The sequence below is a fragment of the Phyllostomus hastatus genome, unplaced genomic scaffold (genome assembly GCF_019186645.2).
Source record: "Phyllostomus hastatus isolate PE091 unplaced genomic scaffold, TTU_PhHast_1.1 phas_scaffold_93, whole genome shotgun sequence".
Taxonomy (NCBI): Eukaryota; Metazoa; Chordata; class Mammalia; order Chiroptera; family Phyllostomidae; genus Phyllostomus; species Phyllostomus hastatus.
Window position 1 is genome coordinate 21,059,015 of NW_025334042.1, and position 448,828 is coordinate 21,507,842.

Here is a 448,828-nt window from a genome sequence, read left to right on the forward strand (position 1 = left end):
GTAAAATACAGGTAAGACATAACTTACCATCTTTTTTTAATACATTTTATTGATTATACTATTACAGTTGTCCCATTTTCCCCCTTCACTCCCCTCCACCCTGTACACCCTCTCCCACCCATATCCTCCCCCCTTTAGTTCATGTCCATGTGTCATACTTATCAGTTCTTTAGCTTCTACATTTCCCATACTATTCTTACCCTCCCCCTATCTATTTTCAACCTACATTCTATGCTACTTATTCTCTTTACCTTTTCCCCCTTTCTCCTCCTCCCACTCCCCTGTTGCTAACCCTCCATGTGATCTCCATTTCTGTGGTTCTGTTTCTGTTCTAGTTGTTTGCTTAGTTTCTTTTGGTTTTGCTTTAGGTGTGGTTGTTAATAATTGTGAGTTTGCTGTCCTTTTACTATACATGTTTTTTCTTTATCTTCTTTTCTTAGATAAGTCCCTTTAACATTTCATAAAATAAGGGCTTGGTGATGATGAACTCCTTTAACTTGATCTTATCTGAGAAGCACTTTATCTGCCCTTCCATTCTAAATGAAAGCTTTGCTGGATAGAGTAATCTGGGATATAGGTCCTTGTCTTTCATGACTTGGAATACTTCTTTCCAGCCCCTTCTTGCCTGTAAGGTCTCTTTTGAGAAATCAGCTAACAGTCTTATGGGAACTCCTTTGTAGGTGACTGTCCCCTTATCTCTTGCTGCTTCTAGGATTCTCTCCTTCATTTTTACCTTGGCTAATGTAATTATGATGTGCCTTGGTGTGTTTCTTCTTGGGTCCAACTTCTTTGGGGCTCTCTGAGTTTCCTGGATTTCCTGGAAGTCTATTTCCTTTGCCAGACTGGGGAAGTTCTCCTTTATTATTTGTTCAAATACGTGTTCAATCTGTTGCTTTTCCTCTTCCCCTTCTGGTACCCCTATAATTTGGATGTTGGAACATTTAGAGATGTCCTGGAGGTTCCTAAGCTTCTCCTCGTTTTTTTGAATTCTTATCTCTTCATTCTTTCCTGCTTGGATGTTTTTTTCTTCCTTCTGGTCCACTCTATTGTTTTGAATCCCAGTTTCCTTCCAATCACTATTGGTTCTCCGTGCATCTTCCTTCATTTCTTTTATGGTAACCTGCATTTTTTCATCTAATTTGTGCCCAAAATCAACCAATTCTGTGAGCTTCCTGATCACCAGTGTTTTGAACTGTGCATCTGATAGATTGGCTATCTCTTAGTCACTCAAAAGGATGAGTCCTGGGGGATTGAGCTGTTTTTCAGTTGGAGACATGTCTCTCTCTCTCTCTCTCTCGCTCTCGCTCTCTCTCGCTCTCGCTCTCGCTCTCGCTCTCGCTTTTTTTTTTAGGTCTGATCGCTCCTGTTCCGGTGAGGGGCGGAGCCTTAGGTGTTCACCGAGGCTGGGCACTCCAGTCACTAGATTGTGACGTTGTATGTGGGGGCGGGGGCGGGGGCGGGAGGGAACAATGGCGGTAGTTCCGTTCTCCTGGGGTGTCAGTAACCCCCCTGGGATCCTGGGCTGCGCACTCTGCCCTGGTCCACAATCACCGCCTCACTGGGTCCGCCAGCCGCCGCTTGCATACTCAGGGTCCACTCGCTGCGCTGCAATCTTGTGCTCCCCGGAAGGCTTACGTACTCGGCGGTCTTAGGCACCCAGTTCTCCCTGATCTCCGTGCGCTGCGACCTGCGCCCACACCTCCTCTTTGCCCCTCCTACCGGTCTGGATGAATGGGTCTACTTCAACTTCTTGTCTGTCTGACTTCCATTCAGATAAATTCTCTATCAGTTCTGGGTGTTATTCTGCCTCTAAATTGTTTTTGTTCTCATCTTGGTTGTGTGTGGAGGTACGGTGCGTCCACCTATGCCTCCATCTTGCCAGAAGTCCATAACTTACCATCTTATTTTCAAGTATATTTTATTGATTATGCTATTAACTGTTTTCCCAATTTTTTTCTCTCCTTTATCCCCCTCTGCCCTGCACCCTCCTACCCTCCTGCATTTCCCCCCACCTAAGTTCATGTCCATGGGTTGTACGTGTAAGGTCTTTGGCAAATATTAATATATAGGAAATATTAATATTAAACAGTTTTAATTAGAGTTTAAATAATAGGTACTTCTCCAAATATTTTTTTAAGAACCAGATGATAATAAAAAATATATATATCATACATGTTTTTTAATAAAATCTAACTTTAAATCTTTTTTTTCTTATTTACTTATTTTTTATCCTCACCCAAGCATATGCTTATGGATCTTAGAGAGAGGGGAAGGGAGGGAGAGAAAGAGAGAAACATCGATTGGTTGCCTCTCTTATGAGCCCTGATCAGGGACCAAACCCACAACCTAGGCATGTGCTCTGAATGGGAATTGAACTGGCGATCTTTTGGTTTATGGGGTGATACTCCAACCAACTGAGTCACACTGGCCAGGGCCTCTTTTTTCTCTTTTACAAGTTTATTTGAGCCAAACTGATGACTATTGCTGGGAAGGAAAGTCTCAACAGATTGAGAAAATAATCCTAAAACCTAACTTCTAAAGGAAGGAGTTTTGATTAATTTAATGAAAAAACAACTCCCATTTTTTTCTTTTTTTAAGTATATTTTATTGACTATGCTGTTACAGTTTTCCCAGTTTTTTTCCCTTTGCCCCTCTTTGCCTGGTCCCCGCTTCCCCCTCAGGAGCTCCCCCCACTTAGTTCACATTCATGGGTGGTGCACGGAAGAACAACTTCCATCTTAATTACAAACTCTTTATTATCTGGTATATACATACATAAGGTATATATATTTAAACTGAATATTTCATATGAACTCTAGGAAAGGATTGATTATAAAGTAAAGCAATCAAGATACATCAAGGCTGTGTGTGATTTGGTGCCAAACTTACAGTCCCGCATCTCAAACGTCAGTCTTTCATTCCCCCCAAAATGTGCACATGAGAACTCAAAGTAGGCAATAACTTGCCCAAAGAATAAATTACTTTCATTATGTAGAACATGGAAAGGGACATGATGAAAAATAAAGGTTCTTCAGAATTTTTTTACAGAGTTGCTAGTAAAATAACAGAACATAAGGCGATGAGGACATGTCTAAGTAGAATATTTATATTAAATATGTCTTTACTGATTGCCTTGTTGAAGTGATCTGTCAGCCACGTTTTGAAGAAGAACGGCCCACTATAGACACCAGGAAAATTTTTTCGACCACAGCCATATCCATAACTGGTAATTCCCATGACAAAAAATCGTCTGTGTTCTGGAAGGTAGCACATTAATGGTCCACCACTATCGCCCTATAAAAAAGTCCCAAAATAGTGTCAGTTACTTTTAATAGTATTTATACAATAGTAAAGTTAGGATAAATTAATTACATGAAACATACATTTATATAAACACATATTTTCAATACACTTCTGAGTTATTAAGATGATAGATTTTCAGTTTCATGTTCCATCTCCACCAGGAACTCAGTTACATCCAGCCTGGCCTGGTAGTTACAGGAGCCACACAGTTGGCAGGTAAACACCATCTGCACAGCTGTGAGCCAGGACACTAGAAATGACATTGTTTGGATTCTTTAGTACAATTAAGAGAAATATAATATGGGATGTGTGCAAATATAATAAGCACTTTTTAGTAGAATACTTCTATTGCTTAATGCGGTTTGTGAAAAGTACCACTTTTATATAAAGGGGTCTTTTAGGTTTGTGTGGTTTGCTAGCTAGAGAAGAGGAATAAACTAAATCTTACAAGAAATGACATCTTTCTAAGTGTTGACCTTGACTGGTACAGGATATTAGGAATAAATGGCTGATCCTCTCAACAGCACTGTAAGTAGCAAATCTCCGTGGCAGTTTATACCACACTGTCAGCGTACTCACTGACACACAATTACCAAGGATGTTAGTCACTCAAGACAATGAGGATACTGAGCTAACTGTTACGGTGACTGAAAGTTAAAGACTGTTTCTAAGATGTTTTCAAATTCTCCGTATATGGTAGGCCTTCAATGATTATTTTTTTGACAATGAGAATGTTTTGCTTATGAATGCAGTTAAATTAGATTGGATTCTTTACTATTTTATTCAGCAAGTTTTTTAAGGAAAATAACAGGGAAGATAAACTCTGGATTTCTAGAAATCAGAATGAGTAGGAAAAGATCAGAGCATGAGGTACTGCCTAGGAGTGAAGTGCTGATGGATTTAGAAGTACTGAAGAAAAGAGGAATAAAGAAAGATTCAAAACAAAAAGTAGATAAATGAGACTTCATAAAAAATCCAAACTTTTGTGCTGCAAAGGATAACCAGGGAAGTGAAAAGACACTCCAAAGAATGCAAGAAAACTGTAGCCATAGTTTATAAAGAATGCTGATGACTCAATGATAAAAAGATAACTCAGTTTTTAAATGGGCAAAGAATCTGAACAGACATTTATTCAAAGAAGATATACAAATGGCTAATAAGCACATACAAAGATGCTCAACATTATTAGACATGAGGGCAATGCAAATTAAAACCACAATGAGATTAATGCTTCACACAAGGATGGCTGTAATAAAAAGGACAGACAATAAGTGCACACCCTGGCTGGTGTGGCTCAATGAATTGAGTGCCAGCCTGTGAATCAAAGGGTCGCTGGTTCGATTCCCCATCAGGGCACATGCCTGGGTTGCAGGTCAGGTCCCCAGTAGGGGGCATGTGGGAGGCAACCATGCACCATGCATTGATGTTTCTCTCTCTCTCTTTCTCCTTCCCTTCCCTTCTCTCTAAATAAAATGAATAAAATCTTTTAAAAACAATAAGTGCTGATAGGATGTGGAGAAATTGGAACCCTCATACATAACTGGTGAGAATGTAAAATGGTGCAGACACTTTGGAAATACAGTTTGGTGGTTCTTCAAAATGTTAAACACTGAGTCAACAGTTCCACCCCTAGGTAAAATTTCCAGGAAAAAAGCATACCAACACATAAAAACATATACACAAATGTTTATAGCAACATTATTCATAATAGCCACAAAGTGGTAATAGCTCAAATATCCATGAACTAATGAATGGATAAATAAATGTGGCCTATTCACACAATGGTATATTACTTGGCAATAAAGTGAGTCAAGTACTGATACTTGTCACAGTGTGGGTGGGCCTTGAAAACATCATGCTCAGTGAAGGAAGTCACAAAAGACCACATATGGAATGATGCCATTCATATGGAATTTCCAGGATAGGCAAATCTATAAAGATTAGTGGTTGCCTAAGGCTGGGGGTGGGTGGGAGGAGAATGGGGGGCGATCACACTGGGTAGAGGTTTCTTTTAGGGCAACAAAAGTTCTAAAATTAGATTATGGTGATGGTTGCACCGCTCTGTAAATGTACCAGAAACCCATTGAGTTGTACACTTTAAATGGGTGAATTGTGTACAGGTAAATTATGTCTCAGTAAAGGTGGTAATGAAAAAAAAGAAGAAAGAGTCAATGCAAATCAGGAAAACAAGAGGATCTGGATTGTGGGTATGGTTAAAAATGAGAAAAAATCATTTAGTGCTTTTTTAGGACTTGATAATCATGACTTCACCAGAAAGTGATCAAAGGCCCTGGTCAGGTTCCCTCTTGCTTCAGAAAATATCTGGTCTTACCCTGCAAGTATCGAAGATTCCATCTTCGTCACCTGCACAGAACGAAGTTATAGGGAGTATAGACCCATAACTCAGGTCAGAACTACACACGTTTCGAGAAATATAATGCACTTGTGCTTCCTGCAACGTGCTTGTAGCATTACCTATTAACAAAAAATATGATAAATTATTTGGGAGAGCAGGCACTTTGACAGGGATATATTAAATATTCATGTTTAATAGGTTTTCTTTCCAAAGTGACTGATGCAACAATTATGTAAAATTGTGTCCATATATGTGTGTTGGTATGCATGGAAGATTGTGGAAGAACATTTACCAAAATGTTGGTGACAGTTATCTCTAGGTAATAGGAATTCCAGGTTATTTTTGCTGTCTTTGTACTCTTGAAGGTCTCACAATAGGATCTATCAACAATAACGCTATTGTCAAGGACTAGAGAGGTCAGGTCTTTCTTGTCATTCTTTCTTATGTTGTAAGTTGTGAATAACTTAACTTTATAATGATGCTAAGTCTCGAAGGATGGTACACAGGAAAATAAACTACATTTTCATCTATGTACTCTCCTGGCTTCTCTGCTAATTCCTGAACACAAACCGGTTCTTTGCTGCAGAAAAACCTAGGAAAATATAAAGCAGCACTTCAGGAGCCACTAAAGGCCAGGCCACGGTAAGATTTATCCATAGCAAAGCTGCTGTAACAGTAGCATCTGATCCTAGCAGCCTGTCTCAGAGTTGCAGCTGTCACATGTGGTGGTTGAGTATTTTGTGTGGCCCGCATACTGCTCCAGCTTTTCTGGGAACAGACGTCCCCTCGACTGCAGATGGGCGGATGACCCAACTGTTCCATTCACAGAGTTCCATTCACAGGGTTCCATCCTTCTGGTGACACTGATTGGTTTAGACATGACTCTGTTTTGTATAAGTGTAACCAATTGGAATACTGCTCCAGCATTCTTTTTCAACCGGGGCTGCCACAGAAGCACTTTTTACCCTCGTTCCAGCCTTTGGAGGACAGGCAGCCTGAGAAAATAAAGTCAATACACAGAGAGAATAGGAGTAGGAAGTAGAAATAAAATATGTGCCAGTGGCATTCAAATTTCTGGATTGAGGCTTCCTAGAGCCTAACCATTTTTCTGGCATTTATTTAAAAATACATAATCTACAGAAATGCTGGCTGCATATAAAAGAATATATGTAACATGTAAGTTATAGAATTCAGTAATGAAATGAACACCCGTGAACCTACCACCCAGTTTATGAACCTGAGCAATACGGACACCAGTGCGGTGTTGGTGCCGTGAGAGTCAAAAGACTAGAAATTTTCAGAGTGAGTAGAAGAGGGGGCCAAAATCACACATCTGGATGTTCTGTTCTGTTTCACTGGTCACTTAGAATTTCCTTGCACAAATATAACACTAGTTATTATAGTTTTAGAATAAACTTTGATTTTTGGGTGGCAACTCCTCCAACATGTTTTTCTTCCATAGGCTTGTCTTGGCTGTTCCTGGGTCTGTTTGTTTGTTTTTATTTCAGTTTTGCAGATAGAACTGACATCTTTATGACACTCAGTCTTTCTGTTCAAACATAAAGTATACATTCTGTTTGCTTAGGTATTCTTTTTTTTTTTAAACAGTATTTTACTGATTTATTTTTAGAAAGAAGGGAAGGGAAGGAGAGAGGGAGAAAAACATCAATGTGTGGTTGTCTCTTGCACACCCCCTGCTGGGCACCTGACCCAAAGCCCAGGCACATGCCCTGACTGGGAATCAAACCAGCAACCCTTTAGTTCATAGACCAGTGCTCAATCCACTGAGCCACATCAGCCAGGGCTAATCTTATTTTTACAGTTTAATTCCAGCTACTGACCCATTTTTTATTTGTCTATTTTGGACATTTTTTATGAATGAATTAATATAATATATGGGCTTTGTGTCTGGCTTATTTCACTTAGCGTAATGTTTTGCTTTATTGGTGCTTCATTTCCTTTTATGGCAGAATAACATCCCACTGTATGAATACACCACAATTTGTTTGTTCATGACAGTTGATGGACATTTAGATGTTTTTGTATTTTGCTGCTATGAATAACATTGCTGTGAACAGTTAAGTATGTTTTTTTTGTGAACATGTTTTTATTTTTCTTGGATATATTCCTAAGAGTGAAATTGTTCAGTCATGTGATAACCATGCATTTATTTATTTTATGCTCCAGTCAATGAAAGGGAAACTTTATTGAGCCTCCGGGGTCATGGGGTTCAAAAAGAAGGCTGCCCTGCAGGCCAGAGGCTGTGGAGGGACCTTATTTAACCTTCTTGGAGGTGCGGCTTGTTGTCGTGGCGGCACTTCCTGTGGCAGTCGACAGTGCACGGGTGCATGCCGCTGTAACACCTGCATCAGACGATGCTGTCGTAGCTTCACTTCTGGGCAAGCTGGTGGAGGGGGGCTCGATGATGCCATCTGTAGACAAGACACCAAGTGCAGTGTGGACTCTCTGAATGTTGCAGTCCGAGAGAGTGAGGCCATCCTGCAGCCGTTTGCCCACAAAAATCAGAGGCTACTGGTCAGGCGGGATGCCCTCCTTGTCCTGGATTTTAGCTTTAACATTCTCAGTGGTGTCAGGGTTCTCAACCTCGAGGGCGAGGGTCTCGCCAGTCAGGGTCTTCACAAACATCTGCCTCTCTGCGTCTGCTGGGGGGTCTGGCTTCCTTCTCAGTTACCCTCAGATGTCTCAGACCACACCTCTTGCCTTTGCTCCAACCCATAATATCTGCTCTGCCACCTCCTTGAGAGGAAAGAGCTGTATGTTTAAATTTTTGAGGAATTGCCAAACTGTATTTCAAAGCAGCTGCACCATTTTGTATTCCCAGCAGCAGTGAATGAGGTTTCCAGTTTCTTCACATCCCTGGCAACACTTGTTACTGTCTAATTTTTTTTTTATTGTTGTTCAAGTACAGTTGTCTGCATTCCCCCCCACCCACTGTCTAAATTTTTTATTATAGCCATTGTTGTGGGTGTGACATGTTAACTTAAAAAAAAAGATTTTATTTAGTTCTTTTTAGAGAGCGGAGAAGGGAGGGAGAGAGAGAGGGAGAGAAACATCAATGTGAGAGAGCAACGTCCATCAGTTGCCTCTTGTACACGCCCTGACCTGGTTCCAAACCTGAAACCCACACATGCACCCTGACTGGGAATTGAACTGGCGACCTTTAGATTTGTGGTATGAAGCCCAACCAACTGAGCCACCAGTCAGGACTGTTAACTTTTGAAACTACATTTTCTAACTATTGATTGTATATAGAAATGAAATAAACTGGTACATTGGTTTTATATCTGACCACCTTAATATACTCTGTTATTTCAATACTCTGTATTATACTCCTTTATAGTACTCTGTATTATAGATTCTTTACGTATAGTGCCATCATCTATGCATGGTGGACTTTTTAATTACTTATTTTTTCTTGATTTTAGAGAGAGAAGGAGGAGATGGGAGGGGAGGAGAGAGAGAGAAATTTATTGTTCTACTTACTTATGCATTCATTCTTGTATGTGCTGATTCTTGTATGGGTTGATTCTTGTAGGTGCCCAGGCTGGGCATCAAACTCAGAACCCTGGAGTACTGGAACAACACTCTAAGCAACTGAGCTATCCTGCCAGGGCCTACCTTTCTAAGTCCTATATCTTTTGCATCGTTTTCTAGTGTTGCTGCACTTGCTAGAACCTCTACTGCAACATAGAATAAAAGTGATAATGTTGGTAAAAATCATTCCAGATTTTACAGGATATGTTTTTCTATAATATGATGTTTGCTGTAGTTTAGAGGTATTGGATAACCTTAATCAGGTTAAGGAAGTTCTCTTTTATGTCTAAATTGTTATGTTTTCAATAGTGCTTCTTCTATACATACTGAAATAATCATGTTTTTAAAAATCCTTTAATCGGTTAATATGGTGAATTACATTAAGGGACTTCTAATCTTAAAACACCCTTGAATTCCTTAGAAACCTCATCTTGGGCCCTCACTGGTGTGGCTCAATTGGTCTGCAAAGCGAAAGGTCACCGGTTTGATTCCAGGTCAGGGCACATGCTTGGAGTGAAGGTCAGGTTTCCAGCTGGGGGCGTGCAAGAGGCAGCCAATCCATGTTTCTCTCCCTCTCTCCCTCCCTTACCTTCTCTCTAAAAATAAATAAAATCTTAAAAAAACCCTGACTCATCTTGGTTATGTCAAATTCTATTCTTGATATATTCAGTGTGCTAATAATTTGTTTAGAATGTGTCTGCATTTATAATAATGGCTTTTTTTGTACTGTACTTACCTGACTTGGTCATTATATATCACAATGATTGTTGTGATTATTATTGTATGATTTTATTATCCTCATACCATGTTGGGATGTGTTCCATCTTTTTTGTTTCTGTGGAAATATTTATATAAGATTTATCTGAGCTCGGCTGGCGTAGCTCAGTGGATTGAGCGCGGGCTGCGAACCAAAGTGTCGCAGGTTCGATTCCCAGTCAAGGTACATACTTGGGTTGTCGGCCATGACCCCCAGCAACCGCACATTGATGTTTTTCTCTCTATCTCCCTCCCTTTCCTCTCTAAAAAGAAATAAATTCTTAAAAAAAAAAGATTTATCTGTCTCTGCCCTAGCTGTTGTGGCTCAGTGGATTGAGCACCTGACTGAGAAGCAAAGGGTCACTTGTTCAATTCCCAGTCAGGGCACATGCCTGGGTTGTGGGCCAGGTCCCCAGTAAGGGGCACATGAGAAGCAACTACACATTGATGTTTCTCCCCCTTTCCTTCTCCCTCCCTTCCCCTTTCATAAAAATAAATAAAATCTTAAAAAAAAGATGTATCTGTCTCTGTTAATTATGGTAATTGTTCTGAGTTCTGATGTTGTTAATAATTTAATTAGTGATTTATTTCCTTTAATGTTTAAAAATATTTTTTATTAAAAAATTTTAAATTACAGTTTACATCAGTATTATTTTGTATTAGTTTCAGTTGTGCAGTGTAGTGGTTAGCCAATCGTACACCTTACGTGTACGTGAATACCAGCGTTCACTCTGGTATTTTTGGTATCCAACAGGCACTGTGCACAGTTACTGCGATGTCACTGACTGCATTCCCATGGTGCACTTCACATCCCGTGACTGTGCAGTGACTGCCAGTCCGTGCTTCTCAGTCCCTTCACCTTTTTCACCCAGCCCCTGCCCCACCCCGCTTGTGACCATGTCTGTTCTCTGTATCTGTGAGTTTCTTTCTGTTTATTTGTTTATATTGTTCTTTAAATTCCACATATAACTGAAATTACGTGGTGTTTGTCTTTCTCTGATTGACTTATTTTACTTAGCATAATAACCTCCGTCCATGGGCACTTGGGTGGCTCCCATATCTTGGCTATTGTAAATAACACTGCAATGAATACAGGGGTGCATATATTCTTTCAAATTAGTGTTTTTGGTTCCTTTGGATATATATATAACCAGAAGTGGGATTGCTGGGTCAAAAGGCAGTTCCATTTTTAGTTTTTTAAGGAAATTCCATACAGTTTTCCACAGTGGCTACACCAGTCTGCATTCCCACCAACAGTCCATGAGGGCTCCCTTTTCTCCACAACCTCTCCAGCAGTTGTTGTTTGTTGATTTGTTGATGATGGCCATTCTGACTGGTGTGAGGTGATATCTCATTGTGGTTTTCATTTGCATCTCTGGTGATTAGTGACATTGAGCATCTTTTCATATGTCTATTGATCCTCTTTGGAGAAATATCTATTCAGGTTCTCTGCCCATTTTTAAATCATATTGTTTGCCTTCTTGGGGTTAAGTTGTATAAGTTCCTTATATATTTTGGAAATAAACCCTTTATGGTATGTATATGGTATGTATAATTGGTGAATATTTCCTCCCATTCAATAGGTTGCTTTTTCATTTTTGATGGTTTTCTTTGTTGTGTAAAAACTTTTTAGTTTGATGTAGTCCAATCTGTTTATCTTTCTTTTGTTTCCCTTCCTCAAGACATATAAAAAATTTACTAGAGCAGTGTTGGCCTTTAGTGCCTATGTTTTCTCTTAGGAGTTTTATGGTTTCCAGGCTTACACTTAAGTGTTTAATCTTTTTAAAAAAATATTTATTTATTTTTAGAGAGAGGGGAAGGGAGTGAGAAAGACAGGGAGAGACATCAATGTGTGAGAGAAACACCAATCAGTTGTTTCTTGCACACCCCCAACCGGGGACTGGGCCCACAACCTAGGCATGTGCCCTGACTAGGAATCAAACTGGTGGCCCTTCATCACTTTGCGGGATGATGCTCAACCAATTGAGCCAAACCAGTCAGGACAAGTGTTTAATCCATTTTGAGTTTATTACTGCATATGATATAACAAAGTGGTCCAATTTCACTTTTTGCATCTATCTGTCCAGTTGCCCAACACCATTTACTGAAGAAACTACTGTGTTTACCCCATTGTGCAGTCTTACCTCTTTTATCATATTTTAATTGGCCACATAGTAAGCATGTGTTTATTTCTGGGCTCTCTTCTGTTCCATTGATTTATCTGTTTTTATGCTAGCATGCTAGTACCATGCTGTTTTGATAACTATAGTTTTGTAGTATGGTTTGATATCAGGTAGCATGGTACCTCTAACTTTGTTTTTCCTTCTCTCATTTGCTTTGGTTACTCAGCGACTTTTGTGGTTCCACATTAATTTTAGGATTATTTATTCTAGTTCTGTCAAAAATGCCATTGGTATTTTGATAGGGATTGCACTGAATCTCTAGATTTCTTTGGGGAGTGTGGACATTTTAAATGTTAGTTCTTCCTATTCATGAGCAGAGTATATACTTCCATTTATTTGTATCTTCTCAGTTTCCTTCTTCAATTTTCTGAGCACAGGTCTTTTATCTCCTTGGTTAAATTTATTCCTAGGTATTTTACTTTTTTGATGCAAATGTAAAATGTGATTGTTTTCTTAATTTCTCTGATAGTTCGTTACTAATGTATAAAATGCAACCCATTTCTGATTAAATTTGTATCTTGCTACTTTGCTTAACTCATTTATTAGTTCTAATAGTTTTTTTGTGGGATCTGTAGTGTTTTCTCTATATAGTATCATGTCATCTGCAAATGATGACAATTTTACTTCTACTTTCTGATTTACATGCCTTTTCTTTCTTTTTCTTGGCTGGTCTAGGACTTCCAGTACTATGTTTAATAGAAGTGGTAAAAGTGGATATCCTTTTCTTGTTCCTGATTTTAAGGAAAACACTTTTAGTTGTTTCCCATTGAGTATGTCATCTGTGGTTTTGTCATACATGCTTTATTATGTTGAGGTATGTTCCCTCTGTTCTCACTTTGCTGAGTTTTTAGCATAAACGGATGCTGGATTTTGTCAAATGCTTTTTCTGCATCTTTTGATAGGATCATATGCATTTTATCCTTCATTTTGTTTATGTAGTGTATCATGTTAAGAAATTCGTGGATACTAAATCAATCTTGAATCCCAGGAATAAATGCCCCTTGATCATGATGTATGATGTTTTTAATGTATTGCTGAAATTGAAGTGCTAATATTTTGTTGAGGATCTTTGCACCTATGTTCATCAGTCATACTGACCTATAATTCCCCCTTTTTTTTGTAGTTATCTTGGTCTATTTGGAATCAGGGTAATGCTGGCCTCATACAATAAGCTTGGGAGCCTTCCTTCTACTTCAGTTTCTGGAATAGTTTGAGGACAGGTGTTAATCCTTCTTTGAATGTTTGCTAAAATTTAACCTGTGAAACCAGATGGTCCAGAACTTTTTATGGTTGGACTGTGATCACTGACTTGATTTTGGTGGTAGCTATTGGTCTGTTCAGATTTTCTGTTTCTTTCTGATTCAGTCTTTGAGGGTTATGCTTCTAGGAATTTGTCTATTTCTCCTAAGTTGTCCAAATTGTTAGCATTTAATTGTTCATAGTATTTCCTTATAATTGTTTGTATTTCTGTGGTATCAGCTGTCACTCCGCCTGTTTTATTTCTGAATTTATTCATTTCGTGCCTCTCTCTCTTTTGACAAATCTGGTTAAAGGTTTATCAATTTTGTTCGTCTTTTCAAGGAGTTTGCTCTTGGTTTCATTGACTTTTCTATTGTGTGTGTTTTTAGATTCCTTTATTTCCATTCTGCTCTTTATTATTTCCTTCTACTCATTTTGGACTTTCTTTGTTCTTTTTTATTTATCTTTCTTATCCTTAGCTGAGGACATTTTTTTCATTGTTGAGAGAAAAAAGTGTCGATGTGAGAGAGAAACATCAGTTGGTTGCCCTCTCTTACACACCCTGACTAGGTTGAACCCATAACCTGTGTATGTGCCCTGACTAGGAATCGAACCCATGACCTTTCAGTCTACAGGATGATGCTCCAACTAACTGAGCCACACTGGCCAGGGCTGCTCTTCTTTTTCTAGTTCTTTTAGATGGCCAGAAGTTCATTCTGCTTTCTTTCGATTCCTATCTATTTGCTTTGAACGTACTTCTATCATATTTGAAGTGAACTATGTATATATGAACTATATGCTGGGTCATGACTCAGAATGTAGCTGAAGCTCCAGCTTTATGCAAGTCTCCACACACACTTCAGCAGGCTTTGTTCTTCAGCCCTCTCTAGGCCCATAGAACCAAGAAATGAACATTCAACACTATCAGTTTGGTAAAAATCCTCAAGATGAATGCCCTCTTTGGTTATCTAAGTTTATCTTCACACTCAGTCCTTGGACTATATATTTTACCTTTTAAATAGTTTTTAGTGGGAAGGCTGGTGTGTACAAGGAATCTATTGTGTTGCTGGAGAGTCAGCTTAACCCTCCAAATTATTATTATAAGATGGGCATTATTATTCCCATCTTATAGATCATGAAAATGTATGGCACTGAGAGATGATATAAAATAGAAACAAGTTCTGAGGCAGGTTGACCTGGGCTTGAATTTTGACTTTTTACTGAGTGTGCTGTGTAACTTTGGGCAGTTTATTATATTAACCTCTTTTTTTTTGGAGTTTTGTGCACTTTAACAAATTCAGGCCATTGAATACTTGCTGAGTTGAATCCCTCGCATAGACTATATATATGTGTCCCAGAGGAAACAGGAAGCAATAGCTGACAGGAAACGCTTTTCTGCGGCTTCTTTATAAAATCCTCCATTACCTTTTCCTTTTTATATTAGGACTGAATCTAAAGAGATTATCAGCAAGAGTCTCTTCTTTTTGCACGTGATTTTTCACCTCCATTTCCTGCTTTAACCACTCATCTGTTTCTGTCAAGTGTTATGAGCAATTAGATCTGATCCTCCAATGATCTGCTGAAGTTTTCCTGTTCCAGGAAATGTGACCTTTCTGAATTTTTTGAAATTCTTTAGTCAACCATCACCATTTTCACTGGCTGCATTTCTGGAGGCAAAGTCACTAACCAGCTGTGACCTGAATGCAGCCAGTGATGCCTTCTTTGGAAGCATCTCACCATCACCTTGACCCCTGTCCTTGTCAGATGATGCTTCTTCACTTGAACACAGTAATTCTTTCTTGAGATCACATTTCTTCCTAATCTCATTTTCTTGAGATATTTTGTTACTTTCTGGCATTGTTCCATCAGCAAAAGAGCCATGTGTTTCTATATCCAACCTTGGCCTTTTTCTAATATCGACATCTCTTGTTTTCAAACTTTCACTTTAATGTCTAACTCTGACTCTGTGTTCTTGAATAATTGTTCTGATATTTCATTTTTTTTATAGATAAATCATCATTTCCTTTTTTTCTGATCTTAGTTTTTCAGTAGAAAGAGATTTACTGGCAGAATTTTTCACAGTGGATTTTGAATCTATATTGGTAAATAAGTTATCTGTTTTTCCCCCAAAGGCTCATTCAGAGATAGATGGTGCTCCTTATTTTTCTGTATTGAGGGTGTATCAAATTCTGTTTATTCTAGATGAAAACAAAACATTTCCATTCCTGTTGATTTAGATGGGAGAAATTTCTTCATTTTCTTCAACCTTTTCCCTTTTCTTGGTGGATAGCTGGAAGTAGTTTCTGATGGAGTTTGCGGCTGCTGGGAAGCTTGATCTCTACCTCTACTTATACCCGGGAGCTTAGTTGGTGAAAGCTGATAGTTTGGAATTTTCATCCTAATCAGAATATTTGATATTACAGTATTATATTCAGAGCTTAATTTGGGCATTTCCTTCACAATGGATGTTTCCAGTGAAGGCATTCTTAATATTTGTTCCTTTCTGAGATTTTTATTTCTTTTGGCCTTTCACTCAAACCCACACATGTGCCTGCTTGCTCTGACTGTATTGGCTACAATGCTGTAGTGTTCACTGGGGCACTTGGTGTGAGCTTCTCTGACTGACAACCGTGGAAAGGTTTGGTACTGGATTCATTGTCCTGAATCCTATACTGAGCAGACCCTGATAATCACAGTAACTCTTTATAGTCATGAAAATAACTGCCAATCTGACATCTGCTTTTGAAATAGGTCTGAGACCCTGCCTTTGGAGCACATCCATAATTGAGTGAATCAGTTTTCTCTGAGAGTCAGAAATTAAGGTTTATGCATTTGTTATTCCTACATCAACACAGTTTTCAGGAGCTAATAAGAAACTATCATCTTCTTTTTCTTCTGTTATCAACCTTCCATTTCCTCCTCCAAGAGCAACAGCTGAACTTATTTTTTTATGGGGCTTGGCATTCAGAAATACAGATGTCTTCCTTTTGATCTGTTTTCTTTCCTGTCACCCTGACAGATCAGCATTTTCACTTTCAATAGCTGGTTCATCAATAGGTGGGTAAACACTTCCAATTTGTGGAAGCTGTTTCTTGGACCAAGTGGTTTAAGAAAGTCAGTAAAATATTTCACCTTTACAACTGAATATCCACAGATTAATGTTTTAATGGTAACTTTAACTGATATAATGACAAGGTGAGTACATTCTTCTGTCCAATTGTTTACAGTTAAGTCTTCCAAGTTGCAACAGGGCTTGATTTAAAGAGGTTTTCCCAGAAACATATAACAAGAAGAGCATGCAACCAAAGGAGCATACTCCACTCTGAATTTACTTTTAAACATTCCAAAAGTAACCCTATCCTATCTTCAAAGTTTGGGAAAGATCATTCTTCATTTATGCTCATTAACAAAGTCACCATACTTAGAATTATCTCATATTGTCAATATAGGGATTTTATCTGTTTGACTACAACTGGTTACAGAAAAGTTGGCAGTTAACACATCATGATTTCAACTGATTGATCATTTTCAATGACAATGACAGTTTTTCCTTCCAACAAGGTACTCAACACTCATCAAAAGTCTGTACGGTTCTTGGCTGGGCTGCGTGGGGGAGCTGCTTCCAGATGGGTCCTCATTGTGGGGGCTGACCTGCAACTGCACAACCACAGCTGAGACACGTGAACGGCCACAGTGCCTTGGGACGCAGATGTCTGTGCACCCCATGTTAACCTTGTTAAACCTCAGTTTATTCATCCATGCTATAGTATTTCTCATAGTATTGTTATGGGTATTAAATGAGAAATGCATGCCCTGGCTGGTATGGCTCAGTGGATTGAGTGCCAGCCTGCAAACCAAAGGGTTGCTAGTTTGATTCCCAGTCAGGGACATGCCTGGGTAGTGGACCAGGCCCCTAGTAGGGGGTGCATGAGAGGCAACCACACACTGAGGTTTCTCTCCCTGTCTTTCCCCTTCTCTTCCTTTCTAAGAATAAAAATAATAAATAAAATCTTTAAAAAAAAGAAATGCATTAAAATGCTTGTCCAGGATAAATAGTAGTTGATCCTATCATTTTTCATTGTTAAAGATACAGTGATTGCCAGTGGCCATTCAGCTAGTACATAGCAGGGCTAAGATTCAGAATTAGGTTTGTGATTCTAAAGCCAGTGCTCTTTTCCCTATACCATGTTGCTTTTCTTACTTTCCTTGGAAAGTACAATATTAACAGAGGAAAAAATCCCAATAATCTTCCATACATTTATCTCTGTCCTGTCTAAATAACCCACTAATATTGAAATGGGTGGTTTCTGGAAGGAACAGAAAAAAGCCTCAGCACTTGATCTCATATACTGCTGGCTAGACTTTCATTGCCTCAAGAGCAGTTTGTACCTAGTGCAGTACTTAAATATTCTGGCTTTAGAATAAAAAAGACCTGGATGTGAGTCCCAGCTTCTCAACCTTTAAGATCCATGGTTCTTGATCTATTAAAAGGGAATAATAATATTAATTCCCTAATAGAAATATTGGGAAGATAAGAACAATAAAGCTGTTTATTTATTTATTATTGTTGACACTATTACAGATGTCCCCCACTTTCTCCCCTTTTGTCCCCTCCACCCCACCTTCATCACATTGTTGTCTGTGTCCATGGGCTATGCACATGTGTGCATATGTTCTTTGGCTAATCTCTATTTAGAACAGGGCCTGAAACATGGTTAATGCTCCCAAATGAGAGCTGTTGTTATTACCAAGGCCAGAGACTGTTTTATACATTTTTTTTATTTCTCCCATTAGTTCAGCTAATCAACAATTAGTGCCCCTTTGTGTTAAAGACAATTCATGGCAATCAACCTGTTTGATACTAAACAGGGCATTAAATTGAAAAGGACACTAAGTTGATTCCTTATAGCCAGAAGCTTACTAGTTAAAATAAGCAATTCTGTCACATGGCTGGCTCTGTCACCTGTGAGTCTCAGCAATGACAGAAACACTTAGATCCATCATTCTCTCTGAGAATGTAGAAAGGTTCAAATATTTCGGCATGTATAACCACAGAAAGTCTCTATTTCTGCTTTGGAAGATAAGTTTCTCTCTCCCACAAGGAAGCAAAATATACAGACAAGATCAATGGAATAGACAGAGGGCCCAGAAATAAGCCTATGCCTTTTTAGTCAATTAATACTTGACAAAGGAGGCAAAAACACACAATAAGGTAAAGACAGTCTATTCAATAAGTGATGTTGGGAAAATTTGACAGATATGTACAAAAAATGAAACTAGACCACCTACTATACTATACACAAGAATAAACTAAAAATGGATTAAATACTTAAATGTTATAATTGAAACCATAAAAATCCTAGATAAAACATAGGCAGTAATATCTTGAACATTTCTTATAGAAAACCTTTTCTGATATATTGCCTTGGGCAAAGGAAACAGAAGAAAAAAATGGACTACATCAAACTGAAAAGTTTTGCACAGTAAAGGAAACCATCAACAAAATGAAAAGACAACCCACAGAAATGGGAGAACGTATTTGTCAATACATGTGATAAGAGCTTAATATCTATAATGTATAAGGAACTTACAAAACTCAACACCAAAAAACCAAACAGTCCAATTAAGAAATGGGCAAAAGACCTGAATAGACACTTTTCCAGAGAGGACATACAGATGGCAAATAGACATATGAAAGGGTGCTCATTGTCACTAATCATCAGAGAAGTGCAAAATAAAACCACAATGAGTTATTACTTCACACCTGTCAGAATGGCTAGCATTAATAAATCAACAAACAAAAGGTGTTGACAAGGAGGAGAGAAAAGGGAACGCTTGTGCACTGTTGGTGGGAATGCAGACTGGTACAGCCATTGTGGAGTGTAATACAGAGTTGCCTGAAAAAATTAAAAATGGCACTGCCTTATGACCCAGCAATTCCACTTCTGGGAATATATCCAAAGAACCTGAAAACATTAATTTGAAAGAATATATGCACCCCTATGTTCATTGGAGCATTATTTACAATAGCAAAGATTTGGAAGCAGCCCAAGTGCCCATTAGTAGATGAGTGGGTAAAAAAGCTGTGGGACATTTACACAATGGAATATTACTCAGCTATAAAAAAGAAGGAAATTTTACCCTTTGCAACAGCATGGATGGACCTGGAGAGCATTATGTTAAGTGAAATAAGCCAGTCTGAGAAAGACAAATACCATATGATTTCACTCATATATGGAATCTAATAAAAAATCAACTAACAGCCCTGGCTGGCATAGCTCAGTGGATTGAGCTCGGGCTGTGAATCAAAGTGTCACAGGTTCGATTCCCAGCCAGGGTCCATGCCTGGGTTGCAGGCCATAACCCCCAGCAACCACACATTGATGTTTCTCTCTCTCTCTCTCTCTCTCTCTCTCTCTCTCTCTCTCTCTCTCCACCTCCCTCCCTCCCTTCCCTCTCTAAAAAAATAAATAAATAAAATCTTAAAAAAAAATCAACTAACAAAGTGGAGACAGACTCATGAATACAGAAAACAGACTGACAGCTGTCAGAGGGGAGGGAGTTGGGGCTGTGTGAGAAAAGTGAAGGGATTAAGCAAAGAAAAAAAAGACTCATGGTCACAGACAACTATGTGGTGATTGACAGAGGTGAGGAAGTGGGGAGAGGCAGAAGGTAAAAGAGGATAAATGGTGATGGAAGGAGACCTGACTTAGGTGGTGAACACACAGTACAATATACAGATGATACATTGTAGAACTGTATACCTGAAACCCACACAATTTTATTAACCAATGTCATCTCAATAAGTTCAATTTTTTAAAAAAAAGTAAAAAAAGACTATTTCTTTTCACTGGTTTGTAAAGGCCTATTGTCCAAACTCATAATACAAAGAGATAAAGAAATGTATAAAAGGATTCACCCTCTCAACTAACCAGAAAAAAATTGTATCAATAAAATTCAGACTATAATTACCTTCTTCTTTTGTTCTTCCCCAGCCACCTATAAAACACTTTGTGTTTCCATCCAGGTTTTGGAAGACATCGAAAGGTAGACAGATAGGCTGAATATAGTTATTATACCTCACTTCTTTTTTTAAATGAAAGAGTGCAATATCATTTACATAAGTTTGCACATCGAAGTTTGGATGGACGATGATTGCTTTAACTTTTAAAATCTTGGTGTGTGGATGACGCCCAGCTATATTATTAGTTCCAAGCACAACTCTCCACATTAAAGGATCTCTAAAAGAAAGTAAATGTTTTCATAATAAACATTTTTATTTAGGTAAATATTCTTAATCTCCTACTTTTTGTTTTTCTTGTGTTAATAACAAAAAATTTAATCTTACTTTTATGTGACATAAAGTCACACCAAATGAAAACCTAAATATCAAGATGCAGGGAAAGAGAGAAAGATCTATGGATCTAAGTCCAACAACAGAATCAGAGAGTTTATGTGACTAAGGCAGCATTTCTTACCAGTGGACACAAGCATGGATTACTCAGTAAGTGGTATTGGGACAACTAGCTAACTAACTAGTTTGAGAAGTTAAGTAAATCTTTGAAAAACACTAAAATAAACTCAAAATGGATGAAATATATAAACACAAATATTTTAGATAAAACTTCCTAACTTTTAGAGGTGCATTGTGGTATGTCTGAGATTTGCTTCAAAATAATTGGAGGGGGAGCTGGTGAGGATGAGGATGAAGCATCAGGCATGAGCTGATAACTCGAAACTGGGTGACTGGCATATGGGAGTTCACTAAACTATTCCCTTTACTTGAGTAAAGTTTTGAAATTTTGGAATGAAACATTTGGATATTTAATTAGTGTGAAAATTTAAAAAATGAAATAAGAAAGGAAATATAGGTACATACATAACATCGACATGAGAAAGGATTTATAAAGCATGACACTAAAGATAAAAACAAGAAGCAACTAATGGGAGCCTTGGCCAGGTAGCTCAGTGGGTTACAGCGTTGTCCAGTACGCCAGGTTTGCGGGTTTGATCCCTGTTCAGGGCACAAGTACCAACCAATGAATGCATAAATAAGTGGAACACAAATCTCTCTCCCCCTTTCCCCCTCTCCCCCTCTCCCCCTCCCCTTCTCCCCCCTCCTCCTCCCTTCTTCCCTTTCTTCCATCCTCCCTCCTTCCTTTCTCTTACTCTCTCTAAAATCAGTTAAAAAAAAAAAATATATATATATATATATGTAATGGATTTTGACAGTCTCAAAAAAACCCACCTAAAAACAGGCAAAAAGGGGAAAAAAACCCTAAAATCAAACCAAAAGATACTCTGTAGGTCAAAAATCAACAATTAAAACTCAAACATTTTATAGTTGTTACACGTGCCATTGGATTGCGAAGGACGCACTTTTACTACTTCCATGGTTGTTTACAAATGATGGAATTCCTCTCCATCCTTCAGATGGGCCAAGTGTGTGTGTGTGCATGTGAACATGAGTGTGTGTGTATGATGATCACGCTCAGCACAGGCAGGAGTCAGAGAAACACAGTCACTCGTGTGTGCTGTGGAGAGCACAGACAGACAAGAACTTGGCAGTTAGCTTCAGAAGCCTAGAGAAGTTGCGCTGCATTTGACTCTGCTTTAAGCTACTTTGAAATAAGGATGCTTCTTTTCTTTTCCAAACTTAATTTATATTATTTACTTCAATTTATATTCAGACCATAAGATTAAAAAAAGATTGTATACATTGAAAACTACAAAATATTGCTGAAAGGGATTAAAGACTGCATAAATAAAAGGAGAGACACGTCACATTCATGGTTCAAAAGACTTGCTGTTGTTAGGATGACCGTGCTACCCAAAGCACTCTGTACAGACTCAGCGTAATCCCTAGGAAAAATCCCAGTAACGTTCTTTGCAGAAGTGGAAAAACCTATCTTAAAATTTGTACAGAATATCAAGACACCCTCTAGTAGCCAAAACAATCTTGAAAAAGAAGAATGAAGTTGGAAATTTCCTGATTTCAAAACTCAATGCAAAGCTACAGTAATCTGAACAGGGTGGTGCTGACACAGGTTGGGTATAAACCCCAATGGAAATGAACAGAGAGCCCAGAAATGCACCTTTGCCCCATGTGGTCAACTGATTGTCCACAAGAGCGTTAAGATAGTTCAGTGGAGGAATGGACAGGCTTTCAATAAACTGTGCTGAGGAAATTGGATATCTACATTCAAAACAATGAAGTTGGACCCTTACCTTACACCATATGCAAAAAGGAACTCAAACTAGATAATGACCTAAATATAAGAGTAAAATGATAAAAACTCTTAGAAGAAAACACAGGAGAAAACCTTCATGATGTTGAATTTGACAGTGATTTCTTGGATATGACACTAAAATCACAGAAACAAAAAAAGTTTGATAAATTGGACTTCATCAAAATAAAAAACTTATAAACAAAAAAAACAAACAAAATAAAACAGAAATGGACTTACAGATACAGGAAACAAACTGGTGGTCACCAGAGTGGGGAGGGTTTGGGAGTGCAGGAAGGATAGGTAAAGAGGATTAAGAGGTTCAGACTTTGCCCTGGCCAGTGTGGCTCAGTTGGTTGGAGCACTGTCCCATGCCAAAAGGTCATGGGTTCAATTTCCAGTCAGGGCACATACCTAGGATGTGGGTTCAATCCCTGGTCCCGGTGCGCACAGGAGGCAACCAACTGATGGTTCTCTCTCGCATCAATGTTTCTCTTCCTTCCTCTCTCTCTCTAAAAGCAATGAAAAAATGTCCTCAGATGAGGATAAAAAAACTAAGAGGTACAAACTTCCAGTTATAAAGTAAATAAATCAGGGGGATATAATGTACAAGATAAGGAATATAGTAATGATATTGTAATAACTTTGGTGATAGATGGTAACTAGACTTATCGTGGGGACCATTTCTTAAAGTGTATAAATATCAATCACTATGATGTACAACTAAAACTAACAGAATATTACGTGTCATTTATACATCAATTTTTAAAAACATTTAAAACTTTTGTACATCAGAGGACACCATCAAGAGAGTGGAAAAAGAACCCACAGAATAAGAGAGACTATCTGGAAAACATATACGTGATACGGGATTAATGGACAGAATATATAAAACATTCCTACAATCTAACAACCACAAAAAAACCCAAACAGCCCAATTAAATAATGAGCAAAGGACTTGAAGAGACATTTCTCCAAAGACTATATACAAATGGACAATAGGCACGTGGAAAGATGTTGAACATTACTAGTGATTACAGAAATGCAAACGAAACCACAAGGAGACACAATTTCACACTCGTTAGGGCAGTTACAGCAGTCGGGTGAGTGAGAGTGGTGCAAGTGATGAACTAAGGAAAAGGAGACTGATATTACGATTTACTGCTAATCAGTGGGCAGTATAGGGGGAGAGAAGGAACAAATTTGCAGCTACTACACAGAGAGAGTCGGCTAACGCTTTGGACCATGGGGCTGTTGGTAATGCTGTTTTCTGAGAGAGAGAGGAGGGACAGGATTAAAAAAGAAATTTAAAAATTCATTTTTGGCAACTAATGAACAAACAAGAAAAATGAACAAAAACTCACAGGCACAGACCACCGTGGTGGTTACCAGAGGGAAGGAGGGGGTGGGCAGGAAAGGGTAGGGGTCAAATGCCAACATGTGGTGACGGACAGGTGTTTGACTTTGGGTGGAGGGCACACCATGCAATACACAGAGCACGTATCATAGAATTGTGCACTTGAAACCTATGTAAGTTTATTAATGTTTCCCCAATAAATTTAATTTAAAAATAAAAACTTAAAAATTCTTAAACCTTTGGACTTGTTGAGAATGCGACTCTGATGTATACGTGTAGTGGGCAGCTGGAAGTATGACTCGGCGAGGGAAACCTGGGAACGGCCAGTGCTCGGTGGTGGCAGAAACAGAAGTAGATGAGATCTCTCTAGGAAAGAGTGCAGATCGTAATGCTAGAGGATAGAAGGTGGAACCCTAGTAAATAGTACTGCCGTCTAAAAGATGACAAAGACTTACTAAGGAAGTGGAGAAAAGGGAAGAAAGATTTAGCGGTGTCTTTGGAACTGAGAGGGAAGATGGTTGTGAGAGCAGCCATTACCTTTGTCGAGTGTCCCAGAGACCAGACAGGGTGGGGACTGAGCAGGTCGCTGGGTTTGGCATGGAGGGGGATGTTAAGGCAGACTGTGGTTTAGCCAAAGAACCAGACTGCAGTTGGGATTTACGAGTCAGTGCAGATGGAGCAGCCGGGCACCTCTCTTTCAAGGAGTCTCACAGTGAAGGGAAGGACAGAACAGGTAAGTTTTGTTGTTTGTTTATAAATAACAGTGAGGTGACCCAAACATGTTTGAAGGGTGTAGGAACAAACAAGAGGAAGAAATTGAAAAATACTAAAGAGACAATGAGATACAATGAAACAGTACAGTTTCTGAGACCTGGGTTTAAATCCGTGGGCTGACACTTAACAGCAGTGTGATCTTGGACAAGTCACCAACACTCTCTGATTTCTGGATTCTGTAAGTGTAAAGTGGAGATAATAATAGCTATCTCTGAGGATTAGTGGGAAGGTTTTTAAATACAGAATCATATGTAACACCCTTAGACAGTATCTAACATCAAAGCAGGTCTTTGGTAAGTGGTTGTTCTAAGAGGGAATAAGGGGTCATTGGCGGCACAGGGTTTAGAAATAAGGGAGAAGAGGAGTAGAAGGGGGCGTCATCAGTCCCCTGAGATGGGAGGAAACTCCGGAAAAGTAAGGCTGTGCCTTAGTAATGGCTACTTTCTTAGAACCTGGCCCAGTCCCTAGTATATTCAGTACATGTTTGTTGAGTAAAGGGATAAAAACATTAACAAGATTGAGTCTTTGGAAATGTTAAGTGGAATATGAATGCTATCTTCAAATGCTTGGATGAAGAATTAGGTTTCAGAAGACAGAAGGAAAACCAATAGTTCAACATAAAGAAAAGCTTTCTAGGAATTGCAGCTGCCGGGAACTGAAACTAGAGTCTCCCGCTCAGCAGCTCCCTGTCACAGAGTGTTTCAGGCAGAGACCCGTACGATGCAGTCCTGGTTATGTGGGTGGGTTTTCACTCTGACATACCCGGATTTGATCCCTGATTTTGTTGCTCTCCAGCCCTGGAACCGTGAGCAAGGCACTCAGGAGTGCCGAGTCTCTGGGTCTCCCTACAGCAAAGAGTGGTTGTAAAGATTAGTGGAAATTACATATAAGAAAATGCCTGGCTCAGTACATTGAAGCAATAATTTTTTTATCTTTACCTGAGGACATTTCTTCACTGCTTTTAGAGAGAGGAAGGGAGAGAGAGAAACATCAATGCCAGAGAAAATCATCCATCGGTTGGGTCCCCGGCCCCGGTGCAACTGTACTGGGGATTTTAAGTGCCTGGACCGGACACTGAACCTGCAGCCCAACATGTGCTCTGACCAGGGGTTGAACCCACCTTTTGGCTATAGGATGACACTCCAACCAACTGAGCTGCCCTGACCAGGGGTGAAGTGGTAATTATTTCAGACTAGAGAACCCTCTACTTCAATATTGTAAGAATTCCTTTACAGGACAGAGGAAAGAAGTAGGCATTTAAAATGGCCCTTTGAATGCTACGATTCTCTGACAATATAACAAAGCTGTATCATTTGACCAAGGTCCTACATCTAGTAGGTTTTGGGATCGTAAAGCCATTGCGCCACAGTGTCGGAGGAGGACTAGGATACAGACCTCCCTGCCACGAGGCACCATGTGAGGACTCTGCAAGCAAGAAGAACTTTTCCAAGAATTTTCAAACCGTACCAAGCAGGCCTTTCCCTCCTTGGTTTAAGGTTTGAAAGCTGGAGAAAAGCAGTTCTTAAAGATAGCACGTTAGAAAACAGGTATAAGACACCCACACCTGAAAGAATTGATTCCTAACTATGAAACTTTTTTTCTACACCTCTTTCTGTACCCTTGATTTATACTTTAGTACCTGCCTATTTTTCTAATCTCTGGTCCCCAAAGACCAGTTGATAGAATTGAAATCCATGCTTTAAAAATACACCTATCAAAACCTATGCAATCAGGCCAGTTGCCCTCAACTGAGTTTTGAAGTTGTGAGTTCCTCTTAAAGACTTTTCATTCTTCTCTAAGACAGCTGTTGTGTTAAAAATTAAAGACTAAAGGTAGACTCTATGACAGGTACCATGGTTTCCAAAGGATTTATCTTAGTGCTTCATATTAAACGGTTGGGAGGGTCGTGAAGTTCTAGTCTAACTGCGGTAAGTCCTTTTACCCAAGATTGACGTCATCTGTACATTCAATCAACATTTACTCTGTCTCCTATAAAGTAGGCCAAGTCCTATATTAGTGCCAAGAATACAAAATAAAACATATAGTCCTTGTCTTCAAATAACTCATGATCTAATGGCAAGAACGACAAAGACATGGTTACAATACAGTAATTTTAAAAGCTAAAAGGAAGTTTCATTATTTAAACCCAGGTCCAGCAAACTCCAACCCCAAGGGAAACCTGGCCTGCCCCCCATTTTCACACAGCTAACAAAGAATGTTGTTTTGCACTTGCACTTGGTTGGGGGAAAACCCAAAGTGACAAAATAGTATTTTGTTCAAATTTCAGTGTTCATAAATAAAGTTTTATTGGATCACAGCACACTCATTTAATTATGTATTGTCTGTGACCACTTTGGTTCTACAGTCGCACAGTTGAATGCTTGTGGCAGAGACCACACGGTCTGAGAAGCCTAGAATATTTACATAAGATGTTTTTACAGAAAATGTTTGTTGACCTCTGACTTTAAGGATTCATTTCAAAAAGCTATTAAGTGTAGCAAATATGAGGCATAATGGGCCCTTACAAACATACAGCGTAATGAACATGAACGAAGACGGATGTCTCGCTGCCACTTTAAAATATGCCCTAAGAGAAAGAAGTAGTCGTGTTCGGATACGTACCTAGTGTCCCTAGTGCAGTGGGCAGCCGTGAGGACCCAGCTGTCTCTCACTAAGCTTCCCCCACACACGTGAGTAAGGATTCTCCCAGACTGGATCTGCAGGCTAACTATCCACGGCCAGGCCCCAGCCTGCGCCTCCGAGCCCCCGATAATCCGAGACCCTTTCAACATATCCACAAGTGGTGCCGTTCCACAACCTAAAAACAAAACGATGTGTTATTTAGACTGAACATCTGATCGTGTGTGTTACTTCCTAATGTTAATACATTAATATAGTCTTTTAAATTCCTATGTTAAAAACTGATACCTAAGGCACGCCCCTATTTTGAGGGAGGAAAAAAGAGTTAAGATAAACATGCCTCCATTGATTGTTTGCAAATAGAAACACATCAACATAATTCATTAATTTTAAAACTATTCCCCAGAAGTATAAAAATGAAATGTTTCTCTGGCCGGGTTTTATGTTCTTTCCCGAGTGAAATGGCAATTTAAGAACCTGGAACTGGTGAATCAAGAGCTACAAGTTCCACTGCTTGCCATTTAACTTGCTGGGTTAATTTTTCTCCGCTGTAGTAGGAAAAGGTCACCCGTAGCCTTAACTCAACTCTGAAGTCCAGTGAATTATTAATCTGTAAAATGGGAATGACAGGCCCCAGCGTGTCCTGAGGCGCGTATTTAGACGCCCTACACAAACGTGTGGCATTTTATTGTTGGTACTGCTATTGCCATCGTTATAATTGGACTGCCGAGGTCTAAATTTTTAAAGGCAGTTGGAGCAACGGAAAAGCAGGGACCCAGAATCAAACACCTAGAAGCGGGGAAAGGCAGGGGAGGCTGTGGTCCGAAGACAGGAATGAACAGATACTGCCCTTCGCGGCCGGCCTCTTTTCCTGCGTGGGGTGCGCCCTCTGCGGCCTGAGCCCCCCGCGCCTGGCCTCCGGCCACCCGGGACCCGCGGCCTGCTCCTGCGAGGGGCCGTGCTGGCCCCTTTCCGAGAACCAGGGCTGTTCGGTGTACAAGACTGCGCCCCCCAGGAGCAGCAGCGCCGCGCTCAGGAGCCCCGGCGCCATGGTGAGGCTCCTGCGGGGCAAGATGGCGGCGGCCTTCCCACGCGCCGCCGCCCGCGGCCGCGGGGCTCGCGCCGTGCCAAGGGGAGCGGGCGGGGGAGGCGCGGGGGGCGTCCGGAGGACCCGGCCTCCTAGAGGCGTTCTAGGTGGCGAGCGCTGGCGGGACAGAGGTACGCGGAGTGGCCGGCCCTCGGCCGGGCCCGGGGGCGCCTGAGCTGGTCAGGCCCACATGCTGACAGAGCACAGTAGGGCTGCCGCGCTGCGAGGGGCGGGCTGGGGCCGCGGGCGCTGCTAGCTCACACCTGCAGGGCCTGGGAGGCTTCCAGAAGGGCTTTCAAGCAAAGGCGGGCACCCAATTTCTGGGATACAAATCGATCTCATTATTGATTGTTTTGGAGTAGTTTGCCTTGAGCTTGTTTCAGGGTGAGCTTGTAAAAGCAAATTTAAGGACCTGCAGAGTTGAGGACAAAGCCTGACCGAAGGTAAGGGCACCCTCCTTCAGTCCCTAGCTGGAGGACGCATTATTCCTTGCCCCTATGTGAGAGGCCCCCTCCACATTCCAACCACTGTGGGGAGAGGGTGCAGGTAAGTGGCTCCAGTTAATGGCGCCAGTGAACAACTGTTAATGCCCCGCTATGTGCCGTACAGGGAAATAAGTTTCACGTAATGTGAAGTGTGTTAAGACTTTTCCTGATCCGGAGAACTTTATAATTTGGCTAGCAGAGAAAATCAGGTCTAATTCATTTGGGGGATAAAGAAATAAATAACCCATGACACCCAAGCCTAACGCCAATTCAAACACCAGGGGCTGGTGTGGGCTGTGGCAGTCGGGGAAGGCCCCCTGCAGGAGGTGGGTGTTAGCTGGGCCCAGGTTAAAGGGGGAGCTCGAGAGGAGGAAGGAGATGTAGGGAAAAGACAGGCTAGGCTAAGGTACAACATGAGCAAAGGCATGAAATTGTTAAAATTAATAAAGGAGACCTCAACCAAAATTGGAGTCTGGAGGGCCTGTAGGGGAACTCTCGCACCCCACCACTCGTCATTGGTTGCCCCAAACAAGTAGAGATATGCCCTGCATCTTCAACAGGAGGAGGAGGAGGATTTTCTTCTACCCCAGGAACTGCCCAGCCAGCCAATGAGACCTTGTCACAACCCAGACAATGAAAAGCCACTAGACTTTGAACTTCCAGTTTTCTCCAATAGACTCTGTTACCGTGGTCCCCAAACTTTTTGGCACCAGGAACAGTTATTGTGGAAGACAATTTTTCCACTGATGGGAGGCAGGGCTGGTGGGGACAGGAGGCGGAGCTCTGGCGGTATTGCCATCGAAGCTTTGCCGCTCACCTCCTGCTGTGTACTGGGTTCCTAGCAGACCATGGACCGGTACTGGTACTCGGCCAGGGGTTTGCTGACTTCGATTTAGTACACCTTCTTGCAACTTCCCCCTTCCTTCATACACGAAAGTTCCTCTCCCTTGTTCCCTAGACTTTGGTGTTGTCACAGCTCACCTGTCTTGAATTGCAATTTTCTGCTATTCCTCAATGAATCCATTTTTGCTAGTAAAACAACTTTTATTTTTGATATCAGTAATGTGTATCCATTCATGTTTCTCCAGAGAAATAGAACAAATAGAATTTATAGACTCATATAAGCGGAGATTTATTATGGGAATTGGCTCATGCAATTATGGAGGCTGGGGAATCCCACAGCATGCCACCTACAAAGTGGAGAACTGGGAAAACCAGTGGTATTATTCAGTCCGAGACAAACGTCTGAGAACCAAGTCTCTGATGTCAAGGACAGGAGAGACAGATGTTCCAACTTAAAAAAAAAAAAGAGAGAATTTGCCCTTTCTTGACCATTTTCTTTTGTTTGGACCCTCCACTGATTGGATTGCATGACACCTGCCCATGTCTCATAATTTCTTACTTGGTCTACAAATTCAAAGGCTAATCTCTTCCAGAAATGAACTCACAGATGCATCTAGAAATATTATTTTATCAGCTATCTGGACATCCCTTAGCCAAGTCTGGTTGACACAAAATTAACTGTCAAAGTAATCATAATGCAATGTGTGTCTGTATAATTTTATTATTTTATTTTTATTTCAGTTGACATACAATATTATATTAATTTCAAGTGCACAACACAGTGATTAGACATTTATGTAGCTCATGAAGCCATTGCCCTAGTAAGACCAGTGCCCATCTGACACCACACATAGTTATATCGTTCCCTGTGCCATACTCTGCACCCCTATGATTACTTTTGTAACTGGCAGTTTGGACTTCTTAATCCCTTCACATTTGTTATCAGTCTCCCCAGCTCCCCTTCCACCTGGGGACCATCAATTGTTCTCTGTAACTTCTGTTTTGTTTGTTCACTTATTTTGTTTTTTAGATTCCACATATAAGTGAAATCATGTAAGTGAAATCTTCCTGACTTATTTCACTTAGCATAATACCCACTAGGTCCATCCATGTTGTTACAAATGGTAAGGTTTCATTCTTTTTTGTGGCTGAGTAATATCCCATTGTATATATGTAACATGTCTTTTCTATCTACTCATCTATGGATGGACACTTAGGTTGCTTCCATATCTTGGCTATTATAAATAATGGTGCAATAAATATAGGGGTACATATATTTTTTTGAATTAGCATTTTTGTCTTTCTCAGATAAATACCCAGAAATGGAATTGCTGGGTCATATGGTTGCTCTATTTTTAATTTTTTGAGGACCCTCCAAACTGTTTTCCATACTGGCTGCACCAATTTACAGTCTCACCACCAGTGAGGTAGGGCTCTCTTTTTCCCACGTCCTCACCAACACTTACGGTTTGTTGACTTATTCACGACAGCCGTTCTGGCAGGTGTGAGGTGGTATCTCAATGTGGTTTTCGTGTGCATTCCCCTGATGATTAGTGATGCTGATCATCTTTTCACATGCCCGTTTGCCATCTATATGTCCTTTTTAAAGAAATGTCTACTCAGGTCCACTGCCCTTTTTTAAATCAAAAGTTTTTTGAGTGTTAAGTTGTATGAGTTCCTTATATATTTTGGATGTTAGCCCTTTACTGGATGTCTTATTGGCAAATGTCTTCTCCCATTCAGTAGGTAGCCTTTTCATTTTGTTGATGGTCCTTCACTGTGCAAACTTTTTAGTTCAATGTAGTTCCATTTGTTTACTGTTTTCTTTGTTTCCCTCACCTGAGCAGACATATCCAAAAAGATATCACCAAGAGTGATATCTCAGAGTTTATTTACTGCCTATGTTTTCTTGTAGGAGTTTTATGGGTTCAGGTCTTACATTTAAGTCTTCAACCTCTTTTGAATTTAGTTTTGTATATGGTGTGAGAAAGTGGTCTAGTTTCTTTATTTTTTCTTTTTGCATGTATCTGTCTAGTTTGCCCAACACCATTTATTGAAGAGACTGTCTTTACTCCATTGTTTATTCTTGCTTCATTTGTGAGTTTATTTCTGAACTTTCTGTCCTGTTCATTGACCTACGTTTCTTATTTTATGTAGGAAACATGCTGTTTTGATTACTATAGCCTTGTAGTATAGTTTGATATCAGGTAGCATGATCTCTCTGACTTTGTTCTTTTTAAGTATTGCTTTTGCTATTTAAGGCCTTTTGTGGTTCCATATACATTTTAGGTTTGTTTGTTCTAGTTCTGTGAAAAAGGCCATTGGTATTTTGATAATGATTACACTGAATCTGTTGCTTGCTTTGGGTAATATGGACATTTTAACGATGTCAGTTCTTCCTGTCTATGAGCGCAGTACATAATTACCTTTATTTGTATCTTCTTCAATTGCTTTCTTCAATGTTGTTTTTTAAGTACTGGTCTTTATCTCCTTGGTTAAAGATATTCCTAGGAATTTTATTCTTTATGATGCAATTGTAAATGGGACTGTTTTCTTAATCTCTCTTTGTGAAAGTTCATTATGAGTGTAAAAAATGCAACCAATTTCTGAAAATTAATTTTGTATTCTTCTAATTTACTGAATTCATTTATCAGTTCTAATAGCTTTTCTGTGGAATCTTTAGAGTTCTCTGTATATAGTATATGTTATCTGCAAATAAGACAGACTTACTTCTTTTCCAAGGTGGATGTGTTTAACTTTTTTCTTGTCTCATTGCTTTGGATTGGACTTCTAATACTATGTTTAATAAAAGTAGTGGTTTAATAGTCTCCAGTTTCATCCATCCATGGATAGAACTGGAATTATGCTAAGCAAAATAAGCCAATCAGTGAAAACAGAAAAAATCTTTTATTGTTATTCTGTTACATTTGTCCCAATTTTTCACCCTTTGCCCTCCTCAGCCCAGTCCACCCCCTGCTCCCACGATCATTTCCTACCCTGTTGTTTATGTCCATGGGTCATTCAAACATGTTCCTTGACCAGTCCCTTCCCCCTCTTTTCCCCCTCCCCTCTGGTCACTGTCAGTCTGTTCCCTGTTTCTATGCTGCTGGTTCTATTTTGTTCATTAGGCTCCACTTATAGTTGAGATCATGTGGTATTTTTCTTTCACCGACTGGCTCATTTCACTTAACATATTCTCCAGTTCCATCAATGCTATTATGAAAGGTAGGAGTTCCTTCTTTCTTTCTGCTGCACAGAATTCCATTGTGTAAATGTACCACAGTTTTTTGATCCACTCATTTACTGACAGACACTCATGTTGCCTCCTGCACTTGGCTATTGTAAATTCTACTGCTATGAACATAGGGGTGCATAGGTTCTTTTGGATTGGTGTTTCAGGGTTCTTAGGGTATAATCCCAGCAGTGTAATCACTGAGTTGAAAGGCAGTTCCATTTTTAGTTTTCTGAGGAAATTCCATACTGTTTTCCACAGTGGCTGCACTGGTCTGCATTCCCACCAGCAGTGCACTAGGGTTCTCTTTTCTTCACATCCTTGACAGCACTCGTTTCAAAACAGTTTTTAAACTTGTTGATTTTGATGTCTTTTAGAGCTTCTGCTATTTTTTGTTTCACCTTTCCACATTGGCAGAACATTTCCCTTTGAGGAAAATTTTTATCTGAGGAAACAAAAAGGTCACTTATGGTGAGATCGGTTGAATAGGAAGGGTGGGGCAGGGGTCATGCCGTTTTTGGTCAAAAACTGCTGAACACTCAGCATAGTGTGGGCAGGTATGCTTTTAAATTGCTCCTCATGAGCCTTGGCTGGTGTGGCTCAGTGGATTGAGCACCAGCCTGTGAACCAAAAGATTGCCGGTTTGATTCCCAGTCAGGACACATGCCTGGGATGCAGACTAAGAAGCAGCCCATATTTCTCTCACACATCAATGTTTCTCTCTTTCTCCCTTCCACTCTCTCTAAAAATAAAATTTAAAAGTCTTTAAAAAATGAAAAAAAATTTTAAAATAAAGTTATAAATCACCCATCACGAGTGGGCAAATGCATTGAAAGAGGCTTCCAAAAATAATTCACTGAAGCTGAATGCAGCTTCTCACAGCAATGCCTTCTGGTTCACTGGTACAGGTGGGTTCCTCAAACACTTCCCTAGTGGGGAGTACCTGTACTCCAAGAAGCCTGCCCTCCAGGAGATCATTCCAGTTTTTTGGGGTCCCCCTTGTATATTCATCAGGGATATTGACTTCTCTGTTTTTTGGAGTGTGTTTGTCTGGTTTTGGTATCAGGGTAATATTGGCCTTGTAAACAGAGTTTGGGAGCCTTCTCTCCTCTTAAATTTTTGGAATAGTTTAAGAAAGATAAGTGTTAATTCTTTGAATTTTGGTAAACTTTACCTGTGAAGCCACTGGCCCAGGATTTTTGTTTGTTGGGGGTCTTTTGATTACTGACTTGATTTTGTTAGTAGTTATGGGTCTTTTCAGATTTTTACTTTCTTGCTGATTCAGTCTTGGATGACTGTATGTTTCTAGGAATTTGTCCATTTCTTCCAGGTTATCCAACTTGTTGGCATATAATTGTGGAGTATTTCCTTAGAATTCTTTGTATTTCTGTGGTGTCAGTTGTCACTTTTCCTCCTTCATTTCTGATTTAATTTATTTGGACTCTATTTTTTTGATTAGTCTGGTTAAAGGTTTATCAGTTTTGTTTATCTTTGCAAGGAACTTGCTCTGGGTTTCATTGATCTTTTCTGTTGTTTTTTTTTTAGACTCTATTTCTTTTATTTTCACTTTCATCTTCATTATTTCCTTACTTCCACTCGTGTTGGGCTTTGTTCTTTTTCTATTTCCTTTAGGTGTAAGGTTAGATTGTTTTAAGATTTTTAAAAAATTTTCATGAGGTAGTCTGTATGGCTATAAATTTCCCTCTTAGAATTGCTTCTGCTGTGTCCCATAGGTTTTGGGTTGTTGAGTTTCATTTCCATTTGTCTCAAGGCACCTTTGGATTTCTTCCTTCATCTTGCTGCTAACCCAGTCATTGTTTGGTAGCATGTTATTTAGCCTCCACATGTTTGTGTTTTCCATTGTGTTTGTATTTGGTTTCTAGTTTCATACTGTTTTGATCAGAGAAGGCACTTGATATGATTTAAATCTTCTTAAATGCATTGAGACTTGTTTTGTGACTCAATGTGTGGTCTGCTATGGAACATGCTCCATGAGTGCTTGAGAAACATATGTATTCTGCTGCTTTTGAATGAAATGTCCCTAGAAAGAGTTGAGAGTTGTCCCAGCCCCTGCCCCTGCCCCTCCAGCCCATACCCTGAACTTAGTTGATGTAGTTCCTCCCCATATGTCTCTGATGCTTTCTGAGCTGCTGCCTCTGTGCTGAAGCTTAGAGTGAGTGACCGTGAGTGAGCAAGTCTGTGAGTGGGTCATTTACGAGCAGCCCTTTGTTTCCCTTGGGTGCAATCCCAGCTGGTTTTCACAGCCAGATGCTATGGGGACCCCTCTTCCTAACACTGGTGTCCTGAGCTGGGAACTCAGGTGACCCCTGACTCCTCAGAGGTGACCCCTGCCTGAGAGAATCTTCCCAATTCTTTTTTAAAAATATATTTTATTGATTATGCTATTACAGTTGTCCTATGTCTCCCCTTCACTCTCCTCCCCCTGCACACTCCCTCCCACGCACATTCCCCCCTTTAGTTCATGTCCATGTGTCATAAGTTCTTTAGCTTCTACATTTCCCACACCATTCCTGCCCTCCCCCTGTCTATTTTCTCCCTACTGTCTATGCTACTTATTCTCTGTACCTTTTCCCCCTCTCTCCTCTTCCCACTCCCCTGTTGATAACCCTCCATGTGATCTACATTTCTGTGGTTCTGTTCCTGTTCTATTTGTTTGCTTTTGTTTTAGTGTGGTTGTTAATAACTGTGAGTTTGCTGTGTTTTTACTGTTCATATTTTTTATCATCTTTTTCTTAGGTAAGTCCCTTTAACATTTCATATAATCAGGGCTTGGTGATGATGAACTCCTTTAACTTGACCTTATCGGAGAAGCACTTTATCTGCCCTTCCATGCTAAATGAAAACTTTGCTGGATAGAGCAGTCTTGGATGGAGGTCCTTGCCTTTCATGACTTGGAATACTTCTTTCCAGCCCCTTCTTGCCTGCAAAGTCTCTTTTGAGAAATCAGCTAACAGTCTTATGGGAACTCCTTTATAGGTGACTGTCCCCTTATCTCTTGCTGTTTCTAGGATTCTCTCCTTCATTTTAATCTTGAGTAATGTAATTATGATGTGCCTTAATATGTTCCTTTTTGGGTACAACTTCTTTGGGACTCTCTGAGCTTCCTGGACTTCCTGGAAGTCTATTTCCTTTGCCAGATTGGGGAAGTTCTCCTTTATTACTTGTTCAAATAACTTTTCCACTTGTTGCTCTTCCTCTTCTCCTTCTGGTACCCCTATAATTCGGCTCTTGGAACGTTTCAAGATGTCCTGGAAGTTCCTAAGCCTCTCCTCATTTTTTTGAATTCTTATTTCTTCCTTCTTTTCTGTTTGGTTGTTTCTTTCTTCCTTCTGGTCCACTCCATTGATTTTAGATCCAGTTTTCTTTCCATCACTATTGGTTCCCTGTGCATTTTTCTTCATTTTACTTAGTGTAGCCTTCATTTTTTCATCTAATTTGTGACCAAATTCAAAGCATCCTGATCACCAGTGCTTTGAACTGTGCATCTGATAGGTTGGCTGTCTCTTGGTCGCTTAAAAGTATTGGCTCTGGAGCTTTGATCTGTTCTTCCATTTGAACCATTTTTATTTATTTATTTATTTTTGGTCTGGTCACACATGTTACGTAGTGAGGGGCATAGTCTTAGGTGTTCACCTGGGCAGGGCAACCCAGTTGCTGGGTTCTGACGCTCTATGTGGGGGTGGGGTCAGAGAGGGAACAACGGTGCTTGCTCTGCTCTCTGTTGGATTTCAGTCCCCTCTGCTGCTTTCCACAAGCAAATTGAGCCCTTCTGATGCTGGTTCCTGGGTCGGTGGGCTTGTGCATGTTCTAGGACCCCATGAGTCTCTCCAACAAACTCTCCTGTGAGGTTGGGAGTCTCTTCTAGCACCTCAACCTCCACAAGTGTTTTCAATCAGTGCTTTTAGGCTTTATTTCCTGGTGCTGGGGCCCAGGATTATGCGGTCTGCCTCGCTGCCCATTTTCACCTGGTTTATCTGTTCGCAAATGTGTGACTGTGGACAGCCAGCTGCCTTGCGAGCCTCACTGGGTTTCCTTGTTGCCTCCCTGCACCCTTGCCTGGGGTCTGCCACCAGGATCTGCTAGCCGCCGCCTGTGCCCTGTGTACCCAGGTCTGCCCACCACCGCTTTTTCCTGCTGAGACCCCTCTCCGCCGGCCGCTGACTCCGCCCCTCTTACCAGTCTGGATGAATGGTTGTCGGGACTTTCCGTACAGTTCAATTTTCTCTCTGTTCTGGTTGTTTTTTTTTTTGTTTCTAAATGTTTGTTGTCCTTAATTTTGGTTGTGCGAGGAGGCACAGTGTGTCCACCTACACTTCCATCTTGGCCAGAAGTCCTTCCCAATTCTTAACAGACACACGGAGGGTGTAGGAGCTACTGGTTCTGCATCTCCTCCCTTCCTACCAGTCTCACTGTGGCTTCTTTGTGTCTGTAGCCATGGGAATGCTGTTCAGCCAGTCTCCAGGGGGTGCTCAGTGATGGTGTTCTCTAGCTGAGCTGTAAATGTGATGCGGCCATGGGAGGAAGTGATCATAACCTCTACCTATTTTGCCATTCTGACAAAGATTTTTTCTTCTTATTTTTACTGTCCTGTTATCTTACAGAGACTGAAGAAACCTTGCCTTAAACTTTTTGACCAGGATATGTAAGAGAAAAAACTAAGTTGAAGACTTATTCTTGATTTTGTGTTTGATATGATTCTCGAGTCCAGAGTCAGCATGTATGGCCCTTCTTCCCTTTGGCAGAGCTGTTCACTGTGGCTTGTGGATATGCAGTAGGCCCGGGGCCTGCTTCTTGCTTGGTGTAAGGATGCCGACTGCTCAGCACAGTGAAGAGGAATTTTTCAGTATGCAAAGGATCCGGGCAAGAGCGAGGAAAGAAGCAGGCAGCCCGCAGCCCAACCAAGCAGCAGACAGCCAGGTCTGAGCCAACAGCGGGTGTGCGAGTTTCACTGTGGTGGGCTGGCTCAGGGTTTTTAAGAACGACAATATCTAATGTTTGGTTTTAAATTGCTGTCACAACAGGACATAGCTGATCAGTAGCTATTCTTAGGTAGGAGCTGACCAGCAGCCTTTTCCAGGCAACAGTCGTTATCTCAAGGTCGTCACTAACCCCTGCATTTGGCTTCTGTAACTTTGCTTCGCCACGTAGGCAGGAAGCCTGGGGCTATTTAAACCCCAGGAAAACAAAGCTCATTGCTCAGGATTTGGAGATTCTCCTCAGAGCCCGAGAGTGTAATAAAGGATCGTGCTTCGCTATTTCCCCCGCGTGTGAATTATTTTTCACAACATTTTGGTTCCCTGACCAGGAAACGCTCACTGGAGCAGGCATTTTGCCTCCTGTGAAGGCGATGAGGGGAGTTGGCGGGGGAGCCCTGCCCCAAGGGAAGGAGCATGTGCCCCAGTTGTTTCGGGCTTCCCGGGGCGGAGACTCCCATGCCACATCCCAACCATGCCGTGACCGCTCCAACCGCTCTAAGACCTGGGCAGAGGGGGAGAGACGAATCATGAACTGTCGGAGGCGCCAATCAGAATCGGTAAGTGCCCCGGGGACCGGACCTGAGACCAGAGAGAGAGGCTGATCACCTCTCAACTGGAAAAATTCAGGAGTCTGGGCCAAGGCTCAGACCATCGGACTCCTACTTGGGGGAGGAAAAGTTGTAAACTCTGTGTGACTGTGTGTGTGAATGTATCTGTGACTCCATGAGCCTGCCAGGCTTACGGAGTCTGATTGGACCCTCACCTGCGGCGGGCGTGCGAAAGATCCCCTTTTTCTTTGTTTGTCTGCGCCGATCGGGAGAATTCATCATGGGAGGGGTTCTGCCACAGTACTATATTGCATGTGTATGGGAGATTGGACAGCAAGCCATGTGGGTACGCCACCATTTTGGGTAAAATGGAGGACGAGCCACGTGGGTGCCCCACCATGGAGGGTGGAGCGTGCATGGTTGTCGTCATCTTGGATGATGGGTCACATGAGAGCCCCTCCATCTTGGAACTGGGCAAGGTGCCAGGCTAAGGGCTCTCTTCAGATTATAGGCTGTATGCTGCTGTTGTGTGGGCACTGCATCAGTCTGGTTCTCTGTGTAACTGGTTCTAATAAGAATGGCTCTGGTTCTGAAGGACATGAACTGAGGTTCAAGGGTAAACATCTGACCTGTAGGGTGTTTTCAGGGTCTGAGCTTCAGAGAACTCAGGATGTCCCTGCAAATCTAGGGAATTTTAGTGGAAGGTACCTGCAGTGCCAGGAACTTTCGGCTGCCACATGCTGAGTTTAAGTATAATCCTTCCCAGAGTGGGAAAGGGACCAGGATTAAAAGAGAATGATGGTTAAATCTGAATGAGTAAAATTATATATAAAGAATGTAAAGTTTTAAACCTGGAGTAAAGGAAACCTCAACTATTTGTTTTCTGGTTTTGTAGGAAAAAAGCAAATTTCTAACATTGGTGTTTCTGATCAGAAACCCTCTGGACTTAAAGACCTAGGGAAAGGTCACCTGTAACTGGTTGGGGAGAATGCCTTTGCCACTCGGGACCCAGGAAGGGTCATTTGGGGCTGGTGAGTGCTTCAGCCTGAGGCAAAGGGGGCATGTCTCTGCCAAAAGACTGGGCCTAAAGGAGCATGTCTCTGCGAGGCACCGATGGACACAATGGTGCAAAAGAATGCCCCTACCTGTGTATTGTTCTGGAACTCTGTGTTTTGGATTTTGCTCTGTATCTGCTCTAAAAAGGAAATTAAGGATTCCAGGGAAGGTTAAAACTTCACACTCTGTAAGAAAGTAAATAAAAAATATAATTTGTGTGTGTGTATATATATATGAAGAAGGCCTGTGAGAAACTGCAAAAATAAATGGAAAAGTAAAAGTTTTAGAAAGGAATTATGTGGCGTTAGTTAGTAATAGAAGGTATAAGGCATGGAGATGCAATCTAGGTAGATATCAGAAGTTGTATGAAAGAAAGAATAAAGGGTTTGTGAATGTTGCAGCAAGTCTGTAGAAGTTTTAAAAAGCCTGATGGATATCAGAAGGAAAAAGATTTTCCTTCACACTTTGACTGGTCCATCACATCTGATGGAGGCATGTATGGGTTCTGGTCGTCACCAGAAAGCCTTGAGGAACTGGGATTGACTTGCGAAGCTAGGGTAAGCCCACAGGAAAAGCCTAGTACTTTGGTTGGTTGTGTGGTTCATGGCAGTCTTTCCAGGGAAGGAACAAAGGTTGCTTTCATGAAAGATGGCCAAAAAGGAACCTGTGGGCATAATGAAAACCTCAAGGATCTGAGTGAAACAACTGGTACAGGCAAAGCCAGATGGCGGATGTGTGGCTCTGCTTCTGTACCACGAGGGGTGGACTGAGAAGTCAATCTAAAGGTTCCCTGTGTGAGTTCTAGCAGAGTGGAATTAAAGATCATATGTGATCCAGGCTGATCTTGGTGTGTTTATGCAAATGAACAGTCAAAATGAAAAGCAGAACTCAAAGTAGTCCCTTTAATAACAGTGAGGGTGATCTTAAGGAGAAAAATTATGGTTCAGAGAAAGTCACAATGTTCAGTATTGGACACCAGAATGATGCAGCTAACTGTCTTAAAAGCATCTTTTCGTTTGAAAGTTGAAACTGGTTTTGTAATATCATCAAAGATGTATAATTTACAGGTATGAAGGACCTGTCAAATTGCCATTGCTGAATGTCATTGCAGGAAAGACCTTGCAACTGAATGCCTTCCCAAAAGATAGTCTCACAGGCACAGAGACTGGTTTGGGGACTATGGTGTGAATTAACCTGTGTGTTCTGTTTTCATAGGACGTATGCCTATGACTTCATTACCTGAGTAATTGGTTGCAATATAGGCTTCATTTAAGGAGCCCATTCTTCATCATCGCCCCCTGAAACTCAGTGGTTTGGCTGAACTGAGTGGTTGGGTTAGTGAGCAGTTTGGGCTATCTGTGGGCTTCACTTTAGAACTGATTTTCCCTTTTCTGTCTTGGTGGCTTGGACAGAAAGGGCCCAGGTATCTGGAAGGAGGGAAATCCTAATATATTCCCCTCAGCCCGAGTGAAGTATAATGGGCCACAAGAGTTTTGGATAGGTGTAGCATGCCTTGTACACCTTCCCCCAGATAAGCCATTCTTTACCTAAGCCCCTGCCTTTGTCATTTAGTGGTTATGATTTAATTGTGCCTTCCAACTCTTTCCAAATCTGTCATCTCCAGAATATGACCAGGATGCCAATGGTCCAGTAATGCCAGTCTTTGAACACCAAGCCTGCGACTTCCTGGTAACAGCCAACTGACCAGGATTCTGTAAGGTCCTTCTCCTTACAGGAGGGACTCCTTCCATGCTGCACCCCCTTTCAGAGCACCCCTGACCCCTGGGTAGGTAGAACGACATCCATTTCCAGCCGGAAGCAGTTACAAGAAGATAAGATCTTCGTCCATTGTCCTTTAAAAGATTTTAAAGTGGGTGTATATCTGAAAGGAGGGATTGTTACAGGGTGCAGCCAAGAAGGGGGACCCCAAATGAGCATTTGAAATGGGGTCCAGAACTCAAGGCATCCAGGAGATTTTAGGATGTCTTCACCCCTTTCCCCACAGGTATGAGTTGGGGGAAGGGGCGCACAGAGCAAGAACATGCAGGGCTGTTTTATACAGCAACAGCTTTACAGCTAATCCATGGCATAGTCATTTGACATACCTATAGCCTTCGGCTGGTCACTTAGATATGCTGAGTAGCTGTGGCCATGCTCTGGGCCAGGGGGATAAAGAAGACTCCCTCACCCAAGATGTGACTGGAAGGTAGGTCCCCCGAGTTACAGCGCCTGTGTGGGAGCTCGGAGAAAATTGGCTCCATGACATGGGGCCACACCTTCCCCAGACCCATGATGGCAGCCAGATGGGAGCGGGTACTGGCCCGTCCAGGATCTGCGGGCTGTCTACGAAGCAGCCGTCACCTGCCACCCGGTTGTCCTGAACCTGTACACCTTCCTGAGCCAGCTTCCCCCAACAGCAATGTGGTTTACCTGCCTTAATCTGAAGGATGCCTTCTGCATTCCTGTGGCACCTTCTAGCCAACCCATTTTTGCCTTTGAATAGAAAGATCCGCACACAGTGGTCAAAACTCAGTTGACCTGGACTAAACTGCCCCAGGAGTTTAAGAACTCCCCACCCTTATTTGGGGAAGCCCTAGCAGGAGACCTGAAGCCCCTTGCTAAGGGGGGATGGACCTGACAATTTTGCAGTACATGGATGGCCCATCCCAGGAATGGTGCCGGGAGGGAACGCACATGCTACTGAAGCACCTGGCTGAATTAAGGAAAGAATACCAGAAGCACATCCTGAACACACTCCTACTCTTCATGTTGAGTTGCAGAGGGCACGTGCTGTGTATCTGAAGTGCCCCCACAGCTGTCCATGCAGTCCTCTGTCATGGCCCTTCACGGTGCTCCGTCGGGTTCGCCTGCCCCAGTGGCCTGCAAGCTCCCTCGGGGCTCCGGCAGTGTTGCCAGGCGCAGCGCTCAGCAACCAGGCTCGTCGGAAGTACTCACGGTGTGATCAGGGGCACGGACAGAAAATGGCAGAGTTGTCAACACCCTCCAGAACCTTGTCTGATTTCTGAGAAAAATGCTTGTTCTCCTGAGGAAAAGCCAGCCTGTACCCTGCTGCTGTGGAACTCAGCCCTACTACCAGGCTTTAAAGGGTCCGGGCATTAAGCCCCTAAAATGGGGAGAAAATGAAGAGAAAGCCTTCCAAGATATCAAGGGGTGCCTCAGTGATGTTCCTGCCCTTGGACTGTCAGAGCCGGGGCGGCCTTTTGATCTGTATACCCACAAGAGAGACAAGGTAGCCCTTGGGTCCTGACCCAGCCTGTTGGACCATGGCAACACCCGGTGGCTCACCTGTCTAAGCAGTTGGACCATGTTGCCACTGGCTGGCCACCTTGTCTGAGGGCAGTTGCTGCTGCCGTAACCCTCTTGCAAGAGGCAGACAAGTTAACTATAGGCCAAGAAGTCAGTCTTCACGTACCACACGCAGTGAACAGCCTCCTTGCTGGGCAGGGGCATAAGTGGCTGTCGAACCCTAGACTGACTCAGTACCAGGGCATCCTCCAAGGAAACCTGAGGGTGCATGTTAAGACCATGAAACAAGTCAATCCAGCCACCTACTTACCGGCAGAACTTGGAGAGCTGGACCATGACTATCTTGAAGTAACCGAAGAGGTCCACACCAGCCGGCCAGACCTCCAGGACCAGCCCCTGACCCACCCTGATGTCACCCACTACATGGATGGAAGCAGCTATATGGTTGAGGGCAGGAGAGTTGCCGGGTATGCAGACCAGAAAACTAGACTGCCCTGGACAGACTTACTGCTGCTAGCATTGTCTAGGGTGCTGGGAGTCACTCCTTGGATCCACTACAGCTGGGCCAAAACAGCAGCAGATCCTGAGGACCCAAGGACTAGGCTTGCACCTAGAATACCCACGTTAAGGCACCAGAGGATGCCAGCCAGTAAAGAAGACACCAAGGAATGGACCATTGTTCCGCAGGGTACCTGACTTTAATTGGCACCTTCGCAGGAGTATTGGGAATTAGTCTAGTGACTGTGGCCCCTGCGGAATGGAATCCCATGGAGCAGATTGCCCTAGCAATAGTTTATCTCTGTTTGGTCTGTCTCTGCATTTGGGTTTATTGTATGCTTCACTTGACAAATGCGGCCCCTGTCTCAGCCCCAGCCTGCAAATGTAATACCCCCGGGAATAGGATTATGCTCAGCGGTAGAGTGGTCTCTTACTATCTCCCAGGGTCAGCTTTCAGCTCCTCCACTGACATGCCATCGGGTTGCGTTCAGCCACAGCAATTCCTCTGCACTTGGGGAGGGAAGGTATACTGGACTGGAGTGATATCCAGGACCGACCATAGGATACCAGACCCGGAGGTGTCAGGCATATGGGACCCTGCATTCTCCTGACCTTGGTCCAACACCTGGGGCCACGGTGACTCACTAGGGCAGCTGCCAAAGTGTTAGCCCTCCAGCGGTACCAACCCCAGTATCAGCAGTTGCAACCCTCCCCAGCACCTCAGCCGTATACCATCAGGTATATGGTGATGCTAAAAGGGATAAAACACCTTATAGCATCAAAGCGGGGAATGTGACAGGACATAGCTGAGCAGTAGCTATTCTTAGGTAGGAGCTGACCAGCAGCTGTTTCCAGGCAACAGTCGTTACCTCAAGGTCGTCACTAACCCCTGCATTTGGCTTCTGTAACTTTGCTTCCCCATGCCACGTAGGCAGGAAGCCCGGGGCTATTTAAACCCCGGGAAAACAAAGCTCATTGCTCAGGATTTGGAGAGTCTCCTCAGAGCCCGCGCGTGCGTAATAAAGGATCGTGCTTCGCCATCTCCCCCGAGTGTGAGTTATTTTCCGCAACACTGTTATCTTGATCTGTGCCAAAGATCGCCTCTGTTAGCCCCACACCTTCATTAATGAGCTGCAGTGTGGGCTGTGGTAGTCTGGGCAGTCGCTCACAGGTGGGGGTCATGAAGGGCAGCCGCCTGGGGTGTGGGAGCCCTCTGAAGCCCTCATGGCCGGCAGCGTTAAATCAAAGGAGGCTATTGGTTGGGCTTCCCGGTGGGGAAGGGAATAGAAGCTCAGAGAAATAAGCTTCTCTGAGCTTATTTCTGTGATGGAGAAATAAGTTGCACAATGCACTGGCCCGGGGGCAGACGAGAAACGGATTTCCTACACCCCGGATGTTTTCGAGGGAGGTGCTACTGGAAAGGGAAACACGGGGTGGGGGGGGTGTTTCTGTGTTTGGGGTGCCATCGGATTGGGTATGGCTTAATGAGCAGGGCAAGATGACGACTGTTGCCGCCACAGATAATAGAGATTCAACAGATTTATTTTATGTGTTTTAGTCAAAAACAGGTGCACGCAGCCAAGCCATGAGAGGGCATGAAAAATGCAGAGCACTGGTAACTGCAGAGGTCTTTGCCCAGTTGCCTCTCCAGCCCGGTTGCTCCTTTCTCTGCGGTGCACTCCCTGAGCAGATGGAGGTGCTCTGGTGTAGTGGGCAGCTCCAGGATGGCCTGCACTGGGCCCCGGCTCCTGTATTCACACCCTAGTTCAGTCCCCTCCCCTTTACTGTTGGCTAGGGTTAGTGCCACCTTCTAGCGAACAGAGACAGTGACAGAGGTGATGGCCTGTTACTTCCAATATGAGGTGATGAAGAGACTGACTTCTGCCTCTAACCTTCTCTCTAGCTCTCTTGCTGTGAGGGACCTGGCTGCCATGTTGTGAACCACCCACGACCCTGTGGAGTGGCCTCCGGCAGTGGACAAGGAGGACCTGAAGCCCTCAGTCTAACAGGTCGTACATACCCCACCTTCCCCCGTCCAGCCTTCGGGGGAGACTGCAGTTCTGGCAGCGCCCTAACTGCAGCCTCGTGAGAGGCCTTAAGCCAGACACCCCACTAAGCTACACTCGAGATTTATGACCCGTAGAAACTGTGAAATAATTTTTTTTGTTTGTTTTAAGCCACTAAGTTTTGGAATAATTTGTTTCCCCTACTAGTGAAGGAGTATGGGGCCTAAGATCGGCCTGGGGGCAGGGTAGACGGGGTGTGGACTGGGGGGAGGTTTTATTCTTCCTCGGTGTCCCCCTGTTCTACTTGGGGCATGTATGAATTAGTGCTAGAAATCTTTGCAATAAAAATATTTTATTAGCCCTGACTGGTGTGGCTCAGTGGGTTGGGTTTTGTCTTGCAAACTGAAAGGTCACCGGTTCGATTCCTGGTCAGGGCACATGTGTGGGTTGTGGGCCAGGTCCCCAGTTGGGGTGCGAGAGAGGCAACTGATTGATGTTTCTCTCCCTCTCATTCTCCTTCCCTTCTCTCTCTCCAAAAATAGACAAATGAAATTAAAGGAAAACTTAAAGTATTTTATTATATAGATTTGAATAACAACAATGTAAACATTCATGTACCCACCATTTCATTCACTATTTTTGTTTTATTATTTAATCTGTATGAAAGAATATTTGTATAGTAGTATATTACAGTTTGAAGTCTAGCAATGCAAGGGTACCCATTTTTAAAAAAGTTATTGTTACTTTTGAAATTCCCTGTGTACTCCTTCCTATTCTATCCCTTTCTCTTAGAACTAATTAATACTCTGAATTTTGTATTTATTATTCCATTAATTCTCTTTATAAACCTGTCTGTATAATATGGTAGCCACTAGGCACAGGTGATGATTTAAGTTTAAATTTAAAGAAGATAAAAATTCAGTTCCTCAGTCATGTTCGCCATATTTTAAGTGCTCAATAGCCATGTGTAGCTAGTGGTTACCTTACCAAACAGCAAAGTTATGGAATATTTGCATCATTGCAGAGAGTTCTGCTGGATAGTACTGTTCTTAAATAATATGTTTAGTTTTGCATGTTTTTGAACTTTATGTAAGTTGAGTCGTGCAATGACTTTTGCAGCTACCTCTAATTTAGTATTTGTTTCTTGACATTCATTCATGTAGTTACCTATGATTTGTTAACTATAATTTTTTATCACACACATGGCATATGAATGCCACAACATATTTATCTACATCAGAATTATTAGTGGATGTTTGAATTGCTTTCACATTTTTGCTGTTATGACTAATACTATTATGCACATAAACATGAGTTTCTCTGGACTGTATCCCAGGTTGGGATTTCTGATTCATGGAGAATACACACTACCACCTTTTTTAAATAATTCCAAATTGTGCCCTGGCTGGTGTGGCTCAGTGGATTCAGTGCTGAACTATGAACCAAAGGGTCACCAGTTTGATTACCAGTCAGGGCACATGCCTGGGTTGCAGGCCAGGTCTCCAGTAGGGGGCACACAGTATGCAACCACGCATTGATGTTTCTTTCCCTTTCTTTCTCCCTCCCTTCCCATCTCTAAAAATGAGTAAGATCTTTTTAAAAAAATGCCAAATTGTTTTCCAAAATATTGTACCAATATGCTCCCTAGCCTGAGGCATATAAATGTTCCCATTGTTCATATCATCACCAACACATTTTAATTTTTTACAGATCTTGTGGGTATGAATTGAGAAGTCATGGTTTGAACCTACATTTCTCTGATTTTGCATGAGTTTGAGTATTTTGATATATTTTCATATATTTAGGGGATATTCATTTAGGGGACATCTCATATTAAGTACCTATTGGAGTCTTTTATTTGATTATCTTTGTCTTACTGATTTCATTAACTGGTGCCCACTGATTTTTTACTGACTCCATAGTTTTCACTTTTCTAGAATGTCATATAATTGGAATCACACAGTATATAGCCTTATTTGTTTATTTATAAGTATTTTATTTATTTTTTAGAGACAGAGGAAGGGAAGGAGAAAGAGAGGGAGAGAAACATCATTGTGTGGTTGTCCCTCATGTGCCCCCAACTGGAAACCTGGCCCCCAACCCAGGCATGTACCCTGACTGGGAATCAAACCGGTGGCCCTTTGGTTCATAGTTTGGCACTCAGTTCACTGAGCCACACCAGCCAGGGCTGTAGCCTGTTTTAGACTGGCTTCTTTCACTTAGTAATATGCATTCAACATTCCTCTATATATGTTCTTGTTTTGATGGTTTGGTAGTTCATTTATTTTTAGTGTTCAATAATATCCTGTTGTCTGGATGCACCATAATTTATATTTGTACAGCCACCTACTGGAGGACATCTTGGTTGCTTCCAAGTTTGGGAATTATGAACAAAGCTGTTGTAGACATCCATGTGGAGGTTTTTGTGAACATAGATTTTCAGCTCCTTTGGGCAAATACCAAGAACAGTCGCTGTATCACACGTTAAGGGCATGCTTTTGTTTTGTAAGAAGCCAGCAAACTGTCTTCCTAAGTGGCTGTGCCACCGTGCACTCCTCCCGGCAGCGAGAGCACGCGCCTGCTGCTCCGCGTCCCAGCCTGCTGGTCTTCGGTGTTACCTGTTTGCCGGATTTGGGCCATTCCAATAGGTGTGGAGTGGTATCTCATTTTAATTTGCATTTTTCTGATGATATCTGATGGAGCATCCTCTTCTATGTGTATTTGCCACTCTTTAGTGAGATAGCTGTTAAAATCTTTGGCCCATTTTTAATTGGGTTGTTTGTATTCTTCTTATTAAGAGTTGTGTATTTGGGCAATAGTCCTTTATCAGATATGCCTCTCACAGATATTTCTACTCAGTCTGTGGTTTCATTGTGTCCCCATTTTCCTTTGCAGAACAGGAATTTTTAATTTTAATTACACTCAATTTATGAACTCTTTCATGGACCGCACCTTTGGTGTTGTACCTAAAAAGTGCTGCCAAACCAGAGATCGTGCAGGTCTTCTCCCACGTTATTGTCTAAGAGTTTTTATACTTTTGTGCTTTACCTTTAGGTTTGTGATCCATTTTGGGGTAATTTTTGTGAGGCACATAAGGTCTGTGTTTAAATTCATTTTTTTCATGAGAACATCCAGTTGTTACAGCTCCACTTGTTGAAACGACTCTCCATCGTGTCCCGTTATTCCTTTGTTGGAGACTACTCGACTGCATTTACGTGGGCCCATTTCTGGACTCTGTTCTCTTTCACTGACCTGTTTGTTCACTCGCCAGCACCCCCTGTCCTGATTACCGTAGCCTCATAGTATGGCTGCAGTCTGGTATTCAGTCCTCCGAGTTGGTTCCTCTCCTTCTACACTGTGCTGTCTGTTCTGGGCCTTTTTCTTCCCTATATAACCTTTACAATGAATTGATTGATATCCATAAAGATGGCTTGCTGGGATTTGCTGGGCTCGCACTAAGTCTGGAGCCCATGTTGGGAAGCACTGCCATTGTGACAGTGTCTTCCTGTGCACACCAACATGGAATACCTGTCTTTTTATGCAGTTTTTTAATTTTTTATCAGGGTTTTGCAGTTTTCCTCATATGCATCTTATACTATTGTGTTAGGTATGTACCTAAGTATTTTATTTTGGGGGGTGCAAATGTAAAATGGATTATATTCTACATTTTAAATTATAATTTTTCATTGCTTATATGAAAGCAACTGACTTTTTAGGATATGTATTTTTCCATCATCATTTATTCCCCTTATACCCTCTCCCACGTCCCTCTAACCCCCTCCTCCTGCAGTCACCACATTGGTGCCTGTGTTAATGAGTTCTTTTTTCTTCTTTTTTGCTCAATCCCTCCCCCCAAAGCAGTTGACTTTTGTATATTATCCTTGTATCCTGCAACTCTTCTATAATCACTTATTAGGTCCAGGAGTTTCTTTGTAGAATATTTTGGATTTTCAACATAGACTTTCCTGTCATTGGTGAACAATGACAGTTTTATTTCTTCTCAATCTGTATACATTTTATTTCCTTTTCTTGTCATGTTGCATTAGCTAGGACTTACAGTATGATCAGTATGATGTTGAAAAGCAGTGGTGAGAGGGGACATCTTTCTCTTGTTCTGACTTTAGTGGGAAAGCTTTGAGTTCTCACCTATATGAAGTTAGTTGTAAAGGCTTTAAAAAATATATATATATGTATATGCATATAATATATATACATATATTTATCAAGTTGAGGAAGTTCCCCTCTATTCCTTACTTAGAGTATACTCTCATAAATTTTTGACAAGTGCTTTTTATGTGTCTATTTATATGATTATGTGATTTTTCTTCTTTAGCCTGTTGTGATGGGTTATATTGATTTTCAAATGTTGTGTATTCCTGGGATAAATGCTACTTGTTCATGGTGTATAATCATTTTTATATATTGTTGGATTTTATTTGCTAATATTTTATTGAGGATTTTGCCTCTATGTTTGTGAGAGATCCTGGTCTGTAGTTTTTTCTTTAGGTAATGCATAGAATTAACTAGGAAATATTCCTTCTGTTTACACCTTCTGAAAGAAATGGTAGAGAATTGGTATAATTTCTTCCTTAAGTGTTTGGTAGAATTCACCAGAAGACCCATCTGGACCTACTGACTGGTGTTTTAGAAGGTCATTCATTATTGGTTCATTTTCCTTAATACATACAGGCTATTTAGATTGTTCTTGTGTGAGTTTTGTCAGATTGCATTTTTCAAGGGATTGGTCTATTTCACCTAGATTATTAATTTGCTGGCATGGAGTTCAAAATATTCCTTTATTATTCTTTTAATGTCTGTGGGATCTGTGATGATGTCCCCTCTTTCAGTTCTAATACTAGTTTGTATCCTCTCTCTTTTTTGTCTTAGCCTGGCTAGAGAATTAACAATATTAATACTCTTTTCAAATAACCAGATTTTGGTTTCATTGAGTTTCATGATTGATTTCCTGTTTTTCAATTTCATCGATTTCTGCTTTAATTTTTATTATTTATTTTCTTGTGCTTACTTCACTTCTAATGAATAGAAATTCTTAATATTAACATAACTGAATCTAGCAATGTTTCTCCTTGTTTTGTACTTTTTGTGACTTGCTTAGGATATATTTTTTGTGACTTGTTTAAGAAACTCTTGGCTAAGTTAAAGATCTTATAGTTTTTGTCTTTCATATTCAAGTTTAACATCTACCTGGAATTGATTTTTGTATGTGGTGTGAGGTAGGAGCCCAATTTCTTTTTTTCCTATGTAAGTAACCAACAGTTCTAGCATCATGTATTTAGTTTTTAAATTTTTTGTGTGTGAAAAATGTCAATACATACAAAATAGAATAAAATAATAAATTCCAAGTGCCAATCACACAGTTTTGATAATTATCATTTCATGGCCAATCCTGCTATATTTATATACCTACTTTCTTCTTCCCACTCCCAAAATTATTTGGAAGAAAATTCCAAGAATTACATAATTTTATCTATAAACATTTAAATATTTATTTCAAAATATAAGGTATTCTCAAACATAATTGCAACACTATTGTCATACTTAAAGTACGAATTATAACTCTTTAATGGCAACTCATTGAATGAAGCCACCATTACCTTTATACCAAAAACAGATGAGAACATTACAAGAACAGAAAACTGCAGACCAGTATCCTTTGTAAACAGAGACACAAAAATCTTCCACGAAATGTTAGCAGATCGAGTCCAGATTTATATTTAAAAGGTAACGTGTCATGACCAAGTGGTGGTTATCCTGAGACTGCAAGACTGGCTCAACATTAGAAAATCAATTACGAAAATCCACCATATAAACAAACTAATGAAAAACCACATGAGCATATCCATGGATGCAGAAAAAACCTTTGGTAAAACTCAACATCTATCTTTGATTCAAAAACAAAACCAAAAAAATCCCATGCCCTGACTGGTTTAGCTCCGTGGATTGAGCACTAGCCTGCAAACTGGTCAGGGCACATGCCTGGGTTGTGGGCCAGGTCTCCAGCTGGGGGCGTGAGAGAGGCAACTGATGGATGTATCTCTTGCACATCAATGTTTCTCACCCTCTCTTTCTCCTTCTCTTCCCCACTCTCTAAAAAGAAATAAATAACATCTTTTAAAAAATCTCATGAGCTAAGAATAGAAGGAAACTACTCTAAACTGAGAAAGGTGTTCTACAAGAAACGAAACAAAGCAAAAAACCCCACCCTAATATTACACTTAAAGACTGAGTGGTTTGCCTCTAAGATTGGGAACAAATTAGGAAAGTTCACTCTCAACCAAATCCTATTTAACATTGTGTTAGAAATCCTAGGCAGTATAGTAAAGCAAGATAAGTAAAAGGCATATACAATTTAAAAAATATTTTATTTATTCTTAGAGAGGGGATAGAGGAAGAAAGAGAGGGGGGAAATATCTATGTGAGAAACACCAACCTATGTATCAGTCGATTGCCTCTTGTTTGCACCCCAGCCAGGGACCAAACCCGCCACCTAGGCATGTGCCCTGACCAGGAGTCGAACCAGCTACCTTTCACTTTGTGGGATGACACCCAACCAACTGAGCCACACAGGTCAGTGTGAAAGGCATACGTACTTTGAAGAAAGATAAAACAGTCTCTATTTAGAGATGACATTATCTACAAAAACTACAAAAAACTGCTACAAAGGAAACTACAAAGGAAACCTAGAACTAAGTGAATTTAATAAATTTGCCAGGAACAATTGGAAACTGAAATTTAAACATGTAGGTATAAGAAAAAAGAGTAAAAAGTAATTAGATATAAATATAACAAAATATGTGCATAGTCTCTATGCTGAAAACTGCAAAACACCAAAAAAAAAAAAAGGTCAAAGACCTAAATAAATGGAAAATATATTGTGTTTATCAATTGGAAGCCTCAGTATTTTTAAGATGTCAGTTACCCCCACTGCTCTCTATTCAGGTTTAACATAACCCCCAATCAAAACCCCAGCAGGATCTTTTATTTATTTATTTTTTTGTAGATACAGACAAGCCTATTCTAAAATTTATAGAGGAAGGCAGAAACTAGAATAGCCAAAACAATTTTCGGGAAAAAATGACAAAATTAAACTTGAAGATTTCATATTACCTGATTTTAAGATGTCTTATAAAACCACAGTAAATCAAGGGAGTGTGGATTTGGTGCAAGGTCAGTCACATAGAGAACAATGGAACATAGTCTTTGTGAAACCAGTCCTTTGAAAATTTATCGAGAGAAACACTTCATGTGTTCGACAAGAACTATCTCTGGTTGTGTATTGCACATCGAATTTCATTATGTAAGGTGCACATTTTTCATGTTACATGTCCCTGAAGTCAGTGTGTGCGGCCCGCACCGCATGCCCTGCTGAGCCCGGCAGCCGGCTTGCTCAGTGGTGCTGGTGCACCTTACAAGCAATGGCTGCTCACAGTGATGAAATCCTTAGATTAGGCCAAGTTTTAAATAGTTCAGACCTGTCTTTAATCACTGTTTTCTTGCTTTTTGTATCCATTGTGAAATATTTTAAAAAATCTGCTAAGATTGAGAATTTTTCTTTCTCATTTTATTTCTGCATTTTGCTTAACATCCTGACCCTGTATTATCAGGTGCACTCAAGTTTGCATGTTTTGTCTCCCAGGTGAATTGCATCTTTTATTATTTTATAGTGACTATCTTTGTCCCAAGTATTCTGTTTAATATAGTTTTGTTCAATATATAGCTAAATCAGCACTTTCTTTTGGCTAGTATCTGATATAAATTTTCCATGCTTTTATTTTCAACCTTGCTATATCCTTATATTTATTTTTCCCTTGTAAACAACATATAGCTGGATTTTGTCTCCTAATTCAACACGATCCTCTTGGGTATTGAACTCAGAAGCCCAGTGCATTTACATCTGTTGTGATGACAGACACATGCGGATTTCTGCCATTTTACTTCAGGCAGTTTATCATGCCCGTTCCTTTTCTCACCTTTCTTGTCTTCTGTCAGATTGCGGAGTGTTTTTGTTGGGTGTATAGGATTCTGGATGTTTTACTATGGAAAGTAGAGGGCTCTTTTGTTCTCTTTTACTGGCCATTTCCCCACGTAGTTTGGCCTTGTGAATGACCACGTCTCCTGTGCGCCTGATGTCCTGGCCCGAGCACAGTGCTGTGTGCTTGGTGGTTCTCAGACACGGCATTTGATTATTTATGACGACGATGCATAGTGGGCGAAGAAGTGATGTGGTCTTTTTTCTTTTTCAAAATTCATTGTTAGAAAGTCTAAGTCAGTTTTTGTGTTTTGTAAACTTAGTCTGAATGTTATTTGCAGTGTTTGCTGAATTAAATATTTTTGGCAAGCCCTTTTTCCAGAAATGACATTAAATTCTAAAAGTTGCCAGTCAAAAGAATGCTCTAATGCTCAGTTTTATTCCTAAAATTAAGTATTAAGTTACTATAGCTAAAACTGTGTTTTCTTTGATCTGCTTGACCTTTCATTTCCGGCAGGGGTGTCCCACCCACAGTGACATACGAAATGAATGTGGCCCGACACGAAATCCTAAATTCACTTAAAACATTGTGAGACTTTTTTGTGATTACGTGTCACAGTGTATTTAATGTGTGGCCCAAGATAATTCTTCTCCCACTGTGGCCCAGAGACACCAAAAGGTTGGACACCCCAGAGAGGGTGGTATATTATTATGGGACCATTTATGAATTTCTAAAAAGAAGATACTGTAATCTAATGTGTTACTTATGGACTCATGTAGTAAGAATAAAAATAAAAACAGCCCTGGCTGATGTGGCTCAGTGAATTGAATGCTGGCCTGTGAACCAAACGGTCACTGGTTCAATTCCCAGTCAGGGCACATGCCTGGGTTGTGGGCCAGGTCCCCAGTTGGAGGCACATGAGAGGCAACAACACATTGATCTTTCTTTCCCTCTCTTTATACTTCCTTTACCCTTTATCTATAAATAAGTAAATAAAATCTTAAAAAAAAATAGGGACTTATGGATAAGATGGAGGCATAGTTAAACACATTGTTCCTCCTCACACAACCAAAATAAGGACAACAATTTAGAAACAACAACAAAAAAAAACAACCAGTACTGACAGAAAATTTAACTGTATGGAAGTCGGACAACCAAGAAGTTAAAGAAGAAACATTCATCCAGACCAGTAGGAGGGGCAGAGACAGGTGGCCTGGACGACAAGGCTCCCAGCAGGGTGGCTGGCAGACCTTGGGCACACAAAGCAGCAGCGGGTGGACCCAGCGAGGCGGGGGATTGTGGAGGGGCAGGGTGCACAAGGTGGCCGGCAGACCAGGCAGTCCCGCATTTGTGCGCAGATAAACCAGGAGAAACTGGGGAGCGAGACAGACCGAGCAACCCAGGGTCCCATCTCTGGGAAATAGAGCCTTGAGGCACCGAATGGGGACACCTGTGGGGGTTAAGGTGCTGGGAGAGACTCCCAGCCTCACAGGAGAGTTCATTGGAGAGACCCACAGGGTCCTAGAACGTGCATAAGCCCACCCACCCGGGAATGAGCACCAGAAGGGCCCAGTTTGCTTGGGGGAAGCAGTGGAAGGGACTGAAATCTGACAGAGAGTGAGCGAGAGCCATTGTTCCCTCTCAGACCCCACCCCCACACACGTCACAACCCAGCAACTGGGTTGCCCTGCCCTGGTGAACACCTAAGGCTCTGCCCCTCACTACACAATAGGCTCGACAACACACAAAAAATAGCCCAAACAAAAGAACATCTCAAAGCTCCAGAAGAAATACAACTAAGCGATGAAGAGATAGCCAACCTATCAGATGCACAGTTCAAAGCACTGGTGATCAGGATGCTCACAGAATTGGCTGAATTTGGTCGCAAATTAGATGAAAAAATGAAGGCTACATTAAGTGAAATGAAGAAAAATGTGCAGGGAACCAATAGTGATGGGAAGAAAACTGGGACTCAAATCAATGGAGTCGACTAGAAGGAAGAAGTAAGAATTCAAAAAAATGAGAGGCTTATGAACTTCCAGGACATGTTGAAATGTTCCAAACATCCAAATTATAGGGGTACCAGAAGGGGAAGAGGAAGAGCACCAAGTGGAAGTTATTTGAACAAATAAAGGAGAACTTCCCCAATCTGGCAAAGGAAATAGACTTCCAAGAAGTCCAGAAAGCTCAGAGTGTCCCAAAGAAGTTGGACCTAAGGAGGAACACACCAAAGCACATCATAAGTACATTACCCAAGATGAAAGATAAGGAGAGAATCTTAAAACCAGCAAGACAAAAGGAGAGGGTTACCTACAAAGGAGAGCCCATAAGACTGTCAGCTGATTTTTCGAGACCTTGCAGGCAAGAAGGGGCTGGAAAGAAATATCCCAAGTCATGAAAGGCAAGGACCTACATCCAAGATTGCTCTGGCCAGCAAAGCTTTCATTTAAAATGGAAGGGCAGATAGAGTGCTTCTCAGATAAGGTCAAGTTAAAGAAGTTCATCATCACCAAGCCCTTATTATATGAAATGTTAAAGGGACTTATGTAAGAAAAAGATCAAAATATGAACAGTAAAATGACAAAAACCTCACAACTATCAACAACTGAACCTAAAACAAACAAAGCAAAAAACTAGAACAGGAAGAGAACCACAGAAATGGAGATCACATGGTTAACAACAGGGGAGTGGGAGGAGGAGACAGGAGGAAAAGTTATGGAGAATAAGTAGCATAGATGGTAGGTTGAAAATAGACACGGGGAGGGTAAGAATAGTATGGGAAATGTAGAAGCCAAGAACTTGTAAGTATGACACATGGACATGAACTAAAGGGGGGGAATGTGGGTGGGAGAGGGTGTGCAGGGTGGAGGGGAGTGAAGGGGGGAAATGGGACAACTTTAATAGCATAATCAATAAAATATATTAAAAAGTAAAATAAAATGGACTGGAACCACACTAAATTCATTGTAGTGGTTTTCTTTAGGGAGAGAAATAGGACTAGGAAAAGAAAGGTGGGGAGTTTATCTGTGCATTTTTCTTCATAAAATGATCTGAATTAAAGATAAAATGTTCACACTTACTAATTCTAGATGGTGGGTGTAGAAGGATTTGACAGGTTAACGTGTAGTTTTCTGTGTATTTTTGTTTGTAAACTTCTGAGACTTTAAAATGGAGGTTGCCATCTAGTGGACATATTTAAATAGAACTTTAAAAATCTTTCATAGTGGGTGCAGAGAGCTACAGCAGATCCCTGAATAACTTTTTGTTCAACATCGTCTTGTTATAATGGTGATGAGATGCTGGAAGTCTTTAACTCTTGTTATCAATTAACATACAGTAAAAGTGGTTTCATTCCACGCTGTTTTCCTTAAAGTCACAGAACCTACTGATGTTAAATGAGGACCTACTGTACACCGGAACAAAGCTTTTCACTCTTCAACAACACAGATGAGAAAGGAGGTACAATCTGGTGATTAAGACCACAAAAATTCTGGAGATGGTCTGAACTGTACTTTTACTTACTATGTGATCTTGGCAAAGCACCAAACCTCTGTGTCTCAGTGTATTGGGCCCAGGCTCTCACCCTCATTCATGTAATGAACGTGCAGGGCTCCTGTGAGCCGGGTAAGCACTGCCCCCCCCCCCCCCGCCCCGGGATGCGAAGAGCTCGGAGGAGACAGTCGCCCCCTCAAGTTTAATAAAGGAGTGTGTTCAGGGTGGGAGTGGGGAAGAGACGGTTATTTCAGGTTGAGTGCTTAGGGATCAGCTTTAAATTCCAGATCCCTAGTTATTCATTTTATCTTCAATTACACACGGGATGTCCACCCTGCGACCTGCGGGCCGCATGTGGCCCAGGACAGCTGTGAATGCGGCCCAACACAAAACTGTAAATGTACCTAACACATCGAAATCTTCTTGTGATTACGTGTCACAATGCATTTAATGTGTGGCCCAGAGCCGCCAAAAGGTTGGACACCCTGATTATAGTTTACCCTCAATATTACCTTTTACTGGTTTCAAATGTACAGTGTAGTGGTTAGACAAGCATTTACTTTACAACGTGGTCCCCTGGTATTTCCAGTGCCCACTGGGCACCATACATGGCTGTGACAATTTTATTGACTATATTCTTGTGCTGTACTTTACATCCTATTTTGTAACCACCAATTTGTACTTAATTTTCACCTTTCACCACCTCCCTTCCTCCCCCTGCAACCATCAGTCTAGTCTGTTCTGTATCCCTGAGTCTGCTTCGGTTTTGTTCTTTAGGTTCCACGTGAATGAAATCTTATGGTATTTGTCTTTCTCTGACTTCACTTAGCGTAATACTCCCTCAGCCCATCCATGCTGTTGCAAATGGAAAGATTTCATTCTTTTTTAATGGCTAATATTTTATTGTATGTGTATGTATATATATATACATATATATACACATATACATATATATACACACACACACACCCAAACTGTCTTATCCACTTGTCTATTCATGGGCACTTGGGTGGCTCCCATATCTTGGCTGTTGTAAATAATGTTGCCATGAACATAGAGGTGCATATATTCTTTCAAATGAGTGTTTTGGGTTCCTTTGAATATATACCCAGAAGTGGGATTGGTGGGTCATAAGGTAGTTTCTTGTTTAACTGTTTGAGGACCCTCCATATAGTTTTCCATAGTGGCTATGCCAGTCTGCATTCCCACCAACAGTGCACCAGGGTTCCCTTTGCTCCACACTCTCACCAACACTTGTTTGTCGATTTATTGGTGACAGCCTTTCTGATAGGTGATAACTCACTGTGGTTTTGACTTGCATTTCCCTGATGATTAGTGATGGTCTCTCCTTTTTTGTCCATCAGTATTTGCTTTATATAGTTAGGTGCTCCTATGTCGGGAGCTTACAAGGGTTACAACCTCTTGTTGGAATGCCAGATCCCTAGTTACTAATGCTCACGTAACTTCAGGCAAGTACCAATTTCACCAGAATGACGTATCTAAGTTTCACAAGAGCTGTAACACTGCCTGGTTCATCACTCTTCTCCTAGTAGTGTGTCTGGCATATAAAAGGCATTCAGGAAATACAGGGTGGGGCAAAAGTAGGTTTACAGTTATTCACATGGGTAATACAGTTAATAACTAGTAATATAATGAACTGTTTTGCATACTCCCCAACTATAAACCTACTTTTGCCCCATCTGGTATTTGCCAAATGATTACCATTACTTTAATACAGTTTCTGGTACATAGGTAGTATTCAATAAATAGTTATTAAGGAAATGGTATGACTATGTATATTATGCATAACCCTGCATAACCCTGCATTTATAACAATTTAAATTGATACAGGGTGTGGGAAAAGTAGGTTTACAGTTGTTTGTATGGAATACAAGAGTTAAGAAATACAATAGGACTTCCAGCCAAGATGGAGGCATTGACAAACATGCTTTGCTTCCTCACACAACCAAAAGGACAACAACAAATTAAAAAAAAATAACCAGAAATGCCGAAAAACTAAACTGTATATAAGTCTGACAACCAAGGAGCTAAAGAAGAAATATTCATCCAGACTTCGTAGGAGGGGTGGAGACGGGCAGCGGGGCTGAGCGGTGGTGGACTAGGCGGGTGAGGCAGCACCTGGTGGACCAGGTGGTCCCATATTTGTGTGTATATAAGCCAGGAGGAAAAGCTGGGGAGTGAGACAGACTGCAGCAACCAGGGTTCCAGCGTGGGGAACTAAAGACTCCAAAACTCTGCTGTAAAATTCTGTGGGGGTTGTGGTGTTGAGAAGGACTCCCAGACTCACAGAAGAGTTCACTGGAGAAACCCACAGGGTCCTAGAATGTGCACAAGACGATCCACTTGGGAATCAGCACCAGAAGGGCCCAATTTGCATGTGGATAGCAGGGGAAGTGACTGAAAGCCGGCAGAGAGCTGAGCAAGCGGCAATGCTCCCTCTCTGACTCCTCTCCTACATAAAGCGCCACAACAAAGAAATATGGCCCAAATGAAAAAACAGATGAAAACTCCAGAAAAAGAACTAAACAATGAAAAGGTAGCCAACCTATCAGATGCAGAGTTCAAAACACTGGTAATCAGCATGCTCACAGAAATGACTGAGTATGGATGCAAGACAGAGGAAGAAGTGAAGGCTATGTAAAGTGAAATAAAAATTTATAGGGAACCAACAGTGAAGGGAAGGAAACCAGGACTCAAATTAACGATTTGGACCAGAAGGAAGAAATAAACATTCAACTGGAACAGAATGAAGGAATAAGAATTCAAAAAAAAAAAAAAAAAGAGGTGTAGGAACCTCTGGTGCATCTGTAACGTTCCAACATCTGAATCATAGGGGTGTCAGAAGGAGAAGACAACCAAGAAATTGAAAACTTATTTGAAAAAATGAAGGAAAACTTCCCCTTTCTGGCAAAGGAAATAGACTTGCAAGTCCAGGAGGCTCAGAGTCCCAAAGAAATTGGACCCAAGGAGGAACACATCAAGACACATAATTAAGTTACCCAAGATTAAAGGAGAGAGTTACCTTCAAAGGAGTTCCCATAAGACTATCAGCTGATTTATCAAGAAACTTTGCAGGCAAGAAGGGGCTGGAAAGAAGTATTCCAAGTCATGAAAGGCAAGGACCTACACCCAAGATTGCTCTATCCAGCAAAGCTTTCATTTAGAATGGAAGGGCAGATAAAGTGCTTCTCAGATAAGGTAATAAATTCAAAGGAGTTCCTCATCACCAAGCCCTGATTATATGAAATGTTAAAGGGACTTATCTGAGAAAGAAGATCAAAACTATGAACAGTAAAATGACAACAAACTCATAACTATCAATAACTGAACCTAAAAAAAAAAGCAAACAACTAGAACAGGAACAGAACCACAGAAATGGAGATCACATGGAGGGTTATGAGTGGGGAAGGGAAGGGAAGGGAGGAGAATGGGGAAAAAGGTACAGGGAATAAGAAGCATAAATGGTAGGTACAAAATAGACAGGGGGAGGGTAAGAATAGTATAGGAAATGGAGAAGCCAAAGAAATATATGTATGACCCAGGAACATGGACTAAGTGTGTGTGGGGGGTGCTGGTGGGAGGGATGGTGCAGGGCGGAGGGGAATACAGGGGAGAAAAAAGTGGGACAACTGTAATAACATAAAATATACTTAAAAATACAAGCACAAACTGTTTTGTGACTTACAACTGTAAACCTACTTTTGCCCACCCCTGTGTATGCATAACCTGCCACCTAAAAACTTATACACACTGTTGGAAGTCAGCAAACTACTATAGATACCCTGTCACTTCTGAGTCAAAGGTTTCAAACGTGAAATAGCAGACTTGATCTGTTTGTTGTAAAACATTTCACACTGATGAAAGGGGATGAAGCTATCAGAATCTCTTTTAAAAATAGTTAATTGTGCTAAATCTTCTCCAAATGCCTATGCCTTAAAGATTCCTGCTCAACTTTCCCTAGAGCAGGCCTCTGAATTCTGCAATGTTGCTGTGTTCCTTCCCTTCGTTTCCTAGTAAAAACAAACAGTATTCATTAAAAATGAGAATCTACCTGTATAAGAGTAAATAGTGTTAGATGATTAGTGCAGTTAGATTTTTATGTACTTTCATACTGTTTCACTACATCCTGACTTTCCTTCTATTAGTTATCAAGCCCCTAGTAAAATTTCACTCACTTTATTTCACTTATAGCATCTTCTCTGGGACCATGAACTGCCACTATATCAACTAATTCCAAGCCATAATACATATTTTTATATCTTCCCTATGTCCACATATTTTAGAGAAAAACATAGGTTTAACCAGCAACTTCAATATAATAATTGCTGAAGGAACAAACAAATACAGCAAGACTTCCGAAGCTGTAACACAGGCCCATTTTTCATGCTCTCGTCAAGAAAATTAAAGGCCTATCTTATAGGCTCAAGATTGCTCGTGGGCAATGTATTTCCATCAATAAAATGCATAAAAAATTGGTGATAACTTTATGTAAGATAGTAAATTGAGCTAAGATAGTAATTTCACTGGTCTACTGAACTTTTGAAGTTGAATTCAGGTTTGGATTGTAATCACCTTTAAAATTCCATAAGCCTGGCACTGGACTCAAATGAGAAAAACACCCAGGAACAGAGTGGTGCGCACCGACCGGAACCCTCAGCGGCCTGCCCGTGTCTGTTACAGACAGCAACACCAGGTGATGTGACACAGGGGGCAAGGCCCTGCACCGGAAGTCTGCAGGCGGTGAGTGGACGGCATACAAATAGTTGTGGGTGTCCAGCTGTTCAGGCACTAGGGACCAGTCTATCTCTTTCAGCCAAGCATGACATCTACCCAGTATATTATCTTTCAAAAAAACCCTCTTGATATAACCCTCTTACCTCTTCCTACTCTTCAGGCTAATGGGCCACTAGTTTACCACTGGCTTTACAAGATAGTAAGTGATATAAGTAACCCCACTGGTGAGCAAACTTTTTTTCCTTCTCATAAGCTGCTGCCCACTTAAAAGACCTCATTAATGAAATATTTCATTAGGATCAATAACAAATTTATCAACTGGATTAAGATTTCAACATAACAGGCTCCCTTAACCATGTCCTAAACATTTGTAGAAAAAAAATCTCACTACCTTTAGTATATTGTAATTGGCTTTTTTAATAAGAAATTTTATTTATCTAGTTTTAGAGATAACAGAAGGGGGGAGACAGGGTGGGAGAGAAACATCGATCAGTTGCCTCTTGCACACTCCCAACCGGGGCACCTGGCCCGCAACCCAGGCACGTGCCCTGACTGGGAATTGAACCGCAACCTTTTCTGGTTTGCAGGATGACACTCAACCCACTGAGCCACAGCAGTAAGGGCTGTAATTGGTTCCGTGTAAATCAAAATATATAAGCATGTCCCCTCCTAAAACAGGTTAAGTAGACTAGAATTGTAAACTTATCCTCATCTTAAAACTAGTAATGTGCTATACTTAGTATAATTAACACAAAAGCTATCAGTAAGCTTGTCATTTATATATCAAGCAATCTATTTTACATTCAGCAAATTTAATTTTATCAAATGTTCTTTAATTTCATAGACAACAATATGATACATATTGTATAAGAAGCACACGGTTGTTTTGCAGTACAATTTCAAAGTGTACAGAAACTGGAATACAGATGTTAAGCACTGGTGTACTGACAGCATTTGTGAACTTTGGAAAAACTGCATACAAAACTTAGATTCCAGGTATTAGCCAACTTCAACTTTACTTCCCATAATACAAAAATGATACTTTGAGATGCAAAATATCTTTTTTACTAAACAAACTATATAAACATTTAAAATTATCATTAAAAACTCAACTTTAGAATTTATAAAGATTAGCTATAAAAATATATTGGCAGTCACTTTTATAAAGGTACCATTCACAACATTACAAAATAGTCTCTAACATAAAATTGCTTTAATAACTACTATTTTAGAATCTGATAAACCTTGCATTAAATTGATTATAAAATCCTCTGGGAAAACTTTGGTATGCATCTTCAGAAGGCTTTTAAAAAAATACTCTCATATCACCTCAAGGGCCTGTAAACATTCCATTCTATTAAAGCACAACAGAATAAGTAATGTATATTCAACTGCATAATAGATTCAAAAAACAATTTGTTATATATGTGTAGAAAATCAGCATTCCCAGAATAACCCAAAACCAAACTATTTAAAAGTATCAAACTTTTAAACAGCTCTCTTTTCCATTCTGATAAAAAATGTTACAAAAACACCACAACCCCATTCCTGTACCTTAGATACTTGTGTTATGACAAGAACTCAAAAATTGTTTAACCCAGCCTTGAAAACACTCTCAAGTCCAATAAACTTAAACACCCCTTTAAAAGATTTGACAATAGAACAAGTATACATAATCAAACACATAATTATTCATATTTAGTTATGTATTAGCTTTTCTATTTGTAATTTAGATTTTATTGGCAGAAATAAAATATACACATGCACACAATTGAAAAAATAAATTTTAGGAAACAGTAAGAAATGCAAACCTATAGGATAAATTGATTTATTTTGTAAAATTTACTGAATTTCATCTTACCTGCCATTTCTGGATTATTGACAACTACTGTTATTTAGAAAATTCAAATTGGTGAAAGTTCATTTCCTGCTTCGTGAGTATGCGCGGTTTTTACAGAGCTTCCAGTTGAGCCAGTGTCTTCCTCAGAGCCCTTCCTCTTTATCCTGCTACCAGATCTCTTGCAAAAGACATTTATCTTTGAGTTGCAAAAGCCTAAGTAAAAGCTTCATTTTTGACCTTTTAATTTATAAGACTACTAAAAAGAAAAATCCATCTAATTTTTAGGCAAGTCCACAAAGTACTTTCTTAAGAATCAAACACTTTTATGGGAATAAAGATCCTTCAAAGTTTTTAACTCTTCTATTAGAGTTTTATTTTGATTTTCCAGGACTGCAACTCGATTCTCCAGGCATTTCACATATTCTTTCTTCTTTCTGCGACATTCTCGAGCAGCTTCTCTAAATATGAGCATTAAAAACCAATGTTAGGAAAAATTCACCTTCTGTAAGTGGTAAATGCACCGTAGCAATTTTACCTGCTCAGCTTTTCTTTTTCCATTAAAATATTAAGGTATCATCTATATAAGTGAAATATATAATAGATATTAAATGCAGAATTCAACTAGTTTTGGTAAATGCATAGACCTGCTAACCCACACATCAAGAAAAAGAAATTTTTATTGTCCCAGAAAGTTCTCTCAGGCCTGTTCCTGATGGATCCTCTTCCTTAAAACTACTGCCTGATTTTGTCACCATAAATGAAATTTTTCGTAATCTGTAATGTCAGACAACGGTCATACAACGTGTACTGTTGTGTGTTGGCCTCCTTTCATTCGGTAGATATTTGAGGCTCATTCGTGTTGCTGTGCACAGGTTTGTTCCTTTACATCTGGGGGCACGTCTCCTTCTCGCTGTGTGAGAACCGCCACGACCTGCTGACCCGCCGTCTCGGGCGCTTCCGGTCGTGGCTGCTGTGCTCGCTCTTGCGCTCGTCTCTCTGTGAACACACGTCCCACTCCTCCTGGACAAATACCCAGGAGTGAAATTTATGGGTCCTCTGCTTAATTTTTGACCCACAGGGTCTTTTTAAAATTTTTATTCTTTAATTTTAATTTATTGAATAAAAATAAGTTTTCTCAGTAAAGTTTATTGTAATAAATTCAAAAGGGTGTGATACTCAGTCTTGTACATAATCTCTTAAAATGTTTCTACGAAGTCACGTACAAGTTTTATAAACATAGAGAAGTAAAAACTATTTCGAGTATACTGTGTAGATATTATCTACAACTTTTTTTACACGGTTTCTATGTTGGTACATAACTTTTTGCCATGTGAACATTTTGTTGTCAATTTTCATTGTCCTGGCTACTAGGGAGATGAGTATTTTTCAAAATTTTATGGGTCTTTTGGATCTGCTTTTATGTAAATTGCCTATTTATACCCTTGGTCCCTTCATACATTTTGGCCATTTTACAATGAGAAATTATTAGAAAGATAAACAACTTAGGAACTTCCTGTGCATTATACATATTGTATTAATCCTCTGCCTAGTTTCACACTGTTTTCTAATCATTTGGCTTCTCGTATTTTTATATCTTGTGTCATAAATGCTCTTTATTCTTTTTCTCGGCTTAAATCAAAACATCATGCATTATGTGTCTCTTTAAATCTTATCTCAGAAATTCTCCTTTGTTTTCACAATTCAGTCTTTAATCCATCTGGAATTATTTTTGTTGCTGGTATAAAAACATGGGAATCCAATGTAATTTTCCTTCCAAGTGTAGAGTTGTGTGTCTTTTATTAAAGAAGCCTTCCTTCACAAATATACTTAACCAGCACAGCAAGCTATTTCTGGCCTCTCTATGCTATTTGCTAAAGTTACTGCCTCTTCATTGACCTCGAGTTTTCATTCCAGTGGCTTTAGAGTACGTTTCAATGTCTAACAAGACAAAGTAAACTCTTTCTGTTTTTTACTTTTGAATACTTATTTCTTACAGGTAAACTTTTTGATTACTGTCTCCAATTCTATAAAGATAACATAGATTTTAATTTGAGTACCATTAAATTTATGTGATTTCTGAAGAATATATTTACTGTCTTCATCAAAGAACATTGTATTTTCTATTTGTTCAGATACTATTTACCACTCAGTAAGATCTTTAAAATGTGGATCCTATGCCTTTTCTGATATATTCACTAAGTATTTTAAGACTTGTCACTAATCTGAATGTAATATTACTTAATACCTTATTGAGTTTGCTTATAAATTACTGTAGTTTAATTTTTTTTTAATTTAAAAAGATTTTTACTTATTTTCAGAGGGGAGGGAGGAGAGAGAGGGAGAGAAACACTAGTGTGTGAGAGATACATTAATGGTTGCCTCCTGCATGCCCTCAACCTCGGACTTGGCTCACAACCCAGGCATGTGCCCTTCGGGGGATCGAACCTGTGACCTTTTGGTTCGTAGGCAGGCACTTAATCCACTGAGTCATGCCAGCCAGGGCTGCAATTTAAAATTTTATATGAAGCGGTACACACTAAAGATTGTACATGGTACAGATATGTTATGAAACAGTAAAATGAACACATGTACCCCAATGCCCAGCTGATCACGAGCAAATGCTGCCCACACTGTGGGCCCTCTATGCTACTCTGATTCTACCTATACCCTGCCTCTCGCCCAGAAGCAATGACTAGCTGCAGTCTTTTGGGTATCTTTGCAGTTTCAGTACATATGTGTATGACCCTAAATTATGTATCGTTTATTTTTCTCTACTAGAATTTATTATGCTATTACAGTTGTCCTGAATTTCCCCCTTTGCCCCCTCTACCCAGCACTCCCCCCTCCTTCAGGCAATCCCCACACCATTGTCCATGTCAATGGGTCATGCATATAGGTTCTTTGGCTACTCCATTCCCTATGCTGTACCTTACATCCCCACGCCTCACCTCTTCACCCACCCCCCACACCCCTCCCATCTGGCAACCATCAAAATGCTCTCCATAACCATGTTTTTGTCTCTGTTCTTGTTTGCTTAGTTCATTTTTTAGATTCAATTGTTGATATGTATTTTTTTGCCATTTTATTGTTCATAGTCTTGATCTTTTTCTTGAGTCCCTTTAACATTTCACATAATAATGGTTTGGTGATGATGAACTCTTACCTTTTTTCTTGTCTGGGAGCTTCCATTCTAAGTGTTATCTTTGCTGGGTAGAGCAGTCTTGGCTGTAGCTCCCTGCCTTTCATCACTTTGAATGTTTCTTACCGTTCCCTTCTAGCCTGCAAAGTTTCTTCTGAGAAACCAGCTGACGGTATCATGGGAACTCTCCTGCAGGTACACTAACTTCTTTTCACTTGTTGCTTTTAAGATTCTCTTTTAATTATGCTGTGTCTTAGAGTGGGCCTCTTTGCATTCATCTTGTGTGGGGCTCTCTGTGCTCCCTGGACTTGCACATCTATTTCCTTCACCAAATTAGGGAAGTTTTCTTTCATTATTTTTTCATACAGATTTCCAATTTCTTGCTCTTTCTATTCCCTTCAGGCAGCCATATGGTGTGAATGTTGGAACACCTGAAGTTGTCCCAGAAGCTGCTTACACTATCCTCATTTTTGGGAGGATTCTTTTCTCTTCTTGTTGTTCTGATTGGTTGTTTTTTTGCTTCCTTATGTTCCAAGTCATTGATTTGATTCTCAGCTTCATCCACTCCACTGTTGTTTCCCTGTAAATTGTTCTTTATTTAAATTAGTGTATCCTTCATTTCTGGATCTTTTTTATGCTGCTCTGAGGTCCTCACTAAGTTCCTTGAGCATCTTTCTAAGCAGTGTTTCAAACTCTGCATCTGATAAACCGCTTATCTCCATTTCGCTTAGCTCTTTTTCTGGAGTTTTGATCTGTTCTTTCATGTGGGCCGTGTTTGTCTCCTTGTTTGGCAGCCTCCCTGTGTTTGTTTCTATGTATTAGGTAGAGCTGCTTTGACCCTGTGTCTTGGTAGTGTGACCTGCTGTAGTAGGTGTCCTGTAGGGTCCAGTGGCACAGCCTCCCCTATCACCCAAGCTGGGTACTTGAAGTACGCCCTTGGTGTGGGCTGAGTACACCATCCTCTTGTTGCTGTTGATGGGTCAATGACAGAGATTTACCCAGGCCAGTCAGCTGCAAGGACTGTCTATGACCACTTACCACCAACCTCCATGGAGGATCAGCTGTGCAGGTATAGGGTGGTGGTGCTCTGTGGTGGTTTGTAGCTGCCTCCTGGGTGCACAGGCTCTGGAGTTTTCCACGTGGTGCAGGCCAAGGTCAGCCCCCACCTATGTTGGGATTGGATTCCCAGGCGAAGCCAAGATATGAATCTAGAGCTGGCTGCTGCCAGTGCTGGGCATGGAGCTGAGGCCAACCGTTGCTTGTTTGAGAGGATTTAGGAAGTTGTGAAGCTTGAGCCAAGACCAGCCGTTCATATGGAAAAGCAGCTTTGGGTGGGCCCATAAGTTGGGTGGGTAGAGTCGCTGATGATCTCCAAGGTGGGTATAATAGTGTTAGCCAGTTTGGTGGAGTCTCAGATGTGGCACCAGCTTGCCAGCTCAGTCTGGATGGATGTGGTTTCTTTAATTCCATAGTTGTTAGACTTCCATTCAACTCTATTTCTGACGGTTCTGAGTGATGACTGTTCTGTATTTTAGCTGTAATTTTGACGTAGTTGTGTGAAGAGGCAAGCTGTGCTTGCCATCTTGACTGGAAGTCTAGGTTATTATTTCTCCTAAATCATGTATCATTTAGTTTACTTTTTTCCTAAAATTATAAAATATCACACTTTATGTATGCTATTGCAACTTGCTTTCATCACTCGACTTCATTTTTCTAATATTTATTCATGATATAGTGATCATTCGCTCCATCATTTTAAATGAATACTATTACATTGTATAAATTGAATCATAATATATGTAGCCATTCTGTTATTGATGGTTATTTGGGTTGTTTCCGATTTCTGCTATGAACATTCTTATGCTTACTTTCTACAAAAGTTCCTCTCAGTCATATACACAGAGTAAAACAGCTAAAATCACAGGGCATATCCAGGTCAATTTTACAAGATAAGGGCCAATTAATTTATGAAGTGGCTGCACCAATTTATAGTTCCATAAGCAGTGAGATTCATTCTTTAAATCATTGCCAGCTCCTGGTTGGGATGGGGATAGATGGTACCTAAATGTGTGGTATTAATTTACATTTATATGTAAATTTACATTTATTATACACCCTTACCGGTAAGGGTGAATGACCTTTCATGATTATTAATCATTTGTGCTTTGTGAGAAATGCCTATCTATATATTTTGCCAGCTTTCCCCCCTGTCACTTTGTACTTCTTACTTACAAGATCTGTTTTTTTCGGCTAGATGTGTTCCAAAAACCTTCTATAGGTCTAAAGTTTATATTTTTACTTACTTCATCTTTTAATGAATACAAGTTATTGATTTTAGTGAATTCATTAATCTTCTATGTTAATGTTCATGTATGTTAGTTTTTAAGGGATCTTTCCCTATATCTGAAACCATGAGATGCTATATTTTCACTTAAAAGTTTTAAAATTTCATCTTTTTAAAATGTTTTTAATCCATCTAGAATGATTTTTTTGCATATACTATGAGCAAGAAATCCAGTATTTTTTCCACACATAAAGAACTAATTATCCTAGCATTGTTTATTGAAGAGTCCATCCTTCCCTCATAATCTGCCCTATCATACCAAGATTTCATGTGCTCATAGATCTGTTTCTGAGCTATTTCATTGGTCATCTTGTTTATCTCAATGCTAGTATCATGGCATTTGATTACCACAACTTTAAATAATACTTGATTATCTCTTCACCTTATTTTTGTCTGTAATATTTTGGCTGTACTTGGCTTTTTCACTCTTCCATAAATTTTATTATCTACTGGTCAAGTTCTTCAACCAACCTGTTTGGGTTTTGATTGGAATTGCATTGATTCTATGGATCAATTGGGGGAAAATTAGTCATCTTTATAATACTGACTTTCCATATCTATGGACACAGTGTATTTCTCCATTTAATTAGATCTTCTTTAACGTCTTTCAAAAACATTTTACAGTATTTTCCATAAATGTCCTGGATATCATTTGTTCCATTTATTTTCAGGTATTTGTCGATAACATAAGTGATGCCTTTTAAACACCAAACTCTTATTGCTGATATGAAGAAATATGATTTCTGAAAACTGATTTTGTATGTATAAACCTTAAAAACTCACCATTTCTAATAATTTTCCTGTAAGTCCATGGGGAGTCTTTATTTTTAAAAAAGATTTTATTTGGGAGGGGGGGAGGGAGACAGAGAGGGAGAGAAACATCCACTGGTTGTTTCTCTCATACATGCCCCTCCCAGGGACCGAACCCACAACCCAGGCATGTGCCCTGTCTGGGAATTGAACCTATAACCTTTCCCTTTGTGGGATGACGCCCAACCAACTGGGCCACACCAGTCTGGGTCCTTTCTTTCCTTTAAAAAAAAAAGTTTATTTACTTATTTATTTTTAGAGACGGAAATGGAGGGAGAAAGAGAAGAGGAGGCACATTAATGCGTAGCTGCCTAGCACGTGCCCCCCCCATTGGGGACCTGGCCTGCACCCAGGCATGTACCCTGACTGGGAATTGAACCAGAGACCCTTTGATTCGCAGGCCGGCACTCAATCCACTGAGCCAAACCAGCCAGGGCTCGGTTATTTTTTTGATAGGCAACTATATAAAAAATAGTAATAGTTTTACTTCTCTCTTTTTTAAAGAGCCAGTTGATTTATTCAATATCTCATTAATTGGACAACACTCCATTCTGCTAATCAAAAAAGTATTCCTAGGAGCTGTACAAAAATGGAAGCTTTGGCAGTGGAATGGCACCAGCTGTTAAGACCAGTGGGGTCAGACTGTACCTAGGTTCAGTAACCTTGGCACTTGAGTTCTGGCTAAGAAAGAATTCAGAGTCAAGACTCAAACTGTAAGAGAAAGTTTATTTAGAAAGGGACTGAGGTAGAAGTGAGCTGTAGAAGAAATGGGCTCAGGAAACAAGTTACAGAGGCAAAAAGAAGGACCCTTAGAGCTTAGGGGGCAGAGAGGCAAGGAAACTGCTCCTGGGGGAGGAGGGGTTGCAGACAGGGTGGGTGTGCTCCATAGGGGCCGCCACTTCTTTCATTTAAATCCTTGTAATTTCCCCCGCTTTCCCTGTTTTAGTAAACTGGTATGAATTTCCATTGTATACTAGTTCTTTTTCAAGCTTTCAAAGGAATAGTTTGTAGATAATTCTCCTGGATATTCTAAGCAGATGAATGTATCTTTGCTATTAATAGTTTTATTTTACTTTTCCAATTTTTAGAATAATTTCATGGTCTCTTGATCTTTGATTTTCAAGGACATATGTTTCTTTAAATATACATACTTTTCCTTTCCCCATTAGATAGCTGGAGATATTACAAAACTCATTCTGTTGTCTGCTTTTCCTGCTGCCTCGCTCCTGAATGGCAGTGTAGTATTATCTAAAACTCTAGACTCGAGTTTAAATCCAGCCTCTACCACTAAGCAATGTAAACTTGGGCAAGTAACTTAAGCTCTTTAGGCCTTAGTTACCTCATCTCAAAAAAGGGGGTGGGGGTGCCATAATATTATTATTTATACTACACAAAGATTTTTGTGAAAATCATATAAAGATTTGGCGTGTATCATTGATGGAGGACTAATTCCTTGGGTAGTCTATGATTTTTCAACTCATACGTGTTAGAACTCAGTGTTAGAACAGGAATTTATTAAAGCCTGTGTTGAGACTCTTTTCTTCCAAGCAATTGGGGCACTATGGACCCAAATTTTTTTTTAAATTATAATTCTAAGCTTATGGTTGTAGCACTTACTGGGCTTTGACCTCACGATCCAGTTTCCAAGCTTGCACAGAGGGATCCCAGGCTCTGTCCCTAGATTCCTCTGCATGCTAACGCTATACCAACCGCAAAGACCTAAATTTATCCCCAGGTTACACAGGGGCTGTGCCAGTGTTTATGAACCTCATGGTCTTGTGCTTCTGGTTCATTCCTAACCTCAAAAGATTTCTCTTACTTTCCTGCAGGCTTATCCAATCACTTAAAAATAAGGTTTTTATATTTTATCAAGCTTTAGAAATATTATGTAACTGAGGTCATACTGTCAGAAAGAGAAGTCTCATTCTAGTAACTTTTAACAACTCTTCTGGATTGCCTAGGTATACAATTATATCATAAGCAAGAAATACATTCTTAATTTCTGATATTTACATAACTTCATCTCCTTATCTTACGACATTTGTGGGGACCTCCAAAACAACAGCCTCTGCCTTTTTACCAAGTTCATTTACAGTGATGCTGGCTCTTAGTTTTTAGTAAAGAAACATTTTATATTGAATTAAATGCATCCATCTGGCCCTGGCTGGGTTGCTCAGAACCTGGAGCATCATCCTGTACATCAAAGGGTTGTGGGTTTAATTCCCAGTCAGGGTACATACCTAGGTTGCAGGTTTGGTCTCAGGTTGGGGTGCATGTGGGAGGCAACTGATTGATATTTCTCTCCTTCCCTCCCTCCCTTTCTCTCTCTCTAAAATCAGTATATCTATATCCTCAGGTGAGGATTAAAAGGAAAAATGTACCCATCTGGCCTTTTTATGATAATTTTCATTGCTCTAGAAAAATGATCCTTTTATCCTAATTGTTTACCTTATTGATGAGGAGCTGAAAATGAATCCTATTGTAATTTAAAAATTTTGTATATGTAGTTGTTTGCCCTTTTTTGTTCCTAATATAGTTTATTGGTGTCTTTTTCTCCCCTTGAACGTGTCGTAAGAGGCTACCCACTGGTCTTTCTCAAAGAACCAGTGGTTTATCGTGCCTGATGTACATATAGTGCATACAACAATGTTTAAAATACATTGAAAATGAAAGCAAATGTTTCTGGGGGTTAAATTACTAATCTATTTTCATGATCAAAATTAATTTTTAAGGGCATTTGTGTCAGTAAGTAAATTAGGTATTAGGCAGAATCCCACTGATTCTTTTGTCTCTTGCTGTGTGGCAGCAGGAAACTATTATCTTCATGTAACTTTGTCAGCCCAATAAGAACAAAATACATTGTTTGAAAAGCTTTGCTTAGCAGTGCTATTCAAGGGACATAGTAACAATGGGAGCATTCTAGGTCATATACTAAATAAAGAGAGTGAGCAATAGGACTCACTGATCCACTGAAAATAAGCTAGATGTAATCCAACACTCATGAAATAAAGCTGATATAAACCTCTCTCAATTCTAATATACAATTCCAGTTAACATCTGGTTATGTTCTGAGATTTGCAAAACCGTTACCATTCTGGCACTACAGTTTGCCACCCACCTGTTTTTCATCAACCTTATTTCTCTTTTCAACTGGGGGTCATCTGTCTTAGTTGTCTGAGATGTAAGAGTCACAGGAGATGTCATCACCACAGTTTGTGGCAGTGAAGTAGCTGAAGGTGTGGTACGGATCTGATATGTCTGCATGTCTCCTGATGCAGCTGTGTGGTCAAAAGAATGAGTTAATTCATAAATGTTTTTGAAAGTACTCTGGGATGCTTTCTACAGACACGTACACATACTTACTTTGTACAACCACCTGGTTGCTGGGCACAAGTATTTGCTGTCCATCAGAGGTCTGCGCATACTGCAGGATTGTTGTACCTTGCTGAGTGCTGCCTGAATTTGTCATGGTTAGTGTCTGAAGTCCCTGTACTCCATCTGTGCCTGGACTGGCCAGCTGTAAGGCTCCATTTGGGGCAATGGCAACTTTAACCAAAGAGAGAACATAGCTATTATAAGGCTATACAATACATTAACTGCAAAGGATTCATACAAAAACAACCAACCAACCAACCAACCAACCAAACAAACAAGCACTATTAAAACAGGCTTGAAAGTGGTCCTATTTGACAACTGCTAACTACTGTGGGTGAACTATATGTAAAAGAAATAAAATGACATTTATTTACAAAATTTCATAGTTCAGATGCACTAATTTTAACTTTATATTCTACAGTATAACTGGCCAAAACCCATTTTGGGCTCTTATGGGCCACTGCATGCAAATTGCTAATGTCACAGCGGCTCTGGAGCAATAAGAGGGTGCTGATGGCTAACTTTTACAGGAAAAATAAGTAGAAGGAAACATTCATACAGTTTGTAATTTTTTTCAAAAGAGGCATAAAAAAGATTGTAACAAAAATGTTTTTAATAGGTAAGCATGCCCATAGGAAAAAATTCAAGTAGGATAAAAGGTTACAAATGGAAAAAAATCTTCCCACTCTGTTTCTCAGCCCCACTCTCGTGGTAACTGCTGTTAGACATTAAATGTTACTAAGTGATATTTAAAAAATGTAATCTATTCAGTCACTTTTCACCGATAAATTTAAGTCATCAGAAGGCCACTATACAGATCACATTACTAAGCTCCCCACAAGTACCTCTCACTGAATTATACTCACGTTAATGATTTCCCGATACTCATAATGCACAACCAAAGAGGTAACATTTTAGCATTATGTAGCTCCCATAATAAATCCCCTTCAGAAATCTGATGTCTCAGCTCTATACCCTCATTTCAGATTATAATTAATGTAAACCCCCCTCCCCCATATGCTTTGCCTGCTATGAAGCCAAAAAAGTTGTTTGTGTATTTAAAAAAATAATAATTTTTTCAGGTCTTGGCTAGTTTGATTCTCAGTCAGGGCACATGCCTAGGTTGTGGGCTGAAAGGCAACCCATCAATGTTTCTCTCACACATTGATGTTTCTCTACCTCTTTCTTTCTCCCTTCCACTCTCTCTAAAAATGAATAAATAATATCTTTAGAAAAGTAAAATTTTCAGGAGTTTCTAATTATCACCCCCCACTACCACCCAACAAATATTACCACATACTACTTCAAGTTATATAACTTTAGAAATAGAGACATTTCAACTTATATTAGCAAGTACTTTGTCTTCTTCCTGCAACATGCATGACACACCCCTACACATATATATTTATATAAACACAGATATGAAATAGAAAGTAAATGTCCCATTACCTATCCCTACCTACTTCACTGGCCGCCCCTCACTCCCGCCCTGCGAGGGCCAGTATTTCTGGCGCACGTCCTTCCTAACCTCCTCCTGGGCTCACACAGACTGATCCACAGCTGACCCTTGAAAAAAAACAGGTTTGGACCATGCAGATCCATTTATCTGTGTTTTTTTCCAATAAAGACATACACTGCTGTTAATGATTTTTCTCTTCCTTTTGATTTTCCTAACATTTTCTTTCTCTAGCTTACTATATTGTAAGAATACAGTATATAGTCCAAATAATATATAAAATATATTAATTGACAGTTTGTGTTACTAGTAAGGCTTCTGGTGAACAGTAGGCTGTTATTTATTAGTAATTAAGTTTTTGGGGAGTCAAAAGTTGTATCAAGATTTCTGACTGCAGGAGGGATCAGTACCCCAAGCCCCATGTTGATCAAGGGTCAGCTGTATTAATGTGTATCAAAATATGTGAAATTATACTCACAGAAGTATAGATATATATCTTTTGATGTTAAACATATGTGATAAATCAGGATTGCTTTCATTTTTGCAACCTATTTACTTAATTCTTGTTTAACATGTGTATTTACTCTAAATCTGCACTGTAGCCATTAACCATATGTGGCTATTTAAAGTAACTAAGATCAAACAAAATAAAGCATTCAGTTTCTCAGTCTCACCAGCCACATTTCAAGTGCTCAATAGTCAAAAATGGCTTAGCAGCCACTGTCCTGGACAATGCAGACACAGAACATGTCCATTATTAAGGAATTTCTACTGGATCATGCTGCCCTAAATACTAGTTACCGTATGTACAGGAAAAAAGTATCTTGTAATAGGGTTGGTACTATCTATGGTTTTAGGCATCCACTAGAGGTCTTGGCATGTATTCCCTGCAGACTTGCTAATATACTGCCTTAAAAAATTTGGGGGGATGTAGGAAACAAACTTGTGGTTGCCACTGGGCGGGGGGGGTTGGGGACTGGGTGAAAAAGGAGAAGGTATTAAGAAATACAACTTGGTAGCCCTGGCCAGGTGGCTCAGTTGGTTGGAGTATTGCCCTGTACACTGCAAAGCTGCAGGTTTGATCCTCGGGGTGGGGTGTGTAAGGAGACGATTACATCAGAGAGCTACATAGATGTTGCTCTCTCACATCAATGTTTTGCGCTCTCTCTCTCTCTCCCCCCCTTCCTCTCTCAAATCAATAAATGTATCTCAGGTGAGAATTAAAAACAAAACAAAACAAAACAAAAAAAACAAAACAACAAGTTGGTAGTTACAAAACAGTCACCAGGATGCAAAGTTCTAGCATTGGGAAAATATTCAATAATACTGTAATAATTATGTATAGTGCCAGGTGGGTACTTACTGGGGGCATCACTTTGTAAATTATGTAACTGTTTAACCACTATTCTGAACATATGAAACTAATATAAAGTAATATTGAATATCAACTGTAGTTGAAAACTAATTTTTTTAATTGGCAGGTAAATAGTGATACATTTATACAGTAAAAAAATATATATATTCCACTTTGTTAAAGATGAAAGTGAATCTCCCACCTGCCTCTGATCTCTGCTCCTAAGCTTCTTTCTTTGCAGTCATTATTCCCAGTTTTTTATGTTTCTGCAAGGAGGTATTCTTACTCTTTAAATCATTTATTCATAACAAATTTTGCTGAAAGCATATGTGTCAGGCCCTATATGCTAAGGGTACAGCCGTGAACAAGACAAAGTTTTTTCCTGTAAGGAACTTACTCACATTAGCTTCATAAATAAGTGAATCAATAATTACAACCTATAACTGAACTATGTATTTTTAAAGTGTAACAAAAACATTAAAAAATAAGGAAAACTAAGGGGAGGAGCAGCATATTTAAAAAGGGACGACAACTCAAAGATCCCGAGGGAGAAATAAGTTTCTTGTAGTGAAGGGACGGCAAGAAAGCCTGTGTGGCCAGAATGCCATGCAGTGGCAGGAGATGATGGAATCAGAGTGGCAGGCAAGGCCAGCTCCTGAATGCAATACTTTGTGAGACTTACTCTGAGTGTGACAGAACGTCATCAGAGGATTCTGAGCAAGAGTGCTGTGCTCTGACACTTTAAGTCAGTCACTTGGCCTGCAGTGCAGAAAGCCTGTAGAACAGGAGAACCAGCAGGATGCCTACTGCAGTAACTCAGGTGAGGGTGAACCAAAGTGGTCGTGGAGCCTGGAGAGGTGAGGAGTGGTCAGGTGGAACACAGCTTTTGTGGCAAGAGCCAATTACAGTCAAACCTCAGTTCTCAAACGTCTCCCACTCGAACAATTTGGTTCTTGACCAAGTTGTTCATGGAGGAAATGTCTTGGCTATCAAACAAAAACTTCGGTTCTTGACTTGACAACACTTTCATACCTGTATGATTAGTCACGCGTCTCTCAGGCGTGATTCGGTTTTCGAACAAATTTCTTCTTGAACAGCCTTCTGGAATGAATTAAGTTCGAGAACTGAGGTTCCACTGTAGACTCGAAGAACAGGGGTTAGGAGTAGAGGGGGAGTTTATCTACAAATGGATAGCCCAAGTAAATTTCTTGGGGTGACGAATCATATCTTGATTGTGGTGGTTAGATAATTCCATGCATTTGTCAAAACTCACAGACTTTTACCCCAAACTAAGTGGATCATGTGTGATGTTAGGGACATTATCTAGCTCCATAAATCTCAGTCCCCCCATAAATTGATAACTGCCTACATCACAAAGTTGTAAGGAGTAAGTGAGATGTTGCCAAAAAAGTACTTTGCATTGTCCCTAGCTCAAAATATTATTCTTTAATAATCATCACTATTAAAAAAGAATCATCCCTACTGAAGTATGATGGTCTTCCCACACACCCTTTCTTCACATGGAAAGGCTAGTTTCGTGTCCAGCAGGTGGAGGTCTCCTATACGTACTGTACTGTCCGGTGCTAGTCTGATAGATGGAGGTCGGGACAGACATAGACGTGACGGCAGAGACTCCAGGGTTTTCTCCGTCTCCTTTTCTGCCCCGCGTGTCTTCAGAAGATAGATCTTTCAAAATTTTTCTGTGAAAAACAGAACTCTATTAATGTCGGCATTGTGGATGCCTTTATAAAAAGAAATTGCTAAATAAAACTTTTTAATCTCTGGGTAAAAGTACAGTGATCTACTAGACACCTAAAATGTGTCAAAGAATCCTTTTGTCTCCTTCTGTTATGGTCACTGCAGGCTAGTCAGACTGCAGTTTATGGCTATCTGGAGACACTGAACAAATACTCATACAGATGCCTTTCAATGCACGCAGGCCTTGTGGGTGTGAAATGTCACTGCCCTTACAAGAGATGGCTCCATTAGGAGGGATTTCATTAATCAACAGTTTCTAAACAGTGTCAGAGACCTTCTTTTAAAAAGATCAAATTTAACTTTTCAACCTTCCAACTCCACAGTGGAAGAGAAGCCCATTGTTTTCAGAAAGAAACAAGATTAGAAATACTAGTAAAATGCAGAGTATAAGTGAGAAATAAAATTGCTTATTTTAACAAGAAGAGGTAAATAAGATCCCACAGGTATCCCTTAGACTTGGTAAAATGGGACTCATGACGAGAATGAGGGGATGGGAAGAGATTCCTTCCAGAAAAGGTCTTCCAAAACACATTGAGAGAGGGAGAAACAAGCATTATTTGTTCTGGGGGGGAAAAAAAAATGTTTACTTAAGAATTCCATGTTCACTGTAGAAAACCCAGAAAACTGAAATGTCCTTGTGTGAAAACAGTGACAAAAACAGAATTGCACACAAACCCCCCCGTAGTATTGAAAGGGACCTCTCACGCCATCTCTGCCCATCCTTCCAGCCCGGGGGGTGGGGGTGGAGAACCGCCACTCTGTGTTTTCTATATTTACTAACAGCCTCTACCTCCAGGAAAAAGGCATCCGAAAGGCAAACCATTCAATTACCGAACAGCTAGAGTCCAGACCAGGCCGGAGGCTGGTTCCACTCAGTGAAGCTAGAGAAATGTGAGCTTCATACTAATTCCATATCCATGCCCCACTTTGCAATATTTGACAACTGTTAAAGATCTTGTTTATTCAAGGCCAAATAATTTTAGTTCCTTTAGCTATTTTTAAGTGGAAGTTTTTTTTAACAATCTAATTTCTTAAAAAGGTTTTATTTATTTTTAGAAAGGGGAAGAGAGGGAGAAAGAGGGAGAGAAATATCAATGTGTGATTGCCTCTCACGTGGCCCCCATCAGGGACCTGGCCCGCAACCTAGGCATGTGTCCTGACTGGGAATCAAACTGGCGACCCTTTGGTTTGCAGCCCACACTCAATCCACTGAGCTATGCCAGCCAGGGCTCCTTCAGCTGTTTTTATGTAACATGCTGAAGAGCAGTCTCCTGCTTGGTCTCCTTTCTAGATAGTCTTCCCATCGGGACCTAATAAAATCATAGACCACAGGTGGCAAAAACAAGGCCCTCCACCTTGTTTTATCTGGCCAGTACCTTGTTTCCACCGGGTGGCAGTGCTGAGCTCTCGCTTAACTGTTAATGAGTAGTTACATGTATACAGCCCTAAAATTACATTTGGCCCTTTGAAGGCAACCACGAGGCTGATGTGGCCCCCTGGTAAAAATGAGTTTGACACCCCTGCCACAGGCTGTATTAGCACACATCCCATACAGAAGACAGGGAGACGGCAGTCTCAGCAAACTCTGTGTCAGGCATTTGCAGAATAGTCACAGTTGTTCCTAAACCTGCTTATGTCTTAGAATCATCTGAAGCTTTTACTGACCCCAGATTCCTGTCTAGCAGCCCAATGACTGCGTGAGCAGGCAGGAGAGAGCTCCCGAATCCATTTAACAAGCTGCCTGCCAGTCTAGCATGAGACTGTGGAATACTGTGCCCATTTCTTTTTCATTTTAAGTTATGAAACATTCTGAGTATAAAGTACAGAAAATAAAACACCTATGTATCATATACCAAGAATCAATAGATGCTAATATGTTGCCACTTGCTTCAAATACCTTATTTTAATGGGAATTAAGTCATATATACATCAATGTCACCACCAATTCCTTTACCACCACTCAGAATACCATTATTTAAATTGTACATATTACTTTATTTTTTAAAAAGATTTTATTTATTTTTAGAAAGAAGGGAAGGGCAGGAGACAGGGAGTCAGTCAGAAACATCAACGTGTGGTTGCCTCTCATGCATCCCCTACTGGGGACCTGGCCTGCAACCTAGGCATGTGCCCCGAAGGGGAATCAAACCGGCAACCCTTTGATTCTCAGTCATGCACTTAATCCATTGAGCTACACTAGCCAGGGCTATTGCTTTATTTTTACTGCATAGCATTTAGAGATAATATTTGCCATTGTTTTGTATTTTTCCTCACCTTTCTGACTGAACCTTGGAGAGCCTTTTGGATGACTTCTCCATCTCTGGTCTTTCCGGTGATAGTCAAGTCCTGGGCTTGAATACCTTGTGCGCACTGGTGACCTGTCAAACAGTATTTCCCCACCCTTTCTCCTGAATTCCAGACTCCTATACCCAATTACCTATGGGGTATTTCCATCTGATAGGCACCTCAAACTTAACACATCCAAAACCTAATGTCAGATATCCTTCCACCCCTGGCAGTCTTCCCCACTTAATTATCAGCTGTATTCTCCAAAAATTCTGGAGTCATACTCTTTCATTTCTCACAACCTCTGGCCAATTCATGAGCAAATTCTATCATCTCTATCCCAAAAGTATATCTGGATTCTTACCCACCCTTACCACCTTCACAGCTGCGTTCAGTCCATGCCACTGCCACCTCTTGACTAGACATCACAATAGCCTCTAAGTCCTCCTTTTTGTCTATTCTTCTCTTGCTACAGTCTATTCTCCACACAACAACTGGTCATCTTTTTAAAAGAATTTAAAACATTATTTATTTTTAGAGAGAGGGGAGAGGAGGGAGAAAGAGGGAGAGAAACATCGATTGTTGCCTCTCCTGCACGACCCAACCAGAGGCCAGCCCTGTGCCCTGACCGGGAATCAAACCGGCAACCTTTTGCTTTGCTGGGTGATGCCCAACCAACTGAGCCATGCCAGTTAAGGTTCTCCTCATTTTTTAATTGGGTTATTTGTCTTAATAGTGTTTAGTCTTCTGATTGATGATGTGGGATACCTTTTTACTTATTTTTACATGTCTTGCTTGATCTTAGCCAAAAGGCTGAGAAATGATAATTTTTCACCTAATTAGATCTTATAAACTTCTTTCAAAGTTTCTATTTTTGTATATAAATATTATACTACTTTTGCTAAATTTATACCTAAATATAACTTAAATTCATAACTTTATTTTCAAACCTAAGTATTTTATACATTTTTATGTTATAAGTGAAATTGTTTTCTTAATTTCATTTTGGATTGCTCATTGCTGCTGTGTAGAAATACAACTGGCTTTTGTAAACTGGCTTTGTAACCTGCAAACTTGCTGAACGTTTTCATTGCTTTTATTTTAGTGAATTCTTTAGAATTTTCTGTATATGAGATCACATCATCTGCTAATTGTTTTGTTTCTTCCTTTCAAACCTGGGTACCTCTTATTTCATTTTCATGTCTAATTGCTTAAGTACAATGTTAAATAGAGGTAGTGGGCGCAGGCACCCATAGCCTTATCTTGTCCCTCGTCTTACATGGAACTGGTCTTACATGGAACACATTCAGTCTCTTACCATAAACATGGTATCAGCTATAGGCTTTTGTAGATGCCTTTAATCATTAGGCTTGAGGAAGCTCCTTTGTATTTGTTTGATGAGCATTTTCATCATTAAAAGTATTGGATTTTGTCAAATGCTTTTCTGTGTGCCGAGATAATCATTGTTAGTTTTCTTCTACAAATATTATGTATTTAAATGTTAAACCAACCTTGCATTCCTGGGATAGTTTCTACTTCATCACAGTGTATAATACCTTTTATATGTTGTTGGATTTGGTTTGTTATTTTGTTGTTATTTTGTTTTGGTTTGTTATTTTGTGTCTAGATTCATGAGGAATATTCGTCTAGAATTTTATAATCCATCTTTTATTAGTATAAGCCATGTCTTAATATAATTATTAATATTGGTTATCTATTGTTTTATTATTTGCTTTTAAATTCTACATTCTCTTGGGTTATTTGAAGGCTTTTCAGAGCTCCATTTTAATTTATCTATGTGTATTTGAACAAATCTCTTTGTATAGGATTTTTAGTAGTTGTTCTAGGGTGTTACAACATAGATACCTGGTCTCCTCAGGATGATTATTCTGCTACTTCAAGTAAATGTTAGAAACCATACCACCATATTATAATAAATCTCTTAACTCCCCCCTCCTTTATGTTGTAGTTATATATTTTTGAAAATGTTAAATTATATTTGACATACAATAATATTACGTTAGCTTCAGGTGCACAACATAGTGATACCTTTTCAATATGACCACTGTGTAGTTGTCTTGTATGTTACATATGCATTCATTGAAAACCCCATCAGACAATGTTGTATTTTGTTTAACCATTAAATAGATATATATAAAGATATATATCTTTATATATATAAAGATATATATATTTAAAGATTTTATTTATTTCTTTTTAGAGAGGGAAGGGAGGGAGAAAGAGAGAGAGAGAGAAACATCAATGTGTGGTTGCTGGGGGCCATGGCCTGCAACCCAGGCATGTGCCCTGACTGGAAATCGAACCTGCGACACTTTGGTTTGCAGCCTGCGCTGAATCCACTGAGCCGTGCCAGTCAGGGCTACCATTAAATATATTTTAAAGAATTCAATAGAATAGCCCATTATATTTGCCCAGATCTTGCTGTTTCTTCATTCCTAATCTTCCAAGTTTCTTTCTGTCTTAAGAACTTTCTTAGCAGTTATTTTAGAGCAAGTCTGCTCTCAATGAATTTTCTTTGTTTCCTTCTTTACCTGAGACTCTTTATTTCACCTCCATATTTTCACTAGATACAAAATTCTGGATTGACAGTTCTTTTCTTTCAGCACTTTAAAATGTTATTTCATTTCCTTCTGACCTCCATGGATTTTGATGCAAAATTTGTAATCATTCACATACTAGTTCCTTGTAAGTAATGTGTCCTTTTCTTTGGACGCCCATGAAATTTTTGTCTTTAGTTTTCAGCAGTTTGATTATGATATGTTTAGGCAGGAATCTGTGTTTATCCTATTTAGTTAGGGTTTGCTAAATTTTTTGAATCTGTAGGTTTTACCAAGTCTGGGACATTTTAGCCACTATTTCTTCAAATATTTTTTTTGCAACATACATTTTCCTCTCCTGTGACTTAAATATATTTATGTTAGATCTTTTGGTATTGCCTCATAAGACCCTGAACCTTGTTAAGTTTTCTAATCTCTATCATTCTGATTCTGGATAATTTCTATTGAACTATCTTTGAAGTTGGCTCCCTCCTTATCTCCATTCTCCTACCAAACCCAGTTAAGTTTTATTGCTGTTACTGCATTTCTCAGCTTTAAAATTTCTGTATGTTTCTCCTTTTCTATTTTTTGCTGAGTTCCTTTCTTTCCATTTATTTCAATAGATTTCACCCTTAATTGTTAGAACATATAAATAACATCTCCCTGAAAAGGGAACCCTTACGCAATATTGTGGGAATGTATACAGGTGCAGCCAGTATGAAAAAAGTATAGAGGTACATTTTTCAAAAAATTTTAAAAACAGAACTGCCTTATGACCCAGAATTTCCACTTGTGGTTATATATCTGAAGAAACCCACAAGCTGAACCTGGGCAATGAAATGCTCTTCATCCCGCCCTTACCAGTGTGGCCAGGACATCATACCACAAAGCAAAAGGGTGCGGGTTTGATTCCTGGTCAGGGCACATGCCAGGGTTGTTAAATGTGGTCTCCAGGCGGGGAGAGTGCAACAGGCAACTGATCAATGTTTCTCTCCCTTCCTTCACCTCTTCAACCAACCAACCAACCAACCTCCTCATCCCCTCCTCAGTCCTTGGAATGTGCACTCTGCCTACTATTCTCACAGTGGGAGCTGTTCCCAAGGAAACAGCCTTGAGAGAGCAAGGTGTTGTTGAGACCACCTGGATGGTACATGTGACTAAACCCAGTTAAGGCCTCTTAAGATTCTGGCAGTGGTGCAGAGATTTACTCATCTTGCAGCCACCCAAAACAAGCCTTGTACGTAAAGTTTCCTTGCTTATTACACCTGTCATTCACCAATCTGGAGTGGTCTGCCTCCGTCTTTGGTCTCCTCTTGACATCTGTGTCCTGGGGCCAGTTTTTAAACTTATGGTTGGCCATCAATCTCTATTTGGGAAGGACTGTTCTGTATGTTAGATGCTATGCTTGTGGACCACTAAGTGAACAAGGGAATACCTTGAAAAAACTGTACACAGTACACTGTGGCAAAGAAGAGAAATGAATGGCTGCTGCAGTGGGCTGGCCTATACTATGAACCGTTTGGCTGGCCACCATGCCCATCTAGAGGCTAAAGCTCGAGTTGATAAGTTGGAGGAAGGGCTGAGAAGAGAGGAGAATGTGTAGACGTCCACTACTTTGCCAGCCTCGGGATTGGCAGACAAGGTGGGAGAGCAGAATAATAAGCTAGAGACCGTAGTACGCCTTTTTGCAAAGCTAAGAGGTCACAAACTGTCATGGATTAAGAGCCGAGTGCTATGACAAGCCTGATTAGGATGCTAAGAGGCAGAATCTCTGGGAAAGTAAAGTGAGCAAAGGGGATGTGTGGTGATTGGCAATGAAACACACGGAGTGCCCCATGCTGCACTCCATCTTAATAAAAAGGAACATTTCAAATAGCAATCACACTAGACTTGTGATAGTAAAAGAAATATACCCCAAAACTCCTAGAAGAAAACTTGCATTCTTCTCTGTCCCTTAAAGTTATAAACCTTATCATGTCTGAAATGCAAACACCCCAGGAGATAACTAAAACACTGCCCACAATGACTGAAGAAAAAAAGGGGTGTGTGTGGGCAGTGCTTCCTGAAATTCAGACTGCTGTAGAAGTTCCTTGCCCAAAATCTAGTCCAAAGCTGCTATCGAGTGACCTCCACCAGGGCTCAGACCCCCACTGTGACTGAGTGGCACACCTATCTGCAACAGAGGAGCACTGTCTGCCAGCTCAATGTCTCTAGAAATGCAGGTGTTACTCTGTAGAGTACGTAGATCCTCTAAATGCCTCCACCCCTGTTCCTGTGCTGGCCCATGAGGCTGGAGAGAGGGAGTGATGGAAATTCCTGCTGATGCCTGCCTGGTACACAGATGCCTGGAAAAAGGGCCAAACTGCAGCAGCCACAAACTGATGTCAGAGCAGTTTGGCTGGTGATCACTCATATGTAATGATATATGTGACTGAACCCAGTTAAGGACCCTATATAAACTTTTAAGATTCTGGTGGAGCAGGAAGAAGAAGCTCTCTACTCATTGTGCAGCCACTTGTAAGTTCTCTTGCTTATTATTAAATTTGTCACCTACCAATTTGGAGTGGTCTGTGTTTTCCTTTGGTCTCTGCTGGCCCTTTGTACATAAGGGCCAATTTACAAACTAATAGATCATTCCTGTTGTACACGTTTCTGCCTCTTGTATTTTCCTCCATTTTGTAACAAGGATCAGAGTAATCTGACTCCTGGTTACCTTTTCTTGATAAGCCTCCCCATCTTCATCCTTGCACCTTAAATTCCCAATTCCCAGAACAGACCAACCTTCTTTTTACTATAAAACCTACCTTTGATTACCCTGTTCCCTTAGTCTAAGAAGCTCTTTTCCTGCCTCTGCAAAACTCCTCCCTGTCCGCATCTCAAAAAATTGATCAGATTGATGGTGATCTAAACCACATCTTTTATGAAGTCTTTCCCACTCATTCTACCAGGCAGGAATGATATATATAGTAGTTCTCTCATAACATCAAAAATCTTACTGCGTTTGCTTATGTTTCAAAGACAGGGTTTCATCTCCCGTTCCCCCACCATCTACCTAGTTATCAGATTTGTCAATTTTACCACAGCAGTGTCTCAAGTCTGCCCACTCCAGAGCTATCCCACTACCCATATAAAATCACCCAGATTATTTCAACAGTTTTCTGTCAATCAGTCGTACTTACTTCCAGCTCTCCATTCATTCAACAGTTATTGATACTAATCCTGTATGGTCACTTTGCTAGGCTCTTGGATCACAGAAAATAACATATGGGCCATGCCCTTAAATATACTGGATTTCTAACAGGATGAGATAAGTACTGTAACAGGTCAGTGAAAGGATGTCACAGAAGAAAAAGATATAACCTGGCCCTGGAGGTATTTGGGAGGTTGGAGAGGAGGCAATCAGAAAGGTTTCCAGGAGGAAGTAAGGCCTCAAGTATATGCAGGAGTTACCAAGAATGCAGAACAGTGTGTCTCAGCAAAGGGACAGATAAGGAACAAAAGCTCGGAGTCAGAAGTTAAGAAAGAGAACACAAAGTAATTCAAGACATAAAATCTACAGCCCTTCTTTCATATTGCTATTAAAGTTAACCATGTAAAAGTAAATGTGGAAATCTAATATTTTGCCAAAAGAGAAGTCTAAATAAATTCCTCTTTAGCAGAGCAACTCGGCCCCATCATAATCTGGCTGGAATCTGTCTGTCTTACCAATTCCCTTCCTGAATAAACACATGCTCCATCTCTATGCAGTTCATTTTTACACAGCACCGTTTGAAACCATTTGGCTTCACAGCACACACCGGGTGTGATGCAGAACACTCACCGGTAAGATGGGCGCCGTGCTAGGATCCCGTGCACTTTCTGTGAGGAGCCTATACTGTCAGATGAGTCCTGAGATTCTTCACTTTCCGATAAAGATGATACCTAAAAAACAGAACTGGTTTTACTATGATGACCAATGCAGGTGAAAAAAAGAATTTAATTTTTACTTTCAGAAAAATGATCTGTCTCTTACAACTCAAATTCACTTATTAAATCTAAGGTCTTAAAAGAAAGAAACAAAAGGAAATGGGAAAAGGAGAAAGTGTATTTCAGGAGCCCAAAGTAATTAAGGGAATGTACAGTACAAGTGGCTTAAAACTAAGAAGAAAATCTGTCCTCAAAATAAGCAATACTTTTCACTTGAGTTGTAAAAACCAATTGCTGATCTCTACCCTATTTCTATACTGATGCACATACTCAAAGTTGTTTTGAAAATCATTAATGCTATCTGATTTGGATTTTGGACATTCTAACTTTGAAATACTATTGGATACCCAACTAATATCTCATTATTAGATAATGACATTGAGGAGATTGCTGAGTATCCAAGTGTGTGCGTCAGGGGAAAAGTCTGGACTACATACACATTTGGGAGTCATAGTTTTTTAGACATTAAGGCTGGACAGGCTCAATCTTGGGAAAAATGTAGAGAAGAGGACAAGAACAAAACCCAGGAACATTCTAACATTAAGAGGTTAGGAAGAAGGGGAGGAACCAACAAATGAAACCGAGAACAGGGCATGAGTAGGGCAGAAGAACACCAAATAAGCGAGGTGCCTTTGCAAAGACAGAGGACACAGTGTCCTGAGGAGAAAAGAGTGACCAGCAATGCCAGATGGTGCTAATAGGTGATGTAAAACAAGGGCTGAAACAGACCGTTAGATTTAGCACGGTGGAGGTCACTGGCAAGGGCAGCCATAAACATATGCTACTTCAAACTCTGCAATGGCTTTATCTCACTTCACAATTAAATTAGTTAATGTATGTAAAGCACTCAGTGCATGGCATACACACGGCAAGCACACATTAAATGTTAGCTATTTTGAATAACCCTTTAAAATTATGTCAACACAATAATCATAGGCAAGTTTCAAGTTATAAATATCTTACATTTGAGAAAACAAATTATTTTCAATTTTTTAAATGTATTAAATTTCCTAACACTTGACCAAATTTGCATGTAACACCTGACTTCACCTTCATTAAAAAATAAATGAATAAATAATCCAGCCCTAACTGGTGTGGTTCAGGGGGTTGGGTGTTGTCCTACAAAGTGAAAAAGGTCACTGGTTTGATTCCCAGACAGGGCACATGCCTAGGTGGCAGGTTTGGACCCTGGTGGGGTGTGTATGAGAGTTTTGCACCCCCTTTTTTCTCCCCCCTTCCCCTCTCTCTAAAAATAAATCTTTAAAAAAAGATGACATTTTAAAAAATAATTCCAACAGGCTTCTAGAAAGGATATAAATCAATCTCTACATTACTATTACTAGCTATAGAAAGTCTTCCCCTGAATTATTTAGACTTATTTTCAGAGAAGCTTGTTTTACATTCTGTAATCTTCAAAAACAAGTTTGGTGTACACTACTTATTTATACCTTACATTAAATCTTTTTTTTTGACAGATTAGAAAGAATTGGTCACAACCTATAATAATTAAGAAATAATAAGAGTAACAAAAAATAAATAAGAAAAACCTGTCACTTTTATGTTTCCTTCAGCATCATGGATTACCATTTTTAATTAAACTTTTAACTGTTTTCACTGTCCTTAAGTTTACTCCCAAGCCTCCCACTGAACCCAAGAAGGTAATTTCTAAAACTAAGTGTTACTCATGACGAAGATCAAGTATTTCTCTTTAATGACAGTACTAATAAGCAAGAGTAAACTCTTCATATAAAAACTAAAATATCCACGCCACACCCACCTTTCATATAGGAAAACCAAATAAAAGTGCAGCTCTAGAGCTGACAATATTGCCAAACACTATATATTCAGGAAGAAAAATGAGGTATGCAGCTTTTTCTAGGATAGCCACTTCTAACAATGAGAGATGACCAAGGGCAATACAACGCCCACAGAAGCCAAAAGATAAGACAGGGAGAAAGAACAGGAAGGAAAGGAACCAGGATGCTCCTTCCTTTCTGGTGCCGTCAGGTGTTAACATGAAGGTAGAAGGCTATAAAGAAGAACTTTCCTCAACTATGAGAACTTTCTTTTATTTGACCTCCATAAAGCGTAAGGTACTTTCTTTCTTTGCTAAGTCACTCACATCATCACCCTTGCTTTGAATTCTTTTTGTGCAGGGATAGATACTGCTGCAATAAAAAAGGGTGCTTTCCCGTAAGAAGTCATTTCCTTAGATTCTAAGCAATACTTTCCCCCCAAATTGTCTTCTAAAGTAGAAATTCTAAAAGTTTTCTATTTGTCTCATTTATTCTATACTCTAATTTCCATGGCAACTTTATTATCTTGGTTTACAATACAGTAACTACAGTAATTTCAGTATGTCTGAAGACTTAGGATATAATTATAAGTCCCCTCTCTCAACCACTAAGTCTTTGAATTTCTGTACCGTTTGCACGTGTGGTGGGTGAATTACAGAAGACTGAGCTGTCTGGATGACCCCCTGAACCTGTACTTGCTCTCCAGGAAGAGGTACAATTGTCACTGGCGCAGATCCTCTTAATGACATCTAAGAACAAATAAAAATTCAATTAACAAAATATATATTGTACCTATACACATAACACAGCTGAGTTCTTACTTAACACTGGAAAACACATTTCAGAGCTTATTATGTTTAACCACATCTATTAACCAAACATTAGGTACATTCTATGGGCTGGAGACTGCACTAGAGGTTAAGAGTACAAACCAACTACAACGAACAGAGCAAGAGCTGTAATATAAGAGGAAAAGTAAAGAGTACTGTACTGTGGGAGCTAAGAAAGGGTGCTACTTGAGCTGGGTTTGAAGGATAAACAATTCCCCGAAGGGGTGTACAGGGGAGGCAGGTGGAAGGTATTCTGGGCAGAGGAACTGAGTGTGCAAAAACACGGAGACTTCTTAAAGCCCACCTGTCATCACTCAAGGCTTTCTCAGATATATTCCTCTTTTAAGAAGCTTTCTTGGATATGTATAGTTAACAGAGATTTCTCACTGCCTTCTGGACTACTTTAGTTCATATCATTAATTTTGGACTTCACACACACACACACAAAATATCCAAATTGCTTCTCAGGCTGTGAAAGTCACCTTCCTGACTGCTCCCCTGTTTGCATCAAGTCCCCAAACAGTGCGCCTTAGTCCCTTTTATTGAAGTTTCTTTTCCCCTTCCCAAGACTGAATTAAACTCCAGTCTATCATTCCCCCTAAATGCCCAAGTCATGAAATTTTGTATATAAACTTTTGTCCAGCTACTGAGAAATGTAAAATCTCAACACAAAGGACTCCATCCACCTCCCCCTGCCCATAGGCAATATAGACATGATCAAATTCTACCCCATCTTCTACCAGCTCAAGGCCATATCCCTAGGATGACCCTAGCCCCCTTAAAATGCCTGCCTGAGAAAGTTCAATGCTGCCAAAAGAGTTCACTGTTTGTTCCAGCCAAAACATGACTATAGGCCCCTGACCTCATTTTTCTCAGAGCATTTACTTTAGAACACTTGTAGTTGTAAATCCTTCCTCTGACCTTTAAGATGTAATTCTTCTACAACCCAGAATTTGAAATATAATCACCAAGAAGGGCAGGGACCTTGTTTCCTGCCTGCCCCTCAACCCCTTCTTTGGGTGGGTAGAAGCCTAACTTTGCTAAGCACCAATTAGTAAAAAAGATGGCTTAATCAAAATGACCAACCTCCCTCATCTTCAGTACTTTTCTGCAGCATACACCAGTGTCCCACCTTTTGATTCGGCAGAGTTGAGCTCAATTTATGCTGGAGTCTCTTCCCTACTACACTTGTCTGAATGAAATCCATCTTGTTATCTTTAACCAAGTGTCCAGCTTTGTATCTCTTTGACAGTACTTTGATATGGGGATACAGAATTTAAAGGATAAAAATAAACTGAGAATTCACAAATCTTAAGAGTTCAGATCCAGAGTTACTATCAGACTCAGAAAAATGAAAAGTCCCCATACCTTTCAGATTCCAACTTAGGCAAATCACTCAACTAAAGGGGACCCTTAATGGAATTAACGGACATTTCTTAAAAGAATAAAAGCAACCATTCTTCCATAGTTTCTGGGAATCCTAGTGATTTTTGTGCAGACTGTGGGTCTAATGGGTGGAAAGGAAAAAAAAGCACCAGATTTTGTTTTAGCTTGTAGTTGTCCCTCCCTCTTATTATTACTGTTCCAACGTCACAAAACACAAAAGGTTCATTAGTCAGGCTCCCAAAGCCTGGTTTCTTTCCATTGCCACTGTCGAACATGATCATCTAAATCCTGAGCTCTCTCTTAAAGGAGGAAAAGAGCAAGCTAGTCCTCCAGTTTTAACCTGAGGCTGAAACACAGATGACTGCCTCCATCATTACTTCTCAGCAGTAACAGAGTTATCTGCAATGATGGGAATGTTCTCCATCTGCAGTCCAAAATGGCAGTCAACAGCCAGATGCATCAAGCATTTTAAATGTAGCTAGTGTGACTGAGGGACTGACTTTTTACTTTTATTTAAGTAATTTAAGTAAATATTAAAATGCCCACTTGTGGCTAGTGGCTGCCATACTGAACAGTGCAGTTCTAGATCTCAGAGACAGAGAACCAGAGTATACTGTGGCTCCAACCTCAGGACCCCTCTCTGGAGATTTTAGAAGAAGGAAAGACCCCTGGCTGGTGTAGCTTGGTGGACTGAGTGCCAGCCTGAGAACAAAAGGGTCACTGATTAGATTCCAGTCAGGGCACATGCCACAGGCCAGGTCCCCAGTAGGGGGCATGCAAGAGGCAACCATACATTGATGTTTCTCTCCCTCTCTTTCTCTCTCTCTTCCCCTCTCTAAATATTAATAAATAAAATCTTAAGAAAAAAAAGGAGGAGGAAAGAGAATTTTTCTAGAGCTGCTCTGGTTAAACTGGGAGCTGCAGGACTTAAAGCATTCTGGTTTCCTCCCATTCCATGGGATTAGTTGAGCCCAAAGTTCCTCTTGTAAGATGTGAGTGGGCAAAAATTAGTATGTTCCTTAGTCCCCTAATTAGGGGGTTCCTGGGCTAGAAACATTTGGATGAGGGAGGGCAGGGACTTAGTAGAGAGGCATGGGGAAAAGGCCTCTATTCAGCCAGAGTTTGAATTCAAAATATTCTAACTCCAGAAAGGCACACAGGCTTTGGAGTCAGACAGGCTTCAGGTGATTTTCAGTTAAAGGCACTCAGTAGCTCTGTGATGCTGAGCAGAAGTTACTTAACCTTTCAGGACCTCAGTTTCCTCCTTTGTAAATAGAGCTGATACTATCTTTTTCATGGAGTTATAGTGAAGACTATAAATGAGTACTAGGTAAAAAACAAAAGGTAGAGAAAAAGGGAGAAGAGAAGGAGCCTACATATATGTCTCTTATTTGGGTCCTGGTTCAACTGTTAAAATGTGCCAGGAAAATTTTAAATACTGATCAATATTTGATGATATTAAGGAATAATCTTTTTAGGTGTGATAATAGTATTGTGGTTACATTCTTTAAAGGAGTCCTTATATTGAAGAAATACAATATATCAAAATATTGAAGGCTGAGCTTCAGTATAAATCCAGTTGGCTGGGGGAGGTGGGAGCAGGGGTGGCAGGGACAAGAAGCTGTGAGTTAATCATTGCTGAAACTGGGTGATGGGAAGCATGATCGTTCAGCTTAGTTATCTCTTCTTCTGAGTATCTCTGAACTTTTCCATAGCAAGTGTTTGAAGAGCACCAGCGTCCTGTTCTGTCTGGTTCAGAGCCCAGGGCTCTTTCCCAGACATCTCTCTTGGTGCCAATCAAGTTTTACAGCCTCTCACTCCGTATGTTTGCAGTTTGCCTCCCACACAACAAGTATATTTATTTCGCCTTTTCATTTCAAGGAAAAAGAAAGCACAGAATGGCATTTGGAATAATGATTAATTACTACAGTACCAACTGGGGTAAACCCTAAGCCCAGAGTATCTGCTCAGTTCTTAACGGACTAGAGCTATTAATTCAAAATACAAATGAAAAATATAATGAACAGAACTTACATCTTTCAGTTTAAGGTAAAGATAATTTAACTGTAATTATATGGTTTAAGTTTTTTTCTTTTTTAAAAAATATTTTATTTATTTTTAGAGAGAGGGGAAGGGAGGGGGGAAGACAGGGAGAAACATCAATGTACGGTTGCTTCTTACGCACCTGGCCTGCAACCCAGGCATGTGCCCTGGCTGGGAATCAAACCAGCAATGCCTTGGTTCACAGGCCTGTGCTCAATCCACTGATCTACACCAGCCAGGGCTAAGTTTTTTCCATAGTTAAGTCTATGTTGTACTTGCCCAAAATGTCACTCTGCCTAGGTCTCAAAAGATTCAAATGACCCTTGGACAGCCAGGGTTTACACATAGTAAACTCTTAAAACTGACTGCAGTAAAGAATCCACACTCAACAGCAATACATATATCTTCTACACAATTATTTACTTATTAGTTTTCTTTAAAGTATGTCCCTTTGTAAATTCAAATGTACTTAAAAAAGAAAGCCTTATTTTACTATGATAAACAAAACCCAGTACCACTTGCTATCACCATATGGTTAACTATAAAAATAAGTATAATGAAAAACTGTTATTAAATACTGTATTTTTATTTTAAAACCAATCATCTAAAAACTCCTACCATGGTCTACAAAGTCCTGCACAGAATGGCCTTTCCTACCTCTCCTGCTTCATGTCAAACCATATTCCCCTAGTTCTGTCCACAGTGGAATGTGAGAGTTCCTTTTATTTTCATGCTCTTTCCCACTACAAGGTCTTGGCATGATATTCACATGCCTAGAAAGGTCTTACTTCTCTTCCTTCCTGGAAAGTTAACACTTAATCATTCTTCAGACCTCAACAATCATTTCCTTACAAAGCTGTCCTATTCCCAACAAGGTCAAAAACCTTATTACAGTCTCTCGTACTATCCTATGTATTCTATGCACGATCCTTTGCAGCACTTCTCAGGGTCAGAGCTCATATCTTGGTGAGTTATCTCACCTATCTCATGTCTCCTTCACTAGACAGCAAGTGGTAAGGGACAAGAGATAATGCCCACCTTCTCAGGTTCCTCATGCCAGCATGACCAGCAGAAGTGGTTTTTGTTCTAAGTTTTAGTAGGGCCACTGTTGACAAGCCATCTTGTTCCAGCCGATGCCCTAACTTTCAAATAAGGGATCTGATGCCTCTGAATTCAATACAATAAAATAGAAATGTTCACCCATGCATTACTCAAACAGATCTGGAACGCCTCTAGTGGTGGGGAATGTGCACCACATTTTGAGAAAACTACTCGGGAGAACTGGAGTGGGGTGGCTGGATAAACAAATGTAGGCAATATTACCCTTCGAATATCAGGGCTAAGATTCTGGACTGAACAGATAACGAGATTCAATAAATGTTACTATGGGCCAGGTGCTCAGGTGCTATGAAAGACCTTCAAGATAACAAAACAAAAACAGACAACAACCACACTTACTTCCTTCAAAGCCAATTACAAAGATATTAATTAAGGAGTTTTAAAAATAGTGTTTCAGTACACATGTGCCTTATCATAAGGCATTTATTCTTAAAAGCTTGTCTAAAAAGCAAAATTTCACACCAAATGAACATATAAGAGGGTGTATGGGGGAGGGGTGTGGAAAGAAGGGGATATATGTGGCAAAGTAAAAGAATAAAATCATCTAGTTTTCTGTCATCTAGAAAAAAATGTAAAGATAGAGACAGGAAGATAGTGGGGGGGGGATATATTGTTATATCCTCTGGTTGAGGGATGATTCTATATGGGTTTTGTGTTTCTGTGAATATTCTGAGTGGAAGGATTGCCAGTTTTTGTTCTGGACTGTCTCTTCAAGGATGTTTGTGCTGCGAACAGCTTTGGAAGACAAAGGGCAGATTTGTTTGCTGTCCAGAATAATAAAGGTAAGGTCTTCCTCCAGGGCAGAGGTTGGACAGGTTTGCTAGTAGCTCTCTTTAAAAGTCTGGTGTTTCCTAAGCTTGGAGTTCCACTTGGCAAGGATGCAAACCCACTGCAAGCACAGTGTCCGCTGGAGCCACTCTGCATGAGCCCATGGAACTTGGGAATGGGGAACAGGGAACTGAACAAACATGAAGCTCAAGCTGTTTGCTGTGCCACAAATTATAAAGTCCTCCTTCTCTGAACCAGGTTCCCATGTCTTTGGCCAGCATCTGTGAAACTGAGGCAATCTGGCCTATTAGCTTTGAGGCAGGGTAAAGCCTCAGACCCTTCATATTTCTTGACACTTCTCTGTCTTCTGCTTCATTTATATTCTAAACTAGACTCTAGATTCTAAATTACCAGGCCAAAAGCTGAACTAGAGCAACAATAAACAAAGAGTAAACAGAATTGCCTACTGAGGAGAAAGGAGGGCCTAAAAGGCCAAGATTTTCTCTAGGTGAAGATAGAAAACCTCTAATTAAACTGGGACTTCAAAGGGCCACACATAGAGGGTAAGGTAACAGAAGGAAAGCTGTGTGGGTGTGGAGAAGAGGAGGTTTGAAAGGATGTAACTGTTACAGAACAACGGGGGGGGGGGGGGCGCGAAGGGGCACCGATGGCAATATATTATTACCCAAAAGGAACCCCCCAGGTTTGTTATGTCCGCTGCCAGAGGAAAGACATCTCTCAATACCAGAGACTCGTGAAGAAGAAAGGAAATGTTTATTTAATGCTATACAAACTTAAAGTAGTGACCTAATGTCTTCATCAAAATCCCCAAGTCCCTTAAAACACCCACAAACACACAGTCCTTCCTTCCCCCTTTGCCTAGTCTGGGGTACCGTATCTCATGAAAAGAAATAGAAGTCCGTGGCTCAGGCAGCCCCCAGTTCTTCCCAGTAATCCGTCTCGGCTGGTAGGCCTCCCTTGGTTCCTTCAGCTATGTTGCTGGGATCTCTGCTAAAGCTGGGTGGCGGTTCCCCCTTCTAAAGCTGCACGGGTCCCCACTCTGGCAAAGCCGCGAGGTTTTCTCTCCACTGCCCTAACCTTGTGGTCCTCTCTGCACAGGGGCCTCAGAAGTCCCCACTCTGGCAAAGCCGCGTGATCCTCTCTGCACAATGGCTGCGGGAGTCTCCACTCAGCCAAAACTGCGTGGTTCTCCCTCCTAAATGGCTGCAACGGCTTTGGCTGAGTGGCGGTTCTCTGCTAAAGCCACATGGAGATTCTCTCTCACAAGGCTGCAGGAGCCCCCACTCTGCTAAAGACTGATGGTTCTCTCCTCAATGGCTGCCTGTCTGGGTTTAAATCCCCAGGCCAATCTTCCTCTGCAGCCCCATTTCTGACTCCTCCTACAACCAGTCACACCTACTAGCACTCTCATATCCTTCCAGCTTTACTGGGCTGCCATTGTGAGTCTGGGCAGGCATGGCCCTGTGTTATGGAGCCAATCATCTCCAAGCTCCCACGCAGGCGCTGTAACTCGGGGGACCTGCCCCCACAGTCACATCTTGGTGGGGAAGTTACTTCCATTCCCCTGGCTCAGAGGATGGGCCACAGCTATTTAACATATCTATGTAACCAGTTAAAGATTATAGATATGTTAAATGACCACACCAGAGGTTAGGTGCAAAGCTGTTGCTATGCAAAACAGTTCTCAATGGCCCTGCTCCATTTGTCCCTTCCCCCAACCCACTCCTGTGGGGGGGGGGGCAGTGAGGACATCCTAATATTTCCTGAACACCTTGAGTTCTGGACCCCATTCCAAGTCCCTATTTGGGGGTTCCCCCTCTTGGCTGCACCCTGTTACATAACTAACTCTCCAGCAGACTCACAGCCCAAGTTGGCATCACCAAGGTCCAAAAAGACAAGAGCCTCAAACCCTGAAGGTAGTTTTCCAGGCACCTGGCAATAGTAAATTCTTTTTGGAGAAAGGCACTCTCATCCTTGGCCACAAAGAATTCCCTTTCAATTTTTCGGCTTAACAGACAGTAAAGAATAAAAAATAGCCACTAACATAAGGCACCATGAGCAAGAAGCAAAGACAACAGAATCACATCTGAGTGATTTATTTAATTTATTTTTTATCCTCACCTGAGGACATGCTTACAGATTTTAGAGACAAGGAAAGGGAGGGAGAGAAGCATTGATGTAAGAGAGAAACACAGATCGGTTGCCTCTCATATGCACCCAACTGGGGACCAAACCTACAACCTAGGCATGTGCCCTGACTAGGAATTGAACCCACAGCCTTGACAACTGAACCACACTGGCTAGGGCTAGACATGAGTGATTTTAGATACTGACATAATCAAACACAAACAATAAAAACAATTATGCTTACTATGTTCATAAAGAAACAGTAGATTCTATTTTAAGAAAGCTTTAAAGTGTCTTCAGGAAACAGAAAACTATAGTGGATTTGAAAAAGAAACACACAAGATTTTCTATAAAGATATAATACTTGAAATTTTCTGATATACCAGCAGAGTAGATGAAGCCAATGGTGGAATTCGTGAGCTGGATGACAAGAAGAAATTACCTGAACTGCAACACAGGGAGACAGATGGAAAACACATGACAGGTTAAGAGACATAGAGAAGCCCTGATTGGTGTGGCAAAGTGAAAAGTCACTGGTTCAATTCCCAGTCAGGGCGCATGCCTGGGTTGCAGGCCTGGTACCTTGTTGGGGGGTATGCAAGAGGCAATCGATCAATATTTCGATTCGAGTAGGTCTCACACACTGCTATTTCTCTCCCTCTCTTCCCCTGTCTCTAAAATAAATAAAATCTTTTTTAAAAAAGAGAGTGACATAGAGGATAGAGTGAGAAGGAGAAAGAGTGGATCGGGGCAAAATGTGAAAATGGCTGAAAATAAATAATGATAGATACCGATTCATATATTCTAGAAGCCTAATAACTCCCATTTGGAATAAAAGAAAAAGTCCACCCCTGAACACAACATAATAGAAGCTGTAAAACTAATATGAAGACTATAAAAGCAACCAAAGAAAAAAATGACAAGATTATATTTAAAACAGCAATAGTCCACTGTCCTCTCAAAGGCAACAACGAAAAACAGAAGTCAGAGGAATGATACTTTAAACATGTTACAAATAACAACAACCTAGAATTCCATGCCCAGTGAAAATACTTTTAAAAATGAACATGAAATAGGTACTTTCAAGAAACAAAAAGTCAAGGCACCAGCACAGGAAGACTTACATCAAAAAAAATTCTAAAGCAGTGATTCTCAGACAGCAATGATTTTTGCCCCCAACCCCACATCGGACAACATCTGGGGACATTTTAGGTTGTCACAATGTGGTTGCTCCTGACATCTAATGGCAGAGGCCAGGAATGCTGCCAGACATCCCACCACGCAGTCAGCCCCCCACACCAAAAAATTAGCCAGCGCCAAGTGTCTGTAGTGCTGAGGTTTCTCTAAAACATATACTTAAGGTAAAAGGAGTAATCTTGAAAACAGGAAAGAATGAATGAAGAGGAACATAAGTGACAAATATGTTGGGGGGAGAGCAATGTTGACTTCATAAAATAATTATGGAATTAAAAGAGAAAAAGATAAAATTAAATCCTAACAACGGTAACAAGTCAGAAAGTTCTAAGGTCACTGGATCATCTGAGAGGACAGTAAAAGTATTGACTTTAGACTTTACTAAGCAGTCATGCTGTAATTGGGACAATCACTTAGAAAGTAGTAATCTAGTTTATGTACAGTCCAAATTGATACAAGTGATTTTGGGATAAAATGAGAGGAAATAATTTAAAAGAAGATAAAAATTAGAGAACACGTGGGCTGAAAAGTGCAGAAAATGGCAGGTCTAAACCATATCTATATCTATATATTTATGCATATATATTAACCAAATATACAGTTTATATCTATATGTCTGTATCTCTCTCTCTATGTAACCATGTTAAATGTACATGGACCAAGAGCTCTGTTAAAAGTCTAGGAGACTATAATAGAATACTATTTAGTCATAAAAAGAATGAAATCTTGGCCCTGGTCAGGTAGTACAGTTGGTTAAGAGCATCATCCTAATAAGCCATGGTTGCAGGTTTGATCCCCTGTCAGGGCACATACAAGAGGCAACCAAAGAATGAATAAATAAGTGGAACAACAAATCAATGTTTTTCTCTCTCTCTCCCCTCCCCCCTTCTGAAAATCAATAAATTAAAAACAAACAAAAAATAGATTGCTGGTTGCCGGAGGTGAGGGTTTAGGGTTGAGCAAAATGAGTAAAGGAGGTCAATATGTACAAACTTCCAGTTACAAAATAAATAAATCATGGGGATATAATGTATAGTATGATGACTATAGTTAAAAATACTATGTTACGTATTTGAAAGTTGCGTATAAGAAAGTAAATCTTAAAAGTCCTCACCATAAGGAAAAAAAATTTTTTAACTAGGTATAGTGACAGATGTTAACTAAACTGTAGTGATTAATTCACAATGCATACAAATGTTGAATCATTATGTTACATACCTGAAACTAACATGTCAATTACACCACCATAAAACCAAACCAAACCAGACTACAATGAGCTACTGTTATATATCCATCAGAATGGTTGTAAATTAAAGAAACTCACAATACCAGTTTTGGGCACTTAAATAGACCAACAGTGCTCTCCTACACTTCTGGTAGCATTGTAAATTGGTAGAAATTTGTAAAACTGTTGCAGTATCTTTTGTAACTAAACATTTGCATACCCTCTGACCAAGCAATTCATGTCTAGCACAGACATGAACAATATAAGAATGTTCATTAAGTACAATACACAATATCTAAACTCTGGGGGCGGGGGAGTCTAGGAGACTAGATTTTTAAAAAATCTACCTATGTACTTTTAACAAAAGAGATACAACTAAAACATAAAGACACAGAAAGTTTGAAAGCCAAAGTGCAGAAAAAAGATGCCATTAAACCCACATTAGTATCAAAGTAGACTTTAAGATAAAAAGCAAAAAAGACACACATAAAAGGCACAATTCTCCAGGAATACACAATAATTTCAAAATCGACCTTCACTAATAACATAGCCTCCAAACACACACACAATCACACAATATAAAATGAAGAACCACTGGGAGAAATAAGTCCTCAATTACAGTGGAAGATTAATACATTTCTCTCAGTCATAGAACAAGCAAACAAAAGTGATAGAGATATAGAAGATTTAAACCCAACCAACAAAGCTGATGTAATAAATATATAAAATCCTATATCCAACAGTTGCAGTGTGCACTTTTTCTCAAGTGCACCCTAAACATTTTTTTTAATTAGCATAGATTCCATGAGAGCATAGTTGTATTACAAATTAGTTCCTGACATTCATTTTGTGACCAAAATCATACATATTCTATTATTTCATGGGAAGAGATACCAAAGAACCACAAAATTGTTTCTTAAGTAAAATAAGTACTCAAAGTTATATCATTTACAAAAAATTCACTGACTATGAAATATGTGAGATATAAACTATTTTTTTTAATGATTTCAGCAATGTTGAGTCTTAACTTTAAGGGCAGAAACTTGCTGTTCATAGTTCATCTGAATAAGCCATACAATGTACTAAATTTTCTTCTAAGGCACAATTGTTCTTAGTCATATTACTACAAAAGCCTCTTTTATCAACAAAAAATGCTACTGTGTGTACATACTCATTACCTTTTAAAAAACTCACATATATATACACTCAAGACCTCCAGCTTCCAACTGCCAGACATTTTCAGTAACCTCACCAACACTATCTTTACACACTGTAGTACTATTGTACTACCACCACATTTCAGCTGTATATTAGAACACTGACTCTATCTTTCGGGGAACATTAATCTCTTATCCAGGATTGTAAAGACAAGACCTCTCATGTTAAGTTCCTTCACATATACTGGTTGATATGTAAAAGAACTGTAAATAGAGAGTATGTTTTCTGACCACAATGGAATAAAACTAGAAACCAGTAACAAACAAATAGAAGCATCTTCAAAAACGTGGAAACTAAACAACACACTCCTGATTAACCAACTGGTCAACGAGGAAGAGTCGAAAGAAATATAAAATATACACAGAAATGAATGAATATGAAAACAAAATAAACCAAAACTTGTGGGAAGCATCTAAAACAGTGCTGAAAAAATAATTCATAACATAAATATTCTCATTAACAAAGAGGAAAGACCACAAATCAATAATGCAAATTCCTTCCTTTAGAAACCAGAAAAACATAAGCCCAAAGAGAGCAGAAGAAAAGGAATAAAAAAATATAAGCAGAAATTAGAAAAATGAAAAATTGGAAAATAGGAAAAAAACAATGAAAGAGCTAGTTCTGTGGGGGGGAGGGGATCATTAAAATCTATAAAGCTCTGACAATACTGACAAAAAGAAAAAAAGAGAAGACAAAAATCACCAATATAAGTAAAGAAACAAGGAATACTGTATTATTATCGACCCCACAGACATTAAATGGGTAATAAGGGAACACTACAAAAAAAGCTCTGTATTTGTAATTGACAACAGAGGAAGAAATGCATTGATTTCTTAAAAACCACAAACTACCAAAACTCAGGAAGGATGAAATAGCTTGAATCGCTCTCCCAAAAAAGAAATTTCCAGGCCCACGTTTCACTGGAGAATTTCACCAAAATTTGAAAGGAGAATTAATACTTATTTTGTATAATCTCTTCTAGATAAAAGAAAGGAATACTTTCCAACTCATTTTATGAGGTCAAAGGCATTACAAAATAAGAAAACCAGAGACCACTATTTCTAATGAATGTAGACAAAAAAATTCTCAACAAAATATTAGCAAAGAATATCCAGCAACGTATGAAAAGAATGTAACACCATAACCAAGTGCTATTTCAGGTACGCAAACCTGGTTTAATATCTGAAAAACAACTCAATCCACATGAACAGGTCAAAGCAAAAATGGTATGATCACACCAATTGATGCAGAAAATGCATCTGAGAAGTCTAACACCATTTCGTGAGAAAAAAAAAAACCACACAAAAAACCTCTTGTAAAACTAGAAATATAAGGGAACTTACTCAAACTCACAGAAAGACTCTAAAAACCCCCTACAGTTAACATCACATGTAATAATGAAAGAATAAATGCTTTCCTTTTAAAATTGGGAAAAAGGAAAAGATGTCCATGCTTACCACTGTATTCAACATAGTTCTGGTAATTCTAGCCAGGACAATAGGCAAGAAAAAGAAATAGAATGTATACAGACTGGAAAAGACAAAAAACCCCACCTCTATTTGCAGATGACATGATTTGTCTACATAAAAAAGCCGATGGAATATTTTTTTAAAAAATCATCTCTCCTAAAATAAGTGAGTTCAGCAATGTTGCAAGATCAATAAACAAAACTAAACTGCCTTTCTGAATACTAACAACAAAGCCCAAAATCACTACAACAGATCCAAAGAAAATATGTAATATTATTTACAATTACTCCAAAGAATGAAATGCTTAGATATAAGTCTAACAAAACATAAACAGGATCTGTATGCTGAAAATGAGAAAATGCTATAGAAAGAAATCAAAGGAGATTAAATAACTGGAAAGAGCTACTGTATTCAAGGACTGGAAGAGTCAGCAAGTAAAGATGTCAATTATCCCCAAACAGATCTGTTAAGTTTTGTGGATAGAAAAGCTTATTGTAAAATTTATATGGAAAGGAAAGGGCCTAAAATAGCCAAAACAATTTTAAAAAATAAGAATAAAATGTGAGTAATCATTCTTCCTGATATTAAGGCTTACTATACATCCCACACAAGAAAAAGCTTAAGGAGTTCACCACCACCAAACCAGTATTACAAGAAATGTTAAAGGAACTTCTTTAAAAAGAAGGAGCATAAATATGAATAATAAAATGGCAGTAGCTATGTACCTATCAATAATCACTTTACTTGTAACTGGATTAAGTGATCCAATGAAAAGTAGCTGAATGGATAAGAAAACAAGACTCATATCTATGATGTCTACAAGGTATCCGTTTCAGATAAAAAAAAACACATAGAGAAAGGGATAAAAAAAGACAAATAGAAATTTTAAAAAAAAGCAAAAAAAAAAAAAGCTGGGGCACCAATACTCACCTCAGACGAAACAGACTTTAAAACAGGCTATAGTAAGAGACAAATGAGGACATTTCATAATGATAAAGGATCAATCCAACAAGATAACCTTTGTGAACATGCATTCACCAACACAGGAACAGCCAAATATATGAAGCAAATACTGACAGACACAAAGGGAGAGAGATAACTTACAGTTATAGTAGGAGACTCTAACACACCAGACATCAGTGGATACACTGTCCCAAATTAATATAGCTACTCTAGCTGTCTCTGAATTGTTTGCATATTTTTCGCCATTCCTTCAATTTTTAAATCTAAGTCTTTATATTGAAAGTACATTTTGACTTTTAGTCAAGGTGGTAGCATAGGCAGATATAGCTTACTTCCTCGCACAATTACCTCAAAATTACAACTAAATTATAGAACCATCACTCAGAACTAGTGGAAATTGAGTTGAATGGAAGTCTGACTATGGAATTAAAGAAACTACACCCATCTAGACTGGTTGGAGGGGAAGAGTGGAATGGGTGGGTCCCACATACACGTGTGATGAATAAAAATTTGGGAGAGCTATTTCAAAAGTGAGGAATCCCAGCCCCACACCAGGCCCACCAGCTCAGGGTTCCAGTACCAGGAAGATAAATCTCCGTAACTTCTGGCTGCAAAACCCAGCTGGGATTGAGTTGGCAGAAGAAACTACTCCAGTCCTAAGCAGTTCCTCTTAAAGAACCCACCCACGAATTTACTCAGACTCTCTTCCAGCACCTGGGTAGCAGCTAGAAAGGTACCAGTGGCATAAAGGGAGGAACTGAAGTGGCTGGTATCACGGCAAGAGCTGGGGGACAGCTTTCTCCAAGACAGAACGTCAGGCAGATCCTCAGAGCCAGCAGGCGAGTGCATATCTGACACTCCATCAATCTGGCTAACACTGTTCGCCCTGCTATGGGTTGCCCTAAGGCTCTGTCCCACCCAACTTACAGCTGTAAACAGTAGCTTTTGCACATGAATGGCTGGTCTTAGCTCAAACTTCATCACTTCCTAAATCCTTTCAAACAAGCAGTAGCCAGCCTCAGGGAGCCCCTAGCACCCTTACCTCTTGCTAAGTGGCCTCAGGGCTAGTATTAGCAGCAGCCAACCTAGATTCACAGCTTGGCTTTGCCTGGGAATCTCCAAGCACAGCACAAGTGGCAGCCATTAGCAGATTGCTCTATAGATCAGGCAGGGTGGCCCTGGGCAGAACACAGGTGGGGGTTGACCTTGTCTTGTACTACCTGGGAAACCCCAGGGCCTGTACACCCAGTAGGCAGCTACAGACTACACTGGAGCACCACCAGCCTGCACAACCAGATCCTCCATAGAGGGCAGAGGTTGGTGGTCAGTGGTCACAGTCAATCCTTGCAGCTGAATGGCCTGGGTAAATCCCTGTCATTGACCCACCAACAGCAACCAAAGCTCAACTACAAGAGGAGGGTGCACTCAGCCCACATCAAGGGCACACTTCAAGTACCCAGCTTGGAGCCTACAGGACACCTACTACATTAGGCCACTCCACCACGACAAGAGTCATAGCAGCTCTACCTAATATGTAGAAACAAACACAGGGAGGCTGCCCAATGAGGAGACAACGAAACATGGCCCAAATGAAAGAGCAGATCAAAACTCCAGAAAAAAGCTAACTGACATGGAATAAGCAATCTATCAGATGCAGAATTCAAACCACTGCTTAGAAGGATGCCCAGGGAACTTAGTGAGGACCTCAGCAGCATAAAAAAGATCCAATCAGAAATGAAGGATACACTAATTGAAATAAAGTACAATTTACGGGGAAAAAACAGTAGAGTGGATGAAGCTTAAAATCAAATCAATGATATGCAACATAAGGAAGCAAAAAACCAATCGGGACAACAAGAAGAAAAAAGAATCCAATCTCCCCTCCCCCCTGAGGATAGTATAAGCAGAGTCTGGTACAACTTCAAGCATTCCAACATTGGCACCATGTGGCTGCCAGAAGGAGAAGAGAAAGAGCAAGAAATTGGAAATGTATATGAAAAAATAAAAGGAAACTACCCTAATTTGGTGAAGGAAATAGACATTCAAGTCCAGGGAGCACAGAGAGTCCCACACAAGATGGATGCAAAGAGGCCCACTCTAAGACAAAGCATAATTAAAATGCCAAAGGTTAAAGATAAAGAGATTCTTGAAAGCAGCAAGAGAAAAGCAGTTAGTTACCTGCAGGGGAGTTCCCATAAGACTGTCAGCTGGTTTCTCAAAAGAAACTTTGCAGGCTAGAAGGGAACAGCAAGAAACATACAAAGTGATGAAAAGCAGGGAGCTACAGCCAAGACTGCTCTACCCAGCAAAGCTATCATTTAGAATCAAAGGGCAGATAAAGAGCTTTCCAGACAAGAAAATACTGAAGGAGTTCATCATCACCAAATCATTATTGTATGGAATGTTAAAGGGATTTAAGAAAAAGAAGATCAAAACTATGAACAATAAAATGGCAATAAATACCTGTCAACAATTGAATCTAAAAAACAAACTAAGCAAACAAGAACAACAGAGACAGAATCATGGATATGGAGATTGTTTTGATGGCTGCCAGATGGGAGAGAGGTCTGGGGAAATGGGTGAAGAGGTGAGGGGATTAAGAATTACAAATAGGTAGTTACAGAATAGCCATGGGGATGTAAAGTACAGTATAAGAAATGAAGAAGCCGAAGAACTTCTTTCTACACATGACTCATGGACATGAACATGGTGTGGGGACTGCCTGAGGGAATGGGGGTAGTGGGGGGTGCCTGTTGGAGGGGGGCAAATGGGGAAAATTGGGATAACTTTAACAGCATAATCAATAAAATATAATAAAAAAAGGAAAGTACATTTTTGCAGACTACATAAAGACAAAAATTGTTCCTTATCCAATCTGACAATTTTTGTTTTTTAATTAGTATATTTAGACCATTCACATTTAAACTGATTATTGATATATTTGGATTATAAACCACCATCTTGCCCTGGCTGGTGTGGCTCAGTGGATTAAGCGTGAGCCTGTGAACCAAAGGGTTGCCAATTCAATTTCCAGTCAGGGCACATGCCCAAGTTTCAGGCCAGGTGCCCAGCAGGAGGCATTCAAGAGGCAACCACTCATTGATGTTTCTCTCCCTCCCTTACTCTCTGTCTAAAAATAAATAAATAAAATCTTTAAAAATTTTTTTAAAATAAAAACTACCATTTTGCTAGTTGTTTTTTATGTGAAGGTTTATATTGTTCTGTTTCCTCTTATTCTGTACTCTGATATTGATTGAGCATATTTTATGATGTCATTTTATTTCTGCATGTAACATATTGTTTATACCTCTGTTAAAAATTTTCTTATTGTTTGCTCCAGGCAACATACAATATTAAATTATATTAATTCATTTTCAAGTAAAATCACACCATTTCATGTGCAGTAAAAGTGCCTTGGCATTATATATTACCAATTCATTCTTCCTATCTCATGTATTGTTCTTGTCATATATTTCAATTTTACATAGGCTGTAACAATCAATACATTGTTATTGTTTTGAAGTTAGTTTGGAAACAATCAGAAAGTAAAACACTGTCTGAAAAGGCTGACTGTACACAGTAACCAAGACCGACATACAGATCAGTGGAACACAAGAAAGAACCCATGACCAACCACACACACACACACACACACACACACACACACACACGCCCAACTGATTCCTGACAAAGGTGCTAGAGCAATTCAGTGGAGGAGAAAGGGTACTCTTTTCAACAAAGGCGCTGTAGTAGTTGTATATTCACAGGCAAAAACAGAGACAAAACCACCTGAAATCCAAACAAAAGTAAACTTTAAAAGAACCATGGATTTAAATGTAAAATATAAAACCACAAAACTTTTAAGGGGAAAAAAATCCCTGAAATTTAGGACAAGACAAAGAATTCTGAGATACCAAAAATCCATAAAAAGAAAAATTGAAAAATTGGACCTAATCAAAATTTAAAAGTTCTGGTTCTATGAAAGATCCTGTTACGCAAATAAGGAAAAATCGTTCTTCTACTCCCCCATACCATCCCGCTGGAAACATCCAAATAAATTCACCTAGATTTCTAACAGACTCTACAGGAGGATCTGTCTTTACTGAAAAGTAAAACCCAGATGACCAAGAACGTCAAAGACATTAGATGGAGAATCTCCAGGTAAGAAAGGACACCAAAAGCTCTGTTGCCCGTACACACGGGCAAACCCCCGGACAAACATTGGGTTAAATTCTCATGTCAAAAATATCAATGGAATGATATTTGTTATAAGAGTGTTTTGGAGCCAAGTATATCTGTAATTTCCTCAACCAACCTCATGTATCCTCGTCCTCTTCCTGGAGACAGTAAAGGACTGTGGTGATTGCAGACTCCGGTGCTGTCCTAGACACTGTGATATAACTCCCACATCCCCTTTACTAGTCGGACTTATTCCCCAGCTGCTGCAGGACAGCCACTGTTCAGTTGTCAGTTCTCTTTGGGACTGGTGAGTCACCTTGCTCGAGGTTGCACACACTCCCTTCCTGAGATCCAATTACAGGTGCCCTGCAGTGATACAAATACCTGGCTACTCCCTTTTCCCAATTCTTAAGAATTATTTCAGCTTCAAAGCTCTCTGTCCATTGAGACTGAATCACAGTGCAAATTCTCCCTCCACTGAATCCTTCTTCCTTCTCTTTCTTTCTCTCCCCTCCAGAAGTAGTTATCTCATGAGGACTCCTTAATAAACCTGCATGTCAGTCTGCATCTCATAGTCTGCTTCCTGGGAAACCCAAACTGTGACAGAAGTCAAACTGATGGAATTCAAACCATGTCTCTAGCCCAACTGGTTGTGTGACTTCTAAAATGGGAGTTATAAAAGGAAGGTGGGCAGGTTGACATGAGGTTTGAAGACATTAAAAACGTGTAAAATGCTTAGAAATGCACCTGGCACACCATGGACACTCAATAAATGTTAGCTGTTACTATAATTTTCCCCAACCACACATGATTAAAGTATACAAATTTCTTTACAGCATGAGAATCACTGAAAGTTATGAGCTGGAAAAGACCTTATGAGTTCGCCAAGTTACATGCCCTTAACTTCCAGTTGATGAACGTGAAGTCCAAGTAAGTTAAGTGACAGTTATTGTTCCAGAGTTACTAAGTGACAAAACCAGGATTCAGACTAGGCCAGACTGCATCCATTGTTCTTTCCACAAAGCAACACTGCCTCTCAATCTACATATGCTTTGTAATTAAATGAAATTTAGCAAGTATTGAGTTCCCCCCTTTACCTTCCAGCCTTAATTAAACCTCAGCTCTCTGCTGAAGAGCACTGCCTTCCCTATAGCTCTCTCCTGCACTTCTCCACCGTGACTGGACAGATAGCGTGGGTGTTTCCTTGGCTTTTAATTGCTACTTTCAGATAACTGTCCATTCAGAAAACTTCTTTCCATAAAACTCCAATCTTTGAAACTCACAACAGCAGGATGTCCATGTAGTGGTCATGTGTCCTTATTTCTTTAAGACCTGAATACACTAGTCACTCTATTCTCTCCAATACTACTGATACAATTTGTGGTGATCTCAATATGCAACATCCAGTACCCTTCCATGCCCAAGCCTGTTTTTGATTCCTCTCCTCCAGAGCCCTGTCTTCCACTCTCCTCAGCCATCCACTCCCAGTGTCATACTTTATACTGGGTTTCTAAAGGTTGGGAAATGTCTGTTTAGAAACAGTTCTTCCAATGTGCTAATCCTGCTAACGCAAAACATCAAGCATCTCTAGCCCCTGACCATTAAATGCCAATGGCAACGCACCCCCACAAATTTCTCGACATCTCAGTGGGGGAGCAATACCACTCCAGTTGAGAACCACTTACTTAAACCTCATCATTACTAATAAACACAACCCTCTATAATCTCAAATTCAAGTATCCCTCTCTCTGAGTACCACTGACTTCCAACTCACTACCTCTAATAGGACTCTCAAGAATTCTTGGACTCCCTAAGAACCTATAGCTTACTATCCATTGAGCTTACTATCTCTTTCCTGCTCTTGACTCTAGTAAGTCACCACTTCCTTTCTTATGCAGCTTAAATTTCAAGGTCCAGCATTTTATCTCACATCTCTAATGTCCTTGTATTTTCTTGCTTCTCTGCAGTCCTTTGACTAAACAACAACCCCATTAACTCACCTCCTCTATTACTCTATGCCTGTAACTGTTACGCAAATACATTACCTGAATCTGACTGAAAAAAACACATAACTTATCTTAATAATCTCACTTTAAATCCACCATCAGCCCTGGCTGGAAAGGCTCAGTGGATTGATCGTCGGCCTGCAAACTGAAAAGTCACCAGTTTGATTCTGGGTAAGGGCAACTGCCTCGGTTGCAGGCCAGGTCCCCAGTTGGGAGCATGAGGCAACATGTTGATGTTTCTCTCTCTCTTTCTTCCTCCCCTCTGTCTATAATAAATAAAATCTTTAAATCCATGATCAGTAATCTCAAGTCGACCACTTATGTCTCCTGCTGCCTTAGCAGATAATTTTATCCTTCATCCTTCCTCCCTATCTTCTCAAAGCATTTCATTTCACTGAAGAACAAAGACATTATCAAAAGAAAACTTTAGGGTATATATCATCTCAAATCTACCTGCCTAATCTGTATTTACCTTCTTATTCTGATGTACTTGTACTCACATAAAATAAATTCTATCGTAGACTAATTTTCATCTCTTTCCCTCCTCACGGACATCATCACAGGACTGTCCTTTCTCTCCAGTATCATCAAATTTCTCCCCTTTATCATTCTCATTGGTATACAAACAGGCTGTTAATTCCTCCCATCTTAAAAAGTACTAATAAAAAGAAAACTTCCATAATCTACAACCCTCTCCAGCAATTTCACTTTTTAGCTCCATTTTGCAGCAAAACTCCTGGAAGGAGTTGTCTATCCATATTGTGCGCAATGACTTTGCCTACTCATTTTCTCCCCTCTCTCTCTCTTTATGCTCTCTTGGATCCAATTAGATTTTTATCCCCACTCACATTAAAATAGCCCGTCAAAGTTTTCAATTAACTCCATGTTGCCAGATAGAGTCCATTCTTGTTATGTGTGGTAGTTTTGTTCTGTAAAGTCACCTTGTACATTGAACTGACAAATTCTGAACTACTCACTGCTCCCAGGGAAAATAGAAGGTAAAGTTCCTCTAAACCTCTGGGCACATTTTCATCAATTGGTCAACATACAACCTTGTTTTATGTGTGTTTCTGTTTAAAGACACCTTATATACATACATTGTTAGTTCATTAGCAGTGAACTCATAGTTAACAGCACTACAGCTCATGCCTGAATGAAACATCTTAACATAAATATTTTCTCCATAAGGTCAGCACAGTGCACTTGCACTTAGACAACACTTCAGAGCTATGCTTTCAGGCTATTTTAAACAGCAAAATCATCAACAAAAATGCAAAAATCAGACACTAGCACACAAAAATGTTTTTTTTTTTAAATATCGCTTATTAATTATGCTATTACAGGTTGTCCCAGTTTTTCTCCCTTTGCCCTCCTCCACTGGTACCACCTTCCCTCCAGCAATTCCTCCCCCACTTAGTTCATGTCACGGGGCTGTGCATATAAGTTCTTTGGCTTCTCCATTTCCTATACTATTCTTAACCTCCCTGTGTATTTTGTACCTACCAATTGTGCTTCTTAATCCCTGCATCTTTCCCCCTATTCCCTCCAAATGATCTCCATATCTATGATTCTGTTCCTGTTCTAGTTGTTTGCTTCCCTTATTTTTTAGATTCAGCTGTTGACAGTTGTGAATGTTGCCATTTTAATGTACATAGTTTTGATTTTCTTTTTCTTAAATAAGCCCCTTTAACATTTCATGTAATAATGGCTTGGTGATGATGAACTCCTTTAGCTTTACCTTGTCTAGGAAGCACTTTACCTGCCCTTCCATTCTGAATGGTAGCTTTGCTAGATAGAATAATCTAGGTTGTAGATCCTTGCTTTTCATCATTTTGAATATTTCTTGCTAGTTCCTTCTAGCCTGCAAAGTTTTTTTTTTTTTTTTGAGAAATCAGCTGACAGTCTTGTGGGAACTCCTTTGTAGGTAATTCTCTGTTTTTAAGATTCTCTCTTATCTTTAACCTTTGGCATTTTAATTATGATATGTCTTGGTGTGGTTCTCTTTGGGTCCAACTTGTTTGGGACTCTCTGTGCTCCCTGGACTTGTATGGCTATTTCCTTCACCAAATTAGGGAAGTTTTCTTTCATTATTCTTTCAAATAAGATTTCATTTTTGCTCTTCCTCTTCTCCTTCTAGCACCCCAAATGATTTGGATATTGGTACGTTTGGAGATGTCTCAGAGGCTTCTTACATTACTTCATTTTTTTTGAAATCTTGTTTCTTCTTACTGTTCTGGTTGAATACTTATTTCTTCCTTATGTTCCAAATCATTGATTTGAATCCCAGCTTCACCCCTTCCACTGTTGGTTCTCTGTAGATTTTTTTTGCACTTAATGTAACCTTCATTTCTTCCTTGGTCTTTTTTATTTTGTTGCCGCACTCAGTGAGTTCTTTGAGCATCCTGATGACCAGTGTTTTGTACATTGCCTCTGACAGGTTGGTTATCTCTGTTTCATTCAGTTCTTTTTCTGGGTTTTTTTCCTGTTCTTTCATTTGGACCATATTTCTTTGTCTCCTCAATTTGGCAGACTCCCTGTGTTTCTGTGTTTTAGGTAGAGCTGCTCTGACTCTCGGGGTCTTAGCCTACTGTAGAAAACTCACCTGTAAACTGTGTGGGGGCAGAGCCTAAGGTAATTGCCAGGGTGGGACAACCCACTTGACCGCTTTGTGACTCTGTGGGGGGCAGGGGGAGGTCTCAGAGAGGGGCCATGCTGCTGCCTTGTTTCTGGAGGTTTTCCCAGCACATGCTCCATTTCCAGTCACTTCACCCACTTCCCATATGCAACTGGTCCCCTTCCAGCTGTTGTCTTGGTGGTGAATCCCAGAGTGGGTAGGTTTGCAGATGTCCTAAGTCATACAGCCCTTTAAGTAGAGTCTCCTGAAAATCTGGGAGTTTCTTCCACCACCCCAACCACCACTGGTTTTTACAGCCAGAAGTTATAGGGATTTATCTTCCTGGCATTGAAACCCTGGGCTGTGTAGTCTGGCCTGGGATTGCTTGCTCCCAAGGTATCCCTCCTGATTTTTACCCACCATACATGAATGTGGGACCATTGTTCTGCCACCCCTCCACCCGTCCCTGTGACTCCACCCCTCCTACCTGTCTGGATGAACCTGGCTCTTTAACTGCTTGGTTGTCAGATTTCCATACAGCTCAATTTTCTGACAGTTCTAGATGTTATTTGTTTTGAGATCTAGCTGTAATTCTTTCTATTGTTGTACGATGAGGTAAAGCGTGTCTATACATGCCTCCACCTTGACTGGAAGTCCACACAAGGAATTGTTTACAGAATGAGAGCTAAAATAAGACAGAGCACTGTCTTTTCAACTTCAGCTAGGAAGGCATATGAGAAGTGCTTTAAAATTTTCACCACTCAGTGTATCTCCACTAATGACCACAAAAGTACTTTGAGTATTGATTTTAGGGTTACAAATAATTTTATCAAGTAGGCAAATCTGCAAACACAGAATTCTTGAATAATGAGGATCAACTATGTAATAGATAATTTTTACTCCTCAATCGACCTACCAGTAGCATTTTACACAACTGATCATCACCTTATTCTTAATTTCCAATATCCCAATTTCTCTTACCTCACTGATCATGCCCATGTAATCTCCCCAACCTCAAGTCTGGAGAGCCCCAGAGTGAAATCCACGGACCTTCTCTCTGACTGTAGTCACCTCACCCAGTCCCATGACCTCACTTACACTTATGTTAAATATATATTGTCCCACAGCTCTGGGATGCTCTGTTGTTTTTCTCCCCACTTTTTTAAAAGTTTGGATGAATTTCTGTTGACCTATCTTCATGTTCACCAGTTCTTTTTGCATATGTGTCAAGTCTACTAATAAGCCCCCAAACATATTCCCTTTATGTCATAATTTTTATTTCTGGCATTTCCATGAGACTCTTTCACATGGAGTCCATTCCTCTGATGAAATTCACTACCTGCTCATATATGTTGTCCATCTTTCCCACTAGAGCCTTTAATATGTTATTCATTGTTATTTTAAACTCACTCTGATAGTTTTAACAATTGGATTATACTGAGTTTACTGATTTTTTTTTTGACAGTGGTTACTTTTATTTTTGCATGTTTCATAATTTTTGTATGAGTGGTGGATATAGCTGTAAGACAGTATAAAGAAGTAGTATTCATGCCTGAAAATGGGCACTCCTCTTCTACTAGCTATTTTTTTAATCCTCACCCAAGGATACCTTTGTTGACCTTAGAGAGGAAGGGAGTGGGAGAGAGAGAGGAAGAGAAACATTGATGTGAGAAACACTGGATACTTCCCAGACATGCCATGGCTGAGGATTGAAACCACAACCAAGGTATGTGCCCTGATCAGGGATCAAACCTGCAACCAACTGGTGCATGGAACGATACTACAACCAACCGAACAATCCCACCAGGGTTCTTCTACTAGCTTTCGGGAGGTGGGAGGGAGAAGGCAGGGATGGGGTCAATCTATTCAGAAATTGAGGCTGGGTTTGCATTTTCCTATTATGATTATGTGTAGTATCAGCTTCAAATTCCTCTACTGTGACCTACCCACCGCTTAGAGCGGGTGCTGGTTTGCCAGAGAGTTTTCTCAATGTTCTTATTCTACCCTCAGCTTTAGGCTTTCTCTGGGCACCTGCCCCAGAGGCTCTCTCCATGCTCTTTTCCCTCTCCATGGGTAAAGTGCTGTTGATTTAGTCACTAGCAGGGGAAAGGTGCTCTGTTATTCTGAACCCAGTTTCATGCCATACATATCTGGGTCTCAGTGGGTGGGGCTTTCTCTCAGGAGTAGGCAAATTAATGATCTGAACCTAATACAGTTTCTTGCCCTTCCCTCAGAGTTTATAAGTTTTCTTTTTCTTTTCACATGTGCCAGCCACAATGGAAAATGGGATTTACTTCTTTCCTCCAGTAGCTTAAAGCTGTTTTCCATAGGGAAAAAGGGTCTAGGCAGGCCTGTACCAGGTAATAAAGCTCCCCCTGGTCTCCTTTGCTTCTACCAATCTTTCTCATGAGCAACCGCTGAAAGTCCTTGTGATAGGGGAACTCCAGAGTTGAAAATTTTAGTTTCAGTCATAGTTGATAGGCTTAAGTGATTAATGTATATGAAAAGCTGTTGTTCCTGGAACTGCAATGTAAGACTTAGATGACTCCAGGAGGTCCACAATTTAACCTCTGTGCCCCAGGATAATGTGAGGCACTGTGTTCTAGGGAGGGGCTCAGCTAAAGAACTGTTGATCAGCAGATAAGGAAATACTAGGAAAATGGCTGCAGGACTGCAAATCTTATCTGATTAACCATTTCCCAAACCCCTTATCTACCCTTTCCTTCTCCCTATAAAAAGGTAAGCTTGAGATGAGGTGTTAAGATGGTTTTTGAGGGTACATGACCTGCCGTCTTCTCAGATCCCCAGCATTTGAATCAAGCACCTATAAAGATTCAATCCTTGTCTCTACTTATTGGTTCTGGTACTAATAGGCAGCATGAATGCCAATTTTTCTGGTTTCACTTGAAGAAAAGCTACAAGTGGGTGTTACCTACTACCCTTGTGCCTGCAGTTCCCAAGGGTTCTAATATCATGCTAGCCTACACTTAAGACTTTAGCAATTCATTAAAAATATAACTGAATTCTTCTTTCCTCCTGTATGACAGCCCTTCCTTCTTCCTATCCTCTGCTACAGGTAAACCATGCCCAAATCCCACCTCTGATGGGTTGAGAGAAATTATGATTTTCTATATTACAGCTTCTTATTTTAGGGTGCATTCAATACTGTTTCTTTCTACATCCTAAGTGAAAGCCGGAAATCACCTCCATGAGTTTGAATGCCACCTATATATCCACAACTCCTAAATTTACATTTCTAGTCTGGGCCTATCTCCTAGACGCCAGTCCTTATCTATCCAACTGTCAATTGGACAAATATACTTGTATGTCTAAGTTGGCCTCCATAATCCCTAAATTCTAGCGTTCATGTCTCTGTATAACACTCGCCCCCTGAGTTATACAGAGTTGTGGGAGGAACCTGTGACTTGTTTCTAACCAATAGAATAGGGCAAAGATGGGACTTCCAGCCAAGACAAAGGCATAGGTAAATATGCTTTGCTTCCTTGCACGACCAAAAGGAAGGATAATCACCAATTTAAAAACAAAAAACAACCAGAACTGCCAGAAAAACAAACTGTATGGAAGTCCGACAACCAAAGAGTTAAAGAAGAAACATACATCCAGACTGGTAGAAGGGATGGAGAAGGGCACCTGGGGAGGAAAGGACACAAGAAGAGCTGGCAGACTGGGCAGTCCCACATTCTCATGTGCATAAACCAGGAGGAATAACTGCAGAGCAAGACAGACCCCACAACTCAGGGTTTCAGTGTAGGGAAATGAAGCCTCAAAACCTCTGGCTGTAAAATCCTGTGGGGATTGCAGCAGCTCAAGAAACTCCCCGTCTCACAGGAGAGTTTGTTGGAGGGACCCACAGGGTCCTAAAATGTACACAAACCCATCCACCTGGGAATCAGCAACAGAAGGGGCCCAGTTCACTTGTGGGTAGCATGGAGAGGTAACTGAAGGTGGGACATGAGCCAAGCAAGTGGCATTGTTTCCTCTCTGACCCCTCCCCCACATACAGCATCACAATGCAGTGAAATGGGTTGCCCCACTCTGGAGAATACTTAAGTCTCTGCCCCTTACAATGTAACAGGTGCACCAAAACAAAGAAATATGGCCCAAATTAAAGAACAGATCAAAATTCCAGAAAAACAACTAAGAGATGAGCCCTGGCTGGTGTGGCTTAGTGGACTGAGTGCAGGACTGTGAACCAAAGGGTTATGTGTTCAATTTCCAGGCAGGACACATGGCTGGGTTGCGGGCCAGGTACCCAGTTGTGGGTGTGTGAGAGGCAACCACACATTGATGTTTCTCCCCCTCTCCCTCCTTTCCCTTTTCTCTAAAAATAAATAAATAAATAAATCTTTTAAGAAGTACAAAAAACATTTATCTTTAAAAAAATAAAAAAATAAATAAAACCGAAGTGATGAGGAGATAGCCAACCTATCAGATACAGAGTTCAAAACATTGGTAATCAGGATACTCACAGAATGATTATGTACAGACTTCACTCCAAGACGACGAAAAAAAAAAAAACCCAATTAAAAAATGGGCAAAAGACTTGAACAGATACTTCTCCAAGGAGGATATACAGAGGGCCCAGAGACATGGGAAAAGATGCTCAGCATCACTAGCCATCAAAGAGATGCAAATTAAAGCCACAATAAGATACCACTTCACACTGGTCTGAATAGCCATCATAAATAAATCAACAAACAAGTGTTCGAGAGGAAGCAGAGAAAAGGGAACCCTAGTTCACTGTTGGTGGGAATGTAGACTGTTACAGCCACTGTGGAAAACAGTATGAAATTTCCTCAGAAAACTAAACATGGAACTGCTTTTTGACCTGGCAATTCCACAGCTGGGATTATACCCTAAGAGCCTTGAAATACCAATCCTTCCCTCTATACCCCAATATTCATAGTAGCACAATTTACAATAGCCAAGTGCTGGAAGCAACCTAAGTGCTCATCAGTAAATAAGTGGATCAAAAAACTATGGTACATTTACACAATGGAATTCTATGCAGCATAAAGAAAGAAGGAGCTCCTACTCTTTGCAACAGCATGGATGGAACTGGAGAGAATTATGCTAAGTGAAATAAGCCAGGCAGTGAGGGACAAATATCATGTGATCTCACCTTTAACTGCAATGTAATCAACAAAAGAAAAAAAGCAAATAAAATATAACTAGAGACATTGAAATTAAGAATGATCTAACAATAGGCAGGGGGAGGGGAGGGGGGAGAGTATGGTAGGGGGAAGGGTTTTCAGGAACTACTATAAAGGACACCTGGACAAAAGCAAGGGGGAGGGTGGAAGCAAGGGAGGGAGGTGGGTTTGGCTGGGGTGGGAGGGAGTGGTGGGGAGAAATGCAGATAACTAACTGAACATCAATAAAGTAATTTAAAAAAAGAATAAAAGGAAATTATTGTGTACAGATGCAAAATAAAGGAAGAAGTGAAGGCTATACAAAGTGAAATAAAGAAAAATATACAGAAAAACAACAGTGAAGGGAAGGAAATTGGGATTCAAATCAATGATTTAGAACAGAAGGAAGAAATAAATATTCAAATGGAACAGAATGAAGAAACAAGAATTCAAAAAAATAAGGAGAGGCTTAGGAGCCTCTGGGACAACTTGAAACATTCCAACATCTGAATCGTAAGGATGCCAGATGGAAAAGACTAAGAGCAAGAAATTGAAAAGTTATTTGAAAAAATAATGAAGGAAAACTTCCCCTATCTGGTGAAGGAAATATGCAACTCCACGAAGCTCAGAGAGTCCCAATGAAGTTGGAATTAAGGAGGAACACATCAAGACACATCATAATTAAGTTACCCAAGATCAAAGAGAAGGAGAGAGTCTTAAATGCAACGAGAAAAGGAGACAGTTACCTACAAAGGAGTTCCCATAAGACAATCAGCTGATTTCTCAAAAGAAACCTTATAGACAAGAAGGGGCTGGAAAGTATTCAAAGTCATGAAAGGCAAGGACCGCCATCCAAGATTACTCTATCCAGCAAAGCTATCATTCAGAATGGAAGGGCAGATAAAGTGCTTCTCAGATAAAGGTCAAGTTAAAGGAGTTCATCATCACCAAGCCCTTATTATGAAATGCTAAAGGGACTTATCTTAAGAAAAAGAAGATCAAAACTAGGAACAGTAAAATGACAAAAAATTCACTACTATGAACAACTGAACCTAAAAAGCAAAGACAAAAACAAATTAAGCAAACAACTGGAATAGGAACAGAAATGGAGATCACATGGAGAGTTATCAATGGGGAGTCCGAGAGAGGAGAATGTGGTAAAAATACAGGGAATAAGAAGCATAATTGGTAGGTACAAAACAGACAGGAGGAGGTTAAGAATAGAATAGGAAATAAAGCCAGAGAAGTTATATGTACAACCCATGGACATGAACTAAAGGGGGGTATGCCGGAGGTAAGGTGGTACCTGCTGGAGGGGGGCAAAGGGAGAAAAATTGGGACAACTGTAATAGCATAATGAATAAAATATACTTAAAAAAAACCAATAAGGCAAAAATGATGGGATGTCATTTCTGTGATTATGTTGTTTTATGGCAAAGGAAGGGAATATCCTTCCCTTGATTATGTTATACTGCATGACTCTGTCTGCTGGCAGATTCATTCTCACTCTTTCGGACTTTCGGAAGCAGGCTGCCCTGATGTGAACTGCTGGCAGATGGGCCACATGGCAGCACACTGAAGGCAGTCTCTGAATTGATGGTGGCCTCCAGCCAACAGCCAACAAAAAAAATTGTGCCTCCAGTCCTACAACTGCAACAAAAGGAATTCTACCGACAATCTGAGTGAACTCAGAAATGGAGTGCTCTTTACTCAAGCCTCCCGATAAGACCCTAGCCCTAGCCACCTTGACTGTAGCTTGGTGAAACTCAGAGGCAGAAAATCCAGCTAAGACATGGCTGACTCCACGGAAACTGTGAGATAATAAATCTGTGTTTTAAGCCACTAAGTTTGCAGTAATTTGTTTTCCACACAGAAAACTAATACAGATAGTATCACAAACTTTACAAGCTAACCCCCTAATTGTCAATGTCTCAAAAAGAAAAGAAAAACATGTTCCAGTGCTGTCCATCTCAATAAATGGCAACTCCATTCCCACACCACAAACTGTACTCACACCACGAACTGTATAGTCAATCTTGACTCCTTTTTTCCTCTAAAGCTCACATCAAATGCAAAAGCAAACACTGCTGGCTTTACAACCAGATTACATGGAGACTCTAAGCTGATCTCAGCACCACCACTGCTACCACGCTGGTCCCAGCCACTACTGTTTCGCAGGCACTTCACTGAACTGCCTCCCAACTGGTTTTCCTGCTTCCACTCCACAAAGCAGCCAGAGTGAGCCTGTTAAAATATCAGCCAACCAATGTTTTTACTCAAAACACTCCAAAAGTTCCCCATCTTGCCCAGACTAAAAACCAAAAATCTTACACAGGTTTCTAAAAAAGCTTCATGTATCAACTGGAAACATATTTATGTTAACTGAATGCTGTTCAGAAGGTCCTGTGTGAGATTTCCACAAGTGGGTTGTAGACACCCCTTGGAGGCACACCTTGAATGTCACCTCCTCTGTGAAGTCCTCCCTGAAGAAGTTCTGTGCTTTCATAGCACTGCATGCATAACGCATTATAACATTTATCACTTTACAGTTGGTCTCCTTTACAGGACAATTTTCAGAGGAGAAAACAAACCAAAAATCTCACAGTAGCATGTAAGATCTACATTATCAGGCATTCTCCCTTTTCACTCCCCTCTATGCCACATCTTGTGTGGCTCTCTCCTCATTCTTCCTTCTTGCACCACATTGGCTTTCTTGCTATTCCTTAACTATGCCAAGCACCTGTCAGTCTCAGACTTTTACAGTGTTGGTCCATGCAATCGTACAGGTGTTTCCACAGACAGTGTTACAGAACAAACAAGGGGGGCCTGCGACGATATAAAGAAGCCCCCGGGTCCGTTATGTCCACTGCCAGAGGAAAGACGTCTCTCAATGCCAGAGATTCGTGAAAAGGAAAGGAAACGTTTATTTAATGCTATACAAACTTAAAGTAGAGACCTAATGTCTTCACCAAAAATCCTAAAGTCCCTTAAAGCACCCACAAACAGACACAGTTCTTCCTTCCTTCCCCCTTTGCCCAGTCCAGAGTACCGTATCTCCTAAAGCTGTGGGGGTCCCTACTCTGGCAAAGGCACGTGGTCCTCTCTCCGCAGACCACGGGAGTCTCCACTCCGTCAAGGCCACGTGGTTCTCTCCCTCAGGGCCGCGAGAGTCTTCACTCCGCTAAAGCTGTGTGGTTCTCTCTTGCAGGGCTGCGCATGGTTCTCCCCCTCAAATGGCGGTCGCGTCTCGGTTTAAATCCCAGCGCCAATCTTCCTCTGAAGCCCCATTTCCGGCTCCTCTCACAATTGGCTACAGCTGCCAGATTCTGGGCAGGTGTGGCCCTGTGGTGTGGAGTCAATTATCTCCAGGCTACTCTGGATCTTATTACAGATCCCTATTTGAGGCTCCCCTCTTGGCTGTACCCTGTTACAACAGGACTTCTCTGACTACCTTATATAAAAAGGCAAGTCCCACTGCCCCCACCAATAACTCCCTATCCTTCCTACCCTGCTTTACTAGTCTCCGCACACATCCTGCCCATTAATATCTGTTGTATGGCCTCTCTCCCCAAGGCCAGAATTAAGTTCCATGAGAGCTAAGACTTTTGTTCACTGCTGCATCCCCAGCTTAAACTGAATGACTGAATAAATATGGTTAGATATTAGACAATGTTTTCATAGCAAATTTAGAGCTTTATAGTTAAACCATAAGGATATTTTGGATACAGTGACATTATATTTCAAAATCACTGTACAGTTATTTACAGAAGTTACTTATTCTAATAGTGTAAATACACTTCTGAGGAAACTTGGAAAACATTCACATGTAACAAAAATAAGATACATAACTAAGCTAACTAAATTGAAACATTTCTTTGAAGGATTCTAATAAAAGAAAGGCAACTGAAAGACTCTATCATTATTTTTCCAGTACCATCTGAAGATGATACTGTCATTCTTCACAGATATAGCTAAGTAATAGAGAAGGATGCATCAAGCTTAAAGAAGTGACCCTTTAGGTTCTTAGCTCTCAAACTTTTTGGTCTCAAGAGCCTTTTACACTCTCAATAATTACTGATGACCTCAAAGAACTTTTACTTATGTAAATTTTTTCTACTAATACTCACATTTAAAATTAAAACCGAAATTTAAAAAATGTTTAACAGTTCCTTTTAAAATAACCATAAGTCCATCGGAAGTTAGCATAAATAACATATTTTCATTAATATAACTAAATTTCCCTGCCAAAATTTGTGAGAGAAATAGCACTGTTTTACATCTTTGCAAATCTCCTTAATGTTTGAATTAATGGAAAATGGCTAAATTCTTTTATTGCTTCTACATTAAATATGTTGCCATATGTTGTTTTAGTTGAGGAGCGGTGTTTTAATAGTCTTTTCAGATAATTGTGGATATTCTTCTTTGATACCACATCAATACTCAACCGTTTATAGTCTCTTAACATTTGTTTACAATGTACAATCTGAACTTTGTGTTAATATTCTGTTAATGTTAAAATCCACTGGTCAGTCTTGCACCTGGAATAGATCTTATACCCATAAGTGACTTTGTAACATAATTTTATAATTAAAAATCTGTAATTTCTGGGAAACTGTCAAGTTCATAATGGTGAATAAGTTTTCCAAAATTCTACTTTTGCTTGAAAGTTTATATTTTACCACTGGCAACAAATCCTGTCAGTTATTTTCCTTAAATTGGGTCAGGTGCATGGATCAGACAATTTGAAATTTTAAAAATATTGTGTTTCTCAATATGCATGCCTGTTAATTTAAATCCCCTAATAAATATGCCTATTTTCTAGTTCAACAACAACATTTTCTGTATATCCACAAAATCTACTGAACTGAAATTTACCTCCTGAGGACTTCTGGTTAAGATGGCAGCACAGGCACGGCTCGCCACCTCACACAACCACATCAAAATTACAACTAAACTGTTTTAAACTATAGAACAGCCATTACTCAGTACTGTCAGAAATGGAGTTGAAAGCAAGTCTGACAACTACAGAATTAAAGAAACCACATCCATCCAGACGGGCAGGAGGGGAGGAGATGTAGAACAGGATGGTCCCACACCAACACATGATGCATAAAAATTTAAGAGGGATATCATGGGAGCTCGGAATCCCAGCATGACACCAGGCTTCCTAGCCCAGGGCCCCAGTGCCAGGAAGATAAGTCCCTTTAACCTCTGGCTGCAAAAAGCAGCAGGGACTGAATCAGTGGAAGAAATTTCTGGAGTCCCAAGCAATTCCTGTTAAAGAACCCACACATGAACTTACTCAGACTCACTCCCTCTGAGCTCTAACACTGGGGTAGCAGCTTGAAAAGGCACCAGCGGCATACAGGGAGGAACTGAAGTGTTGACATCAGGGTGAGAGCTGGGGGACAGCTTTTTCCAAGACAGAAAGGTGGACAAAGGTCACTGTCCCTTTTCTGAACCCTCTCTCACAGAGCCACAGAGATGGCAGGCAGGGTGCCATATCTGAGACTCCATCAGCCTGGCTAACACTGTTTATCCCACCCTGGAGATCTGCCCCATTCAACTTAAGGGCCCACCCAAGCTGACTTTTTCATATGAATGGCTGGTCTTGGCTCAATTTCCACAACTTCCTAAAGCCTCTCAAAACAATCAACGGCCAGCCTCAGGGAGCCCCTAACCCCCAAACCTCTTTTCAAGTGGCCCTAGCCCTGGCATTAGTAGCAGCCAGCCTAGAATCACAGCTTGGCTTCACCTGGGAATCTCCATGTCCAGCACAAGTAGCAGCCTTTGGCAGATTGCTTTATAGCTCATGCAGGGTGGCCCTGAGAAGAACACAGTTTGGGGATGACCTTGGCCTGCACCATCTGGGAAACCCCAGAGCCTGTGTACCCAGTGGACAGCTACAGACTATGTTGGCACACCACCACCCTGCTCCAGCACAGCTGATCTTCCATGGAGGGTAGAGATAGGTGGTCAGTGGTCACAGCCAGTCCTTACAGCTGACTGGCTTGGGTAAATCCCTCCCACTGACCTGCCAACAGCAACCAAGGCTCAACTACAAGAGGAGGCTGTACTCAGCCTGCACAGAAGGTGTACCTCAAGTATCCAGCTTGGGTAATAGGGAAGGCTTTGCCACTGGGCCCTAAGGACACCTACTATATTAGTCCACACTACCAAGACACAGAGTCATAGCAGCTCTACATATCACACTGAAACAAACAGAGGGAGGTTGCCAAAATAAGGAGATAGAAACATGGTCCAAATGAAAGAACAAATCATAACTCCAGAAAAAGAACTGAACAAAATGGAGATAAGCAATCTATCAGATGCAGAGTTCCAAACACTGCTTAGAAGGATATTCAGAAAACTTAATGAGGATCTCAGCAGAATAAAAAGGATCCAGTCAGAAATGAATGTTACACTGATTTAAATAAAGAACAATCTACAAGGAAACAACAGTAAAGTAGATGAAGCCAAGAATCAAATCAATGACATGCAACATATGGAAGCAAAAAAAACCACCAGTCAGAGCAACTAGAAGAAAAAAGAATCCAAAAAACAAAAAAAAAAATCTAAAAACAAGGAGAGTATAAGCAACTTCTGGGACTTCAAGCATTCCAACATTCGCACCATATGGGTGTCAGAAAGAGAAGAAAAAGAGCAAGAAACTGGGTATCTACTTGAAAAGATAATAAAAGGAAAATTCCCTAATTTGGTGAAGGAAATAGACATGCAAGTTCAGGAAGCACAGAGAGTCCCAAACAAGATGGATGCAAAGAGGCCCACTTCAAGATACCGCATAAATAAAATGCCAAAGGTTAAAGATAAAGAGAGAAACCTTAAAAGCAGCAAGAGAGTAGAAGTTAGTTACCTGCAGGGGAGTTCCCATAAGACCATTAGGTGATTTCTCAAAAGAAACTTTGCAGGCTAGAAGGGCCTGGCAAGAAATATTCAAAGTCATGAAAAGCAGAGACCTAAGCCAAGATTGCTTTACCCAGCAAAGCTATCATTTAGAATCAAAGGGCAGGTAAAGAGCTTCCCAGGCAAGAAAAAACTAAAAGGAGTTCATCATCACCAAATCATTATTGTATGAAATGTTACAGGGACTTATTTAAGAAAAGAAGATCAAAACTATGAACAATAAAATGGCAATAAATCCGTACCTGCCAATAACTGAATCTAAAAAAACAAACTAAGCAAATAAGAAGAACAGAGATAAAATCATGGATATGGAGATCGTTTTGATGGTTGCCAGATGGGAGGGGGGTGTGGGGGAATGGGCAAAGAGGTGAGGGGATTAAGAATTACAAATAGGTAGTTACAGAATAGCCATGGGGATGTAAAGTACAGTATAAGAAATGAAGAAGCCGAAGAACTTCTTTCTACACATGACTCATGGACATGAACATGGTGTGGGGATTGCCTCAGGGAATAGGGGGTGCTGGGTAAAGAAGGAAAAATTGGGACAACTGTTATAGCACAATCAATAAAATATAATGAAAAAAGAAAAAAAAATGATTTACCTCCTGAAACTATTAGTCTGTTTCAATTAGTGCAATAAGTCAAATACTTTTTCATTTTTCTTATGTAGAAACAAAATCAGGTGAAAATAATCTAAATAATGATGTGCCACATAAAATAAAATCTACTTCTCCCAAGTTTTTGAGAAGTACATAAATATTAAATTGACACTAAATATACTTTGTATAAAAGAAAACTGAATGCTACTGACAAGACATTTAAATAAAATCTACTTTCCGTGTATTTCAACTTTTGTTTTTTTGGCTTGGTTCTTTTTTAAACATTAGTAATTAGAGATCTGAAACATCCGACTAATCTGCATATACAGTATTCCTAACTGGCTCAATATCTAGGCTGGTCCTTGCCTTACCTGTTGAGCAATGTGAGAAATATGGGCTCCCTGAACTGTTGAAGCAGGCTGCGGTGCTGTGTCTGAAGTGTTACTCTTATGGGAATCTTCCATAATCAACTGTAAGGGAAAAAAAGTCAATTAAAAGATGCTTTCTAATCATTTTCAAGAAATCTGAAGACATTTCTTTTCTTTTTCATTTTTAAAAAAAGATTTTATTTATTTTTTAGAGGGAAGGGAAGGGAGGGAGAGAGGTAGGGAGAGAAATACCAATGGGCAAGAGAAAACAGGGCTCACTGCCTCTCGCACTCCCCCAACACATGCATGCCGTTTTGGAGGAACACGATAAAGCTTTTCTATACTATAAGGCTGAATTCCACTTAACCAGATTCAGTATGTTGCCACCACTGTGTCCAGCACGTGTGTAGCAATCTAACTATAAAATGGTAAAAATGGTAAATAAAAAGTGCTGCAGAATATGTATAGTACACTGCATAGTTGTGTAAAAATTGATAACTTGGTTGTCTCCATTCAAGGGAATCTGGACACAGACAGCTCTTTCTCTCTGGAACATGCCTGTGCTTTTCTTTTTCTTCCCTCAGGCACATACCTTTGCTTACTTTCCCTACGCTCCAAGGTCCTTCTTTTGCCTCTGTAATTTGTTTCCTGAGCCCACATAGCCCCACTGGCTCATTTCTTTCATGGCTCATTTTTTTGTTACCTCTGTGACTTGTTAAATAAACTTTCTCTCATTAAAAAAGAGACAGAGAGAGAGAATTGGTAGCTGTAGTACAGAGGTAGAAAAGACTTCTGCTCATATAGTCTTTTAAATATTTTGAATTTTGATCCACATGAATATGTTGAAATTAATAAATGGCACATATGTAAATCAATTATTGGGACTAAATTTTCAAATGTTACCCCGCTCAAGAAGTATCAGAGTCTTCCCATTCCATGGACACAGCATTCCTTCCTCTGGTCTGGGAAACAGTTTCTAACTGCACATACAGTTTTATATAGAGAATTTATTGAGTAAAAGTTGAACTAACTAACTACATAAATAAATAAAAACTATGCCCAAAAAGGTTCTAAAAAAATCTAGATGGTCTAGATAATCAACTGAGGGATATGTAAGCTGGGTAAGAATAAGAATAAATGGGTTATGCAAGATGGAATGTCAAATGGAAGAGAACTTTCAGAAAGAGACTGGTTAAAAAAATGGGTAGAATTTAAGGTTTCTGTGGTTATGTGCAAAGACATAATTAAAAACTAAAGAGAAGGCTAGCCAGCAAATATATGAAAAGTTCTTAACATTGCTAACATTAGGGAAAATGACAAGTCAAAACTACAATGGAGTATCGCCTCACATCCACTAGAACAGCTAATACAAAACAAACATAAACGAAAATGTGTTACTGATGATGTGGAGAAACTGGAACATTGGTGCACCATAGTGGGAACATAACAGGTGTAGCCACCATGGAAAACAGCATGGTGGTTCCTCAAAAAATGAAAGGTAGAATTACTATTTGATCCAACAATCCCACTTCTGGATTTATATCCAAAAAACTCAGAGAGACATTAGTGCACCATGTGAGAGTAACATTATTCACAATAACCAAAAGGTGGTAGCAACTCAAATGTTCCTTGATGTACAAACGAATAAGCAAAACGTGTGAAGGAAAGAAAGCCTCTTCAATAAATGGTGCTGAGAAAACTGGAAAGCTACATGCAAAAGGGTAAAACTAGACTACATTTTGTCCCCAGGTACAAAAAACTTAATTCAAATGAATAAAAGACCTAAATAAAAGATCTGAAACAATTAATTAACTAGAGAACAAAAATACTAAATTTATGGACCTTGGTCTTACAGAAGATTTTAGGGATTTGACCCCAAAGGGAAGGGAAGTAAAGGCAAAAATAAATGGATGGAACTATGTCAGACTAAAAAGCTTCTGCACAGCAATAGAAACTGCCAACAAAACAAAAAGGCAACCAACTGAATGGGAGAAGATATCTGAGAACAGCAGCTCCGACTAGGGGTTAATATACAAAATATATAAAGAACTTATATAATTCAACACCAAACAAACAATCCAATTAAAAAAAGGGTAGAGGACCTGAACAGATGTTCCTCCCCAGAAGACATACAAATGGCCAAGATACATATAAAAGGATGCTCAACTTCACTAGCTATTAAGGAAATGCAAATCAAAACTACGAGATACCACCTTACACCTGTTAGAATGGCTATTACCAACAAGACAAGTATTAGTAACAACAAGTGTTAGGTTGTGGAGAAAAAGGAACCCTCATTTATTGCTGGTGGGAATGTAAATTGGTACAGCCCAAGGAAAACAGTATAAAGGTTCCTCAAAAAATTAAGAATAGAGTTAACAGATGACCCAGCAATCCTTCTTCTCGGTATTTACCTGAAAAATTTGAAAACATTTATTCGCAAAGATGTATGTACCCCTATATTCACTGCAGCACTATTCATGGTGGCCGAGACATGGAAACAATGGAAGTGTCCTCTGATAGAGGACTGGATAAAGAAGATGTGGCATGTATATACAATGGAATACTACTCAGCCACAAGAAAAGATAAAATACTGCCATTTATGACAACATGGATGGATTGTGATAATATTATGCTAAGTGAAATAAGTCAGAAAAAGTCAAGAACCATATGATTTCACTCATATGTAGGACATAAAACTGAAACTCAGAGACAACAGTGTGGTGGTTACCAGGGGGAAGGGGCCTGGAGGAGTACAGAGCATCAAGTGAGCCAAATACGTGGTGATGAAAGATGATTTGACTCTGGGTGGTGGACACACAATGCAATGCACAGATCATGTATCACAGAAATGTACACTTGAAGCCTATATAATTTTACTAACCAATGTCACCCCAATAGATTTTTAAAATGTGATATATGCATACAATGGGATGTTATTCAGCCTTAAATAGGAAGGAAATTGTGACAAGTGTCATATGCTATAGCATGAATGAACCTTGGGGACATTAAGCTAAGTGAAATAAGCCAATCATAAAAAGACAAATACTATATGATGTCACTTACAGAGTAGTCAAACCTGTAAAACGACCAAACCCACAACCCAAGCCCATGACCTAACTGGAAATTGAACCTGGGGCCTTTCACTTTGCGTGACGATGCCCAACCAACTGAGCCACACCAGTCAAGGTGTAAATTTTATGTTATGTATGTTTTACCACAATTTTACATTTTTTAAAAGAGACAGAGGGAGAGAAAAAACCTAGGCACTTGCCTCTTGGTATCAATGACATAATAACTATGAAATTTAAGCCTGCACATTTTTTCTTCTTTTTTTTTGGGGGGGGGGGGGAGATCACAAAACAGAAATTCATTAACATCTAGATTGAAGCTATTGTTTTTAGTCATTGAGGAAAAGGTATAAAATCACCTCAAAAATAAAGTTTTCTTAATTGTTTTCCTTTAAATATGTCACTAGCCTTTTTTTTCTAACATGGAAAATATATAACAAGGAAAAAAGGTTAACAGAATTTTAATTATAATATTATCTACTTATTTTGTCTTCTCTTTCCACAACTTTTAAAAGTCATAAACATAATGCACATACAATTTTGTATCCTCACATTTTGTCCCATGTTTCCCATTTAACACAAATATTTTCTAGGTTTTAAATTAACATAGTTAGACCACCTGGCTAACCTCCACAGGCTGGCTGGCCCCTAGGCTAGGCTGGGTAAGTACCTCTTTGAAAGACTCACCTTCAAGCATGACCAGGAGCCTTTGGAGCCTAGAGGTCTTTGAGGGGTCCCTCTGCATCCCCCTGGTGTCTGGCTTCTGCCTGAGCCTCTCCCTGAAACCACCAGATAGCCTTTTAACTACCCTGGAGCCCTCTCCCATGCACTGGACCAAGTGGAAACGATAAAGCTTTTCTGCAGAAAATAAATAAATACATTAACGGCTACATAATATTCTGCCCAGTGATTGTACATAATTCCTATTATTTTCTTAACCAAACAAACCAATACTGTGATTAATATCTTTGGTACATAAAGCTTTTCCTGTAACTTAATTATTTCTATAGGATACATTCCAAAAAAGAAGCTTGATCCAAGAGTATGAATATTTGAGGTTCTTCTGAAAGCCCATCAGAAGCACATGAGAAAGCAGTAAGAATTTTTTTTAAAGTCACTACGAAGATGACAGGTGAAAAATGGTACAGTGTTTCACATTTCTTTAATTGTCCATTAGTTCTAGGAGCTATCTTTTCACATTGTTTGTCCATTCATCTACCAGATATTAGTTTTTTCTTATGAGCCTACATTAGTTCTTCATATAACTTTAATTTCTGTAAAACTTAAAGAATTTTTGTGCTGATACAAATAGTTTTCCAACATGACTTAACTATGATTATTTTAAAACTTTTAATTCTGACAAATTCATCTACTGTTTCCTTTGTTCTTTTTTTTTAAGATTTTTATTTACTTATTTTTTAAAGATTTTGTTTATTTTTAGAGGGGAAGGGAGGGAGATAGACAGAGAGAGAGAGAAACATCAATGTGCGGTTGCTGGGGGTTATGGCCTGCAACTCAAGCATGTACCCTGGCTGGGAATTGAACCTGGGACACTTTGGTTCCCAGTCTGTGCTCAATCCACTGAGCTACGCCAGCCAGGGCCTCCTTTGTTCTTTCTTCAACTGCTTTTAATCCTTCACAACAGTCCCTTCAGGATTTTCCATCTGCACTACTACAAGCATAACCCCACAAAGTAAACGACAGCACCAAAGATGGAACTGCGTGTTTTCTTCGTACCACCTCTAGTGAAACGGCCTTTTAAACACTCCACTTCAGAAGACATAAGTTAGAATATAGCACGAAGAAGGAAAAAAATATGTAATGTTAAGCAATAAAAGAAACTATAAAAGACTTTTAAAACCTTGTTAAAATTACTGGAAATGATACTCTTCTGTTCCACTGTGACTCACTGATTTTCCCCCATAACAATATCATTAAGATATCCTATTATCTAATGGAAACTAGCATGACCAACAGAACAATACACATTCCCTAGTAAAAGCTGCTACAGTTAGCAAATAGCATTTTGGACAACAACATTTCCTTGGAAAAGAAGATAACCTATTTTCTGTAGTTTTTTAGAAGAGGAATTAGCCCCCCCCCCCAAAATGAAGAGCGCTTTATAGTTTCATCTCATTATAAACAATACATACTCTTCATTTTTAATGTTATCAGGATGTAACTTTTATGTTCACTTATTTTTAGCTATTATCCCTAAAACTGGGACTAAAATAAACAATCTGTTAAAAACTTGCTCAACAGGATAAATTTTATGTTATGTGTACAAAGGCACTTTAGTAAAGTAAGCCCCAGGCAGCAGCTAGAAGCTTAACATGAGACAACACCAAGTGGGGCAGAATCACAATGGGGGCAGTAAAACAGCTTTAAAAATGCCATGAATTTGGGGAGCTAAAAAACTCTGGGTTGGGTCCTGGCTGGTGTAGCTCAGTGGACTGAGTGCCAGCCTGCAAACCAAAGAGTTGCTGGTTTGATTCCCTGTCAGGGCACAAACTCAGGCTGTGGCCCAGATCCAGATCAGATCCCCAGTGTAGGGCACGCAAGAGGCAACCACACACTGATGTTTCTCTCCCTCTCCTTCTCCCTGCCTTCCTCTGTCTAAAACCAACCAACCAAACAAATGAATAAAAGCTTAAAAAAAATACTGGGTTGGCCAAATAATAGCTAATAACTTTACTGATTTGGATATCTTGAGTATGTCGGCTGGCTACCTCCCACTATTGGCTCCTAGTGGGTGCTGCTAAACATCTTCCAATGCTTATGACAGCCCCACAGCAGAGAGTTATTTGGCCAAATTGTCAATAGTACTAAGGGAACTTCACAAATAATTTTTGACACATCCTATCAGTCACAGCACCTTCTTCATACACTGCACAAATCTTTTTTTGTGTTTGAGTTGCGTTTTTACCTTGCTTGAAATAATAAAGCATAACATGCCAAAAATGTTGTCTATTTCTTCCATCTTTGATATTAAAATGGCTACACAAAAATTCACCAATTTTGATGTTTTATTTTTAAATGCACGCTGATATGACAGCTGTCATAATACAATCCAACAAAATTGTTTTGAATGAAGTTAAAGACAACTAAGCACCACTAGAGTCACTGTAAGGAAAAAACCAAATGAACTTTTTGGCCAACCCAATAGCAGCATGCTGTGATCTGGCTGATGACACAGTGAGAAATTTAAGTAAAGGCCTGGTACTTCAGAGAAAACTTTCAAAGGAGCAAATACAATATGCTAGACATTAAGAGCTTTTTAATATATTATCTCCTGGGTTCCCTAACTTGAGGCTCAAAGAAATTGTCATTTACTGTGGATCTCACAGTAAGATATGAACATTAAGACCTGGAGCCAAAACTGTTTTATTCCAAAGTCCATGTTCTTCTAGTCTTCCTTGCCTCTCTTCCAGTAGTACTCTCACATTCCCAACTTACCCACCTGATAAACTTCTATTCTGTTTTCAACTTACATTTGAAACATTATGTACCCTGTTGATCCAGTCACCTCCTTTTTCAATGCTTCCACTATGCCTTGCAGATGTTTCTAAGGAGGTTGCTTAACACTCTGAACTGTGTTTATTGGCATGTCTTGTTTCCCTTAGTCTTAAAGCACCTATGGGCAAGGCTTGTGTCACACGAATGTATGCTCTATGCCCAGCAGAGACCCTCACATTTACAGTGAATAAATTAACATCAACAAATACCGTGTAGTATTTTTATCTGGTGAATGAAGATGTTCTTAGTTGCCTCGCCTATAGAGGATGGTGAACTATGATAAGCTTTAAGTCAAGGCATCTCTTGCTCACCATTTCTGCAAATGAATTCATGATCTCCCCTCAAAATTGTTCCTATTAGTCATACTGCATTTCTTGCAGATCTTCAAATGTGCCTGCCTTGCTTTCTCTCATCTTCAGGATTTCACATGCTATTCCCTCTGCCAGAAACACTATGCCCCTTCTCTTCATGTGGCCTATTCCTATGAAGTATTCTTTAGGGCAAACTTTCAGAACTCCCCTAGACTGATCTAGAAGCTCTGGCAGTATACATACCCACTCCATATGTTCCCCTCTTCTCGTGGCATCTACCACAGTATTGTAATTGCTTGCATTTTTTATAGTTCTTTTATTGTTTTCTTCCTCATTAGCATTTATCCCCCCTTGTAACTGTCTACTTTCTGCCCTCACCAGAATGCAAGCTCCAGGGAGTCAAAGACCATTTCCTGTTCCCAATAACACTAATACCTTACACACTTATTACTGTTGAATAAATAAAGGTGTTCAGTTGGGTTTACCTGCTCAAAAGTGATAGAGATAATGACTAAAGAAATATCTTTAGACAGTTACTTCAATTAGCTTTAGAACTGGGACAATTCAGGGCCCTGGCCTGGTAGTTCAGTTAGTTAGAGCCTTGGTCCCCATACCCTAAGGCTGTGGGTTCCACCCCCAGTCAGGACACATGCAAGAATCAACCAATGAATGCATAAATAAGCAGAACCAATCAATGCCCCCCGCCCCCTTCTCCTATCTCTAAAGTCAATCAATTAATAAATAAAATAAAAATTTAAAAATAAACAGGACAATTCAGACACAAAAAACACCCTACTTTACAGTTAGAAATTCATTATAAATAAGTGGGATGATGTGAAAAAATAAAAGCATTTTTAGATGGGGCTACAGCCCACTGGTGATACAGCAGTACTGCAAGATGTATGACAGATACGACCTTAAGGAAACGGTTTTCAACCTTTTTCATCTCGTGGCATACATAAACTAATTGCTAAAATTCTGCAGTACACCACAAAATATATTATTTTGCCAATCTGGCAAAAAATAGGCATAGCCCTGGCTGGATAGTTAACTCAGTTTGTTAGGGCGACATCCTGACACGTCAAGGTTTAGTGTTCCATCCCAGTCGGGCATGTACTAGATTCAACCAGTGAAAGCACGAGTAAGTGCAACAGACCGATATTTCTCTCTAAAATTAAAAAAGGATATAATCTTGTCTAGTGTCTGTACACTAGACAGCTACTGTTGTGACAATATGCACACTAGTGCTATTGTTTTTTTTTAAATTTGGCAATCTAAGGGAAAAGAGGTCAGTGCCCCTGACTAAATAGGTACTGCATATTTTAAAAATTCTTGCAGCACACCTGTTGAAAATAGCTGCCTCAAAATATAAACTCAGATAATAAAGCTAACACATTCAGCTTTAGGAGAGCAGAGTTGAATCTTACTGAGACAGAGACAACTGCACATTATAAAGTCTAAAGGAAAAAACAGCATTTCAATACAAGTGCATATTTCCGTTGGTTACAGAATTCTCAGGATAAAATGCATTTTGCAAACAGTGTACAAACTATCATCTATCACAAACGAGGTTAGTTTGACAAAGACGCCTGCAAAATCTGCGCTGAAAATGCCTCAGAAGGGTAAAGGCTCTCAATTACTATTATTAGCCCACTGCTCCTCAAAAGCTAACTAAGTAGACATTACCTCAGATCAACAATAATTTTAAAGTGATTACACTGCATGCTCCACAGAATAGTTGACGCTATGAAATACCATGCTTAGTTTTACAATACAGGGTAAATAAAATCAAAGAAAGTCTCCTCGGTTTGATCGTCTGTCCAGAGATAAACAGACGAGCTCTGTCATTCCACACTCTTCCTCGCTCATCGCTGCATCTTTCCGTTACTGTTTCGTGTGCCTGTGTGGTTATTTTACTGTCTCCCTACTCGACCGTAAGCTCACGAAGGTCTGTTTCTGCCCTGCACGGGCGAGTCCATCTGGGGCTTGGCACCCCAAAGGCGCCGGGTCGCTCCCGTGGGCTTCCCGGGGATGACCGGTCTCCCGCTGCGCTGACTACGCGCGAAGCAAGACCACGCCACCGCCCCCCATTCCCCGCCCCAACCACAAGACCTTCCACCGAGGGCATTAGAGCCTAGAGCCGCGGAGGGGCAGTTTCAGAGGCCAAAGCCACACCGCGGCAGGAGGTCTTCGGTTTTATTTTGACTGGGGGACGCCAGGAGGAGAAGACTGAAAATTAAAGGGGAAAAGCGCGGCCGAAGCGCGAGAACCGGAAGCGCACTCGGCCGGGGTACCGCGGTAAAGCCCTCCCCCTTCCGCCGCGCGCCCTCTGCGCCCCTCCCCCACCGCCGCCGCCGGCGCGCGACCCCCACCCGGCGTGCTACCAAGCTCTGCGTCCCCGCGGAGCCGCGTCCCCCACACCCTCCCCTTGCCCCGGGACTCGGGAGCACGCCTCACCCCGCGTCCCCCGCTTACCTGTGGCTGTCGCCTCGCCGTTCTCCGGGGCGGGAACTTCCACTCCCCCCTCCCAGGTGGATCCGAATTTACTACCTATTTCCCCACCCCGTCACGCGGTGGGGGACGTGCCTCTTTTTCTAGCGTCTGGCGGGGCGGGGACAATCAGTGTCACTTAACAGCCAACTGTCCTAGGCTACCGTTTCCTCGGCAGTTAGGGCCGCCGCTGGCGGCATGATCTACACCAGGCCGGGGGCGGGGAAGGGAGGGGGTCAAAACTGAGTGAGCGTAGGGGGTGAGGTTAAGGCGGTGCCCCCGTAAGGGCCGCCGTCATACGTCTACGTCACCACGTTGTCACGTGTTGCGCCGCCATCTTGTGCCGGCTTTCCTCGGAATGGGGAGGTGCCCCTCCTTGGCTAGAGTAGGAGGTGAAAGTTGCGTGCTTTTCCTTTTCACTTCACAGCTCCGCCGGCACTCCTTTCTCACGACTGTTTTCGGGGGCCACCACCAGTTTGGTGGTGTCGGAAAGCCGCTCCTTGTGGAGCGGTAAATTGGTGGCGTCGCTCTCAGCTCAGCTCCTACTGGCTCCCTGTGGCGTGCTCAGGCCCACAGCTGTCGTCCCTGGCTTTGACCGTCGCTGACCTGTCCGTTTCGTGTAAGAGAAGTGACTGGAAGCAAGGAGGCTGGTCCTGCTCAGCTTCTCTTAGTCCATCCAGGTTTTTTAATCCCATGAAGTTGCTTTAAGTGTTCTTTTATCCTGTACTAAAGGCTTTTCTACGAAGACTGGTTTAAAAAAAATAAGGTGCGGGTAGGGTGTGTCATACTGAAGCCATTTATCCCAACTGTTAAACTATTTAGAAAAAAAGTTACATAAAATGAAGTGTGGTAAAATAAAATGTTACACCGTTACTTTACTACATTACAAAAACTTTTATTGAAACATTTTTTGATGTTTCTACCATCCTGGGGAAGTTATGCGTTACTCTTAATATTTTTTTAATCCATTTTCTTGCAAAATGTCATGGTATGGCTTTATACTGGTAAATTATGATAAACCTTTGAATATGTTCTTGACAAATTAAAAAGTTCCAGAATGTATCTGAAATTTTACTAGTTTGAGCTCTTCAATGAGGGAAACCCAATTGCTGTGTGCCAGACTCCAAACGTTTAGCGGGGTGATTCAGCAAACGTGGTCTATTCTACCTATTGAAAGCTACAATGGGCTCGGGCTGGGTAGGGTATTGGTTAGAGTCTTGTCCCCATAAGCCAAGGTTTCGGATTTGACCCTGGGTCAGGGTGCATACAAGAATTAACCAATGAATGCATAAATAAGTGGAACAACAAATCAACATTTCTTTCTAAAAAAATCATTAAAAAATAAAAGCTAAAACTGCCCTTATTTTATATTTTTGTTTGGCCCAATTGCCCAACTTCAGCTTGTCTCCTCATCAAAGTTGGGGAAAATAGAATATTCAGCCCATGTCCTAGCATTCTTAAAGAACCAAAATGTCATATATCATAGGAAAGCAAAGTGCCCTCTAAAGGTAAGGAGTGGGGAAGAGGTTCTCAGACATCAACCTTTCCTGATTAGGAATCCAGAACATGAGTGGCTGGAAGGCTAGTTCCGCATTTATTGTTCTGTGTTTGTTAGTTTCTTCCTTGGAACACAGAATGCTTAACAAATGTTCATCAGGAAAAGAGGGAAGGGGAAACAATGATGTTACCATCAAAAGAGACTAAATTTTACCGAAACCTTCAAAATGTGCATGGATTGCTCTCTTTAGTTCTTCCATCTGTAAAATGACTTAAATCTAAATCAGATACTATATTGCAACACTGTCACTCACAAATATTCCCACCATCCTTTCCTTCTCATGAAATGTCACAAGCTGTACCTACTACTTCTGAACCTTGAAGAATAACTAGATGAAAAAAATTAACTGTTACTATTCAGTTGTACTGTTCTACCTGAATATAACAGTGTGCAACTGAATACTAACAGTTTTATAAACCAGATGGACAGGTCTTTGACTTTAGAAGTGAGAGACAAATCTAACTTTAAATTTAGAGTCAAGACAACTGTGTTAAAACAAACTAACTGGTCAAGCCAGTGGTGACACCTCTTTGGCTTTTGTAGTAAGAAGAAACATTACAATGAAGTTTTTTAACAATACTACCTATCCCATAGTTTTGTGGATTGAGTTTAACACATGTAAATTAGAACCATGCCAGGCAGACCAAGCACTAAATAAATGTTCATCTTTGTAAACTGAGAATGGAGGTTCAGAGAAATGAATGAGGTCATCAGCTAGGCCTCTACCAACTACCATATTGGGCCGTGTATAACACACTTTTCTGCCCAAATTTTTGAGGGAAAATAAGGATATGCATTATACATGGGTAGTACTAATTCTGTATCCATTTTTAATTCTTTCATTTATGCTTGTGTGTTAAAAGTGTAACTCTAGAAAGCAATGACAATATCCATATGCAAAATAATACCCTGGGATCCGATACTGCTTTTTCTTAAATATAAATTTAAAAATTGAATTAAGAAATTAAAACGAGATTTTTTTCCCTGAAAGTTTGGGCCAACATGGATGCGCATTATACACAGCATAACATGGTATGTACTAACCCAGATTTGAAAACAAGCGTGCCTCCTCCCTTCCACTTGTTCTCTCGACCCACAACCCTCCTGCTTCTTCAGTGCTCTGTCAATTATCCCTCATTGCTGTATTTGGAACCTTTCCCTCTCTATTGGCTATTTCCCCAACACAAGAATATTTTATTCCATTTTTGACAGCTTCTCTTAATTCTACAGCCCTCTTTTAACTACTATCACATCTCTCTCTTTCCTGTGTGCAGATAAAGCTTCTGGAAAGAATAGTCTCTGTTAACACTTCTCTTCATTACTCACCTGAACCAGTTTCCTGTCTTCTCCCTTAACTGCAACTGAAATAGCTCTGGCCAAGGTCACCAGTGATTGTCTTGATGCCAGATCTAGCACATGCTAGCCAGTCCCCATTTTACTCAGCTTCATCGTAGCCTTCAGCATCATTAATCACTTCCCTTCTCTTTAAAACACTTCCTATAATTTCTATGCCCATAATCTTTCCTGTTTTTGCTCCCACCTCTCCAGTTACTCCCTCTCTCTTTTGTGGACTCATCTACCCCCATCAGCCTTTAAATGCTGTTGTTTTCCCCATGGTTCTCATTATTGGTCTTTTGCTCACTTTACATGATCTCACTTGGTAATATCTTCCACTTCAATGGCTTTACTTTTAAAGGGATGTCTCCCAAATATCGAGTTAAGATTTATTTTTAGAGAAAAGGAGAGGGAGGGTAAAAGAGAAACATCATTGTGTGATTGCCTCTCACATGCCCCCTTCTGGGGACCTGGCCTGAAACCCAGCCATGGGTACTGACTGGGAATCGAACTAGCAACCTTTCTGTTTGGAGGCTGGCACTCAATCTACTGAGCCACACCAGCCAGGGCCTCGATATCTAGTTTTTGACCAGAGCTCCTCTGAGGCAGAGACCTAAATATTCAGCTGCCTGTTGGACTTCTTCATTCGCATGTTTCATAGCACCTCAAATGAGCATGAGCAAAATGGAACACGGCATCTTCTTTGCCCAGTCTTCTTTCATTCCCGGTCTTGGAAAATGGCCCCACACTCACCTAACTCCGTCATAAACATACGAGTTATTTTGAACTCCTCTTTCCTTACCCTGAATACTCACTCAGTAGTTGACATCTTAGTCTTCCAAGTTTGCACACATTGCCTCTTGTCCCCATCCTTCACCGCCCTGGTGGAAGTACACTTATTTTATCACTGCAGTTACTAGAAAGGCCTCCCAGCCTCAGGTTCCACATCCTTTCCCTACCCACACCAATCCCTTTTTTATGACTACCAGAATAATCTATGTTGCAAATCTGAGCATTTCATTCCCTTGTGATAAATCCTTCATCAGCTCTTTGGCTTACTGGATAAAAGCCCACAATTCTTAGCATGAATATACAAGGCCCTTAGTGATCTACCCCTTAGCTCAAGCCTCTTTTAGTTTTCTCCCTTCAAACCCCATATCCTAATAACGAACTGCAGTCCCCAGGGCATGCAAGTCTGCCTTCCCCCTTGTCTTGATCTTATCTGGCTGTCTCATCCTTCAAAACTCAGTTCAGATGTTACCTTCTCTGGCATGTATTCCTCACTATTTTTCCTCATGATTGGACTGGGCCCACCTCTACTTGTAACCCTTAATTACATTGTGTTGTTTTCCTGTATTTCCTTGAGGGCAGTGACTTGATAGTTTTCTCTCTAGCTTCAGTTCTTATTACAGAGCCTTGTGCCTAATCGGAAGGCACTCAATAAAGATGTGCTAAATGAAAAAATGTTCTCAGCTGCCTAAGGAGCTTGGACCACAGTTCAAGGACAACTTTTAGTGCCCGAGAACACATGCAATTTGATGGGCTCCCATCAAGTTTCTTGAAACCAGGAAATGGAAGAGCAAATGAAGTATTACTTTAGGGAAAGCTGAAATCTAGCTTACACAGTACAAAAAAATTACATAGCACAAAAAAATTGAAATTCACAAGAAGTTTAAAACCAGCAAATGTCACATAAGTGGGAGGAAAACTAAGCTATAATTAATTGTTCCTGACAAAAGGCTTCTTAGTTTTCAAAATGACTCTACGGTTTCTTGATGTGGCCTGCTTTTATAGCACTGATTTACTGTGATCACTGTGTTCATCTTCTTAGACCACACTAGCAATCTTCGGGTATTACCATCGGAAGTTCGATTTAAAAATTTATAAATTACAATTTATCAATTTTCCCACTGTGTGAAGCATCAGACACAACCAGGCATCGATATTTATTAACACAAGACAAAGGAAACAAACACATTCATATGAGTTAATAGAACACTGTCCAGCCAGATGTTAAATTTAAAAATGTGTATCTAGTCTAATTTCAAATAAATAAAAAACTTTATACATAATTACACAGTACTATAGTTTGAATTTGACACTGGTAAATATCTTGACAGAAAGTAAACAAAATGGCATTTAGGACTACAAAGTTATTCTTCTATCTTTACACTCTTTTTTTCTGGACAAATAGCATGGCCCATGTACATATACCTAAACCAGACATGTATGAATGACAAAGAAAAGGCCTATTGTATATTTGGAGTACTGCAGCTTCTTGCTCCAAATACTCTTACTTTTACATCAAAGCAGACAACAACACTAAGGCATAGATCATGTTGGAGTTTGAGGGTGAGGTGGTAACTCCTCATTGCTTTAGTCTAAAAGATTCCTATATTCAAGGAAAGTAATTTATTTGGCCAAGATATTGAGCACCATGCCAGGAGCAGAGACCTTAATAAAAAACAAAAACAAAAATAAAACCTAAGGCCTCGGGCCCTTTGCTGATTCAACAAAGCTCTAATTAAGCAAGCATTGCCCAGGAACTAAAGTTAAGGAGACACACTCACACGACCAACAGATAGGTAATGGTCCCTAGACAGCCTGAGGCAGCACAGCTTCATCAGGAAAAGACCGATACTGGTGTAACTGGGCCCCTTTATGAGGCAAGAAGTAAAGACTGTGGATTCACTCATGCCCGTTAGCATGCTGGTCTTTCCCAAGGTCTTGCTCAATCAAGAGGGGGCATTTGTACAGCTCTAAGAATCCCCAGGGCCTAGAATTTCTCCTGAGGCAGCCCCCTTCTCAGTTACTTCTGCTGAGAAGCAAAAAGAGGGTCAAAAACTTTCAGATGAATAGATTTCTCTTAACTGAAACAGGGAAGGGAGACTTGTATTAATTTAGTTTTGTTTTTCACAGTCATAAAAACCCAGACAGAACATGTTCCAGAGGTTTTAGCAAGGCTCTTCTGTCAATAATCACCTTTTGGGCCCGCCTTACAAGTCAGTTTTACCACAAAATCTGTATGTAATGTGGAAAGAGCAAGAGCATTGGGTCATCAAGAGAAAGTTTTCTTGTTCAAGTTGGCAACAGACCTGGCCCACGGCTGCACTCTCTTCCCCTTACGGAGGTACTCTGCCAGCGTTAGTGCTGAAGATCCCGAAGACCCCTCTCGGTTTGCTTTCCTCCACAAGCATATTTTGGCTTTGGGAGATATGCAAAAGATCAATAAAGCAGCCACAAGGCAGAAAGCAAAAACTAAAGATAAATCAGAAGCCCGAGGACCTTATAAAACTAGATAATCAACGCCTAGGTATCTGGAAATCGGCCACACTTTGAGGTTAATGGAATATTTTATTTGAAGGAATGACTACTGATCTGCACTGTCCAATATCATAGCAATTAGCCACCCACGTGTGGCCACTGAAAACTTGCAATATGTCTAGTCTGAAAAGGGATGTGCTTAATACATATTAGATCCTAAAGACTTAACAGGGAAAAAAAGTAAAACATCTTATTAATTTTTTAATACTGAGTCCACATCAAAATGACAATAGTTTTGCAATTTTGGGTTAAATAAAATATATTAAGACAGTATCACCAGCTTCTTTTGTATTTTTAAAAATGTGGTTACTAGAAAATTTAAAATGACAGCTGCGGCTCACGTGATACCCCTGGCAGACACCTGACTTGTGTAGGAAGGAATGGTCAAAGCAGCCCATCGAACAGACTCTGCCTGTATTTTCTTCTTAGAATTTATGGATTATGGAGATAGAACTATTTACTCCTCAGGGTCCCTTGTTTTGTTTAGTGAATCAGTAAGAATTGTTTTAAGAAAATTACTTTCCAAGTAAGCAGGCTGTTTTCTTTGCAAAGCAAACCATCACTAGTCGCTGGCACTTCCTGCCCCAATGTGAGTGCTTCTTCTCTTCTCTGTGCGTCCTAGAGCCTCTCCTATCACGTGTAAATCAACTTCATCCGAGATGCTGGAAAAGGGATCTGGAACTGGAAAGTGTCTTGAGGTCTGCCCTCAGAGGAGAGCGAACTGGGAGGAAGGGCGGGTTATGTGAAAGGGGGTCGTGAAGGGGCGTCCAGTCACAGACTGTAAGGGCAGCCCCCAAGAATGCTTCCACAGCGAAGGGTCTGGTCTTTGCATTATAAACCTTATTTTCAGGGTAATTACAAGTCTTAAAAATTGTTTAAAAACATATTTAGTTTACATGATGTTACAGTGGGGTAAATAATATGTATTATTAAAATAGTCTAAATAAATATTTACACAATAGACCAGAGTGGGTCAAAGAGAACCATTCTGATTTAACACGTTAGCTCTGTTCACTTTGATTTTTTTTTAATTTTTAAAAATATTTCTGTAAGAAAAAAATAAAGAAATCCAACTATATTCAAATACATGAAGTATCAGACCAAAGAGAGGAAACCGAGCCAGAGGCCAGACTCAGTCCCAAGCTCAGCCGGCTTGGTCTGGGCACCAGTTATTTCTAGAGTTTCTTGCAAACACCAGGCTTCCCCTATTTCAGCACAAGCCTGTCTATTTTGGCAACTCAAATTGGCCAATTTCGAGATGGATGGTTATGTGGCTTCACAGTTCCATGTGGCATTGATTTTGCTGCCTTCCCAACCTATCATGTCCTCAAAACCCCGGCCTGCGTGAACTGGAAGAACAGAGGACACCCTTCGGTCTTCACAAAAAGAGAAGCTATATGTATAAACTGTATACACAGTTTACACTGGGCCTGGAAAAAGAGGAAATTCTAAATTCTTACATAGTCACTCTTAATTTGAAAGAGTTTCAACACTGGGGGCCAGAGTGTGTTATTGTGGTTCCTTAGAATAGGGTGGGAGCTAATAAATCTGAGCTTTTTCGTAACATTTAGATTTTTAAACTGAGATTTTCCAGCTTGTAGAAAGAGGATGAATTCTTAAAAGCTTAAGCTGATTCTGGGGATGCAAGCTTTTAAAACAATCATAGGCAGCTTTAGTTCATAAAATACACCAGCCAATAGAGACACAGTACAATGTGCAGCAAAACCTGCCAATAATTTGCACTTCTCAGTTACCTATGCAATTACACTACATTAAAAGAATATCTGAAATTCTTTCAAAGTAGAAATGTTTCTACTTTGGTTGTTATAACTACACAAGCCAATTCTTCATTTTATAAGCTGAAATATATGTATTCTTATTTACATGTTTAAAACAGTGGTCAAAATGTTTTACATTCAGGAATTATATATATAAAGTAATTTTCATCTTCAGTAGGTTATCCAATTTGCTTAAGCGCCGAATGGAAGTAAGATGCGCAGTTCTGCGTTAACAACACCCGCAGAGGGTCCAGCTACAGCAAAAGGAAAAATACAGTACAGAGCGGGGAACTGTGTAACTCAGACTACCCCTTCATGAGAATTCATTAAACTCCCTTACAAAATTCTAAAATGGCATTAGATAAAAGTACAAGTATATACAACAGATGAAAAATATGCAACATGCATGTAACTGCTTTAGTAACGTGCTGCTCACGCCATGTCAAAACTCATGACTGTTAACATTTTTTTCATTTGCCACCATAGAATTCCCCTTTTCTATGTGCCATGTGATCGCAGAATCCCACAGGATGAGATGAAAGATACAAAATGTAGCCATCTCAGCTTATCTCACATCATTTGAAAGCTTGCTTCTAAGTCACTGGTCTTGGGTCCTTGTGGTTTTTCAGGATGGCCCCCTGCAATCTCCACAAAGCTGGTTACATGTTATAGGCCACATAGATGGGGTCTAACTGGTCAGCTAGGAAACTGTCGCGGAGGTGCATCCTTTGCTTCTCTCCTCTGGAGTTGATGGGGATAACGCCTGGGTCCACCACAACCACGACACCGACGATGAGGTAATGCTCCTCCAGAACCACATTTGTCACTAGAGGAACCAGATCTAGGGCTTCCTGTTCAGAGCCACACAGTTCCACAACCACCACAAGCAAGTTGGTCCATGTGAACACAGCACTGAAATTTCAATGACATTCAGTTAACAGGTCATTACACATATCAGTCATCTACAACAGTATCTACCCAAGACCTATCCCCATTTCCAAGAACTGCCTTCTCTCTTAGTAGACATGTCTTAATACATAACCTTGTCCCTACGATTATAGCTGATTAGCTGAGCCATCCAAAATCTCTTGGGAGTTTGGAAGTAGGATTGAAAGTTGTTAGCCTGTCACTTGAGCTGAGGACACGTGGACTTGAAAGTTCCGTTGTAGCCAGGTGTGCAGGGAAGCACAGTGACTGGCTCTTCAGTGAGAAAAGAACGAATGATGTGGATGCCCACACGGCTCTAACAGGAAAGGGGACAGTGGTTCCTGATGCTTTGTTTCCACCTTTCTTGGAGAACCACGGTTAGAGACTTTCAGGAACTTCTGAGATAGCCAAGTATTCTTTCCATTAACTCTCTCTTTTGCTTATGTTTTTTTGAAAAGAGTTTGTTACTTGCAACATAAGAACTTCAACTAATATTCTTATCCCCAACAGGAAGGAAGTCAGCCTGACCTCATCTGAGCTTAGTGTCCCACACAACTCTCTCTCCTATTATGCTATAGAAGTGCCATAAAGTAGTAAGTCACCTTCTAGTGAGTGGAACTGCTGGGTTAGGGGGTATGGCTTGACTGTTGCTGTGCTTTAATAAGCACGGCACAATCATGAAAGAAAAATGTACACAATATTTGGCTGCATTCAAAGTTGAATGTCTAGAATTTGAGGGTAACCGTGGCACACAGCTTCTCTGCCTCCTTCTTATGCCCCAGGGGCACTGCTCTGGTCTGGGAAGAGACTCTGACCAAAGGAAGAACATTTTTAGGCAAAGAACCATCTGGAAAGCATGAACAACCACAAAAAGAACTGTGGCTTTTTAGCAAAGGGAGAAACAAGAAACAAGTGAAGACACATTGACAAATATGTAGAAAGGAAATTGGACAGATTCGGTACTGTCAAGGATCTAGAATAAAAGCCAGTATGAAAAACTCCAAGGTTTTAATTTTAAGGAGTTTTAAGTCAATGTGAGGTTGGATGATTGATCCTTTATCAGGTATAATGTAGGGGAATTTCCTGCACTGAGAGGGAAATTAGACCAGAGAAAAGTAATGATCCTTTCCATCTGCTCACCACTTGACCATTTATAAGCACATTCTCACTGGACCTTCCCATAATCAGGAAGTGACAGAGAGAGTGTTTTACAGAGGAGGGAAGCAAGGTAAGTGAGAGAGCTAGGCCCTTAAGTAGGGTCTTTTGACCTTCAAGTCATGGTTCTTTCCACCATTCTACACCAACCTTCTAGAGGCAGATGTCAGCTACATCCCTTCCAACGGAAAGAGTCTATCCTTAAAGAGGACGCAGCTCTGCCCCGCAATGGTTTCTTAGAGCCTGTCTCTGGAACTCCACAGCCTCATCTGCTACAGCAGATGGCACACCAAGAAAGAATCAGTCTGTTTATTCTCTTAGCCCTCCTGGAGTTCTATGCCTGTAGGCAGTATTTGGTGTAGACAGCTGACTACTTAGGTCAGTTTTACTTGATGCTACAGCTAAAGAGGGAAGCCTGTTCTGTGGGGGGAATTTACCATTCAGCAATGCTCCTGTGGATCCGAGACACTGAGGTCTCAATATCAATTGGATGGTATCGTAATCCTCTCAGCTCCAGCGTTTCATCCAGGGCTCCCACCACATATAACGCATCATGACGTTCTGACAGAGAGAGAGAGAGAAATTTGGTTCATCAGACACATTCTGAGGTCGGTACAATGTGGGGATCAAGAGCGCAGGGTTAAGACTGCCTGCCACGTCACCTGGCTTCATCACTCACTAGCGGTGTAACTCTGGGCAAATCACTCAAGTCTCTGAGTCTTGCTTCCCTTTCCGTAAGACAAGATAAAAACAAAAAGCTGCTGGAAGGATTGAGATAATCTGTGTAATGCCATTTATATGATGATGCCTGGTACATTGAAAGTGCTGAAAAATTAGCTGCTGCTGCTGCTACTACTACTACAGATACTACTACAGATACTACTACTACTACTACAGATACTACTACTACTACTACTACTACTACTACTACTACTACTACTACTACTACTGATACTGATACTGATACTACTACAGATACTACTACAGATACTACTACTACTACTACGGTGTACCAGGAATCGTGACGATGACGACGACGACGACTACTACTACTACTACTACTACAGATACTACTACAGATACTACTACAGATACTACTACTACTACGGTGTACCAGGAATCGTGCCAAGTACTGGGGGACAAAGACACACAAACACAATTCCTGCTCTGGACAGCTACTGCTACCAGGGGAAACACACTCGAACAGGTGCTCCATTATCATGTGGTGAGCCCAGAGACAGGAGTGTGCACGAGGCATTAGGGGAGAAGGGATACCTCCCTAGGCTCTGCTCAAAGGTTCAAGGAAGGCCTAGAAAAGCTGAAGCCAGGCTGAGCTGTTACGAGTAAGCAAGAATTGGCCCAATGATGTCTGGGAGGGGTGGGGGAAGAGTGAGGATCTGAGACAGAGGAAAAAATGAACATGTGTCATTGTGTCTAGGCCCCTTCAAGGGATCCAGATGTAAGGAGCAAGATTATGGAATGTGGAAGAGACTAGTTCTGGTTAGCAATGTGGCCACAGTCTGGCTAGGGCATGGCAGAAATTCCCTTCTTTTCTAAGGTTTTATTTTATTTTAATTTTCTTCTAAGATTTTATGCACACATTGTATGTACAGGGCTGCGTGCTTTGTGCCTATACATATACTGCATTTTTAAGAAAAGAGATTATTTTGCTACATGTACTGAACGCAATATTCTCAGGGAAAGACAGATTTCTGAAAAATTCAGAGAAACAAATACTAGGAGCTGTTGGAGAGAGAAAGAGGAGGTCCAGCAGAGTTCCTCTCAACAAGAAAAACTAGATCATAAAGACTGTTATAGCAAAACGAAAACAGAAACACAGTAGTTAATGACCAGCAGTGCTTTCTGTTTGCTAGGTGCTGTTACAGGCACTTAAATGCATCACATAATTCAATCTCAGTCATTTCCGAAAGGCAGGAAACATTGTAACTCCCGTTTTCCAGGCAGGAAGCCAGAGGGTTCAGTGATAGCTCAAGGACACACAGCACAATGGCAGAGGGAGGCTCTAGCCTTTCTTCTCCAGTATGTTCCTGGCTCCCCATGAAATAAGGAGAAACTATGAATGTTGGTTGGTATGGAACAGATGCAAGAAGCTAAGGAGAAATGTCATGGCTCAATTCAGGCCTTTAAAAGTCCAGTGAGGTATCTGTATCAGTTCTTGAAGTGCCTGATACAATTAGAATTGGATGTTTTAAAACCACTGTTCATGCCACCAGGAAGGCAGGCCCAAGGCAGACAGCAGTGAAGCAGTGACGATGAACTGGGCAGAGGATGACTGGGGGACTGCTTATACTGGAGCCTTGCGAAGCAGTCTTCACTCCAACATGAGACACTGAGGGACAGAGGAGCCCTGCAGCAGGGGGCTCCTCTGTACTGACTCCCCGTTGGGGATTGGAGTGTTCCTCCTGCTCCCAAAATGGTATGCAGAGTAGCAGCAAGAACTAAAAGATGAACTATCTGTCCCAGGGGCTTGTTCCAGGGCTAGAGTCACCCCCTAGGGCTGAGGGTCTGTGTACCGCCAGGGCCATTCGCTCTTCCTCAGGCACACCCGTGACTGAGGCCATGCTGGCCCACACTTTAGGGGTGCCAACGCGGTGCCCTGGGTGCTTACCTCCTAGGTGCTTTTCGGGTGCAAAGTCTGACTTCAAATAAATATGAATTCACAAATGGGTTCGAGAGTCATAGGAGGGAATAATTAAATACACACAGTCCACAATCCAAAAGCAGGCTGAGGAAGGCCAGCCAGCGCTCCTGGCTGAAATGCAAAACAGCACAGAGAGGAGGAGTTGGTGTGGGACCTACCTCCAGTGGCCGCCGTGAGCTCGGTCCGGCGGACAAAACCCAGGTATCCTGTCCGAGCCCAGAGCGTCTGAGCAGCATCCCCAAAGCTGAGGCGAGTGTTGAAATGATCAGCCTGAAGAGTCTCACTGTCGTAGATGGTGTAATAGCCACTGGCTGTATGGGGACTGTTTACCCAAATCTACAACAAGAAAAGGTCACATTTCAGCAGGAACATGTGCTGTGTATCAATTCAATTCTCTTGGGACACATGATTTTAATTTTTTAAACTCATTTTTATATCAACAGCCTCAGCACAACTGCAACAATAAAGGCAGCTGACATTTCAAGTGTTCACCAGTTGCCGAACAGTGCGGTACGTACTTATTTACATGCTTTATCTCACTCATTCCTGACATACGCGCACGACAATACAGTTTGCACTATTGTTATTCCCATCTTACACAGGAGCGAACAAAGACTGACTCGCCTGAAATGCAGAGACTCACACCCAAGCCTGTGCGGCAGAGGCCATGCTCTGAATCACCCGCCACACGGCCGCCCGGGCCCACCTCTCAGCCTCTCCCAGAGCCCCGCAAAGGCTTCAAGGGATCATTTCTGTGCTTCTGAAACTAAGGGATAAGGCCCTCAAGGAAACGTTACAGGGTGTTTGAATTTACCATGCGAACAATGCAGTAACTAACAATGGTCAACAACACTAGTATTTATTGAGAACGTGTTATATTAACAGGCACCGTTCTATGAGGGGAGACACAACCCCCCCCCACTGGAATTATCATCTGGATGGCGGGCCCTTTGTAGTACAGGCTTCCCCTGCTAAGTGGGTGTTCTAGGAACCCACCTGTATCACTGTACCAGCTGGTATTGTTGTGAGAGGCTGCATTTGGCTTCAGTGATTTGTTTTTCAAATTGAAGACTCTTTTAAACATGTTTGCCTATTTCATGATGGGTGATTTACAAGTGCACCTGCCCACACTGTGCTGAGTGTTCAGCAGTTTGTGAACAAAACAGCATGACGTCTGTGCCCCCACTATTCACGTGATCTTGCCCCAAGTGACATTTTTTTTTTGTTTTCCTGGATGAAAAAAGTCCTCAAAGGGAAATGTTTTGCCAATGTGGAAGAGGGAAAACAAGAAAACAGCAGAAGCACTAAAAAGCATCAAAATTGATGAGTTCTAAAACTGTTTTAAGCAGCAGAAAAAAATGTCTTGATAGGTGAATTGCATCAAATGGAGAGTACATTGAGGGAGACTGAAGTTTAAACATGTAAGAATACACAATTTTTTACAAATAAATTCCAGTTTTGGGGGGTGTCTCCCCTCATATGTGCATTACAGATACAAGTATTTAATGCATTTCATTGTCAAATAATTCTACTAGGTAAGCACAATTATTATTTATGGATGAGGAAACTGAGGCCCAGAGAGGTTAAGTAACTTGTCCAATATTGAGAAGATGACACATGGTGGAGCCCAGGTCACCGGGCTCCTGTACCTACAATACCCCTCCCAGTGATCTATGGGATGAAACATCCATGTCCCTCATAGATTTGGGGGAAGAAAAATTAAGACTTTAAAACCATTTTAATATTAATATCGATACACTTATAAATACTAATATAAAGATATCAATACAAAAATTAAGTGCATGTTGGGATAGAATATAAAATTTGCATGAATTTTAGAAATTCAGTGTTTGTGGCTCTTTGAATGGGGGGAAGAGGCAGGATGGGCCCAATTTCCTTTTCAGCTGAGGGGACGGCAGGGGACAAATCTGGGACTAGTTCTAGTCTAGGTGCCTCAATCTCCTCTCCACCGTGGTGTCAGTCTTCCCCTTCCGTCCGTTTCAGTCTTGCGCTTTACAGAGAAAAACTAAAACTCTTCTAGTGAAAGAAAAGTCACAGTAAGCAAGAACCTAAACCTACATTTGCTCCGACTTCTGGATTATGAACCCTAAAGTTTTTCTCTGCTGACTTTTCACAGTAAAGGTGAAAATTATACATACCTCTCCAAGGTGAGAGTCTCCAACAGGCCCTTTGGTCTCGGGATTTACAATAACCACCTTTACTCCAGGTAAAATCTAAGAATCAAAGGGAAAACACGAAGGCTTAGTTAAACCTACTGACCCCTAGGAAATGTAGCTACCCACTCTCCCCGCTCTGGCGAGGCAAGGGAGAGCACAGAGCCAGGAGCTGACTGAGGCGGTGCTCACAGGACCATGCTCAGTGGAGACCAGAGGTACGATAAGCTTCATCCTCAAAAATAAACCAGAGAACCAGCTGCTCTGCCTTCCTTCAAAGGGATGAGAAACTGCACTGCAGAATGGTAACAGCTAAGAATCTGTAGACTAATTTAACCATGTAACTGCCCCTTCTTATTCACTGGAGTGATGGCACTACAACCCCTTAAAGCAGAAAGAGCAGCAGGAAGGAATTGCCTGAGAGACTCCACCCCAGTTTACAGTGAGTGCCAGAGTTAGGAGAACCTGGAGAGCAAGAGGGGAAGGTGGCAATTCCAGAGGAGAGTAGAAAAGACACCCAAGTGCCCAGGATCTCCCTCAGGAGGGAAAAGGAAGAAACAGGTACTGGCTGAGAATGGCTCAGGGCCTGTCTGGCTACCTGTATTCTGTCTCTTAAACCTCCCTTTTGACCTTGAGGTTCTAGAGGATGCAGTTACTTGAGAAACCCTACAATGACCATTTTGACTCATACATCTGAACCTCGAGGAAGGAAGACAAAAAGACCACTCCCGCTAGTCAGGGCCAGGCCTTAGCTGCTGGCTGAGATGAAGATGTGACACGGTAAGATCCACCCAAGCCCACGTGGAAGAGTTTACACAGAAGGGTGAAACTGGAGTAAGCTTCCCATGGGGTGGATCTGCCACTGGATAAGTTAGCTCCCTTTTCTCTACCCAGTTTTCTCCTCTGCCTTTCAGCATTACTAGAAGGGATTCTGAGGCATCACCACAATCTCTTCAAAGGGTAAGAAATTTGAAAGCTAATGCCGATGTTCCATCACCTTCAATAAATTGTTCAAAACTTAGAATTGACTGAATGTTCCCAATTAGGACTGGGAGACCTGATTCTCAGTGTGCTGGGTGGCGTTAGGAGGCGGGACTTGGAGAGATGACTAAATCAGGAGGGCAGGGCCTTCCCGAAAGGGGTTAGTGCCCTTATAAAAGAGGCCCAGAGATTTCCCACTTCTTTTGCCGTGAGAGGATACAGCAACAAGATGGCCATCTATGAACCCAAAATCCCTCACCAGAATCTAATTTGCTGGTGCCTTGATCCCAGGCCTCCCAGCCTCCACAGCTATGAGAAATGTTGCTGTTGTTAATGAGCCACCTGGTCTCTGGTGTTCTGTTGTAGCAGCCCCCAGAAACTAGGGCAATAATTAAATCTCTCTTCGAACATTTTAAAGCTCCATTCTAATCTAAGAAATCTTATCACTATAGATAATTGCTCTCAAATATTTTTAATCTCTTCCCCATTTTGATTTTTTTTTAACTATAAACATGTGTATGTCTTCCCTGACCTTAAAACCACACCCCTCCCCATCTGCCACCCTATTTTTCTCCTTGTAACATTTACAAAGATAGAACTGGCTCTTTTTAAGTGCTGCTCATCTCTCCACCTTAAATATAATGAACATTAAATTTTGCTAGTTTGTCAAATAAGAATAACATGTCATTCATGTTAAAAAAATATATGGAATTAACAAAGTTCAAATTGAGTATTCTTATCTATGTACCCATATGAATTTAAAAACATTGGTTCAGTTGAAATGCTGAATTATTTCCAAGTTTCAATTAAGTCTTGCCCTGGGTACTAATATAGTATATGACTTCAGGTTTCTTTAAAATGAACTTCTCCAAATAGACCATTTTCCCAATGGTCAAAACAAATTACCTTTCCAGACTCTGAAAGGAGCAAACTCTGGGGGGCACCCCGTTCCACAAGACGAACCCTGCAGAAAAACAGTATTTACTATATATAAGTCTTTTAAAAAATGACTGGACTATGTCAACTACAGATATATACTGCCTTCCCAAGACCTCTAATTCGTCTCTCCTTTTTATGCTAGAGTTTCTCAGTCGGCATTACTGACATTTTGGGTCAGATCAAGTTCTGTTATACTTTTTTGTGAGGGGCTATCCTGTGCACTGGAGGATGCTTAGCAACACCCCAGCCTCTGCCCACTAGATGTCAGTAGTAACCTGCTTGTTGTGACAACAGAACTGTCCCCAGGAACTGCCAAATGCCCTCAGGAGGCAGAGGCCACTGATTCGGGAGATGCACTACTTGTGCGGGCTGGGCCAGTGCCTGGGACACATCAGCGAACACAGCTGAGGCCAGCAGGGCCTGGGAAAGGGTCGCAGAGCCCCGGGGCCAGGTGCTCACCTTGGGACACAGCTAAAATTGCCTTGTAAGCTGATGAGGAAGGCTTTCCCCCCTGGAGTTTAGATAAAGAGCTGTTTCAAAAACCCTACTCTGCTTCATTTATCTTGTCTGGCTTGTCTTTTATTTTTAAACTTTCAGAGGAGTCTATCCATTTTTTAAAAAGACTTTATTTCTTTTTAGAGAGAGAGGAAGGGAGGGAGATAGAGAGGGAGAGAAACATCTATAATCAATTGCCTCTCGCACATCCCCAAATGGAGACCTGTCCTGCAACCCAGGCATGTGCTCTGACTGGGAACCAAACCAATGACCTCTCAGTTCACAGCCAGGACAAGGCTAAGAACTTTTTATGTTTTGGAACTCTAACAGGGAAGGAGCAAAATAAATCTACTGTACCTGTCATGTCTCAATGATTTCAGATCTACATACACAGTAGTTGGATCAGGCCCTGAGGTTCCCTAAAGAAAAATAAATCAATGCATTGTTTATTTAAAAATTTAAATGACTGTATTTCCATATTTCATATTTTCAAATCAAGAAATAGATAAGTTAGCTGCATACACGAAAAGTCCAAACTCTACTGTGAAAGCTCACCCTCTCTTCAACCAGGCGAGGCAGGGCGCAGTCAACACCTAAGAGAGACTTGTGGCCTGGCTTTATCCTCACGTTCCTCTTTTCCTCCCTCAGGAGGGTGGGCCAGGGTCCTTCTCACCGAGGCTAGTGAAACACTACAAGCTTACCAGGCTGAGGAGGATCCTCCTCCCTGGACTCAAAGCAAGGACAAGACAGGTCGGTATCCATGGGGTTTTCAAAATTAACACTGGCCCAAGCTGACAACAAGGGGTCCACAATTGGGTCCAAGGTTGAAGCATCGTGATGCTCCTTAAAAGTCACTTGACCATGGTCACAGAAGACCTGAAAGGACCCACCCACACATGCCACCTTCTTTCACTCTCGCTCTTGTCCATATCTATACTCTCCTTATCAGTCTCCAAGCTCCATAAAATCTCAGACTCAGTTCTTCTCTGTTATTTACCCACCAGGAACAACATAGCAGAGTTGCCATCTGGCTGGAGAAAAGAATATGGGCTTATTTGTGCTTCCTTTGCAAAGAACCAATAAAATGTGAGGACACAGAAAAGCAGGTAAGATAAAAGTAAAATTCAAATAGGACAAAGAAATCTCCACTGGTCATTGTTATGGACCATAAAGATACTAAGAGGAAACATTTACAAGGATGCCCAAATGCCAAAAAAACCTCCAAGCCTGTAGCACCTAGTGAGTCAGTGACTCTATAGAACCACCGTGTGTAAGACAGTGCTATCATCTTCATCTTAGAGATGAGCAAAATCAGGCACGGCGGAGCCCAAATAACAAGTCCACAATCCCATAGCAAGTAAGTGGAACTGGGGCTTATGCCGGGCAGTGTGTCTCCGAGGCCTCTGCTCCGGGGCACCACACATTCCCCTTCCATTTGTTCCCAAGTACGTTCAAGACAGTCACCTGTAAACATATTGCTACATTGACTCTTGAGCCAAAAGTGGTGCTGACAGCCCGAGGAGACAAACCGATGTCTTTAAAGAGTTTGGAAAAGGATTGCTGCAGGGCGATTCGGGGCCGTTCCTCGGCCACCACCACACACGTCCGGATGCAGGAGAGGTTGATTCCTCTGGTCTGTAAGATACGGTGCATGTGAGCTGAAGTTAGTAGGGCCATAAAAGAACTGGACAGGCAGGGCCACTGCTCTGTCTCTTTGCTCAGGAAAAGCCAAGGAACTGTGTATTCTCACCTCTGACACTCAGAAAAGACACAAGTTTTCCAAAAGTCCCAAGGCATTGCACTAAGGTTATCCCCCTGGTAAATGTGCTCATTCTCTATTTCTTTTCTCTAAAAACTTAGGTCCCTCGGCAATCCATTTTTATCCCTTCCCATTTCTGTACCATATATTTCTCCCTATTTCAAATTGGAGAAATGGGACTAAGAGGAAAAGAAATCTAGCACCCTGGAGATCGTATCTCTTGTCTCTTCCTTTCCTTCTTAAGGCCACATTTCTCTATTAAAGAAAGGTCAGTGTTTTCTGACCCTCCATATGCCAGTCAGACACGTGGTCACTGGAGACACACATGCATGAGCTGCCCCTTTGTATCTGGACGGTCCCCAATCTCTAACATGCTGAGGTTGCAAACTCTACTGGGAAAAATCCTGCTGGAGGTAACAGTTCCTTCTCATCTTTATAGAAAGTCATTCCCATTCAGCCTCCCAACCAGCTTCACCTTCTTCTCCACAAATTAAGACTCATATTAAACTCTGAAAGAGTGCAGTAAATTAGAAAGTGGAAGAGAGAAACATCCTGAGGTTTACAAAACACCTGCTTGATTGCCTAGAAGAAGCCAAGCAGACACGTCTATCAACCCCTCCTTAGGATTACACCCAGCCCATTTCTTCAAAACCTCTCAGGACTGGCTACTTGTTGCAGCAGCTTCTTACCTTTAGCACCTCCACTTGGTTTCCAAGCCCTTTGGTGCAGAGTTCCATTACTGAATAGGAGCAGAATGTATCCCTTATTTTGTACTGGTTGACAGTGGAAAGCCAGAGGAAAAGGTTGTTTTCTAACTCCATAGGAGGAATTAAGATGGACTGGTGACCTGAATAGACACTGCAATGAAAAAAGACAAGAGCTGACATTATCAAATCCTCCTTAGGTATCTTGATGTTTGGGAACACCATCAACTGAACAAATATTTACTGAGCACGAAGGACAGCATAAGGTCACATTAGATATAAAGGTCTAGGAATCCGCCTTGTTCATATGCAACTCACAAGACACAACAACTATAAAATAAAGCAGGCTGTGGTACGTACACATAGTAACTGAGATGGGAATAAAGGACATCAAGATCACAGAATAAACAGCAAGTCATTCAGATTGGGAAATGTCAGGCTGGGGGTGTTTTGATGTGTAGGTGACACTAGAGCTGAAGCCTGAAGAACGAGCAGGATTTTGACAGGGGCTGGAGGAAGGGAGGATGGTGATGAGAATATTCCAGGCAGAGGAACAGCACATGCAAATGCACAGAGGTATAAATTCCATGGTGTGTTTAAGGTTGACAGAAAGAGTATCCCAGTGTGAAATACTAGAGCACAGGATGCATGGGGGAGTGGTGAGAAGTAAGGCCAAAAGGGCTGGGGTCAAACTGTGAAAGGGCTTAATTATCATATGAAAGATTTAGACTTCACCCAGCAGGCAGGCACTGAAGCTTTACTTTGGGACAAAACTAGAAATATGGAGGAGGGACTAGAGACACAAGACACTCACTGAAGGTTGAGAGACACTTAGGAGAAACTGTAATAGTCCAGGTGAGAGATGGTGAGGGCTGGAATCCCAACAGTGCAGTTGGGATAAAAAGGAAGGAATGGCCCTGGCTGGTGTGGCTTAGTGGGTTGAGCGTGGGCTGCAAACCAAAGGGTCAGGGCACATGCCTGGAATAACGGCCAGGTCCCTAGCAGCGGGGCATGTGAGAGGCAACCACACACTGATGTTTCTCTCCCTCTCTTTCTCTCCCTCCCTTCCCCTCTGTCTAAAAATAAATAAATAAAATCTTTTTTTAAAAAGGGAAGGAATGGCAGAGTCACATTTCATACATATAGCCTACAGCCATGAATACTCAACTGCCTCAACCTGAGTATAGATCAGAATCACCAGGAGACCAAGAATCCTGTATTTAAAAAACACTGGCCATTCTCACAGGTACAGAGACACACACCTAATATTATCAAACCTAGTTATTTGTTAATTAAACCCACTTCAGGGGAATACCCTGAGTGTATAATTAATTAAATTTTAATTTATGTTGATTAAAGAAATAAAAAATAATTTAAAATAATGCAATTGTGGTCTCCACCTTTGCAGATCGTAGTAAGTCCAGGAAAGGCCCATCATGATTTTTTGACCCCTAGGTGATTCCCCTGTGTAGACAAATTTAGGAATAGCTGAGCCAAAGGACATGACATTTGGCTGGATGTGAGACATAAAGATACACAGGTTGATGGTAATGCCCAAGTTCCTCGCCTGGGCCCCAAAGTGAATGACCCCATCCCAACAAAGATGGGGACATAGAAAGGGATGGTGAGTTGCGTATGTCTGTGAAGGATGCATGGAGATGTACACGCCTGAGGTGAAAATGTAGGTCGGAGACAAGGTTCTCTGGGTGGAGAGTGGAAGGAGTGGCAATATGCTTGCCTTCCCACAAGAAACAATCTGGCCAGGGCAGACATGCTACTTTCCAGCAACATGCTGTCATCCCACCCCCTTACACTCCTTCCTGTCAAGACTAGGGGGTGCGTTCTGGCTCTCAAAGCATGACATATTTTATCCACGTATTCTCTCTACTTGGCTCTACTACTAAAATGAGGATTACAGGATGGAGCAGAGGAGCAGGTAATAAGATCACCGATATTTTGTATGAGGCAAAAAACTGTAGCAAAGAAAAAAAGGGAATACAAATACAACTAAACCAACATCAGAGGTACATTAGATGCACAAATTCTGGAGAAAAAATCAGCGTTTTATTGAAACTCCCAAATTAAAGGAGTGAAGGGAAGGATGAGTTGGTCTGAGCTCCCACAGACATCCCCACCTTTGCTTTTCCATTCTTACCTGCAGAGACACCAGAGTGCAAAGCCAAGTCCACAGTAGGGGTCAAGGCAGATGGCGATCTGCCGAGAAGAATACAACTCGCACTGGAGCTTGATGGCTCTGCAGAGAGCATTGACTGCAGAGTGGGACATCTGGAAAGTAAGGAACACAGAACAGGATGAAACAGGCATCCTGCAGGCAGAAAAACAGCTCCAACGATAGTTTTGTGAAGCTTCAAGTGCCTCAAACACTTCAAAATGATGTATAGTTTTCATTGGTTCAAAAAGCTTAATCTAAGTCTAACTTAAGGTAACAAATTTCTGTTCATTAGTCAATACTGAGTTTTATAAAATATGAATCTGTAATTCTATACTCTCTGTAACTCTTATTATCTGTTAGCTTCCATGTTAGGTTCAGAACATGGCATAACACAAATTCCTTGGGATAACTTATTCCGGAAGAGCTGATGTTTTTATTTAAATATAGCAGGGACCCTTGATCCTCCGCCTACTGGTCTCTGGTACAACCAGCTGGCCTCTACATCTGAAGTCCCTGGGGCAGTGGTCATCTCTATTTTTGCAGGGCTGGCATTTTACCAGCATCCAGTGAGTGAGTAAATACACCCAGACTACTCTACCTTCACTCCTGTAAGCATGCCTGTTGTAGAGACACTAAAATCAAGATACGCCAACATCTCAGGAGTGGGTGGTTTATACAGCTGAGGCAGCCTCTTCCTGGGTAAATCATCTGCAAGGAAAAGAAAAAATCTTATGTCAATCAGATATGCTGGAACATGAAAATCATTGCTCTTTAATTGGTTTTCTGTGGCCTTGCTATGGCCAAATTTAGCTTCTGGGATTTGCTAAAGCTTAGGCTTCTCATATTTAACCAAGCAGCTTACATATGTCACTCCTAGACATGGGCTGGAGTTAAGGACACCGCTAGACAATATGAACAAGTCTGTATCAGACATATGTATTTACTAGATTAATGAAAGGCATCATAACACAGTAGTTGAAAATTAAGGAAGCAGACTGCTGATGTTCAAATCCCACCTCTGCCATTTTTCAGTGATGTGACCTTGAAGTTATTTAACCTCTTTGCATCTGTTTCCTTATCTCTAAGATGGTAATAATAACCTTACCTCGTAGAATTGTTGGGACGTTAATTCACACAAAGCAATCTGAAAACAACTGACTAAATGCTCAAAAAGCTTATTATTATCATGCTGGTTTCAAGTTAAAATTCATTAGTTACAGTTTGGAATGTGTTATATTAACCTTGGACTGCCTCAAAAGATGTTTTCTCCAAGTTAACATAGCAGGTTCTTTAAAAAGGATTTATTTATTTATTTTTAGAGAGAGGGAAAGAGAGGGAGAACGAGAGGGAGAGAAACATCAATGTGTGGTTGACTCTCACGTGGCCCCCACTGGGGACCTCGCCCACAATCCAGGCATGCACCCTGACTGGGAATCTAACCAGTGACCCTTTGATTCGCAGGCTGGCACTCAATCCACTCAGCCACACCAGTCAGGGCCCTAGCAGATTTTTAAGAATGATAATTTTATTTACATACTTCTTCCTTTCCCTCCAAATTTGTTTTATAAATATGTCAAAATCAAGGGCATCAAGGATATCTCTGGCTCCAACCACACCTTTTCGATGGCTCCTTTGGCTTTCTGGATCAAGAAACAATTCTGACTCTGACTTTTATATTTCTGTATTATTGGGTGCACTCACCTCTGGTCAAACCAAAGGCTTTCTCTATCACCTTCAACCCACCTTTGTGTGGGGTAGGGTAATTCATGTGCCTAAAGAAACCTTCCCAGTGTCTGTCTGTATCACTGTCCATATTTCAGGTCTTCCTGAAATGTGAATGAGTCCAATAGCCAGAGCAGATCTATCTGCATCATTAACACCAACACAATCCATTTGTGCTATTTACTATAAATGATTGTGCTTATGTCCTTAAGTAACAAATGCAAAAAAAAAAATCTAGTTCAATACCTGGCACACAATAACCACAAATACATGTCATTCCCTGCATTTAAATGTTCATGAGGTGAACACTATGTGTGAGATGCTTTAATTTTAATATTTTAATATTAAAATTGTGTCATTTTAATATTTACAACACCATAAAGTAGTTATTACAACCCCTATTACAGACAGTTTTGCCCGTTAGTGGGCATATTCAGAGAAGAACAGAGTATTAGGATTTAAACCCCATCTGCCTGACTCCATAAGTCACACTCTCCCCTGCACCATTCTCCAGGTAGCCTTGTGTCTTACTCCCTTCTTTAGTAGAAACACCATCCAAAATTCATGCGAACTTTATAGTTTCTAAAGAACTTTATGATTCAAATCCTATTGTATTGGATATTCACAGTGTACATATGAGTCAGGTAAGGGTAGGTAGTGTTTTAGAAAGGGCTAATCTCAGACGAGGTTAAGTACTAAAGCTCAAACTAGAACCAGGAATTCTGACTCCTAGTCTAGTGTTGTTTCTACTGTATCACATCTAGATATAGACTACCAGGTCTCAGTATTTCACATGGCCCTGCATGTACATGGTCATATCCAGTGTAAAAATCTATCATTTCATGATGCCAAGAGTAACAGCAAGACACTTTTTGTTTCTAGAGTCCTTCGCATATTGTGATCTGCTTCTTTGGATCTCGCTGCTGCAGTATCTGGCCTTTTGGCAATGCAAGCTGACTGGGTATTCAGTTTTGCCTCTGTCTTGGCAGAGGGCATATGTTGTGACACAAGAGCTACATAAACATTTTTGGTATAAGAATTTAGGAGCTTTCAGGGAGTAAATGCTGTTGTTCCTTCAACTCTGGAGAAATCTCCCCTTCACCTGTGTCAATGATGGTTGGCCAGGTTTTCACATCCACAGCTGCTGCAGCCTCTCGGGACTTCAGTAACCTCATTAGCATCTGCGTGGTGAGAATGCAGGCGGCTTTGCTGACCTAGAAAACAAATGAACAGAAATAAGCACCAGGAGGATTAGCTCCCACGTAGTACCAGAGGCTGCTGCTAAAAGAAACTCGCACACCACACTGGACAGGGCGGTATTAGTTTTTCAAAGGACACACACAGGACAATGGGGGTCAGTGGTTCCTCTTACATTTGTCCTTCTGGTAATGTGTAACATTTAATCGCCTCAGAACGATGGAACTGTTCATGATACAAGCTTTCTTTACAACAGGGATTCTCAAATATCCCACAGCTTTAATCTCAGTATGGACCCTATAATCTTTTGGTTTCACGAAACCCAAAATAAAATAAAAACAAGAATTGTGTAGTGCTCAGGAAATGAGAAGAGTCAGATGATCATCTCTGAAGGAACTAATGTTTGCAACAGTTTAGTGAATGGCTAGTAAAAGTAAGTAGACCTAGAATATATCCTGAATGTGAGGAACTCCGTGCTTTCACAGAAACTAAGCTTTCCTGCTCACCCACTCTCAGAAACGCAAAAAGCCTAACCCCTCCCTCCCAAACTCTGTCAATGGAAGGAAACTTCCTTCCCTGCTGCTCTGGCCCACCTTGCCAGAGCGTGACAAGGGCATTTTGCTGAATTGAACTTTGTAATAAAATCAGCTATGGTGAACATGGTTTTATGCTATAGGCTCCAGTTGCTGACAGAGCAGCAGTTCTTAGAGAAATAAATGTTACATAAATTGGAATTCTGTGACTCTTTACTTTAAAGGACACTAGGATAATGGATTTATTAACATAAAGAGATTTATTTTATTTTCCTCAATTCTCATGTCCTATACAAACTGTCACTTCCAGAGCAAGATCTGGACACTTTTTAATACTATACTGAATAGTATGTATATTGAATTTATAAAATTAACCAAAATAAAAGTGACCTGACACTGGGAAGAATTCAGTTTGGCATATAAAACTGCCTTGATTATTGTACAGAAAAAATATTAGAACATTTTTTTAAAAAGGGGGAAAAACAAGTTTATGGAGAATTATTATGATAGCTTCGACTCTTTAATGGTCATAATAAATGTACACAATTCTGTATCTCAGCAATAACCACTTCCCAATATTCCTTCACCAAATAATGCTAGTCACTTTGGTCAGATTAAGGAAAAACAGGCAGTTTTCAGGAGACAGATTTGACTTTCGGACTCAACAGGACCGGAAAAATTAGTAAGTATCCATCGTTGTCTGAATCTAGATTTAACGCAATGAGGACAAGATATACGTGGTACTTACATCAACAATCATGCGGACAGTGGGCAATGTGGCAGTAAGGTTCTGAGTGTGAGGAGGTCGGACAGTCACAGGTATGCACCCCGCGTACAGGCAGCCATAGAATGCAGCAATTAACTCAATGCCTGCAAGACAGAGTCGCTTAGCTGCCCAGCACTGCAAAACTAAAATACAGGTCTTCCCAAACCAGTTTATTAAATTATGTGCCAAATGAGCTATTTAAACCATAATTTAACAGAGACACTAGCAGAAGAAATTTTTAAAATTAAGAAGGAATAGAAGGGAAAGGAGGAAGCATATAAAACAACTTAAAAAAAAAGAGAGAAGCCAAAAATCAGCAAGAAGGAAGGAAGTCAAAAGTGAAGAAAATCCTTGAAAGATACCAGAAGAAGGTATTTTTAAAGCATTTTTTGATGTCACTTAGGAAAACTAACTGTGGAAATTAGGGATGTTAAACTTGGTAAATAAAATAATGGGGAAAGGGCAGATTAGGAACACCCGAGCTTTCTCTAAATACATAGAAAGCCACTATGGTGGGGGGAGGGGGGCAGGACCAAAAAACCCCAAAATTTATTTATAAAATATTGTGCATTAATTCTTACACATTTAAACTTCAGTGTCCTTCACAGCACTCTTCATTTGATGCACTGCATCTATAAAGATGTTTTTTCCACTGCTCAACAGAGTTTTAGAACTAGTTTTGATGCCTGTTAGTGCATCTGCCGTTTTTTGTTTTGCCTCTTCCACAGTGGCAAAACATTTCCTTTTGAGGACTTTTTTTCATCCAGGGAAACAAAAAAAAAGTCACTTGGGGGCAAGATCATGTGAATAGGGAGGGAGGGGTTTGGGGGTCATGTTGTTTTAATCAAAAACTGCTTAACACTCAGCACAGTGTGGGCAGGTATGCTTATAAATTACCCATCGTGAAATGGGCAAATGTGTTGAACAAACCTTCAAAAAAATTCACCAAAGTCAACTTCAAATGAAGCCTCTCGCAACAACGCCAGCTATTATAGTGACACAGGTGGGTTCCTAGAACATTCAACTGGGAGGAAAGCCTGTACTACTACTAGAGGTCCCCCTTCATATGTGAAAAGTGACTCAACTTCTAACATGAAGCTCCATCAGTGGGTACAAGTTTTAGGGAGGCAAAGTGTGTCTCAATATGAAGAAGATGACATAACTGGGACTTGGTGGGTAGCCTCTTAAGGAAGTTCTCCGTCACCATCATACACTGGTAGACAAAAGACAGTATCACAGGAACACCATAGGAGGGATTCCTTTATCAGATGACCTTCTAAGAAAACTTAAAAAAAAAAAACCCTCATCTGAGGGCATTATTTTTTTCATTGCTTTTAAAGAGAGAGGAAAGGGCTGGGGGAGAGAGAAAGAAAAACAGAAAGACAGCGAGAGGGAGAAAGAGAAATGTCAACTGGCAATCAAACCCGTAACCTTTGGTATAGGGGATGGCACTCCAACCAACCAAGCCACACCAGCCAGGGCCTAAGAAATCTTAGTATCAGTGTAAATAAAATAACATAGTAATCACAGAGCAAAGTGAAATAAGGAGTATGAAAGACCAAAAAGGCTGGATATCTGAGTGGGTTAGGTGGCAGAAGAATAAAGGCAGGAACAATTCAAATAAATATTTCACCTAAACTTTTGAATATTTACATCAAACTGTCATCAAATAGTTCTGAGTCCCTCTTACTGTGAAGATAAGGTTGTTGAATAAAATTAGAGCATTGAAGATGAAAGAAGTAATAATCAAGGAATACCACACATCAATCATGATATGAAGAATTTTATAGTCAAAAGAGTTCATGGACAACTTTCTTTGGGAAACTGGGTAAAATGGTCTCATTCCTAAACACTCCTAGAAACAAAGCATCTCAAAAGTTAGGAAGTCTTCGTTTATTTGATATTTACCATAGGCTAGGCACTATGCTTAGGTAATGGAGATACAAGGTAAATACAACAGACCGGGTCCCAGATGAGCCATCATGCTGCACAACTCCAGGGGTGAGGCTTGCTTCACACCTTAGCCTATGTGCAGGGTCCTTCCGGCGCTGGGAGGTGCACAGCCTACATGGTCATACATGGTGACCCTGAGTTTCTGTCCTCTTACAGTGTGTAGTATAGTAATGGAGCTTAAGTCTAGTCTACCAACTCAGCACTTACCAGGTGGATAGAGCAACACCACGTTGTCGCCTGCATTTAGATGTCCCTTATCACCAAGAACTGATGCAATCCTTTCTGCTCGCTTATGAAGCTGAAGGCAGCTTGCTGTGCACACCGTAGTGCCCTTTAAACAGCAGGAAGTAGAGCCCATTAAGAAAGTAAAGCAGAAACAACTGTAGACAATTTGACATTATGCAATACCTGAAAGGCTTGTCCCTTAGTAGATTATTTTTACTTAGTTATCAATTCCAGTGAAAATTCCCTTACTGCCAAAAGACACATGTGGTATTCCTTTTTTCAAAGCTACTTAGGGAATATCAACATTAATTTAAATCAAACATATGTACTTATAGTCTTTCTTATTTAAAATAGCTTTCAAAATACACAGGGATTTAAAAAAATTTTAAATGAGGAAATAAGAATAAAGGGAAAATAAAGGAAATAAAAGTAGGATGAGAGCAGGAGTGAGGTCAGGACAAATAAATGCTGGTCACGTGGTCATATGCCTTTGCTGGGCATTAAGCACATATTTGGCTCTGACAGCAAAGATGTAAATAAAACAGTAATAATTACTGATAATCTGCTAATAATAGAGACTAACAGATTAGAAAATGGCCAACTATTCCTGATCCTGAGAATAATTTCTCCTGTGGGTCTTCATAAATACCCTTATCATCAATTCAAGTTTCACTGAGCTGGGTTATTTTTTTTATTGATTTGAGAGAGAGAGAGGAAGAGGGAGGGAGGGTGGGACTGAGGCGGGTGGAGAGAGACACACAGAAAGACAGACATCGATCTGTTGTTCCACTTATTTATGTAATCATTGGTTTATTCTTGTATGTGCTCTGACTGGGGATTGAACCTGCAACCTTGGTGTATTGGGAAGATGCTCAAACCAACTGAGCAACCCAGCTAGGGTTGAGCTGGGCTTTTTTAATCCCATTTCCCTTGTAAAAATTTTCTACAAATGAGAAAGTGCATAAAATATAAATGTACAGGTTAATTTAAAAAACTGTAAAGCAAGCATCTGTGGAAGAATAAGCATAACATGAAAAAAAGACCACTGCCAACAACTCTAAAGCACCCCCATGAGCCACCCCCAAGCCAGCCTTCTCTTCCCTCCACAGGCAACCACGAGTTTGCCTTTTTCATGTTAATTGCTGTTAATAAATCACTCATGAAATTTTGAATTTTATATAAAGGGAATTGTACTGTTTATACTTTTGTGCTTTGCTTCTTTCTCTCAATATTATCTTAAGAGACTTCTAGGCTACAGTGCCTAGATGGAGTTCACTCATTTTTGTTGCTGTACATTTAACTGTATGAACACACAACCAGTTTTCCATCCATCCTACTGTTGACAGACTTCATTCTTGTACAATACCCTGGTGCATAAATATACAAGTTTTGGCCAGCTATGGACCTAGAGATGGAAACGCTGGGTCACTGTTTATGCCCATCTTCAACTGCAGTGGATAATGCCAAACTGGTCTTCACTGTGCCAATACCACATGGTCTTAATCACTGTAACTGTATATCTAAAAAATCTCATGATGAAAAAAGTTTTACTGAACAGTTTCTTTTAAAAATAGGTTTTTATTTTCAGTGATATAAAATAGAACATGTTCCATATAGAAAATTTGGAAAATATAAATATACAAGATGTAGCCACTATTGATACTTTAGTATATATTTTCCTATTTTTTAAAAATAAGTATCTATTATATATAAATTCACAAGCAACATTTAGCAGTATCCTATCATGCTATCTTCTTGAGGCGGTGTAGCGCCTCAGTTAAGAATGTGGGCTCTGAAGACAATTTGCGTTCGACCGAACGAGCTGATTCCCTGCCCTTCTACTTACCAACCTGTGACCTGAGGCAAGTTATTTTATGTCTCTCTGCCCAGTTTCCTCAACCTCGAAATGAACTATGAAATATAAAGTACCCAGAATGGGTCTTCAATAAATACTCAATTATTATAAAAGTTTACATCCAATTTTTTTCTATTTACGCATTATGAATATTTTCTGGGTCATCAAATTTTTCTTCAATAATATTGTTTTTGAGTTGCGATGTAGTATTTCATGTTTATATACCATAATTTATTTAGTTAATTGTCGATCTGTTGGACATTAGGGTTTTAACACTGAAATAAACATCTCCTTGGCAAAAGTTGGGTTAAATTCATAAGACCATTGCCTACATTTTTCTTGTTGGTCCATGGTAAGTAAAAAACAAAATTTTAGGCATGAGGGAACAATACTATATGGTTACTAAACTTTCTGACAGACTGGCAGAATCCAGAGTAAAATGTTAGAACATGAGAAAAATAAATGAACGACATGTCCTTTAGCCATCCATGTATATTATTACTTCTGTAACCAAGAAACCAATTTAAACTTATACTCACTAACAAATATCTGGGCTATGAATTTCACAGGGCCATAACTTTAACTGTAGCTAGTCTTGCAAGTGGAATGCAAAGTGCGCTGGATTGGCATTTACTGAAATGGGAGGGTCCAAACGAATCAGAGGCTTGAAGAGAAGCCAACGACATGTGAAGGTGGAGCAAAGATATCCCAAGGTTTGCACTATACAGCAGTGATTCTTAAGGTTTTTAATGACTTTTTACAGCATATTTTTCTCATTGAATTCTATCACTGACATAAATTCTCTCTCTCTTTTTTAAAGATTTTATTTATTTATTTTTAGAGAGGGAAGGGAGAGAGAAAGAGAGAGAGAAACATCAATGTGCGGTTGCTGGGGGTCATGGCCTGCAACCCAGGCATGTACCCTGACTGGGAATAGAACCTGCGACGCTTTGGTTCGCAGCCCACGCTCAATCCACTGAGCTACACCAGCCAGGGCTGACATAAATTCTCAAAAAAGTGTGTGTGTGTGTGTGTGTGTGTGTGTGTGTGTAAAATATATCAGAATCTTGGGGCAGGGGCAGGGCAGACCCCCTATGGGTGGGAAATACTGTTACATGCCATGGTCACAGTACTTTTAGCCTCCGATTCGGCCACTAAAACAAACAGATCTTGGCAGACTCCCACAGAATGCCTAACTTAAAAAAGATGATGTTCTGGTAAACCATGATTAGAAAGCGACAGTTAAATGCACTCTTAAATAATTTTCAATTTGCTTTTTATCTATTAGCAATAAATCATTTAAGTGTGTGCCAACAATAACTCCAGGTTTTAAACTGTTGATCTATCCCTGACACAGTAGCTCAGTTGGTTAGAGCACTGTCCCGATATGCCAAGGTTGTGGGTTTGATCCCTGGTCAGGGCACATACAAGAATCAACCAATGAATGTATAAATGAGTGGAACAACAAATTGGTGTTTCCCTCTCTCTCTTTACTCATTCTCCTCTCTAAAACAAACAAACAAACAAACAAATAAAAGAAAGGTTAATCCAAAGCCACTTTCTTCCTGGTAGAAAGCACAGAATTAAGTCAAACTAGGTAAAAAATTACGTGACATAATGAATTCTATCCATCTGTAGACCTATGTAATTGTACTGCTGGCTCCACCATTCCTAATGGAACTAAATAAAGATGACTTGATGGCAACATAAGAAGAGACAGTATTAAGTAGCACTGCAGGAGGTCTCATTTCAACCTTGAATAATTGCCCAATTTATCCTCATGTGTCAAAACAATGAGAAAGCAGTGATTCCTTCCTCAGAGTTGGCAACAGAAATTGTCTGATGAGAGAAAGAGATCAAGAGTGTCTAAGATACTCCCACAACATTCAGCTGATTTGATATATGACTGAATTTTTCATACCTTCGCATTTAACAGCATGAAAAGTACATGGTCAGGAGTTGCCTGGGCTCGCCACTGTAGTATTTCTGCCAGAAACTGGTGCTAAAGTCACAAAGCAGAAAGAATCAGGGTTGGCAATTTTTAAAAAGTTGGATAACACATCTTCCATCTGCTACATGAAGTTTAAGTTCTGTCCTTGACTCGTTTGTAAAGATCAACACTTCTGGAACACTTACCTTCCTTACCAAATCATTCTCTTCAATTTGCCCGAGATCCCTTCCTGCAGCTTGTGCTATCCGCTTTCCAGCAACCAGGTTCCCAACCATCACAGAAGCAGGGCCTACACCTGTAAATAAAGGCAAATTTAACTCTCTGGAGATGGAAATTCAAGCTATATGCCTGAAAGCATTTTCAGACTGACCAAAACTGATTCAAATGGGTTGAGCATTCTTCTAGGCACCAGGAACATGGGAGTAAACAAGACAAAGTGTTTGAATTCTAGTGGGGAAAGGCAACCAATAAGCACATACACATATAAATACAAAAACCAAGTAGGACCACAGGAAAGATGGAAAATGGGAGGTGGAGGGCAGCAGGTGGGTCCCTGTGGCTCGAGTATAGGGAAGTTTTCACTGTGAGGAGGTTGGTTACATCTGCTCCAATCATAATACAACCCTACAAGTGAGCTTAACAATGGTCCAGGAAGAAATCTGCTTTCTACGACGACTGGGAGTGAGCTCATCAAAAATGTGAGAAGTGCTTTATTAAAACTGAATAATGACATCCAAGTTGTAGGACATTCTATAAGACAACTGGTCTAGACTCTTCAAAAACATCCATGTCTTGAAGACAAAATAAGGCTGGGAGCTTCTAAATTAAAGGATATGTCAGCCAAATGGAAATCATGATCTTGACTGGACACTAACTTTTGAAAAAATCATCTATAACAAACAAGTGAACGATTACGAAGATGGCCTGTGTACTATTAGATGAAAGCATTGTATTAAGGTTAAATTTCTTTTTTTAATGAAACAAAAAGAGAAGAAAGAAATATTAGCCAATTTTATTTTCCTGTATTTATTTCTTCAAACTCTGAATCAACTAGTTTTAATTTATTGTAAATTAATGGCAATTTAAGTTCTACATAGCATTTTTTTTCTTTTTATTAATTGTTGTTTAGTTACAGCTGTCCTCACTTTCCCCCCCATTACTCTCTCCAACCCCATCATCCACATTCAATTCTCCCTGCAACCTGCCCACTGCAGGCCTCCCCCACTTATCTTTGTCCATGTGTCCTTTCACATGGAAAAATATGGAACACTTCATGAATTTGTATGTCATCCTTGCGCAGGGGCCATGCTAATCTTCTCTGCATGGTTCCAATTTTAGTATATGTGCTGCCAAAGCGAGCACTAAGGTTAAATTTCTTAACAAGCTAATGATATTGTGGTTGATTAGAAAAATTTTAAAAGAATGTTTTTTACTCTTTGGAGATATAGTATTTCAGTATTGCTGAAATACTTAGGGGTGAAGTGTCATGATGTCTGCAATCCACTTTCAAAGAGTTCAGAAAAAAAAAGTTAACAATTGTTGAATCCAGGAGAAAGTATATGGGTGTTCATTATGCTATTCTTTCAACTTTTCCAAAGGTTTGACATTTCAAAATAAAAAGGAAGAACTCTCCCTTTCTTAAGAAAAAAAAAAGTGATATTCTGTATGGCTTTCTTGGTGGTCACATAAAGATTAAGATTCTACTGCCCTGGCTGGTGTGGCTCAGTGGATTGAGGGCCGGCCTCTGAACCAAAAGGCCACTGGTTCAATTCCCAGTCAGGGCACATTTCTGGGTCTTGGGCCAGGTCCCCCAGTGGGGGGCGTGCGAAAGGCAACCACCCATTGATGTTTTTCTCCCTCTTTCTCCCTTCCCCTCTCTCTAAAAATAAGTAAATAAAATCTTAAAAAAAAAATTAATACTCTACCAACTCAAACTAAGAAGATAACAATACTTATTGACAGCTGAGTTCTGAGTAATTTTGACGCTATGTTTAAATTAATATTAAATATCTTTTATTCCCAAAAGCTGTTGGTCTTGAATATATTGAAGCATCTGAAAGAAATTCACTTGAATCATAAATCATTTTTAAACATTTGGGGAAGCTGGGTAAAGGGGACAAAGGGAATTTTTTGTTCTATTTAGCAACTTTTGGTGTGAAATTATTTCAAAATAAAACATTAAATTTTTTTTAAATCAAATAAAAATTCAAAAAGGGTAAAGTACCCCAACAATGACTGCTGAACTAACTTTTAGTTTACAAAGTGCCTTACTCCAATTTTAAGTGTAATATGCAAAATTCCTTTCTAAGAAACTGCATAGTAAGTTACAGATATATCATGTTGGAGAGGCTTTTATACAGGCGAGACTTTGTATTTGACTAAGTTGCCCAATCCTGAATTCACACTGTAAAATAATAAAACTGCAACATTTTAAAAAGTGAATTTCCCAGAGTAGTTTAAAACAACAAAAATAATTCAGCGGCGACTTCCTCAGGTCCTTCTATGCACATTTCTGAGTCGATGGGTCACAAAGCGTGAAAAATAACCAAAAGCAGTGACACTAGGTGGCTACTTGCTGACACTTCGCTGTACCTGGAAACACGCCTATTCTCCATGAAACTCTGCACATCCCCTGTGGCAAAGACCACTAGTCACCAGCCCCAGTATCTCCTCCTCTTCCTAAAAAACAGAACCCCAGTTTGTAGCTAACAAATGCCTGAGATAAAGACTATAGTCTTCAGCATGGATAATAATATGAAAGAGAAATAATATATGCAATTTTTAGAAAATATGTTTAAAGGGGGAGGGTGTTCCCTTGTTTGACTTTTTCTCCCACCTGCTAGCTGGAGTGATGGCTGCAGGTCAAGAGGCCTACAGACGGCTGTGACAAGAGTGTATTATTTTCTTTCTTTTTTTTTAATTAAAGTTTTTATTTATTTTTAGATACAGGGAAGGGAAGGAAAAGAGAGGGAGAGAAACATTGATGTGAAAGAGAAACATCAACTGGTTGCCTCTCTCATGCCCCCAACCAGGGACCTAACCCACAACCCAGGCACGTGCCCTGCCCTGACTGGGAAGGGAACCTGCAAACTGACGGTGCTCAACCCACTGAGCCACACCAGTCAGGGCGACTGTATTATTTTCCTATAATTCTTCCTTTCCTCCCTGTCCTTGCTGTGAGTACACAGGAGGAGTATACTTATCTGCGCCACTGACTTATTTGGGACAATAAAATGTTAGAAGGCATGACAGAAACAGAAGCTTTATATATGCTTGTGTGGTTTGGCTTGGCATCTTGATTTTGCCATCTGCTTTGAGAAAAATACAGCCCAGGTAGTTGCTGGTCCCATGATGAGGAGACACAGGGAACGATTCTAACCCAACCTACAGCCTGGAGCCAAGCCAAAGGCTGGCTGATCCCAGCTAAGTCCCTAGATCCACATCCCATAAGTGAAAAATAAATGCTTCTTATTTTAAGCCCCAAGCTTTAGACTTATTTGGTGTGCAGCACATCTATAACAACAGTTGGCTGATACAATGCGAGAGCAAAAAGGTAGGAAAATCAGAACCATGACTGAAGGGCTGCCATCCTAGTCCTGGACTGCCTCAATCTGCCTTTCTTTTACCTGAGAAATTGATAAATTGTCTCTTGTTTATCTTGCTGTTATATTTTTCTGAAACTTGAAGCCAGAATCAGTCCTAACACATTCCTATTCTTTGGACAATAGCTCCAATAGGTATCTCAATGAAATCCCCCCCACCCCGCCGACCGCTTGACTGACTTAACACTTTTCCCAACTTCCTTTCCCTCTGTCCCTTTTTTTTAAAAACTCACGCCTACGCATCTCTACTTTCTGTATTCTACTTAAAGCTCAACCTGTCATGCAATCCTCACATCATCTCCACCTTATGATTTTCAAGCTGCTCTGGTCTGACCCATATGTACCCCGCTGAGATCTTAGCAGGTAACCACAACAGACTGCAGAACACAGGACCCAAGCCTTATGCTTTCTTTCATCGGACAGGTGGATGTTACATGCCTATGTGGGCTTAGGAATAAATCTTTTAAACAGGTTTTATCACTTAATAAAATTGGATGAAATCTGGCTAGCAAAAGCAAAGCACCTACTATGTCTCTAAGTAGCATCTTTTAAGCATCTACTATGACATGAAAGTTTTGTTAAAGGAATCCTATATTAAATGCTATTTAAAAATGACTTTATATGATCATATGACATAAATGTAGGACTTCAGTGGTAACAGGATTTGAGATGGAGAAGGATTTTGTGTTTTATATATCTGTCAGATACTTAGGCAGGTAAAATGAAGATATTTCTTTTTATACATTCTTAATTAGTAACATACAGACCTCTTGATTTTAACTGTTCCTTTAGAATATTAGGCTCCATACACTCTTATTTCCACTAGCAGAAACCGGTAAATATCACATATACTTAAGCTCTACACATACTATTACTAAGATAAGGTTAGCTGGTGAGCTGACAATAACGTCTAGATAAACAGCTGTGATATGATCTTAGCCACCGGACCACTGAAGTAGTAACTACTGCAGAGCACAGTATATTATTAACATTTTAACATCCCGATAAAAATATCCTAGAGAGTCAGAGGCTTACCTATATTTTATTATCGCACATTCGTGTTTACTCCTCAGTAAAAGCTATCTTACAGAACTGTAATTAAATGCCATGCTTCCCTTTTCCTTCCTAACCTTCCCATTTTTATCTCCTCTTCCCAACACAGTTGCAAGGCCAAGGTGCTGATGTACATGGTGTGTGTGTGTGTGTGGCAGCAGCGGGATCTGAAAAGGCCAGACGCTGACTCTCATGTGGGGCATACAGGAACCCAGGAGCCTCTCATTAACTTCTTAATTAATTGAAAAAACATTGATAAAATGTAATGGTTTCATGTTGGATTGAACTGATAGTTTAACATGACTGACCATCAATCAATTACTCCTGCCTTTAGCCTCTTTATTCAGTGCTATACCCTAGGACTGCTAACATATTAGGCAGAAGGGTAAAACTGACTATTTATTTTGTTTTTCTTTTCCATATGGCAACTCACATACTCTTATTTGCATCTTGAAGTCATAGGAATATGGCAAATGCCAAACATGCTATTTATTCTGCTTACAATCCAACAAATTTCTTTTTTTAATAAAATTAAGATTTTTATTTGAAATAAAGAAGTGTTAATTTATCACTGAAGAAGTGGTTAGAAACTACCATGACTGATACAGGTATGTGCTTATAATCTAGCAAATTTCTGAATCAAGTATCTTTCCTCTCAGAGGTGTTACAGGCCCAAATCAGACCTCTAAAGCTAAAAAGGAATGTGAGGGACTCTAGGTAAGAGAGTCCCTACAGAAAGACAGTATAACTTAGTGATTCAGAGTGTGGATTTGAGAGTCACAACTACTGTGACTCTCATCTCTGCCACTGGCTAGCTGCATGACTTTGAGCAAAATTCTTAACTTTCCTGAACTTTACTTTCCACTGCTAGGGGCAAAATTTCAGGATCACATCTGTACAACTTAAAAATTAGCTAATATTTGGCTTTTAGTAGGCACTCAATAAATATTAGCTATTCTTATTATCAGAACCTTCCCTTAGAGGACTCACTATATTCCACTTTCCCAAGTGGGATTCTGATCATCTTGACTCCAGATCATACATTCAGAGAAAATGGAGGAAGAGTACCAGGAATTACTCAGCAGACTCCTGGTCAAGATGGCAACATAGGCAGACACAGCTTGCCTCTGCTCAACCATATCACAATTACAACTAAAATACAGGACAACCATCACTCAGAACTGTTCGAAATAGAGTTGAAAGGAAGTCTAACGACCATGGAATTAAAGAAAATACATCCATTCCGACCAAGCTGGCAAGCTGGTGCCACATCTGAGACTCCACCCACCCAACTTACGGGCCCACGTAAGCTGCTTTTCCATATGAAGGACTGGTCTTGGCTCATGCTTCACAACTTCCTAAATCCTCTAAAATAAGCAATAGCCAGCCTCAGTGAGCCCTAGGCCTAGCACTAACAGCAACTAGCCAAGATTCACAACTTGGCTTTGCCTGGGAATCCCCAGTCCCAGCACAAGTAGCAGCCATCTCAGATTGCTTTACAGCTCAGGAAGAGGGGTCCCGGGTAAAACAAGGTAGGGCTGACCTTGGCCTGCACCACCTGGGAAACCCCAAGGACAGCACACCCAGTGGACAGCTACAGACCACACTGAAGGACCTTCACCGTGCCTCTGCACAGCTGATCCTCCACGGAGGTTGGAGGTTGGTGGTAAGTGGTCACAGCCAGTTCTTGCAGCTGACTGGCCTGGGTAAATACCTTCCACTGACCTGACAACACCAACCAAGGCTCAACTACAGGAGGAGGATGTACTCTGTCTACACAAAGAGCGCACCCTGAGTACCCAGCTTGTGTGATAGGGAAGGCTGTGCCACTGGACCCTAAAAACACTTACTACGTTAGGCCACACTACCAAGATATGGAGTCAAAGCAGCTCTACTTAATACATAGAAACAAACACAGGGAGGCTGCCAAAATAAGGAGACAAAGAAATGTGGCCCAGATGAAAGAACAGATCAAAATTCTGGAAAAAGAACTAAATGAAATGGAGATAAGCAATCTATCGCATGCAGAGTCCAAAACATTGCTTAGAAGGATGCTGAAGGAACTTAGTGAGGACCTCAGCATCATAAAAAAGATCCAGTCAGAAATGAAGGATACACTAATTAAAAGAAAGAACAATTTACAGGGAATCAACAGTAGAGCGGATAAAGATGAGCATCAAATCAATGATTTGGAACAAAAGAAGTAAAAAACAAACATCAGAAAAACAAGAAGAAAACAAATCCAAAAAAATGAAGATAGTATAAAAGCCTCTGGGACAACTTCAAGAGATCCAACATTCACATCATAGGGATGCCACAAGAAGAGAAAAAGCAAGAAATTGGGAATTTATTTCAAAAAATAATGAAAAAAAAACTTCCCTGATTTGGTGAAGGAAATAGATATGCAAGTCCAGGAAGCACAGAGAGTCCCAAACAAGATGGATTGAAAAGAGGCTCACTCCAAGACACAGCATAATTAAAATGCCAAAGGTTAAAGATAAAGAGAGAATCTTAAAAGCAGCAAAAGAAAAGAAGTTAGTTACCTAGAGGGGAATTCCTATAAAATTGTCAGGCTAGAAGGGACTGGTGAGAGACATTCAAAGTGAGGATGAAAAGCAGGGAGCTACAGCCAAGACTGCTCTACCCAGCAAAGCTACCATTAGAATCAAAGAGCAGATGAAGAGCTTCCCAGGTAAGAAAAAAACTAAAGGAGTTCATCATCACCAAACCATTATTATATATTTAAGAAAAAGAAGGAGACCAAAAAATGGCAAAATGGCAAAACAATTAAATGGCAAAAATACATACCTACCAACAAATGAATCTAAAAAACAAATTAAGCAAACAAGGACAGAGTCAGAATCATGGATATGGTGAGCATTTTGGTGGTTGCCAGATTGAAGAGGTATGGGAATTAAGAAGTACAAATAGGTAGTTACAGAATAGCCATGGGGATGTACAGTACAGTACAGGGAATGGAATAGCCAAAGAATTTATCTGCATGACCCATGAACATGAACAATGGGAGGGATTGCCTGAGGGAGTAGGGGGTGCTGGGTGGAGCGGACAAAAGGGGAAAAATCAGGACGACTGTAATAGCATAATCAATAAAACATAATTTTAAAAAAATTAAAAAAGAAAAAAAGAATGACTCAGAAGAGGGAGCCAATAATAAATTCAGGGAAGCCTATTTTACAGAGTCCCAGCCCTCGCTGCTTTCAGTCACTTGATAACTATTCTTAGGTTACTTACCTTTGGAAAGACTAGTTCTAGAGAAAGAATCATGCTGAAAGAACTCAGCTTCTTGAATTTATAATTTTAATATTACATATTCAAAGCCAACATATTACCTGGTTGCTTTTGCCGGGGTTTTGGCAAATTGGTCACGCATGTATGTGGGCACATGAGGATATTGCATGGATGTAGAGATCCTTCCAGAAAGAGATGTTTTGTTTGAGATATATGAATCCCTCCTAGTGGAGTTTTTGGCAATGTATTGGCAGGCACCAGGGCAAGACAATAAACCCCCACTTGATGAATGCTATCGATTGCCTAGAAAAATAAAAAGAAAAATATTCAGTGAGATTAACTTGACTACATTTGACATCATCCTAACATAATTCATTATTCTGCTCCAGGATTTTTCTTTCTCTATCTATTCTATTCTAGGTCTAGAATCTGGTAGGTTATTAAGATCCCATGTGTCTAAATGTACCCAATCCTTTCAGTGATGGTAGAGGTCCACAGAAGGGGTAAGATGCAAACGAAGTGGGCAGAGGTGAACACTGACTTGCAAGCCTCAATATGGTCCCTCTTGAGTGATACTGTAAGAAATTTCTTCTGGTTCTCTTAATATTTTAGCTGCCCAATATGGGTCACTTAAACTGAGTTAAAAGTATTTTTATTATGAACAAAACAGAAGCTCTGTCCTTGGGCGCCTGCTTAAGTGGTTCACCAAGTGTGCAGGAATCCCCTCTGCAAAACATCTGGGCAAGGCCCACAGCATGCTGAGCACTGAAGGCCACCAGCCCGCTGAGCGCGCCTCTGCTCCCGGCCACACACCTGTGTGCCTGCTGAGCGTCAGCCGAGCTTGCTTCTACACCTTTTATGCCAGTTGTTCTTGTTATTGTTCACATAATTTAATTAACCATTAAATCAACTGATAAAATATGAGTGCAAAACAACAGAAGAGAGTCATGCTTTGGAAAGATTCATTAAAGATGAGCTCCTAAAAAACTACTATTGATAAGTATGGGCAAGTCAATCCTAAAAGGTAAAGGATTGTATGTTCTAGTCCCTTTTCAAATACTTACATTTTTAATTATTTTTAAAAGAGAATTTTTGTAAGTTTAACCATGCCAAACTGACAACATATACTTGGAGCAAGATCTCAAAAGCTCCACAGAGTAGCAGTTCTGCAGTTTCTTTTATGCATTTGAAATTAAGGAGAAGACATAGGAAGATTACATGAAGGCTGTTTCAACCAACCTTTAAAACTAACTGACCAATCAAATGTACCAGTTGAGAGGGTTCTATTGCATTACTCACAGGTCTTACTGAAAAGGAGATACAGCCTTAGAAGGAGAATGCACCAACAATCATGACAGACCAACAAGGTCTTCCATTGACTCAACTTGAAAGGGCAAAAGAATAAAGCTGAAAATCAATACTCCTCATGCTATCCTACTAATCGACTGAGACAACTGGAAATGGCAAGTCCAGCAGAGTTCCTAAGTCTCTGGTATCTCAAGAGTATTCAGAAAGTTGGCAAATGACATGTAGCCTGGATTCCCTACTGAGTACAGCATCTGGTTAAGTTGTCTACTGACCACTTTCCTTATAATGTGCTGAGTTAGGTATTTAGTTTTTTATACACAGACCTGGAATGAAACAACCTCTGAGCTCTACCTACCAGAACACACGGTATCCTTACTGTTCTACTATGAATCCAAGGGCTCCAAGCTGAGAAGCTACAGAGACTGAGAAAATAATGCCCTCTTATTTCATGTCCAAGTCAGACCTCAAATGACTTTTACAAGAATTCAGACTAGTAAATTAACACAGTGTTTAATTCCTATACATTGTTTTCCAGGGAAGAGTAACATACACCTTAAGGAACTTCATTTTCTAGTGATGGCAAAAACCATAAATTACTATAAGACTCAACCATTATGCCCCAGAGTTCATTCTGAATGACATAGCAGTTTGTTTGTTTGTTTGAAAATATGAACAGTATAAAAAGTATTCTCTTTGCAGGCCTGAGTCTTAGCCACCTTTCAGAGATCAACTCAGTCTCACCTTCTTCACTGTCTTTTCTGTCTAGTGTACCTTCAGCAGATTCTCTTTCTTTGCACTGACTACCCACTAGAAATAGCCTATCTTATAGCAGCTGATAATGCAGAAACACAGACCTTGAGGACAGGAAGAAAGCTAAAAATCATCTAGTCCTATCTCTCGTCTCATGCTTGCACTGTTTCTGCAACATTACCACTGGCTGGTAGTTAATAAACCCAAACACCCCAGGCAGACAAGCTATAGATGTTGGCAACACTTCTGATGACATGTCAGTTGCTATGGCGAGGACAGTCCATGTTTTCTGTAGACCCTCCATCTACCAACACACACCTTCTGAGCCTACTATGAAGATGTGCTGGCAGAGCTAACAGGCTCTGGGGGCTGAGTGGGGAACAAAAGAGATAAAGTATTGGCCTTCATGGGGCTTATAATATAGTAGATATAGAAAACAATAAATATAAACATACTCAGATGGTGATAAATTCTAAGTAGAAAAATAAAGAAGAGCAAGGGGACAAAGAGTAAAAGGAAATGTTATTTAATATAGAGTGGGCCTCTCTAGACTCCTTATTGGTAATTATGGTTATGATTATTTTTGCTATTAATATATAATAATCACTATCATCATTTACTGAATACAGGCACTAAAATATTTCAATTAATTATCTAATTACTATCATTTAATCCTCCTAATAGCTCTATAATGTAAATAATTTTATGCCCACTGTGCAGATTAGGAAACAAGCTCACTGAGGTGATGTAACGTGCCTAAAGGCACGCATGTGGTGGGGAGTGGAGCTGGGACTCAAAGTGTGATTCTACATGAAGACCAGGTAAGCGCCTTTCATCACTCAGGCCTGGCCCCTCTAGAAACATGTCCCTCATACTGAACCCCTATCTTTCTCTTCCCCTAGTGGTTTCTGTCGCCGGGGTCTCCAACTCCACGGTAAAACCCCTGCAGAGTAGAAACACTGCCCTCTGTTTTCTGGGACCCCTTGCGCTCTAGGCGCCACTTGTAACGTGTAGTCAGACTGTGGCTGTTGACAAGCAGGCTAGTGCTGTCAAAGACGTGTTCCACATATGGACAGTTAATGCCTTCATAAGTTGTAATCACTCAGGGACAAAAAAGTGGAAGAATTAGCTGAGGCAAGGTAATACAATTATTTTTGGCAACATGAGCAGAAAAATACTACATGGTCCACAAGGAGAAATGGTATCAATTATCTAATTTTGCTAATAGTACCCAGAATATTTAAGTAGTGATTGGCAAGAGAAAAAAAATAAGGTGGCATAACTAGTCCATCAAGAGAATACTAAGCAGTGGTATTCCGCCATCTCTGACAACAAAGCCACCGGCCCTGGCAAAGACGCAAGGTGTGCTCACCTGCAGCACACGGCTCATCCACTGGAAACTGTCCTCTTCAGTAGCATCGGGTCTTTGTTCCGCAACCACCACAATGCGCTCGTCATAAAATACAGACACAGAAAACACAGCAATTCTAAGAGAGACAGATCAAACACATCAGGACTCCCTTCACAACCGGTCCTATGTGCTTTGCTCAGTCGGAATACAGAGAAGAGACAACCCCACCACACTAGCCAAGAATGATTATAGAAAAGAAAATGTACAATTATTACTATCAAAACAAGGACTCGAACCACATGTATTAAGCACCACTGTTGTGAATGTTGGGACTCAGTGATAAAAAAGACAAAGGCCCTATCTTTGTGGGGTTTGCATGTTAAGAGACAGGACAAACAAATAAATATAAAATAATGTCACGTAATGTACACTGGGAGAAAACTACGGGAGGGCGAGGGGGTGGAGCGGTGTGTACTATGAAGGCAGGTGGCTGGGGAAGCACCGCCCTGACGAGTGGACACTGGAGCAGAGACCTGAATGAAGTGAGGACGTGAGCCACGCGAAGATCTGGAGGAAGAGGTTTCCGGGCAGAAGGAACAGAAAGCGAAAAGGTTCTGAGGTAGGAACGAGCTTGGCAGGTTTGAGGAACAGCAAGAAGGCCAGTGTGCCTGGAGCAGAGTGGTGAAGCAGAGAGTGGTGGGGAAAGGTCAGAGCCAGGCCAGGGCAGTCACAGAGGACCTGGTAGGCCAAGGGGCACGGGATGTTTTGAGTGAGGTCTCCGCTCAAATGTCCCCTTACTAGCAATGCGTTTCTAGACTGGGAAGCACACTCCCTCCCCTCTGTGTTTTTTTCCGCATAGCATTTGTCATTCTATCATATGTTATCTATTTCCCTCTGTGGTTACTGTCTGTTTCCCCTAATGGGAATGTGAGCTTCACAAGGTTTGTTTTGTTCAATACCACATCCTGAGCAGCTACAATAGTGGCATGCGGTTGGCACCCAATAAATATGTGTTGAATGAATACACAAAAAAATTCATTGCAGAGCTGAATATACCTGCATGCATGACCATGCCTCTTCCTTCCTTTCACCCACACATATTTATTGAACACCTACTGTGTGCCACGTGCTGTGCTGAGTGCTGGGGATACAGCTGGGGCCAAAGACAGAAAAGTCCAGTGCCCGTCGAGTTTACAGCTCATGGGAGGCTATACCATGGCAAAAAACTACACATTTCAGGGACTGGTTCTCTATTGATTTATTTTTCTTCTTCAAAAGCTAAAGGGAAACCAAGATTGCTTTAAAAACATATATCCATGATTATAAACTACCAAATAGAACATCAATTACTCAAGTATGAACCAAATATCTTTTCTTGAATTAAGAGAAGAAAAAAGGATATCTAATTAACTTCATCCATGGAATTTCAAATTAGCACTTATGTACTAAGTGCCTGTGCTAAAATGATATAATAATTTAGTTAGAGATGAATAAGAGATGGATGTAATACTCCTACAGAGTAACATCTACCTAATTAGACTGCATGGGACTACTGTACTGAATGAATGTAGCAAGTTCAACACCTTAGGATTCTCCTCAGGACTCAACAAATAGTATAATAATTAAAAGGTGAAATAAAGGATATCATTGTCTTATGTCTCTCAATTATAGCCTAAGAATCAGATATTTAAAGACAAATATTCAAAGCCTGGTTTCTGCTATGCTTTACCAAAACTAACCTAATCACTTGAAAGAGAATCTACAGAATACAACTCAAATCACCCAGTAGATTCTACTTATATATTAATATTCGAACTGTGAACTACTCACCTTCCTCTGTAAACAGTCTTTATTGACTCGACAGCCAATCCAGTAGCAACAATGTCATCAGCATTATGTCTCCGACCACTAACCATCAGTAGCCCATCCATTTTTCCAACCACAAACACCAAGCTGCCCTAAAAAATAACAGGGATTTACCTTGATTTTCATAATTTAAATAGCAAAACAGACATTTTACTTCCTGTCTTGAAATAAATCTCAGGAAAAATTTAAGAAAACAATACCATACTTTATGGGTCCTAAGAAAGTGTTTCACATCTCAGCATCTTGGAAATCAGTGGGAAAAAAATCAGTGGCCTGTTCTAATTAATGGGATCTTACAGTGTATAAGAAGGGAATCTGTTCATATTTTTTTTAAAGGTTTTGTTTATTTTTAGAAGGAGGGGAAGGGAGGGAGTAAGAGTGGGAGAGAAACATCAAGGTGTGTTTGCCTTCAGTACATCCCCTACTGAGGACCTGGCCTGCAACCCAGACATGTGCCCTGACTGGGAATTGAGCTGGTGACCCTTTGGTTTGCAGGCAGGACCTCAAGCCACTGAGCCATATCAGCCATGGCTATTCTTTTTTTAAAAAATATTTTATTTATTTATTTTTGAGAAAGGGGAAGGGAGGAAGAAAGAGAGGGAGAGAAACATCAATGTGAGAGAGAAACACTGATTGGTTGCCTCCCGTATGCACCCCGACCAAGGACTAAACCTGCAATCTAGGCATGTGCCTTACCAAGAATTGAACCGGTGACCCTCTGCTTTGTGAGACAATGCCCGACCAGTCAGGGCTGCGCAACAACGGTCAGGGCCCATTCATATTTATTCTTAGGGAGAAATTTTAAAAACAAGCAACTAGGCTGGTATGCAAGCAGTTTATTTCTGCAGCAATGATTATGTATCAGTTCATCTTCTGTACTTATTCATGGGATGGAGGCAGAGGAGAAAAATGTTAAGTCAATTAATAATGCAATTAGGAAGAGATAAAACAGTTTTAATGTGGGAACGACTGTTTCAGGTTTAGAAGGGTAATGCTGTTTCCATTTGTCAAGATCACAAGCAGGCTACCAGAGAAAAGGTCAAAGGAAGAGTGTGGGAGCCTCTCCTTTCCAGTAAGGTAACAGCTGCAGAAAGGTATGCTGTTAGTGCCCTGAAAGCATCACCGCATAAATAATTTTATTTATTATTTAGTTATTGTCAATAATTCTCCCAGACCCACTTGCAGTAAATTAACTTTTTTCCATTCATTACAAAAGTCCTGAATTTCTTGTACCATGTATCTAGCTACCTCCATGTGAAGGTCACCATGTGATTTACTGAGCACAGTGCAGTGCCATACACTCACTGGGCTATGTAACACATAACCTCTAGTCTCAAGAAGCCACTGGTCCATCCCAAGGGACAGAAGAGAACAAGTCCTTTCCAAGAAGGAAAGTGTGTGAAAAATATTACAGTGGAAATAGATAAAGAGAATGAGACAGTCACTGCTAGTCTCTCATTCATTTCTTCATTTCTTTCACAGTAACAGAATGACTGTAAAAACCGTTTGACTGTAAAGACAATTTGCAGAAAAACATACTGCTTTTATCAAAGAACTTACCATCATGCAAATTGTGTTGCTGATAATTTGTATAAAAATGCTTGTACCTATTTAATATGGTTTCCTTTTGGTATTAAAGAAGCTTTTTTCAGCACACTTCTAACTTATTGAAACATATTAATCAAATCAAAGGAAGGTAGCAAGAATAACTGAAAAGAGTTTTGAAAATAAAAGATGTCTCAATTTGGAGGAGTCAAATGAACTTGGGTAATGGAAGCAATAAATTTTAACTCATTTGTGACCTTCTTATAGGAACTGCTCTAAATGTAAGTTAAGCAGCCCTGTAGTACTCAGACTAATCAGAATTTGCTCTGTTCTGTGAACTCAGGTCCACATATTTGAATAAGGTACACCAAAACAAACACGAAAGCATCACTTACTGGCCCTACAAACCCCAGCAATCCTGACCGGATGAATGGCACGTCCCCAACAGGAGAGCCTGCAGAATTCACTGGAATCACCTAAAAGACAGAAAAAAGAAAGTAACAATCAGATTTTGTTCTTATTTGAGAACCTCTCATGCATGTGAGATCTCTTGGCTCACATATACAGGGTTCCCATACATAAGAGCATGTATTAAATTTGCTACCTTCTCTTGCAAAAAAAAAAAAGTATTTGATTTTTTTTAAGTCTTTAAGTCTTAAACAAATTATATGCCACAAGAAATACACATTAAAATTATATAGATAGTGAATACAGAAATCGTACCCCCAACTTAAGAGATAACAATCATTTACAATTTGTTTATCTCTCTGGACTTTTTTTACACACATATATTAGCATATCAAGAATTTTCCTTTTTTGATTTGAGAGAGACAGACAGACAGACACTGATTTGTTGTTGCACTTATTTTTGCATACAGTGGTTGATTCTTGTATTATGTCTTAACCAGGGAATGAACCTGCAACTTTGGTGTACTGGGACAACACTCCAATCAACTGAGCTATGCAGGCAGGGCTAAGACTTTTTTTTTAAAGGAATCATATTATATCTACTGCTTTGCAACTTGCTTTTCACATAATATGTCTTAGACACCTTTACAAGTTGATAACAGTCTACCTAGCTCATTTTGTACAATAGTTCTTTAACATGCCATTGTGTGGAGGTCAGTATAGCATGGCCCTTGGAGTCAAGTGTAAGTTCAATTTCTGGCTCTGCCACTAACTAGTAAAGTGAACCTTGGGCAAGTTCCTGGACTTCTTGAAAGCTGTGTTTCTTTTGCCAGAAAATGAAACTCCCAATACCTCTAACACATAGGCTTAGAGTAAAGAGTAAGAGAACGTAAACAGATTTGCAGACATAGGCAGTGGCTGGCCCAGAGTCAGTTCAGGAAACTATTAGAATTAGTAGGTATTATAAAGTAGAAGTCTTTATTGCTGTGTGGGTCATTTCAATTTTTCACTACTACAAACAGAGCTTTACTGAATATTCCTATACATATTTAGTGCATTTGTATAAAAAGCATGAATTTTCTGAATTTTAACAGGCAGCCCTACAAAACTGTTATATAAGCCCTAGCCAGTGTAGCTCAGTTGGTTGGAGTGTCATCCACAGACCAAAGGGCTGAGGATTCAATCCCCAGTCAGGGCACATGCCTCAGTTGTGGATTCAGGGCATGTATGGAAGGCAACCGATCAATGTTTCTCTCCCATATCAATGTTTCTCTCCCTCTCTCTTCCTCCTTTTCCCTCTCTCTAAAATCAATGAGCATGTCCTTGGGTGAGAATTAAAAAAATAAAAAAAAAACAACCCGTTATATCAGTTACACTCATTCAACAACATAGCAGATTGTCTGTTTTTTCTATACTCTAACGCATACTATACGTTACCAGTTTTTCCAAACTTTGCAAATCTGATAGGGAAAAAAAAACAAGAAAAGAAAAGATAGCTCATTGTTAATTTAACATTTCTTTATTAGGACTATGGATGAATTTTTCTTTCCTTTGTTTACTGGCCATTTGTGTTTCTTTTTAAAATAGTCTATTCCTATCTTTGTGTTTCTTTTTTAAATAGTCTATTCCTATCTCCTGTTTCCTTGCTGTATTTGATTAGTGTTCTTTTCCTATAAAGATTTCTTTTTTTTCCATATAGGGAGCAATTATAACAAGAGCTAACATTTATTAAATGCTTATTTTGTGCCAACCACACGACCATTTGTTTTACAGTTAATCTTCAAGACAACCCTATGAAACAGGATTTATAATTTCCATTTTACAAATGAGAAAGTGAGACACAGAAAGTTTCATTTGCCTCAAATCAAATAGCTAATAATGGGGGTCAATGGAAAATTAGCTCTTTGCTATCATATGTATTAAAAAGTTTTTCTCACTGGTAGCTTATGTTTGAAATACACTTTTATTTTCTGGCCAGTCATTATTACTAGGACTTCTGTCTTAGTGAAATGTTAACCATGTTGGAAAACTCTTCAGGGTTTATATGTAAGAATCCATCAAGAAAAATATTAGACACTTTAATTTGCAAAATCAAGGCAATAGTTTTCTCCTTTTTTTTTAAAGGATTTTTTAAAAAGATTTTATTTATTTATTTTTAGAGAGAGAAGGGAGGGAGAAAGAGAGAGAGAGAGAGAGAGAGAGAGAAACATCAATGGGCAGTTGCTGGGGGTCATGGCCTGCAACCCAGGCATGTACCCCGACTGGGAATCGAACCTGCGACACTTTGGTTCGCAGCCCGCGCTCAATCCACTGAGCTACACCAGCCAGGGCTCGGATTTTTATTCTACTTTAACTATCATTAAATTTATACTGCAGATTTCAAAGTTCCTTCATTACTATGGACCTAGCCATTTAGTATTAAATCTGAGAATTCTGATTAGTCAGGTGTCCTTGCAGGAAAGGCAATATAACAAAATATTATCAGTATCTTCAAAGACTGCTTGAGGATCTTGTTTATAGTAAGTAACATGCAATGAAAAATTCAGGTGTTAGAAATACATGTAGTCCAAGCATTTTTTCCCCCAAGCACTTTTAAAATAAAAGAAATAGGGTAAGATGTAAATTAGTAAAATGTATATACACTAGAATTAGTCACCTGAAAGTAAACCTGGCAGTATATGCTCGAAGAGTTTATGAACATCTACTCCTATTAAGGTGACTTGGTCTTAACACCTGGCGGTAGGGCAAGATGGTAGCAATTAACAGTGACGATGATAGTAATAACAGACAGATATTTAGTAATTTATATTATACCGTTTCGGGCTGTGTAAATACAAATGATGGTCAGCTCAGGAATTCTAAACATTTTTTCAGATACCACATCATTTATAAATACAACATTCTCCCACCAGCCACAACTATCACTACATAATTATATGCCCTGATTTTTTTAAAACAATATATATTTATTTTTATTTTAGAGAGGGGAAGGGAGGAAGAAAGAGAGAGAAACATCAATGTGTGGTTGCCTCTCATGTGGCCCCCATCAGGGACCTGGCCCACAACCCAGGCATGTGCCCTGACTGGGAATCGAACCTGCGATTCTTTGGTTTGCAGCCCGTGCTCAATCCACTGAGCTATGCCAGCCAGGGCCCGATTTTCAAATGGGCTGGTAGATAGATATGCCCTTCCATATTGAGAACCACTGGTTTAAACTGTAGAAAAAGGAAGCTTGAAGAACTAAAAATTGGCTATGGTCCTATAAGCCCTATCTAGTAAAAAGGGATGTGGCCCATAAATTGGAGTTCTCTGTTTCCTAAGAGGTACCTGAGGCAGGTTAATCCCAAGTATAAAATATAGACAATTAATTATGCCTGTTCTGATTTCCAGGCTCACCAGGAAAACTTTCATTACAATGTGGCTTCACATGCAGAGCTGCCTGCAGGAAAGCAATGTGCTAGTTACAGTAGAATATGAGCAATACATATCAGGAGCTCTGTTTATCCTCTGGATACACCCAAAACACCTAGAATGGTGCTGGACACAAAGAAGGTTCTCAATAAATGCTTGTCTCACTGAAAGTTTGAATGACAGGAGTAATCTGCCCCTGTGACAGAACGGTTCTCCGTATTTTATTAGTAACCTCGCATTCTGGTTTATACCAGTCTTTATGAGCTCAGTTAACTTGAGTCTGTACTTGTGAGATAGATCTATTGTCACTATGCTCTCTCAAAATAAAGTTTTTGGGCTTGTCAAAGCTCAAACTATGGAATATTCACCAGGGGAACTTTTGTGAGGCCTCTTATTTATCTATTTATCTATCTATTTATCAGATAAACAGTTCTACTTCCTGTGTGCCAGGTACTTATTTTAAGTATTTTATAAACATTAACTCACTTAGTTCTCACAACCATCCTATGAGTTAGATACTATAATTACTCTTTTTTAAAATATAAAGAAATTGGGGCACAAAGAGGTTAAGCAATTCACCCAAGGTGCTAGTGAGTGGCAGAGCTGGGATTTGAACTAGGGCAGTCTACCTCGAGAGTATATGCTTTCAACCCACTATATTATGCCATTTCCCAACCAGCCAGCTCATCTTGCCCTAGTGACACCCTCATCAAGTTTTCCTTGCAACACTTTAATATCACGTACCTCAAATGTATTTTTGGTCACACCAGCGAGCCCAAAGTACATCATGCCTCTTGTTCTGGAGCTGACACAGATTTCTCCAATCTCATCTGTTTTGCAGAGCTGGGGAGGTCCTTCAGGTCTCACAATGCACATCATCCCTGATGAACAAAAAAGTTCAGGTAAGACATAGAGATCCTGGAAAACCTTTGCTTCATCCTTGCAAACCCAGGGAAGTTTGGTATTTACCAAGTGGCATCAAATAAGGATACCAAAAAAGAATGTTAAAAACAGACCTGAAACTACATAGGTATATCTAAAATTTCCATCTTTTAAACCTGATGATAGATAATTTTTTAAATCTAGCACAAAAAAATCCATACAACAGATGCAGACCGAAGCTTTTAAAGACACTGATATTAAAAATGACTGCAAAGTCCAAAGAAACAGGTTAAGTTAATTGACCCCTGGGCAGATCCAGCTTCTCCTGCATGGAAGCAGGGTGCTCTCTCTGCTGGCCCCATGGCTGGCAGCTGCGGCAAGGGCCAGACGACTTTACCGTCCCTCAGTGCCTCACTTTCCATGTGAACAGCTGTAATTGGCATTCACAACCGAATCATACAATACTGCTGGAAGTAAGTGTGATTAGAATTACTCATCTGTTAAGAGGCTTTGAGAAACTAAGTGACTAAGTACTAAATTTTAGATTCCTGATTTTAGATCTCGTATTTTTATCAGTCTCCACTATTGCTAATGACAAAGCTTTTTGGAAAAAATAAATAGTGCTCCTGAGAACTCACCACCAGGCATTACATGTCCTACATCCTGGACTGTTAGTGCTGAATTTTTATCTTCAGTATTGACCCGTATTACCCCATAGCTCAATCCGTTCATTGAGAGAATGGCTCTTCCTGGCAAAGGGGCCCCTGGGACTCCAGGCCTGAAAACAAAATAAACTCATCAAATTTGGAAGATGAACTATCAAGAGAAAAATGAGTATGTAGGAAAGCAAATTTCCTCTTGCTTGCTCTCACATACACACACACACACACACACACACACACTCCTCATTTTCTCTACCCAAAACATACCAAATTAACCAAAGTCACATGTACAAAGCACGGTCAAGTTTCACTCCAGTGGAAAACGTACATTTTAATAAATTGTTAAGAATATATTGGTCTTGGGTATGCTATATATGTACTTTGCATACTTAAGATACAGTCAAGAATAGCTTATTTCTAGTCTAAGATACTGAGGAATCTGAAGACAAAACAACACAGAAAAAGAACTAATTCACAAAAATGAGATGAGAATAATCGTATTTTCAGTTTACCAGTTACTCTTAGTGCAAAAGAGGGAGAAATAAATAAGATGATGTGAAGTGCTTCACAAAGTCATTTCCACTTTTAGGCTTAAAAAGCAGAAAATTGGCTAACATCCCTGCCACTGATTGGAAAGCTGTGCACATTTGATCAAAGCTGTAACATGCGGCAAGAGCACCGATGTCCTGCACAATACCTGCGGATCGCCACAGTCATGGCTTCAGCAGAAGTGGCACAGGGACAGATGGCCTCAGGTTTCAGTCCATGGCTCTGGAACAGACTCAGGAAAGCATCACAGGATGACACAGACCCTAGGAGGAGTTGGAACAGATCAACTTGAAAACTGAAATTGTGCTTTTCTTTACTGTAGGAAACTGGTAAAGAGCAGAAAGCCAATACATTGTTTCTCATGAGAACTCTCATTGTATTGGGTTGGGCAAAAAGTTCTTTTGTTTTTTTCTGTATGATGGTTCTAGTAGCACTTAGCTGTCTTTATCGTCATTCAAAACAATTGTTAGAATGTACTGTGACAGCTGTCATAGCAGCATGCATTTTAAAACATCAAAATGGGTGAGTTTTTGTGTAGCCATTTTAATATTGAAGATGGAAGAAAATACACATTTTCAAATAAAAACATGTTTTATTATTTCAAGGTAAAAATGCAACTGAAACTAAAAAAAAAGATTTGTGCAGTATATGGAGAAGGTGCTATGACTGATCAAAGGTGTCAAAAGTGGTTTGTGAAGTTTCGTGCTAGAGATTTCTCACTGGATGATACTTCAAGGCCAGGTAGACCAGCTGAAATTGATAGCAATCAAATAGAGACATTAAATGAGAACAGTCAATGTTATACCACATGGGAGATAGCCAACATACTCAAAATATCCAAATCAATAAAGTTATCGGTAAAACTGAAAAATGTATCTTTTGTTTTACAGAAAAAACCATATGGACTTTCTGGCCAACCCAGTATATCACTAATCCCATCCAAATATTTTACTGTGCCTGTAAGATGGTTGATACATTTCCAGGACAAATGAATTCTCATCTACCCAGAAAAGATCATGGACACTGTTTAAAGCTAAAACTTGGAATAAAGCTGTTCCTACCAAACTTCCCAATCAACAGCGGAGATGCAGAGATGCACTGTGGCCAGTTTGGAACTGAGAGCGCAACTCTCCCTGAAGTAACTATTTTGGCCAGCGTAGTACTAACACTATGGTTAGTTCTGCCTTCTTTGTGACATTCTCTGATTTGTTTCTTATTAAGGTCAATGCAATGGCTGTGTTTTATTATCCTAGGATGATTAAGGTGACTACTAACAACAATCCATTATGACAAAGAATGCAGTACCTGACGTTTCACCTGATTCTGTTATGTGGAAGCTTAGGATGCCTGTGCTTGTGGGGGCAAGGAGGGGACATAATAGATCTCTAAAAGCTTTTGCAAATTTGATTTCCTGCTAGGGGCAATCTACATAAAGTCCAGATATTTGGTTATATCAAGTCACCTTCTTACTCCTTTTAGTTATAGAATAGAAAAATGATATACATGAGTGAGCAAGAAGGAGTGGTTCTAAAAGAGTATGGATCCAACAGATGATGAAGAGATAAAACGTGGTCCGTGTATAAAATGGAATATTACATGGCAATATAAAGGTATGGAGTGTGCACACATGCTACAACGTGGATGAACCTTGAAAACATTATGCTAAGTGAAAGGAGCCCATCACTAAAGACCTACATAGTATAGTTGCATTTACATAAAATGTCCAGAATAGGCAACTCTCTAAGACAAAAAGTAGAACAGCAGTTGCCTAGGAGTAGGGGCAGTGGGGGAGAAATGGGGAGTGACTACTAATGGGTACGGCGTTTCCTTCTGGGGTGATGACGTTCTAAACTGAGACTACAGTGATGGCTGCGTGGCTCTGTGAACACACTGAAACTGATAAACTGTACACTTTAAATGGGTGAGTTTCATGGCATGTGAACTACACCTCAGGACAAATGTTAAGAAGAGAAGTCCCAGACCCCCACCCTAAAAGTACTCACAAGGATTAGCTCCATCAGTCACAATCAACATCCGGAGAGAACTCAAGCTCACATCTCTCTGGTCCCGATGTGCCATCATAGCCCAATGCAAGTCTCGACATTTTACTAAAGCTACTTTGGCTACAATTTCAAAAGCAATAAAGTTAATATACACATACAGGCTAAGTTTGGTAGATATTTAATATACTATAATAAAAGCTTTTACTTATTTTAAGGATCATGATTTTCTCTTAGAGAAAATAAAAAAAGTTTCAAAGAAATTATGCCAGTTGCTTCGAGGCGGCAGCAACCACATGGACACACTCTGTTTTGCTCACTGCGACCTGTGGGCAGGCCGTACATCTTCAAAGCCAAGGAAGCTCTGAATCCGCAAGCACTCAATAAACCTGGCTCAGGGTTCAAATTCAGGCAAATCCATCTCAGCTCCTAAGAAGGGACATCACGTGAGATGGAACTGACAACACACCCAGCTCCAGCAACTGAGCTCTGGCATTTGTCAGGCCACTGAGGCACAGAGCCAGGTCTCCAGAAGAACATCTGAAAATCCCTGGAATCTTAGTCCAAACAGCCACGTATTAAAGCCTAGGTGCTGTGTGTAACTACCTTTGTGGGCATGTACTCTCTGGACCCAAGAGAGAGGGCAGGTCTTCATAACAGAGTAGGGCACGCTAATTGTATGCATCTTACTCATTATGTTCTGAAAAGCAAAGAAAGATAAAAACTAATCAATATTAAATACACACAGAGCATTTTAAAACTGATCTGATATCCCGTTAACATTTTCAATCATACATGTAATAAATATTCAAATACATGCTCTTTGAAGAAAATCTGAAATATTAACTATAGGGTTGAAGTCTCCTTTGCTGTCTACCCTTAAACCCAGTCCCTTCCTCTCCTCCTCAGAGATTATCATTATTATGAATCTGGCATGCAGCCTTCCTTTTTCTATGTATTTACATATATATTTGTCCCCATAGAAACAGAACATATTGTTAACATAAAAGGCATCATACTATACATATATCTGCAATGTACTTTTTTCATTTAAATTATCTGAGAGAAAAATCTAAGCACATCAGCATGAGCTCTACACAATTCTTTTTGAACTCCAGCATATATCCCACAGGATGACTACACCACAGTGTATTCAGGCATTTCCCTATTATTGACATTCTTTTGCTATTACAATGTTTCAAGGAGCATTTATACTTCCCCTGGTATGTGTACAAGTGTTTCTTGAGGGTAAAGACAGAAAAGTGGTACTACTGAGCCAAAGGGTATATGCTTTATAAATCTAACAGACACTGCCCCCAACCCCACTGAGTGTGTTCAGCACACCCGTGCTTCCCACACACCACAGAAGGTTAGGTGTTATGAAACAAGAAATCAAAGTCTCCTTGTCACCTATAGGAGGGTCTGCCCAGACCTGCTGGGTATTTGAGGAGATAAAGCTCAGTGAGCTGAGAGGGTCATGCAATTTGGGGTCTGCTGCCACCCAAATGAATGAATATGCCCACCACCTCCTGCCCCCCAAAAGACCCAGTCTGGCAGAATAATTAAGTCTTGATATTTAGGCTGGTCATTTTTCTCACCATTGAAATGGCCCAAAGAAACCAAGACACCATTGTTAATTTCTTTTTTCTCCTTCCCCCAAGTTTCTAGCTATAGTGACAAACTTTTGGATTTTAGGGAAAGAATGGTGTTTATAACTAATTCTTCACACTTGTCCCTCTAATACCTTGCAAGGCTTTTTTTTTAACCTCTGATAAAAAAACAAAATGGGGAAGACTTCAGAAAGGAGCTAGGATGTATGTACATTCAAGGAACAGGCTCTTTCCTAATCTGGGGGTTCCTGAGTGAGCAGGGATCCTCCTCCTCTTCCCCCATGTTTCATTTCATTCTACTCTTTCTCAGACTCCTGCAATGTGTGAGGAAATTCAACAAGATACTCCCAAGTCCTCTGCAATGCTAGGATCCTGTATTTCTTCTCTCTTCCTTCCTAATCACCAAGCTACATATGGTAGCTTTTCCTACTTGAAATGTCCTCTCTCTCTCTCTCTACCTCAAACACAAAAATATCTCTATATGGCTAAATCTTAGCCTTTTTTTTGAGAGAGAAACATCACTATGAAAAAGAAACATCAATTGGTTGCCTCCTGTGTGTGCCCCAAACAGGGATCAAACTCACAACCTAGGCATGTGCCCTGACTGAGAATTGAACCTGCAACCTTTTGGTACACAGGATGATTCTCTAAACAACTGAGCCACATGGCCAGGACATTACCCATTTTTCAAAATCCAACCCAACTGCCACCTCTTCCATAAATAGGGCCTTGATACTAGAGCTGGGAGGAACTCAACTTTCTCTAACCCTCATAGCAAGGTCCTGTTCCTTGACTGTGAAAAGCAGCCCGACCTACCCTACTACTCTCTTCTTTAACTGCAGCATGCAGTTGACTATCCAGCACATTTTGTCCAATGGAAAAGTTACATATTATTACCCATGGTTGTCAAGTTCTAAATATATTTCTGTAGTCCTTTCTTCAGAAAGGAGATGAGATTCATCTCAAACATATTTTTTAAAATCACAAATAAATACACAGCCATTTGTAGAATCTTTTAGGCTTTGAGCCATCACAGCAGATGCTTTAAAATTATAGATCCTTGGAAAGAAGGGTAACAGACTAGTTAAAGAACATATATGAAAGAGCATGGGCGGTGTGGGGAACTGCACTGTGGGAGTTGGGGGGTGCTGGGTGGAGAAGGGCAAAGGGGGAAAATTGGGACAGTTGTAATATAATAACAAAAAATTTTTTAAAATAAAAAATATATAGATCCTAGCCCTGGCTGGTGTAGCTCAGTGGATTGAGCGCGGGCTGCGAACCAAAGTGTCCCAGGTTCAATTCCCAGCCAGGGTACATGCCTGGGTTGCAGGCCATAACCCCCAGCAACCGCACATTGAAGTTTCTCTGTCTCTCTCTCTATCTCCCTCCCTTCCCCCTCTAAAAATAAATAAATAAAATCTTTAAAAAAATATATATATAAAGAGATCCTAAATTTTCCTATACACTATTATGTGAGGAGTATGCCCAACCACACAGTGAAGAAAAACAAAATTACATTCTCCTTTTAGAACAATTACCATTTTTATTATAAAATAAAATTCTTCTGGGAAATATTATTGATCTTTTGGGGGCTTAAATTTCAAACAAGCACAGAGCAATGATCTGGTTACACAGCAGCATAGTGACCTGAATCAAAAGATTTATACTCAAGGCCTTAATTCTGAATAGCTTACCGCAAACATGCCATGCCATAGCCCAGCATCCTTCTTAAAGTCTAAAACATTTACTACAGTTTCTCCTAAAAGAGAAAAAACAGGGAAAAATAAGGAAATCATCTTTAGTGTTAGGCAGCAAAATCATGTTACTTGCCTCTGTTAAAGAGCTGATTTGGTAGTTTTAAAGAGGTCACTAAAAGCTCTGGGTCTTCTGATTACTTGAGGGCCCCCTCACATGGGCTGGGGGACTGATCATAGAGTGACATGGCCACAGAAGAGACAATGAGTCCCAAACTCCTTATGACTTAGATACTATCTTCTGAGAGGTAATACTTTTTCCCTAATTATTTGGAAGCTCCACACTCATGTAAAAATTGCAATTCCTAGAGAAAAAAAATGTTGGTATGTATTATATCTACACACACACTTCTAAGCACCCTACAGAATACATTTTTGTGTTTAGATCTGTGCTTTTTGGAAGCTGAATTTCTTTGACTGTAACTCCAAAGGTGCAGCTGGTGGCAGCTTTGCACACACGGGAAGACAGAGCTACCGGACAGTCTGCAGCTAATAATAAACACATGGTTTTAATTAGTTCTGTTTCCGCACTCTAGAAATCATACTTCACATACTTGGTTTGCCTAGTATTTTAGTTCTTTTAAATTGCAGCATATTTGTGAAGAAGAAGAAAGCAAAAGCAAGCCAAGAATGTGTCTTAAAATATTTCACTCTGGGAAGTAAAAAACAAAGACAAAACATTTCCCTCTGAATTCGGGCATTAACTGGAACCCAGTCACCGAGCACCCTGCGTGAAGTCACACACATGCAAAGCTCACAGTGAGGGCGGTTATGGGATGAACGAAGTCTGACCTTCAGAGTAATTGCAGGCCTGGGACAGTGCTTGGCAGTGGGACAACATTGCAAGGCGGGACACTGTAACTCCCATCACACTCCCTTCTTTGCTTGTTTTATACTAGAAAAAAAACACAAAAGAAACACAATAAAATGGATTATTTCAAATGATAAAACTAGAGCCCTAAAACAAAAAGATAAAGTGATGATGATGAGCTCAGTTTAACACGAATATGTGAGGCTGTGCCCTTGAGCCTCCAACTCCAATTCCCCAAAGACAGGACTGGGGACTGACAAACCTCAACAAAAGTATGTGTGAAAAACTCTTAAAAGTTTAATTGGTCATCAGTGTGAAGCGGCTGTTTGAGAAGTAAAACAAACAAGAAACCTGAGCTGTATCTGCAGAAGCGCAGTACCAAGGGTAGGGCACACAAGGCACTGCTGGGGTGACAGTGTGGGAGTCCGGGTCTGTCAGGAGCTCCCAGTTTGGGTGGCAGAGACCTAGAAATGGCCTGTTCACTCCTAAAAAAATCAATCAACTATACTTTTGCTTTTACATCAGTGCTCCATTTAAGCTGCTTTTTGTTTGTTTGTTTTACCAAGATCAGCAACTTTTTGATTGTTAAATAAAAGGGCATAATGTATAATTTATCAGAACTTTTGTAACATTTGACATTTCCTTGGCATTTGTGATACTTCTCTCTCCTATGCATACTCTCTTGCTCTCTCCCCTCCACTTTCTCTGACCATCCCTTAAATGTTGGCATTCCCTGATCTCCTCATTTCACTTTATTCAGTGTACCATATTCCCTATGACTCCCAATTCTCCTGACCTCTCTCCAGAGATCCAGATGCAGAGTCAATTGTGCCCTTGAATAAGCCAGTCCTGTGAAACTCAGTGGATCCAACACTGTATTCTTTACCCCCACCCCTCACCCAGGAAAACTCCTCTTGCTATATTTTCTATCTTAGTAAAGGAGACCACCATCTATCCAGATGCCCAAGGCAGAAACTTGAGTCTGTCTCACCTCACCGGTATCCAGAGTCAGTCACTAAGTCGTAGTCCTGCGACTTCTACTTCCTTGCTGTCTCTCAACCACTGATACATCCACATTTCTCTGCCCCATCACCACGACCTTGAGCTCACCTAGGTAACTGTAAAAGCTGGTCTCCCTGTTTCCCTTCTTAATACAACCCAACCACATAAATCTTTTAACAAATTTATTCTTACCACTTTGCTGCTGACAACCCTTTAATAGCTGCCTATTACCCACAGGATAATGTAAACTCACAGCAATGTACTATGGATAATAAGAGGGTCTTAAGTAAAAACTGCCATTTAGTTCAGAATAGAACAAGCCTAGAAGTGTACAGGGTGGTAGTTCTGCTGGGGCCAGAGAGCTAAGCAGGGCCCTTTACCTGCTAGGAAGAACCAATAAGGAAGGTGTAAAAGCAGTGGTCAGTGAGGCAGGAGAACTGAGAAAGTGTCAGGGAAGCCAGTGAGCAGGTGTAAGGAGAACAGAGTGATGAACCACTGAATCACTGAGAGATGGCAGGGATTAGGAGTTGATCACTAAATGTGGTGTTTAAATTGCCTGCTTACTTATGTGTTGGTTAAACATACCCAGATCTCTTCCACCTTTAAAAACAACTGTCCTTGTATCCAACGTTACCACGTCGTCTCTCAAAGCTACTGTCCACTCTCTTCCTTTTTATAGCCAGTTATTACCATACAGCTCAAGGTTAGGTGGATTTTCCCCCAAAACCTTTTTTTAAAATTATTGATTTGTTTATTCATTAATTTAGCAAACAGTTGGTGAGCATTTATGGATAAAAAAAGTAGTCAAAAGCATAGCTTTCAGTGTGAAACAGATGTGAGTCTGAGTCCCAGCTCTGCCATCTTTGAGTCATCTGACCTTTGGTTGGTTACTCAAGTTTGTTAAATCTTAGTCTCCTTCTGTGTAAAGCAGGTTTAATACTAGCTCCCACCTGAGAGAGAGGGGACTTGACAGGGCTGACTGAAATAATGCATTTCAAGTGCTTAGCCCTGGCTAGTGTGGCTCAGTAGATTGAGTACCAGTCTGAAAACCAAAGGGTCACTGGCTCGAATCCCAGTTACAGCACGTGCCTGGGTTGCGGGCCAGGGGTCCAGTAGGGGGCAAGTGGGAGGTAACCACACATTAATGTTTCTCTCCTTCTCTCCCTCCCTTCCCTTCTCTAAAAATACATAAATAAAATCTTTTTTTAAAAATAAATGAAGCACTTAACCTGGTGTCTGGTATGCAGTAAGGCTTAATAATCCCTCAAGTGGAACATAATATCAATCAATCAAGTTCCTACACCAATCTTCAACACCATTTGTTTCTTCCTGCTCTTTATTGTTTATCTGTTAAATTTGTTCTCTTTAAGCACAGCTATTTTTCCTCATCATTTCTCCGGTCTCTTGCACCCCACCCCACAGCCAGTTTCTCTGCCTGTATATCATTTCTTAAACCTTCGTACTTCTCCAAGTCTTTCTCTTGAATGTGTAAGTATGTTAAAAATAATCAGAATAGAAAGCCAATATAAGACATTTTACAAGCCAAAGGATGGAAATCTAACAAACTAGGAGAATCTTCTAACATTAAAACTGCAAAAAGTTAGTTTTCAATTTTGTACGACAGCAAAAAAACAAAACAAAAAAATAAATTTTGTAAGACAGCATCCGAAGCCAAAGAAAAAGCCAGAATATATGTTCTAGTCTCAGGACCTACCTCGATGTATGCTGGTTCACTGCCAGCAGGTGAGATGTGGGGCTGCCAGTCTTTCGGAGGCTTAGAAAGGTACTTGGAATCAGTTACAACCCACTTGAGTCGGGGCCAACCTAAATCAAACCCAAAATAAAAATTGAATTGCCTAAGCCATAAGAGAAGGAATTCACATTGAACTAGTCATTTTAAACATCAACAGAACAAATGGAGGTCATTTTATAATTAGTAAAATACTTTTCAGTGATAAATTGTATTGTTTTTAGTGTTTAATCATTAGACATTTATACCTTCTTTCACAAGTACAATTGTTCCACATGCTAATTCCAGACCTTGACATTACCTCAACAACTGGGAGGTCCATTTGGCAGTGGAAGTCCACTGAGGTTAGTGGTCTATCCTCTGTCTCTACATGTAGCATTTAGCTTTAATGAACAGAGTGGTAGCTTTTTCCAACCATCAGCATAAAGGATAAGGGTGTGGGCTGTGGAATCAGACAGATTTGGGTTCAAATCGCTGCTCTGCCATTTATTAGCTGTGACTTTGGGCAAGTTACTTAACCTCTCTGTGTCTCAGTTTCCTCACCTGTAAAATGGGGATAATAATGGTACCTACTTCACAAGATTATGAGAATAAGAAAATATATTTTAAGTACTTAACTATTATTAAATTCAAACACTAAGCACTCTGCTTTAACTTTTAACTGATAATTCAGGTACAAATATTACTAACCTTTAAACTGTACAATCTCTCCATTCTGTGTTTTTGGCAGCCCTTTTAGACAAACTTCACTGGTGAGAGCTAAGGCAATACCACAGCTTCCTAGCAAGAAGCCAATCTGCTGCCCTCCAGCATCCTACAGAGAAAAGATAACAAGCACCGTGGGGTAGTGAACTCAAGCCCACCCATGCCCCAAATCTAACACTCAGTAATGCTCTGGCACTTGTGTGATAACATTCATGGAACCCCACTGAGGATTGGCCTCTGTCAAAATCTAGTGACAATATGTTCTTCCAAATATTTTCTACCATATGATGATTTCCTGAGGGCAAATAAAACGTTTTATTAATCTGACATTGCTAATGATGAATTCTACTAGCCAAATGTGACCATTTTTCTCAAAGGTCGACAATGCTCCTCTTTTTTATTAAATTCAAGCAAATAAAATAAATGCTAACATGGTTAAGTCGTCTTGACCAAGCCACACCCTCAAATCCAAAAGCAAAGCAAGTCAGGTCAGAATGAAATAAACAGTGTGAATGAGCATTAAATGTCCACATTTATGATGAAAGTGAATGAATGGTTATACCCAAATACATGTACTCATTATCATTATATTTTAGAAAAAGTAGATTTGAACCTCACAACAACAGCAAACAACAAAAGACAGAGTCTAAAGAGTTCCATTAAAATGTCATCTTAAAAGTATCATTATGAAACCACACAACACTGTCAACTTAACAAAGGAACAACCCTATGATTTCCAGATCAATCTAAAGATATTATATTCCATAGACTAGAGTTTCAGAGATGTTATTTTATCTTTTATTCCTTTAAGGAAGTAATTTTTGAGAAAAAAATAATTTTTTTATTTGTAAATCCACAGTCTCCACCATATTTGTCTTTATCATCAACTCTTAATAATAAGCAGTATGAAAAAATTACGGTCAAACAGCTCATGGAGAAATTATTCAGTTAAACTTGAAAATTTGCTATACACACTTCATTTGAGTAGGGCTGATGTGTGACCACAGTAAAATCCTGTACCCCAAAGCAGTAACATGCCATCACTGCATCACCCTGGACTTAATGGAAATCCTAAATAGGAAGATACAATTAAACCAAACCCCTTTACAAAAGACCTTACCTATTGTAAATGTAAATTATCTGTAGTCCCTGAAGCAAGGGTGGTGCTCTTTAAAAGTGGTAATTGTTGAAAAGTCAAGTATGCCCCCATGACTTTTAAGTCATATATAATACTATAAATATTCTCTCTGTTGAAAACATGTTATTTGCATGAAAGTTATAAATACTAGTAAATAACTTTTCTACAGCTTTCATGTTTTTAGCAAGAGAAGCTGAGTACTTAAGAAAGCAGAATGATTCTAATGTAGTGACAAAGACAACTGATGCAAGAACCCAATGCCCGCCACGTCAAAACAGGCCACATTCTCCTTAAAGTCAGCAGGGTTACCTTTCTGGTAAGAGGTACCTCTATAGGCACTGGAATCACTTCTGCCAGGAGACAGCCGTAGAAAGCCACCATGAACATGACTGGATCATTGTTGGGATAAACCAGGGCTACCTAAAATGCACGACGATGCTTAATAACAGGGGAATAAAAACAGACTAACACTTTCAATGTCACTCTGTAAGATATACATTTATATACAAAACGTCTATCATGAATAAAACAAATCAAAGTATTTAATAGTCTAAAGGAAGTTAAGTTATTGAGAAGGCTGCACACAAATCTAAAAAGACCTCTTGTCTTTCCTATGATTACAGGAGACATTTTGAGAACTGGAATATAATTCATCATCATCTGAAGAATTTTTCACTTAATTCTATTAGTGATTTAGTAGTAAACACTTCACCTTGAGTAATAAGTTAATTACCTATGAAACCTAAGGCAATTTACTTTGGTTCGGGGCTGCAGCAATAAAATAAATGTAATGGATCGCTCTAGATAGAGCAGCACATTAAAGAATAAGCCTTATTCTCCGACAACCTACAAGGGTTGAGTGACTCAGTTACCACCTTAGAGTCTAAGATTTCTTACTCTTTATCAAGTTCATTGCATTAATCCTTACTGAACCAACAATGCACATATTCTAGCATGAAACGCATCTGGTAATAGGTATAAGTAATACTGGCAAAAATCACTACGGACATGAAGTTAATATTCACTTACAAAAGACAAACAGTAAAACTTCTATATGTTCAAACCTGTGATCTCACCTGTAATATTTCACAGGGACAACCGACTCTTCCTAATCTACTCAAAACACTCTCATTGTGGAGTTTAGTTGCTTGGCTTGGATATTTATAAATTACCATCTGAAACTTAATTATGTCACTGGACTCTTGCTTTCCCTTCTTTTGCTTTCAAACTCTCTAAACTTACTCTCAAGGTAAGTTCAATTCTATTTTTTCTTATTTTGAAATTTCATTGCTTTATTTTTTTTGATAAATTCAATTCTGAACCTTTGAGAGTTCTAAAGAAAATACAAAGTCCACCAGACATTTAAACCGCCCATTTCCTCTCTGCACACAAACATCAGTACTGCTGGGAAGACACAGAAGCATTTCCTCAGAGTGCGGTGAGGACTAGGGACACTCACGGCTGCACTGTGAACGGAACCCACCCTTCAGCTGTCCTTTGCTACAATGCAAACAAATTTTTAAAGGGGATTCTGTCATCATGAGTCTCCAAAAAGCAAGTCTGTTGTATAGCTGGTGTTTCATTCTATAAATTCCAAATGAAAAGTAGTATTTGATGGTAAGAAGTAACCATATTTAGAAAGTTATTAATAGGGACCCTGGCCAGGTAGCTCAGTTTGTTAGAGCATCACCCCAATACGCCAAGGTCACGGGCTCAATCCCCAGTCAGAGTATGTACAAGAATCAATGAAATGCATAGATAAGTGGAAAAACAAACTGATGTCACTCTTTCTCTAAAATCAATTAAAAAATAGTTATTAACAGGAAAAAACCTTAGAAAATTAAAAAAATTAAAGTCACCTCCAATTAAAGATAAAAATTAAATGACATCAATTTGTTTCTTCATGGAAGTACTGTGAATCTCCCTCCCTTTCTACATAAAACCACAAAAAATGTTTTAAAACATTTTATGGGACATCTTTTAAAGATAGAAAATCAAAGTAAACTTTATTGCTATTTTTGTTACCTGAATATTGAAATATTTACTTCCAGAAAAACAGGTTTCCCTACTTTTTATTAGCACCTCAACAGATTACGGACTCAGCAGCTTCAGAAAGGGACACCCAAATTTCTTTCTATTGCTGAATGTAAGAATTATCACTTGGTACTGGACCAACTTGGATTGGAACCAACTCATTTTCATTTTCTAAGAATAAAAATTATAGAAATTGTCCTGTTGTACATTAAAACCCCAGAATGCATGTTAGAAAGCAGCAGAACATCACCTCCCTAAAACCAAAAGTCCAATTACCCTGTCTCCAGGTTTTAACACAGGTTCATTTTTGGTCCCCAGTTTATTAAGCAGTGTATAGGCCAACTTTAAACTTCTGCTCCACAACTTTCCTGGAGAAAGAAAAGAAAACAATCATATAGAAAACCACTGGCCCAGCCCAGCAAGAGGGCATTCCGTCCCCAAGCACATTTACCTAATACGACAATGGCTACTTCCAAATGACACATCCGACAAGCACTGCCCCCAACAGACAGAGTCCCTCCCCCACAAAAATGCTTTATATTCACTCTAGTTTATGGAAATCAGTGCTGCCGCCAAACAAAAGGAAAACATCACCAGAAGTTCGTCCTGGTTTGGATAAGTTTTCAAATTCTTTTCTGAAGTAAACTAAGTATCTTTAGAAATGGTTAGATGTGAGCTAATCACATTTAAAGGGAAGGGAAAAATTCTTTCTTATAAGACTGAAAATCAGAAGACTATTTCATTTTAAGTTTTTTCTGAAGAACCATTTATATATATAGTATTAGATACTTAAAGTAACTGCAAAGCAGAAGTGTTACTTAAATAATTAAGCATTCCATACCACTGTTATTTCAGTAAAATCAGACAATAAAATGGAAATAAACTATGTGAAACATGGATATATTCAAAGATGTTACATAAACATGTAGAGATGTGGCTAGCTAACTACTTTCTTTGAAGAACAACTTCTGAAATGAATGCCAAAAACTACGCAGGGGCAGAAGCCTCTTCTTACTCTGTTTATGCTGCTTCCCGTCAACCGCTCCTAGAAATTCTTATTTTAGATTATGAAACAAGTAAGATAAATCGTGTTACTTTCAATAGATACGTTAACGTTACATAGAACACATTCAGAGGGGCACCTAAGGTTTAAACTGTCAATTTGCACAATTTTTTAAATAAAAACAATTTTCCCTCTAAAATTATTCTGTATCTAGGTCTATGGACAATGCACTCCACCTGTGAAGGGAAACAGAAGTCTGTGAACAGACTAGTACAAATCTCACAGCCCAGGTTAAATCCATTCTTCTTGTTATTTAACAGAAGTTATTTTTAAAGAATTCATAAAAGAAAAATAAGTTACTTTAGAAAGTATTTACAAAAGTAAAATTAAAACATTGGCTAAGATGCAAAATTAAATGGAAAAGCACAGATTTTTTGTTTATTATAAAATTCTGTGCCTATAATAAGAGGACAAAGTAAATGACAAAGATCCAAAAAGTAGTCAAATTCAATTTTTGGATAAAACTATACAGTTTTTACCATTAATCCTGCCCAAAGGTCTTTCTAAAATCCTCTCCTAATGTTAAACATCAGTGGATGTACAAAGTCTCTTTCTCCTTTTTTGCTCTTTTAAATATAAGCTGGCTTGCAAATATCACGTTAGTAAATGAAAATATTCAGCAATAGCTGTGCTTAGATCTTAGGATCCTATGAAAATAAAAGACCTACTGAAACACAATGACTAGTAAGTGCTAAATGCCAAGATAAAAACACCACCCACGATAATCTGAAGAATTATTAGAAGAAAAGGAAGGAGCTGGAACCTGGAAGACTCACCGTAGGTGAGAGTGTACACCGGCTTTCCGGTCACATCCAGTGCCGTCAGACAGGGGCACTTCGCCTGAGTGGTGCCCCAGCGCTGCAGGGCGGACTCGAGAGCAGGCGGCCAGTTACAGATGACTCCTAAGGGCTCTCCCTTCACGGGGGTCATCTGCCGTCCCTCAGGCTTGGGCTGGTTGGGGTCTGGCTGAGGTACTGAAACACACAAACAAAACACGCCACTAAATTATAAATTATAAGATCTAAATAAGATGAAAATAAGATCTGAAGTAAGGACAAATACCAACCAACCCAACTCAGGTCACTAGTCCCAAACACATTTCCCTTTCCCTTCACTCTGAGGAAAGAACGGACATCACTAGAAGTGGTAATCCATAAACTGGGGCTTAATTCATTTCCCCACATAATTGTGAAATTGTATTTTATGCAACAAGCAAATCCTGACCCTGACAGAGCAAATCACTGAACATAAAGAAAAACACGAAGTATTAATTTCCTTTTAGCAATTTCACAATTTTTAGTGAACTTGTTTTTAAATCTTTAGTTTGTGTCCAATATCAGACAGTCAACTTCCATTTCACCAGGTTGTGTTCAGTGAAAAAGCACTGACTGTGAGTCAGGAAACCTTAGGCAAATTGAGTTACCCAGAGTCTTGTTTTTCCTCATCTGTAAAATGGGAACAGTAACAATTATACCACAGGGTCAGTATTAGATTCCAAACAGTAACGGGCACAAATGTTCCCTCTATGTCTCTGTACCCTGCGCATATCCCATATGGCCAATCCCTTTGCCTCCTGATGAACTCGTACTCATCTCTCAGAATGCAGCTCAACCAGCACATTCCCTGGGAAGCCATCTCTGGCTGCACCCTCCTCAGTGCTCCCACACTATGTGGCAGTCCATCTTATTAATGCACTGAGGATCCTTCAGGGCTTCTGTTACTGTGCACGTTTTTCTCCCCCTGAGCTTTTTGAGAGAAGGAATGGTTCTTATTCCTCTTATTGCCTATAGTGTCTAATACAAAAGGGTTGCTCAATCAATTCTGACTAAATTGAACTGAATTTGGGGGAGATAAAAAACCTCTAGATTATTAACATAATCAGTCCAGAAACTGACAGTGAATAATATTTGATAGTCCTTCATATAGAAAAAATTAAAGTTCTCTTAATTTTTCTGCAATAAACAAGTATTAGTCAAATAATAAAAGGCAAAAAGCCCTACATTTTCACAGCAGGAAAGGTAATTTACACATGGAACAAAAAAGTCAAATATTTACTGAGTGCCAATTATGTACACAGGATGTGATAAACAGTGAGAAAGTAAGTACTGCTTACAAGCATGTCATTCTTTGACAAACATTCATTCTTCCTAGTAACGCTAGTACAAGGAAGAGTCTAGGGATACCTATAGCACATCGGGGGACGCACACACACAGCGCTAAGTGAACGTGAGCAGTGCATGACAGATACGCAGAGAGGGCAGGCAGAAGAGGGCCACATCACCCAGCTTAACAGGGTGGGGCCCGCCACCCTGAAGAGGTAATGCCTGAGCTGAGTCTTAAACGTAAGAATTAGCCAAGTGAATTCGAGGTGAGAGAAGCAGCATAGAAGGGACAATGGACAGAATGAGCAACAAGTGTTAATTAGACAGGCAACTGAAATGTGAAATTGTATTTTATAACTCAATTTAATGACAGATTTGAGAAACTCACTAAAATGTCTTGACTCACTTTTCTACTGACATAAAACTAATGAAAGAGTTTCACTTCCCAAATCACTGCCCTAGGTAAATAACATTTCAGCTGCCCTACTTGGTATACTTCCAGACCCTAAACCACCAAATTGAGTAGAAAAAATGAACATGGGTGATTCTAAATAAATGGTTTTGGCTCTACAGACAGACTGTATATATGGTAGACACAGTCTTCTGGTCATAAAAGTCTACTTATTATTGCTATCCACTAAGCCTCAGTGCAGACCCTGGGGCACAGTCTTTCAGGCTTCCGAAGATATATGGGTAATCTATTTTCCAATCTTATTCAAACAAGATTACCTATTTTGTAACTGCTGCCTGTTTATAATTAGTGACAAGCTGCTATTCTGCCAATGAAAATTGTTCCAGTATGATTCCAATTAAATCCTGATCCTCATTTGCCCGGTCAACACACAGTGCTTAAAAAGACTGCTGACACCATTACTGGCATGAGCACCTTGAGCATCAGTGCAGCAAGGAAGATCCCCTTAGCTCAGGGAGTTCAGCAACTCCTACAGAAACAAAAATTCACCTTCACCTAACGTGTCAGGTTGCCAGTTGCTTCCTGCTACATAAAGTGGGTTAAGACTGGATGGATCTAGTCTAAGTCTACTCATGTGCCTAGTTCCAGTAACAGGTCAAAGCCTACTAATAGTTTCAGGATGTAAAAATGGAGTACAAAGCTATCAAGGGTTAGTTCTTTTGACAAAAGCTTTCGTTAGGAAGATGTATTCAATACCTGGCTTCAGTGATCATCAAATGGTCACCCTTGTTTCATCTATGTCCCCACATTACTCCCCTCCCAATCCTTCCTAGACATATGATTTCATCCATACATTTTTTAAATTACTGAATGAATACATAACTATCACCACTTCCTCTATGAAACCTTCCCTAACCACACAGATGGAATTGATTTCTTCCCTTCCCCAACTGACTATATTAGTTGATGCATATTTATTGGATAACCTCAGTTTTCACATGCATACATTTTTGCACTGGTCTAAATTATAAACAACATGAAGGAAGAAGTGACTGTATTGATGAACTTTTTTCACTATCTACCACCTTATCTTATAGAAAGCAGATACACACACACACACACACACACACACACACACACACACGTTGACTGGCCAATAACAAAGGGTCTAAGTTATATCAAAAAAGATTGGACAAACTTTTGAGGTTGCATATGACTTCAGTATTCTAGGATAATGCCAAATGTGAATAATTTCTAAAATTATATATTAGGTAAAGTTCCAAATTTCAAAGAGTGTATTTCCAAGGACACTTCAATGTTCCATAGTTATCTCTTTGCTTTTCTCTCCCTCTCTTCCCCTCCCTCTTTATCTTTCATCTGAGATCTAAAATAGAAATGATCCTTAGGGAAAAAGAATGGGGAACTCTGAACTCTTTCAACCAAAAACAGGGCCTTGCTCATCCTTAAATGCTATAGTGCCTGACCTGTGTAATTGTGTAAAAACTGTTTACAGAATGTATGTTTTTGGTATTATTACTACTACCTTCCACAATTTCTTCAGAGTCATCCACAAAAAATTCTTTTAAAGGAGGCCTTTTGGGTCGTTTCAGAGTGTTGAGAAGCTGTTGGATTTTTGTGGATACTCTGCTATTGACAGGAACACCTATAAGGGAAAAACAGTACGTTAAAATTAACTTATTTTGGGGATATTTTAGTTTATCAGTGCTCTTAGAAACTTTTATTTCTAATGATTGGCCTTTGCCCACAGTCTCATCCTGTTTCAAATGAGACAAATAGGTACAAATATGTCCATGACAAGAGTTTGACAACGGAGAACAAATATAGTGCTATTATTAATATATTGCTTAAAGATGTCATCGACTCTTCCTTTTATAGCATTCTTTTAGTATTCCACAGTTTTTTGTTCATATATCTTTTGAAAGTACAGAGTCTGAACAGTGTCAGTGCCGCCACAGTGCAGGCTGCTGAAAAGAAGGCGTTCAAGATGACGTGTGTTACTGGATTTCTACCAAAGAGAACTCCCTACCATCAGCTGTATCCATAAGGCTGGACCTGTTGGATCCTTTGTGCATGCCTTTTACTATCCCCGAGGGGGGCAGGTCAATATTTGCTGGGCGTATTGAGGAAGATGATGATGAAGAAGAGGTAGTTGTAGTGACATCAGGGGGAGCAGAGAAATTCTCTAAGGGGGAGAAAACAAAATTTAGAATTATATTGCATTCGCAGTAAACATAAGAATTTTTCTTTTTGCTTTTTAACATGGATGAAAATTATGTAAATAGGGCACAAGCTTTTATAAAACAAACTTTCAAATCAAATTCTACTAGCAAGCTGTAATGACAGAGCAAGAGGTAAAGCTAGGGCTTATGAGCTTTCCAAAATTATTTTTAAAAACTTAAGTAGCCTTAGCAAGATCAAACCCTGTATTATTAAATGTTTCTCAAAAACATTCTTTTCCAAATAGAAAGAAAACCAATGTTATATAAAAATTAAGCATAATAAAAACTGCAAGTAACTTCAAAATAAAACCAAGTATGATCATATAGCTACTAATATTCTAGTCTGCTGAACATTTCTTCATGTTTATATTGGTTTATCTATAACATTTCTTCTTCCATTGAAGACAGGAATGATCCTGGGAATGGTAAGATCACTCAAGTTTCCAGATGAAGAAAACCGGATAGGTCTACTTCTGATTTTTATAAAATGACTTGTAGCTAACTTGGACCTACTTCACGGACGAGGTTCTTCCCTTGCTCTAAGCATGAGTAGTGTTACTGTACTTTGCTTCATGTAGAGATTCTTAATATAAGGAAACTAATATAAATTGAGGGATTCTTTAATATAGAGAAAATGAATGACATAAATTGGAAGACAGCCATTCTACAGGGATGTGTTACCAAAAAAACTTAGAAGAAAAATACATCTGGAGCAGTAAAAAAAGAAAATTAGAAGTAAAATATACAATTCACAAGAATAATGAAAAGTCACATAATACTATAAAAAGGAAAAAATCATAATATAAACAATTTCTAAAGTCAATTTGGAAGTGAGGACTCAATGTCCCAAAAGTCTGTAATTACTAGTTTAATAGTTTTTAAAGCTTTAAATATACTAACTAAATGAATAATAAATGTAGTTCTAACACAAGTATATTGCAGTATATCACTTCTGTAGGATACTGTAGTAACAAAGCATTAAAAAAGGGCATTTTTATTTGACCCAACAATTCCACTTACAGGGATACATCCTAAGGAAATAATCAGACAGATGCACAAAGCTGTGTTTAAGAATGTTCATCATCCCAGCAGTTTTTATAATAGCAAAACAAATGGGCAATATTTAAATGTACAAAATTGGGGAGTGGTTAAATAAACCAGGACACAGCCATAATACAGTAGCATATTTTGAAACCATAACACATGCTTGTGATACACCACAAAGAAAAGCAGATTATAAATGCCATGTTTAGTACAATTTCATTTTTGTAAAAAGAAAATCTACATATTCCTATGCAAATGAAGTCTAGAAGAATCACAATGAAGTATTACCCCTGGAAAGTGGGTTTACAGATTATTTTATTTTTTATCTGTATTTTCAAGTTTTTTTATTGGAATCATTCATTACTTCTTTTGACACAAACACCCAAAAGACAATAATGTTGGATAAAATGGATTCTGGGAATACTTGAATAAATAACTTTATCTCCGCAGAATAGAAGAAGAAATAGAAGAATATAAGGTCAGGCTAAATCATCTTGTGAACAAAAATTCAGGTAAAGTTGACTGGGTATCAGGACAACATTTTTAACAAGTGAAATTGTTCTTTTTTAGACCATGGTGAAGATGAAACCTGACCCCACCATGGCTGTGCTGCCCACCCTTGCAAACAGAAGGGTGGTGAGCGTGCTCAGCTGCAGCTACTTTAGGAGGTTCAGCGAGTCACAGGGCAGAGCGAAGAATGCAGGACAAACCACTGCTATTGGCACTTGGCTTTTAAATGTCAGCAATCATAACCTCAAGGCAGCTATATTCTTTAAAAAGTATTGGCTTGAATTGAAATTTTTCCAAGTTTTTCTTTTCGATTAATAAAATAAAGATATAGGTGCACTCTCCCTTCCAAGAGCACAACCTTGACCTTTCCCCTCTCTTCCCTCTCCCCCACAGACCTGATACCTTTACTCTTTGCTCTCCTAAGTCCCAAGGGCCCTTTTCTTTTTGCCTCTGTAACTTTCTAAATAAACTTTCTCTTATCATTTGAAAAAAATAAGTAAAATAAAGATATACATACATATATGGTGATATAAAAAGGTCACAGATATGAAAATTAAGACACCAAAATGCAACTGATTGTCAAGAAAAATAGGAAAAATATAACAGACACATGAAATGATGTTCATGTACATCACTCAGTGCATGTACCAACCAATTAAGCAAAAGTAGAGATCTGAGCTGTATCTTTATCTGTAGATGGCAAGACATCTTAAAAAAACACACACAAAAAACATAAAGCAGAGCCAAGCAAAAGCTACACACACACCATACAGGTGCCAGCACGTTGCAGCTCACAGAATACCAACATTCTCAGGCTGCACACTCTAGCTGTAGCAGTAACAGCAGCAAGGACAATAAACCCAGTCTTTATGCTGTACACAAAAGGGCCTCACTGAAATTGTCTTAGTACAGAATTTGCTCAGGTTTAATGTTTTTTTGTTTGAGAGAATGTAGACAACAATACTGGAGAAAAATCTAAGATGTTAATATTTTAACTCATTTGAACAGATGCAATGTTCTTCAACTGAGATAAACCCTCGCTAAGACAGGTGTTATATCTTGCAGATTGAGTATTGCTTATTGGAAATAGCTATGGCTTCAGGTGGGCAATACGATGCACCAAAATGCAGATGATAACTACCATTTCAAATGTATTGCTGGTGTGCCATTCTTTGCCTCATTAACTGTCACATTCTTTCTAATTCTACTTTTTAGGCCACTCTGAAAAACCTAATACAAATCATAAACTCTTTCCTGGATACCGGGAGCCAAATGGAACATAACTGGGGCTTCTTGGGAAGATCCAGCTCCTACCTATTCGAGTATTGGCAAATACATCAGCTAGAGACCCACTGGTTCCTTTGACCTCTCCATGGGACAGCGTAGAAGATGCAGATGAAGAAGTGGACGATCCCTGAATTGAACGGTTGATCCAGGACTCAGCATTCTGTAAGCTCTGTTGTAAGGCAGCAGAGAGCGCAGCTTGGCGTCTCAGAGAGCCCTCATCCTCGGAGGCTGAAGACGTGTCTGCGTGGAATTAGAAAAACAGTTGTTCTCGATCCTGCCTAGAACAGAGACCTTTTACTTCTTGGTCATTGATCACACATTCAGTCTTGACACCAGCAAAACATTCACATTCTTAAGGTAAACTATTATGTCAAGCTTCTCCAGAATCACAAGGAAGGTCTATGGACCAAAGCCTGAGAAAACGAAACAATCTAAATTTACAAGTAATTTAAAGTTATTTTTAAAAAACCCTTTTAGAACATTTAAACTTCACTGTTTTTCTGTTCGGAGTTTAATCAGTATCTAAGTTCTCTGACTTATCTTACTTATGTTAAGTAATTCTGAAGTGCTAATAATATTGTCCTCAATTAGAGAATTTTGTGCCAGGTTGCTATACTGATTTTGACAAGTATTTATTAATTAGTGTTTACTTAAAAGGAAATAATCTTGATAGGGAGACATAAAAGCTTGTTTTTATTAACAATGACCTAAGTGTCAGTGAGAGGCTGGGGAACTGGTGGGGAGTAAAAAACAATGCTTAGTCTATGGCCATACCACCCTGAACTCGCCAGGTCTAGATCTCATCTGATCTCAGAAGCTAAGCAGGGTCGGACCTGGTTAGTAATTGGATGGGAGAAACGATGCTTAGCCTGGAGGCAGTCATGGTTTTAGTGGGAAAGACAGCTGCTCATTTGGCACGGTTAAGCTTTCCAAACACAACAGAAGAGGGCACTGATCAGTATTTCTCTTAATTCTCAGAGAACAGTTGTGAGAAATTCACTGATGTCTATATTTAGCCTGACTCTGACTTCAGGATAGTGAAGCCTAAATTTAAAAAGCATGTTGAAAAAAAGAAAAAACAAAAGTTCAACCAAATATAGAATAGCCAAAGGAAGCAGAAGTCAAGGGTTTTTATTCCAGAGCTCTCAGGCTGACAAGGTACACAAGTTCAGGGGCATTTGATCTGATGTGAGACAAACCCTTCTAAATGATTTTAGAGGTTATAATTTATGGCCTGTGGATTGAATGTCAACCATTTTTTTTAAATTAAATATTCTAGAGCCCTGGCTGGCGTAGCTCAGTGGGTTGAGCGCAGGCTGTGAACCAAAACATTGTAGGTTCGATTTCCAGTCAGGGCACATGCCTGGGTTGCAGGCCAGGACCCCCAGCAATCGCACATTGATGTTTCTCTCTCTCTTTCTCCCTCCCTTCCCTCTCTAAAAATAAATAAATAAAATCTTTTAAAAAATTAAATATTCTACGGTTAGTCCTACAGAATATTTTCCTATAACTCAGGTGAACCTATAAGTCTGTAACACTGCTAATACCCACCAATGGAAATTTGAAGTACAAGAGATTAATTTAATCTAGAAGCCAGATTTTGCAAGTCCAGAGCAAGAGAGAAAGTTTGTCCTTGCTTCCTGCTCTGGACTACCTCCAAATTGTTACCTCATAGTGAGGGAGATACAAGGCCCAAGCCTGACTTTATGATCATGGTATCTCCCCTGCCAGGTAGGTATCCAAGACTGACTTTAAAAAAATTTTCTACAATGTACTATATAACTAATATATGTCAGGTTCCAGGGATTCTGAGATGTATGAGTTTGTATAAAATAGGAAGGACCCTAACAAGGCTTATAGTCTAATACAGGAGGCACACAACCCTAGGCTTCTTCATAAGGAATACAACAAATGCTAAGAAATAGGCTAAGCAAAGGGTTTCACTCCAGGGGCACCAATCCCAGCTGGGGTTTCAAGTACTTCTATGTAAAAGGAGCAAAGATTTTGAGGAGGTAAGGGGCAACAGATAAGGCTGGAGAGATCAATAGTGGCCAGACCCCAAAGGGATAAAGTAATAAGGTTCTTTAAAGGGGAAAGAAAACTACAATGCAAAAGGAGGCTGATTAAAGAAAAATATAATGTAAGAGCGCCTGTAACATTTTAAGGAAAGTGTTTTTGGACTTCCAGTCAAGATGGAGGCATAGGTAGATACACTTTGCCTCCCCGTGCAACCAAAACAAGGATAACAACAAATTTAAAAACAAAAAATAACCAGAACTGCCAGAAGATCGAACTGTATAGGAAGTCTGACAACCAAGGAGTGAAAGAAGAAACATTCATCCAGACTGGTAGGAGGGGTGAAGATGGGCAGTCAGGGCAGTGAGGACTACTGGCAAAGTGGCAACCAGAAGACCAGGGTCAGGGTGGGCAAGGCAGGGGCTGGCAGACTGGGTGGTCCCACATTTGCATGTGCATAAACTGGGAGAACAACTAGGGAGTGAGACAGACCATTCAACCCAGGATTGCAGCGGTGGTGGGGGGGCGGGATGGGGGGAATAAAGCCTCAAACCTCTGAGTGAAAACACAGGCTGGGGTTGAGGTGGTGGGAGAAACTCCCAGCCTCACAGGAGAGTTCGTTGGAGAGACCCACAGGGTCCTAAAATGTACACAAACCCACTCACCTGGGAATCAGGACCAGAAGGGCCCAATTTCCTTGTGGGTAGCAGAAGAAGTGACTGAAAGCCAGGAGAGAGCAGAGCAAGTAGCATTGTTCCCTCTCGAACCCCTCCCCCACATACAGTGCCACAATGCAGTGATGTGGTTGCCCTGCCCTGGTGAATACCTAAAGCTCTGCCCCTTACTATGTAACAGGTATGTGGAGACACAAAAAAAATATGGCCCAAATGAAAGAACAGATCAAAGCTCCAAAACCAGAACTAAGTGATAAAGAGATAACCAACCTATCAGATGCAGATTTCAAAACACTGGTAATCAGGATGCTCACAGAAATGGCTGAGTATGGTTGCAAAATAGAAGAAGTGAAGGCTATGCAAAGTGAAATCAAGGAAAAGCGACAGGAAGGAAACTGGGACTCAAATCAACGATTTGTAACAGAAGGAAAAAAACAAACATTCAACCAGAACAGAATGAAGAAACAAGAATTCAAAAATATGAGGAGAGGCTTAGGAGCCTCTGGGACAACTTTAAATGTTCCAGCATCCAAATCATTGGGGTGCCAGAAGGAGATGAGCAAAAGCAAAAAAATCAGAACTTATTTGAAAACATAATGAAGGAAAACTTCCCCAATCTAGCAAAGGATATAGACTTCAGGAAATCCAGAAAGCTCAGAGAGTCCCAAAGAAGTTGGACCCAAGGAGGAACACATCAAGACACATCATAATTAAGTTACCCAAGATCAAAGATAAAGAGAGAATCTTAAAAGCAACAAGACAAAAGGAGACAGTTACCTACAAAGGAGTTCCCAGAAGACTATCAGCTGATTTCTCAAAAGAAACCTTATAGGCAAGAAGGGGATGGAGAGAAGTATTAGAAGTAATCAAAGGAAAGGACCTACATCCAAGATTACTCTATCAGGCAACACTATCTTTAGACTGGGAAGGCAGATAAAGTGCTTCCCAGACAAGGTAAAATTCAAAGAATTCATCATCACCAAGTCCTTATTATATGAAATGTTAAAGGGATTTATCTAAGAAAAAGAAGATGATCAAAATTATGAACAGTAAAATGACAAAAAAACTCACAACTATCAATAACTGAATCTAAAAAACAAAAAACAAAACCAAAACTAAGCAAAGAACTAGAACAGAAATAGAATCACAGGAATGGAAATCACATGGAGGGTTATCAGTGGGGAGGGGAGTGGGGAGAATGGGGGAAAAGGTTCAGGGAATAAGAAGCATAAAGGGTAGGTACAAAATAGACAGGGGGAAGGTTAAGAATAGTATGGGAAATGGAGAAGCGAAAGAACTTATATGTATAACCGATAGACATGAACTAAGGGGGTGGGGAATGCTGGTGGGAGGGTGGGTGCACGGTGGAGGGGTATAAAGAAAAAAATGGGACAACTATAACAGCATAATCAATGAAATATATTTTTTAAAAAAGGAAAGCATTTTTGCATAATTTCCAGAAAACATTCTAGTATTTCAGGTGTACCATGGGAGACAGAGATTTCTATCTTTGCAACATGCTAAAGAAAGGCAGGGGGCATGGGACAGGGGGCTCTGACCCTAAGAATAAAGTCCAGTAATACCTTAGTACTCGTCATTAATTCATTCTGGAACTCGTGACAAGTGCCGTAAATGACGAACACCAAGCAAGCAATGAGTGATGAAGCATTTTCTCTTGCCGGGTGGTACTGTGACTCATACAAGTTTCAGCAAATGCAACAAGTCCCCAGTAAGGGCTAAGTGATGAAATGTTGGTGTTTTTTTTTTTCTCGTTAAAAATGAGACGAGTACAGGGTTTAACAAGTTCTGAAGCCAACGAGTACTGAGGTATGACTGGTATGGGATCCCATAAACTCAACGAGATTTGTAGGCTCTTTATTGAATCACACTTAATCTGTGTAAGTCTAAAATCAGAATAACCCAATTTTCAAAAGTTAGTAAAAGCGATATATTATTTGGTTTATGGAAAATTGGCTTCATTATGTTTCTATATTGAATCAGTTATGTAATTAGGTGTATTGTTTCAATTCAATTACCTCATTTGCCTGCCAGTCCTCCTCAGGGGGTTTAGTGACCACAACCGTGGGTAGCTTGGCTGAGTACAGTGGAAAAAACATGGCTTTGGTGTATGTCTTCTATTCCATCTCTGGGGTCCACCTCTTACCAGCTTTGTGACTTGGGCATAAAATTACCCATCTGAGAAGGCTGGCTGTTTGTTCAACCATTCAACAAATATTACTAAACACCACACACTATTTTGATAGAAATAAAATGGTGAGCAAGAACACAGTCTTATTAGAGTAGGCACTCAGGGCAGGCACCCAAAGAAGTGAGACCTAAACCCAGGCTAGCAAGGTAAGTAGAAATTAGTTATGAGGAGCATAAATATGGGGAGAGGGAAGAGTCAGGTAGAGGAAACAGCATGTGAGAAAGCTGGGAAGGAACAGAAAACAAGGCACATTTGAAGATCTGAAAGAAATGAGACCAGCTGAAGTGCAGGATGCAAAATTGGTACTGATGAAAGATAAGGAAGGGCAAGTGACAGCACTGGGTTGCTAAGGACCATGGGAGACACACTAAGGAAACTCGCCTTTCTGCTAAGTGCAGTGGGAGGCCATGAAATGAGACAGTGTCTGGAAAGCAGCCCCAGCAGTGCCAGCACATCATGGTAGGTGGACAGTAAACTTTAGGTCCCCTTCACTGCCATGAATAACCCAGCCTGTATTACCTCAAAGACACAAAACTGGCCAAGCATAGCTTAAAGCTCATCATGTGTTAAGAGTGCACAAAATGTAAGCACTTCCTCAGGACTGTATCTTTTTAAAGATAACAAGTTCCCTTCGATATTTATATGTTTATTTAACTATGACAAAGAAAATTACAATGCATTAGTAGAAATCTGGGCAAGATCAAATTAATATTAATAGAAATAAAGCTATCATTTTCCCACTGATTCTACTCTGATTGAACATGAACTCACCTTACCTAAGCTATAGGTCTACACAACAGAAACAATTCTGAAAACATGGTTTGCCCATCAGTTTATAACTGGTGTGATTTTTTAAAAATTTATAGATTTGAGAGACAGACAGAGAGGCATCAGTTTGTTGTTCCACATATTGATGCATTCATTGGTCCTGACCAGGACTGAACCTGCAACCTCAGTGTATGAGAAAGATGATCCAATCAACTGAGCCACCTGACCAGGACTAAAACTGCTGTGATTTTAACATAGCATCATTTAATACTGATTACCTGAAGCCTATACTTCATTTATAACTAACTAGGAAACATATACAATTATAGCTTGCTGATTTTAAGGAAAAAAAGTCCTGAATTTACTAAGTGTACTTAACTACTATAGCACTTTCAGTCTTTAGCCATGTGTGGAAATGACTCCCTTCTTCTTGGTGGAAAATTATTATATCTAAAAATGTTTATTAATTAATAAATTGAATTTATAAATTAAATTTAAACATATCCATCCCACTCCTGAGAAATGAAAGCATACCTAATCAAGGACTTGTACAGGAATGTTCACAGGAGTTTTATTTGTAATAGCTAAAAAGAGGAAACAACCCAAATATCCATCAACAACTGAATGGACAAGTTGTGGAGTATCTATATGATGGAATGCTACTCAGCAATAACAAGGAATGAACTACAGTACTGATACACAAAATGTGGATGAATCTCAAAATAATTATGCTGAGTAAAAGAGGCCAAATCTTTACCCTAACCCACCAAAATGAAGTACAACTATATGATTTTATTTACATAAAATTCTAGAAAATGCAGACTCATGTACATTGACAGAAAACAGTGGATACACCTCACAAGGATGTGGAGAGGTGGGGCTGCAAAAAGATCATGAGGAAATTGGGGGGTTTACTTATCTTAACTGTGTTGATGGTTTCATGGTTTTTCTATGTCAAAACGCAGCAAAGATACATTTTAAATATGTGCTGTTTGTGTTGGTTATAATTCAATAAAGCTATAAAAACTACTTTCAAAAATTGTGGTGGTAAAAATGACACCTTAATGAGAGGATGGCAACCCCTGGGAGTCAGTCTACACAACCTGAAGCAAAGAAAGTTTCTCTGTAGGCAAGAAAAAGGTTTTAGACTAGGGGAAAATTGTTAGACACCCAAAAGGACACAGCCTTGGAGTAAAAGCGCATTGGAACAGAAGATGAAAAGGTTAGTTCTGGAAGCAGGCCAATCTGAAACTACTTTGGGCAACAATTCTGAGCAGCTTATGGTAATCTAGCACCGAACCCAACCATGGTGCATACTGATTCACTGGCAAGCATTACGGAGACTTTCAGAACTGCCCACGAGATTTTCAGCATCCTACAATAATTTGTCTCTGTACACTGAGGGCTGGCCAGGACTGAAAGTCACTACAAAGAGCCTAATTGGCAGGAGTCCCAGGAGTTGCCTGACCATCACTATCCAAACAGGGGTACATCTGAGAGAAGAGCAGTCTCTATAAATAATTAGTCCAGGGCCGCTCTACCAAAAGGGAATTCCAAACAGTTTTTCCAGGTATTTTCCCATATCTATGGGGGAAAAAAACCGTTTCCGAAAATAATTAATATTACAAATAGTACTGGGGTGAGAAGAGAGTTGTTTTGTTTTGTTTTGTTTTTCACTTACTGCCTATTTGAAAAGTTAGTTCAAACATGCAGCAATTGTTGGAGCACCAAAGTACTAGAACACGTTTACTGACAAAACGGCAGATTGAGGGGCAATATGCCAGTGGGCTAGAGAACGGGCTGGCTGACCTGGATTTCAGTCTTGGCTCTGTCACTGAGAGGTGTTCTCAGGGGCCTTAATTCTTCTGTCTGTTGTTGTTCTTTTTCTATGAATTCCCTCACATGAGTGTTTTCTACTTTTGGATAGTTTGCCCACACTCAGTGGATCTGTAGTTGTGGGAATCCCAAGAGCCTGGGTTGAGGTTATATCTTTCCAGAAAATACATGTGCCAGAAAGTTATCATCAGCCTTTATTAATTAGTTCATTAAAAAAACAACAACAGGATTTTACTTATTTTCGGAGAGAGGGGAAGGGAGGGAGAAAAGGAAGAAGAAAAACATAGCTTGGTTGCTATTTGCACGCCCCCAACTGGGGGCCTGGCCCACAACCCAGGCATGTGCCCTGACAGGGAATCGAACCAGAGGCCCCATCTTTGCAGGACAATGCTCAACCCATGAGTCATGCTGGTCAGGCTGTTAGTTCACTTTTTAATGCTAGTTTTCACCAGGCACGATAGTGAAATTTAAGTCTTGTATGCACTAACCACAAGTACTTAGGAAGGTCCCCACCTCTGCTTTCCCAAGGTCAGGTACAAGGCAAGCTTTCTTGACATCTTCTTTTGCTGGCAGTTTAGTATTTTCAAATTTATTCTTCTGGCGAAGAAAAGCCTCTCCAGAGACCTCGATTCCAGCTTCCAACCTTATATAGGTCCAAGGTTTTGTCTTTTCTACACTTACGGTAACTAAAATTTAGGCCTTCCTTTGTTGCCTCCCCTCACCCCAGGGTAGCCACTGTGTGCCCCATGTCACCACTCTGGGTTTTGGTGACCATCTCTCTCTCTTGCTCCTGTATGTTATTTAAAAGGAGGCTGGTTATATTTTATCTAGCATTTCTAAAGGGAAGTATTCTTTCCCCTTTTTCTAGGAGTTTACAGATTATCTAATTGACTACACAGGTAGAAACAGAAGTTGGACAAGTTATCGAGCCTCCCCCTACACCTGTTTTCTCAATTGTAAAACAGGATAGAGGATTGTTGAAAGAACAAAAATGAAAAAAATGTATATTAAGTACTCAGCCTTTTTGACCAGTACACAGAGGGTACTCAATAAACAGTAACTATGAAATTACTTTTATTGAAGAACCTTGAATTTTACAATCAACTACTGAAACAAACAAATTCAATCTAATAGAGTGGGTTTTTATTGTGCTTTGGATTAAAGAATATTGAATATTTACTAGCCTTCCAAGTAATTGTGAACTGTTGCTCAGACTAATAATGAAAAGAATGCTGTGAAAATGAGGTACATCTATTAGAGCACACTTATAGAGGTCTGATTTGCCAGCTCTGTTTGCCTGGTTGAATAAAATTAAAATTTTTAGAAAAAAAATCCTGCGAGTTGGTAATTCAGACAGGTAATCTTTTTTAAGTTCAAATTAATTGAATGATTTGGGCACTATATATTCTCAAAAGGCAAGAGCTATTCAATTTGTTTAGAATAATACTCAAACCAGTGAAGTGACTGGAAATGGAGTGAGTGCCGAGCAAGTCTCCAGCAGCCAAAAGCAGCACTGTCCTCTTGCTGACCACTCCCCCACATACAGAGCCACAAAGCAACGAAGTGAGTTGCCCAGCCTTGGCAAATACCTAAGGCTCTACCCCATCCAATTTAGCAGGTACACTAAGACAGGGAGTCAAAGCAGCTCTACCTAATACACAGAAATGAACACAGGGAGGCTGCCAAATTGAGGAGACAAAGAAATATGGCCCAAATGAAAGAACAGAACAGAACCTCAGAGAAAGAACTAAACAAGATGGAGATAACCAACCTTACACATGCAGAGTTCAAAACATGTGTGACAGAACAAAACCCCAGAAAAAGAACTAAACAAGATGGAGAGAGCCAACCTATCAGATGCAGAGTTCAAAACACTTGTGATAAGGATGCTCAGAGAACTCACTGAGTATGGCAAAAGCATAAAGGAAGAAGTGAAGGCTGTAGCTGAAATAAAGTGAAATAAAGAAAAATCCATGCCCTGGCTGGCATAGCTCAGTGGACTGAGCATGGGCTGTGAACCAAAGCATCGCAGGTTCGATTCCCAGTCAGGGCACATGCCTGGATTGCAGGCCATAACCCCCAGCAACCGCACATTGATGTTTCTCTCTCTCTCTCTCTCTCTCTCTCTCTCTCTCTCTAAAAATAAGTAAATAAAATCTTAAAAAAAAACCCCACAGGGAGCCTGGGTTCAAATCAATGATTTGGAACATAAGGAAGAAATAAACATTCAGCCAGAAGAGAATGAAGAAACAAGAATTCAGAAACAAACAAACAAACAGGGAATAAGAAGACACTGGAACATCTCTAAAAGTGCCAACACTGGAATCACAAGGATGCCAGAAGGAGAAGAAGCACAAGAAATTGAAAACGTATTTGAGAAAATAATGAAAGAAAACTTCCCAAATCTGGTGAAGGAAATAGACATGTAAGTGCTGGAAGCACAGAGGGTCCCAAACAAGTTGGACTCAAAGAGAACCACACCAAGACATATAATAATTAAAATGTCAAAGGTTAAAGATAAAGAGAATCTTAAAAGCAGCAAGAGAAAAAAAGAGAGTTATCTACAAAGGAGTTCCCATAAAACTGTCAGCTGATTTCTCAAAAGGAACTTTGCAGGCAAGAAGGGGCTGGCAAGAATTATTGAAAGTGATGAAAAACAATGACCTGCAACCTAGATTACTCTATCCAGCAAAGCTATCATTTAGAATGGAAGGGCATATAAAGTGCTTCCTAGACAAGGTCAAGTTAAAGGAGCTCATTATCACCATGCCATTATTACATGAAACGTTAAAGGGACTTATCTAAGAAAAAGATCAAAACAATGAATATTAAAATGGCAACAAATTCACAATTACCAACAACTGAATCTAAAAAGAAAACAAACTAAGCAGACAATGAGAACAGGAACAGAATCATAAACATGGAGATCATCTGGAGGGTTATCGGTAGGGAGGGGGAAAGGGGAGAATGGGGGAATAGGTACAGGGATTAAGAAGAATAATTGGCAGGTACAAAATAGACAGAAGGGTGTTAAGAACAGTATAGGAAATGGAGAAGCCAAAGAACTAATGTGCACGACCCACAGACATGAACTACAGGGGCGGGGCGGGCAGGGAGAGAGGGAATTACTGGAGGGAAGGGGATTTTAGATAGAGGGTGGCAAAGGGGGAAAACTGGGACAACTGTATAATAGCATAATTAATAAAATATATTTTAAAAGAAAAGAATTCCCATTCCAGTATCATGTTTACATATCTCTTAGTAAACAAAGATTTCCCAAACATGAGGCTTTAGTAGAGAGAAAAACAAAATCAAGAAGACTAGAGTCTGAGGTTTAACTGCCGTCTGACCTCAAATAAGTGACCATGAACCTGTTTGTTTCCTCATCTCTAAAGAAGCCTGCCTGTCCTGCTTCACAGAGCACTTATGAGGACCGAGTGGGGCATGGCTGCCATGGGTATGTGAAAGCCCTTAACATACTGTAACATACCATAATCCCATAGAGCATCATTCAAGTATGTTAAAACTATAATAATATCCCAGTCTGTCCACAGGTGTCAGAGTAACACAGAGAGGTAAAATTCTTGTCTGGCACTATGAATTACCACTACAGTCACTTCAAGCAAAGTCATGATGAGACAGACCTCTAAAATTAAGTTTCTTTCTACCCAAGCCTGTTGAAATAGCTTACTGTGCTTTTGGGTCATTATGTGGTCTATTTGGTTATCCTGGTACCCTCAGTGCAGTATAGGGTAAGTCCACATGGATGCAGAAAAAGCTTCAAGGAGAAAAAACATATGCTGCAGTTTTTACATTATGTTTATCTGTATGAATGAGTAACAGTGCTATACAAAGAACCCTTACAAAGAAAGAGCTGAGGTAATTGTCTCATGACATTAGTAGATGATTTCAGCACATAAAGGAACTGGATGGCAGTAATTCAAGCAGGCTAAAAGACTCCGAAAAAGGACACTGAAAGAACTAGAGGTTGCCACCAACTTGGAGAATTTAAAATTTTCAATCCACAAGACAGAAATCAGTGTGCATGTCAATAACCAAATTTTAGGTTGACTGACACTTTATTACTTGAGAATGATTTACACACAAAAGACAAATTATTTTCCATGCCAAGTATTTACTGTGTTTTCCATAAAGAAGCCAAAACTTATGACATTTTGCTCCTTAAATCCTTTTTATTAAATCCCTCCAAAAATAGCTCTAAATAGTCATCAATTCAGTAATTCCAATATTTAGTGGTGCGTGCTCCCCAAACCAGCTAACTGGCTCGTGCGCTCAAGCAGGTACCCCACAAGCCAGGTTCACCCTGGACTGCACATGCAGCATGCAGGCCCTGACTGCTCAAACGTTGACCCGAGTGATGTGTGCGTGACCTCCTCTCAGTACACAAAGAAAAACATGACTAAAATACTGTGAAGTTTGAAGTTAATTTTTCCCTGCAAGAGTGGCACAACTTTCCTAGAAATGAAGTCACACAAGTTTATTTTTTATAGCTGCCCTGAACCTGTTTTTTAAAAAACAGCCTTTAACTAACTGGCAATGGTTAACATCAATTCTCTTCTTCCTCCCCATCCTTTGACTGAAGTCTAAGCATTCTTCTAAATACCACTGTTTCAGGGAATATCAAAGTAAATATGCAAGATTAAAACCTATGTACCATCTCTGGGTTAGTCTGTAAGAGAGACAGTGATGTAGGCTTACAGGGCAATAGAAATAAGAGATAGCCAAGTCTCTAAGTAGTGGCTCTCAGAAGCTTGGAGAGAATGGATTTGGAATCCAAGCTTGAGAACAGCATTTTCCATCCCCTAAATTGAAAGGTGCTAACGAATGTTTTATGATACAGTTCTTCCCACCTTCCGTCACAGTATCTGTCCTGGGCTCGTGTGTCCCTGTTAACAGGGAGCATCCAGATCTAGCTCCATATGGGGTCCATGTAAGGAATCACTACAGAGGGCACTGCTCTTCATGTTCCTTCATGATGGGGGAAAATTCCTCTTCTATTTGACAACACTGATGTTAAAACCAAGGGTCCTATGAATTTGATTAAATTATTTTTAAATCCTAACTCTAGAGGTTATCTCTCCCTCTCTCTCCACTCCTCACAGGCCTAGCCTTTCCCCGTAATCAGCAACACTCCCCCACCCCATGCAGGCAGCAGGAGACAGTAGTCCACACCTAACTAACAGGTCCGGGCCTCTTGACTCAAGTTATGTTTCAGTTCCAGAGCCCTAAGGTAGAACAACCGCCTGGCTACTTTCCATGAGACCAAAGTCTTGGAGCTGTCCTCAAGACCTGAAGAAATAATTCATTACCCTTATCTCACTCCTGCCCAATCAGGCCCCCGACCTCATGTCTTGTGATTTTGCCCTATATAATCTGTAACCTACTTGCCATCATGGAGTTGGGTCTTCAGCATTAGCTTACTATTTCTGGACTGGCTAATTCAATATTAAACTATTTTTCTTTCTACACTGCAAACTCCTGCTCATGCATTTCTTTGGGCCAGTGAGTACAGGCAGGCAGACTCAAGGAAAAACATGAGGATTCCAGTGATAATGTCCATCCCTAAGAGCACATCAAGGTTTTGAATATACTATTCAAAAATCCCCAGAAGAGTAAATAAATGGATAGGAAACCTTTTAAAGGTCTTAGGAGAGAGGACTGAATCTTCACAACTATGAAATTATTAAAACATATACATATAAGGTGATCAAGAATATACACATCTTTAAAGCTGCAGAGAGTGGAATATTTGGTTTTTGCAATACATGAATTCCAAAGGACTATCGTCTCATTCAGCCACCATTTATTTCTAGGGTTGGTAAATTCCCCTCAGGCAGTGACTTTTATACAAGGGGATAAAAAAGGTTTCCATTTCTTCTGAGCATTTTCAAGATCCTCTGCTGCACTCTCACATTTAACACAGGCCATGAGAGCAGACTGTTTACTCTGAAACTGCCTTTCTTTAATATAGCTCTGGAGAGGATTGTTTCTAAGAAGTGAGTCACAATGCTCTCTACCCTTTGCCATTTACTACAACTGAACCCTCAGCTGCGCTGTAGCATAATCTGCCAACACGGAACAGCTAACAACTAAGAGCCTCCTTTGTCCACCAGGACCCAACTGCTGTACGAATTGAAAGGGAAACCATCCAAGATTTTGAATTGAGTGGGCTGGAAGTATGCACCATTACAGACACAAAATGTCTTACTGTGATGGTCTGCTAGAGGTATGCTGAGTTACATTCTGAGAAAACACTTGAAGCCACAGAGCTATTTCTCTTTCAAACATATTGACACCACAGGTAAGAAAAAAAAACACAAAAAGTTAATGAGCCCACAGCACACCCAGATGCTGAGAAGTTAACCAAAACCTAGGAGAAAACTATAAACAAGAACCTGCACAAGAGAATAGGATCCACGTGAATAGCTCAACTCCACAGCTGTGAACCATAGTCAACCGCAATGATGCAACCTTCCTGGGTATCTTCCCAAACACAGTAAGTAGTTTAGACCAAAGCAACATGGGGAAGATTTTTACCCAAAGATTTCATTACCAGTAACATGCATTAGGGACACAGACACTACTACATTGAAGCTCTGAAATAGATTTCCTATCTTTAGTCTGAGAGACTATATACTGAGATGCTAGCTGGGAAAAAGTTTTTAAAACTTTGAAAAAAATTCTGAATAAATAAGACAACTTAAAGTTGTTCCAGCTGCTCCTCCAATATGAAGCTAAAATTCTTAAATTTATCTTAGGGGGATTAAGAATTGTCTGGGAAATAAAAATGGGATGAGCACACTTGGTTCCCACTGATCTCGTGACCCCATTATAGAAAATGATTCTTAAAATACATATAAGTATATACAAGACATATTAACACACACACACAAGCACACACACATATGTTTTAAGACTGATTACAACTTTGCCTGACTGCTCTCCCATCATCTTTAATGGTACATTTTTCCCCCAAGTTCACTTACTCCTATGACTGCTGCAGAGACAAAGCATTTGACCTAGGAGTATAAATGTTTAAAAGAATATCTGACTACTGGTCATATTTTGACTGTCAGTGAAAATGGCTATTTAATCAGGGGAGGAATGTTTTAGACTCTAAGCTTTAGCCTGTATTTATTTACGACTACATAATTTTGGGGGTACTATGGCAAGGTTATGCCAGAAATTCCAAAGGAAAAAAATTTTCTTAAATACCTTTACTCTTAAGGCTTATTTTTGTGTGTTGTTTAGGATGCAACAACCAAAATAAGCCCTTCAGTGTGCACTCTGATACACCCCTGATGGGGAGGAAAGAGTTCTGGCTCCTACCTCAGAAAATCAAAACAAAAAACTAGAACTCCTTTCAGGAACATCAAAGTAACAACTGTGAGAGAGAGTCTGACAAACTTACCGGGAGGTGTGCAGGCATCTGCAGGAGACTGAACAAACGTGGACCGCCTTTTGGTTGGCATGGGCAAAGCCATTTTCTGTTCTTTATGCTTCGCCAGAGCAGCTTGAACTGCTTCTGTGTGGATATCTGAAAGATTAAACATTTGCATTTATCAGCTCCTGGCTCTTAAAGTATTTTACTTCTGTGGGCTGACCTATAGCTGCCTTACTTGTTGAAAGGGGGATGTTCAGGTGATTTTTATTTACCATTTGTGTTAAAATATAAAGGCTGGTGCTACTTGTTTGCCATTTGTCTACTAAAGAATTCAGCCCTCGCCCTGGCTGGCGTAGCTCAGTGGATTGAGTGCAGGCTGCAAACCAAAGTGTCGCAGGTTCGATTCCCAGTCAGGGTACATGCCTGGGTTGCAGGCCATAACCCCCAGCAACCGCACATTGATGTTTCTCTCTCTCTCTCTCTGTCTCCCTCCCTTCCCTCTCTAAAAATAAATAAATAAAATCTTAAAAAAAAAAAAAAAATTCAGCCCTCCATTTGAATGTCTAATTGGGAACTCAAAATTAACATAACCAGACAGAAATCTTGATTCTCCACTCCCACCCCAAACTCACTCTACATTTCTACAAAATCAGATCATACTGTAAACAGTATTTTATATTCTGCTTTGATTTTTCTTTAACTCTTACACAATCCTACTGAGGCAGATAACAACTGAAGTGACCTCCTAATTTCCAACAATTTCTTCTTCTCAGGAAATGGGCCAAATCCACATGCAAACAAACCATCCTTAAAGGCCTGTCTGTAGTATATAAATGTGCCCCTTATAAGAGCTAGACCAAATAAATCCTTTGGGGGAGGGGCTAAACTCAGAATTCAAAAACTGCAGGCCCTAGCTTGGAGTCACTTTAATGACATGCTTGGAAGCGAGGTCCTCGAACCTCAAGGTTGACATCCCCAAAGCCACCTCTCTCTTTCTAGGGATTTCTCATTTGCTCCTTTGTTTCTATGATCTACCCCAGATATTTAAGGTAGCTTCATTCAATAACAACAACAAAAACTCACTAATTTAAATTGAAACATCATTCTGTGTGAATACAGACCTATAACATAATTTTAAGGGCTGCATATTTCCCTGTTGTGTGTCATAATTTGTTTAAGCAACCTTGTTTCCAAATTTTTTCCTCTACTCACAGTAACTACTCACAGAAAAAATAATTCAGTATTTTCACTTTAACACATATGTCTAAGCTTATTTCTGTAAAATTAATTCCAACAACTGCTGAGATGTACAGGATTTATAACTTACATAAGCACAGTACATTTATCAAAACCCAGAAATTCAAAATTGATACAAACTACCATATTCTGCCATGTATAATGCGCTCCCATGTATAATGCGGACCCACACTTTTGGCCCAAACTGTCAGGAAAAACAACTTTCATTTTAATTTTTAATACAGTTATTTATTTGTATTCAGAAACAAAACAGATAATCATATCCCAGGGTATTATTTTGCATATGGATATTGTTAATTGCTTTCTAGAGTTACGCTTTTAATGCACAAGCATAAATAAAAAGAATTGAAAACATTTATATAGATATAGAATTGGTACTACCAATGTGTAATGTGCACACTTATTTTTCCCTAAAAAATTTGAGCTAAAGACTTCCGGCCAAGATGGAGGCATAGGTAGACAAACTGTGCCTCTTCACATAACCAAAAGGAGGACAACAATTTAAAAACAAAATACAACCAGAACTGACAAAAAAGTTGAACTGTATGAAAGTCCGACAACCAAAGAGTTAAAGAAGACACATGCATCCAGACCAGTAGGAGGGGCGGAGTCAGACAGCCGGGTGGAGAGGGCTCCTGGCAAAGCTGTGGCTGGCGGACCCAGCCAGGGGGCAGATTGTGGAATAGGACATGGTGCACAGGGCAGCAGATGGACCCAGAGGTCCCACATTTGCTTGCAGATAAACCAAGCAAAACTGGGGAGCACGTCAACCCGCACAACCTAGGGTCCCAGCACAGGGAAATAAAGCCTCAAAACACTGATTGAAAACACCTGTAGGGGTGGTGGTGCAGGGAGAAACTCCCAACCTCACAGGAGAGTTCATTGGAGAGACCCACAGGGTCCTAGAACGCACACAAACCTGCCCACACAGGGATCAGCACCAGAAGGGCCCAATTTCCTTGTGGGAAGCGGGAAAGTGAATGAAATCCAGCAGAGAGCTGAACAAGTGCCACTGTACCCTCTCGGACCCCGCCCCCACCTACAGCGTCACACCTCAGCAACTGAGTTGCCCTGCCCTGGTGAACACCTAAGGCTCTGCCCCTCACTACGTAACAGGTAAGTCAAGACAAAGGCCCAAGCAAAAGAACAGCTCAAAGCACCAGAAAAAATACAACTGAGTGACAAAGAGACAGCCAACCTATCAGATGCACAGTTTGAAACACTGGTGATCAGGATGCTCACAGAATTGGTTGAATTTGGTCGCATATTAGATGAAAAAATGAAGTCAATACTCAGTGAAATAAAGGAAAGTGTACAGGGAACCAATAGTGATGGGAAGGAAACTGGGACTCAAATCAATGGAGTGGAACAGAAGGAAGAAAGAAACAACCAAAGAGAAAAGAAGAAACAAGGATTCAAAAAAATGAGGAGAGGCTTAGGAACCTCCAGGACATCTTTAAATGTTCCAACATCCGAATTATAGGGGTACCAGAAGGACAAGAGGAAGAGCAACAAGTGGAAAAATTATTTGAACAGATAATAAAGGAGAACTTCCCCAATCTGGCAAAGGAAATAGACTTCCAGGAAGTCCAGAAAGCTCAGAGAGTCCCAAAGAAGTTGGACTCAAGGAGGAACACACCAAGGCGTATCATAAGTACATTACCCAAGATGAAAGATAAGGAGAGAATCTTAAAAGCAGCAAGACTAAAGGAGAGAGTTAACTACAAAGGAGAGTCCATAAGACTGTCAGCTGATTTCTTAAAAGAAACCTTACAGGCAAGAAGAGGCTGGAAAGAAGTATTCCAAGTCATGAAAGGCAAGGACCTACATCCAAGGTTGCTCTATCCAGCAAAGCTTTCATTTAGAATGGAAGGGCAGATAAAGTGCTTCTCAGATAAGGTCAAGTTAAAGGAGTTCATCATCACCAAGCCCTATTATATGAAATGTTAAAGGGACTTATCTAAGAAAAAGAAGATAAAAAACATGAACAGTAAAATGATAGCAAACTCATAATTATGAACAACCATACCTAAAACAAAAACAAAGCAAACTAGAACAGGAACAGAACCACAGAAATGGAGATCACATGGAGGGTTAGCAACAGGGGAGTGGGAGGAGGAGAGATGGGGAAAAGGTACAGAGAATAAGTAGCATAGATGGTAGGTAGAAAAATAGGGGGAAGGCAAGAATAGTATGGGAAATGTAGAAGCTAAAGAACGTATGACCCATGGACACCAACTAAAGGGGGGGAATGTGGGTGGGAGAGGGTGTGCAGGGTGAAGGGTAGTGAAGGGGGAAAATGGGACAACTGTAATAGCATAATCAATAAAATATACTTAAAAATTTGGGGGGATAAAAACTGCACATTATACATGACAAAATATGGTATCATCTAATCCACAACCCATTTCCAAGTTAGCCTATTGTCCCAATAATGCCCTTGAAAGTTTTTCTGCCCTTTTTCCTGATCTAGGACCCAATACAGCATCACATATTACATTTAATTGTCATGTCTCTTTAGCATTCTATAACCAGGAATAGTTTCTCAACCTTTGTCTCTTATCTCATTGACACTTTGTACAGACTAGTTATATTACACTCTGTCCCTTAATATTGGTTTTGTTAATACTTCTTCATAATTAGATTCAGGTTGTACATTTTGGCAGAATACCACAAAAGTAATGTCATCTTGAAACATGATGATGTCAGGATGTATCTGCCTTATTACTGGTGATAGTAATTTTAAGTATTGTATACTTGATTAAGATGGTATCTGCTAAATTAATCCACTGTAAAGATACTATTCCTCTCTTTGTGTAATTAATTTATTGAATACTTTTAGACTATGTAAATGTTATATACTTCATTAAACTTTCACCCACTAATTTCAGCATCCATCAATGATTCTTGGCTGAATCAATTATTTTCCATAATGGTTACAAAATGGTGGTTTTATAACTTCATCATTCCTTCTGTATTTATTAGTTGGTGGTATTCTAAGAAAAAGCTAAAGACCACATATATTACAGTGGTCCCTTAATATTATAATGGAAATGAAAAAGTCCTCTTGCCTAGCGTTGTAATGCAGCACATTCCATATGGTGGTGGTGATGCTGGTGTAAACAAACCTAATGTACTACCAATCACATAAAAGTACAGCACATACAATAATGTATAGTACATATTTGATAATGGTAATAAATGACTGTTACTGTTTACATATTTACTATATTTTTTTATCATTTTAGAGTGTACAATTTCTACTTACATAAAAAAAGTTTACAGAAAACACTATGCCATGTTACGCTAAGAACAGCCTCATACATCTTGTGTTTAATGTCTCTTGCTTGTGTGACTTTCTCTCGTGCTTGATTTAATCTCATGTTGTTCTGTACCGTAACATGCTGTGCATGTTGTAGCCCAGGAGCAATAGGCTGGACCATGTATAGCCAGGTGTGTAATAAGCTATACCATCCAGGTTTCTCTAAGTGCATTCTGATGTTCGCACAATGACAAAATTGCCTAACAAGCTTCCTCTGAACACATCCCTGCTGTCAAGTGGTACATAGACAGGGTCCAGTAGAAGTAATGTCTGCTTGAGTGTGGTTGGTTGGGTAATAATATGGAAGTAAAAATCTATAGTTTTAATATTCTACCTAAAATGTCAGAGTACTTGAGCAGGATAATGTTGTGTTACAGAATTACATGCTTATGATTTTGTAATAAAAGATTTTGTGTCCTGGCTGGTGTGTGGCTCAGTGGATTGAGTGCTGGCCTGTGAATCAAAGGATCACCAGTTTGATTCCCAGTCAGGGCACATGCCTGGGTTGCAGGCCAGGTATGCAGGCCAGTTGAGGACGTGTGAGAGGCAATCACACATTGATGTTTCTCTCCCTCTCCCTTCTCCTCTCTCTAGAAATAAATAAATAAAATCTTTTTTTAAAAAAGAGAGATTACTGTGAATAATTATATGCCACTAATTGGATAACCTAAAAGAACTGGATAAATTCCACAAAAGATACAACCTATCAAAATTGAATAATGAAATAAAAAATCTGAATGACCTATAAGTTAGTAAGGAAACTGAATGTATATTAACATAAAATGTTAGTATACTCACACTTAGAGTAAGAATCAGGAAGAATGATAATTGATTTAAGGTTTTAAATCATTTATCCACAGCTATCACTTTAAAAACTACTTGTTATTTTTTTGTTAAAAAATATATAAATAAATTTTGTTAGATGCACCTTATATTTTATCACAATAAAAAAACTAGAAAAAATATACATATTGGAAAAAGATCAAAACACATATAACACTCAAGAGAAAATTTTTCATAGATCCAGCACTTCTCAGAAATAATCCCACCCAAATAGTTTGGTACATACATTTCCAGGTTTCTATGTCTGTGTACATATTAATATAGAAATTATTAACATTCACAAAATTGAGCCATACTTCATAATACATAGTATCCTGCATTTGTTACTTAAAAATATATTTTGTACTTCTTTAAAAAGATTTTATTTATTTACTTTTAGAGAGAGGGGAAGGGAAAAAGAGAGGGAGAGAAATTTCAATGTGAGAGAGATATTGATCCGCTGCCTCTCTCATGCCCCCAACCAGGGACCTGGCCTGCAACCCAGGCATGTGCCTTGACTGGGAATCAAACCTGCGACCTTTTGGTTCGCAGGCTGGCACTCAATCCACTGAGCTACACCAGCCAGAGCTATTTTGTACATCTCTCCATATGTGCACAAATAGATCTACCTCATTTTTTTCCTGTGAGCCTTCACAGAATTTTAAAACCAGCTTTCATAGAATTCCATTGTGTGGACATACTATAACATTTAATCATTGTATTATTATGAACAATACTACAACACACACACACATACACATCTTTGTGCACACATGTAGGTGTTTTAAAGAAACTCCTGGAAGCAGGACTTCTGGGTCAAAGTGCATAAATATTTAAAGTTTAAAAGATGTGGCCAAACCGTTGCACTACCACTTTTAAGACCACAATATGAACTAACTTACTTTTGGCTCTGAAATGAAATATTTTCTACTGTGTTTTTATTATTACACTATTTTAGTGTCTCTGAGGTTTACTTAGTTGAATCAAGATTGCTATATTTAATTGAGTCTATGATGCATTTTATATAAAACATCTCTTGATTTCCAATATGTTAACTAGGAAAAGTATCTTTTTTGTATTAGATGAGATATGGTTCTTAGCTGCTTTGGAAAACAAATGATTAACTGCCTAAACCCAGAAAAAGCACTTTCTCAACAACGGAACAATAGCAAATCAAATGCTCACACTTAATTAAATTATACCGTTCCAGAAGTACATTTTTGCATAAGATATGAAACATTTGAGAGCAAACTTGCTAAAAACAGAGAATTATTCATATTAAACAAGCTTTAGATGACCTATTTGAACAGTTAATAATTACAGAGTCTTCTCTGCCAAAAGAATTTGTAGCATCAGACCACAGACCAAATCAAAGCATCCAACTATTTTCTAACATGACAAACTCTGGCTCACATACCCACGTGAAAATAAGATGCTCAGTTACTGTGTTAGCAAAGCCTCTTATTAATAAGAACAACCTGCTCTCTCTTAACTATATTCAACTCACTCACCAGTACACAATTCATCCTGATCTTTGATAAAGAAATCACTTCTGAAGGTCAGAACCCAGACACAGCCGCCTTCAGATGTCTCTGCCAGAAGCACCTAAGACCTGGGTATCCTTTTCCAGCACTAATGTTTGAGCTGAGTAAACTGATACAAATAAATACTCCTTTAAAGCCCCCCCCCCGCCTTTTTTTGCTTTTGTTTTGTTTGCAGTGACTAATTGCTCAAAAGGTTAACATTAAAGGAGTTGTCAGAATGACAATCAGGCCCTGGCCAGGTAGCTCAGTTGGTCAGAGCCCCACATAAACCAAAATTGCATATTCAATCTCCAGTCAGAGCACATACAAGAATCAATCAATGAATGCATAAACAAATCGATGGAGTGGAATAACAAATCGATGTCTGTCTCTCTGTCTCTCTAAAATAAAAAAAAAAGAAAAAGAATGACAATCAGATCACTAGCCATTTCAGGCATTAATTGTGTATCTTCTACACTTGTGACCATAACATGTGTGAAGAAAGGTGTATCATACCTTGATCTGCAGAAAAAAGAGGCATCAAATAAGTATATTTGACATGCCAGACCCTCTTGGCTAAGCACAGGAAGAAAAATCGGGTCAGATGATCTAAACTCTGAATAAATATTATCTCTTTCCAATGAGTCTGAAACATGAAACTACGTCTATTTAGATTTTATTATGACTGGTTGAAATGTCATAGGTGTTAATAAGCTTCTACCAAATAAGAGAGAACTTTCCAGTCCTTCTTTTATCCCTCCAAGTGTCTCTCCCCTCCACCCCTAAGCTCCAAGGGCCCTTCTTTTGCTGCAACTTGTTTCCTGAGCCCATTTCTTCTACAGCTCACTTCTGCTGCCTCTGTGACTTTCTAAATAAACTTTCTCTTATAATTTGAAAAAGGAGACAGAGAGAATTTTCCCATTGAACTTACTGACATCAATATTAAGTCCTTTCTGTGCACCCATCACTTTACTCTGAATGCCTGTGATTTTCACTAAACATAACCTATGTTCTTAAGCTATTTTTGCTTGTGACTTATAAATGTAACCCTTTCTATGATGGAGTGGCAAAGAGGTAAAGTTCAACTCACAGCAAATTCTGTAACTTAATTTGCTCTGCTTTTGCTACTATTGTTGGTTCTTTCTTATTCATGTAAGCCACAATCCTCAGAATATACTAGGCTTTCCCCTTTGCTACTTAGTTGAAAAATGCGATTTTCACCAAAATCCATGCTTGCATACTTCTTTCCTGTTTCCCCTCATGTCAGCATTGCAGTCCTCTCATAACTTTTGATTTCTTCAGGGTTTTTAAATAACTCTTTCTTCCTTACTTTATCTCCTCTTGGCCTACATCTCACATCTACCCTAAAAAAATTTCCAATGAGACAAATATTCAAAACCTGACTATTAAACTCTTCAATACCCTTGCACCTGACCAAGACACTGAACAGTCTGCTAACCAGTATCTGATTCACAAACTGTACTTTCTGGTATTTGGAGTATATTCAACAAAAACTGTTAAAAAGACAGAGGCTAGAGATCACAGCTGGTTTTTACTAGGTGAAGGTCAAAATTTTACTCTACTGAATGAGCTCACTGAAGCCTTTTACTATGTGATCACCTTAGACACAGGATGTAGAGAATCATCTTTTGGTTCTTCACTAATCCTTTATATGTTATATGTTATACATTATATGTTGTGAAAACAAACAAAAAAACACAGAAATAAAAAACAAAACCAAACACTCCTAGAAAGCCAGGGATGACAGGTGCAAAGGTTAAATCCCCTTGGATGCTATTGCTGAACCTGGGCACCAGCCTCAAAAGGCCACACTAGGTACCTGGGAAATCAGGCTTGGGGTTTGGCAACAAACAGGAGCTACTGATATACTTCTCTACATCCAGCCTTACCTCCCCAAAATCCATTCTTAACCAATAACTACTTTTTTAAGAAAGATTTTATTTATTTATTTTTAGAAAGAGGGAAAGGGAGGGAGAAAGGGAGAGAAACATCAATGTGTGGTTGTCTCCTGCACACCCCCTACTGGGGACCTGGCCCACAACCCAAGCATGTGCTCTGACTGGGAAAAGAACCGGCAACCCTTTGGTTCACACTCAATCCACTGAGTCATAACCAGCCAGGGCCCAATAACTACTTTTATTCCTTCCTTTCTCCAAATTATCTGTTTAGCACATAGGCAGAGAGACAAGACAGACACAGATATGTTGTGCCAGGCACCGGGACACAGTAGAGGCAGAGCATGCAGTCTGCAGCTGGGATGAGCTACAATACAAATCTGATTATGTACTGCTCTGCTGAAAATCTTTCATTGCTATTCAAACCTCCTCAAGGTTCTGCCCCTAGTAGTCTTGCTAGCCTCACCTCCCACTTCCTTCTGGGCCCAACCATAATGAACTATAGTGGAATAGGCATCCACTATCTGATGCTATTTCCCTTTTACCTGATCAACTCTTGTCTTTCTGCCATGACTCAGTTTAAAGGTCTTATTCTCTGAGAAAGCCTCCCCTGACCTCAAGACCAGGTTAGGTACAAGGGAAAATTCGGATGTGGCATGCAACCTCTTTTTTTTTTTTTGACTGAACACGTCTCCATCCTTCCAGTGCTCGCATAATAGCTGACACAGCTCTGCATCTATGTCCTTTACCTGGTTTCCTCTGAAGTAGTTTCTGAGAGGATGTAATATATACCCTGTTGTACAATTCAAAATAAGGTTAAGGTAACCTTGGCTGGCACAAGTGAGTCAAAAATCTAGAGGAAGTAAACTTGCATCCCAGTTCGTCTTCTAGCACAATAAAGGTGCTGCAGAGACTATTATGGGCAGCAGAAGGGCATGGGGCAGACTTGCTGCACCATGTCCTCCTGAAGGTCTCTGATGTGCTTCTCTCCTCATCAGTCCTAGACACGGCACGGCAGGACCATGCTCCCACTGCCAGTCACAGCATGTTGCCTTTTCCCTTCCATGGGTATGTTTTTGGTCAGAAGAAATAAAATTTTAAGAGTTAATTTGAAATTGCATTGTGAGTTTTTGTTCCAGCTCCATCAGTTACGAGACTAATTACCAGCTCAGGCAAACACAGAAGGACCTGCCCCTTCCAACAGAGTCCACTGAGCTCTCCCTCCATACCCTATGGGACGCAAGCACTCTGTTCTCTTATGTATTTATTCACATTGCCTTTGTGCTTGTCTGGCTCCCCCTGTGCCCTTGAGCACAGAAATGTCTTATTTGCTGCTGCATCCTCAGTGAATACTGAGTATCTACTATACCTGGCACATAATAGGCACTCAATAAATGACTGGTAAATGAATCAATCTAGACCCGTGAGTGCTTCAAACAAACAAAACAAAACAAACATTAGACGCTCTCAGGACACACAGTTCATATTAAGTCAGTAAAAACTATTCTGCTGATAATTTCCAGTTCCTTCTCACCTGATCGATATCGTTCATCCCTGGCTCCCCCAGATCGAGTTCGGTGGTACTTAGAAGGAGCGGAAGTTTGAGCTGCAGATGGAGCAGGTGTCTGGTTTCTATGCTCTTTCTGTGCTGCTGAATCACTTTCTGAAAAAAGGAAGTTTGGAAGATGGTTATCCGATAACAATAATAGTTAACATTTTCTGAGCACTTTGCATCATTCCTACAATACTCTGAGTTAGGTATTATTACCCCATCTACAGCAAACAGTTAAAGAGCTGTTAAAGAGCTCTGTAATACACATATAGAAAAATGATACAAGATATCCAGGCTAAAAAATATTATCTTAGAGCCATAACTGTGAACAGGTAGAAGAGAAATAAAAAGATCTAGGTAAAGTGAAGAAGCCATTCCAGAGACTCCAAGAAATGGTTGGGTAGGATGCCGGGGCAGGTGTATGACCCCTAATCTTGCAAGTGGTAGAAGAATAACTTGGGGAGCTTTAGTCTCCCCAACATAAATTGCTCAAAATAAACACATCATTTAAGCAAAGTAGGGTGCTTACTGGAAAACACAGATTCAAGTCATATCTATTAGGCCCTGTTCCAACTGGAGCCACCCCTGAAATGTGTCCTTTTTAGTCCCTGGTCTGTCCCCATACTGTGCACTCCCAACAAGTACTATCTCCTAAAGAATATGGGGAAGAGAGGCATGCCCTCTTCGGAGCATGTCCATGCCCTTCTCTCAGGCATGTTCTTAAAAAAAATATTTCTGGGGGCCCTAGGGGACTTGTAACCAGAGGAACAGCAGGCAACAAAACCACTGAAACTGTCTCCAAGGCCCTTGTTCTCTGACTTTCAGTGAGCCAACAGCAGCCCCACTAGACTCTCTCTTATTGCTTCTTCTGTCCTAAGCCTTCCTTGTTTCACTCCCCAGCTTTAGTAAATGTACACTCTCGCTCTGTGCGTGGGTGTATGGAAAAATAAACAGACAAGATAAGCAGAAGAAACACACCTTGAGTTCTGATGTTTTGTAGCCTTTTTCTCAAATAGTATTAGCTCCTAAGTCTTAATTTTTTTAATATAGTAAGAACACTGACCATGACATGTCCTTTTAACAAATTTTTAAGTACACTACATAATCTTGTTAACCACAGGCACAGTGCTGCACAGCAGATCTCTAGAACTTACTCATCTTGCACAACTAAAACTTCTGACCCATTAGGGTGGCAGCTCCCCATTTCCTCTTCCCTCCAGCCCCAGGCAATCACCATTCTACCCTCTGCTTCTATGAGCGTGACTATCTTAGATTCCTCATATAAGTGGAATCATATAGTATTTGTTCTTCTGTGACTGGCTCACTTCACTCAGCTTCATAACTTCCAGGTTCAACCATTTTGTCACACACTGCAGGATTTCCTTCTTTTTCAAGGCGTATTTTTAAGTTTCTTTCACAGAGCTTAGCTGTGCCCAGCAAGGCAGCTTGCACATAGCAAATTAAGCGTCCATCCCAGTAGGATGTCATCCAGAGAGCAACTGCATTGCTCCAGACCACAGCTGAGGATCAGCGGGCACAGTGGCCCAGGGAGGGCAATAGGCTTACATACCCCAGAAAAGGCTTGAGGGCATTGCAGTGCCATAGGAACTAGGACTCAACGTCGTATCGTTTAAAAAAATGATTAGCATGCCCAGGAGGCCATGAAGTACAGTTCTAGTGGACAGTCCCAGCTGAGCCCAGCCTTCCATCTGCTTCTGCCAAGGCACCGGATATGCATGTACATGAAGCCATCTTGTCCCTTCCAGACAAACCCACACACACCAGGTGAAAAGCACTTAGTGAACCCAACTAGCACAAGGTGGAGCACAAAATCACCCAACGGGGTCCTCACTCACAAAATCATGAGATATAATTCAAAGGTTTTTATTTTTTTAAAGGCTATATTATTTTTATACATTGTTTTTAAGAAGGCAAAAGAGTATATTTTTAGGATATTCTCCACAGAAGTATTTTTGTAGATCTAGAAATGTTTGTTTCTGATGATTCCTGGTAGCTGAGATTTTTACTATAAAATATATTAACAGAACAGACTGTTTTAACAATGAGATTCTGAAAGGTAACGTTGGGGGTAGCAAACAGGTTTTTAATCAACCTAAATTCTCTGGATATCTATTTCACAGAAGAGCTATACTGAAATCTTAGCATTTTCATGACTTGTTTCATTTGTTAGTTTCCGTACTCTAGAATAGGTGTCAGCGAGCCATAGTGCGTGTCTCTTTTTATAAATAGTTTGTTTTATCATAACACAGCCCTGCTCATCTGTCTGTACACTGCCTATGGGTGTTGTGATACCATGCAGGCAGAGTCAATCAGCTGCAACAGAGACTGCATGGTCCTGAAAGCCTGAAATATTTACCACCTGGTCCATCACAGAAACAGCGTGCCACCCCCAGCGTATAACAATAAAAGCTAATGGTTACCTGTTTGCCTTGTGCTGGTCACTGTGCATATAGAAGCACCTATTAAAAAGTTTTCACATTTTATTTTATTGCTCACAATAACCTAACAAAATCAGCACTATCACTATCAACTTACTACAGAAAAAGATACAGAGATAAGTATTATCCAAAGTCACAGAGCCAGGGAATAACAAGTCGAGATTCAAATCCAGGTCTGCCTAACCCCACTGGTTCTCAACCAGAAAAGGTTATTATAAAAAAAAAGATTGTGAGCCCAGGTGGGTGTGGCTCAGTGAATTGTGTGCTGGCCTGTGAACCAAAGGGTCGCAGGTTTGATTCCTAGTCAGGGCACATGCCTGGGTTACTGGCCAGGTCCCCAGGAGGGAGCCCAAGAGAGGCAACCACACATTGATGTTTCTTCCCCCTCTTTCTTCCTCCCTCCCCCTCTAATCTGTTTTTTAAAAATATTGTGAAAACTCTCCCCACACTCTTAAAAGGAAAGCAATCAGAATTAACGATTTCGTTTGGGAGTATTGAAATGCTTCAGGATTTACAGTCAGCAGCTACACAATCATTTCTCTTTTTTTCTTTTTTATTAAATTACCTGTCTCCACGGGAAAGTTTCTGCAAAAAGGCCCTTCCAATAGCTTTCAGCTACTAGAGAAATTATTTAAAACATTCCAACTGGGGTTGGGGTAGGTAGAAGAGAGTACAGGGAGGAATAAATGGTGATAGAAGGAGACTTTACTTGGGGTGATAAACACATAAAAATTTAAATAGAGAACAAAATATAGAAAGGGGCTATTTTTATGGTCAGATGATATACACAGGAAGGAAATCCACATCAGCACACATGAGCTACTCTGCTTGCAAATACGCACAGAAAGAATGGTCTGACTTAGCATCAGATTTAAAACACTAGCTTTGCATTACTTTTTGGTGGGCCATACTGAGTATATAACTAAATTACCTATCACTGATTATTTTTTAATTAAATAAACAGATTTGCTAAGATGGATCAAACCACCCTGCTAAGAAATATGGCACTTCCAAATTAGGTATTAGTAATCCAAAGTATGAAAGGAATGAATATAGATTTGTGTTTGACAAAGCATAGACACAAATGGTTCATATATTTTTTACCATTGCTCTCTCACATAGGCTTTTACTTTTTATTTTTCAATGCAATTAATTAGGAGAAAGAAGACGGTGTTGGCTAAAAAATAAAAATTGAAACAAATGATAGGGGTTGACAGGGGGACTGGGAGCTGATACATTTGTTTGAGGAAGAATTATAGAGACTTGAACATTTCCACTCGGATAATCTAGAGGTTGTCATGGACAGAAGCACAAGGAAATGTAACGTACGTCCAGACAGCTGATGAGAACTGACAGTCCAAGTCAGATGATAGTTAGCTGAGCTATCTACTGAATTGGTTAAAAAGAGCTCCACAACACAACACGCTATTTACCAAGTAACATTAGAATGATGCTCTGCAACATTTATCTCAGTTCTCTTAGGGATTCAGTCATCCAGGCAGACCAGGTCTCCTTTGGGTCTAAACTCATGACAAACATTTCCTTGTAGCTTGCCAGAAGTGAAATTAAAAAAATCAAATTGCAGTTTCAGTAAGTAGCTGACAAGTTTGTTCAGTGACCATTCCTCAGGTGCCTAAAATATAATGTCACAAAAATATGGATTTCTGACACAATAATCTTGATTCAATGTGTGATATACCCACTTCAAGTTCAAAAGAGCCTGTCTAAAAAAGAAGTAAAGAAAAGAGTAAACTGAATTCCTAGGAATTGAATCACTTTAATATAACAAAGGAGCTTAATAATGAATCCCTATAACCTTTCTGAATGGGAATAATCACTCTCCAATTTATTTTTGAATTTTATAAACTTTTATTCCCATGTATTACAGTTTACTTTTTAGTACATGATTTACAAATACATCTTATTTTGTACTGAAAAAAACTGGAAACAAACACAGGACGATGTTAATAGCAATTAGCTCTAGGTGATGATATTTTGGATGGCATATATTTTTCCATGGGCTTTAGTGGGTTTCTACGACTTAGAAAAGTTCTCTATTTGAATTATAAAAGTAATATATGTTCATTTTAGAAATCAAAGTAATACTTAAAAGAAAATAAAAATGGTATTAAATTTTCTTAATCAGAAGGTCACATCACATAGAGCAGATTCTTACCAAATAAATTATAAAAACATTCAGTTTTCAGCTTCCTAAATAAATTATGACACTATAAGCAGGATTTTTTATCTTCTAAAATTGTTTCCTTCCCCAAAAGCAAGTGGCAAATCAATGCATATTTGGAGGTAAGAGGAAAAAACTGTCCTGTCGGGATTAAAATCATTTCAGAAAGCTAATTCCCACCTCAGCTTACTTGCCAGGGCAGCAGTTTATCGTGGAAGAGGCAGGAAACAATGCACCTCGGGCCTCATCAGAGAGAGAAGGGAGGGTCTGGGACACAGAAGCAGAGCAGGGTGTTATTGAACAGCATGTCCAGTGTCAGCTGGACAGGCAAGATGCTGCTTAAAGATGAAACATTCCCTCACCAGGGTTTCACTCCAGTGAGATCTCAGAAATTACCTGGGGCCCCAAAATAGAGATGTCTATTTAAAATAAGATGTATACAATTTCACTACTATAGTAAGGTGCCAAAAGTATGTACTGACATAATGAGATATCGTATGTCATGAAAAAAAAAAAAAGAAAAATATGTTGATTATGAAGACTCATGAAAAGGTCTGAACAAAATGATGTTAAGTCATAAAAGAACATAAACGTTCTTTTAAATGTGTACATAAAAATATTGTGTACATAATGTTATTACAACCGTGTATGGTGAAAGTACAGGGGTGAGCAAAAAAAGAATAAACTTTTGTGTGCTCATAACTGTTAACCAACTTTTGTCTACCCCTGTATTTATATACAATTATAGGGATCAGATGGAACAAAAAGTTCCTGTGTAGCTAAAATAAGGTAATGATGAGGTACTCTGGAGTTCTTTACCATTTCATAGTTTTGTTTACAGAAAGTTATATATAAAATCAAAGTAACTTTAAAAGGCACCAAATACAGATAAGTGCTGGGATAAGAGCCTGCAAACGTCACAAATCAAGCATACTTCAAAACTGCTAAATTCCAGTGTGAAGTACACTTGAGATCCAAAGAAAGAGCTTACTTACTGATCATTACACAGTGCCAGCCTCCGTTTGAGGGCTCCTGATCTTTCAGTCCGTTATGCAGAATATCCACTAGGGGTCACCCTTATGTTTAAAGAGTAATGATGTTAAAAGGTTTATTAACAGTAAATTTAAGAAAAACCTCAAATTTTAATTTCTTCTACAACACAAAGCCTTCTTTCTCCATGATCAACATGTGCATAATTCATGTAGAAAGAGACATCAGAGTCTTCTATGATTCTATTGTTTGAATACAATCATAATGGTAACCTAAAAAAAGCCACTATTCAGTAGTATAAAACTATGCAAAATTTCCATTCAAGAAGATGGAAGAAAGCCAACCTCAGCTTCTCACCTTGCAACTCTGTCTATGATTTAACAGATATTCTCAGCTGTCAGAGTAACACAGTAAAGCAGGATGTGCCCTGAGAACCAAGGACTCACTGGCCTTGGTGCTGGGGTCCAGAGAAGAAATATATTAACTGATCACCAATTCACATATATTTGCTTTTAAAAAGTATTTATTTATTTATTTATTTTTAGACAGAGGGGAAAGGAGGGAGAAAGAGAGGAAAGAAACATCAATGTATGGTTGCCTCTCATGTGCCCCCTACTTGGGACCCTGCCCGCAACCCAGGCATGTGCCCTGACTAGGAACCGAACCAGTGACATTTGGTTCTCAGGCCAGCACTCAATCCACTGAGCAATATTAGCCAGGGCTCAATTTATCTTTTATATTGTGATATCTGCAGAAAAGGAAAAAGAACAAGGCTCTCTGAGGCCACATAATGGGGAATTTAATGTGTATCAAGAGTTTCAGGGAAGATCTATTAAAAGGATACACTGACATGGCTTTAGGTAGGCAGAGAGAGGTAAAAAAGCATGGTATTTGCAGAAGTCCAGTGAGGGACAAAAACCTTGACAAGTCTAGTGTTGCCTTTGAGGGGACTTAAACAGGAAATGACAGAATAACAATGATAATACAGTTCCATGCTCTTTTAACTTTTCATGACACCACCTCCTTTGATCTTCACAGTAACACTGTCTGACAGATACCAGTAAGGAAGCAGGACACCCATCGCTGATTAAATCCGTTTTCCTATAGTGAGAATGTGTCAATAATCATCTTGAATCATTAGAAAGAGAGCCTCTAGCCCACTTCCACTCCAAGGATGGATGAAGATACCCTGAATCACTTAGGGAGTCTCCGGTGGGAGCTCCGGCACCTTTGAGTCAGAGGAGTGTATTCCTCAGAAGGATGGGTCACACATCCTCACAGTGTAGAGGAAATAATGAGAGTGCTAGCATTTGGAGTCTGGAGAAGGAGCCACCTGCCTAATTCCTAGGAGTTGATTCTCGGGGAGAAGAATGTTGGGGGGATCAGCATCTGAACAGATCTTGACCCAAAGCTTCCTGGACCACTCAGTATCAGAAAAATGGCTGTGCATGGGGCCAAAAGGGCACAATACCCAAGAGCTCTGCTCTGAGAATCCAAGAGGGAACCTTGGCTGAGCCAAGCAGAGTGGGCTCCTCCACCAGAGCAGCTAATGCAGGAAGCAGACTCAGCAGTGAGTCAGCATTACCGGTTACAGGTAAAGACCAGTTTTCAACAGCACCCCATGAGGCAATGAGAAGCAGCAGCAGACAACGGGGCTCTTCCCTTTTGGGTGTGGAAGGTGCACTGCCTGCCATTCCTTCTGCACTATCGATACCCCAAGCAGTTCTTGGACAATTCAGGAGGAAACAGAAGCCCCAAGAGGAAGATAGTAGACTTTCTTCTGATAAGGCATATTCATAATGTGGTATGTCTTATCCTTAAAAGGGCAATAGGTAAAAGTATGGATTAAAATAATGTAGAAACCTGGGCCAAGGAACACATAAAAGGTGAGATCCTATTCTGAAGCAGAAGACAAACACCACTAAATGAAGTAAAAGGTAGTAGAGCAAGTCAAAGGAAGAAAATCAAACACACAAGGCCACAATCTCAAATACAAGAAGACAGAATGGAATGTTCAGCAAAGCCATCAAAAACAGAAGCTGCAGTAATGTCCTAAAGCAAAAAATGTGGGTCCTTGTCCTGACCAGTGTGGATCAGATGCTTGGGCATCAGTCTGCGAAACGAAAGGTCACTGGTTCAATTCCTGGTCAGGACACAAGCCTGGGTTGTGGGTTTGGTCCCTGGTCAGGTGAGTATGAGAGGAAACTGATGGATGTTTGTCTCTTACATAGATGTTTCTCTCCCTTTTTCTCTCCCTCCCTACCCTGCTCTCTAAAAATCAATAAGCATGCCCCTGGTGAGCTTTTTTTTTAAAAAAGCACGTCTATCTATCCCCACTCCTTCCCAATATGCCATCAGAATGGTAATGAAGGCCTGTAGCAGGACAAGAAAACCACTGGTTCAGATTTATGCTGGGAAAGAGACAGCACCGAGAGTTGTCCTTATAAAAAATAATAATGAAACTGAGAGATTAACTGTGCAAAAAAAAAAAGGAGGGAAATATAATCCTAGTAAACAGGATCCTAGTAAATAAAATCCAAGTGACTTAACTGTGAACAATATTTATATAATCATATTAATAAACACTGAATGCTCACTCACTTAGAACCAAAAAAAAAAGTAGTATAGTAAACATACAACCCAGAATGGGCATGAGAGATGTGAAGGACAGCGGAAAGAGGAAAAGGGAGTGTGTGGAGTCTATGTGGTTGAGGCAGAAATCCATGAAAGTAAAAAATTCTCGTATTTTTTAATAAGAAATGAGTAAGTCATGCCTCAAGTTGAAAAGAAGTCAAGAAAAGTGGTAACATGTTATTTAGAAACACAGGGTAAATGCCAGAAGAAACAGAAGAGTTGAAAGAAGGTATCTCCAGGGAAAAAGAGGACACTGCTTATTTTTGTTGTTATAAACCTCCTAGTACCATTTATTATTTAAAATAAATGCAATGCCCTGGCTGGCATGGCTCAGTGGGCTAAGCATCAGCCTGGGAACTGAAAGGTTGCTGGTTCGATTCCCAGTCAGGGCACATGCCTGGGTTACCGACCAGGTCCCCAGTTGGGGGCATGCGATAGATGTTTCTTTCCCTCTTTCTCCCTTCCTTCCCTCTAAAAAAATAAATATTAAAATAAAATAAAAGCATTAATTTCATTTAAAAATAAAAATTAAAAGGAGAAATGATAAATCTCAGATGATAATCAACATACTGTGCACAATCTCTATAGATCTAAATTAAAAGATTAATTGAGGGTGAAAACAAGCTGCCAGGACCAATCACTCTCCAACCTGTAATCTGCTTCTTTCATTACCTGACACTTTCATCTTCACAGATGTTTACTAAAAGAGATACTGGAAATTCTAAATGTTCTTTCTGTTCAGTTCCAAACATTTATAGAATATCTACTATATGCCAGGTACTAATGCTAGAAACTGGGGCCATGAATAATAATAATAATAATAATAATAATAATAATAATAATAATAATAATAGAAAATAATTTTTAAAATGTTCTTGATTTTGAAGACCTTACAAATCTATTAAAGCTAGTTGGAATTATCAATTATTTACTTGTATCCAAAGTAGTATCTTAAAGGTTAAACCACAAAATCAGCCCAGGGCAGATGCCTCCCTTACACAAAACCTCCCATTTTCCTGAAACTCTAAGAGTAGCCAAGAGTGACTAATTTGTGGAGGAGTTAGAGTATTTGTAGTTTGAAAATGCAATTCTTTGGGTCATGCCAAAAGAGAGTTAATTTCTGGCTCCTTCTCCAGACAAGTATGCTAATTCAGGCATGTGGGAAGCTTTATACCAGCCTCTAGTAGCTTCCAACTACTGAAAAAATGTTCCATGGACTCCTCTTTTCAAAGAACATATGGCTCAGAACGAAGAAATGTGAATCTACAATACTTTTATTTCTTCCATGCCTCTCATAGTGAGAGAACCTTGAGGCCCTGATTATGATTTTAACCTCTATTAAGCTGTGGATTTTTCATACAGCATGAGCCTTAAATACCAGATAAAGTTTGGGTTTTGTTTGACTGAAGAAACAATAATCAGTTCTTAAGTTGGGAGGTTTACGGGATTTTCAAGGATAATTTTGACACATCATGTTTTTGTCATACTGTGACTTTAGGATCTACTCCCTGTGATACAAGTGAATTACACATTATGCTTATTATTAACTAAAATTGTCCTTACTCGACTTCCACTAATTTCTCAGTATTTTCTTCAATCTTGTGTTCTCTGTAGGAGACCGTTCTGTGTGGTGTGGGCCCAGCTCCCACTCGGAGATGCACAGGACCCACGCCCACAGATAGGTTCTCCCATTGGGAATCAGGTCTGCAATGTGCCTAGGCTGCTTTGAGTCTTGCTCTTGCTAAAAAACTCCCTCACCCTGAACTGAGGACATTTACTGCAAAGTAACTTCCTAAAATCCATGCTAAACATTCCAAGGATGAGTGTAACTGGTTCAGCCACTTTTGCCTTTTCATTTACAAATATTCCTCTTCTATGATGTGATTTGGAGGCATTAGCTCCTTTGTTTTCTATAAAAGGTAAGTAACCACCTAAAGAGAACCTGTGCATAGTAAATGAGGACCTTCTTGTAATGTGCCGAGAAACCCAATAAAGGTCTGTCATGGCAAGGGCCAAGGCTTTGGCTCCCCTTGAGAGAAAAGCCATGCTGTCCCTTTTCCTCCACTGGACTCGGTAGTCCATGTGAATGTCTCATTTCATCCATAATGACGCAGACACTGCGGGCCAGTGTCTGCATCAGTTCTCCTCCATATTTCCCCATTCACTCTGTTACATTCTTAATTTTTCTGAAGTCCTATTTTAAAGATGTATGTAAAATTTGAGAAATCTAAAATATATATAAATATACAACCCAAAATAACTCAACTCCAAATCAATTTCATAAAGAAAATCATTCACTAAGTCTTTAAATAATACAAATTTTTAAATAAGCATGTGCACATAATTGTTCTACGAATATAGTGCTGCAGGCAGCATTAATTTTTTATTTCATATGAGATTAGTGGAGGGTGTCACTTTTATACACTACAGTCAAGGAGCCACCTCATAATGAAGCTATCTTGCAACTGGAATGAATAAAATCCAATAAGGTAATAGAAAGAGTTTGAAAGAGGTTGAATCCCTCTAGAAGTAACATAGTAAACCAAATGTAGTAAAATGGCTTTTATTTAATTCTATCTCAGGAATTAATATAATTTAGTAAATCTAAAATTTCATTCCAATGCCATTGAAAAAATCAAATACCTTCTTCAAAATCTATTAAGATATATGGGATAAACAGGCCAAGAGTTAATCTCTTTTTCCTACAGAACCTATGGAATATAGATTATCCACCAGCCCTACAACTGTTCCCTTTTGGGGAAAGACATAAATAGATTCAAGAACAAAGGTGGGCACGAAAGTAATAAACACAAATTGAGAGAATTTACCACGAAGAAACAGTCACTAAAATACTATAGGATGGAGTTTAGGAAGTAGGAAATTGAACTGGGAGGAAGAAGTGAGACATACAAATGAACACTGAATAAGGAAGCAATATGAACTACCATTAACTACATAAAACAACAACAACAATAATAATTGATAACAGGGAGTATGTAAACAAGGTGGTACTAAAATGTAAGATGAGCAGTGATGGTAGTCAACATAAAAGAATTTTTAAAGTCCTTATGTTCTCTGGGAGAAGAATTAAGATATCTAATAACTCTAGACATTTTAGATTTTTTAAAAAGCCTTAAAATAGAAACACTATAGGGACAGAGACAGTTATTCATGATAAAAGGAACAATACACAAAGATGATATGATTCTTAATTTTTGTGTACCTAGCAGCACAGCATTAAAATCTAAAGCAGCCCTGGCTGGTGCAGCTCAATAGACTGAGCACTGGCCTACGAACCTAAAGGTCACTGGTTCAACTCCCTGTCAGGACACATGCCTGGTTTCAGGCCAGGTCCCCAGTTGGGGGCATGCAAGAGGCAAATGATTGATGTTTCTCCCGCACATCAATGTGTCTCTGTCTCTTTCTCCTTTCCTTCCCCTCTCTTTGAAAATAAATAAATAAAATATTAAATAAATAAATAAATAAATCTATAAAGCAAAACTTGACAGAGCTACAGGGAAAACTAACAAAACCCAGTCATGGTAGAGATTTTTTTCAACATACTTCAATCAGAACTGGTAGATCAAATAGTCAAAAAGTTAGTAAGAAAAGACCTGAACAATACAATTAACCAGTTTGAATTAATGGACCAGAACCATCCACTCAACAAATAAAACATAAATAGATGAGTTACAGAAATTTACCAAATACTAGGCATGTCTTAACAAATAACAAAGATTTGATTTTGTACTACCATATTTCTCTGATGACAGTGAAATTAAGGAACATTTATCTCAGGAAAGAAGACAGAAAATCTAAGCTTCCAACTCAGGAAACTTTTTTTAAAGTACGTAACAGTGTTAGAATACAAGAAAGGACATACAGTCACTGAAAATGATAAATGAGGATATGAGAAAACAATATAAACAAAGCAACAGCTTTAAAGATAAAGAGAATAGTGTGGATAACAGAAATAACAAACTTTAACTTTTACAAAATAGACAATTTCCTAGAAAAATTAAACTTAACAAAACTGGCTCATGGTAAAACAGAAAACTGATAGAAAGAACTTAGTGACAGGTAAGATAAGGGAATGAAGGAAATGCTGGGGATGCCTGCTAGGTCTCTAACTTGGTGGGCTTTGCAAGTGAACTCTATTTATTCAGAAGGAGGAAACTAGAAGAGAAGCATTGGGAGCAGGTTGGATTTTGTTTTAGTTGGTTTGTTTTTGCTTTTGTTTTTGTTTTATATGTATGTACATATGTTGGGGGGTGCAAGTGGTGGTGGTGTGCATAAGTCATAATTTTAATGGCTGTGTTTGGATATGTTAAAATAGAGGTCCTTTAAGATATATATATTTAACACATCCAAATATAAGGAGATATTAAGTATACAGTTAAATCTGTGGATCAGGAGCTTGGGAGAGATCTGGGTTGCAGATACCTATGGGAGTTATCTGTATTTAAACGATAATTAAAGCCAAAGGTATGACGAAATACTCTAGACAGATAGAGCACTGGTTCTTAAAACATGGTCCCTCAACCAGGAACCTAGGCACCGCCTAACTAACCACCCTGGACCTACTCAATCAGAAACCCTGAGAATGGGGTCCTGCAATCTGTGCACCAACAAGCCCTCCAGTGATTTTGAGGGGGGCTGAAATTTGCAAACCACTGATCAGAGTGAGACGGTCAAGAGGTCTTAGGGCTTCACTTTGAGAGCTTCAACACTCAACAGAGCAGAATGACCCCACCAGGACGATGAGGAACAACAGGAAAAGGGGAGTAAGAAAATAAGGAAAGTGTTTCAAGAAGTAGAGTGGCAAACACTGCTGAGATATCACTTACCATACAGAGCCTCAAGGGACTGGGATGGGCTGAAGAGTGAGCAGAAGTTGAGTAAGTAGAGATAGTAAGTACAGACAGTTCTTCAACGGGAGATAGAAAGGGTGAAGATGAAAGAGGTTAAACAGGAAAGATTAAAAAAATAGAACAGCAACAAGCATGATGAACTGCTAAGGGGAGGAATCTGGTTGAGAGGCAGAAAGTGACTATACAAGAGAGACGGGGAAGTGACAGTGATGGCACATCAAGGGGGCAATGCAGCTATCTGTCTCAGCAGGAGGAGCTTTTTATTACTTAGAGTGTTGAGAACGGCTATACATGGTAACAATAAAAAGTAGGCCATTTTTTGGTTGATTATTGCTTTATAAATTCCTACAGATCCTGCACCCCTTACTGCCAGGGTGGCCCATTCCCGTTGCCCTGTCCTTGGTGTCACTAGATGATAGTATAAAGTTTCTGAAGAGGAAGAAGAGGATAGGGCTTTAAACACAGGTGGAAGGGCTGCCCTTGGATAAGAGCATTCTTAATCAGAATGAAGCCAGTAAACAAGACGGACATGGATGTGGCGAGTGTAAAGTCTGGTAGCAGGAATCTGAAGGAATACTGTCAAATGGGTTCAATTTCCCTCATAAGGTTATCTGCAAGACCACCCCCACTGTCAGATGGCTATGTCACATTCTCTTGGCCTATAGCAATTAAACATCTCATCTGTAGTATCCATACTCATCAAGACACCTATTTGTGATCTGGCCTCCAAAGGAGCAAGAATGTGCTGACCACACATACTCGAGTATGTCTCAGTATTCTCTCATAGTAAATTGATCACTGGTTTCTGTATAGCCTGACTACAGATAATAGACAGAGCATGGTCCTTTTTATAGTTACATTTCCTAATGAGTTATTTCTTAGGGTCTGATTGCTTTTGCTCAGAGTGAGTGACTAAAGTAAATCTCTGCACCTACTGAGGCATGGGCCAGATCCACAATTCATCGGCCAATCAGTGTTCCCCTTCACCTTCATGTCTTGCTCAGCAAAAGCTGGCTTTCATTAACTGTCACTGACCCAATTTCTACCTCTTCTCTCTTGAATTCATTTCTATATCCATCTGTTCATTAAGACATTTTAAATTGGCTGTCACTGACTTGACCTACTAATGTTTGTAGGGAGGAACTTCCAAGAATAATGCAGGAAATAAAACAAGGATCTCAGTGAAATATATTGATATATACCACCATTATTCACTTATTTATTCTTATTCATTCAACAAATATCTACAGACTATATACCCTGCACAAGGTTAGATATTAGAATTGTTACAAAGTTCTCAAGGTATTTGTAATCCAGAAATTAAAAGCAATTAGCTGCACAAAGAACAGGCTTATGAAAATGGGCTTTGAATGAAGGAGGGAAATTAGAAATAAAAAGAAATTCCTTATAGCAAAAGTGATTAAAGCAGAAATAAGCCATCAAAGGAAATCCTGAAATTGAGTAACTAAAAATATGAAGACTTAGAGACAGACAGCCTTGCCCGGAAGCAAAGGTTATAGCCACCCCTCTGGAATTAAGCATAAAAGTAACTCAGAACTTCCTGATATATAAAGAACATGCCACTCTCTTAGCAGAAGGAATAAGTCAGACTGTGAATTAATTTAAAAGTCCATTTAGGGTTCTTACTCCCAAATCCTCCGGCACTCCAGTCCTTGAGTTGCCTTGCAATGCTTCCTTCTTTTTTTAAAGATTTTTTTTTAATTTATTTTAGAGAGAGGGGAACGGAAAAAAGAGGGAGAGAAATATCTATGTGAGAGAGAAACTGATCAGGTGCCTCTCCCATGTGCCCCTACTGGGGACCAATCCGCAACCTAGGCACGTGCCCTGACCAGGAATCAAACTGGTGACCTTTCACTTTGCAGGATGATGCCCAACCAACAGAGCTACACAATCAGGGCTGTCCTTCCTTCTCATCTTTGTTCCCTTTGTTCCTCTCCATCACAGTCTGTGCTTGGACATAAATAAGATACAGTTTTTCCACGACCTGGAATTTTCTGCCATTGAATGTATCAGCTTTGCAGTCACACTATCGCCCAAGCTCTCTGTAAAGGATTTGATGACCTTGAGTATTTGAAAAGTGCCTAACACACAGCAAATACTCAGTTAAGATTCATTTCCTCCTTTCTTTCCTTCCTTTTTTTCTCTCCCCTGGTGAGGAACAGAGGGAAAAACAGGAACCAACAAAAGACAGATCTCTTGTAAAACAGCATTCTTTGGTATAAAAATACTGAAAAGGTTTAAACCACTTCTCATTGCCTACCTTGTGTCTGCGGGATGTAAGGAGACAGGAGTTTTGACCTTTTCTTTTCATATCCTTTCTGTGTGATGTCCCCTAAAATAGCAAGAAACAGGAATATGTTATGGATTATTCTTACACTGTGCCTGTTCACTGTAAAAATAAAATTAATTACAGAGTATTACAGAAGTACCACATAGAGAGTAAGAAAAAATATATAGTTTTTTCTTACTGCCAGGGATTTTGCTATGTGTGACTTCCCACAGGCTTGGAACTGACTTCTTGTGGAAAATTGTAGGGCTTGAACTCACACCAACCTAGCACAGCAACATGCTGCATACCATGTCAGGGGTTCCTGAGTTCCCAGGTACCCCTTGATTCCTCAGTATTTAAGATATGCCAAACGGAATACTATGAAGCTGACATTTTCTTTACCTCTCCGAAGTTTCAGTTTGGCCAAATGAATACAATTGATTTGGGAGGTGTTCAATGATATTGCTATATAGATCCACATAAAATTACAAGTACAGTTAAGGGGAGAAGTCCTGGATCATGCACTGGGATGGGATATATGAAAGGCCCTTTCTATACCCTGGCACCTGTCTGGGAACCTGGGTCTGGAACCCCCATATCCTCTTCCCTCAGTTCACTGATCTGTATTTATATACATGCATGTCTTTTTCACAAGATTAAATTTTAAAAGTATACATAATGCACCCAAAAGTACACATACAACAAATAATAAAAACAAACTGATTAGCAGCAGAGAAAATGTGTGGTTGAAGTATCAAGAAACATGCTAGGTGCTAAAGAAAAGGTAGCAAAGGGATGGGTAGAGTGCAGGGTTAAAAGGAATTGGAAATGTAGGAGAACAAGAGGCCATTCAAGGGAGAATGAGTAACTCAAAGTGGGGGAGAATATGTGTGGTGAGCTAACATAACAGAGCATTGTTTTCCAAAACAGAATTTTTTTTAGTCAGATAAAACCTTATTTAAAAGTCAAATTTTAGTATAAAGAGTAATTTATATATTCAAATTTACATTTACCTATTAAATACTCAATCTGCAGGGGAGAAGGGGTACATTTTGATGGACACAGATTTGGAATCAGGAGTGATGGATGTCAGTTACCACTGGCCTCTGCATCTGGCTGGCAGAGCAGAAGGTGGAGAGGCGGCAGGGCTCACTGACAGGCCTGCCCAGGGGGAAACACAGGTCTCAGAGCACAGCAAGCTCACTCTTTCTGAGGAGATGGGGACCAAGGGGAGCAGCTAGCGAGATCAGTTCCCCCAATGCTACTATAGTGATCACAGGACACTTTAGTAGTAGCTTAAAGACAGTGGTAGAAGGGATGAAAAGTGAGTGGATTAAGAGACATTTGGAAGGAAGATTGAATAGGATTTGATGGCTGGTTGGATGTAGGAAGGAGAAGATGATTTCTGGCTTCAGCAATCAAACAGATGGTGATATTCTTTGACAGAAATGTAGCAAGGAGTGTCATGTTTGCTGGATCAAAGCAAATGAGAGTTGAGCTTAGGAAAAGCCTATGATGAGACATACAAGAGGAGATGTCCACTTAACAGTTGGATAGATGGATCTAGAACTCAGGAAAGAGATGCAGCTTTGGGATCATCAGAATATAGTTCTGAAAAATAAATTGATACAATCTCTTAGGAGTAATTTGGCCATTGCTATCAAAATTTTGGTTCAGCCACTACACTTCCAGGAATTTATTAAATGATAACATTCACATGGGTACACAAAAATCAACTAAAAATATTCCCTGACCCTTTCTTTGTAATGAAAAATCTGAAAGAACTCTTGAAGCTTACACTACAGACTGTCTACATCACAGCTTTCAGCAGGAGTAATTGTGTCCCTCAGGAGACAACTCACAAGGTCTGAAGACATTTCTGTTACAACTAGAGGAAGGGGTGTTACTGGCATCTGAGGGACAGAGGTCAAGGATGCTGTTAAGCATCCTGAAATGCACAGGACAGTCCATAACAAAGAATTATCCAGTACAAAATGTTGACAGTGTTGAGAATGAGAAACCCTAATCTACATAATAACATGCAGGTATTTCAAATGTTTTGTGGCACATGAAGATGGCTAAAATATATTAAGAGTAAAAGGCAAGTTGCAGAGCGTTAGATATAATACAATCTAATTTTGTAATTTAAAAAAAAGGAACAGCCCTGGACGGTGTGGCTCAGTGGCTTGAGTGCTGACCTTCGAACCAAACAGTCGCTGGTTCCATTCCTGGTCAGGGCACATGCCTGAGTTGTGGGCCAGTTTCCCACCAGGGAGCAAACAAGAGGCAACCACACGTTGCTGTTTCTCTCCCTCTTTCTCCATGCCTTCCCATCTCTCTAAAAAAAAATACAAAAACTCTTCAAAAAATATAGTAATAGATAAGTTTGCATATAGAGAGAAAATAGTCTAGAAGACTATATATATACTAAATTAATGTTTATCCTTCTGTGGATGAGATTATGGAGGGGTTTTCACTTGTTCTGTATAAGAGGTTGATTTATAAAATAAGTGTGAATGATCTGTATAATTTCAAAAATATTTTTCTAAGAACGAATGATTCTACAGAAATATATTTGTTCACAAGATAGGATGGTCATAATGTGTAAAGGACAAAAAGGCATGACACTAAACAGTTTATACAGTATATTCAATTTTTGGATTAATTAATAGTTTTACACACACACACACATACACACACACACATGTGCATAGAAAATCTGGATTTTTATTCAGTAAAATACTACCAGTGGTTAGTTATGGCTTGCAGGAGTATGGGTTGGCTTTAGTTTTTTTTTTCTTTTTGCTTGCCTATATTTTCTAATTTTTCTGCAATGAACACCTATTATTTCAAGAAACAATAAATATTTTAAAGCTACAACAGTGACAACTTACAAGGCTGTACAAATTTAGTCATAATAGCCCTTCATTTCTGTTTCTCTACTAAAATAAGAGAAATCCACAGTGCATTTTTTAAAAAATAAAAACCAAACCTTTTCAAATTAGCAAACTACATCCATGTGTTCATTAAGATATTTTAAATTGGCTATTACTGCACTGACCTACTAGTTTTGCAGAGAGGAACTTCCAAGAGTAGTGCAGGAAATAAAAAAAGAAAACCTCCCAGAAAGATACTGGTATACCACCATAATTCATTTACTTATTCCATTAGTCATCCAACAAATATTTACAGACTATATACCTTGTCTAAGGCTTGCTATTAGAACTGTGGTGGTACAATGCTCCAACAACAGACACAACTAACAAGATATATGGGAGCCTATCAAGGAAACATTCTTAGAAACAGGAAATTGTGTCTTGTTTTATTGCAAAAGAAATAAAAAAGCATTCTCCTGTCCCATTCTCCCCTCATAAGATTCCCTACCTCCACACCTCTCTCCCTCTCTCTCTCTTTCTCCCTCCCTCCATCCCTAGGGGACACAAAGACCACTTCTGCTGGCTCAGAACACATCTGATAAAGTAAAAGGCTTTTAAAAGCTTTCTTTAGTGCTCAGAGTCTCAATCATTCACTGTCAATAAATTATCATGGGACAAACTGTTAGACTTGGTATCTTGGACATTAATCAACCATCTCAGGTTTTGAAAAAGTCAATCACGAGAGTCTAATTTAGCTATGCCAATTAGCCCCATTAAATCTGTAAATGAGCAAAGACATTAAAGAGCCCTAGGAGAAGATAAACTGCAATGAGAATGTGAGGACTAGCGTGATGAGCCATATACTAACTTAAAAATGTCCTCTCCCTTTTCTTGGACCTCAAGGCTCTGCTCTAAAGCCACCTTCTTAGTGATGCCTGCCACCACTTGTTAGCCACTTCTTCTTGGTGCCCCTACAACTCTGCACACTTCTATGATACACTCAGCATAGCACCGACATTTTAATCATTTGTGTACACATCTGTGTCCCTACCAGACTGTGCACTTCAGAGCAGGGATTGTGTCTGTTTTCCTCTGTGGCCCGCCCACAGCCTGGCACAATAGACACTTGTTGAATGAGAAACTGAATGGATGAATAAAATGGAGGCAGTGAAAGAACAATAAATCAAAGAGACATGTGTACTTGAGTGGAAAACTGGAAATGGGAGGAAAAATAGGTCTTTACATTAGCAGGAGCTGAAAGGCTCGGGGAGAGAAATCCAGTGAACCAAAGGTTTATTGAAACTCGACAGCTAGACCTCAAAGATGGCCAGAAAAGCAACACTTGGCCTGCCTAGTGGGGGAATGCACATAAATCACTGGGCACTAAAGAATCATGTCTGGAGTGTGCTGGGTAGTATGGACAGAGGAGGGTAGACAGGGGAGGGGAAGAATGCTGTCTCAGCGATACAGCCTCAAGGGACAGCGTGGAACCTCGGGAGCTCACAGACACTAAGTCAACCACAGGCATTCTTACTCAGAACAGATTTTTTTTTTTTTTGCCATCTGGCATATAAAACAAAAAGGAGTGCTATAGCTCTACCAGTATAAAATTTGCATTACAATGGCATAGATTGGAGTTAAACCTGTTGTTCAAGTTTTCTGAGAATTTAACAAAGGGAGGATTAGCCTTCCCCTCCAACTAGGGTAACATATTTCTCCCACACAGACACTTAGGACACTTAGAGGAGTACGTATGTCTGCAGTGCCTGGCAGGTGAGGTGGCACCTGGCCTGGTGAGACATTGACCCAGACACCCAAGAGACAATTTCAGACTGTCTAGCTGCTTCAGCACGACCACACTCTTGAATAGCCAACAGTGGACACATGGAAAGACACATGTGCAGGGTGGAAAAAAAAAGGAAGTATGTTTCCAACCTCTCTCCTCACCATCCGGGACAATGATAGCGGCCTGGCAAAAGCAGCCCACAAATCATCTTCAAGCAGACTGACAAAGGGGTACGAGAGCAGGTGTGTTGAGCCTGCCAGTTGAGCCATGCCTCTGAAAGGTCAGCGGTGATGGAGAAAGAGCCCTACACTTCACTCAGCCATAAAGTGTACATGTACTCAGTGAGAAGGCACAGTGCTGTGCAGAACCTCAGAGTCTGAGCACAGCAGAACCACCTCTAGAGCATAGCCTGACGACTTTGTGGCTATGTGACTTTAGGCAAATTTCACTTGACTTCTTGGTGAATCTCAGTTTCTGTGTCCATAAAATGGGGAGCAATAATATCTACCTTGCGAAGTTTTTATTGGGATTAAAAGGACTTACTATGGAGTCTGGACTACAGAAAGTACCCATATCAACAAACTTTCACTGGAAGCCTGCTGAAGCCTACCCCACTGGCCAGGTGGAGATAGGGGTGGCCACTGTGTCGCTAAGGAGAGGAAGGCAAACAAGCCTTCCACAAGTGCCACAGCAGAGATGCACACCAGCGCAGGGTGGAACCCGAGGGACGCCTCATGATCTCTGCTGGGTAGGGAAAGAAAAGCTTTACAGAGCAGGCGACATTTTGGTTTGGGTCTGGCCTTTTAGAATTATAACATAAACTCCTAATGATGCAATCACTTAGCTGCTGACTGGCTCTGAATGGGTATGGTCATGTTTGGTAGTTTCTTCAGGATTCTTCCAGAGAAAAGTAGGGTGATGCTAAATAATTTTCACAGCACTCTGAACAATTAGGTCCTAAACACATCAGGATTTGGGAAATTCGGAAGGGTCACCAGGTTCTATGTCAATATAAAATTGACAGGCAGAGAACAAGGATTACAGCTCCAGCCATAAAGTCTTTCTGCTCCAATTGAAATAAAAAGGTGCATGTCATTGCAGCCCTGCCTCAAAGTCACACCTATTTAGTCAGACGTGGTAATGGCTGGAGGGACTCTGGGGAGCCCATGAAAAACAGTTTTGAGCACTGAATGAATGACATGCAGTGTTAAGCAAAGATGAATAAAACAGTATCTATGTCTTCAAGAAGTCCCCAGCCTAAACAATAAGCTTAGCTACAATCTCTAAGTGTAGCCATAAGTGGTACATAAGAGATTATGTACAAAATCCTGTGGGACTACAAAAGAAATAATGGTAATAAAAATAATTATAATACTCAGTAAGTAAGTGAACACTTATCAAGCATTTAAGTATACATCAGTCTCTGTTTCAAGGGCCTCACAACAGCCTTATAAGGTGATACTATCATCATTCCCATTTCATAGGTAAGGCTACTGAGCATAGGAATTTTAAGTTTAAGGATACACAGCAAGACTAGCGTCTGGGTCTCTGGACTTCTCTTACTGTTCTTTGTTTATTTGTAGGCGGCCCGCCAGTCAGATGCAATAAAAGCATAAAACTAACCTATTGTGCATAAAATGACCACCATGGGATAAACAACTTTTATGACTCACTCCAAAATATAGATGACTTTCTTTCTTTTTCTTTTCTTTTTGATGACTTTGCAGAAGGCATTAAAAAAATCCCACCCTCTCCCCCACCCCAACAGGACGTTGAGTGAATTATCTGTTTTAATCATCTTTTGAGACAGCCAACTGCAGCAACTGTGTCCAAGTGCAGTTGAAAAAGTCAGCAAGAAGTCATTATGCATCATAACTAAATAGTCAGATAACAGAGAGTGTGGCCTTTCTTTTTTGTTAAGGAGTAATTAGTAGGGAAAGAAATAAAACTAAGAAGAAAGAGCTCTAGACTCAAACCTTCAAACCTATACTTGTATCTAATAAACCTATTCTAATAAACATGTACATCTTAGACCAGGAAGGTGCTACATGTTTGCTATGGCTAGAAATGGGGAAGAGGAGTGGGGTTGTGGCTATTCATACATTAGGGATTTTTAAGTAGACACATACAGAGAAAGTAAAAAATATAGCTGTGAATGTGAATGAGGTCAATCTTTGCAAAACTGAAAAAGGTAAAGGATCTGGATCATGTGCAGCAGGTGCTGGTTAGAAGACAATTTTTATTACTAAATTTTATCATGTTCTTCTCACAACAATAATTCCATTCAATAAATTACATGCACCAGCCACCATCCTCCAAACATCTTCCTTCCAGAGGTGATACATAAGGCTCACAGTCACACAAAATAAAGGCTCACAGTCACATAAAACAATGGCCTTACTCCAGCAACAGGGCATTTTGGCATTTGTCTTTTTTTTTTGTATTGATTTTAGAGAGAGAGGAAAAAAACACTGATTTGTTGTTATGTTTTTTTATGCATTCATTGGTTGATTCTTGTATGTGCCCTGACCAGAGATAGAACCCACAACTTTGGTGTACCAGGACAACATTCTAACCAACTGAGCTACCCAGCCGGGGTTGCATCTGTCTTTTCCTAACCATTGTTCTTGTCGTATCTCTAAAGTTTCTTTCCACACATAGGTAGAACAAATCTTAGGTTGAATTGAGGATGAAACAATACAATATTTTTATAGTTTATCCAGAAATAAACTGTTTAAATACTTCAATCTGCTGAAAGAAAACAAGAATTTTTATTTTAATTTTTCTTTTGGAAAAAATTCAGTGGTTCTAGAAGACTTCAAATAGCAGCTTATAAAAACTATAATTTCTCTTCTTTTTAATAATCTTTCAAAAGAGTTTCAAGGGAATTAACTTTAGGACAAATTTCCATTCTCAGTAGATGTCCTCTCACCTCATTTAAAACAACAACTAGACATTTTCCATGTCAAGAACTTAAGAATAAGCCCAGATTGCTTTCTCCCAAAACTCAAATCATAGAATTGTTTTGGCTACACAGTTCTGTTTTCTAGGTCAAATATATATGACTTCTTACAGATGGTATTTCACCTAAGGCATCAAGCAAGTTCAAACAGATAAAAATCAACAGAATAAAACATCTGAAACACACTGAGAAACTGAACTCTAAGTATGACTACATCATCAGGCAGCTAGCTAAATTAATCCATCTAATGCAAAAGGTATGTTCACTTGTCTATTAGAAAAACGACATCTGCAAATAAGAAATTTGCTATATAAATGACCTGAGTATTTACACAAAGCAGGAGGGATCCCTGGGATGGTTCAGTTGGTAAAAAAAGCACAGGTTCTAGCCTGAGGCAGACCTGGGTTTGGACCCTGAGCCTGCCATTTACTGGCTCCTCGACAAGTCACTGAACAACTCTACCTCTGTTTCACAACAGGTAAATAGGTAAAACTGGAATAACTCCTACCTTATGACGAGTCCTGAATAAGGAATAAATGCAGAAGTCCCTGGCACGCAGTGCACATTCAACTAGTTTTAGTTGACACCACCCCAGCCAGCCCCACCCTTAAGTCCTAACAATAACTTTATCCTTAAACGGGTTATTTTAAAAATTCTAAGCTGATAGGTTCTCCTTTCAAAAGCAAAAGGAGAAAATGCATTAAGTGCCTCTGAAGACATATTATGTACGGTGTTAGACCCTCAGCAGTAAGAGCCAACATTAGTTGTGACAGTGCCTTTGGGTGCCAACAGCTACAAGAAGGAAAACTGACATCAAAGAGGACGTACAAATTTCTAAACCAGATGAGCAGAGATTAGTTAAAATGAATATATGTGAATGTATACATATATATGTATACATTCACATATGCCTGACAGTGCCATTATGCACAAAAGAGGACTGATATGCCTTTAATGGATGTTGTGATTTTATTTTAGGGCTAAAACTGAAAATGCCCAGGGAAAAACACCCAGGAAAAAAAGTCAGGAAGAAAAGGCAGTCTTCTTTATGAGTTCTTCTTTTACCTGACTTTCATCTTTAATGTTCCTCAGAAAATCAAAACACTATTTCTTGCAAAAACAGGTAGGTATTTTCAATTAATCTGCCTTTATTCTGACATCCGTCAGAATAATTTTTTAAAATTAGGCAACAAGGGTGCCCCCCTCCTCCTCTTCTTCCCCCAGGCGCATTACCTCTGCCTTTCTTTCTCCGTCCTAAGCTCCCAGGGCCCTCCTTTTGCCTCTAACGTTTCCTGATTCCACGCCCAGCTGGCTCAATTTTCCTACCTCTGTAACTTTCTAAATAAACTTTCTCTTACAGTTTGAAAAAAAATCAGGCAATAAGTAATAGTATCTGTGCCAATCACTGAATCTGAATTAAACAATCCATGTGCCAGGCATTCTTTCAGTGGTGTAGATAAAATTAACAATTGATAAAAAAATCTAACTATGTTCCTCTTGCAAGTGCAGAAATAAGTGAAAATTTTTTAAACAGGTGAAGATTGCTGTTGATAGCTGGTTCACATTGCTCTGGTAACCACGGACGCTCAGGGGACAACGCAGCAGAGAGAACACTGTCACTGCTACATTATTACGTGGGCCCTAAAATAGGCAGCTTGGTTAGGTCCGAATGGAAAGGGCCTTCCCAAGGAGAAAGAAAACAGATGATCTTTAAGTGTTTGGAATGGATTCACAGCCTTGAATTATAGATGTTGGGAGACAGGTTTTCCTCCAAATTAGCCCTCTGGCCCCAGGCAAGCCACTGACTGCACTTTTCTGAGCCTGTTTCCTCATCAGTAGGAATGAGGTTCAAATGAGCTCTAAGGCTGCTTTTGGCTTATGTTGGATGAATCCCACCTGCCTGGCACTGTTACATGTGGCAAGTCAAGACTAAGAGAAGATTATCTAGCAGGCAACTGATAAGATAAGCTCTAGGACAGATATTAGATTTTCACCAGCAGTGTAGGAAGTGACAGCTGAAGGCTTGGGTGTTAATGATATCACCAGCAGGAATGCAGCCTGAGAAGAGAAGGCCAGAAGAGGAATCCTGAAGAAAACCGACATTTAAAGGGTGGGCAGAGGAAAAAGAAATAACGCAGGTACACAGCAAGACCAGGAACGAATAGGGGAGCGAGAGAGAAGGGAGAGGGAAAGAGAGAAGGTGAAAAATAATGTACTGTCACAAATGTAAAATAAAGATTGAAAACTACCTGCTGGATTTGGCAGCCAGATCACCCATGGCCCAATTAAAGATAGTTTTAAAGGGACAGTGAGGAAGAATACAATTTATTTAGTGTACTAAAGAATGAATAAGAGGTGAAGTGAGAGTAACAGATTTTTCCTTTGTTAGGTAGAAAGAACTACTAGAGAGGATGAAACACTGATTCAACCAACATATACTAAGAACTTCCTACCTGCAAAGCACTACTTAAGAGGTACAGAACAGAAGACGACATGGTCCCGAAATATACAGTCCCCATCATTAAGTTTACAGACTCTTGTAGCACAGAGAGACATCTAGAAATAATGATATAATTAATGACTTAATTACAAGTTTGACAAGGGCTACACAGAAGTTGTACAGGGAGCTGAGAGCTCTGACAGATTCCAGAAGCACATGCTAAGAGTTTCTGAGCATGGAAGGTTCAAACCCAGGACATGACCTAGACTGGGCAGCAGGGGAAGGCTGCTCTGAGGAAGTGATATTTAAGCTGAGTCCTAAGAAAATGAGTATGTTAAAATATTTTGAAAATGAAACAGAAGCTGGGGGCAGAGAGCTGGGGGCCTGCAGCGACAGGCTAAGCAGATCCCCTGTAAAGACCCTGAGTGGGGTGGGTCTGGGCAGGAGCGCCACTGAAAGGCAGTGTGGCAAGGGGATCTGGGATGAGGCTTGGGGGGCAGCGGGAGCCCAGATCCTCCAAGGTCCTGGAGACCATTTGAAGGATTTGGGATTTTATTATAAATAAGAGAGAAAGCCACTGAAGGGCTTTAAGTAGGAAAGTAACAACAAGAAAAAAAAAATAGCAAAGGAACAAGGTAACTGATAAAGACTGATGTTCCTGAAAAGATATGAAGGAATAAGACCCAGAGCTGGGGGCATGGATTACCTACAGGGATAGTCTCGGAGCTTCCCAGCCATGCTGGGAATGCTGTGCGTCCTTGGTCTGTGAGTGCTGTATGGAGGTGGAAAGGCTTACCCTCAGCCCTTGGGCAGCCTTAGAGGAGCTGGAAACCCTGGGACAGTCACTACAAGTACCCAAACAGCCTTTTTATCTCATTGTTTGCCAAAATGCATAAACAGTTGGAAGCACTGTAGGACTTTATTGATACTTTTTTCTCTAAGAAAGGAGACTTGGATGGATAACAAATACTGATGTTGGAGGAGCACTGGGGGCAGGCTCTGGTCTGATGACCTCTAAATTTCCTTCTGCACAGGAGCCAGAGTAAAGGGTTTTTTTTGTCTCTTTCTCTTCCACATTCATTTAGTTCTTATCTCATGCCAGGTACCATTCATCTAGAGTGTACAACATGTGTTCACTCATTTAAACTTCAGAACAATGGGGGGGTATTATTATTGGTCCAAGTTTTTAGGTAAGAAAGTGAGGCACAGGAAGAGTAAGTGCTCACACAGGACACATTTATCTGTGGGAGAGCCAGCTTCAAACCAGATGGCCTGACTCCAGTGTCCCAGCTCTTAACTAGCACTCAAAGCTGCCTCTCTCGGCTCTTTGCTGAGAGAGACGGAAGAGAGGGTTTCAGTGAGATACTCAGTGCCGCTAGAGGAATGGGAGGCCTGTGCAGCAGATACAGACTGCAGTCCCAGCTCTGCTCGCTGTCAGCCAGTTGTTTCCTTAACAGTTAACCTCTCTACGCCTCACTGTCCTCACTGGTAACACGAAGATGACATAACCTACCTGTGGTTATGAGGATTAGGGAGATATACATGCAAAGTTCTCTGCACCTAACACAGGGTAAGAACTCAATGACATCTGCTACTCTAATGGCAAAGGGAGTTAACTAGAGAAATGGAGTGTGAGGCACTGCCGAGGGCCCAGGGAGACAAGAGAGCAGCATTTTCAGTGGCACCAATTTCCAGTTTTGTGACTTTTCTCCAGCAGTCCCTGAAAGAGGGCTGACAGTGTGAGTAATTTAGAGCTGGGGTTTAATAGGTAAGGAGAGTGGAAGAAGGGAGGAAAATGGGATCCAGGCTAGCAAGTACTAATTGGTCAATAATCAATCAAGCAAGCAATAATAAATATTTGCTGAATAATGATTTGCATTACTATCAACCTAACTTCTGTAACTTTATAAAGTGTCTATGGCAAATGCACTTAGGATCCATCTTGGGATGGTAGAACACATCACTGTCAGGAAGAAACAACAGGATTCCAAAAGGAGAGAGCACAGAGAGGGATCTGGGAGCGAGATCAGGAGGACAATACAAGGTTTCCTGCTGGCTAATTCTCCTCTGCTATTTCCCATCCCTGGTCTTCCTCTCTCACTTTGAACTTATGAAAGACCAAGAAAAAAATAACCTATTAAAAACAAAAGCCATGAGAAAGTGATAAAGAATAGAAGACCAAAGATTAATTTACATTTTAGAGAAAACACTAAAAGCTAAAATTTTCTTGGGCATTTTCTCCTAAAGGCCTGGGGGATGGAGCAGAGACTGTAAGTGAAGAGATGACCCGCTGGTGCAAGACAGGGCTTTGGGGAGCCTGGAGATGGAAGTTCAGAGGGTGAGGGGCCTGGGTCTGTGAAAGAGTGACTGAAGGGATGGATCAGTAGAGGGAAGAGGCAGAGGAAGGGAGAGGACAGAACCGTCAGCAGCAGTGGTAGGAAGGAAAAAGGGAGTTCCCGAACCTAGAAGGGTTCACCCTGGATCAGATATTCATAAAAGACATCCAAATGCTGCTGCTGGTTCCTCTTTTACTGTGGCAATTTAAAATAAATAACTGGTGGTCACTATTTTTAAATATTAAATAAAAACAACCCACACCAGCCCTGGCTGGGGTAGCTCAGTGGATTGAGCACGGGCTGAGAACCAAGCATCGCAGGTTCAATTCCCAGTCAGGGCACATGCCTGGGTTGCAGGCCAGGTCCACAGTGGGGGACACATGAGGGGCAACCACACATTGATGTTTCTCTCTCTTTCTTCCTCCCTTACTGTCTCTAAAAATAAATAAAAAATATTTTTTAAAAAAACCACACCCCTCAATGCAGCCTTAGCAAAAGAATAAATGTTAATAATACTCTTAGGAAAAGAAGCTCCCTGAGCAAGGGTGGGGAAACAAGCAAAATAAAAAAAATAATCTTTGTAATAGAAAGCTGACTATAGTATTTCAGTAGTCCAAGAGCTGATATACTTAGCAGGTAAAAAAGGATAGTGAAAGAAAGATGTATGATGAACTGCTTAAGGATTCTTGTGAATGATTTCTAATTTTATAAATACCTATCCACCCATGTTTAGGAGCTATGCTGACATAGTATGGTTTGGCTCTTTCCGTAATGTGTGAGCCTACTGTTCCCCTAGAGATATTTAAATCTCCAATATCATTACCAAAAGATCTACTTCTTTCCTGCAGTTTCACTTGGGGGGGGGGGGGGGAGAAGAACAGCCAAATTCCTTCCTAAAATAGCAAAAACAACAATGCAAGGAATAATACTTCAGAGTTTGAACAGATATTTCCTGTACTTCACTCAATGCACTAATCACAAAGTTAGAAATTAAAAGGAAAAATACACACTACTGCTACTCATACTCAGTAATAATGAAAAACCCAGTACACCATTCTTTCCCTAAATTCACCCTCCAAACAAAACCCTGCCACATATCTAAATATAATTATAGAAAAAAATAACAAACTTTGAATGCTGTCAATATATGAAATATGCTTAAAGAGAATAAATATTCCCCATCATGACAGCAGTGGTAATAAGCAAAGCCATTATTCCAGAAGAAAAGCTAGAAATAACCAAATGTTGGATATGTTCAATTACGTTTAGGTGTTACAGCTACAGACTTAGAATTCTTTTAAAGTTTATTATTACTAATTATTTTTGCATTAAAAATACTTTGTCATTTTAAAATACTATTTTCTTATTCTCTTCCCCATTTGAAACAAGTATTTTTGTAACATGTTTTTTTCCAGAATAAAGCTTTTTAAAGAATGTAATTATAATGTTTTAACAGAATATGAAAGATGAGAAAATATCATTAAGAAAGCCAAGCAATAAGCAGTTTGTGTGCCAAGGGGCTTAAGGAGAAACAAGTGCCCCCTCCACCCCACCCCATATCTTCTCGTCTTCCACAATAAAATTTTTAGCTGGACAAAACAACCATTCAGGGTACTGACCACATTTCCAGTCCCCTCATAGCTACTAGGTGTGGTCAAATAACTAAGTGCTAGCCAATGTGGTCTGGACAGAAAGAATGTGTGGGACATCCAGGAGGTGCTCTTAAAGGGAAAGGCAAGCCCCCTCTTTTTCTCCTTTGTGGTGGCTGAGAAGCGATTCTGATAGTCAGCCATCTCGGACCACGGGTGATGGCTAGATGCACAGGTGGCGTAGGAACAGGATAAAAAGAGCCTGAAGCCCAATGACCTGATGAAGTGGAGCTGCCATACTAGTGCAAGCTGTTAAATGACATAGAGATCATCTTCTGTCTTGTTTAAATACCTGTTATTTGGGGTCTTTGTTATATATAGTCAAACCCATAATCCAAAAAATCCACAGTAAATGAGGTGATTTCCAGTCACTGGCAGTAGGTAATTGTCACTACTTGATGTCCCTTCCAGAACCACAAACCATGGTATTAAAACTTTTAAAAGCCAATTTAACTGTGACACGGGTGAGAAACACCTTTATAAACTTCTTACTATTAATCCTCTTGATAAATTTTTTTTCACACACAGTCTTATGTCAATGAGACTTTGATCTAGGCTGAATCCTTACAAAGTAAATCTGGTTTACTTACTTAAATCAGAACATTGCAAAGCAACCTTTAAACTAATGTAAAATTCTTTAAGTACACATATTGAAAGCCTTGAAGTGGATTCATCAACACATTGTGCTAGTGTTAATGCTTCTGGTAGATGCTATTTCCATGAAAGGTTTAGCACCATCAAAATAGCATTTCTACATTGTACTTGTGTTTATTTTTATTCTTGAAGTTAAAACAGCAACCATTTGATATATTATGAGTTCACCATCACAAAATATTATCTAAATAAACTATCGGTTAAAAATAGACACGTGAATACAAATTCCAATTACTAATTTGCCAATTGTTGAAGGACTACAGCCTGGAAATAAGCAAGCTGTGTGAGGAATGATGTTTTTCCTCTGTTTTCAGACTAAAAGCGGAGGCATTAGTAATTCCAGGAAATTCTCCAAGCTTCAACCGGAGCAACTCTGCTTTTACTGATTACACTCGATCAGGCTTCAATATAAAACTGTGTGTGGACAAAAGACCCTCAACTTAGCCAAAAGATTTTACTACTGAACATACAGGCATAGAGCAACGGCCCTTTCAGTAGTAGAAAATAAATACCATCAAGTAAAGGAAAGGAAGAAAGGTGAAATCATTGGAAAGACCTGATTTGGTAAAAGATTACCATTAAAAGGTTTTTTGCTTTTAAAGTTTAAAATTTTCTGACTCCTCCATTTCTGTACGATGCTCTGGAAGTCAGCCACATCTATATTATAAGCCTGGCTATGTCTCTTTGAACAAGTTATTTAAGGTTCCTGGGTCCTTGTTTTTTATCTGTAAAACGAGGAAAGCTGTACCTGTCTCACAGGACTGTTAGCAGGATTAAGTGAGATGATGTATGCAGAGCTCCTGGCAGAGTACTTGGTCCAGGTGGACACTCAATAAATGTTGTTCCCCTCTCAACTCACTCTTTCCCTAGCCCAACCATATAAATCTCAGAACAAATTACAAATGAAAGTGTTCTGATGTGGGTTGTATGACTTTCTGGATTGGGTGATATTTATGTAGAAGATCAGCTAAAAATACTTCCTTAGATGAAAATATATACTCACACAAAAATTTATACCTGCAGTTTATAGAAGTATTATTCATAAACACAAACAACCCAAATGTCCATTAATGGACGAATGGATAAACAAAATGTGGTATTCCCAAACAATGAAATATTATCCAGCAATAAAAGGAATGAGGTACTGGTACATGTCACAACAGGGATAAACCATGAAAACAATCTGCTAAGTGAAAGAAGCCAGACATAAAAGATGACATTTTGTATGATTGCATTTATATGAAATGTCCAGAACAGGCAAATCCATAGAGACATAAAATAGATTAGTAGTTGCTCGTGGGGGAGGGGAGGACTGCTTGATGCATTTTTGGGGGGCTATAAAATGTTCTAAAATTGGATTGTAATGATGGTTGCACAACTCTGTGAATTTCCTAAAAAACAATGAATTGCATACTTTAAATGGGTAAATTGGATGGCATGTTAATTATACCTCAATGAAGGTTTAAAAAAGAACCTCACTGCATCTAAAATTTTATCAATCAAATCACAGCTATTCAAAATACACTGTTATCTCAAAAACAGACTGCACTGATAATGGGTATGGGCATGTGTATATAAACTTCTTAGTCATTTGTAAGAATCTTTAGCAGTTCATGTTTCTTTCTTTCTACTCTTTATATACAATGGATGCTGTATTTTCTGTGCATCTAAAATAATACCAGCTATGGTATTATTATGGTATTAATGGTATTATTATGGTACCATATTTGGGAGAACTGAGATGAGCCACTCAATTTTCTATAGAGCTTAAATCTCTTGTGGAACTCTAATTGATATGGAGATATATATATATATATATATATATATGAATGATATGGTCTGTCCAGAAGGTATCCAGCCATCTAATATGAAAAAGAGAGATACTTACTGAAGATACAAGCTACAAGAAATGTTGTACACAGGACAATGATGCCTTAGTCCCCTTCAAAGCAGGCAACTTGGGACCTCACAGGGTTCTCCCAATTGCCAGCAGCTGCCCTATAGTATTTCCCCAAATCTTATAAATGGTCTGAAATCTCTTTCCTTTCAAAGGTGATTTTAGTTTTGGTAAGAGCTAGAAGTTGCAGGGTGCCAAATCTGGGCTGGAGGGGGGCTGAGTCACCTTGGTGATTTGATGTTTCACCAAAAAACTGCACAAGACGTGATGCATGAGTGGGCATGTTATAGTGATGAAGCTGCCAATCACCAGTTGCCCCTAGTTGCAGCCTTCTGAATCATCCGAATAGTTTCAGTGGAGGAATGTTCAAGCTTAATGCAAAATTTGATGCAGATCCGTTGCTCTACTTGCTCAGTCATTTTGAATACAACAGCCACACAGTACACATGCTTACTTGGCAGCATCTACCGTCTCCACTGACTAGTACAGAGAAGTCATCATTGTTCATGCGTGTGCATTCCAGTCCACTCTCCTTGGCTGCCATGTTACACTGATGTCGTGCAAACTGTTCTTGTTGTATTAACCATGGCTGGGCTTTTTCTGGACTGACTTCATATACATATATATCCCCTTTTTAAACAAACAGAACATTTATGAAAACTGACCACCACCAGACCATAAAGCAAATCACAAAAATTCCAAAGAACTGATATCATATAGACTACTTCATCTGTCAACAATGCCATCCAGTTACAAATTAATGAAAGATAACATTTATAAAGGCCAGCCACAGAAAATAACCTACTACTGAGCCTTTTACTTGTATGTACTGTGCATGTAATACTATATCTGCCATTTGATAATGTAGGTTCCTAAGGAAATGGGGTGAGGTTGGGTTTGCAAGAGATAGTGCCAAGAGATTTACTTGTTATATTTAATACATTTGTTTCTTACAAAGTGCACATAAGCAATCATACTTAGGAGCATTAAGGACTTTGCTATTTAAAGGATTCATGGAGTAAATCTTTTGGTACTATAAATAATTTTTGCCTACCTCATCTGCAGTTAATTCTTTCAAAAGCTAATTCTGTAATTAGCAGAGTATTCAGTGTACTATCACTATCTCGGAGTGCACGATCCAGCAGGAGTTTGCATGAGATGCAAAACAATACAGAGAAAGGAATTTGGTGCTCCGGTCAGTGCCAAGGTCAACATTTCTCCAGTGTACTAATTCAGCAAGCCAAGGCCTGGAAACAGTCCATGGCTTTATCATCATTGTAAATTTATCCTTGTACAGTTCTCCTGAGAAAAGACCTCCACTGTGTCCTAACCCAACAAAAGAATCAGATCAGGCTCAATCACCTGAGATGAACAACTACCTTAAAAATCTGAAAGACAGCCAATAATCTTCCTCATCACTGAAATGGTGTGCCAAGTCACAGCTCCCCCTCTTCTTTCCAGCCTAAATGGCACTGAACGACTTGAGCCTTTTATAAAAGATCCAATTCCCGACTACTTCACATGCTTTTTATTTGACTAGGCAGTTGTCGGATGGAGACATAACTACGTGCCCATTCCATGCACTATGACTTTCTCTCTTCCCAATTCCCCCACTCTGTCGAGTCCTCTTTTCAAAATTGGACATATCAAAGGCAAAAAATTCTTTGCTGATTTATAAAAAGGCATGATGTTGCCTAGTTTTCTCTTTACATTGATATGACTTGTTTGCTACAAATAGTTACTGCAAGTATTAAATATTGAATTTTAACTTAGATACCAATTATATTACCGAGATACATATATTTAATTACATAAACTTTGGTACCACCGAACTATTTGTGAGTATGCAGTCCTGTTATATTTCTGCCTCATTTTCTTCTACTAATGGATTCCTAAGAGGGAAAAGGTAGAAACCACTTCAGTAAATTAATATATAAGCTTGAAGTTTGAAATACATGAACCTGCTCAAGACTGATGACAGGGATTTCCAAAACTCCAAGAGCTGCTTAGTGATCAGCCCTGAGTGGCTAATAACAAGAATGAGAGAATGTTTGCTCTCTGATCACAGGCTGAGAGTGCTGAATTATATAACAGGAGTGGTAACTGTGGCAAACCAAGATAAGGACAGAGCGGAAAACATAGGGGTAAAGATGGTGCCTGGCACCAAAACCATATACAAGCAGGTGTGGGTTTAGAAACTGGGCACGAGACAGGGTATGATTTAACTGCTCAAATAAAAGTTAACAGGTTAAATATGAAGTAAGACGTAGTGAGAACGCATAGAAACATTACAAAGGCCAACAAAAAAGCCTACTGGAAGGCAATGTGGTGCAATGGTCAGTGCCCCAAATCTGAAGCCAAGAGCTTGAGTTCAATTTCCTGGTTCGCTGCTTACAAAAAGCAAGAGAAGTGTTCGCTGAACTGGCTAAGATGTAAATACCAAATATATAAAATATTTTATATAAGGCATAAAAAACAAACATACTTTAAATTAAAAGGCTCTCTCTGGTCAGCCTTTTCCACACATCTCTCATTTAGCCAGTGCCGACTGCTGCTAAGCATCAGGTACTGGTCTCAGCACTTGAGGTGTGCCGAAACAGACAAAGATTACCTGATGGAGTTTATATTCCAAGGAAGAGACAGACAATAAACTATAAACACACCAGGTATATAAATTATATAGAGAAAGGAAAAGGAGAGCAGTGTGTGGGAAGTTGAGATGGGGAAGGCAGTCTGCAGACAAAAGCGGACCATCGAGCAGAACCCATTTGAAGGAGAAGTGAGCTATACGAACACCTTGGGAAGAGACCTCTGGTAGGACTCTTTCAGGAGGAGGAAACAGCTACGCAAATCAATGAATTACGAAATTTAAACACATTTTAAGCTTTAACACTGGAAACTATCAGGCTTCTCTGAAACACTTATCTTTAGAAAATAATTTTTTGAGGGGGTTAAAAAACAGGAATGCTTGAATTTTATAAAACATTTTTCAAAGCAAGCCACTGATTTTAAAACTAATCGATAAAATGGTTATCTAAACATACAGGTGAATGCTCTCCAGAACTATCCAATGGGGAGAGAAGTGAGCCCAAGGGGCCGGCATTCCAGCCCCACCGCTGCTGTGCCAGGCCCGGCCCGGCCCGGCCCGGCCCGCGCTCCCGCGCACCCGGGAGCAGAGTGGATGTGCAGCTCACTGTGTCAGGCTGCTCCCCCACAGAGGAAGTGCGCGCGTTTCATACTGGCAACAGGGGGCTGTGTTTTCTCCTTTATTAAGTGTTGTTGACACCCACATTTACACCATGACAAAGGCTTTTCTGTGGAAAATAGCAATCAACTTCTATTATTAATACTGCTAGTAATTAAAACAGTGAACCCTAAGTAAATATTCTGTCCTCATCAGATACTAGTAGTAGGCGCCAAACAGGGGTTTTAGAAATCATTTGAAACACCCAAAGATGTCTAAAATAACTGTCCTGGCCACATGTACAATAAGGGACAGAGATGGATTTCATTCAAACATGTGACTCTTGAATTTATAGTCTCCTACCCTGAGTGAGTAAATGTTAATTACTATCATGAAAATAGTTCTGTCCGGTTCTATGAACTGACACCATCTCCCAGCCATTTGAGGTAGCTTGCTAATTAAAAACAAAGGTTCCCAATATTTCGATTTTTTTTCCTGTTCAGTTGAGCTGCAGGAAATGGAAGCAGTTGAATGTGAATGTAAATACGGATGTCCTTACAGAACTGCTGTCATAAATTACATGTCAGGAAAAGAGCAAAACAATGCAAAAGATCATAATCTCAAAATCTTTTCCTGCCATCACAGAAAACAGGTAATTTTTATAGAAATGGTGTTGATGATAACAGTTAAACTAATAAATAACAACCAGTGACTCCAATCTCCCCAGGCAAAGGCTATAATTACATCCTGTCAAGCTTTCTGTTATATGGATAACTGGTTAATGTGAAGAAATAATGAAATCAGAACATTCCCTCAGGGGAAATAATTGTGCAGTGTTCAAGAGTCTTTAAAATGTGTATATGTTTTGACTGAAGGCATCTTCTAAATATCCACCCAAAAGAAAGACAAGAATGTGTCCACTCAATGTTGTTTTATAGTGACAAACTGAAAAATCTAAATGTTCAACAACTGGGAAAAGCTAAAAAATTATTTTGGAATATTATATATCTAAAAAAAGATACTTGCTGAGAATTCTAGCAGAAAAGAACCATCTTTGTTTAGAAAAAAACTTTTAAAATATACAATGTAAACAGCATAGCACAGTGTGAAAAACATGAATTTGGGAATAAAACGATCTGGTTGGTAATAAGGTTTCATGCCTAACGAGATATGTGACTTTAAGCAAATCATTTCCAGTCCTCTGTTAGTGTCCTCATGCAAAACAGAGATATGAATATCCAACTTCTCTTCCTCACAGTGATATGTGTGCAGGCACGTGTGTGTGTGTGTGTGTGTGTGTGTGTGCGCGCACGCATAAGAGAGACGGGGGGCGGGGAGGGAGGAAGGGAGGGAGGATGCACAAAGAAAAGTAATGTATTGCAAAACCTTTCAAAAGATGTCATCATCACCATCAAAGCTGCATCAGAAGGAAAGAATAAAAAAAGAGAAAAGAGGTATTTTTTTAATTCTTGCTGGGCAAATGAGAAAGGGAAAGCAAGCTGCCTTGGAAAATTATTCATTTACAGATGACCAGAGACATAAAGCAGCAGCATTCATGAATAATCCAGAATTGTACAAGGATGTATTTTAGAGCAATGTGAGAAGCTGTTGAAAAGCCAGGTAAAATAATATGTTCTAAAAAACTCTATTAAGTTTATAGTTGATTGTCTGTCTCTTCCCTGAAGTACAAGCTCCACCAGGTAAGCTTGGCCTGTTTTGGCACACCCCAAGTGCCTAGACCATACCATGCCTGACTCCAAGCAGCAATCAACACTGCCAGTGTAGTGAGGGACCAGATGCGGGCCGACAAAAGGACTTGTGTTAAGGTTCTCCCAAAGGGTGTAAGTCCAGGATTAAGACTCCTTAACAAAATTACGTTCAAGAAAAGTACATTTTGTAATGCAGGCTATAGCCACTGTTCCCCAGACACTATCATTATCATTACCTTAGTTAGATAGATTACCCAGTTTTTAAAACTCATCAGGACTCCTAGTTTTTTCCTTCCTTTAAAGAAAAAAGTTGGGACTTCCAGCCAAGATGGAGGTGTAGATAGACACACTGTGCCTTCTCACGCAACCAAAATAAGGACAACAACAATTTAGAACAAAATAACAACCAGAACTGACTGAAGTCTAACAACCAAGGAGTTAAAATAGACACATTCATCTGGACTGGCAGGCAGGGCAGAGTGAGACAGATGGGTAGAGAGGCATTGAGGCACAAAAAGTGGTGGCACCAGCACACAAGGCATCCTGGGCGCAGGTGGCGGCTGGCAGACCCACCGAGGAGGTGATTGTGAAGTGAGGCACTGTGAGCAAGGCGGCTGGCTGACTGGAGGTCCCACATTCCCACACACATAAACCAAATGAAACTGGGGAGCGACACAGACCACACAACCCAGGGTCCCAGTACCAGGAATAAAGCCTCAAAACACCGACTTAAATCACCTGTGGGGCCCTAGAGGAGAATGTAGGTAGGAAAATCTCAGATATTTCACACAGAAACTTTTTTACTGACATGTCCCCTAGAGTGAGGGACATAAAGGAAAGAATAAACAAGTGGTACCTCATCAAAACAAAAAGCTTCTGCACAGCTACAGAAAACAGTATCAAAATAAAAAGAGAACCAGCTGTATGGGAAAACATATTTGCCAATGATACCTCAGACAAGGGTTTAATCTCCAAAACATATAAAGAACTTACACGACTCCACTCTAAGAAGACAAGCAACTCAATTAAAAAATGGGCAAAGGACTTGAATAGACACTTCTCCAAGGAGGACATACAGAGGATCCAAAGACACATGAAATGATGTTCAATATCGCTAGCTATCAGAGAGATGCAAATTAAAACCACAATGAGATACCACTTCAGACCGGTCAGAATGGCCATCATAAACAAAGCAACAAACAACAAGTGTTGGAGAGGATGTGGAGAAAAAGGGACCCTAGTACACTGTTGGTGGGACTGCAGACTGGTACAACCACTATGAAAAGCAGTATGGAACTTCCTCAGGAAACTAAAAATGGATCTGCCTTTTGACCCAGTAATTCCACTGCTGGGACTATATCCTAAGAACCCTAAAACACCAGTACAAAAGAGCCTTTGCACCCCAATGTTCATAGCAGCACAATTTACAATAGCCAAGTGTTGGAAGCAACCTAGATGCCCATCAGTAAATGAATGGATCAAAAAACTATGGTACACCCTGGCTGGCGTAGCTCAGTGGATTGAGCACGGGCTGAGAACCAAAGCATCGCAGTTTTGATTCCCAGTCAGGGCACATGCCTGGGTTGCAGGCCATGACCCCCAGCAACCACACATTGATGTTTCTCTCTCTCTCTCTCTCTATCTCTCTCCCTTCCCTCTCTAAAAATAAATAAGTAAAATCTTAAAAAAAAAAAAAGACCAAATTTCATGCTTGAAAAGTTTATTAATTAAAAAAAAAAACTACGGTGCATTTACACAATGGAATTCTATGCAGCAGAAAGAAAGAAGGAGCTCCTACCCTTTGCAACAGCATGGATGGAGCTGGAAAGCATTATGCTAAGTGAAATAAGCCAGGCAGTGAAAGATAAATACCATACGGTCTCACCTTTAACAGGAACCTAAACAACAAAACAAAGAAACAAGCAAAATATAGTCAAAGACACTGAAATAGAGGACAGGCTGACAGTGACCAGAGGGGAGAGAAGAGGGAATTTCAGGGGAGAATGGGAAGGGTTTACAGGAACAAATTTAAAGGACACATGGACAAAAACTAGGGGAAGGGTGGTAATGGGAAGGAAGTGGGGAGGGATGTAGGGGTGGGCTGGAATGGGAGTAAAAGGGAGAAAACTGTACTTGAACAATGATTAAAATAAAAATTTTTTTAAAGTTTTAATTTTGATGAAATTAAAAAAGAAAAAGAAAAACAAACCACCTATGGGGGTTGAGGCGCAGGGAGAGACTCCCAGCCTCACAGGAGAGTTTGTTGGAGAGACCCACAGGGTCCTAGAACATACACAAGCCCACCCACATGGAAATCAGCACCAGAAAGGCCCAGTTTGCTTGGGGGAAGCGGCAGAAGGGACTGGAATCCAGCAGAGAGTGGAGCAAGTGCCATTGTTCTCTCTCTGACCCTGCCCCCACATACAGCATCACAACCCAGCAACTGGGTTGCCCAGCCCTGGTGAACACCTAAGGCTCCACCCCTCACTACATAACAGGTGCATCAAGACCAAAAAAAAAAAAAGGTCCAAACAGAAGAACAGATCAAAGCTCCAGAAAAAATAAAACTAAGTGACAAAGAGACAGCCAACCTATCAGATGTACAGTTCAAAGCACTGATGATCAGGATGCTCACAGAATTGGTTGAATTTAGTCGCAAATTAGATGAAAAACTGAAGGCTACGCTAAGTGAAATGAAGGAAAATGCACAGGGAACCAATAGTGATGGGAAGAAAACTAGGACTCAAATCCATGGAGTGGACCAGAAGGAAGGAAGAAACAACCAAACAGAAAAGAAGGAAGAAACAAGAATTCAAAAGAAATGAGGAGAGGCTTAGGAACCTCCAGGATATCTTTAAATGTTCCAACATCCGAATTATAGGGGTACCAGAAGGACAAGAGGAAGAGCAACAAGTGAAAAAGGTATTTGAACATATAATAAAGGAGAACTTCCCCATTCTGGCAAAGGAAATAGACTTCCAGGAAGTCCAGAAAGCTCAGAGAGTCCTAAAGAAGTTAGACCAAAGGAGGAACACACCAAGGCACATCATAATTACATTAGCCAAGAGTAAAATGAAGGAGAGAATCCTAGAAGCAGCAAGAGAAAAGGAGTCAACTACCTACAAAGGAGAGCCCATAAGACTGTCAGCTGATTTCTCAAAAGAGACCTTGCAAGCAAGAAGGGGCTGGAAAGAAGTACTCCAAGTCATGAAAGGCAAGGACCTACGTCCAAGATTGCTCTATCCAGCAAAGCTTTTATTTAGAATGGAAGGGCAGATAAAGTGCTTCTCAGATAAGGTCAAGTTAAAGGAGTTCATCATCACCAAGTCCTTATTTTATCAAATGTTAAAGGGACTTATCTAAGAAAAAGAAGATAAAAAACATGTACAGTAAAATGATAGCAAAGTCACAATTATGAACAACCACACCTAAAACAGAAACAAAAACCAACTAAGCAAACAACTAGAACAGGAACAGAACCACAGAAATGGAGATCACATGGAGGGTTAGCAACAGGGGAGTGGGAGGAGGAGAGAGGGGGAAAAGGTACAGAGAATAAGTAGCACAGATGGTAGGTAGAAAATAGACAGGGGGAGGGTAAGAATAGTATGGGAAATGTAGAAGCTGAAGAATTATGACCCATGGACATGAGCTAAAGGTGGGGAATGTGGGTGGGAGAGGTTGTGCAGGGTGGAGGGGAATGAAGGGAGGGAATGGGACAACTGTAATAGCATAATCAATAAAATATATTTTTAAAAAAGAAAAGAAAAAAGTCCTTTACTCAATGCGGAAATAGGTAGGTGTCAATGACATGATATTAGAGAAAGATAAAGAAATGAAACTCATATTTAGACATTACTAAAATTATTTCTGAATCTTACGTCAGTCAGTCACATGGCTGGCTGCTTTGGACCCAACCTGAAAGAATGAAGTATAACCACGTTCTGCAAGAGTGCTCACTTCATGACAGTGGGAGGGAGAAACACATACTTGCCAAATATGATAAAGGAAACTCTGAAGGGCTGAAACCAGCCAAGCCAATGAGTAAAACCATCCAAAGAACTTTACTACTGTTCAGTTTGTAACCTTCTCCTTTAAATCTGTAATATAACATATACTTTAAATTCACAAAGATTGAAAAGATAACTATAATAGAGAAGCTCTAAAATATCATTAAAGCAGCCCATTGTTTCAGCTGAACAGAGGTTGTCATTCATTACACACATGCCACTCTGTGTCATCTGTGACAAGGTGCAGGACTGCACAGGGAAGGTCCAAGAGACCCCCTCACTACTTCCAGTGCGAGTTCCCATGACACCCCTTCCTAAACTCCCTCAGCCTATCAGACATCACACATCCCAACACCACCCAGTGACTCAAAGAAGTGATGCTCCTTTTTCAATGATACTCCTCCACACACAGGACACAGCACTATCTACCACAGTTATATTAAGATAACACTCTCACTTTTAATCTCTTACTTGCTAGAATAATCAAAATAGTGAAGTAACTATTGTCTGCAAACTCTAACTATTAACACAATGGATAAAGTCAGAAAAAATCACATATAAATACCACAATGCTGACAAAGAATCCAGACATTTCAACATAACAAGATGCCAGATTTTCACTTTTTTGCTTAAATTAAAATAATTTTACACTGAATTAAGAAATTATATTGTCAAATGTTTTCCCATTCCAACATGCACTATGCAGCCTTTAAAAAGAACAAAATAAATTTACATATGCTGATATGGAACATTCTTTTAAGATGTAAGTGAAAAGCAAACTGTAGAAGAGTTTGTATAGGGAAGCCCCTCCTTAGAGCTTATCTCTGCCTGTATTTGCTAGTTTTGCCTGAAGGGCAAATTAACACAAGGATTCACAAAAGACTGGAGAAATGTGTGAATTTTAAATTGCCAATATAACAAAAAACTGGCTTAGATGATTTTTTAAGAGGTTAATGGAAATTTTTACTGATCAAATACAAATATCTGATCACATTAAAGCAATTATTACCTATTCTTTCATAAAAAGTAAAAATAACCAAGTTTCAAAGAAATAAAACTGAGACAAGTAATAGCTATTTTTAAAAACATGCAAATCAGATTTATCTAAACCCGGGTTACCAAACTCCTTAGTTACCGAATCCTTAGTCTCCTTTCGTTCCAATTGAAAATTCTCTTTTTAAGGATCATCCAAACCCGGTCAACACTCTGAAAGCTTCCTGGTCTCGGACACATGTCAAAGCTCTAAGGCCCAACAGCCCAAGACGGTCTGCACAGAGCAATGACGGCTCTCCAGCTGCCTGGGCACACTGCCTGTGTCAGCTTGTCTCACCACCATGCAAATCAGACACGATCCAACTCACACAGTCAGAACTTTGTCTCCAAGATCCTCCACCAATTTCTCACTCTTTCATTTCTATTTATGATTCTTATTCTATATTTCTAAAACAATTCTATTGGTGCCAAAGGCCTCTCTTTATATACTAAGCTATAGAAAGCACCTATAAATGAGACTGAACTCTTCTTATGTGAACCAAAGTCTCAAAGCCATGGATGGAACAGTGTGTGGGATGGGAGCACCTATTGGCAAAACGCTATCACACTATTCAGCTTTACTGAACACTGTAAACACCTAAAACACAGCAGGAAATGAACCATGCTCCAGGAGCTGAACTGGAGTTATGAGAGCACAAAGGCACAAAGAAATCCAACTTTCTGAGGGTAGAAGAGGGAAGGCTGAGAGTAGAGGGGGAAGGTAAAAGCCCTCCAATATATTCCTAGAAGGCTGTATGCCAGAGACCACATATTTAATTCTTTCTCATACATTCTCACTTTAGTGCACCTGGAGATTTTTCTTCTGTGAATAAATGATTTATTTTATCATGTAAATACACAGGCTTTTGGTTAATTCAATTATCACAAAGTGAAAAAAACACACTTGAACAACGTGGATATAGTACTAGTCCCAATGGACACATTAAGTATAATCTTTGTGTACCTGAAGCTTTCTGTTAATAAAACTGTACCAGTTCACTCTCCAGTTCTAAATATACTCACCAGTACACAATAGGACAGGAAACCTACCAGCTATGCACACCACTAGCTTGCTAACACTCATTACCAGAGTCAGCAGGCAGTATTTTATTCTCATTAGAGCCAATGGCTGCCAAAGTGTTATTCTTTTTAGACCTTGAAATTGAGCTCCATTATCATTTATATGGCCAATTTAACTTAATGGTATTATGAAAATAAATTTTTAAATATATCATGTCATTCAAAGTAGAGCTCCTACCTCTCAATAAGAAGAAAATGTCAAAGTAAACCAAAAGAATTACAGCTAAAAGCTTAAAGGCAGATCCTGGATTCCAAAAGACAAGCCCTTTGAGACTTGTTATTTTACACTGCTAAAATAAACTACGTAATCTTATCTAACAGGCAAAATAGAAACAGCAAAGCACTTAAATTGATACAAAACAAAGACATGCAAAACATTTTATCACATATCAAACTATAAATACCTTTTAAGATATGTTACATCTGAACTGGGCTAAACTTTTTAAATACATTGCTGATTTCCCGATAACGCCCACATATCATCTCCATTTGTGGCCTCAGGTGATTCACTAGTCTCTGAGGGGCTCCTTTTCTTATGCAAAATAGCTGGACTCATTTGTAAGGTTGAGACATATTTTTAAATAGCTGCTGCATTATGTTTAAGATAAAGTCAATATGTTTTATACAATATTTCTAGAAAACTAAAGTCAGCTATGGTCTTATACCAGGACATTAAGTTCAGAGCCATACATAAATTCCTCTTCATGTATGGATTTTAATTCCAGCAAGTGTAGAAAACAATGAAGAAAGGTTGTAGAAGTATAAAATTCAAGTTTAGTTCAGGTTGAAATTTAGTTCTCTACTAAAGAATAAAATAATTAACTTATACTGAAGGGATAAACAAAAATATAAAAATTGATAAAAACTAAGAATATTGGGTTTAACAACTGGGCACCAGAATGAGCTCCCCACTTCTTGGCCTTCAACGTAAATGGAGAAATAAGACAAATTATTTGAAAAGATGGTATACCTAACTTGTAAATGGAGTTTCCTGTGGGTTCTGGTCCATAAATAGGCTAAAATTTTATAACACTGAGACTTGATCAATCTATAATTTAATATTAAATTCCTGTTTTTAAGAAAATTTTTTCACTGTAAAGGACAATTGCAATAATAATCCTCAAGTAGAGGGCACTGTAACAAATAAACCAATGATTTGCTCCTTGGGTCCAACTATGAACCCTCAATCATTTCTCCAGCAAGGACCACACATGGCATCTTTAAAGAGAAAAAAAATGCTGTAAATGTTATTCTGCCTATCTCCTCCACCACTCACTTTCATCAGCTGCAAGGCAGAGAAGACAGAAAAGAGAAAGAAAGCAGCATGAAGATCTTACAAAGATAATTAGCTCCTGATTAGCATACATTTCTACTGTAATATTCAAGATATTTAAACTTCTCCTCTTAATCTCTTCTAATTTTTCTTCCCCATGGTCTTTCATCACACGATTGTTAAAATTTAGGTAATAAGAATCCTCCCAAGCCTATAAGAGCCTACAACACCTGATACCATTTACCCATATATATGGGCCCCATTTCTCCCCCTCCCTTTCTAATTCACTAACCTCACACTCAAATACACCATTTTTTAAGGATCCTTGCACCAATCACTTTCTGTGCCTGAAATATACTTTCCCTAGACCTTCTCATAAATTAGCTCCCTCTATCGTTCTAGGTCTCAGCTCAAATGTCATCTCTTCAGAAAGGCTGTTCCTGACCGCCCCAGAGAAAGCAGTTTTATTTTATTTTACAGAAAACAGCAAATAACACATCAGGGCAATTAAGGAAACCAGCAGGATTATCACTTTTTAAAAAAAAAATTAGAGATAGAGAAGAAGGGGGAGAGGATGAGAGGGAAGGTGTGTGTGTGTGTGTGTGTGTGAGAGAGAGAGAGAGAGAGAGAGAGAGGGAGGGAGAGAGAGAGAGAGAGAGAGAGAGAGAGAGAGAGAGAGACTGATTTTGTTGTCCACTTATTTATGCATTCACTGGTTGATTCTTGCATGTGCCTTGACCAGGGATGGAACCTGCAATTTTGGCATATAGGGACAACACAAGATTATCACAATTTTAAATAAGACATTTAGCAGTCATTTCACTCAATCACATGATTTTAAAGGTGAGGAATGTAAGTTCTGAGCATTAAGAGACTTACATTTCACTTCACCAGACCCCACGCCCACCCTTCAAACTTGGTCTTCAAACTGGCCTATAGAAACAGGCACAGAACCCTGCTGGACAGTAGGGGCTACATATCCAGAGCCCAGCTGCTGGGTTAAGTTGGAGCTCTAGTTAGTGTGGTCTTGTTATGATGGCCCATCCCCACCTAGCAGAGGCATGCAACCCAGCAGACAGAGATCTCATTCAAACAGGACACCCTAAAAAAGGTCTTCCTGATCTTTAGTGAAGGTACTATTAAGGAAATAACTACTGTATATACATTTTTAAAAGTGGTGGGGAGCTGTGAATTTTGTGTAAGTACAGTACCTTAGAAATACTAACAAAACAATTTCTAAAACTGTTTCACCAATGTATTACTTCAAGGTTATCTTTCTTTGGGTGAAGGGGGCAGGGTAACTGAACATTTAAGTTTAGCTTTGCTTTCATCCACTGGTATTATATAGCTACCAAATAAATCCTAAACCTATAGATTACAATATTATAAAAGCAAAAGATCTTCACCCCAGCTGGTGTAGCTCAGTGGATTGAGTGTGAGCCTTTAAACCAAAGGACTGCCAGTTGGATTCCCACTCAGGGCACATGCCTGGGTTGCAGGCCAGGTCCCCAGGAGGGGGCGTTCGAGAGACAATCACACACTGATGAGTCTTTCTCTCTTTCTCCTTCCCTTCCCCTCTCTAAAAATAAATAAATAAAATCTTTAAAAATATATCCAGCAAGTGAATATTGAAAAAAATGACATTAAAATTATTTATTTATTTATTTATTCTTAGAAAGGGAAATGGAAAGAGAAAGAGAAAGAGAGAGAAAGAAACATCAATGTGTGGTTGCCTCTCGCACACCCCCTCATGGGGACCTGGCCTGCAACCCAGGCATGTGCCCTGAGTGGGAATTCAACCAGCAACCCTTTGGTTTGCAGCCCGTGCTTAAATAAAATCTTTTTTTTTTAAGCAAAATATCTTCAAGAGATAATTTTCTTTAAAGTTTCTTTTCTACACCTAGTTTTCAAACACACTAGAACAAAGTTTAAAGTATAGCACGGCTTATCTTTTTAGCCTGAGACAGACCCCAAAACATAAATGCAGGTAGAACACCTGCAATATCCAACAAGGAAAAGGAAAACCTGAAAGAACCAGAAGGAAGAGAAGACAGAAACACAGATGACATGCAAGGTATATGTGGATGAATTACAAAAGGTTACTTTTGGGGTTGCTGCTTCCATAGAAGGTCTAAAAGCACAGAAGGCACTAAGAAGAGGAAAAAACACTGAAAATAAACTAGGGTTGAATGGGTAAAACAGTAGTGGCAAATTCCTCAACTATCACAGTCTGACATAATTCCATGCATCTCTTAATTAAAATAAGATGTTTTATTTTAGACAGAAACTAACAAACTGCTTCACAAAAAATATTCTCTCCTTGTCAAAGACACCTCTAGAACTTTTAATAGGGCAGGGGTCCAAAAGAATGAGTGGCAGAAAGAATAACTCTGAATTAATTAGTCATTAAATATTTTAATAAGGTCCCCACAGCAAATGAAGGGTGAAACAAGAAGGCAGCCTACAGGTTAGGCAGACTCAACAACAGAGTATCCACAGAACCTAAGAGGACAAGGGAACACATATATTAAAGCATCACGTTGCACACCTTGGGAAAAAATGAACAAGAGGGTAAGGGAAGGGGCAGAAAAGAGGCAAGGAGCCCCAGACTCTGTGTCAATCTCCAGTTTTATCTAGAAACCAACAGACTTCCTGTGCATTTCCGAAGTCAACAAAGACACCTGCCTAAGGTGCAAAATTGAAGTGACTGCACCTGGAAGAGAAACCTAAGAACAGACCAGCTGAAGTTTTAATTAATATATACTACTTAGTTTTATAGTACATTTGTCCATGGTTCAAAATTCAAAGATACAAAAAGGGGAAAATATCATTTCCTCTTGTTTTCCTGTCAAGTTCTTTCTTGAGAATTTGCCCAAAGATACACATACAAGCAACATTTTTTTAAAAGCAGTCATTGTTTTAACTAAATGCACTGACATCGCACATATGCATACACTTACAACTTTTCTAAGGAAGCTGACTTCTTTAAGACGTTTATCAAGTATCAGTGCTGATTGTGAAGTCTGGGTTCTGGCCTCAGCTCTGTGAAAGTCTGGGAGAGATCCAACACTTCTCATTCTCTCTTATCTCTTCAGTCACCTCTTGAACCCAGTCCACCACAAGCTCCTGCCTAGACTTGCTCTGGTCCCTCCATATCCTCTAAATACGTAATCCACCCTCTTGCCTCCTCCAAGCCATTCTACTGAGGACTGTAGCTGAAATAATTTTTTAAATGCAAATCCTGTTTTTATGTGAATGCTCAACTGTTTTGCAATTTTCTTTTTATTGCTTCACTGAAACCAGAAAAAGTAATAAACCCAGACTATGTATACCCATAAATTCTTAGCATTAGGGGGGCCTTTCAGGACATTCCCCTAAGACATGTGAATTCTGAGAATAACTTTGCTGACTGCAAGCACCTAGAGCTTAAGAGTGGATGTTAAGTTCTGTGCATTGGCAGACTGCCCACAGAGAGACTGGCAGAGTCTTTAGTGGTCACTTCCTGAGTTGGATCCTCTCACTGAACAGCCCACACTGAAAAGACTAAAGCCCACAGAGACAAAGTAAGCAGACTATATCTAGAATGCACAGGATCACTAAATGCCACAGTTATGTGGGAACTTAAAGGTCATTTATTCATTCATATTTACTGGAGGCTAAGCACTGTGTTAGGTATCAGGAACTGCAGTGAACAGACAGACAAAATCCTGACTTCATAAAGCATGTATTTCTAAATACATTTCTAGAAAAGAAACAACACCCAAGAGTATTACAAAGACACCTTCTCTCAGGCCTGGATTATTGTCATCAACTTTGGGTCAGTCTCTCTGTGCCTGCTCCTGGCCTCTGCACTGATTTCTGCACAGCAGACAGGGTGATGCTTTTTAAATGTAAGTCAGATCATGCCTAAACCTTGCTCTATATTTCCTATACTTAGAATAAAAATCAAACCCTTTACCATGGCCTCATGTCACCAGGCTCTTCTCTGCCTCTCCTCACTCACTCTGCTCTGGCCCATGCTTGCCCACTGGTGTTCCAAGGCACCAGCCTGTTCCTCCTCTGGGACTCACTTTCTGCTCCATCTGCCTAAAACATCCTTCCCCCAAGTCTTCACGTGACGCTGTCTCACTTCACTGTCCTTGTCCTCTGACCAATGTTTAGAACAGCATTCTGCATTTAGCCTCCTTCATCTGTCTGCACAGCACAGATCACAGTCAAAATAAGGTTTCTTTTTAATAATGGGGAGGGGAGTGGGATGAGTGGCAGTACAGATAAAACTAGACTGGCCATGTGCTTGTTGGCTAACTGCTGGTATTAGGTGATGCGTATACGGAGATTCCCTCTACTAGTCTCTCTACTCTGGTATATACTTACAAATCTCCGTTTAAAAATGTAAAAATAACAAAAGAAATCCAGAATATTAAAATGGTACTAGTATTTACTTTATGCCTCCAATAAACACTAATATTCCAAAGGTTCATAAAACTCTAGTTTGCTTCCTTAACAACTAATCCGGAAAGAAGCTATTACCCTCCCAAATAAAATTTAAAGTTACTCCCTTTCTCTCTTGTCTTTTTTTCAGGACCAAGCCTACCCTACTGTGCCATGTGTGGTACTGGGAATCCTGCCCAGGTGCAGTGCAACCTGGAACAAAGGGGAACCACTGCCTGACAGGAAGGAGTGGGGGGCTGTTCAGCTTCAGGCTCACCTGGCTTTCACACTAAGCTCTGCCTCCATCACTATTACAGGTGACATTCTGGCCTCAAAAGAGAAAAGAAAAAGAAGAAAGTAAAATAAAAGTTACCTTCCCTTTCCTTCCTCAACAAACATCTCATATTCACAAGCTTATGGAACCACTGCAACAACAAGCTTGCCTCCCTTAACTTCCTGTTTAGCCGATGAGAAGTAAAGGGTGGACTGGGACCAGCGCATTCTTGACAACAGTCATGGAGGAGACAAAGCCCTCTCTGCTTCCCAGGGTCCCCACGAGGTTGGTCAGGTTAATTTTACACCAGATTGCTTTTAAAGACCGTCGTGGTGAGTGTGGGTAGCAAACGGGTGCTATGGAGGAGATATCAGCACCGAGTAACTGCCCCTTGGGAAGTGAGGTGAATAGTACTTCTCTGATTCTACTAGCAATCCTCCCTCCACACCTTCCCACAACTCTTTTCACCCTTCTTCTTTCTAAAAACCAGGCCTGTGGCAAATAAGATGAACTGAACACCACATGCTGGAAAGCAGCAAAATCCTATTGGATACCACTGCTCTAGCTCTTCCTTGCCAATCTGAGGGCTACTGGACTGGTTTTACTGACTAAACTGGTTGCCCAGGAAGGTGTATATTATCTCTGAAAGCCACAAGGAACATTTTCTCTTTGCAGTAGCAGTCTTAAAAGTCCATCAGTTTTTAGCTTCTGAATACATATCAGTTTCAGTGATTCCCAAATGGGGCTAATTTTAGGAATTTCTAGAGTAGTTTTTTTAAAGATTCAGTTGGGGACCAGAAATCTGTATTTTTAAAAGTCATCAGGTAGTTGTGCTCACTTAGATTTAGAAGCTAATGATGTAGCACAACCTAACGTACAAAGTCAGTCACAATTCTAAAGAGTGACCTGCCTCTGAAATACTTTTTTATTGTTGTTTGAATATAGTTGTCTTCTCCATTTTCCCACCACCACTTCCTCCCACCCCACCCACGCTCACCTCCCACCTTCAATCCTATCGCCTTTGGCTTTGTCCATGGGTCCTTTATACATGTCCCTTGACACACCTTCCCCTTCTTTCCCCTATTATCTCCCTCCCCTCTCCCTTCTGGTTACTGTCAGTTTGTTCTTATTTTCAATGTCTGTGGTTATATTTTGCTTGCTTGTTTGTTTTGTTGAGTAGGTTCCACTTATAGGTGAGATCATATGGTATTTGTCTTTTACCACCTGGCTTACTTCACTTAGCATCATGCTCTCCAGATCCATCCATGCTGTGGCAAAGGGTAAGAGCTCCTTTCTTTCTGCTCTATAGTATTCCATCATGTAAATGTACCACAGTTTTTTGATCCACTCATTTACTGATGGGCACCTAGGTTGCTTCCAGCTATTTACTCAGCTATTGTAAATTGTGCTGCTATTCCTCCAAAGTATTTAGTTATTCTGATCATAATCAAAATATTTTCCTGAAATAAAACCACAATTCTCATAATATATAAAGTAAAATTGAATCGTTAATTCGGAAAATAAAACATTAATAAAGAGACGACAAATTACAAGGAAGGACTAAAGCAGGGTGTTCAGAGACCGGCACTACTGACATTTGGGGCTGGATAATTCTCTGCCGACAGAGGCTATCCTGTACATTGTAGGGCGCTCCCATCATTTCAACAGAAAGTCTGTGAAAATCTTATTGTAAGAACATTAATGAGAGAGTTTGCTGAAATGAAGGCAAGATCTTGGACTGCTATCCACTAGATGCAGGTAGCTACCCCCCCAAGTTATGACAAACAAAAATGCCTACAGACATTGTCAAATGTCCCCTGGGGGACAAAAATCACCCCAGATTAGAAATGTGGGCTAAAGAAACTGTGTTAAAAAATAGAAGGAAGGCTAAAGTAGACTGGGAGTTAAGATACAGAAAATAAAACTGTCTTCAAAATATAAAGCAATAGCACATAGAGAAATGTTAGCTCTTCATATTCACTAAAAATAAACAAAAGGAAGCAGACTTAAGTTAGAAATGGGAGCATCAACAGTACTCATAAGGCCGTGGCTGGTGTGGCTCAGTGGACTGAGTGCCAACCTGAGAACCAAAGGGTAGCTGGTTCAATTCCCAGTCAGGGCACATTCCTGGGTTGCAGGCCAGGTCCCCAGTAGGGGCGCGTGAGAGGCAACCACACACTAATGTTTCTCTCCTTCTCTTTCTCCTTCCTTTCCCCTCTCTCTAAAAATAAATAAATAAAATCTTTTTTTTTTCTTTTTAAAAAGAGTACTCCTAAGGGAAACCCTCTCAACTCCTAATGTTTATTATAGCCAGGAAACTGGAGGCCCTTTCCTGGAGATAATTGGAATGAAAAGACTACGACTCATTTGAGACTAGAGTGTGTGGGCATGAGAGACCTATGGAGGGCCTGTTTTAGCCTGAGAATTTCTCCCATCCTGGATCCTAAAGCAAACATGTGACTTAGACTATGTCTCCCTGTGAGCTCAGGTCTATGTGATGTAACAATTCCTTAGGGCACACAAGGCAAGCCAACAAGGTTAGCAGGTTTGTGGCCCTCCCCTGTTGCTTCTGTCCCCAAGGCCAAGGTGAGGCTCTGAATGGGCATTCTCATTTGTGCCTAGGGCATTCCTGGCATTTGTCTGGTGTCTGTGCTGAGGCTGACAGTCCGGAGTGGACATCTGACCAGAAATGGCATTCCACCCAGACCAGCGCTCCTACAGGGTCTAACTCGGCAAAAGTAAAGGCGAAGAGAAGAAATTAGAGAATAGAACAAGAAATAAGTCAGAAATCCCTTTCTTGTAAATCAGCAGTTCTCCAAAATCTAGTCCATGGTTTCTGGGGGTCCCCAAGAACTTACACAAGTCCACAAAGTAAAAAATGTTTCAATAATGACGTTAAGACAGGATTTGCCCTTTTTTCTAAGTGAAAGGCTATTCAAATTTTTACCTCTTGTTTTTCATCCATAACAATGGATCTCAAAGTTTATACTCCTAAATCATTTGCATGAACGGTATAAATACAATGGTGACTAAAACTGCGGGAGCCTTAGCAGGAATCGAGATGGTGGTGCCTTAGGACACACACACCTGTCTGAAGTTACTGGTTTGCTCACAGTGTGGCCCGAGTCTGTATCCTTCTGACACGGTGTGGTATTTCAAGAAAAAGCACCTGCATAACTGAGCAGTGAGCTGAACTGCCTGCCTTTTTATTTAACACCATTTTTACTTGCAAGAACAAATGATGGACAAACTATGGTTATTCAGACTTGAGTATTAGATGGATATTTTCTTCAAAATGAATAAAGTAAGCCTGTCACTAGCAACGTTTATGACAATGAACAATTTCAGTGAACTGAGAGTGATTTCAAACAAAAAATCAAAATTTTGGAAAACTTGAGCTTAACGCTTCCCAACAGTTGGCATTTTTCTTAAGAGATTGAAAGTAATATTAACAAATACAATTTTTGATATTGTACCATAAAATATATCATAATTTGTGAGATGTGTATAACTCAGTGATTCAGTATTTTCCAAACGATCAATGCATTATGTTTAAAAAAAGGCATACATGGGTAAGAGATCCATTCAGTTAAGATGGATAAATGGATTTTAATATAATACAGTACAAAAAATCAATTCATGTGGTTTCATATTCTACACTGTAATGAAGCTTTAATAAACTACCACTTGAGTTTGGGTACAGTATCAAAGAATATCATAGTTATCTGAAAAAACTATTAAAACAGTCCTGATTTTTCCAACTACATAGCAATGGGAGGCCAGATTTTCTTCATATACTCCAACCAAAACAATTCATACGACACATTAAATTATAAAGCAGATATGGGGCCTGGCCGGGTAGCTTAAATGGTCAGTGTCACTCGAACACACCATGGTTGCAGGTCGGCTCTCAAGTCAGAGTACATACAGGAAGCAACCATGAATGCATAAATAAGTAGAGCAACAAACTGATATTTCTCTCTCTCTCTCTCTTCCTCTCTCTAAAATCAATAATAAATTTTTTTTTTAAAAGTAGATATGATAATTTAGACATTAGGGTCATAAAAATGTAAAATGGTGCTTCTCATTAAATATATTTTTGCTTTGGAAAAGTTTTATTCCTCATAAAATATGTTACTTATGATAACACATAATAGAATTATTACTGTCATTTTAAATGACTTAAATATTTTTTAAAATAGTTCAGTTTTTAATTTCTAAATGGTAAATATTGATAGATATAATCCACATAAACAAAAGCTATTTGAGTCTTAATAATTTAATAGTACAAAGGTTAAAAACCACTGTTGTAGTTAAAGAAAAAGAAGTAAAATTTTTGTTTAAAGATTTTATTTATTCACTTTTAGAGAGAAGGGAAGAGAAGAAGAAAGAGAGGGAGAGAAACATCGGTGTGTGGTTGCCTCTTGCAGGGGCCCCAACTGAGGACCTGGCCTGCAACCCCGGCATGTGCCCTGACTGGGAATCCAACCAACAACCTTTCAGTTTCCTCAATCCACTGAGTCACACCAGCCATGGCCAAGAGGTAAAAATTTTTAAACCCTTTAAAGAAACTGAAGTTATATGAAACTAGAGGACTGCTTCATGTTTTAAAAGTTACAAAAATTCAGCAGCAGAAAAACCTGAATGAATCTCTAAAGAATTATGTTGAGTGGGAAAAATCCAATCCTAGAAGTTTATATACTCTGATCCCACCCACACATTCTTTTATTTTATTTTTCAATTACAGTTTACATTCAGTATTATTTTGTATTAGTTTCAGGTGTAAAGCACAGTGGTTAGATAATCATATACTTTACAAAGTGATCCTCCCAATTTCAAGGACCTACCTGGCATAGTAATTAAAATATTATTGCCTATATTCCCTACACTGCACTTTACATTCCCTTGACTATTTTGTAACCAATTAGTACTTCTTAATCCTGTCACCTTTTTCGCCCAGTGCCCTAACTCCCCTCCCCTCTGCCAACCATCAATCAGTCTGTTCCCTGCAACTATAAGTCTGCTTTCTATTTTGTTTGAAATGACAAAATTACAGAAATGGAAAATATTGCCCTGGGTGGTGGGGAGAGCTATGTGCAAGGGAGAGTAGGTGTGGCTGTAAAAGGGCAACAGGAGGGAGGGATCGTTGTGGTGATGGAAATGTTCTGTATCTTGACTATAACAATGTCAATATCCTGGTTGTGATACTGTAGCACAGTTTTTCAATGTTACCACTGGGGGAACTGGGTACAACGTAACTAGGATCTCTCTGTATTATTTGTTACAATTGCATGTGAGTCTACAATTATGTCAAAATTTAAAAAATAAATAATTAAAAAGTTATGAAACAGAAATCAAGAGAATATAACATAATTATCTGTTTAATAACTTTTAAATATTTAATTTACAGAGAAATCAACAGAATATGATTAAATCAAAAATCAGGAAGCTATAAATTCTGCCTATCAACAAACTGGTAATTGGTATCTTTAGAGTACTACTATTTTTGGTATTTTAGGAATAGAAACTACTCCTCAGAAGACCCATTATAAGTGTTAATTTATTATAATCCTATAATATGTCAGATGCTAGGTATATAAAATGACCGGGACATGGAACCTGCTGTCAAGGTGTGAATAGTGTAGTAGGGACGACTGAATGGCCAAGGAGTGCTCGGAATGCCACTGGAATGTGCAACAACAGAAATACAAGGTTGAGTGGGGGCAGAACTCCATCAGAGACAGGTGGGCTGAACGGAAATGGCGAGTCCAACTGAGCAGAGTCCTAAAGGGTAAAGAGGTTGTTGCAGGAAGGAAACAGAGGAGAAAAGGGCAAAATACACTGCGGGATTTTAAACAAGAGAGGAGATGATTAGGTTTCTATAGAGAATCAGATAGTAAATACTTAAGCTTTGCAGGCCACATAGGGTGCCTGATATATATACATAAAATAGTCTGTCCAGAAAGTATCCAGCTGTGCATCACGAAAAATAGAGATATTTCTTGAAGATACCAGATACAAGAAACACTGTATGCAGAACAATGACACCTCAGTCCCTTTCAAAGTAGGCACCTCAGGACCTCACACAGTTCTCCCAATCACCATCACCTGCCCTATAGTATTTTCCTGAATCTCATCAATGGTCTGAAATCCCTTCCCTTTCAAAGGTGATTTTAGTTTTGGGAAAAGTCAGAAGTCATAGGGCACCAAATCTGGACTGGAACAGGGCTAAGCCACCTTGGTGATTTGATGTTTCACCAAAAAACTCTGCACGAGATGTGATGCATGAGTGGGCATGCTGTGGTGATGAAGCTGCCGATCACCAATTGCCCATAGCTGCGGAATTCTGAATCATCCAAATGGTTTCAGTGGAGGAATGTTCAAGCTTAATGCAAAAACAGATGCAGATTCATTGCTCTACTCCCTCAGTCATTCTGAATGCACCAGCCACACAGTACACATGCTCACTCACCAGCGTTTACTGCCCCCACTGACTAGTACAGTGAAGTTGTCATTGTTCACACATGCACATTCCAGTCCACTCTTCCTGGCTACCATGTTACATGGATGCTGCACAAACCATTTTCATTATATTAACAATGGTTAGACTTTCTGGACAGATATCATATATATTTGCTTGTTTTAAACAACCACTCAAAAATGTAAAACCCATTTTTGGCTCATAGGTCTCTGGTTAAATTTGACCCAGTAGTATAGTTTGCTGACCTCTGATCTGGGAGATAAGTAATTACCAGGAAGGAGGAGCCTGAGGTAACATCAGGGTTTATGGATTAACCTAGTAGATAGGCCAAGGTACCACTCCCAAAGACTGTGAACACAGAATAAAAGGCAAGAGTTTCTGAGGTGTTGATGAGAGGGTGGGTGGAAGAGGTAAGTTTAGTTTTAGGTGGCACCAGTGGAACAGTTAAACAGAGTGTTGGATATATAAATATGGAGCTCAGAACAGAGAGTTGGGTAGGAGACAGAGATTTGGAAATCATCAGGATACAAAACAGTTAAAGCTGTGTAAGTGGCTCAGGGCCAAGGTGAGAGTGTCCAGTGTAAAGAAAGTTGGCTACAAACATGGGAAGCACTAGGCTGGGGGAGAGGGGAGAGAGAATGAAATAAGTCTGTGAAGAAAACTAACAAAGGGGAGACAGAGAGGCAGGTATATTTTAAAACGCTAATGGACTGCAGAAAACCAGGTTGGGGACCTTCATTTATTGCCCAGGAGAAAGTGCCAAGTCACAGATGTTTTAGAATGGCAGTGAGGGCTGCCTGAGGGCAGACAATCCCCGTGAGTCTGGTAAACAAACCTTAGCGATAATTTCCAAGAGGCCTATTGTTATAAGGTCTCTTTCCAAAACAAAGGTTTACTCCTTGGCCAAGTTATGCTATTGTTTCCTACCCTGTCACCAACCCACTCTTCATGTAAACCATGCATGGGAGGAGCCAAGCGCTAAAGGAGAACATTTGTTCCTCACCTCTGAAGTATTCTTCCATGAATGGAGGTCCAACCAGCAGTTGTAACGTCTCTGGCATTTCTCTGTCACTGAGATGATTCTATCTCGGGAAGGGAAGCAACTGATCTGATGGAGAATTTTGGGAAGAATAAACAGGCCAGCCGTGCCCTTCTTCCTCATACTAGTGAACTGCCAGTAGGAGTCAGGCTGGGTGAAGGGTCTGTATAACACATATGCCTTCTCTAACCCAGGGCAGTCCCACTATGACCAAGACATAGACATAGGTCGGCCTACTTCTGGAATTCAGTGAGCCAGCCAATCTGCCTCTAATACTAGAGTGCTTCCTTTACCTTTGCCATTATCAATAATGAAAACAATATCATGACCCCTGTCTGCTAATTCTTTAGGGTTTTTTTTTTTCAATTTATTCAAAATCTGGATTGGGTGGCGAAGTGCTATTTATTGTTTTCTACTCCCTTCTAGATACTAAAAGCAGCAGGCTTAGGTAAACGACAATCTAATTAGATTAGATTGATCTAATCTAATTAACCTACTGTAATCCTAGTAAAAATAACTCAAAACTTATGAAGAAGTTACATTTCCTTTAAATGGAGTTTCTTAGCTATTCTGATTATGAAATGTGTACTTCACATGTGTTTGTAACATGAAGCAAGCAAGAGACTATCAGCATGAAAGATACAATTACAGCTGAAATTAATTTCAAACATTTCATCTACTTTCAGATTGCAAGCTTTTGGAAAAAACTTCCAAGAACTCTTAATATTATCAAACACAGTCAAGGAAGTCACAGCACAATTCACATCTCCAAAATGCCCTCATTGTACTTAAATAAAAGTCATAAATATTCATCTCTGGTCTATTTTACAATACTTAAGAAGGAAAATTATTTTAATAAGTAATTTCATGCAAAAATACTGCCCACACTATTTATTCTACACTACATTTTTAGTCTGAGGAAGGGGAAATACACATTCTGTCCCTGGCTGGTGTGGCTCACTTAAGTTGGAGTGTCATCCTATACACGGAAAGGTTGGGGGTTCAATTACCAGTCAGGCCATGTACCTAGGATGTGACTTCAATCCCCGGCATATTGGGGAGGCAACCAATAGACATTTCTCTCTCACACAGATGTTTTTCTCTCTCAAATCAATAAACATATTTTTAAAAATTAAAAAAATGAAATAAAATAAAATGCATTCTGTAGAAAAAGGACACAATCAAAATTGGATTTTTCTAGAGAATGCCTCCCATCTGGGTTCTGCCTTTTTGAACCAGGACAATAGTTCAAAATAGTATGATTTAGTATGAAATAGTCTGAAATAGTATGATAAGTGATTAGTCCCACAATGGGCTTCTCTGTCAATCACAGCAGACACTGTCCACAGCACAAGGCACATCGCCACATCTCTGTTTCTAACACCTGCTGTACATTAAAGATAAGGCTACACAGATTATGTTGTAACCACGATACTGAATGAGTTGGGGTCAACACCGAATTGTAGGTGGCTACAAACCGGGGTAGGCCAGGAAGAAATGGCCTTACAATGGGATGGCAGCTGGACCAACTAGAGGAGGGCGCTCTACTAAATCCATAAGCTACCTGCAGGTACTCAGTCTTACTGGTCTCTTTACATCCTGACGCAGCCAGCACAAAGCTTTCCACAGTAAATGTTCAAGCAGTTGTGTGTTTAATGGAACCAAGTGCTGTGGCTGATGACGTCGGAAGCCTGGCTTCTGGGTAAGCAGTGTATTTGGAGATTTTGTGGAATTTACTTCTTCTGGATTATGTGCTAATAATGCAGGACAGATTTAGAAAAAAGCCTAAAAGGATTCATAACCATTTAGTTCTGACCAAATGAAAGCAAGAAATACCCTATGCAACTTTATTTATTAGAGCTCACATGTACAATGGTACACATTTCAACAGTTTTTGGGTGCCAAGAGCATTCTTTGTTTCAACAGCACACCCCAGCCAAGAAGCTGACACTGGGCATATTCTCACACTCTCAGCTGTCTCCTAGTGCTGCTCAGACCCGATTTAATGCCGTCCATTAAGAGTCACCATGCCGGAGGGACTGGATTGGTGCGCTCTCTGAAGAGCAGCCACCATGTAAATGTTAATTTACGGAAGAAGGCGCCAGGACACCAAAATGTTTTCTATTATTTTAAATTCGGACTGCACAAAGAAGAACCAACAACCAATAATTTAAGCAAACTAGCTGTAAAGACTTTCCAAATTACAGAATTGATAAATAAAAACTCTGGGAAATGGCAAAGTTGGAGAATGGAAGGCAGAAGATTCAGAAACAGTACAATAAATTGGAAGGTCCTTCAAAACAGCCCTGGCTGGTGTGGCTCAATGGACAGCATGCCAACCTGTGGACCAAAGGGTCACTGGTTCTATTCTCAGTCAGGGCACATGCCTCAGTTGCAGGCCAGGTCCCTAGTAGCAGATGCGCATGAGGCAACCACACATTAATGTTTCTCTCCCTCCCTTCCTCCCTTCCCTCTCTAAAACTAAATAAATAAAATCTTCAAAAAAAAAACAAAAACAAAAACAGAGCCTGTATTCGCGTTTTTGTTCTTTTTGTTGCTCACTCTTATCTGTCGGAGGGCCCAGCGATAGTTCTCTGACCACAGCACTCAGTACCCGTCCGCTGAATCAAACTGTTACAGAGGCATTCTTACTGCACCACCCCCTCAGCCCGCCACAAGGTTAGCAACCCTCAACTCTCTCCTTAGCAAATGCTTTCAGGCCTGCTTATGCACATAAAAATACTATAAAACATTTTTATAGGAAATATATCTTAACTTCATAGCATATAAATGGAGAAATAAGAATCTCCTTTGCAAAGGTGTATTTTTTAAATATTTCATTTTTAGTTTTAGAGGGTGTATTTTTTTAAGAGCCATATACTCAGCAAAGTTTGAGATAATTATGGTCTTAGTCTGGGGGTAATATCTGTATATCAGCATGTGACGGATACTTTAGCTTTGAAGAGAAAAGGACGACGTGTGAGGATGATAAAACAGTAGCTCCAACTTTGTGATTTTTTAAAAGTTTTTGCTTTGTTTCTACAGGCTGAATGAAGACAAGTGAGGAATATTTTGTGTTGAACAGGAAGGGCCACCTAAGCAAAGCCATGGAACTGGAGCTGTGCTGTGAGAAACCCCAAAGAGAAACATCTGTAACGCTGTCACACAGCTGCTCCCATACCCGTCTTTCCCAAAGGACTGAAGGCTCAAATGGAAGGAGATGCATTTTTTAAATAAACTTCCACTCCTAGATGGATGTTAAATTATATGAATAATTAAAAGGCTTCGGTTCCAAGGGCCACAGAGAATCTGACTCCCATTTACCTACAGCCATAGTTGAGAGGTATGTATTTTATATACGTATACATTCTCTGTGAGGCTTTTCCTGGAAACCCCATCCTTTCCCCTCTGTTGCCATGGCATTTTCTTTTCATACCTTTACTATCACTTACCTCAGCATATAATCAAATTTTAATTTCCTTTTTCTTATAAACTAGTTCCTGATTAGACTATGAGCTGTTTGTGGACCAGGTCCTAGGACATAGTCATTTAGCTCTCCCCATTATATACTAAACAGTGAGTTGATAAAAGTTTTGTTGAAAGAATGAAGTCAAACTTATGAGAATCTCGTTTTACAAATTTAAGGCTGCTCACTCAGAGGAAGACTTCAAGTGACCTGAAGTATTGAAAAAAATTATGTGTTTCTGCATCAAATATCTACATATTGTCTGCCTGTATCTTCATACCTTACAATGTCAGTAAGTATCTTGTGCAGAACGATGTTTGCTCTTAGTAGGTGCAAATACTTACTGATCCAATTAATACACATAGAAAACTCTGGATGTTCAAATGTGTGTGTGTTTAAAGAGAGGGAGAATACAGATATATGATTATATATGTGTTATATATGATTTTATATATGTATGATTATATATATAATACACAACTACAGAAAATAAAAGGCAAATTGCACAGATCTGTTTTCACGATATGACAATTTTAAATAACATACACAGGAAAATCAGAACTTTCTCATTTCAATTTTTTTAATTTTTTAGGAGAAAAAACTTTTATTTTTTTATTGTTGTTCTATTACAGTTGCCCCAATTTCCCCCGCCCCGCTATTGCTCTCCCTTACCCTGCACCCCCCTGCTCCCACAGTCAGTCCCCCCACTGTTGTCCATGTCCATGGGTCGGTCCCTTATACGTGCTCCTTGACTTGATCCTTCCCTTTCTTTTCACCCTCCTCCCCTCCACTCCCTCTGGTTCCTTGTTTCCATGTCTCTGGTTCTATTTCACCCATTTGTTTGTTTTGTTCATTAGATTCCATTTATAGGTGAGATCATATGGTATTTGTCTTTCCCTTATAAATCTCTTATAAAGGGATTAAGACTCCTATAAAAGGGTTAAGAGCCTTACCCTTCCCTTAGAGCCTCACCCCCAATCCACCCCCAGATAACTGTGACAAAGGAGCAGGTCAAGAAAACGGGTCCAACAGTTCAGACGGGGGAATTCAAATGCACATTCTCTTTCCACCTCCAAACGTCCAGCTAAAAGGATACCACCAACCACATACCACAGCTTTGACTTTCAGTAACAAAACATCATTTAACATGTCTCCATATCCAGTAGATATTTACTTTTATATTATAGAGGGTGGTGAAGAGAGAATGGCCCATGATCTAGAATTTCCTTATAGATGACATGTTTAGTAATTCTCTTTACTGTTTCAGTAATTCACATATCCCTTGAACAAGATACAATAAGGACTTAACATTTATTAGACTCTGGGAGAGAGGAAAACTACGACATTTAGCAGATTCTGGGAAAGAAAAAAACAATGACCACATTCACCGAAAACTAAACTATCTTCATCACTATACTTTTTCTTTTCTTGACTAATAAGGAAAAAATGTCTTTTGAGACACTGGCAATCTTCATTAATATTGATATACAGGGTCCAGCACAAATAACACCCCTTTTTTATTACAAACTCTTTTTACTTCAAAATCAGAAGCATGTAATTCTGTAACAAAACAGTATCACACTCAAGCACACCATATGACATTTTAGGTGAAATGCTCACATTAAAACTATAAATGATTACACCCATAGCATTACTCTACCAGCCACACTCAGCAGGTGTTCCTTCTGCTGGACCCAGTATTTAATTCAGGATTTATTACTGACCCATTAAAAGTAAAATTATAACATAGATCAAGCATTCCTTTCTTCTTTTTTTCTAATATAGTCTGACTACTTCTGGGAAAACATACTCATTTACAACATACGCTGGGTGTTATGGGCTGCCCTAAGCCTCAGTACCTCAGGATGTGACTGCATTTGGAGACAGGCTTTAAAGAGAAGAACAAATTGAAATGAGCCCATTAGGGTGGACCCTCATCCAATGAACTAGTGTTCTTAGCAGAGGGAGTCTGGACATGTAGGGAAAAGACCATGTGAAGACACAATGAAAAGGTGCTGTTTGGAAGCAAGCCAATGAGAGAACCTCAGAAGAAACCAAACCTGTTGACGCCTTGACCTTGGACTTCTGGTCTGCGGAACTATGAGAAAATAAGTTCTGTTGTTTAAGCCACGCAGGCTGTGGTATCTGTTATGGCAGTCAGGCAAACTAATACAAACAGTAAAAAGACGTTTTCCAAGGGTTCAAGAAGTGGTGTGGTAGAGACAGCTGCGCACCAGAGACTCGTTTCCCTTCACAACTGGTGCTGGAAAGCGGCTGACAATACAAATTCCAATTCCTGATCCACCCCCCCCCCATTGCCTGTGGTTCCTTCTCACCAAACAAATATGTCCACTTTGGCTGAGATTAAGAAGTGGGTATGCTTTGTCACTCGCTTTCTTTTTGTCACCATCTTCATTTCCCAGTCCTCTGGCTGTTTATCAATCCCCTAGGACACCCGGAAGCCATGTATGGACAACCGAGGAGCCTTCATCATCCTGTCTCTGAATGACTTCACTAAGCAACAACAGGAGTGTCCATTTTAGATCTTACTATGCATCTGAGATTTTGGATTTGCATGATAAAGCAGCAATCATTAACTTAATACAGATGATATTTAAACTTGAGGTGTCATTTTCTTACTCCAAATTTCAAAACTGAGAGTTAAATAGTTTTGAGCTATATAAAATTGCCAATATCTGAGTGTCTTTGACTTATAAAAACAGCAATTTCACATGATTCGACCTAACATGTTTGGCCTACAGAAAGGTGTACCAAGCACTCCTGCATCTCCAGCTCGCCACTCAAATCTCCCCACAGGGTTTTAACACATGGAGGGTTACTAACAGCTCAACACTCTCCCAGACTGAGAGGCAGTTCCATGGAAAACTTACATGGAGTACCAGTCAGTTCTCTGGCTCCACAAATCCATGCCATTAACTAGTTCTCTGCTATTTGATACTTTTTCTACCCTTAAATGAATAAACTATATTCTACCAAAACAAATTTCACCATGCAACAAAGTTAGGGACTATTTCAAATCAGTTGTAAGGACCAGGTGTGTGTGTGTGTGTTTCAAATCAGTTGTAAGGGGGCGTGTGTGTGTGTGTGTGTGTGTGTGTGTGGCAAACTATGGAGGTAGGAATGCCACTTTTCCCTACCATGGCAAATAAAAGGGGAGAGAAAGTCTTGTGGAAGGAAAAAAAAAAAGATAAATAAAACACTTTAAAACAAGGCTTATCAGTGCTTTGTTCTAATTCAGAAGAATCAGGAAATGTCCTTGAAATCATTTATACAAAGCTTGACTTCATACAACTTTTGTGGAATTGTTTTTCATCAAAGTTTTACCATTTTAAATAATGATACAAACTTTGGTGTCAGTCACAATGGAATAAGCACACTACAGCCCATTTCTCTGATTGTAGCTAAAAACTCCGAGCTGAATACTAAAAGAAACTACCTGAAGACTGAGAAAAGTAAAGAAATAGTAGGCAAATTACTGACAGAAGTCAAAACTGGAGAATTACAGTACCAGTGAGATTCCTTCTTTTCCTTTTAACTCCTTCACCTCTCAGCTTTGACCCAAATGCAGCTTGGTCCAGGTGGCCCAAGTCACAAACAGCACAGTGGACACACACATTAAAAATGCTGAGAAAAACTTCCTCATTCTGGCCAGATAACTAGCTAAATAAATAAATAAGTAAATACCACAAGCCAAAGGGTAAAAGCAAAATTTCCATTTTTTCTTTTTTTGTTTTTATTCTCCTGACCCTGCATGAGGTCAGGTCCAGTCATGGAACTATGTGGGGAAAGGGGGCGTTGGGAACCCAGGAATATGGCAGATACATCAAACAGGAGAAAGCTAGAGAGAAGGCCCCTGATTCTGTATCTAAAAAAGTACAAGTCTCAGGCTGATGCCCAAGCTCGCATGTGTAGAACAAATCCAAAGAAAGGCAGCATTAGTGCCTGGGCAGAGTAGTTTCAAACAGCATAGCAAATGCTGAGAACTAAAATAACACCAGAAGAACCACCACCCATAGAAGGTGAAAGCAAACTTGACACATGAACTTAACCAAGTTGACTGTCTGCTAAAACAAACAAACAAAAAAAAAAAAACTCAACATTCTACAAAAGATTTTAACAGGACAAAAGAGCTCTCACAACATAATATTCAATATGCCAAGGACATAATCCAAAATTACTCAACATACAAAGAGCCAAGAACAATATAATCAATTCTCTTTGGTAATATTTTATTTATTTATTTTTAGAGAGAGGGGAGGGACAGAGAAAGAGAGAGAGACAAACATCTATGTGTGGTTGCCTCTTGCACACCCACTAACTGAGGACCTGGCCCACAACCCAGTCGTGTGCTCCAACTAGGAATCAAACCAGTGACCCTGTGGTTCGCAGGCCCGTTCTCAATCCACTGAGCCACACCAGCCAGGGCAATATAACCAATTCTTGAGGGGAAAAAAATCAAATAGATGCCCAAACCAAAATTAAAAAGATATTAGAATTATCAGAGAAGTTAAAAAAGATATACTTCAAAAACAGGGTTAAGCAAAAATTAAGAAAGACTAAAGAAGTTGTCAACAGCAACAGGAACTTTCTGTATTATCTTCACATTTTTTCTACAAATATAAAGTTGTTCTAAAATAAAAATTTTATTCTTAATAAAAATGGAATTTAATTGGGACTACACTGACTTTATAGATTAATTTGAGGGAGAAATGGTATTTTTTAAATTTATATATCATGAGTTTTTAACACAGCACAAAGCACAGTAATAAAGCATTGGTACCAATGTGAGAAAAACAAATTTATCCACTAAAACTAAAACTCTTAGAGAGTGAGCGATGGAAATACAGGAATATGACATATAAATATAAGAACACTGGCACCACAAATTAGTTTGTGGGGTTGTATTAACAGTCTCACTACATGGAGAAAAATAAAATTGAATTATTTTTCTATGCCATATAAGATGATGGACTCAGATGGATTAATGAAAGGCTGAAATATAAAGTATATAATTTAAAATGCAGAATGTCTTTATTATATTTAACAAGACCCAGAAAGCCATTAGGTAAAAAAAATTACAGACTTGGGATTACATCAAAGTTAGCTTCTGTTCAACAAAAGGCACCACTGACAAAATTAACATATTATGACAGACTGGGAAAAGGCAAATACTAGGCTAATATTTTAAACTAGACAAGAGACATCTGTAAATGAACCTGGGAAAGATAGGAACCCTAATTAAAGAAATGGGCGAAGGATATGAACAGGTTATTCACTGAAGGGACATTCTAAATGGCTCTAACAGTATACAAAGAAATGCTGCAACTACTAGGAGTTGGAGAATGCAAATTAAAACATCAAGATACCACCCTACCCTACCAAGTAAAAATTAGAGAGGTGGATAAAGTCAAGTGCTGGCAGGAAGATGGAGAAATATGATCCTCTGCACACACTGACAAAGACCCAAATCTGGCAGACCTTAAGCACAGCAATCTACTCCTGTGCATACATCCAGAGAAATTCTTCACAGACCATAAAAGAACAAGTGTAAGGCTGTTCATCCCAGAGTCTGTGGTAGTGGTGAGGTGAAGGTGACCTGGGTGTCCATCACTGAGAGGACAAAGCATTTACAGAAGAGTAGATACCAGTTAGAAACGAAGAACCAGACATATACACAGCAACAAAGATGGTCGGTACTTAAATTGCCCTTAAACAGCCAAGGGGTTTGGGAAGAATATGAAGGAAAACAAACTATAGCACAGTACCATTTAGGTAAATTTAACCACATCAAAAAAAAGTCATGTATTTACAAAAATATAAATACAAGGATATATATCAAACATATTAGTAACTACAGACAGAAAGAGAAGTGGGAAGTGGAGGTAAAAGGAAATTAATCAATTTTAAAAGCTAAGACAAAGGACTTGCATAGACCAATACTGATGGTGTGCCATGACCTGAAATATGTGATTGGCTCAATCCTTACCACCTAAGGACTAAAAATAAACTTACCTCATGTCTTGTCAAAGTTTCAAGACTTAAAGATCAAAGTTAAAGTACAGAGAACAACAGCCTTTAAAAAACTGAAAGAAAAACAAAGCGGAAGAAGTTACATCTCAACAAAACAAACATATGAGGGGAGACCCCCGAAAAACCCCTGGAATTACCTTCTGGAGGGCTGGCCCCTTGTAGTAGTAGCTTCCCCCACTAGGTGAGTGTTCTAGGAACCCATCTGTGTCAGTGCACCAGCTGGCATTATTGTAATAGGCTGCACTCAGCTTCAGTGAATGTGTTTGGAAGGCTCTTTCAACATATTTGCCCATTTCATGACGGCTGATTTATGAGTGCACCTGCCCACACCACGCTGAATGTTCAGCAGTTTTTTACCAAAAATGGCATGACTCCACCCCACCCTTCCTATTTACCCAATCTCTCCCCTAGCGACATTTTTTGTTTCCCCAGATGAAAAACATCCTCAAAGGGAAACATTTTGTGGATGTGGAAGAAGTGAAACAAAAAATGGCAGAAGCCCTAAAAGGCATGAAAATCGACGAGTTCAAAAACTTTTTTGAGCAGTGGAAAAAACGTCTCGATAGGTGTATTGCATCAAATGGGGAGTACTTTGAAGGTGACTGAAGTTTAAACATCTAAAAATAAGCACATACTTTTTTAATAAATAAATTCCAGGGTATTTTGGGCTCCCCTTCGTATGTTGAAACCTATCAATCAGCAGCTCCCAAATGAATTACCTAAATGAAAATTAACGTATTGGTCTTCCGTTGGTTCCCTGAATAAGTCATGCTGTGGTTTAAAATCTTAAAAATTTTAACAATCACTATACAGCTAATTTTACTAAAAGATAATAGGTTCCTTCATAACAGCTAAGTCAACTAAGATACTGATTTTACAAAGCAGTTAATTGAACAGGCACGCTCAACCTTAAGAGAAACAAGAATGCTAGAGTCAATTTACTAAGAATCACAAAACTTATGAAATCTAAATTCCTCCACTACTTAACAGTCCATGCATATAGATGTGGTCACAAAAAAGCTAATAAAGCTTCTGCTGGCTTTTGCCCACTATGGGCTCCTGCAGATCCCTCGGGGAATCTCTCCCATAGAGAGTCTCTCCTGCAGAGAAACCTGTTGACCATGGTTCGGCAACTGGCAGCCACCACCCTGCATTCCTTGCAGCTGTCCTTTGCCTAGGAAGGCTCTGTCACTGTTGTGAGAACACCTGCATCCCTACCAAGAACTGTACCACCAAATGCTCCAGATCTGCCAGGCTAAGAGCACAAAGCAGGGATAGCTTCCACCCAAAAGTAGAGAGATCGCCCCCAGGGATATACTCAGTCCCACTGATGCCCATGCACCACACATGGGAACATCTCTCCCACACCTCAGTCTGGACCTTATGCAGAAGGCAGCATGGGAAGGGCACACAAATTACATAGCCTTTCCGAGTTCCCCAAACACATTTGCTCAATCTATCTCACTTGCTTCTCAAAATCCTCTAAAGTAGTAAGAGGTTATTGTCCTATTTTATGGACAGAGGATCAAGGCTTGGCAATTCAGAAAGTCTCACAACACATATCATTCAGGACAATAAACTCAGCCCTCACAATATAATGTTTGTTCTGTTATTCATAAAGTTTATTCTACTTGAAAAGTAAATACCTTGCTGCCTAGTGACAAAACCTGCAAGGAGGAAGACATATCAGCGTACAAGTAGTTAGTACAATACAAAGATGAGAAGTCAAAGACACGTGACACAGGATAAAGGGTAGCAAGAATGAGAGAGAAGCAAAGTCATGTCATGTGCTAAATCAACAAAGATTTCATTTCTAAAGATTTGTGTGTGGTTTGCGCTATTGTTCAGAATAATTTCTTGAGCAGCTAACAAAACATGTAGAACTGACTCTTTGGTGCCTTTTTGTATGTTGGGAAGCAGAGAAACTGACAAGAAGCAAAGGGAGAGAAGGGTTACTCTGCTTCCTGGGGGCACTAGAAACAAAGAGAATGTGGGGCGCAAAGAATGGGGGCTACAAGGAAAAAGAGAGGCAAAAGGTCCAACAAGCTGGAAAAAGTAAGTAAAGCTGATGGTGAAAGTTGGCGGTAAGAGGCAACAGTGGGTAAAGGTGACCAGAAGACCATCACGAGAGGAAGAGCAGAGATTAAGGACAGTTTGGATCGGGGAACTTCTAGTCAGACATGGAAGAATATGTGCACAGCCTCCGTTCTTTCTCATACCTCACTAAATGACAATAAAGGGGGGAAATTAATCATTAACTCACAAGGACAAAAAAGGACTGGAGTCAGCAGCAAAAAATTCTGAAGTTTGGAAAGCAGGTGGGTAAATGATGACTGACAGATGAATCCTAAATGGCAATAGGAGAGCAGGGAGATTTACACTATGAAAATCCAAAAGGCTCAGGAATGAGCTGAACCAATTCCTTCGGGAAATGAGGATACAGTAGGTTGTAAACAGAAAGATTTGATGAAACTTTCAGAAGCAGACTCTCAGCTTCTCTCCCTTCCTCCATGCAGGTAAGAGAATACTCTTTCCTCGCCCTAGCAGAAGATTCAAGATTTATTATATAGAGGGCAAAGATAGAGGGTCTTTATACAGAGGGATACCCCATATTGAAAAAGACAGGTAGAGACGTCTTTCTGAGATACACTGAGCCAAGGAAACCCAAAGGAGTAAACCCAAAAAGATAAAGACACGGAATGCAAAACAAAAGATTCAACACATGAAGCAAAGGGAATCACTAGCTAAAGAAGGCTGATCCATTCTCTTACTCTGCCACACACCCAGAGATCAACTCACCTAAACCAGACTTGGGCAGAAGACTCCAGAAATAGACTTGCTCAAGAAAGTGAAACGACAGAACACTTAAAGTGAATGATCCTATATAAAGGGGAGATTCATATAACTGGGAGAGAGATCAGAGACATTTCAAGGATAAACATACAGAAAATAAGCAAATAAAAACCTAACAATTCCAGATAAAACAAAATTTCAGCAGGAAAGAAAAGACGTAATCATGGTAAAGCACATGATTTAGCTATTAACAGCATTTACATAACCATAATAATGTAAATACTAAATATCAATCTAACATTTAACCAACACTGTGCTCTAACTACATGGAGAGGAAGATGATATGTAAAGTGTGGGTGGGTAGCCAAGGTGGAAAGTCAATACCTAAAGCAAAAAGACCCTGAAAAATCAGGAAGTAATGACTGTATATTATTTAAAGGTATGAAGGTAAAACCTAAAAGAATCAGTTAAAAGAGATCATCTGGGGAAAAAGAACTTACATGAAAGTGTGAGCAGAGGACTGCTATTTGTGATGTAATCTATAAAATTATTTAACTCTTAAAAATATGTGCATGTAAAACTCCAATACAAATAAAATTCCAGCCCTGCTGGTGTAACAGCTAAATCATGTGCTTTACCATGATTACATCTTTTCTTTCCTGCTGAAATTTTGTTTTCTCTGGAATTGTTAGGTTTTTATTTGCTTTATTGGATTAAACGTGGGCCTGTGAACGGAAAAGTCACTGGTTCGATTCCCAATCAAGGCACATGCCTGGATTACAGGCAGGGTCCCTGGTTGAGGGCATGCGAGAGGCAATCGATCTATTTATCTCTGACACATTAATATTTTTCTCCCTCTCTTTCTCTCTTCCTCCCCTTCTCTCTAGAAATGAATAAAATCTTTAAAAATGTTTTCAGTAACAATTTAAGAGTAAGAGAAAACAAATGAACCAAAGGTCCTCTTTTATTTTTAAAAAGACTTTGTACTGGCTGTCAGAATAACATCCCTATTTAGATGAAACTGACAGTGCTACCAGATACCTAACTCTGTCCTACCTTACAACCTTGGCAGTGCTTCTCAAACTGACCTGCAACGCACAAGCTGTCACTTACTACATTCAGGAACAGACATTAATTCAATAAATGAATACTGAGTGATGAGTGCCAGGCAGTGTGTTAGGTGGAGTAAACACCTACATGTAAGATCTGAAACTACAAAATTCTTAGAAAAAACATAGGAAAAAAAGCTTTAAGACACTGGAATGAGCAATGATTTCTTGGGTGTGACACCAAAAGCACAGGAAACAAAAGCAAAACAGACAAACAGGATGACATCAAACAAAATTATTTATGCACCAAAGGGCACAATCCACAGAGTAAAAAGGTAATCTACAGAATGGGAGAAAATACTTACAAATCTCTATTTGCAGCAACATGTGTGCACCTTGACGACATTATGATAAGTAAAATAGGCCAGACAGAGAAAGATGAACACTGTATGGTTATCATTTATATGTAGAACCTAGAAAGCAGAAAAGTCAAACTCATAGAAAAAGAGTAAAAAGGGGTTGCCAGGGGCTGAGGAGTAAGGCAAATCGGGAGAGGTTGGTAAAGGGTACAAACTTTCAGCTGTAAAGTCGTCAAGGTCTGAGGATCTGATATGAACGGTGGTGAGTGCAGCTGACAGCACTGTGTTGTATAACTGAGCTTAGCTTAGAGAGTAGAACTTCAATGCCCTTACCAAAGAAAGATAGACAGACAGACAGACAGACAGATATGTGATGGCTGGGTTTTTGATGAGGGGTATATCCTTTCACAATGTACACGTATTATCAAATCCATGATTGAACTTTAAATATCTTACAAGTGAGATATCTGCCCATTATACTTCAGTAAAGCTAAAATTTAAAAAATATTTATAAATCATATATCTGATAAGGAGTCAATATCCAGAACATATAAAAAGAACTCAGCAACAACAAAAAATTCAAATAACCTGATCAAAAATGGGCAAAAAATGTGAATGAACATGTCTTTAAAGATTTATGAAAAGATGCTTAACATCCCTAATAATCAGGAAAATGTAAATCAAAAGGACAAGCTATCCCTCATACTCATTAGAATTACTACTATCAAAAAAAAAAAAACACCCAGAAAATAACAAACGCTGGCGAGCATGTGGAGAAATTCAAACCCTTGTGCACACTGTTCATGGGAATTGAAAATGACTCAACTGCTATGGAAAACAGTATAGAGATTCCTCAAAAAAATAAAAAAGCAGAACTACCATATGATCCAGTGATCCCAGTTCTGGGTATATATTCAAAAGAACTGAAAGCAGAGTCTGAAAGAGATATTTACAGATACATGTTCATAAGAGCATGATTCACAACAGCCCAGAAGTAGAATCAACCTGTGTCCATTGAGACATGAATGGATAAAGAAGATGTGATATACACATACAATGGAGTATTATTCAGACTAAAAAAGGAAGGAAATCCTGCCACAAGTTCAAACATTGATGAATCTTGAGGACATTATGCTAATTGAAATAAGCCAGTCACAAAAAGACAAATTCTGTAAGATTCCATTCACACAAGATATCTACAATAGTCAAAGTCACGTAAACAGAAAGTAGAATGGTGGCTACCAGGGACTGGTAACCAGGAGGAGGGAGAAAAGGGAAGTTGTCTGATAAGTACAGAGTTCCAGACTTGCAAGAATGAAGTTCTGTTTCACAACAGTGTAAATATACGTAATACTACTGAACTGTACACTTAAAAATGGCTAAGATGGTAAATTTTATGCTGTTTTTATCATAATAAAAAGCAAAAGCTTAATTGAAAAGAAAAGGCTTAGGTGAGATGCAAGTAGACAAGTGTTAAAAGACAGAAGAGTAGGAAGAGGGCCTAATATATAACATAAGCCCTCTGGGCATATGAATCAATTTAACGTAAACATTTATGGCTGCTTACCAAACACTGCCCAAGGTTCCCTGGGAGTTACTAAGATGAATGGGACCACAGCCCTGCCCTAAGAACTGACAATCTATGAAGGAGACATACTCGGTGCCAAACGATATAATTAATGCCAAGTAGAATATGGTAAGGTCTACGCTGTAGTTGTAAGCACTGTACAAGAACAGGGAAGGTAAAATTTGATTCCCAAAGTGATGATGGAAAAAACATGAAGAGATATATCACTTGCCAAACAATGTTTCGATGCTGGAAAGAAAGATGCTGCCATGGCCCTCAATGAGCTCATAATCCAGATCTCACAGCCTCATGGAAAAGGCAGACAAGTAACAGAAAGAAGGTGTGGGAAGTGCTACAAGAGAGTTGAGAAAAGGAACTAAGAGGTGGCATCTGAAAGGCAAGCAGGAGTCACCTGAGCTGTGACTGATGAGAATGGCAAAATGAAAAAATTGTATAAAAGAACAGAGATGTAAAAACACACTGCTAGTTCCAGGAACCACAGTGTTACTGCAAGACTAGAGAAGGAGGTAGGCAGGGCATAGCAACTGATATAATTAAGAAATAATTAAAAGAAGATACAGGGCTTAAAACCACACAGTGCTTTTCTATTTTTTTAAATAAAGTTGAATGACCAGAAGTAGCCTGAATGTCCAAAAATGAGGAAAGAGTTAAATATGTTGTTACAAACATAAAATAGCATGCAATTATTAAAAATGATTCTTTAAAAAAGAATCATTATTATTAGGTAATAATGATTCTTAGGTAACACTTATTATTAGGTAACCTTTCAATAAATACAGGCACACCCTATAGGGTTATTTGATTCTGCAGGAGTCTGGGGCTTTCACTGTCACTGACTGAACTATTTTACAAATCCGTAAGTTACAGAAAACTGGTAATAATGCAAATGAATTTTGTCCAGAGGAAATATAACTAATACCACTTTGCCTCATGCCAACTTCCCCAAGAAAGACCAGTTTTACATCTATTAGTAAATTCATTTCAGCATTCTGATTGCCTATACAAGTGTCTGCTCTTTGGATTCTCTTTCAAATAGTCTGTAAAAAATTCTTTGACATGTTTATTTTTTTCAAAGTTATGAATATATTCTTATTTAAATCTAAAGAGCAGATTTCAAGAGTTATGATTCTATTAAACAAAAAGGAAAAAAGAGATACAGAATTATATTAAGTCCTTACACACACACACACACACACACACACACACACACACACTCCTTTTTGTAAGAGGGAGGACCCAAAACACCCTGGAATTTATTTATAAAAAGTTGTGTGTGTATTCTTCGTTTTTAACCTCAGTTACCTTCAAAGCACTCTCCATTTGATGCAATACGCCTATCAAAATGTTTTTTCCACTGCTCAAAACAGTTTGTGAACACATCATGCCTTTTAGTGCTTCTGCCATTTTTTGTTTCACCTCTTTCACATCAGCATAACATTTCCCTTTGAGGACTTTTTTCATCAGGGAAAGAAAAAAAAGTCACTCAGGGCAAGAGTGGGTGAATAGGGAGGGTGGGGGCACAGACGTCATGCCATTTTGGGTCAAAAACTGCTGAACACTCAGCACAGTGTGTGCACTTGGAAATTGCCCATCATGAAGTGGGCAAATGTGTTGCAAGAGTCTTCAAAAAAAATTTACTGAAGCCAAATGCAGCCTCTCACAACAACGCCAGCTGCAACACTGATACAGATGGGTTCCTAGAACACTCACCTAGCTAGGAAAGCCTGTATTACAAGGGGCCAGCCCTCCAGAAGATAATTAGTTTTTTGGGGGTCTCCCCTCGCACACATAGACACTCCTGCATACATGTACACATGTATGTATGTATGACCTTAGAGATATATACCAAAACATTAACAATGATTATCTGTAAGGTATGTGGTAATTTTTCATCTTATTTTTGCTTATCTATAGTTTTCAACTTTTTCTGCAATAAGCCTACATTGTTGAATGTGGGAACATGTAAGAAAAATTTTTTCATGAAATTCAAATCTAAAGTTAAATGATCTCAGACGGAAGTATAAGAAACTTTTAAAGCATAGCAATCAGAGGCCACCAGTCTAGAGGTGAACAGTTTTACATATGTCAAATGCCCAAGGACACTATAAAACTATAGAACAGGTAATAAACTCTCAAAACTATGAACCCCAGGTTATTAATAAAGGGTTAAATTATGCTGTGTTTAAGAAATCAGAAAAACATGTCATGCAATTTAGGTTGATTTCTATCAACCATGGATGATGAAGTTAAATAGTTTTGCTCTTAAAATGTGCTTGTGTGAAGTATCAGTCATCTGGGAAATCTACATATTCAAAACATCATATTACTCAACCATAATAAAAGAATTATTTCCACATTATTATTGCTTCATTCTTCTGAATCATTACCCTGATTAATACATTTGACTGATACTTTAAAAGGAAAAAGGATAAGTAAGAGGAGTCACAAAAGACCACATATTATTGTATGATTTCACTGATATAAAAAAAACAGAAAGCAAATCCATAGGCCAAAAGTACTGGGGTGGCCAAAAAGCTCATTTGGTTTTTTCCTTAAGATGACTCTAGTAGTGCTCAGCTGTCTTTAATTTCATTCGAAACAATTTTGTTAGACTGTATTGTGACAGCTGCTGTATTAGCATATTTTTTAATTAATCAAAATTGGTAAAATTTTGTGTAGCCATTTTAATATTGAAGATAAAAGAAAATAAGCAATATTTCAGCATATAATGCTTCATTATTTAAAGAAAGGTAAAAACGCAACTGAAATGCAAAAAAAGATTTGTGCAGTGTATGGAGAACATGCTGTAACCGACTGAACATGTCAAAAGTGGTTTGCGAAGTTTCATGCTGGAAATTTCTCGCTGGATGATGCTCCGTGGTCTGGCAGACCAGGTGAAGTTGATAACGATCAAATAGAGACTTCAGCTGAGAATGATATGACATGGGAGACAGCCAAATCCTCAAAATATATAAATCAATAAAGTTATTGGTAAGAATGAAAAATGTGTCTTTTATTTTTCGGAAAATACCATATGAACTTTTTGGCCAACCCAATAGTTTAGTGATTGCCTAGGGCAGGGAGAGAGAGAATTAAAGAGTGCTTGTTAATAGGGTTTCTTTATGAGCTATGAAAACATTCTAAAATTAGACAGCAATGATGATTGCTCAACTCTGTAAATATAGTAAATGCCACTCAATTGTATACATTAAATGTGTTATTTTTATGGAATATGAATTATATTTCAATAACACAACTTAAAAAACAAGAAGCTTGGAGTTTTGGCTAAGATGGAGGCATAAACTCTTCGCTTTCTCGCACAACTAAAAGGAGGATAACAACCAATCTAAAATCAATAAACAACCAGAAGCGCCCAGAAATCAAATTGCATGGAACCCAGACAACCAAGGAATTAAGCAAAAAGTCAACCAGAACAACCAGACCCGTGAGGCAGCGGACTGTGCAGGCTGGCTCAGAAAAGCCACAGCAGGCAGCTGACCTTGGGGGCCAGGCTGGCTGCAGTGACGTGGCCGAGGCAGGGCTGACTTAAGGGGAAACTGAGACTAAGGGCTGACTGTGGACTACGGCAGTTGCCACAGTGGGAGAAACTCCCAGCCTCACAGGAGAGTGAGTCCGTTGGAAAGCACAACAAGAGATGTGCAGGCAAGCTGCATTGTTACCTCTCTGGCCCCTCCCCAGCAGCACAGCAAAGAGGGTTGCCCTGCCCAAGTGAATTCCTAAGGCCCCACCCCCTTACAATTTACCAGGTGCACCAAGACAAAGAAATATGGCCCAAAGGAAAGAACAGAGCAAAACCTCAGAAAGAGAACTAAGCGAGAAGAAGATAGCTAATGGAGAATTTAGGCATTAAATTCTCCATTAGCTATCTCCAACCTATCTAACGGAGAATTTAGAAGAGAATGTTATTTTAAATTCTCCAACCTATCTAATGGAGAATTTAAAGCCCTGGTAACCAAAATGCTCACAGATCTGATTACGCTTGGTTGAAAAATGAAAAAACAAATGACAGATACCCAAAATGAAATAAAGCAAAATATTCAGGGAACAGTGACAGGAAGGAAACCAGGACTCAAAGCAATGATTTGGAACAAAAGGAAAAAAACAAACATCCAACAGGAACAGAATGAAAAACAAGAATTCAGAAAAGTGAAGAGAGACTTACAAACCTCTGAGACAACCTGAAAAGTTCCAATATCTGAATTATAGGGGTGCCAGAAGGAGAAGAACAAGAACAAGAAATTGAAAACTTATTTGAACAAATAATGAAGAAAAACTTCCCCAATCTGGTGAAGGAAATAGACTTCCAGGAAGTCCAGAAAGCCCAGAGAGTCCCAAAGAAGTTGGACCCAAAGAGGAACACACCAAGGTACATCATCATTAAGTTACCCAAGATTAAAGATAAAGAATCCTAAAAGAAGCAAGAGGAAAGGAGAGAGTTATCTTCAAAGAAGTTCCCATAAGACTATCAGCCAATTTCTCAAAAGAGACCTTGCAGGCAAGAAGGAACTGGAAAGAAGTACTTGAAGTCATGAAAGGCAAGGACCTACATCCAAGAATACTCTATCCAGGAAAGCTTTCATTTAGAATGGAAGGGCAGATAAAGTGCATCCCAGAGAAGGTCAAGTTAAAGGAGTTCATCATCACCAAGCCATTATTATATGAAATGTTAAAGGAACTTATTTAAAAAAAGATCAAAAATATGTACAGTAAAATGACAACAAACTCAAGACTATCAACAAATGAACCTAAAAGAAAAACAACAAAAACAAAAACTAAAAGCAAACAAAGAACAGGAACAGAATCAGAGAAATAGACATCACATGGAGGGATTTCAGTAGGGAGGGGGAAGGGAGGAATAGTGGAGAAAGGCACAGGGAAGAAGAAGCATAATTGGCAGGCATAAAATAGACAGGGGGAGGTCAAAAATGGTATAGGAAACAGAGGACTCAAAGAACTTATATGTACAACCCATGGACATGAACTAGGTTGGGGGAATGCTGGAAGATTGGGGCAGCAGGGTGGAGGGGGGATGGAGGGAAATTTAAAAAATTGTGTTAGCATAATCAATATAAATAGTTAAAAAAAATAAAAAAAAAGAAGCTTGATAAAAGGTCCAAGTGCTTAATCCTAATGTATAAATGAAAATAACAGTATCTACCTTGCATGGTTTTTGCAGAAATAATACATGTAAAGCACTTAGCACAGTGCCTGGCTCAAAGCAGGAACTCAACCAATAAAATCTATTATTAATATAAACATCATATAAATTGCTTTTGACTACAGACTTCAAAACAAATAAATGACAGAATCTAGCCCTCAAAATACTTCGTGTTTTGAAAACACTACTGATAAACCTTAAATTTGGAGCTAAATGAAATCCCTGGAAAAATAACGATCTGTTACTTGCTTTGAGACGTGCATAGGAGCACTTGTCGCCAGCCTACAGAAGTGTTTACTAACTGCAGAAAAGTTGGCCTGTGTGCTGCCTGCAGATTAACAGTCACCACAAGCACCGATTCGACAAATCATTCCCTTCCAACTGAAGTAGCACAGTTCAGAATCTGGTCTAAACAGGCCTATTCATTTCCTTCTGTTTAAGACAGTATTTCAATAAGGTGAAATGAATCATGAGAAACGGAAAAGACTGTTAGGTTATCAAGACCATTCCTCTCAGGAATATATGAAACTTTTACAGAGTTATTAATATACTAATGGTTATGAATTAATATTTTAGAGGCTAATTGTTCTTTCACACTGGGTGTCTCTGATTAAACATTCCTTGTTAGATTCTGAGTAGTTCAATCTCTCAATTCACTTGTGAATGTCATGGTCTCATGAAATAGAAGAACGGAAAAAAATTAATGAAGAAACTGTCCAAATAGCAGGAAACTTCAAGTCTCAAAAAGCAAACTGGCCCCCTGAGTACACTATTAACTCTAAATTTTGTTAAAGATTTTATTTATCTATTTATTTATTTATTTGTTTGTTTGCTTGTTTGTTCGTTTTTATAGAGAGGGGAAGGAAGAGAGAAAGAGGGTGAGAGAAACATTAATGTGTGGTTGCCTCTCATGTGCCCCCTACTGGGGACCTGGCCAGCAACCTAGGCATGTGCCCTGACTGGGGATCGAACTGGTGACCCTTTGGTTCACAGCCTGGCACTCAATCCAGTGAGACACACCAGTCAGGGCACAATTAACTCTAGATTTAAAACCCAAGAGATCCCATGGGAACTTTAAAAACTTACTGTTCTCCATCACACACAAAACTAATCAAGCCTAAAAAAACAAAATTCAGTTTCTAGATAACTTATTTTCCTTCACTAGGCAAAGAACTAATAACACAGAGCAAATAGTTGCAGGGAGGGGGTGATGGGGTAAAACGGAAGCCTAGGTAATTTGCAAACTGAACAGTCCCTGGAACACCTAAAATTGCCAATGACATCAAAGCAAAATTTCAGAAAATTTCCCAATCTGATATAACTAGGTATCTTAATTATTAAATTTGGAATAAGACTTTTCTTCATTACATAAGGAACTTAAATTTCTACATCTAAGAAAAGAGTCATTAAATTCAATTCTTCAAAAATCATTCAGAATGAAATGAACTTAAGAGCACATAGACAAGCTAAATACATGTAAAACAGATCATTATAAAATGAATTTAAACAGGTCAGCAATGTGTAATTTAACAAAAATACAGAAATCACAGTTTTTTAATGGCTTCTACTTATCCCTGACATGGTCTAAAGGGAATTCCAACTTATAGTCCAAAACCGGAGCAGTTGTCCTGAGAGACTTTCTCTACTCTGGAATACTTCTTTGCTGTTTCAAAGGTCATGCAGTTGGCTAATTTCCATAAAACTTAAACTTTAACTCGGAGACATGAACAAGCTGTAATCTGCATTAAAGAAACCTGAACACATATTACTGCGGCACTAAACAACAGTCTGTTTCCAAAACAATTCCTGTCACTTTGTTGTTTGTTTGGTTTGGGGTTTTTTTTTATCATTCTTTTATTAACTTTGCAGGCCCACTTGAGAATTTTATTTATGAGGACACCCACAGATAATAACGAATAAATAAACTTGAATTCCCTGAAACACCACCCATGTACACAGCTGGACCATAAGGTGGTTTCTACTTAAACAGCAGCTACCATATTTGGTCATATAACTGTTACAAACACAAAACATTTGCTTAAATCAACCTTCAGTTATTTACTAACTGAATCCACTTCCCATAAGAGACAGACTTCCTAGTTTCATTAGGTTAATACTTTGGTTCATTTTCTTTTGAAGACTCAGTGCTTTACTGACTTTGTTTATTTATGACTAAATATTGACCTCAGTATTTAGTCATAAAATAACACTGAGGTCAGTATTTAGTCATAATCAAAATGGGTATTGTATCAATAATACTTATTTGAGTAACTAGCAAAACATTTTTTAGGAAATTCCTTACATGCTTATTTAGGTTTTATGTCTTAAATACCATCAACTATAATTGAAAAGATACCCTAGGTGCTAGTAGCCTCATAACCACCAATTCTAAAGCTTTTACCCAAATAGTTTTACTAACTCAGGACAAGGAAAAGCCCATTTTTTTTTTCTCCTGGCTTTGAATCCTGTCACTTCTTAAAGAACCTAAGAACTATCATTATTATTGTACATTGTGATGTGTGAAAAAACTTTGTGTCTTCCCTTTTATAATGCACATCAATATAATGCATCTTGTAGCTTCACTGAAAGTCCAACTGTAGTCACTCTACATGTCTGTGCATGTATAATACATAAACATACACATATGCATGATTATATAAATAAATAAGAACATCCTCATTAAGTTCAAAATTAATTTAAAGTAGCAAGTTGGGCCCTGGCTGGTGTGGCTCAGTGGACTGAGCACCAGCCTGCAAACCAAAGGATCGCCAGTTCGATTCCCAGTCAGGGTACATGCCTGGGTCGCAGGCCAGTCCCTTGGTGGGGAATATGCAAGAGGCAACCACACATTGATGTTTCTCTCCCTCTCTTTTTCCCTACCTTCCTCTCTGTCTAAAAATAAATAAATTTAAAACCTAATAATAACAAGAACAATAAAGTAGCTAGTTGCATCCATAATCTCCCTCTCCATTTAAGATTGTTTTATTTGAAAAAAAAATCACAGAAAAGTACATATAAAAAATGTAAGTCACTCATAATTATCACCTTTTGTGAAAGTACATCTAATAGTGAAATTTTCTTACTCTGCCTCTCTAAACTCAATCCCAGAGAAAAATCACCATTAAGAATGTGTTTCTTATGTATATATAAGATGCTTATATAAAATATAACACATACACATACCATTTTTATTAAACAAAAATCATTCTATACATGGCACAGCCCAATTATTTTCACTTACTATATTATAGACATTTTTAGTTCAGTACATATATAACTATAGATCTTTTTTTACATGAATGAATAATAAAGATGAGTCATAATTTCACTATTTTTCTATTATGAGTGTTTATGTTGTTTCCTAGTTTTGCTCTCATGAATAACGTTGCGATTAATATCTCACTACATATATTTTTACCGCTCATGATATTATTTTTGAGAAACATTGTTAGACATGCAGTCATTGGGTCCTAATTCTACAAAATTAATCCTGCTCTGAGTTACTGCCAATTTACCTTCTAAAAAAGATGGTACCAATTAATAGCTCCATCAAGTATTTATTTTACCTTTTCTATTTTTTTAAAGATTTTATTTATTTATTTTTAGAGAGGGGGAAGGGAGGGAGAAAGAGAGGGAAAGAAACATCAATGTGTGGCTGCCTCTCCCACACACGCTACTGGGGACCTGGCCAGCAACCCAGGCATGTGCCCTGATAGGGAATTGAACCTGCGACCCTTTGGTTCACAGTCCAGCACTCAATCCAATGAGCCACACCAGCCAGAGAATCCATTATACATTTTAAAATTACTCTTGTTTAGTGTTCTATAGTCATCAGTGATTTACTCAGGGAAATTATTACTTCCCAAAAACCTTTCATCCTTTTGAGCCAAACTAACTACCAATCAAAGCAATAATCAATGGTAAAACATACAAGTTTGTCATTTCTATAAAAAGAACACCATCCCCCCTAAAAAAAAACTTGAAATGCATACTTTAAAAAATGGTGTTTTCCCTAAAGTCAAGGGATGAAATGGCTTCCACAAAGTTAGTGGCCATGATTATCAAGAAGAAAGGGAGTAAAAGCAAGCCAAGGAGAATTGTGAACCTTGGAGTAAGCAGGGAATAAAGCCAAATGAAAAACAGTATACTTGAAATTGTTTTCTAAGTAATACATTTCTAAACTATCCATACATAAAACCAATTTTAAGTCAAAAGAGATATTCCATTTATTGTTTTTCTCCACTGCCTCCTACAGTAGCCCTGAAAAGTGAGACACAGGGCCATAATGCAATCATTCTTGGTTTAAAGAAATCCCTTTATTGGGGAGCTCACACCTGCTAAGTACCAATCATCTGCAAGGTGCTGGGGAGATACTTTACATGTATTACCTTACTCAATTCAAACAATTATATAAAGGAGGTATTACTGGACCCAATTCCCAAATAAGGAAATTGAGATTCCCAAAGAACAAAATAACTTGCCTAAAAATATATGTTGGAAATATCTAAATAAGTCCAGCTCCACCACCTATGGAAGTTAAATATGTGACATCCATGCCACTCCCCCTGCAGCAAGAGCGGATATAACTACTCAAGAGATCCCAGGCATGGCTTCAGAATTGTTCTTAACATGTACTCCAACCAACAGGAAGATGAGTAAGCATCTAAAACTATGCCATCCCTGCAGTACACCATGCTGCCTCTCACTTAATAGGAATTAGTGATATTTCCAGAGGGACGGGACTAACTTTTGCTACACTTGTGTATATTTGCAAGTGTGCAGATACAATGAAACTGTTTTCATCTTATCCTTGGACAAAGGAAGCGTATGTGGTTGGCCTAGGACAGGGTAAGATAAGCAGGAGCTGTACAGATTGGAAACAAAGTTGACAGGCATGACAGGCTGCTGTATTCAATTTTACTCATATCTTTTCCACAGAAGAAACGGTAAGATCAAGGAGGAATTATGTTTTTGTTCTGCAATCTTACTTTATCTGCACCCCAATTTTTCTGTTAAAAGGTATTACACATAAGTATAGTCTTGGAGACTTTTTTAAGGTATGAAGAAATTCTGAAATCTACATAATTCATAGTTATAAACAAAATATAACAAGTTAGAGCAAAAATGCAAAAAATATTATAAAAGTAATAAAATTATAATTAAAGCCCTAGCTGGTGTGGCTCAATGGATTGAGCACCAGCCTGTGAACCAAAGGGTTGCCGGTTGGATTCCCAGTCAGGGCACAAGGCTGTGTTGCAAGCAGGTCCCCAGTTGGGGGCATGTGCAAGAGACAACCAACTGATGTTTCTCTCACGCATCCCCCTGTTTCTCCCTCCCCCCTCTCTGAAAATAAATAAAATCTTCTTTAAACTTATAATTAAAAATACCACTTTGGCCCTGGCCAGGTGACTTGGTTGTAATGTCATCCCATATACCAAAAGGCTTTAAGTTCAATCCCCAGTTGGGGTGTGTATGGAAGGTAACCAATTGATGTTTCCCTCTCACATCCAAGTCTCTCTCTCTCTCTCTCTCTCTCTTTCTCTCTCTCTCTCTCTCTCTCTCTCTCTCTCTCTCTCTCTCTCTCTCCCCCCTTTCCTCTCTCTAAACTCAATAACCATATCCTGAGGGGATAAGAAATTTTTTCTACCTTATTTTTTATTGTTTATTCTATTGCAATTGTCCCAATTTTATTCCCTCTTGTCCTTCTACCCAGCCCACCCCACTCTCACACAGTCATTCCCCTCTCCATTGTCCATATCCATGAGTCATTCATACTTTTTCTTTGACTAATCCCTTCCCCCTTCCTCCCACCATTCCCTTCCCTTCCTCCCCTCCTCCAGCTATCAATCTGTTCCATATTTCCATGTCTCTGGTTCTAGTTTTCTCATTAGGTTACTTGTTCATTAGATTTCAGTTATAAGTGAAGTCATATAGTATTTTTCTTTCACCAACTGGTTTATTTTGCTTAACATAATAATCTTCTAGTTCCATCCATGCTGTTGCAAAATGTAGGAATTCCTTCTTTTTTTCTGCTGTGCAGTATTCCACTGTGTCAATGTAGTTTTTTAATTCACTCATCTAATGGTAGGCACTTGGGCTGTTTCCAGCACTTAGCTATGGTAAATACTGTTGCTATGAACATCAGGATGCATGAGTTCTTTTTGAGTTGGTGTCTAGGATTCTTAGGGTATAATCCCAGCAGTAGAATCACTGGGTCATAAGGCAGTTCCATTTTTTATTTTTTGAGGAAATTTCATAGTTTTCCACAGTGGCTGCACCAGTCTGCATTACCACCAACAGTGTACTAGGGTTTCCTTTTCTCCTCATCTTTGCATTTGGTTGTTGATTTATTAATGATGGCCATTTTTACAGGTGTGAAGTGACATTGCATTGTGGTTTTAATTTGCATCTCTCTAATGGCTAGTGATGTTGAGCCTTTTTTCCTATGTCTATGGCCATCTGTATGTCCCCCTTGGAGAAGTATCTATTCAAGCCCCTTGCCTATTTTTTAATTTGCTTATCTTCCTGGTATTGAGTTGTATAAGTTCTTTAATATATTTTGGAGGTTAACCTTTGTCAGATGTATCATTGCCAAATATGTTCTCCCACACAGTCAGTTCCCTTTTCATTATGATAATATCTTTAGCCATGCAGAAGCTTTTAAATTTTATGCAGTCCCATTTGTTTTTCTTTTCTTTCCCTCACTGTAGGAGATATATTGGCAAAAATATTGCTACGTGGGATGTCTGAAGTTTTACTGCCTATGTTTTCTGCTAGGACTTTAATGATGTCACAACTTTAAGTCCTTTATCCATTTTGAGTTTACTCTGGTGTATGGTATAAGTTGGTGGTCTGGTTTCTTTTTTTTTTTTTTTGCATGTATCAGTCCAGTTCTCCCAACACCATCTCTTCAATCTCTTATTGAAGAGATTGTTTTCACTCTATTGTATATCCCTGCCCCCTTTGTTGAATATTAATTGACCATAAAGACATGGGTTTATTTCAGGGCTCTCTATGCTGTTCCATTGATCCATGCATCTGTTCTCATGCCAGCACCAGACTGTCTTGATTACAGTGGCCTTATAGTATAGTTTGATATCAAGTATTGTGATCCCTCCAACTTTGTTCTTTCTCAGGATTGCTGAGGCTATTCAGGGTCTTTTTTGGTTCCATATAAATTTGTGGAATATTTGTTCTAGATCTGTGAAATATATCATTGGTATTTTAATAGGAATTGCATGGAATCTGTAGATTGCTTTGGGTAATATGGACATTTTAATGATGTTAATTCTTCCAATCCATGAACATGGTATATGCTTCCATTCATTTGTATCTTCCTCAATTTCTTTCTTTAGCATTCCTCAGTTTTCCAAGTTAAAAAAACTTTTTAATGCCACTTTGTGTCACACCATTCATTCAGAAAACACTCACTAAATTTCTACTATATATCAAATATTTTCCTAGAAAATAGCAAAGAAAGAAAACAAACAAAATTTAGCCATTATCCTTAAAAAGCTAATATGAGAAACATGTGAAATATAACATATACTTTATATGATAAATGAAGTGGTCAGCAAACTTTTTCTTAAAGGGACAGAGTAAATATTTTAGACTTTACTGTCTGAAAGGCAAAATCGAGGCTATTATGTGAATATTCATATAGTCATTTAAAATGTAATCGCTTTAAACTGAAAAACCACTCCTAGCTCCTGATCACTAAACAAAAAGGTAACTGACAGGATTTGGTCTCCTGGCCCTGGTTTATAGGAAGACTGAGATAAAGTAGTGGCTTGAAGGAGAGGGAAAACAATTTTGCAAAGGCAACAACAAAATGCTTCACAGAGAAATTGTACTGATTTGAAGGATTAAGTAAAATGCTCCAGGAAAACAGGAGCAGAGGTAAGTATTCTAGACAAAAACAAAAAGTTAGAAAGTAAGAACAGTTTGGCAATCAAAACAACTTAAGAAGAAAAAAACTGGAGGACTCACACTATGATTTCAAAACTGATTTTTTGACAAGAGTGAAAAGACAATTTGATGGAGAAAATAGAGTCTTTTCAAAAGTATGATGTTTGGACAACTTGACATCTATCTGCAAAAGAGTGAATATCCGCCCCTGGCTGGCTTAGCTCAGTGGATTGAGCGCGGGCTGAGAACCAAAGTGTCGCCGGTTCGATTCCCAGTCAGGGCACATGCCTGGGTTGCAGGCCACGGACCCCAGCAACCGCACATTGATGTTTTTCTCTCTCTCATTTGCCCTCCCTTCCCTCTCTAAAAATAAATAAATAAAATATTTTAAAAAGAGTGAATATCCTTACAAATATCTCTACCTTATACCATATACAAAAATTAACTCAAAATGGATTAAAGACCTAAAGGAGGAGCTAAAACCATTACATTCTTAGAAGAAAACACAGTTGTAAATCTTCATGACCTTGGATTAGACAAGTTTCTTAGATAACACACCAAAAGCACAAGCATCCAAAGAAGAAACAGATCAACTGGGACTTCATCAAAATTAAAAAGCTTTTGTGTTCAAAACATTTTGTTCTATCATGAAAGAACCCATTAAGTGGGAGAAAATATTCACAAACCATATGTCTAAAACAGCTCTAGTATCCACAATATATAAAAAAAAAAACCTTAGAAATCAACGAATAACCCATTTACACACCTACTGGGATGGCTATTATTAAAAAGACAAGTAATACGTGTTGGCAAGGATGTGGGCAAACTGGAACCCTCACACAGTGCTGGAGGGAACGTGAAATGGTACAGCCACTTTGAAATACAGTCTACCAGTTCCTCAAAAAGTTGAACAAAGAGTTACCATATGACTCAGCAATTCCACTCCTAGACAGATACAGGATCCAGCAGAAGTAATGCCACTGAGTGTGGCTGGCAGGGGACGTGAATGTCTTGCTCGAGATGGATAGCAATTTGAACATTTCACCTAAAATGTCATATGGTGTGCTTGAGTGTGATGTTGTTACGTTACTGCATTACATGCTTATGATTTTGTAATCAAAGACTTTTATGTAATAAAAAGGAAGGGTGTTATTTGTGCCAGACCCTGTATATGCAAGAGAACTAAAAATGTATGTTCTTACAAAAACCTGTTCATGAATGGTCACAGGAGCAGTATTCCTAACCGCTAAAAAGTAGAAACAACTCAAATGTTCATCAACTGATGAATGGATTTAAAAAAAAGGTATTTCTACAGAGTGAAATATTATTCAGACAAAAAATGAAATACTGATACAAGCTACAGCATGAATGAACACTGAAAAAATGTTAAGTAAAAGAAGCTGGACTCCAAAAGTCACATATTGAATTATTTCGTCTACATGAGATGTCTGAAACAGGCAAATCCAGAGACAAAGTAACTTCACGTGCCAGGGAATGGGTGGAGAGGTGAACAGGGAGTGGTTGCTAGTATGTAAGGGTTTCTTCTGGGGGTCACGAAAATGTTCTGGACTCAGAGAGCAGTCGTGGCTACACAACTGTGAATGTACTGAAGACCACTGATTTGTATACTTTCAAAGGTGAATTTTATGGTCTGTAACTTTGGCTTTTAAAAACTGAGGGACCAAAAAAGGAAAAAGAAACATTTTGACATGCCTGGGAGCTAAAAGTAGCTTGTTGTGATCACTTCAAAATCCATCTCATTTCACCCCTAGACTACTACAAGTGTGTAAACTGTCTGTAAGCTGGAGTGTGCTTACCACACCCAAAATCTGTCTTTCAAATGACACGGGCTACCTTTCTAATACTGAAATTTCATCATGTCACTCATTTGTTTATAATGTTTCAAATGGCTCTCACTGACTATAAAATAAAATACAACTCATTAAAACAACAGACACAGAGCTCAACTATTCTTCAGGCCCATCTGAGACCTCACCCTTCTGTCCACCCAAAGCTGAAACCAACCTAAGACCTGAAGTTCCATAAACTACCAATCTCTCCTCCAACCCCATGCCTCCTCTGCCTTCCTTATCATGCCCACCTGGCTAACCCTGAATCACCTTCAGGTCTCAATGTAAGCATCACCTTCTCTGAAAGACAAAATCCAGTACTGATGGCAGAGAAAGCAGATCTGCAAAACTCATCATCCCCTTCTCCTAAGTCACGAAAGCACACAGGAGAGCTAAGCACAGGGATAGGTGTTGGTCATACAATTAAGGTCTCACCAGTGCAATGTAAGCACAAGTTTCCATGGACCTTCTTTTAAGAGAGACAATTCTTTGCTTCCTCTTCATTCCTTTCCCCATTCAGCTGCCTAAAGGAGTGAAAAAGCTGCCATCTCAGACCACAAGGCTGAGGCCACACTTAGTAAAGCAACAACATGGATACCCTAACATCAAACCATACCAGTCCCAACCCACCCAACCAGTCACATGAGGGGGAACCAAACTTTTATCTTAATCTGGGTTTTCTGTCTGTCTCAGCTGAACCTAACTATAACTAATATAGAACTTCTCTGTATTCACTCACTTCCTCTGGCATATTCTCACAATCACACCAATGGTAAGTGCTGTCACTGTGTTTTGTGTCTTCTTCCTGTAGATTGTGAGTTCCAAAAAAGAGTGCCATCTAATTTATCCATCTATTACTAGAACAGTACAATATATAACATACTGTCTTGGCACATTAGTAGGTGTTCAAAAGGCATTTACTGGATTTAATTATATTGGTGATCAAGTTCCAAATCATTACAGTGTTCTCAGAATCTTTTCCATGTCAACAACTCTGAAAGATTAGAAATAAGTTCATCATCGACTTAAAAACCTGTATCAAGAATCCGTCATGTGTCAGGAACCATAAAAGCAGCTAAGAACATTAATTAGGCATTGCTGGTTCCCGGCATTCATGCTCTGCTCAGTCCAGTGTTTCACTTTGGGGACTTCCCCCAATCCAGCAAGCAACATTGAATTGTGCTCTGTGGGGACTTGCTGCAGAGGAACTCCATGTTTGTGAGATCTGATTCAAACTAGTTGGTGAAAGGCCTATACCTTCTCCCTGTCTGGCCTCCTATCTGCTCCAGGCTGTCCAGTCTGAAATCTATCTAAGCAGCTTTTCCTGCTTTGCTCCTCCCAATTTCCCTAGTCCCTTCATGGAAACTGTTTTTAAGCAGCACATGCAAGAGTCATTCAATGAATGCATGGATGAGTGGAACAACAGGTTAATGTTTCTCTCTCTTAAATCAGTAAATAAAAAAAGAAAAATAAAGACAAAATTAATGAGCCAATTGGGGAAATTCTAAATACATACCTGAATATTTGAGGAAATTGAGATTTTTTTAGGTGATAATGGTATTTTTTGTTTTTAAGAGTCTTTTTTTGTGTGTTGTTTTTTGCTTTTAAGAGGTTTTTTTTTGTTTGTTTTTATTGTTTAGAGATACATACTGAAATATGGATGAAATGCTGTATCAGGGATTTGCTTTGTAATAGTACAGGGGCCCTGGCCATTGTGGTTGAGTTGTTTGGAGCATCATCTGTAGACCAAAGGGTCTCGGGTTTGATTCCTGGTCAGGGCACATACCAAGGCTGTGGGTTAGATCCCAGGTCGGGGCACAAGGGCACAAATGAGAAGGCAACCAGCCCTGGCCGGTGGTGGCTCAGTGGATTGAGTGCTGGCCTACATATCAAAGGGTCACCGGTTCAAGTCCCAGTCCAGGGCACATGCCTGGGTTGCAGGCCAGGTCCCCAGTAGGGGCACATGAGAGGCAACCACACGTTGATGTTTCTCTCCCTCTCTTTCTCTCTCTCTTCCCCCTCTCTAAAAATAGATAAATAAAATCTTTAACAAAGAAAAGAAAGCAACCAATCAATGTCTCCCTCTCACATCAATATTTGTCACACTCCCCCACCTTCTCTTTCTCTAAAAATAGTAATTTTTAAAAAACAATAAAAAAAGTCCTCTGGTGAAGATAAAAAATAATATTGGGAGGGGTTGAAGATGGTAGGGATGTAAATGAAATGTCTGATCTTAGATAATTGTTAAACTGGGAATGGGCACATCGAGATTTATAACACTATTCTCACTTACTCTTGTAAATGTTTGAGATAGTCCATGATAAAAAATATTTTTTAAAGCATTAATCTAGACAATCTGTAACAGCAGAGAATGATATTCATGAAGCTTCTTCCTGTCCTTTCTTCATTTAGAAATCTATGGCAAAATAAGAATTTAAACACTCAAATAGCCCCTAGTTCCCTTTGTTTTTGTAAGATATTACAGACATATCTTGTTTTCTTTTTGGAACCTCAAGTAACAGAAAGGATAGAACAATACCTATGTGTTACTTCTCTACCCTTAAAGAAGATAATTAGCCCTGGCTGGTATAGCTCAGTGGATTGAGCATGAGCCTGCAAACCAAAGTGTCACCGGTTCAATTCCCAGTCAGGGCGCATGCCTGGGTTGCAGGCCAGGTCCCCAGCTGGGGGCGTGTGAGAGGCGACCACACATTGATGTTTCTCTCCCTCTCTTTCTCCCTCCCTTCCCCCTCTCTAAAAATAGATAAATAAAATCTTTTTTTTTTAAAGATAATTAATTCTAGGATTACACTATCCCAAAGAAATCAAAGGATGGCTTAACACAGAAAATTATGGCTGTATTCTTGGGGGAAGATTAATTTTTTAGAAAAGAAAAACTTTAGCCCTGGCTGGCGTAGCTCAGTGGATTGAGCGCGGGCTGGGAACCAAAGTGTCCCAGGTTCGATTCCCAGCCAGGGTACATTCCTGGGTTGCAGGCCATAACCCCCAGCAACCGCACATTGATGTGTCTCTGTGTCTCTGTGTGTGTGTCTCTCTCTCTCTCTCTCTCTCTCTCCCCCCCCACCCCCCTTCTTCTCTAAAAATAAATAAATAAAATATTTTTTTAAAAAAACTTTTTTAAGTGGAGGTATTATGTATTTTTTAATTTTATTTATTTATTTTTACAGTACATGTGGTTGGGCTGGAAAAATGAACTCCTGGTGTCTGTCTACTGCCAAGTGTTCACTGGACAAGCGAGCACCTGCAAAGACAAAAGCTGAGACATCGGGGGAGGCAATGCGAAACCCAGATATGACTTTGAACTCAAAAGGAAGAAAAGTGAGATAAACCAGTTTCAAAATACATAAAATTTTAACCCTTTGTGATCACTACCATCTTTTTTAGTCCAGCTCTCTTAAAAGTTCTGTTTCCTCAAAAGCATATGTAAACTCAGTTTGTCCTTACAAAAATAAATAAATGTATTTAATTTTTTTTACTTCCTAATAATAGTAAACATTTACTGAGCGTTGACTGTGAGACAGAGATTTACCATCAATTATCTCATTTAGTCCTCACAAAAACCTTATGAGATGGGTTCGCTTTACCCACATTTCAGAGATACGGAAACTAAAGCTTCAGGGGACTAAATTTTCAAACAGAAGAACTGGCATTCCAAGTACTCAGAACCTGAGTTCTTAAAAACTAAATGATACTTTCTTTGTCTTTTTGCCCTCAGTATCTGTGTTTTTAACATTTGGCTTGCAGCTCTTATTTTATTCTAACTCTGGAGAAAAAAATAGTGTCAACTTTTACTTGTTTATAGAATCCCTTCTGAAATGAAAAGATTAAGTCACTATATGCAATTTATGCATTAACTTACATGTAAAATACTTTGTATAAAACATTACTCTACTAAGAATATCATCAGAGATTGAGCTTTTAGCAGTCTCCCAGGGTTAGAGATAAATTTCACCAACCTATCCATGTGCTCAGCTGTCTCCCCTGGCAACCAAGGACCCATGTGTATTTTGTAAGGCAGCTGGTACCACTGGGAAGGCAAACCATGATCATGGGCAAAGCTAACTACGACAGCACTCTGATTTCACTATCCTCTGTACACTGTCCTCCAAGTAGGTGACCTCTAGGCTACATATGAAGTGTACACATTATTACCAAAATAACTTTGTTCATATTTAAAAACTTACTATGTGATCAAGAGACACCATTAAGAGAGTAAAGAGTCAAGACAAAAAGAGAAGTATCTGCAATGCATACAACTGAAGAACTTAAATCTAGGATATGTAAAGAAAGCCTACAAATCAGTAAGGAGAAGACATATACAACTTAAAAACTGCCAACACACTTGAACAAGCACTCCCCAAGAGGATACCAAAAAGGCCAACAAACACGTGAAAAGGTCCTCACTACCATTAGGCATCAAGGAAATGCAAATTATCACTAAGAAATATTACTACTATTTACTAGAATGTTTAAAAGTAAGAAAACTAACAATACTAAGTGTTGGTTAAGTACAGGAGCAAGTGGAACTCATCTATTGTTGATGCGAGTGTAAACTGGTATAAACCCTTTGGAAAATTATTTAACATTATCTTTTAAAACTGAACGTCTACATATCTATTTCAAAGCAATTCCACTACTGGGTATATATCTAACATATGAGCACCAAAAGACATATATAAGAACATTCATAAAAGCCAAAAAAACAAAAAAAAAAGTCCATGAACAGCAAATGAATAATATGCATTATAATCATACAATTAAATAATACACAGAATAAAAAAGAATTAGCTACTCCTGTCAGTAACAACACAGATGGAACTCACAGGCACAATGCTGAAGAGAAGCCAGACAGACACAGAAGAGAACACACATGACCCCATTAATACGTAAGTCAAAAACAGGAAACCAATCCACAAGGACAGAAGTTAGAACAGTGGTCAGCTTCAGGGCAGCAGTAACCGGGAAGGGGCACAACTGCTGGACACTGGTAATTAACAGTCTCTTTCTTCACCTGGATGGTAGTTTCGTGGGTATGTGCACTTTGCAAAAATTCACCACAAATTCACTGTGCTACATGTTTATTATTGTAGACTTTTTGTAAGTCATACTTCAATTGAAAATTTACTTTGAGTTCACTGTAGAAAAATTGAAAGCTACCTACAATTCCAACAGTAGGTGAATACTCAAATATGGTCTATCTAAACCAATGGAATATTATTCAGTCATGTTTCATAAAGAATAACAAAATAGGGAATGATTTAAATAGTTTTTTAAGCTGATATAACTGAATTTATTGTATTACCTCAATAAAAAAAAAGAAAAGTGACTAGAAGGAAATTTATATTAGCATTAGTGTTTCCATTTGGGTGTTGGCCTTAAAGAAATATTCGTTTTCTTCTTTAGTTTTTTTATTTCGTTAAGTGTGTACTGTTTTTATAATGAGGAAAAGCTATTTTAAAACATCAGTGGCTTACCACAGACATTCAGATTATCTTAACCTTAATGTATCTACCCATGAAATCTACTTTGATGGAGAACCTATAGCACTGAAACCACTGAACGAGAACCAACAATACAAGAAACAACTGGAAATTAGTTTGGGTTATGTTTCATTTTCTTTGTATGGCCAAGTAAGAAACGAACAATGTAATCATAAGTTTGATTAAAGCTTTGTGATCGTTCTAGCACATGTTCAACCTTGCTGATGAACACACATATGAACACACACTAAAACCAAGACAGGACCTAACAAGTGAGGTATATCAAACACAGGCCCTGTTATTGTCAAGGTTTCTAGGTGTGGTTGCAGCTCAATTATAACAAGATTATTTACATCTCTCTGAGTCAGTCACCCACTCTGCTGTCTGTGTCTCTCCTTCCACATCAGACATGGGCAAGAACATCACACACTAGACAGCACAGATCTGTGTAAAACTGAGTAGATATGAGGAGAGTGATAATTCCGTAATATCTTTTCCTCCTATGTGGGAAAATGAAGAGAGGGAAAACTATCACCAAAATACACATCTATAAAAATGAAAAAATTCAGTTCTTAAACATGTTTATGAATTCCAAAACAATTTTACCACTCTGTTTATAAGATTTTCCTAGCTTGCCCTAATTGTGTGTGTGTGTGTGTGTGTGTATCCGTGTGCATGTTAATTTCCCACACTAAAGGTTACAAAGTAAAAAGAATTAGATTTCAGGAAGTTCCAAACCCAAAAAGGTCAGTTTGCAATTACACATATCCCTCACGTTTACAGAATTCTGGTAGAAATCTAGTCCAAAATTTAAGGGAATATGAAATGCTACAGAAAGTCACAAGAAAGGACTGACATTTTCTATTTGTATTTTTCTCTCAGTGTGCCTTTCCAGGTTCACCAAACAAAAGTCATTTATGACCATGGATTTTTTTAAAACTTCCCCTCCAACTATAAGTATAATAGTTCAGTTGTCATAGTGTAGTGATACAAATTTCAAACCAGGATTACAACTATTACTAATACTCTAAGCACTTTCATGGGTTTTGTTTCTTGTTGAAACCAAGTATATGGTTTACTTTCACATGGTCTGTCTTTTTTTATTTATTTATTTATTTATTTTTACTTTCTTGTCTTAAAAATAACAAAAAATGTTGAATACAATATTTTGGGTCATTTTATCCCCATTTTTCCCTCTAGAATCTATAAATTTTGTTGCAGATGGGACTAAGCAACAAATAAGAGTATTACACCCTATATGGAAGAGCCGACACTGTTCTTCTACAATACAATATACTCACATTTTTAAGTCAGCCAGGATCCAAGTGAACTTTCTAACAGGCTTCCACACAGCAGGGCACAGAAAAATCATGAGTACATTTTTTTGTGAAATATGAAAAGCAGATAATATAGGAAATTAAGTGCTCACATTTTAGGAATCAATATGGACATTAAATGGGCTGTTGCATCAACCCCAACTTTTACTTTCTAATCTCTTGAGCTATGCAGAAGTCTGACCTACTATCAATAAACCTTCTATATCTACCCTGACTCTGAAACTTGACTTTCCTGAACTAAGACTTGGCACCATGGCCCAGTTTTTCTGAAGTCTGTACAGTACATGTTGCTGCAAAGAGATGGTGCAAGCAAGGAGGACCTCTGGGATTCCATCCAAAACCTGAGGTTTAGGTTCTTTCATAAACCCAAATGAGGGAAAGCTGCTTACTGTGCATCATGTTCGAACAAGTTCCATTATCCAAATTAATTACCATGGTGATCATCAGAAAATTTCCAAACAACTCCCATAGTATGTTTAAATAAATGTATCAACCACTTTTTATGCTTTAGGAAACACTTGATGATGTCTGCCTTAGAGACAGAACTCCACAGGTCTATGAGTGATGTTTATCAGAAGGGATGCATCTTAAAATGAAGGTCAAACAGCCCTGGCTGGACAGCTCGGCTGGTCAGAGCATCTTCTCCATACACCAATGTTGCAGGTTCAATCCAGTCAGGTAACACAGAACAATCAACCAATGGAGGCATTAATAAGTGGAACAACACATCCATGGGTTTTTTTCCCCTTTCTCTCTCTAATAAATTTTTTATTTTTTTTAAATGAAGATCAACTTCTGGTCAAGATGGAGGTGCAGGTAGACAAGCTTAACCTCACGCAACCACAGAAAGAATTACGAGAAGATTTCAAAGCAACACTCAGAACCATCAGAAAATCAAGCTGTATGGAAGTCAGACAACCATTTAAAAAAGCCACATTCATCCATACAGGTAGGAGCGGTGGAGCCAGGGAGGTGGTCAGAGAGCACAAATATGCAGTTTGGGGGAGAGGAGGTGGTAGCAGCAGAACAGAAGGTCCCACATTCACATATGATGGATAAAAATACTAATGAATACCTTGGGAGCAAGCGATCCCAGACCACACTGCACTGCCCAAGTTTCCAGGACCAGGAAGATAAATCCCCGTAACTTATGGCTGTAAAAACCAGTGGGTCTTGGGGCAGCGGAAGAAACTGCTACATTTTCAGGAGACTCCATTTTAAGGGCCCACACAGACTTAGAACACCACCAACCCACCCACTTTGGGAATCAGCACCAGGGCAACTGCTGGAAGGGTGCCAGTCACATATGGGAAGTGGGTGAAGTAAATGGAAACAGGGCGAGGGCCAGGCAAAGCTCCAGAAGCCAGGCAGCGTCACTGTCCCCTCTCCGAACACAGAGCCACCCCCCACACAGAGCCACAAAGCGGTGAAGCAGGTCGCCCTGCCCTGGTGATTACCTAAGACTCCGCCCCATACAATTTACCGGTGCCTTTTCTACAATAAGCCATGCTACAAAGATAGTCAAAGTAGCTCTACCTAATACACAGAAACAAACACAGTGAGGCTGCCAAATTGAGATGACAAAGAAATATGGCCCAAAGGAAAGAACAGAACAAAACCCCAGGAAAAGAACTAAACAAAATGGAAATAACCAACCTATTAGATGCAGAGTTCAAAAAAAACAGTGGTGATCATGAGGCTCAGAGAACTCACTGAGTACAGCAACAACACAAAAAGAAGAAATGAAAGCTACACCAAATGAAATAAAGAAAAATCTACAGGGAACCATCAGTGGAAGGGACAAAGACAGGATTCAAATCAACGATTTGGAATATAAGGAAGAAATAAACATTCTGCCAGAATAGCAAGAAGAAAAAATCATTAAAAAAAAAAAACAAGGACAGTGTAAGTACCCACTGGGACAACTCCAAAAGTACTACCATCAGAATTGTAGGGGTGCCAGAAGGAGAAGAAAAGCAAGAAATTAAAAACTTATCTGAAAAAATAATGAAAGAAAACTTCCCAAATCTGGTGAAGAAAATAGACATGCAAGTCCAGGAAGCACAGAGAGTCTCAAACAAGTTGGACCCAAAGAGGACCACACCAAGACACATCAAAATTAAAATGTCAAAGGTCAAAGATAAAAAGAAAATCTTAAAAGCAACAAGAGAAAATTAGAGTGTTACCTACAAAGAAGTTCCCATAAGACTATCAGATGATTTCTCAAAAGAAACTTTGCAGGCAAGAAGTATTCAAAGTGATGAAAAGCAAGGACCTACAACTTAGATTGCTCTATCCAGCAAAGCTGTCATTTAGAATTGGAAGGGCAGATAAAGTGCTTCCAAGACAAGGTGAAGCTAAAGGAGTTCATCATCACCAAGTCATTATTACATGAAATGTTAAAGGGATTTGTTTAAGAAAAAGAAGAAGGTCAAAACTGTGAATATTAAAATGGCAACAAATCTGTAACTATCAACAACTGAACCTAAAAAACAAACTAAACAAACAATGAGAACAGAAACAGAATCATAGATATGGAGATCATTTGGAGGGTTATCAGCTGGGAGGGGGAAGAGCAAGAATGGGGGGAAAGGTTCAGGGATTAAGAAGCATGCTGTACTTTGCTGTGTATAATGCGTACTTTTTTGCCCAAATTTTTTAGGGAAAAATAAGTTTGTGCATTATATGTGAGCAGTTCCTGAAATACCTTGTATCTGTTCTGTGTTTTTTAATTATTTGTTACATAAAATTTTTTAGATCATAATATGTTCGAAAATAAATGCTAAAATTCTTTTATAATACAAAAAAAACAAGTAGTTATAAATGAATAAAAAAATTGAACTAAAAGATTAAAATGAAAGATATTTTCCCCAAAAGTCTGGGCCGAAAACATGGGTGTGCATTATATGTGGGAACACATTATACACAGCAAAATATGGTAATTCGTATGTATAAAATAGACAGGGGGAGGTTAAGGATAGTATAGGAAATGGAGAAGCCAAAGAACTTACATGCACAACTCATGGACATGAACTAAGTGGAGGATTGTTGGAGGGAAGGAGGTATTGAGCAGAGGGATCAAAGGTGGAAAAATTGGGACCACTGTAATAGCATAATCAATAAAATATATTTAAAAAATAATAGCAAAAGTTAGGGTAAAATCTCAAGAAATAATAAAATAAAAGTCAAATGTCCACAAAATTCAGAGGTATTGATAATTGATTTCTCCTAATGCCTGAGAACAAGTTTATCAGCTCTATTATCAATCAATCAAAGTTGCGTACAAATTTCCTAAGCTCTGTGATCAGTTCTTTTGAATTCCTCTATTTGTTCAATCACCTTTAGCTCTCAATCAGTGAGGATTAGAAAAATTGTTACCCCAAGTAAGCCTACCTAATTTAGGCAGAGTACCAAAAATCATTATCAAAAGCATAGCAATGTCTTAGTTTGAAAACCTGAGCACTAAAAACAAACAAAACCCCCAAATCTTACAATCCAAAAGCCAATTAACGTGTAAAAACTCCCTTAAATCTTTTCAGTACTTTAAAAAGAGTCTTTTTCCTTAGAAAGTAAAAGTTTTTGATGGGTCTCCTTTATTCTGCATAATGCTGATAAAGGAAACCTGATGACTGAATAGCAGATGAAAAGGGAAAAAACAGAAAAGAAGTTTAAAAAGTTATACATTTGACAGTCACCATAAATCAAGCCTGAAAGTACTTACAAAGACTTATTTGATATAGATGGCATTGCCAATGATTCCACAAAACGATTAAGCTTTCAAAAATTGTAGTTAACACATGCAAGTTGCACTGATTTTTCCCCATATTTATTAATGCAAATTTATTTTAACCCTTTCCATTTTCCATATTCCCTAAAAGAAAAAGTGTATATGTTAAATTTTTTTATACTTTATCTTAGCCAAAAGGCAGAGAAACAATGTGTTCATTTTTTTTTTTTTTAAATTCCAGCACTGACTGATGTAACTCAGTGGGTTGGGCGTCCTCCTGCAAACCGAAAGGTCCCTGGTCAGGGAACACGCATGGTTTGCTGGCAAGGCACCCGGCTGGGAACATGTGAGAGGCAACCAATCGATATTTCTTTCCCTCTCTCTAAAAATCAATACATTTAAAAAAATTTTGTTGTAAAGTCCAGAACATAAAACTAATGGTATTTAAGGGACTATGGAAAATACGAGTTTATAAAATAATTTTTAATCATAATTCCCTACCCAGAGACTTTGTTCTATTTTACTCTAGAGTTTTATATACTCAGTTGAAAATTCATGATGAAAGTTATCCATACATATTTAGAAATAGAAGACATATATAAGAATGTTCCTGCACACTCTCCCTCTCAGGAGCACTCCTGTGCCTTTCCCGTTTCCCTCTTCTTTTCCCCAGGCACAGTCTTTCTTTGTCTTTCCCTCTCTTAAGTTCCAAAAGCCTTTCTTCTATCTCTGTAACTTGTTTCCTGAGCCTACCCAGCCCAGCTGGCTCACTTCTACTATCTCTGTAACTTTCTAAACAAACTTTCTCTTATACTTTGAAAAAAAGAGCCCTGGCTGGTGTGGCTCAGTGGATTGAGTGCCAGCCTGCAAACCAAAAGGTCACCGGTTGATTCCCAGTCAGGGCACATGCCTGGGCTCAGGGCCAGGTCCCCACTAGGGGACCTGTGAGAGGCAACAGATAGATGTATCTCACACACTGATGTTTCTCTCCCTCTCTGTCTCCCTCACTTCCCTTTCCCTTTATTAAAAAAATTAAAAAGAATGTTCATAGCAGTGATGTTTACAACAAAAAAAATTAGAAACTAAAATCACAGGAGAATATGTGAAAATTAATACACAGAACCCTCATTTAAAATAGAGTGGGAAAGGGGCTCCCCCTTCCCTGCACCCCTCCTTCTCTTCTCCTCCCTGCCCCTCAGGTGCATTTTCCTTGCCTTTCTCTCTCTCCCTAAGCTCCAAGGGCTCTTCTTTTGCCTCTGTAACTTGCTTCCTTAGCCCATTTCTTCTCCTGTTCATTTCTACTTCTGTGACTTTTCTACATAAACTTTTTCCTGTAGTTTGAGCCTTGACTCTGAATTCTTCCTTAGCCAGAACTCAAGTACCGAGGCTGCTAAACCAAGGTCCAGTCTGAACACTGGTGCTGTTCTTGCCACTGCCAACATTTGGTACCATGACTCAGATTGTCTTGCCATGACTTGGATACGAGAGAAGAAAAAGAAAATGGGTTGGGAAAGCTAGAACAGAGAACTTCAATGCATGTATCACTTAACACACAGTACTGACCCGAACAGGAAAAGACGTATCTTGCATCTCCTGCATCTCCAACATACTGAATTGCTTGCCTCAGAAGAAAAAAGAAACGGTTCCACCTAGCCCAGTAACAGCTCAGTCAATCAAAAGTCACTATACTCTGAACTTCCAGTTTCCTCCAATGGACTCTTCATTTATAGCAGCTCCCCCCAAGTACATAAAAAAGCATTTCTCTGTACCTGCACATTAATGGCCATTAGACCACCTGTTCCAAATTGAAATTCTTTGTTGTTCCTGAATAAATCCATTTTTCTGGAGAAATATCTGGCTGATTATGTTTAAAGTCAACAAATGCATACAGCAGGATTCCATTCTTAAAGGTCATAAATTTACAAAACTAAATAATATTTTGTTTTGAAAATTAGGGAGTAATGAAATTCAGGATGATGGTTCCATTTGAGAGTAAGTTGAAAGTAATGAGTTCACAGGGCCTTCAGAGGCACTTAACAGTGCTAGTTCTTAAACTAGAAATTAGACAACCTTTTACCCTTTCTTAAACAGTACACACACACAATACAGTTGACCCCTGAACAACACAGATGTTAGGGGTGACAACCAACACACAGTTGAAAATATGCATATAACTTCTGACTTCCCCAAAACTTAAACTGTCCCTTGGTGTCCACCACAGGTGATTGGTTCCAAAATGCGTGCAGATACTGAAACCCGAGGATGTCCAGGTCCCTATATTAAATAGAGCAAATAAATACATATAGTTGGCCCCCATTATCTACAGATTCCCAACTGCAAATCAAAAATAATAAAGTTATTTATTGAAAAAATCTACATATAAGTGGACCTGCACAATCCAAACCCATGTTGTTCAAGGGTCAACTATATACTATTTGTATGTAATATTCCACAATAAAAATTTAAATACCTAGTAAGACCAATTCAACTTCAGAAGAAAACCATGCCAACTATCTATACTAATCAATATAGTCACTCACATTAATCATGAACAATGAATTACATGACATTTGAGGAAATCCAACAGAACAGAAAGAAATAGGCCAAGACGGACTGCTGAAAGAACTTGCTCAAAGGCAACGCAGTAAATTAATATCGTTGACAGTTTCTTAGAAATTTTGACTTTAAGCAAAACGACATATAATGAAACCAATTTTGCTGTAGGCTACTTGATAAACACGAATTAAGTTTCTCTGGTATCTTTTAGTCACAAAACATCACCAAAATTCTAAATAAAGACTCAAAACACCTCCATTATTAAACAGTGAAATAAAGGTGAGCTATACATATTTTTAATAAAAATTAATAAAAACAAGTAAGAGAGCAACTGTCCGACTCACTCATTCCCGTTCAGGGCTGCAGGTGGTCCAAGTCTAGCCCAGGGGCTCAGGGTGCCACGTGAGACCCAAGCCTCCCATCACAGGGTGCGTCACACACAGCCCACCCCACACTAACTCAAACCGGGACAATTTAAACAATCCAGTTCACCTAGCTGTGCACATTGTGGGGATGTGGGAGGAAACGGGACCACCTGGAGAAAACCCACGTAGGCCTGAGAAGAATGTGTAAACTCCTCACACAGAGGCCCTGGCTGGAATTCAACTTTTTTTGTCAATGTTATAACGAAAGAATATTGAACAAAGAGACATTATTCAAAGATCTGCTGTATGAGCTATTTCAAGAATTAGAACATAATTTTTAAAAATTCTAGTTGGCATGCTCAGAGATATTTAAGAGGTCATCATGTCCATAAAAATCAGAATAAACTGCTGTTAGAGTAAATTTTAAAAAGAGAGCAAACACAAATGAGATGAAAAACAGAACATGTGGAAGCAAATAAACAATAAAACAGAATTCCCCTGAGCTTTAGAAAGATAGCCAATAGAGTGAAAGACGACTAAGTGCCAAACAGGATGAAAAAGAAGACACGCATCTCGACACATCCTCTGATGTTTCAGGACTCCAAGGACAATAAGCAAACTCTAAAAGCTTCCAGAGTACAGTCATGCACCACATAAAGACCTTCCAATGACAATGAACCGCACACATGACACTGGTGCCATAAGAATATAGTGGACCTGAAAAAGTCCTATAGCCTTGTGACCTCATAGAAATCATAGCTGTCCTAATGTCATAGCCCAGTGCCTACCTCATGTGTGCAGTGATTCTGGTGTTAACAAACCTACTGTGCTGCCAGTTACATAAAAACTATAGCACATACGATTAAGCACAGTACATAATACTTGATAACAAGGGACCATGTTACTGGTTTATGTACATACTACACTACATTTTTATTGCTATTTTAGGGTGTACTTTTTTTATTCATATAAAAAAGAAACGTCTGCTGTAAAACACTATCTTTTTTACGCCAGCATCAGTCTCATACATTTTGTGTTCTCCTGACTGTGTCATGTTCTGGTGTGCTTGTTATGATCCCAGGCCGCTCTCACAGTACCATGCTGCACAGGCTTGTAATGTATGAGCATCACACTGCACCACGCAGCCCAGGTGTGTGTGCAGTGGGCTGGACCGTCGAGGTTTGTGCAGTGCACTCTACGATATCCACAAAATGATGAAACAGCCTTGGGATGCGTTTCTCTTAATGTGTCCTGTCATTAAGCAGTGTGCATGACTGTATAAAAATAGTTACCCTCAAAGAAATGACAATCAAATGAGAGATGAAGACATTTTTAAAAGGCAAGGACTTGAAGTTAAGCACTCATACACCCTGTATTAAAAATAACTACTCCAAATCTATTAAAAGACAGAAAAATGAGAACTTAAAGTAAGAGAAACAATGGCAGTTGTGTAAGACCTCCAAGGAACATAAAAAGCTGAAAAGAAATTAAAAGAAGATTGAGTAGATCTTGTTATCTGTACCATTCTCTTCATTCTCTTTGAGGCAGGGCTTTGGTGATAAAGCATCACACTTCCTTCTCCACAGGTCCATAGGTCTAAAGTGAGTAATATGTATTTAATAATGATATTGCAAGAGCAGTATATGTGGAATATAAACATTTAGGCTTAACTTGTACACACAGCATGAAGACTACTACTTGTTATACAAAACAACAGTATAAACATTATTTACTTTAATAATATAAGAACTACGAAATATATGACAACAAAAACTCAGAAGGAAACAAGTACCGGAAATAGGTAAATTTCACAGCAGAGAATCAAAACATGCTTTCTAAAATTGGCTTAACGCATGAATGAAAGTTATACTATACATTTTGGAAAGTGAGACTTGGGGTGGGGAGAGAAGAGACTGTTTTTCCCTTTCATAGTTTTCCAACAATGCCATTTTTTTAAACAGAAAAATCTGTAGTATTCTCATACCTTATTTCCACCTCAGTAACCCTTAAAGAAGATCATCTTTTTTCCTGTTACACACACACACACACACACACAGAGTGACACAAGGACGTTCAGTGACCAACACAAGACAGTCTGAGGTGTGAAGTCAAGGCTAAGGGCACGGCGGTCCTGAAGCCCACCACTCCTAGGAGCAAGTTTCCGTCTCTACAACCTGGCTTCTGTTTTCCTCTAGACCTGGGACCTGTCAGCATCCTTGGAGCCATCAATATTTGTGCCAATGATCTGTGTGACATGCTGACCTCAGAATTCTACACAAACATCACACAACTGCGTCCACTCCAAATTCATGCTGACCACACCAGCTCGGGCCTCACAACAGCCTCACTTTCCTTGTTGTATTAATTCCTCTCAAACTCCCCTACAGCTGCTGCTTCATTCTTTTCCCCTTTTTCAAAACTCCATGCTTCCATCTTTCTGAAGAATCTTTTCCTTTTAATCACACACCAATTTCTTGTCCCTAAATCAACTTTTTCACCCCTCCCTCTACCCCCACAGGGCCACGGCCACCACGCTGCTCACCAACTCAAACTCGCCCTCATCGCCCCCCTGGATCTAACCTGTGCCCAAACTAGCCAGCTCAGTCTTTGCTTATCCTACTTTCTGAGCCTCCCCAGGCCTGTAAAAACTTTTCAGTAACTTCTATTATTAAAAAAGAAAGTGAAATAAATAAGTACTCCTTTGAACCTGCCTTTGTTCTTTCACTCCTTTTTCCCGACTTCAAAATGAGAAGCCTATACTCATGGTTTCTGTAACACTTTCTAACCTGGCCCGTTCAGCCACTATTAGTGAATTAGAATTCACTAATCCAATCAGCTTTCTTCCCTCATCTAACTCTCCCTACCCTCTCCACAGCTTTAACATTGCTGAGGATTTGCCTCCATAAAAGCAGCACACTATGCTCCCCAGTCCACCTCTCTGACCACTCCGGGCACTCAGGAAGACTCTTCTTGCCTCCAGTTTCCTCCATATAGGCATTCCCCAATTAGCTTCATTTTTTCCTTTCCCCTTCATAGATCTGATTCACCCTGATGAAGCTCATGAAGATGACGTCCAAATCCTTCAACTGCTCTAGGATACAATTCAGTATTTCTAACAGTCTATTGGACAGTCTGTCTACATGAGTGTCCTGCTACCACAGATTCCATTATGTCCAAAACTATGCTCATCTTCTCCCCAAACCAGCGCCTAGGTGGTTCTATATAAAACGCCATCACTCCCCTGGCTGCCTAAACTCAAAATCAGGGCCATCTTTGACTCAGCCACTGTGTCATCACATCTTTCTTCTCCTCCACGTTTTACAACAGGGAAAGTAAAGACGAATAAGGAAGACATGGTTTCCAGCCTCTGGGAAGAATGATGGGAAATGTCAGCCAACAGATATAAAGTAATGTGAGAAGAAGTATGAAAGAAAAATGCACGGATGCCAAGGTTGTGGAGAGGGAAGAGCAAAGGGGAGGGAGGGGAATTCATCCTGCCCCATAACCCTCACTAGGCCAAAATGAGAGCAGCGGACATCCTGAATAATTCAGTGTATACCTTGCTTTAAGAAAATTCAACATGTAAGTTTTCACTGACTGACTGTAAATTAGGCACTGATGATTCTCACTGTGCCTGGATGTTCCTTCAATAGTAGCTATCCCAATGAATTTAAAATAGAATTTCCTTTGCATACACTTTCAAAAACATATTCACAGGTCATCTCCGGATTTAAGAGTTAGCAAGAACTCCTGTATTTTGCTGTGTACAATGTGCACTTTTTTTGCCCAAATTTTTGAGGGAAAAATAAGGATGCACATTACACATGGGTAATGCTAATTCCATATCTATATAAATGTTTTTAATTCTTTTATTTATGCTTATGCATTAAATGCATAACTCTAGAAAGTAATAATGATACCTGTATGCAAAATAATACCCTTTATAATGCAAACAAGTATCTTAATATAAATAAATAATTGAATTAAAAAATTAAAATGAAAGATTTTTTCCCCCTGAAACTTTGGGACAAAAATGTGAGTGCACATTATACATGACTAACCTTGGTAGACTCCCTCACCTAGCCACTCATCTCCCAGAGGCTAGGAAAGGTGAAGTAACTTGTCCAGGGTCACAAAGCTTATAAATATCAATAGTAGAAAGGGAACCAGAACCCAGTGATCTTTCCCATGTTACCCCAGTCACTGCCTCTTCCGTGCCTCTCATCTCAGACCACTTTCCTAACTGATTCACATAAAGTCCAACAGATATGAGAATCTGACAAAAGGGTTCAAACGTCTGGTAACTTCCAAAAGGCTTAAAAAAAATGAACTCTAGGTATGGAGCCAAATGTGAAAATGCCAAGTTCCAATTAGTGTATCTTAGTCAACCTCTGATTTCACCTTCTATCAGAGAAAAAAAGTTACTTCTCTCTATGTTAGATGCTTTTTACATTATCAACTTGTCTTCACATATAGAGCAGTTGAGTGATTAGAATAAGCAAACCCCCTAGAGTCTGATCCCTTTCTGAAGGATCCTCTCCTCACTTTATAGGGAACATGTTCAAATGCAAAATCAAAAGCAGCCAAGAACTCAAGTCCAACTCCACCCTGTCTTGTATGGCTTATCTGTCAGAGGTCAATTTGTAATAATGGATGATAAGGTTAACAGAAGAAAAAAGTCAGCTTGGTTGGTTATTTAATTTCTCCTGAAGACTAGAGGACTATAAAGCCCATCCTTACTGCTCTATTTTCCCTTTCGAAAAGGTCCTGAGAAATCTGTAGTTTCGAAGTTGATTAGGCTGAGAACAAAGAATTCTGAATAAGTGAGAACTTATTATTAAACAACTGCTAATAAAAACAGAATGGACACTTTAATATACTTTAAATTAATTCTAGGTAAAACCTGATGACGTAAACAAACACGGTCTTGTCTTGTTCTTGATGACTCACTGCGACACTATCACATCCTCTTTCTCACTACTACAGCCGCTTCTAAACAGACAAATCATTCAAGGGAACGGGCTGTCAAAAGTTGGGAAATCAGTTTCCTGTCAAATGAATCAGAAATACATCACCTGAAAACCAGCCTTCTCTGGTTAGAACCAGAGGAGTTGCTAACAAAGTTGTTCTACTTCACTCAAGTTTCTGTTCATTTTATCTCAAAGAGGAAAAAGTGAACCTCTTGTACCACCTTTCCTTCTCCCAACTTCCCGAAGAATCCAAGGACAGCCTCCTGCTGTTTCTGGGGCAGAGTGAAAGGCCATTCACAGTGGTATGGGCATTCCCTTCTCTCAGCTCACAGCCACTCCCTATGCATACATCCTGAACTAGAGAGCTCTTGTCTCACCTACTCTTACACATCCTCTCCAGGGCACTTACCTCATCTACCCTTTATGTCACTGACCACAACCTGTGTGTGTGTCTACAATTATATGTCTATGACTTTCCACGGAAGCACAGCTGCTTGAACAGTGGTGGATTTTTTCTTTGTCTTCCCAAAGCGTTTTTCAAGGATACATACATGACACTCAATTTATTTTTAACTTAGAGAATACTCATAACACCATCAGGATAGAACTCCCTCAACTTCCTCCTCTGCCTATAAATATAAGCCTCTGCTCCGATCCTTTCCTCCTTTCCTTCTGTTTCAGCAGAAAAAGAGTCACTGCTGGTATCCTGAGTGAACTCAAACCTTCCTGACTTGCAGACGCCACGTTCTGTCACATCCTTTCTACTCTAGACCTCCAACCCCTCTCTAAGGCCTTTACCCCCACCCCCAAATGAACACACTCAAGTCTCTCCCTTCTTAACATGATTCATTAATTCAGCCATCAACTACTTACTGAGCTCTTTCTACCCAGGAGATAAAGTGGTAAACAAAAGGCAGTTCCTGCCTGCATGTGACTTGACTTTCTAGTGGGGAGAAAGACAAGAGATACATGCATTAACATCCTGGCTACTGTTTCTTCTCCCCTCGCTTCATGCAGCCAACCTTGAATGAGCAGTGTACGCTACCTGTCTCTATTTCCACCTCATCTTCCGCCTTGGGCGCCCTACCCTACTCCTGATCAATCTGCAGTCCCTGCTGCACTAGCACAGCTCAGGCAGAGGTCCCCAGCACGGGACCTCCTCTACTTGTACATCTCAATGGCATTTCTCAGCCGACCACTCTTAGTTAAACTCCGCAGCAACTGGCACTTCTCAAAATTACCCATTGCTTTGTTCTTCTCCTCCTTCCTTGGCCAAACATACCTCTCTGACACTTTTCCTCATGTTCTTTTTCTTCAGCTTCCCCCTTAAATGGTAGTGCTTCCGGAGCTCTATATTTAGCCTCTGTCACTCAACAGACCCCCCTCAGACCACCACAAGTCATGCCCGTGGCACCCACTGCCAGTGGTACCTGCCCAGGAATGCTTCGGGACATGCCTTTCTAAAGAGCTACACACACACACAGCCAACTGCCTGCTACAGATTTCCCCTTGTATCAACCAAAGCCTTTCAAACTCAGTAACACTGAATTTATCTCCTCCCATAGCCAAAACTGTTATTCCTCTATTCCTGTATTAGGAATTGGTGCCATCTTCCTCTCAGGATGCTAAGCCAGAAATCTGGGGGTCGACCTAGCTTCTTCTACAAATCATATCCCCTCCTCCACCCTGGTTTCATCAATCCTGCCTCCTTAAATGCCTCTTTTCATCCCTCTTCCCTAATGCTACTGCAAAGACCACCAGCTCATTTCAGCAGCCTCCTTATATAAGTCAGCCTGTCCTGTCTTGTCCTCTTGCCCTGTTCTTATCTATTTAGGGCTACTTTGCATTGTATTCCATGAGAATGGTGCCCCTTGGTTGTTTGACACACAGCCTGAAACCATACTCCTCTGGGGGACCAAATACAGATGTCATCCACTCCAGTTTACAATTCCTCAATGATCCCCCATGACCTATGAGGATGCTCTTTAAACTCACCTGAAGAAAGTGATGGGGGATGGAGGGTCCAGAAGATGCAAAGCCTGAAGTAGCCAGCCACCAGCGCAAAATGTATTATTTTTAAATTTTAAAAATGTAGATCATATTTTTTCTTAGATTTTAATTCTGCAATATATTCATGTTTTAATATAGCAATAATTTCCCCAAAATTCAATTAAATGCATACTCCAAGAAGACATACCATGTTTATCCTACAGCTTTGTGTACCCGCTGGCACATCCACACAAACTCCCACTGGGAGGGAAGCAAGGGACTACAGGTTAAAACTGACGATGCCACGGCTCAAACCTGCCACGCTCTCAGCCCTGCCCACCTGTCCAGGCTTACTGGACCTACCGAGCTTACACTCTATGCTCTACCAATGACTAAATCATAGTTGCTCAAACATGCTACAACTATTTGCAAACCCATGCCTTTCTACAGACCTAAAATATCTCCTTGTCTGTCTTCTCATCAAATTCCCATTCAGCTGTTAACTCTGAGCCCAAGTGATACTGCTTCAGAGACTCCCAGAATACTACGCACGACATAGTATTATGAATGTACATTATCGCCCTTCACCTAAGCACCCTCAATATTTGTACATGCACTCTTTGACATTTATTATGCAATAAAGATACTATTTACAATATCTTAACTGCAAACAATTACAAAAAACTGTCATGCCCTGTCCCTCCCAACTAAGTCAAACTTACTGAAACTTGCTTTGTTTTTGAAATTCCTCCCATTCATTCCTTAACCCAATATAATCCGGCTTCCGAATGCCACATCACTGCATTAAAACCACTCCCACTAAATTCATATATCACCTTGTGGCTAAGTCCAATGGATTCACCTTAGTCTTTATCATTCCTGATTGTCCTTCTCTAGCCTTCTTGTTAAAACTCCAGCCACATCTTCCTAAATCTTTTCTGGCTTTCATTTCCTCTGACCATGTCAGCATTCCTTATGGGGAATTTCATATATTAATGAAACATTCCTCTTTCCTGGGCGAACTCACCTGTTCTTGTGGTTTTAACTATCATCCTGTTTTAGATAAACCTGGAAACCAAATTTGGGTTCACACACCCAGTTCAGTGACTCTATTCACTAATGACAATTTCTGCATGAAGTTTGGGGAATGTAACATACCACAGCAGCACAGTAGCCTAACAAAGACTTACAGTGCTTACCCTGTGCCAGGTACTGTTGTAATCACCAGGGTTTTATGTATTAGCTGATTTAGTTCTCACATCAATCCTATAAGGTAGTTACTATTACCCACATTTTACAGGTAAGGAAACTAAGACAACTAAAACAAGGGGAAAAAGCAGGAAAGAATCCCCACCTCTAATGAAAAGCTCCCTTTTTTCCCTACAATTGTAAGAAAAAGAAGGTAATCATCTCAAATTAAGGATTCTGAGCAATCAGCTTTGTCTGGCAATGGTGATCTTCTGTTAGTCAACTATACTCAACAATCATCTCAGTCATGTTTTCAACATGATTAATCTTTTCAATAGTGTTTCTTTTCACCTTTACTAAAATAGAATCATCCTAACTATTAAGATGTTTCACAAGTTCTATTTCTCAGCCACAAAAATAGCATGAAGTTCATGGCAGAATAATAAATATTTGAGATTTTATTGTATTTATTCTATGTGCAAAATTATAGTAAGTTTAGTGTTTGAACAGTACCTTGGACACAGGTAGTCAAACAGGCCGCTGAGAGAAAGTTCATTGTGTGTGTACAGGTGGATATATTACGGGTGGCCTATGAATGTCCTCCAAAGTCTAGCTGGCCACACTGTTTGCAAATGCTAGGATAAATCGACCAAAGGTCTGATTTAGTTAAACAAACCCAATATTTACCATCTGGGCTGAATATTTCACTTCCCTGGTTCTCCAGCATTTTGCAAAAAATGTAACATAGCCAAGCAAAGATACTAGAAAACCAGGCATGGGAAATGTTTAGTTTTTCCCAACCAAGACCAACCAGTTAAACCAAAATGAACATTGCTGACAGTATCTGGTCTATACAAAGACCCCCCCAAGCAGCTTGTACTTCAGGTCCTGTGGGTAACTGTCTGGGTAAGGGAAAGGAAAAGGGGACTCAATGCACCAGCAAAGCACAAAACACAAGAGGCATCCATCCCCCAAGCAGGGAGCAGAGGCACTAGGCAGAGTGGCTCCGCCTTTCATACAAGCACTGTACCAGGCTTCTGTAAGTATTCGGAATAATACATATCAGCTGAATTGAATGAGCAAAGTAGTCAGACAGGCTGATGAAACAGAAAGTTGCCATAGCATCTGGCTATAAAAGTCACATGGAAAATCAGTGGGCTCAGATACGTAGGTGAGGGAAACAAAGGAAAAACAAACAAACTTTTAGAAAACTAATCAAATACCAGGAAACATGCGCCCCTGAGTTGCAACCCTGGACAGTTTCTACGGGGGTCTCTTTTCCTTCCTGGCAGAGGCCCTGGGGACAGTCTGTACTTTGAAAAGCTGCCACCAAGTAAGGAATCCCACTGGAATCTTCTCCCTGCAAAGCCCATCTGTTCACTGAACAAGTGTCTACTGAGAGTCTCCCTTGTGGGCCCTAGGCCTCCGGCAGGAAACAAAACACCAAGGTCTCTGCTTCTGTGGAACTCACATCTTCCTGGTGTAGAATCAGATAATAAACAAATAAACACATGAACACAGTGGTGTAAGTAGAAAATTGAAAAAAGAAAAAAGAAAAAGATGAAATAGATAAAGATGGGAGAAGTTGCTCACTTAAACAAAAACTCTAGCCCTGGTCGGGTGGCTCAGCTGGTTGGAACGCTGTCCCATACACCAAAAGGCTTTGGGTTTGATTTCCAGTCAGGGCACATGCCTGGGTTGTGGGCCAGGTCCCCAGCTAGTGGCATACGAAAGGCAACTGATCCATGTTTCACTCACACATTGATGTTTCTCTCCCTCTCCTTCTCCATCCTTTCCCCTCTCTATAAAAATAAATTAAAAAAAATAGAAGAAATGTATATTGGGAGAGCTGCTATGAAAAACAGTATAGAGGTTCCTCAAATAAAATTATAATAGAACTACCATACAACCCAGCAATTCCACTTCTGGGTGTTCATTTGAAAAAAAAAAAAATGAAAACACTAATTCAAAGAGATATATGCACCCCATGTTCACTGCAGCACAATTTACAATAGCCAAGCTATGAAAGTAACTTAAATGTCCACTGACAGATGAACAGATAAAGAGTGATTCATATGGATAAATACAATGAAATATTAGCCATAAAAAAAGAATGAAATCTTGCCATTTGTGACAATATGTATGACCGTGAAGGGTACTATTCTAAGTGAAATTAGTCAGACAGAAAAGACAAATACCTTATGTATGCAGAAACTAAAAAACAGAACAAAACAGAAACAAACTGGTGGTTACCAGAGGGGGGAAATCACTGGGGGTAAGGGGTAAATCACTGGCAGGCAGTAAAAACAGGTAAAGGGGATTAAGAGGTACAAACTTCCAGTTATAAAATAAGTCATAGAAATGTATTGTACAGCATATGTAATATAGTCAAAAATATCATGATTACTTTGCATAGTGATAGATGGTAACTAGAGTTAACTGTGGTGTTCACTCCATGATGTATATAGATATCAAATCACTATCATGTACATTTGAAACTAATAGGATATCGTACGCCAATTATACTTCAATTAAAAAAAATAAGATGGACCCTTTAAATATTATTTCTTGTCAGCTGCCATGACATTAAGCCTTGTCTATGTGGAGCACTGGAAAAATACTCCAAGAGGAAGGGGCTTTTCCTTCTGGTTCCTGTGTGTTCCTCTTAGCAGGATAAATAGAATTATCAAGAACTTCAGTATTTCTCATGGCCTATGGAGTACCAGGCAACTTATTTCAAGATCTTTTCTAGTTTGGATTTTTTTTTTTAAGATTTTATTTATTTATTTTTAGAGAGAGGGGAAGGGAAGGAGAAAGAGAGGGAGAAAAACATCGTATGGTTGCCTCTCACGCACCACCTACTGGGGACCTGGCCTGAAACCCAGGCATGTGCCCTGACTGGGAATCCAACCTGCGACCCTTTGGTAGCAGGCCCATGCTCAATCTACTGAGCCACACCAACCAGAGTGAGACCTTTTCTAATTTGAAACAACTGGGAAGACAGCTGGTCTAAGTTTATGAAACGAATATGTTTTCATATTATTATTCCTATGTATACCAGGATTTGGGCACTTTATTCTGTTTGTTCATCCTTATTTGAATGCTAACACCATACTGCCTTGAGTATAAGTGATTTTAGAATTTGTTTTAATATACGGTATTTCAAGGATCACCTCAGTATTCTGTTTCTAAATGTCCTTTACTATTCTATAACATTTTTTCTTTCATATGAACAAGGAGATCATTTTATCTAATTCCCCACCTCCAAAAGAAATCTCCACTGGAGTTGTAATTGATTTCCATCACATTTTTATATATTTCGCCTTCTCACCCAGGAACATGATATGATTTCCATTTTTTCAGCTCTTGCTTTTATACCTTTGAGGTTACAATTTTCTTCATACAGTTCCTGTACCTTTCTTTTGATATTTATTTTTAAGTATTTTGTCATTTTAACATTATTATAAGTAAAGTATTTTTCTCCTTACCAGGACAGTTCATTCACCCATTTCCCCCTCACCATATCCCAATGACACCAAAGGATGTTTTCACCTCCCACCCACCCTCACACTACCCTGTCCCAGAACACCTGAGCTTTGCTGATATTATTGAGAATATTTCATTCAGTCAATTCAATTCTCTCTTACAATGTCTCTTCTATTTCAAAGACCCTTACTTCACATTTATATTACATATTCCTCATCACTCTCAATGTATACAATTATATATTTACTATATATAATATGCATATACTCTTATCAGTGTCCACTGGCCACCACTACCTCCTCTCCTTCTCCTATTGTGGGGTCTTTACACTATCTGTTTGACTCGAGTATGCTGCTTAGAGTGGAGTCTGTGGGTGATACAAAGTCTGTGGGTGAAACAATCTCTGAGCACCTGCAAACTTACAGAGGGCTTACTTTTACCTGAAAGGTGAATAACATCTAGAATCTAGGATTCTTGGAATGCTTTTTCTCTAAATGGTCTGCAGATGTTTCTTACACCATCATCAAAGTTACAGTATTACAAATAATCTGTTGTATTGTCGTTGTAGTTTTAACTCTATGTTCCTATCTACGAGCTTTTGGGGGGCTTTTTCCTTTACCAATGACTTCAGAATATGCTTTCAGAAAAGGTTTGTGCCTTTTCTTATCAATCTTGCCTCCAACACAGTGAACTCATTCAATCTGCAGTTTTTTCAATTTGCAATCTCTTTTCAGCTGAGGAAATTTTTCTTTTATTAGTTATTTCTCTTTCTAAAATTCTTATTATTTGCATTTAGGTTTCCCAAATCTATTCTCCAAGTCCTTTAACTTTACCTTCATGAGTCCCCCCTCTAACTCTTGGTATTTTTGTTCTAAGCTTTGAAATTGTTATTTTACTTGACCTGAGTTCACAAAGGTGGGCAGCTGAGATGGGCGCAAGCTGCCATCTTCCCACAGTTATTTCAAAGGGGACCAAATGCTACCTTATCACTCAAGTAGAGAATAAAAATGCTTCTGAGTGCTCAAAAGACAATTACCTAAAATAATATTTTTAAACCCAAACAGCTATTTGTTGAGAAGTCACTACATTAAAAAATAACTAATTAAAAGTTACTAGACTGAAAACTCCTTGAAAACAGGAGATCTGCCTTTTATCTATCCCTCACCCTCTCAACAGACCTTGTACGTAAACGTGCTCAAAGTACCTATATTGATACACTCAGCACCTCTGAAGTTCCAAAAGGTGGGGGACCTTGTCATTACACTCAAGAAACCTACAGTCTGAGTCTCCTTTACAAAAGGGGACTAGTTGGCATCGTTAGGGAGAGCTCCTGATAATTTCTTGATTAGTAGATTTCTTGTTTAGGAAAAAAAAAAAGAAGCCATAATATACATATGTTATGGGTTTATATTATATTATACATACATTGTAATATACATATATTATACAAATAGTAGAAGCATTACTCCATACAACAACAGTCTAAAACAGAAGAGATTACTACGGACTAACTAGGACAGCTGGTTTTACATCAAAGTTAGGCCCTGAAACGCAGGGACTTTTTAGGAGGAGAAAAGGCAGCCCTAACAAAGAAAACAGTGCAAAGGCACAGCAGTAGGAATGAGCCTATCAGGAAACAAGTCTGTCACAGTCGGACTTGTGAGGAAACAAGCCCGACCGTGACAAAAGAGTCTGTCAGTTACTGACAGGGAAATAAGAACAGTTCGGATTCATTCACTGGTTGAGTGAGCACTCAAAGCTCTTATGGTCAAGGATGCTGTCCTCAAGCGGCTTACAAAGGCAGATAAGAACATTCAGGCAAATGAAAACTTCATAGCTTTAAGATAATTTGAAAAATAGTTATAATACAGAAGTACCATTAGAGAGCAGAGCTCAGAGAACCAACTAATGAAGAGGCTGCATGTTTTTTTAAAACAGGAAGTTTGTCTTCTAGTATTTCCCTTGTTCTCCTCGAAGAAAAACAATGCTATGGAGAGGAAAACTCATACCTATGATTTTTCTACATGTTAAATTTATAAATGAAAGTCTCACCAAACCAGAAAGGAAGTCCAATAAGGTAAGAATGACAGGAACTGTTTTAAAATTTTAAGACAGGAAAAAAAATATGTACCTATGTACAGTGATGCACCGATGTTAACTAGACTTATTGTGGCGATCATTTTGTAATATCTACAAGTACTGAATCATTATGTTGTACACTTGAAACGAATAAAACTGGATGTCAATTATACCTCAATTTTTTAAAATATTTTATTTATTTATTTTTTATTATTATTATCATTTTTTTTTAGAGAGGGGAAGGGAGGGAGAAAGAGAGAGAGTAACATCAATGTGTGGTCGCTTCTCATGTGGCCCCCACTAGGGACCTGGCCTATAACCCAGGCATGTGCCCTGACTGGGAATCGAACCTGTGATGCTTTGTTTTGCAGCCCACGCTCAATCCACTGAGCTATGCCAGCCAGGGGATACCTCAATTTTTTAAAAAATTTTAAGCCTGTTTGCCTCAGTCACAGATCTACTAAACAAGAAATTATCAGAAGCTCTCCCTAACGATGCCAACTAGTCCCCTTTTGTAAAGGAGACTCAGCCACAAGGCTGGTCAGCACCATCGCGGTTCATGCCTGAGCTGAGTTAAAGCCTACAAGTTCCAGTCTATGAATAACTTGAGAAACATAATCCAAAGTCCTTAAAAAGAAAGAACAGCCCCACAGATGCTGTAATTTACCCCTAAAAGCAATATTCCTCTGAAAATAAAGCTATCAGAGCACCATTCCTTCACAAAATAAGAAATAACTCCAAGAAAAATCAATTAAGTACAAGTCATTTACAGAAATATTTACATTAACCTATACATTAAAGTTAATAATTAAAATTCATTAATTAAAATTAAACACTAAATACCCTGAGGGGAACAATGACAATAGTAAAACCTCCTTCCTAACCAGAATGTAACCACAATCCTATATCTGGAATCCAAAAGGTTATATCCAGTGCACACCAAGGACTTTTCCAAGACGCCAGACCTATGGAGTTCCAGTTAGGGCTGTCCTGTGAGACATCCAAAATATTTTCCTCCTGGGTTTTCAGCTTCTCATCATCCCCATCTCAATGCAAGGAAGAAAAGTAAATTCATATCAAAACATAAGCACATAAAATTATCTTTTACTTTAGATAAGTCTTACAGGATTTTACCCAATATTTTTTGTTCTTTTAAGAAATAAGCCACATCTTGTAGGAAGCTAGGCTGGCATGAAAGAAACTCTCCTAATATGATTTAGAGTTCTGATGCCCCTGGTTCTGGCAAAGCAAGGTCAAAAATAACCAATCTCACTCCTTGCCCTGGCTGTTGTGGCTCAGTTGGTTGGAGCGTTGTTCCATAACCCAAAGGTTGTGGGCTTGATTCCTGGTCAGAGCATATATCCCTGGGATTCAGTCAGGGATTCAATCCCTGGTCTGGGCACTTACAAGGCAACTAATCAATGCTTCTCTCTCATATTGATGTTTCTTTTTCTGCCTTCCTCTCTCTCTAAAAGCAATAAAAAAAAATGTCCTCAGGTGAGGATTAAAATAATAATAATAATAAAAAATAACCAACCTCACTCTTATTTTTATCAATTTCTCTGAGAATAGGATAGAGCATTCCATTCTTTTCCCTCCAGGCAACCCTACCTCCAAAACCCCAAAGACAGAAGCTGTATCTTAAATGGGGCCCAACAGTTAAAATGGAAGAGAATTTTGCCAAAACTACTTGAAAAATGACTTAGGGAGATGGAGGAGAATGGCAATGGGGAAGCACTGTGGAGGTCAGAGCCAAGCTGACTTGGGTTCCAACCCTCAGCACCCTGGACTGTCAGGCTTCACATTTTTTAACAAGTCTCTACAAAGTAGAAATCACACACCTATCTTTAGGGATTGTTAGGATTAGACGCACATTTCAAAGACTTGCCCACAGCCACTACAGTAAGCAGAAGCAGGACTTCATCTCAGTTCTAAATGGCTCAAGTCCAGAGTTCTTTCCCCTCTGCCCTTCATTCATGTCAGAATGGTACTGTTAGAGGCAGGGAGAACAGTAAAGATCAGGTAGTGTGCAACAGGGCAAGACTCAGCACACACCGCACTCCGCAACATTCAGGTGCTTTTCGCTAGCCCAGTTCCCTCATCGTCGTGATCATGGGGGCTATTTATGCAGTACCTACTTACAGATGGGGCAGGGCACACAAAATACTAAGTACAGGACCTGTTACATAATAAGCACTCAATAATTGATGCCTACTTATACAGAGATCTTAACTCCTTAAGAGAGCTTAGGAAAGGCTGGCTTCTCACAGGAAATTGAGTGGAACACAAATTAACCAGGCAGAAAAAGGAGAAAAAACATGCCAGAGTGGGCACTTCTCAAAGAAAGGCATCGTGTACAAAGGCATGGCCGTGAAAAACCACAGTGCATTCAGGGAAGTACAAGTCATTCAGCATGGCCAGAAAAGAGAGAAACACATGGAAGGGGCAGGAAATGAAGCTAAAAAGGCAGGCAGGCCTGGGTACACAAAAGATGCTTGGTTTCCTCCCGTGGATGGGAGAAGCCAATGAAAACTTTTAAACAGGGAAAAGGACACAGTTAGATCTGTGTTTCAGAATGAGCATTCCATTCCAGAATGGAGAATGAAAGCCTGGAGGAAGTAGAGACCTAAGGAAGGCAGACAAGTTAGGAGACTACTGCAATAATCTTAGCAAGAGATGCTGAGAATCTCTACAAAGACAGGGTAAATGAAGGGGAAGAAGTAGAATCACCAAAAGTCAGTGATCCATCAGAAATTAAGAACGACCCCCAGTTTTTTACCTGGATAAGTGGACATTCTGAATTAGGGAGTAATTGTGGAGTAGGCTGAAATAAAGAGAACAGTTTTGGACTTAACGAAGTTACAGCTGTTTAGGGGAACCAAGGGGAGGTCTGGAGCACAGGAGTCAGAGCTGGAGATAGAGACCAGGGAGCCACCTCCCAGCCATGACAGCTGGAGCCCTGGGCAAGGGCGAGATGACTCAGTGAGTGCGTGTGAAGTGAGAAGAAGACTAATGACAGCTATCAGGAACACCCACATCAGGAAGAAGAGAAAAAGAAGCCCTAGAAGAAACAGTTAGGGAGGCGGGGAAAAGTGATGCTATAAAAGCTAAGGAAGGAGAGAGTTTTATAAAGATAATGATCTACAGTATTCAATGCTGTAGAGAAAGATGCTATATCCTGTGGGTACTTTTCAGTCTGAAAGTAGAAGTCATTGGTGGCCTTGTAGACAGTAGTTTGAGAGGCCTGATGAGGCACGGCAATGGACTGAGGGGTGAGCAAAGGTAAGAAAATAAAGGAACTGTAGTAGCCTATGCTTTCTAGGATCAATGAGCGGGAGAGAGTGCCAGCACAGGAGAGCAAGCTGATTCCAATACAAGATGTGGGAAGCTCCTGCTTTTAAGTTGGGAGAAACTTCAGCATATTTATTACAGGCTGAAGGAGAGGAGCCAAGAACCAAGTGTTAAGTGAGAGGCTAAAGATGAGAAAAGAGACAAAGACAAAAGACTGCAAATGAATAGATCAATCAATGAAGTATGCTCCCAAGATCCCAGAAGAGGAGAATATGGGACTGAGAACACAATCAGAGGGACAGGCTGTTGAAGAGTAGGGGGATATTTTTTCCTCCGCAAAAAAAGAAGGAAAAGGGATAAGGGTGGGAACTGATACAGATAAGTTTGTGAGTGCTGAAGAGGGAAGCTGAGGGAGTTTGGCTTTCCTTACAAGCTAGTGAGAATGAAAGGTGATAGACTTGGTTCTTAACTTTGCTTCTCAGTCCTCTTTAAGAAACCGATGAAAGCTGTAGACTCTGTCCCCCAAAAAGGCGCATAGGCACTCACGTTCAATCCATGCATCCACAGATTCTGTCAGCTGTGAGCTATGGAATTCCAAAGAAATGGCCTTTCACAAGTTATCTTGTCCACAGAGGAAAAGCAACTTATTCATTAGAAGCACGGATATTTAAAAACTCTCACTTAAACTTCAGTGATGTACTCAATCACCAAAAAGAGATGAACTACTTGTATACAAAAGCACTAACTCAGACTCTCTAGGAGTAAAAATCTAGGACAGCATATTTTTTTAAAAGATGAAACATAAATCTAAAGGTGAAGGGAGTCAAAAATCAAGCCCTTAAATCTAAAGCTGGCGGTAAACACACCCCCAAGGAAAAGTGGATGCAAGAGAACTCTTCGAGGAGGAACGGAAAGCGTCTGTTCACTAAGCACAAATGGAGGACTAAGTGATTTTCAGCCCATGTGCCCCTAGATTTTTCAAACATGCAATACCTGACTATTCAGTCAGCGGCACTGGCCGCCTTTCCCTTAGGCTGTCAAGTAAAGAAATGACAACAGCCAACACAATAGCCATCTGGTGTGAATGAATCAAAACTATACCTACTTTTTTGGTTGGACTGAATCAAAACTATACCTATTTTTTTGGTTGGACATCAAATATATTTTTGATGTGCTACAGAATTTTAGTAACTAGTTTACATGGCCATGAGATGAAAAAGGTTGAAAATAGCTGAATGAAGAAAGGAAAGGTCAAAAACTCTCTGAAGGTTCTGAGCGTCCACGTGTGCCTTTTCACAGCTCGCTCATGCCTGAGTCTCAGAAATCACGCTTACACCTCGGAGCCACCTGCTAGAACTACAGGCTCGGAAATGTGCATATCCCAGAAGTCTGTATGAAACAAGCCAGCTACTCTTCTCTGCTCCAGCCAGCTGCCTACGGTGACCCAGCGCGTGTTGAACTAAGGGTAGAGGGTGCCGACAGGAGCGACTGATGATGGAGGGAAGTCTTTCAAAAATATATACACATGAACTGATTCCATTCATTGCTGCACATATAACCACACCCTGCTAAGTAACACACGATATTAAAAAAAAGCCAACTCACTGCAGGTCACTATCAGAAATAAAGATTATATGTACCAAGCGCTAAATGTGCGCCACACACTACACTGTTTTTCTCCCATTATCTCATTTTAAACCTCTGTGCAACTCTAATGAGATTGACATTCCTTTTTTTTTAAGTATTGAAGACACTAAAAGCAGCATGGTTAGGCAGTCTGTGCAAGGTCACAGAGCTGATAAGCAACAGGCCAGGACTGGGACCCAAGCCCACCAGGTGCCAAAACCCAGGCCTCTCAAACAACTGATTACACAAGCCCGCCGTCTGCCACAACCAAATCCCCAAGACAGACTGAGTCACTACAGCATGGAGGCTGAGAGCACAGGCATCAGAGACTGACAGACAAGACAGAGACTTTATGTTTCAGTTTAAACCAAATTGAAATGAGCAAAAATGTACTGCACTCCTAAAACAATACAAGGAAGAAAGAGTGGGAGTTATTTAAAGAAGCTTATGGTATAAATGACCTCACCTCTGTAGGAGCTTACATCATGAAATAAAAAGCAATTTAAATTGTTATAAAACATATGATCAGCAAAAGTGATACAGACTGTAAATGCTAAAAGGTTAGAAGCCAGAGAGCTCAGATGGCCAGGGTCAGTTTCATTAAAAAGGTAGTATTTCAGCTGGACTCTCACACAGAATTTCGAGAAATTCTGCACACTAGCAGGAGGGAACACTTCAAAAAGCATTCCTGAACTAACCACGACGAGAGACCATAGAAAACTGTAGTAATGGTAACACAAATATAGTGTGAAGACTCTTTTTCACCAACTACCTGAACTATCAACCCTGAGGTGCTAAACCTTCCACAGGCCAGGAAAGAAAACAGCCACCGAGGACTGGGCTAAGAGGGAAGAGTTTCTCTTATCCAAAAATCCAGCTCAATGCTACAGGACTGTCAAACAGCAAGATTAATTTTCAAAACACACTATGAAACTAAGGCATCCAAGTAAGCGCTCTCCTTTATAGCAAGGTGAATCATTCTAACAGAAAGAATTTGTCACCACTTCTGGAACTGCCCTCAAAACCATTTCACAATCATTCTAATTTTCTGATAGTCATGACTAAAAACCAGTTTGTAATCACGCTAATTTTTTCAGTCACAAGCAGTTTGGACTCCAAAAGAACATCAACCAGCTTTTCTCTAACCTGACTTAAGGTAATCATAAAATGAAAATCCACACTCAAAAAATGACAGTTTGCCACCACAAGAATTTTCAAAATAATGTGCCACAGGCTTTGACAACAATTCCTCAAGGTGAGTTCCAACGAAAGAGGAGTACAGCCCACCAAAAATAAACACATGCAAATTGTTAGGGTGTAGATCACTTAGATATTGCCCCGGTTGGGTTATTTAAAAATCCACACACCTGCTTTCCTTAATGCTCCTAGCATTGGGTATGTCGGCTGCTTAGACACAGCTTTCTGATAAAGGTGTGTCCTATGAATCCATGACTATGCTACATATTTAGTTAACTTTCCCATTATAAGTTAACCCTCTTGGATTTGCCTGTTTCTGGAGGCTCGATTCTAGTTGTCCTTTCTGAGACTGTGAAACACCATCTCTCTCCAGTATCTTATCCTCTTCCTCTTCCTCTTCTACTTCCCCACCTCTGCCCCTCTCCTCAGGAGGATACGCTTCAACTCCCAGGGCTTGGCCCTTTCTTACCCCTCCACCTTCAAGGTGGACCCAGCCCAGTGTTTTAAGGACTGCCGAGATTTGTGATGAAACAGATAGGAGAAAGGGAGGATGTGACTATGTCTGTTGTGTTTGTGCTCAGAGAAGTGTTCAAACAAGAAAAGGGAGGGTCCCTTCCTGTAAGTGTTATTTTATCTTAAATACCTTTCCAGTTGTCATCTTTGGACTGTTCTCAGACACTGAGAGACTTGCATTCCTTCTGACAGGCCCCAGAAGTATAAGATTTATGTCCTCCTTTCCTTCACACACAGGACCAAACTGCAGAGGCTAAATCACAGCCTCTCTACCAGCCAGCCAAACCAATCTCATATTTAGAGTACTCTGCTACTTCTTTTTTACAACAACAGAGCAGACAGCTTCCTCTTTTCTTAGAAGGCAGCCTCTGTACAGAACTTCATCGTGGACTCATGTGTGCACTGTTTTGTTGGTATTTTTAAGTGATTTCCTGACCAGACTTGAAGCTCCTTGGAAGCTGATACAGTACCCTGCTCATCTCTGTATCCCTAGCATGTAATGGGCACAAAAGAAATGCCTGAATCAAATACATGAATGACAGATTTGAAAGGGTTCAGAAAGAGAATTAACCAGACTAAATGGAACTGTAGCATACGACTGTTTTTGTAGCCTTTCCTCAAAGTAAAAGAGTTAACAGCTTGTGCAATCAGTAACAGCCAAGATATTAAATCATATGATGGTAACAGATGCCATAATTACATGGCAACCTAGGATGATGGCACTTATTACATGAGCAACTTTAGACAAAATACTTAACCTTTCTGTGTCTGTTTTCCCCTGTTAAACCAAAAAGGGCAGAGGGGATTCCCTGACTGCTGTGGCTCAGTGGACTGAGTGCCAGCCTGCAAACCAAAAGGTTGCCAGTTCGATTCCCAGTCACGGCACATGCCTGGGTTATGGGACAGGTCCCCAGCTGGGGGTGTGCAAGAGGCAACCAATTGATGTTTCTCTCTCGCTTTCTCCCTCCTTCCCCCTCTCTCTGAAAATAGATAAATAAAATCCCAAAAATGGCATGGAAGTGATAGTATCTATTTACCTAATCACAAAGTCATAATGAAGCTTGGATGACATGATATATAAGATTACATAAATATAACGTATTATCAGGCATATTTAAACTAATAATTCTCATATTAGTGTTACTTTATGTGCATACTTAATTAAAACATATGAATAAAGTTCAGACAAAAGAGCCTACTGTCAAATATATAGTAAATATAATAATATTGTGGATCATGAAAATTTTTTCAATCACAGGGATTTCTGTAGAAGCCTCCTATCTATTCTATTTGTCTTTAGAAAAGTTCGTGATTATGTGTAAGTTAAATTGTACATGACTCTGCAGCAAATTTCAGGCTACTGGGTTTTTTTGGTGCAGAAGCAGGAGGCTTTAACCACCAAGTCCATGCTGACCTGCCTGGAGCCCCAGCCCCGGCAATGGGCTGTGCACCCGGCTCTGCGGAGACAGTCCAAGGAGGCACCGACCGAGTTTCAGCACAGAGTTGGCCGATCTATCACCAAAGCCTGCAGCTGAAAGTACAGACAAGCACAAAGACAATTCTTTAACAGTAGAAAGCTCAGACTATCAATATTATTGGGACCAACTATAGCCTGAACTTGAAAAAAAATAAGTAATATCAAGGAATGAGTGCACCAAGGCTAGCAACACGTGATAAACACGTAGTTAAAAGCATCTTCTTTCTGGAAGAATAAAGTACTTTTGTCAGAGCAGTAACTGTAAACGTAAAACAAAGGTTGGTTCCAAATATGGTACAACCATCACGAATAACACCATGCTATAGATTCAGGGGCTGTTGGGTTGTTTCAACTTGATTTGAATGCCTAAAAATATCTACCTACTTCTCCAGCAACCACTCTCTGTGCTTTAAGCAAGAGCAAAACGGATGGCCAAGTTGCTGACACTGCAGGCCCAAGGTTCTTCAGCTGCATTTTTCCAGTTATCCACTGCTTAAAGAGGTGCAATACGGGATAATACAGTATAGATCTAAAAGAAACCAATGGAAACTAAGTTATATGTCACCCAAAACAATCCTGCACTGGAAGGCAAACCATGCACTTGTCCCGAAAATTTTTAAGCCTTGGTAGTCGGTTTGTAGGAATTTCACACCTTTCTGAAGGAGAGAGAGGTGAGCTAATCACTGTGAGTCCTAGAAATAGTTCCTCAGAATCATCTCTAGAAACATCCCAAGTAGTAAACAATAATCAGCTGGAAGCAGAAATATCAAGAATAAGGAGCTTCCAGGATTTCCCTCTAGGTGCAAAAGCAATCAACTCCTATTTTTAATCTTGTTCTGGCAAAAACATCCAGCCCAACCTTTCTTTCTGGCTAATCAAAGATAGCTGATTTGTACTATAAAGTAACTGTTTTGAAAGTCAGAACTGCATGGAAGTCATCACAGATTTAAAGGCAATGCTTTAGTTGAGAAGAATAAAGTATGTTGAAGAGGCAGAAGGAATGGCAATGCCCTAATCACTGAAACAAACTCATCCACTGCCACTGATTTGGGGACTGGCCAAAGAATAACTTCCTAACTGATTAATAGATATGTTGGTAGCTAAACGCAAATGAAATTTCCTTCCATGTCAAACTGGACTTACAACACTCAAATCTACCTCTGGTTTTTCACTGTAAAGGGCGGGTGGGGGTGGAGGAGATAATGTCTCCATAAGTAAACAAAAAGTCAGAACTCTCCTGGGAACTTGCCACATTCTTCTTCTCCAATCAACAATTTTTAATCCACTTGAAAAATGCCAGTGAAGATGGCCTGTGGCAAGGAACTAAGAATGTGCAACACTGGGGACACCACCACAGTGCTGACATCAACCTTGGACAAAATGCTGCTTTTGTCTCAGAGGCAGCCTGTGACAAAAACAGGAACTTTATGAGAACTGATCACAACTGCACAAGAAGCCTGATCACATGTCGACAACAGAGCAATGTTTCATTGTTATCTGAGGGACTTCTCTAATACCAGTGGCTTGATTTGTTTCGTTCTTTTAATTCTCAAAATAAACCCAGCCCTCCTAGCACTACTCCATTGTCAAAAGAAAGAGAGTACCCGCCAGGATTTGCATGTTACCGGTCCTTCCTTCTTCAAAGACTCCAAAAGGTGATCAGGTGCGATAAATGCAGCTCGAATACAGGCACCAGGGGAAAAAAACCCTTATGACAAAGGTGGTCTCAAAACAGCAGCGTGTCTCTCCCTCTCTCCCTCTCTCTCTCTCTCGATTAAAGCCTCTGCTTCTAATCTCTCTAGGACCCTCAGTGGCCCTCCCTGCTTCTATCTCACTGTCACTGGGAAGGCGTCTCGTATTGTTAAAGGAGGAAGATATGCTGCGATTTCCCATGTGTCTTTCTCTTTTCTTTTTTTTTTTGAAAGAGAGAGAGTGGCTGAAAAAGGCGTGGGGCCCTCCCCTCGAAAAGGGTAGAAGACAGGAGAAAGCTGTCAGCCACCCTGCTAGCAGCCTCACCCCCACCCCCACCGTGCCCACATGCCCGGACCATGCCCGGACAGACGCGGAGGGCGCAGCTTTGTCTCGGGTTTCGGGGCGCAGGGAGCGCAGAAGCAGCCCGGGCCTGCGGAGGACCTCTTCCCCAAGCCCCTGCTTAACCCTCTCCCACAGAACACAATGAACGACACGAGAAACCCATTTCACCGAGTGGGAGAGGAGGGAAGACGGCCCTTCGGAGCCGGGGCCAGATTTCCGGCACCGTCCTCCCCTCTCGCCCGCACGGCCACCAGGGCGCGCGGCGGCGACCTGGTCTCCCTCACGCCACGATCCGCAGCGGCGCCCCGGCGTTCGCACCCCCTCCCGGCTCCTACCTTCTGAGAGCTCCAGCTCCAGTTCCGCCAGCTGCGCCCGCACTTCGGGCGGCAGAGCCGCCACCGCGGCCGGCGTGGGTTCCAGGCCTCGCTCCGCCATCCCGGCTCCGCCAGCCACACTCCGGAAGACAAGAGAAGGGGCCGCAGGAGGGACGGACTGACGCGGGCCCACACCCCGGCTACAGGATCCGGCTCCGGCCGCCGAGCGCCGCCAGTACCGTGGCTACCGCCGCCGCCATGAGCGAGGGTCACGTGAGTGCGCCAGCCCCGCCCCCGGGCTGGGGACGCTCCACCTCCACAATCCGGTCAAACTCGGAACTCGCGGATTTACGGCGCCCTCTATTGGGAAGTTCCTGAAAAGACGACCCAAACCCGCCTCCCGGAGTTCTCCAACACGAAATGGGTTTAAGGGTAGATGGTGTGAACACGCAGCGTTTATTTAACCTTTTACGAACTCGTGTGCGAGGACTCTTCAGGGACTCGTGGCTATACTTTTCCAGCTCTCTTCTCTTAGTAGTGTTTGTCTTTGTTTTGTCTCTTCCTGCATTTTACCCTGATCGACACCTACCCATTTATAGGGATGTGAAAACAGGCCATTTCTTTTATTGGGATTTACCGGTCCCATTTGCCAGGAGCAATTTTGTTTCTATTTCAGTTCTAGCATTTATGACAGTGGAGGGAAAATCCAGTTACTCCTGCCTAGACTTCTAACTACTTGCTAGAGGGAAACTCAGTCTTCTTTATCTTTTTATCCTTTTCATTGTATGACTTAATAGGTACCCCACAAATAATATTTTAATTCAATATTTCAATATAAGAAAGATGCAAACATTTGTGTCCTTTTATCAGGAACTACTGGGCAAATGCTTAAATTGTCACTCATATGCTTTCTTTAAAAGTATCCAATCTTTTTTTTAAAAGATTTTATTTATTTATCTTTAGAGAGGGAAGGGAGGGAGATAGAGAGAGAAACATCAATGTGCAGTTGTTGGGGGTTATAGCCTGCAACCCAGGCATGTACCCTGGCTGGGAATCAAACCTGCGACACTTTGGTTCACAGCCCGTGTTCAATCCACTGAGCTACGCCAACCAGAGCTTCAGTCTCTTTTTTTAATTCCATAATTCCCCTTGGAATTAAATTTGGGGGATTCTGGTGTTTTCATCTCACTTCCATGCCGATCCAAAAGTTGTTCTTTAAAAGAACAGACCCCCAACATTTATCCACTATGAATGTCCAGTCAATTTATCAATTATAGGCTGGAAGAAAAAAAATTTGAGAAAACAATTTCAGCTTGAAAAAAAGGAAGACTGTGACAAAAAGGTCAAGTTTGGTATTTCCTTTTAACCGCAATAATGTAAGGAGAATTTGTGGGAATGTATGTATGTATGCCATCTGGTTTACATAAGAAACTGTTGCAGTGGTTTTTTTAGGGTGAAAATTCACTGACGTTGTTCCCATCAAAAAGTTAGGTCCTTGTCCTGTCCCCATGAATCTGGGTGGGCTTCTGACTACTTGGACAAGCAGAACACTGTGTGATGATACTACATGACTTCAGAGGTTCAGTTCTAGAAGGCCATGCAGCTTCCCCTGGTTCTCTTGGAATGCTCTCTTCAGAGACCCCCTCTCAGAACCCTCCCCTCCCAGGACACCCTCTCTGAGAACCTAGCAGCCATGCAGGGAGCAGCCACATGGAGGTGCTCTGCCCAATGGCTCCAGCTAAGCCTGGGCTTTAGTCATCCTAGCCTTGGTGATTTCAGCCTCTGGACATGTGAGTCTTCCTAGCGGACGTCTGAAACAATGTGGAGCACAGACAACCTGTGCCTATTGCGCCCCCTCCAAGTGCCTGTGAACATAATACAACAGTCCTCCTTTTATGCCACTAAGTTTGAGGTCGTCTGTTACACAGCAATAGACTACTACAAGAAAGGCCTTGTTCGTCCTCCTAAAGCCCTTCACCCCCTTCTCCTTGCCAGCAAAGCACAGCAACGCCTACTGAGGCTGAATATGCCAAATGTTCACGTTCCCACTCTCCTTGGCAGGTGTGTGATCCATTAAGGGAACTATTGGAAGGGGAACATCTGGGGAGGATTTTCCTCCCTGAGGAGAGAGGCGCAAGGCAAAATGGCTCCTTTATTTCCTTCCTGTGTTTGGATGTTGTCCTGTTCAGTGTGCCAGCAGTCATCTCGCAACCACAGGAAAGCTGAGAGAAATCCAAAGACGTCACCTAGAACTTGACAGACTTGGTCTGCTGAAACGACGACTTGTGAAACTACCTATTTGGGGCTCCTCCTTCTTGCTATACAAGGACATGGATTTAAACCTCTGTTAAATATTCTGTTATTTACAGTCTGAAGCTTTACATCTGATACTGAATATGTTACCCAAAAAAGGTAGTATTATAGGTGCGCCAAATGTTTCACTAGGGCAAATGATTGGAAAAACTCAGGATTTGAGGGCAGGGGTGGGTTGACTATGAATTCATACAATATGTATGAATATGTAAACAGTCTGAGGTCCTGACTGAGGAGGTGGAGACATTTGGCTTTGCTAATAAGCTTTTCAGGCTGCAATCCAGCTATGATAGAGTGAAGCTTTGTTGGCTGGAGGAAGCCAACTTCTTCTGTGCCCAAATGAAGGCAAGGATAAACAGAAGCAAGAACACGAGCAATTGAACAGGTGATAAAATGGAAAGGGTTCAGGCTCCAAATCTCTGAAGAGCCTCAGGATCTCTCATTAAACACTTTGTCATGTGATAGGGCAATTTTAGCAAAGAATACAAGCTTGGCAGAAAAAAAATTAGATTTAGGGTGGTATTTTCCCCCTGAGGTCATTTACTTCAAATTGTCTCAAGGACAGACCTTTAAACTACAGGAGAAACATATTCGCTGAGAGACAGAAATTCTCAAGCCTAACGACTGACCAGTGCTGGCCAATAGAAACATGATGTGAGCCACATGTGTAGTATTAAACTGAATTCAGTAGCTACGCACATTAGGAAGTAGAATGAAATAGCACATCTCAGTTCAGACTAACTGCATTTAGGGGGCCCAACAACTACCTGTGGCTACCTTGCTGGACAGCACGGGTCTAAACAAAATCTTTCCCTGACTTATTAGCACATAGAGTTGACTGGGTTAAACAGTCTGGAAGCCCACTAGTTTTTGCAGCAAATGTAGTGCCAGACACGCCACACCTGGCTTTAACCAGCTCTAATTGTTCAACTCTGACAGCAGCCCCCAAACTCCCAGCTCCCAGCCACAGGAAAACAGCTGCCAAAGCTCTGCAGCCCCTAAGGATGTATACCTAATGTCTATCTTAGGTGTGCCATTGAAGGACAGTGGGTAACTGAGACACTCTCTGAGGTCAGGACTAGAAGCTGCCGGACTAGTTATCACATTTATACTCCCTTTGCCAGGGTAGGGCGTCCTTACTAGTTCTGTCAGGCTGTACGGTGGACTGTTTGCGAAAATGTCTGCAATAACCCTCTCTCTCCACCACCACACTGTACTCACTGCCCTTAGGTAGACCCCCTCCAATACACTGGGTTTCATCATGACTTACTTCGGCCAGTGAGACAAGAGCAAAAGTGTCACAGAGACTGGCAGACATGCAGAGTCCTTGTGCACTGGCCCCCCCTCTGCTTTTGGGAGCTCTGAGACCACTGTCTTGTGAGTGAACATGAGCTAGACTCCGAGACGAGGAGAGACATGGCCCAACTACCCTCATTGTTCCAGGACAAACCCAAGCACCTGCTAGGTAGATGAGTGAGGCCATAGACTGCCCCATGATCACAGGTGCACAAGTGAGACAGGCTGAGCCCAAATGACCAATGCACATGAGCAAGATGGTTGCCGTTTTAAGCAGCTAAGTTTTGTTGGTTTATTACAAAGCAAAAGCTGATAAAAACAGGGCATGATATCTGCTCAGGAACAGTGTATTGCATGTTTCCTTTTTTTGTATGGGATATTACACACACTTTCTTATCTGGCATGGTGTTTTGCAGTGGTTTTCAAACTTCAGCATCAGCATCACATGGAAAGGTTATTAAAACACAAACTGCTGGGTCCAGCCAGAGTTTCTGATTTCCTAAGTTTCCGCTGTGGCCCAGTAATTTACATTTCTAACCAGTTCCCTGGTGACGCTCATGCTGCTGGTGTGACATCACCGCCCTTGGAGAACGATTGGCCTATCAGAAGTGTCAGAGACAGTTAACTGGTCTTGTAACCCCAGTGGCTGGTCTATGAGGACTCATTTCACGGAAGGAGGAAGATGGCACAGTCCCAGAGGTCTTGGACTTGGAACTGGAGGAGGTAGCTGCGTGATATTGGGGTGGCCTCCCTTTGAGGGAGGGGATGAGATTTCATGTGAGTTACATGCATTTTTATTTGTGTATAAGGGAATAAAAGTTTGCCACAATTCAGTGGGCTGTGATAGAGGGTGTGAGCTGCCTACCTAAAATTCATTTCCTCTTCTTTCTACTTTGTCTAGAGTCCAGCTACCACCATAGAGGTTGAAAATGCCAGACACCCCACTTCCTTTGTGGCTAAGGCATGATTAGCATATCATCTCATCCCCGCTAGGAGACCTAAAAGAAAGTCTTCTTGAGGGGAGAGGGCAGAATTCTGGGAAACGGGAGACATATGAGGAGAATCCTGAGAACTCTGCTAGGTTCTTGGACAATTACACTTTCAGAATTTCGTGGCAGGGGCAAGGCTGGCAAACAAAAGCATGGGACACAGTCCTGAAGGTGGTGGCAGGAAGTGGCAGCATGGTAGACTTGTGGTCTACCTCCTAGGAATAGCCAAAGATGCCTGTTGGGCGGAGGACAGAAGGGTTTTGTCAAGGAGTCTCTCACCTGCAGACAGCAGCAACAGTTTTTGCATTCATGTTACGAGGCTCTCACTTGTAGCCCTAAACTGAATACTGGGAAAATTTAGGTTACATGAATCCTATCTACAATTGAAACAATATATATAAGAAAGTTCTGTAATCAACTAGAAGACATTCCACACACACACACACACAAGTTTCTTGTGAGATGAACTAACATCACAGGAGTGACACAGAGATTTCTATGTTACTGCGTCCATCTGAAACAGTGCAGGAAGGAGGAGTACACGATGTGTTCTCTTCGGTGTAGGAAGATTTGGGAAAATATTAGGAGGAAGGTTCTCCTCCTAGATGTGTTGTGACATGAAACTGGTGTGATTAAAAGAAAAGGCATCTTCTCTCACTGCATTAAATGGAATGCTGGCAGGAAGTAGAAAAATAAACTAGCTTTTATGGAGGAGAATTATAGAGATTCATACTGTGCCATCGTGATTGTAACATGTTTTTGGAAATTTCCATTATAGGCTCATTTCTTGTGAATGAGTTACTCCCTAATAGTCATTTGCCTTCTTCCAGGTTTCTGGAGCCCCTTTTAAGTACCGTGTCTTAAATTGATTATGCAAAGTACTTGCACCACGATAATATTGGGGATATAGCCAATGTAGTCACCAAACTTAAAGAAAAGGGCTTGATTCAGTTCCCTTTCTCAATCCAATGGCATCTTTCCACTTTCTCATGCTCCAGCTTCATTAAAGAATTCTCCTCAGGGGCAGCAGGTTGTTTTGCTTTGGCCAGTGCTCACACCTGGGAGTCTGACTACAGCCCCTCATCTCAGGCAACAAGCCTACTCCTTGATTCCTCCCTCTTTCATGCAGAACGAGTTTAGTTCTTGTTTCCCTGCTGGATCGAAACTCATAGCCTATTTTGCCTCTTCTTGGCCCCCAAATCCCATAGGACAAAAGGTTTGGCTCTATGCTCACTGCTTTATGTTTTTGTGTCATTTAAAGTTCATAGATCATAAATGAATTATTAAGGAAATAAACAGAATGGAGTGGAGCCTATAAATCAGAGATTTAATAAAAAAAGTATGAGAATCAGGAAAACTTAAACACTAAATATGTAGGAATTATTGTTATATTTGTACATATGGTAATTGCATTGTGACTATGTAACTTTAATAGTTTTTAAAGGAAAAACATACTCAAATATTTATGGATTAAATGGTATGCTTGAGATCTGTCTCCTAGTAACACAATGTGGGTGGGGTGGGGTTGGAAGAACATACGGGTATAGATGAAGTAATGTTAGAGCATAACCAAAGGCAGGTGATGGGAATATGCATGTTAAGTATACTATCTTATACTTTTGTATACATTTAAAAGTTTTCATAACTAAACATTTTTTAAAGGAATCAAAATTTTAATTTCTTTTAAAGGTCATATTTTTGTAATCTTATCTTTTTCTACTTTACCTAACATTGATGTATATGTAGGAAAGAGGGTGCTTCAAAACATGAACCTATAATCTTAAAGTTTCAGAATTACAGTAGTTGAGGAATTGGAAATATTGTCTATACAGATATCTAAGAGAATCAACTAAAATACCATCATTTATTCATTTGAACATATTGAATTTGCTGGGCAGAAAACCCAGGCACACCATCCTGGACTTTGGAACTGTGAGTACAAAATGGGTTGTTTTGCCCTGGCTGGCGTAGCTCAGTGGATTGAGTGCGGGCTGAAAACCAAAGCATTGCAGGTTCGATTCCCAGTCAGGATCCATGCCTGGGTTGTGGGCCAGGTCCTCAGTTGGGGATGCGCGAGTGGCAGCCACACATAGATGTTTCTCTCCCTCTCTTTCTCCCTCCCTTCCCCTCTCTCTAGAAATAAACAAAATCTTAAAAAACAACTCCAAAAGTTAATTTACAAAACCTAATGCAATCTTTATCAAAATCTTTTGTAACCTTCTTTCATTTTTTTAGATTTTATTTGTTTATTTTTAGAGAATAAGGGAGGAAGAGAGGGAAACATCAATGTGTGGTTGCCCCTCACACACCCACTACTGGAGACCTGGCCCACAACACAGGCATGTGCCCTAGACTGGGAATTGAACCAGCAACCCTTTGGTTTGTAGGCCGGTGCTTAATCCACTGAGCCACACCAACCAGGGCTTTTGTAACTTTCTAAATCACAACATGACAAGCTGATTCTAAAGTTTAAATAGAGATAAAATGTTTACAGAAAGTCAAGAAAAAGTAAAAATACTAAAAAGCAACAAGCCTCAAAACCAAAAAGTCATGCAGGAACACTAATCAATGTAAAAATCAAGTCTATATGATGAAAGAGAAGATGAACATGCATATTCTTTAGTGACATGACTCAATATATGTTTCGTTGAAAAAAATTTTTGTTCAGTCAGTTGTCCCAAAATTCCCTGTAAGTGCAATGCAATATTCATAAAAACATTAACAGATTTTTTTAAAAAATATTTAATTCATTTTTAGAGAGAGTGGAAGGGAGGGAGAGAGGGAGAGAAACATCAGTGTATGGTTGCCTCTTGTGTGCCCCTTACTGAGGACCTGGCCTGCAACCCAGGCATGTGCCCTGACTGGGAATCAAACCGGAGACCCCTTGGTTCGCAGGCCAGCACTCAATCCACTGAGCCACAACAGCCAGGGCTCAACAGAATTTTTAAACAAAATTTATTAAGTGATTCTAAAATTCATATTAAAGGAAAAATTCATTAGAATAGCCATTCTACCCTGACCAGTGTGACTCAGTTGGCTGGGTGTCATCCCACAACGTGAAAGGTCTGTCTCGATCCCCAGTTGGAGCACATGCCTGGGTTGCAGGTTCAGTCCCCGGATGGGGTGCATACAAGGGGCAACCAATAGATATTTCTCTCTCAAATCGATATTTCTCTCCCTCTCTTTCTCGTTCCCTCCCTTTCCCTCTTTTTAAAAAATAAATAGAATAGCCAGACATTCGAAACAAAAACACCATAGGGGAGCAATTTGCCCTTTCAAATAACAAAATATACTAAAAAGCTATAGAATTAAAATGGGGTTTCATGAATGCAGATATAGGATAAAAGGAATTTGATAAATATCGAAGAAACGGACTCATGCATAACTGGAATGAAAATACCAAATATTCAACAAATGGTTGGCAAATGACTGACTATTCAGGAAAAAAAGTTAAATACTTTGCATAATGTACCAAAATGAACTAAATGTATTTAAAAGCTAAAATTTAAAAGCAAAATTATTAAAGTATTAGAGAAAACTAGAGAGAAAAATACTTACCTTCAGGATAGGGAAGGTTTTCCTAAAAAGGTAGTACAGGAAAAGGTTGATAGATACAGCCTCAAAATCAATTAAAAATTATGATCAATATCATTATAATTATAGTCAATATTTCCATTATGTTAAGAGAAAATAAAATATCCAGAACATTAAAAAAACAGCCCTGCCAGTGAACAAAAAATGACAGCCTAATAAAAATAACTAACAAACAGTTAAAAACATATAAAGATTTAAAAATTAACTGGAAATCAAGGAAATAGAATTTTAGCAGTAACAGATAAGAAATACCTAGTAATATATAGATTTTGAGGGTATCATGTCTCAATCTCTGAAGATCATAAGCTATGAGGTCATAAAAGCCCAGAACTCCTGAGGTTGATTTGTCCTATTGTGTGCAAGATTTGCTACACGGATACCAGGGAAGAGAATCTTTCCTCATCCGGAAGTTGTTGCAAGGACCATCTGAACATAGAAATGCTGCTGGCCAGTCTTTCCTGTCACGTGGAGAGCGCCCACTTGAGAAAGAAGCCAGCACACAGCTAGTAGACGGGGCATGGTAGGAAAAAGTGGGGGAGAAAGAGAACGGGTTAGGGTAAGACTATGCATTTGGGTCCAGCTCTACCACTGCACATTTAAAAGTGGGCCACTGGCTGTATCCCCTATGTATCCCCCAACCTCTTTTCAACCCTCTGTTATCGGGCTCCCATTGTCTATTGAATCAGTTTGGTAGTGGTTAACCGAAGTGCCCAGTGTTAAATCCAATGGCCTCTATGGTCATCTCACTTATGTGGCCTTTACCTTGAACATCTCCACACGTTGACATTTCCTCCTTTTTCTTTGTTCAATTAGTTATCCCAGTTTTCCCTCCTTGCTCTCTCCTGCCTTGATGCCCCCACCCCATTGTCCATTACCATGGGTCCTTTATAGGTTCCTTGACTAGACCCTTCCCTTCTATCCTGTTTTCCCCCTTTTCCCTCCCCTCTGGTCACTGTCAGTTTGTTCCTTATTTCCATGACTCTAGTTCTATTTTGCTTACTTGTTTTGTTGATTAGGTTCCTGTTATAGGTGAGATCATATGGTACCTGTCTTTCACCACTTCACTTATTTCACTTAGCATAATACTTTCCAGTTTCATCCATTCTGTCATGAAGGGTAGGCGGTTCATCCTTTAACATTTTTCTCCTTCTCTTGTCAAAACATTCAATGCCAGGATCCTTTGGAAACTCCTTTTCCTCTGCCTATCTTTTATATGTTTAAAAGTTGTACTCATCTCACCACCTATTTCTGCTTCAGAACTTTAAAGACACTATAGGCCCAATATATGCATCCCTAACGTTAATCACTTTCCTCCTCTTCCCCCAAAGAGAGTTATTTAAAAGGCATCCACCATCTTGCAGCTCGTACCATTCTCAAATTAGTACGTTTTTAATCCTCACTTGAGGACTTGCTTATTGATTTTAGAGAGGGAGAGAAAGGGAGAGAAAGATCGTGAGAGAGAAGCAATGATCACTTGCCTCATATGTGCCCTAAGTGGGGATCAAACTGGCAACCTAGGTGTGTGCCCTGACTGGGAATCAAACCCCTGAACTTTTGGTTCACCATATGGTGCTCCAACTGAGCCACATCAGCCAGGGCATATTAGTACATTTTTATTGGACATATTCATAAACAACATAGTAAGTTTTAAACTATAAAGTGTCAAACTCTAAACACATTAACCTAACTTGTTTTCAACATTTCTTTTGACACACAGATGCTCCAGTTCATTGTTAAGTGACACATAGCATTCCATTACAGGATATACTAAAATTATTTTATTGATGAAAATTGTTTTCAGTTTCTCATCGTTTAAAAGAAAAAAAGCTGCAATGTTCTTGTGGTCTCCATGGATAAAGTCCAGTAGTCTTTTCAGGGTATATACAAATTAGAAGTGGAATTGTGGTTACAAGAATATGCTCATTACTTTCTCTAAATAAGAGTCAAATTGCTCTCCAAAACAGTTGTTTTATCCATTTATACTTCCGTAGCAGTAAATGAGTTTCTTCCCAACCTTGCCAAAATATGGATACTCCATCCAATTTTGATATTCCCCAAGTTTCTGTACTTAACCCTCCTCTCACTCTGTACCCTGATCTTATTTAGGACGTGTCAGGTCATGTCTCACAGGCACCCTAAAATCTTCCCCACACTCTCACTTCCAACCCGATACAAATCCTTGTCCATTCCACCTCCATATACCTGCATTCTCTCTGATTAGTTTCCTATCGCTGCTGTAACAAATTACCACAGATTTAGTGGTTTAGAAAAACACATTCATTATCTGAGATGAGAGTTCTGGAGATCAGAAATCTGAAATAAATGTCATGGGGCTGAAATGGTGTTGCCTGTGCTGGTTCATTCAGGAATCTTTTCCTTGTCTCTCCCACCTTCCACAGGCTGCGAGCATTTCTTGGCTCACAGATGCATCAGTTTAATCTTCCACCATCACAACTCCTGCTACTTACTGGCTTGGATCTCCTGCCTTCCTCTGAAGAGTTACTTTTGTGATTATATTGGGCTCACCTGGATAATCCAGGATAATCTCCCCATTTCAAGATGCTTCATCACATCCATAAAACCCCTTTTGCTATAAAAAGTAACTTTCATAGGTACTGGGTATTAGGATTTGGACATCTTTGTGGGAGAGAATTATTCATCCTATCTCACGACATTAACTGCTGCTCCCTGAATTCCAAACATCACTTTCACCTAGACAATCATTTCCCAAACCATTTACATAACCACCAGTCAAGTCCTCAATTTGATATCAAACCATAAACCTGTTTACCTTCCGTGGTTTTCCATTCCCTACAGAATTAAATGAAAACTCATTTTCTTAGCAAACAATTGGTGACTTGACAAAGGAAATTCAACTTTTCTTTCCTCCCTCTATTGAAATCTATGCTCTACAGATCCCAAAGTATGCCTTTCCTCTTGTTTTTAAAGATTTTATTTTTAGAGAGAGGGGAAGAGAGGGGGAAAGAGGAAACAGCAATATGCAAGAGAGACATCAATTGGTTGCCTCTCACATGCCCCCAACTGGGCACAGGGGCAGAAAGCAACCCAGGCATGTGCCCTGACTGGGAATCAAACCAGCAACCTTCCCATTCGCAGGCCACAGTCAATCCACTGAGCTACACCAGCCAGGGTGGCTTTTTTTGCTTACACTTTTCATTACCAGTATGCCAGTCATTCTTCCTTTGCCTACTTAGCCAACACATACTGATGAAACTTGAGCTCAAAAGCTAATGCCTTCCCTGACCATAAGGGCGGATCACCATTTCCTGTTTTCTTACTATCAAAGCATTCAAAACACTTTAGTGATATTTTGACTTAAAAGGCTTGATTCCAAAGTTAAGGGTAGGAATTTCATAATTTTGGTATCCCGTGCACCTAGTATTTTGACTTAGATATATAAGATCTAAATCAGGGGCGTCAAAGTCATTTTCACCGAGGGCCACATCAGCCATGCGGTTGCCTTCAAAGAGTAGAATGTAATTTCAACTCCTTAACAGTTAAGGAGTACTTACGTTTATACAGTCCTAAAATTACATTTGGTCCTTTGAAGGCAACCTTGAGGCTGACGTAGCCCCCGGTGAAAATGAATGTGACACCCCTGATCAACATGGAACAATTACGGTTATGGGGTTAGTTTGTGGGTATTTTCTGAGTCGGAATACTGATGAAAAATAGTGTGCTGCACAAATGGCCATACATCCACAATAAAAAGTGGTAAGACACAACAAAATTGTTTTAAAATTTTAATTTTCTATGTTTACATCTATAATTTTTGAAGAGTGTTTGCTATTACTCCCTAATTTTGCAGATGAGTAAATGAGCTGAATGACTTGCCTAAATACTGGGTTAGCCAAGAAAGTTTGGTCTTTTTCCATAAAACAGCTCTAGTAGCACTTAGTTGTCATTTGAAACAATTTTGATTTATTGTGACAGCTGTCATATAGCATGCATTAAAAAAACTATCAAAATTGGAGAATTTTTGTGTAGCTATTTTAATCTTGAAGGAGGAGGAGAATACACAACATTTTCAGCATACTATGCTTTATTATTTCAAGAAAGGTAACACAACTGAAATGCTAAAAAAGATTTGTACAGTGTGTGGAGAAGGTGCTGTTGACGACTGAATGTGTCAAAAGTGGTTGGTGAAGTTTTGTGCTGGAGCTTTCTCCCTGGATGATGCTCCATATCCAGGTAGACCAGTTGAAATTGATGGCGATCGGATTGAGACATTAATTGAGAACAGCCAACATTCTACCATGCAGGAGATAATTGACATACTCAAAATACCCAAATCAATAAGTTTTTGGTGAAAATGAAAACTTACACTAAATGGACCTTTTGGCCAACCCAAAATACCAAGATTAGTAGCACAGCTGGCTATAGCTAGGGGAAGACAACAATTTCATTCAAGAAGGTGTGTGGTGGGGAGGAGTTTGATACACATTCAAATTGTACCACCTTCAAACCATGCTTATGGGTGTTACATTATTTCTAGCACACAATTGGTTTGCTGAGGCAGGCATGAATTATGTCTTTTAGAGATCTACAGATAGAAAAATGGCAAGTTGACAATAGAAAGAAACATTTGGAGGTAATAAAGTCGTAACAAGCTTAATGCTTTTTATTCCTCTCCAATATATGACAGACCTTATTGGTGAGGACTGGAGACATTAAGTCTTGAATAAAATCATGTTGAGTGCTCAGCACAACTGGTGACCTGGAAACTGCCCAGGTGAGTTAAGGTAACTGGAATTAAGGTAGCAACACTTTGGAGATACACGAGCAGATAAAAACCAAATAGTTTTTAGCCCTGTCCCTAACACTTTGAAAATTAACTCAAAGAAAATGTAATCTACAGAACACTACCCTATGCTAGAGATGAAGTATCTTTTTGTACTTAATGGTAATTAATGAGTTTAGGTATTATTTTTGCACCCATTTCATCACTGTTAGGATTATCAGAAATTCTGCAAAGAACAAGCATAATCATCTCAAAACTGTACACAGCCCCTTCCCCACAAAAGCTTCTTTACCAATGTATCCAATTAGGGATATAATTATAACCTTAAGTTGTAAGGTCAAACTTCCATCCAGTGGCAAAGCCCCAAACTCAAGAATGATGCCTTCCTTCTCACCCTCCATATTTAATCCTTTCAAGTCCTATTCCTAGATGTTTCTCAAACATTCCACTTTGCTCCAACTGTTGTCAACATCACATACAGCCTAACTGGTCTCCCCTCTGTTCTCCAAAATGCACAAATTTTGATTCCTAGGAGTCTGGCTCTTAACCTCTTTCTCCAGCCTCAGCTTGGAAGATGGAATGTTCCTCATTCTTTATTGACAGAACACAATTGTTCTAATGCATCACAAGATGGTATGTACAGGTTGTTCCCTCATTTGGATCATCCCCCTCCTGCTCACCTAATTAACTACTACTCAGATATCTGTCCTGTTTTGCAGGGAAGCATTCCATCCTTGAAACATCCCCCACTCCAGTCACACAGATTCTAATTCCAGCTTTCACATATACTACTCGTCTAATTTTACAATTACTTCATGTGCTCAGCATGAAATAGTCATGCTATAGCTAATAGTCATGACTATTTCATGCTAGGCACAGTAAGGGCAGGAATCTATTTTTGCTGCCTAACATAGTACCTGGAACACAGCGAACAGTAAATATCTCACCCATCCTGACAGGCTCCAATACTAAGTCAATACCCTCAGTCTTGACAAGGTTACTTCGAATGCAAAAAGGAGGCAAAATTTGAAATGCAAAATAAGCAAAATTAGAACTCAGACACACCATTTAAAACACAAATGTATAAAGATAAATAACCTATATAATACTAAAGGTTGGAGTCCCATCATGGTTCATGTAAGTCCAATACAATAGGTATTCAAAGGAAACAGGAGAGAAGTAAAACTTCAAAGGTCTGCATTAACAGCTACCAAAAATGAATTTTAAGGTAACATTTAGGTAACTTGCTCCTTCCCTTAACACCACCAGAAAATGAAAACATCCTAGTTCCTTTAAACACCGTACAAACTAAAGATCCCCTTGACAGTTTTCATTCCAGAGACTTTTATGAAAATTCATAACCCTTCACTAGTAATGTTGAACTCATAAAAATTTCCAAGCATTCTGAAACTTAAAAGACATACTTAGGTTAATATTTTCTAACAAGGCACAGTTATACGGTCATTTTAAATACAACTCAAAAGCCTACACAATTAAGTTTACCAATTTGGTTATTAGTCCATTAAAAATACTGTTTCTAATGTGGTAAATTTAAGTTTTATATCCCTCTCTCCTGGCCAAATAAATTTAGCAACAATTTGACATATGGCCCGAAAACCATCTTAGCAGGTAACCCTGTAAACCTGTTGTTAATGGGACCATTTCGCTCACTGACACTAGCAACTTTAAGACAAACAACTTGAGCAAACTAAAGGTTTAGCTGTTTAAAGGGGAAATGCTACTAATCAGCTAATTATCACTTTAAATCTGTTACCTCATACTCATCACATAACTTGGTAGGCAGTAAAAACACTGAAAATATCTCATTGTACTGTACTTACCATTTTACTCAGAGGAAGCACTTAATGGCTTGTCTTTGGCATATCCAAATTGCCAGCATCACTACTTTTGTCCTATGGGGCCATTATTAAATAAAGGGAGACTTGAGAAAACAAAACAAACAAAAAAGCACTGCATACAGTGACAGTAGATCTGATGACCCAGAGTGACTAATGGCTGTTTAGCATGTACAGTGTGGATGTGCTGGACCAAGGGATGACTCACATTCCAGGCACACTACCGCTACTTAGAACAGTATGCAATTTAAAACTTAGGAACTGTTTTTTTCCTGGAATTTTTATTTCATATTTTTGGACCATGGCTGCCTTTTGTTAACTGAAACCACGGAAAGCAAATTTGGCAGGTAAGGGCGGACTACATTCAAGAAAAAGATGAGCTGTCACCTTATAGACACCAGCTGTTAAAAAGCTAGATTCGCTCAGCTTTTCTGGTTTTGCCTTATAGTTTTGTTTTGTTTTTTAAGAAATGCACTTTTTTAAAGATTTTATTTATTTATTTCTAGAGAGGGAAGGGAGAGAGAAAGCGAGAGAGAAACCTCAATGTGCGGTTGCTGGGGGCCATGGCCTGCAACCGACTGGGAATCAAACCTGCGACGCTTTGGTTCGCAGCCCGCGCTCAATCCACTAAGCTATGCCAGCCAGGGCTTGTCTTATAGTTTTTAAAAAGCTTAAAACACCTTTTTCAATCTCTCAGTGAACTTCCCCTTTAAAAATCTTCTAAAACCCTTTAGCTTTAGGTTTTGATTCAATCAAAGCAAAGATGTAGTTGAAAGGTGAAGAAAACCTACTGGTTTTCTTTTGAAAGTAAGTTTAAAAGCCTAGAATTTATATACTCAAGTCAGGCCATATTTTGCTCAATAAAAGCAAAACCCTTAAGCTGAACACTGACCTATAAATTTTTCCCCTTCAGTAACTGCTTCTCACAAAAAACTAACCTAAGAAAACCCCAGGATCAGAAAGCTGGACCTTACAGCCTCTGCCCTCACTTTAGAGACACAGTATCACATGTCCTGCCTCCCCTTCCCAAAACAAAACAAAAACCTGCTGAGACCAGAGCAGTGATGGAAGTGGAGAGTGGGCAACATATAAAATTATTGAAAACTAAATACAAATAGTCATTAGACATAAACCACCTGGAGAAAAGCAAACCAGTCCTGTTTTTAAATAATTTTATTTTCTAATTTTTGTTACTTTAATTTCCCATAGCACCTTGGCAATGTTGAAAACAAAAATACAAATACAGGATGTACTCATTTTAACATAATATGCATGAGCAGTGTCACACCATTTTTTTTGGGGGGGGGTGCAGTTTTGACAACAGGAACAAACCTAAGCAATGGATAAAACAGAAGCCAGATAACTGGTTCTGACCACCCCCCCAAACCCAAACATTAGGAGATGTCACTCAAGGGGCACATGAATCAGGGAAAAAAAAATCAACGTGAATCAGTATTTTGTGCTGCAAAACTGAAAACAAAACCACTTTATTTTGCACATAGCCTGCTAGTATCTGAGTTACACTTTTAGGAACCACCTACTCAGCAAATCATAAGTTCACAGCTTAAAAAAAACAAAAACAAAAACAAAAAAACCCCACCTTTACCTTATCTAATAATAGGGTGAATTTTGAAAGAGAATTTATTTTCAACATGAAAACAAATTTTCTTTCAAGTTCTTAAAATGTCCTCATTCAGCTAATGAAAATTGAAATGTCTATGTATCTTCTTGGAAGCTCAGACAAGCTAAAGCAGCATACACCCAAAAGCCTAATGTTAAATTTTATAGCCACCAAATTGTCAGGAAATTAAAAAAATAAAAACTGCCATCATATAACTAATATTTTAAAAATCCTTCAAAAGGAATATACTGTCATCTCACATTTTATCTTTTCTGTAAAACAAAATGGATACCTTTAAAATGTGGCTAGCACATTCGGCCAACACAAACATCAGAGTCCTAAGCCCAGTGTTGTTCAACTGTGTCAGAGTGAAACCAGTGGGCATTTAAGCCAAAGGATTAAATATTAAGGCCATAACTAGGAAAACGAGAGAAAGTATTTAGTAACTTTTAAATACTATTTTCTGCTCCAGCAGATGCTAATATTCCATCATTAACCCTTTTGCAAAGCCAACATGGTTATTTAAAAAAGAAAAAAGGAATGTGAAACAATATTCAAGCTACCGTAATTTTAGGAACCAAAAATAAATAAAAAAAATCTGCATGTCATCTGATCACATGCAAATCAAGCACATAAAATGACAACAATAAACCATATCACTGAAAGATTTTATCTTCTTCCAAAATCCAGTTTAAAAACTTTTTAGATGAATCAGTCTTTTGAATGCCAGTGTCTATACTTGCAAAAATGAAGTTACTAGATTAGAGACAGGCCCTAGACATCACGAAAACCTTAATGATCAGGACAGAAGAAAATGGAGATCGAGTTTTACAGTATCTCTATGTACCTTCTCTAAGTGCAAGGTGGTGAACCTTTTCTCTTCATGCAGTAAGAACTATGGCAAAGGACCACTGTACCATACATTCAATAATCTTTGTATCTACTTTTAGCCTCCAATAGCCCAAGGAAGTGTTAAGCCATAAAATGAAGAAAATGTGACATTTAAATTCCTCCTTCTAGAGAACCAAATAAATAGTAGGACTACAATGAACGCCCAACCCTCGTCAGTTACAAAAAGTCAACGGTTTCACACAATTCATAGGTATCATTTAGATACAAACCTTAAATCTGCTGTAATAAAATAAATGCTAAATACATACTGTGAATATATATATTTTATATACACAAATTTATTCTTCCCTATACATCCCATCAAAATGGGAACTATTCGTTGTAATGAGGCAAATTAAATTAAAACAATATATTTTATAAGACATTTTATAAGGTCATGTCTTTAAATTTCTACTTCCAGTAACATTTTGGGAAAAAGCAAAAGTACACTTGCTTTCTTCAAAAAGAAGATTCTTTTCTTGTGTTTCAATTAGAATACTTAGTTTTCAAAAGTTGGATTAAGTCACACAAGCATACAAGTAATAAAAGCCCACTTCTGTGACACACTGTAAAAAAAGGTAATGTTTCATTTCAAGTGCAATAATTAAGTTTATAACCTTACCAAGAGATTTTTACAAAATGTTTATTCTCTTAAATCCAATGCATTCACAGAGTGTTAACACTTTAAATGTTCATCATTTCCACCAACTGCAGCATTATCTAAGTAAACCAAAATAAGCACTTTTATCACAGATATAATCAATGATTATTAATACTTTTTAAAAAAAAGGACCTAAACTTCCCCCAAATTTCAGTACAGGTAGTTTAATCGTATGTTTCATCTAGTAGACGATTTAAAAAAATAGTGTGTAGAAATGATTCTCCTTACTTAAATGTGTATCACGTTATTGACCTACCGAACCAAAAGCAATTGCCAAGCTGAATAAGTTACAAAGAAATGATAATTCTGGCTTGTACAGAAATGTGCAGTGTTTTCAAAGCTCTGAACAGTTACCTATTAATACAAATCTCCAAAGCTTAACTTAGAGTTGGAAGATGAGTTTCACAGTAATATAATTTTTACCACCATTTACATTCGCTTTAATATATTACTAAGGTGTTTACTCTATGTCACAATGGTGCTTTCCAGTGTTCACAAATTACAGTTTCGGTTTGTACATGTCATTCACTAACTTAAGGGACAGTCATTACTAGTACAAACTATCCCTAAAAAGAGAACAAACTCTGCCTTACACAGAACTCAGAAAATGGGATGACTTAAAACAGATTAATCCAGCATGGTTTTTAATATTTTAGCCATTTTCTAAACACCAGCATGTAAATTTGCCTATTGAATATGAAAGCTACAACTTTATTCACTGAGAAATTATGTATTAATTTTCTTTAACTACCTTCTCACATTAACTCGAAAATCTCCTTACTTGCTGGCTCTGTCTCTGTAAATTCCAAAAAAAAAAATTTTTTTTTTGGTGGTGGGGGGAGAAGGGAAGAAAGGCAGGTGATAAATACACTGTAAACAGAAAAAGTATCCCCCAAGTTGCCCCAAAATTAAGCCTAAATTCTTTTACTTCTACACTATTTAACATGTTAAGAGTCAATTATGGTATTTCATCTTCAACACTAACACAAATAAATTAACTGTAGGGTTGATCTGCCCTACCATTCCGGGATCTAAAGTTCTAAATACATGAACAGAAGAGCAAAACATTTCATTGTTCAGCTCAGCAATCTAGCACAGTTAGATGATTTGACTAGACTGGTCAAGGCAGTTAGAAACATACAATCATGTAGATGTTTGGTTATTTTGCTTTTGGGGGGTTGGTAGTCAAAGAACAGAATAACAAAGTAACAACAAAAAAACCCCGATTTCCTATTTTTGGGGGGGAAAATGGCAGGCCAGTTTAAACCTGTGAAGTCCATTTTACCTACCTACTCATATCTAAGACAGATTTTTCATTTATCTGAATAACCCCCATCTTTCCTTGAGTATCAAACTGATTGGCAGTCATATCTCCAAGTACAATCAGAGTTTAAAAGCTTGTTGAATGAAATATTAGTAAGGTAAAAAAGAGACTACATATCAAACTGGAAAAGAAACTACTCAGGTACGTATTACATTCAGTTTTCAAATCATTTACTAACACGACAAGATTTGGCTTCAGTCACTCTTGTGCACACTCACACCGCAACAGACAGCCCAGCCACTGATCTGCTGTGCAACACAAGGCCATAGAGGCAGAGATGGCATTCTCCAAGCCAAACTTTAAATAGATTAAAAAAAGTAATTTCTAATTTTACAGAAATGCTTCTTCAAAAAATATTTTCTCTTACTCCCTCATTTCCTATACTTAAGTATGTGTAATGTTTTTCCCCCCAAGCTAAATCTGAACCCTTAAAATTGATTCCAGGCAGATCTTTGCAAATTAAATCAAAAACAAAAATAGAAAAATTATATTTCATATATGTATACATATATATATATATATATTTATACTGATTAGAATCCTCCAGCATTTTAAAATCACTTCAGAGATGAATTTTGGGATTCTACTGCTCACAACTCCAAAATCCACAATGATTTAAGGATATACTTTTTCCTGTTTCCTTTCTGGTTACCCACTCCCCTCCAAAACAGTTCAATATAGCCACGGCTCAAGTTTAATGGGAAGAGAGAGAGGTTTTGAATAGTTTTTTTTTCGTTTGTTTGTTTTTACTTTGGTGATCTGGGTGGCACATATTGCTCTTTGCCATTACGTCGAGTCACTCCCTGAGGTATAGCCCTATGGCCAAACTGGCGTCTCTGTTCCCTGATTTTTCCAGCTGTTCCCCTGGGAATGGTATTGCCTCGGAAACCAGAATAATCCTTACTAGCCCTTGCTTCTGGCTTCTCATGTAGTTTTTCAACGGACTTCTCAGGAGCTCCATTCTCTTCATTTTTGGTGGGAGACACTACATTGGAGCGAAGTTCTCGTAGTGGCTGCACAGGACCTGGGGATGGCTCTTTAGGGGGTTTCTGGCACACTTCAGCATAACTCAGCTTTCGGGGTTCCTTTGAAATGAAGATAAACAAAAAATATTTATGGTGCACATTCTCTAAGTAAAAAAGTACAAAAAGGATAGTATTAACCTTATTTTCTAGGAAATAAGATTATTTCCTAGGCAAGGGTAATAGGTACTCTCACATACAATTCTATATATGAAAGTATATCAGTACTATCTTTTAAAAAAGTATGTCTATTGAAAATAATAGAAAGTTGCAATTTATATAGGAAACAATAATTTCACTTGAGGAATTTATCTGAAGAACTTTCATGTCAGCATTGTTTATAGTGATGAAAGAAACTGCAAACAACCTAAATGTCTAACAAGGAAGGAAAGACTAAATTAATAGAGGTCTATCCATATGATGAAATAAAATGATTTCATTTTTTTGTCCCTGGCTACAAAGTATCCTGAGGAGGATATTATAAGAATCTCTGCAAAGTAGTGGGAAACCAATTATATATTAATAGAAGACTAATAACTAAAAGTCTTAATTACCTCATCTGAAAAAGGAGGACAACAGGGGTGTTGTGCAAATGGAATGAAGCACGTAAGAAGTCTTGAGCAGTGGTCCTAGCACACAGGGTATGCTGCTATTCTATTACTACTGTTATTATTAAGTCACAAGATAAAATGTTCTTTACCGAGAAAAGAGAGCTACACCAAAATGCTACTAGTTATATCAATAAATGAAAGGATTACAAGTAAATTTTGTTTTCCCCTGATTTTCTGTATTTTCCTAATTATAAAAATTATTCCAAAAACTGAATATAAATGAGAGTGGTCCCTCATGGGTTCCACAGACTTAAGCATTATACTTAATTAATTAACTAATTAATTAAGAATGTAAAAATACAAGAATGTGAAAGTACAGATACGTTTTTGTACTAGCCCTAAAATGACACACACAACATAACTTAGATAAGAAAGAGGCTTCGCTTAACTATAATAGTATGATCAGAACAAAAAAGCAATCAAAAGAAACAGAGTGAATAGTTTCTTCACTCCTTCAACATGACAAAAATTCACCACTTCTTCACATTCACTTTAAAATCCTTTAGCGTTTTTTGGATGCAGGCACCCCTAATTTGGGCTATTTCCAAATGACTTGGCTATAGCAAAGAGTCATGGGGAAGAAATTTCTCATTATTTAACGTATTATTTTCCTCACATAAACTAAACTGATCAAGTTACCTGCAAGGCCACAGTTACAGCTGCATTTATGTTACTGTTGCATGGTGAAGCAGTATTTGTCCTGGATGGCTTTGCAGTACTTGGGGAAGAAACTGACATAGCTGTCTGGTTGAGAACATCCTTCTGAACAGTAGGATCCTCTATTAGATCCTTTTCTTGCTGAGTTGTACTAAGGAAAAAAGAGCATGATGTTAGTTAGACCTGGGACAGCACACAGAAACAGGTAAGCAAATGATCAGAAGAAAAAGCAATCTTAATGTACAAGATCTTCTATACCAAAACCTGTACCTTAATGCAGGAGGCTCAGCTGTACATGAAGGACTGGTACTTATATTGAGTTGCTGGGCAGAGGTACAGTCTGTCTGTTCATCCTCTGCAGGAACCGGGCAACTAACTTGTCTCAACTCTTCATTATCCTTAAAGTAAAAACATATTTCAAAATTGTACTTATAGCAAAGTACAGCATAGAGAGTGTAGTCCATAACTATGTATAGATGGTCAGGCACCTACAAGACTCTGCAAGTTATACAAACGTCTAACCACTATGCCGTAAACCTGAAATTAATATACTACCTGAATGTCAACTATAATTGAACAATAAAAAAAATCTTTTAAAAACTGGACCTATATAACCCTGGCTGGTGTAGCTCAGTGGATTGAGCGCCGGCCTGTAAACTGAAAGGGTGCTGGTTCAATTTCCAGTCAGGGCACATGCCTGGGTTGTGGGCCAGGTCCCCAGTTGGGGGCGCACAAGAGGCAACGAATCAATGCTTCTCTCCCTCTTTCTCCCTCCCTTCCCTTCTGTCTAAAAGTAAATAATTTTTTTTTAAATTGGACCCATAGACATTTCTACAAATAAGATATAAAAATGACCAACAAACATATATGAAAATATGTTCAACATCATTAGTCATTAGGGAAATGCAAATGAAAACCACATCGAGAAACCACTTCTTATTAATTAGGATGGCTATAATCTGTAAGACAGGCAATAACAGAAGTCAGTGATGATATGGAGATACTGAAACCCTCAAACATTGAGGGTGGTGATGTAAAATGGTGTGGCAACTTAGGAAAATAGGCAGTTTCTCAAAAAGTTAAAACTTAAAGAGTTACCACAGCTCACTCTTCAGTACACACCCAAGGAAAACATGTCTGCAAAAGACCTATACACAAATGTTCACAGTAGAATTATTCATAATAGTCCAAAGGTAATAAGAACCATCTAAATGTTCATTGACAAGTGACTGGATAAACACAATGTGGAACAGTAGTTCCCCCTTATCCACAGGGACCAATCCCAAGAACCCCTGAAACTTCAGAGTACCGAACCCAATATATACTATGATTTTCCTTATACACACTTGTACCTACCTACGATAATGTTTAATTTGTAAGTCAGGCCTAATAATTAACTAATAGTAATAACTAATAATAAAATGGAGCAATTAAAACAATGCACTGTAATAAAAGTTTTATGAATGTGGATTGCCTCTTTCTCAAAGTATCTTATTGTACTGTACTCATTATTTCACTTAAAGGAATCACTCTACGGCTTCTATTTGGCATATACAAATCGACAACCTCACTATTCTTGTGCTTTGGGACCATTATTAAATAAAATAAGGGTTACATGAACACAAGCACTGTGACACAGTATCACCTAACCTCACAACCAAGAAAGACTAAAAGCTGGGTAGCGTACACAGTGTGGATATGCTGGACAAAGGGACGATTCACACCCCCTGCAAGCCACTCAATGGCATGTAATTTAAAACTTGTGAACTGTTTATTTCTGGAATGTTCCATTTACTATTTTTATATCATGGTTGACATGGGTAACTGAAATCACAAAGCAAAATTTTGGATAAGGGAGAGGACTACTGTATATCGATACAATGAACTATTACTGCACAATGAAAAGAATAAAGTAATGACACATGCCACCATAATGGATGAATTTTAAGGACATCATGCTAATTGAAATAAGCTGGCCACAAAAGGACAAAATACTCTGATTCTTCTTATGAGGTACCTATAATATTCAAATTCATAGAGACAGAATAGAATGCTGGTTGCCAGGGGCTGACGGAAGGAAGAATGGGATTTGCTGTTTAATGGTAGTGTTTTAGTTTTGTAAGATAAAAAGACTTCTGGAAATTGGTTGTACAACAATATGAATGTATTTAACACTACTGAACTGTACACACTTAAGAGTAATTAAGATGATAAATCCATATTATGTGTATTTTACCAGAATTGAAGCAAAAAGAAAAATAACATAGGTACAAAGATCAAAATTAGGAAAGCCAAAACAAGAAAGCCAAGGTCTGACATCAAATTAAGAGTTCAAGAAAGAGAAAAGAGGTCAAGAATTTATCAAAGAGAAATACAAAAACGTTTTCCCTGCATGGAAGGTGATGGGCTTCTAGATTTAAGAAAGTCCACCAAGCATGCAGTAAGATACCAGGGATAAATGTTTTTAAAAATCTCCAGAAAGCTGGGGCGGGGTGGGGTGGGGTGGGGAAGACAGGTGATAGGAAAATCAGAAGTCAAAACCATGGGTTTTTCTGAAAAGAATCAAAGGAACTAGATGATGTTCTAAGCAAGATATAAAAGGAACAAACTATAAAGGAAAGACAAACCATACTAAAGATGAGAGTCAACCCAATTTAAAAATGTGAGAAATAGTTGACTCTATAAACAAACAAAACAAGCCCTATCACTCAGCAATTTCACTGTTATACCCTAGAAATGTTCTTGCTCACAAAAACAAAAGTTTGAACAAAGTCATAGCAGTACTGCTTATAATGGCAAACAGACAAAAAATAGCTCAGGTGGGGGGAAAAGGCAGAAAACTGTACTTGAACAACAATAAAAAAAATTAACATTTAAAAAAAAAATAGCTCAAATGTCCATCAGTAGAATGAATGTTATATTCTTAAAAAAAAAAATTTTCCCCAACTTTAAATGTTATATTCTTATAACAGATTATATACAGTGCAAAATGAAATACAACAATATACTGTTTAGGTTAGCAGTTGGTAAACCAAGGCCTGCTGGTCAAAGCCAGCCTGTGACTTGTGTTGGTATGGCATACAAGCTAATAAGTTTTTTAAAAAGATTTTATTGGAGGATAAATGGTAATGGAAAAAAATACAATAAAAAAATATAAAGAATAGCTTAGTGGCTTGAGAACCTGGCCTGTGAACTGAAAGGTCACCGGTTCGATTACCTGTTGGGGGTGTGCAAGAGGCAACCAATTGGTGTTTCTCTCCCTCTTTTTCCCTCCTTTCCCCCTTTCTCTAAAAGAAAATAAACTCTTTTTTAAAAAAAATGTGGGGGAAAAAAAATAAAAAATAATAAAACAATAATAATAATAAAAAAAACCCTGTTCCCTGGCTGGTGTAGCTCAGTGAGTTGAGCGCGGGCTGTGAACCAAAGTGTCGCAGGTTCGATTCCCAGTCAGGGGACATGCCTGGGTTGCAGGCCATGACCCCCAGCAACCGCACATTCATGTTTCTCTCTCTCCCTTCCTTCCCTCTCTAAAAATAAATAAATAAAATCTTTAAAAAAAAAACAAAAAACCTGTTTATCTTAGAATTGGCAGAATAATTATGATACTACACTTTTTTTTTTAACAAGACAGTGAAATACCTTCAAAATGTCAAGGAAAAGAACAGTTTAAATGCCCGTCAACAGTAGAAAAAATTCTAAGAATTCTAGAGATAAGCTACTGATAGAGTGTGAGAACAGAGAAACAATTTCAGAACATGAGGTCTCTACAAATTTATACTAAAAACCACTTATTTGGGAAACTTGAGAAGATAAGACCCATTTTAATATGGGGAAGTAAAACAAGAACAAGAAAGAAAGAGAGGAGAATCTAACAAAAGAGACTTAGGAAAATTCCCAGGATGACGGTGAAGGGAAGTCCCAGGAACACAGCTGTGCAGAGGTCACTGAGAGTATAGGAAAGGAGAAATAATAACAGTATACTATGAGGCTGTTAGAAAAAAAAAAAATATGTAATATTGAGATGTGATTTACAATGATGGCATGTCCTAGTCTAACTGGCAATGCTTTTTACTTAGTGATACTAAAATAATGGGGCATCTTATAACTTGATGGTATACTAGATATGATGAAGTAAAATATACTGGGAGGATGAGAAGAATATGTTGCTGTAAGAGAGCTAAACCTTTAGCTTCTGTAAAGTTAATAGACAACATCTAAAACCGAAAAGTCAAGAAACAGCAGTATAACCATGTTAATTAGAAGTACAGGGATAAATGTTAGGAGAAAAAGCTCGAGTTGAAGGTGACCACAGGTCATTATAAGCCAAGATATACTGTGCACATGTAGTATTAAAATAAAAATTGAATTTAAAAAAGAGCACAAAAGTTTGTGGGGCATGAATTTATCACATGGAGAGGTCTACACTAAAAAATAGTATAGGATGGAGTATCCTAACCTTCTGACATCCATTCTACATTATTTGAAAGACCGAGTTTACCAAAGTAGCTTAGAATTAATTTATATCATTGGTTAATTACAGGCACTTAAGTGGAAATGTTACTTTCCATTTGGCTTGCATTAATCAGTTCTACTAAGCTGGGTGACTGATAAAAACATACAAAACTGAAAAAAACATTTTATTGACCTCGTGTAGATCTATCATAAGTCTTTTTATAATACTCAAAGTATGCTGAAAACCCCATGAATAAAAACTATGTTAGAAATACTTATTAAGTACATATTAAAACTTAAATAACAATCCTGAAAACCTAGGCTAAAATAGGCTAAAGATTGGATGTTTAAGTGTTTACCTTTTCTTTGTAGACACCTTTAACAACATCAGACATCCTACTCTCCAAAACAAGTTCACCTGGCATTCTTGATGAACTTCCAGGTAAAGGAGGAAAATTAGAAGCTAATAGGTCAAACTTTGGTGTTGGAGCCTTTGCTTCGGTTGAAGAAGGGGGTCTCTAAAAGATACAAATTATAAAACAGGTCACATGTCTATTTCATTCTCTAACCCTGTACCACAGAAGCTGAGAGCTTCAAAAACAAACTACCCTAATGCACAGAATGTCCCCTATAAATTTTTGGCTACTCATCTCAGTTGAGCTCTCATTAACGTTTAAAAAAAACCAGAACGCTCCACAAATTTGTCTATCATTCTTTTGCAGGAAATGTGCTAATCTCTATATCAATCCAATTTCAGTACCCATGCTGCTGAAGAGAGAACAAGCTCTCATTAGTCCTTATCATTTTTAAAAAATTATATTCCATTGATCATGCTATTGTAGTTGTCCCAATTCCTCCCTCCCCTTTTGGTTACAGGACGATGCTCCAACCACTGAACCACAACCAGCAAGGCTCCATCCCTTCACTTTCAGTGTGTGCGTATTTTTTTGTTCTGAGATGGTTCTCTTGTAGACAGCATATATATATGTGTGTATCTATAATGTTTTTATCTCCATTCAGCTACTCTTTTGATTAGAACATTTAGGGTTTTTACTGATAGGCATTTATTCATTGACCATTGCCATTTTTTCTTTATGCCCATGTGCCTCTCCATATATATTTTTAACATTATATTTTACTGACTATGCTATTACAGTTGTCCCAATTTTCCCTCCTTAGCCCCACTCCACCCCACCCCCCCACTCCCTCAGGCAATCCCCTCACCTTTGTTCATGTCCATGGGTCATGCATATATGTTCTTTGGCTACTCTATTTCCTATGCTGTACTTTACATCCCCGTGGCTAGTCTCTAACTACCAATTCGTATTTTTAATCCCCTCACCTCTTCACCCATTCCCCCAGGTAGCAACCATCAAAACACTCTCCACATCCATGATTCTGTCTCTGTTCTTGTTTGCTTAGTTTTTTAGATTCAATTGTTGATAGATACACATTTTTGCCATTTTATTGTTCATAGTTTTGATCTTTTTTTCAATTTATTTTTAGAGAGAGAAGGGAAGGAGAAAGATGTAGAAATATCTATGTGTGGTTGCTTCTCATGTGCCAACCCCACCCCACCCCCCGCCCCCGCCAATGGTGACCTAGCCTGCAACCTAGGCATGTCCCCTAGACTAGGAATTGAACTGGCAACCCTCTGATTCACAGGCCCGTGCTCAATTCACTGAGCTACACCAGCCAGGGCTGATCTTCTTTTTCTTAAATAAGTCCCCTTAACGTTTCATATAATAATGGTTTAGTGATGAAAGTTTTTTCTTATCTGGGAAGCTCTTTATCTGCCCTTTGACTCTAAATATCTTTGCCAGATAGAGCAATCTTGGCTATAGGTCCCTACTTTTCATGACTTTCAATATTTCTTGCCAGTTCCTTCTAGCTGGCAAAGTTTCTTTTGAGAAATCAGGTGACAGTCTTATGGGAAATCCCCTGTAGGTAACTAAATGTGCTTTTCTCTTGCTGCTCTTAAGATTCCTTCTTTATCTTTAACCTTTGGCATCTTAATTATGATGTGTCTTGGTGTGGATCTGTTTGCATTCATCTTGTTTGGGACTCTGTGTGTCTCCTGGACTTGCATGTCTGTTTCCTTCACCAAATTAGGGAAGTTTTCTTTCATTATTTTTTCAAATACACTTCCTATTTCTTGCTCTTTCTTTTCTCTTTCTGGCACCCCTATGTGAATGTTGGAATGCTTGAAGTTGTCCCACAGGCTGCTCACACTATCCTTGTTTTTCTGGATTCTTTTCTTTTTATTGTTCTGATTGTTTTTGCTTCCTTATGTTCCAAATCATTGATTTGATTCTCATCTTCATCCAATCCACTTTTGTTTCCCTGTAAATTGTTCTTTATTAGAGTTAGTGTATCCTTTGTTTCTGACTCGATCTTTTTTATGCTGCTGAGGTCCTCACTAAGTTACTTGAGCATCCTTCTAAGCAGTGTTTTGAACTCTGCATCTGACAGATTGGCACAGCCTTCCCTATCACCCAAGCTGGGTACTCAAGGTGTGCCCTTTGTGTGGGCTAAGTACTCCCTCCTCTTGTAGGTGAACCTTGGTTGCTGATGGCAGATAAATGGGAGGGACTTACCCAGGCTAGCTGGCTGCAAGGACTGGCTGTGACCACTGACAGCCAACCTCCGCCCTCCATGGAGGATCTGGCTGTGCAGGGGCAGGGTGGTGGTGCTCCGATGTGGTCTGTAGCTGCCCACTTGGTGTGCAGGCTCTGGGGTTTCCCGGGGGGTGCAGGGCAAGGTCAGCCCCCTTCTGTGTTTTGCCTAGGGCCACCCTACTTGAGCTATAAAGCAATCTGGAATGGCTGCTACTGTATGTGCTGGGTTTGGAGTTCCCCTCCCACTCTCCCCCAAAACAGCCAAGCTGTGAATCTAGGCTGGCTGCTTCTGGTGCTGGGCCTGGAGCCACTTCACACGTGTTACAGGGACTGGGGACTCACTGCCACTAACTGTTGCTTATTTGAGAGGATTTTGGAAGTTGTAAGGCATGTGTCAAGACCAGTCATTCATATGGAAAAGCCACTGTTCACTGCTTAAGTGGGTGTGTAAGTAAAGTGGGAATGGAGCCTTAGGGATCTCCAGGGCAGGGCAAACAGTGTTAGCCAGGTTGATGGAGTCTCAGACATGGTACCCACTTGCCAGCTCTGTTTGGGAAAGGTTCAGAAAAGGGATAATGGCCTGTGGCCGCCTTTCCATGTGGGAGAAAGCTGTCCTCCTGCTCTTGCCTTGATGCCAGATACTTTAGTTCCTCCCTGTATGCCAATGGTGCCCTTCCAGTTGCTACCCCACTGCTAGAGCTCAGAGGGAGTGAGTCTGAATAAGTCCACATGTGGGTTCTTTAAGAAAAACTGCTTGGGACTCCTGAAGTTTCTTCCACTGACTCAATCCCTGATAGTTTTTGCAGCCAGAAATTATGGGGACTTATCTTACTGGCACCAGAACCCTGGGCTAGGGTACCTGGTGTGGGAGCAGCCCATTTCATATATTGGGCTAGATAGATACGGTTTCTTTATTCTGTAGTTGTCAGACTGCCATTCAACTTAATTTCTGATGGTTCTGAGTGATGGTTGTTCCATAGTTTAATTGTAATTTTGATAGTTGAGCAAGGAGGTGAGACATGTTTATCTACGCTATCTTGACCAGAAGTCATCATTAGTCCTTATCAACCCTACTTAATCTTTAGCTCCCTCTCCTGTTTCTTTTGAAAACTTGGAGATACTCCTAAGCCTTCTAATCAATTTCCACCATTCTTTGCTTTCTAAATTAGCTATTTCCTCTTTTATAACAAAAAACCCTACCTCACATAAAGTTGCCATCATCTTTTTTCCTTCCATGTAGTCTCAAGACAGAACAATGTCCTTCTTTTCACCTATCACTATCCTTTGACAAACCTCTCACTTGCTGTACCTCCTCCTCTGCTTCTTCACCTCTGTACTCATCACACCACTGAGACTGCTCTGACAAATCACAATGCCTTCCACAATGCAACAGCTGGAAACCTTTTCTCCCCTGACCTTACTACAGCATTTGGCATGGTAAACACTCTTTCCTTTGGGAGCTCATTTCTCCCTCATCTTCTGTGATATCCCTTTTGCTTGATTCTCAGAGTTAACAGTCATGTGTTCTTTTCTCCCTGCCTACTTCTTTTGATGGTTTTTGTTTCTTTTCTTTTTTATTTATTCTCACCCGAGGACACTTTTTTCATTTCTTTCAGAAAGGAAGGGAGAGAAACATCAATGCGAGAGAGAAGCATCGACTGGTTGCCTCCCATATGCACCCCAACCAGGGATCATATGCACCTGACTGGGGATCAAACCCACAGCCTAGGTGTGTGTCCTGACCAGGAATCGAACATACAACCTGTTGGTTACTGGACAATGCTCCAACCAACTTACCTACACTGGCTAGGTTGTTTTTGGTTTACATATGGTTACTACTTTTCACCTTCCATACTCTCCCTGTGTAATATCCTTTGTCCATGACCTCAACTACTACCTATATGCAAACAATCTTTTTCACTGTTTGGTGACTCTATGGCTGTAGAACTCTGAAAATTTACCCCAAATCACAGAGTTGTACACTTTAAATATTTTCAGTCCAGACCTTCACCTGAAACCCAGACATCTACTCCCCTGTCTATCAGCCATCTCCACTAAGATTTTGCTTGGATACTTCACACAAATAATGAATAATCTAATTTTTCAGCCCAAAGCTACTATAGTCCCCAAGTTTCCATTCTTGGTTCTTTTTTAAAAAATCACTTACTTTAAAGAGTTTCCTGCCATGCCCTCATCTACTCTTATGACTTCAGTTACTATGAGTAAGTTTACAAATCCTAAATTTTATCTCTAGCTAAGATCTCACTCCTGCACAAGGGCACCCCATCCCTAATCTTCCTACAGGAAAACACACCTGTCTCTTTATCTTCAGCTCAACCTTCAGTCCTCAATCCAGACATTTTGAACATAATAAACAGATCTCAAATGTAATCTCTCCTCTCCTCAAATGTTCAGGGCTACTTAAGGGTGTAACTGCTACAATGGTATCCTAAAAAAGTTACTGCCTAAAGTCTCATGGTTTCACATGGTATAGAAAGCTATAAATGAAATTAACAACATTGTTTTTACAAGTTTACACTTTGCCCTAAGAACTATTCTTTGTAATAATGCAACACATTTTCTTCTTTGAAATGTGTATGTTTTCAATATTTACAAATGTGATATACATATATACATACATACATACATACATATATATATAACAAATGGTAAAGTTATATTTATGCTACTTGTAATATATAATTCACTACTTAACATGTGAAAGAAGTATTACACATTTAGGGTATATCTATAAATTCTAGGCAAGGTTTTCTTGAGACCTCCACAATTTCTACACCATTTTTATTATTCAACATCTTTGGGCCCCAGTTAAGAGATAGTAAACAGTCTCTATAAACAAATCACAACATAATCAAAATATGAATAATTAGAAGCTAGGTAAGTTAAGATTCAAATAAGAACACGTCTAGAACTATTAACATTTTTAAGTGATTTTATAAGATTAATGGATATAAGAATGAACAGTAGGTAGAAAACTGCTTCCAAAAAAACAATAAATAGTATAAGTTCCTAACACCAACAGAGCTTTAAAAGTGAATAAAATGCTTTACCAGAATGGCAAAAATCGTATCACTTGGAATGCTATGGATAAACAGGAACTCTGTTCTGTTTGTTCAAGTGAAAATCAGCACAGTCCCTACAGAAAGCTATTTACCAGCAACGTATTAAACCGTTACCCAGAAATCACACTTCTAGAGATTCTCCTTCAGATATTACCGCACACATAGCAAAAGATGACTGTATGAGATTATCTTTGCATTTTTATTATAGCACTTTCGTACAATCAAAAGATTCAAACTACTGAAATGTCTGTTTATAAAGCAAGAGTTGTTTTTTATAAAATATTTTCATATTTCTGATTTTTAAATCATGTGAAAAAAATACTAGGTACTTAAGTAATGTTTTTAAAGATGAGAAACACAGGTCAAATATTTAATTAGATGTGTACTTTAAGGGGGGGAAATGAGTGTAATAATGGTGTATATTTTAGGGTCAAGCACAGGCTCTATTTGCCTTCGCTGCATACCATAATCAATGAAACAAAAACCCAGAGAGCCAAGGTAGACCACAAGGCAATACTATAGTAAATCACAAAAGAAAAAAACCCAAAACAAAAACCAAAACAAACAAACAACCCCCCCCCAAACACATAAGTAATTAAAAGTAAAAAAATACTTACCGAGATTCTGTCATCTTCTCGTCGTCTTCGACCTCTGAAAAGAGTCCTCCTTTTTACAATGACAAAAAAGGGGGTGATGGGAGGAAAAATTCGTAAGTTTCTTCAAATTTATATATTCTATCAAAGTGATGTATCACTTATATTCTGTAAGTGAATTTCTATTTTAAGTATCCATAGTTTATAAATCTCCATTACTGTTAAAAGATAAATATTCTTCTGAAGGGATCCTGAGCTAATCTATCAAAAACTTAAACTGCTATCATTACCACTTATCAATGATGTAAGTTGAGCACATTTTTATTAGAAGCACTTTCTCCAAACCAGAAGCAAATCAGGGTACAGTTATGTTTTGTTCAAGCAGGTTAGGTAGTATACAACCCCATTCCCATATAGTTTTGAAACTGGAAGAAATCAAAACTATAATGCAGATGGGATTTTATCTTTCTACGCCATTCTTTCTCTGTGAACCAATAAAAAAAACAATTAAAAAAAGAACTTCAGAATAATTCTCATAAACCTCTGAAACTCAGCTATATTCCATATGAACATTCTAAATTTCTAAACTATGAAAACTATTAATCTAGTACATAAAAAATGTATTTAGCAAACACCAATAAATTAAAAACAAACAAACAAACCCAACCCACTTCCACACACCTTATTTCCATATTTATTACCACTTTTCCTTACCTGCCCCTACCATAGTCTCCATTCTGTTCAATCTGCAAAGTGGGAGTCTCTTTAGGAAGGTAGTTTTGTTCCTGATGCCCAGTTACTATAGGGTTATGCCGTTCAGGTGGAAAATTCCTTGAACCAGATCTATTTAATGGTCCATCCCCCAATGACACAGAGGCCTCGGTTGAATGTTCTGAACCACTGGATGACCTAAAATGAGGCTTCACACTATAAGAAACATAAGATTACATACATAAAAGGGTAAATCAAGATGAACAGAAAACCTTTCTTTTTAAGGGTAGAAACTATTAATAGGCTAGGTTAAAAGCTGCTTTCTGCTGTAGCCTGATTAAGTTAAATGTAAAATTGTATAAAAATATAAATTCTTTTATGTTTTAGATGTATTATTTTTAAAATGCAATTTTTTCATTAAAAAGTTGTTTGGAGATACTTGGTGAAAGATCCAAACTTCTTTAAGATAAAGCTCAGAATAAAACTAGGATTTCAGCTAACATATTTTTCAGACTATAAGATGCACCCCCCAATTTGGGAGGAAATGGGAGTGCATCTTATAGTCTGAATGTAGCCTGCCTGGCTTGCTGTGGGTGGGGGAACGACAGTGGAGTGGGGTCACAGGTTATTAAATATTTTACCACTTTTGCTTCAAATTTTCCCCCCTATTTTCCTCCTCTAAAACCTAGGTGTGTCTTATGGTCTAGTGCGTCTCACAGTCCTAAAAATACAGTACTTTCTTTCTTTAACACGAGCTACAGTCTTGACATGTCTAAATCAGCCAGGCTTTAAGCTTATTAATGAGTCCATGACATGCATACTCAATGGAGCAACATCTTCCCCAAAGGGAGTAAAAATTGGTTTGTGAAAGGGGGCAAGTCCTACCCTTATTAATTTTTATGTATGAAGTACAGCTACACATATATTACATAAAAAGATTACATAATCTCTAGTATTAAATTTTTAATCCTGGCTGGTGTGGCTCAGTGGATTAAACACTGCCAGCCAGTAAACCAAAAGGTCTTGGGGAGGCAACCAATTGTTGTTTCTCTCTCACATAGGTGTTTCTCTGTTTTTGTTTCTTTCTCGCTCTCTTTCTCTGACACCCCCACCTTCCTTTCTCTATAAAGTCAATAAAAACATGTTCTCAGGTGGGGATTCAGAGAGAGAGAGAGAGAGAGAGAGAGAGAGAGAGAGGGAGGGAGGGAGAGAGATACATGGTGGAATACATTAAAATCCCAGCTTCTTACTAAGTATCCCTCTCGAAATAAAATTTGTTTTTCAAAGATCCATATGTGGGACAAAAACTAGTAAAATATAAAGTAATTGCTTGCAATGACTTCATGAATTATGGTATGAAATTTGGTAAAAACAAAACATTAGAGCTACTTCTAACAAAAGTAGCTTGGATGATGTATTTAAGCAATGTAACAATTTGTAAGCAGAGGAAGCTATGGTAAAAGAGGGAGAATGTGGCCCTGGCTGGCGTAGCTCAGTGGATTGAGCGGGGGCTGCAAACCAAAGTGTTGCAGGTTCGATTCCCAGTCAGGGTACATGCCTGGGTTGCAGGGGATGACCCCCAGCAACCGCACATTGATGACCCCCCCTTCTCCCTCTCTCTCTCCCTCCCTTCCCTCTCTAAAAATAAATAAATAAAATCTTAAAAAAAAAAAAAAAGGAGAATGCAATTTAATCAATAGTTCAAACATCTAAAGCACAAGTGGCAAACACAAGGCCTGTGGGCCAAATCCGGCCCTCCAGCTTTATCTGGCTCTGCACCTTGTTTCTACCTGGTGGCAGCACCAAGCTCTTGCTTAACTGTTAAGGAGTAGTTACATTTATACAGTCCTAAAATTACATTCAGCACTTTGAAGGCAACTGCGAGGCTGATGTGGAAAATGAGTTTGATATCCCTGGTCTAAAGTAAGTCCAAGCAGCTGAGATCTTGACTCTACATACAGTAGATTAATTGAGGAAGTATGAGACTTATATTTGGCTCCTGGCTTGCAGTTTATATGCTTCATTTTTATAGTACTTTCATAGTTACAAATTCATAACATTAATAACACATAGTCAATTTCTGGTTCTCTGAAAAGAGACTTAAAACTTCATATTAATTATAAGCCCAACGATTAAACATCAATTCCAACAGCATCTCCAGCTATCCTACTTTCTACAATATAAAAAATTAGGTTACTCAAAGACAAAACTTAGGCATTGGGGTGAGTTTAATAAGAGGTGATACTTTTCCAGATAATTACTTTGTCACAAAATAGATTTTAATAGCAATAAAAATTACAGTATGTCAGCTAATACAAAGTAATTTTTAAAATATTTACATCATCCATCATTTGACTCAGTTAAGTAGATATGACATTTACATTATCTGTTTAGAAACTTTCACCTAATTTTTTTATTGCATTACAATATACCCAATGGACAAGTTAGATTTAAACAGCCCTCAGATCTCATAATCTTACCCTTCACCGAGAGGGACTCACGATCTCAGTCTGGGCAAAAGAAGTGATAAAAGATAGAAAAAAAAGAAGTAAAGTGACAGAAAAATAAAGTATGAAAGGTAGAAAAATGCCCAGACTTCTGAAAGTTAGTCCTGTTCTCTCTAAGTAGATCTAGTGATCATCACTGGGCTATTATAAGGTTAATATAATAAATTGCAAAAGGGCTCTCTAAAGTTACTTTCTCTTTCACTGATAAACAAAAATAAAGGTCTGGCAGTTGTTACTTCTTAGAAATAAGGAGGAAACAAGGATTCAGTTTGGGGGTCAAAAAGCATTTTATCTGTAATAGTTGCATTTTTACAAGACAGTATTCATATACTATTTCTGTAACTAAAAATTAACAGTGATCTGTATTGGCCAAACACATGGAAAGGAATTGTATACAAATGGTTTTGAGTAACAAGCCAAATTACAGTAAACCTGCTCTGTATCTTCAAAACTACAGGCACACCTTCAAAAAAACAAGGATGACTTGACTGTCATTCTTGGCTTTCTTATTGTAATCTTACTCCCTTTGCCTAAAAAGCACAGCAGACAAAGACAAGTGGCAATGAAGGAACACCATAAAAACGTTAATTTTAAGTCAAGCATCTGCAAACATTAGTACTTTAGTTATTAGATAAAAGACTGCTTTTACAGAGATTCGGACTAGAGTATGAAGAATAGAGTCAACTAATGCCAAGATAAAGGGGTATGGAGCCAAGTGGGTGTTTGAGACAGCAGGGGGACCACTCTGTGGAGTGCATGGTTTTCTGGCCACTCAGCTATACATCTGAAAGTGGGTGAAAAATAACAGACATTAAAAAAAATTCTTTTAAACTGCTTTCAGTCTATCTCATAACAAAGATGTCTATTCTACTTACTGTTTAAAGCAGAATTCACCCCTTTGAAGAAATGTGAAATCAATAGATATTTTTATAAAGCCACTATTTCTAGTCATGAGAAATCTGTATTGTCTCACAAGGAAAACAGTAAAATGTCATTTGCACTAACTGAATTATTTTTAAGAAAAAAACTTTACCAGCTATAGTACAGGAAAAGAAAATGCTCTAAATCTCAGATATGTTGATAATAACTAGTGATATAACTGTAGCCAAGATAATTCTCACCAACTTTCACTTTGTTCAACTGTAAAATAAGTTAAAAACTGTATCATAACAATCTGGTCTTTTTGGATTAAACACCCTTATTTATAATGAAATAATCATTTTTGAATAGCAGGACAGGAGTTACATGACCTATCAGTACTTGAATTTTACAATTAATTGTTAGTGTATTCAAACTAAGTCATTTGTAAGAGCACAAATAATCCTTTGTTTATAAAGAATCTTTCGCCCTGGTTGGCGTAGCTCAGTAGATTGAGCGTGGGCTGCGAACCAGGCATCACAGGTTCGATTCCCAGTCAGGGCACATGCCTAGGTTGCAGGCCATGGCCCCCAGCAACCCCACATTGATGTATGTTTCTCTCTCTCCTCTCTCCTCTCCCTCTCGCTCCCTCTCTCCCCCTTCCCTCTCTAAAATTAAATTTAAAAAAAAAAAAAAAAAAAAGAATCTTGTTTGTACGAGATCTCATTTGAAACTTCGTAAAGTGATATGAATGTGTGTATGTAGTAAAATTTTTCTAACACTTATAAATGAATTTTAAATGCTTCAGCCAATGGTGTCAGTTAAAGCGAGTACAAAAATTGTGACTATTAGAGGAAAGTACATATGTACATTTCAGAATCCAATAAGAATATTTTTTAAAACCATAAGGCTTCCTTCTCTAGTGAAGCATGTTTCAGACAAATCTTACAAAAAAAAGAATTAACTTCCTAGAAGTCATCTTGGAAAAACATACCCTATGTGGTCTCCTGGCCAAAAAAGAATCAACTGGGAAAAGGAAACCTGGCACGAGAAAAATCACTGAAAAGAAGTAACTTTATAAAAATAAAACCCAGGAGGCTCACAAAATAAGCAAACAAAAAAAAAAATAACGAATGTGAAACTATTAAATAAATCTAAATCAATATATAAGCCATTTTCCTTTCGTTACTCAACCTTTGTCAAAAGACATAATATATACCAAATTATTAAGATTATCAGTTGATGTTTATACATAAAGAATAATACGTAAGAGACATACCAGTATTTTATATAAGAGCAAAAGTTCCCAAAGTTCTCAATAATATATTCAGAACATATGTGTAGGCTTTGGAGTCAAACTGCCTGAGCTCAAATCTTGGCTCTGCCAGCTACTAGTTATATGCATGTAGATGACATATTTAACCTTGTATGTCTCAATTTACTACTTTTTAATAGAAAAAGTAACTATATCTATTTTTAAAGGGCTATGAAAATTAACTGTGATAAAACATGTAAAGCCCTAAAAATAGGGCTTTAGACATTAAATGCCCAATAAATGTTGTGGCCTGTTATATACTGTAGTTTGTGAAAATTGTTTCAAAAAGTAAATTCTTAAAAATCCTAAATAATTTGTATTCCACCCTGGCTGGTACGGCTCAGTGGTTGAGTGCTGACCTGCGAATCAAAGGGCCACTGGTTCAATTCCCAGTCAGGGCACATGCCTGGGTTGGGTTGCAGGCCAGGTCCCCAAGTAGGGGGCACATGAGAGGCAACCACACAACGATGTTTTTCTCCCTTACTTTCTCCCTCCCTTCCCCTCTCTCTGAAAATAAATAAATAAAATGAAAAATTTTTTTTAAAAGTTGGGACGTGTTTCTTCCCTTTCTACTTAAAAATAAAAAGGAAAAAGAAAAAAATTCATATTTCCAGTATTTATTACTCAATTCAGTTAACATTTCTATCCTTTAAAAATTCTCATTCTCCAAAATGTTACCTTTTAACACACTAAATGGCATTTACACACCAGATTTTATGTTACTACCATAAAATATATTTTCTCTTTATCATTTAAAAAATAATTGTGTATAATCTCAGGCCCAAGTTCTTTGTATACTCATTATCAACTCTGAAGTTAAAGTGTGTTTATGAATTCTAGATGAAATCATTCATATACTTTTTTTAAAGAACAAAATAATCTTTTTATTCAGTCTGCAAATAAGCACTGCTATGAACAGTAACTCTATAAAAACTACTGGGAATTGCTTACAATAAATTCCAGCCATGATTTTTATCTTACCGATTTTTTTGGAATGGTCGACCCATATTCACAGCAGCAGCATTTGTTTTATAAGATCCTGGTGAATTAAAGCCATTCATAAAACTACCATTGGGAAAGGGAGCCTAAAAGAAAATTTTAATGTTTAAAAACAATTAATGATAAAGGCAAAATCTGGTGTGAAGGTCATACGAAATTTCTGATGACCTAACCTAGCATCAATTTCTTTTAGAAGCTCATAATTATTTTACATTTTACTTATTCACTTTTGTAATACTTTACAGAACAAAAAAAAATCACTAGTTCATTATTTAATAATGAGCACTAAATATGAACACTAAATAAAAAATATATTTAAAGAACACTTCTTTAAAAAAATTTAACAAAACTAAAGCAATTTAAATCACTGGATTTATCCAGTCTCTAACTTTAACTCACTCAGCAAAATTTAAAGAATAAAATTATAGAAACCAACAGCTCAACTTTTAGTTATATGCGTACATTTGCTATGGAATATTAGATATCCTTATCACTACTTAAAAGACAGAAAATAACCAATTAATGTAACACAAAACAAACGAAAAAATGAACTACTCTGGTTGATTTCTTCAAATTTCAACTTGAGTGAAAAATTGTATTACTCTGTAAGGATCTCACTTACCAGTGGTGTTTCAAAGTAAGGTGCAGGATTTGGAGACCAAGACTGAGGCACAATGCTATAGATGGAGTACTGTTGGTGGGGACTATATACAGGCTGCATAAAGACTGGTGAGGCATACTGTGCTTGAGTTTGAATGGGCTGATTATACATACTAGAATCCATTAATCGATAACCATTCTTAGCAAAAAATGTATTGATGGCTTTTATCCTTGCCTAGAAGCAAAAAGAACACATTATAATAAAAAGAAACTAAGTGTATGCTTTTACAAATATATTTAATTAAAAATTTTAACATACGTTAAATGACTATATTATTTCTGCCTATTTTAGAAATAGTACAGCAAAGGAAAAGGAAATGATAGCTTCAATTAATTGAACTTCTGTATGGCAAATACCACAATAAACAAACTAAAACCACAAAAGTCAAAGAAGTGAAACTGCAACTTGCCACAGACAAGAAGGCTAATATTCCAAATATATAAATTCTAAAAAAAGATAAAAAAGCCCAACAATTCTACATAAAAACGAGTTAAAGAAATGAATAGAGTTCACAGGAAAAAAAAGGCAAGTGGCTCCTAAACATATGAAAAGATGGTAAACCTTGTTGATAAGAGAAATACAATTAAAATCAAATAACATTTCTCACACAACTGGCAAAAGGCCAAAAGTTTAACAACATATTATGTTGATAAGGCTGTGGCAAAAAAGGCAATGCGATACATTAATGATAGGCATGCAAAAATAGCACAACACTTATAAAGGAAAACTTAGCAATATCTTCCAAAACACACACACAAATGCATTTACCACATTCTCACCAATCCCACTTCCATAAATCTTTCACAAATATACAGTGACCAAAACAAATTTTTTAAATCCTCGCCTGGGGACATTCTTATTGACTTTACAGAAAGAAGGGAGGGAGAGAGAGAAACATCAACCAGTTCCGGGACTGAACTTTTAACCTAGGCATGTGTCTTGACTGGGAATTGAACTCCCAATTTTCAGTTTACAGGATGACATTCCAACCAAGTGAGTCATAGTGGCAAGGACAAAACAGTTGTTTTTAAAAACACGCACAGCTATTCACTGACACTAGCTGTAATAGGGAAGAGGGGGGAATCTCTTCCCTAACCCATACACATGCACATACAAAACCTGACAGTCACCGATGGCTGAATACATGATACATGCAAACATAAAATGAATTGAGGAACTGCTCTAAATACTATTATGAAGTGATTTCTAGAGTATACAGACTATTAAAAAAAAAAAGAGTCAAGACAAGAAGAGTGTGTACCATAAGCTCTTCTTTAGTTAAGTCAGATGAAAATGTGAGGACACTCACATACACACATATGTGTGAATATGTATTTAAAATATTTTACTTTAAACCATGCACACACTGAAAAATACATTTTGAAAAATCAATTTGTAAAAGTTAAAAGCCTAAATGTGCATCTAATAAATAATACAACATAGAGAAATCCTAAGTGACTCTGAACCATAATAAAAATTAATTGTTATGAATGTTCCTTAGGAAAAATCCACAAGGCAAAGAATGGAACATTTCTTAATTTATTTTCAGAATTACATTGCTACTGGTGTTGCTATTCTGATACTTGGTATATGATTATAGGATCCATCAAATAAATATTATATTGGAGTCACTGAGATCTGAGACTTTCACATGGGAGAAAGGAGACACAAATGTGAGACTAAAGATGGAAAAGCCATGTCACCTAAATGCAAGATATATTTTGTCTTAAAGCAACACACATTTCATAGCTCTGTCCAATGAAAAGGCTTAGAAACAACACTAGGCCAATAGTGACAAGTACTCCTTATTCATAGTTAGTGTCATTTCCCCATAAAAGTAACATTGAGAGTTGGCTGGCTGCAAGCCATTACATGAAAAGTACAAAAGCCTCAAATATTTTGTCACACTAGAGATCAAACAAACCACTGAAAACTATTAGGGCTATAATAAAAGACTCATGAGTCAACTCAAAGAAGCCACCTTCATCAACGAGGATAATGAAAATACCAAATATATTTAAATACTCAAAAAAATCTGAATGGGACTTCTGGCCAAGATAGAGGCGTAGGTAGACACACTGTGCCTCCACGCACAACCAAAATAAGGACAGCAAAAATTTAGAAACAAAAAAACAAAAACAACAACCAGTACTGACAAAACTGAACTATATGGAAGTTGGACAACCAAGGAGTTAAAGAAGAAACATTCATCCAGACTGGTAGGAGGGGCAGAGTCGGGTGGCCAGGTGGAGAGGACTCTCAGCAAAGCAGTGACAGGTGGACCCCAGGCCTGCAAGGCGGCAGCGGGTGGACCCAGTGAGGTAGTGAACTGTAGAGAAGCTTGATGCACAAGGCACCTGGCAGACTGGGTGGTCCCACATTTGCACACAGGTAAACCAGGCAAAACTGGGGAACGAGACACACAGAGCAACCCAGGGTTCCAGCACTGGAAAATAAAGCTTCAAAACATTGATCGAAAACACCTGTGGGGGTTGAGATTCTGGAAAAGACTCCCAGCCTCACAGCAGAGTTCACTGGAGAGACCCACAGGGTCCTAGAGTGCACACAAACCCACCCACCCAGGAATCATTACCAGAAGGACCACTAACAGAAATAGCACCACTTTTGCCTTACTGAATTGATAGATCTCGTCAACGATCAGTAACAGCTAGCATATGAGAGACAGACACATATTTTATGTGTTTGTGTTCTCTCTCTCTCCCCTGCTCTGAAATCAAATCCAATTCTACTGAAGCCTCTAGATCTAGCCATCAATTTGCATGAAATACAGGGGACAGAGATTCACATTACATTACACTCAAGAATATAACTAGCCATTTCAAAGATGGACAAAGGACTTGAACAGACATTCTCCTAACAGAATACACAAATGGTCAATAAGCGCAAGAAAAGATGCTCAATGTCAATCACAGTGAAATGCAAATTAAACCTACAGTGAAATTCCATCTAATGAATTCATTTCAGTTATTGTATTCTTCATTTCTGACTAGTTCCTTTCTTCTTATCCTTGTTAAGTGGTGCATGACTATATTTGCACATATAAACAAAAAATTAAACAGTGGACAAAGGCAGATTAACTTCCAGTGAATCAATATTTGAACAAGAAAGATGGCTTGGATACTCATGACAACTGGTGTAGTGCTTAATAAAGGGAAAGGTTGCTGATCTTTCCTAAGTGAGAAAAAAAAGTAGCTACCGCTCCCATTCCTCAGTGGCCTGTGTTCTGGGAGCAGCTGCCTGGTGCTAAGGCAGGTTGTGAAAACTTTGTCCTCCAAAAAAGTGGGGTTTGCTGTGATTGGTCTGATGGATACCTGAGGGACCAGTGCTGATGCTTGCCTCAATTTTATCCCTCTTTGTGCAGCAGCAAATTCGTCAGTGACATCTACCTTAAAACTTTAATCAGCCATTAAAAAAACAAAACAAACAAACAAAAAAAACCCAAACAAAAAAACAAAACAAGAAAATCTTACCCTTTGCTACAGCCTGTACCAACGGATTTCACTTTGATATGGAATCTAAGGGACAAAATAAACTAACAAATAAAATAGAATTAAACTCATAAAGACAAAGAACAGACTGACAGCTGTCAGAGGGGAGGGGGTTTGGGGACTGGGTGAAAAAGGTGAAGGGATTAAGATTCCCAGGTGAATTTTACCAACCATTCAAAGCATTAATACCAATCCTTTTCAAGTTATTCCAAAAATTTAAGAGGAGGGAAGATTCCCAAACTCATTTTACAAGACCAGCATTACCCTGATACCAAAAACACAAAGATAGTCTGGGGGTGGGCCGGGGAGAGAGAGAGAGAGGGAGGGGGAGAGAGAGAGAGAGGGAGGGGGGGAGAGAGAGAGAGAGAATTTTACATCAATATCCTTGATGAGTATATGTAAAAATCGTCAACCAACAAAGCCAAAAGTGAAATAAGGATTAGAGCAAAAACAAATGACACAGACTAAAATACACAAACAAATAAATGAAACCAAGAGCTGGTTCTTTGAAAAGATAAACAAAATTAATAGAAGAGGAGAAATGACAACTGACAGAATAGAATACAAAAGATTTTTTAAAGTACTATGAACAAGAATGTGTCAACAAATTGGAAAACCTGAAAGAAATGTATACATTCCTAGAAACATATCATCTTCCAAAACTGAACTAAGAAACAGAAAACCTGAACTGACCAATAACTACTAATGAAATTGAATCAGGAATCAAATAAACTCCCAACAAACAAAAGTCCTGGACTAGATGGCTTCACAGGTGAATTTTACTAAACATTTGAAGAATTGATATCTGTCCTTGTCATACTAGAAGGCTCTCTAACACTTTGAGGCCAATATTATCCTGATACCAAAATCAGACACAAACACAACATAAAAAGAAAACCATAGGCCAATACCTCTGATAAACATAGATAGGAAAATTCTCACCAAAAATTAAGCAAACTGAATTCAGCAATATTATTAAGAAGATCATACACCATAACCAAGTAGGATTCATTCCTAGAATGCAAGGTTGGTTCAATATCTGTAAATTAGCATTATATATATATGTGTGTGTGTGTGTGTGTATATATATATATATACACACACATATATATATAAAACATAAACAAAATAAAGGATAAAAACATTCTCATTTCAGTAGATGCAGAAAAAAACATTTGAAAAAAATCCAACATCCACTTATGATAAAAACTCTAGCAAAGTGTGGATAGAGGGAACACATCTAATCCTAATCAGGGGCACATATGACAAACTCTCAGCTAACATCACACTCAACATTTCTTTAATATCAGGAGCAGGACAACATGTCCACTGTTAACGCTTTTATTCAACATAGTATTTGAAGTCCTAGCCACAGAAATCTTACATGAAAAAGAAATAAAAAGGTACCCAAGTTGGAAAAAAAAGTAAAATAGTCATTTGCAGATGACATACTATATAAAGAGAACCTAAAAAAATTCCACAAGAAAACTATTAGAACTAGCACTGACTGGTGTAGCTCAGTTGGTTGAGCATCATTCAAAAAAGCAAAAGGTCACTAGGTTAATTCCCAATCAGGGCACATATCAGGCTGTGGACCTGGTTGATGGTTGCATGCAAGAGGCAACCCACTGATATTTCTCTCATACATCAATGTTGTTCTCCCTCCCTTCTCTAAACACTAAAAATCTTGAAAGAAAAAAAAAAAGCACTATTAGAACTAATAATTCAGTAAGGTAGAACACAAAATTAATATTCAGAAGTCGACTGCCTTTTTATACACCAATAACAACCTATCAGGAAGAGAAATTAAGAAAATAATTACATTTACAATTTTATCAAAAAATAAAATGAAACAACCTAGGAATAAATTTAACTAAGGAGTTTGTAAAACACCTGTATTTGGAAAACTGTAACACACTGAAGAAAGAAAGTGGAGAGGATACAAATTAATGCAAGCATATACTGTGCTCATAGATAGGAAGAATTAACATTGTTAAATGTTCATATTACCTAAAGCAATCTACAGGTTCCATCCCATCATTTGGAAAAAATATGAATGGCCTTTTCCCCAGAACTACCCTAAACTTTATATGGAACCACAAAAGACTTCAAATAGTCACAGCAATCTTGAGAAAGAAGAACAAAGTTAGAAGTATCACGCTACCTGATTAAAAAACCTATACTACATGGCTATAGTAATCAAAACAGCATGGTACTGTCATAAAATCAGACACAATGGAACAGAAACGAGAGGCTAGAAATAAATCCACACCTATATGGTCAATACAGTGGAGGTAAAGACAGTCTCTTTAATAAATGGTGTTGGAAAAACTAAAGAGATCCATGCAAAAAAATGAAATAACCACTTCTTTACATCATCTACAAAAATAAAGACAAGATGAATTAAAGACTTATACGTAAGTGTGAAACCATAAAACTCCTACAAGAAAACACAGGCAGTAAATTCTTCGATATTGCTCTTAACCATCTTTTTGGGTATGTCTCTTCAGTCAAGGGAAACAAAAGAAAAATAAACAAATGGTACTACATCAAACTACAAAGATTTTGCACAGAGAAGGAAACCATCAACAAAACAAAGTCAACTTACTAAGTGGGTGAAAATATTCACCAATGAAACATCAATCCAAAATATATAAATAGTACATACAACTTGACACCAACAAAACAACAAATCTGATTTAAAAATGGGCAGAGAACCTAAAAAGACATTTCTCTAAAAAGGACATACAGATGGCCAACAGATTTATGAAAATATGTTCAACATCACTAACGAGAGAAAAGCAAATAAAACGAGACCATACCATCACCTCACATCTGTCAAAATGACTGTGATTAATAAATCAACAAACAAGTGTTGGTGAAGGTATGGATAAAAGGGAACCTTTCTATACTGTTGGTAAAACTGTAAACTGGTGCAGCTAAATGGAAAAAACTATGGAGGTTCCTCAGATAAAAACAAACAAACAAACAAAAAACAAAAAACAAAAAACTACAAATAGAACCACCATGTGACCTAGTGAAGTCTACTGCTGGTTATTTACTGAAGAAATCCAAACACTAATTTGAAAAGATACACACACCCCTATGTTCACTGGCAACATTATTTACAATAGCCAATATACTGAAGTAACTTCAGTGTCCACCGACAAATGAATGAATAAAGAGACATAAACACCTGGCTGGCGTAGCTCAGTGGATTGAGTGCGGGCTGCGAACCAAAGCATCACAGGTTCGATTCCCAGTCAAAGCACATGCCTGGGTTGCAGGCCATGGCCCCTAGCAACCGCACATTGATGTTTCTCTCTCTCTCCCCCTCCCTTCCCTCTCTAAAAACAAACAAACAAACAAATAAATAAAATGAATGGATGGATGGATGAATGAATGAATGAATGAAAGCAACTGACATTAAAAAAAAAGAAAAGAAAAAAGAAAAGCAAAAAACAACCAGAACTGCTAGGAAACTGAACTGCATGGAAGACTGACAACCAAAAAGTTAAAGCAGCAGCATTCTTCCTGACTGGTAGGAGGACTGGAGAGGACTGCAGCTGGCAGACCACATGATCCAACATTCGTGAATAGATAATCCGGAAGGAACAACTGGGGAGCAAGTCAGACTTCGTAACTCATAGTTCCAGAAAAGGAAAATAAAGCCTCAAAACCTCTGGCTATAAAAACCAGCGGGGATTGCAGTGGGTGGAGAAATTCCCAGGCTCACAGGAGAGTCCACTGGAGGGGCCCATGGGGTCCTAGAATGTCCACAAACCTACCCACCTGGGAAATTAGCACCAGAAGGGCTCAATTAGCTTGTGGGTAGTGGGAGGAAGTCACTGAAAGTGGGGTGAGAGCTGAGCAAGCAGCACAGTTCCCTCTCTGGCCTCTCCCACACACAGCACCACAATGCAGTGATGTGGGTTGCCCTGCCCTGGCAAATACCTAAGGCTCTGCCCCTTACAATTTGACAGGTGTGCCAAGACAAAGAAATATCTTTTCTTTCATATGGCCCAAATGAAAGAACGGATCAAAACTCCAGAAAAAGAACTAAGTGACAAAGACAGAGCCAACCTATCAAATGCAGAGTTCAAAACACTGGTAATCAGGATGTTCACAGAAATGATTGAATACAGATACAAAATGAAGAAGTGAAGGCTGTGCAAAGTGAAATAAAGAAAAATACACAGGGAACCAACAGTGAAGGGAAAGAAACTGGGACTCAGAAGAAAGAAATAAACATTCGACCAGAACAGAAGAAACAGGAATTCAAAAAAATGAGGAGAGACTTAGGAACCTCTGGGACAACTTTAAATGTTCCAACATCCAAATCATAGGAGTGCCAGAAGGAGAAGAGGAAGAGCAACAAATTGAAAACTTATCTGAAAAAATGATGAAGGAGAACTTCCTCAATCTGGCAAAGGAGCTAGACCTGCAAGCCTGGAAGCTCAGAAAGTACCAAAGAACTTGGACCTAAGGAGGAATACTCCAAGACACATCATAACTAAACTACCCAAGATCAAAGAGAGAATCTTAAAGGCAGCAAGAGAAAAAGAGACAGTTACCTACAAAGGAGTGCCCATAAGACTATCAGCCAATTTCTCAAAAGAAACCTTACAGGCAAGAAGGGGCTGGAAAGAAGTATTCGAAGTCAGGAAGTATAAGGACCTATATCCAAGATCACTCTATCCAGCAAAGCTATCATTTAGAATGGAAGGGCAGATACACTGCTTCCCAGATAAGGTCAAGTTAAAGGAGTTCATCATCACCAAGCCCTTATTATATTAAATGTTAAAGGGACTTACCTAGGAAAAAGATCAAAACTATGAGCAGTAAAGTGACAACAAACTCACAACTACCAACAACTGAACCTAAAAAACAAAAACTAGAACAGGAACAGAATCACAGAAATGCAGATCACATGGAGTGCTTTCAGCAAGGAGGTGGAGTGGGGGAGAATGGGGGAAACGGTGCAAGGGATAAGAAGCATAATTCACTGGTACAGAATAGGCAGAGGGAGTCTTTAAACAGTATAGGAAATGAAGAAGCCAAAGAAGCCATGGACATGAACTAACGGAGTGGGAGTGCTGGATGGAGGGAGCTATGGGGCGGAGGGGAGTAAAGGGGAGAAAGGAGAGTGGAACCAGTGTAATAGCATAATCAATAAAATATATTTTTAAAAAGGTACACATTCTAAAAAAATTCATATGGAAAATTAATGGTCTAAGAGTAACCAAATCAATCATAAAGAAATAATAATGAGGGAAAACTTGCATAAGGAGATAAGATACTATAAAACAAAGATGTGAATTTAGTACAGAGTGGGAGAATAAAGAACCTGAAACAGATCCGATAGATTCAAGATTACACACAATTTATAGGATGGACCACTAAACAAGTGACTGATGAGACAACTACCTTTTCACAGATGAAAAAAAAAATAAAATTAGCCCCCTGTCTTACAATATATCAATTAATTCCAGATGTTTCAAAGTCCTGAATCCAACATATAAAACCTTAAAGCTATTAGAAGACCTACGAGAATATTTTTATAGCTTCAAGTAAGGAAAGCATGTAAAAGGGACAAGGGCATTAAAGGCAGAGGAAATAAAATGACCACTAGCCAACAGTTTCATCTATAACACAGAAAGTAATAATGTCACCTGCCACACAGCAATAAAGAGATTAAACCATGTCAAATTCTTGGAACAGACGACATACAACCTCTTAATAAATATAACTTCCTCTCATTCCAGTTCTTCTACTTACAAGTTGAGTGAACCTGGGTAGGTGACTCTTGCACCTCACTTTCTGTACCAATAAAATAAAGACACCAGTACCTACCTTATTATGTTCTTATAAGAATTCATAAGAATTAAATGGCGCTATACATACAATGTGCTTTAAAACAGAAACTGATACACAGTAAGAGTTCCGTAAGATTAAAAATAATGTAAAAAAAAAATAATGTATTGCACTTACAAATAATCATTATTACAGTGGGGCAAAAGTAGGTTTACAATTATAAGTGCATGAAAGGGTTTATTCTTATATTATTATTTATTTATTACTGTATTATTTTTCATAACTGTAAACCTACTTTTGCCCCACTCTGTATTAAATAGGGCACAAGGAACATGTCAAAATAAGTGCATGTTTAAAATTCTATTTTAGATGGTAACTCTTGTAGTGATGTGGAGAATGAACTGTAGGAAGGGAAATGCTAATGGCCTATAATTAAAAAGGCTAACCCAATTATTCAAACCTAAACAATGGCAATAATGACTGAAAGAAGTTTGGAAGGCACATTTCATGTAATCTGAGGATAGATGAGACATGTAAAGAAAGTGAGCAAGTGTCATCAATAACAATTTCCAGTTTCCCCAAATGGCTGAATGTTAATGTGATGACATAGTGAGTTAAGATTCAGAGTACTACAAATGTCTTCGATTTTGTTACTAAAAAAATTATTTCATTCTTCATTTTGAGACCTGGAAATTATCTTACACATTATTAATCAGCATCTAACCAAAACTTCATGCTGTTTGAAGTTAATGCCTTTTGGAAAGAATTGCAGTACAGAAAGTATTTTGATGCTCTACCAACTAATTTTCTACAGTAGTGCATCATATGAGTCGGAATTTCTTTAAAATCATTTTGGGTTTTATAAAATATTATCCATCTGTGGTTTTTAAATTCTCAAACAGACAAACAACAAAAAAATTTCTTGTCAGGGGCTGGCCTTTCTTACAAATGTTTCTTACCATGATTGGCTTGCCCTGAAATGTTTTAACTTCTTCTCTCAAGTATTTAAAAGCCTGTTAACAAAGCAGAAAGAAGCTTTTGTTAGCATTCATCTTTACTCTATCTTAGCAACTATCTCTAAACTAAACAATAGAGCCCTGGCTGGCATAGCTCAGTGGATTGAGCTGGGCTGTGAACCAGGCATCGCAGGTTCGATTCCCAGTCAGGGCACATGCCTAGGCCATGGCCCCCAGCAACCACACATTGATGTTTCTGTTTCTCTCTCTCTTCCATCTCTAAAAATAAATAAATAAAATCTTTAAAAAAAAATGTAACTTGAAAAAAAAAAAAAAACAAACCCCAAGCAATAGAAAATTCTGAAGGTGATTCCATTATGCAGGTGATAGGGAATGAAAAACTAAAAATGTAAGATCTTAGCTATGGTTCACATTTACTGTAGATTAGCTACATGGATTACTACAGGGGAAAAAAAGGAACAAAATTCAAAATAGACCCAAAATGTCACCACATAGTATTTTATTTTTTAATTTTAAAGAGTGAAACACTGGTTTGTTTTTCCATTCATGTATGCATTCATTGGTTGCTTCCTCTATTTGCCCTGACCACAGATCAAACCTACAAACTTGGCGTAGCAGGACAATGTTCTAACTAACTTAGCAACCCACTCAGGGTTACATATTTTTAAAATGGTTTACTCAGACAGCCTTCAAGGTAACGAATTAAAACAAACATCAAAAATCCAATTAGATATGTTTCTGTTTTAAAGGATTATTACTTATCTTTAAGAAGGAGAAAATAATTAATAGTAAAATCATTATATCAAAATTCCAAGAATCAGAAAGGCAGTTACAAATGCAGGTCTGCTATGTACTAGAAATACGACTGAGTTGGCCAAAAAGTCTGTTTAGTTTTTACTACAAAATAAAAAATGCATTTTTTCATCTTCACCAATAACTTTATTTATTTGAGTATTTTGTGTATGTCGGTTATCTCCTGTGTGGTATAACATTGATTGTTCTCAATTAATGTCTCAAGTCAATCATTATCAACTTCAACTGGTCTACCTGACTGTAGAGCATTGTCCAAAGAGAAATCTCCAGCACAAAACTTTGCAAGCCACTTCTGACATGTTCGATCAGTCACAGCACCTTCTCCATACACTGCACAATTATTTTTCTGTGTTTCAGTTGCATTTTTACCTTTCTTGAAATGATAAAGGATAATATGCCAAAAATATTACATATATTCTTCCATTTTCAATACTAAATTGACTACACAAAAATTCACCAACTTTGATGTTTTGTTTTTTTTTTTTAAATGCATGCTGATATGACAGCTGTCACAACACATTCTAACAAAACTGTTTCAAATGAAGGTAAAGACAATGAAGCCCTACTAGAGCCATCTTACGGAAAAAAACCAAATGACCTTTTGGCCAATCCAGTATGATTCCCAATCTCCATGTTAATTTTAAAACTGTGTTAATTTCTTTATTGATAGAAGTAAACTGTTCTTATATTGAAACTGAAAAAGCTTTAGGAAGATGATAAAAATGGAAACCAATTAACAAGCAAAACCAAAAAGGCGAACAAGGTGCTCAACAGTCTTTGCAGAGTTCTGTAAGCACACCTTTTCTCAACTGAAATGAGGTCTGTCCGAAAAAGTCCAGCCATTGTTAATATAACAAGAATGGTTTCCTTACCATTGATGTAACCTGGCAGCCAAGGAGAGTGGACTGGAATGTGCATGTGTGAACAATGACAACGACTTCACTATACTAGTCAGGGTGGCAGACACTGTTGAGCAAGCATGTGTACTGCGTGGCCTTCTGAGAGAGTGGAGCAACGAATCTGCATCCAATTTTGTGTTATGCTTGAACATTCCCCCATTAAAACTATTTAGATGATTCAGAAGTCCACATCTATGGAAAACTGGTGACTGGCAGCTTCATCACAACAAACAATATTCCTGCTCATGTATCATGTCTCATGCAGAGTTTTTTGGTTAAACATCAAATCACCCAGGTGACTCAGCCTCCCTACAGCACAGACCTGACACCCTATGACTTTTGGCTTTTCCCAAAACGAAAATCACCTTTGAAAGGGAAGAGACTTCAGATCATCAATGAGATTCAGAAAAATACGACAGAGCAGCTGATGGTGACTGGGAGAACTGTGTGAGGTCCCAAGGTGCCTACTTTGAAGGGGACTTGAGGTGTCATTGTCCTATATACAATGTGTCTTGTATCTTCCTCAATAAATGTCTCTATTTTTCATAGTGCATGGCTGGATATTTTCTGGACAGACCACTACTTATGTTACCACTAGGACTGAAATCAGAAGAAAAGTTTCTTCTCACCTGTTGTGCATCCGTGTCTGACTGGAAAGTGATATACCAGTTGCTATTGTGTGCAAACTCACAGCTTATTACTTTGGGGCAGTTTTCATTTTTAAACAAAGCTTTCACTTCCTAAAAAAGAAAAATTTCAGTTAATTCTAAAAAACATATCAATAATACCATATTTTGCTGAGTATCATGTATAAATTTTGCCCAAATTTTTGAGGAAAAAATAAGTATGCACATTATATATGGGTAGTGCTAATTCTGTATCTATTATGTTAAAAAATAAATGCTAAAATTCTTTAATACAAAAATTAAGTATCTATATATAATTCCCAGCCAGGGCACATTCTTGGGTTGCAGGCCATAACCCCCAGCAACCGCACATTGATGTTTCTCTCTCTCTCTCTATCTCCCTCCCTTCCCTCTCTAAAAAATAAATAAATAAATAAATAATAATAATAAAATTAAGTATCTATATATAAATAAATGAATTAAAAAATTAAAATGAAAGGTTTTTTCCTGAAAGTTTGGCCAAAAACATGAGTGCACTTTATATACTGGAGTGCATTATACACAGTAAAATATGGCAGGTGTTTATCTCTTCACGTCTTTCGGTACTTTCTATTTCTTGTTAACTGTTTATGGCTTCTGTCATTTTTCTATTGAGAGCAGATTGCATTCTGAAACAAAAACATGGATAGCGATAGCATAAATTTTGTATATGATTTAGGGATGAAACCCTATTTTATAATCAAAATGGAAGAATTTCAATCCCAGTTGCAAGCTAAATTTTCCTTACAGTAAAATCTCTCCAGTCCTGTCATTATCAAAACAAAAAAGGAAAGATATGTCTTCCCTCCCTTAACATTTTTTAGGTGCTAAGTATTTTCATTTGATCCAGATGCTTTGTCTACATCAGAGTCATTCATAGGTATATGCTTTGTGCAAAGATATCTTCTTTTTTCCATAACTGACATTATCTAAGAACTAAAATTCCAACAAACACATGGATTCAGAAAAAATGATTGTCAAAACTCAGAAAGGTGTAACAGTTAACAGCCTGAAAGAAGTTTATTAAAAAAAAAAAATAAATAAAACTGGAAGTGAACATTAAGTATTCCTAAAAAGTTATAAAGGAAACGATATCTGCTGAAAATACCATCCAGAGTAAGACATTGTGATTTGATTTATTCCTGAAAACCTTTGTGTTGAAGCTTTTATCATCTCCATTTTACAGCTGAATACATAGTGGCTCAAACTGTTTAACGTGTTCACACTACCACAAAGTGGAACTCAAACCCAGACTTGTATACCTCCAAATACCATTCTGTCTAATACTCATTTGAGTTCAAAGAGAAATGTATTTCTTTTATTTTTATCTTACTTTCTAGTGAGAGGGGAAGGGAGGGAGGAAAAGGGGGAGAAACATTACTGTGCAAGAGATGCATCAATCCATTGCCTCTCGCATGCCCTCACCCAGCAGCCAGGCCCACAACCCAGGTATGGGCCCTGACTGGAAATCAAACCAGTAACCTTCCAGTTCAGATCTCAGGCCAGCGCTAAGTCCACTGAGCAACACCAGCCAGGGCATCAAGGAGAAGTTTAGTAGTAATCAATAATTCCATAATATCAATACAATCTGATTTGGTTAGAGTGTCTCACAAAATATCACTGGACGTCAATTTTTAAAAAGTTAATTACTGATTGGACAATCAATATGACAACACTGAAGTCTAACCTGTATTCTAACTTCCTCAAATGTTTAATGCACTAAATTAAAAAATGAGATAATCTCTACCTGTGATGATGACAGTTTCTTGAGATGACACTACTTGAAATAAGTTGTCAACCAACTGACTTTTGTGATATTTGTAAAAGTAGTAAAATACCAAGTTCAGTAATGAAATACCTGTCCAGTCCAGAATTTCATTTTTGGAGATTTATGCAACAGTTAGACTGCCTGTCACCCACTGATAATCTACCTTCAAATACCCACAGTTATTCTCCAAATATTTAATTCCTTTAAAATGTATAATAAATTGATTTGTTCATTCAAATTTTAATGAAATCCTTACTTTCAGCCTTTAGCATTCTTTATGAAGAGTTCTGTTCACAGATTTATTTTTCCAAATATAAGGGAAGTCTGGACCTAAAGTAATCAAAAATTTATTTCACCTGAGACAAACCCTGATGGTCAGAACCCAAGTCTCCTCATTTTAAACTGATTTTCAGTTACTAGGGCCTAACACTTGTTTTACTTTTTTTTTTTTAATGAACAGTATGTGGCTGCTTTGGTTCCTTTTATTAACTATTTTTCATGTGTGTGAGCTGTTTATATATTCAGACTGAATTACAGTAACTATAAAAATGGTAACAACGGCTAACTTTAGAGTGTTTTTATATGCATGCTACTGCTCCAAGCTTTTATATACCACCTTATTTAATTCTCACAACAATTTTATGAATTATTACTATTACCCCAATTTAACAGATGAGAAAACTAAGGCAAAAGAAGTTAAGCAACTTATCTAAGGTCAGAACTAGGAAGTAAAAAGGCTAGAATTTAAATTGAGGCAGTTTGGCTCTAGAGTTTAGGCTCATATATACTCTACATTGTTTCTTAATACTGTAAATATCCTTCCCATTCTGCCTTCACTTTAATTTGTTACTTTTGTCATATACTTCATAAGTTTAAATCAAAGATACAACAATAGTCTATTTTCTAATTTCTCTCACAGCATGCTGGAATTATATCACTAAATGACTCTGGAAAAAAGATGAACTACTAATATGTCAAATTTGTTAGGTGGCAAGAATCTTTCATTCTAAAATGGCTAATCAATTATCATGTATCAGTTACTGATTAATTCTCCCCATCTCTAATTTACTGTGCCTTTATATAACAACTTAGCGTAAGGCTCTGTGGCTTAGTGGTTAAGAAGAAACATGGGCTTCAAAATCAGAGAGATCAAAGTCAAATCCAGACTCTCTCATATAAACAGCCCATGTGTCTTAGGCAAGTTATTTAACCATCCAAAGGCTCAGGTAACTTTGTTTGTAAAACAGATCATAAAACCTTAGGCTTTAAATAACTAAAGTGTATGGCATAATATTTGGTAGAACCGAATTACTAAATAGATGTTACATTTGTTCATATGGAAAATACAGTAATTAATAAATAATAATACATGAATAAACTCTGTGTTTCAGGTACTCACAAGTGTAAACTTACTTTTGCCTCATATTATATTGTTCCATTCAGATATTATTTTATTTTTGTTCCTGTACCATAACATCCTTATAACCACAGCTTCACTTTTTATTTTGCTAACCAGTAGGGTTAGTTCTGACCCAGTAGTCCTTATTTATATTTTTCTCCTTCATTCATCTTTCAGATGAATCCTCAATTTCCCAAAAGAACCCATTTATATTTTAATTGCCCTTCAAGTCAAATCAATAAACTGAAAGTTAGTCTCACTGCAATATTCAGTCTTCCTTTCTAAGAACATAGAACTGTATCTTCTTCCTCCCTATGTATCATTCTTTAAAAATTTCAAAATTTATACTAGTTGATATTTAGTCTTTCACAATAACTGATATGAGGGCACTGCTGTACTTTCCTTGTTTATTTAGTCCCTTCACTTTAAAAAGAAAACTTAGCTTTACAATACTCAATAATTTACCTCTATTGGTGTTGTTTCAGGAATCTCCCTAAGAATCACGATACAACGCTTATGACTTGGTCTCACTTTCTCACCCTTCTCATCAACTTGTACCATGGGAGAAGCTGAAATTTTAAAAAAGGTATCATTCAAAAGTGACAATTAGAGATAGTAATGCCATTCAAAAAACAATTCATTTCTATTTCCAACTGAATAAATTAGCAAAAGTTAATATCCCAAAGAAATTAAATTGTGGAATCAAAGACTAGAGTACAATGAAGTATTTTGAGATTAATACCTAAAGAACATTGTCAAGTGTTATTCTTTGAACAAAATATTCAGAGTACCTACTTGGGATTTGCCACTGTGTTGGGACTGGGGGAAAAAGCCTTCAGGAAGCATACAACACATATCTGATAGGACAAGTTCTCTGTGTACAATTACCAGATTCTTTATTTCAAGAGATAACAAAAATCAATGTACTTGCATTAATTAGCCAAACCCTACTCTAGAAAATGTAACAAGCTCTAATATGTAAAGAAACTCTACTTTTTTCTCCCCTAAAGATTTTATTTATTTATTTTTTAAAGAGAGGAGAAGGGAAGGAGAAAGAGAGGAAGAGAAACATCAATGTATGGTTGCCTCTCACAAGCCCCCGTAGGGGGGACTTGGCCTACAATCCAGGCATGTGTTCTGACTGGGAATTGAACCAGTGACCCTTTGATTTGCATGCTGGCACTCAACCCACTGAGCCATACCAGCCAGGGCTGAAGAAACTGTTCCTAAAATTACAGCCTAAGAAGTGCTTAGACAAAGATTTACTCACAAATGATTACAATCTTTCCTTGATTTTAACATAATTATTTACCTGCTACTACAGAAACACAGAAGTCAACCTTAAGATGCTGATTTTGAGGAAATACCAAATGAAGATAGTACCACATAGCCAAAACTTTCATTTCTGGTCCCTTCAGAAAGAGATTATGCCACAACTCCCTTAATAGGTAGGGAGAGAATAAAAGAAGCAGTTAAGAAAAATGGCCTGGGTATTAGTACTAGGGTCCAGCCCTTACAGATGGGGAATTCTGCTTGTCTTGTGGCCAATGTTTTTATGTTGACAAGACTGGGTCATTTTAAGAAATAATGTCTGCACAAACCAACCAGAGATTATTTCATAAATGTTTTTAGTCTTCTGAGAATGAAAATCGTCTACACTTCTACTTAGTAAGTCTATTATTAAACATTTCCAACAACGTATTTCATATAAAAATGGAGATGTACCTCAAGAAGGTAACAAAAAGAGAGGTTACCAAGAAACACTAATAGAATCACTAAAAAACTCTTAGAACCTCAACCTAAAAACATAAATTCATTACAAAATTTTAAAGCATTATTTATCAAATTGTACAATAGGTTATAACTCTTTAATAGGTTATGAAATCAATTTAAAGTCAAATCAAGTCAAATCAATTTTATCAGAATAAAAGAAATGACTTTGTTACAAGCATTTATTATTAGTCTGTGTAGTATTTCAGTTGTGTGTGGGTACGTGGTATATGTATTGGACTGTGACGTAAAATGTGCTTCACTTTGGGTTCAAAAGTTTAAGATAGATTGCTTTAGAGGGTGTGAAAATAACACATGACACTTTCTAATATCCCAGAATACTGAGATTTATTGCTTACATGTGTAATTGGGTACTAAGATGAACAATGAAGGTATAGAATAGAAACTCTGTAACACTCAGTAAAGATAAATTATTGGAACAGAATAGCCAAAAATAGGGAGTTAAAACAATTCCTTATGGTCAGAAATTAAAAACCACTTAAATTTTTGACTTAAAAAAATAAGCTACAAGGTATAATTTACATACATCTCAACACTTCAAGAATTAGATCAAGGTCTGTGGTTAGCTTTTTTATTTCTTCCATGTTGGCAACTGTCCAAATGGGGATGAATTGATCACTGTCCATTTGAGATATCAGGTAAAGATCCTTTGACAAATTTTCTCTAAAAAAAAAAAAAAAATAACATATAGAAATCAACAGTTCTATAAAACAAATAATTCCTTAAAAGCATCTAAAGAGTTGCCTGATTCACTTTTGTCACTAAGTCCAGGAAAACAAATTTATAGTATCAGAAATAACACAATTATGGAATTATATAATATATAACAGATATGCTCTAACTACTTCAAAAAAGATTATGAATCCCCAAATAAGTTTGGCCCAGAGATTTTTGTTTTTTGGTTTTTTTTTTTTACTTTTTATTGAATTTATTGAGATGACACTGGTTAATAAAATCACATAAGTTTCAGGTGTAAATTCTGTAACACATCACCTGTACACTATATTGTGAGTTCACCGCACTAAGTCAAGTCTCTTTCCATCACAATTTCCTCCCATCTTCTACCTCCCCCCACCCACCTTCCCCTCTTGTAATATGCTATAGTCTGTGTCTATGATGTCTCTTTCTTTTTTTTGTCCACCTTATAAATACTTTATCAGTGATGTTAGAATATGCAGTTTAAACCATGAGTTAGATTGTGGAATTTTGAGTGTTTGCATTTTTACATAAATGTTAGCTTTGAATTTATATTTAAACATAAATTTGAAAGATTTAAAAATTAAGACTACAGACTCTTTAAGATACATTTTAAAAAAGAAGATATAAACACTTCTATCTTGCACATAAAATCCTGTTTAACAAACTGAAGTAAAATCAAATTCATCTTATTTATATCAAATCTTTGAAGCAGCCTGGTTATAAACAACTAGAAGTCAATCCTTAAAAGCTGTCTTTTTAATAACCACTCCATTTAAAACTGAAACCACCCAAGTACTCCTGATGTCACCTCCCTTGCTTATACTGCTCTATTTAACTTTTCCAGAATGATTATTACCTAACATTTCTAAACTGCTTATTTATTAAATTTACTGTTTTGGCCCCCTGGCCAAAATACAGGTTCCATGAAGAATCTCTGTTGTTAAAAATGTAAAAACAAAACAAAACAAAACAAAACAAAAAAACCATGGTGTCACACACCAAAAGGCTGAGGATTCAATTCCTGGTCAAGTTACATACCTAGATTGCAGGTTCCACCCCCAATCAATATTTCTTTCTCAAATGGATCTCTCTTTCCCTCTCTCCCTCCCTCTCTAAAAATCAAAAAACATCCTCTGGGGAGGATTTAAAAAATTAAAGAAAAAATGTGTTTCAAAGCCCTAGTGCTTGGCCAAGAATAGGGTCTAAGGCCTTTACATTCAAATTATATTAAAACAGAAGTAGTAATTACTTTTTTAAGGCTACAACTGTCAACAGGTGGTGGCTACTTATTTTGGAAGGAAAATGAGAATAAAGGGGAAACTAACTAGTAAACTCAGTTCAGCATCAAAGGGGGAACATACTAGTGTCACCCTAATAAATAAAAAATTTGTTTTAAATTTATTGCTTTTACAAAGAGAAGAAGTGGGGGTAGAGGGAGAGAGAAATACAGACAGAGACACAGAGAGAAGAAACATCTATTTGTCATTCCACTTATTTATGCACCCACTGGTTGATTTTTGTATGTGCCCTGACCAGGGATTGAACCTGCAACCTTGGCAATATTGGGTCGATGCTCTAATGAAATGAGCTACCCAGCCAGAGTCAAATAATTCTTTAAGAACTTAAAAATAAATAATTAACATAACATTTGAATAATGAAAAACTTGTAGCCTGAATTAAATAACTCTTACTTTCAGCAGGTTCTATTCTTATAAAACACTGTGTCAAACCCTTAAAGATAGTGTACCTCACAGAAGTAATTCAACTTAATGGATATAATATCTAGGACTGAATATTCATGGACTAATACCTGACATATACAATATGAATGGCAATTTTGATGAGCTACAAATGTCAATCACCCAGCTGGTTTAAACTGTAACACAGTGCTGAGCAGAATGTGGGGTATGACAAGCGAGAGCTTGAAACAATTACAAAAACTGTTTCCAAAGGTAAAAGAAGAGCTATGGAAGCTATGAAGACACAATTAAATTCCAAAAAGATGACCTTTCTTTCGTGAAAGCACATGCAGATGCTGGACCCAAGGAAAACCAGTAGAGTACTCAGCAGTGGCAAAGGACTGGCATTACAAATTGGAAACCAAAGGAGACCCACCCGCCACACGGCTGTACTTAATGAGTTCTAAGGAGGAAGATGAGAGATTGGGAGCCAACCTAAAAAGAATAAAATCTCTGTGGTTTTGTGGAAGTTCCAGTGGAAGAAGGAACCTTGCTTCAAGCACAAGACAGGGCTCTTCCACAAGTCATTTGCCAGATTTTGAAGCTGTACGGGGTAAAGAAGCTAAAGAACTAATCTCAAATCTTTGAAGAACAGAACTAAATCTCCCTTGGTGTTTCAAAACAGAGGTAATAGAAAACTGTCAACCTCTAAATTAAAAGCCTGAGAAAATTATGCCTAAGGAACAAACATAGAGGTAGATCGGGTCTAATTAAGATACCTGCTCAGCCCTGACTGTTTAATTTCTGACTGGATCGAAGCAATCAATCTGCTTCAGCATGCCAGAAGAAAGCTCAAATCTCTTCTAGAGGAAATAATTGTATCACCAGAAGCTTCTACCTTCTTTTACAAGTAATATCCAGCATATAATCAAAATTTAAAAGACATGCAAAAAGGAAAATTATGATAGAGAATGAACAGAAAAAAACTCAGTATTAACAGACACACAAATGATCCAGTCAGAAGGCAAAGACATTAAAATAAGTACAAGGAACTTCCAGTCAAGATGGTAGTGTAGGTAGTGCAGTAATCACCTCCTCCCACAACCAAATCATAATTACAACTAAACTGCAGAATAACCATCATTCAGAACCACCTGAAACCTGGCTGAATGGAAGTCATACAAGCAGGGACTGAAAAGAAAAAGCCACATCGACGCTGGTAGGAGATGCTGGTCTCACACCCCTATGTGGCAGATAATCAGGAGGGATATCTCAGCTGCAGAGATCATCCTTGAGGAGTGGGGTCCCTCTGCCCCATACCAAGTCTCCTAGAATTCCAGCGCCAGAAAGAAAAGTCCCAGTAACTTCTGGCTGTAACGACCAGTGGGGATTGAGACAGACAGAGGGACCCCCTGAGAGCTTCTGGAGTCCTATGCAGTTCCTCTTACTCAGACTCACTCCCTCTGAGCTCAAGTGCTGGGGAATCAGCTTGAAAGGCACCAGGAGACATATGGGGAAGAACTGAATTGTCTGACACTAGGGCCTGCTGGGATGGGAGGGAGCTTTCTCCCAGACAGAAGTGTTGGCAGAGGCCACTGTTCCTTTGACAAACAGAGCTAGGAGGCAGTCACCATATCTGAATCTCCATCAACCTGGCTCAAACTGTTTGCCTTGCCCTGGTGGTTCCTTGAGGCCTCTCCCCACTCAACTTTTAGGATCATCAAGCTGTTTCCAGTATCTTTTCCATACAAATGACCTGTCCTGGCCCATGCCTCAGATTTTCCTCAAGTCTTTCAAACAAGTAGGATCAGGCCTCAGTGAGCCTCATACCTCTCATTAAGTGGCCCTAGGCCTTGGTTCAACAGCTTGGCCTTGTCTGGGCACCTCCATACCCAGCACAAGTAGCAACCATGTGCATATTACTCCATAGGTCATGCCTAGTGGCCCTGGGAAGAATATAGGCAGCAGCTAACCTTGGCCTACACCTCTGGGAGGCCCCCAAGCTAGTACACCGAGTGGACAGCTTCAGACCATGCTGAAGCACCACCCAACCATTTCCCCCAGCAATCCACTCAAGGGGCAAAGTCAGCAGGCACCAGAGTTCCTCTGAAGTAAGTCCTACTCTGTGGGGTGGGTCCCTGCACAGCTAATCCTTCATGGTAGTTGTAGGTTGGCGGTCATAGCCAGTCTTTGTAGTTGACTGCCCTGGGGGTAGGTCCCTTGCATTGACATGCAAACAGCAATCAAAACTCAACTATATGAAGAGGGTATACACAGCCCACATAGGGGGCACACCTCGAGTGTGTAGCTTGGGTGATTGGGGAGGGTGTTCCATTGGACTTCACAGAACTAGTAATGTTAGGCCATTCTACCAAACCCAGGAGACTAGCAGCTCTACATAACATAAAAACAAATACAAGCAGGCTGTCAAAATGAGGACATGAAGAAACACACCCCACAGGAAAGAACAGAACAAAACTCCAGGAAAAGAACTAAACAAAATGGAGACAAGCAATCTACTAGATGCAGAGTTCAAAACACTGGTTATAAGGATGCTCAATGAACTTAGGAAAAGAGTAGATGAACTTACTGAGCATTTCAACAAGGAGATAGGAAACATAAAAACAGGGTTAGAAACCATAAAAAAGAACCACTTAGAAATGAAGAATACATTAACTGAAATGAAAAGAACATTAAAGGGATCAACAGTGGAGTAGATGAAGCAGAGGATTAAATCAGAAAGTTGGAAAACAAGGAAGCAGAAAAAAACCCAAGCAGAACATCAGAAAGAAAAAAATAATCCAAAAAATGAGGACTGAATAAGGAGCCTACGGGAAAAGCTCAAGCGTACCAACATTTGGGCGTGCCAGAAGGGAAAGAGTTGGAGCAAGGAATTGAAAGCCTATGTAAAAAAAATGGCATGAAAGTTCCCTAACCTGCTGAAGGAAATAGACATACAAGTCTGGGAAGTGCAGAGAGTTTCAAAGAAGATGAACCCAAAGAGGCTCATACCAAGATACATTGTAAGTAAAATACCAAGGTCAGTGGCCTCACCTGGGCACCTCCAAGCCCAGCACAAGCCTCATACAGGCCCTAGGAGCAAAAGCAAGAACCTCCTGTCTGACTAGACAAAAAAAGCCTGACTAGTTTTTTTATGAATCTTAAAAGCAGCAAGAGAAAAGCAGTTAGTTACCTACAGGGGATTTCCCATAAGACAGTCAGCTGATTTCTCAACAGAAACTTTGCAGGCCAGAAGGGATTGGCAAAAAATATTTAAAATGATGAAAAACAAGGACTTACAACGAAGATTAGTCTACCCAGAAAAGCTATCATTTAGAATGAAGGACATATAAAGAGCTTCCCAGACAAGACAAAGCTAAAGGAGTTCATCATCACCAAACCAGTATCATATGAAATATTTTAAAAAAGGTCTTTAACCCTCTGGAGGTCATGACTGATCTGAGAGATACAAACTAAATCTTTTCTAAAGACATTTTTTTAAAATGCAACCTCTACAGGCTTAAGAGGAAGAAGAAATAAAAATATGAACAATAAAATGGCAATACATATGTAGCAATAACTGAATTGAAAAAATAAAATAAACAAACAAGCAGAATAGAAACAGACACATAGATACAGAGAACATTCTGACAGCTGCCAGCAGGAGGACTGGAGGAATGGGTGAAATAAGTAAAGGGATTAAGAAGTACAAATTGGTTGTTACAGAACAGTCACGAAGGTGTAAAGTACAGCATAGGGTATAATCAATAACATTCTAATAACTATGTATGGTGTCAGATGGGTGCAAGATATATCAGGAGGATCACTTAGTAAATTATGTAATAGCTGATCACTTGATATACACCTGAAATTAATATAATGATGTATATCAACTGCAATTGAAAAATTAATAAACGATTAAAATAAATAAATAAAATTATTACAAGTATGTTACAGAAAATGAATTGTATCATAGGCACAACTGACTAGAGAAAAAAAGGACAGGAGGTTCTCGCTTTTATCCTAGGGCCTGTATGAGACTATGAAGACAAGGAATAACAAGGAGGGGAAGAAAAGGGAGATATTTAGGATGAGAAATCAAACGAGTTGACAGTGAATTGTTATCTAAAGAAATAAAAAAAGCTTCTTCCCTGCCAAAAAATTTTAGCCCAGGCTGGTGTGGCTCAGTGAATTAAGTGCTAGCCTGTGAACCAAAGGGTCACTGGTTCAATTCCCAGTCAGGGCATATACCTGGGTTGTAGGCCAGGTGAGGGAAAACCACACATGAATGTTTCACTCCCTTTCTTTCTCACTTCCTTCCCCTCTCCCTAAAAATAAGTAAATAAAATATTTTTAAAAAAAAGCCTCTTCCCAATAGTGGCCTGAGGTGACTTCTGAAAATGATTCACTACTCACTTGTCCCAGAAAACCCCACAAAATCATGAAAATCAAAAGGTTCAAATCTTCTTGTTCACTTTAAAAATACTCGTGAAAGTGTCCAAGCCCTCAAGGGTATGCATGTCCAAAAAGCCACCAAGTACCTGAAGGGTGTCACTTTACAGAAGCAATATGTGCCATTCTGTCAATATAATGGTGGAGTTGGCAGGCGTGCCCAGTCCAACAGTGGGGCCAGACACTGGGCCAACTGCTCAAAAAGACGGCTGAATTTTTGCTGCACGTGCTTAAAAATGCAGAGTGGCCCTGGCTGGATGGCTCAGTTGGTTGGAGCATCCTCCCATACACCAAAAGCTTGTGGGTTCGATCCCCAGTTGAGGCACGTATGGGAGGCAACCAATCAATGTTTCTATTTCTTTCTCTCTCTCTCTCCCCCTTCTCACCTCCCCCATTTCCCTCCCTTTCCCTTCCTCTCTCTCTAAAATTAATAAACATATCCTCGGGTAAGGATTAAGGAAAAAATGCAGAAACCAATGCTGAACTTTAAGGGTTTAGATGTATACTGTCCTCTGGTCATTAAGCACATCCAGGTGGACAAAGCTCCCAAGATGGGGTGCAGAACTTGAACAGAGTTCATGGGCAGATTAACCCATATGAACTCTGCCTGCCACACAGACATGATCCTTACTGAAAAAGAGCGGACTGTCCCTAAACCAGGAGAGGAGGATGCACACATGTGCATGCACACACACGCACACTCACAATCCAGACACAACTGAAAGAACAAAAACTTATGGCCCAGGAATAAATTCAGCATAAAATAAATGCTGAAAGTGTTAAAAAAAAAGTCAATGATAAAATCCAAGTTTCTAGCTTCAAAAATTGGTTTACTGGTCCTACTCACCAGATACAGGGAAAATAAAAGGCCTTATTACATTTGTATGAACAAACAATTTATTTTGGAAGGGGCAGTTCTACGTATTGAAATGTTATGATATCTAACCTATAAATACACCTATGTAATTCTTACCTGTAAATAAGACATCTTAAACTGTTTTCCAAAATAACTCCTTATTTAATAGAAGATATTGATAATATAAATTCTATGCCCATCCACTTAACTTGCTAAACATAACTCTATGATCAGAGTCAACTACTAAAAATATAAGTGAAGAAATAACTACCTTTTTAAGAACCATAAATCTGAATATGTTCATAGGAAAAGTATCTAAGAGAAATCTCATTATACTTTCTACTGAGAATAAAATATCCTTTGCATATCCAATTGAAGACTATATTTTTAAATTTTGTTAAGAAATACAGAGGAATGATACCAAAATATATCACTGAAGGAAATTAAAACCACCAGTCTTCCACTCTATCCCACACATTATTTTACAGCTACTAACCAAACAATTAAAAAAAAAATCCACAAAAAAAGTAGTGTACCGTGAGAAACAGAATTCTAATTGTTTCTTCAGACATTCTTTTAGATCTTCTGTAGAAATTGCTGAATTGCTTTCTCCTGATGGTTAAAAATAAGAGGGAAAAAGTTAAAACCAAATTACCACAGGTGGTAAACTTTACATATTGTTATACTCAGAGTAAGGCACAAAATACACACAAATTAAACTGATCAAATTGAACTGTTTTTCTTTTAGAATTCAGATAGCTCAATATCCAACTAATTTCTTTCCACCTATCTATTCTTCATTTAGACAGATTTCACATCAGTTTAAAAAATTTTATCAAGTAATTAACAAAGCACTATTAATACCAAACTCACTTGGCTACCGTATTGCAAAATACTACCCTAAATACTTTAAATTAAAGAACAAGCCCTGGCTGGTGTGACTCAGTGGATTGAGAACTAAAAGGTTACAGGTTCGATTCTCCGTCAGGGCACATTTCTGTGTTGCCAGCCAGATCCCTGGTTGGGGGCATGTGAGACAAATGTGCACAATGTCTCTCTCGCACATCAATGTTTCTCTCCCTCTCTTTCTTAAAATAAATAAATAAAATCTTAACAAAAAATAAAGAAAGAACAAGAGTAGTATTAATCTAAATTTCAAAATAGTAACTAGTTAAACAAAATGGGATATATAATATATACACACACATCTGTAGTACTAATAGTAAATCTGATATTAGTCACACTCCTTAGATTTCTATCTCTTAATACTCTTTTATTTCCTTAATTTTAGAGTACCATTGTCTTCCTAGGAATATTTAAAGAACTCAAATGTCCAAAGGACCAGATCAACTCTTTAAGAGTCTTCCATGCTTCCTATTATTTAAACCCAGAACATGAGACTTTTTTTCAGGACTCAAGCTTGAAAAACCATCACTATTTTACACAAAACATTACAAACTCAAAGGATTTACTTTGTCCTCTTCTTAAAAAGCATTAATGATTAATTTCCTTTAAATACACAGACAATACGATGTATATAAAGATAAATTCTGTGCATAATTTTACTACTACCTTGTCTTACTATTCAAGATTCAAAGTGACCTTTTACATTAACTACATTAAAATGAATATAAGCATTCTATCTTTATGTGTATACAATCTAATATAAAAAATTCATCTACCCTCCTGCTACCTAAATGAGTAATAACTTCATTTAACCTTTTAATATCATTATGACACATTTATTAAAATACCAACTGGCTGCCACATCCTTTAAATCAACTCTAAGTTCAAAGTAGCCAGTAGTTAGGTATATTATGACCACAAGTAGAAAGTAGAATCTACCACCTTAAATTATTATATGGAAATACCACCCTATTCCACTTCAGAAATCAACCTACAAGCCAAGAGACCTTAGAAATCCAGTCCAAGTATATATAATAAGGAAACTGGAGACACAGGTGGTTTATATAATTTGACAGAAGGCAGAGATAGAAATGCCTACCCTCCCATTACACTTATTTTCCAAAAAGACCCTTCAGAAATTAGAAAAATAAAGTTAGGTCATGAGGGTCTACAGTGCATTTTTATGGCCCTTTAAATTTCCTCCATCTGAAATCCAATCAACTACTAATCCGTGACAATTAAATGAATGTGAAAAACACGTTTCACAACTTAATTATAGTAAACCATCTTTTCAATACACACTTTTCCTTAAAATTAATCCCACAACTTCACAGTTATGAATGCACTTCACACTGAAAAAAATGATGGGAAAATTGGCAGAACTTGCACTAATCCCAATTAATAGACTAGGCTAAGGCTTAAGCCTCATAAAAAATTGTAATTTAGGTCTCTTTCAACTATTTTGACTATGTTTTTCCTTTTAGCTTTAATTTAACACTTAAATAGGAAATTTAAAGTAAATATATTTTTAAATTACAATTTTCTTGTTTGGCCATTTTAAAACAGTATTTATGACGATCACCTAGTAACATTTCATTTACATAAACTCCTAATAAGAAAGTAAACTAATCAATGCTATAGGTTAATTAAAACAATGATAAAGAGACTTGGGGCATGTGTGAGAGGGTGGGGGTGGGTAGCATAATGCACTCTCATTTGACCAGTAAAACCTAAAGCTTACCAGAATCGTCATATATTGGGTAACTCAGATCTTCTGGCCCTAAAATCATTCCATCAGTTGACTCTTCAACGCCTGTAGAATTTCTTGTGGCTTCACATGATGAATACATTACTTCATATTCCTTACACATATCATCTGAAAGCTCTGTATTACCTGTATGAAAGAAAACATATGGGAAATAAACAGAAATTCTTTAAATCTTATCTTTAGGAACTCTGGGTCCTACGTCTTCTATAACAATATTTCAAGGAAATCTACCAGTTGGGAAAATGTCCACATGGTTTTAAGTAAGAGTTCTCTTCCCAAGGGAGTTACTTTGTGACAATTATGGATAAGCAAAAATGATTAACAGTAGCTTAAACTTATACAGCAATATGTATCAGACAACTTAATGTACTTTATTCACTTAATTCTGCCATTATTATCATTATCATTGTTACTATTTTATTATTATTATTTAATCTATAGATCAAGGACACAAGTATGAAAAAATTAAGTCACCTGCCCAAGGTCAAATAAGTGGGTAAACAGCATTGCCGATGATGGTAGATCAAAACTAATTTATAAATATCATGCCCTGGATAGTGTGGCCCAATGATTGCAGTGTTGCCCCATAAGGTAAGGGTTGCAGGTTTGATTCCTGTTCGGGGCACATGCCTAGGTTGTAGGATCATCCCCTGTCTGAGCATGGGTGCATGCAACCCCCAGTTTGGACATTATAATCCCTGGTATGGGTGCGAACGAAAGCAACCAACAGATGCTTCTCTTGCATCAATGTTTCTCTCTCCCTTCCTCTCTCTAAAAGAGCAAATGAAAATGTCTTTGGGTAAGGATTAAAAAAACAAACAAACAAAAAAAACAACTAATTTATAAATACATTATGAATGGGTTAAAGGCAAGACCAAAGATACGGTTATTATTTAAAATCAGTGACCATTCATACTAGATATAAGAATTGTATACAAATTACATGTTAAACATCTATAATCAAAGGTTGCACCCCAAAGTTCTATAAGCTGATCTGGCTATATGTTTAACCAATACATTATCTGTTTTGATGAAATATTTAGGACTTACCCTCAGGATGAGACCCTGATGTGGCTGCTGTTTCATGCCAAGAGTTTTCAGTTCCATGAGCTACTGGCGTGGCATTAGTATTTCCAGGAGGAATTTCTTGCCACACTTTGGCATTAGGATTTAAACCAGTTCCTTTAGATGTTACCTGCTAAATAATCAAAGGACCTAATTATAAATTTTAAAAGCCAGTTGCATTAAAAATACAAATTTAGGTAAAAGACTTTTTCCATTACTTAAATGTGAAGAAAACCCGCAATAGGTGAAGTTAAGGTGATGTTAAAAGTTAAATGTAAATCCCTATGTCATAGGAAATTAGCTTTGAAGAAACATATGCAAATCACAGCAGATGGATGATAATACAAAACTGCAACAGAACACTAAAAATGAATACTAGGTAAATAAAATTCTAAAAAGAATACACATGTACACAAATACAAAAATAAAACACCATCTTACACTTATTAAATTAGCAAATAACTTAAAAATAATTCTCATTGGCATAAAATTTGTCTACTCATTCTTTACTGGAGATTGTATAAAATAGTGCAACTCATTCCCACATATTAACATTATTTATTAACAGCCAAGACATGGAACTAACCCAAAGTCAAAGAAAAAGGAAATTATGACACACTCACTGGTAAAGTGGTACACGGCCATTCAAAATTATAAAGATACATTACTATATTTTATAAAATCTAAAGGGGTACTATAACATAACAAAGAAAAAATTTCCATTTACTAAACTATGACACACCAAATATTTTAGAGTGTTTCCCAATTTTCAGAGAAGTTACAGTATACAACAGATGTGCATCTTAGGGTTGATGAAATATGAAGCACACCAAAATGGAAAATGCTTTCACACAATGGAGTGGGGAAAAAAAACTATAACCACAATAAATAAAAACAAATGTATTAATACTCTGGGCTAGGCACTGAACTAAATGCATTAAAGGCACCAACTCACCACTTCTTAAAACAAGCCATATGCACTAGTATCTCTCTTTTACAGGTTATCCTACGAGAAATAACATATCTAACTAAAGACACACAGAGATTAAGTATGAAGTCAGTATTAATCATAAAATGATTATAACTCATAGATCAGAATAATTGCATGAAGTATAACATGTGGATATGGGCGGGAAGGGACTATAATGTGCTACAAAAACCAGATCAAGGATTTCTTTCCTTCATAAAGCATTTCATTAACAAAGCATCCTATTAAAATGTTGCCTTAAGTTTTATTCATAAAAAATATGAAACTTGCTCTGGCTGGTGTGGCTCAGAGAATTGAGCATCAGCATGTGAACTGAAAGGTCGCTGGTTCAATTCACTCTCAGGGCATGTGCCTGGGCTGTGGGCCAGGTCCCCAGTTGGAGGCCTACAAGAGGCAACCAGTCGATGTTTCTCTCGCACATGGATGTTTCTCTCCCTCTCCAACTCCCTCCCTCTCCTCTCTCTGAAAATAAATAAAATCTTAAAAAACAATGAAAAAATAAAAAAGCTTATTATATCTACTAGGAATTTCTCAGATCAGAGAACAAATGTGACAATGTCTAATATTAAAATCAAATATTATTTTGTGCCTATATATTATTTTTGTTTTATACTTATTAGTCATTATTTTATAGTCATTATTTATTCAATTTATGTAAGTGTTGACCATTTTCTATATTATTATTCTTTCTTCCATTTCAGATCTTCTGGAATCATTTTCCTTTTTCCCCTATGACACCACTGATTTTTTTTTCCAGTAAATTCTGAAATGATGGTTTCTCTAAAAAAACTTTTATTTTTACCCATTGCCTTTGCTATATACAGAATTCTTACTAGGCACATATTCCCTTCCAGTACACTGCCTTCTGGTGTGCATTATGGCTAATCAGAAAATCAGTCAGTCTAGCTGATTCCTAAAATCTCTTTTATCTCTGGTTGCTTAATCTCTGTCAATGGTGTTCAGTGGTTTTGCAATCGTAAGTCTAAGTGTGAAATTCTTTTTTATTTTACTTGGGAATTCACTGAGCTCTTTGAAATCTAATGTATCTTCCATCAATTCCATAACATTCTCAGCCATTAGCTCCTCAAATATATCCTCTTCAGCAACTGCTCTATTACTTCCTTCTGAAACTCCAATAAAATATTTTATATCTTCTCATCCCGTGTTCTACTTCTCTGTACCATCTCCCATTTTCCATTTCTTAGCCTCTTAATAAATCACATTCTGCATGGCAACAGTGATCCTGAGAAAGAAGAACAAAGTTGGAGGAATCATGCTACCTAATATGAAACTGTACTCTAAGGACATAGTAATCAAAACAGCATAGTACTGGAAAAAAAAAACAGAGATCAAGAGAACAGAATACAGAACCCAGAAATAAGTGCACATCTTTATAGTCAACTAATATCTGACAGAGGAAGCAAGCACATACAATGGGCTAAAGATAGTTTACTCAATAAATAGTGCTGGGAAAATTGGACAGGTACATGCAAAAAAAAAAAAAAAAGGGGAAGAAACTAGACCACTTATATCACATACAAGAAACAATTCAAAATGGATCAAAGGCTTAAACGTAGCCCTGGCTGGCGTAGCTCAGTGGATTGAGCGTGGGCTGTGAACCAAAGTGTCGCAGGTTCAATTCCCAGTCAGGGCACATGCCTGGGTTGCAGCCCATGACCCCCAGCAACCACACATTGATGTTTCTCTCTCTTTCTCTATCTCCCTCCCTTCCCTCTCTGAAAATAAATAAAATCTTAAAAAAAAAAAAGATTTACTCCTATTAAAAAAAAAAAGACTTAAATGTTAGACCCCCAAAATATGAAAATCATATTAGAAAACATAGGCAGCAAAATCATGGACACTGCTCATAGCAATATTTTTTGGATGCATGGAGATACATACAAATGCAAAAAATTACATCCCTAGGCAAGTGAAACAAAAGAAAAAATAAATAAATGGTCCTACATCAAACTAAGAAGTTTTTGTACAACAAAGGAAAACATCAACAAAATGAAAAGACAACCCATAGAATGTGAGAACATATTCACTGATATATCTGATAAGGGGTTAATATCCAAAACTTTAAAGAGCTCATAAAACTCAACACCAAAAACCCAAACAATGCAATAAAAAAATGGGCAAAAGACCTGAATAGATACTTCTCCAAAGAGGACATACAGATAGTCCAATAAACATATGTAAAAAATACTCAATATCGCTAATAACCAGAGAAATGTAAATTAAAACCACAATAAGGTATCACCCCATACCTGTCAGAATAGCTATCATCAATAAATCAACAAACATGTGCTGGCAAGGATGTGGAGAAAGGGGAACCTCTTTGAACTGTTGGCAGGAATGTAAATTGGTGAAGCCACTGTGGAAAGCAGTGTGGGGATACCTCAAAAATTAAAAATGGACCTGCCTTTTGACCCAGCAATCCCACTTCTGGGAATATATCCAAGGAACCCAAAAATGTGAACTAATTTGAAAGAACATAAGCACCCCTATGAAAGCAGCCCGTGTCCACTAATAGATGAGTGGACAAAAAAACTATGGGACATTTACACAATGGACTACTACTCAGTAATAAAAAGGACGAAACGTTTATCCTTTGTGACATTATGGATGGACCTAGAGAACATTATGCTAAGTGAAATAAGCCAGTCAGAGAAAGACAAATACCATATGATTTCACTCATATGTGGAATCTAATGAACAAACTGAACGAACAAGGAAAACAGACAGACTCATAGCAGGATGACAGCTAAGGGAGCGAGAGGGTAGGGAGTGGAGGGATTGAGCAAAAAGGAAAAGGGACTCATGGACAACAGTGTGGTGATTGTGTGGGTGGGAGGGGGTATGAGGGGACTAAATGGTTATGGAATAAAATACAATAAAAAAACTTTTAAAAAAGAAATCACATTCTCTGCAATTTCTTAAGATCTATCTTCCAGTTCATCAATTGGTCTCTTCAGCTGTTTCTGAGAGGTAGTCACCTTGTCCAGTCAGTTTCTAAGTTCATATATACATATTTAGTCCTTGCCTAAAGACATTCTTATTGATTTTTTAGAGAGGGGAAGGGAGGTGGGGGAATAGAGAGAAACATTGACAAGCGAGAGAAACATCAATTGGTTGCCTCTTGTATGCACTCTGACTGGGAACCGAACACCCAACCTAGGCATGTGCCCTGACTGGGAATCAAACCTGCAACCCTTTGGTGTACAGGAGGATGCTCCAACCAACTGAGCCATACCAGCCAGGGCATTTTTGTTGTTGTTGTTTGCTTGTTTCTTAAAGATCCTTTTGGTTCTTTTCTCACATCTGATCAATGTTTTGTTTCTTGATCATTCCTTGAGTACCTTCCTTCTTTTAACCATATTAAGCGTTCATCTTTTATAATCTATATTTGATAACAATATCTGCAATCTTTGAGGTTCTATTTTGTGATTTGTTGTTTCTGCTAAACCATTTTCATAATTCCTTACACATTTTGTAATTTTACAGTATAAGCCTGTTTTTCTTGGTCGTTCATTTGTGGGAATTTTGAAGATTATGTTTTAAATGTGCTCTTCAGGAGAGAATTTGTTGTTGTTGTTGTTTGCTAGATCAGTGATTTTCAACCTTTTTCATCTCATGGCACACATAAGCTAATTACTAAAATTCTGTGACACACCAAAAAATCTATTTTTTTTGCAGATCTGACAAAAAATAGGTATAATTTTGATTCATTCACACCAGACAGTTATTGTATTGGCTGTTGTCATTTTTTTATTTGACAACCTAAGGGAAAAGAGGCCAGGACCCCTGACTAAATAGTCAGGCACCGCATGTTTGAAAAATTCTTGCAGCACACCAGTGTGCCATGGCACAATAGTGGACAAATCACTGTGGTAGATGACTGTGTATCAATCTGGTATTATTTGAAATGCTCAACATAGATTCTATGGAATAACAGATAGTATGAAGTTTGCCCTACTTTGGCAACAAAAAGGATTTGTGCCTAAAATTATGAGGGAAGATCTCTCCCCCAACAATCCAGAACCAAGGCTGAAGTTCCCTTCTTTGGGAAAGCTTGTTTTTTTCTCCTACTTTACCTTGTATTCTGCCTCTAAGCACTGCTCATTAAAACCAAAGCTCTAGGACACTAAGAATCAACAGAAGCATTAAGGGTATCCCCTGAGTTTATTACCTGTTTATCTCTCTGCATTAGTATTTTCTGATTGTTTTTGGTTTGAAGAGTTCTTTTGCTGTATCAGCTTAAATCTCTCCTTTAAATTCTTTTAAAAGTACCGATATTGTCTTAATAATGCTAAATTAAACTGTAATTCCAACAACTGAGAGGCAACTATAGCGAAACAGACAAAAATTAACTTTATTTTGCTACCCAGGAATTATGAAATTATTGGCCTGTTTCCCAATTTTTAAAAAAACATGCCTAGCCTACCAAAACCCCTTATACTTTCTACACACCTAAGATACCTAACTTAACCTTAACAAAAACCTTATCAAAACCTAATCAAAATTTTTACGCATCTATTTTGATATTGAAGATGGAATAAACTATGCAACATTTTGGGCGTATTATTTCAAGAAAGGTAAGAATGTAACTGAAACACAAAAGAAGACTTGTGCAGTGTGTAGAGAAGGTGCTATCACTGATCGAACGTGTCAAGAGTGGTTTGCGAACTTTTCTGGTACTACTGACGTTTTGCTGTGGAGCTGTCTTATACATGGGAAGATGCTTAGCAGTAACCTTGGTCCCTACCCACTAGAAGCCAATAAATAGGAGATAGCTGACATACCCAAAATAACCAAATCAATAAACTTATTGGTAAAAATGAAAAATCTGTCTGATTTTACAGAATAAACCACACAGTCTTCTGGGCCAACCCAATAGTCCAACTATTAACACAAACCACCTGAGAGCAAACCTACAACTGTGTATTGAATAAAATAGTAGAGGCATGTGTGTAAAAAAGAAATCAGTGTTAAGCAACTATAATTACCTTTCTAACATGACAGACCAGTCAATAATATTCTTCCACAAACAAACAAACAAACAAACAAACAAAGTGGCTTGAGTTTAAAATGGAGTCTTAGGTCGCAATGCTTCTTGACTTTTGGTTTCAGGGCTTTAAGCCTTTTTATAATAACATAAAAACCAATTAATAAAGTACCAAACCTTACAGGGGAGCAACAGCATCTTTGAAGATGCACCATTTTAACAATCACAGAGATTCCTAACTTAGACATGTTAACTCACAATTACCAACTAGTTTTCTTTCTTTCTTTTTTAAGAGATTTTATTTATTTATTTATTTTTAGAGAGGGGAAGGGAAGGAGAAAGAGAGAGAGAGAAACATCCATTGTGTGGTTGCCTCTTGAGTGCAACCCAGGCATGTGCCCCGACTGGGAATCCAACCAGCAACCCTTTGGTTCACAGTCCAGTGCTCAATCTACTGAGCCACACCAGGCAGGCCCAACTAGTTTCCTTACAGCACCATCAGGTGGCTCTGCCAAAAGAGGTATTCAGGAGTTATTTTAAAACCTCTATGGCATAATTTTAGGGTTATCTTTATATTTGTTATTCTATAAACATGCAAACAATGTGTACCATACCAAAAGTATTCTTATCAAGAATTTTTAGCAGTCTTCAAATCCACTCTGGCTAAATTAAAGATAAAAGTAACTGATTAAAGGATAGTAGTGTCACTGTCACTATGTCGCTAGAAGGGCTGAAAAAAACAGATGCAAAGATGACATCACCCAAAATAACATTGCAGAAGTCGTTTGATGTCCAGGAAATCACTATTCCGGTCACTACCAAGCACTAAATGCCAAAATTCAAATTCATTATAACCATTACTTCTGCCAGCATCAAAGCCAATTCTGCTTAGGAATTTTTAACCTTGCAATTATTAACTGCCCTTCAAGATGACCACCTCTACTCCACTCCTGCCGGCAAAATGAAAGTTGTGACTAAATCCCCTATTTCCTTATATTTAAATAGAAGTCATCTGTGGGTGTGTGTGACTAGTGGCTCTGAGGTAACATGCTTGCATCCACCTAGACATATGAGAATCAGGAATTTTGAGTTTTGACTAGTATGTACACTGTAGAGGTGTAACTCATACTATGAGCACTTCTGCAAATTTAGAAAGCTACTAAAACATTGGGAGCCCCCAAATATGACAAATACACAATGTAAGAGACTGAAACTAGTATTTACCATATAAAATATAACATATACTGCCCTGGCTGGTGTGGCTCAGAGTACTGAGTGCTGGCCTGCGAACTGAGGAGTTGCTGGTTTGACTCCCAGTCAGGGTACATGCCTGGGTTGCGGGCCAGGTCCCCAATTGGGGACAGGAGAGAGGCAACCCATAGATATATCTCACACTTGATGTTACTCTCTCTCTCTCCCTCCCTTCCCCTCTCTCTAAAAATAAATAAATAAAATCTTAAAAAAAAAAGAAAGTCAAATTGCAAAAGAGTAACAAATATAGTATCACTATAGAGATAAATTTATATTTATATAAAAACAGAAAAGGTCTAGAAGGGTACAAGACCAACCTATTAATAACAGAAACCAAGATATTGCCAAACAGGGAAAATGTACAAGAAGATAACAAGGAATAATTGATTACAAAGCATCATTTTTACTATTAAACTACTTAATGTCATTTTGACAAGTATAAAAAGAAACAATCAGTTCACTGCTGTAATTCACATAACTTTCCTAAGAGCTGGCACTGCATATCAATAGTCTTAAAAATATACATTTTTTTTTGTCTCGAAATTCTGTTTGTCAGAACTTCTACTCAGAAGAGATACTTAAAAATACATAAGTACAAGATTATGCTCACCACACTAATTTTATAATACTGAAAAATTAGAAACATCCAACTGTTATCACCTGAATGTTGGCATACTCCCCAAATTCGTATGTTGAAATCCAAATGCTTAATGTGATGGTATTTAGGTGTGGCCTTGGGAGGTGATTAAATCATGGCACAGGAGTTCTCATGAACAGGATTGATGCTCTTCTGAAAGAGATCCCACAGAGTTCCCTAGGCCCTTTCACCATGTAGGACGGCAAAAAAAAAAAAGGCACCATGTGTGAATCAGAAAGCCCTTACCAAACACCAAATCTGCTGGCACCACGATCCCAAACTTCCCATAAGCTACCCAGAGTGTGATATTGTTATAGCAGCCCAAATGGACTAAAATACCAACTACAGGGGATTTGTTCAATAACTGTAGTCCAGACATTTACAGAATGTCCCAGAACCTTAAAACCAGACTGGATATAAAACTGGTGAAATCTGAGTAAGTTCTGTGGACTGCACCAATGTCCATCTGCCGGTTTTTACATCATACTATAATTATGCTAGATACCCCTACTGGGGGGAACTAGGCAAAAAGTACATAGGACTACCCTGTACATTTTGGGGGCAACTTGATTATTTATAATTATTTTTTTTAAGTTTTTTAATATTGTAGAAGACATGGAAATGTTCACAGAAACTTGGGGTGGGGGGCAATAAAGCAAACTGCTATCCTATATGAAAAAGATTTAATTTTGAAAAACAATTCACCAGCACAGAGAAGACTATAAAGACTAAAAATAAGTGTGATCTCTGAGCAGTGGTGTTTTTATTTTCATTTTTTGTGCTTTTCTGTATTTTCCTAAAATTATCATCTATTACTTTTACAATCAGAAAATATATAATGAAACATTTAAAATCCAAATAAAAGACATATAAACTGGTAAAATCTTCTTTCTTGGCAAGTGACATACACTATTATCTTCAAATAAGCTTATAGATTCTACCAATTGATAAGAAAAGCACAAATGAGCAAAAAAGACAATTCAGAGCAAAAAGTACACCCCAAAATCAATAAACATGGAAAAATATTCAATCACACTGGTCAGTGAAGAAACGAAAAATAGCCCTGGTTGGAGTGGCTCAGTGGATTGAGTGCCCACAGAGAACTGAAAGGTCGCAGGTTTGAATCTCATTAGGGCACATAACTGGGTTATGGGCCAGGTCCCCAGTAGGGGGCATGTAAAAGGCAATCAATCGATGAATCTCTCACATATCCATGTGTCTCTCCCTCTCTTTCTCCCTCCCTGTCCATTATTCTAAACACAAATAAATTAAAATCTTTAAAAAACACACACACAAAATAAATCAATGATTTCATTTTTAACCTATACAGTTAATTTTTACAAGGGAGAATGCCTGATACTGACAAGATATAGTAAGTTAGGCAACAGTAATAACACTTTTGGAAAGCAATTTCCAATACAGATATAAAAAACTTACTGTAGATAACCATGTTTGAGCCATCTTTTGACTAAAGTTTAATAAAGAACCTCATCAAAATCCTTTTATCTTCCACAGAACTAGAAGTCCTTGAGGTTACAGTTGTATAGAAAACATCTACCAGGTCTGTTCAGAATGCGTACAGCTATGTAATATGAATAAGAGGCATTTACTGAAGAAGATACAAGAAACATTGTACACAGGACAAGGGCATCTCAATCCTCTTCAAAGTAGGCACCTTGGGACCTCACACAGTTATCCCAATTGCCATCAGCTGCCTTGTCATATTTTCCTGAATCTCATCGATGGTCTGAAATCTCTTCCCTTTCAAAGGTGATTTTAGTTTTAGGAAAAGCCAGAAGTCGCAGGGCACCAAATCTGGGCTGTAGTGGGGATGAGTCACCTGGGTAATTTGATGTTTCACTAAAAAACTCTGCACGGGATGTGATACATGAATGGACACACTGTCATGATGAACTGCTAATCACCAGTTGCCCATAGTTGTGGCTTTCTGAATCATCTGAATGGTTTCCAAGGAGTAATGTTCAAGCTTAACACAAAATCTGATGCAATTTTTTTTCTCTACTCACTCAGTCATTTCTCATGCGATGGCCACTCAGTACACATGCTCACTCAATGGTATCTACTCCCCCACCCCCAACTGGTACAGTGAAGTCATCATTGTTCACACATGCACATCCAGCTCACTCTCCTTGGGTGACAGGGCACATCAATGCTGCACAAGCTGTTCTAGTTACATTAACAATGCTCGGACTTTTTCCTGACAGACCTTGTATTAAAGGATGTAAATTGTCCAAGTGCCTGCCAAAACTACCTGCCAACATTCACATAGTATACAAGCAACCAGATACTCTCAAATCACCACAAAAACATTCAAGTATCAGTCTACACAACTGACAGATTAATCCACCACCTCTATTTCTAAGCAATATATTCATCACCAAATAGTCAAAAGAAGTGCTCACTCTTGATCCACAGTATGCCAATTCCTACCTGGTGAGAGAGATAAATTAAAGAGAAAGAAAGGGAAACATCAAATTCTTGGCAAAATGATACCTTCCAGGAAGAAGAGACAGCAGTAGCAGTTTCAAGGTAAAAAATTATTATGGTGAATATAATAAATATGGCTTCACCATAAATATGGTGAAGCCATCTCTTTGATCATATACAAAACGATTTGTTTTACTTACCTACTTAACTATTAGAAAACAGAAATGCCACACCACTTAACCCCACAAATGCTGAGAAACAGAAACAGAAGTATATAAACTGACTGAACTTACTTGCCTTGTGGCGGATCAATCTTCCAGGTTAAGTTTTTACATCTCCAATATCAAGAAGATCACTAAATTTAAGTACTTAAACAAAAAAAGCACCTATCATTTTTATCCAGCATAAAACTTCAGGATCCTAAGATAAGATGCTTAGGGGTATTTTATGGTAAAAGTGAAAATTAAACTGGGAATTTGTACCCATTCTAACAAAGATTAATATTTATGGAATATTTAACTTACCTTCATAACAACTTCATTTAAATACCATTATCACCCACATTTTGCAGCTAAGAAAAAAGTTACTTTACCTGAAGGTATAGTAATATGCACAAGGCTGCAGAGCTAATAAGATAGAACCAAGATTTGAATCTAGGCAGTCTGGAGCCTGACACTATACTACAGTTGCCTTAGAAGAAACTTTAAGACAACTAGTTACATACTATTTAAGAAATATTATAAATCTTCTCACCAAGCCAAATGTTCCCTATCTCCAGTTCTGCCTAAGAATGGCTAATAATCCAGAAGAAAGAGATGAAGAATATAGCCACCAGATAAGAACTAGGGTCCCTAGGGCAGAAGTCAATTCAGCTCTGCAATAATTTTTTATCCTAAGGCCAAGGTATAGCTAATTTTCAGTTTAAATAAATACATAAATAAATAAGTGTGTGTGTGCATGTGCGTGTGTTCACAGTAGTTCGTGAAATTTCACCTTCTATCACAAAGCATGTATCCTAATCTGAATTATTCCATCTGCAAGCTCCACAATGGCAGTGACCTTGTTTATGACTTACTGCTCCCTAGTACTTTGAACAGTGACCAGCACATAGGAGGCCAACAATAAAATTTGTAGAATATATACTGATTGTTTTCTCAAACTTTACTGTGCAAAAGAATCATGTGTGGATCTTCATAAAGTGAAGATTCTGATTCAATATCCAGTTATCAGGTCAGAAAGTTTATATTCTAACAATCACCTAGGTCAAGAAGTTTTCTGGTGAACCAGAGCTCACACTTTGAATAACAAGATAACTGGACTACCCCAGGTCATTTCCCCCAAGCTCTCCTAGTTGTCAAGAATCAGAATTCACTTACTCTCCACTGTGGAAGGAATCTGAAGTTTATTCATCAATAAAGATATTGGTACTGGTCCTCTAGTGTCAGGGAAAGACAAGACTTACATTCCCAAAGTCCCACTACCTCAGTCAGATGGCATCTTGACAACTGTTTAAAAAACAAAACAAAACTAATGCCTCCCTAGATTAGTGGCTTAATTTAGGGGGATCATGGATTGAAATGAAAATATAATAAAAGCTACAGGCTTCTCCTGTAGTTCTACATATGAGACTCATGAATCTCCTTACTACAGATTAGATTATTAATATTTAACATTTAAGTAATATAATAGTCCTCAAAACAACTGAGCCATTTTACTTCAAATTGGTTATCTGATAAAGCCAATGGCTAACTATACAAATGAAGTAAAAAAAAAAAAAGAAAAAGAAAAGAAAACCCCTCAAACATCGCTATTAAATATCAAAATAATTCTTTTTAAAAGGGCACCTTTTAATTCCTATCATGTATAGTCAAGTCAGCAAACCATCTACTTTCAAATGAAAAGGACCACAAAACTAAGATGAGACTTATCTTTCATAAATATATATGAAAGCAGCAGCTCACATATAGTGTTTATATATACCAGATTCTAAGTGCTTTACATTAACTGTCAACCCTCTTAACAACCCTGTGGGATAGATATTAATATTACCCTCATATATTAGTATTATTCTCAATTTACAGATAAAACAGAAACAGGTTAAAAAACTTGTCCATGGTCATACAATTAGAAAGTGGCTCAGCTTAAACAAGCAGAGTCCAAATTCTTAACCATTCTTTTACGCAACCTTGTATATAAATGCACTTTATCATTATTACTCAATCACTGCTCTCCTATTTTTTTCCTTTCCCTAACTCAAAAGACTAGAATAATCCTAATTCCCTTACTCTGCTTAACTGCAAATTTTTGTAAATCCTATAAATTTACATTTCCCACAGCCACAACAAATATTTATTTTAGTGCCAACTTATGTACACTATGCTGCTGCTGATAAGGGAAAAAATTGCCAATAAACACAGTGAATCTCTCATCTCTTCTGAAAAAATTAAAAGTTATCGTACAAACTAGACCATTAAGAATGAAATGAAGTGAGACATCTGTTCCAGAAAACAGGTGTACACTATGACTGTCCAGGATAAAATGGGAAGTATGGTCTCCCTACCTGTTTTATAGTTTGTGGTATCTAGTGGTGTAAAATACTAGCAAACTATGTGCTACACAAACCCTGATCACTCCTGACTTTTCTGTCCTGACACAGAAAATGCTTTTCTCAATAACATATATACCAAACCAAACTTAACTCCTAATCTTTGGAATTTGGCTTTATACCTACAGTTCATATCCTACTCCTAGTAATATTTACCCAAAGTACTCCTTTGTCTTTGGTTTAGAGCCAGTAATTTATAAATACAGAGATATTTTCTGAACCAACTATTGGTTCAAATGGTCTGACAATGCAACAAAAAAGGGGGGAAACATGAGTATGTGATCTTCAAAAGTTTCTTTTTCTTGCATTTATTTAACACACATTAGAAAAAATATTTTTCCAAAAGAGCAAATATAACATGCCTATTTGCATGTTATCATTTGTGTTCCTTTGAATCTTTCATGTAAATGGGTTTGTATTAATATATTGAACTCCTCATTCTTGTTTTAAAACTTTTGTCCATTAAAACAAAACTCTTAAACTATAAAAAAATTGTAAATAAGGCAATTAATTACCCTGTTTCATTCACCTGAACCAGAGCAAATTATAAAACAAGACTAAAGCAGAACTCAAAAAGTTAATCTCTTAAACCAGTGCTATTTCACAGTAGTTATTGCAAATACCAGTGCTGCTATCGTGTAGTTTTGGTAAATTTACCAGAAATATTTAATACATAAAGCACAAAGTTCAGTAGTTTTGGAAGGCGACACTTATATACGGAACAATTTACATCACAATACTTACTGTGATGATCAAATGATAGTGTCTGTAAAGCCCTTACCTAATTATACATTTACAATGCTTACTTAATTCATAAACACCACAAACACCATGAACACAACCTAATTCTGTCAGAAGAAATTACTAATCTCAAATTATGAATGGAAACTTGAGGCTCAAAAAAGTCCTCCCTTGCCTCTGGTCATATAGCTAATGTTTGAACCCAGGATTCCAAAACCTTACAGAGAATCACAGTACATTAGTACAAGAGTTGACAATGTTTTCAAGACTGAAAACCTCCCTCAAGAGTTAAACTTCAAACAAAATAAAACTTAAGCAAAGCAAAGAATATAGGAAAGATAAATTAAAATGCTATTAACATTATCAGAGTTACAGTCATTTTTCACTTAAAGATATTTGAAGAGGAGGTTAGAATCTTTTTATGACTTCAAATTGATAGCTGGATTAGTTTCTCAACTTCCTCTACTTTCCATTCCTATGCAATACAGACTCAGACTTCATTTCTAACTACAGGGTCAAAATCTCTTTTTAAAGCTCCTAGGTAGAACAAAATCACAGATTTGAAATATTCATGTCTAGTATTAAGGATCACTTCAATTAACTGTGAAGTATCAATAATATGAAGCTGGCATATAGACCAAACAAACCAAAATTGATACAAAATAGGTGAATACCAATGTCTACTAGTTTTTCACATACTGTACTTTGAAGCACTATGAAGTACATTTTTATGTTTCCCTCTAAGCATTTTATTCCACTTTTCACACTTCCAAAATAATTTTCACTCCATTTTCAGTCCATTATATCTAAAAATGTTTTATTTGAGAATGTTTTTACTGATTTTTAAATTCTGCCATCAAGTTGTAAGAAATACTAAAAAACCCAATTGTTCACAGATCACTCAGATATTCACTTATTTAAAATTCTTCTTGGCAATCACTTCCCAATTCATTTAGGCACTTCTTTTCTAAGTTATTTTTTATATCTAGCCAGTGATATCTAATAACTTTTTATAAATAATTATTTAAGCTAATGGGGAAAAACTGAGCACCATGCATAGGCACACTATTTATGATTATTATAATATAAAATTAATGAAAAATGATCTAGGCAAATATTCCACTATTTTCAGACTCTAAGGCTAACCTAAAATGTAAAATGTTACCATTAAAAAAGCAAAAAACTTTGGAATTCAGATAAATTAAGATTATGTAAGATCTGGGGAAAGGGGAAAATGGGATTTGATTGATGTGCAGAGTTTCAATTTTGCAAGATGAAAAGCCCTAGAGATGGATGGTGGTGACGGCTGCACACCACACAAATGTACTTAATACCACTGAACTACATACTTAAAATGGTGATGATACATTTTGTGCTATGTGTATTTTACCATAATTAAATTATGTGAGTTATTAAAGCATCTTAGGGTGCAAAAAACTCATTTGTACCTAAATAAGTGGTTTTAAGTATTTATTTTCAAGAAAAAGTTCAAATAGAGACAGAAACCCAATAAGAAAAGAAAGAAGGAAGGGAAGGAGGGAGGAAGACTGCCAAACAACTAAAGCAGACTGGCTAAAAATATTCAATGGGGGAAAATGACGTAAAAAATGATTAAAATGTTAACAACCATAAAAAAAAAACATGAAAAATTTGTACACTGTCCCCTTGATGCTCAAAAATTGAAATAACTCCCTAGCAGCCAGAAGGGAGCTGTTTCAAACTTACAGATTTTGTTGTAACAATTTATGTTGGGACATATGACAACTTTGTGAATTATCCAAACATTTTTACCCCTTCCCAGAGAGCCAATGCATGTTCTCCTTCAAAACAGGAGTAAGAAGAAAAACAAAAACAAAAACAATAAACTACTAAAGTCAATATAAACCTTTGTCTGCAAGACCAAGTTTTTAAAAAAGTGACATCTTGTACTCACTTCAGCAGCACATATGTTAAAACTGGAACCATACAGAGAAGATTAGCATGGCCCCTGCACAAAGATGACACACATATTCATGAAGTGTTCCACATTTCTGAACTAACAAGCAAAACAGAGACAGACTCATAAAGAGCAGGATGACAGCTAAAGTGGGGGTGGGGGTTAGGGAGTGGAGGGATTGAGCAAAAAGGCAGAAGGACTCATGGACATGGACAACAGTGTGGTGACTGTGGGGGGAATAATGGGACAAAATGGTAATGCAAAAAATACAATAAAAGTAAATAAATTACAAAATAAAATTAAATTTTAAAGATAAAAAATGTCTAGGTTAAAAAAAGTGACATCTTAACAGGCCTGACACACAGTAAGTACAATACATGTGCTTATCACTATTATTATACTATTATTTTTATCACTATTATCTATCCCACTGATTCCAGTTATATATTAATAAGCTGGAGTCTCTCCAGAAAAATGCATTCAAGTACAAGATTCTGAACACAACTGCAGAAGACTCATAGACCCCAGGTTACAGAAGTCCAAGTAAGATCAGCATACAACTTGGTTAAAGTGGTTCTTAACTTCTCCTGTGCCACGGATCTCTTTAGTAAATCTAATTAACCTGACCTATGGACCTCTTCTCAGAATAACATTTTTAAGTAAATGAAATATTTAGGATCACAAAATAAAACAAACATATCATATTCATCAAAGTATTTTTAAATTTCTAATTTAGTAATGCATTAAATAACAGGATTTTGAAAAATGTAACAAGAGTAATGAGCATAAACAATACTTCAAGATAATCTTAAAAACTACAATACAGGGCCTTGGCTGGCGTAGCTCAGTGGTTTAAGCACGGGCTGCGAACCAAAGCATTGCAGGTTCGATTCCCAGTCAGGGCACATGCTTGGGTTGCAGGCAATGACCCCCCCACCCCAACCGCACATTGATGTTTCTCTCTTTCTCCCTCCCTTCCCTCTCTAAAAATAAATAAATAAAATCTTAAAAAATAAACACTACAATACAAAAATACTTCTGTTGCAGCCATTGATATTTCAAGAATTTTCATTTCTAGATTTTAATTAGAAGCTAGTATAAACAAACAGGCAATTATTTTTTCCCCCCTCAACCAAGTTCATGGATTTCCTCAATTCTGTCTAGGGACCAAGCTTAAGAACCTTGGCTTAGGGAATAGTGTCAAAATAAGTTTTGGAGCCAGAGATTTACATTCTGGAAGCCAGACTTCAAACTTTAGTCCTCACACCTGAATGACCTTAGACATCAAATTTCTGAGCTTGGTTTCACTTATTTTGAATAATTCCTATATTATGAGCTTATATGAACCAAATATTAGTTAACAAAATGCCAAATGACCAGTGTGGGTTTTCTGGTTTTTGTTTTTTGTTTGTTTTTTTTTTTTACTGATTTTAATGTCATATATTCAGCCCCAAGCATTTAGTGACACTGCTCATTTTCTTTTTTTTTTTTTTAAGATTTTACTTATTTTTAGAGAGGGAAGGAAGGGAGAAAGAGAGAGACAGAGAAACATCAACGTGCGGTTGCTGGGGGCGGTGGCCTGCAACCCAGGCATGTGCCCTGACTGGGAATTGAACCTGCAATGCTTTGGTTTGCAGCCCGCGCTCAATCCACTGAGCTACGCCAGCCAGGCCGACATTGCTCATTTTCAATAAAACTCATTATGAGAAAAAGTTAAAACCACATACTGATTCACAAAGAACATTATTAATGTAAACATTGATTTTCTGTTAACAGTTTAGTGAGAGCCATGATTTGGCATTAGAATAACCTGTATCTAAATTTCAATTCCACTACTTATTACTAAGTTACCTCTCAACCTCAGTTTTCTCATCTGTAAAACGCTACATTGTTGTTTTAGAAACAAAAGAGGATCTAGCTTAAAATCTCAATAAATGGATTATTAAAATTCACATTTTAACAAAGCCAAAGGAAGCAATCTGGAACTCAAAAGTTTATTTTGGAATTATGTTGATATAAATAAAACTCCAGTCCTCCTTTTACCCAGCAAAACACAGACTTAAATCTGCAGCATTTAATCGTCTTAACATTCCTAACACAAACTGGCATTGTTCAAAACCATACTGGATTTCTTACTCTGCCCAAAGAAAAACGAGTATAAAAATCGGTAAACACAATGGGTTCAATAATTTTAAAGCTTTTCATGATTTACTTGTAATGTTCCAATGAATGTTTATTATCTGTTTTGGACATACTCTAAAGTAGCGCTGTCAATTTAAAACCCAATTTAAAGATCTCATATTTATCAGATACACTGATTAGATAAAAAAGTGCGAGCATGTATTTTCCTAACGCAAATATTACAGAGTAAGATCACTCTCTTCCCCAAAAAAGATTCGCCACAGACTGGCCTATCCATTATACAACCTGTAAATTCCTTCCCTCATTGAAAAGATTCTTTTTATGGGCATAGTTAACAAGTGCCAAGTTGCGAAGTGGCAGCTTTGCTGGTCTGACGTTTTCACAATGCAAGAACAGTATGATCTGGAATCTACTCAGAGCTTTAGCCAGGCAGTCAGCTGACGCTCACCGCACCCAAGAGAAAGACAGAAATAAGAGAAATTAAACCTCGTATATGTGTAAGGCAGTTATCTACTACCTAAAATTAAAATAGACCAAAAGCACACGTTCCAAATACAAGTAATAGAAGTATTTACGCTGTTAAGTAACAATACTAAAGTAGGCTTTCCCCGGACTAGGTTTCTCTCATTCTTGGAATTTTCCTTGCAAAGGGCTTTTATCCGTTCAAAAAACCAAGCCGTCACCCCTGAGCCGCTGCCTGAGTAACTTTTACAAAAGGTCAAAGAGGTGCCTTTCAAGGTTTCTCCTCCGTTCATAGTAACTCACTTTTCCACCCACAGAACGTTCCAGGGACGTACCGACCGGGACCAAACAAAACTTGGCGGGGTTGCTAAAAACAGGCTTCCAACTTTCTTCTCAAACACACATGCCGATTTTCACCTTCTTCCCTCCGCGGCCCCACATGTTGCTTCCCTCTCTCCCAGAGGGCCCCGCGAGACCTCGCTTCAACCCCCAGAACGCACCCACCTGATTACCCCGATCTCCGCAGACTCCGCCCCCCGCACTCGCGCCCCCATCCCCCGCCCTGCTCCTGCTTGCCTCCTTTAGGGGATCCATATGGGACACTTTCCCCTTCCTCTGATCCTCACGCCACACCGGAGAAGTCTCGCTTTCCTACCGTCAACGTTCCCCTACTCCAGCTCTCACCTCCCACAGCTCCCTAAACTAGGAAAGCGCAGAAGTGAGGCCGCAGGCCTACACGGCCCAGGTGCTGTGTCAGCCTATCTGCCGGTGCAGCGGCGTGTACGGCCTGGAAAGTCACATGGCGGCGGGACCGGCCGGCGCCTCAACACTCCTGTTCTTTCAGTGCAGGACGAGATTCCGAGCCCACTCACCTCCACGAAGAGCAACATATCTTCTCCCGGTTGGCCCAATCGTTCTCGCCGCTGCTACTCCAACTGGCTTACAGGCCCGAGCCCCCAACGCTAGTATAAGGACACTCTTTCTGTCCCCTCCACCCGGCAGTGTACCCGGCTCCTCCCCCGCCGTCAGCCTCTGCGGCCTGACCCGCCCAGTCCCACCTCCCTTAAAGCAACAACTGTTTCCGGTTCAAAAAAGCAAATGCTTCCGGGAAGAGAGAGAACCCTTGGCGTGCTCAATTTCTGCACCACATTTTCCAGCAGCAGTATGGAATATACTATCATCTGTCCTGGGGGGGGAGGGAAGCGATCGTACAAGGCAATATTCTGTGATGTGGGGTTGTGTGAAAATCTTACTGCATTCCATCCATTGCCAAGCGGATAGCTTCCACGGCCACAATCTCGCAGTTTTCATAGCTCAAAATCTAGATCTGATAAAAAGCCGACCTTAAGCGAAGTGTTCTGGGGTTTTTTTCTTTCCATTCTTCCGTGTGTGTGCTATCTGTGTGCGTGCGCGCGCGAAGTGTTGTGAAGGAACGCGCAACTCTGTCGAAAAGGTGGTGGCTCAGAAAAAAAGGAAAGAAATTTTTAGGGAGACTAATGGCAAATATATTAATAATAGCTGCTCTATTACATGCTTACTATGTGTTGGGGACTATTCTTAGTATTTTACGTGAATTCATCTTAAAACCATCATATGCAATAAATACTATTATCCGCATTTTACAGTTAAAGAGGCCCTCTAGGAAGGCAGGTTTCTGTTAGAGACGCCTTTAAAGAACTTTGCCTATGTTAGCTGGAATCAGGTACCCACATCTCCACTTAATATGCTGCTACTTTATAATGGTCTGGATAACCTCTTGATGTAAATGGAATATAATTAAAAAATTCTTTATAGAGTTTAAAATTAAAGTGAGCGTATTAGTCATCAGTGAGACAGAAGGCTGCTACTCCACAGGCAGCGGAGCCAAAACAAAATTAAAAAAATTTGTAATTTTCTGTTAGATGATCCAAATTCCTTATTATCTTTTAAAAATACCTAGTAGGATTTATCCCTCCCTTATCAGTCCCACTTCTATATCCTAGTTCAGGTACTCATTTTTATAAATAGTCATATCTTGATCTTTTCCAGTGGATTTTTTCCCATTGTATTAATGATAAAATCTTCCTAAAGTGAAAGTTTCATTTGAACCAAACTGCTGTTACTTGCTTTCAAGGCCATTGTGATCCCATGTAATTTCCCTTACTTTGCCTCAAATGAATCCACTTTTTCACTTAGATACCAAATTAATTCACTCACCAAATTACTGATATTTGTCTCATAATCTTCGTAATCTGATCACCAGTAAACTCAGCATTACTTTGTCTCAATTAAACCAATCTCCTCACTTTCCCCCTGAAATACAAGCTCAGGACTCACCTCCAAAGCCATGGCTCAAAGTGTCTTCCATGTATAGAAAGCCTTCATTTGTCAATCAACCTTCTCTCTCCATAACATTCTTCTAAAGACTCTGCTCCCCACAGATCTCTTCTTCATGTCCCTTGTTAGCACTTGAGTATTGTATTCTATCCTAAATTGTTTTCTTTTTCTTATTTTGTTTTTTGGTTTCTTCACAGATACCCTATCATATTCTTCACAGTCTAGGATAATGGTGGTCACATAGTAATGTCAACAAGTGCTTGTCAAATTGAAAGGGAAGGAGAGAGTTGTAAATTTGCTTTAAAAAGTCTTCATTTCCAGTTGCTGATGAATTCCATACTGCATAAAAAATATGAGAGAGAGCACATTATGCTAAATTAGTTTAGTTGACAAGCGTGTCGGCTGCTTTGTGAATGTCTATTAGAGTAAGCAATGTAAAGAAATCAAGAGAAATAAAAGTAATGTAATATTATGAACCAAATATTTAAATTAATTGATAAGAAATGCTAGATAATGATTAATATTTTAATCAAACCTCACATGTATAAAAAGTAATTTTCTTTCATTGTGATTCTTTCAGAAAACATGAACTTCCTTGAATAAATACACTTAATTGTGGTTCACAGAAAATGAGAGAGTAATATTTTATGATTAGGGGCAGGGTGGACAGTCTAAACATACAAGAAATTATTCTGGGGCTTAGAAAAGTTTACATAAGGAAAGGAACCTCAAACAAAATAGATACCCAAATTTAGATGATTTCTTTGGAGAAACTGAGAAGGAATATACCAAATGTTAGAAAAAGAACACTAAGTGTAGCATCTGGTTTTTAGTTCACCAACTGGTAGAGACAAATAATACTCTTCAATGAGATAAGTAATAAAACTTTACAAAATGATTTGGGAAAACAGGAGAAAGTAACTTAGACAACAGGACGTTAAAGAGATATCTAATTTAGTCTCTGTATAGTGGTATTCTTTAAAAAACAATTTATGATCCTCTGTCTCCACAACATATCAGTTGTTTAACTTCATAAGTTTACAACAAGGACTCAACATTGGACTACATTTACAATAAGTTTAAAAACCCAACATAGAAAGTTTTTGTAGAGAAATTAAGTTATACATCCCCAACTTGTATAAAATCTAAACCTACAAAATTACATTATATAGTTTATGAATACATACACCTATAGTAAAACTACATAAACATAGACCAGACATAAATATATCAAATTCATGATAGTCATTGCCTGTAACAAGGAACAGAGGGGAAGAAAGGAGTCTGGGGAGAACACCAAAGGGTTCTTCAACTTTATCTCTAATGCTCTCTTTTATTTATAAATATCTGAAGCAGATATGACAAAACATTATTATTTGTTCACTCTAGGTGATAGGCACACAGCTATATGACAAATCACTTTCTGTACTTTTTCACATTTTTTAAATTAAAAAATAAAAAAGCTACACAGTCAACAAAACCACTGGCTCCTTTAATTTCTCCAGCCTCCCAAATCCTTTCACGTCCTCTGCAATCAAAGGAGCTGCCCAAAATACTGCTCTTTCAGTTAAAAAGTATACTCTAGCATTCCCTTCAATTTCAGGAGCCAACTATGGAACTTCGAAATCTTGTTCAGTCAGGTTCCTTGAGAAAAACGGGTACCTAGGCGGTGCAAAGAGTGCGAGCATCATTCAAATAATATCTTCTAAATTACTACATGCCCGGAAAAGTTGAGGGGCAGCTGAGGAAGTTGTAACGCAATTATTCCATTACAGGCTTAAAAATTCTTAAGCAAAATTTCAAGAATAGAGAAGAACCAGGAGTTACATTTGATAGACTGGATCTTCAATTCTAACAGCTAGATTTTAAGTCATTTAAGCAGGGCTATGTCTTCTATTTCTTATATTGTTCCTGTTGTCT

The 448,828-nt window shown here is 39.1% G+C and overlaps 4 protein-coding genes, 1 long non-coding RNA gene, 2 other non-coding genes and 1 pseudogene across 20 annotated transcripts; 2 read left to right on the forward strand and 6 right to left on the reverse strand.

Annotated features, from left to right (window-relative positions):
• Window positions 1-2,646: 2,646 nt before the first annotated feature.
• On the reverse strand, window positions 2,647-28,441 carry TMPRSS12 (transmembrane serine protease 12). The gene is made up of 5 exons (XM_045829387.1): window positions 28,180-28,441; window positions 27,373-27,568; window positions 20,365-20,633; window positions 5,636-5,778; window positions 2,647-3,294 (listed from the first exon to the last, which is right to left on the reverse strand). Exons 1-5 carry the CDS (start codon window positions 28,439-28,441, stop codon window positions 3,043-3,045), a joined length of 1,122 nt encoding a protein of 373 aa, XP_045685343.1. The 3' UTR covers window positions 2,647-3,042.
• On the reverse strand, window positions 14,814-17,118 carry LOC123812517 (annotated as a pseudogene).
• A 34,017-nt stretch (window positions 28,442-62,458) lies between the features above and the next one.
• ATF1 (activating transcription factor 1) lies at window positions 62,459-134,217 on the reverse strand. 7 transcript variants are annotated; one of them, XM_045829329.1, is made up of 9 exons: window positions 133,910-134,217; window positions 124,539-124,637; window positions 88,959-89,078; window positions 86,388-86,488; window positions 77,535-77,665; window positions 76,998-77,066; window positions 73,144-73,326; window positions 72,899-73,058; window positions 62,459-63,945 (listed from the first exon to the last, which is right to left on the reverse strand). In XM_045829329.1, the coding sequence occupies exons 2-9, from the start codon at window positions 124,629-124,631 to the stop codon at window positions 63,801-63,803; spliced, it is 1,002 nt and encodes a 333-aa protein (XP_045685285.1). In that variant the 5' UTR covers window positions 124,632-124,637; window positions 133,910-134,217; the 3' UTR covers window positions 62,459-63,800. The 7 variants fall into 7 exon arrangements, with proteins under 7 accessions (XP_045685285.1, XP_045685287.1, XP_045685286.1 ...); XM_045829331.1 differs by lacking the exon at window positions 88,959-89,078 and having other exon boundaries at window positions 133,910-134,195; XM_045829330.1 differs by lacking the exon at window positions 76,998-77,066 and having other exon boundaries at window positions 133,910-134,187.
• On the forward strand, window positions 133,563-134,993 carry LOC123812548. The gene is made up of 2 exons (XR_006784616.1): window positions 133,563-133,732; window positions 134,352-134,993. It is a non-coding gene; the product is annotated as an uncharacterized LOC123812548 (long non-coding RNA).
• Window positions 134,994-138,732: 3,739 nt separating this feature from the next.
• Window positions 138,733-358,206, reverse strand: DIP2B (disco interacting protein 2 homolog B). Of its 4 annotated transcripts, XM_045829327.1 has the most exons (39): window positions 275,553-275,671; window positions 248,906-248,977; window positions 239,125-239,205; window positions 233,471-233,599; window positions 223,124-223,249; window positions 208,216-208,428; window positions 205,155-205,310; window positions 204,648-204,770; window positions 201,370-201,567; window positions 199,807-199,898; window positions 197,806-197,916; window positions 196,344-196,467; window positions 195,618-195,727; window positions 192,883-192,985; window positions 192,031-192,095; window positions 189,333-189,426; window positions 188,730-188,849; window positions 186,875-186,989; window positions 186,154-186,293; window positions 185,378-185,514; window positions 181,210-181,290; window positions 179,234-179,361; window positions 177,425-177,539; window positions 174,096-174,297; window positions 166,276-166,385; window positions 166,061-166,141; window positions 162,267-162,390; window positions 160,089-160,210; window positions 158,713-158,824; window positions 156,487-156,596; window positions 155,871-156,001; window positions 153,701-153,869; window positions 152,717-152,887; window positions 151,610-151,671; window positions 150,725-150,782; window positions 148,823-148,897; window positions 146,822-146,999; window positions 144,439-144,562; window positions 138,733-142,831 (listed from the first exon to the last, which is right to left on the reverse strand). In XM_045829327.1, exons 3-39 carry the CDS (start codon window positions 239,129-239,131, stop codon window positions 142,579-142,581), a joined length of 4,569 nt encoding a protein of 1,522 aa, XP_045685283.1. In that variant the 5' UTR covers window positions 239,132-239,205; window positions 248,906-248,977; window positions 275,553-275,671; the 3' UTR covers window positions 138,733-142,578. The 4 variants fall into 4 exon arrangements, with proteins under 4 accessions (XP_045685283.1, XP_045685282.1, XP_045685281.1 ...); XM_045829326.1 differs by lacking the exons at window positions 239,125-239,205; window positions 275,553-275,671 and adding an exon at window positions 357,942-358,206 and having other exon boundaries at window positions 204,651-204,770; XM_045829325.1 differs by lacking the exons at window positions 239,125-239,205; window positions 275,553-275,671 and adding an exon at window positions 357,942-358,206.
• LOC123813176 lies at window positions 167,346-167,452 on the reverse strand. The gene has a single exon (XR_006784671.1). It is a non-coding gene; the product is annotated as a U6 spliceosomal RNA (small nuclear RNA).
• Window positions 358,207-373,885: 15,679 nt separating the features above from the next.
• Window positions 373,886-445,608, reverse strand: LARP4 (La ribonucleoprotein 4). Of its 5 annotated transcripts, none has more exons than XM_045829117.1 (16): window positions 445,465-445,608; window positions 426,360-426,504; window positions 425,283-425,435; window positions 423,172-423,247; window positions 415,476-415,612; window positions 413,624-413,727; window positions 409,956-410,066; window positions 407,597-407,650; window positions 397,276-397,488; window positions 396,636-396,739; window positions 390,978-391,190; window positions 390,288-390,336; window positions 384,329-384,487; window positions 379,788-379,915; window positions 379,500-379,668; window positions 373,886-378,312 (listed from the first exon to the last, which is right to left on the reverse strand). In XM_045829117.1, the coding sequence occupies exons 1-16, from the start codon at window positions 445,480-445,482 to the stop codon at window positions 377,974-377,976; spliced, it is 2,172 nt and encodes a 723-aa protein (XP_045685073.1). In that variant the 5' UTR covers window positions 445,483-445,608; the 3' UTR covers window positions 373,886-377,973. The 5 variants fall into 5 exon arrangements, with proteins under 5 accessions (XP_045685073.1, XP_045685072.1, XP_045685075.1 ...); XM_045829116.1 differs by having other exon boundaries at window positions 426,360-426,507; XM_045829119.1 differs by lacking the exon at window positions 445,465-445,608 and adding an exon at window positions 444,928-445,062 and having other exon boundaries at window positions 426,360-426,507.
• LOC123813180 lies at window positions 441,978-442,084 on the forward strand. Its single transcript, XR_006784674.1, has one exon. It is a non-coding gene; the product is annotated as a U6 spliceosomal RNA (small nuclear RNA).
• Window positions 445,609-448,828: the final 3,220 nt, after the last annotated feature.

Excerpts from the sequence above, each read along its gene's own strand:
- DIP2B (XM_045829325.1), bottom strand. The coding sequence starts at position 358,041 with ATGGCGGAGCGAGGCCTGGAACCCACGCCGGCCGCGGTGGCGGCTCTG. Across the intron at positions 174,298-177,424 it reads GGATGAGCCGTGTGCTGCAG|GCAATCGATAGCATTCATCA; the intron begins GTGAGCACACCT and ends TTATTTTTCTAG. Across the intron at positions 147,000-148,822 it reads GAGACTCTCACCTTGGAGAG|ATTTGGGTAAACAGTCCCCA; the intron begins GTATGTATAATT and ends TTCTTGTTGTAG.
- TMPRSS12 (XM_045829387.1), bottom strand. The coding sequence starts at position 28,441 with ATGGCGCCGGGGCTCCTGAGCGCGGCGCTGCTGCTCCTGGGGGGCGCA. Across the intron at positions 27,569-28,179 it reads CTGCCTTTCCCCGCTTCTAG|GTTGTGGAACGGCACCACTT; the intron begins GTGTTTGATTCT and ends TTTTGTTTTTAG. Across the intron at positions 20,634-27,372 it reads CACTGCACTAGGGACACTAG|AGATCCTTTAATGTGGAGAG; the intron begins GTACGTATCCGA and ends ACTTTCTTTTAG.
- LARP4 (XM_045829116.1), bottom strand. Across the intron at positions 396,740-397,275 it reads CTTACTTTGAAACACCACTG|GCTCCCTTTCCCAATGGTAG; the intron begins GTAAGTGAGATC and ends ATTTTCTTTTAG. Across the intron at positions 390,337-390,977 it reads GGAGACTATGGTAGGGGCAG|GAGGACTCTTTTCAGAGGTC; the intron begins GTAAGGAAAAGT and ends CATTGTAAAAAG.
- ATF1 (XM_045829329.1), bottom strand. The coding sequence starts at position 124,631 with ATGGAAGATTCCCATAAGAGTAACACTTCAGACACAGCACCGCAGCCT. Across the intron at positions 73,059-73,143 it reads CAACCAGGTGGTTGTACAAA|CTGCATCAGGAGACATGCAG; the intron begins GTAAGTATGTGT and ends TTGACCACACAG. Across the intron at positions 63,946-72,898 it reads ATAAGGTTGATGAAAAACAG|AGAAGCTGCTCGAGAATGTC; the intron begins GTGGGTGGCAAA and ends GCTCATATTTAG.